General features: G+C 39.2%; 2 protein-coding genes and 1 long non-coding RNA gene across 3 annotated transcripts; all 3 read left to right on the top strand.

The window, feature by feature from the left end:
* The first annotated feature begins 8,896 nt into the window (after nt 1-8,896).
* Nucleotides 8,897-24,212, top strand: LOC116412449. Its single transcript, XR_004223703.1, has 4 exons — nt 8,897-8,936; nt 17,250-17,428; nt 21,807-21,895; nt 24,202-24,212. It is a non-coding gene; the product is annotated as an uncharacterized LOC116412449 (long non-coding RNA).
* A 2-nt stretch (nt 24,213-24,214) lies between these two features.
* Nucleotides 24,215-45,629, top strand: LOC100490720 (gamma-aminobutyric acid receptor subunit pi-like; the record flags this gene model as incomplete). The annotated part of the gene is given in 8 exon segments (XM_031906486.1): nt 24,215-24,314; nt 36,109-36,176; nt 36,271-36,488; nt 36,899-36,981; nt 38,079-38,216; nt 40,348-40,500; nt 41,188-41,384; nt 45,156-45,629. Coding segments are annotated over 8 exon segments (1,230 nt in total), but the record flags the coding sequence as incomplete, so codon positions are not given.
* Nucleotides 45,630-77,012: 31,383 nt separating this feature from the next.
* Nucleotides 77,013-503,625, top strand: adgra1 (adhesion G protein-coupled receptor A1). Its single transcript, XM_018095935.2, has 19 exons — nt 77,013-77,416; nt 107,580-107,651; nt 132,912-132,983; nt 143,722-143,793; nt 151,434-151,505; nt 155,237-155,400; nt 169,117-169,330; nt 182,284-182,448; nt 189,634-189,832; nt 192,205-192,354; nt 197,817-197,969; nt 209,625-209,840; nt 340,919-341,126; nt 341,855-342,063; nt 419,200-419,327; nt 452,527-452,650; nt 474,377-474,522; nt 500,672-500,767; nt 502,338-503,625. The coding sequence occupies exons 1-19, from the start codon at nt 77,181-77,183 to the stop codon at nt 503,557-503,559; spliced, it is 3,918 nt and encodes a 1,305-aa protein (XP_017951424.2). The 5' UTR covers nt 77,013-77,180; the 3' UTR covers nt 503,560-503,625.
* The last annotated feature ends 14,501 nt before the right edge of the window (nt 503,626-518,126 follow it).

The raw sequence follows: 518,126 nt of genomic DNA, 5'->3' as shown, positions 1-518,126 counted from the left end.
AGCATACTATCAGTTAAATTAAAATTGAACAACTCCTTTAAAAGGTTAATGCTTAGTAAGCCAAAAAAAAGCATCAGGCAGGTCTTTGTTTGGTCAGCTGCAGTACAAATTGTCATTTCTTTTAGAGGCTTAGGCTCAGGGGCGGGCCAAGCCGACCGGGCGCCCTAGGCAACTCAGTCGGCCAACTCCGCCCACCTCCCCGCCCCCCCCGAACGGCGCATGCGCGCCAAAGCACAGGAGGCGGTGCAGCGGGGGCGGGGCGATTAGATCGGTCATTGCCTCCGCCGCTAATGACAAGCGGCGGAGGCAATGACAAAGTAGCACTAGGGGTAGGCAGGAGAGGCTCCTGCCTGGCGCCCCTCAATCGTTGCGCCCTAGGCAGCTGCCTCTTCTGCCTACCCCTAGTTCCGGCCCTGCTTAGGCTAATGCAACACTTAGCATATGGTGCTATTTTCGGCAAGCGTTTTCAGCATGCCGAAAATAGCGCCATACGCTCCTACCTGTGCCTGCACCCGAATGAATAGAATATGCTTGGGTGCAGGCACATGTAGCCGATATCTGCAGCGCCGGATTTAAAATCCGAGCGCCCGGAGGCCACCCAACGCAGCCGCCCCCCGCGCATGCGCAACTCGCCCAGAGCACGCATGAACACATACGGAGCAGCGGGGAGAGGTCCCCGCTGCTCCGTATGGGAGCAGAACTTCGGTGCGGCGGGGCGGCATGCCGCCCCTAAATGTTTGCCGCCCTAGGCCCAGGCCTTTGTGGCCTCGCCACAAATCCGGGCCTGGATATCCGCCAAAAAACGCGAGACTTCATATCTTTGGTGGATATCGGCTACATGTGCCTGCACCCAAGCGTATACTCGGCAAGCGTTTTTCGGCTTGCCGAGAATACACCGTGTGGCATTAGCCTTAGGGTAAGCTGATTTTTCAATCAGGTTCTGCCAGATTTAGGTGTCTGGCAGCAGAGCTGAGGGTTACACTTCTCTATTTAGTGATATGTCCCTGCCATTCATACACAGGATGGGCAGGCAGAAAAACACTAAAAATCATTCCTGCCTCATCCCACATGTTAATTGCTAGGACCCTGCCTTTGTATCTGCAGGTCACTGCGGGTGCGCTGACAGTGTTTATGTAATTCCCATTAGGGGCACTTTTGAATGTTTTGCTGACCTGCAGAGATGCCGAATTTATGCTAGTGGCATTGCTCTCATTTATAATAACATATCTTATCCCCCTAAATATACCTTCTGTATGTCTGTCTGCATGGTTATTTGTCAAAGCACTGAGGATTTCTGTTCTCTTAACATCTGCTTTTCATATTGATCTTTTCCAGTAGATATCATAAGCTGTAATTGCTACTGAAAGGAGCATCTGTTTGTCCCTTTCTGCACTGACGGTTATGTCTCTTGAAATAAAGGCTGTTCAAAGCAAAGATCTGTCCACAGACTTTCTAAAGGATTAAGGTCTGGGCTCTGACTGGGTCATTCTAGAAGACTAATGTACTGTTTTTTAACTCTTTGGTTAAAAGATAAAAGGTTTGAAGGACAGGCAGAAAGGCTGGAACAAGCAGGGTTATTAAGCAGGCAAACTTGCTCACAGATAAGTCAGCAGCTTATCTGTCTTTGTATGGGTCACTCTGATGGGCCTACCTGTCTGATACCTGCCTGAAAATCGTCCAGATATGGATTGGACTGGTTTAAAAATCTCCTCAAAGTAATGGCCATATTGGCTCTTTTATGCAGTCCTAGCTCTGACGGCCCACCATTGTGATCCGATCGTATGGTCCTTGGGATCCATCAACTCAAGATGGACAAATTGGGGAAAGATCTGCTCATTTGGTGACCTCACTAAACAAGTGAATGTTTCATGTTTGACACTCAATGGCTAGGCAAGGCAGGGAAAAGTCCAAGCCTAGCATAAGAGGTTAACAAGGTAAAAAGTCAACAGTCAAGGCAATATAGGCAAAATAACAACAACAAAGCAATAACAAAGCAGGAGGGCCTGCAATCAGCAAAGTTGGCCATAACAAATTAGTACTGTTCATTGATATCAGCAGGCCTTACAAATTTTACTCCACTTGACAGTGCACTAATGAGCCGGCAGGTGTCATTTGGCATCTCAGGTAATTCAGACCTGCCCCCTGCTGGCTGTGTAGTAACAGTAAGGAGTTATGCCACAGTAGCCTTTCACTCCTTCCAGTTTTCACTGTAGCTAATTCACTGTAGCTGCTTCATTACAGATTCTGATAAAAAACTGTATATACTGATATCTCTTCTAACTAACTGTACTATACTATACTAACTGTGTATACTGATATCTCTTATAACTAACTGTGCTATACAATGCTATCACTATAGCCTTGGATATTATGTTAGTTTAAGAAGTCATCCAAGCCACTTTTAAAGGCATTAATAATATCTGCCATTACAACATTACCAATCAGGGCATTCCACACCCTCACTGCCCTCCCCATGAAGGGACATTTTTGCTGGAAGTTTTATACAGTATAAACTTTATCCATTCTTAGAGGTAGTGTAAGCATGGGCTTTTGCTGTATTTAAATTACAAAAAATAATTCATCATTTTAGTTTAAAAAATCCAAATGCTTTTAAACTGCCACATTAAGTTGAAATAAATGCTACAGTAACAATACCCATTCTTCCCAAAAGACTGGGCTGATTACAGATTTCACACAAGTATGCCATTTGAGAGCTTTTTGAAGCGTTGCATATTTCAATGTCGTGCTATAACCACACCACATAGCTAGGAAAAAAAAAAACCTTTTAACTTTGGTACTCTAAAATATTAATTAGTTTTCATTAAAAATTTGTGCAAATCTATTTGAGGAAAAGTCAGCCGGCTAAGACACAATCCAAGCTGCAGTTAATGAAATTGTGCAGGCAGCACATGAAATGGTATGTGAAATGGTTTTCTCCATCTAAAATCCTGTAACAAAAAGACCTTTGGGCATTGCTCAGCAGTGGTTTACTTGGCCACACAATGAAGTGAACTTTTAATATTAATCAGAAATGGAAGCACTGCTTAAAAAAAATCAGGTTAATTGAATAAAAAAGCATATAGGCTGCTCTGCTCAATTGATGTTTAATTGCCAAATATTCAGCGTGCCAGAAATACTGTTTGCGTTTTAGGATCTGGAGCTCACGAGGGCTCATATAGAGGTGAAAAGTATAAAGTGGATGTTATGACCATTAAAATGCTGCAGGAGGAGAGCTGTGCGGTAGTGGAAAAGCTGATATTTTATTTGCTGCCTTATTAAAGATTGTGTCATTAAATGTGGTTAAATAGGGTAAACGCGACAAATGCCTGTTTATGGGAATGCAGTATCTGCAGCATAATATTACTATAATAATTGACTAGTTGTGCTGTTTTTGCAGACGATCAGTTACGTATGTGATAATGTACCAGTGAATGTACCAAATTATGATAACATACAGTAAGTCACCAGGAAGGCAATATTAGGGCAGACAGGCACAGGCTGTATATATCTATGCATCACACATAAAGCTTTGTGAGAAATGGTGCCTAAAGCAATACTACCTGGCCTGGCACCCCACCTGCCTGCTCACACCACCACCTGTGTGCCACACCTCTCCAACTGGTCGCACTCCCCTTCTTTTCTGGCTATCACTTGCTTCTTCACTCCCCCTGCCAGTTGCTTATTCCTTTGCTTCCTCTCTGCCAGCTGGGCCCTCAGTCTACAATATCACATGGAACTGCACCCCCACCACAACTGCACTTTTGGAACATTTTTTCCCCAAATTCAGGCCCTGAGGGTAGGCAGCTGGTGCTTCCTTGGGTATGGTATGGCCTTTTGAGCCAGTCTTCCATACCCACATTGATTCTTCTAGACTGCAATGGGAAGTCAAGGCACTTTACTAGGACTCTTGAGTTGTTCCTTTTAGAATGACCCAATAGGAAATTTAGGAATGGGTGGGCATTTACAAAGTACGGGCCAGGGTACAAAGTGCAGAACTTTGGCAAAAGCCATATTTTTACACTTAGCATACTGCCCTACACTTAGAGCCCATAGACACAGGTCTCTGCTCTCCAAAATGGAGGAGAAAGACCAGCATTTTACCCATAAATACATTACTGTCTGTGTTTATGAGGGGCAAACAGGGGTGGTAAGTGGATGACCCTTGGATTCCTGCTAACTTGCACATACTTCAGCTGCACAGGCTTGGAAGTGCCACTGGGAGCAAGGTGCTATGGAACCCTGTACTTATATCCTTCCTATAACAGGTGTTAACTACATAAAAGACACCTTGCTACCTGTATTTAATACACAATAGATTTTCTAGTTGGCTCAAAGTTGTGGCTCAGCTAAAATAGCCAGGTATATAATGGGTTTATTTTACCTAACTTTCTCCTCTGTTGGTATTAAGATGGTTCACATTCTGTACATATCAAGCAATTGAACTTATTCCAAAAGCATCTATATTTACATTGCTTTCAGGTTCTGTTTGCATCCTCATTATTTATTGTATGCCATAGCCTGCAGGATCAGAGCAGAAAGAGTATCAGCCTGTGGGTTGTTTCTATATACTTACAATATTTACTTACAGTATTGTGATCCGCTATCCTCCTTAATATCCAGTCCAGCGTCTGTCATTTATTTTTAATATAAGATCTTTTATATGTTTTGCTTCAATGTCAGTTGAATTTAGTGTTTTTTAAGGTCAACTGAAGATTATGTATATCTCTAGAACCTGCTTATAACTTCTAACTTTGTATAAAAAACTAGCTAAACAAAATCCTAGCCGTGTATTCTTGAATGGAGCATAAGGCAAAATCCTACACCCTATGTATTCTTGGATAATGTGTTTCTCCTATCATGCATGGTATTCCTCCATCATAATATACAGTAGAAACACGATTTTATGTTTTCTAGGAGACTACATCAAAATGGCATACATTTCAGGAAAATGTAAATTCTCCACATGTAAAAATAGTTTCTTTTGTAGTTCTATTCCAATGAGAGGTGATTGTGGCTAGGTGGCTAATATATATATATAAGGAGTCATTTACTATGAGCCTGGACCCAAGTACTAAAGCTCTAAAAGGAGCAAAACCACACACCTTAATGCTTATTTAAAGAAACAGTAACACCAAATAATGAAATTATATCTAACTAATAAAATATAATGTACTATTGGCCTGCACTGATAAAAGGTGTGCTTTCTTTAAAAAACACTATAGTATATATCAGTGCTGTCCAACTGACGGGCCGCATGCGGCCCTCGACCCCCCTCTGTGTGGCCCCCCACCTGTCTGGCTGCTTTGATGGCTTAATTTTGTGTTAACTTTAAATAGTATCTGTACTGAGATTAACTGGCCCCCTGCATGGTTATCACCTCAGATTCAGCCTGTAATCCCTCTGTATTGTTTAAATATGTAATCCCCTGTGTTGTTCACACCTTTTAATCTCTGCATTGTTCACCCCCTGCAGTGTTCACACCTCAGGCTCAGGCTGTAATCACCCACATTGTTCACCTCTTCACACCTCAGACATTGTAGGTACTACCTGGACTATGCTGTCTGTGTATAGGCAGCATAGGGTAGGCAGAGTATGGCACATAGGCAGCATAGGGTAGGCAGAGTATGGCACATAGGCAGCATAGGGCAGGGAGGGTATGGCACAAACAGGCAGGGCAGGCAGAGGATGGCACCCACAGGCAGCATAGGGCAGGCAGAGTATGGCACACACAGGCAGCATAGGACAGGCAGAGTGCTGCCTGTGTGTGCCATACTCTGCCTACCCTATGCTGCCTGTGGCAGGTGAACCTGGCAGGGGTTTGTTTTGGGAGTTTGTTAGCAGTTGGAAATAGCCATTATATGGTCCCAAAGGTGTGTAAGTATATGCTGGGGGTTGCTGTGCTATCCACAGGGGAGGAGGAGGCATATGGATTTAAGGGTGTGTCTTAATATGACATAATATAATTCTTTAACATATGAATGATGGTTGATATCCCTGCAGCGACCATTGTGATAAAGTGGGTGTGGTTTAAAATGGGGGAGTGGCCAAAACTGGCTTCCATTAGCGGCCCTCCACCATGTATGCGAGAGAAATTCCGGCCCTCGGCACTGCAGAATTTGGACAGCACTGGTATATATGAACAAAGCTGAGGTGTAGCCATGGGGGTAACTATTTAAACTGAAAAAGGGGCACAGGTCACATAGCAGATAACAGTTAAGCTCTGTAAAACGCCATTGTTTTAACTGAGTTTATCTTCTGTGATACATGTGCCTTTTTTCCAGCTTGAATGACTGCCCCCATGGTTACACAGCATCTTCTTGATATAACCTATAGTACTCTGAAGCAAACACACAACTTTAACAGAACAATAGTGTGGTGTATTTTAATTACTTTAAAACACTTTATTTTTTTTCTTGTGATTTTTATAAGAAGCACTTGCATTTGGGGTCTGGCTGTGCTTTGCATGTAGTGCAGGAATGGAAATCCAGCTCCAGGTGGTTCAAGGCAGCATTGTCTTTACACCCTGACAAAGGGCAGGTAGTAACTACAGGGCCTATGGGGGGCTGCTCCTCCAACACTCTCTAAATTGCATGATGTGGCAGTTAGTTGGTGGGAGGGGGGAATGCCAACTGGCCTCACTCTGCTTCTTATGAATATGTCGCTTTTGAATGTAGGCAGCGCTGTATTCATGTCGCACACACACTGGTGACAATTTAGAAAAAGTGCAGGGCAGGGTACAAAGAGCGTAAAAAATGGCAGTTTAAACTCACCTTCTGTTGCAGATGAAAAAACATGATTTTTTTACATTTAAAGTTTGCATCTGTTGATCTAATCACTATCTTTATCATTCCGAATGTTAATTTCAAGCTAATCCTTTTATAAGATTTTCCCTGTTGATGAAAATGTTATGCAAGGGATAGAAACATTGACACTGTCCCTTTAATATAGTTTTGATTGAAATTGAATTTTTTGCTCTTAGAAACTAAGGGACTTATTTACTAACAGTCATAATTTTTCTGGTTTTTTTTTTTCAAATTGTGGTTTTTAGCTCTATAAATAATAGATTTTACTAATTACATGAAAATCCGAAAAATTTATAATTTATTAGGTAAAAAAAATGAACAAAAGACAAAAATATGCCATCTAAAAACTGCCAAAGTTAATGGGAATTGTCCTAGGCAAATTGTAACAATCTTTAATTTGGGATGGGGGGGTTCATTTCCTAGCACCTAAAAATTGTTATGAAAATGAAAAATTTGAGGTTTTCATGTTCTTTTTGTTTTCGCTCCTCATTTAATTAATTTCTGCTTAAAAAGCAAGTCTTTCTATTGTGATCTGTTAATAGATGAAATAAGCGAAACGTGACAGATTCGCTCATCACTAAGGGGAACCTGCTTAACTTTTATTCCAGTAAAACTACAATTTTCCTTTTGTATAACTTGTAAATAATAATAATAACAATAATACTATTTGTGCAATAAAATTATAGTCACTCTTTATATGTATGTAAGCTAATTGATAGCATAATATATATAGCATTTTTTAAGCTAATGCCACACATAGCATATTCTCTGCAAGCGGAAAAAACGCTTGCCGAGAATACACGCCTTTTTCGTATTGAACGCTCGTAAAGGGCAGGCAAACCTTTGCGACTTTGCATGATTTTGGAAGCCTCCCATAGGACTCAATGGCACTCTGCAGCTCCAACCTGGCCCAAGGAAAGTCTCCCATAGGGCTCAATGGCACTCTGCAGCTCCAACCCGGCCCAAGGAAAGTCTCCCATAGGGCTCAATGGCACTCTGCAGCTCCAACCTGGCCCAAGGAAAGTCTCCCATAGGGCTCAATGGCACTCTGCAGCTCCAACCCGGCCCAAGGAAAGTCTCCCATAGGGCTCAATGGCACTCTGCAGCTCCAACCTGGCCCAAGGAAAGTCATGATACTGAAGCTTGAATGAATCCGAAACTTTCGTACTCGGCGCGACGGCTACGAAAAAGTTGCGACAATTTACGAGCAAGTCGTAATGGCTACGAAAAAGTCGCGACAATTTACGAGCAAGTCGTAATGGCTACAAAAAAGTCGCTACAATTTACGAGCAAGTCGTAATGGCTACGAAAAATTCGCAACATTTTACGAAAAAATTGCAAAATACCGATCATTACAAAAAAACCGCATTCGGGCGCTTTTTGGACGTTCGTGGATTAGTAAATGTGCCCCTTAGAAATCCTCCTACCTGTGCCTGCGCCTGAAAGCATTGAATACGCTTGGTTGCAGGCACATGTAGCCGATATCCGCAAAAAACGTGAGACTTTGCATTTTTGGCTACATGTGCCCGCACCCGAGCATATTCAATGCTTTCTGGTGCAGGCACAGGCAGGAGGATTTTTAAGCATAGGGGCATATTCTCTGCAAACATTTTTCAGCTTGCCAATAATAAGCTACATGTGGCATTAACCTAAAAACGCTTGCTGAAAATATGCTCCATACGCTCCTACCTGTTCCTGCACCCGAATGAATTAAATACGCTTGGGTGCAGGCACATGTAGCTGAAATCTGCATAAAAATGCAAGACTTTGCATTCTCTCACGTTTTTAGGTGGGTATCGGCTACATGTGCCGGCACCTAAGAGTATTCAATTCATTTGGGTGCAGGCACAGGTAGGGGGAGGTTTAAGTGCATTTTTGGCAACTGTTTTTAGCTTGCCATACGCAACGTGTGGCATTAGCTTTACAAATACATAGACTGGCTATAGCAGAGTAAGTGCTACAGGCTGACCAGGTGAGACAAATTAGACTCAGCTGACTAATCAAGAAGCCTGAAAGCCTGGCTAATCGTTGTCAGTCTATAGGAGAGCTCTGACTGAGAGACAGAGAGGTGTCTGTGATTCCAACATACAGGAATCTATGTGCCTGTACACACACAGTTATCTGTGCAGAGAGGTCTGTAATATTGCTGCAATTGATATGTGACTGTCACTGGTATGGAGGAAGTCTCTTATATTCTCTTTTGTTACCCCTGTATCTGGGTATTAAAGTAAGATTTGTATTTAATCCTCGGTCTGGAGGGACTGATTCAGCAACTTTTATTGACCCTTGTATGGCCAACTTAAGCAATGTTAACTGTTCTTAACTGCACCCTTTAACACCCAGAACGCTTGGTACCTGGAGTTTACTGGATCAGGGGGGCTTACTGTAATTTAGATCCCCATACCTTAAATCTACTATGATTTAAACATTACATAAACCCAAATGGATTACTTTGACACCAATATGGTTTCATTCAGCTTAGTTACCATCAAGTACAAGGTACTGTTTTATTATTAAAAGGAAATAATATAAATAAATGATGATAATTTACTTAAAATGCCCTTTCTGTAATATGGAGCTATCTGGATATTGAATTTTTGCCTAAAAAAATGTCATACTTGTATAAGTAAAATTTTAATAGGAGGTCCCTTTCTAGACAGCCAAAGACAATGCATATTCCAGACCTATCTGTTTTTATATCCTCAGCTTCCAACGTCGAGTATGACAAATGTCATCCACCATATTACTGTGTGTATGTAAAATTAATTTGGTTCACTGTCACTAATAATTTATAAAGTCTTCCTGCACAGGGTGCATTGTTAAAATTGGAAAAGGGCATGATGTTTAACTGTGCACTTCTGCAGTAATAATTCTGAATTGAGCAGCACCTAGATAATAATTGCAGCAATTTCACATTTGTCAAAATAGTTCTTGAAAAAAAAAATTCCATCTTCTTATCCAGTTAAGCGTAGATCTATAATGTGATATAATGAGCCGTGTAATTAAAATTTGTAAAATACCTTTTAACATTTGATATTTTCATTTTTCTTTATTTAATTCATATGGGTGGGAACTTAAAAGGTGGAAATGATTTGACAAAATGGACAGGCAATGTTTGTTTCAATGGTTAAAAATGTAATATAAATATAGAGATTTGCATTTGTCCATTATCTCTGTTCAGTTTTCTCTTTTGAATGGTCCCTAGTAATATTTTAGAACTGCTAGGAGAAAGACTGAGATTCTAAATAAAGCATTGGTTTTCATGAGGAAAGGGTTGGTGGGCCTCAGAGATATATGGTATTTTTTATTAAATCAAATGCAGGCATAAGTCTATATAAACTCAAATAAGGCCACAATGTGCTTGTTTGATGTATTTTTATGCATTACATAATATTTCCTACCCCAATATTAATTCGAATATAGGTCAAACATTAGGACATTGTGCATGGTGCTTTTAGAAAAATGCAGTGGAGTGCAAATGCTTGAATAGTCACTTGAGTACTGCTCAATTGGCTTTGTATTGCACAATGTTTCTGTTTTCATAGTGAGTTTAAAAAAAAAACCAAGAAAAATTATTCTCAAACACATGAATCTGGTGCCCCTCTCTATCAGCAATTACATGCTATATACCGTGTTTCCCCGAAAATAAGACACTGTCTTTTATTTTTTTAAGCTCCAAAATATGCACTAGGTCTTATTTTCAGGGGATGTCTTATTTTTCCATGAAGAAGAATACAGTACACATTTATTCCATTGTTTGGGCGAGATTTATTGCCCAGCCCTATGTGGGTGTCTTATTTTCGGGGGGTGCCTTATTTTCCATAGGGGGTGAAAAATCGGGGGGGGGGGGGTGCCTTACTTTCGGAGGATGTCCTATTTTCGGCGAAACAGGGTAGGGCCAGGGGCATATTTATATAGGTACAAAAGTGATGTCACTCACTACTGGAAGTGACATCACTTCCTCAATCCTGGGTATTTAGGACCAGTGCTTAGGGTGAGTGCATCAAGGTAAGTGCTCACAATGGGCACCATGACCATTAAGGTAGAAGGTTGGCTCCCTCTAATGAATAGTGGTGGTGCAGAAACTGCATTTTTTCCAGCCTATGTAAGACTACTGCCTATGAGACATAAGCCTTAGCTTAAACTGCTCTGCTATGATGAGGGGTGAAAAAATGCTTCCACTTTTGTCTTACCATATGGAAGGCTACTGTCTTGGCATAGAATATAGAACATTAAGATAAGATGGTGTATATTGGCTGAACATATGTAGAAAACAAAAAAGTATATCAAATTAATAGTAGATACCAGGGTCAGAATGCATATGGTGCAAATGTGCAAGAATAAAAACACCAACACTTCACATCAACAGGATGAAGAGATGGCCAGATCAACCAAAGCAGAAAAATGAATCACTAGGGATATTAGAGGTAGTAAGGATGCTAAACACATAATTTATTATATACAGAACAGAGTGCCAGCGGCAAAACATGGGTGTCAATCTGCCATGTTTTTTTTGCGTTTTTTGCCTTGTCCTGCACTTTGAAAATGGAGCTCAGAGACCTGCCCCCTCCCACTGAATACAAGGCTGCCTGCATTCAGCAGCACTGTATTAACTAATTGCAGTGGAGACATCTAGGCTTTCTCCCTCTTGATATCTTACTTACATGTCCTTTATACGCTCGCTGTAGCTTGGTATGGATAGTGGGGCCTTGCACCATGTTTTTTTGATCCTTGTCTCCCTAATAAATGAAAGCAGGACTCCACATGAAGATTGTAGGGGTCATTAACAGAGACCATGAATGCAAGTGCAAGGGCAGTAAGGGGCAAAAAACAGACCTTTGGCAAGGTACAGGACAGGGTGCAAAATGCAAAGATTGCACCCATTTTTTTGATGGGGAGACTGTTTTATGCATCACTGGATTAGCCAACCTACAATCCAAGATCTGACAAATGAAGGCAACTTTGTGTTTTGCAGTATAGATTATGACCACACATAGCATCCAGATGTGGACATTTTTGCCATAAACCTTATGACATCTTTTATTAAAATGCCCAGCAGCAATCAAACCTGTATCTACAGAGTTCATCCTTGTCCTCATCAAGCCAGCAAGGGGTAGTGCAGGCAGTGAATGAGTACAGACTGAAATCCACAAGGCTTTTAATCCTGACCATAGCAACCACTCTGTGTGCCAGTTAAATCCTGCAGTCTATCAAGGACCGCATACACAAATGTTTTTTAATGGTGATGGTCAAAATGAACAAAATTGGTCTCACTGTGCCACTTATAGCGTTATTGCTCTGGTTGTGGTACCGGGCCTAGCCGGCAGCACGCTGACAGTGAGCGGAGTGGGACAAGCGCAACAACTGCTCCAGGATCAATAGCGAGCGGACTGTGGGGATTAAGGGGGGGGGGATGCGAGGGCACAGAATAGGGGAGTAGAAGAGGTATGGGCCTATTGCCCCCCCTAGGCATAAGCCCCTTCTGCCTACCCCTAGTTCTGGTCCTGCCTGGTTGACCATTGTGGACCATTTTGATGGACCCTCCTAGCCTTTGCCGTGCCTTATGTAAGGAGGTAAAGGCATTCCGAACCATCAATGCAACAAATACAGCTACTCCCAAGCTCTTATACTATTAAATCCATGGGCAAATCTTCACTGTTCTTGTGGGCAGTTGGAAGAGCACTGAACCTCTGTTTTTGGTTAAATAATTATACTTTTCTCATTTTTTAAAGCTAGCAACTCTACTACTGGGATGCTGGTGTCCTATAGGAATTCACATTATTATATGATCTTTAGAAAAATGATGGATGTTACACCATATATATTTTACATTTAAATATCAAAGTGAGAGCTACAAATTGTGCAACAAAAGTCTCTGAGATCAATAAAAATAAAAAATATCACTAGAGAAAAATACAAAAAAAAAGAAAAGAAAACAATTATGAAGATGTTTTTCTCTCTGCTGGAAAAATGTCAAATAATCACATTCAAAATAATTAAAGACATTTTTCAAAGCCTAGAACGTATCTTACCATGTAACCATGGATATTTAGTGAGCCTGATAAGCACACTCTAAAGAGATTTTCCCATCTTAAAATCTTATTAATCTCAAACAATAATGCAGCATTTAAAAGCATTTTTCATAGAGTTAGTACATTTCTTCTACATTTTATATGGAACAGTCGGAATCTGAAATGTGTTTCTTTCACAGTATGAAAAATAAATGGCATCATCCACTATTATTTAGTCCCAAAGTTAGTAATTTGTATGTTATTTCTTTTTCTAAAAAGAATATTGAACTTTGAACGCTTTGCAGAGTTTTTATTACGGAGAAATTATTCTTCAACAAAACTCTCCAGTTTGTACCCTGAAGGCACCCAGTTTTAATTTCCGAAACAAGAATATTCATCATCCACTTACCTAGAATTACATCAGTCATCCTGCTGGTATTTGACATAGGGAGCTTGCATTTATACTGGAGACTGAGATGGTTTTTGTTTAAGGCCTCCTGTGACAGCAGCATAAGAAAAGAACAGGGGGCTCAATGTACACAGCACAGAGCAGAGAATATTTTTATTGGAGGGTCTCTGTGTTATTTCCTGGGACCCCAGCTAGTTCCTGACTCTGAGTTTGTTTTACGATTCTATTATTCCTATCTGGTTCTACCCCAGCCTGTCTGACTACATTGAGCTCTGTCCTTTCTGGCTCCTTTCTGTTATATACTTTTGGCATGACTGTGCACCTCTGCACCTGTGGGAGTCATTGGATTTTTGTGTGGTAAGTCCTTGTGACACCTGAGTAGCTGAGGGCCAGGCACAAGGCCAGATGTGGCTGTTATAGGCAGAGGAGCACGCCTAGATAGGATACTTCCTTGGGGTTTGAGTTTGCCATAAGTTACATGATCACATCGGTCTTTTCCCTTAAGTGCCAACATTTTTTGTATGAACAATGTGAAAAATGTATGTAACAATTATGTTTGTAGACAACTGTCACATAATTGTAATTTGGTTAACAATGTTTTTAGTGGGTAGTGGATGAAGATTGCATGTTACGTATGATGAGCATTTTATGACTGAAGGGAAAAAAAATTAAAATAAGTGTTAAACGAGGTGGGTGGACACACGGGTAAATTAGACTTGGAGGTAAGAGTCTGTCCATCAAATTGCACCACCATGGGTCATAGGCAGATGGTGGACCTGGCTCTCCCTCTGACCCAACCCACTACAGTGGACCCTCATCCAACACAGAATCTTCTCACTACCTTTTTATCACACGTTGCTTAGATTTATAATGTTGCATGTTTACAAATCATGGCACATTGGGATCTGGGTTAGGTTCAGGTAAGGAGAGGGCGGTTAGAGTTGGGTGTAGGCCGGCAATTTGTTGACTTGCTGATCACTACTTAACAATTGCTGATTTAGAGGATATGGGTCACACCACTGATTGGTGCCTAAATGGGTGCACCTGTAGCTCCAGACACTAAGGCAGGCATCTACAAAGTTGGAAAGCAGGCTCATTAATGACTTAGGATCCTGGGATTGTTGCAGTTGGATGGTTGAATTTAAAAAAATCTTCTGTACCCACCTGCAAGCTCAACCTAACTGAATAAATGTACCACTTTAATGTCATTTGCTAGGGACTATCCCAGTTACTTCCTTGGTCGAACTCAGGGCTGACCCGTCTAGAAGTAACAATTTAGGGACTTCCCAGGACTCACCAAAGTCCATATACTACATACTACAGCCCTTCTTATGCTTTAACTTAGCTCTACGTCATGGATGGAACAGGTCTTCTACAAACAGAACAGTATCCCTGCCTCCTCCTGTTAAATGCTGGGAATGATAATCACCTCACTCAGCTTTTTATATAATGATTAAAAGAAGATTCTGCACTAATTATAAAAGTAAGCATTAGAGTTTAGTTCACCTTTAGATGTGAGAAATAGATTTGTGTCTTTAGACTTGTGTCTTTAGACTTGTGTCTGGCCTACAATAATAAATAATATAAGATTATATTTATATATATAAAATATAGATTGGTTATGAGATCCTTGCTTCAATGATACACTCACACCCATTAGTCTTTAAATTTAAAACGTAACAGTAATGCTGTTTTATAATCCTCGTACTTTATTAATTAGTACATTTTTTCAATTAATGAATAAAGACAGCTTTTGAAAAATCTAGAGAGGCCCATAAATATATATCTGTCGTACTGTTTGAAATCGCAATTCATATTTTTCCTTTGTAGCAGTTTAGACCTCAGTTGAACCTGCATGTATAAATGATTCTAATGTATGAGCACAGATTAGTGACAATAATACGGATTCATTAGTTAATCATAGCAAAGGACTGATCTTAGAAAGCTTTCCCTTTGTTTCACAAATATATATTGGGATTTGGAAACTATTTAGTGAAATTAAAGAATACTGTTTTTTTTAATGCAAAAAGGTAAATTCAGTAATTTTTTGTGCAGTATGGATCATGTTTCTGCCACTGGAGACCTGTTTATGTTATTATGTTTGGCCCATACAGTACATCTTAGTGCAGGGATCCCCAACCTTTCTTACTCATGAGCCACAGTCAAATGTAAAAAGACTTGGGGATGTCAAATAAGTGCTGTGATTGGCTATTTGGTAGCTTCTATGCATGATCTCATCTTACAGCTACATCCGAGGGGTTGGTGAGCAACATGTTGCTCATGAGCCACTGGTTGTGGATCACTGTCTTAGAGGTATCCTAGAAGTTTCTGTAGAAATAGTGTCTAACCACTTAATTTTATTTTTTTCATATATATTCAAATATTTGAGATCATTAGCCTCATTGAAAATTAATTGATGGACTTTGGTCTTTTTCAATCCAATTTAGCTAAATGAGAAACTTCCTGACCAAATCCCATAAAAAATATTATTTCTTGGCATACATTAATAAGTATAGATATGAGCAGCTGCCTTAAATGTTTCTGATGTTCCCGCCCCTGATCATGCCTTTGATTAAGGGTGTGGATGCCCCAACCCTGTCTGGTAGTAGCGGGTGCTGCTCATGTTTTAATTTATACCAAGATATAATACTTTTTATGGGATCTGATCTGAAAGTTGCTGCATTTCTCTTCAATATTGGCATTTAAGGAACCTTGTTGGCTTGCACCCGGAGGAGACCTGACCCCAATAGTGTGAACTGTTTGAGGAGCATGTTCTCATAAACTCTAGCAATGAGACTGAGCGGCATTTTCCTTTCATTTTTTACTACGTATGTAATTGTGTGCAGTAGGGGTTTGTTTGGAGGGGTTGAACTTGATGAACTTTGGTCTTTTTTCAACCCAATTTAACTACAAATAGAACGTTATGGGGGTTATGTAATATAAGGCACTATGTTTGCCCATTAGCAGTAAGTCATAGCAACCAATCACCAGGTAAAATTTACTGGTCACATGTTATTGGTTGCTATGGGTTACTGCACCTGGGCAAACTTAGTACCTTTTATTACTTAAGGGAGTATGATCTTCGCTTGTGTGTGTTTTTTTTTAAGCAGGTTTTTTATATTCGGATTTTTTAATAAATAAGCAGAAATTCAAGTGTTTTAAAAATGCGAGTTTATTTAAAGTAAGGACAGGAAGCCTTAAAATTAAAATGAAAGGCATTTTTATTTAAAATTATAGTGCTTTATTGAATTAGTGCTACTGGCATTTTGCAAACCATTTTATTCTCAGATAGCAAAACAAAGAGGTCGGAAACCCTCAGTGCAGGAATTCATAACATGGGTTTTAGAACTCATTGGATAGTCCTTTTCTTCTGTACCATTTGGCATAATAATCAAATGGGAAATGAGAGGAGAATGTGCTACAAAGTACAAAATAATTATAGTCAGAGTGTAAACCAAGGGAATTTCCTGTTACAGCCAAACACACCTCCTATTGCTTTTTCATATGTAGAGCCTTTATTGCAAAAAATGTAAATACATCTTGAGGCACAAGCACAAAGTCTCCATATACTAAAGCATTTCAGATCAACCAGGCCCTTAATCATACACAATAGGATAACCTCAGGGATAAAGGAATAATGGACACTAGGAGCAATATACAGTCATTGTGATATTTCAGCCGTTGAACGAGATGAGACATATCTGGTTTGGTTGAAATAAAATACCGGAATAATAGTTTATTTAACACTCTAGTTAGTTAGTGGGAATATCATTACACCACTGGCTCAGCGTGCCATATTTACATACATTAGGGGACAGATTTATCTATATGTGAGTTTAGAGCTTAATACTTAAAAACTCACCCATGTGTTGAGGTTATCGATGTATGGCAGTTGAAGGGCTGCAGTTTATTGACCCCAGTATACCCCATCATATTACTTCCCACCCCCTAACAATTTGCAGTTCCATCTCTTGCAATATCATATTTACTCTCGTGCCATCAGCCTCCCCCCTTTATCTCCTGCAGCTGCACAACTCCAGCCTCTGGCTGCAATACAGATCTAACAGCAGAAACATACCGAAAGCGACTGCAAACTCTCCAAATCATCACTCCTCTCACCGAGCACATTTTATGGTAAGGATTACACAATCATAGCCTCTTCTAAGCACAGGAGATACAGCATGTACAAGCTCCAGCCATTGTAGGTAAGTGACAATTTTCTGTTGTACTTTATAGAATAATCTTTTTAATATGTGAATTTCAAACACCGCAATCTATATATGTATATATTAAAAGGGAATTTTAAAAGGGTCATTTAAGGCTGCCAAAAGAAAATCATGATGCTGAGTATCAGCACTTCTCATACCAAGTAAAAACACTAATCTGTTTAACATGACAGCAGATGGTTGTTTGAAAGTGATAGAGTAGCACTAAAGCAATGGCCAAAGAAAAAAAGTTCACCACAGGTGCGCTTGTTCCAGACCTCCACGCCACAGCAGCACTATGTAACAATCTTCTCCCTGTTCCAAAACAAATGGCCAAGGATCGTGAAGCCTGTACTGGTGTTTAAATAACTTCCCTGCTACTGGATGCACTCACCGTGTCTCAAGTTTCAAAGTGCATAACACGCTGTTTCCTGCTCCGTACTCTCTCCCTTCGTGCTGATAGCAAAGGTTACTTTCCGTCCGTCCCGTACTCCACAAACGACCACGTGACTACTTTTAGCGCAGTGTTAATACTACGTATATTGTTTTCCACTTCCATTACTTTTAGCGCAGTGTTAATACTACGTATATTGTTTTCCACTTCCATTACTTTTAGCGCAGTGTTAATACTACGTATATTGTTTTCCAATGGCCAAAGAAAGTTGCATTTTTCTAATCTGTGCCGGGAAAGGAAATGTCATAATTTTTTTTAGCTACACATACATCAAAAAAATACATCCTTTTATTGATTTTAACGTTTTTAGGATTTTTCCCATTTTTGCAGACATTCCTTTTTTTTGGAAGTGTGCCTAATAACACTGATTTCTTGCAGAGAACACACAAGTGCTAGATTTGTGTTATTAATTAATAAATGAATAAACGTGTATACAAATATTATGTAGTGACATATCAGATATTAGATATTGGTACAGGTATGGGATACCTCATCCAGAAACCCGTTATCTGGAAAGCTTTTAATTATAGTAAGGCCATCTGCCTTAGAGTTCATTTTAAGCAAATCATTTTAATTTATAAAAGTGCCTTCTTTTTTCTCTGTAATAATGAAACAGTAGCTTTTACTTAATGGTAACTCAGCTTCATGAATCCATACTGATGGTAATAATATTGGGTTTTGTTTAGTGTTTCAGTAGACTTAAGTTATGGTGATCCCAACTTCAGACCCTTTATCTGTAAAACTTCAGGTCCCAACTATTCCAGATAATAGATCCTATACTTATTCTACTTTTTACAAATATTTTTCAGCTATTTCTCTTTGTATTCCCGGGTTTTATTTCACTCATACACTTTGTGTATTTGCCCCAGGTGATTTTTCATTAGTGGGTAACATCATGGAGTTCTTGTTTGTGATAGTAGTTAAGATAGAGGTGAACAGAATGAGTAAAATACAACTTGTGGGTTAGGAAAGAAGTGGGACAAAGCGTTGTCCTGGGCTGATGAGGAGCTAAAGAAGGGCCAGAACACAGGGTAGGCAAGCAGAAGGGGTATGTGCCTAGCGCCCCCCACCATTCTGCCCTTGGCAAGTTTCTCTTCTGCCTTCCCCTAGTTCTGGCCCTGCAGGTGCAACTATTTATTGAACCTACTGTGGAAATCCTAAGCTAGGGTGGTGCTAGCTCCAGGGTATTGTAAGTAGGAGTAGGTGTGAACTAGGCATGCACTGTTTAGCAGAAGAGGCAAGATGGAGTCATTAGCAACCATGTACAGGAGCATGTCTGTACCTAAATTGATTGTGGCACTATAATTTAATCTTTGACCAATATAGGAGGTTGCCAAATGAGCAGATCTTTGTGTCATTTGTCCGCCTATATACTGGTAACATATGCTAGTCTACAACCACACACCCAGGTTCCTTTAAATGTACAGTCCGGTGCTTAGTCTTAAGAGATCATCACCCCATCAACAGCCTGAACAGAACAAATTTGACCGGTGCAAAGGACTCTGCAATACAGTGATTTCCCCTGCATTTTTTCCACCATAAACAATGGTTGAAATTTTGTATATGATGGAATAAAGGCATGGAAGATCCTCACATTGTTGTGTGCCACCTATATGCTGGGCCATTAAGGGCTGATCTAATCATTTGGCTCTTGGACCAACGATAGGATGGTAAAAAAACCCAATGAGGTTGTCAGGAGAGCACCACATCAACAAGCCAATCTGGCCTTTGAACTATGGGATTTTTAAAGGTGCCAAGATTTGCCCAAATATCTATCAGGGAGGAAGTTTGGCTGGGCCAATATATGGGCAGATATGTATGGCCAGCCATCACATCAAAATGTAACTCGTGACAGGAATCACGTGAAATCAAGTGCAGGGCAAGGTGAAAAGTGCAACAAACCACAATCTGCCATTTTTTATGCACTTTGTACCCTGCACTGCATTGCCACAGGCCTTTAACGGAGCAAGTTAGGGAGCGCCAGTGAGGGCAGACCATAACAAAACCCTGTAGTTACCACCTTTGGGCCAGTCAGATCTTGGATGCAAGTTCTCTTTGAATAAGTACTAAGGGAAACAATTTCGCACTCTTGACCATCCTTCTGGGCTCAGCTGCTCCTGGGTAGTGCAAAACCATCTTCTATGCTAGCAAGGTGACCGTGGCTGTCTTTTACACTTTGTGGGCACACAATTGCTGAAAATTAAGAAACATCCTAATAACATACAATTGGTTTCCTCTATAAAGTAAAACAGCTAAATGCAGTGATTGTGGGTTTTTTATGCACATTAGGGCTTAGTAGCTTTAAGGTAGCTATACACAGCAAGATCTGCTTTGGCATGGTCGCCAAAATGAGCGGATCTGGGCCTGATTTGGCCACCACATGCTGTGTTTAATCATGATTGTATGAAAACAAGAATGGAATTTTAATTGTAAATAGAGCTGATAGGATTGTGTAGTGTTGCCCTTTGTTTACTGGACTACACCTCCCATCATGCATGGACTCTTGATAATATGTTGGAGAATGCTGTGAGGGATTATGTCCCCATTAACTAAGATGTGTTGTAAATTCAATAACCATTTATGTTTTAAAAATCTTATTCCTTACTTATTGAGATAATAAAGTTATTTTAAATCGGCTTCCAAATCCAGTCAAGTGTGAAATTAAGTACATTTGAACAGTTTTGCTTATTTAGATCCAAATGATACTGTATGTTGGCTAAATGCCAGCTCATCCAGCCATGGAGTACGGCCCAAGGCAGAATGCTCTTATTTGGAAATACCATTAAACAATAATTGTTGCCAAAGGAAGGCACATATGAGCAAGAACTACATTCAGTGTTTTGCTCCAAGAGCCCACCAAGAAAAAAGAGTCAACTGGAAATCTAGTGTGCAGCTGCCATAGGACAGGTAGTAAATACAGGGACACCTACATGCCTTACCCCACCTCTGATGAAAACATTGCTGCCAAACGCAGATAGCAATGTATTCATGGAGTAAATGCAGGTTCTGTTCTGAAGTCTCGTATGGCTGTTGCAAAGTGGAAAAAAAATGGCACATTGCACCCATTGCCAGGGCTGTATTTTGGTCTAATGCTGCCATAGGTACCAAACCTATACATATCCATGGCAAATCCTAAAGCTAGCATCCTAGACACACAGGCCCTCGAGTGTCTATATATATATATATATATATATATATACTAAGCGCCCCCTCCCCCTGCGCTTAGTATATGGCTCCCATGTTCTTCTACCTACTTCTTAAAGTAGCCCAGGACAAACTCAGCAATTAATAATGTCGATCAGTGTAAAGCAAGACTAAGGGTCTGAAAGTTTCGCCCGCCGCTTACGAGCGCTCAATACGAAAAAGTCGCGACAAGATACGAGCGCATCGTAATGGCTACAAAAAAGTCGCGTTTTTTCGCGCAAATCGTATTGGTAACGAAAAAGTCGCGACAATTTCCGAAAAGTCGTAAAGGCTCCGAAAAAATCGCAAAAAATACGAAAAAGTTGCAAAATGTTTGTTTTCCAATCGGAATTTTTCCAATTCGGATTCGGATTCGTGGGTTAGTAAATGTGCCCCTAAGGATAATTGGAAATATAAAAATGACCCATTCAAATAATTTCAAGAAATATTTAATAATACACAAGGGCCATGCAAAACACAAAATGTATCCTTAGTAATGTCACTTGTGTCTCCTGACCTATTTAAACTAGCATTTTATAAAAAATAATCTATTCCTGGGTGTAAAATACGTGGATATTACAAAGCTCTTTGAAATTCCATGACCTGTATAAAAAAACGGTCTGTGGCATTGTCCTTTTATATTTTATAATAGCAGGGAATATTATTCTCTATATAACATATATTTTATTGTCTAAACTAGATATTAGCACATGGACTAAACAGTCTCATTTGTCATTGCAGGAAATCTTGCCATTGCAGCTCCTACGCACAGATCCAGCCATGTATATTCCATACAGAGAGAACACTGCACAATTATTAATCATCTGCAGGTAATTCTTTCAGATTTGAAAACACCAAAACTCTTATTTACTACAAATGTATTATGAAATGGTAGTTCAAAGCCTTGAAAGTAGTAGTTCAAACAACATTGAAATAAAACCCTCATATATAATAAAAAGGCACTGAGTTTGCCCAGGTGCAGTAACCCACCACTGGTGAGGGCAGTGAGGTTGGGGACCTTCCTAGTGATGTTGTAATGGCAGATTCTGTTAATGCCTATAAGAGGGGCCTGGATGGGTTCTTGAACAAGTATAGTATCCATGGCTATTGTGATACTAATATCTACAGTTAGTATTGATGTTAGTATATATGGTTTATGTATGTGAGTGGATAGATAGGTCAGTATGGGTCTGTATGTGAGTTGATAGATAGGTCAGTGTGGGTCTGTATGTGAGTGGATAGATAGGTCAGTGTGGGTCTGTATGTGAGTGGATAGATAGGTCAGTATGGGTCTGTATGTGAGTGGATAGATAGGTCAGTATGGGTCTGTATGTGAGTGGATAGATAGGTCAGTATGGGTCTGTATGTGAGTGGATAGATAGGTCAGTATGGGTCTGTATGTGAGTGGATAGATAGGTCAGTATGGGTCTGTATGTGAGTGGATAGATAGGTCAGTATGGGTCTGTATGGGAGTGGATAGATAGGTCAGTATGGGTCTGTATGTGAGTGGATAGATAGGTCAGTATGGGTCTGTATGTGAGTGTATAGATAGGTCAGTATGGGTCTGTATGTGAGTGGATAGATAGGTCAGTATGGGTCTGTATGTGAGTGGATAGATAGGTCAGTATGGGTCTGTATGTGAGTGGATAGATAGGTCAGTATGGGTCTGTAAGGGAGTGGATAGATAGGTCAGTATGGGTCTGTATGTGAGTGGATAGATAGGTCAGTATGGGTTAATACATTTTTAATTAGTAGATGCATACAATGATTAGCGGCAAAGATGGTAGGTGTTTTAGCAGAAGGCTTTTGTTGCGCATTTTAAATGTCTCAGTGAACTCTTTCACTTGCAGGATACGTGATAGACACAATAAATTATTTTTCTATATGACGTCCCTATCAGATTCGCAAACGCTTTACAGTCAGAATGCCCCATTTTAGAAATATTCTCCGTACTAGAAGGTTGTGCCATATTAGGCATTATTTAGAGAAATGAGAGACTAAGAGGCTTCTTTTGTAGCAATCTGATACCATGTATTAGCGGGGAGGCTTATTCATCAATTTTAGAATTAGAGGGTTTTTTCAGTTCGGATAAACTGGACAGTTTGCTAATTTTTTTTACATTTTTCCCAATTACTTTTACATAAACTCACAATTAGTGATGAGCGAGTCTGGCCCATTTCGCTTCACTAAAAAATTTGCAAAACTTCTGAAAAATGCACAAAACAGCAAAAAATTTGTGAAGCACAACTTTTTTGACACGCAACAATTTTTGATGCAACGGCAACATCTTTTGATGCGGGTGCAAATTATTTTGACATGGGCACAACATTTGTGACGTGACATCGAATTTTCACTACTCACAAGCTTTGAGAGGTCAAAGTTTTACATTTGAGTTTTTCACATTTTTTGTGCTGCATAGATATCGAACATTCAAGTTTTGGAAACCATAGTCCAAAATTGGGAAACAATTCTATTTCAACTGTTGATATATCAGCCCCTTATAATGTGGTAAAATATGTAGTCCAGAAAAATTTAGGTTAAAGGAGAAGGAAAGGTAAAAAATAAGTAAGCTTTATCAGAAAGGTCTATATAAATACAGCCATAAGCACTTAGTAATGCTGCTGAGTCATCTATCAAAAGAAACAGGATTTCTTGTCTCCTTTTTTGCAAACATGTTCTTAGGGTATCTGACTTCCTCTCTCAGACAAATCCTTCAGTCCTGGGGCCAGAATCTGCACAGTTCTCTCCTCTCTCCCCTCCCCTGCTCCCCCCTCCCATGAGAATTCATAAAACTCACTCCCCCCTTCCTTAGGAATGTGTTATCTGAGCTATAACGGCTAGACTGCAAGCAGGAAGCTATGAACACCAAACAAAAATGGCAGCTGCAATCAGATAAAGCTTCTAGGGCTCTTTGCTCAGGTATGGTAAAGCTTTCTGCAGAATAAATATAGCATTCTAGGGGGCACTAATGTGGTGAATCTATTGGCAGGAAAATGCCAAAATTACATCCCCTTATCAAAGTGAGCCTATAACTGTGTTTCATCTTTCATGTGCAAAAATGAACTTGAAGATAAATATTTTTTAAAGCTGAGATTACAGAAAGTAAATATTCTTTTATTTTCCTAATTGCCACCAGTATAATGAACTGATCATCTGTTAATGCTGAAGGGAAGGAAGGTGAGATTCTGCCTCCAACTATTCAAAAGCTCATGAAAGGATACAACAAATACCTGCGCCCATTTTTTGACAGTAAGTAGTATCTGATATATTTTATATGGTGTTTTTATTGCTAAAAATGAATGTTGCTACCTGTGCGTAAAATCTGTAATTGCTAGGTATTGTAACCTTAAATCATATCCCAACTTGCTACATTTAGTTACATATATTATTTTTACATAAAATATGGAAGGGGCATGTTGTGCATTTTTCAGAGGTTGAAAAAAAAATATTCAATATATATGTTCCTTGAATATGAACAAGTTCAGTTAATAGAGCTTACGCTGAACATACTCTTTGCCTATTGATTTAATCTTGAAAAATCTCTGGTTGCAGTTATTCTGAAGCTAAACAAGGCAAGCTACTGCCCCTGATAACTAGATTCCCCTTTGTTGTACTACTGTCTCTTCAGCAGAAGTCCATTATAAAGGGAGATTATCTGTGCACTGGAAATATAATTATCTGCCTTGCAAGGACAAAACATGGAGTAGCTTCAGCTTCCCTCTTTGCCTTATTCAGCCCAAGAAATAAAATAACAGGCAATGAGTATGTTCAGTTTAAGGCTTATTTATTGAACTCATGTTGGAAGGAGTATACTAAGCAGGTGGGTTTCTCACATGGAAAACTCTAAATTCTTCAGTGTTGCTTTAACAATCCATCTCTGCGGATAGATTCTTCACTACAACTCCCATTGTGCAGGTCAGTGTACTGTAGAACAGATGCTGTAAAGTGCAAGCTTTGAGACAATGAATACAAGCTTTGAGACAGAATGTCTACTTTAATTTTGGGGTCTCTCTAAATGCCACATAGTTTGTAAACTATTCATATTGGAAATCAAACTGTTCAAATGACCCATGGCATTCATATTTATCATGTTTTATCTTTTTATACTTATTATCTTGGTAAATAAGATGCTATTTATGCCCCTAGTGGAGATGGAGCAGGGAGCTTGTTCTGGGTGGGATGTGATATAGTCTGGGCAGGACGGGGAGTGGTTGGATGGAACGGGGCATGGTATTGGCGGAACTAGGCATGGTTAAGGCAAAATGGGGCCTAAAAATCCACCCAGGTTCAAATGGGCTGAGAATTCTCTGGTTACATCCCTTTTAAAAGAGGAAACATAAGCACATCATTGTGTAGCGTAAGGTATCCAAAATATCCATTTCTGCAACTATGTTCTAAGCTGCTTCCCTATGTATGGTTAGAGTGAAGAATGCAAGATTACCTTTGTCTTGGAATCACTGCCACTGAATCAGTACACATGCTATTACAGCACACACAACTACCCCCTCTGAAGCATAAAAATCAGAATACATGTGGTGGGGCTTTCAAATAGGATCACCTTTAACCTAAAAACAAATGAGCAGTTTGAAATAATCAGCCCAAGGTATTATGCAGCTTCCCCAGATAATGATCCCCAGAGAGCTGTGCAGAGACTGCGCTAAACAACATCAGACAGTTTGATATTTATTTTATATATCTGCGTATTTACATTTCCCTCTGGTTATGTGCTCAGATTTCATCAGTCAAAGCAATATATAGCCTAATAAATTATTAATAAATATGTGCATTAAAAACAGCAAGGAAATGCGACACTTACAAGTCAGCAAAAATGAATTTTCAGCGGGTTGACATTTTTCCACACAAAATTCTGTTTTACTGCTCATATGAGTAAAGCTGCTAACTCAATAATATATTTCTAAAAACCAAGGCAGCTTCTTATAAATCCACGTGGGTCCTGTAAAGCTTTAGATAACAAGCTATTAATAATATATAGTTGTTATTTGCAAAAGGGTTTTACAACATTGCACAGTGAATACAAGCATGCATTTACATTTCTTTAATGAGCTTATACTTGATGGGTATTAGTTGTGTATAAGGAAAGTACATAATTGGGTAGAGCACTGCATAGACATACCAATGCCAGGCTTAATCATGTTGTTAGGGCGCAACACATGTTCTTCTCCATGGTATAGCGCAGTTCTATGCATAGGGTTGTCACTAGGGATGAGTACATTATTTTCAATATTTATGGTTTCACAAGTGGTAAAAATTTTAGTTACATAGTTACATAGTTACATAGTTACATAGGGTTGAAAAAAGACCTGTGTCCATCAAGTTCAACCCATCCAAGTAAACCCAGCACACCTAACCCACACCTACCAATCTATACACTCACATACATAAACTATAAATACAACCACTAGTACTAACTGTAGATATTAGTATCACAATAGCCTTGGATATTCTGATTGATCAAGAACTCATCCAGGCCCCTCTTAAAGGCATTAACAGAATCTGCCATTACCACATCACTAGGAAGGGCATTCCATAACCTCACTGCCCTCACCGTGAAAAACCACCTACGCTGCTTCAAATGGAAGCTCCGTTCCTCTAATCTAAAGGGGTGACCTCTGGTGCGTTGATTGTTTTTATGGGAAAAAAGAACATCCCCCAACTGCCTATAATCCCCTCTAATGTACTTGTACAGAGTAATCATGTCCCCTCGCAAGCGCCTCTTTTCCAGAGAAAACAACCCCAACCTCGACAGTCTAACCTCATAGTTTAAATCTTCCATCCCCTTAACCAGTTTAGTTGCACGTCTCTGCACTCTCTCCAGCTCATTAATATCCTTCTTAAGGACAGGAGCCCAAAACTGCACTGCATACTCAAGGTGAGGCCTTACCAGGGACCTATAAAGGGGCAAAATTATGTTCTCATCCCTTGAGTCAATGCCCTTTTTTATACAAGACAGCACTTTATTTGCTTTAGTAGCCACAGAATGACACTGCCTGGAATTAGACAACTTGTTATCAACAAAAACCCCTAGATCCTTCTCCATTAAGGATACCCCCAACACACTACCATTCAGTAGATAGTTTGCGTTTATATTATTTCTACCAAAGTGCATAACTTTGCACTTATCAACATTGAACCTCATTTTCCAGTTTGCTGCCCAGTTCACTTCACTTCACACTTCACTGGGAAGAAATTGTGGCTTCTCATCCATCAACTCCAATGTATTTGGAATAAGAAAGAATCCTAAAGCACTTGGTGCAAGAAAAAACGCCCACTGACATCAATGCATTTGGCACAAGAAAAAAACGCTCAATGGTACCAATGCATTTGGTGAAATTTCAGCAAAATGTCTCAATTTTGCAATTTTTTCAGCAGTTTTGCAATTTTTTTGGCGAACTGGTGCAGTTTTACACATCACTAGTTGCCACCTGTCTAGTTTTGAAACAGACAGTCCGGTTTTCTCACAGGCTGTCTGGCTCTCAACTGTCTGTGTGGTTTTCAGCATTCTGAAACCAGGACAAAACATAAATCCAGAAAGTCCCAAATGGAGTCAATCCCCACCTGCCACGTCCGTAACTCACTGATATCAATGACACCTCCAATGTTATTGCCTTTTCCCTAAATATGCCCTGCCTGCCCCATGACATCTATTGTTTCACCCCCATGACATCACTGCCTGGATAAGAGGACAAAAAAATGGTAGCAGCCCTATCTATGCAGTTGTGCCATTTTTGCTTTTAATAGCTCACCTGGGGCAAGGCACAGTGTGGATCACTCACGTGCAAGGGCAGGAATGGACTGTGGGTTCTGGCACATGCCAGAGGGGCTGCTGGTAGATACCATAGACAGTCACTATTTAGTGGGCTGCTAGGGGGCTGTGTAGTTGAAATGCCAGGGCCTCTTTTGAAGCCCAGTCCAGACCTGTGGCTCCTTCCTTTGAATGTAAAAAAACCCATGTCTGCCCCACGTGCTCCTTTTCCAGTATGCAGTCCTTGGAGGCACAAGCAACTGCATACAGTGGCAAGGGTGACTCCAAGAGCCCAAAGAGATGTGCCTGACTGCTGTAACTCCCCAGTAGATGGTGCATTTTGGGGAAATGGTGCTTTGTGCCTGTTTTTTTCCCCACCTTGAGCCTACCTCTGCTTAATAATTGAGCCCTACAGAGTGGTACTTATTAGAATTAAGGCACTTGACACATAAAGATGTTTGTCACTTTGTCCTGAAAACACCCACCCAAAGTGACATATTAGCCAGTGCTACATCTGTAGCTGTTAAAATTTAATAACAAAATAATAAAAAATTAAGACCAGTTGCAAACTGTTTTAGAATGCCTTAGTCTACATCATAGTAAGTAAATGTTCATTATAACTACCTCTTTAACCCCCAGAATGTGCTAGTTGTCAGTTATGGAAAGCGTGGTTTAATAACATGGAGGAGGTCATTGCTGTAAATCAGGGGTGCCCAGACTTTGTCACCCTGTGATCTACTCTTGCCACCTGACCTCCGTCATGAGATCTACCACAGGTAAAAAAGTGTGACATCTATCATTTGGCGCAATAAGCAAGAAAAAGTATCAATCAATGTTTAAGAAATACACATAGCATTATATAAATGCAGTGCCACAGTCACACTTAATGCCCACATACCATTATGCAAGTGCCAACTTGAAGTTTAATGTGAAAGGATTATAGTAGTTTTTACTTCCCTTCTTAATGGCACACTTTGTAGTCTGCACACAGATGGTCCATGTGTGGTTTATCATGATAGGCAGCCTTTCTTTAAAGGGGTAGTTCACCCTTAAATTAACTTAAATTAACTTTAAATATAATGTAGATATTGATATTCTGAAATAGTTTGCAAGTGCTCTTCATTTTTTGTGGTTTTTCCAGTTATGTAGCTTTTTGTTCATCAGATCCCCATTTGGTATTTTAGCAGCTATCTGGGTGCCAGGGTGTTATTTACCCTAGCAACCAGGCAGTGGTTTAAATTAGAGATGGGAATATGAATAGTAGAGGACCTGCATAGAAAGATAAGTAATAAAAAGTAAAAATAATAATAGAATTTTAGCCTCACAGAGCAATAGTTTTTGGTTGCCGGGGACAGTGACCCCTTTTGAAAGCTGGAAAGAGGAAGAGGAGAAAGGCAAATAATTTTAAAACTATAAAAATAAATAATGAAAACCAATTGCAAAGATGCTAGGAATATGGCATTCTGTAACATACTAAAAGTTAACTTAAAGGTGAAGCACCCCTTTACATTAGGTCACATTCTACTTGTAAAACTTTAATATATGCATGAGAGATGTCCAGTCTGCAACTACAACTCTCTAAAAGTCTGATGGCAGCACTGAATTTATAATAAGCACTGCCCTAGCCAGGACCCCTACCTCCTTTGCTTCACACTAGATTTAGCCACACATATATATCTAGGCATATATATTTTTGATAGACAGATGATAGACAGATGATAGATAGATAGATAGACAGACAGACAGATGATAGGTAGATAGATAAATAATAGATAATAGATATATAGATAGATGATAGATATAGATAGACAGATGAGAGATAGACAGATGAGAGAGATAGATAGATAGATAGATAGATAGATAGATGATAGATATAGATAGACAGATGAGAAATAGACAGATGAGAGATAGATAGATAGATAGATAGACAGACAGACAGACACATGATAGATAGATAAATCTATCAAGCTGCAGCCCTTGGTACATGCCCTCTGGTGCCTAAATTAAAAAAAAAAATACTGCCCTCACTGTAGTTTATACATCATTTGCAAGATAAACATCTTTGCTCTCAGGGCCCCAACTCAACCTTCATTGCCATTGGCCTCTTGTATTTAAACTCGGGCCCCAAATTCACATTCAAGGCAGCACTGATGGCACTGAATATGTGAGCTTGGGCACAGCCGCGTGTGCATAGTCAGATGGAATTGCTATTAGTAAGGAGGCAGCACTACTTTATAATCAGAGCTCTCCAGGGTTATTTGTGGGATAGGCTTTCATAAAATAGCATCACCGAGAAAATACAGAGTTTATAATGTTTTACAGCATGAAGTGGTTTATTGAGTGGCTCTTTCTCCATAAATAACCACATATTTGCACAATACGCACACATTATTTATTTCTCCCATATGAAAGTAAACACAGTTCTGCAGTTCTAATGGTTTTAAACCCTCATTACAGAAGCAATGAAAATAAATGATCTGCATTTGTAGGCACGCTGCGAAAAATCATTTAGAAAAGTTACAATTTCGGCGACGAGCAACACGCCAAATAACTTTCAGAAATTGACAGCTAATGGGAACATTCTATTTTGTCTTATAAATAGGCAGGGGTGATTTAATGAAGGGGGCGTAAAGCTTACAGAAGTCTGTCCCTACTGCACTCCCTAAATTAGATGGTTCATACTTGTTATCTATGCAGGAGGATTCTCCAGTTCTGACTACTGATAGAAAGAGTGTTAGCTTATGCAGGGATTCTGTTGCTATATATATATATATATATATATATATATATACTGTATATATTTAAAGGCCATGCAGCTCAGGCAAGGTCCTTGGATGTTCACCAATTAGAGAAAATGCAGTACCAGGGGCCCACCAGAAAACCTTAGATCTTGAACCTGGCCCACTAAACTTCTCTCCTTTCACCTTTTTCACCAAGTAGTCTCTTCCCTTTACATACTCTCAACTTTTTTCCTTCTATCTTCCCCCTTGTTCTCATATAGACATGGGGAATGGTCTGGGGATAGTCATACATGGCCAATTGGCAGGGTCAGCAAAAAACCTGTTGATGCTTGGGCTCATCCTGACTGCAGAGACTTATTCCCTCCCCTCTTACCTTTCCCCAATCGATACACTCGACTAACCAAGAAACACACGGACACCGTTAAGTGGGGTGGAGTTCGGCCACAGCTTTATCATATAATACATCATCGATAGTCCTTGCCATGTATTTCACCTTTAACATTTAACAAACTGCATAGCGGTTTTATAACCCGAATGCCAGCCACTGCGAATGCAGTGGGCATGTGGAAGACATCAAATAACACCACTGATTAAATGGCCAAGGACTATCACCTGCCATTGACTGTGACAAATATTTCCACTTTTTTCTTTTTCTTTTATACAATAAGAAAAAACAGTACTTTATTTAACTTACGTACCTAACCGAAGCTAAATGTCATAAGACTTGAGTGCCTGAAACAGGTAGGGAGGGAGATGCAGCTCCGGACACGCCAAGCAAATAGAGGGTGAGTGCAGCGCTGGGAATGCCGGGAAGAGGAGGGGAGAACTCTTGTTCTGTTTATGCGGGAATATGAGCTGGGTGAGTTAACCCTATTGTGGGCGAAGGGAATTAGGCAGTTAGTTGGCTCCACAGTCCCTCTGCACTTTCATTAAACATTTCAGGGCTTCTAGGTATCATGGCAAGCCAGTCCAACACTGGATCTAACAAGAGACTTTGCTAAAATGGGAAGAGTGGGTTTCCATGAACAAAATAGAATCAAGTTAAACAGAAACTGGGCCAAATCTATTCCCAATCATTTCTTGGCTTTCCTCTCATAGTGTTTATTCAGAAAAATAAATAAATACAAGTCCTAAATGAGAAGGCAGCTAACAAGCACAGCTGTGTAACTGCTGGCAATATCCGTACTGCAAGGAACAAACAATAAATACACTTGACACAGTTGGCAAGTACAGAGCTTAGGAACGGACACCAAAGACCAATAGAGTTTACTGCTGCTATAGCCTTTCCAAGAACATCTGCAGGTGCAGAAACTTGGGCAGTATGGGATTGTCGTATGCAATTTATTTATGGATTACTTAGAAGATTGGATATTTGTTTTGCCCTTTGTTTGGCTGTTTTGTTCCCCTGGAAAGCTTACTGGTAATTACTGCATCTTATTTACTTTTCTTCTGCAAAAGAAAGTCCAGGTGCTTATGTGTGCTATGAGAAGGCACACCGAAATGCTCGCTAAATGGGATAGTATTAGTACACAACTGATATCTTCTCATTATGGGATATTGTTAAAACTGTTTCCTGATACATACATTGTTGTTTTGTACAATGTATGTATTACATACAATATTGGACTGGGCCTCCTAGGGCCCACCTGAGAACCTGACATCAAGGGCCCACTCTTACAACAATTAGAGTTAGACAGTAATTGGTGTCATACAGACCTATGGTGGAAATAAGAAAGGGCTGGGGAGTATTGTTCTTGACTCACCAGGAGATCCTCTGGCACCAGGATGAGTTTGTTTACCCCGTAGTGTGACTTTCTGCCAGGTAAGGTATTACTCTTGCAGCAGTCTCCCAGTCGGTCGTGTGGGTCCTCCTCTAGTTAGAGCTAAGGAACAAGGACTACTGATGAGAGCAGACATTATATGGGTAATTTACTGTGACCCTGGGTGCTGGAGCACTAAGGAGTGAAGAAGTACAGGGCTCTGAAGATGTACAGTAGGTAGGGGCAGTAAGTCGGACACTTATGTGCCTCTCACCTATATGCCCCACATGAATACAGCACTGCCTAACACAGGCACTGTAATTGTGGAGAATACACAGGTGCTCCATTTTGGAGTGCAGAGACCTAAAGCAATTCAGAAGGGTGAAGGGTAATTTGCAAGTGTACAAATAACATGGTGGTTTGACTTCATTTTACAGTTTATGCACTTTTTAATTACCCATTACCCGTTAGAAGTCTTGGTTAGTCACTAAATCATTAGGCTAGAAATAACAATCATTCTTCATCAAGGAAGTTAGAAGAGTGATCCTCAGGGAATGATTATACAATAGACAATTCACGGCTACAAGTTGCAGTTTAGGGTTGATTTCCCCTGCTACCTTGCTAAAATAATCCTCTTTCTACCTGCAAATAGCTGTATTTTTGCTGATTATAGCCCATTGTCTCATCACCATGTTCATGGTACTTTAACTCTGGATATGTAGGGGTATTCTGGGAGCTGTAGTTTAATCATATGGGTAGAGCAACACCATTATGTAAGATTTTACTCTACCTATTTCCTTTTGTTGAATTAACACATATTGCAAATAGATTTTCATTTCGGTATCAATGGCTTCTTGGTGTCCAAGTTTGGGACATAGATTATCCACTTTAGGGGAATGACAAAGTACTAAATAGATTTGCTATAGGGCCCGGTAACTTTTAGTTCTATCGCTCAGTACTAAAATGAGTCATGGAATTAAATAAAACATAATTTAGTGGGGGTACAGCTCTCTTTATATTTCTGCTCTCTTTATATTTCTGCTCTCTTTATATTGCTTCTGTCTTTATATTACAGCTCTCTTTATATTGCTGCTCTCTTTATGTCAGCACTGAAAGCTAAGATCATGAAACACAGCAATGTAGAAATAACATTGATCACCATCTGAGTGGCATCCGCTTTACATCAAATACACCATGACTGAGGATAATATCAGCCACATACACTAGTGCCCTTGCTAGCGGTACATCTCTTTCGTACAAAGAGCATTGTAGAACTGATTTCTCGGGGGATACTTATGGCAAGTGAAGTAAATGAGCCAGGGAATAGCATGTCTCATTATCAGGGAGTACGGCACATTCTCATGTCATTCCTCCTTCGTAATGATGAACAATAATGAACAATGATGTGTATGGCTGACCATGTAATATTCCTTGTGGGGTGGAACAACCACTGTCTCAACAGATGTACAGCACACAGTACAGCGTTCAATAGGATTTTATTGCAATTGGTTTTTGAAAAGTAGCCATCATTTCAAGTACGGTTCTTTACCTGCCTTGTTTGTCGTCATAAAGCCAATGGGACTTACAGAACACACAAGACATACGGACTTACATCTTGTGCCTTAAATGGCCTGTACAATGTTCACCAGCTGCAGGTGTAATATTGCTCAGTTGTATTGCTTCAATGAAGAGATTGCTTAAATGTTAGTTATTTAGCATGTAAATTCAGCCCTATGCACTTGATTTTTGATAGCTACTTGCTGCAGCCTTCCATAGCCTTATGGTGGAGGGGGCAGGTAGAATAGCCCTGATATGTATGTCTTGAGTGAATTTACTTGCTGTATTGTAAAGGATCTAAAAGTCAGGAGCCTCGGGCACTGCCCCTGATTGGACTGCTTTTAAGACACTTTTGCTTTCTTGTAGTCTGATTATGTTTATACACGGCATCATGAATGGTGTCCTTTGTAGAATTTTCTCATAACAATGGGGGCTTGGCCAAATATAAATTGCAAGAAAGGGTTGCAATACAAAGGACAACAAATTATTTTAAGACCAAACAAACAACAAGTGTGATATTTAGACATCAAAGCAAATGGACACATTCCACTATGGCAAACATTTATGCTGACAACCCAAACAAGCTGATCTGGGGGGAACTGTCGATGTTCTAAGAAAGACTAACTGCAATCTGTCAGGACGGTCTGTCTAAACATCTGTCTAAGGTGCCATAGATCCTTCAACAATCCGGCAGTGAAATTAAGATAATCCAAACTTGGCTAATCTGGGAAAAAGCTAGGTATAGTATAGTTTGTTTATTATAGAGGTATCATAAAACTACTGTATGTAAAAACGGATGTTTATTCAAGTGGATGTTTATTTCAAGTGAAATTGTTCAGCAGTGTTTTACAATACAGTAGCCTTTTAAGCCTTGACCCATCTAAATAAGTCACACTATGGTGGCAATGTCAAAAAAGGTCTGGGTCTAGTAACCCATAGCAACCAGTCAGGGGAGAGAAAACAAGGATCTGATTTGTAGCTTTGGTTTACTAGACTGTGGCAAACTTTGGCTCTTATTGTGAAGCATGATGCAGGTTCACCAGGTTGTCACAACTACTCCCAACAATCAATGTAATTGCTTCTAACTTCCAAAACATAAAAAACAAATTAATGGGACACATAGGCCCAACCCACCCCCCCCCACCCCATGCTTCCCTCAATTACAATGGGTTTTGAAAATTTGATTGACATTGACATATTTTGAAACTGAATGAATCGGCCTCCCCAAGCTGGAATCTCTTTGGTGAAGCCTCTTGTATCACTAGCATTACTTTTACATTCCCTTTAAACATCATTAAGCAATGGGAGGTACAGGTATAGGACCCATTATCCAGAATGCTCGGGACCAAGGGTATTCTGGATAAGGGGTCTTTCTGTAATTTGGATCTCCATACCTTAAGTCTGCTAAAAAATCAATAAAACATTAATTAAACCCAACAGGATTGTTTTGCATCCAATAAGAATTACTTATGTCTTAGTTGGGATCAATTACAAGATACTGGTTTATTATTACAGAGAAAAAGGAAATGAGTTTTAAAATTCTGAATTATTTGACTAAAATGGAGTCTATGGGAGATGAGCATTCAGTAATTCGGAGCTTTCTGGATAACGGGTTTCCGGATAAGGGATTCCATACCTATACCACGGTTTGGCAGTCACCCACACACCAGCACTTAGCACCAAAAAAAAGGGCAAATTAGTTGGTACTCAAGAAACTCTCACCATGATATTTTTTGGGTATTTTACCTTATGCTACACTGAGATTTAAATACAATAGTGTCATAATGAATGGTACAAAGGCTGAACTTTAAGTGAAGTGAAGTTTATTCATCTCCTACAAGGGGCTCTCCCCTAAAAAACCTTACCACCCACAGACCCCAAAAGGGCCCAGCACCACTGTGCCTCAGGATAGTGCAGCCATGGGTACAAATACAAATAGGACAACTTCATTGTAGTGACAGCTGTCTTGATAGTCTATAGCAGAATTTTAGACTGTAGCTCTCCAGATTTTGCAATGGATAACTATGGGCATTTCAAATCTGTTTTGGACCCTCTGCCAAGAGTCACAGTTCCCAACTATTACAGACGGACAACCCTTAAGCTCCTGAGATATTCATTTGTTATCCAAGTCCACGACCTTTTGTTGGTGACATGCAGTATGTATGAGATGTGCATTTGATAATCTTACATATGAATATGAAGATTGCAATTTACCTTTTTAGATGGGCCTGTTACAGTTGGAATGAGCTTGGACATTGCCAGCATCGACACAATATCAGAAATTAACATGGTAAGAACCGACACATATTTTCATCATTTTTCCTCACAGAAATTCAGATTTAAATTGCTACAAGTGACTTTCTAAATTATACTATGATTTGTAGGATTACACAGCGACTATATTTCTAAGGCAGCGCTGGACAGATGAAAGACTTTGCTTTGAAAGCAATAAGAGCCTTAGTTTAGATGGCCGGCTGGTGGAATTACTTTGGGTACCAGACACATTTATAGTAGATTCGAAAAAGTCTTTTCTGCACGACATGACCGTTGAAAATCGGCTAATTAGAATTTATCCAAATGGAACAGTTCTTTATGCATTAAGGTACAGCATATATTCTCTGTTTAGTTTCTGGCCAAATAAGCTGCATATTGATACAGTGCTGCTGAGTATGTGCAGGGAACAACAACCAAAAATAGGAAGAGGAAATAAAGGCCAAATTATATGATTATTATTCCATTCGTTACTCAGGGGCCCAAAGCTGCCTTGCATTGGTTAAGAATGTAAATGTAGTCCCTGTATGAGTTATCTATAGTATTTATAAATGGAGCAAAAGGTATTTATGAATCCTGTACAAATAAGCATTAAAAATGGATGTTGTGCTGCATGTGTCATGCGCGCCAGATTCACAAATCATTCCTGATCCGTCTGATTGATTATGGCTCTGTAAATGCCATATGATTATTCTTTATATGTTAGAGTGTCGCTAATAACAGACCATGTATTTCTTGCAGGATAACCACAACAGTTGCGTGTAGCATGGACCTAACTAAGTATCCGATGGACAAACAAACATGTACTTTGTAACTGGAAAGCTGTAAGAAAAGGTTTAATCTTTTCACTGAATGCTTCACAGCTCCAAAACATACAGTAATATGTATGCATGTATTATCATATACAAATACAGACCTGTATTTACTGCTGCTTCAAGTGACTGGTAAATACAGGGTTCCTTGTGTCCTCTACGGCATATATGTCAAACACAAGGCCCGGGGGTCAAATTCGGCCCACCTGGCTGTTTTATGTGGCCCTTGGTGAGTTTGTCTGACCATCCAGCCTGATCAATTTCCATTTTCCTCACATAGTAACTAAGACTAAGGGGTATATTTATCATGCTGTTTAAAAAGTGGAGTGAAGCATTACCAGTAATGTTGCCCAAGGCATCCAATCAGTAATCAGATTTCAACAGTAGCAAAGCATCTGTTGGCTACTATGAGCAACATCACCGGTAATGTCTTACTCCACTTTTTACACATTGGGATAAATATACCTCTTAGTATCTTACTAAGTATATTAATAAAAAATTTGGCCCGAGACTTAGCCTGTGTTTTAGATTTCAGCCCCCTTATGTGATTGAGTTTGGCACCCCTGCTCTACGGGTTCCGGAACAACCTGATGTCTCAGGTTGTGTGTGTTTAAAGGAAAACTATACCCCTGAACAATGTATCTAGATTTTCATAAAATATATTTTTAGCAGTATGTGCTATTGGAAAATCCTAAATAGAAGACTGCTATTTTAAGTGCTAAGGGCCACTCCCTGTGATCAAACAATTTACGGTGCACACAAACAAACCAAGGGCACACATACATGTTCGGTCACATTAGTCAATTAATGGACAATGTCCTGTCTTTTACCCCAGCATTTTTTTCTGTTACAGTGAGAGCTGCATTTTGTGCATCACAAAATTGCGACTCAAAGGAAAATATTACTGATATATAAATTCCAGTTTGGTAATATTCTTTAATAGACCACTAAATATGACATAATCTACTCATTCTGGGGGTATAGTTTTCCTTTAAACACTGCTGCTTAGCTATGGCATAGGGGAAGCAGACTGAGTGATTGTAAGTTTATTATTATGTTGCATATTCAGACATTCCTAAATACTTTATCCATATTATACCTTTTCATAGGGAGTTACAACACTAATGACGTTATGTTTTACTGGACAAGGGGAAATGATTCTGTTCGAGGACTGGATGCTCTGCGTTTGGCCCAATATGCAGTGGAAGATCATTACACATCTGTGTCTGAAGCTGTGTATGAAACTGGTAGGCAAACACACAAAAAGTCACTCTATTACTGTCATTTATATCATTGAACATTTCTGGACCCTATTTTTTTACTTATGTTTCTACTGAATGAAGGGGTTGTTCTCCTCTGAGTTAACTTATAGTATGATTTAGACATTAATAGTCTAAGACAATTTGCAATTGGTCTTAATTTTACAGAGTGTCTTTTGGGTACTTTTGGCCATATAGTGTATGTATTTTAAAGTTTTTTGTGTAAAAAATTATACAAAATAGAATGCAACCTGTTGATAACCTGCTAGTAAGACACTTATAGCATGTTCTTTTTTTATTTGTCTGTAATCATTCTTGGTTTTGAAGCCTCAGAGACTCAAGGCTATCTTACAATGTCTTTGCGTATAACAGCAATGAGTTACCAAAAAAAAAAACAACTGGTGCTTTAAACCAGGCACTGTCAGTTGAAGAAAAATAAAATAAATGAGATGTAACATAAGAGAGCCTTATCGCTCCTAACAGTGAAGTGGAGTGCTCATTATATAACCAGCGCCTGGTTCCCCTGTATCGCCCTCAGCGAGCCAGACAGCATTGAGCTCTGTCAAAAGAAAAAAAACCTTTATTCTGACTCACAAGGATATTCGCCAGCCCAAAGTGAAAGGGAAAATCCAGGAAATGTTGTAACCAAGTAAAGAGAGAATACACAGAAAATCTCTGTTTACTGACCTTGAGCGCCTATTGATGCAGCTGAGGGGAATATGAGACCCATTATAATAAAAGTCAAAGGGCAGGACCTTGTATCACAGAGGAACAAATGCGCATGAATAAAATCCATTTAACTCCTGCACACTCAGCATACTCGCTTGTATTGTATGCAACGTAGCCTTATCATGTGCAGCTGATGCCTACTGTACTATCATACACAGTGCTATAGACCAGGAGTAAATAAAGCTTTCCTGGATATTGCTAGTCTACAACCCCCACATACTGCCCCAACAAAGTTTAAGAATGCTGGGAACTGTAGTCCAGCATGACTTCTCAAAGGGGTTGTTCACCTTTTAAATCAACTGTTAGTATCTTGTAGAGAGTGATATTCTGGGACAACTTGCAATTGGTCTTAATTGTTATTAAATTGTAGCAGCATCTGAGAGGGACTAATTAGAAAAATAGTCACTAAAACCAGGGTCAGTGACCCCCATTTGAAAGCTGTTTTTTTACGTTATTTAGCTTTTTGTTCAGCAGCTCCCCGGTTTGGAATTTCAGCAGCAATCTGGTTACTAGGGTATTGTATACCTTAGCAACCAGGCTGTGATATAAATGAGGGACTGGAATATGAATAGGAGAAGGACTGAATTAAAAGATAAGGAATAAAAAAGTAACAATTATAATAAAATTGGAAGCTCACAGAGCAATACTTTTTTGGATGCTGGGGTCAGTGACCCCATCTGAAAGCTGGAAAGATGTAGAAGAAGAAGGCAAATAATTCAAAAACTATAAAAAATAAATAATGAAGACTAATTGCAAGGTTCCTAAAAATAGGACATTCTATAACATACCAAAAGATAATTTAAAGGTGAACCATCCTTTACAAGATGACACCAAAATTAGAGATGCACCAAAGCCTGATTTTCGATATTTGGTTGAATCCCTGAATCCTTGGGTATGAATTTCGCCTGAATACCAAATCCAGAAGCAGAAGCTGCAAGTGGGGAAAAAATTGAGAAAATTCAGGTGCCCTTGCGAGGTGTCCACAAAATCTTCTGTGTGCTTCACTGCAAATTTGCCCAGGAGCAGTAACCCATAGCAACCAATATGCAAGTAGAATTTACTGATTGCTTGTTTAATAGCAAACATGTTATTGGTTGCTATGGGTTACTGCTCCTGGGTTAAACTTAGTGCCTTTTATTACATAAGTGAGTAAGATGTTTACAGAACACTAGGGTTAATTGATAAAAGGGACAAAGTTTGCTACAGCTCTAGTCTTCTACAGGTATAGAAACCAATCAGCAGGTAGAGTTGACTGGTCACCTGTTTAAAATCATACAACATAATGGTTGCCATGGGTTACTGAACCTGGGCAAACTTTGTGCCTTTTATTACATAAGGGGGCAGGTCTCTTCAGTTGAATTATATTTTCTATAATACATTTTATTTGCAGGTCGTTATCCAAAGCTTGTGTTTCATTTTGACCTGAAAAGAAACATTTTGTATTTCATCCTTGAGACATACGTACCATCCATCCTGCTGGTTGTCCTCTCATGGGTGTCCTTTTGGATAAGTCTGTCATCTGTGCCAGCTAGGATATGTATAGGTAAGAGCCATTTTTACTTCTGGGAATAGTTATTTAGGGTAGAGATTTCATGGGCCTGCCACTGCCCAATGCACAGCTCCAAGCATGCTTAAATATATATTTGAATATAATAGGAGTTGTACTCGAGCAACATCTGGGTGGGGAAAATGCAATGGTAAGTTTATATTTGGATATAAACCTTCATAGTAATGTTATTGGAACTAGAGTCTTGGAAGACCTGCACTGAAACAAAGATGTTTACTTACAACCTGCCCTGGACCCTAGGATTGCCAGTTTTCCTCCAAGGGCCGCTGCCTACCCAAGTCCATCAGCTGGGTTGGAAGATCAGGACTTTTCCGCCTGAATCCTGACCATTTTGCTGGTATTGCATGGGGACCTGAACTGATGCCGGACTCTTGCTGAAATACAACTTCTGGCTATATTCAAGGGCTAAAACATGATGTAAAACAATATTCTCCAGTTAAAGCATGCAAAGTAAAAGCCTAATGGATCCTACTGAAAGGGTGGAATAAATACCCTAGTATAGAAATGTATTGCATGTGTAACTGTTTCTTTTTTCATGGTGACTGCTCAATGTCAGATACTCTTACTATCAATGTATTTTGCATTGTTTATGCCTTTAGATGAAATACTGTGTTATACTGTATATTATACATATAATATCCTCTTCCCCACTGTTCCATACAGGTGTAACAACAGTCCTAACCATGACAACACTTATGATGGGAGCCAGAACATCTCTGCCAAATGCCAACTGCTTCATAAAGGCAATAGATGTCTACCTTGGAATCTGCTTCAGCTTTATATTCGGGGCTTTGTTAGAATACGCCATTGCTCATTTTTATACTTTGCATCAACCACACCAAAAGAATTCCACTATAAAGGTAGTTATATATTCTGGTGATTATACCACAGCCATGTTGCCTTATATATATCGTGTAAAGTAATGTTTAACTTAGAACAGTATTACATATATAGGAAAATATTGGTGAAAGCTAAAATGTTTTTCACTTAAGCTTACCTGCATTTTCTGGTCTATCTAAGCAAGCAAATAAGTATTAGTCACAAATCTCCCCCTGGCTGGCATTCAGGCTGAGCTCCTCCTTTGCTGTTCCCCAGAGGGGCCATCCTTACAGTTTTGGAGCTGCTGAACAAAAAGTGAAATAATTAAAAAAACACAAAAAAATAAAAAATGCAGACTATTTGCAAACTGTCTTAGAATATTAGTTTCTACATCAGGGATCCACAACCTTTTATACACAAGCATGGAAAAAGTTCCTGCAAATAAGAGCTATAATTGCTTATTTGGTAGCCCCTATATGGACTGGCAGCCTATAGAAGGCTCTGTTTGGCTTTACACTGGGTTTTATGCAAACAAAAGTTTCCTCCAATCCAGAAATTAAAAAATGAGAACCTGCTTTGAGGTGCAATGATCAGCATACTGTATACTGTAGCAGGTTCCTGCTTCTAAACCAAAGAGTTCCTGCCATCTACCCAGTCTTTCCATTACATTTAATAGAACTGCCCATTGTTTGAGTATCCATAATGGCACCCACTGAGGGAAAGGTTCATTAGGAGCTAGATAAATTACATCTTGATAACAAAGTCAACTGATGCTTGTTGCACCTTCCCTTTACATAAGAGCCAAGCAGCATATACAGAATATATATTATTATCACTCTCAAAAATAAGGCATAACTCAGAACCTCAGGGAGCTGACAGTTCCATAAAGGGATTATATTGCCCATGATTGAATGCATTTATTTATATAGCACCACAACGGTGTCTGACTCTTTAACAAAATACTGAGACGAGTATGGGATCCGTTCTCCAGAAACCCATTATCCAGAAAGTTCAGAATTACGGGAAGGCCATCTCCCATAGACTCCATTATAAGAAAATAATTCTAATTTTTAAAAATGGATTTCCTTTTTCTCTGTAATAATAAAACAGTAATTTGTAGTCGATCCCAACTTAGATATAATTAATCCTTATTGATAGATATAATTATCCTATTGGGTTTATTTAATGTTTGAATGATTTTTTATTAGACTTTAGGTATGGAGATCTAAATTACAGAAAGAACCCTTAACTGGAAAACCCCAGGTCCGGAGCATTCTGGATAACGGGTCCAATACCTGTACACAAATGTATACAGCATTAAATATATAAATGCTAAGAACTTGTGACTCAACCAAAAGGACATTGTGGCCCAAAAGACCTTACAACCTATGAAGAAGAAGAGCCATACAGAAATAAAAGACCAATGGCATAAGCAAAGGAGCATTATATACAGGGTGACCTATTGCAAAGATGCATTATAGGGAATAAAGAGTTGGAATCAAATGCTAAAACTTTAGAAGCACCTTGGAAAAAGGATTATCATATCTTTACATGGAAATGCAGCATCCTCCCATTGATTTCAGAGTTCAAACATTTGATATGCTGCACAACACCAATATGAAAGAGCACACACAAACAAAATGATACAAGTAATGAGATTTTAAATGTTTACAAACACTTTTATAATCGTCACAAAGTAAATACACTTCTGCGAAAATGTAATCAGGAAGTATTTTCAGTCATTTTTTAATTTTTCCAGTTTTTTTTTTCCAGTTCTGTTTCTTGAGCAATGCAATTGACAATGATCATTGCCATTTTCTATACAATCTAGGCATAAACTGTTTTACTGCAACATCTGTTAAAACAATGCTCAGGAGATGAAATTTACTTTTGTTATGTTAATGTTAATGATATCATTTCCCTAGTCGCACACATGCCTATAACAATATTTTTAGATGGAGCTCAGTGGGAGAAGAAATGGCAGTATAGAACAAAACACACCCTTTAGAACTGAATATTAATGTACTAATGTACTACAGTACTTGCTTTTTTACCTCCATACAGTGGTGCAATGGAATAGCCAAGCTCCTCAGCTCACAAAGTCACCACTTTCTAAGTCATTTCCTAATACTGATTCTTTTGTACCGCCTAGCTCTCCCAAGTAGGTGGTTCACCTTTAAGGTAACCTTTAGTACAGGGGTGGGCAAATTTTTTGGCTGAGGGGCCACATTCACTTACAGAAGGGCTGGGCCAGCGTTACGCCGTTTCCACTGGTCAGTCCCCAGATGCCAAGTCTTGCGTGATGAGACTTGCGGAGTCGGCAGGCCGGATTAAAAAGACCAACAGGCTGGACGTGGCCCGCGGGCCGTAGTTTGCCCACCCCTGCTTTAGTATGTTATAGAGTAGTCCATTCTAAGCAACTTTAAATGTTCTTCATTATGTATTTTTTATAGTTTTTGAATGATGTGTCTTTTTCTTCTGACTCTTTCCAACTTTTTAGATGGGGGTCACTGACCCCGGCTGCAATTTTATTGTTACTTTTTATTACTTATTATTCTATTCAGGTCCTCTTCTATAAATGTATCAATCTCTCATTTAAACCACTCCCTAACAACCAGATAAGTGCTGAAATTCCAAACTGGAGAGCTGCAGGGCAAAAAGTGAAATAATTTAGAAAACATAAATAATAAAAAAAATGAAGACCAGTTGCAAATTGTCTCAGGATATTACTCTCTCAAAGGCGAACAACCACAAGCAAAAGATTCCCCATTAAGAATCAGCCCTCTTGCTTTGTCATCTCATTAAGGCTCATTTATGAGCACAGCAAAAACAGATGCAGTCATTTTACAAATTAATGACCTTCATTAAGGGAGGTGACAGACGGGGAGATTAGTCACTGACGAATCTCCCTGCAATGCCATCCCACTGGCAAGAATGTAAATCGCCGGTGGGATGGCATACGTGTCGCTACGATTTCCGGAAGTCGCCCGAAGTTGCCTTGAGAGAAGAACATGCTCCTGCGCTTACCCTTGGTGCCCACCCTGTCTGTATGAAGAATCATCCCCTCAATTTCCCTATAATCAGTAGTGTGTAAAACCACTTTCATTAAAGGTACTTGCACTATTTGCACTTCAGAGCAGTTGCTCTCAGTTACACCATCAGTCCTTCCTGCCTTCCGCCAGGCAGACTTCCTTGTCAATGTGGTTTCGGTAGGCACATCACAGTTGTGCCAAGTGCATCACCCCCTTGGGCCTGAAATGATGTTGGAATTCTGGATAAAACATGAAAATTGAGCTTACAAATGCACTTTGCTCACTGCACTTGAGATGTAAATGCACACTATCATTTTAAGCACCAGAAAGGCAATGCCCATTCTGTTTGCTAAGGATTTATTTACATAGCAACCAGGGAAAGATTTTTGGTTGCTGGGGTCATTGCCCCCGAAAAAAATACTTCAGCTGCACAATGAAAAGAGCCAAAATGTAAGCAGTAGTGATGAGCAAATCTGTCCCGTTTTGATTTGCCAAAAATTTCCGCCAATGACAAACATGGAAATTCACCACTAATCCATGCCTGGCAAAAAAATTCGCTCATCGCTAGTAAGCAGGTTAATAATACAATAACTGTGCAAAATAAACATTGAAGACCAATTAAATTAAACGGATTATAATAGGTCCATCTATAAAATTGTAAATGTTAATGTAATTGTGATCTTTCCAAACTGAATAATAGAATAATGCATTCATGGGCAGACTGACCCGTGCCTTTCCCAGCTATGATAAAATCTTTATTATGCCTTTTTTTTCCCCCAGAAACTTGTTGCTGAAGATGAAGCCGACATGAATGGTACAATAAGTGCTGTGTCCGATGGACAAAGTCACCAAACGGAACCTCCAGATGAAATCGGGAACGGGAAAAAAAAAATAAAGAGTCCGGTGGATCCAGTTCTGAAACGATTGCTCTGTGTATTTTACTGTTTTCAAGTGCAAAACCCACACGACATAGACAATTATTCCAGGATATCTTTCCCGCTGTCCTTTATGATCATAAATGTTTTTTATTGGGCATATTATTTGTATTTTTGAATTGATACTGAAGACTGTAATGATGCACTGAGTACGTAATTTCTAACGTATTATATTGCCATGGCCAAGAATATTCTCAACAACCCATTTTATAGAGCCATGGAGAAAAAAAACATGGCCATTCCAAATAAATGTGACATTTTTTATAAAATATATGTTTTCTTACAGAGGCATAACCTTTTAAAAATACAGGTATGGGACCTGTTATCTGGAAATCTATTATCCAGAAAGGCCACACCCATAGACTCCATTTTAATAAAAAAAAAATGATTTCCTTTTTCCCAACTAAAATATAATTAATCCTTATTAAAGCCATAACAATCCTATTGGGTTTAATTACTGTTTGAATTTTTTTTTATGGAGATTTATGGAGAATTACGGAAAGACCCCTTATCCGTAATAATTTTTTATGTAGATTTATGGAGAACAGAAAGACCCCTTATCCGGAAGACCCCAGGTCCTGGGCATTCTAGATAATGGTCCCATACCTGTAGTTGAGGGTAACTAAGCTGCATAAATCGATATTGGTGGTAAAACAATCCTCTTGGTATTATGTAAATGTAAATGATTTTTAGCAGACTTAAGGTATGAAGATCCAAATTACAAAAAAAAATCCCTTATCCAATAAACCCCTGGTCCCTTGTGTTCTGGATAATAGATCCTTTACCTGTATATAATGTTAATAATCCCATGAATGATACTGTCATAGTAAGCTATTGTCCTTCTTTCCAATGTTCTTTTTCATATGGGTGAACTGTTTATGTTATTTTAACCAGAGCACCATGCAAATAAATAAGACGTTTGGCAAATAAATCTGGTAAGGCATGGTGTATCCTATGACCTTTTTGGCATGCAAAAAATAATTCTTCATTATTGGAATATTGTAGCGCTTTCTTTATTCCCCAGTGTTGCTTGCTTAACAACAGAGAATGTGTCACCATGAACCTTTGATTCATAGTGGAAAAAATAACCATATGGGACTCACTAGGATTAAAAAAAAATCTCAAAAACTCTTCCAGAATCAACAAACTTTCCAAAATGCTGCCCCAGGCCTTTATGTAGTTGTGTTATCTTAGTTGCTTATTAGTCAAGAAGTGTATCCTCACCATTGGTTTCTGTGTCCCATCAATGAAGAATAGGAAGACACAAAAGATAAAATAAGTAAGGGTCCCCATACACGGGCCGATTATACTGTAGCTGCCGATATCGGTCCCTTGAACCGATTCGGCAGCTTATCAGCCCGTGTAGGGGCAGAACTGAGGGGCCTGGCCGACCGATATCTGGCCTGAAATTGGCCAGATATCGATCGGCCAGGTTAGAAAATCCAGTCGGATTGGGGACCGCATCGGCTCGTTGATGTGGTCCCCGAACCGATTGCCCCAGGGCCAAACGATCGAATTCGCCTACATGCCTCCCCGATATCGCCCACCCATAGGTGGGGATATTGGGTGAAGATCTGCTCGCTTGGCGACTTGGGATCTGCCCGTGTATGCCCAGCTTTATACTAAAAAGGATGTTTTCCTCATGAAGTCATGTTTGTATCAATGGTGTGCAATATACACAAGTTTGTACTGTTGGTAAAGGGCAATAATGAAAGATGTATGTATTAAAGGGGTAATAAACCCTGCTGCGCCACACTGCTTAACCAAACTTTACTGGACTACAAATAGAGGTATAGGGAAGTGTAAATCACCCAACAATAATAAAACAAATATAAAAAAATGACTAAATGACTTTAGCCTACAATTTTAAATAAGATAACAAATGTTTCAAATCTGTTTAATCTTTTTAAAACTACCTTATAGAAACGTTTAGCAGAACACTGATTGCTTAATTATACCCGTTATCAGAAATGAAAATGTGTTTGCAATGAATACAGCATGTTTGGGCTAAAAATAATGTACGAGCCCACAAGAATATATCATTGTTGATTCAACATAACGTGGCACCTTTCATAATGAAGATGTTTGCGAGGCTCTGTACTGATGCCTGCCTGTGCTAAATCAACATGTCAAGTATACAGAAAAAAAACCTGTCAAATCCTGGACAAGTAAACGGCAGGGATATTCATTTTCATACCCAAAATAGTATGGGGAACGTATCCATATTACTGTATGTTATTTGCCGAACAGCCTCATTGTTTTCAGAAGCTGCGCTGCAAGTAATGAAGTGACCTACAGGTGGCACCTTCCACCAACTCTTCACATCCAACTCAGCCGCTAATTCTGTAGGCAGCAGTTACAGAAATTCACCCACAATTATTTTCATTTGAAATAAAAATAACATTTATGAAGAACATTTCTCTGCCCCCCCACCTTTTTCTTTTTTTTTTACAATAGTAGGAAATACATTTCCAGCTACTGTATGTTATGGTTGTCACTTTGCCTGACTGTCTGTATCCTTGTATGCAGTTGAAAGGGACCTTTCTCTCCATCATTCAGAAGAATGGCAGAAGAAGGCAGTCCATACACCACCACTACAATTTGATTGTGCCTCTTATTTGTTACACAACAACTAAATATCATCTTTAGTTTAACAGTCAAAGGTATAGGGTTGCTGCATCACTTTCCTTAGGGGGCACTGAACATGCAGAATGTGTGCCACTTTAGGGCAGGGCACCGGTGCACAAAAGCATACCTCCCAACATTTTGAAAATGGAAAGAGGGACAACAAAAATAAATGCCATGCCAATTGTATGACCACACCCCCTAAATACCACTCCCATTTGACTAAATTTGTCAGGTTATATAATGTTTGAACACATTTCTGTGGGTTTTGGGGTCCTGTTTTATGTGTTATTACAGTTTTGCTGAAAAAGGTGAAATTGCCCTTTACGCTGCGAGTCTCAGTTCCCCCAGGTGACCTGTTTAGCTTATTAGTTACAATTGTATCTCAGTGCAGGGGGGGCTTTTTACCTTTCTGGGCTCTTTGTCAAAAGCCACTTATTTAATTAAATGTGAGAAACAATGTATCTAAGTTCACCTGAAGCTTGTTAACTTTCTGGGCTCTGTCACAAGCTACTTTTTAATTAAATTTGTATCTTTATTAGCTTCAGTGCAGGAGATCAAAGTGAAATGAGGGACTTTTCAGTAAGAATCTGGGACTGCGGATTGAGCTGTCAAAAGAGGGACTGTCCCGCAAAAATCGGGACAGTTGGGAGCTATGCACAAAAGCAGTCAGTGCATTCAGTGCTAGGACAGGACTGGCAGGACATCAGGAAAAAAACCCGATGGGCCCTGGCCTTCATTGGCCCCGCCAACGAACTCCCCCACTGCCCTCCCTTCTCCAATCTTAGGTGGGGGGGCTGGCGGTGGGTGAAACTTGCAGCAGTGGCCCCAGAGGGGGGGTGTGTGGACCCTTGAGGTAAGAACGCCAGTGGGCCTCGCATATACCATTCCGACCCTGATTGCTTTTTGGACCTCCAGTTGAGACATCAGTGGCATAAGGCTGCTCACCCTTGAAAGTAGCTCAGAAGATACTAAAGTAGATCCTAAAGTTATTCCTCTGTTTCCTTAGTCCCTGCAGTAAAAGAAGTGAAAAGTGGTAATCTGAGCACCAATACTAACAAAAAGGTCAGCTGTATTAACTCACAACCTGCCCAAACTAGACCTATCCCCTGGCAAGGAGATATTGAAGTAGTGGTAAAGTGAAAGTTATAGCTCAGTAAAAAAAAAAATACAGATCCTTTTATATTTAGCAATGTCTTTTTAGCACTGAAACCATTCAAGCTCAGCTTTAAATCATTAATTAATCCCACCATTACCATAAATATATCCCCCATATGGCAGACTCGCGCCTCAATTCATGGTGCGAGGGTGCATTACTAAATAGCAAACAAATTCCTCCATAGGTTCCTCTAACTATGAGGTGTATATAAGTGAGTTCTGTCACATGGATCCTTGGATAACCTACTAAACTACCTTACAGAGTCGTCATTAGAAATCATGGGCCTCCAAACTACTTAGTTAGCAGGGGCCATGTTCCCAATCCCCACAGTACAAGCACTGCCAACCAAACATGCCCACAACCTGCCCAAACTAGACCAATCCCCTGGCAACCCACCCCCTTTTTTGGACTATGAATTGGGTTAACACATCTGTCTGGGTCCCCTACTGCCACAGAGCCCCCTGACTGTATTCCTACTATTCTCCTCTGATGGCAGCATAGGGTGGGTGCTCATATATTCCCACTTTCATACTCACAGGCTGACATATTGGCTGTTTCTTTATTGACAGCAGATTTTACTGGCTCAAGTAGTGAGGCTATAAAACCATAGTGATGTTATAAATGAGCTGCTGTCAGTACATTGTCACTCCCAAATTGTGTCAAAATGTTATTAAAACATTATTTTTTCTTCCAATTGGATTAAAACACATGGTAATGGCAAGAGCATTTAGATTCAGGTAGGGGGATCTGTTTGTGACCACAAGGAATAAAGAAATGAAGGCTGTAATTATGGCTGACCAGCAAAATCAATGTACCGCCTATATGATATACAGGCCAAAGCTGTCTTAATAAATAAGGATTTATTTTAACAGGGAATGAATTACTGCTTATTTATCAACAGAATATAACTGACCATAACGTGAGGGTGATGCTATTGGTGGGGTAGTATTCAGGGAGACCGTTATAGTATGTAAAATACATTTTATCCTACACGATCTTGTTCATCACAATGTAAACATATAGGGGTTCAGATGTCAACATTGTTCAATATACAGATAGAATTCTATTCTACACACAGTAGGGTTGCCGTGTTGGTTTAGCATAATCTTTTGGCATAGTTCAAACAATTCCAAAGTATTCCATGCCCATATAATTTGATAATCCCTCACTATTTCCCTCTATGTGCCTGGTATGTTGAGTGCATTGCCGGCCCGCAGTGCCATTCAGGAAGGCTTTCCTTCAATACAGTAATCATTCTCTGTGCACTATAGCCACCGTACAATGGATTTTGCTTTGAAAGGACAATTTGACTTCTAAAAATAACTCCGCCCTCTCCGTTATGCTATCATCACTCATCCACTGTGGTCTATTGCGTTCCCCATCCTTCTGGGCATCTGCGAAAGCTCTAATAAAATGCTGCTGTACATTGATTCTAGGTTGTTAAAAATGATTGGCCTGGAGAGCATCTTGCTGAGTGACATCCCCGTGACAGGTGTTTAGTATAGATGCTAAATAAAAATAAATGACTGTAAAAAAAAAATAAATCAGTGCTTTGGTTCCTGAGCTGGGGAAAATTGTCACTGATTCACTAGACTGTCGGTAAACATGCAAAGTATAAACCAAGCCTGTTGCCATGATATATCCAGCGGTAGCACCGCACTCTGTATTCGGCATGTGTGTTTCCCTAGGCAGCTCAGATACATTTATTTCAGGGCATTTTTAATAGAAGGACAATATTATATTCACATAATAAATCATGCAAGCTTGGCCATAGCAGTGAGATGGTCCATAACGCATCCGGACTCATGTCCTTCCCAACTTCTGGTCAGTAATTGGAAATCAGTGAGGGAAGTGTAGAGGCAAATGGGTGCTTTAATTTATATTTTTACAGGACAAATTGTGACATGAACCTCAGCGAAGGCTTCAGGGTTTCCACATGGATGGAAGCTCTGTTGTTCCTGTGCTCTCAGGAGTGAAAACCCCAAACGTCTTTCCATCATCAAGAAATGTCTGGCTGTGCCCAGGCCCGGGCTGGCAATCTGTGGCTGTAGTAAGATGCCATAGACAGTCACTATTTATTGGGCTGGTGGGGAGCTGTGGGGCCTCTGTGTTTCGGCCTCTGTTCTGAATCCCAGTCTGGGCCTGGCTGTCCCCATGCAAATAATTCAGCCTTGTGGAAACATGTTTGCAAAATATTAAAGTGCAATGTATCTATATTATAAGCAGAGAGTGTTAAATAATAGCACTTTCAACACTGTACTCGGTGCTTTGTACTTGCTAATATAGTCTTTGCACTCTCTCTGCAGGGTGCATTAATTGGGGACCATCTTAGATGGTTGGCACATGGGGTTGAGATATATACTGTACATATTTCTGATACACACAGGCATGGCGCCCGAGATTTGCATAGAATTTGAACTCTTTATTTAATTGCAAATAGTACAAAACAACATATCAAATGGTGATAATATTGTTGTTTCCTGAAAAATTTCTGCCGGCAACATGTTCCAAAAAAGTTGGGACAGGAGCATATTTCCCACTGTACTGCATCACCACTTCTTCTAAGGACTCTGTAACTGTTTGGGTACTGAGGGGAATAATTGCTGTCATTTTGAAACAGAAATGTTGGCTGATAAAGGTTTTTATGGGTCTCCTTTGTTTTATTTTTGGTTTTATAATGTGCCAAATGTTTTCAATGGGTGGACCTGGAAAGGAACATTACTAAGCAATGTCAAGTGGGTTATGTAGTTCCTTCATGCTGTCTGTAAGCTGTGGAGACATTGTTACAATAAGTAACATCAATTTTTTAGCCCCTCCTCCCCTGCCAGGATTTCAAATGATGCAGAAAAAGAACTGCCAGCTGGATTTTTACTTTTTGAAGGAATAGGTTACAGTGGGTTAGGGTTTCTGTGTTATGTGGGGCTCTTTAACAAATTTTGTTTCGGAAGCTGGAGTTCCTCTTTAATATAAATTTTTCAGAAAACAACTAATGTCCTAATCACAGTACATTGGTGCTCAAATATTTGGACTTATTCATAGGCAGACACCTCTGCCTCATGTTTTTCTATGAACATCAGACCCTTCTCACTTAATTATCCAAGCTCAAACCTGATCTTTTTCTGGGGGTAAGGCCAGGCACTTTAATCATATTCTGGCCTGTACTAGTAGACCATTATGAATTGTTTCCCCTCTATTAGAATTCATTTTAAATACTAAGGTTCTCAGACAGGATAAATCTGTTTTCTCAATGCCTCATAACATCAGCCACACAGTACAATGATTTCCTTTTTGACCTTTCTATGGGGTATACAGAATTGAAATGCTTTATTTGCAAATATTTTGCTAAAATGTCCACATCTGCTTTTAGCAAATGAAAACTAGGCTCTCTGCCCTAGGATGGTTCCTGGCTTAATGGCAGTGGCATATTCACAGCTCATATCTTTTCAGGGATCTATTAATCTCTTAATGACTGTAGAAAGTAATTAAATTGCCTAGAAGTGATATTATTTCATCTGTAATTTTTTTTGTGTGATATGATGCAGAAAATCTGCTTGGATGAGGTGACTTTCCAGCTGTAAAATGTTTATTTGCCATTGGTATGTTGTCTTGCATATTATACTCTGGAATCTTTTTTTAAGTACATTAGTATTATTGCCTTATTTAAAGTGATACTGACACAAAAAAACAACTATTTAAAAAATCAATCTGCATAAAAAGTTACCTATAGGTCGTGTTGCTCATTTTTGGCTGATAGGTTTGCTCTTGGAAGTAATTGTTACTTGAAAGCCCAAAACCTGACTGTTTTGCCAGCCTAACTGTCCCTTCTCAGCCTGTCAGTTATAGCTTCTAATGCTAACGGCCTCCTGCTGCACTAATATGGCCGCCCCCTCATAGAGGAACATGGGGGATCAGATAGGGAATGTAAAAGCTTGGACAAATCCTTTTATGGGCAAATTAGAAATAGCATGCAAACACAATGTTATGACAGATGTAAAAATGGTTTCATTTCTGGTGTCAGTGTCTCTTTAAGTTCACGGAGAATACAACACAGCAGTCATTTATTGTGACCTCCAGCACAAGTGCTAGAGGGTTACAGGGCACAAAAGTTCAATATTACATATTAAAAAAGTCCCCCATTTCCCTTTGATCTCCTGCACTGAATGCCAAAAAAGATACAATGTTTCTCAAACTTAATTAGATAAGTAGCTTTTGGCAGAGAGTCCAGAATGCTCAACCCCTGCACTTAGATACAATTGTAACTAATAATATAAACAGGTCTCTTGTGGGAACTGAGACTTAAATGGCAATTTCACCTTCATTGGCAAAACTGTAATAACACATAAAACAAGACCACAAACCCCCCCAGTAATGTGTTCAAACTTTACATAACCTGCCAAATTTTGTAAAATGGAAGTGGTATTTAGGGGGTGTGGTCATAAAAATTGGCATGGTCAAAACAAAAATTTCGCTACATGCACCATTTCTTTCCACTTTTCAAATGTTGGGAGGTATGTTTACTGGACCCCAATTTTCTCAGGGTCTGGTGAGCAGGGGGTAGTTGTAATGAGGGGAAAAGTGTTGTCTAGCAGGGCTGTCAGCTTGATGGTTGCCTGCTATCATGTGCCTGTTGCTGAGGGTGGCTAGCACTGCTGGTAAGAGTCCTGCACCAGGTTGGGTACCCGCCTGATACCTGCAAAGTGGTAAGGAATAAACTTGGTGGAATAAACTTGGTGTGCCCTATGTAACCTATGGGTACCCAACCCACTCCAGTGGCATGGCGTGTGCGGGTCACACTTAGGCTAAGTGGGGCTTAATGCTTGGGACTTGAGATTTTCTCAATAAGGTGTCTTTCTTAATTTTTTCTGCAAAAAAAATTAAAGCAAGCCAATAGGATTGTTTTGCCTCCAATATAGATTCCAGCAGTTCAGTTACCATCAGTTGCCATTAAATACAGTACAAACTTGATGAGTATTATTATAGATAAAAAGGAAATCATTTTTACAAATTAAAATGATGCTGTAATGCCTAAAATTGCTCAAAATGTGCCCTATGGGAGATGGCCTATCAGTAATTCGGAGCTTTTTGGATCCCAATACCTGTATATATACTCCAGACACCAAAATAGGAAAGAATAAAAATATACCAAATGTGCATCCACCACACAATTTGATGTGTAACCATAGCGGACCTTTCTGACATCTTTGGCTTATTCACTGTATTTTATATTCTCAGCATCCTGGGCACAGACATTTTATTTTTTGTTCAGGAATTACTTTTCACTTGATTAATTTAAGTCCCTGAGGTCTGTTCTGTACCAGTGCAATTTGATATTTTGACATTCATGCTGGCAGAAATTTGAGAGTGTCTTCATGACTCCAGCAAACATTTTGTGATAGGTGCAGAGCTGGATGTATTTTTAGAGCATGTCTATTAAGAGTGGTGACAGCTGAAATATAATAAATGGAAGTGGAAACTCATTGTTTGGCACAAGTTTACGGTAGCTGGAAAACCACACACACGTGTATTAGTAAATATATTTAGTTCATTTTGGTGATCCCTATTTCTGTTATATACTGTACATTCTGTGTGCTAAAGACCTTAATGCATTTGTAATATGTAATGTGTTCTATGTAGAGATGGAGCAAACTGTATATAAACATTTATCAAGGTTGGTTGTTAAGAGATATTGCCCATGGTCAAATTTGCCCAGTGTTGATAAATGAGCTCCATTCACTGTGTAAGCGCAGGGGTACATGGGGGGATTAGTTGTGCCATGACAGATTTCCGTTGTCGCGGACGGCTAATCTCCCCACAATGCCATCCCACTGGCTAGAATGTAAATCGTCGGTGGAATGGCATACGCAGCGCCGCAATTTGTCTAAGTCGCCCCAAGTTTCCTCTCAAGGCAACTTTGGGTGACTTAGGCAAATCGTGGTGTTCTGTATGCCATCCCACCGGCGATTTACATTCTAGCCAGTGGGATGGCATTGTGGGGAGATTAGTCACGCAACAACAAAGATTTGTTGCGCGTCGACTAATCTCCCCCCGTGTCACAGCCCTAAGGAATAGAAACAGTTTCTGTTATTTTGGTTCCAGTCAATATATAGGCTAGGTATGTGTTTGGTAGTGGAAACCCCCTAGGGAGGTCCTAGAGCAGGCTCCGCTCAGTGGCACTTGGAGAGGATGTCCCTAGAAAGAGGCGAGAGAACATTTGTAACTTCCTTTTTGGCTGATGGAGAAGAGTGAATGATGCAAGGGAGCCGGAGGGTTGGTACCATATGAATTTCATAGTTAGGGTAGATAATACTGATAGGGTGATAGGGGGTGGGGCAAGTGCACGCCTATAAATAAAGGTTGATGGATATCGAAAATTGGGCATAGTAAGGTCATGGGTGGGGAGGCGTAAGGAAGAGCTCAGCCCAAGCCCCCAGTGACCTACAAATCTTGTTTAGATGTTGGTCCCAGACCCACAGGTTTCAGCTGACCTGCACATCAATATCACCAAGACCATTGACCATTTCATTATAAAAACAAAAGAAAATATTTACCCAGTTGATATTTATTCCATGAGTACGGAAGTCTGAGCTACAATTTCCACATGCATTTTGTTTTACTGAAAAAAAGCTTTTCTAAGTAGGAAAAAAAAATGAAAGGAAAAATGTGTATTGTCTGCCAATGAATTTGGCACAAGAAAAAACATAAGAAGATATGCCTACTGACTGCAATGCCTTTGGTGTGAGAAAAACCTCCCACTGACTCAAGTGCAAATGCCACCCCTCCATTGACTCCATTGCAATTTGACGCATGAAAAAATGCAAGAAAAGATGACTGACTCCAGTGCATTTGGTGCATGAATAAAGTGCCGGTTGATTCCAATGCATTTGGTACAAGAAAAAACACCCATTGACTCCAGTGCATTTGGCACAAGAAAAAACACCCATTGTCTCCAATGCATTTGGCACAAGAAAAAAATACCCTATGCCTCCAATGCATTTGGCACAAGAAGAAACACCCTTTGCCTCCAATGCATTTGGCACAAGAAAAAACACCCTTTGCCTCCAATGCATTTGGCACAAGAAAAAACACCCTTTGACTCCAATGCATTTGGTACAAGAAAAAACACCCATTGCATTTGACATCAATGCATTTAATTAAATGTAACAATTTTGCAAATAACTCTGCAATTTCACACATTTTTGGCAAAATTGGAGGCAGTTTCACTCATGGCTAGTTCTGCCTGGTTGTTCCACCACAAACATAGTATCTCTATCTATAGGATGCAGCAAATACTTGTGGAATAACATTTCTGAGTAGCAAAATGGTTTAGGCTCTTTCCATAATGCGTACGGAATTCACTTTTTACAATACAAACCACTTTTTAAGTCTCAGCCTTCTTTTACCAAGCCAAAAACTTTCCATTATCAGTAGAAACCTAATCTAAAACACCCCAAGGAAAATCAGTGGACAATAAAATATTGGGCCGGTTTAATGTCCTTAAGTTCAGTAGTTACGGAAGGATGGTGACTGACAGATTCATATTGCTTTATCCTTTGTTTACATTGCAAAATTTAAAAGCTCTGCATTAACAATGAATAAAAGTGACAGGAGCAAATTAACAAACCCTGTGACTGATGCAGTCTGAAGTTTAAAAGCCCCCAAAGGATACGCAGAGAGGCTTTTAGTGGCTTGCAGAGTAAATACTTCCAGCGCAGCACAATAAATGCATTAAAGCATGGCATGCTTCCATTAGAGAAGGTTAGCTCAGAACTGCAGCCCTCCAGCTGTGGACGAGCCACAGTCACCTTGGCCAAAGGAAGCCGGGAGTTGTAGCTGAACAACAGCTGGAGGGACAGTTTGACTTAATTTCACTAAAGAAATGGCTGACATAGCAAGATATAGTGCAGCACATTTTATAGTTTAAAAAAACAAGCCTGGGAACTTAATGAAGACTAAACATATCTACTGTTTATTGACCATCCCTATGGCATTTGTACAGGTCAGTGCCGGTTCGTTATCGCCACAGAACCCCGGCCAGATATGTTATTAATGAAGGCCCCGAAAGCCTTCTCCTGGTGTTTATTATTATTATTGTGATTCATCTCTCATTAGGGCTCCCAGACTACTTTTCAGCATTGCATCATGGTAATAATAGACTCCATGTGCGGACACTGCTGATAAATAAACTCTGTAGGTTCATCTTACAGTCATGGCTGGGAAGAAAATACTGATAAAGTGTTCTTCACTAACTGCAGAGGGGTAGCAACATGTTATTTCCTCCAGCGCTCCGAAGAAAACATTAAACGAGCCAGTGAGAAGCTCCAGTTTATTTCCATGCATACAGATATGAGAAATCATTTATGTACGCTAACACAATTGCATGTTAAATCCCATTAATTAAAGGTACTTGCTTTAAAAATGAGCACTTTGCACTCCATATAGTTGCACTATGAGCCCCTTAGTCCTTCCTGCCTGTCATTCCATTGAGTGCAGTGACACCTATGGACGCAGAGACTGGAGCTTACTGCACTTGCAGTCATAAATAAACCCTGGGATCCTTTGCTGGGGGCACTGTTAACATGAGAATATCGCAATGAGGGCCTTTCACATGAATGACATTCAATGAAGCATTGAAGAGATGTTTAACTCTGGTTGTCATTAAGAACTAACTGTCAGTTGCTCAGAGGAAAATACAGTAATCGCTGTCTATGGGACTGAAGTTTGGATGACTGCCAAGAGTTGCAAGACTGTACCAACTTTGTCTGAGTGGGCATAGCTTTGTCTGACTTACCCAACTACTACCCCACTACTACCTAATATAAACTGTAGCCCCTATAATCAGCTATTTAATTGGATGTGTATAGGGGTGCTTTGGCCACTCTATGGAAAAGCTTTTAAAACATACAGTTGTCAAATAATTGACCCCCTTTTTTCAGTTATACTAGGTTTAAATAAATGTGGTTATTTTTTCATTAAGCTAATTTTTGGATGCTAATGTCCTTATTAATACCATTACCATATGAAATAAAAGGCACTAAGTTTATAGTAATAGTAATAGTAACCCATAGCAACCATTAAGCTGTTTGCTTTTAAAGAGGTGACTAGTAAATGCTACCTGCTGATAAGTTACTGCAGGTAATGAGACTAGCACCATTTATTATATTTGGCACACTATATGTGACTGCATTCACACTCTCAAACTAAGTGACTCAACTTGAGTGGCATTCATGAAAAGCAGGCACTTATTTGAGAAATGTGTGTGTTTTTTCTTGTGCCAAATGCAGTGGAGTCGATGGGTGTTTTTTCTTGTGCCAAATGCAATGGAGTCAGTGGGTGTTTTTTCTTGTGCCAAATGCATTGGAGTCGATGGGTGTTTTTTCTTGTGCCAAATGCAATGGAGTCAATGGGTGTTTTTTCTTGTGCCAAATGCATTGGAGTCGATGGGTGTTTTTTCTTGTGCCAAATGCATTGGAGTCGATGGGTGTTTTTTCTTGTGCCAAATGCATTGGAGTCAACTGGCACTTTATTCATGCGCCAAATGCACTGGAGTCAGTCATCTTTTCTTGCATTTTTTCATGCGGCAAATTGTAATGGAGTCAATGGAGGGAGGGGTGGCATTTGCACTTGAGTCAGTGGGAGTTTTTTTCTGTGTGTGAATCCTTTGCTCATGTCTATAAATTTCACATTAAAGTAGAAGGAAAGTCACAATCACTTAGGGGTGCCAAAAGTTAGTGATTGTATTCACATACCTGGTTTCCCCAGGGCAGTGATCCTGTTTGGTGATGAGCGAATCCGTCCCGTTTCGCTTCGCCATATAATTCGTAGAACAGCGAAAAATTCTCGAAACACATTTGTTGCACGATTTTTTTTGTTGCCTGCGTCTTTTTTTATTGCCCACACTTTTTTGACACAACCGCGCCCAAATTTTGACGCGACTATGCCTTTTTTTAGCAACTGTACCCTAATTTGACGCGCAACAAAAAAACAAAATTCCGCGCCATGAATTTTTCCATGGCAAATTTTCACAGAAGTTTCACAAAACAATTTGCCAATGGCGAAATTCACTGTGAATCCATCACTACTCCTGTTACCAGAAAACTGCCCTGGGCTGGGGTTCCTCGTAGTGAGCACCACAAATGATCCTGTTGAGTTGAGTGAAAAATACGGAATGAAAGAGACGGCTTTTTAGTTAATATTACTCTGCACTGGTGGGAAGAAAGAAGGAGCAGGAGTTCACTCCATGGTGCTTGCCGGAAGTACTCTGGGCTGGGGCAGTTTTCTGCTAGCTGGAGCACAGACCTGGGGTATCAGGTAAATGAATACAATCAGTGTCGGACTGGCCCACAGGGATTCCAGGAAAATTCCCGGTGGGCCCAGGTGTCAGTGGGCTCTCCTGCTTCTAGCCATTTGGCCTACTTCATGGACATTAATTATTTTTATATGGGAATAAAACAACTAAATATAGAGAAGAATAGATTAAAGTTTACAAAGATTAAAAAAAACTAGGAAAATATAGAGACTGAGTAAGAAGTGGATGAAAAATAGTTTGTAGTGTGGGCCCATGGTTTAAGGTTTTCTGGTGGGCCCCTGGGGTCCCAGTCCGACTCTGAATACAATCACTGGGGGTGCCTAACTTTTATCTGGGAAGGTGCTGGAAACACAAACCTATACAGTGCCATTATATGGAGATCCATCTATAGCTGCAGCAGTGATATTTCATAACCACCAGACTTCCAATGACTGCGTGTGATTTACAACCCAATGGATATGAAAAGATAAGAGCAATTCCAGATGATTTTTTTCCCCTCTCCATCTGCCATAAAAGTTGCAGCCAGTAAGTTTCTATTGCAGTTTCTATGGCTCATCTTGTAGCGGCCAAAGCTACAAACTCTTTGCTGAGAGACCCACATACCTCAAAGCAGATTTTCGCAGCACTAATAAAGATGCTGTCCTGGGGTGGCGCATTATTGCAAGCTCAGCAAAAACACAATATATTTTTCCTTTCAACAGATTTCTTCAGAAAGAGCCATGAAACTCTGAAAGGTAATTTATCTGCTGCATGAAAATGATCAAATCTCTCTCTGGGCAGAATTTGCATTGGAGTTTATGGCGTGCTGCTCTCAGATACTTAGGACAATAGGCACACGTAATAGGAAACAGCTCGGCTCCAAGGAGCGAAAGCAACCGAGCAAGTAATTCTCTCTATTGCTGACTGGGACTTTCAGTACAGACACCATCAGTACAGAACCTTTAGATTCTGCCATTGCTCCGGGGGCTGGATATTATGAAGAGAAAAGCTTTGCTGTTAACCGTTCTCTGGTGGAAAGGATTAATAATTATGTTTGGGATAAATCTGTTTTATCTCAGTCATTTACCTGTGAAATCTGTTGCTCTAAATAATACATTGTACAAAATACCTCTGTTGTAATTAATGATATAAATAATGATATATAATATATACATCTAAGGGATCCCTTATCTGTAAACCCAATATCCAGAAAGCTCCAAATTACGGAAAGCCTGTCTCCCATAGACTCCATTTTAATCAAATAATTCAGATTTTTAAAATTGATTTCCTTTTTCTCTGTAATAATAAAACAGTACCTGTACTTGATCGCAACTAAGATATAATTACCCCTTATTGGGGGCAGAACAGCCCTATTGGGTTTATTTAATGGTTAAATGATTTCCTTTTCTCTGTAATAATAAAACAGTACCTTGTACTTGATCCCAACTAAGATATAATTACCCCTTATTGGGGGCAGAACAGCCCTATTGGGTTTATTTCATGGTTAAATGATTCCCTTTTCTCTGTATTAATAAAACAGTACCTGTACTTGATCCCAACTAAGATATAATTACCCCTTATTGGGGCAGAACAGCCCTATTGGGTTTATTTAATGATTAAATGATTCCCTTTTCTCTGTAATAATAAAACAGTACCTGTACTTGATCACAATTAAGATATAATTAATCCTTATTGGATGTAAAATAATCCTATTGGGTTTAATTAATGTTTTATTGATTTTTTAGTAGACTTAAGGTATGAAGATCCAAATTACTGAAAGACTACTTATCTGGAATACTCTTGGTCCCAAGCATTCTGGATAATGGGTCCTATACCTGTACCACAATGTGTGGATTTGGCTGCCTATAGAATCTGTAAGCAACAAAAATATGGGCATTCAGGCACTCAAAGTATTCCATAAAAATAAAAAGTTAATTTTACAGTTAAAGGAAACCTAAACCCCCAAACAATGTAGGTCTCTATGAAAATATACGGCATAAAGCAGCTCATATGTAAAACCCTGTTTATATACAAAGTAATTAAACCACTTTCATTAAAACATACTTTTTTAGTAGTATGTGCTATTGGGTAATGCTAAATAGAAAATTGCCATTTTAAGTACTAAGGGCCAACTCCTGGGATCATAGGATTCACAGTGCACACAAACAAGCCAAGGCACACATACATGCTAGGCCCCATCAGCCAATTAATGGACAGAGTTCTGTGCTTTGCTCCCACACTACAGTTAGAGCTGCATTATTTCCTGTAAGTGCATAGAGAATATCCTACTAATCATTCTTCACAACTAGCGATGAGCAAAAGTGGTGCATTTTTCCTCACGGAGAAATTCATGAAACAGCAAAATTCATTGAAGTCAAAGGGAAGGAGAGATTACATTGCAGTTAATGTGTTTTGAGCTCTGCAATAGCAGATACACTGCCCTACCTTGTTATAGAAGCTCCTTGTCACCGTTCCTTAGTAATAAGTGAATCTGTCCTGTTTTGCTTCACCAAAAAATTCACAAAACGACAGGAAAATTCATGAACCGGTGAAAAATCGTCTTCGCCTATTCTGCTGAATCTATTTTGATGTGACCACGCCCAATTTGACTTGGTTGTGACTTTTTTTGACATGCATTTTTCAAGTTTTTTTTTCATGACACAACAGGCCATGGCCAAATTCTAGTATGGATTTGAGAAAAATGTTGCCACTGCCAAAACCACAAATTATGCAATGTAACTATACCAGCCTAAAATCTCCATTGCCTGTTATAAATCAAGCCCTTGTTAGGTGCTCCTTGCTTATAAACATGGATTTTCCAAAATGACCTGTGTGCCCTTGTCCTGATGGTTTTGGTTTAGTTTGCTGGTCACAAAGGGACAAAATGTAATCCTACAAAAATGCTTTAATTTACTCAAATACTAAACCTCATCCTAGATTCCATGCAGCCCCTCTTATTCTACATATCTTAATATTATGAACAGTCATTTAGTCCTCATCAAAGATTACATTTCTGCTCAGTCCAGGTCTTGCCATGGCCACTGGACCCACCAGAGTGTAATGGACCCTGTCCAACGGGTTGAATATAGTTTCTCTCCTACAGAGGACCAGATGACCTGAACGGCTACTCAGCTCCCATTCAATCTCCCATTACAAAGGTTCCTCCTAGCTGTTGTAGTTGCCAGTTTTTACCACTTTGCAACTTGCTAATGTACAACTTCCATGTAAAAAGGTAGAATCACTGTGGGTTGCCATAATGTTGGTTGTGGGCAATATGTAGTGAAACTGGCAGAAATGGTCCATGTTTGTCCAGCTTCTAACATCTACTGACCAAGTTATCTCATCTGGAGAAACACATGGGCAACTGGGGAGTATTTCACCTTGTGTCCCCGTGAAACATAACACAGTATTGTTGTAGTTCTGCGTTGCTCACCTTTAGCTGTTCCTGTACAATACTTGTGATCTTGGGACACATGCTGAAAAAAACTCAGATGCATCTGTAACCAATAAATGTGTTTTGTGTATTTCTGTTTCTCTTCAGGTTTTGCTGACACTCAGATTTTTCTTACATATAGAAGTCTTTATCCATTAGACATAAAGAGATGTGCGTGTAGTACATCATTAGAATTTGTTTCCATTCCAACATCTCTGGGTTTTTTTGCTGATATTCAGATTTATAGGCGCAGCAGTTCCCCAGCCAATGTAGCTCACACGGGCTGGGGTGTCACCTCTTTTTAATATACACGATGTTCTGCTTGGAATTCTGCTCTTTAGGAGGGAATACCTATCTGCAGAAGATAAACAACAGATTCTCATTGTGCATTTTTGCTAAGGTAGGAAGATTAGATAGGTTAGATTAGATTAGATAGATAGGGGGTACTTGGGGCCCAATATAGATATGCACCACAGAGACCCAAAAACCAGTGCCACCTCCCTGCTGCAACTACCTCCCACTTTGTACTGTGAATATGGATGAGCAGAGCTAAAAATATATATGTAGCCTAAGGCAAAGTTAAAGCTTGGGCCCCAAAAAAAGGCCCAGGCATAATGGAATAGGGAATGACAATGTAATAGGCCCAAATGGTTAGGAGCAGGAGGGCCCACTGGTAGTTTTCCAGGTATCCTAATGGGCCAATCCAACACTGGATAGATCATAAAGAGATAATAGCTAGCTAGCTAGCTAGTTAACTAAATAAATAGATAGATAGATAGATAGATAGATAGATAGATAGATAGATGATAGATAGATAGATAGATAGATAGATAGATAGATAGATAGATAGATAATAGGGCCAGAACTAGGGGTAGACAGCAGAGACACATGCCAGTGGCAGTTGGGGGGCACAAGGACCCTTGTAACATATCTCTGCTGTATTCTCTAACTCGGGCCCTGAACATCCAGATGATGAGTGAACAGGCATTTGGGGTTGGTGGTGGTGGGGAGAGGTTGGGAGTTGGGTGGTAAGTGGTGGCAGCCATGACTTTGCCTTGGCACCCTTAGCTTTTGGCCTGATGACAGGAGGATGAAGATATAAGTAGTTCAGCATATAATGTAAGACCAGCCAGGATTGGTGCATTTCTGCCAAATTCGCACTCTTTCTCATCCCCACACAAATGGGCTTAATTATCAGTTTTTGAGTTTGTGAATTTGAGAGAGCTTTTCTAAATCAAATAAACTTGCATTTAAAAAAAAAAATCAAATGCTTGCTTATTTATTAAAACTTGTTTGAATTAAAAAACTCAATATCTTGAATTTGTGATTTGCCAAACTGGAATAAAACTCAAAAAAACTTGAAAATCTCGAATTGAAAATATGGCTTGATTTTCCCTAGGACAACTCCCATTCACTTCTAGGTGTACATAACCTCGCAAGCTTTAAGATGCCTGAGTTTTACATTCGAGTTTTTTGCACTCAGTAAATATCAGGCATTCAAGTTTTAGAACCATAATAAGAATTTTGGAAAAACTTGAATCAGAAAAAAAAATCAATGTAGAATGTTGATAAATCACCCCCTAAGTCTGGATGATGAGAGACCCCAATCCAACCATGATAATTTACCTTTAATAACAGACACTTGCTTTTTCCTGTCAACCCTGCAAAGACTGCTGCTGTTTATACACCATGACAAGGCTTTCTGTTTTTATCCATGACAGATGCTGTCAACTATATAGAGACGTTATATTTAAATGGCAACATTTGCATTATTAGGAATCAAAGTAAAAATAGCTGGTAAGCCTGTAACCCAGTTACAATATTGCGCATAGTCTGTATTATATTCAGCTAATGTTTAGGGGATAATACAACAAAAAGGTCTTTGCTCTCAGACAACAAAGCATAAAATGCAACCTGACCTGCTCACATTTAATATTGTATATGATATTACTTGGAGTCTTTTCTTCTTCTTTTGTGTTGCTGTCAACATGTCAGTAATGCTTTAGCAAATAGGCTAATACATCTCCCCCTCTATCAGCCTGCACAGAGCACAGCTTTTGGAAGGGACCTCCTGGGGTGCAACTAAAGTTGTCCATTATCTATACTGCTGTATGTTCTATATCAATATGCTGTTTTGGCAAAGAAACAAGAATTCTGGTGCATGTGTTTTCATTTTTGACTGGTTCTCTTAAGGTAAAAGTATGTAGTAACTTATCATAAGCTCTTCAACCTATGTACAGTATATCACTCTTCATATCTGAACCTGCATATATGACTGATCAGCCAATGATAAGTGTATGGCCCTAAGTGCAGACTGTGAAACAATATGGATGCAGGAAACTGTGTTAGCTTCAAAACTCTCAATGAATCATCCTAACTAGTATGCGCTGGGCCCCCCACAGCAAAAAATCTTGGAAGGGACCTGATGCAGAGCAATCCATATCTGGCCCATCCCCAGCCGATGTCTTCTGCCTGTCCCCATTAGCGTCTTCTACCTGAGTCTTCCCTCCTCAGCTGCTTTACTACTTGTGAACGGGGTCCGGGCCTCCCTGTTGCCTCCCTCCTCTGCTTCCTCTATAGTTATGCCATTGTTAGCATGTGAGAAGGCTTAATTTGTTTTTGTATATTACTTGCTTATTGTTTCATAGTCCAGTAACTAGATGGCAGTGTGGGACAGGGAATACCTTTAGTAGAAGGTTCTGGTAGAAGTTGGACCCTCAGTGGAAGAAAGGGATTGCCCTGGTTTACAAATGGCAGTAGTCTGCACAGGTCCAGACTGGAATTTAAAATAGGCCCTGACATTTCAAGTACAAAGAGGAACAAATATTGTTCCACATGCCCAATAAATAGTGACTACATGATCTTACAGCAGCCCTTATGGGCATTTGCCAGAATCTACAGATTGCCAGTCCAGGCTTGAGTCTGCCCCAGTCTTTTTGGTTGATAAATGCTACTGAAGGCAAGGGGTTGAGTTTCACTCCCATATAGAAATGGCCAATATAAGCCAGTTTATTAGCATGATATAGGAAGACAAGGCAGTGGAAAGTCACCTTAGTTGGTGGGAGATCAATGTAAACCGGCTATGCCATGGAGGAAAAAAGGGTCAGTGTTATGGTGCTACCCTGTCAGTCAGGGGCAGGACTAGAAAAAAGTAGGCAAACTACTGGTAGGCCAGATTCCATGCAGTTGTAGGTTGGAGTAGGCTTGCTAGTTCTACAGGCGGTAGCTCACCTGTTAGGAACACAGTAAAAGGGGCAGGACTAGGTACATTAACAACATACCCCTTTTATGCTTTATCCTGGGTCAGACACATGTGCCAGTGGGTCCCCGAAGTCTCTGTATTATGGGCAGTGGAAGAAGCTAAAGATCTTGTGAACCCCTGTACTGTGGTGACTGTACAAATACCTGAAAAACTATAGTAAGCAGTGAAATGACCCTGTGTGGACCTCCAGTATATTCACTACTAAATGCTCTCTTACAAATCTACCTGTAATGGTGGTAGGAGCTAGACTGGGCCAGTGGGACACTGGCTGGGCCCAGACTATAAAGAGTTGGCTCCAGTTTATACAAATATCCAAGCACACCCCATTTACTAGGGTTGCCACCTTTTTAAAAAAATCTATACCAATAGGGTGGGGGCCAGTACTGTAAATGGGGGGGCAGGGTGTAGCTGTGACATCAAAGGGGGAGTAGCCAGGCTGGCAAGGACTTAAACAAAATGGGATATGGTGAGTGGCAGAGTAAAAAGGCCCAGATTGGAGGTGGGCTGGGGGTGGATCAAAAAGTTATTGGAAGTACATTGCTGGTAAATTTGTAAAACCGGCCCTGGCCTTGGCTGGTGTGACTGGCAAGGCTGGAAGATTACCAGCCAGGTGGCAACCCTACCCATTACAAGCATATTACTCTGCAAATGTTACTTTAAAAGGTTTTAATTTAGGAATAACAAATTGCATAGGAAAATGAATTGCTCCTCTATGTGCTCCTTGTTTAACTCTATTTTAATACCAATCACTTTAAAGTTTGTCTGTGCTGGGTAAGGATACGCTGGAAATTTCAGATGTATCAGATCTTTCCCCTGCCAGACTATCAAAGGTTTAGACATTTATTTTCAGGGCAATAATGATGCAAAATACATCAGAAGGACGGAGGGGGAAACAGAGATCTCAAGTACCCACTGGGAACTGGAAGCATTTCGAGCCGTGTGAGCCGGAGAACATTTATTTGAAATAGCAGTACGCAATGGCGTCATTACTTATTAAAAGTGCCGCAGCAGGATTCGCAATCTGTGTGTGTGTGTGCGCTTGTGCGACACAGAGTTCTATTTTACATTATCCCGCTCCCCATTTCCAGATTAGCACAATATCACAGCCAAAGCTGGAAAATGTGTCAGAGCCGCTCTGAGTGATACACAAAGGAAAAACAATTTGACCTTTTTTTTACTCGACAATTACTGCAGTGGAGGTTTTAATGGCATCAGATTTTGTCAAGTCCCCAGCAAGGATGCTTTCATTTGCTCTTCGTTCTTTCAGTTTTTTGCCTTGTTTAAAGCTGCAGTAAAAACGCATCAAACTCATAAAAAGGAATTACACGCCGGCCTGGTGTTTTGTCTTCGCAGAAGGAAATTAAAGGGCACATCAGACAGTTCCGTGGGTTGAGAGGGTTTGTTGGGCGTCATTAAAAAGTAGTCTATAGGTTAAAAACGACAGTGTGACATGCAGTAAAGCATTTGTGTGTTATGTTATAGTGTATAAAATAGAGGAGGCAGTTATTATGGAATCTTTATGCACATTCATTGGAAAGTAATCCTTAGATAATTTTAGTGCCCCTATAGATTACAGGGGTAGGGACCTACTTGCAGGATTATAATCATGTTCATCATAGTTTAGGGTAGTGATCCCCAACCAGTGAGCAACATGTTGCTCCCCAACCATTTTGCTCAAAATCAGGTCTTCATTTTTGAATTTCTAACTTGGAGGCAAGTTTTAGAGACATAAAGATAAAGATACATGTGTACTGACAAACAAAGCCTCTAGAAGGCTGCCAGTCCACATTGGGCTACCAAATAGCCAATCACAGCCTTCATTAGTAACCCCCTATATGTTGCTCATATGTCAAAAAGGTTGGGGACCCCTGGTTTAGGGTGTTTAATTATTTTAGCCTCCAGGTTACAGCGTTGATTTAATAATTTGATGTAATTGCTCCTCCTAGCCACTAGGTTTCACTAGCTGGTAGGAGTCTATAAAAGAGAAGGGGAGGGTAGGAGTAGCTGCCATTTTCTTTGGCACTATCAGAGAGGGAGGGACAGCTGTTGTTAAGGGCTGATGTTAAAAAAGTTCATCAAATTCAAGTATCTATGAAATACACTTTAGTCATTGAACTGAACCTGGCCCGAATTGTAACGTGAAAAAGTCCATTTTCCATTTTTAATGTTGGATGCATTTTTTAATTTTGCCCTTTGTCCCATTTAGTAGATTGAGTACCTAAAGTAGTTCAAGAACCACCGGTGTTAAAAATTTTTTTGTGTCTCTCTGTGTAATAGGTATATGCCTCCTCCAAAAGGTACTTTTTAGGATCAAGACTTCACCAGCCAGAGGTTTGAGGGGGATCATGGAATGATCTGCGCAGGATCATGAATCTAGCCCAGGTAGCTAATGCTATTGGTAAGGGTTAGAGGTCATTGATGATCCCCATCTTCTCACATCCCTGTTCTACCCATTAGAGTCCCCTGAACCAACTCCTTTGTGATCTACAGAGAGGGCAATTTTGTCCCTACTGCCTCCATCAGTTCCAGTTTTATATTCCCACACCACAACTCACACATATTTCTTTGTAACAGTTCCTGCCCCCAGGCAAATATATCTTTACTCCTTCCCTTAATAAGGGATAAAACCCCACATCACTAGCGCAGGTCTGAAGTCCCTGGGACCAAGGCAAGTGTTCATATTTGTTGGCATTTTTTTTTAAGGATGCAAAATGATGTGAATAAAATGCAAGCTTTTTTATATTAGTACAAGGGAAGTTATTAATCCTCATTCATGACAGAAATATCAATAGGCAGCAATTCTTACTTAAAAGGAAATATAACTTATTTATGACAGAGTTCAGTCACTTCAATTTTCCATAAATGATCCGTACAACATGTTTCCATCAATTAGAATTCTGCACAAGGAGCCTTATTTGTCTGTTCGTTCATGTGGCCAGTAGCTGCCATTCTGTTTCTCGTTATTACAGCCACTTAAAGGGCAAATATACCTTCCACAGCAGTGTTACTCCACCTACATTACTTGTACTTGTACAGTACTTGTTTCTGCACTACAGGTACATCTCCCACAATGTCCTGTCATATTATCAAGGGTTATAACATAATGGGAGCTGCTGTGCCACAGTCATAGAGAGATGGAAAGGTCAACCTAAACCAGTTACTTTTTAAAACAGCCATCAACTGAACTAGAAAAGTCTATGTTATTTTTAAAGAAATGTTTTGTGCTTGGTTCTTTAGTATAATGCCCCTTTAGCTTTAAAAAAAAAAAATCCCATACCATAGGAGCTCCACATAGGTATAGGATTTTAGCTGCCAATTCCACCCCTTCAGGCCAAATAGGCAGCTTATCTGTCTGTGTAAGGGGAAAAGTCTTGTGTAAATTCAATATTTTCACACAGACCCAACCTAGACCCGCAACCTGCAACCCAGAACTGCATTTTTACACTTGGACCAGTCACCTAAACCCCAACTGCCTTATCTACAACCTGGACCTTCTACAAGCACTTGCTGCAAACCAGAAATGACATTTAAACAAGTAAACTGGCTATAGATAAGACCTGCAACCCAATCCCACGACCCACAAACCTGAAGACCCGCTGACTCGCATCAGAAAGTCCTACCCCTAACCAGCAGATTGTTTGGGCCAAGTAAAGCTGGGAATGTCAAGAAAAGATCTGCTTGTTTGGTGCACTCACCAAAACGAGAATTTTTCAAAGTTTGGCCAAAGTATAGTCAAGTGGGTGAATGTTACTGTTATTTAATGTTCACTCTGGACCTGTACTGCCTGGGACCAATGCCCAAACTACACGGAGCAGAGGAATACCACCCCTTAGCACTCCAGTAAGCACGTCCCTCACCCACAGTGGCAACTAAATATGAAGCTCAACCAACCAAAGAATTTTGCTCTAATTTGCTTCCCCACCTACTATAGGCAGCCTTATAGGCAGGGATGTTGCTCAAAACTGCCACGACACAGTACAAGGGGGTAACAGAAAGTCATGCACAGCTTATAAACCTGCCCAACTCACCCATTCCCAGTATTGCTGTGTATATTTTCCCATAGTAGCCCTTCAAGGCAAAGTTCCCTTCAAGGCTACTACCTATAGATTGTAAGCTCTATGGGGCAGAGACCCCATCCTCTTGTGTTTTTGACTCTTATTGCAACTGTATCTTTTATTTAGTTGTCTTTATTGTAATACTTGTATTTATCTATTATCTTAATACAAACAATTTTGGGTTACTGTATTTATGGTGTAACATTTCTGCCTTGATTTATTTGTCTAATGGGAATGGTAAAAAAAGCCGATTTCAAACGTAGTGGACACCAAGCGCTCCGGACTCCGGGGTCTCTCATAAAATCAAATCTTTATTGTTGCATTAAAAGAAGGAAGGCCTTCTTTTAATGCAACAATAAAGATTTGATTTTATGAGAGACCCTGGAGTCCGGAGCGCTTGGTGTCCACTACGTTTGAAATCAGCTTTTTTTCCCCTTCAGCTACGGGTTCGGGGCCCTGAGCACCCGGACCAGCCAGGGATACCGGTGAGCTATTTTGACTTGTACTGACTATGCTTGACCATTGTGTTCCTTGAACAGCATTTGCGATACGTCCGGGGTTTTTACACCCGGACCTTACTGCTTAGATTGGTACGGATTGTATTTTGTGAATTGGAGCATTTATTATCATATGCAGAGAAATTTACTTTTGTTTTTCGTTTTTGTTTTACTTTATATGATATATTATCTTACCTCTTTTTCTTTAATGGGAATGGTAAAGTGTTTTTCAGTTCTTATTTGTCATTGGGCTGTACAACATTTACATATCTGTTTTAGGTAGCCTTGAATGTGAAATGTCCGACAGCGTCAGTGCTGGGCCAAAAAGTTGCACTGGAGCCTCTTTGGTCTCAAAAGTGAATAAGAGACAGCAGGGGCTATTTTGGCTGCTCCACGGCCGACCAAATCTTTCCACAACACGGTTCTGCAGAACAGAATTTTCTGATATTCTATGGAAATAAAAATGAACAAAGACATTTTCCGTTCCTCCCGCGTGTATTTCCCAAAAGCTCAGTGCCTCTTTCATATGCTCTTTTAACTGTTACAGTGAGAATAATGCCACAAGCAAGCTAGAAGGTCTATGTTCAGTGTTATCGAATGATAGAGATTCAGCAAACACTTTATTCTTTCTTTGTAAAAAGAGAAGCTTTGTCCCATTTTCCATTAAATTGTATTTTGTTCTCAGCACTTACTATTTTCAAAACATAAATCAGCCGATGTGGGAGGGGATCTGCATACAGTTTAAAGAGGATAACAGACAGTTCCAAAGTTTTTCTTTATTTTGAACTATCACTCAAACTATCCAGCAAACTTGTCACCATATGGGTTGCAACCAGAGCACCAACGTGCAATAACTCTTAGATATGGAAGAGATCACAGCGTAGGCATAATTAAAGTGATATTTCTGGTATCAGAATTAAAAAGCATGTTATTTGTAGACTAGGGAAAACACATTATTGCCACTTTTCATATTAAATGTATTAGGACAGAAAAGGCTTAAAGCAGCTTTACTTTAAAAAGAACATGTCTAAACTGCCAACAAGTTGAGAGGAAGAAAAGGATAGATGGACAGATACAAAAGCAGAACAGGATGACACCTAACAGTTTTATATGTAACAGCGCCATCTAGTGATCTAACATTTTATATTAGTTAATAGAGCTTCTTCAACACAATCCTGCACTGAAATTTATTTACACAGATTTTTTAAAAATATTTTTCAATATTTAATATTGAAATTTGATGTGGGGATAGACATATTCTAAGTTTCCCAGTTGCCCTTAGTCACACTTTACTGCTAGCTGAAAATAGTAGTTTTATCATGCCCCTCCTTTTCCCCTCCACCAGCAGAGCAGCAGAACAATGAGCAGATAGCAAGACAGCAGCTCCCTGACACCTGTGTTGCTAAAAATGCTCCCATGTCCCACCTAGTGGTAGATATTAGAATAGAGCTCAATAGTAAAAACCCAAGTCCGGCTCATGATTCCTACATGGGAGTAGGGGAAACAATAGCTTATCTAAAAGCAGTTTTATGGTGTAGCGCTGGCTCCAAACTCTGAATTAGGCAAAATGCACTAAGATGGCGCCTACACACAATATTACAAAAAAACTACATTTATTGGTTCAAAAATAAAATTTTAAAATGGTAGAAAGAATTATTTGCAATTTAAACAGTCTAATATAGCAATAAAAACTATACCATAAAAATCATGACAGAATCCCTTTAATATTTACTTTGTTGCTGCTTGAAGAGAGCTGTGACTGATTTAACCCACTGGGAGAGGCTTGTCTGAAGCAGAGTAAATAGGAATATTAAACTATATAAATTGAACACAAATACATGAAATCTGAACTCTTAGAAGACAAATAACAGAACATTTCTAAAGCTTGTGTAAAAACATAAATGGTACCATAATACAGAGGTTTATTATGCGATGACAGCATCCCCTGTCAAAACAGAACAAGCCCTAGCATAAACTGCTTCTAGAAGCAAAATCCTGCTGGATAGGATTTATATATTATAATTGACATTATTTCTCTTTTGACTAAATGACAAGGTTTCATTCATAGTTGTGCCACCCAAGTCTCCTGGGAGTTCCCAGTTCCTTACTTTGTCTGTGCTACTTGGAACAATGTCACCGACCAGGCCCTCATTTTTTATGGACTTTGCCCTCTCCCACACCAGTATATATATATATATATATATATATATATATATATATATATAGGCATTCAAGTATGTAATGCTGCACATCTACAGAATCAATACAATAAGGTGGGTGCTCACTACAGGGGTCCCCTGTAAGATCCCCAAAAAAATCCAAAACAAAAAGTTACAGCTTTATTTTACATATCAAAAAGCCTTTTGTATATATAGGCAACTGAGGGCCTGTGTCTAGGGCAGCAGCTTTAGGAGGGTTGCCCTTGGGTGCCTCTAAAATAAAAAAATATTACAACGTGATAAACCTCCCCAGCCGCTAGATCAAACCTATTGAAATCCGGAGGTGGAGCTGGGGGTGGTAAGGGAGCAGTGGGGGGGGGGGGGGGGGGGGGGTGGGCGGTGTGGAGAAAGTGAAGTCACACATGGCGTCCGCATGACGTCACCTAGGGTGGCACTGAACCTAAATACAGCACTGTTCCCCACGCAAAGAATGGAGATCAAAGACCTGCATGATTTTCATGAATGCACCACAGCCTGCATTCAGTAGCCATATCTACCATATAGGCACCTAGGATGGCAAATATAGAGGAGGTTACCCAAGGGTGAAGGATTAGGCTGAGGTTTTGTGCCTAGGGCAGCACCGGCCAGCCCTGTTTTTTAGTAGCCACCCTGATTTAGCTCCCTAACCCATTCTATTGCAGTAATAGCCCAGACACCCACTCCCTATAATTTGCACCTGAATCTCATTGAGAAGCATAAAGGTTGCACCCAAAATCTTAAGAAGTAGTCAGAGCAGAGGGTGTGACCTGGGGGAAATAGAGACGTGGCATTGGCCGATCAGGTGCAAAGTTAGGGGTGGAGAATGAGAGAGCCCTGTACATACTCCCTGCCTATAGGCATGGATTGATAGAATGGCTTTGGGGCATATAAGAAGAATTGTGGAAACAAAGAAAACCCCAAGTACTACCTGCAGTGTATATTATAACAACTCTATTGATCACATCTTATTCTTATTTAGGCACCTGATAATTAGTCCCATGCTAACATCAGAACAAACTCTAAACTCTTGTTTCTTTCCCCAGATGTTGCTCAGATTGCTTTAAACCTTGGGTGTACATTGAAGAATGTTATTATTTGTAGTCTTGCAACCTCTGGGGACCCAAGGTTAAGAAACATGGCTCTAAATAGATCTTTCCATCATACGACTAATTTAAAATATTTAAAAAGATCACTAGATATGTAATGGTTTATTAATGGTACAGTGCAATTTTCTTGATGGGCCTAGTTGCTCCTGCTTTGTTTTTGGGACACTACATACAGAGGAGATAGCACATAAAGAATGCCATACTGTTAAGTATATGTGACATTTATCAAAGATACTGTATATATATATATATATATATAATGATACAAGCTAAATAAGATTCCCTTAGTGGACTGCAATGAATAGAACCTACAGCAGCTGAGTGCCTTCTGGCTTCCAGATGAGGCTGCAGGAACCTCCAGTGGATGTCATTGATAAAATAGTGGAAATTCATTGTATGGAAAAGTAAATGGTGCAAATCAGAGGCCAGATGGACAGGATCATTAATGTTTAGGTAAATTCTTGAGAAAGTTTTAGATTTCTTGGTAAATTTACCAAAAATAAATAAATCTAAATTTGCTTTACTAAAAATTGTTGCTTATTTAATAAAAATTGGCACTTATTGTTACACCCTTGTGAAGTTGTGAGTGAAAGCAGTAATGCTAATTGTGTCTTGGCTGAACATGGGTCCCCTTTTCTAAATTAGCTGACCTCAAAACAGCAGAAGATTCTGGGACTTTCAGTGTTTAATGAGAAACTGGACATTTAGGGGCAGATTTATCAAAATGTGAGTTTAGATCTTAATACATGAATTCTCTCCCACGTTCTATTCATTCCTATGGGATTATTTGAAGCATATTTATCAAATTTCTGGCAAAGCCAATTGGGGCAGATTCACTCATCACTACTAATTGGTTGCTGTGGGTTACTGCCTGGGGCAAAGGGTCCCAATGTTGATAAACTAGCCCAAATCTGACACTGACTGGGGGAGTTCTTCTGCGCATCTCTAATCACTGGGAAGATGTGTTGGTAACTGTAGCGCGCAAGTTGTCCACTTGGTTCTGGACAGGGGCCCAGTTATTACTAAGTAGTTTGTTCTCCTTTAGGGCTCTGGCACACGGGGGAGATTAGTCGCCCGCGACAAAACTCCCTGTTCGCGGGCGACTAATCTCCCCGAGTTGCCTACCCCTGCCATCCCACCGGCGAACATGTAAGTCGCCGGCGGGATGGCAGACGCGGCGGCGCGATTTCGCGCAAATCGCCGAAAAAGACTCGCGAGTCTTTTTCGCGATTTCCTGAAATTGCCCTGCCACGTGTGCCATCCCGCCGGCGACTTACATGTTCGCCGGTGGGATGGCAGGGGTAGGCAACTCGGGGAGATTAGTCGCCCGCGAACAGGGAGTTTTGTCGCGGGCGACTAATCTCCCCCGTGTGCCAGAGCCCTGACTTTAGTGCTCATACATTTAGGCTGATGGTACAGGGGAGATTAGTTATCTGCAGTTAAATCTTCACTACCACCGGGAACTAATCTCCCCTCTTTCCCTGAGAGAGCATTAAACTGAGTTGCCAGTGGGAAAACATACACAGCGTTTCATTTCTCAAAGTCTCCCAATGTTACTTTGTGAGGAAACTTCGGGCGACTGGAAAATGAAGGGCCGGCTATTCACTTTATTACTGTGGGAAAGCATTTAGGGGAGAATTGTTACCTACAGCAGTCTGCAGGATTTTGCACCATGCCCCTCCAACCTCATCCGCCCACTTTTGGGGCACACACAGTACCTGCCATCTATGTGTATTCACACCTTCTCCCCCAGGAGTTACAACTATGATGGTCTTGCTGGGCTGTGCCCTCACACAAGGGGGCAGTAAGATCTGCTGTAAGCAGGGAGTATGTCCAAGGCTTGTGTCCCCTGGGGCTCATCATCCTGCACTCAGGGGCAGCACCACATACACAGAGAGGTGCAACTCTTTCCTCTCCATCCTGGGAACTGCCCCTATGGGTCTGGGTTCCCTTTGCACCTTGCTCTTCCATTCATAAATGACTTTGTGTCTCTGTAAATTACAAAAATGACCAACTGCAGAATGCTCCAGTGCTAATGTAATCCGGCATTCCCATTTGCCATAGTGCCCTATTTAATCAAACAAATATTTTTTTATTTTCCCATCTGTAACAGTTAGACAGTACAGGTATAGGACCCATTATCCAGAATGCTTGGGACCAAGGGTATTCCGGATAAGGGGTCTTTCCATAATTTGGATCTCCATACCTTAAGTCTACTAAAAAATTTATAAAACATTAATTAAACCCAATAGGATTGTTTTGCATCCAATAAGGATTATTTATATCTTAGTTGGGATCAATTACAAGGTTTTGTTTTATTTCTACATAAAAAAAGGAAATCAGTTTTAAAATTCTGAATTATTTGCTTATAATGGAGTCTATGGGAGACGGGCTTTCTGTAAATCTGAGCTTTCTGGATAACGGGTTTCCGGATAAGGGGTCCGATACCTGTACCAAGTACTAAGCCTACCTACAAAGATTTGTATACAGTGTCTCAGTGGGTAGCACTTCTGCCTTGCAGTACTGGGGTCCTGAGTTCAATTCTGGGCAGGGCACTATCTGCCATGAGTTTGTATGTTCTCCCTGTGTCTGTGTGGGTTTCCTCTGGGCACTCTGGTTTCCTTCTACACTGCAAAAGTTCACAGGTAGGTTAGTTGACTTCTCACGAAATTGACTGTGGTGTGTGTTAATGTGGTAGGGACCTTAGATTGTAAGCTCCTCTGGGGCAGGGACTGATGTGAATGATGAATAATCTCTGTAAAGGACTGCAGAAATGTGCCGGTACTATATAAATAACAGGAAATAGTTGAATTCATGCATTGTTGCAGTGTTCCCATGTTGGGGAGTGCATGGAGCACACAGGTGTGTGAGTGTGAGAGTGCTGTGTGAGAGTGTCCCCCCCACTCTGCTCCATGCAGCCCCCTAGCCGTGCCTATAGTGCAGCCAGCAGTGACCTAGACGTCAGTGGGAGGGACAGTGAGTGATGCGGGGGAATAGGAGGTGGAAGGGGGATAGTTTGCTGCTGACAGCACAAGTCTTACACACTTTTTGTTTTCACAACTTTCTCTCCCTGGCAGTCTGACTCTGACAGACTTCCCCAGCCCAGAGTGAGTGCAGGGAGCATGACAGAGTTATACTCAGCATCCCCAGTAGCCTGGAACTGCTCTCAGTGCCTAGGCATGACTCCTGCTGCTCACTGTGCCCCCTGACTGATACCATTTGGATACTTGATGTGAGAAGATGCCCTAACATGGATCCCACACAGCTGCTGCTGCTCCTCTGCTTCTCTGTGCTGCTAACCCTTGCAGCCAGCGGGACCGCCAGCAGGAACTGCCCGGATCTGACCATTGACAGCTGTCTGTGCTCCTCTGAACGCTCTAAGGGGCTTGGGAGGCAGAAATCCATCTATGTGAAAGTGGTGTGCAGTGGTGGGGAGCTCATGGAAACACTGCAGCCTTCCTTACTTCCAAACAAAACTGTGACCATGTGAGTAGATTAAACAATGGGAAAGTTAACCCTCTGCCACCAAGTGTCTTTCATCCTGCCAGACAACACCTTGTGCAGCATAGGTCAAAAAGGAAGCTCTTGTCATGTGGTTGCTAGGGTCACTATCCCTGGCAACTAGAAAACTAACATATTGCAAGGCTAGAATATTATGCTTATCATTTTTGGTATATGCTGGAATTGTGGGGAAAACACTTCATTTTAGGTAAAAAAAAATGGTGAATTACGTTCCAAATTACAGTTTGCACACTGCACTTACGAGTCCTCATTTTCTTCAGACGCTTTACTGTTATTCCTTCATTTTGACTTTCCAGCAAATTCCTGGTTGCTAACGTGAGCCTATCCTAGCAATTGGAAAGTAGTGTAAAGCTAAACTGTTTTTTTTTTTAACCTAATATCCAAGAAAGGGCATATAAAGAGTAGGGAGATTGGACTGCTAAACTGTAGAGTTGTCTATCAAAAAATGGTAAAAGTCGTAGAATTTTGTTCTTTCAATCATAGTAAAAGTAAATAAGTGTTCCATCCCAGTAATAATAATAGTTTGTTGTTTTAAACATTTGCAGGAGGTGTTGGTGGCTCTTTCCAAAAATCTCTGTGTACTGAATATCAAATATGAAGTTTCTTTGGTTTGCTTGGGCTGATGTAGACTGATAGATATATATAAGGTGGAAAGAAGTTACATGTGAAACAGACAGTTGATATTCCCTATGTTTTTATTTAACAATAATATAAATCACATGACAGGTATCTTCACACATCTTCGCCTTTTGATAAAACATAGCAACAGGCTGCTATAGGGGTAGTCAGTGAGATTTACAACTGGTTTTCTTTTTAAATTATTAAGGTTTCTGGATTATTTTGAATTTTGTTTTGGAGATCAACAGCTATTTGGTTGCTAATGTTCAATTTACCCTAGCAATTAGGCAATAATGTGGATGAAAACTGTATGATGAATAGGAGAGGGTCTGTATGGAAAGATACGTAAAGGTATGGGATTCATTATCCATTAACACGTTATTTAAAAAGTTCCAAATTACGGGAAGGTTATTTCATATAGAAAAACGGGAAAGTTGTGCTCACCGCTAAATTTTAAACCATTACGCGGGGGTGCAATGAGGTTGTGATTACAAAAAACATATAGACATAGTTGGCTAGCCTGAAGTATATTGCAATATATGGATAAACAATCCCTGTTGGGCATTGCTTGGTAGCTTAATGCACAGAATGTCTTAATGTCCTATATATATATATTGATAATGGGTGAGTGCAGAGGGGCTCTTGTTGGTGCCTATTTCACATACACCCTATTTTAAACAAATAATTAAATATTTTAAAAGTGAATTCTTTTTTCTCTGTAATAATAAAACAGTACCTGTACTTGATCCCAACTAAGATATAATTACCCCTTATTGGGGGCAGAACAGCCCTATTGGGTTTATTTAATGGTTAAATGATTCCCTTTTCTCTGTAATAATAAAACAGTACCTGTACCTGATCCCAACTAAGATATAATTACTTCTTATTGGGGGCAGAACAGCCCTATTGGGTTTATTTAATGGTTAAATGATTCCCTTTTCTCTGTAATAATAAAACAGTACCTGTACTTGATCCCAACTAAGATATAATTACCCCTTATTGGGGGCAGAACAGCCCTATTGGGTTTATTTAATGGTTAAATGATTCCCTTTTCTCTGTAATAATAAAACAGTACCTGTACTTGATCCCAACTAAGATATAATTAATCCTTAATGGAGGCAAAACAGTCCTATTGGGTTTATCTTATGTTTAAAATGTTTATCTAGAAAACCCCGGGATAACAGGTCCCATACCAGTAATACAAACTAACAATAACGGTACAATTGTAGCCTCACAAAGCAATAGTTTTTTGGCTGCCACTGGGTTCACTGACTCCCATTTAAAAACAGAAAAGAGGTAAAGTGAAGGGCCCAACAGGACTGGGGTCCAATAAGGCTTTTCCCAGTACCTCTGTGGGGCAGTCAGACCCTGCTTATACGCTTGAGTAGTGTCATCTCATAGAGAGAAAATACATTAAGTTTTTAAATAGTACAGGTATGGGACCTGTCATCCAGAATGCTCAGGACCTGGGGTTTTCCAGATAAGGGATCTTTCTGTAATTTGGATCTCAATAACTAAAGTCTGCTAAAAATCATTTCAATATTTAATAAATCCAATGGGCTTGTTTTGCGTTAAATAAGGATTAATTATATCTCAGTTGGCATCAAGTACAAGGTACTGTTTTAATTTTTACAGAGAAAAATTAGAATTTTTTGCTTATAAAGTCTATGGGAGATGTAATTCGGAACTTTCTGGATAACGGGTTTCCTGATAAGGGATCCCATAGTTGTAACGACATTGGAGAGGTACAGGTATAGGACCTGTTATGCAGAATGCTTGGGATCTGAGGTTTTCCAGATAAGAGATCTTTCTATAATTTGGATCACCATACTTTGTCTACCAAAAAAATCATTAAAACATTAAATAAACCCAATAGGACTGTTCTGCGCCCAATAAGGATTAATTATATCTTTATTGGGATCAAGTACAAGGTGTTTTATTATTACAGAGAAAAAGGGAAATAATTTGTAATTATTTGATTATAATGGAGTCTATGGCCTTCCTGTAATTTGGAGCTTTCTGGATAACAGATTCTATGCCAAGGTGCAAAATACAAAAAAATGGGCTCTTCCGAGTCCTGCATGATTTATAATCATAATAAATTATAGGCTTTGAACATTAAACCCTATGGAAAATACTTTGGGGCAAATTGGCTATTTCACCAAAATTCACCATCCTTCACCAGCAATTTGTTAAAGCACAAGCATTTAATTATTTTAAACTTAATGGTCATCTATTGGAACTTAAAAGAAAAGTAAAATGTATTTTCCTGCATAATTATGAATTGGGGGCAACAAGAAAAATGATACTGTATCTATGTCAGAAGTATTAAAAAAGTTGTTACACTTGGAAAAAAAATATGCTATTCATAATAAATCTGCCCCATTTAATGTGAAAGAAATATATTATACAGAATTAATGTTTCTGTTTATTACAAAATATAGTAAGGCTGATCCCCAGTATGACTGATGGATATATACTCAGGCTGCGTCTCTGGGCACTTTTGCTGTTTAGATTTATATTTTAACCTGTACCAGACAATCATGATGTGATATATATATTGTGCCATACACAATCCTGTGCAATTGTTTACAGTTCTTCTCTATGTATCATGTTTAAGAAATGATAAGTTCATCCAAAGGGGCCCATTCACAAAAACCACAATTGTTTTTTTTCAGAAAAAAATTGTATTTTTTCTAATTTATAGAACTTTCTGCTATGTCCACAATATTTTCATTAATTCCACGGTTCGTGGTTTTTGTTAACATTCCCAAAAAAGTTGTATTATTCGCAAAGACTACGACCATTTTGAAATTCATTCAATTCATTCCATTGAGTCCTATGGAAGGCTTACAAAATCATGCATTGAAGTTTCAAAGCCAGAAAGGTTTTTGCGCCGTTTACGATCATTTGGATCCGAAAATTTTGTGACTTTCGTATTGCAACCACAATATTTTCGTATGACCAAGAAAAGAATTTTCGTGACATTTTTGCACATCAGAAATTATCGTGGTTACTCCGAATTATTTCCAATCATGCTTTTAACCACACAAAATTTGTGGTTTCATGAATGGGCCCCAAAGAGATAAGTGGAACTCTGGAGTAGTCTGGGGACCAATGTTCTGTCTAAATCAGGGTTCCCCAACCTTTCTTACTCGTGAGCCACAGTCATATGTAAAAAGGCTTGGAAAGCAACACAAGCACCATAAAAGTTGATGGAGGAGCCAAATAAGGGCTAAGATTGGCTATTAGGGGCCTCTATGCACACTATCAGCTTACAGGGGGCTTTATTTGGTAGGAAATCTTGTTTTTATTCAACCAAAACTTGCCCCCAAGTCAGGAATTCAAAAATAACTCCCTGGTTTGTGGCAATGGGAGCAACATCCAAGGGCTTGGGGAGTAACGTGTTGCCCCAGAGCCACTGGTTGGGGATCACTGGTTTAAAGTGTGCGCTCGTGCTCGCACACAAATTCCAAAAAAGTCCAGCGCATACAACAAATTGTGGTGCACACAACTCTGTGTGAAAACTTTGGACCTGAGAACACAAGTTTAAAATGTGTGTGCAAAAAATGAGAAGGAATTGTAGGGAACATTGCTGGGGACCATTCATTGAGGACCTCTATGGGGACGGCACTGATCTTCAGTATGACACTAATGCTGTGTGCAGCCTCATTAGCCTGTGTTCATTTTCTTTAGAATTTAATAGGAATTAGGTCACTGAATCCATTAATCACAGACAGCCATCCCAATGCTTTACTAGGACTACATTTGTTCAAATACATGTTACCAAATTCCTGGGGATTAATAATTACATGCGATTATGAGAAAATTATGCACGTCTACCTCTTAAACCTACAGTGTGATGGAATGTGCCCAGTAAGTGTGTTAGAGTTATATTTCCTGCAATATCCTAGTAATGTATGAATTATTACATGCCTCATTTCTTTCTGCTCATTACAAACAGGAAATTAGTCAATGAAACAATCAACTGTCGCAGCACTGACCCTAAAGCTTGTTTTCCCCCTCTAAATATATCTAGCAAATCAGTTTAAACCAGTAGAGAATAAAGATAGAGAATTCATGTACAGAATGCTAGAGGCAAGGAACAGGGCTAATGGGAATATGAGACAATGTAGCTGAACTATGCACAAGATCTAATCAGCGGTCCTGTACCTTGAGACAACCAAAAAGTATGTTCTGTGAGTTTTGCTCTGTATCTTAATGATCATTAAAATGTAGTTTACAATTTAGTTTGTCATTAAACCAGTTGCTATGGTTCCTGTAACACGGCTTGCCAAAATATTCTTAATTTGTTTCTTTGGACGTATCCGTTGCAAATAGGAGCAGTCGCTACAAGCATTCTAAATGAAAAACATAATAAGTGAATATATTTACATTTACAACTACAGTTACTAGATGGTCAGTAGGTCAGTGTTGGCCCTTGATACTACTAGCGGGGAGTAACCTGGCGCTGTGTGTGCCACATGGAACACTAAAGGGGACCTGACTTTTTTGGGTCAGGCTTTTTTACACGAAAACCCGTTGTTGGGGAAAAAAAACATGTCTTTTTTGTGATTTATTATGCAACAAAACTGCAACAATTCCGAATCCCAAAATGTGTCGTCTAATACCTGAGATCATGTAGAAGTCAATGACAAATGTCCCTTCCACAGTTGCGACAATACAGAAAAGTCGCGGTTTCTTTCATGCTTTTTCAGTTAAGATCTTTTGATAAATGACAGTTATTCATGGAAATGAGTTTTTTTGTGTGGTTTCAAACACATATAAATCCAAAAAAAGCAAGTTTTAGTAAATCCCTCCTATAGGGGCAGATTTATCAAAATGTGATTTTAGAGCTTATTACCGTATTTTTCGCCCTATAAGACGCTCCGGAATATAAGACGCACCCAATTTTAAAGGAGGAAAATCTAGAAAAAAAAGATTCTGAAGCAAATACTGTAGTAAAATATCACAACTGTATAAAGTTAAATGTCTCTGGGCTCGCACATAATGAGGCTTCCCCCAGGGCCCCCCCCAAGCATCCTTCAGCTTCCCCCAGGGCCCCCCCAAGTATCCTTCAGCTTCCCCCAGGGCCCCCCCAAGTATCCTTCAGCTTCCCCCAGGGCCCCCCCAAGTATCCTTCAGTTCCCCCAGGGCCCCCCCAAGTATCCTTCAGCTTCCCCCAGGCCCCCCCCAAGTATCCTTCAGCTTCCCCCAGGCGCCCCCCAAGTATCCTTCAGCTTCCCCCAGGGCCGCCCCCCCAAGTATCCTTTAGCATCCCCCAGGGCTTCCAAGCATCCTCCAGCTCCCCCACGGCACCCACAGCATTCTTCAGCTTCCCCCAGGGCCCCCAAGCACCTTCCATTTCCCCTAGCGGCCTCCGGCTCCCGTGATGTCTTCCTCTCTGTGCCGTGGCTCCCAGCTTCTTCTGTACTTTTATAAGGTTGCGCCCTGTGCGTGTGACGTCAGTATGCACGGGCGCAACCTTATAAAAGCGAGTATGCGGCAGAGATCCGCGGCACATACAGGAAGACGCATTTGCCGTATAAGACGCACAAACTTTCCCCCCCCAGTTTTGGGGAAGAAAAAGTGCGTCTTATACGGCGAAAAATACGGTACATAAAAACTCACCCACGCTCCATTCATTCATATGGGAATTTTAGAAGTGTATTTATGAAGTGGCGAGTTCTTTCACCCATAAATGACAAATACGCCTCTAAAAATCCCATAGGAATGAATAGAATGTGGGTGCGTTATTTTTTCTATTCAAAGTTTTTCTATTCAAAGGTGGGTGAGTTTTATGTATTAACCTCTACACTCACATTTTGATAAATCTGTTCCTTAAGTCATCTGCTGGATTATTCTTATTATCCCATCTATAGCGCTAAACTTTGCCACAGTGCATCACAGAGATCATACATCATGCTTTCACCCCTGTGGTCAATTCAGGAGTTAATATATATTTTAGCATATGGGAAGAAAACTCCATGCAGACAGATGGAGGACATACAAAGCCATTGCAGAATTGGTAATAAAGGGCCAGTATGTGCTACCCACCTAGGATTAGGCTTTAAGGCAGGGCTCTTGTCCACCTGTGAAATCCTTTGCCTATTGTCCCGATATCTATTGATGTTCATTCATGTACAAAATTGTTCTCTGAAGCATCTATAAATATTTATACTTTACAGATATTCACTCCTCTACTCTGTCTGCTAAGGAAACATCTAAACCCTTCTACAAAATGGTCAAAATGGCCAACCTAAAACTCTCAGTAAAAATACACTTGGAAATGTTCATTGATCTGTCCTTTTTTTTTTTTTTTACCAGAAAATGGCAGTACGGGCAGATTTAAGCTGCTGATTCGGCCCCTTTAGACCAATTCGGTGGCTTATCCATGTAGGGATGTAGCGAACCTCAAAAACCCCATAGACTTCAATGGGAAGGCGAACTTTAAAACCTAGAAAAGCCATTTCTGGCCAGAAAACTGATTTTAAAGTTGTTTAAAGGGTGCCACGACCTGGACAGTGGCATGCAGGAGGGGGATCAAGGGCAAAAATTTCTCTGAAAAATACTTTGTTGACACAGCGTTGCGTAAAATCGCAAAGGCAGCTGGCAGACCTAGCGGAAATATGCGGCGTTTTTTGCTATTTCGCGCTATTACCACCATGGAAACTGGATTTGCTGAAAAACGCCATGTGTGGCTTGCGCGGTGGTTTTAGGCCAAGAAAAAACGCAGCAGAAAAACGCCACGCGAACCCAAATTGCGAACATACGCGAAAAGTTCACGAACTTGCGCGTTTGCGAACACCCGATGTTCGCGCGAATTAGTTCGCCGGCGAACAGTTCGCTACATCTCTACACCCATGTAGGGTGCACTCCGACGAGCCTACCTGACCAATATCTGGGCAAAAATCAGGCATATGTTGAGCGGACATGTTTGATTGTTTGGATTGAGGACTGCATTGGCTTGTAAATGTGGTCATGACCCATTTGGCCCTAGGGCCAAGTCATCGGATAAGTCCAATATGAGGCCAAAATGAGTGGCTCTTATAACGTATGTCCACCTTAACACAAATACTCTATGTATCACTCTCTTCTTTAGAAATATCTATACTTCTTCTACCCCTCCCAGCCCACCAGTACCTGCCCTATTGCTATCATTGGCTGGAGATAACGCTTTCATTGATGTGAAGGTACTAACACTGGGGTACTGTGGGCTGGGCGGTAGAGCAGGGGGAAAGTTGGTGGCTATTGAGGATTGTGCTAAGGAAAAGCTGCTCTTCTCTTCATAACTCAGCACCAATGGCAAATCAGCCAGTGAAAGGTCCTTTTGGATCATTAGATACATTATATTCAAAATTTTATTTTGCAGATCAGTTGATGAGTAGACTCGCTGAAAGACAAAGCTGATTCTTTCAAACCACAAAATGTTGTTAAACCACAAAGTGTCATTAACATAGTTGTAGAGTAATTAATTCAACTAGGCAGAACAAAAATCCATAGAAAACAAAAACCACAGAAACCTATTGGAAATGGATTTAGCTAACTGTCCCATTAAATGTGGTAAGAGGCTTGACGTGATACATCTCCTATTGTCAAACCGCTGTCGATTTTCGCTTGTCTGTGGCAAATACGGACTACGGAACATGCACAGACAGATTTTTCTGCTTTATATTTGTTTACTTAACAGCTTGGAAATAACATGAAGAAATAATTTCCTTTCAGACAATGAAACTGTTTCACTCTTTTTATTAGCCCACGGAGGAATGTTGTTACCATATGGAATATAACGGTTTAAGCTTTTTCTTTTTGTGTTATTGTGAGGAAACAGGCAACCGCGAAAAGAAAAGGGGTATTATGAGACATAAACATCAGCACATTAGTGGATTCTGACTAATTGCTCATTTCAGTGAACGAAATTTTAGCTTGTCTGGGAATATATCACTACAGCACTGGCTTAATTCAATCCTAGAACTATTAAAGAGTGAGTAAAGCCTTATGGTTTTGCAAGCTTGATTAACTGATGTTTAGGCATCGGGATACTTTGCCTTTTTATAACCAGCAGTCTCATGCCTCCTTAATATTCACTGGATCAAACTCCACTTATCCACTCTACTGATAAGCTGGCAGTGAGCCTTTCAAAGGGAACAAGAAGCTTACTATCTTAAACTAGAGTTCCAGTACAAGTTTATAGAATTTGATTGTAGGGATAATATAGTGCGAATGAGAATCTCACATTGCTGAGATCCAATCAACAGGAATATTATTCAATAAATATGGGGAAATTTTATCCAAAGACAGAAAAAAAACCAGTTCATAGAACTGAAGGATATTAGCCCCCCCCCCCCCCATACACACATATTCAATGTTCCATATATATATATATACTGGAACAAGGACAGCAGAAAGGTTTATTACTAAAAAAAACCTAATCTATTTTTGCATTTACATTTTGCTCACAATTCTTTAAATCCTAGGAGTGCTGTCCTTGTTCCAGTGCATTTTTTTGGTACTAGCACCCAGGTTTTGTTGCTGCAAATGGTGTGTACCCTATGGACTAATTTATATATTTTATATATATATATATATATATGGACAGAGAGCCGCACACACAAGGACTTAGCAAAAAAAGTGAAAAAGTTTATTCAAAAAAGATTCAATGTTTCGAGTACCAACTGTACTCTTCCTCAGGGACAATATATACATATATACATATATATATATATATATATATATATGTATAAAGACACAGGGACTTTGCAAAAAAATAATACGTTTATTTAGAAAAAAGGGACAAACCCTGAGGAAGAGCACAGTTGGTGCTTGAAACGTTGGACCTTTTTTCTAAATAAACTTATTATTTTTTTGCAAAGTCCCTGTGTGTGCGGCTCACTATCTTTATAATTATTTTTTGTGCTCTGTTTGTTCTTGTATATATATATATATATATATATATATATATATATATATATATATATATATACTGTATACTGTGTGTCTGTACTCTCAGCCACCATCTAGTAAAGTGGGTGCTGGGTCAATAATAAGTATCTACTCAAAAGGACCCACACTCCATTATATTGCTTTAATATTCATAAATGTGTATTTAATGTTTTGGCCAACATTAGGGCCTTTATCCTTGATATAATGGAGTGCGGATCCTTTTGAACTGATATATATATAAAAATATATATACTGTAGGCGACATTACAGTTGGATCTGTTTAAAACGTGCCCCATCCATAGCAATAGATACATACTATAGGGTGCTTAACATGCCTGTGTTGTACCAATGTGACTATATTACATGTATATATATATACACACACCCACACAATCATATACTGTGTATGGGTATTCTAGCTGATCTGTTGTTTCTGGGTTCACCCATTTTACGAGGCAGGGGTGAAGGGTGAATGTTTTGCTTGGGAAGGCTGCCAATATATGGCTATCCATAGGAGGGCTCGTGAATGTATACCGTTATATGATGCTTTGTCTTTTGGGGGAACTTAACCCTCCCTAAGCCTTTATTATTCTCCGCTTATGGTAGCGGCATTTACTTATTTATTATTAGTGATTTATTTGAAAGCCGGCAGAGATTGGTGCACTTTTGAAGAACAGTTGCATCCCCAAAACACCAACACTTGTGTGCATTCATATTAAGTAGATGGTAGCCACCTGCTCATTGGATGCCAGTGGTCTAGTTTTCCTTGTGCTTTGCTGCAGTAATTCAAATATATAGTGTATTTACTTCCCCATCTGCACTGATTATACTGTATCTCTTACAAAGATTTCCAATACTTTCAACATCGCTGGATCAAACATGCATGGAAGATGAAATCTCCATTGTCTCCATTTTAAATATGTACAATACTCCATCTACAGTATATAAAAGTAGGCTTTTACACTTACAGTAGATAAAACCTTTTCCCAACCACATTTGTACTGTACTTTAACATTTATAGATAAAACCTTTTCACAACCACACTTTAAAGTTTATAGAAACACAAGGTTGCAGAGTGATATTGTACAAGCTCGAGCAACTAAGGAACTGCCACACCTAATATGCTTTATGTATGCCACATTACCATTGGATGCACAACAGCATAGAGAAACAGAGCAGAAGACAAATGGTGAGGTCCATTAAAGGTTGCACTTATTTGTTAAATGTAGTTTTTATGACCAGGTGCCCTGTAAATGCATTTTTAGGGAAAAGAAGCTATCCAGTACACAAGACATCACAAAAATCTATTGCTAGAACAATCAACCTTAGTGTGTAACTGCAAGCAATTGAACTTTATGACCAATGATACGATGCACTTCATATTTGTCTGGAACAATAAACTCCATGTGGCAGAAGGGACGGCTACCCAATGGTTCCTTCTGTCTCCGAGTTATTATATTACTGAAAACACTGCCCATCAATCGGATCATTATAATATCTGGCACTCTAAAAGCCCAAATGGTTCTTCTTATTAAATCTTTCAGCCTAATTTGCTTCAAATTAAAAATGCATTTCTTTATAACCAGTAACCAGAATAAGAACATTTTATTGATAGTGACAAGATTGACACCAGGATCTCAATTCCAGATTATAGAATGTGATTATAATTAGTTGGTGTACAGCCAAGTAACTCTGCTGTAACACAATTTCAGATGAAGCATTTATTTAATTGCTTAGTGAGGTGAAACTAAGAAATGACAATACGCGCTTTATCCTCCTTTATGGAACTGTTTTGCACAATATGTCCTCCTTAGCCATATAAGTCAACATTCGGTTTTATAGAATGGCTCAGTCCTACATTAATTCTGCTTTAATCTGTTAAGACTCTCATTTCTAAAAAAATCACTCAGCTATACTGACCAATCAGATAAGTACATTTTTTCTCTCTCTAGGAAACCTGGTCTATTTGTACATAAGTGACATATACTGAATATATGACTTTTTGCACAATATAGATATTGGATGGATAAGCCATACATTACCACTTTCCCTTGCTGCTCTTATGATTTATGATTAAAGTTATAATAGAGGGATTAGAGCTGTGCTTTGCAAAGTTGAGGGACTGGCTTTCTAAAGGGGCCCAAAGCAGTGGTGAGGGAAAGGCTAGTGAAGATGAGATTTGCCAGTTTGCTGTACTAAATAGTTATGGATAGTCCTGAAGGCCCAGTTTAAATTTTATTTAGGGTGAGATTTTGGGTGGACACTTAGGGGTCATATATTACGAGCAGGACAGTGTGCAAAGTGCAAAAAATGGGCACAATCTGCCATGTTTTGTTTACTTTGTACCAAGACCTGGGCATAGACGAATTGTCACAGGTCTCTGTGCTCCAGAACAAATCCCAGAGGTCTGCATCCCCCAATGAATTCATGAGGGGGTGGTAGATGGGGTAGCATGTAGATGTACCCCTCCCGCCCCCTGCCTGTTATTTAGGGAGAAGCTTTCAATGGAGCCCTGTTCTTCTCACCTGCCCTATGGCAACTGGCAAGGACATGGCTGTCTGTGCTTTGTTTTTTATCAGACCCTGAATGGAGGTATTCCTTGATTAAGCACTAAGGGGAGTGTTTTTTGGCCCTTAGTGCTTTTGTACTTTTGTCCGAGATCTGTTTAACTGCCTTTATTGCCTGCCCTATATATTCATGGAACTGTTACTAAATGGCTCATATAAAAATATCTGTTTTTATACCTGTAACCAAGGTTATGGGGGGGGCTGGCCAAATTTTGGATGTTAATGTGAGAGGGAGGCTTGAACTTACACTGGGCCGATCAATTCAGTGAGAAAAAGGGTTTATTATGTGAAAACTGATGGAATAGATTCAATTTAAGATGCAATTCAATTCAGAAAAACTCTCACTGTTTAAATTCTATTGAAGTCTATGGGAAAAAACTGGAACTGAATTAGGGGATGAGTTTTTTCTTCTTGGATTTATTCTCGTCCATGAATTTTCACTAGTGATGAGCGAAATTTCAACATTTTGCCATTGGCGGAAAAATTAGTATGGAAAAATTTGGTGCCTGACAAAAAAAAAAGTTGCGCGCATCAAAAAATTGACACACGGGACATTTGTGAAATTGCGAAAAATTAGCGAAATGTGTAAAATGACGTGCATCAAAAGAAATTGTCCCGTGTGTCAATTTTTTGATGCACGCAACTTTTTTTTTGTCAGGCACCAAATTTTTCCGCACTAATTTTTCCACCAATAGTAAAAAGCGGAAATTTACACATTTCGCTAATTTTTCGCAGTTTCGCAAATTTCTGCCAAAGCAAAATGGGGCAGATTCACTCATCACTAGTCTCCACTTGATAAACCACGAGATAACTTTTTCTCACTCAATTGAATCTGGCCCATATTCTGAAAACCACTGGGCTGAGCTAGCATTACTAGTTATCAGTTTAATCCATCTCTCCTAGTAGTGTTCTGAGTAAATAAATCCCCAGCATTTTGCATTTTTGCATTGGCCTTACTGTGTTCGCTAGTATTAATGAGCAAAGGTGTCATACTGTGAAGTGACTGCTCAGCAGGAAAGTTTCCTCAGCTTTCCGGAATCCTTTTGTTAATTATGCCAATGAGAGTGCTGTAGGGGGTAGTGCAAAAATCCATAGTTCAAACATGGCTGCATTTATTACTGTCAATAATTCCAGGGCAATGACATGCTCCCTTACCCTGTCTAATCTGCCTCCCTTCCTCTCATGGGCTTTGGCACAATTATTGTTCTTCTTTGCTGTGTCCTTGTCATGTTATTGCTAAGGGAATCATTGGCTGAGCACATCTGCAGAAGCTCTGGAAGGTATATTCATTATACTTGGATTATGCACTTGCACATCAGCTAAATAAAGTTATAGAAACTACAAATAAAACAAAAAACATTCACATTTGCAGCTTAAGCTTTATTTTAACAACTGGATGCCCCCAATATGGCAAATAGATAATCCCAGTAAAAGGCCTTCCCATCCTTGGACTTTTGTCCTCATTTACACTATGGGGCCCATTCATTAAACCACGAATTTTGCTAATTAAAAGCATGATTGGAAAAAATTTGGAGTAACCACGATCATTTCTGATTTGTGAAAATTGCAAGAAAATTGTTTTCTTGGTCGTAGTTGTGATCCGTAAGTCAAGAATTTTTCAAATCTGAATGATCGTAAGCGGCTGGCTTTGACACTTTAATGCACGATTTTGGAAGCCTTCTATAGGACCCAATGGCACTCTGCAGCACCAACCCGGCCCAAGGAAAGCCTCCCATAGGGCTCAATGGCACTCTGCAGCTCCAACCCGGCCCAAGGAAAGTCTCCCATAGGGCTCAATGGCACTCTGCAGCTCCAACCCGGCCCAAGGAAAGTCTCCCATAGGGCTCAATGGCACTCTGCAGCTCCAACCCGGCCCAAGGAAAGTCTCCCATAGGGCTCAATGGCACTCTGCAGCTCCAACCCGGCCCAAGGAAAGTCTCCCATAGGGCTCAATGGCACTCTGCAGCTCCAACCTGGCCCAAGGAAAGTCTCCCATAGGGCTCAATGGCACTCTGCAGCTCCAACCTGGCCCAAGGAAAGTCTCCCATAGGGCTCAATGGCACTCTGCAGCTCCAACCTGGCCCAAGGAAAGTCTCCCATAGGGCTCAATGGCACTCTGCAGCTCCAACCCGGCCCAAGGAAAGTCTCCCATAGGGCTCAATGGCACTCTGCAGCTCCAACCCGGCCCAAGGAAAGTCTCCCATAGGGCTCAATGGCACTCTGCAGCTCCAACCCGGCACAAGGAAAGTCTCCCATAGGGCTCAATGGCACTCTGCAGCACCAACCTGGGCAAAAGATAATCACAATACCAAAGATTGAATGAATTCCGAAATGGTCGTAGTCTTTGCTAAAAATACGACTTTTACGTGGAAGTTAGCGAAAACCACAAAAAAGTCGTACTATTTTAACAATATTATCATGGTCATTACGAAAAGGTCTAAAAATGAGAAGAAATACGATTTTTTCTGAAAAAAAAAATTGTGGTTTCATGAATGGGCCCCTCTTTCCCTCTGTCCCTGCACCCTCTATATGTGAATCTGTTGGAGCTTCCAACCCAAACAGAAACTCTTCTAAATGAATGGCTGTAATGCCCACACTCAGGCCTGAATTTGTGGGAAGGCCACATAGGCCTGGGCCTAAGGCAGCATATGTTTCAGGGAGACATGTCGTCCAGCTGCATCTGAATTTTTTTGTTCCTATAGACAAGGGGTAGGGAACCTATGGCTCGGGAGCCAGATGTGGCTCTTTTGATGGCTGCATCTGGCTCACTGCCAAATCTTTAATAAAAAAAATAACGGGGGGCGTGGCCTGCGCTTGGCGGATAGAAGACGTGTTCTAAGCATTAGAACACGTCTTCTATCCGCCGAGCGCAGGCCATGCCCTCCTCCGCATCGCATCCGCATCCGGCATCCTTGGGACCCACCCTACCTTGCCCCGCACCATCCGCGGCCAAACATATTGTATGGCTCTCACGGAATTACATTTTAAAATATGTGGTGTTTAAGGCTCTCTCAGCCAAAAAAGTTCCCGACCCCTGCTATAGACACTCGGAGCATTGCATGTTACAGTGTGGGTGTCTGTAGGAACTTGTGAGGCAGGCGGAAAGAACCTATAATGTGTATGAGTGCACCCTGCATGGGGGGTACTTGAGTCAGTCTGCCTAGGGATGCTGTCCTAAAATCCGGCGCTGCCTGGAGTAGCACACTGCTATATATACCAGTTTCTGTTTAGTCCAAGATTATTACTTTATATCTCAGCAAGTTGTAGGGCAGACATTAAAGAAGAATTCCTCTTGTAAGCTCTACGGGACAGGGACCTCCATCCTCTTGTGCCTTTGACTCTTAACTTATTGCAACTGTATCTATCTGTATTTATTGTTATACTGTGCAATTATCTATTATTATTTTAATAACCCCCTGTTTGTATTATTCTATTCTATTGTACAGCGCTGCGTACATAAGTAGCGCTTTATAAATAAAGATATACATACATGCATACATTATTGTGCCTGCCAGATCTATCTCAATGTAAGTGGTCTAGCATTGTACATCCTTATGATATGTCCACGGGGGTTAAGTCAGTTGGGAACTAGAGTTTTTATGTATTTTTATTGAATACTATACAAGAAAAGATTAATATAATTCAGACCGACATGCCGCCTAATAATTTCAGCTTACACTATACAACCAAAATTTGAAAAGGACCCATATGCCAACACGATCCTATAAATAAACCAGTTTGCTGGTGTGTTATTGTAATTATAATGATCCAAATGGTGATGATTTGTTGGTTCCTGAAGTTATTGCAGTATCCAGACCAGTTAAGCTGCTCATTGTACCCATCTACCTCTTGTCATATACAGAAACCTTATAAATAAATGTAGGGCTACAAATATTAACTACATATTTCTTAAGCAAACAAATGTCCTTCATTTCCTGCTCTCCCAATCATATCTGGTATATCTATGGTGTCTGTCTTTTATTTTTAAAAGCATTTGAATAAAAGGGCATAGAATTATGGGAACTTGGTTTTATGTGGCATTACTATGTATATCATCTATTCTGCAGAGATACACACATGGGAATCCTGGGGTTAAAGACATAAACTTTATACCTAATATGGCAGCTACTTCCATTCAAGTTCAATGCAGTTGATATATGGCATCCGGGTATAATTAATTGTCTGTATTAATGAAAATTAGTCATTTTGAAGTAATCTGTATTGTTTCTAATGAGAGGCTTGGATTGATTTATTGCACATATCCTTATCTTAGTCGCCCTTGTAAAAAATGATAGTAAAATGGTTAGTTTATGACCCGAATACAATTTTTCTTTATCTTTACGTTGCTAATTAGACTTAACTGCTCCATAAATGTTGTCTTGTAGGCTGTAATCATTATATAACCAAAAAAAATGTAATGACCTGCCAATCAAGTTCCTACCCTGTTTCCAGCCTTCAGCAGTCTGAGGTGTTAACAAGCAATATTACTGATCTATCAGTGCAATAAACCAGGTCCTTCAAGTGTTTCATCTGGCACCTCAAAGTCAGAAAATACCCTGGTAAAAATAGGGTTACATGTTATGGATCTGCTTAATAAGGGAACTTTTTAAGGTATCAGTGGGTCCTAGGCAAAATATTACTAGTATTGTGCTGGCATTATAAGGGTTAACACTGCAAACATTAGGTTGCAGCCCCACAAAGAGGCATTTATTTAGATATTCAAGGAGGAGGCTATGGAAAGGTGTCACTTAGTGGCATATAGGACAATTCAGAGCCAGACCATTTGGGCAAGGAAGTTGGGACAATTGGTTTCTCTGATCTGTTGGGGAGCAGCTATGAGAAATATATGGATTATAGGAAATGATCCATTTCCTCTCTGCTATAGGGTCCACCCCATTATAAATCACATATTGGTTATGAGGAGGTCCCATGCTTCCCAATGATACCAAACGGGGCCAGTCTATGCCCACCAATTAGGAGGGATTGTTTCTGGGGGTCTGGAACTTGAGACACCCCTCATGTTTAGTATCATTCTGATCACCCATATGTGGATCACAGCAAGCCCATACTTTTATTACAATATTGGATACTAGCAAGCACCAGTATTGCAAACAAACTGGCCTAAAACAAATAATAAAAATATCCAGAAAAGGGCAAAAGATCCAGTAACTAAAGTTCATACCTGAGGACCCAATTCTGTTGGGGTATGTGCCTAGTTCTTCCCAGCGGGGACAAAGGAAATTGCTAACTTGGTAACATACATAGGGTTTCTCCGTGTTTTATTCCTTTTATTTTATTTACTGTTTGTAATTGTATGTCTCTTCTTTGTAACATCTTTTGTTATATACACTGTTTATTTTTGTAATATTAAATATAGAATTGAATACGTTTGGTCCTTTTGCTTTAAACTTTCACCTGTATGAAAACTTGGGCCTAAATGTATTAACTCTCTGCTTATGTGCTTCATAGCTAGTTCACATCAGTTACATATTTGCTATCTACATCAAGCACAGCAACCAGTGGCCTCACAGCTCTTTTTGTTCTACAAATTTGCTGGGAATTTTATATCTACAGACGTTGGAATGGCTATATTGCAATGTCTCTTGCTAGGGAAACTTGGAGAAGCTCCTGGGCATCATTGCCTAGTAAATACAAATACTCCATTTTATTATGGTAATATAAAAGAGGCCACTGTCTCCTTGAATAAAATGCAAATATATATGATAAGAAAATAATGGCAGCTTGCAGTTGTATAACAGGTATCGGACCCCTTATCAGGAAACCCATTATCCAGAAAGTTCCGATTACGGAAAGGCCATCTCCCATAGACTCCATTTTAATCAAACAATTTACATTTTTAAAAATGATTTCCTTTTACTCTCTAATAATAAAACAGTAGCTTGTAACTGATTCCAACTTAGATATCATTAATCCTTATTCGAGCCAAAACAATCCTATTGGAGACTTAAGGTAGGACATCTGAATTACGGAAAGACCCCTTATCCGGAAAACCCCAGGTCCCGAGCATTCTGGATAAGGGGTCCCATACCTGTACTAGACATGGCTACACTAAACATTCAGTACATACAAATGTAAAATTCCTCTTTGTAAATCAAGGAAAAATTAGGACATACCTCATTCTACCTTAGCTATCCCCAGTTATGCCCAAATATGCCTTAGATATTAACCAAAGTGAACCCACTTTGTGGTAAGATCTATGTCGTTTGAGGTCAGCTAATATAAAGAAAACAGTAAGGGGCAGATTTATCAAAATGTGAGTTTAGAGCATAACACATAAAATCTCACCCATGTTTTATTTATTCCTATGGGATTTTTAGCATATTTATTAAATGGTGAGTTATAACTTTCACCCATTGATAAATACAATTCAAAAATCCCATAGGAATGAATAGAACATGGGTGAGTTTTACGTGTTATGCTCTAAACTCACATTTTGATAAATCTGCCCCCAAATGTTAATCTTACAGTACAGGTATGGGATCCCTTATCTGGAAACCCATTATCCAGAAAGCTCCAAAATACGGAAAGCCTCTCTCCCATAGACTCCATTTTAATCAAATAATTCTGAATTTTAAAACTGATTTCCTTTTTCTCTGTAATAATAAAACAGTACTTTGTATTTGATCCCAACTAAGATATAATTACCCCTTATTGGGGGCAGAACAGCCCTATTGGGTTTATTTAATGGTTAAATGATTCCCTTTTCTCTGTAATAATAAAACAGTACCTGTACTTGATCCCAACTAAGATATAATTACCCCTTATTGGGGCAGAACAGCCCTATTGGGTTTATTTAATGGTTAAATGATTCCCTTTTCTCTGTAATAATAAAACAGTACCTGTACTTGATCCCAACTAAGATATAATTACCCCTTATTGGGGGCAGAACAGCCCTATTGGGTTTATTTAATGGTTAAATGATTCCCTTTTCTCTGTAATAATAAAACAGTACCTGTACTTGATCCCAACTAAGATATAATTACCCCTTATTGGGGGCAGAACAGCCCTATTGGGTTTATTTAATGGTTAAATGATTCCCTTTTCTCTGTAATAATAAAACAGTGCCTGTACTTGATCCCAACTAAGATATAATTAATCCTTATTGGGGGCAGAACAGCCCTATTGGGTTTATTTAATGGTTTATTGATTTTTTAGCAGACTTAAGGTACGGAGATCTAAATTACAGAAAGACCCCTTATCCGGAATACCCTTGGTCCCGAGCGTTACCTGTACTTATAGTATAAAGACATATTTCCTGCTTGAGTCTTTTTTGTAATTCATACTTTGTATAGGGTATGAATAGAATCAATAATTTTACTGCTTATTGCCTAGACTAGAATGTTGTATACATTATAGGCAATTAAATATCCATTTCAGTAGTGCTAGCCAACATGAAATAGTTTTAATACTATAAAAACATTCAATACAAGAAACAGGGTCTAAATGTTACACAAGAATATAACTATTCCCCCCCAGAGGTGTGCAGAATTCACTACGTTATTAAACCCATGCTACCTTTCACCTAGAAATATAAATCTCTCTTTCGCTTTAGAAGTATTGAAATTGTTTTTAGAGAAGTCATGTCAAGTCCCCTGAGAGAGGCTATTTATCATGAAAATTGAAAGCTATTAAACCCTTTATCATGTGAAAGGATGTCACTGCGGAGTTTGACGTGCAACAGAAAATATCCATTAGTCATTCTGAAGAATCCCTCTTTTTGCATGCAGTGGAGAGCCAATCATATCTGTGCCACCGTCTTAGGGAAAATTCCTGGCACCATTTGATGGACAAGTAACCAAGGAATAGAGGGGAGTATGGAAAGGCATTGGGGGATATTTACTGTTAAACCAATCTTTTGCTGATAACTAAGGAAATGTTTTTCTTCCCTCAAGCACTGCCCAACAATATCCATTCCTAAATAAACAACCATGCCCCTGCCCACAGCAGGATATGTACTGTGCTGCTATTCTAGTACATATTCAACACACAAAGTTGTACTATGAAATAATAAACAAGTGAAATAAGCTTCGTTAAGCGGTTGAAAAAAAAGCAGATCTTCCATCCTGTTTACAAGATTTATTAACTCTCTAAAGCCCTTCTGTTGTGTTATAATCCTTTAGAAGGAAGTGTGGACAAACATTCAATCCTTGTTAACAGGGCAATAAATGGACCTCTGTCATGGGCTTATATACTATCACTGCTTATCTTGTATGCCATATCAGTGGCTTATTAGTGCCATGCTTTATGGGATATAAAGGTTTATATAATCCTGTAATTTGGCTAGCAGTCTTGCAACAGACCATAGAGGTACTGGTGTTGTTCTCTTTGCTGAATTTACCAGCTTTCAGTATGTACAGTTGTATTTCCTGTCCAAAAGTTGAATGTAGAAGGACAGTGAATAAGAGAGGGAGTAATTTATGTTCTAGGGCATAGAGGACAGAGGACTTGGAAGCAACAGGGGACAACTGGCCCTGAAACCCATTACGGCATCTTCAAACCTACTGGAGGGAAAGGAACATCTTCCTCTCATGAAGAAAGGCCCAGAGACCAACATCCCACCTTTAAATGTCCTCCAGTCTGTGATGAAAATATGACTCCCCTTGATTTGTGTAACCTGGAGCAACATTAGACCAAGATCTACATTATACATGCCTATCTATGGCTCGGCTACATGTGGACCCCCTTGGGTCCTGCCAGTTGGTGGCTGGGCTGGAACTAGAGGTAGGCAGAAGAGGCAAGTGCCTAGAGTGCAATGTTGGAGGGGGGGCTAGGTACGTACCAGTCCTGGTCATGCTCCCAGTCCTGCCCACATCCCCACACTCCTCTGCTGCTTGTTCATCTATCCACCCTCACCCTGCCCTTACTGCTTAATACAATTTATGGTTACATGTTATGGTCTCTGGGTTGAGTTGGCCTCTTGCAACTTCTCCAACAATCCCCTTATTGGATCGTAGCCATAGGCACACCAAAAAGCTATGTCAGCATAAGTATGCCCTTGTGCCAAGAACAATTCTGAAGAAGGGTATAGTGTCCCTTTAAGTACATTTTCTTCTGCTTGTCTTATTACTCGTAATGTCTTTTTCTCTTGCACCAGCCAGTGCCCCTTTTCAGTTTGTCTCATTTAATTACTTTTTAAAGCAGATGATCACATAAGTCATCCTAAAGATATTTCCAATTAGTTTGCCAAGAATTGCTATTTCAGACGTTGCATTGTCATAATGTAAAGCAGGTATTAGTTAAGTAAAAAAATGTTATCAGATTTTATGCATGCACATTGTAATGGGAAATCCTGAAATCTGTAGTGAGTTTAATAATTTCTGTTCTATTCTGCAGAATATGCCCTTTCAATATCCTTCCTTCCAATCTATTCAGCCATGAAACCCAAGCTTCCTGCAGTGTGGTTTTATAGGCTTCTCCAGAGGAATGTCTATGTATTAAAGCCTAACATAACATATCTGCCTATACATCTCGCACAATAATTCCTTTGAGAATGTGAACTAGAAACAACTGGTACATACTGTAGAAATAGTTTTAGAAAGCATTCCTAAAATTAGGAGCATATCATGTTTGTTTTCCCTATACCAGTATTTCACAGAAAGAGACTGAATATAAATGGATACAAACTTTATTCTGTTAAATTAATACTGTAATTTGGGGGCCCTGTTTAAAGGAGAACTAAAGCTTAACTAAAGAAGTAGGGTAGAAATGTTGTACATTATGTTTTGTGCTTCTGTTCCAGCCCAAGGCCCCCACAGCCCTTTAGCAGGGAAGATCTGTTCCCCCCAAAGATGCCCCAGTAGCCCCCCATCTTCTTTTCTGCTGATTCACTGCCCATGCTCTGTCCTGCTGTCACTTACTGAGCTTAGGGGCAGACACACAATATACTGTATGTATAGAATATAAATGTCATGATTAGTGATGAGTGAATCAGTTCCGTTTCGCTTTGCCGAAAAATTTGTGAATCTTTCAAAAGATCCGCGAAACAGCGAAAAATTTGCGAAATTTGCTTTTGTCACCTGTGGCTATTATTTTGTCGCCCGCGGCTATTATTTTGTCACACAGCTATTATTTTGTCTCCCGTGGCTATTATTTTGTCGAAACATTTTGCCCATCACTAGTCATGATGCAAGGTTTATTAGAATTTAATAATCAGCTGAAAAATTTACAAAATCACAGAAAAATTAGCAAAATGGATTTGCAGATTTTTTGCTAAATTCATGGGAAAATTTCTGCCTAATATTTTCTCAAGCCAAATGCAGTGGAGACAATGGCCATTTTTCATATGTTTTTCTAGTGCCAAATGCATTAAAGGCAGAGGGGTTTTTCTCATGCCAAAATGCATTGAAGTTAATAGGCGTTTTTTCTTGTGCTAAAATACATTATGGATCATGGGTGCTTTTTGTGCCTTTTTTTTCTAGTGAAATAAATGCATGCTGAAATTCTAATGCAGATTTGCTAATGTTTTCTGTGTTCATCCCTAAATCAAGTGTTGATTTCAGCCTGCCCTGTTGGCCTGTAGTCAAGTAAGCTGACATCAACACTGAACACAGAAAAAGTGAAACAAATAATCTATTTTTTTAGCAGCTTCTAAAATGCATTTTAGGCTGTTAATACCAGGCTTTTAGCTCAACTGATAATCATCAGCCTGAGGTTTAGCTGAATCCAGGAAGTGCACAGGAAATGCACAGAAACTTTTGGCCTACAAAGAGAGCTACTGAGCCGAAGCCTGCCTGGCAGTATAAAAATCTAAAACTGCTAATATCCCAGAAACCCCATAAAATAGAAAGTAATTTAAACTTTGCTCACTGCATCAGGCTAAGTGAATGCTCCCTAATATATTTGGATTTCTCTCTTAATGTTCAAAAGAGAAGGAAAGTTACAATCACTGGGGGGGGTGCCAAATGCTAAGCATCCCCAGTGATTGCAATTGCTTACTTGATACTCACAGCCAGTGCTCCCGTTAAATGAAAACTGCACTGTCCTGGGGTTCATGCAACTGATTGATCCTTTTCTTTCTCTTATCTGTCTTTGAAATCCTGGGGCCAATGCATGTGCAGTAGAGTGAAAAAGCTGAGTTTTTTGTTTAAGTTTGACTTTTCACTCACTGCGCATGCGCAAAGGCAGAAGAAAGAAGAGGATTGTGTATTTTCTAAATCAAATACATTTGTAGGAGATGCTAGTGATAATTTATCAAGCTGCTCTGTAGTAGAAAGCACCAACATGGACATACATTTGCATCAGTAATTATGCCGTATAGAAAGTGTTTGCCATACCACCATACTGATTTGTGTCAGCATTGCAGTTACTGAGGCTGTGCCTTAGTACCATTATAAGGATTCAGGTCCAGGGAGTAATGGGGAGGGCTCACATGAACCCTATATGTAACCCCTGACTTTGATCACGTCTCGATTCCAGAGACGTGGGGTCTAAGCCAACTAAAGAGAGTAGTTATAGAGACCATGAAAAAAAGAGCCCACCCCCATGTAGACTTGCATGCAGTTTAACAGTATAGTCTGGTGAAGGAGGCAATGTTTTAACCATTACTGTCAGTGGCAGCAGGGTTGGACTGGGCACTACCAGGGCTGCAGCTTTAAGCGCCCTCCTCCTGACGTCTTCCCTCCTCCCTGTGCACTGTTTACCCCTTACAGGGTACCTTTTAACTCCCTCCTCCTTGCTGCATAATATGGGGAGAGGGGATGGTCCCGGTAGAGGAGCAGGCCTGGGTTGGCAGGTCCCACCATAGTAGGGGCACACCGGAATCTTCTCAGTGTCCCGCTGGCCCAGTCCGACCCTGAGTGGCAGTGAACAAACCATGCCTTATACCATATTCCTTAAAGGTTTTGTAGTAAATGAAATAGGTTTATCAAAAGGTTGTAATGATGTTGTGCCAAATGGGTCTCTGTGCTAAAAGCTAGACCTGCCAAAATACAAATACCTAGTGCACTCTTACCTTTTAATTTGTGCCTGTATGTTACCCAACCACTTAGACTGTAAGCTCTATGGGGCAGGGACCTCCTTCCTACTGTGTCTCATACCTCATGGCACTTGCTCCCTGTGCATTTATACTTATTTATTGTATTTGTTATAACACTTGTCCTCCCTGTGTGTAATTTTGCATATTGTAAGATTGTACAGCGCTGCGTACCCTTGTGGCACTTTATAAATAAAGTTATACATACATACATACATACATACAGCAGGGGAGAAAGGAAGTGTGCAAAGTGCAAAAGAAGGCAGCACACTGCTTCCTTGCTGTAAATGTTCCCTATCCTACTCCACAGCTAATTTAAACTGTTAGTTCCAATACTGTTTTTTAATAACATGGTTATTTATCACCACATAAATGAGATATATCTCCGTTCTCAATTATATGCCTTTACACAGCACATTGACATTACACGGTTTAATACTGACCTCTGTGACTCGGATACATAATCCAGTATTTGTCGATTATAAAAGCTACAAGTAGAAAACGCATTTATCTGATTAACATATTTAGCGAAACGGCATGTTGTCAATCATATGTTTCCGTTTTGCAAATTACTGTTGTTGCATTATATACTTTGCTTTGAAAATGCCACATAATAAATATTCAGCTCTCCAATTTAACACAACAGCCTCAGATGGTGTTCTCCTTCTATTAAAATGTATTCCCATTACGCTGGCAAATAAATGGATTTTTCTGATCTTATCAGGCTGGTCTGAAAGTAGAAAATGCAAAGTAATGTAAGTGTGAAAGGAAACATAAGCTGGGAGTCATTTAGGAACATTTCACTTTAACACCTAGAATTGGGAATGAAAAGAATCAGAACAACTAATGAGAAACCCAAATTGAAATTGTGTGATTTGCAGTATAACTGTAAAATACTCGTGGGCATTGTAAAAACAGGCATACCATGAACTCCAGGCTTAAGGTGCCCATACACCTTAAGATCCGCTCGCTTGGCGATGTCACCAAGCGAGCAGATCTTCTCCCGATATCCCCCACCTACGGGTGGGCGGTATCGGGAGAATTCAGGCTAATTCGATCGTTTGGCCCTGGGGCCAAACAATCAAATTATTACGGCGGGTATAGGCAAAGTTGGTCCGGGGACCACATCCCCGATCCGACTAGATTTTTTAACCTGCCCGATCGAGATCTGGCCAATTTCAAGCCAGATATCGGTCAGGCAGGCCGTCGGTAGTCTCCATACACAGGCCGATTAGCTGCCGAATTAGTCTAAGGGGCCGATATCGGCAGCTAGAATCGGCCCATGTATGGGGATCTTTAGTTACCCATAATTACTTGTTGAAAGAATGCTAGATACTGATGTTATTACAATGGAGATGATGTTTCTTTTATTATTACTTCCCCTACAATTTTGCATGCATGTTGCCAAATAAAGCAGTACAAAAGGTTAAAGCACTGGGTGTGCCAATATATTGGGCTCTCCAGTGAGATAAAGTGAAACCATATAGCAGGGCCAATGCACATCTTCCATAAAATCACACTGGAACCATCATGTTTGTTTCATTTACAGATATGGGGTCTGTCATCCAGAATGCTCTGAACCTGGGGTTTTCCGGATAAGTGGTCTTTCTGTAAATTTGATCTCCATTAGTGATGAGCGAAATTTTTGTCAGTGTTTCACCATTGGCGAATTGTTTTTCTAAATGGCCACAAAAATTAGCTGTGTAAAAATTAGCTGTGTAAAAATTAGCTGTGTAAAAATTAGCTGTTCAACAAATGAATTTTTCGGCAAAGCGAAATGGGGCAGATTAATCCATACTAATATCCATACTTTGTCTACTTTAAATCATTTAAACATTAAATAAAACTGCAAGGATTGTTCTGCATCCAATAAGGATCCATTATATCTTAGTTGGGATCAAGTACAGGTACTGTTTTATTATTACAGAGAAAAGGGAATCATTTAACCATTAAATAAACCCAATAGGGCTGTTCTGCCCCCAATAAGGGGTAATAATATCTTAGTTGGGATCAAGTACAGGTACTGTTTTATTATTACAGAGAAAAGGGAATCATTTAACCATTAAATAAACCCAATAGGGCTGTTCTGCCCCCAATAAGGGGTAATTATATCTTAGTTGGGACCAAGTACAAGGTACTGTTTTATTATTACAGAGAAAAGGGAATCATTTAACCATTAAATAAACCCAATAGGGCTGTTCTGCCCCCAATAAGGGGTAATTATATCTTAGTTGGGATCAAGTACAGGTACTGTTTTATTATTACAGAGAAAAGGGAATCATTTAACCATTAAATAAACCCAATAGGGCTGTTCTGCCCCCAATAAGGGGTAATTATATCTTAGTTGGGATCAAGTACAAGGTACTGTTTTATTATTACAGAGAAAAGGGAATCATTTAACCATGAAATAAACCCAATAGGGCTGTTCTGCCCCCAATAAGGGGTAATTATATCTTAGTTGGGATCAAGTACAGGTACTGTTTTATTATTACAGAGAAAAGGGAATGATTTTTAAAAAAATTGAATCATTTCAGTATATGTGAGATGGCCTTCCTGTTATTTGGAACTTTCTAAACTAGGGGTTACTGGATAATGGATTCCATATCTGTATATTCCTTATACAGCAGTGGTTCTCAACCTTCCTAATGCAGCAACCCTTTAATAAAGTTCCTCATGTTGTGGTGACCCCCAACCATAAAATTATTCCTAAGACCATTGGAAATATGTGTTTTCCGATGGTCTTAGGCGACCTCTGTGAAAGGGTTGTTCAACCCCCAAAGGGGTCCCGACCCACAGGTTGAGAACCGCTGTTATCTAGAGAGCTCCAAATTATGGAAAAACCATCTCCCATAGACTCTATTTTAATAAAATAATTGAGATTTTTAAATCTGATTTCCTTTTTTCTCTGACATCTGCAGGCCGCTTGTACAATAGGAAGATGCAAAATGGTATAGTTCTATTAAATGGAAATAAGAAAGGTTTGGTGGGATTTGTCCACGGCTGGACTCACTGGAAGATCCTAGTAGTCCAGTCTGAATGGGGTTTTGCACCTGCCATTTTTATACAAAGAGATGCTGTAATATAAATGTGGGTGCATTTGGGTGTTATGAAACATGCAGGACATAGATGCGTGGGGCACTGCGTTGGTGATATTTTCTGGCAAAGGTGGAGAGAAAGATATTGATTGGGCAGGTTTAAAAATCCTGTTGGGGCTCATTGATGGAGTCCTCGCCCAGACAGCCCATCATCCACCCGATACCAATCACCTCAAGGTGGGCGCATCAGGAAGGGATCCACTCACTTTGCGACCTTGCCAAACAATTAGATCTTTACATGTATTTCCAGCTGTACTGGCATATAAAAAGTAATTTAGCATATAGGACAGTATGGGAAATAGCATTGCCGTCTTTCAGAGCTTGCTTGTTAAAGGGTTCTGGATAAAAGATCCCATCACTGTATAATATTCATTATTTTACAGAGAAGTAAATCAGTACCAGCAAAGGCACAATATGATCTTGTTTTTGGAAGAATTTTTTTTGCTTCAACATCGTTTTTTAATGTTAGAATATCATCAGCCCCACGCTGTGTCGTATGTTGTGTTTTCGACATTCCGATTTGTATCTGGTACATGATGAATATAGACATGTTTATCTCAGATTTCCTACAGAGTTAAGACATTTAAAAACACTTATATATATTCTTTCTATTCAAAAAAGAATATATACAGTATATATATATATATATATATATATATATATATAAATCCATGATGTGCTGGCTAATTAGCACTCACATGACAAATATATTAGTAAGTTCTGTGAAAGCTTGGGGGCTTCATGAAAAGGCCACTATGGCTTCAGTTTAGATTTTGTTTCATGGTATTTAGCTAATGCCAAAGGTTAAGGTATAATTATGTCTTTGTTTTCCTAAACCTTTTATGAAGGTGCAACTGATTTATCTTGGAGTTCTCTCCTGGCACAACCTATCAAATCACATTGCCCTCCTGTAGAATCCGAGTTGCATCTGAAAGTGCACCATAGGCATACTTTGTATTTTAATTAGACAGTTCATTTTAGTGGTATCATTTAAATGCTGGAGGTAAGACCTGCGTTATATATTGACTTTTATCATCTAGAAATAGAAAATGTTTATTGTATTATTTTTATAGGGGGCAGAGAAACATCTATTTTAGTTAAATGGTCCCAGATGCAGTGCAGCTATTCTAAATTCTGTAACATATGTTCAGTTTATATATATATATATATGTTCAGTTTATATATATATATATATTATATATATAATAAGCACCAGCTGACCAGGACTGGACCCATTAACCCACTACCTTGCTGTATGGAGATAAGGAATAATGTTTATATTTATATCATGTTGTCGGCAGCAAATGTGTTTTCTCTTTCCTCTTCCATGGTAACCCAACTTTTACCCAGCCTTAAGGTGGCCATACACGCACCGATAATATATATATATATTCGGTGCGTGTATGGTATGTCGGCGAGTCGACCGATATCGCAGGAAGCTGCTGATATCGGCCGACTCGCCGATCAGACCAGTTGGAAAATTTTGATCGGGGCGCCATAGAAGGCACCTGATCAAAATCTCCCTTCAGCGCTGAATCGGCAGAAGGAGGTAGAAATCCTATTGTTTCTACCTCCTTACCTGCCGATTCAGCCCTGAATGGTGTGTGGCACATCTGACGATGTTTCGTCAGATCGCCACGTGTATGGCCAGCTTAAAACTGCCCGCAAATGGGCACAACTGAAATCTGAAGCTCATTGTTCAACAAGGCACTTGCAAGGGGACATGATTACTCTGTACATACTCAGTACATTAGAGAGTATTATAGGCAGATAGGGGATGTTCTTTTTTCCCATAAAAACAATCAGTGCACCAGAGGCCCCACCCTTTAGATTTAGGAACAGAGCTTCCAGTTGAAGCAGTGCAGGGGTTTTTCACAGTGAGGGCAGTGAGGTTATGGAATGCCCTTCCTAGTGATGCTGTGATGGCAGATTCTGTTAATGCCTATACGAGGGGCCTGGATGAGTTCTTGAACAAGCAGAGTATCCAAGGCTACTGTGATACTAATATCTACAGTTAGTATTGATGTTGGTATTGTGTATGTGAGTGTATAGATAGGTCAGTAAAGGTTTGTCTGTGCTGGGCTTACTTGGAAGGGTTGAACTTGATGGACTCTGGTCTTTTTTCAACCCTATGTAACTATGTAAGCAAGGCAAAGAAACATAGACTTTGTCCAGCTTGTAACATAAATAGTGAGCACTGGCCAATAAAGAATCAGATACGGCCTCTTTGGAGTTACCCAAACAAACAAATTATTATGTGTGTATTATTAGATATGCTGAATAGCCAAGGCAGATAAAGGGAATATTTAGGATCTAGATCTTGTTGGGCATGTTAAGACAAGTGGTGGGCACTGACCAGTTAAGAACCAGATACAGCCTTTTTGGGTTAACCTGACCAAACATATCACATGGAGGAGATATACTAATTAGCCAAGAAAGATAATGGGAACATCTATGATTCTTGGTTGATTGTATTCTGGTTATGTTTACAATTGTCCGAGTTGATTTGAACTGGAAACGTTTGATGGTATGTAACGTGGTGTAAACCCTCCACTAAAACAGTATAAAGATAGTTTCTTTTGAGTATATGGGTGGATTCCCTAATACTGCTTATTCAGAGCTTCACAAAACACTGTTCATATTTTAATGCATCTTTAGTCTTTAGTCTTTTTGTTTTTGAAACTGTATGAAACTCCCTTCATGAATGATTCTGACTAATGTACTTACATCTCTACTTGTGTCACACTTACAACGTTAATCTATTAATCTGTGAGCTCCACATTTATCATCCTGTGTCAAATATATTGAAAAAAGGCAATATACATGCAATAATAGTTTCAACAATCATGGGTTTTGACTATTTATTCCACAGTCTTTATTAGAGTTAAGACTTGTTTATTCTTTGTGTACAGGGTTCTCAGCCACAACAAGATTTCACTCCTAAAGAACAGATCCTTTATTGGATTGAATTCCCTGGAGAAACTGTGAGTATGAATTGCATTGCATGTCGCACAATGAATGTTTACAAGAAAGACAAATGTATAAAAATATAGATGGAGGGGTAATTTAGAACATAACCTTCGTGCATTGTATCTGTCAATTCACTCATCTCTCAGAGCCCTGTGTATAACTAGAAATAAATATCTATAGCATATTTAGGATTGACATTAAAAAGGCCACACCAAACCATCAAGACTGCATTGATGTATTTGTCTTCTGTGATATTGCAGAAAGCAAGCACATTCCCACTCACCTTTCTCTAAGTCACTCTTCATTTCAGTTTTATTTGCTGCAAATAAACTCCCCATTTTTAGTGTACAGATAAAATGTATATTTGGGATTTGGATTTCACTATGAAATAAAGCTTTCGATGTTGCCTTTGTGCCTATGTTTATTTCTGTAATGATATTTGTAAGAAACTGCACCTTTTTATTTTATCCCATCATGCCAATAGAACAGTGATCCCCAACCAGTGGCTCATAAGCAACATGTTGCTCCCCAACCCCTTGGATGTTGCTCCCAGTGTGTCTATGAAGATTCTCATTCATCCAGGTCATGATATACAGTATCTAGTAGAATTAAGTCTAAAAGTCTACCAGTGGCATCAAAGTACAGTAGGTCCTCATTTTTGAATTTCTGGTAAGGAGGCAAGTTTTGGTTGCATAAAAACCAAGTATAATGCCAAACAGAGCCTTCTGTAGGCTGCCAGTCCACATAGGGGCTATTAAGTAGAAAATTACTCCTATTGCTACTCCAAGGAACCTTTTTCATGCTTGTGTTGCTCCCCAACACTTTTTCCGTTTAAATGTGGCTAACGAGTATAAAAGGTTGGGGATCCCTGCAAAAGAACATGACTTGACTGTTGTTAGGGCTTCTGCTGCTGAGGTACAAGACTAGGAAGGCAATATCTAAAGGGCTTGAATACTAGAGCTGATGGGTTTTCCCATGGGTTTTTCATGGGTTTTCCCATTCTTGATTCATTCAAACATATCCCTAATGTTGGCAAAGCAACAATGCTTTCTATCACCAAGAGAAAAATCTAAATACCTTCCTCATGTCCTTGATGATGTCTAAGCCCAATGAGCTGTTGACCTATAACTGCAAGAAAATGGATGTCAGAATTTCTGCCATTTTAGCATTTGTTTGTCCATATATGGTTAACATACAAGAAATGGCCATAATTCCATTTAGCATGGAAATCTCACAATCCTTATACAAAATATAAATTCTCCTGCCGCTTCAGATGAATGAAAAATTCCCGAATTCAATAACAAATTCCATTTGTTGAAAATGATATACATACAGACCCCATGGTATTCTGCCTTGCACTTTTGTACTGGAGGGTATAAAAATGTAAGGCAGAATAGCTTGGTGTCTGCATGTATATAGTTTTTAATTAACATCTAGTGGAAGAAGATTTTTTTAACTTTGTATTGCCAGTTAGTTGTGGGGGTGATTACCTGCTCTCATTGGCTCTTTCACTTAACCTTTTCTACTCCACCATGGTAAAAAAAATGATTGGATTAATTTGCAATCCTATCTACCTGTGGTTAATAGAAACTTTCCTGTCATGGAGGTTAAATATTGATATTTCTTGGCTGTACCTTTAATAGCTGTAATTACTTTGCTGATGTTTACACATTTTCACAAGCCAGCTTGCTCTGTATCTGTAAATAACCTTCTCACTTAGGATCTTCAATTTTTCCCTTGTTTTGGACTTTGTCCAACAATGAAGGCCTGCAGTAGATCTTGGGGATGAAATCATTCTGAAACTTTGCAGTAGGAATTGTACTTTTGTTCTACTCGTACTAGAAAAACTAGACCAGTTTTTTAAAAGATGACCTTTAAAATCTAAATAGAGAAGAACTGGTCTTCTTCTCTAAAGGGTAGAAATTAGTGGTTATGGTTCTTGTTGTTGACTTAAGAATTCAAAAGAATGTTATTTTCACACCTTACATCACTGGGCCAGCCTTAAGGTGGCCATACACGGACCGATTTTTTACTTACAAACGACCGATTCCCGAACGATCCGATGCTATCGTTAAGTTATCGTATAGTTGGTGGTGTACGAACGATCGTCGGCCCACTAAACGAGCCGTTTATCGTCCCCAAAATCGATCGCCCAGGTTTAAAAATTTTGGTCGTTTAACGATAAAATCTGCCAGTTGGTGTGAGTGTCAGACATTTGTCTTTCAACGATTGTTCTCTGAGCATGTCACGATTGCCAGCAGCGGAAGTCAACGACATCGATCGTACGTAGATGTACGATCGTAGGTATTTTACGATAATGATGCGACAAAATCTTTCCCGAATTATCGTTGCCCGTGGATGGCATATCGTATGGGAACTCGATCGCCATACGATCGTTTGTCGATATAATCGTTCATCGCACAACGAGCGAAATCGCCTCGTGTATGGCCACCTTTAGGAGTGAAGTAAATTATGTGCATTTGCCTCTGTTCTAGTAACCCATATCATCCAATAAACAGGAACCATTTACTGTTTGAAGGCAAACAATTGTTAGTCTAGACACTGTCAAATGGTACATACAATGGGCAACTGTATAAAAATACAGCTACATAGCTGGGAAAGACTTCAGTGATGCATTTGTCTACTGTGCCAAATTAAAAGATAATTCTGGCGAGTCTAGTGCTTTGTGTTAGTCAGCTGGACCTTGTAATAATGGGTGCTCTTCCCCATAGTGTACAAGCGGCCCTACTAAGCAGGAAACAGTTACACTGTAATTCACTGAACTATTAAATGCTGTATCGACAAAACTGCCCTTCAGATCGGCAGCGCAATCCCTGGCAGTCCGTGTAATGAAATGGTTTTTATTGGGTATCTTGTAATTGAAACAATATAATGTCTTTGTAATTGTGCCGTTTAATTAGATTGCATAATTGAAGCCATATAATGCATGGTATAATTGAAAGCAGGACCAAAAAGTAACAGCTGGAAAGGAGGTGGTGAAAAGGAGAGACATGTTACAGAAGCTAAGGCAGTTTCCTCTTGGATGTGTTTAAAAGAGAATTTTGGGTTTAAGGATTATTGCTTTTAAAGGAAAAATACAACCAATATTTTCAAAATTGTTGGTTTAAAATAATAACTGAACTGGTTTATGGCCTTCAAAAAGCCAGGTCTCCTATATCAGCAATTTTATATGTTTTACATTGAAATGCTTATTAGCCAAGCAGCATGAAGGGTTTATATGTTTCCATATACGGCAAAAACATATACAGGTATGGGATGTGTTATCCGGAAACCCGTTATCCAGAAATCTCCAAATCATGGAAAGGCCATCTCCCACAGACTCCATTTTATTGAAATAATTAAAAATTGTAAACATATTTCCCTTTTTCTCTGTAATTATAAATCAGTACCTTGTTCTTGACCCCCACTAAGATATAATTAATCCTTACTGAAGGCAAAACATTCCTATTGGAATTATTTGGTTTTAATGATTTTTTTAGTAGACAAAGTAAGGAGATCCAAATTATAAATCAGTACCTTGTTGTTGACCACCACTAAAATACAATAATCCTTATTGAAGGCAAAACAATCCTATTGGAAGGAGATCCAAATTACAGAAAGGCCCCTTATCTGGAAAGTCAGGGGTATATTTTCATCAAAGCAAAAAGGGACAGATTTGCTTAACACTAATGGTGATCTAAATTGCGGAAAGATCCCTTATCCGGAAAACCCTGGTCCCTGGCAATCTGGATAACAGGTCCCATACCTGTAATAGGCATAAAAGTAATGCAAAGTTGTTCTAAACTTATAAGGCATGAAGCATATAAACAAAATAAAGCCTCTTTTTATATTATTACCAGCACTGGATCTCCCAAGAAGAAAATATACTGTAGGAATATGGTCAGACTGTAGCTGTAGATTCAGAGGGTTGTCAAATCTGCAAACAAACAAACTGTAATTGTCATTGTTTTAAAAATGCTGGTTGGAGTAGATCACATTTCTGCCCCTTATATTTATTATGTATAAGGGCATTTTTTCCAGCCAAGGAAGAGAAGCAAAGTGAATTGCTATAAGTGGCAGGCTGGCAGTAGCCATTCCCTTTCTGTATATACTGTACTCGAGAGAATCCAAGGGGAAAGCTGATTATAGGGATGTTATCTCAGCTGAGCTAATAAATAACTCCGTCTTCTTTGTGATCAAATTGCTTTGTAAAGTGCTGGATAATCCAAGAGATACTTTCTATGTCTTGTTCACTTAAGTACACGTTTGCTTTATAATTATTGAACAAGCTGATAGCAGGAAATAGTAAACAAATCAGTTTTTTTTGCAAAAAAGTAATTGGCCCTCTTGTTACCTAGTGTGTTTACCCTAGCTACAATACACATTTTCCTATATAAACTACATAAAAAGGTGGAAACAAATTGTTGCTTTTATATTAAAGGGTGCGAGAGCACACCCTTCCTTAGTGCTCATTTAACCGCTTTGCACATAGTGACGGATTGAAAATATAGTGCTCAACACATAGACCAGCTGCAGCTGAAGTAGCCAAGCTCTGTCCTTCCCACTTGCTCTTACCCCAGCCCTTTTGGGCCCCATCGCCCCAGGCCTGCTCCCTTCCAGGAACTAGGCTGGCATTGAAGGAGTTTGCATCTGGGATGGGGGTCCCCTGAGGTGGCAGCCCCTGTAGTTCCCACACACTCCACTGGGTGGGGGCACCTACATTTTGCCAAATGATTGTGTCAGCACAATATTAAAAGGGTCTCAAGATGGCCATAACTGGGAAAGATGTCCTTGTTTGGTGAGCTTAACAAATGAGCAGATCTTCAGGTTTATGGCCAGCTTAATATATGTTTTCTGTAATGGGTTGGACCTTAAAGCCCAATGCATGGTTCCTGTGCATAGTTACAGTTTCAGAAGATACAGCAGAAGTCTATTTACCCTATAAGACAAAACTCAGACATTTCTACTTTGTGAACTGGCAAAGTAAGCAAAATGTTTCTGTATTAGAAAATAGCTGTGGGGTCGGGAAGAAGTATAATATACCAGAAAGGGCAGTTCATAAATGAAGTATTGTTGTATAAAAACTAGATTTTTGACCACAAACCAAAAATAGCAAGAAACATCAAGTGCCTGCCGTGCATGACGTTTGCCAGAAGACGATTGTCTTTAAACACGTTACTCTTCTATGGCGCATTGTTTACAGAACTCTCGCAGCTTGAATCATCACAGCCCCGGTCCTTATGGTAATGTATTCTTTCAACGATTTAATATATTAAATATTTATCTATGCTAAAACCTGCCTTCTGTCACACGTCCCAAACATACAGTTTTTTTTTTTCTTGTTGCTTTGAGTCTTGGGTTTATTGATGTATCTTATGGCAGTCACAGAGCATAAACAGCAATGTAGAACAGTAAGGAGATATTACTGAAATGGCTTCATCTTTTCTCTTCTAATTGGCTGGAAATTGTTACTCCTGTTGCCAGTTACTCCAAGCCAAGATTGTGTGCATCCTCCAACTCATTTTTAAGTACTTTATGGGAACTGTTTCTTGTTAAAGGAACCTTAAATACTATTTTATCCAATATGAAACACATTTTTGGAAATTGACAAACATGTAGGTAAGTTGTGTAGTACTAAACTGACTGCATCTATCGTCATGCAATGGTGAAAATTTTCACTAATCCGTGCTATATATATATAATTTCATCCATACATTTGGTTTTGCTGGAAAAAAAATAATTTTTTTGCACGTTGGAAAAAAGCAAGAAAAATACACCCATTGACTCCAATGTATTTGTAGAATTTTGGGCAAAATGTTGCCATTTCCAGGAACTAGGCTGGCAGTGGGTAAAGGAGTTTGTACCTGATGTGGAGGTCCCCTGAGGTGGCAGCCCCAGTAGGCCCCAGACACCCCAGTCTGACGATGTAAGGTATAAAGAAAACTGGGTGGGGGCACCTACATTTTGCCAAACGCTTGTATCAGAATGATATTGCCAGGGTCTCAAAATCAAGTTTTTACCATGTGGGAAAAAAGCAAGAAAAAAACAACCACTGACATTGTGCATTTGGTGCAAGAAAATTTGGCTCCAATGTGTTTGTAGAATTTTTGGCAAAATGTTGCCATTTTGTGAATTTTTCCGCAGTTTTGCCTATTTTTTGATAACTTAGTTGTGATCAAGTACAAGGAACTGTTTTATTCATACACAGAAAAATGAAATCATTGTTAAAAATTAGAATATATATATATATATATAATGTATCAGCCAGCACGACTGATTCGGGGAGGGAATTCCAGAACTTCACAGCTCTCACTGTAAAAAATCATATCCGAATATATTAACGGAAACTTTCACTTTCCATTTGAGGGGTTGATGCAAACTCTGATCCCTGCAAACACAATGATAATGTTTTATTGGAACAGCCATTTTTAGCATCTTTAGCATTTTTCTCTTGAAGCGCCAGATGAATTAAGGACACATTTGCAGCATTTAAAGGAATGATAAGGTGCGACTAATTCCTCGGAGGCCTGATCATTTATGCAAACATATGGAGACGTTGTAAATTCTCCCAGCAGTCTTTTGTCTCCTTTGCATAAAACAATTAATTTTTTGTTTAAACATGCGGCGCCTTGCATTACAATGTGCCTCGCCGTCGATGACAGATGATCCCAGGTAGCAAAGGCAAACAGATATAGCGAGCTAGTTTTGGAGCTAAACGATGCAAAAAATATTCATTATCACAGAGCTGCAGGTGAAAAATGGATATCCGAGCAGTACTATGTTTACTCATATGATGTAACAAGGTTATAAAAATAAGCTATTAAGCAACGAAACGCAGCCGTGAAAATGCAAACTGCTGTTAAAAGTCCCAGAAATCACTTTAATCAAAGATATTAAAGGGAATGGATGGTGTAAAAATGCACATTAAATGTTGTTCTGATTAACAGCAGATCTGTGTCTGAGTGTTAGTATCAGTGTTTTATTCAGAAGGTAGGGAGTTTTAGCAAAGCTTAGGTCTTCTTTGTAGGGATGCCAGCTCTGGGCTGCCTAGGGGGCTGGGCCCATGTAGGGGGGATTGACTGGCTAAAGGGTTGTCTAGAGAGAGAGAGGGTGGTAGTTACTCTACCTGGAGGAGGGTTCTTAGTGGGCTGCTTAGCAGGGTTCTGTATTGGGTCCACATTCATTTGCTCATCAATGACTTGTATGCAATGTATTAATGTTTGCAGATGTCACTCAAACTCTGCGACCCGTTTAATTCCATCCAGTATGTGGCATCCTTGCAGCAGGATCTTGACAAACTGGCAGATGAGATTAGGGGCAGATTTATCAAAATGGGAGTTTAGAGCTCACCCACATTCTATTCATTCCTACGGTGTTTTGAGAAGCGTATTTATCAATAGGTGGACTCACCAGTTGATAAATATACTTTTAAAAATCCCATAGGAATGACTAGAACATTAGTGAGTTTTTATGTATTAAGCTCTAAACTCACATTTTAATAACATCTGCCCCTTAGTGTGGATAAATAGAAGGTTATGCAGCAGGGATTTCAAAATATACAGCCACTTTTCCCTTAATGGGACTAAACTAGGTAAATCCTTATGGAAAAGGAAGTAGGGGTACATGTGGATAATACATTTAGCTTTAATTGCGAGAACCAAACTCAAATATTTGGCATTTATTAACTTGAAAAAGTTTCACGTTTTGTTAAATAGGCCCATAAAGGGGACCTGTAACCGAGACTGGATTATAAAAGTCATTTCAAATTAAAAATTAACCCCAAATTCTTTTTTATTGAAGCATCCATACCATCCATAAGATATTTAAAAATCTTAGCTGTCAATCATATATTACTTGCCCCGCCTCTATGCCTCACTCATAAAGGCAGGGCAGGCAGTTACTTCCATTCTTTACTTCTTAGATATCACTGCCCTCCTCAAATCCCCTCTGATAGTCTATAATTGTGTATCCTGGGCATCAGGGCCCCATTCTGGCACATAAACTAGATTTTGGAATGATGCAAAGCTTGCCTTCATAACAGTGTCCACAAAATGGTGCCTGCCTGCTTGATGTGATTGTGAATCCCAAGACTGAAGGAAGCAAAATGTAAATAATTTATATAGTGTAAGTGAAGTTTATTTTGCCTGACTAGCACAATAGAAAAGAGTTTAGAACTATTTCTTAGTGTGACAGGTCCCCTTTAAATGATTAAATCTTGCTTCATTTTTGTGCACTAATCAAAAAATATAATAAAAGTCATTAATAAAAATAAATTAAAATTGTTTAGTCACATTTAGCACCGTCCTGCCTCTTTTGCTGAAGCATGCACTATACTTGCCTATGCATGCCTATGCCTATGGACACTGGGGAGCCAAGCACCAGTCGTATCAAAGCAGTTGCAGGGTTTCAGCCAGGGGCATTTTCGGGTTCCTTGACACCCTGAAGTGGCCTTTCAGGTGCTGCATCACTAGTGAGCCCTAATTTTGATTTAAAATTCAGAATTTCGGCTCCTTAAGTCACCATGAGTGGCTTTTTGGCGGCCCTGGTAACTTGTGGGCTGCTGCCACCTGTGGCGAGTTTCTCAACCTCATGGCAGTTCCCTTGGGTTCAGCTCCCCATTTGGCCTAAAATGAGGAATTACGGGAGAAAATGCTGCATTATTGGTATAAAAAATGACTGTGTGCAAATTGCACTTTTTATAATACTTAAGTAAATAAGCCATACAATGTCCAATACTTATTTACTTATGCAAGTGCAGTGTGCAAAGTGCAAATTTAGACAGAAATTAAGCATTTTTTTCCATGATTCCAGGAAAGCCCTGGAGATATAAGCGCAGGGGCTGCATGACAAGGGATCCAAATGACCAGCAGCCAGATTACACTGGTTTATGTTTAGAGATTGGCAGAACCAGGTGCAACTGTGATTGGGTGAGAAGGAAAGAGTTAAGGCAGGAGAAATCTGGGCCGGGGGGTGGAGAAAGAGAGGGATGTGATGTCAGAAAAAGAAGCACTCACTTCCTTATCTTCTGAGCAGGTACAAATATCCCACCCACCCTCCCCCTTTTTGCATATTTTGCAAAATGTCATGACATACGGAGATTGCAATAACGGTCCCCTTTTCTATAACCCACATCCCAGCTTACCCCCCTCTGCAACACGAAACACAGACCTGCATTTTCTGTATGGAAAGGCTGCGGCTTATTTTATTAATAACTTAACAAATTGTAATCAATGTTACATTCCAATACACTTTCCACCAATTACATAAACATACAGTAGTTACATAACATTTAGCCGCTGAAGGCTGCATACAATTGTTACCATTATAATATTTAACCTTAAACCTTTGAATAATCCTTTCAAGCCTGTAACTAGGCCTCCACAACCAAACTTTCCAACCTCCTGTGCTACTATGGCTACTAGGGCTACTATGATTGTTTTCCCCCAAAGCCTAGCCTCCAGACCTGCCCCTCCAGAAAAGCACCTGTACCTCATTTTATTTAGCCCCTTTTCGGCTCCCCCTAGGGCAGCCCCACCATACCTAAAGCTGTGATTAATCAACCAACATCTTCTTATTGCCTACCCCATATCCCTCACTCCAGGGCGGGTGGGTGGGGATGCTGTCCTCTCCCTTCAGCTGCCATGAGGTAGTGATCCCCCTTCTTCCTGCTTCTTTTATTTATGCTGCCTATTTTCTCCTCCCGCTTGCTCTTTTAGAACTACAGCTCCCATCATCCTACCCACTAACTTCCTTTGTGTTCCTATTCACCCCCTTGTCATGGCCTCACTCCACTCCACCTGTTCCAGGCTCGCTCTTCTGGGCTACTGGAGTTTCTCTTCTTTTTGTTCTGATATTATCTATTAATAACTAAATGGGGATGTTTTCCTGAATGCATTGTTATATTGTGCTTTCTGTATCTTTATATGGTATAAACTTGAGAGTCAGCATTGTATTTTATTCATGTTAGCTACGATTGCTTGATCCAGGGAATGTTTCCAATCGCCATTGGGGGTCAGGAATTTTTTTGCCTTCCTCTGGATCAAAACAGTGGATATATGATAATGTATTTTAAGATTTATTTGTCACAGCAGCGGTAGGACCTTGCCAGAGTACTGCACAGGAAATTTTAGAAGAGGGAGAAAGGAGGTTCTCTCCTGTGACTGCACGGTAGGTTCATTGATACAGACGCTACTACTGCTTGTGCTAGGTGACAGGGCTGCTTAACTTCTCTCATGGTGGGACATGCAGCTCCTGCTGGTAGCAGAGTTTGGGGCCATCCCCTCTGTAGGTAGAGGCAGCCTAATACTCATTCAAGTCTGCAGCATGGAACGGCAGAGCATAGTATCGACCTCTGGAATTATGGCTTTAGAATATTGCCTTGGGTTAGACTGGCAAGGTCCTATTTTATTTATTTGATCAAATGTGAATAAATGCTGTGGCCATTTTCTCTTGGTGTTTCATTAAGGTATGTAACAAAGGGGTTCAGTGGGGTGCCTTAAAGCAAAGGGTCAATTGAGGAGTCCCCTTGTCAAGCATAATGATGTTGGAGTGAGAAGTTAAGTCAAAATGAATGCTATTGTGGGTGGTAGCAAAGTTGTAAGTTGCACATAAAATTTTAGAGAAGCACAATGGCGCTTGATGTAACTATACAAAAGGGCAAGGAGCATATTTGGGCACAAATACCTATAATAAATGGCATCCGTTAGCACAACAAGTACATTTATTTTAGCACAGCCGCATGTGGCTGGGTTCATAAATGAGCTTTAATGAGCCTACTGCCAACGTTCGGAAACTGTCACATGTGAGTGCTACAAACTGCACTTCAACTAGTATTTTTGGTTTAAAGGCCCATTACATTACTATAAAGTATGATATGAAGAAAACATTGCAAATAAATAGATTATATTCCCGAATCAGCAATAGAAAAAACACAGCCCTGGGAGATTTATATCCTAATGCATTAAACTCAGTTATTATTCACTACAATATATTTCAAAAGCCGGAATGACAGAGTGAAGGTTCCGTATTTGTCAGGCGACATTGTTTCCCTACCTTTGCCGGAGCAACTAAACATTATTCCAACCCTGAAGAGGTCAGCAAAGCTATACAACAGAACACACTTCTGGATATTTCATCCCGCTGGGGATTAAGCCGAGCAGCACATTCATTTTTTATTCTTAGTTAACAGAATTCTGTATGTTCCGTCAGCACACAAGGAAGACATTCAACTCTTCAAAAGGAAAAAAGAGAATTTAATGAGAATGCATCATAGCACATGCAGGACTATAGGGAGGCAAACTTTTGCCCTTTGCCAAATGTAATGGATGGGAAGATGACATAAATATACAATGCATCCTCTTTTTTGTTACAATGGGCTTTGTCTGTTGGTAAGTGTCAGGTGCACTCAGTGCTCCCCAAACACCAGACTCTTGTACATAGTGCCCAGTGTGGAGGAAAGACCTTTACTTGGTATTAGTCAAATTCACTGACTAAGAGGCACTTGTGCTTTGAAATAGGCCCCATAATCATTCCAAATCTAGCATTAAAGGTTGCATTGTGCACCTATTTGTTACCTAAATTGCCTGTATTGTTATTCTAGTAGCTAGTCGTTTAGTGGTTTATTTGTTAGTAATATATATGGGGGCTCACAGTCCCTCCCGTTGCAGCCACAAAAGAGGAGCAAGTATATATCTTAATTAATTAATTAATTAATCAATTTACGCGTTCACCGGATTAGGTTGTAGGTTTGGGTGCTTATGCCCCGAACCCTTTGCTTATCAATTTCTCACTCCTTGTTTAAAATGATACAATACACAATGTTTCACTAAAAAAAATCACCAGGCATGGATTTTTTTTCATGAAACAGGTGACAAAATTTGCCGCAGAAAAATTTGCTGTGCATCCAAAAGTTGTCGCGAGCATCAAAAGAATTGTTGCGCGTCATAGGTATTGCTGCAAGCATCAAAAGAATAGTCTGTCTGATCAAAAAGAATTGTCTCAGCACACATCCAACATTTTCCCCGTTTCCCAAATTTTTTGCTGAATTTTTCCGCGAAGCGAAATGGGACAGTTTTGCTCATCACTACTGATGACCTAACATGTATGTGTGCCCTTTGTTTGTTTGTGCACATCATCAATCATGTGTTCCCAGAGGCAGCCTTAAAAAAAAGGCAATTTGCGTCCAAAATTCCAGTTTGCACACAACATTGTGTCCGTAAATGAGCCCTAATATCTTGCTGGCCTGCCCTGATGCTGACTTGAATTGCTTGATGCAGCTAGGTTTATTATGTATGTATGTATGTATGTATAACTTTATTTATAAAGCGCCACAAGGGTACGCAGCGCTGTACAGTCTTACAGAATACAAAATTACACACAGGGAGGACAAGTGATATAATAAATAAATACAATAAATACATATATGTAAACATATATATATATAAGTGCCATGTGGTATGAGACACAGTAGGAAGGAGGTCCCTGCCCCGTAGAGCTTACAGTCTAAGTGGTTGGGTAACATACAGGCACAAACTGGAAAGTAAGAGTGCACCAGGTATGGGCATTTGCCCTTAAGCGCAGGACTGGGCAAAATAATGTCTTAGTGCTCCAGAAGGTAACAGCTGAGTTTTTTCTTAAAGAGAGTGGGTGATCCAGCAGATTATGGGTGCAGAGGAAGTTAGTTACACGAGAAAAGACAAGACGTTTCAGGAGTTTAGAGGCTAGGGGCAGGAGAGAGACGGGACGGTAGTTAGATAGGCAGGACGGGTCCAGTGTAGCCTTTTTAAAGGAACAGTAACACTAAAAAATGAAAGTGTATAAAAATAATTAATATACTATGTACTATTGCCCTGCACTGGTAAAAGTTGTGTGTTTGCTTCATAAACACTACTACAGTTTATATAAATACCCTGCTGTGTAGCCACGGGGGCAGCCATTTAAATTGAAAGAAGGAGAAAAGGCACAGGTTACTAAGCAGATAACAGATAAGTAGCATAGATTCCCATTGTATTCTACACAGTTATCTGTTATCTACTTATGTAACCTGTGCCTTTTCTCCTTTTTTCAATTTAAATGGCTGCCCCCATGGCTACACAACAGCTATTTCTATTAACTACAGTAGTCTTTCTGAAGCAAACACACAACTTTTACCAGTGCAGGGCAACAGTACATTATATTTTAATTATTTTAAAACATTTTTATTTTTTAGTGTTACTGTTCCTTTAAGAATGGGTTTGACACAGGCTTGTTTGAAGAGAGAGGGAAAAGTACCAGAAGCCAGAGAGGAATTGAATATGTGGATAAGAGCTGGAGTAAGGGCAGGGGCACACTGTTTTAGTAGGGACGAGGGCATAGGATCCAGCGAGCAGGTAGTAGGCGGAAAGGATCGGAGAAGCTGAGAAACTTCAGACTCTGTTACGAGACTGAAGGAGCTGAATAGGGAGAGAGGAGATTTAGGAAGGTTGAGATTACCGGTATCTGAAGGTAGGAAAAATTGATTGCGGATAGAATCGACTTTGCTTTTAAAGAAGTCAGCAAAGTCCTGGGGGGTGTGTTCAGATATGATTGATTCATTAGGTGAGGGATGAAGTAGCGCGTTAAATATGGAGAATAAGCGCCGCGGGTTTGATTTATTATTATTTATAAGTGTGTTATAGTATGCTTGCTTGGCCTGGGATAGGGCAGTATTGAGGCACACCATAAGAAATTTATAGTGGAGGAAGTCAGCTTTAACGCGTGATTTCCTCCAAATGCGCTCAGCAGATCGTGCACAGGAGCGCAGAAATCACGTCTGAGGGTTAAGCCAGGGACGGGGATTGCGGGCACGACTGCGTTGGGGCTGCAGGGGGGCATGGGTGTTAATTGCAGATGATAAAATTGAGTTGTAGGTATTTACCAGTAACTCAGGATCAGAGGAAGCACAGGAGGAGCAGTTATATCAACCATTCGTGTGTTGCGAATCAGGGTTTTAGGCTGAGAGTTAGAGGGAGAATGAGACACGTGCGAGATAGAAAAGGAGATAAGATGATGATCTGAAAGAGGAAAAGGCTCACTGTTAAATGTAGATAGATCTAGATTTTTAGAAAAGACCAGATCTAGAAAATTACCATTCTTATGGGTAGCTGTATTAGTCCATTGCCGGAGATCAAAGGAGGAGGTTAGATGGAGAAATCGAGAGGGCCAGGGCTGAGAGGGGTCATCTATATGGCAATTGAAGTCGCCTAAAATGATTGCAGGGGTGTCAGAGCATAGAAAAAAAGAGAGCCAGGATTCAAAGTCAGAGAGAAAAGTAGCCAAGGATTTTGAAGAAGGAGGTCTGTAAACAACTGCCACCCGCACAGAGAGAGGGTGGAACAGCTGAACCGCATGCACCTCGAAAGAAGGAAACCTGAAAGTAGGGGGTATAGGGATTAGTTTAAACCGGCAATGAGGGGAGGGCAGAACCCCTACCCCTCCCCCACGGCCAGTAATGCGGGGAGTGTGAGAGAATGAAAGGCCGCCATAGGAGAGAGCTGCCTCAATAGCATTATCATTCTGAGAGAGCCAGGTCTCTGTTATGGCAAAAAGGTGAAAGGACTTGGAGCAAAACAGATCATGAATAAAAGCGGCTTTGTTAGTTACAGAGCAGGTATTGAGAAGGGTACAAGAGAAGGGGAGATAAGAAGAGGAGAGAGTGGGAATGTGAATAATGTTAGACGGGTTAGCGGTTTGTGAGGGTTTTACCAGAAGAGAAGCATTGCGTGGGCGATAGGAAATGGGTATACGGCAGGGACCAGGATTGGGAGAGATATCACCTGCGGCCAGTAGTAGCAGTAAGGAGAGGGAGAGGAGGTGCGAGAATGATTTAAAATCGTGATGCTTTTGTGAGGTATTGGTTGGAGGTGCTAGATTTTTCAAAAATGTATAAAGATTGTAAGAGCAGCAGTGTGTAGAATGGAGGAGAGAGGGAGATATTGTTATGGAGTAGGGACAGTCAGCTGGGGGGTGAAAGGAAGAAGTTACCTTTGGAAGCACAAACATGAAAGATAAAACTAATAAGAGCAATGACATTTTGCAAGTAAACTTGGTCTTGATTCAAGTGGACTGAGGCTGGCCGGTCTTCTGCTGTTGCTTCCCTAGTTATTCCTCTTGTTGAACTCCTTGTTAAACTCGTTCAGATCCTTTATCCATTTATTATCCAAAAGTACCCCCAGGTCTTTCTCCATTAAGGATACGCATTTTTTAAATATATATATATATATACAAACACACACAAATATTTTCCAGAATGAAGAATACAGTATATACAGAGCCATACTTTTCATGGGACGGCTGTGTAAAAAAAAACATAAAAAATGTTTTCATTTATCCATTATCTGTTTGTTTTTCCACCTAAAGAGGGATAATAAATCCCCACGGACAGAACTAATTTTGCCAGTACGCTTGGGACAGATGTTTCCCTGTTAAATGTGTTTGTAATGATTTTGGAAAACAAATGCCCCTTGGGTATTGCACATTTTCAGAGTTTTATTACAGCCCCTTCTGTGGGGTTTTACAGTGAACTTTCAAATAAGTACTGGCAGTTTCTGCCCATGCTGATACTCCTGAAATGGAGTAAGTCAATGATTAGAAACACTTGCAAAGGAATGCTTCTTATTAAATATATTTAGTATAGTTAATTAGTGCTCACCCAAAGAATCTTGCTAGAACATGAACCCCCAAATGTAATAAAAGGCACTAAGTTTCCCACAGCAACCTGCAGCAACTAAATTAGGATACCAGTAAATTCTAGCTGCTGATTGGTTGCTATGGGTTACTGCTCCTGGGCAAACTTAGTGGCTTTTATTACATAACCTTTGAAGATATTTCATGTCACCCTATGACAAGTAGAAACCACCTCAAGTATGTGCAATTAGGCTGTAAATAATGCAAATAATTGTCACTCATATGTCTAGAAATGTTGTATTTTATATACCAAATTTACTACACTAGCCTAAAGGTTCATTATCTCTACAACAGTATTGACCCAGTTGATCAAAGTTTTGCACAGGAACTCCCCATCTTGGATTTTGATAAAAAGTGTCAGTGACACACACATGCTCAGTGCGCCCTGGGCAGCTGTTGAGAAGCTTGAAACTCAGGGTTGTTGCAAATTATAAAGCAGAAAATTAGGTTTGTCTGTCATAGAAGCCAATGCTGCAGGTCTCATTGTTAAAGGGAAACTATACCCCCAGAATAAATACTTAACCAGCACATAGTTTATATTATGTTGATATTATGTCGCCTAACTTGAATATATATATCAGTAAATATTGCCCATTTACATATTTTCCCTTGAGCAACCATTTAGTGACGGGCTGTGTGCTCCCTCAGAGATCATCTGACAGGAAATAATGCAGCTCTAACTGTAACAGGAAGTAGTGTGGGAGCAAAAGGCAGAACGCTGCCCATTCATTGGCTGATGGGGCCTAGCATGTATGTGTGCCTTGGCTTGTTTGTGTGCACTGTGAATCCTATGATCCCAGGGGGCGGCCTTTAATTCTTAAAATGGCAATTTTCTATTTAGGATTACCCAATAGCACATACTACTAAAAAGTATAGTTGAAGATGAAGCAGGGTTTGACATGAGCAATGATGCAATATATTTTTTTATAGAGACCTACATTGTTTGGGGGAATAATTTTCCTTTAAATTCTGACCCTGCACTGTTTTGAGCTGCCATGTAATGAGAATCTGAATTAATTGCATGGGTCCCTAAGCTCAGGTAAGTGACAGCAGCACAGAGCATGGGCAGTGAATCAGCAGAAAAGATGATGGGGGGCTACTGGGGCATCTGTTGAGGCACAGATCTTCCCTGCTAAAGGCCTGTGGGGGCCTTGGGCTGGTACAGAACCCCAAAACATAATGTGCAGCATATGTATTCTTATTTAGTATTACTGAATATGGATACAAGGAGAGATACCAGATTCTTGCTCATTGTTCTTCTGAGCCTTTATATGCTATAGCCACACTATCAAAAGTGAAATAGCAAGCGGCTGAAAGATTAATATGTCTGCAGTACGGCCATCCAGGGCTTATAATGTTTTTTCATAGCCATACCTGCAGGGGAATATCTATCCCCTAAATTATTTTTATAGACTGTACAAAGCAATAACATAACATTCAACTGTATTGAACAAAATTTCAGGCAATACCAGGGTATAAGAACACTAGCTAAACAACAACTATAAAATTACCTATCTCGCCTGAGCTAGGCCAACACTTAACTATACATATTTTCCTAGATATTTTCAATACCTAGTTACAATGCAAACCCAGTTGGTAAGGACTTCAATTCCTAATGTCAGCTAAACCTAAAGCACTTGTTGTTGTACCCTTTTGTTGCACCAGCAACATGTAAAAAGCAACATAATGTAAATTGTTGGGACTATGACTTAACTGAATGTTTGTTACACAAAGGGGCAGATTTACTAATCCACGAATCCGAATCCCGAAAGGGAAAAAATCGTATTGGAAACGAAAATTTTGCGACTTTTTCTTCACCGTCGCGATTCTTCGTATTTGTTGCGACTTCTTCGTTGCCGTCATGACTTTATCGTATTTTGCGCTACAATTTAGTCGCCGTCGCAATTTTTTCGTATTGAGCGATAGTAAACGGCGGAAAAACCAATCCGATTTTTTCACGATGCCGACTAAAAAGTTGCGGAAAATATACGAAAAAATTTGCGCCGGCGCCGATAAAATTGCGGGACATATGAAAAAGATGTGTCGGCGACGAAAAAGTCGCAAAAATACAGATCATTATGAAAAAGCGCATTCGGACGCCTTCAGACCGTTCGTGGATTGGTAAATCTCCCCCAAAGAGTCATATTATTTTATGATAAATGTCCTTAATTAGCAATTAATGATTTTTGAAATCACTGTTCTTTGATATTCATCCGTTACTTAACTCCTCGGATCCAAAGAAGGCGCTGTGTATTGACTACAGAATGCAAATGATTCACTTGAACCACTTGTTTAATCAGCCCAAATACCAAGGTGTGAGCAGAAAAAGCATGCTTAATTTAGCTGTGTTTTTATTCTCCCAGTGTAATTACATCTTTGTCTATTCCAAAAGTAAACAAAATTAGGGAATTAAATAGAAAAAAAAATCCAATTACAATAGAGAGAAGTAAAATTAATTCTCTTTTTTTATGTATATCAAGTGGGAAAAAAAATGAGTCTCTCGGAACAGAAATTGCTGTAATCTTCACATTATTTCCCTTTTTTTAACTGGGTAGGAAAAATCTATCTTTGAAATGACAACAGTACTGGCCTGGGAAGGCTATGGCAGAGAAGGACCGCTATAAATGGGGGAGCTTACCCGATTTATTATGCCAGTATAACCCTGATGAAGGGAGCGAGTGCCCCACAGAAACATTGACTTGTGTGGTTATATTGGCGTAATAAATGGGGTAAGATCCCCGCAAAAGAAATCCACTTCCTTAACAAGGACATACCCATACATCTAGGAGACCAATACAGGGTATGTGCAACTGTAAACATTATTAGTGTTACTCTGGGAAGGATATGTGTCTTTGTAAGATACTACTGGCAAAAGAGCCATCATCCACAATCCTGTTATCCAGAAAGCTTTGAATTATGGAAAGGCCATCCCCCATAGATTCCATTTTAAGATAATAATTCTAATTTGAAAACAATTATTTCCTTTTCCTTTGTAATAATTAAACAAAACCTTGTATTTAATCCAAAGAGATAATTAATCCTTATTGGAGGCAAAACAGTCCTATTGGGTTTATTTAATATTTACATTATTTTTTAGTAGAAAGTGTGACGGGTTTATCTTAAACAATGGCGGAATTGATTTAATTTCTCTCTGATGAAATTAAGAACTGATACCCAAAGGCTCCAACACGTCTGCCCTGGCCTGATTGGAAACAATAGGCAGATAATCCAGTTACCCTGGTACCTATACGTCTCCCCACCCCTGCATAGAAACAATAGGGGCTTGCTGGGAGGATGGGCCCATAGGGACATAAAAAGAGCCCCAAAGAGAGCTTGGGAGTCAGTCTTCGGAGAGAGAGAGGAAAGGATTCCTGCACTTCGGATCAACCGCTTCAGTGATTCTTAGGCCATTATTTTCTTCAGACTGTGGATATACTTCTGTGGGACTTTGGAACTGCCTCTTTGCTATTTTACAATTTGTCGCTGTGTAATGTCATTGGACTTTACAAAAATAAAGTGCTGGGATGCTACACGGTTTCGCTCCAGTGTTTGAGCATACAGTTGTTAGGTCATTTTCATGACAGAAAGTATGGTGATCCAAATTGTGGAAAGGTCTCTTATCTGAAACCCCAGGTCCTGAGCATTCTGGATAACAGGTCCAGTACCTTTATAAGCATGAGTCAGTTCTCAGCTTAGTGAATTGTCAGTTAGCTTTGGCAAGGGATTTTAAATAGAAATTAATTGAGGACTGCCTTGCCTGTTCATATGGTGAACAGATGAACATCTACAGAATATCTGAGCACTCCTAGCAACCCTAAAGTACCTTCTAGGCTCTTTCAACACAGGCCTGCCCCTGTTATTCAGTGCAGTGTGAGGTACTCATTTACTATACACATAGGGGTGTATTTATTAACATCGCCTGTGATGTTGTCCATAGCAGCAATTAGATTTGAACGGTCACCTACAAGTTAGAAAACAAAATCAAATTGTTAATAAATACCCCCCAAGTACCCTGTACCCAAGTACTGAGGGGATAGACCCTACAAGGTATATAACAGTTTTACAGGATTCTCTAACAGATGTGGCAAAGGCCTGCTGGCTGTGGGATGCAGAACAGTATTGTCCTTTCTTCAACCCAAATTAACTAATGTAGTGTTATATTTCATTGTAAACAATGGTTCTGGGTTTTATTTGTCCATAAAAGTTTATAGTAGTGTACAAGTGTGCAAGTTCAATGCAGTTTGCTATGTTTATTATTTTTTTTTTACCCTGGACTGTCTTTTCCAGTTTAATTGAGGGTGTGATGGTTAGTTGTCTTTTGACACAATGATGAGATGCTAATACTTTCATTTTTTTAGATATTTTCACCACAGTGTCTAAATAACGCCTGTGTCTGATTCTTTTGGGTCAATTCTGTAGCACATATTAGAGTCCTGTACCCGTCGGTACCCGACCCATTGCAGTGGCCAATTTAGGGGATAAAAAATTAAAATCTTTTGTTTGCAATGTATAAACAATTGACATGTGATTTAACTGTGACGTCAACATGATGCTTACTGTGGGAATGGGTCAGTTGGGCTTACATGGTAATAAAAAAACAGGTAAGCCGGTGCAGGTTGGGCTTAGGGTAAGTGGGTATGCGTTGGGCTTAGGGTAAGCGGGTATGGGTTGGGCTTAGGGTAAGTGGGTATGGGTTGGGCTTAGCATAAGTGGGTATGGGTTGGGCTTAGGGTAAGCGGGTATGAGTTGGGCTTAGGGTAAGCGGGTATGGGTTGGGCTTAGGGTAAGCGGGTATGGGTTGGGCTTAGGGTAAGTGGGTATGGGTTGGGCTTAGGGTAAGTGGGTTTGGGTTGGGCTTAGGGTAAGTGGGTATGGGTTGGGCTTAGGGTAAGCGGGTATGGGTTGGGCTTAGGGTAAGCGGGTATGGGTTGGGCTTAGGGTAAGTGGGTATGGGTTGGGCTTAGGGTAAGCGGGTATGGGTTGGGCTTAGGGTAAGCGGGTATGAGTTGGGCTTAGGGTAAGTGGGTATGGGTTGGGCTTAGGGTAAGTGGGTATGGGTTGGGCGCAGGTCTGAAAAAACAGACCTGTGCATGTCTCTAACGTGCATTGATGCTGTCTGCCTGGAACTACTTGTTGATATGCATACATGCTTGCAGTTCAGAATGGTAGGTGGGATGGATGAAGCAGTCAGTGCCATTGCTAGAGACCTGTGTGGGTCTAATTTTTTAAACCCAGACACACAAGCCACATTTTTACCCCACTACCCAACCTGACTTCTACCTGCCTCTTTTCTTGCTGACAACTGGAAGTGCTGTTGCAGAGTTGAAGTGGGTAAAACAAACACAGAAAAAAGGTTTATATGAGTAAAACTTGCTTGTAATAAGACCTGTGACCCAACCCGCTACCTGCAGACCCACAGACCTGCATCCACAAGTTCCACCACAACCTGCAGGTTAACTTCTTTTCTACAGGTAACGTAAGGATACCCAACCCAATGCAAGACTCTATCAAGAAGTGCAAGTTGCCTCTACCGCTCATGAACGGCATCAGTTTGCACAAAGGCTGAGTCCTTTTCCATGTGAGCTCAAGTTTTAGGGATGGCAAAGGACATTTGTTTACTTGGTCATGATTATAACAAAATGACCGAGCCCAAGGTACCCTCACTGTTATGCAGATAAATCTTTTTTTGTGTAAATATACAAAATAAATCGTCACTTCTTACATGCAAAGTCAATTAAACCAAAACCCTATAACAAATGCCATTTTTGTTTTGTTTGCTCCTGGCACATCTATAATTTACAACAAGACATCTAACTTGCATTGCCAACAAGTACAGCCTTCTTAAAGATGCCTGCAAAACAGTCTGACCTTCAAGCTAATAGAATTTGTTATCTCAAATAATAAAGTGAGAGCGGTTCTATTTATTTATGTATTTGATTACTTATTTATTTCCAATCTCTGCTGCTAATCTAATTACCCGGAACCACCTAGAGCATGTTAAAGAGCGTATTATATGAGATTGCCACGTATGCAATTCAAAGCTTGTTTATCAGCCCCTACAACAGAACACAAAGTAGCGTTCCTAAATGATTAATTCTACAAAGTGGTTTTCTGTATATAATTAAGCATTTGCCTCTTGTGGATTTCCATATGATTGAAAGGCATAACTATAACTTACCTAGGATATACATCTATTATTTTTTTTAAATCAAGATGTAGAAAAAGAGGGCACGTGTAAACCGAGTTCAAAACAAATTTACAGCTTCAAAGCAAATTTCTACAGCGGATTCTTTTCAAACGAACCCTTCAAGCATTTCCTCAAGGGGCTTTTATACATTTCAATTAAAGGGAAAAACCTGTCCCATGGAGAAACTTATAAGCATGTAATCTTTGTGTGCAAATGTTATTGCTTATTTGATTGACTTTCAATTGTTGATTTAGGGATGGTAAGAGCTGAGCTGGGACATTATCTGCCAATATCCCTTTCTTTTACATTAAGCAAAGAGCATTTTGGATGGAGTCAGAGCTTTAATTGGATATGAATGGCTAAATTGTTACAGATGCCAAGAATTTGGCTCTGGCAATGCAGGCTTCTGCTAATAGCAGCTCTTTAAATAGTGTTCTTCCTAGTTATTTGCCACAACTTGCCCACATTTAGGGACATTGACTATGAGTTCTCATGGCTGGGCTCAATTTAATGAACTAAAATACTATAGAATGGGGTCTGTTACAAAGGGGTTATTGTGTATGGCCAGGCACTGTTGAAATGTATTTATGAATTGCCCTTTCCCATCACCTACAACTGAAATGGGAGAATAGGGGCAAGAGAGAGAACAATGCATGTATAACAAATGTACGCACAATATCTTATAAAATTATAATAATAATATAATAATAATAATAATGCAAACAAGTAATTTGATTATCCTTGTCCCTTTATTGGTTAGAGACAGCTCTTAAACAGTAGTTTAATTATTTAATGGCATTTGTCAGCAGAAGATGTGCTGTATAATATATCCATATCCATCCTGTAGAATATAGTACAAGATTGCTTTTGCATGTATTTATTTAACCAATAGGAGTAGTGGGTGCTCTGGGGCTCTAGAGAATATGGACTACATTCCTGCAGCAGAGATATTGGTTGTGGGAATATCTTATTCTAGGAGTATCTAGATCAGGGCTATCCAACATTTCCACATTATGGGCCAATTATGACTCTTGATAAGTAAAGTCTATGGGGCCATTGGTTAATCTTGGGGGTATGGGTCCCCATGATGGCTGAATGCGCCTTTAGTTCTTCACTTTTACAGCACTGGACTACATCTAAATTAATTATTCATTGCTAATTTCAAGAGTGTTTTTATTTTTAAATGAGGAATTTGTGCATCTATAAAAACCACACAATGCATATTTCAAGTTTAATTGCACCACATGACTGTATACCTATTAGTACAGGTCACTGACCAGATCACCTGGAACTTTATTCACTATCACATAAGTAAAATGTCATGACCATGACATGAAACTGAAGTTTTTTTCAGTTATTAAGTGACTCAAAGGCATATGCTATGTAAATTCTCAGGTGGAACAGGGCTTTGTATACACCTTGCCAACAATCCTGGCCCTCTGTTAAGCTTGGATTTAGGTATGTTGCCTCCCACATGCTGGTGCCCAGTATGATCCTCATGCAGATAAAAATTCTATAGGCATATGAAGAGAATAAAGGGGGCCAGTTTGGGTAGTGACAATAGCAGTCAACAACAATACTAACTTGAAATTCCTTTGCCTTGATTATACTTGTTGACTGGAGGTGTCCTGAGATCCTTACATCCATGTCCATGACTGAGACTGATGATAGGCCCTGGCATTGCAAGTACATAGAGATCCAAGCAGCCCCCCCATAAGCCTAATAAAATGTGACTTTCTATGTTTTCATACAGCTTGACCCCTCTGGCATTTGTTAGAGTCTACAAACTGCCGGTCTGAACCTGCAGAGCTATCAAATGGGCTCAGTTCACTTGTTGGCCACATACATACAGTACATACTATACATAATCATGGTTTTGGCCAAAAAAGCCTCAAAATAGAAACATGAAACTTTTTATATGTAATAAGAATTTTTCAAAATTCAGGACAAGTATATATTATGTGCAAATGCGTAGAGAGCATTTTTAGGTATTAAAGACCTTTTTACATATGTACTTCCAAACAATCCAGACCTAAATTTACTTATTGGCAAGATAGGGAAATACAAAATTAAAAGAGACGTCTGGCATTGATCTTGGCAGGTTTTAGCTGGAGTATTTTTGCATTTTTTCGTTCGCATAACAAAATCTAGTTTTTGGCAAAAGAAAACCCAAACCAAAAAACTCAAGCAACAGTACATGCCCCCCTATGTGTTTGTCTTTATTTAGCTCCAAAGCCTTTATATGGGCATCATATAAGCACAGAGATTCCCCAAAATTCTCTACAGCATTTCATCTTCTCATCTTTTTTTTAAGCTATTTTTAAATTTGTTTTGAAAGACCGTAAGACTGCAAATTATTTGTATTTGTACTTCTACTGTATAGGAAATATTATACAGGTATAGGACCCGTTGTCCAGAATGTTCGGGACCAAGGGTATTCCGGATAAGGGGTCTTTCCGTAATTTGGATCTCCATGCCTTAAGTTTTGCATCCAATAAGGATTAATTATATCTTAGTTGGGATCAATTACAAGGTACTGTTTTATTATTACAGAGAAAAGGGAATCATTTAACCATTAAATAAACCCAATAGGGCTGTTCTGCCCCCAATAAGGGGTAATTATATCTTAGTTGGGATCAAGTACAGGTACTGTTTTATTATTACAGAGAAAAGGGAATCATTTAACCATTAAATAAACCCAATAAGGCTGTTCTGCCCCCAATAAGGGGTAATTATATCTCAGTTGGGATCAAGTACAGGTACTGTTTTATTATTACAGAGAAAAGGGAATCATTTAACCATTAAATAAACCCAATAGGGCTGTTCTGCCCCAATAAGGGGTAATTATATCTTAGTTGGGATCAAGTACAGGTACTGTTTTATTATTACAGAGAAAAGGGAATCATTTAACCATGAAATAAACCCAATAGGGCTGTTCTGCCCCCAATAAGGGGTAATTATATCTTAGTTGGGATCAAGTACAGGTACTGTTTTATTACTACAGAGAAAAAGGAAATCAGTTTTAAAATTCTGAATTATTTGATTAAAATTGAGTCTATGGGAGACAGGCTTTCCGTAATTCGGAGCTTTCTGGATAACGGGTTTCCAGATAAGGGATCCTATACCTGTAGTCACTTTTTTGGAGAGAAAAGCAATATCTAGATAGCAAACAGAACAGCTGTCCTTCAGTTGTTTGAAGAAACTCTAAAATCAAAACAGAAAATCTATGTACACATTTATTATTAGCACTCAAGGTTTCTATAATAGGCAGCAACACTGGGGTCATTTAATTATCTTCCTTAGGTAAATAACATTATATTTGAAGCATGCATTAGATAATGATTTCATTCATAATCAATTATTGTTTCTCTAATTATGTCTTCAGAGATCTGAGGAATAACTTGATTAGCACCATTGAACCTGGGGCCTTTTATGGACTCACAGAACTAAGACGCCTGTAAGTATTATTTCTGTATCAGTCACATTGTAAACTGTATTTGTATTGACATTTGTAGAAATAATGAACTGCAATATATTACATTATTATAAATGAATACCATTTTATAAGCCATTGTCGCTGGCCAAATTAACCCTTTAGGCTAGGTACTATCATTACATACAGAGGGGACTTGTAGTTGCAAGCTACAAGTCTACAGTATGCTGGAGGTGCACACATTCTGGCATAGCTTCTCCAATAAGAATTTTCGTTCAAGTCCCACAGTTATCATCATTAAAACAGAACCAGGATTTCCAGTCCATTGGGCACTGCCTACCTTCCTATCTTTCTCTTCAGGCCAGGGGCTCTGTCTTATACACATTCCGGGCATAGAGATCAGCGTTGAATCAAGGTACAAAACCCTACTCAATCTAGTTCTCCACTTTCTCTGGGTCCCTGTCTGGCGAGGTACTGCCAGGACACTGGACCTTTACTTACTCTACCATGAGTTCCATGAATCTACTAATCAGTATCTATCCAAACTAGTGCCTCTCAATAGTATAGAGTTGGCAAACCTCAGGTTCCCTGGAGTCTTTCACTCTTCTTCTCACATTAGCAAAATCCTGTGCCACTGAGGAAGACCTGTTCTAGAACCTCCTTGGGGCATGCCTTAACTAACAGGGCCAGCTAATGGCTGTAACCAAAATAACACTACTTACACAAATAAACTATTTCTACTCCTTGCACTGTGCCATAATATGCCTTCATTCCTTATCTAAAAACTCTCTGTGGAGAGGCCCATGTCTATATACTACACTACTCAGCTATCGCTCCTCATGAGAGCTAATGACTGAACATGGGCATATACAGCCTCTTTAATTTGGTATTGCCCCAACATTTATTGTATGAAGCTTATGGATAGATGCTGTGCAAGCATTTGTGTATGTACTGAAACAGATTTAGTCAATCAAAGGCAAGCGATCACAACTTTTAGCCTGCATGCTTGATGATGATTGGTCATGCTGCTCCCTCCTTAAAGGAAAGGAAAGGTTAAAACTAAATATGCTTCATCAAAAAAGGTCTATGTTAATACACCAATAAATACTCACAGTAATGCTGCTTTTAGTCCTATATCAAAAGAAACAAGGCATTCCTTTGCTTCTATTATGTACACATGGGCTTCTGTATCAGATTTTCTTCTCTCAGCGCAAAACTCCAAGGCAAGAGCGTGAGCCTGCACAGCTTGCTCCTCTCTGCCAATTCCTTTCCTTCTCCCTCCTCCTCTCCCTGCTGTAATCTGAGCCTAGAGCTTCGACCCAGACAGAGACACAAGGGTGCAGGAGACATCACACTAAGCAATATGGTAGCTCTTATCTTAAACAAACACAGAGAGTTTATTCTACTGAATAAATATAGCATTTTAGCGTGCCCTATTGTGGCTAATCTATTGGGAAGAAATTGTAGATTTCCTTCTCCTTTAAACCATCACAACTTGACTTGACTGGCGAACTAGATAACTTGCCCACATGAGTGGCTAGGTCCTTAGGTCTATTAAAGGAAGAGGAAAGGAGAAATCATGGGGGAGGGGTGCCAAATGTTAAGCACCCCCAAGTGATTATAATTGCTTACTTAATACCCCAGGCCAGTGCCCCAAGTATAAGTAGGCATGCGGGGGGTGGGGCAGGTTGGCAGGGGCCCAGAGAGGGTGTGGGGGCCCCTGGGGTAGCAGACCCGGTGGGCCTCACACACACTAGTCCCACCCTGCAAGTTAAAGTGTGAAGTGATCGCTCCATGGTGCTTCTACAGAAATTCCCCCAGGCAGTTTTCAGCATCCAGTAACACTGGCCTGGGGTATGAAGTAAGCAATTATAGTCACTTGGGGTTGCTTAAAGGGGCGGTTCACCTTTAAGTTTACTTAAGTATGTTATAGATTGGCCAATTCTAAGCTACTTTTCAATTAGTTTTCATTATTTATTTTTCATAGTTTTGGAATAATTTGCCTTCTTCTTCAAATTCTTTACAACTTTCAAATGGGGGTCACTGACCCCAGTGGCCAAAAAACTATTTTATTGTTACTGTTGTATCTTCTTACTTATCTATTCAGATCCCCTCCTATAAATGCACCAGTGTCTCATTCAAACCACTGCCTGGTTGTTAAGGTAAATTGGACCCCAGCAACCAGATAACTTGTGAAATTTCAAACTATAGAGTTGCTGAACAAAAAGTGAAATAAAAAACACAAATAATAAAAAATGAAGACCAATTTGAAATTGTCTCAGAATATTACTTGCTACGTCATACTAAAAGTTAACTCAAAAGTGAGCAAACGCTTTAACGCTTAGCGCCCCTCAGTGAATTCAAATTTTCTTTCTCCTTTAAAGTTTTCCAAAAGTATAACAACCATCTATAGGCATACCAAGCTTGCAGAATCCCATGGAGAATATGAAGAATGGTCTTAAGAATAACATCTATGGAAAGGTTGAGTACAATCATGCTGTGGCATTCAATTGAATAATATTTAGGTTATGCCCTCCCAAACTTTTGTGCCCAGGTTAGCTGCATTCACTCTTGTCTCTTAACTCTTCATGTCTGCAACACTTGTGCATCACAACAGATTCTCTCCCTCTATGTCTCTGACAGGCAGAGCTTCAAAAGCAGTCCATAACTGATACTGTATATGCTCCCTCAACATATGTATCAGCAAGGACCAATTTCTCCTGCTGTTAAAGTGCCCATACACGTTAAGATCCGCGTGGCAAGGTTGCCAAACGAGCCGTTTGAGCGAGGACTAGGGTTGCCACCTGTCCGGTTTTGAGCCAGACAGCCCAGTTTTCGGAAGGGCTGTCCGGGTCAAATTAGGAAAACCGGGCAGGATAGTGCAATTGGCTGATCGCTGCGTCATAGCCCCACCCCGTGACACCACAACCCAACCTCTTTCCCCATTATGTTGTGGGCCTCCTGCCCCCTGATGTCACCCCACCCCCTGCGCGGCTAAGAAAGCTGGCAGAGGTGGCGACCCTAGCGAGGACTGCATCAATAAACCAATGCGGCCCCCAATCCAACAGGAAAATCAAACCTGCCCAATGGCATTTGCCCAATTTTTAACCAGATATTGGTAAGAGGGTCCCCATTCACGGGCAGATAAGCTGTCAAATCAGTTTAAATTACTCGAATCCGCAGCTTTAATCTGCTAGTGTATGGCCACCTCTGTAGCTCATGCAGCACAAGAGAAAGAAATAAGTTGTGGGAGCTCTATAAAATAGAAATATCTCAGAATCTTTAGAAAGAATAAATATAGACTATTTGTGGAGGCGATTTATGAACATCCAGTACCATTTGTTCATTTTTTTATTGCAGCAACAAGCAGGACTTTATTGGCTAAACATGAGCTGCTTTATTGTTTCACAAATATTCGGCTGGCAATTTACACCATTGTTTTACGCGCTCATAGCTTTCTCTGCTTCTATCAGTCTATCAAGAGGGCAATCTGAGAATCAGCAAGTGTGACTGCAAATTAGAGATTCCTTCTTGCAAATCCTTTCCCCTATTGTTCTGACTTATTTATTTTCAAGCCAATTAACAGCTGAATGAGCAGTCATTCATGTTTGATCACATGAACACATTGAACAAATGTAGTGATGTATTTACGGTTACGCTGACGATCAATCTTAACTACAGCTGCCATGCCAATCCCATTCAAATGATATAGTCATAGGAAAAAGACAGCTTATACAGTATACACTCATTCTCATTTACAATAGGCAGACGAGCAAATGCTCCATGTTTGCGCACAGGGGCAGTGTGTGTGCAGGAACAGGCAGATACCATCAATATTCATGACTACACACGTGTGGGGCATCAGGAAGAATTGGTGGTTTCTCTGTAGCCACCTAGTGTGACATTAGCCTAAGGGCAATGGCACGCAGGGAGATTTGTAGCCAGCTTTAGAAAATGCCTTGCCTTAGACCAGGGATCCCCAACCTTTCTTACTTTTGACCCACAGTCAAATGTAAAAAGACTTGGGGAGCAACACAAGCATCATAAAAGTTCATGGAGGAGCCAAATAAGAGCTAAGATTGGCTATTAGGGGCCTCTATGCACACTATCAGCTTACAGGGGCTTTATTTAGTAGTAAGTCTTGTTTTTATTCAACCAAAACTTGCCCCCAAATCCAAAAATAACTACCTGGTTTGGGGGCACTGGGAGCAACATCCAAGGGGTTGGGGAGCAACATGTTGCCCCTGAGCCACTGGTTGGGGATCACTGCCTTAGACTGTTGATTGTTGAGAGTAAAACATTTTACAGTAAGCTGGCTTAATCGTGGAAAATTGCAAAGGGAAGCAAGTCTCCACGTGTGTCATTGCCCCAAGGGGGGCATTTACCAGGGCTGCACCACCCAAGTTGCTGTCGCCCTAAACCCCCCCCTTATGTGAAACTCGTCAGGGGAGGACATCGGAGGCCATAGGAAGCAGCAATAGGGTCGGATTTGGCCCCACCGGGTATTTTCCCAGTGTCCCAGCGGCCCATTCCGACCCTGGCATTTACAAATGTTCATATTTTTTTCACGATTCGTTTTTTCTGTGCCCAAAAAAATATATATTTTTTCTTTTTTTCGTTTTTTGATTGTTTGGACGCTCTATTCATTGAAAGATCAAAAAATGTATCTGCACAGGCAGAACTTGCTGTTCTAGAGAAATCAAGGAATTAGGGAAATTGCTTTAAATATAAAATAATTCTGCCATCTGTGTACTACGACCAGCCCTTTCCAATATCACTTTAGAGATGATACTTAATCTACCTACTGTATACAGAATATGTTGTTATGAATTGCTGGGATATTAAAAAAACATGTTTTTGTAAACTGGGTTCCTATTAAGATTATTTATTTTTATACATGCCTTTGTAAATCTGCATTAATGTTCCCATTAGCAAGTGGCGGAATAACTAACGTGCATTATTAATTAGAATAATGCATGAGAATTAGCCTTAAGACGTGTGCCCTGAATGCACTGCTAAAAGTCATTTTATTCTACATGGCGTTTGTATGAGGCTGTGGGAATGCATAATTATGTTTTATAACAAACACAACAAAGCTTAAAATATGAAAAATAGATTTAATAAAGCACTGCCTAATAAGAGCATTATTGAGTAACCTTTAATTTGATTAAAAACTATGAGTAATGTTACTGCAACTTGTACTGGAACCTATAATACCACATTAGTCTTTAATGGACCTGGATCAGGGTTTGGGAGAACTAGCGGTTTATTGCAACCTGTGGCCATTTGTTTAAAAGCAAACATCTAAACAGTTGCTATTGGTGTAGTAAAGGAGCAATGTTTGCCCATGTCTACTAACCCATAGCAACCAATTAGGTGTTTGCTTTTCAAATATTTAACCACTGCTGATTGGTTGCTTTGGGTCATTTTTAAGGTGGCCACACACGTCGCACGAAAGATCGTACAATCAGCCACAAACCGTTCAGCGCTGAAGGCAGATTTTGGTCAGGCGCCTTCTATGGCGCCCGATCAAAATCTTTTAACTGGCCCGGTCGGCGAGTCGACCGATATCAGCAGCTTCCTGCGATATCGGTCGACTCGCCGACTTGCCATACACGCACCGAATATCGTACGAAACAAAGTTTCGTACGATATTATCGGTGTGTGTATGGCCATCTTTAGTCATTCTTAGCCACCCAAATGCCAGTAATAGCACAGAATCATTTTCTATCCTCTAGGCTGGCTACTTTTAGAATACTTTTCAGTTTAACCCTTTCCATTTTGGTGGTCAGCTTATGGATGCAAAAATCAGGTGCAGGCCATGTGCACAGCATTATGGGTAAATTGCAATTTGTACATTGACTTTGCAGCCCTACTGTACAGTACATATTTGGTATTCACACTAACACCCACCCAATTTCTAATGTAGACATTAATACATTTTGGTCAACCTGCTGGCTTGTCCATACAATGGCCCTGCCCTTGACCCACCCCAAGTCCATTATTACCTCTGTCCCTTTACGGAGTGACACATTAATTGGCACTCAATGGACCTGTGCTTCCACAATAAACTTGTACTGGAACCTAAAGGATTGTATTCATGAAGTGGAGAAGTACATAGGTGCCCTCTCTCTCCCATGCCCCAAACTTACATATCACTCAGATGCCCACATTAGAAAGTATAAGAAGCTGCAGACTGCAAAGGAGCTCTGTACCTCATGCTCTTTTATAATCTAAAATACCATGGTCTTTCTATTGTACAATATGGTTTAAAAGAGAATGAAAGGTAAAATTACTGGGGTTTGCACATTTGTTAGGCACTCTTCCATGATTATAATTGACCTGTTACCCAGAGGTGGATCACCTCCACTTTAAAAAACAATCTTCTTTTCTGCAAAATGCACCATCTTCTTCCCAACCTCCATGTATCCCCTGTACCACCATGGACAGTGTAGCACTGAGCATCAATGGAGATTACTGTACATAGTTACATAGTTACATAGTTACATAGGGTTGAAAAAAGACCAGTGTCCATCAAGTTCAACCCATCCAAGTAAACCCAGCACACTTAACCCACACCTACCAATCTATACACTCACATACATACACTATATATACAACCACTAGTACTAACTGTAGATATTAGTATCACAATAGCCTTGGATATTCTGATTGATCAAGAACTCATCCAGGCCCCTCTTAAAGGCATTAACAGAATCTGCCATTACCACATCACTAGGAAGGGCATTCCATAACCTCACTGCCCTCACCGTGAAAAACCACCTACGCTGCTTCAAATGGAAACTCCTTTCCTCTAATCTAAAGGGGTGACCTCTGGTGCGCTGATAGTGTAGTGTGCATATACCCAGCTTGAATCAGCACAGGGGGTAGCTGGGAGTAGGCAATAAGATTGTGTGAGTGCAGAAAAGACCATGAGCTGGACCATGACTTTGGGTTGGTTAAGGCAACCCAGTGATAGTCACCAGGGTGCTTACAATTTAGCATTTAATCCCTCTCCCAGTAATTTGACCTTTTGTTCCTATTTTAATAGAATCTGATTTGATACCAAATAGACCATACATATTGTATTAATTGTGTTGAAAATGTTTTCTCTTGGCTACAATCTACTTTCTAATGTTCCCTAATAAACTGCACAACAATGCGAGGAGTAATTTCATGTTGTGGGTTGTTCATTGTATATGTAGATGTGAAAAAATAGCCACAGTTATTTCCTTTCAGAGGCCTGGATAATCTGTGGACATCAGCCAATTCTGATGAAACTGGGTCGCTGGATTATGTCAACAAAACATAAATGTATTTTAATAGCACCCTCTGCGGTAATTGGGAAAACATTTGTCTAAAATAATTGCTTTACTTCTTACATTTGCACGTTTTATTTCCATTTCCAACGAACTTTGGGAAAGTGAAATTAATTACAGCTATTACAGGAGTTGACTCTTTCAGTGCTGGTTTGACTTTATTTTTTTATTTTACATTTGCAAAACTTCTCTGTTATTCCAAAGTTTGCTGACCATCTGTCTTGGCTGAATTCCCAGAACCATAAAGCAATGTAAAAATGGAAACCAGTATTTAAATCCTTGCATCCTCTGAGTTCCAATATCTGTACAGGTTCATGAAATGATCTCTGGGAAAGTGCAGATAAAATGTTCAGCCATTAAGGCTCAGTTACAAACACAGCCATAATTGCAGTTGTTCAAAAATGGACGCAGACTTTATGTATATTGATACCATTCATTAGGGGTAATCATGCTCCCTAGACTTCTATGTATTTGCACACTGTGTATGTGCAGGGGAACCCTGGAGCTCCTTGAAGGTAGCGGTAATTCCACGGTTCCCACTGAAGTCTTGTGTTAATAGGTGCAGCCCTTAAAGAATCACATGCAGATATAATTGTAACCTCAACCTCCACTTATGAAAATTCTGAACTCAGTTGCATCCACATTTGCTTCAATATACTGGACAAAATTGCAGCAAGTGCAAATCTGTGCATGGCATTATGGGTCAGTTGTTTTTGCAGCCCTAATGTACATTTTAGTATTCATGCTAACACCCACCTTGAGAGTTATAGAGTAATACTAAGGAAAATTGTGCCTGTATCTCACCAAATTTCATTCATACAGTTTGGCCAACCTGACAATGGCCATGCCCTTGACCCACCCCAAGTCTATTTTTACCTCTGTCCCTTTGGGAAGTAGCTGGACCAGGACCAACCCATCTAAGTAAGAAGTTGGGAGGTATATTATGTTTTTCTCTTGGTTTAGAGCAGAACGGAAGTAAAACTCACAAAACACACAACAACTGCATATATTTTTTTATTAAAATGTAAGCAAATAAGCCCTAATGTGTTTAGCATCACTTACCATGGACTACTGGATTATTTCTGTCTTTGTAGTTAAACTAAACCTATGTAAAGGGATCTAGAAGGAAACCTGGATGGGCTGCAGTGGTTTGGTATTTGCTTTTAGCATACATTCCAAAACTGTGATTCCAGCCAACAAAAGCCTATTGTTTGTTTGCATACTACATACCAATAATATTGGTTTGTAGTATGGTGCGATATGTAGTTTTCAGCCCTTGCAAGCAACTTTGCCAGTTAATGAGTAATAATTAATGCCATTTATCTTGTTGGTTCTCTTACCTGCTTCAAATATACTTTCTGACAATTTACCGTCCAAGCATTCATTTAGGTAATTGGTTATGCCTATGAAAACATGGTTATGCCTAACAAAGAATAAATATGGATATTCAAGCACTGCCTTAAATGTTTTTGCCAAAAAGCCAAGGATAATCACTGTAACCAAGGAACATCAGGCAGGGAGTTGAGCAGGCACCATAACTCAACATTATAAACCATCTACTATTTGGTATCTGTTCTTAAATCTCACATCCCCTGTTCCACCTACAGTACAGGGAGGAGACCACTAACTGAAAGATGAGCTAAATGCGATAAGCCCTTGCCTGACAGAACTTGCAGGCAAATTAGAGACTTATAAATAAAATTACAGCTAACCTTGTTAGAACCCCTGGATAAAAAAATATTTAAGCAATTATTTATCCGAAAGTAACGGCAGAATGATCTTCCTCTACCTCAGTTTATACAGGATTTCAGAACATTGTAGAGACAAAGCCTAACAAGAAAGCAGCCTTTCCATCATATCATTTAAGGCAAATGGAAAGATTTTAGGATGAACTTTTCATCTCTAAGATAGTACAGGGGGCAAGAGGACATCCACTGAGGCTGGAAGAAAAGATGTTTCATCATCATAAGAAGGGCAACTTTACTGCTTGGGACAGTTCAGTAATGGAATTCTCTGGTACACAGTGGGTACATGGTGATCACAATTTTTTAAAGCAAGAAAGGACAAGTTAACAAAGTTAAATTGACAGCAAGCCTTTCGATAAGGTCAACTTGTAGAGGGTTTTGTAAAGAGTGCAGTTAATTGACATATGCCTACGTTCACTTAATATGTCAAAAAAACTTGACTTGAATAAAGAACTGCTTGTAAGAAATGAATGGCATCATACATGGTTTAGTCGTTTTTGAAATAAGATATTAGTTTGAATTAATATTCTCCCTCAGGTGTTTAACATCATTTATCTCTCTCCTTTAACAAAGCATTTATGATAGAACTTGCCTGCATTTTATTATATTTTACTGTAATGGCCTGACATTGTTGATGTGTTATTTCAACCAAGGAAGATAATTTAAAACCAGTTCAAGTCTAGAAGCTTCAGGCACAGACTAAAAAGCTGACGTAGGAATGGATCTTCTTTTTAACAAAATAAAAGACATTTTTTTTTTTTTTTTAAATTCTGTATGTTTAAATCAGGTAAAGAATTAAACCCATTAAAACATTTTAGCAGTACACATAGGGGCTATTAAATAGTCAATTATAGTTTTTATTGGCACTATCAGGAACCATTTTCATGCTTTTGTTGCTCCCCAACAACTTTTTCCATTTGAATGTGACTCACGGGTATCCCTGTTCTACTGGGTAATAAATATCATGGCCAAAGCTGGAATATAGAGGATCTGTTGTGGGAACTCTAGGCGTAACAATTGCATACAATAGCCGCCTGTACTTTATTTATAAAGTATCGATTGTCCTGTCATTTGAGCAGGTACCTCTTACCCTACCATTTCCTTCTCTTACTATTGTTAAAATGATTATAACTTCTGTTTTTATAGTATTATTGCAACTTCCTAGCTCTATGTAAATGAAAATTGATGATGCACCTTACATACCATTTACAATGTGAGTGATTTGCACTAATATTTTACACTTTGCACATAGTCCTTCCTAGTAAAAAAACACAGATGGTTTGATTTAGTTCAGCGGTTTTCTCAGGGGTCGCCTAAGACCATCGGAAAACACATACCGTATTTCCAATGGTCTTAGGAATAATTTTATGGTTGGGGGTCACCACAACATGAGGAACTGTATTAAAGGGTTGCGGCATTAGGAAGGTTTGAACCACTGATTTAGTTGGATGAAATGTGAATGGTGCAGCCAATCATTTGCTGCTTATATGACTCAATTAGAAGAAGAAACTGGAAGTTGTAGTTTACAAACAGGTGAGAGCCGCATGTTGGATATCTCTGCTTTAGCTCAACATGATGCAAAATAACTGAATTCTTGGTTTGAAGAGGAAACAATTTTGGAAAGTATCATAAAAACATCCTTATGGCAATCAAAACACAAAGTAAATTAAACTATTGCAATTGTGTTCTTTTTTCCAGTGACCTGTCTAATAACAGGATTGGCTGTTTAGCCCCAGAAATGTTCCTAGGTCTCTTCAGTCTTCAAAAACTGTAAGTAGAATCTTCTTTTGGTAGCGATGTTTTCCATCATTCACCTGCATTTTCTAATTTTCATTAAAGGAAGCTACATTTAATATATTTACAGTTGCATGTGTGTATAATGTTGAGTTGAATGTTGTCCTTATTTCTCATTGTAGCAACTATTCCCAGCACCTTTGAAAACTGGTTTGTCATTATGTCCTGTGAAACTGGGAAGAAAAGGGAACTTACCCATAGTCAGTGAAGGATATAGAGAATTGACAATCTAATATATAGATATATATATATATATATTAGTAGCAAGGTCGGCTCAGGTCATTTTGCTGCCATGGTGCCCCACCTTTATGCCCTCTTTTATGGAACTCTGGGGGAGAGGTAGGTCTGGAGTACTAGTGTTGTTTATCTCCTAGAGCAACGGTCTACTGTCTTAAGCATGTCAAATGTAATTTAGCTTTATTCTTACTTGAATTGTTATTGGACTCATCAAATACTTAGGACCAAATGTATTCAAATGTTTACTTTTGTAGGGATTTAAGAAAATTATTGATTATTTTTAGCTTTTCAAATGAAATTTTGTAAGGTTTATTAATCAAAAAATGTTTAATAGGTGGAGTACAAAACTAAAACCTGATGAGTTTCTACAGAACTCAGTGGGGGGGGGGGGGTATTTTTTAGCTTGTAAGCTATTTTATAATTAGATTTTTTTCCCTAAAATGTAGAATAAAAAATGGAATTATTTGATCTTTCTTGCTAATGTTTTAGGGGAAATTGCACAATTGGGGTTTTCTTCTTTGAGTTTTTCTGTAAATATAATAGCGGTCAGGGAAAAGTTGGTTAAAAGAAAAATGTAATCAGTTTAATCATAATGTGCTTCCACATTTGAATTTTGAAAAAAAAATAGCCTCCCCAACACTGCCCCAACTAGAACAAATCTGATTGTTCCGTTAGGTGATCCCTGACAAGTATGGGAGTCTCTATCAGCACATATTTGGGGTTTTAAGACTGACCTGGCCATACTGTATGATTAAGATGGCCATAAATGGTACGATTCACTCATCCAGCCAAGAGATAAACATTGACCCTTGGATCATTATTAGATCACATGAATAAAGTGCAAAAGCATTATCTGTGGGCTGCACGCATTGCCCAGTTATGACGCTTGACTAGTGTTATATTCTAACTGATCAGAAGTTGATCTGGGAACTCATAGGCTGCCTATCTGATCAAGTGAGGCTGAGCTGGTAGCCCATGTCTGCCAAGGGTTTGCTGAACAGTAACCCACACAATAAATTGTTTGAAATAAATCACTCAAGATGAGATGTTGGGTGTTTTAGACATGTTCTTTAAAAATGCCCCAAACTTTCTTCTCTTGGCCCCTGTGAGAATGGGCTGGAATTAAAAGCTGCCAGTCAGACAGTTCTGTTATGAAAAGGACAAATACAAGTGCCATATTATTAATACAGAAGCCATACTATTCAAATTCTTTTGAATATGTACTTGCCATAAAGTGTATTTCAGTCAGCAAAATAACCCAAGTTTCTGTGTCCATGAGAAGAACATTATCTTCTGTTCTGCACAATTTTATCTTCTCATCGTTGTTCCCATTCCCAGAAATCCCATGACCCTTTTAATTGTGTACAGTGTCTAGACTTGTCACTTCTGATAAAAAAAAAATATTTAAGGAAGAACCTAGTGATGGATTTACTGCATTTGGACTTCACTTCATTCATTAGTGCTTTAAACAGCTGATTAATTAGTAATTCATCAAAGCATTCCAAAGAGAACAGAAGGGGACTGTATTTACATCTCAGTGTTTGCATAAATCCAGATTGTGGTATTTGGAAGCCAAAAGAAAGTCTGCGGTTGCAGGTTTATGGACAGTTCTTTCCACCCTCGATGTTAATGCCCTCAAGATGAACAATATTGTAACAGGATTTACGAAAAAAGAACTATTCCAAAATAACAAGTATTTAAGTCAGCCCTAGTATTCTGTTTCTGTCTCACTAATCTGGGAGTGCTGCTTGCTATTTTTGTAGGGAACAGTAGTTATAGTGACATAGAATGGAAAATCTATTTATAAGTAGCTTATATTCCATTCTTCCTGACAAAGACAATGGCAAATACAGTACAGAATAAGGTAAATGCTATTTTTTGTATGGAACATTATTTTTTGTATATATTTGTATATGGCACACTTCTGCAGAAATTGGATTGCACTCACTTTTCTGGGCTGTACTTATTTCAGAAGGGCTGAATTCTCTTTGCATATAAAGAAAGATACTGGGAACTAACATTTAAAGTGCAGTGCCCACCCAGTGTCTGTAACTGGGTGGGATGATGTCAGAGGAAAGAGTCCTCTGATCCCCTACACATACTTCTGTGTGGGACTTACATATAACCTGCACTGAGGCTTAGAATTATATACAGGTATCGGACCTGTTATCCAGAATGCTTGGGGCCAAGGGTATTCTGGATAAGGGGTCTTTCCGTAATTTGGATCTCCATACCTTAAGTCTACTAAAAAAAATTAATAATACAGTAATTAAACCCAATAGGATTGTTTTGCATCCAATAAGGATTAATTATATCTTAGTTGGGATCAATTACAAAGTACTGTTTTTATACTACAGAGAAAAAGGAAATCAGTTTTAAAATCCTGAATTATTTGATTAAAATGGGGTCCATGGGAGGGGCTTTCCATAATTCGAAGCTTTCTGGATAACGGGTTTCTGGATAAGGGATACCATACCTGTATTAAATAATTAACTACCTATTGTAAAATAAAAGGATATTATAAGTCACAGAGGATTTGCATGAACTCATAATGGTACAAGGCCAAAGGCCGAGTGCCTTTATACAGGTCATGGAACTCTGACGTGACTTTAAATATCCTTAGATTTTACAACAGGGGTCTTAACAACAGGATATTCATGGCTCTTCTGTATTATAATCCAATAGACAATCTCTTCAAAGGGTAGCAAAATGGTAGCTTTTACCATTATTGTATATGCAGTATAAATGCAGATATGCACAGAAGGAATGAGCTTCTACCATAGGCAAAGTGTCTCCTATTGTTTTCATTGGGAAGGTGATCAATGGTGTTGACTCCCTCAGATATCTCATGTAATGGCTGTTTTCGTTGATGGACAAATCATACTTTTAAATCGTTTCAGGATGAGCTTGGTCCCACGATAATGAAAATACAATTACAGTTTAACTATAAAGCAGTTTAATAAACCAATTGGAATGAATAAAACTCCCAAGGTTGCATCATACTCCGTATTAAAAAACTTACAGAGTACTGTATATGGATAAATGGGTAAACTAGTAGTAAGGCAGGTTTAATTCATTAGAACGACTTTACTGTTGCAAGACATAATTCCTTTAGCTACTTTCTTTGACTGCTCTTTAATCTTGTTATGCAGTGTGTTGCCCCACATGGCACACAACATAACAAGGATATGGTACAATATATGGCATCAGCACTATAGTATTTACAGTATGTGGGTGCTATAGGTTGGCAATAAAAAGGGATGATACCAATAATAAATACATGCCCTATAACTGCGGAGATCCCCTATCCTTTTTTCTCAGTTTGCCCAGTTTTTACAAGTATGAAAAATTAACTTCAGTAATAGCTTTAAATGCCAACAGCATCTTTATAGTGAGTGTAACACTTGTTTGGCTAGGATATGGCAAAACCCGGGCTAGTAATTGGTATGGAGCATGTGTTACATGCGATTCCTTTTCCCAGTGTGGGCCTCCGCTAAGTGGGAGATGAATAGGTGGAGCTGAGGGTGTTGAACTACAACTTGAATAGAGCTGTGTGGTGCAGTTGTAATAATAGACGCCAGAAAGGTTCTTGCTGATGAACTAGTAACTTGTTTATTGTCCAAGACACAGATGTTATCAGAGTATTATACTCACAAGCAGTAGATATAGATTGTCAGTGATAAACAGCAGTTGTGACCTTTAGGAAACAGCAAAGCCCAACATAGAGAAGTGCAGAGTATTAGCTGATAGCCCAAGATGGATGCCCTTTACTGGAACAGATCCCCTCCAGCCAACTGTGGTTCAGGGGTGAAGTACTGCCTGAATCCTGCGTCTTAACTGTGGTCCCTACAGCAAGGCATACAGAGCCTGGGGTAGGCTAAACCCTTAATAACTTCTTTGTTGGGGCTAATGGCTGCCATTTCTAGCTAGACTGACTATGATCACTTCTCCTAGAGAGTGCTATGAAATATTCTGCTGTGCTTACTTGTTCTCATTCACGGGGCCCTGTCCCCGACTTTAGTTGTTCCAGTAGTGTTACTGGGGCCTAACTGCACCCAGGCTCAGATGGAGCTCTGCCTAGGACACAGCCTGCAGCCAAAAGAGAAAGACACTCCCTCCTGCCAGACACTATATCAGTCTGCAGGGGGAGTGTACAACCTAACTAAACCTATAAGGGATAGTGTTTCAACTGTAACCTGAGTATAGAGGGCTCTGCCCAATAACAGCAAAGATGTGAAAGGTAGGGATATGAAGCTATAGGGCACTTAACCCTATGGGTCCCTACATGAGTATACAGTAATTCCTTGCAGAGGAACATAATTAGTTCATTATTCCTGTTTACTCGACTAGGTCATCTATGCCTGAATATTTCCAGATGGGAGTGAAGAGGGGCTGTGTCATCAGATCAGTTTATTGTCCGATCATTTTCCAAAGACTGAGATTGTAATTCATCAATTTAATCTTGGATTTGATGCAGACATACCTTCTGCCAATACAAACGTATGAAATGAATACTGTCTGTCGCTGGTACTGAGGAAAATACACTGGGAACTGCTGACAAATAACGAATTAATGAAGATGCCTGCAGTAGTGACAGGGATGAAATGCTGATCAGACTCCTGCCTCCATTTTTCCTCCATAGCTTTTTGGGAAAGGAAGAGCTCATTGAGCAGTACCGTTAGCAATCTTAGTCTGAAAAATCAGATCCCGTGTAATTTTGATGCCCCTACATTATGATTTTTGGTTTAATTCTATTTTTCTACATGGAAACACACTGCATAATAAATCTGCCCCCTTTTGTTTGGGTGCAGAAAGCCCATATAGACCCCAAGAGTGAGGGTCCGTCATCCACTTGGTAATTCAAAGACTGCCCACAAGATTTAATTCTAATTTTGCTTTTCTAGTTCTTTGCTTATTTTTACCTATTTTAAACAACCTTTAAATAACATTCAGACTATTTTACTCCATTCTGTGACTATTCTCAAGAGATTTTAGCGACAATTTATAGTTATTTTGTTTTACAGCTCTGCTATTGTCTTGTGTATAGATATAGATTTAATGATATGAACCATTTTACTCACAATGATACACAAGTAATGTATAAAGGTATGGAATCCCTTGAAGGCAGGCGTAATCCTTTGGAGTTTTATTACATACACTGCGCACTGTCGCAAACAATAACATTTGCGGAGCCCATATTAAATTCGCTCAAAGGCAAATTTGTTGGCACAGAGGCATACATTTTTGCTTTGCGAATAATTTTCCCATTACCGTTTATTTGTAATACATTTGTATTTTATTGTTTTTCATGATTTGTATTTTTTTTGCACAAATACTTTTTTTGCAGGAAAAAAACATTTTTTTCTCATTTATTATGGGGCCGATTCATTAAAACACAAGTTCGAATCCCAAATGGGAAAAATTCGGATTGGATCCAATAATTTCTGAAGATCGCAAATATCACGAAAATGCTTACGAAAAAATCGTATTAGTCATGATAATATCGTATTGGTGATCCGAAAGTCAGGAAATTTTTGTACCGAACAATTGTAAACAATGGCAGAACCTTTCCGAATCTTTCGCGCAAGCGTACGAAAAAGTCGCGCAAGCACGAAAAAATCAGCGAAAATACGCTCGGAGCGTTCGTGTCTTAATAAATCTCCCCCTATGTGTCAAAACTGTGGCAAATACACAAGTAAACCATCTAAAAGTTGTCACGGTCATGTAGAAGTAGAGATGTAGCGAACCTCACAAAAAAAGTTCGCGAACCCGTTCGCGAACTTCCGCCAAAAAGTGCGAACTTTTGCAAACTTTGCGAATCCCATAGACTTCAATGGGAAGGGGAACTTTAAAACCTAGAAAAGCCATTTCTGGCCAGAAAACTGATTTTAAAGTTTTTTAAAGGGTGCCACGACCTGGACAGTGGCATGCAGGAGGGGGATCAAGGGCAAAAACTTCTCTGAAAAATACGTTGTTGACACAGCGTTGCATTTTGTGCTGTAAAGGGCAGAAATCACACTACATTTCTAAACTTGTGTAATAAACTGATTTAAAACGTCCGGCGCCTACATGCCAATCAAGTCGTGTAAAGGTTACAGCCGGTTCACACGCAAAGACAAAACGCTGCAGTAGTGGATACGGAATATATTATTGCTGGTGGAAAAACATCGCTCAGGTGATTTTATTGCAATGCAATGTCACTACTATGTGTAACGTGTTTGGTGCACTACTATGAACAACAGCAAACAGCACTGGACACATTAAAGAACAGTAAGTTAAATTAAAAAAAAAAAAATAATAATAAAAAAAAAGTGATCTCTGGTTGGTGCTGGGGGTGAACTACTAGGAGCAGCACACCAGTCCCCCACAGCTAGACTAATAGCACTGGGCTCTATAAATTACAGTAGCAAAGTAAAAAAACACAAATAAAAAAAAAATGATGTGAATGTGTGGTTGCACACCTGTCTCCAACACACACAGACGGAGCTGCAGTACACAATGAAAAGAAGAGTAACAGTAATCAGAAAATAAAAGCAGTCCTTACAAGGACTATTGGGTTACAGCAGATGAGATCAGCAGGACAGCTGCCCACAGCAGTTACATACAGAGCAGTAGAAAGTAGATTACTAGTCAGCAAAGCTACCTAAACTGTCCCTCTAACCCCTGCACAGCTCTCTCCTTATGTGCTAATACAGAGCAGTAGAAAGTAGATTTCTAGTCAGCAAAGCTACCTAAACTGTCCCTCAAACCCCTGCACAGCTCTACCCCTATGCTAACTCATCAAGCACACACAGGCAGAATGTAAAATGGCTGCTGGGCTTCGGTTTATATATGGAAGGGAGTGGTCCGGGGGTGGTCCAGGAGGGAGAGCTGCCTGATTGGCTGCCATGTATCTGCTGGCTCTGGGGTGAGAGGTCAAAATTTGGCTCCAGCTAAGGCGAACCCAAAATTGTGAACATCACTAAAAGTTCGCGAACTTGCGAACACTCGATTTTCGTGCAAATTAGTTCTCCGGTTAACAGTTCGCTACATCTCTATGTAGAAGTCAATGGCAACTGGCTAATATTTATTTGCTTTGTTTTTAGATGTTTTCTGGGTTTTTTTAAGAAAAGGCTGTTTTACTAAATCACTTGCCATTCGTGGCTTTAGAAAATTATGAGTTTTCTTGTGGCTTCAAAAACAAATAAAACCATGAAAATGAGAATGTTGATAAATGAGCCTTCAAAAGTAATTCATATTTGTGCGGGGGGAGGGGTTGGTAAAAAGATGCTTCTTGTGCAAATTGTATAAATACGTTATAAAGATAACATTATTGCCTGTTTGATTAATTTTGAAATAACAGACTAAGCGTGTAACTGCGATTTCATTTTCTATTATAGGAATTTGTCGGGGAATATCTTTTCAACTCTTATCCCGGGGCTGTTCCAAGAGCTTCCATCTTTAAACACAGTGTAAGTACTGAGCTGTGTGTCTGCATTACATATTGATGTAGAAGGCTGACGTGCACGTTTATGTAACAAGCCGTAACCACAGTTAGAGTGACACCTGTAAGGCAAGTGTGAGTCAATAGAAGATCTATAATATCATCTTTTTGTATAAGATGTTCAGTACATTACGTGAATGGCATCTGCTGTTTGAAAACGATTACATTTACTAGGGCAGCCTTTGCTATTTCAAGCCTCGGCTTGGCAGGAAAAGCTCTACCACCAAAGAAAGGGTTTTCTTGCTAATAATACTGGAGCATCACATAATGGGGCTCATTTACTAAAATCCAATGTTTTTGGGGCTTAAAACACGATATGGTAAAAATCTGGAGTAACCACAATAATTTTTGAAGTTCTAAAATGTCACGAAAATGTTTTTAACGTTTGTCCGAAAATGTCACAATTGCCTTCTGAAAGTCATGATAACAAAAAGTTTGTGAAGCCACAAAAACCTTTCATGCTTTGAAGCCTTCCATGTTTTGCTTTGGAAGCCTTCCATAGGACTCAATGGTTCTCAACAGATCAAATATGGTGAAAAGTCTAGAGGAAAGTGTTACCAAAGCCTTAAAGAATTCTTAAATGTTTGTAGTCTTTAACAAAAATTTAACAAAAACCATGAAAAAGTCACGGAATTTTAACAAACTTTTCACATACATACTGAAATGTTAGAAAACAGTTAAAAAAATACGAAATTATCTCAAAATTGTTTAGTAAATGGGCCCCTAAATCATTTGTACATGGTGCTTGTATGGGTAGCACTATTTAGCATGTCCTTCCAACTCATTCTGGTTACACTGAGCTCCTTAGACTAGTTAAGGTTCTGTCTGCTTTTTAGAGGAGTTATTACTCTCACACAAAATTGGGGGAACTGGTTCTTAAACAGTTTGATAAAACATATTCACAAGGACAATGGTGATACTGGTGCCACGGTGGATTCTCCAGTATCAAATACAGATACACACTACTTCTTATTTACATTCATGAGCAGAGAAAACATCACTGTAAGGATGAGAAGGGCTAAAAGGAGCTGAAAAGCCCTTCACAATGCCTTAAAACCAAAAATACTTTAACCCTCACTTTGTTGATCACGGGCTCTCCCCTACAGTGGATCTACAGATGAAGCCACTTGGATTTAAATGAATCTTAACTGAGATAAACTGAAGAAACTGTGTTATCTTAAGTCATGTAAACTCATTTAGCACATTTAACCTTACAAAGAGCACCATTGTTTACATAAGTCAACTCTTAAATTAGATGCAAATTCCTGTGTTAAATGAGATAAGTGAGTTAAATGAGTTTAGTTATTCTGTGTTAAACAAACAAACAAAAGAGGCTTCATCTTACATAGTTACATAGGGTTGAAAAAAGACCAGTGTCCATCAAGTTCAACCCATCCAAGTAAACCCAGCACACCCAACCCACACCTACCAATCTATACACTCACATACATAAACTATAAATACAACCACTAGTACTAACTGTAGATATTAGTATCACAATAGCCTTGGATATTCTGATTGATCAAGAACTCATCCAGGCCCCTCTTAAAGGCATTAACAGAATCTGCCATTACCACATCACTAGGAAGGGCATTCCCCAACCTCACTGCCCTCACCGTGATAAACCACCTACGCTGCTTCAAATGGAAGCTCCTTTCCTCTAATCTAAAGGGGTGACCTCTGGTGCGTTGATTGTTTTTATGGGAAAAAAGAACATCCCCCAACTGCCTATAATCCCCTCTAATGTACTTGTACAGAGTAATCATGTCCCCTCGCAAGCACCTCTTTTCCAGAGAAAACAACCCCAACCTCGATAGTCTCACCTCATAGCTTAAATCTTCCATCCCCTTAACCAGTTTAGTTGCACGTCTCTGCACTTTCTCCAGCTCATTAATATCCTTCTTAAGGACTGGAGCCCAAAACTGCACTGCATACTCAAGGTGAGGCCTTACCAGGGACCTATAAAGGGGCAAAATTATGTTCTCATCCCTTGAGTCAATGCCCTTTTTTATACAAGACAGCACTTTATTTGCTTTAGTAGCCACAGAATGACACTGCCTGGCATTAGACAACTTGTTATCAACAAAAACCCCTAGATCCTTCTCCATTAAGGAAACCCCCAACACACTACCATTCAGTAGATAGTTTGCGTTTATATTATTTCTACCAAAGTGCATAACTTTGCACTTATCAACATTGAACCTCATTTTCCAGTCTGCTGCCCAGTTTTCTAATTTTGTCAAATCTCTCTGCAAAGCGGCAGCATCCTGCATGGAACTTATAGTTTTGCACAATTTAGTGTCATCAGCAAAAATAGAAACAGTACTGTCTATGCCCACCTCCAGGTCATTAATAAACAAGTTAAAAAGCAAAGGCCCAAGGACTGACCCCTGCGGTACTCCACTAACCACACTGGTCCAATTAGAAAATGTTCCATTTACAACCACTCTTTGTACTCTATCCTTCAGCCAGTTCTCTATCCAATTACAAATATTATGTTCTAGGCCAATATTCCTCAATTTGATTATTAACCTTCTGTGAGGTACTGTATCAAACGCTTTAGCAAAGTCCAAGTAGATGACTGTATATCCTTGCGTCCCTATGCTGGCGAGACACACCAAGGTTACTAATCAGCTTTACTTCCTGATGGAGCTTTACACTGCTCATGATGTAATCTTATCTAGGTCATTTATTCTACAATCCACTTTACTCCCTAGTGGAGCTTTACACTGCTCATGATGTAATCCTATCTAGGTCATTTATTCTACAATCCACTTTACTCCCTGGTGGAGCTTTACACTGCTCATGATGTAATCCTATCTAGGTCATTTATTCTACAATCCACTTTACTCCCTGGTGGAGCTTTACACTGCTCATGATGTAATCCTATCTAGGTCATTTATTCTACAATCCACTTTACTCCCTAGTGGAGCTTTACACTGCTCATGATGTAATCCTATCTAGGTCATTTATTCTACAATCCACTTTACTTCCTGGTGGAGCTTTACACTTCTCATGATGTAATCCTATCTAGGTCATTTATTCTACAATCCACTTTACTCCCTGGTGGAGCTTTACACTGCTCATGATGTAATCCTATCTAGGTCATTTATTCTACAATCCACTTTACTCCCTGGTGGAGCTTTACACTGCTCATGATGTAATCCTATCTAGGTCATTTATTCTACACTCCCATAGATCGTATGTGTAGAATTGGTACACCTAGGATCTAACCCTCCCCTTATAAATCATCATTCACATGTTTTTTTCTGACTTTTACTGAGACCTTTTTCTTATCCAAGGGCTCACTGTGCAAAAGGGCCTTCTATCTACCACCAGTTGTTTTTTCCTGTCCTCCCTTAGGGGTGCCCAAAAGAATGAGCATGACTAACCCTTCTTTCTATTAAAAGGGGGTCAGCTGAGACTTTTGTTGCAAGAGAAGTTTCTCGCCCACCTACAAAAGGTTTCTAACTCACCTTCAGGGCATGGTATTACGTGGTACAACTCTATCTCTCCCATCTGTGCCTATATAATACCAGGCTTCTGGTGTGTTGTAGACCCAAGGTTATTTTTATTTGCAAAAAATCTAAGAACATGGGACCCCATTGCTGTAAGGCAGCAGTGGATTATTGATACTCTCAATCCATCTTCTCATAATTTACATTTTTAATTGTTAATAGCGCCTATTTCTATTAATAGGTTTTTCAGAGCTGAATCCCTTATATGTGACTGTAATCTTAAGTGGATTTTGCAATGGTCAGCAACTGCTTCTGTCCGTATTGGTGAAGAAACCACTTGTGAGCACCCAAGTCGTGTGCGAGGACTCATATTTGATACCCTAAAAGAGGATCAGCTAACCTGTGGTGAGTTACTAAAAGGGACAGGTGTTCATAACAATTGGTATAAATATGGTTGACCTGTAGCCTACACTTGAAGGCAGATGATATTAAAAAATCAATAGGATGCTGAATATTTGGCTTAGTGAGAAAGAAATACATCCACAGAACAACATCAGAACTGAACATTGATTGGGTCTTTGCTCAATGGTAGAGGCAATATAGATAGAATAAAAAGGAAATAAAGGAGATAAAAGTCATAGAATGCTTATAGAGAAAAGGGGATAGTAGGAGACTAAGAGGCAAGGAGTAAAGTCCAAGAACTAAATATAAGAGTTCACATTAAAAAAAACATTAATTTGAAAGCAGGAAAAAGATAGAGTGTTATGGATAGGATGATGAGTAGAATTTCAATGTATAGGTAAGCCTTCATCTTACCTCTTGACCGGTTTCACCCTTCTTGGGGCTCATCAGTGTAGTGCAGGGTTTTCTGATCAGCTTAGGTAGAGCCAGGAGTGGGGATTCAAGAACAAGTCAAAAGGGAGGAAGAGACCGCCTCATACGTATGCAAATAGACCAAAGGGATTCTGGGAACAAATTCCTTAGGGCTCCTAAAATAATTAAATAATATATATACATTTTACCAACAATGATATTTTAAATTAGATCTATAACCTCTACTTAAACTTCTTAAGCTATGTGGGTATGGTCTTCTTGATAAAACATCTATGTGCTTATGTTCCTGATGGCATCTTTGGCTCTAGTTTGTGTGCCCAGAGAGAAACTCTGATGTATGTTTGCCTTTTTATTTCAAGTATTGTCACCAGGACTAGCCCACCAGGATACCAGTAGAACTTCCGGTGGGCCCAGGTGTCACTGGGCCCTCTTACTTCTAATTATTTAGCCTATTTCATTGTCATTCCCTATTTCTGTATTTCTATTAGGAATAGATCTAATAGGCGTGTACCCAATCTAAAATTCAGCTTGGGATTTGGCTGAATGGCAATACTTTAAAGCTCTGGACATTTTTTTGTCCTCACTTGACAGATTTTTATCTTTCTCATAACTGTAAATTGAAAATTAGCTTTCAAATTCTGAATTTTCCTGATGTTTTTGATGAAAAAGTATGGCTTCAGTGCAACCCAATAATAAGCATAATATTACAGGTATGGGACCCTTTATCCAGAATGCTTGGGACCTGGGGTTTTCTGGATAAGGGGTCTTTCTGTAATTCGGATCTACTACCTTCGGATCTGCAAAAAAAATATTTAAACTGTAATTAAACCCAATAGGATGGTTTTGGCTCCAATAATAATTAATTATATCAAAATTGGGATCAAGTACAGGTACTGTTTTATTATTACAGAGAAAAGGAAATAATTTCCAAAATTGGAATTATGTGCTTATAACGGAGTGTATGGGAGATGTCCTTTCTGTAATTTGGAGCTTTCTGGATAATGGGTTTCCAGATAAGGATAATGTGTTACAATGTTAAATATATGAACTGTAATCCTATTTTATTGTTCATGAAAAATGGTAAATGGCTGATGTTTATTATTATTATTATTATTATTATCAATATCAATAATCATAATAACAATAATAACAATAATAATAATAATAATAATAATAATAATAATAATAATAATAATAATAATAATAATAATAATAATAATAATAATAATAATAATAATAATACTAATAATAATAAAACATATTCACAAAATCCCTGTTGCATTGCAGCCACAATTGACCAAGACATTTCTGTGATAGTAATTCTGCAGTAATAACAAAAGGCATAATATTAGGTCTAAAAACATTGACTAAAAAAATAAATTTGCATCTTAACTTGTCCCAGCTTAATGTTACCTCATAATGATACTCCTTATAATCAAGCCAATAATATGCCAGAAAGGAAAAATCACTAGTGATGAGCAATTTTTTTTCGCCAGGCACGGATTCACAGCGAATTTGCAGGAAAATTTGTCACGCGTCAAATTGGGCGCAGCCGTGTCAAAAAGGATGCGGTCACATCAAAAAAATAGACGCGGATGACAAAAAAAATTGTGCAACAAATGCGTTTCGCAAATTTTCTTGCCGTTTCACAAATTTTATGGCGAAGAGAAACAGAACAGATTCGCTCATCACTAATAATCATTTAATACCAATACTGTGACCTTACTTACACAATGCAAGGATGTTACCAAGCCATGTAAGATCTACAGAAATAAATAAAAAAAAAGGTACAAAGCAATTTCTGACTTGAATTCCAACATTCCCTATTTAGACTAGGTCATTATAGATTATTAACGTTTAAACTCAGAATGCTGTATTTTTATATGGCAGTGATTCAAAGTATTTGGTTGTTTTCCTGAAATAAACAGGATTCTTGATCTTGGGCCATCACGTATTATGAAGGCCAAAGCTCATTACAACGTATAAGTATTGTATGCCAGCATTTGTGGCTTCCTCAGTTTGAAATCAGAATTCCAAAGTACTGGGAATTGTTGCTAAAGTTCAGGGCTCTTTTAGTGGAATAAAAATGACATTTTTCCATTAATCTTATTCCAAGCAGCTTATTTCTATATATTTATTAATGCTCGATTATTGCTCTACTGACAAATGCAATTTTAGTTTAATATTAAACGATTGATCAACAATTATAATACAAATAAAAATCTGATATCACAATCATTTCTTTATTTTTAATTAAGTCAAAAACTTGCAGAAGAGTATTTATCAATTGGTGAACTCTAAATTTTCTCCCATTGATAAATATGCTTCTAAACATCCCATAGGAATGAATAGAACATGGGTGAGTTTTTATGTATTAAGCTCTATACTTACAGTATTAAGTATTATTTTATATATTAAGCTCTTAAGTATTATTTTATGTAGAAAGCTCTATATTTAGTGATGAGTAAATCTGTCCCGTTTTATTTCACCGAAAAATTAGCGAAATGACAGAAAAATTATTTAAACGGCAAAAAATTAGCGAAACATGTCTGTCATATGACTTTTTTGTTGACTACAACTTTTTGTTGACACGGCAGCATGCATTTTGACTCAACCGCATGCATTTTAACGCGACCGCACCCATTTTGACCTGACCATGCCCATTTTTATGCATAGCACCCATTTTGACACGACTGCATCCATTTAGACGTGTCTGTGCCTATTTTGACATGACTGCACCCATTTTTACATGACCGTGCCCATCTTGACTCAACTGCTCCCATTTTGATGCGACCACGTCAATTAAGACGTGACTATTTTGATGCGACCGCGCCCAGTTTGATGCAACCATACCTATTTTGACATGCCTGCAACTTATTTTTTCGCTGCAAATTCTCATAGAATTTTGCAAAACAATTTGCAATGGCAAAATGCGGAAATTCGCTGCAAATCCATGCCTGGCGAAAAAATTCGCTCATCGCTACTTATATTTTGATAAATCATCTCCTTAGTGACGGCCTGACAACTATTGACCAAAAGACTCTTTGCAATACTCACAGTCAATTTTATGTGGCATGTTCAAAAGTTGGAACTGGAAATTATTTTTATATGTTTGCCTCTAATTCACAGACTAATTATCATATCTGTACTTTATTTGAAAAATGTAAATTACCCAGGCAACGCCTAAGCTAATTAACTCTAAAAATATAGTTCTAAGGGATTAAAAAAAATCATGAATTCTGTGATTTTTTAAAAATTTTGATTTCGAATTCGAATGTTTGCTTATTTACTAAAAAATTTTAATATAAAAAACTTGATTGATTTAAACTGTAAAAAAAAAAAAAAACCTCAAATGCATCAAATTCTAATGCTTCTCATAATTTTCAATAGGTCTACAAACTCTCAAAAAAATATTGAAAAACTCCAAAAACTTGAATTGAAAAACAAAATCGATTGCATTTTTGCCCAGCACACCTCCCATTGACTTTTACATTAATTTGTGATAATAAATATTGAACATATTCGAATTTGGGAGTTTTTGAACCAAAAATTTGAAAATTGCGAAAAAATCTGAATTTAAATCCATGTTATACTTCAGTTTAATTACATTTTTTGTAGATGGATATTATAATGGCATAAGTTAAAAACAAAAAAAACAAACAATCTTCTAATACAGCTCTGGAAGGTCCATAGTTTGAAGCCATGAACTAAGTTGCTTTTAACTTTTACATATAGATACTGTAGGTATTGGACTTATCCTGACATTCAAAATCTTCCGTTTTAGCAGAATTCTGCAGCTTTATTTCTTCATTAGAATGCAGCACTAATCTCCAACTGATCAGTAGTAGCATAGAAATGTTTTAGCTCAATTTTTACTTTTAAAGAAGAACGTGCTAGTACATGAAATTCAGAACTAGGAAGCTTCCAAAGCTGATTTGCAGTATTAAATGTCATCTCATGGAATGCAGATGTAGGAATACAAAATCATTTTTGTTAAAGAAGGAAAGTCATCTTGGCATTTTGCTGCCAATAGATTCGCCACATTAGTGCCGCCTAGAACAATATATTTATTCTGCAGAAAGCTTTATCATACCTGTTTAAAGAGCCCTAGAAGCTTTCTCTGTTTAAGATTGCAGCTGCCATTTTAGCTTGGTCTTTGTAGCTTCCTACTGTAGCTCTAGTCATTATATCTCACATCACACATGTCTAAGGGTGGGGGGAGTGAGTTTTAGGAATTCTTATGGGTGGAGGGAGCAGGAGAAGGGAGAGAGGAGAGACTCTGGACCCAGGAATGAAAGATTTTTCTGAGAGAGGAAGTCAGACACTGGAACATCATGTTTACAAAAAAGGAGACAAGAAATCCTGTGTTTCTTTTGATAGAGGACTCGGTGCAACTTTTCTCTAAGTATGTACGGCTGTATTTACATAGACCTTTCTGATAAAGCTTACTTAGTTTTTACCTTTCCTACTCATTTAATTGAATGCTATCATCCTGAGAGTGTTTTGTATTTTGCAGAGCGGCATGCTGCTAACTATGGTAGTCAAAAAAGAGATTTTCACAAAAAAGATAGTTTTGGATTCAAGTTAAAAATCATATACTGTTTGAAACAACCTCTAAAATGAGAAACAGATGTTGCACAGCCATATATATTAATGCATTTCTTATGCTCAGTTTATTACATCATTCTTTAGGGATTAAGGAACTCAAAAGAAGACTTTCTAACAATTATTTGGGTTCAGCCAAATAAAAGATTTGCAGCTCTGAAAGTTCTCAGTGTTAAGGATAACAAAATAAAGGGCAAATATTTCCCATACTAGAACTGGCCATTTGAGTGCAGACATGGGGATAAACGTCCAAGATTATGAAGGATAAAGCAGCATCTTGGTTATCAGGTTTCTGAAGGTATTATTACCAGTATTCTTACACATGAAGCCATTTACAATATATCAATAAAACATGAGTTAAACCCAATAGGATTGTTTTGCATCCAATAAGGATTAATTATATCTTAGTTGGGATCAAGTACAAGGTACTGTTTTATTATTACAGAGAAAAGGGAATCATTTAACCATGAAATAAACCCAATAGGGCTGTTCTGCCCCCAATAAGGGGTAATTATATCTTAGTTGGGATCAAGTACAGGTACTGTTTTATTATTACAGAGAAAAGGGAATCATTTAACCATTAAATAAACCCAATAGGGCTGTTCTGCCCCCAATAAGGGGTAATTATATCTTAGTTGGGATCAAGTACAAGTACTGTTTTATTATTACAGAGAAAAGGGAATCATTTAACCATTAAATAAACCCAATAGGGCTGTTCTGCCCCCAATAAGGGGTAATTATATCTTAGTTGGGATCAAGTACAGGTACTGTTTTATTATTACAGAGAAAAGGGGATCATTTAACCATTAAATAAACCCAATAGGTCTGTTCTGCCCCCAATAAGGGGTAATTATATCTTAGTTGGGATCAAGTACAGGTACTGTTTTATTATTACAGAGAAAAGGGAATCATTTAACCATTAAATAAACCCAATAGGGCTGTTCTGCCCCAATAAGGGGTAATTATATCTTAGTTGGGATCAAGTACAGGTATTGTTTTATTATTACAGAGAAAATGGGATAATTTAACCATGAAATAAACCCAATAGGGCTGTTCTGCCCCCAATAAGTATTAATTATATCTTAGTTGGGATCAAGTACAGGTACTGTTTTATTATTACAGAGAAAAGGGGATCATTTAACCATTAAATAAACCCAATAGGGCTGTTCTGCCCCCAATAAGGATTAATTATATCTTAGCTGGGATCATGTACAGGTACTGTTTTATTATTACAGAGAAAAGGGGATCATTTAACCATTAAATAAACCCAATAGGGCTGTTCTGCCCCAATAAGGGGTAATTATATCTTAGTTGGGATCAAGTACAGGTACTGTTTTATTATTACAGAGAAAAGGGGATCATTTAACCATGAAATAAACCCAATAGGGCTGTTCTGCCCCCAATAAGGATTAATTATATCTAAGCTGGGATCAATTACAAGGTACTGTTTTATTTCTACAGAGAAAAAAGAAATCAGTTTTAAAATTCTGAATTATTTGATTATAATGGAGTCTATGGGACATGGGCTTTCCGTAATTCGGAGCTTTCTGGATAATGGGTTTCCGGATAAGGGATCCCATACTTGTACTACTAGTGATGAGCGAATTTTTTTGCCAGGCATGGATTCGCAGTGAATTTCCGCATTTCGCCATTGGCCAATTGTTTTGCGAAACTTCAGTGAAAATTAGTCGTGGAAAAATGTGTCGCACTGAATTTTTTTTCGTTGCGTGTTGGGTGTGGTCGCGTCAAAAAAGGCACGGTCGCGTCAAAAAAACTGCGGGCGACAAAAAAAATTACCTGCGGGTGACAAAAAAAAAAGTTGCGCAACAAATGCGTTTCATGCGTTTTGCAAATTTTATGGCGAAGTGAAACGGGACAGATTCGCTCATCACTAGTTACAACTTTTATAGTGATATAGAAAAAGTCTTTATCAAAATTTTAAGCCACCATTAATATTCATTGCATCCATTTAAATGCTATGTATGATCCATCTGGGTGTTAGAGCTCAATACTGCCGCATAGCTTTAACATCTCACAGCACAGAAATCGGAATGAATCTGCTTTGATATTTGTATCAGTATTTTAAACACTTGCCAGACAGCCAAGAAAGTGTTAAAAATGCACCAAAAAAAATGTTTAACTTCTATGAATCCCTTTGGATTCTCAGTTTGTAAAATCAGCCCCTGGCCCTTTAGTTTGGGCTAAAGTTCTGTGCTCAGCAGCTCTCCGTGTTCCTCTGCAGTTCCTTGGAATATATCATCTTTGTTTATTCTGTGCATATTTATGGCTGTTATTTTAGTGTATTTCCATGTAAAACAATATCCAGGTTCCGATTACAAAGATATTTTTGCAAATCCCCATGCTTGTTTCAGTATTCTACGCGTTTCTTTTTGAAAAAGTTAAATAAATTCAAGGGCAACATAGTTGTTATACTTAACATCCCGTTTGTCTCTGAAGCCATTAAAATTGATTTGGCTTTGAGATCTACAGTTTTGCTTGTAATGGTAAAAACAATGGAATTCTGTGCTTGGTTGAAATAGCTTGTAATCCAACACATATAACAAGTAATGCACAGTAGGTGTCTGAAAAAGAGTACAAAGTATTAAAGAGAAGAATTTAGCAAAATATATTTGTTAATATAGGAAAATACAGGTATGGGATTCCTTATCTGGAAACCCGTTATCCAGAAAGTTCCAAATTATGGAATCGCCACCTCCCATAGACTCCATTGTAAGCAAATAATCTATTTTTTGAAAATTATTTCCTTTCTCTCTGTAATAATAAAACAGTACCTTGTACAGGTATGGGATCCCTTATCTGGAAACCTGTTATCCAGAAAGCTCCGAATTACAGAAAGCCGGTCTCCCATAGACTCCATTTTATTTAAATAATTCAGAATTTTAAAACTGATTTTCCTTTTCTCTGTAATAATAAAACAGTACCTGTACTTGATCCCAACTAAGATATAATTACCCCTTATTGGGGGCAGAACAGCCCTATTGGGTTTATTTCATGGTTAAATGATTCCCTTTTCTCTGTAATAATAAAACAGTACCTGTACTTGATCCCAACTAACATATAATTACCCCTTATTGGGGGCAGAACAGTCCTATTGGGTTTATTTAATGGTTAAATGATTCCCTTTTCTCTGTAATAATAAAACAGTACCTGTACTTGATCCCAACTAAGATATAATTAATCCTCATTCGATGAAAAACAATCCTATTGGGTTTAATTAATGTTTTATTGATTTTTTAGTAGACTTAAGGTATGAAGATCCAAATTACGGAAAGACCCCTTATCCGGAATACCGGAGCATTCTGGATAACGGGTCCTATACATGTACTTGATCCCAGCTAAGATATAATTAAGCCTGTGTATTCAATAGTTAAATGATTTTTAGCAGACTTAAGGCATGGAGATCCAAATTACAGAAAGATCCCTTATCCGGAAAACCCCAGGTCCCAAGCATACTGGATAACAGGTCCCATACCAGTATTGGAATAACACTCTTTTTTTTAATAGTCGTTCCAAATTCTTTTAATTATTCCTGTTGCACAGTATTATTTTTATTTGTGGGTCTCTAACGTAAGAGAGAAAGAGAAATAATATGAGGATGTGAGAGAAAAGAGGAAAGGAATGTGTCTGTGTATGTGAGAGACAGAAGAACACAGAGAGAGTGTATAATGTTACAGTTATAACATACTCATGTATTACTAATAATAATGTAACCCCAAGAAAAATGTATATAAATATACAATGGGCTTCTCAGGCTGCTTGTGGTAAAATACAGTTTCCAGCAGGGTCAGATAGCTGGAGGCTGACACTTAGAAAACTTTCTCTGCAGAGTCCCACGGTCTTTATGAGAACTGGGTCAGCTGGCTAATTTCTACATGTAAGCACAGGCAGAGTTGGCTAATAAATATACTGCTTAATATATTGGTACCTAACGCTCACCTGTAAAAGTTTTGTTTACAGTTCACTGGTCATGTATTGCCCACTGCTCCAAGTTTTTCATTTTTTTTTAAATGGTCGGGCTGGGCTGGCAGGACACTGGGAAAACCTGGTGGGCCCTAGACTTCATGAGACTGGCCGACCCAGACCCGCTCCCTGTGTACGCTGCAATGCTTCCCCACCTGTTCCAGCTGCAAGTTAAGTAGGAAGAGGGGGAGGCAGATGCCAGGAGGGGCCCTAGTTGCAGCCGGGTGGGCCTTGGACACCCCAGTCTGATGCTGTTCTTGAATACTGAAATGACTTCCTTTGGCAGTGTGTTATTCAATGGGATGCGCTGGAATGATGCATCATTGAAATCAGCTATCTGTTGTCCCTGCTTTTCCACCCCACACATGACTACACAATTGGGAAGGCTGTAGTTGTTTATTAACGTTAGTACTTAACATAAATAGTGATGGGCGAAAAGTTTCGCCAGGCATGGATTCACGGCGAATTTCCGCGTTTCGCCATTGGCGGATTGTTTCTCGAAACGGATGAAAAATTTCGCCGCGGAAAAATTCGCCGGCGTCAAAAAAGAATAGTCGCGGGCGACAAAATAATAGCCACGCGACAAAATAGTAGCCACAGGAGACGAAACAATAGCCGCAGGCGACAAAATAATAGCCGCGCGACAGAACAATAGCCGCGGGCGACAGAACAATAGCCGCGCGATAAAATAATAGCCGCGGGCGACGAAACAATAGCCGTGCGACAAAATAATAGCCGCGGGCGACAAAATAATAGCCGCGCGACAAAATAATAGCCGCGGGCGATGAAACAATAGCCGCGCGACAAAATAATAGCCGCGAGCGATGGAACAATAGCCGCGCGACAAAATAATAGCCGTGGGCGACAATTTTTTTTGTTGCACGACATTTTCGCCGTTTCGCAAATTTTTCACCGTTTCGCGGATCTTTTGAAAGATTCGCAAATTTTTCGGTGAAGCGAAACGGAACAGATTCGCTCATCACTAAACATAAATGAATACATAACCAACCATAAAAGAACCACTTTGTACCACAAGATAAAACAGTAGTAAAACAATGGGGCCGATTCACTAAAGGTCAATAAAACGAGCGCTATTTATAGCATGTCACTAAAAGGACAGGCGTCATAATTAAGGTGCGATGTTCTTTGTGTTATTTAACTCGCGATGAGCGTTTTTCTTGCATTAATTCCAGCCGCGTACGTTATTTCCCACTGCACACGATATGTTTTGCAGCTTGCTTTATTTGCGCACGATTTTACGCACGTAATTATTACTTTCGGAAAACTACTGTTCTGAAAATGCCCATTTCCCTGCAAACTGGAGGCTGCATCACTCTGGGGCCAACACAGACTTGAATAAATCCCACTGCAAAGTCCATATTGTATGTATGTATGTATGTATGTATAACTTTATTTATAAAGCGCCACAAGGGTACGCAGCGCTGTACAGTCTTACAGAATACAAAATTACACACAGGGAGGACAAGTGTTATAATAAATAAATACAATAAATACATATATGTATATATATAAGTACCATGTGGTATGTGACACAGAAGGAAGGAGGTCCCTGCCCCGTAGAGCTTACAATCTAAGTGGTTGGGTAACATACAGGCACAAACTGGAAGGTAAGAGTGCACCAGGTATGGGCATTTGCCCTTAAGCGCAGGACTGGGCCAAAAGCTCACGAACTGTTCTTTTCTATAATTACCGCCTGCCCCAAGTAGGTGTTAATATTCGCACAGACTAATGCGATATTTAGCGATATTTAATACTTCATATGTGTTTTTTGAATCATGCGTTAGTATTATATCTATGCGAGAAGTAACGCAATGCGAGGTAAATAACGCATGTGAAATGACTTTGATGAATCGGTACTTATTTATCGCGTACTCTTTAACGCAAAAAAGCATGCGATAATCGTTATCGCACTTAAGTGAATCGGCCCCAATGTGTCTTATCCGGGCTCCCCAAGGCTGCCCCCATTCGTGCCCCACCCTGTACATGCGCGGGCATTTAAACTCCCATACGGAGCAGTGAGAAGAGGTCCCCATTGTTCCGTATGGGAGCTAAATTTAAAAATGTCGGTGCGGCGGGGCTGCATGCCACCCCTAAATTTGTGCCATCCTAGGCCTGGGCCTTTGGGGTCTGCAAACGATTGAAACTCCCCCTACCTGTGCCTACTCCTGGTTAAATTGAATATGCTCGGGTGCAGGCACATGTAGCCAAAATCCGCTGAAAATGCAAAGTCTCACGTTTTTTGTGCGGATATCGGCTACATGTACCTGCACGCGAGTGTGTTCAATTCATTCGGGTGCAGGCACAGGTAGGAGGGTAAGCTGAAAAATGTTTGCCGAAAATATGCGCCATACGCATTAGCATTACCCTAAGCAAACAGTACAGATACAGATCTTGTATCTAACTAGAAATAAATATGGGGTTTGAAGCCAAGAAGGACCAAGTCACATCACTGAAGATCTAGCCCTAAAATTCAAGACTACAACATTTGAATTTGAGTAATGATTGTCTCTAATATCTCACTGCCATGAAATCCTGCCTAGCTAACATTTGGGTTATGTCTGCAGGACTTTCTATCTACTCTCACTGGCTTTCCTATAATGCCAGACCAATCTGACTCCTTACAGTCTAACAATATATAAGGTTCAGGTTTATTATTCTTAATCACTCAGTCTTTTATGAGATGTTAATTATATAGGGTTATTTCACTTAGCTGAAGGAGAACAGTTGCTAACATGATTGCACAGCCTATAAACCATTTATTTTAAACTTTCCACTACACAGAATATATCAAAAACGAAACGTCCATACAGATTTTTTTTTTTCTTATTCTATTCATATCTTCCAGTTGGTCCAACCTGGAATTTGTGGTTTGAGTGTAATATAAATAAAACTCTCACATTGAAATGTTTCCAGCGTTTCAAAGTTAAAGTCGAAGGAAAACAAAAAAAAAAAAGACTTCTTAGGTCCATACTTAATCCAAAAATATGGACGGAATTACTTTTGCTGTCAATTTTTGTTTTATGGAGTGTTATAAAATGGGAAGAATTGCTGAATATGAGATATAATATTATTAAATAAGCTAAAAGAACAGGTCAATGACAGGACAAAGAATTCTCATTTTAGGTCCATAAGCTTGATGATCTCTTTTATAAACTTTACATTGAGGTCAGAGGTATCCAATAAATCTCATTACTTAAAGGATAAAGAGCCTAGACATTTATTAGTTTCACAGCCAAACCTTTGTGAACTAGTAGATAGTAGGAATCCCTGTTATCTAATAAACAGTAGAATATAGAGTTGCCACCTCATCCCTTTAAAATCAGAAACATAAGATCAACTCCAATTCATTTAGATGCTCCATAGCTGCCCTATACCCAATGGAGTCAAAGGCATAATTCCAAAAGAATGACTAATTAACCATACAGTTTTTTTTATATAGTAACCACTATCTTGAATGTGGTGATAATTCCAGGGTTGCATCAGTAGTTGCAATAGCAGTGCTATATCTCTACCATGTGTGATTTCAATAACATGTCAATTACATGTCTACTTCTGGGTTTGAAAAGCAAGGAATATCCTTTATCTGACAGCGTTGCATCAGTACTCTCCATCCATATGTTGTAAAAGGTACTGTTTGGCAAGGTGAGTAAACCATAGCAGATAATCCGTAGGACCAAATGATCGGATTACAACAACGGGAAATGAGCCATCAGGACAAGGACTGAATTAATGAGCTGTGAGTGGTCCTTGAGTCTGCCTGATCCGGCAGATTTTCAGCCAAATATCATGTCACGTATGCCCATCAGAGGGCCCCATACATGGGCAGATAAGGTGCCTAATTGGTCTGAAAGGCCTGAGTCCAAACAGCTGACTGTTAAATGCGTACCTGCTGATTAGTTGCTATAGGATCAGACACCTGGGCAAACATAAGCTGGTCATCAGGGGCGGGCCAAGCCGACCGGGTGCCCTAGGCAACCCGGTCGGCCAATTCGGCCCACCTCCCCGACCCTTGAACGGCGCATGCGCACCAAAGCACAGGAGGAGGCGCAAGGGGGGCGGTGGGGTAGGCAGGAGAGGTACCTGCCTGGCACCCCCCAATCATTGCGCCCTAGGCAGCTGCCTCTTCTGCCTACCCCTAGTTCCAGCCCTGCTGGTCATACACTATAAGATCCACTCATTTGGTAAGGTCCCCAAACAAGTGAATCTTTCCATCGATCTGCTCCACATAAAACGAGTGATATCGAGCTAATCCGTAGGACCAAATGATTGGATTACAACAATGGAAATATGAGCCGTCAGGGTGAGGGTTGCATTAATGAGCTGATGTGATCCTTAATTCTGCCTGATCCTGCCGATTTTCTGACAGATATCCGTCAGGTATGTCCATCAGAGGGCCCCATCCATGGGCAGATAATTGGTCTGAAGGACCTGAGTGCCTTTTGATACATAGCCCTAACAGACTATATTTCCAAGCTTGCTTAAACCCATGATAATATTTTGAGTGTGGTGGAAGTTGTAGTCTAACAATTCTTGGTAACCCAAAGCTGAGAGTTCTTACATGTTAATTGTAAATTCATTGGAAAATATAATATCATTTAGTAACTAGGAAAAAAATCTGATCAATATAAATGAAAATTCATAAAGTCTATACATTAAATCATTCTGTATTCCTATACACAGATGGGCCACTTGAAATCCCACTATTTAAGCTAATACCATCGCAGAACCAGATTGTTTTTCATGGAGACCGACTTCCATTTCATTGTACGGCGACCTTCCTGGCAGATACGACTGATATCAACTGGTTTCACAATGGAGAGCTCATACAAACCAATGAGGAACGTGGAAATCTTGTAGAGGAGAGCATCATTCACGATTGCTGCTTAATCACACGGTAAAGTATCAGGATCACTTTAGGTAATGTCTTTAGTGCAAAACATTCACTTACATCGCACACAAGGATTTTCATTGTTCGTTAAAATGAATGAGGCTTATTCGCTAATGAAGAGGAGGGCTATACAAAGTGTATACAGAGAGATGATTGCCACAGTTGTTCCAGGAATTGTCACTGCGGTGTCCTGCAACTGCATTTTGTCTTCAATTCCTATTCAGCACAAAACCTGCTCCTTTGACCTGTTAACTGGATCTTCCTGTTTGCTCACAGCCCCACTAATGTTGTACAGGATGCATAAAGGTTCTTTTGGCCTGTACGACAAATACAACTTTTCTACCCCCTTTGGCTATCCAAGTTTAGGATGGCCCCTGGCTGGTATTTTAAAACAATGTAGTTGCCAGTAAATTTGCAATACCCTTAAGATTAACCCCTGACCTGCCCCCGATCCTCCCCCGAATCACCCCAATTTGCCTAAACCGTACCGTATTTCTTCCCAGATGTGCTCCATTACCCTCCCTCCAACAGTCCCAACATCAAAGCTCCGCACTTTATATCATCATTCCTCCCATTATATCTCATCGCCCCACCACCTATTGTGCTCGTCCCCCCAGAAAAGTGGCAACCCTACCCAAGTTGTATGACAATTTAGGCATATCTGGAAGTTTAGGCCAATGATCAAATACTGTAATGGAGTAATCTCGGGTAGATGGTTTCCACAGACCTTCTTTTTTCCATTTTGCCCAATCAATGAGCTACTAACCAAAAAGGAGATGTTTTATATAATATATTTGTTTTCAGTAATAAGGTTTGTCCTTCCTTGCAATATGTAATAAAGCAGGAAAACAAGTGTTTTGAAAGCATTTTACCTCCTACAAAATGTTTATTAAATTAGAGCTGCAGAGGTGTTATCTCTTCTCTGTCTAGGCTGAAATAAAGTATGGGAGTGTCTCTTTATTCTGCCACAGGAAGCGGTCACAACACTCCTATTGTTATCCAGTCCCTGCATCTGAACATACACTGTTTCTGCACATTGATATTTATCTTTATTCTATTAGAAAAAGATATAAAATATCAATGTGCAGAAACAGTGTATGATTAGATGCAGGGAGTAACAAAGAAAGCAAAGCCACAGCCATTGTACTGGAGCTGAATAACTAAAAAGGGACATGGAGAAAGAGTATACGATACAGGGAGGTACAGAGAAAAACCTCCAAAATATGTTGATTGCTATTTGTAAACAGTATAATAATATTGTGCAGATAATGACGATGAAGTCTTCAATTTACAGATTGTTTTTTATTAACAATGTTTTAAAAAAATGACAAGCGATATGCTTGCTATATTAGCTAGCAGGAGAGCAGGGAGGGCAGGAATATATGAGACAATCAGTGCAGGTGGGTTGGGAGCGGGGTTGCCCCCTGCAGGCAAAATACCAGCCAGGGCCGGAGTGGAGTTGGGGTACTTCCTAGGTGTCACTGCACTCCTCTCATTGCCCCCTCTCTCCTAATTGTCTATAATTGTATTTCCTGTGTATAGGCATCGGTTCCCGTGTTCTGGCACACACACACACTTAGGGGCACATATACTAATCCCCGAATCTGAATCCCGAATGGGAAAAAAACAGATTGGAAACGAAAATTGTGTGATTTTTTTCATCGCCGCTGCGATTGTTTCGTATTTGTCGTGACATTTTTGGCGCCGTCGCGACTGTATCGTATTTTGCGTGATTATTTCGTTGCCGTGACGATTTTTTCGTATTGCGTTATAATAAAATGGTGGAAAAACCAATTCGAATGTTTCGCGCCGGCGACGAAAAAGTCGCGAAACATATACGATAAAGTTGTAATGGCGACGAAATACAAAACAATCGCGACGGCGACGTAAAAATCACAAAAATACCGATCATTACGAAAAAAAACGCATTCGGATGCTTTCGGACGTTTGTGGATTAGTAAATGTGCCCCTTAGGGTTATATTTATCATGCTGTGTAAAAAGTGGAGTAAAACAACACCGGTGATGTTGCTCATAGCAGCCAGATGCTTTGCTTTGGTATTCCAACAGTTGAAATCTAATTGCTGATTGGTTGACCTGGGCAACATCACCAGTAATGTTCCACTCGGATTTATACACAGAATGATTAATATATACCCCTTGGGGATGATGCAAAGCTTGTCTCGTTAACAGTGTATACAAAATGGCAGCTGCCTGCTTGCTGTTTTATGAATTCCAAGACAAAAGGAAACAAGATTTATATAATTTATATAGTGTAAGTAAAGTCTCTTTTGCCTGACTAGCACAATAGGAAAGAATTTGGACAGGTCCCCTTTAACTGAATTTAGTTGTTGAATTTAGTCCTAGAGCAAAGGGACTTATCCTGCTAATTAGGAATTCAGTTGGCATGTGTTTGTCATGTGCCTACCCTTCTATAATTAGCTGATTATGATTTAGCCAGTCACAGGGGACAATGGACAAGCTCATTTGCAATTGGCTGAGACTCTTTTATATACTACATTTATTTTCTAACCACATTAGACTGAGTAATGCAAATTGCTGTTTTGTAGCTTGGGATTGGTGCAACACCAGGCTGCTGTATAATCCTGAGAAAGGATCCCTTTGCCACTATCCACAGAAATTAATTAAAAGTAAATATAAAAGGTGAAAATGAGGAATGCAGTTTCATGTTTGGGAGCATTTGTCCCAGTACATGCATATGGGCAGATGTGATAAGAGAGCTGGGGGGAAGGAACATAGGCTACGGAAGCAGAACTAATATTTATTGAATTCAAATTTTTCAAGTTGCAGAGTTTTATAAAAAATAAAGGATTTTTCAAAATAAATGGCAGTAGAATTATTATGGAACAGTAGCGAGCCCGTCAGAACGCTGAATGGCTGGCAAGAATTACTGCTGTAATATAAGTAAAAGGAAGCATTTTTTCAAAGTGTAATTCTGCTTGAGGACAGTAAATCCGTCAGCTCGGGGGATTGTTCGACGAGAATAAATATTAGGCAGGGAAGGGGAGGTTGCACCCAAAAATCCATTATCAAAGCACAGCAAATTTATTCTGGTTGTTTCCTAACTGACACTTGAATTGATATTACGAAGTTCTTAATTGGAAGCCAGCATTAAGGGAAGAAAATGTCTGGCATATCCTTAGCTTTTCTAGACTTTTTGTAAGGATTTGCAACAAGCTCCTGGTGAAATATATAGTCCCACAGGCACGCTACAACAGTAAAGTGTTGCCATTTCTGTGTTTTAAAGGTGCAAGGCAAATGCTGTGCCTGCATGACTGTACAAAGAGATTTTAAAGGAGAACTATACCCCTGAACAATGTAGGTCTCTATAAACAAATATATCACATTAAACAGCTCATTTGGGAAACCCTGCTTGATCTACATAAACCATTTTCAATAAAATATACTTTTTTAGTGGTATGTGCAACTGAGTGATCCGGAAAAATTGCCAATTTAAGTATTATTGCTGCCACCTGGGATCATACGATTTATAGTGCACACAAACATACCAAGGCACAAATACATGATAGGCCACATCAGCCAATGAATGGACAGAGTTCTGCCTTTTACTCCCACACTACTTCCTGTTACAGTTAGCGCTGCATTATTTCCTGTCAGGTGATCTCTGAGGAAGCACATGGCCCATCATAAAAGTTGCAGGCAATAGCCCAATCAAGGGGCTATTTACGCCTTCCTTTTCAGCAGCCTGTTGCTGGATCAATGGCCTTTCTGTTGTGTCTAAGCCTTGTGTTCCTTACATTCCTGCCCTATTCCTTCAGTTCCTGTCTTGATCCTGAATATCTGTCCTGTAAGTCCTGCCTTGCCCATTATCTAACACTTGTTCTGCCCATCCTGACTTTTGGCTTGTTTAATGGAATTTGCATGTTTTCTGCCTACCCTTGACTTTTGGCCTGTTATACAGACTGTTGATTGTAATAATATAGTAACCCTTTCTTGGCTGTAACAAGCCAACAGCGTGACTAGATAGGTCTAGAGCATGGGGTACACACGACTCAGTCCTTCAGGATGGGCCTTCGCTATGTGGAAGTAACCAAACGGAGCTATGGTGTAGTGCAACTACAACCCACTGTAGCTGTGTGCAGTGCAGAATAACAAATGGGCGCCAGAAGGTTCTTGCAGTTTAACAGTAGAACTGGTTTATTTTCAGCAACAAGCAACTTGCAGGGTTATGCAATATACTCACACCTCAGTTAGCATAGCAGTCTCTGAGAACAGCACAGAGAGGGTGCACACCCGCTCCTCCCAACTCCCCTTGAGCCTGGGCAGGATCAGTGCCACTGGTTCAGTTGCTCACTCTGTGGAACAGTCAGCTGGATACCACACTCCTCAGGCGCCACGGCAACTTTGGATCAGGGTTCAGACTACCTGCCTCCTAGGTCTAAACAGTGGCCCTACACTAAGGCAACAATGCCTGTCTGGAAGGGTACTCCCACAGCTACTTTCCTCTGAGCCAAACTGCTCGTGCTCTCTTCCCTCACTATCTCACTTTCCTAGAAAGTGCTCCACAAAACTTGCTGTCTAACTGGTCCTCATTCACGGGGTCCCTGTCCCCGACTTCACCAGAGTGTCTGACACACTCTGGGGCACATGGCTTTACTGGGGGCCTAGTCCTTCTGCCTCCAGCACAATGCTCCTTCCCTTGAGAACACAGGCAGCCAAAGAGACAGACCCACCCCCTGCTAAACACTATATCTGAGTGCCAGGGGAGTGGTCTCCCTATTAACCAATAATCACACATATAAACTCAAAACTGATACAGGGGTCTTTGCCCAGTAACAGCACAAAACTAGGAAGCTGCAGGGTTTAAAGCCATAGGGACTAGTTAACCCTATGGATCCCTACAATATGGTTTAGAAGAGTTACTTAAGCCTGGCCCCCTGTTCTGCTGATCTGGCTAACTACTTTGTGGGTGATGTAGTTTCTGCAAGCTGTCTGTAAGCTGTGGGAAAGTTGTTACAGTTTGTAACATCAATGTTTTAGTCCCTCCTCCTCTGCATTCATATGATGCAGAAAGAGAAAACCCATTTTTGCAGCTGGATTTCAGCATATAAAAATGGTATATATTCATATATTTTGAAGATTATAGTGATAGGTATATTAGGGGTTTCTGTGTTGTGTTGGGCTCCAAATTTTGGTTCTCAAGCCAGAGTTCCCCTAAATAAATATCCATAAAGATCCTCACTTATTTCTACAGGGTATCATCTATATGGGAAGCAGAGTAATCTAAACCAATTCTTTTTTTTGAAGAAGAAAAATCTGTTTGGATTATTCTTTTTTTTCTGTTGTATCTTTTATGCTTTTCTTTTATTGTTGTCTGGGCAATGAGGAGTTTAGTAATGGCACAACCATCCTGACAGCAGACTGCCACTCCCATTTTGAGTTATTTAAGGTGAGATCTGTTTTTCTGCAGGAACAGAACATCAATAAAAAAATTGTGCAAGCAAAGGATTCTGCAAATAAGCTTGACAGTATAACTAAAACAACTCAAGCAACCATGGAACTAGATGGACAAGTCTATTTTGGAAAAGGCCGGCTGGGACTTAAATTTATGTACAGGGCACAGACCTTAAAAAACAGAAAAAATCAGATTCCCAGAATGCAAATACAAATGTTGCACAACAGGAACAAAATGCCAGTTCACTTGAAAAAAAGTTCTTAAAAATTTCACAAAGATCTGTTAATGTAAAAAATAGCAGAAAGCACGCGTTTTGTGGAAAGGTGGATATTTCGATAAAAGTTTTTGATATTTGGTACCCACTGATGGCAAGATCAGTAGTGATGAGTGAATCTGTCCCATTTCGCGTGCGAAAAAATTGCGAAACACATTAAAGTCAATAGGTGAAATATTTTATATGCAACAAAGTTTTGACGCGGGTGCAACTTTTTTTCTCACTCCAAATGCATTCAAGTCAATGAGAATTTTTTCAGTGACGTTTTTGTCTTTGTGACTTTTTTTGTTTTGGCAACTATTTTTGTAGCTGTGAATTTTTTCCGCAGTTTTGCAAAAAAAATTTGCTGCAAATCCATACGTGATGAAAAAATTCACTCATCACTATAGATCAGCTGCTCTTCATTTTCTGGCTGATGCTTTTTGATACAGATGAAGGGGAAAGCTGCTGACAGGTTACGTGGTTTTGGCATAATTAAAATTTAAGGGCTAGTTCCCCTTGGATTGCCTTTGTGCGTCAGTAGTCTTTCTTCTGATTGGTACTTTGGAGGGAGTACCATCTCCCAGATTACTGAACATACCTAAACCTCTACGGACCAAATTTTGGGTTCCAACCCATAGGTTAAGAATCCCTGTTCTAACTACAGCCTGATTTAATGATGGCATGTAGTGATGAGCAAATCTGCCCCGTTTCGCTTTGCCGTAATGGTGAGAAATTTGCAAAACGGCGAAAATGTTGTGCGTCAAAAAAAACAATATTAACCCGCAATTATTTTTTCGTTGCGTGGCTGTTCTTTTGTTGCGCGGCTATTCTTTTGTTTCCCGTGGCTATTCTTCTGTTGCGGGGCTATTTTTTTGTCACCCATGGCTATTCTTCTGTTGCGTGGCTATTCTTTTGTCGCCCGCGGCTATTTTTCTGTTGTGGGGCTATTCTTTTGTTGTCCATGGCTATTCTTTTGTCGCCCATGGCTATTCTTTTGTCGCCCATGGTTATTCTTTTGTCGCCCGTGGCTATTCTTTTGTCGCACGGCTATTCTTTTGTGGCACGGCTATTCTTTTGTGGCACGGCTATTCTTTTGTCGCCCATGGCTATTCTTTTGTTGCACTCTTCTTTTCCGACAATTTTTGGACGCGCAGCAAATTTTTCCATGGCTAATTTTTTCATCCGTTTTGCGAAACAATCTGCCAATGGCGAAATGCGGAAATTCGCAGCGAATCCATGCCTGGTGAAACATTTCGCCCATCACTAATGGCATGAATTAGTCAAGCACTGCTGTTTTAATACAGGACAAAGGACTGTTTCCTCCAACTCATGTTGCTTTAACAAAGGGTGATTTTTTTCCTTTTTTAAATTTGACTTCTGATGATTGTTTTCCTGATGCTCATCTATTTTCTGCTTCATAGCATTTAATCACTGGCCCTCTATATTTAAATGTGTCCACCAGCTATTTTAGGGGAAAAACAAATTGAAGATCAAATTACCTGGAAGTTCTTTTCACTGTTAGAACAATTTGTATTTATAGCTGTCACTGCTCAGTGGTTGGATTCAGAATGATGGACCTGCCAATAAATCTTATTTTTCCTGTTCAATCAAGTCAAAGGCTCCAATAATTTTCACTTGAGTTACAAATGTGTATATCAATTTAACATTGTTCCAAAGCTTTTCACATTTGTTTATATATTTAATAAAATAAACAATAGGTAATTTCTGCACTGACCAAGTGAGATGAATGGAATTATTTTCCTAAATATAGTACAGGTATAGGATCCATTATCTGGAAACCCATTATCCAGCAATATCCAAATTAAGGCCATCTCCCTCATTTTAGGGAAATAATTTTACATTTTAAACATAATTTCCTTTTCCCCTGTGATAACTCATTGATGGTAACTAAGCTGCATGATTTCATACTGGTGGCAATATAATCCTACTGGGTACGAGTTTGAATCCCGAAATGGTGAAAATTCGGATTAGATACGATCATTTCTGATGATCGCAAATATCTTTCTCTATCTTTCATAGAGTCTCTAAACCCTTACTGCATGACCAGCTAGCCAATGGATATTTTTTGGACCCATGGCCAGTCAAGAAGAGGCTACTAAGACTCCATCTGAATTGTTACTCCAAATCTTTATTTGCATATTGAATACAAGTTCCTCTGTCTTAAATATTCAAGTTATCTGTGTATTTTATTTTCCAGTACAGGCAAGTGAATATTACAATGTACATTTAGTTGACTCAGGCTTACCTATTGTGGTCTGGGTAAATGAACCACAAACACCCTTAAAAGTGAACTTTAAATATGGTGCTGGTTGATAGTGTTTGAAGAACAATTCTTTTGGCTTTCAGTGCCACCTCTATACTGATGATATTCTGATCTATCTTTCCTCTCCTGATCTCAACCCAGAGCTTCTAACTCGCGTCTCTTCCTGCCTGTCCGCTATCTGTACTTGGATGTCCCAACGTTACCTTAAATTAAACCTCTCTAAGACAGAATTGGTTCTCTTTCCCCCATCCAATGCCCACATTGTTCCCGAGGTATCTATCATGATTAACAATCACCCCATCTTCCCAGGCCCGGTGCCTTGGGGTTATCCTCGATTCTGCCCTGTCCTTCACTCCTCATATCCAATCACTTATCATATCATGTCAGTTTCACCTAAGAAATATTTCCAAAATGCAATCATTTATCACCCAAGATGCTGCCAAAATTATTATTCACTCTCTTATCATATCTCGCCTGGACTACTGTAACTCCCTGCTAATTGGTTTGTCCTCTCTCCAGTCCATAATGAATACTGCTGCCAGGCTCATACACCTCTCCAACCGCTCCTCCTCTGTCATGCCCCTCTGCCAATCCCTGCATTGGCTTCTGCTACTATCCAGCCGAGGTACCTAATTTTACCTAAGAAAACAGGAAAAACTTATTGACTCGAGTATAAGCTTAGGGTGGGAAATGCAGCAGCTACTGTTAAATTTCAATATTCAAAATAAATAATTTGGGAGTGGGGCCAAGCAGTGGAGGGTCTAGTTGCGGGTGGCCTAATTTGCACACCCATGGCACCCAATTCGAGTATAAGCCGAGGGTGACTTTTTTAGAACATTTTGGGTGCTGAAAAACTAGGCTTCTACTCGAGTATCTACAGGTAATGACTCTCACATTCAAAGCAGCCCATAACCCTGCCCCACCCTACATCTCTGAACTTATCTCTAGGTACCATCCAACCCGCTTGTTACGCTCCTCTACTGACCTGCTCCTCAACTCCTCTCTCATTCCCTCCTCACACGCTCACATTCAAGACTTTGCAAGGGCTGCCCCCCTTCTCTGGAATTCGCTCCCACAATCTGTCAGATTTTCTCCCAATCTTTCTGCCTTCAAAAGATATCTAAAAACGCATTTATTTAGAGACGCTTACCCTCATTTAATTTAACATAACCTCAGTGTGCTGCTAAAAGCCCAGTATTATCTGCTATTCCTAATGGATGTGAATGTTGTAAAATGAAGAAACAGGAAAAGAAAAGTATTCATGTCTTTGAACTTTGGTGTTGGCAAAGACTTTTGGGAAAATTGTGGCTAAGGCCAAAGATGTCTTATTATAAGAAGATCCTTCCAAGACAGTGGAAGTAGAAGGAGACAACCAGGAATAAGATGGATAAATGTAATCACAACAATCATAATCATACCCTTAAGACGTCAGTCTAGAGGAACACTCTCTATATGATCACTAGACAACACTCATGGTTATTCTAAATGAATGATGTTGATAAAAATAGAATTTTTCACTCTATTTTTCAATATGTATTTAGTTTTGTACCTCCAAAATCTCACTGAACCAATATAACATTTATTCACTGACTATTAACTAATTGACTATTATGTTTCTTACTCAAGATTGTAAATTTGTTTTGTGATGCAAAAACCTTTTTTAAAGCTGCTTGCTGGGATAATACTAAACTAAATTGTTAGCCTATTCTTTTGTTATGTGATTTATTCCCAAAGTGCAATTGTGTTGCATTATGCATTTATGATAAGGCTAAAAAGACTTATGGTTGTCCTGACCTCATCAAATGTAAGGCTTTTAACAAATGTTGACATGAATCTCAAACACCGAACGGGGTGACATTCAGCAAATACCCTATAACTAAGCTATAAGTTATATGTTTAGCACATTAAAAATACCTTTGTATTTGTGCCTGAAAACAATGAATAATGTTGTGCAAAGGTAAGTAGAGTGATGCTTTGTGGATACAATTCTGCCCCAGTTCCTGCATGTGAGAGTTGACTTTTCACTCAAAACGTTTTTCAAATATGGTAATAAAAGAGCTACTTGTTTTACGTTGTGAGGTACGAGGCCATGCTGCGACCATAAGCTCTGTCCTGTGTTTTTATAAGTTTTATGTAAAGATATTTTCAAAATGGTCCAGAGGTACTAAGTCTACTTACAAAAAAACAAATCATTATGGGTCCCTGGTACATCATCCCCTTGAGCATGGAGTGCAGTTTTGGGACCCAGTCCTTAAGAAAAATATTAATGAACTTAAAAGAGTGCAGAGACGTGCTAAACTGGTGATAAGAATAGAAGAAATAAACTATGAGGGGAGACTATGAATCCAAGGGGACATGATTACTCCTAACAAGCGCGTTAAAGACATTATATGCTTTTTTAAAGATCAAAGAACAAGAGGCCACCTCTGGGTTGTTCACCTTCAATGTTCAAATCATTTTAAACCACCAAAAATGTTCTCAGTGTGTTAGAGAATACATTTTCCATGAAACAAAAGTAAAAAGGCCACTATAAAGCTACTTTTTATAACTGTTAAATCAGTCCTTTCCCTGTCTCTCTGATCAGTTTTCTAAAGTAATGGGAGCGGTCTATCTTGAACCTGACCTGCTGAGAACTCCCTATATGCTTACCTATTTCCTATTGGAGCAATTGACTATTGATTACTTGTACCATTGATTACTTGTGCACTCTAACCAGCTGCATAAATTGAAAGGTCAGTGGTTAATTTCTCTCTTGCAATAGCATAGGCAAACAGACCTGGGGGCTGATTTACTAATCCACGAATCCGAATCCGAATGGGAAAAATTCGGATTGGAAATGAACATTTTGTGACTTTTTCGTATTTTTTGCAAATTTTTTGCCTCCGTTATGACTTTTTCGTAAATTGTCGCGACTTTTTCGTAGCCGTTACGACTTGTGAGAATTGTCGCGACTTTTTCGTAGCCGTTTCGGCCCAAGGAAAGTCACCCATAGGGCTCAATGGCACTCTGCAGCTCCAACCCGGCCCAAGGAAAGTCTCCCATAGGACTCAATGGCACTCTGCAGCTCCAACCCGGCCCAAGGAAAGTCTCCCATAGGGCTCAATGGCACTCTGCAGCTCCAACCCGGCCCAAGGAAAGTCACCCATAGGACTCAATGGCACTCTGCAGCTCCAACCCGGCCCAAGGAAAGTCTCCCATAGGGCTCAATGGCACTCTGCAGCTCCAACCTGGCCCAAGGAAAGTCTCCCATAGGGCTCAATGGCACTCTGCAGCTCCAACCCGGCCCAAGGAAAGTCTCCCATAGGGCTCAATGGCACTCTGCAGCTCCAACCCGGCCCAAGGAAAGTCACCCATAGGACTCAATGGCACTCTGCAGCTCCAACCCGGCCCAAGGAAAGTCTCCCATAGGGCTCAATGGCACTCTGCAGCTCCAACCCGGCCCAAGGAAAGTCTCCCATAGGACTCAATGGCACTCTGCAGCTCCAACCCGGCCCAAGGAAAGTCTCCCATAGGGCTCAATGGCACTCTGCAGCTCCAACCCGGCCCAAGGAAAGTCACCCATAGGACTCAATGGCACTCTGCAGCTCCAACCCGGCCCAAGGAAAGTCTCCCATAGGGCTCAATGGCACTCTGCAGCTCCAACCCGGCCCAAGGAAAGTCTCCCATAGGACTCAATGGCACTCTGCACTCCAACCCGGCCCAAGGAAAGTCACCCATAGGACTCAATGGCACTCTGCAGCTCCAACCTGGCCCAAGGAAAGTCTCCCATAGGGCTCAATGGCACTCTGCAGCTCCAACCCGGCCCAAGGAAAGTCTCCCATAGGGCTCAATGGCACTCTGCAGCTCCAACCCGGCCCAAGGAAAGTCTCCCATAGGGCTCAATGGCACTCTGCAGCTCCAACCCGGCCCAAGGAAAGTCTCCCATAGGACTCAATGGCACTCTGCAGCTCCAACCTGGTCCAAGGAAAGTCTCCCATAGGACTCAATGGCACTCTGCAGCTCCAACCCAGCCCAAGGAAAGTCTCCCATAGGGCTCAATGGCACTCTGCAGCTCCAACCCGGCCCAAGGAAAGTCTCCCATAGGGCTCAATGGCACTCTGCAGCTCCAACCTGGTCCAAGGAAAGTCTCCCATAGGACTCAATGGCACTCTGAAGCTCCAACCCGGCCCAAGGAAAGTCTCCCATAGGAGTCAATGGCACTCTGCAGCTCCAACCTGGCCCAAGGAAAGTCACAATACTGAAGCTTGAATGAATCCGTAACTTTCGTACTCGGCGCGATAGTTACGAAAAAGTCATAGCGGCTATGAAAAAGTCGCGACAATTTACGAAAAAATTGCAAAATACCGATCATTACGAAAAAAAACGCATTCGGACGCTGTTCGGACGTTCGTGGATTAGTAAATGTGCCCTTAGTATATACAAATCTAACATACTGTTATGGTAGGTTTGTAGCACTCTGTCACAGGCATAGGGAGAACTGTCAGACTGACAGGAGACACAGCGAATAGGAGTTAAGTCTGCTGCCAGTACTATGCGTGACATCTTATAAGGAAGTAAAAAAGCGGCTAGTGTTTATAGGGGTCACTGCCACCCCCCAGCAAAGGGTCTGTGCATAAGTGAAGGATCAGCAGAGGTGAATATCAATTTAGCTGCACATTTTTGTTAACTACGTATATGGCAAAGATTGTTCAGTTAATGTGAACTGTTTGTAAATGTTGTACAATGCTGAACAACCCCTTTAAGAACCTGAACTTGTATTTCAAGCAGCCCAATTATTTCTTTACTCTGGAGGCAGTGGAGTTGTGATGGCAAAATCTGGCTTGAATGACTTCTTGAACAAGCATTAATATCCAAGTCTATAGGGATCTCAGGATCGACAGTTCAGTACAGTTATGTGTGTTATGCTGGACTATTATCTATTTTTTTCACCAAAACTAACTGTGTAACTATGTAACTAAGAAACCATGTTACTTCTGTTTTGCAGTGGCCTTATACTGTTTAGTGTCGACATAGAAGCCTCGGGGAGCTGGGAATGCCAAGTGAATACTTCCCATGGTAGTTTTACCAAAAGAGTAGAGATATTGGTCCTTGAAACAGGCGCACCCTACTGCCCAGCAGAAAGAGTAATTAACAACAAAGGGGATTATAGGTAAATATTATATTATATGACGCTGAAATATATTGTGTATACCAGGAGACAAATGTGGAAATCCCTTTCATATTTCATTAATTACAATGGATAGAAATAATCCAGCAAAAGCCACAGCAACGGTTATTAAAGAAGCCATATACCCACATATATGTCTGATTGTTATAATTATATTATTGATTCAGATGGTTTATTATGAATAAAAAGCACAGGCAGAACAAAGAGGAGTGGAATGACATTATACAGGGCTTACAGTTCCACTATATTCTGGAATTAAAATGTTGATATTACTTTCCAGGGTCATATGGGAGGGATTTATCCCCATTGCTAATCTCTTTATTTACTAGGTCTATGCTATACCTTGGTCAGTATTAGTGATGGTTGAAAGTATTTGGCAGGCATGGAATTACGGCGAATTTCTGTGTTTCGCCATTGGTGGATTGTTTTGTGAAACTGCCGACAAAATTTAACAAAAAATTGTCACCTGCATCAAAAAAATTCTTGCGTGCATTATTTTATTTTGATGTGCTCAATCTGTTTCGCGAATTTTTTGCCGTTCCGTGAATCTTTAGAAAGATTCGCAAAAGTTACGCGAAACGAAACTGGACAGATTCACTCATCACTAGTCAGTATAGCTCTTTGTATGGAAAATTGTCTTCCTAGCAAAAATCTCTTTGATACTAATAGCATAGCCATCACTTACATACCAATAACCATAGCAGTGCAGGTCATTACTAGAGATGAGTGAATCTGCCGTAAAAATTCACGAAACAACAAGAAAATTCTCGAAACCGCAAAAAAATTGTGAAATGCGTTAGTTGTGCAACTTTTTTTTTTTGTTGCCTGCATCTTTTTTTTTTATTACGCAAACCGCGCCTGTTTTGCCAAGAAATGCAGAAATTCACTGCGAATCATGCCTGCTGAAAAAATTCGCTCATCACTAGTCATTACTTTTATTATAGATATATTTATCTTGGATACTTCTTTTTAGGGTAAATGTTACATTTCCAAACATGTTTCCTTGTGGAGTTTACTGATCCCAGCTGGCAAATGCTAACCCAATTGGTGTTTAGTATGCTTGGAACTTGGGAGGGTAGAAGGCTTAAATATAGGTAGTCAGATTAAATGAGAAATACACATGCTTCATTTCTATCTTTGGTAGAAAACCATGTACTGGACCAAGCTACCAAAGTCATTTGATCCATCCAAAAATATAAAGCATTGACTTAAAAAAAAGCATATATACTTCCCCTTTAACAGAATTACCTGCCACATCCTTCTTTATGCTGAAATAAATAGTGAGCTGATATCACTGTCCTGTACCATTTGTCCTTTCCCTGTACATACTGGCTGATCTGGTATCAGACACTTTTAATAACAGAAATCTTTTAGCTACAGCACTGACCAGTAATACATTGTGAGTTTAATAAGAATGTTGAACTTGTTATGATTACGTTATTGCCTGTGCCAAGAAGAAACATGTTTTATAGATTACACTGGTTTCTTGGGAACTGAGACTGTGAGTTTTTGGAGATGAATAAAGAAAGGCTACAGTGTTATGGACATCATACTTTATCCCCCCTCACTATAAAATTCATCTAAATAAACAAAACACTAAGCGAATTTGCTTTGGCAAGTAATTGAGCAGCACAGTATTTTTGACCTCCAGTCCGATCTACAGTAAAACATATGGGATCTTCTGCTTTTTTGGGTCAATAACCATTTAATGAATCCCATGTACTGATACGCAATAGTGAAGGGTTATGTGTACACAGAGTATGTTCTGTCTACAGCAAATCTCAAGACTTATGTGAAAAACAATACTTTTTACTAATGTTTGTATTTTTGTTCACAATTCATATTTTTTTGTGCAAAAATAAGATTTTTCGCAATAGGATTTTCCTGTGACAAATGAAATAAATCAGTTAGTTACATACATGTAAGAACAAACTACACAGCATCTAGTCCCACATCTAAAGTGCCTGGATGACAAAGCCAGATGTCTTAAGTTTTTCAATTCTCACCAAACTTGGGGACAATGTGTTCTTTAAAAGATGGGCTTGCATGCATGAACAGGGGTGTGAATGGATATCTATATGAATGGCCCTTACTTGTACTTGTACTAAGATGCAAACAGAATTAACAGAGCAATTGGTTACTAGAAGCATCAGAAGCCCAGTGCCTACTGAATGCTCATATCAAAAGTTAAAGAGAAACTCCACCCAAACACAAGCGAGCACACAATGCGTGCACACAGGGTGGCGGGGTTGCTGGGGCCGCTGCAGTGGGGGAAAGAGTCCGAAACTAGAGGTAGGTAAAATAAAAGGTTCATGCCTGCCACACCCCCCCCGACTGTTGCACCCTATCTGCCTATCCCTAGTTCCGGCCCTGGCAACAGTAGTCAGCCTGTCCTCAGCCTTCCTTCTGCCTGCATCCTCCCAATCCCACAATTCCCTGCACAGGTGATGTCAATAAGGAAAGAAACATCACAGTGCAATGCATTGTGGGTTATGTAGCTCCCGCATGATGTCTTTAAGCTGTGGAGAAGTTTTTTACAAGTTGTACTATTAGTCTTTTAGTCCCTCCTCCCCTTCCAGGATTTCAAATGATGCATAAAGAGAAATGTTTTGCAGCTGGATTTCAGCATGTAAAAATGATATTAATTAATACTTTTTGAGAGAAAAGACTACAGTGATAGGGATATTAGGGGTTTCTGTGTTGTGTGGGGCTCTTTAACAAATTTTGGTTGGAGAGATGGAGGTCTCCTTTAAATACAGGCCTTCCTTAAGTGCTCTGACTAAAAAGCTAACTGTGCATGCGAATACCCCTTTGGACTTATATAAAAATGAATATATATTGTGAGTAATAATGAGACAAAAGAAGCTTTATTAAAGGAAAAACAAGACTTCAGATGCTAAGAGACAAGAATGAAAGGAAATCAGATATGCTAGAAAAACTCTACTTATAATTAGGGTACGTGTTTGCATTAAAACTATACCTTTGTGCAGTAAGGCCTTAGCCAAACAGGAGTTTATTATGTGAATGAAATGACCCTGAATAATGTGTTAGGAGACAAGTGTCAAGTGCTGCCACTCGGTTGTTTTATAGTTTTAGAAATCCCTGTATATTCTTTTTGTTAGAACAGATTTATAAAATTCTTCTATCATGCCCCAAATTAATGCCAAGGGCATTCTGTCATTGGGTATAAATCAAAAGAAGAGCAGAGCATGTTTGCAACCTTATCGATCATCGTTCAGCTTAGTTCAAGAAAATGTATTTGAAAATCATATATCAAAGGTGTCTGCTGAGTCCGAGGATTATTCTGCATTCAAAGTGAATGCATTGTAAATTTCTGGAAAGACCTTAAGCCCTTTAAATATGGCATTAGCGGGAGGCCTCATAACATAGGTCTCTTGATATTGATGCTTCTGCACACTAATAATTTTTTTGTGCAAACGTTCTCCTGGTGTTTTTTTCCTCTCATGTCAAACACAAAGACAGGGAGACAACATGTACTGATTGTAAAGCTGAAAAGAACTCCTTCTGCTACGTCCATACATCAAAAGTAAAGTCCTCGCTGTTTTGACAGCAGCCGTCTTTTGTTGTTGTTAGATGGCTGAAATTATACATGAAAAAAAGAAATTGCTTGTCTGTGCCAACAAGGAAAAAAGAAAAACATTTGAATCTTTTTATGAAAACAACCTGGAAAACATTAGGCATTCTAAAAAAAAAAAACTTCTCCGGCAATGTGCAAACATTAGGGTGTTGATAATGGACTACGTGTCATTAGATATTAGACTCATTGAAATAGAGAAACCCACAAAGCCTCCAAATAATTATATGTAGAGATGAGCTAAAATTTGCACCAGGTTTTGCCATGAAATAATGCCCATAGACCCCAATGGCTGCAACAAAAAGGTCACTTAGTAAAAAAAAAAGTTGCCAGCAGCCACGGAAAAAAACGCCCATTGACTTCATTGTGTTTTGGAAATATTTGCCGTTTCACAAAGCGAAGTGAAATGGGACAGATTCACTCATCACTATTTTTAGCAGTTATAATAAATAGTTTAATAGAGGGGCAAATGACCAACATGCTTAGCATTCTAGTGTTTAGACCTGGCAAATTTCCAGAGATAAATAAATCTAATGGCTGTAAGGAAACTGTCCCCTGAACTTTGACGTTCCTTCAAATAGTAAATTAATTCAGTTACTGCTAATGATGAGTGAATCTGTCCCATTTTGCTTCGCTATAAAATTAGCGTAATGGCAAAAAGATTCGCGAAACAGCAAAACAATTGGCAAAATGCTATTGTAGCATGATTCTTTTTGTCGCCCGGGTCTTTTTTGACACCCACGTCTTTTTTGGTCGCCTGCTCCATTTTGCCATGACTGCACCCTTTTTTTACGCGACCGCTGCAATTTGACGTGATTTTTCTGCACCAAATTTGCATGGAGGTTTTGTGAAACAGTTCTCCAATGGCGAAATGTGAAAATTCACTGTGAATCCATGCCTGGCAAAAAATGTGCTCATCACTAGTTACTGCAGTTTTTCAAAGCGGAGGGGGCATGCATAGGGCAGAGTGCAAAAACAAGCACAAGCCACCATGTTTTTCACACTTCGTAATTTAAACCTAAGCTGGCAGCAAAGAGTGGTCTAATCCTTCCGTGAGACTTGGGCAAAAGTTGGGTTAGGTAATAAAAATGCTCCTGGGCAAACTTTTTGCCTTTTACTACATATGGGGACAGTGAGGCACAGACAGAGATGAGACAAAATAGTAATCAATGTCACGCCAAGGATTGAGGAAAATAAGGCAAGAGTCAAAAACCAGGTCAGGAAAGGGTATAATAAACTGGGAAATCAGCAGAACAATTACAAAGAAATGAGCAGGATCTTCCAAAACAGAAGTTAGCTTCAGCAAGGACCATCTGACAGTGTGTAGAAATACACATGCACAAGAACCAACAGGAAACCGAGCTTCATAAAACACAAGCTACAAGATAGTAAAGTTTCCAGCTTTAAAAAGCCAACAGCTGCATTATTGAGTCAAGTCTCAGATATGAGACACTGGGATGAGGAATGAGCACATCGGACAGGCAGGAGGTTCAGCAGTGCCATTGGCTAATTTTTTAATCTGGTGTGAGGTGCAGACTGCAGAGTGCAGCAAATACCCATGGTGTTCTCAGACTTGTATCTAGATCATTGGTAAATGACCCCCAGGTACCCTAAGTTGCTTTTCTGAATAAGGTGAAAAGTACAGCCGGATTCTGATTGGTTAGCTTTATTTATCTGTATATTCATGTTTATTCATATGAATAATTCTGGGTTATGGTCATTTTGTCCAAAAAACTCAGTGAACTATCTTGGTCACATTTTTCTGAAATATGGTAAAAAAAAGTTTGCTGTCCTTTAGTTCCAGGTAACCTTTCCAACAACCACCACCGGAGAGAATCATTTGCTAATTTCTCAAATCTGAGGTTTTTGTTTTCTAAAATGCAATCACTGAATTGAGTTTTATACACTATTGCATTTTTCTGTTGTTGACCTCTATCTTATTTGAAAAACATTAATTTGCTGATAAAAATACCTAGATAGCAACAAACATCACAGTATTCCATTTATTTTTACAAATTCAAGTAATTTGAAAAATAAAATTAGCCTGAATGTTGAATTTAAACCTCTCATTGGCTTATTTTGACGCTCAATATTATTATTATTATTATAATTATGAAAAGACCCCCTAAATTGGAAAACGACTATTTCTCCAATCATCTGATCTCCTTCAGATTTTGCCTTTTAAAAAATGCAGTGGCTGAGGTTACCATTAGTGATGGGCAAAATATTTTGGCAGTCATGGATTTGCGGAAAAATTCGCCGCGCATCCAAAAATTGTCGCAAGAATAGTCGGGGGCGTCAAAAGAATAGTTGCGCGGCCAAAATTGTTGCAAGAATAGTCTCAGGCGTCAAAAGAATAGTCGCACATCCAAAATTGTTGCAAGAATAGTCTCAGGCATCAAAAGAATAGTCACTCGTCCAAAATTGTCGCAAGAATAGTCTCAGGCATCAAAAGAATAGTCACTCGTCCAAAATTGTCGCAAGAATAGTCTCAGGCATCAAAAGAATAGTCACTCGTCCAAAATTGTCGCAAGAATAGTCTCAGGCATCAAAAGAATAGTCGCTCGTCCAAAATTGTCGCAAGAATAGTCTCAGGCGTCAAAAGAATAGTCGCTCGTCCAAAATTGTCGCAAGAATAGTCTCAGGCGTCAAAAGAATAGTTGCACGTCCAAAATTGTCGCAAGAATAGTCTCAGGCGTCAAAAGAATAGTTGCACGTCCAAAATTGTCGCAAGAATAGTTTCAGGCGTCAAAAGAATAGTTGCACGTCCAAAGTTGTCGCAAGAATAGTCACAGGCATCAAACGAATAGTTGCGGGCGCCAATTTTTTTCTGCGCAACATTTTGCCCCTTTCCCAAATTTTTCGCTGTTTTCGCGAATTTATTGGCGAAGCGAAATGGGACAGATTCGCTTATCACTAGTTACCATATTACAATACTTTCAGCATCACCTTACTTTTTTTTTTTCAAATCTTTATTTATATCATTTTAATAAGGAGAGGGGGGGTACAGAAAGAAAGAGGGGGGGAGGGGTGCATAAAATTATGTAATATCCAATTTACATTTCACATTAGTTCACATTTTGATTAAAACACTTTTTGGGTTTGCTTTTAAAGAAAGAGCTATATGGTTTCCCTATCTAGGAATTCAATTTGTGCGGAATTCCGCTAAGATAGTTTTTTTTTTGTCTATTTTTGGAGTCTAAGGAAATTTATCCATGGGGACCATATCTCCCAATATTTTTTACTTTTTCCATGAATGATCGCTGTTATCTCTTCCATTTGTCTAGTTTCTTCTAGCAGAGAGATCCATTCCTGTTTGGTCGGTGGGGATTTATCCTTCCATTTTTTTGGTATGGTGGCTTTTGCGGCTTGCAACATAAATAGGAGCAGTCGATTTTTGATGGTCGATGAGGTTTGTGTATCATAGTGGAGAATAAGCTTGGGTAGCATCACCTTACTTTCTGTGGCTATATTACTTTTATTTATACTGTATCTACTGTGGCAGAGATCAGACGAATTATGCACCGCAATTGCCTATTAATACACCTCACCAAGGTTGCTCTGTTTTGCAGATGGCCAAAAACATTAGCTGGAGTCACAGCTTTCCTTCCTTGTAGACAGTCTCCATACATTTCCATTCTGCGCCAGGAAAGAAACGTGGAGCTGGAAGCGTGGCGCAAGTGTGAGCGAACTGGACATTGGGCAGAAGAAGACTACTCAGCCTGTGCTTATTCACATGAAGTTACCAGACTTCTTCATGCCTTTAGCTTGGTAAATACTCATGTAGTCATATAAAGTCATAGCTTTTAATTCCAATGATTACATTTAATTTCCCATTTAATATTACAGGGTTTGGACTTTGAAAAGAAACAGAAAACAGAAACTGTGCTTATACTTCTTTTATAACTAGGCAGAGTGTTAATAAAAATACTTTGTCAGCACCATTTCATTCCTTCCATCAAGTATCTAATGCCTTTTAACACCATAATAATTTTATCTTGTTCATCGTGTTAGGAAAGTAGATGCGAAGACACAAAAAAAAGGCTGAGGTTGGCATTCCATTTATTGCAGTATCATTTAGAGCGCAGAATTTAATAAGCACCATTTGCATCATCGCCTATCTGGCACTTGGAGCAGACACATTTAGGCAGGATTTAAAACATGTTTAAGCTGTGATTAACTTTTCGGTTACAGCAACTGCTGTAGCCATTTTATTTGCACGCTACTGCAAAAAAAACAACAAAAAAAACACATAATTTAGGGTTAGCAAAACATAGTTTCAAAATAGGGATTTCAAGAAACTCTTTCTTGCAAAATAGGCATGGTGTTAAATTATAGGATTATACAGTATCTCCGGTTCTACATATCCAGGGAGGGAAAATGATTATATCATGCAAAGAACTTAACTATCGTCAGGTATCATTACGGAGAGAGTGTTTTTATGTATTTCATAGTAAAGGTAGGATCCATAGGCAGATTCCTATATATATAGCTGGAGTATACTTTGTGACCCAATTGATTAAAATAGATGTGATATAGATGATGGATTGAATTATAGAATATATAGATAATGAGATATATAGATAATAAATGAAAGATAAATATATATATATATATATATATATATATTGCTAGATGAAATATATAGATGATAAATGAGATGTAGATGATAGATTAATAGATGAGATATATAGACAATGAGCTATATAGATTAATACATGAGATATATAGATGATAAATGAGATGTCAGCAACACCAATCACATCATATTTCCGCTCCAACGCCAGTACCTCCAGCTCTCCCATTTTACCAGTCAGACTCCTTGCATTGGTAAACATACATTTAATACTGGTACCAGCGTGAGAATGACGTGTAAACAACTTATGGGCCTCCCTGCCATTATCAGTATCCCGAAGCAAGTCTCCTCCCCCATTTTCCCTTACTATGCCCGCTACCTCATCTATCCTGTCTACCACAGAATTTCCCACTGCCCCCCCCCAGTTCCAGTTTAAAATCTCCTCCAACCCTCTAGCCATCTTTTCCCCCAAAGCAGCTGCCCCATCATCATTGAGGTGCAGCCCATCCCTGGCAAAGAGCTTGTAGCCGATTGAGAAATCAGCCCAGTTCTCCAGAAACCCAAACCCTCCTCCCTGCACCAATCTCTCAGCCACGCATTAATCTCCCTGAGCTCCCGCTGCCTTCTTACCTGTGCCACGTTGCTCGTGGCACAGGTAATATCTCTGAGAAAATTAGCTTGGAAGTCCTCGCCCTCAACTTCTCGCATAGTTTTTTAAAATTGTTTTTAAGGACTTCCCCCCCTCCTCTAACTTTGTCATTGGTATAGATGTCATACAGACATAGTAAGTTGACTGTGTAATAGATCCTCACCCCAACAGCCTACATCCCATCAATGTGTCAATGTCAATCCAATTATCACCCACCTCACTATGGGCATATCAGGAAAAGATCTGCTTGTTTGGTGACTTTGCCAAATCTTTCAATGTATGGCCAACTTTAGATATGGTGGCACCACTGATTTCAGCAAGAAAATCTCTGCAACAATTATCACATTACAATATGGTAAATATGTTGCAATTTCCTTAATCATGTGATCTAAAGTCACATGATTTTAAGGGTTTGGATTTAGTATGACCAGACATTTGGCCAAAACGAAATTTTGCTGAAAAAGGCTCAGATTCGGCTGATTTCCAAACCAAATACGAAATTTGGCGCTATAAAGCTAAATAGATGTTAGACAGACAGACATAAGTTGACTGTGTTATAGATAGATAATAGTCTTTTCATTGAGTGACAGATAAATGAGGTGAGGATCTGCGCCTGTACTAGTCAATGGGACATTCATAGTGGCAGAGGTGTACTCTCCAGATGACTTTAAGAATGATGTTAAGAGCTAAACAAGATGTAAATGTCAATTCTAACTCCAGCTAATGTATAGGACAGATGTGCTACAATCAGAACTAAGTTACTATATCTGTAGTACAGGAGAAAAAGAACAGGAGCTCCAAGTTTGTACTTTATAATACGATTTAGCTATTAAAATCCACTTATTTGTACCCCTAACTCCTTCTGTGTGTATTTATAAGAATATTCTGAGCAACCTAACACTTCATATGTCTTTCCAGATGGAGATTAATAGCAGCAATGTCAATGAATATGCTCAGCAACTTGTGCTTTATACTGGAGGAGCATCTGCCTTTGCAGATAAGATGGATGTACTGTATGTTGCAGAGATGATGGAAAAGCTGATATTGTTTACTGACCACACCAACCAAGTAGGTGATCACAGGTGAAAAAAGGATATTTTTAAATATATTATTATTTTATAGATTTTTGCTTATGTTGTTCTGTAATGTTAATGTCAATAAATTTGCCCAATGCTGTTAGGAATAATCAGTATTGCTGCTTGGGTTTTGCTTGATTTGTACTGGATTAATAAATACAAAAATTAAGTAAAATTTGCAGAAACAGCAAAACACCCAAAAGGACTCATTTACTTATGCGGAGCTGCGTGTAAAGACCAAAAATCTGTCATAATTTGCCATGTTTATGTACTGACATTATAGCGTTTCATGCACATACAATTGCAAGTCATACACCTTATTATTAAGGCAAAAATCTTGTGTCTCTTTGTCAGTAATGGAGTCAATAATAGAACAATGTTTCATCTAATGAAAGAAAAATCACCTATAGGTGCAACACGGAAAGGGAGTGCATTTACTATGTGCAAGGCAGGGTGCAAAGTATAAAGATGGGTGCTGCCTTGCACCCGCGGGCACTTGCACTACTTAGCAGTCTTGCATGTGTAAGGTATTGGGCTCACACCAGTGTACACCTTGCTCCCTATTCTGCAAACCACACACCAAAGCTGGGTGAAGCAGTATTGGTGCCAAAAGTAATACCCTTTGGCCCAGCCCCCCCCCAAACTGCCTTCAACACAAACTCACTCCTCCCAACTCAGACTCCCTTCTACAGGACTTTGAATCCTGAGTCCACCCAACCACCCTGCATGCAGGTAACAGGGCAAAAGAGGTATGTGCCTTGGGTCCTACCCCTAGTTCCGGCCCTGACAGATGCAATGGACCCATGGGTGCATGGCGTGGTATAAACAGGTGCAGGTATTTAAAAGTACAGGTATCGGACCCATTATCTGGAAACCTGTTATCCAGAAAACCCCGAATAACAGAAACGCCATCTCCCATAGACTGCACTTTAATCAAATAATTCAAATTTTAGAAAAATATTTTATATTATTATTTACAGGTATGGGATCCTTTATTTGGAAACCCATTATCCAGAAAGCTCCGAATTACGGAAAACCGTCTCCCATAGACTCCATTTTAATCAAATAATTCAGAATTTTAAAACTGATTTCCTTTATCTCTGTAATAATAAAACAGTACCTTGTACTTGATCCCAACTAAGATGTAATTAGTCCTTATTGGGGGCAGAACAGTCCTATTGGGTTTAATTAATGTTTTATTGATTTTTTAGTTGACGTAAGGCATAGAGATCCAAATTACGGAAAGACCCCTTATGGTCCCGAGCATTCTGGATAACGGGTCCTATACCTGTAATATATTTATAATATTAATTTTCTCTGTAATAATAAAACAGTACCTGTACTTGATCCCAACTAAGATATAATTACCCCTTATTGGGGGCAGAACAGCCCTATTGGGTTTATTTAATGGTTAAATGATTCCCTTTTCTCTGTAATAATAAAACAGTACCTGTACTTGATCCCAACTAAGATATAATTACCCCTTATCGGGGGCAGAACAATCCTATTGGGTTTATTTAAGGTTTAAATGATTTTTTATTGGATCTAAGTTATGGAGACCCAAATCACAGAAAGACCCCTTATCTGTAAAGCTCCAGGTCCTGAGCATTCTGGATAAGGGGACCCATACCTGTAATTAATTGATTGCCATATTGACTGGCAAAATTCTGCATATATTTTTGTGCCTAGCACTATGGTTTAGGTTGTAAATAAGCCCTAAAGTTCTGAATAAATGTATTCACACAGAAGACAACATTTTTTAGCTGTAAAATGTAATTTTAATCATAGCTGCATATTTAATGTAATGCTTTCACTTCTAGAAGCTGCAGTCTAGGAAAGGAAATGTCTGGAAGGAATTTCAAATTGTTTGGGATTTTATTACAAATCCTTTGAGGTCAAAGGAAGAAATAATTATACTGGAAACCTGCAATTGATTGAATTTCCTACTAAATTGCAACACGCCATAGAGGATTAAAGAAAATTTTTTTTGGTGTTACAATATGATAATGGTACAAACGGGGGAAAGATGCAATGAATACAAATAAATATACAGAGTAAGTGAAAAGACAGAAAAAAGGAGGCCCCAACCCCACAGAGCTTATAATCTATTCTAAACTGTCAAGAAAGCAGCTTTAATATATGCTGGCAAGAGGTTCCACAGGTCATAGACTCTAGGTTTTATTTATAAAGAAACTAAAGTGAGAAGGAATACAAGTTAGTTTCATATGGGTCAATAATGGTTGTTTACTGATCATGGAGCAGGGTGCAGAGTGCAAATAATGGGGAAAAAGTGCCACATTGTTTTGCCTTTTGCACCTAGAGTTGCAAAAAAAATACCTGCCTTTCTGTACTTTGATCTTTCTACCCTATTAAGAACATCAACACAATTTTTACCTGTGCTCCCAGGATAGAGCACAAGGAGCTGTGTGTTCATGTAACTATAGTGCAGTCTGTGTTTGACAACATTGTATTTACAGGAGGAAGTTGGTGGGGTGCACATGGGTGTCCCCTTCCACTACCCTAGCTTCCGCTGCTTTCATCACACAACCTAGGAACCACCATTGTATATAAGGCGCGGGAGCGCCCGCCATTATGTGCAAGTTCGATTTGGGCCTGACAGTTCCGAGTTCTGTACCTTGTGTATGGTTTTTAATCTGGAACAAGATACAAGAGCTCATTTACCAAGGGCAAAGATGGGTGCAAAGTGCAAAAAATGGGCACAATATGACAATATGGGGTTTTGCACTTTATATCTTGCCCTGCAATGTGCAAATTTGCAGCAGGTCTTTCCAATACAGAGACCTGTTTTTCCCCCATGAATACCATGCTGCCTTTGCTTGGCAGAGCTAGATTCATGATGGGTAAGAAGGGGGTGGCAAGTGGATGGGATGGCAACCGGATGGGTTGGGGATGGCAAGTGGGCAGGTGTGGGCTGGCAAGTAGTTGGGCATGGGGTGGCACATGGGCAGATGGGGGTTGGATGTGGGAGAGCAAGGGGTGCCAGATTTGCATCCATAACTTGGATGTAAATTTAGATGTATAAATTAGGGAGTGCCCGTGAATGCAGGCTGCAACAAAGTCTTGCATAGGTCTGGGAACTATTATCCAGAATGCTCAGAACCTGGGGCTTTCTGAATAAGGGGTCTTTCCATAATTTGGATCTCCATACCTTAAGTCTACTGAGTCTAAAAATCATTTAAACATTAAATAAACCCAATGGGATTATTTTGCCTCCAATAAGGATTAATTATATCTGAAAATCACTAAATAAAGTCAATAAGATTGCTTTGCCTTTAATAAGGATTAAATAGATCATAGGTGGCATCAAGTACAAGGTACCATTTTCTTATTACAGAGACAAAGGAAATTTTTAAAAATCCCATAACTGTATTTGTCAGGGCTGCCTTGTGCCCATTAGCACTGCACTTTGCATGTAGGGCTGGTTTTCCAATTCAAGACTAGGTACAGAGGGCAGCCTGACCCTGAATGTGAGTTTTTAAATGACTGGGGCTATTGGAAATGAACCCTTACATTTTCCATGTATTGAGCATAATGTATTCACTTTAAACCCCATGAATTCAGAAAGTCGTTTTCAGTAAAAAGTTCAGAAAGGACTTTTAAAGATTTCTAAAGAACACAGAAATATATTTTTCTTATCAAATAACTACCTCTTAGCTTGACATCTTAGTTTGCATTCCCAGGCATTAATTAGGCATGAATGGAAAGCTAATGTGTTTAATGGAATGTCTGTATTTCTAAAATAGTGCTGCTCTCTGAATGTAAATTATAGTCTCAGAAAAGCAGCACACTACTTGCTCGGGGCGACCGTTTTCTCTCCCAGTAGAGGAGACTCAGCAGAAAAAGTGCAATGCTTTTGGAGCAAATAAGTTGGCAATGTGTAGAACAGATGGAAAGGGTGCAGTAATAACGCGGCGAAAGGCTTCTCCCAAGGAATGTCACTGACACGTGCAGCATGGCAAGCGAATATTATTTGGGGTGAAGGGAAACAGATCTGTCCTTAGCCTGAAACTCCCTCTCCTCCGTGCTCTTTTTCCCTTATGTCATTGTTTTACTCAGCGTGAAAAGTCACTAACAGCATTTGTTCTTTTGTACATCCACAACTGGTCCCTTTTAGAATGTAAGCTCTTGCGAGCAGGGCCCTCCCCCTAGTGTCTCCGATTCTCATCCAATGTAACTGAGAACTATTTTTGTGAATTGTTTATATGTCAACTGTTCTGTCTTTTGTAACCCACTATTCTGTAAAGCTTTGCGTAAATTGATGGCGTTATATAAATAATAATAATATTAATATATTGTCCATTTAAAGGGGTTGTTCTTATTTGAGTTAACGTTTAGGGTAAAGACACTCTGAGCTACTTAGTAGCAGCTACTTGTCATGGCTACTAAATGCCAGAAAATCCCCTGCCATAGACAATACTGGGAATTGCCTCTGCTAAACCACATGTAGAGACAATTATCAGTAAATGATCAGTGTTGTCTATTTCTGTAGCTGTGACAAGTACCTGCTACCAGTAGCTCCATGTGTCTTCACCCATAATATGATGTGGAGAGTAATATTTTGAGACAATTTGCAACTGATCTTGAGTTCTCTATTATTTGTAGGTTTTTGATTATTTAGCTTTTTGTTCAGCAGCTCTCACGTTTGGAATTACAGCAGTTATCTGGTTGCTAGGGTTCAAATTACCTTAGTAACCAGGGTGTCCTTTGAATAAGAGACCGAACTGTGATTGATGCCCGGCGCTCAGGGAACACTGGAGCTGCTGCCTGGTCTGGAGGTGACTGTAGTTCCAGGGGCCCCCCTGTGTCAGTAGGCACAATGCCTGGTTTGGCACAGAAGGCAGGAAGGAGTGATGCTGGGTAGCGATGGGCAGATCTGTCCCATTTCTTTTCGGAAAAATCTGAGAAACTTCTGAAAAAATTTTTTTTGACAAGACAGCACCTTTTTTTGACATGACTGGAACTCTGCAATTGGTCTTTACTATTTATTTTTATATAGTTTTTGTATTATTTGCCTTCCTCTTCTACATCTTTCAAATGGGGGTCACCGACCTCAGCAGCCAAAACACAACTGCTCTGTGAGCATACAATTTTATTTTTATTGTTACTTTTTGTTCCTTACCTTCCTATTCAGTCTCCTTCCTATTCATATTCCAGTCTGTTATTTAAACCACTGCCTGGTTGCTAAGGTAAACAAGACCCTAGCAACCAAATAGCTGCTGAAAATCCAATCTCAAGAGCTGCTAAACAAAAAGCTAAATATCTGAAAAAGCACAAAATATAAAAAATGAAAATCAATTTCAAATTGACTCATCAACACCTATATAAAAACATCCTGGTAAAAGGACACCTTTTGCTTCTCCTTTTAAAAAACACCTAATGGCATGATTCAGTTCCCCTCCCGCAAATCTAACTTGTGTTTTCCTTTGTCTGCAGCTGAGCGATGCTGTTATTGAGATTGCGAGCAACATGATGTTAGTGGATGATCAGATACTTTCCATGGCACAGAATGAAGCTAAGGCATGCTCAAGGATTGTGCAGTGTGTGGAAATCATCTCCCTGAACAATAAAGCGCAAGCGGTGTCTAAGGTGATATAATAAACCTTCTAATGGCCACTATACAGACATGCCCACACTGTGCTATGGCATACATGGTATTTCTCCATAACTAACCCAGTTGCCCATGACTTTTTAGACCAACTCTTGCAGTTCATTAATTACAAATGAGCCTCCTTGTGCCTCTTTCTGTCTCTAACTAAATCTTGTAGGAACCAAATTAAAGAGCCTTTTGTAGGTATTAAAGATGTAACTTACCACCATAGATTTTTTTGAAGGTGACATTCAAGCCAGGGTCAAACGAGCAAGCAGGACACTGGGAAAATACACAGTGGGCCCCACAAACCCAAACCCACTCCCACGAAAACTCAGGGCCCTCGCCCACTGCCCTCCCATCATATATGACACTTCATTTGCAGTCAGTTGAGGACTGTTTAATGCTTACAGGAATATCCATAAATGTTTAGATACTATGGGGCTGATTCACTAAAGGCCAAACAAACGAGTGATATTTATAGCATGTGTTAAAAATATTATCACTTCTTGGGCCTGATTCACTAAAGGGCGATAAAACGTGCGCTATTTTTATTGTGCGCTAAAATTTTTACCGCGTCTTAATTTTGGCGATTTTTCGCACGATTCACTATAAGCATACTCGCGCTTTTTTACGCGCGATATTGCATGCGTTATTTAACTTGCGAAAAGACTATTTCAATGCGGTATTTGCCGGTACATGCGCTAAATTACGCGAATAATCGCCGCATATGAATGGTAGCATAGAAATACTGTATAAAAATTGTTGCCGCATATAAATGGTGTATATAAATATTAGCCACATATAAATGGTAGCATATAAATGGTATCATATAAATAGTAGATGTTTATAAATAGTAGCCACTAGTGATGAGCAAATGTGTTCTGGTTTCTTTAGTGAAAAATTAGCAAATCTTTCGAAAGATCCACGAAACGGCAAAAATATTGTGCGGGCAAAAAAATTGTTGCTGTGACTATTATTTTTTGACACTTGTATCAATTTTTGGATGTGCGGTGAATTTCTGCGTGGCGAATTTTTTCATGCGTTTTGCCATTGGCGAATTGTTTTGCGAAACGCATGAAAAAATCCGTCGCGAAAAAATTCAATACACGTCCAAAACTTCGCTGCGAATCCATGCCTGGCGAAACATTTCATCACTTGTAGCCAAATATAAATAGTCGCGCAAATGAACGCATGCCATGTTAGCCATACACGCTAATACTTGCAGAAAATTACTGTATTAAAAATGAACATTTCGCTGCAAACTGGCGGCTGCGTCACTCTAGGGGAAACACAGACTTGAATAAATAACACTGTAAGTCCATATTTTATTGGCAAAAAATCATTTACTGTACTTTTGTATAATTTTTCGCCTGCCTGTAGTAGGTATTAATTTTCGCATAGCCGAATGCGATATTTAGCACGCAAAAGTTATAGTGAATCATGCGATCGTATTCTTTTCAGCGCGGAAATTAACACAAAATGGTAAAACTAGTGCGAGAAATAACCCATGCGAAAATGGCGATTTTTCGCACGCGATAATACTATGGTGAATCGCGCGCAAATTATTTTGTGTTTTTTAACGCGAAAAAGCGTGCGATAATTTTTATCGCCGTTTAGTGAATCAGGCCCCTTATATTTTGAGAATTAATGATCAATTCACTAAAAGGACACTTGTCTGAATTAAGAAGCGATGTTCTTGTCGTTATTTATCTGGCGATGACATATTTTTAAGCGCTATTTTAAAGCATGTGATATATTTATGCGTTATTTATAACCATTTCCCTAAGCTACACCTATACTTTCCCACAAAGAATGGTGCCAGTGGTTTTTTAACTGATTTATATAACTGAATCCACATAGGAATATGAACCTAACAGAACTTCAGGCTTTACTCATAGCACAGATCAGGTATATACTCCTAATTCTATGCAATAGGATATTTCATCCCTCTGACAATCCTCGTTGAAACCAAAGCTACTCTCTAGCTAACTCTAATTATCTGTCACACCTAGGGGGAGATTTACTAATCCACGAACGGTCCGAAGGCGCTCAAATTCGTTTTTTTCGTAATGATCGGTATTTTTGCGACTTTTTCATTGCCGGCGCAACTTTTTCGTATGTTCCACGACTTTTTCGTCGCCATCGCGACTTTTTCGTATATTTTCCGCAACTTTTTAGTCGCCGTCGCGACAAAATCGGATTGGTTTTTCCGCCATTTACAATCGTTCAATACGAAAAAATCGCTACGGCGATGAAATAGTTGCGCAAAATACGATAAAGTCGCGGCGGCGACGAAAAAGTCACGACAAGTACGAACAAGAAAAGACGCCAAAATTTTTCCGTTTCGGGATTCGGATTAGTGGATTAGTAAATCTCCCCCCTAGTGTGACCAATTACAAAGTATATCCTGATATATCTAGACCTAAACCTGTAGTCCCACTTACCTGCTCAGGTGGGCATCTACACAAAATGGACCCAGAGTACATGTCTGCTCTGTCTTAGGTATTGTTACACATTACACAGTCATCTAGTGGCCAAACTAGTGAACTACATTGGTCATATTTTAACCCAGGAAAAAGGGACTTACCTAGGATAAGGACTCTTCTAGGCATCTAAGGTGCTAGAGAACTGCCAGGGAAAAGGGGCAACCATTTTACCAGTCCCCTACAGAAGCATTTAAAATTCTTTAAACATTATTGCATTATTTAGCTCAGCTAAACCCTCTAGAATAGGTTTGCCTTCCTTCCACTATCACAGAAGAAAGGTGACAGACAATACAATAGAGGCATTCATTTATTTGGCATCATTTTTAAGAGAAAGTGGTGCAAAAACTAGAAGACTTCTCCAAAAAAATATTCTGGTAGGGAAACAAAGACCTACTTATTTTGGTGTTCTAGATCACACATCAAGTAGGTCTAGTGTTCCCTTTCAACACGTATATATTTATTAATATACCTTTTGCAATACAGTTTAAGGCTGACTGAATCACAAAGGAATATATTTTTTTATAAATTAATCATAAGATATATATGTAGATCACTGAATTCTAGTGTGAATACCCTTATAATACTCATTGGCTGGGTATCCTATGTATTATAGTTGGTGTGCCACTGCTCTGTTGTACAGGTATGGAATCAAGTACAGGTACTGTTTTATTATTACAGAGAAAAGGGAATCATTTAACCATTAAATAAACCCAATAGGGCTGTTCTGCCCCCAATAAGGGGTAATTATATCTTAGTTGGGATCAAGTACAGGTACTGTTTTATTATTACAGAGAAAAGGGAATTATTTAAGCATTAAATAAACCCAATAGGGCTGTTCTGCCCCCAATAAGGGGTAATTATATCTTAGTTGGAATCAAGTACAGGTACTGTTTTATTATTACAGAGAAAAGGGAATCATTTAACCATTAAATAAACCCAATAGGGCTGTTCTGCCCCAATAAGGGGTAATTATATCTTAGTTGGGATCAAGTACAAGGTACTGTTTTATTATTACAGAGAAAAATGAAATAATTTTTCAAAACATTTGAATTATTTGATTATTATGGAGTCTATGGGAGATGGCCTTCTTGTAATTTCGGAGCTTTCTGGATAACGGATTTCCAGATAATGGATCCCATACAGTCTTTTTAAAACTAAACTTAAAGACTACCTTTTGGAGCACTCACCCAGCACCTGATCTGGGAACTAGCACTTATATTGTAATGTCACCCACTGTGACCTACAGCACTTATATTTGCCTATTTGTGTCTGTAAATTACCCTCCCATATAGATTGTAAGCTCTACGGGGCAGGGACCTCCTTCCTCTTGTGTCTAACTCTTAACTTATTGCAACTGTATCTTGTATTTATTTCTATTTATTGTTATACTTTGTATTTATCTATTATTATCTTAATAACCCCGTTTGTATAAATGTATTCTACTGTACAGCGCTGCGTACATAAGTAGCGCTTTATAAATAAAGATATACATACATATACATACATACATACTTGTATGTGTTTAGCTCTGGGCTCATTTGAGGTTCTCAACAAGAAATTGAGAAAAATATTTCCTGCATTGCATTTATTAACATTTAGTAATATTTGCTTTTTTGAGTTTATACAATTGTGTTATGTTAAAAATTGCTGCAATGTTATTTTAATGCAGTTGCACGGCACCAACCACAGTTGCCCGATATCCCAAAATTGATGCAACTGTGTTTGTGCTTCTTTGGAAATTGGGTGCAGTTGTGGCTGTTGACACCCCTTTCTTTCGACACAATTGCCAGAAATTGACACAGGAAGGGAACTCTTGAGTTACAGGCTGGTGCGGTGGTGTTGGTACTCCATGGTTCACCTGTATCAGTTGGTCCAGAACCGCTCAATTTGGAACTGAAGGCAGGAAGGATTGAGTGGTGCTATATGGAAGTGCAAGGAGCACATTTTGACCATTAATGGTTTTATGTGTAATGTGACTGCACTTGAGGACATACATGAGTCCTATAGTTCAGCATTTATATTATCACATTGAAAATGAAAGCAAGATTGCATAACTTTACAAGTCTTTTACATTATGGCAGTGCTGTATTATATGCAAAAAGAAACACAGAATCATGCAAATAATTTTCAGAATATGGAATTATATACTGTGTGTAGAATTTAGAGCCTTCAAGACAATATTTCCTATGAGTAACATGACATTTGCAGTTATATTAGCTTATGTAATAGTACGGGCTTCTTATCTGATGCAAAGAAAAACAGTTGTAAATATATATATGCATTGTATTCCAGTGCTGTAACAAAGTTCCTTATTTGCAAGTCAAAGTTATGGGAATTCTATGAATAAGAAGTCTTTAAGGTACTAGCCTTGGCAGCTTTATATAAATTTATGCCCAGCTGTCTCCTCTGGCATCTTATCTTTGGGGTAGTCCCGTATATTAGGTTCCATTGAGATAATAAGATTAAATCTAATTATTAGGACAGCTTCCATGGGTAGATTCATGCTAGTAATAAGGAAGGCCTCTGCTTTGAACCCCGGTGCTGGTACAAGACCGAATGCAAGTGGGCAAGCTTGCCCTAACCTTGACCCACCCTCTCCCAACTCAGACCTTGCCAGATCAGTATTCTGTGATCTCTTCTATATCAGTGCCCAACCTGCCCATGTATGCAGTTTATGGACCAGGGCGGGCACAGGTATATAAGAGATTGTGGCTGCCAGACTGAGGTTTTTTCCAGTATCTTGGTGGACTAGTCCGGCACTGACTGTAAACAAAAAGCTGCTTTTTGTGCCTATGTCCTATGGCACGACTATGTGCCCTATACCTGTTAATAAAAATGTATCAACTGCTTAGAAACCAATTTTATTAATTCAGTACTCCCCCTGAATAGAACACAGTAGGCTCATTTACCACCACAACCGCTGATGCTGTTGCCCAGAGGAACCATAGAAATCCTGCCACCATAGGGCTAAAAAAAGGGTCTAAAATTGCACTTTGCAACCTGCGCTGTAATCATAAATGACCCCCGTATCTTCTACTATATTGCAAAGGCTCATTGAGGTGTGTCTGTGTGTCCTAAATAAGCCATAAACAGATGTATTTGTGAAGAAAATTCCAACCTCTACCAGTTTAATCAATTGGGGGGGGGGGGGGGGGTGATTTATCAAGGTTTGAGTTTAATTTATTTTCAAGATTGGAGTTTTTTAGCACTAAAATTCCCAAAATGCGAAGCATCTAATAAACACTCTCATATTCACAAACTTTCTTTATTCATCATTTACTGTAAAGGGCCAGCGGGAGTCCCATGTAAAAAGCAGTCTACCCCACCTATAATGGGTTTGATTACTAGATTATTATACTAGATTATGTTATAATGAAAGTAGATCTTTTATTAAAAAAATTCTATGTACACATAAAAAAGAATAGTTAGCGAAGTAATTAACGCAAACAAAACAATGTGATGTGTTTTGATTTTAAAAAATGTACTCGTTTGACCTCATGTTTCAGCAAGGTTGTTTAATTGTTTCTTACGGTCAATTAAACTGGTAATTGAGCTTTTATAGTATGTATCTTTCCTCTAAAGCGTTTTCAAATAATAATACTACAGAGACACATTTACAAGCTTGTTTTTCATTATGATGAAAGGGAGAAGCAGAGGTACAGAACTAGACGGAGAAAACAGAGTATAAATCTTGTGCTTTAGAATAAAAACAAAAGAGTAAGCACAGGTTTGGGATCTATTGTTCAGAAACCCATTATCCAGAAACATGGCATTTTCCATTTTTTTTTTTTAAATTAACAGATTTGCTTTTTCGCTGTAATAATTAGATAGTACAATGTACTTGATATTAACTAACCTCGCATTGATCCACGTTTATGATAGAACAATGCTTCGCACTCTTCACTATGGAAAGACAATTAATTTAGAAAATCCCATGTCTTGAGCATTCCATACCCGAACTTACATACAGCTCATCTCAGCAATTCTCTTTTTATTACAGTGATTTCATTTGTATGAACAACTCTAATTTTCAGCTTTAGCACGTCAAACTATAGCATTTGATTGTGGATAAAGGATTGCATTCCTGTGTTACCTCAATCAACCGTCTAAGGTTGAGGGCAAGAAAGGACACTAATGTGGCTCGCCATCTCTTTAAAATGCTCACATAATGATCTGAAGATAGGAATATATAAACTATCTTCTGTGATGATCTCTAGTTAGTGAACTATGGAGTAAATGTTTTCTACTTCTTATTAGTGTTGAGTGACATTTTTTGGCAGGCATGGATTTGTGGCGAATATCTGTGCTGCGCCAAAATAGGCACGGTTGCATCAAATTGGGTGCGGTTGTGTCAAAATGGGCATGGTCACGTAAAAAAAAGTTGTGTTTCACAAATTTTTTGTGGGGCAACTTGAAAATTTAATGTTAGTTAACTCTAGGCTAGTATGTATACCCCTTGTTCAACATGAGTGTAATGGATAGGCCTTGTACTGAACATACTTTTTGCCTATTGTTTAAATCATAAAAACAATTAGTTCAGTTAATTGTGATTAGTTGTGATTAATGTATATTTCTACTATGCATACATACATTTATTTAATAAAAAAAACAGGAATTGAAAGAAAGATATAGCTGTGAACAAAGTACAGAGAAAATAGAAGCAGACCCCCCCCCCCCATCAAAAGGCTAGTCTAGCTCTTTCTATTGTCTACTCCCCTGGTGTTTACCATAAGACTGGACTGTGGCTATTTTCTGGTGTTCATCCTAAATCAATGGTTCTCAGACTTTTTGAGTTCAAGCCCCACTTGAAGATCCAACCTTTGTCCAGGGTCCCCCTTAACTCATGAAATTAGTACAGGTTTAGGAAAATACTGATGTAGTTGTATTTACAAGAATGTCTAAACTACATACATATTTACTCCTAATCTCTCACAAATTGACCTCCAAGCTGGGCTTTCAGGGGTATCTTGGAGAGTAAATGGACATTCTTCTCTTTTCTCCCCCTCACTGGTCTTCAAGATGAGCCCCATACCAAGCACCTGCCAGCCATACAGGACTGGTTCTTTTATGTGAAAAAATATTGTAGATTCAATTCTTTAAGATCAAAATGAAAAACATGTGTAAAAAGTGTTGGTGAGCCACACAAGCATGAAAAACTTTTCTTGAAGATGCAAAATAAGGACTGTGATTGGCTATTTGGTAGCCCCATGTGGACTGCTGGTCTTCAGGAGGCGCTGTTTGGATTAAATCTTTATCTTTATGTTTGCCTCCAAGCCAGAAATGTAAAAATGGTCACCTACTTTGAGGTCACTGGGAGCAACATGAAAGGGGGTGGCAAGCGAGCCACTGGTCTATACTATAACTTTGCCCAGTTATTTGGTTCTCAGTGTTTAAAAACATAACTGTCGCTTTAAACAATGTACCTTCTTTGTTAGACAGTAAATATTACATGGGAATGGTAATGCACCATTGTGGAAAAATTAATGGTTGAATTTGTGTTTCTGTACAGTTTGACTTGGGTAATAAATACTGTGTATGTTTTGTGCCACTTATGCTCCAGCATTGGCCTTGGATTACTATGAATGATCAGAATCTCCAAAAAACAAAATAAATTACCATGAACCAGTTTTATGTGTCTAGTGGTTTGGGCTTAAGAAGATATTTTATTAGCCGGCTATAGAAATATTCTGAATTACAAGCAGTGATGCTGTTAACAATATCGAGAGCGTGTTAATCATTCTGTAAAGAACAAAGCCAAACCACATAACTTTTCTATTTTGAGGGAAAAGGAATGTGTTAGTGTCCCAGTTCCCATGAAATGCAAGCTCGGAACAGTTCTACACAGGGAGAAATAAAGAGTAGTATTAAACATACGGCCAGATTGTCAGAATTAGTAGCAATTTATTATTGTAATAAAAACAGACACTGGCCAACATATTGTATTTTTATAAGAGCTATATGAAAAGAGTGTTATTATAACAATCCTCTATTGAACATACAGTTCATAAACAACAGCCTCTTCAAAAAATATAGCAGAACATATAAAAGTTTCAAATAAAGAATTCACATTAAGGGGGGCCTTAAGGGGAGCCATTTTATAACGTTCATTTTTTATTTATTTTTTTTACGATTGGTGTTTTTTTCCACTATTATTTATTATATTATACATCACAACCATGAAAATCACAACGAAACGGCAATAAACAAAATGCTGAAAAATCTGTGAAACGTGTTTGTTGCGTAACTTTTTTTGTCGACCGCATCTTTTTTTTTTTTGCGCGCCAAATTTTTCCGTGGAGAATTTTCGTGGAAATTTCTCGAAACAATTCGCCAATGGCAAAATGTGGAAATTCGCTGCAAATCCATGCCTAGCGAAAAAATATGCTCATCACTATTCACCATCTCATGTCATGTAGAAATCAATGGGGGCTGTCCTATGCATATTGTAACAATCTTCATTTCATTTGTGGTTTTAGAGGCTTTCAAAGTTTTTTCATTTGATAGTCCATGAAGATTTGTGTAAAAACATACCCCCCCCCCAAAAAAAACCCCCAAATGTGTGTTTTTTGTTTAACAATTACATTTGTTTGTGCTTTTCCCATTCTTCTAATAAATGTCTAGACAGTTCTGGTTTTAGTGAAAATTAATTTTGTTGTGAGTTTTAAAAACCTCACAAAATAAGAATGTTAATACATGGGCTTCCTCGAGGTCAAATGTATTCAAATTTCAGTTTTTTTTCTGAGATCTAACAATGTGCAATCTCAATTTTTTTTTACATTCGCATTTTTGTAGCTCAAATTTCAATTCAAATTTCAATCAAAAAATCTTGGCATTTTTAAATGAAAAAAATTCAGCAACTTTTGGCAAGTTTCTATAGAAGTCAGTAGGAGGTGTATTGTCAACATTACAAGCTATTTTATTTTGAAAGTTTTGAATTTCATGTATAGAAACATTTAAAAAAAGGTTTTGAACAATAAAAATTCCATAATGATAGACTAATCCCCCCCCAATGCAATCAACTTTTTTTTAGTAAATATACTGGGAAAAAATTGCAGTCATGGAAACAAAACTTGATCAAGTTTAATTTTTAAAGTTCTCCCTGAAGAACCTACAGCATCGTAAGTTATGTTGTGATATGGTGGCAGCTCTATGTGGTTCCTGGTAAACAAAAGGAAATAAAATTGGGACTGTGTGGGGTCCCAGGCGTGTAGGAGGCCTAGTGGAAGCCTGACTTATAAACAATATCAATGTTTGCAACACATACAATCCTCCCATTATTTTGGGCATCCCTAAAATGATTTTGCTGTTGCTGATGACAACAATTCATAGGGCTCATTCACTGCATTGCACAACTGCAGTTATCATAGCAACCAATCAGCAATCTGAACAGCCTAATTTAATTTGAATCATGCTAACATCCAACAGCACACTATGGGGCCGATTCACTAAAGGTCGTTAACGCTTATCGCATAGATTTTTGCGTTAAAAAGTGTGCGATAATTAAATACTGATCCATCAGTCATTTTTCATGCATTAACATTCATATTGCATACGCAAAATACCGCATTATCGTATAGCGTTATTTTTATCGCATTGAGGTAATTATCGCATACTAACGCATAATTCACAAACATATTTGAAGTGTTAAAAGCATAAAATGTGGCGATAATTACTGTGAAACTTACCGCCTCCCAGGAGTAGGCGTTACTAAACAACATTGCAGCTGGTGATTGTAAAGTATTGTAGAGTGATGCAGCCTCCAGTTTTCAGGGAAATGGTCATTTTCAGAACAGTAGTTTTCAGAAAGTAACTGATATGTGCGTAATAGCGTGCGCTTATATCGCATGCTACGAAATAACGCATAAATATATTGCATGCTTTAAAATAACGCTTAAAAATACGCCAGATAAATAATGACAATAACATCGCTTCTTAATTCAGACAAGTGTCCTTTTAGTGAATCGATCGTTAATTGTGATAATATTTTTAATGCATGCTATAAATATCACAAATTTTTTTTGGACTTTAGTGAATTGGCCCCATGACTTTAGTTAGCCTTAAATAATAGTCACTACTACACAAATGTACATTTGGCTTTATAACTGTGTTGTAGTCACTATTGTTTCGAAATAGGGCCCGGGGGGGGCCAAAACATCACCTGTCTTTTTGAGCTAAAGAGAATTTTTTCATAAGATCTGCGAAACGGAGAAAAATCCGCAAAACGGTGAAAAATTCGCGAAACGGCGAAAATGCCGTGTGACAAAAAAAATTGTCGCCCGCGACTATTGTTTTGTCGCCCGTGGCTATTATTTTGTCACGTGGCAATTGTTTCGTTGCCCGCGGCTATTATTTTGTCACGCGGCTATTGTTTCGTCACTCGCGGCTATTATTTTGTCGCGCGGCAATTATTTCGTCGCCCGCGGCTATTATTTCGTCGCACGGCTATTATTTCGTCGCATGGCTATTCTTTTGTCGCCCGCGGCTATTATTTTAATTATTAAATATAAATTTTTGGACGTGCAGCGAATTTTTCCGCGGCTAATTTTTTCATCCGTTTCGCGAAACAATCCGCCAATGGCGAAACACGGAAATTCGCCACGAATACATGCCTGGCAAAACATTTCGCCCATCACTACCTACCATCACAATAGGTGAACTTACTGATAAGGGTAAAAGCACTCCATTTACAGATATTGTATTTTGAAAATAAAAGCTTAGATGTGAGGAACAACTGCACCAGTGCATTATAGCATTTTTGTGCATATTTCATGCTTTCTCTTTTTTTTTTTAAAGAGGTTTCCAACTTTAGCTGTGGACTAAGTTGTAATGATAGGATATATTTGCTAATACATTTTCCTGACAGCTATGGTTTTTGGTAGAACACAGACTGTAGTGTCAGGGGTTTGATCCACTCCCACTTCTTGTTACAGGGGCTTATTTAACTGGGCAATTGTCCCCCAGGTCAGAAACTAATAGAAACCAATCATGTTTTAGGTTTGGCAATTCTACAGTAGGTCCAATGTTAAAAGCAAATCTGATCGTTTTCTTTGGTTAAGTGCTAATGGGTGTGTAGCAACAGATACAATGCTGATGTTTTTTCTGTAAATAATCCCATTGCATATGTTGACATTACCAGTTTACTATTTCTTCATTATATTTTTACAGGTTTCTCTAAATATTGCTCTGGAGGCTGTTATAATCAAGCCAGCTAATTTCTTAGGTATGACCTGCATTGCCTACCAGAAAACATCTTCAAATTCGGTGAGACCACCAATCCATGGAAATGGCATTTTGGATGCGGAAAATACCAGAAATCAAAATTTAATTGTGAAGTGCAACAACGGTAATATCAGTGGCTCCCTGCTACATTTTTCTGCAAAAGTAAGTGGTTTTCAAACATAAACAAATGTACAGAAGGAATGTGTGTAGCCATATAGAATAGAGAAGCACTGGTCTGTACATTATACTACAGACTATTATACTACAGACCATAATACAGTACTACACATTTTGTAACTCATAGCTTACAGCAAACGTTATATTTGTAAATATTATCCACTCAGTCGGTGGCTCCCAAGTGTTGGCTGGAACACAGGGAAGGATTCCATGAATTACATTACAGATTTTCCCTTAGACTTAAATGGAGGATTCAAGTAATAAACCAGTGATAAACCACAAGAGAAAAGTATTGCTCATGGAACTGAATCTGGTTCATATTTGGGTATTTATTCTTCCTGAAGGCCCATGTTTAAGGTCAATTAGATGTTAGGTGGGCTCTTACTTGATGTTCTATCTATATACTAAAGGAGCGTTGGTAAAATGGCTGATAAAGCAACCTATTCAGATTCTGGTAACCTTGTTATAGTCTAAGGGGAGCCCTGGTCATGTACAGATGAAGCGCTGGGCATCCCAAAATGTGTCTGGTTACAACCAGTTGTGATATCACAAGATAACTATCTTAGTTAACCCAAACTGCAATGAAAAGGTTACCACTAGAAGCTCCTAGTGAGCTTATTCACTCAGTAAACATTGTAAAACCCAAAACAGGCACATTTGTGAACGTGCTTGCTGGAATGCCTTTGATCTTCTTCAATGTCACATGTGTTTTTTATGCTAATGAAGTGTTAGCTCTGGAGACTAGTCACAGATTATTTAAATGTGCAGAAGTGTAATGATCTATTCATATGGATGATGCCTTTGAATTACCGGTGAAAGTTAAAAGCTATAGGAGAAACACCAGTATGTGTTCTCTGGTTCCTCATATTGTGCGTATATAAATAACAGTAATATATATTAAAATAAAACCCATACCGTACATGTGCTCTTGTAGCTCAGTGAGTAAGTGAAGAGGTACAATGGGGTGTATGAATGTATTTATTTGTTTATATAGTACCAAAATTGCATGTAGTGCTTTACAAGGTGTGAACACAAACAGGGTATAGTTATAATAAGTTACCAGTATATACTCGAGTATAAGCTGATCCGAATATAAGCCGAGGTACCTAATTTTACCTAAGAAAACTGGAAAAACTTATTGACTCGAGTATAAGCCTAGGGTGGGAAATGCAACCGCTACTGCTAAGTTTTAATAATCAAAATAAATACCAATAAAATTACAGTAATTGGGCCATCAGTGGCGTATATGTTTTAAAATATTTATTTAAAAGAAAAACAGTAAACTAGCTTTGTAAGTGGAGAAGAGGTTCAACAAAAACAATATGAGTACTACCCCATGCTATTGCACATTGGCAAACTGGCAGCAGTCCCGAAATAAGGGGAAATAAGTATTGCAACTGGGAGTGGGCCAGGGCACTGGAAGGTCTGGTTGCGGGTGGCCTAATTTGCACACAAAGGACAGAGAGTGCTAGTCTGGAGGGACACATGGCACCCGACTCGAGTGTAAGCTGAAGGTGAGTTTTTCAGCACATTTTGGGTGCTGAAAAACTAGGCTTATACTCGAGTATATACAGTATGTTATACTAAGTAGAGAGGTTGCAAATTCAAACCGTTATAATTGTTTTATTTCTTAGATCACAATATTGTTTATTACTCTACTGCTAGATCTGTATATACAGTATATTATTTCCTGTGCAGGAGTAAACTGAATATAAAAATTACAGGAGGTATATAGTTCTAAGCATTTCAAAGTAGAGAATTGCTTACCCACAGTAAATAGATGGTCCAGGTGCTCAGGAGTAAACTGACACTACAGCTCCTTGCACCTTAATAAATGCTATAGTCAGGCACAATATTTGTGGCTAAACCCTGTATATATATCAGTTTCTTAAACTTGTTTGACAGTCTTGCTCTGGACTACAACTCTCAGAATTTGATAATCAGTAATGCCCAGTGAGGATTTCTGAACATTATTTCTCATTTCACTTTCTTTGTGTATTCAGTATGTGTGTTATAACCCTTTGAAGGCCTGGACTGCCAATCTGTGGATTCTGTCAAATGACAAAGGGGCTGCTATAAGATGCCGTAGTAGACAGTTGGGATTTATTGGGCCTGTGGTTGGGTTATTTGGGCCATGCAGTTATATCTTGATATTAGGGTTACCACTTAGATAGTAAGCTCTGTGGGGCAGGGACCTCCTTCCTACTGTGTCTCATACCACATGGCACTTACTCCCTGTGTATTTATACTTTTTTTATTGTATTTATTATAACACTTGTCCTCCCTGTGTGTAATTTTGTATATTATAAGATTGTACAGCGCTGCGTACCCTTGTACCCATAATGCCATTCTGCTTACCCTGAGCATTATGTCCTAGTAAAATAGTTTTCCATGTTCCAAACAACTTTTTTTTAAAAAAATGTATTCTACTGTTTCCCTAATTTTGCAACTCTGTATATGGTTTAGGGGGTCAACATATTTTTTGGTGTTTTTACCCAACAAAAAATGCATTAAATGTGTTGAATTGTCACTAGCTAAAGTTATCTCTGGGGCAATTTGTATGCACTAACTTCCTTTTGGGGTCTCTAAATGCCAGATACTTTGGTGATCCTATACACAATGGGCTTTCATATTTAGGATATTTTTTTGATACCTAATGCTATGTGGGAGATAAGGTGCTTGAAAGTGGAAGATTTAATGTGATGTTCAGGAATTTCATCAAAACCGCCAATTGTGGGAAAGCATTGCAACTCTGTAGTTTGGGGAAAAAATATATGAGTGCCCATTTTGAATTCACCAGAAAGGTGTATGGTTTAGTGGGAGGGGGGGGGTCAATGTATTTTTTTGTGTTTTTACCCCACAAAAATGCAGTAAATGTGTTGCATTTTCACTAGCAAAAGTTATTTCTGGGGCAATTTGTATGCACTAACTTCCTCACTTCTTCATATTTTAAGAAGCCGGATGCCAACTCCTATATAAATTATGGGAGTTGCCATCATCGACCAGAGCAAACTATAGAGAAAGCAAAAGATAAAGCAATGATAAACTGTTGATAGCAAAAGGGGATCACCAAGAAAGTAAAAAGATGCAGATAGTTATACAATTACGAAGCGGATTAAGAAAAATTGGGAGATATTAAAGCAAAATAAAAATCTAGAGCCCTTTATAGGAGATAAACCTAGAACAGTATTTAGATGTGCTAGTAACTTTAAAGAGATATTAGCTCCATCAAGATTAAGAGAGAATAAATTAAAGATAACAGAGAGAGAAATATAGGTATATTGTCTCCCTTAGTAGCAATGTTTAAGTGCAACAAATATGTCAGATGTAAATTAGTTCAGAAAGGTTATGTACGGTGTTCTTTATTATATCGGTAAAACTAAATGTGGGGGAACATGGAGGGGCCATAAAAAGATCGAAAATCATGCTTCAAAACAATAAACCAATTCCTGTTTTATATAAACATTATGCAGAGGTACATGGGGGGAAATTTGAGGGTACAAAAATTACTGTGATAAAGGGAATTTCTAATAATTACATGAAAAAAGAAGGAGATTTTAATCATTTATTGTTTAGGTTGGAACAGCAAATTATATTTGAATAGCAAACTAATAATTAAGGTTGAGGAGACTGCCTCATACAGATAAAAGCAAACAAAAGGAATTCTGGGAATTCTGCGCAAAGCTCTACAGACCGGTTTCGCCTTTCTTGAGGCTCATCAGTGTAGTGCAGGGTTTTCTGATCAACTTAGGTAGAGTCACTGTGTGGTTTCACAAACAAATCATTAAAGTTGAGGAGACTGCCTCATACAGATAAAAGCATTTATATGGGTTTATCCTATAGGCTAAATGCTCACCCATTGGGTTTAAAACAAAAGCCAGGATAATAGCTGATCAGATTCCCAACTACAGACCGGTTTCGCCTTTCTTGAGGTTCATCACTGTAGTGCAGGGTTTTCTAATCTTCAGTATCCTCTGCCTTTACGGTTTTCTGGCTTCCTTTGCAATCAGCCTTTTCAACAAGGAGCTCATAGTGATGGGACCTGCTATCTTTAAGGCTTCTGCTTGTTCTCCCTGCGGAGCGGCGAACAGTGAGAGATGGACCTGGACACACGGTGAGTAGTTCTAATAGCAGGGGTATTGCCCACAACCGCTGTTACATTCTGCATGATCCACGGTTATCTGCCTAGGTATTGGAGTGAGAAGTGCTGCGGCTTTACTTGCAATGAGACGCATATATGAAAAATCTATCCTGTAAGTAGAATTTTACGTGCGGTTATACACTAGTTAAATCGTATTACACCATTGTGCGTGTTTTATTATAATTGCAGAGTACCAATGGAACGTGGAGTGAGTTTCTGTACATAGGGCACCTTTGGAGGACTTTTACTTTATTCAAGTGGACTTTTGGATCCACGGTTTTGTGGTGCTGCTTAGTTTAATTTACTTTCTTTTTATTCATATAGCGCAGTGTTATATCATATTGTGTGCCTCACTAAATGTGCAAGTGCTTTATTTCTGTCTTTTATTCAAAGGCAAAGAAAACTAAGTCATTGGCCCTCCCACCCTCCCCATGCCAATAGACTGTTAGTTTTCTGTTTTCTTATTTCTTGTCTTCAATGTTAGTTCTTTTTTTTAGTTCCGTTATATAAAGTTCTCTTTCAAACAGTCAAAGGAATGTTATTGGACCCTGGTTGTATCCATACTTTGAATAGCCCAAAAACAGGCTTGTGGTCCGATTGTCTCATAAGTGAGCAGGAGCCATATTTAAGAACATGGATATCATCCTGATGCCGGCTCTTGTACATCACTCGATCAGTGTAGGAAGGCGTCCTCTGTTTCTTACTGGTGTCATAGTCATCGGATCCGATATTAAATCTATATGTGGGACGGAAATGGATTTCCCCTTCCTTAAATCCTTTGAATATAGAACCTTTAGTCACCTCTTCTGACAGCTGATCATACTGCAGGAGGGACCTCATGTCATTTTCTGGAAGGTTCTCTAGGATGGAATCAACTTCACTCCGACTCTTGCTCAAGCGGAAATTGAAGTCCCCAAACCAGAAGACTTCATCAAACCGGCTTGTTGCATCGTCGGGATCAGAGTAAATGGGGTTTGTGTCGGAAACATTTTTTGGGAGCTGCAGGTTTTTGATTATTTTCTCATAATTCTGGATTCTTTGCTTTACTTTGGAATCTCCTGCCGCAAAGTGGGCATTGATAAAAAGGAATGAGGTTCCAAAGAATGTAAATGAAGCAGCCAGAGCCCCTTTGGTCTTAATCATTGGGAAGAATCTCGTAGTGACAGTTGAACATTCAACCTCAGAGCAGAACCATGCGAGATCTCGCCTGATAAACAGAGACAGGTACAGGACACCGTGAGCTGCTGAGTGGAGCAAGACATAACGATGCCCCAGTGTCAGCTTCAGACGGTATTCCCATTCTTGCCTGTTGGGGCAGCCTTCTTGCACTCCGATAACATACAAGTCTTGTGCAGACTCGGCACCCAATGGAAACAGGAAATCATCCAGTCTCTCTGGAAGATCCTTTTTTCCATTCATATTCCAGGTGGCAATAAAGATCCTCAGATTTTTTTGTGGAAGATGTCGTTCCAGTTCATCTTCTCCAAGTAAGCCTTGACCAACCAAGAGCCTCTCTTCTAGTTGCCTCTTATGGCTGGTCTGGCTAGGAGAAACGCTAATGCGCTTTTTAGTGGTGTTACTGAAACACCAATCAATGGCTAGTCCGAAGATTAATACCAGGAGAGCAAAGAGATAAACTAGCAAGTTCTCGTCATTCTCCTCATCTTCGTCATTCTCTATGTCTTCATATTCTGGGTTTCCTTTGTGGAACTCCAGTGATGTGTGACGCGTATAAAGAAGCGCTGTGAATATCATTACTGATATTAGATGGGCCCAACCCATCCCCCTTCTATAGGGATGTCTCCAAAAACGGCCAACAGTCCAGTTAATGGCAACTGCCAATGTAAATACCATTAGGATAACTGATCCCAATGGGTAGATCTCTTCAATATCTGTATCTTTAACATTTCTAAATAATTCAAATTCTTCTGGTGTCAGGATGAATTTCTGGGTCAGTGAAGAGCGATCAGAGGAATGAAAACATTGTTCCAATAGGATAAGAAAAGCAATGAAAGGTGTGAAATTCATTGTTAGGGAAAGGTTGCTGAGCTCTAGTCAGCAGATGTTGTTCGAAGCAAGTCACCACTTCGAACTGAGCTCTGTGCTCAGTGTCGGGCTTTTATAGCCTGTTGTTGCCATGGTAACCGCATACTAATGAGCTTGTGTTTACTTATCAGTGATGTCACAATGCGGTTGCTATGGTGATCACACAAGAGAAACTAATCTTATCAGTGTTGCCATGGTGACCGCATACTAATTAGCTTGTGTTTACTTGTTGTTACTTATCAGTGATGTCATAATGCGGTTGCTATGGTGACCACACAATAGTAGCTAAACTACAAAAAAATATGTTTACTAGTATAGAAATGTCTTTAACCCTTTCACTGCCAGACAATTTTTGAATATTTTGTGATCTTTTAATTTAGGGACATTTTATGGGGCAATTTTAGTTTACCAAAGAAAACTATATATCATTTTATAGGTTTCAAAACATGATGGATTTTTTGCAATTCCATAACAAGATATTTGTTTCTAAAACACCAAAAGAATGAAGATAGAAAATATTTTCTATAATATGGACACATATATCATAACAGATTTCAAAAGTCCCATGTATATGGTTAGTGATTATTATGGGATAGATATGGTTAGTGATTATTATGGGATATATATGGTTGGTGATTATTATGGGATATATATGGTTAGTGATTATTATGGGATATATAGGGTTGGTGATTATTATGGGATATATATGGTTAGTGATTATTATGGGATATATTGGTTTGAGATTATTATGGGATATATTGGTTTGAGATTATTATGGGATATATTGGTTTGAGATTATTATGGGCTAGATATGGTTGGTGATTATTATGGGATATATTGGTTTGAGATTATTATGGGATATATTGGTTTGAGATTATTATGGGATACCTATGGTTGGTGATTATTATGGGATATATTGGAAAACTGCCATTTTAAGTACTAAGGGCCAACAGTTTTTCAGATTTTCAAATAGGCCACTTTATATGATATAATCTATCGGTTGGTTAAATATTCATTCTGGGGGTATAGTTTTCCTTTAAAGAAGGAATAATGTCCTTCCAGTGAACATAGCTATATAATCCCATTTTTAAGGCTCTCCCTTGTAAAGCTGCCAGCAATTACATACATGCCAACCAATTCCTTTAAAAATGGCAAGCATATGCAATATATATAATGCACGGCATCCTGTTCCATTCTATTAAAACAAGCTGTTCAAGGGCATGGAAGTCATAGGAGGGATCAAGCCAATATATATACAGTAGAGAATGTAAATAAGTCTCACTAATATATTAGTATATGCTGACTTGTACCCCGTTTTATTCATGTACCCTCCAATGGTCGTATGTTTCCCATCAGAATGGGGCATATTACAGTTATAAAAAATACTAGCTACTTTAGTGTATATTATTATACAATAATGATTTTAAAGAGAAGCCTGGGTAATTTATTGCAAACTTTTGTGTTCTACTTTCCTGCACTATGCACTGTCACTTCTCAAACTGCTGAAATCTATAATTAGGATTTGTCAGCACCTAATGAAGACTTGCATGCTTTTTGACAATCTTGACAAACACGGGCTTAATGTCTGTTAAACCCTGAAAACTCAGAGATTTTCCATACGTTTATGAGTTATGATAAGTTAACGCTGTCGGGTTCATATGTTCTTCTTCTTATATGATCCTCCACTTGGTACATACAATGCTTGCCCACAGTTAGTAAGACACTCTTGAATTTGAAGAAATATCTTACCTGGCCCCAAAGTTCCCGTTGGACCTGACTAGAACCATTCAGATTCACTAAGGATATTAATCAGACAGCTTTATTTTGGGTATACATGAATACTGAGTATTACAACACTGAATATTAGATAATAGCTCATGTATTGTGAAAGCTCACAATTATGATGCTGAGGGACGTTTTCCAGTTTTACTATTTACCCATTTCTTCCTTTATGGGGCAGATCCAATGCCATCATCACCTTTGTTCTAGTATAATTGTGTTTCTCCATTATAAGGAAAAGACTGGGGGAAAAATAGAATAACCAGTGTAAATGCTTATAGCATACATATAAAACATCAGTATTTTTCATAATGATTCATTATTAGCTAACATGGATATGGGGGCTGTTATCCAGAATGCTCAGGACCTAAGGTTTTCAAGATAAGGATTTGTTCTGTAATTTGGATCACTATCCTTTGTCTTTTGACAGATCACAGTTTAGGGGAAAACATGCGCAAAACAACCATTTGCAGAAAAAACATGCACTGCGTAAAACGTTATAAATGACCCCCATAATGAGCTAATGTTTCTATGGTAAATGTTGCAGCCTCAAGAGCAGTGATCACCAATCTGTGGGCAGGGTCCCCTGCAGGTGCTTGGCACAGTGGTGGGGGAGGCTCAGTTTGATGGCCAATTAGGATGAGGTTTGGTGGCAATGTCTATTTTCTGTCCTAGATATACCTAAAAGACAAGCTTGAAGGAACATTAGAGGTAAAAAAAATTAGGGGTAAAAACTTATCTGTTGTCTTAAATATCCTTGGAAATATGGCTAAAAGACTGATATTTTCATATACAGGTATAGAATCAGTTATTCAGAAAACTTTGAATTACGGGAAGGCCATCTCTCATTGAGTCCATTTTAAACAAATAATTGAAATATTTAAAAATGTATTCTCTTTTCTCTGTAATAATAAAACAGTACCTTGTACTTGATCCCAACTAAGATATAATTAATCATTATTGGGGGCAGAACAGCCCTATTGGGTTTATTTCATGGTTAAATGATTCCCTTTTCTCTGTAATAATAAAACAGTACCTGTACTTGATCCCAACTAAGATATAATTACCCCTTATTGGGGCAGAACAGCCCTATTGGGTTTATTTAATGGTTAAATGATTCCCTTTTCTCTGTAATAATAAAACAGTACCTGTTCTTGATCCCAACTAAGATATAATTACCCCTTATTGGGGGCAGAACAGCCCTATTGGGTTTATTTAATGGTTAAATGATTCCCTTTTCTCTGTAATAATAAAACAGTACCTGTACTTGATCCCAACTAAGATATAATTACCCCTTATTGGGGGCAGAACAGTCCTATTGGGTTTATTTAATGGTTAAATGATTCCCTTTTCTCTGTAATAATAAAACAGTACCTGTACTTGATCCCAACTAAGATATAATTACCCCTTATTGGGGGCAGAACAGCCCTATTGGGTTTATTTAATGGTTAAATGATTCCCTTTTCTCTGTAATAATAAAACAGTACCTGTACTTGATCCCAACTAAGATATAATTACCCCTTATTGGGGGCAGAACAGCCCTATTGGGTTTATTTAATGGTTAAATGATTCCCTTTTCTCTGTAATAATAAAACAGTACCTGTGCTTGATCCCAACTATCATTAATCCTTATTGGATGCAAAACAATTCTATAGTATAATTAAAGTATGGAGATACAAATTATGGTACTATCCCTTATCTGGAAAAGCCTAGGTTCTGAAAATTCTGGATAACAGGTCCCATACCTGTACCTGTAACCTTGTTATAAGCTAATCTTGGACCCCCAAGGGGGCTTGAACAGAAACAGTATTACAACAGCTGCTCTAAAGATTATGGGTTCACATAAATGTCTTATTCTTATTGCTTTTAAAGTCAAATAGTCAGCTCAATACCTGCAGACTGACAGTAATAAGAATCCATCTATCTATGCACCATGAATCATGTGACTGTTCTGTTTCTCTAGATTGAAGTTCTTTGAGCTGTTCCTGATCAATCACCCACAGATGTAGTTCTACAGCCTATGCCACAGGCTGCTATTCCTAGTTCTCTGTAGTTACAGCTAAATCTGAAAGTAATGGGACAACATTCGCTCCGAACAGTAGTCAAAAAAAAAATATCAAATCCTCTTATACTTTGTTCTTCCCTCGTATAAAGCAGACATCTTTTTTTTTTTTAGGGTAAAACAGGGTTTTTTGTTCACTTTTTTATCTGTTTTTCAGATGTTTCTCAGCAACACAATCTGGCAAAAGATAGCAGATAAGAGTTCTATGTCCAAATCATAGATTTTTCAATTGTTCACCTCCTCTGAGCCTGGGCACTCCAAACTTTTAGTGCAGCTTCCAAAAAAACTCTCTTTGTGTTTAGAATTGGTAATTGCTTCCATGAGAAATAAAGGTTACTGTTATATACAGCACTCAAGTATATGCAACATTCCTGGCCTTTAGAATGTTCCTTCCGTGCCCCACCTATATTAAGGTTATCATAATTCTGCTGAAAGTGCAATGGCTGGCTATCTAAAGCAGATAGGATAAATATCCTCTTTTTTTTTACTGTTTTCCCTGAGTTTTGATTTTCAAATGTTTTCAATTAAAATAGTTCCAGAAACTGGAGTCTAGATAAAATACACTGTCTTAGGCACAGTCAGCACAGGCAATGCCAACATTTATGTGTACTGCAGGCCTTCTGGCTCCGATGACTAAACATTTTTAATCAGTGCTTTTATTTTTCAGAAAACTCTGATAAATGATCTCAGCACCTTTAAAATGATCATTATGTTGTGATCATCAGGCTGTTTCCTCTATAAGTGATATTCCCAAGTCAGATGACACATACTTTTCCTGCTCATAATTATTTAATGGAGGAGGGGGGGGGGTGCCTGAGACACGTGTAGGAGGCAGATATTTTGTGGCTAGTTGTATGAGAAGTAAATGTATGTATTCATGTAAAGCACTGGAACATTTATATATTTAAGCACAGTGTATTAGATGACCTTAAAGAGTCCTGTGTTTAGAAATTCAATATTATAAATTGTGCATGAGGAATGAATATATTGAATCTATAGAAAGCTAAAAACTTCCTGTTGGGTTTCCTGTCTTTATAAGTTTTTGAGGTTGTTTTTGTATCAAGGATCCCCAAACTGCAATCTAAAAAATGATTACTAGTTAGACTTAATTGTTTCTTTCTTTCCCTGTTTATTTTCCCCTATTTATTTTAGCTTTCAATGCCTGATTTTGGTAGTCTTTATAGCAGCTGCCTGGTACTAAGCGATGTTACTTTTATTTCTGATCTTCAGACCCAGTCCCTCATATTGTTCCAACACTTTCTGTAACTAGCTGTTAGGAGCACCCTTTCAGATCCAAGATGGCGCACACAGCCCACAATGTCACACTGGCGCATTGCGTAGTTATGTGGCACTGTGTGATGTCATTGCGTTGTGCTTCATCGCAAAAATTCTAAGTTGATGTCAGAAACTCAGGTTTCATGCCCAATATATATATATAGGTCATACTCTGTGAGTTCCTGGGTGCGCCTAGATTACTATTTTGACTTCTGGCTCCTGAGTTTCTACCTTGATTCCATATTGATTGCTGCCTGTCCTGATATTTTGCCTGAATAGAACTTTTAGCTTTCTTAATCCTTTAGATACAGCGAATTGGACTATCTGTACACAGCTTCCTTCAATGTCATGATTAACAAAAATTACTAAAAGCTGTCCCAATTCTCCATACTATTATACTTCATTTATAAGATAGTTTAAAGCAACCTTCTGCTCCCTATCACTCAGGCAAAACTTTTCCCTTGTCATTGTGCTCTTCTTCCTGAATATATAAGGATGTGGGGGCCAATTTATAATTGACTGTGTTTTTGTGCCACCTTAGGGCCTTAATCAAGCTTGAAATTACACTGGAGCTCTCCTTGCCGTTGATGTTCTGTGTGCCTACACTCCTCCCATACTACTCCTGTGAAGATGTCTCTTGCACTCCATCAATTATGTCTGGTACATCAGATGTAATCAAGGTAGCAAGGAGACACTGTCACGCATGTACACAGAGGTTTTTTATCAGATGTGAAATAGAGTGAAGGGTACAAAGACCTTCAAAGCCAAGGAGACTTTCAGTACTTACCTTAGTCAAGAACAGAGCTAGGAGGGAGGGGCTGCACAGTGAGAGAGGGAGACACTGAGCTGGCAATTGAAGCAGTTTTGATTGGATAACAGACAAGACTGACTTGGACACTAAATTTAATACAATTGTAATAGTAAGAAAAATGATGATATTCCCCTTTAATTCCTGTGTTTTGTGCTAGGATAAGGATAGGATACGCACTGATGCATGCATATTGGATATTGTACCTTAGGGGGCAATATATTATTATATGTTCAGTAAAAATTGCTTGCTTGTCACTGTCCAGACACTGAGAAAAACACAGTTGCTGCAGAAATAATTCACTAATAGACCCAACAGGCATTCACTTGCCTTCTCTAAAGTCTTTTCTGCCAAATTAGTTCACTATTCGGAACCCAATCTCAAGAGTCGATAAGGCTACAGGTTTTTGGCATCTCTTTTGCTGAGAAAAATGAAAAGACCAAAGCCTTTTTATTGTGACTCATAACATAATTAGTCATTTAACACAGGGCGCCATCTGATCTTTTAACCAGGTCACAGAACAGAATGTTTCTCTGGCTGCCTGTTGTCCTCATTATGATCTGGCCATATCATTCTTTTGAACAGGGATGGAACTCAAATAAGGTCTCTTGTTTACTCTGGTTTGAGTGCTAAAGTATTGGTGCCAACCTCCTTGGCTCTACTGACCTCTATTAGAATTGATTTTTCTGCAGTGGATCTAGTATCAGGGCAGGTCATGATGTTACACACTAAATAACAGCTTCAACGTGGAAATATTGTAGGGATGTTGCATCTGGCAGAGGAACCAGGAATTAACTATGAACCTACTGAGCTCTATGGTAATAGAATTTTGAATAATAATAGAAAAGATACATCATGTTCGGTTGTTAACCAGAGAGCTCTCTCAACAGGTCATCTAGAAAATGACTCCTAATGTGAGAGTCAAAAATGAGTCACTTACTTTGCACTGTGATGGGGTGGCGATGGATGCTTTCTGATGGTGGCGTTAGGTTCAAGAGTTCAGTGTCAATGTACTTATAATTCTAGTTATGCTATGCCGGACCAAGCTGTGCCCTGACACATTATCTTGCTCTGTAATTATATGCTACATGGCAGAGGAGTCCGAGCGCTAAATTTATTTTGCATTGTATAACAAGAATATCAGCGGTTAATGAGTCATAAACATCATAGGCTTGACAACTAAAGAGAAGGTGGCAGAAGAGAACATACCATAATTGTGAGCAGAGATCGAGCAGGATTCGGATACCGTTAGCGAATTGTGATAATGAATCAATTTGTCTCTTTTGTTAACTTTCTTGTTTGTTTGTTTTTTCTGCAGAAAGTCTTTGTTTGACCTTATCAGACACTATCAGAGTATAATTATAGTATTTTAGTCCAAACATTTTTCTTTCCTCATCATAGAAATTACACTGAGCACATTAACTAATTAAATGTTTCCGTCCCAGTCGAATGTGTGTTGTTTTATACAGTTAGTTTCAACGACGATACATGGGGGTGAGCAGCAAAGAGTAAATTATTCATTGCTGGAAGGGATGATAGTTCCATTGCCTGGAGCACCAACTATTAAAAGCTAACAACAAAAATCCTGCATGCATTCCATTTCGATGGCTGCATAATTTGCTTCTCAGCAGAATATTTACCCAATATCTGCCCGTACTATACTTCTTTTATTCTGCTACAGTAACCTGCTGACAACCCCTGCGAAAAGAATTGGAAACAAAGACAGATGGATAGATAGAGGGGCTTGGGTGGGGCGGAAAAATAGAGAGAATTGGAAAGGAAGCAAGCAGATATGAGACACTGGATAGTGAAAATATATGTGTTCCAAGTCTATTTGCAATTGGTGTCCACATTTTTCCTTTATTTTTTTCTCTTATGAAGCTCTACAGGGAAATTAAATAGATGAATAGCTGGCATGGATAATGATACTGGCAACCAGGCAGTAGAATGAGTCACTGAAAGATGTATAGGATATAACCTAAATAATGAGATAAGAAATGAATAATAATAATAAGTATCCACCTAATCCATCGGCTTTATGACTTATAAGGTTAGGGTTCCTAGAGTTACTCAGGCTCCTTTACCAACATGGGACATGGTGCTAAGTGCAATTTTTTATATGCAAAATAAGGAGAATTTTTTAACCATAATGTAGCGTTTTTGAATTCCAGAATTCCAGCATAAAGTTGTGTACATAGTAGCTGTGTCCAATACAGTGGCAAAAGTAGTGACCATTTGGTAAATCATGCACAAGATTCTGCATGATTTGAGTTATAATGGTGTCAATTCCAGCACACTGCCAACTAACATATGATTTGTTTGGTGCCAGTCAGTAATTAGTGTTGGACTGGAATGTCCTGGGCCCACTAGGGCTGCTAACTCAAGGGCCTGCTACCACCATCCCCATTGCAAACTCCTGTCTGTGTTAGCGGCACCCATCCCATCACTGTGTTCCTTTTATGGCCTCCCTCCTTGTAACATGTTGCCTCAATCTGAGGAGTACCTGCAGATCCTGATAAGGAATGGACTTGGGTTGCTTGGACCGGGTTTTCTCCCGGTGTCCAATAATGTCAGTAATGCCTACTACTACAATGAACTAGTGGAACCATGGAACTGCCACCATGTCCAGGCTGATGGTAATTCCAGGGTTCCCTTGTGTCAGTGAGTGCCCTTGCACACAATTCATCAGCAGGCTAGGCAGGTGCCACAGTGCTCCCTTCAAGTCCTACCAAGTGCAAGAAGCATGTACAGGTATGGGACCTGTTATCCAGAATGCTCGGGACCTGGGGTTTTCCGAATAAGGGGTCTTTCCGTAATTCAGATCTCCTACATTAAGCCTGCTAAAAAAAATTATTTAAACAGTAATTAAACCCAATAGGACTGTTTTGCCCCAATAAGGATTAATTGTATCTTACTTGGGATCAAGTACAGGTACTGGTTTATTATTACAGAGAAAAGGGAATCATGTAACCATTAAATAAACCCAATAGGGCTGTTCTGCCCCCAATAAGGGGTAATTATATCTTAGTTGGGATCAAGTACAGGTACTGTTTTATTATTACAGAGAAAAGGGAATCATTTAACCATTAAATAAACCCAATAGGGCTGTTCTGCCCCAATAAGGGGTAATTATATCTTAGTTGGGATCAAGTACAGGTACTGTTTTATTATTACAGAGAAAAGGGAATCATTTAACCATTAAATAAACCCAATAGGGCTGTTCTGCCCCCAATAAGGGGTAATTATATCTTAGTTGGGATCAAGTACAGGTACTGGTTTATTATTACAGGGAAAAAAGGAAATAATTTTTAGAAATTTAAATTATTTGATTAAAATGGAGTCTATGGGAGATTGCCTTTCCGTAATTCAGAACTTTCTGGATAATGGGTTTCCGGATAAGGGGTCCAATACCTGTATAGGCTCAAGTACCACTAAGATTGTCGTCAATGCACTCTTGCTTTTTGCACTTGTGCTTGCGATAGTGAATGAGCCTGTAGACCTGGAGTAAGTTCCATACAGATCTGTCTGTTAACAAAAATCCACTCACTGTAGTTTCCTACAGCTTTCTGGTTGATACCTGTAGAGACTTCAGATTGTCTTTGCAGGTGTATTGCCAATGGCATGCCACTGTTATGCCCCCTAGCTTCAAATATACCATTCTTCCACTTGGCAACAGGGGGCAGCAACTGCTAGGCATGATAAATACACAGTAGTTACTCCATTTACATCATTGGTGTAACATGGGGACGTCTTTATGAGCCTTTGGAGGACTGTGCCTACACTTAGCACTACCTGTCATAGCACTGTATGATATTTATCAGTCCGGACATGTACAAAAAATTCATCTTGCACTGGGAGACATGAAGAAAACTTTATCACAGAATCCCAATACACTCTGACAACAAGAAGAGATTTTAATTGATTTGCGTGATGGTGCCCTTGCAATTATTGATTCCCCCTTTCTTATAACTACAGAATGTTTGGGTAATATTTCATGAACATAATTTAGTGGATGTCAATTTACATGGCAAAATGGCCTTATGCTCATTAAGCATACTAGTTATTGTCTAGAAGTACAGGGTTTTATTTATTTACTTTAGTTAAAGAGGAAATTAAAGGGATAGTCCACTTCTTGAAATAAGCTCATTCAGTTGGACTATTGTAAATAAGGTTATTAAACTGAGCTTCCAAAATATATACATATTTTTTTAAACAGAAACACACCTAATTCCTCAGATTAAAAGAAAACCATAAGGCCACAAACTTCACAAGGGCAATTTCTCCACCCCAAAGTTTATCTCTCAACTTTTTGATAAATCAGACCTTTAATGATATCATTTGGCAATGTCAGACAGAGAGATTAACTGGACAATACAGAATGCCTATGGGGAGAAACTGAGGAATGACAGTTAGGATGTAGGGAACCAGAGAGACTAAAGGCAAACTATACCTCCGAACAATATAGGTATTGTATAAAACAGCTCCATGTAAATCCATGTAAATTCATCTAAATCAGGGGTCCCCAACCTTTCTTACTTGTGAGCCACAGTCAAATGTAAAAAGACTTGGAGAGCAACACAAGCACCATAAAAGTTCATGGAGGAGCCAAATAAGGGCTAAGATTGGCTATTAGGCATCCTCTATGCACACTATCAGCTTACAGGGGGCTTTATTTGGTAGTAAATCTTGTTTTTATTCAACCAAAACTTGCCTCCAAGTCAGGAATTCAAAAATAACTCCCTGGTTTGGGGGCACTGAGAGCAACATCCAAGGGGTTGGTGAGCAACATGTTGCCCCCGAGCCACTGGTTGGGGATCACTGATCTAAATGATCCATTTTCACAAAATATACGTTTTAGTAGTATGTGCCATTGGGTAATCCTAAATAGACAATTGCCATTTTAAGAATTAAGGGCCGCCCCCTGGGATCATAAGATTCACAGTGCACACAAACAAGCCAAGGCACACATACATGCTAGGCCCCATCAGCCAATTAATGGGCAGAGTTCTGTCTTTTACTCCCACACTTCTTCCTGTTACAGTTAGAGCTTCATTATTTCCTGTCAGGTGATCTCAGAGGGAGCACACAGCCCATCATAAAATGGTGGATCAAAAGAAAAGATGTAAAAGGGCAATATTTACTGATAAAGATACTCCAACTTGGTAATATTCTTTAAAAGGCCAGTTATATGATATTACTATCTGGTTAAGTATTCATTCTGGTGGTATATTTTTCCTTTAAGAAATAGGAATGATGGGTGTTGTGGTTTGCATAAGGTTTTTATGGATTAAAAGAGGAAGAAATGAAGTGGGGGCTCCTTTTTACCTTAAATAACTTCTGCCCGCCGTCCCCAGAGCAGGGTAGTGGGGGATGTTTAATGGCTTATGGGTTATAGGGGTCAGCCCTCGGGCCAAAGTGATGGTAGGGGCCTGGTGGAAATGGCATGAGTATGAAGGAAGGTAACGCCTATGACTGACAACAGGGTTAAATCTTGGACATAAGGTTCAAATTTAGCAACCCTAGTTCCAGTGTGTTATTTTAATGAAAGGAGGGAGGTTGATGTTGTTTCAAGGGGCCTGCCAAATTGATGCTGCCCCTGTCAAGAACTTATAATCAGTGGTGATCCAAAGGCAATCAATTATTATATATAATATTTTGAACAGCCATCATCCTCCAAAGCAAGTAAGACTCAACTAAATATATATGGTAATAATAGCAGCAAATATTTCATTTTGGGTTCAGAAGAATTAATATCATACTTCCCAAGGGTAGAAAAGTTCCTGTCATTGTCTGGTTGCAAATGGCTACTCTTCCTTGTGATTAATAAACAGCCTTCCCTGGCTCTGTAGAACAACAGTGACATCATGTGGCCTTTTAAACCTCCCGAGTCAATAATATTCTATGGTCATTTATAAATTAACTCTGCCGACTGTTACCTTTCTTGTCTTCAGCGCAAAAATGGTGTATTTTGCATGCTAATGTATTTAAAAAAACAGCAGTCTGATTTGTATTTAGCAATGTATAAGTGCAGTAATGAATAAATGCGGCTAGGTGCTTTGTGGTGTTATGTTTAACACAGGCTGAACAGTAACTTGGCTTTATTCCTGCATCTGCTGGAAAATTTGAATCATAGCAGTGAAATGCTTATCTTTATCTCTGCTTAGTTGCTGAAAAATTACAACAGCATTTACCAGAACTCTGAAGGTGCATTTATATTGGCGGCATAGGCTGTTTGTGTTACGCAAAGCCCTTTTCCAAAGCGATGTAGGTTTTAAGAGGAAAAACATTTACATTTGAAAAGAAGACTAAACAGTGTAAATAAACGGATAGGCAAAAAAAAAAAGATGTAAAAGATGGGAAGAGTTGTAGAATCCTAGCTGACTAAACAGCAACCAAGGTTTTCTTTTACACGGAGAATGTTATAATGTTAATAGTGTTTTAATAGCTTACTTAGGGACCCTTTGCTAAATTATCATTTGGGCTACTTTCCTGTACTAACAGATAGCAGAGTACCCTATAGCACACCCTCATAGCACAAATGCCTCTGGGCACAGTCAAATAATTTCCCGATGTTCCATTAACAGAAGCCCATGAGTAGGCCAGCATAAAAAAAGTTTAAACCTTTTGTAGGCCAAAAAGAACTTAGCCTATTAGCTAGGTTATGTGAGTTCCTACATATCTGTAGAGGTCATTTACAAACCCAGGGGGTGCAAGTGTGCAGCCTTAGGTGCCCTTTGACAGCAATTACACCCTTTGGGATTGTAGTTGTCAGCACAGAACACCATATTGGAAATCTGATGCTCCCTGCAGAGAACAGCATCAGGAGACTGGACCATCCTACCAGGGCCCAGATGTGGGCTGCACCTTCTTCCACTTGTAAGCACACCTTTTGCTTTGCTTGTTGTCCATTTCTTATGAATGTTAAGCTTAGCTACTTAACAGTAGCCTAGAGCACACTGAGCATGTGCAGTGCCACTGATCCTCAAAAGGTGGCCTAAAAAGGTCCGAGATGGGGAGATGCTGTGGCCACATTTGCAGACCTGGATCATTACATAGTAACATAGTAACATAGTAAGTTAGGTTAAAAAAAGACGTACGTCTATCATGTTCAACCATAATGCCTATATACAACCTGCCTAACTGCTAGTTGATCCAGAGGAAGGCGAAAAACCCCATCTGAAGCCTCTCTAATTTGCCGCAGAGGGGAAAAAATTCCTTTCCTTTCAATATGGCAATGTTACAAGGATTACTTTACTTACTTTAACTTGTTGAGTCATCATGACATAACATTTTTGTGCTTTTAACTACATTCTGGTTTATCCATAGTTAAAGTCTAATGGACAACTTAATCAAATATTTTATGGGGAATCTGCCAGCATTTCCCCTGTTTATGTAATCCATACTGATCCGTAGGGATCAATCTCAACTGGAACAATTCAGAATGATTGGTTCCAAATCAATACAATTCAGTCACTTATTATGTCAGATGATAAATCCCAAAGTAGATTGATTGGAATCAGTTATTACATAACAATCTGTAATGAATGTGGCTGTAAGTCTCTGTTCCTAAAGCTTAAAGATAACTGATTAGTCTCTGTTACTTCTTTGTTTCTGATCTTTGGACTGCACTAACATTTCTGATTGTCTCTCCAACAAATTACCCATAGCTATGCTTGAATGTTCTTCTGCTGTTTTGTCTAGTCCTTATATTTTCCAGATAAGCTGAATATTGTGGACATTCAGCTACTACATGTAATTTAGGTAGAAGCAGTATACTATGGAATACACTTGTAGTGTCTTTCCTTACTTTTTCTACATTCAGGCTATTTCTGTCATCAGAAATAGCGTGAATGTAAAACAATGCTAGTAACAATTATCCTGAAATGTATAATATGTATAACATTAGAGGAGAATAAAGGCCATAGATAAGAGGTAGAAGTCCTGGAGATGCCTGCTCTACCATTGTTTTTCTCAATTAGTAACAAAAACGGTACAGTATTGGAGGGGTGCAGTGGTATGGTTCAGGGTTACTAACATATATATATGCCTTTCTTTCTCCTTTAAAGGAGAAAGAAAGGCATTTTGGCATTAAACAGCCAATAGATTAGTCACATTAGTGCAAGCTAGAACGCTAAATTTATTTGGCAGAACCAAAGTATTGGTTCTTGAAGCAGGAAACTCTGATGGAGACCATAGATCTTTTGGCAGTGGGATTCTTTAAGTCTGTGTAAGTTGCCTAAACAGATTAAATGAGGGAAAAGACAAGCATGGCTTGCTCTGCTATTGGTTGTTTGGATATTACTGGATTTGAAATAAAAAAATAATCATAGTTTAAGTATCAGGTAGCATCTTACTAGAAGGCAAAATCTGTACTGTAAATTAACTAAGAACACTATAAACCAGTGGTTGTCAGAGTGTTTTTGGATCAAACCCTTTTTGGAGGATCAAATATTGTTTAGGTAAACATTGGTGTCTCAGTGATAGGCCAAAGAATTTCTGCTCTAGCAAATAAGCATTCAACCCAATTTTTTTTCAAACTGATCTTCTAGGTGGGCTTTCAGGCTAAGCCTGTCAATAGTGCATTCCCACCACCTTGGGGAATCAACCCCACATTATGGGAACCACTTCTATAGACATCATATCATAAATTGCATTTTCTAAATATTTGAAAGTAATTTATATTTTAGTAAACCATGCATGTTGTTTGTTCTGACAGTTTGGGGCAAATTCTACTAAATTGGGCATATTGTACTTCTGGGTTGTATATAAAGTATATTTGGATGCAGCATACTGTATTGATGCCCGAATGGATTGCTAAGTATCGATTTACAGATCTGACTTTCTTCTACCAGCCCTTAGCTTCTGCTTATATTGTTCGTGTTCAGAGATGTTTTCCTTTGTATCTTTCTGAACGTGTCCGCTCAGATGGAAAGACTGAAGATTGATTGAAGGCGGGAAATATTTTATGATTTAATAAGTTATTCCAGTTGGCTTTTTTAACATAAAGATCCCCTTGCAGACTTTCTATTGATCATCGCCTCAAAAATATAATTAACCATTAATCATTCTGTATGCAGTAGAGACACTGATAATGGATTGGAATGCACTGATCATTTCATTAAATGCTAATAAGGAATCAAATAAGGCTTGAAAGGTAATGTAGCATTGATTTAGCGGTGCTGTGAAATGGAATATTGCTTGAATAAAGCATGTAAGCTGGAAAAAGGGGCCATAATGAAGCCCATCGCATATCATGGTGTCGATTGCACTTCTACTGAAACATTCTAGAAATCTTTTAAAGTCCCACAGTTTGTAAAGCAAGAATAGATGAACTGTCATTGTGTTTATAATTAGGGTTAATCAATAATTTAATGATAGTATATAAATACTATTGTTTCTTTTGTGGCTGCCCAGTAAAGTTCCCAAGCAACACTTTTAAACCATCTGTAATCCTAATCCAGTACATAACTTACGTTCTAACTTAATGAGCAGGACCGCAAATATTTCTGTTATTGAAATGGCTCATTATATGAGAGATATGATTTAGCACTGGATATTGGTGTGTGTATTGGTGTATTGATTTCTTTTTAATTTCCTCTGTGTATTTAGTAAGCAAATCAATGTACCATTCCATTGAATCACTTTGCATTGCTGTACTGAAGAGGTCTTTTTTCCCCTAAACTTTGGTTTTAGCCGTTCATGTTCTTATTAACATATTTCAGAAAACAAACAATGTAGCAGTACCTAGAAATCAAATTGTCACTTTAAACAGAAACGAGCAGCTAGTTTGGGAGGAAGGGGGTGTTATAAAAAATTGGAGAGGTTGAGCAATAGAAACTGATCTTTATAGTAATCCACTCATTTGCTTTATAGTAGCCTCTAGTCATATGGTCTCCACCTGAGAGACAGTTTATAGGAGGGGATGCAGAATGCCTATATGGTTACAGTCTCTGAAAGGGAAGGCTTGGGTCACAGCACTCACCCCAAGAACCCTTGCCCTTTAAATTGGATCCCAGAACAGTTCACATTGTGCAGTTAAATTTCCACCTACATATTAGTGGCTTTGGTCCCAGAGGATTTTAGAAAATGTGCACTTACATATGTAGCAAATTTTTATGCCATTGACTTGACTTAGTGACATACTGATTATGACAGTCCAAAACATTGACCTTGGTGTGTAAGAGTATTTTGTGACTTTAGTAGGAAAATGAGCGTGCCACTGGACAGGGGTTCCAGGCTCCCAGCCTAACAGAAGGTGGATTAAGTAAAGGTGGTTTGTTTCTCTGAAACATTAACCTTCAGCCTTCAATAAATGGGGCAAAATCCCTCTTTAGAACCTGATATCTGTGTAATACTGTTTATGTTGCTCTATATCTTGCATGTTATTAATGGGTGGGCTTTTGTGGAATCCTACTACACCATCATTTTCTCATAGAGAGATATATATATAAACTATTAAGGCATAGGGATCCTGTGTTTTTATAATGTTCCAGATGTTTTTACAGTCAATCTATGCTGTTGAATATGTTTATTACATTTGTGGGTGTAGATTATTATGCACAGGGTATCCTTTTTATTGACATAGAATTTATTCTCATGAGTAGGGGTAGCTATGGAAAAATGATGCAGAGATACCCATGAAAAGGCTAAAAAAAAATCATTGCTCTCCAGCATCTAAATTATTGTGAATGGTTGGCTGGATTAGTGTTGCAAATGACCATTTTCCCCCAGCCGCTGCATTTTCTGTTGGGCAGTATATATTGATAATTTACACTGACACCCAATTTTCACTTAGTGGAGGCAATTACCCCCCCCCCCCTCCACACACACAGTTTCCTAACTGAGGGGAGCATTTAAATTGATTTCTAGAGTCTTTTGTGACCCCTACCCTGCCTTGGAGAAGACAGTAAGCAAGGGATCAATTCAATTCCTTATGCCAGCCAAAATCATACAGAAGTACATGGCCCTGAAATAACACAAATGACTATCCTTTATTATCTTTTGCAGTATAACACATTCCATATATAGTACACTGAGTATAGTGACTGAAAGGGAGGCTGCTATATAATCAGGTTGTGGCTTGAAACAACAGCTTCTTCTTGACTTCTCAGGGTGTCTCTTGTCCCTGTAAAAGAAATGCTGCTGCTGTGTTCCGTGTCTATGCTCCAACTGTTCTTGGCTAATCCATAGTTCCCATAAGGGATCTGTATTACTTAAATATGGGATTACAGTATTCCTTTAAAAGCCTTTAGATACATTTATCACTGTCAGATAATCTCAGAGGGTCCCATGTAATGATCCATGCAGAAGAACAATGACAGTAACTAACAACATCAGACTACAGATAGAAGTTAATGGAAAAACTTACATTTTTGTTATCCATCACATTTTCACAATACACAATGCAAGTTTAGGTGGTAGATAGTTGTGTGTTCCTGAGTGTATATACCAAGAGACTACGAACACTTTGAAACATATTAATATAAAATATGTTGTAAAATACAAATGGTACAGTATTGACTCACAGACAAATTTTACCACTGCTATAGGCACAGGTACAAGTGCAAAATACACCCATACACAGAGCACTTGTACATGTATCCATAGCCATCTATGATGTGCTCTTTGCCCCATGTTTTGCTTATTATCCTGAATTTGTTTCAGATCCCTTTAAGAGTTTTTTTTAAATGTAGTTTTTATTAGGTTTTTATTACACATTAATACAAACAATGTGCATAGTATAACAAAAGATATCAAAAAAAAGTTTACATGTCATACCTTACAGTGTGGAAGGCAACATTCACATTCTACCATAAAGCAGAACTATAGCCTAACTAAAGAAGTAGGCTAGAAATGTTGTACATGATGTTTTGGTCTTCTGTAACAGCCCAAGGCAACCACAGCCCTTTAGCAGGGAAGATCTGAGCCTCCAAAGATGCCCCAGTAGCCCCCCATCTTCTTTTCTGCTGATTCACTGCCCACGCTCTTTGCTGCTGTCACTTACTGAGCTTAGGGACTGACTCACAATATACTGTATATATAGAATATAAATATTACAAAAAGGTTGATTGATTAAGGTTTGTTAGTACAGTATGTAAAATATGGCATTTTTATCCATATTAATTTTCAGGGTTTAGTTCTCCTTTCAAGATTCATGGTCGCCATTACCTATGTGGTGAACAAAAAAGGGCATGGGAGGGGGGGGATTGTGTGACAACTGATAACGAGAAGATCGGTGAGTACACAGGGCAAAAGATAAGATAAAGGAAGGAATGGGTTAACATTACCCTGGGCCCTGGGCACCGGGCTGGTCAGCATGGTCACTTACACAAATATTTGGTGTAAGTAATTTCATGGCTGTATTGGCAAGTACTTGTATTGGTAGAAGAGCATGGTGAATGAGGCTCGGTTGATGCCGTTCCCCTGATTTCCCACTGGAATTGGGATTGGGTAGGTATGTTGAATAGGGTTTTCTATCTCCTCTGTAGGAGTCCACTATGATAAAGCTGTGTTGAGTAGATTATTCCTCAGGGAGGATTTAAAGATGTTTCTCGCTTCATCAGATGTAATAGTTTCTTAAAGAATAATAATATAATAATATTGTAGTAGTCTGTAACTTAAACCATGTCCAATAAACCCATTTCTAAATGTATTTTTTGTGCATAGTAAGTTAATTGTGATTTCAACTCTTCAATATCAAAATCACATCCATTTTGTGAAGTTTTGCATGCAGCCCCATAGCTGGGGAATCGTTTTTGTTCTCTAGTATCATGGGATGAGTGCCTTGGCTGTGCCAACACAATTATAAGCAACAGGCTAAACTTGTGGAGATAAAGTTAGATTGCAGCAAGAGTTAGTTGGGTTGTGGCTATGGTAAGATGGCAATATCCCTAAAGGTGGCCACACACGTGACGATTTTTGATCTTTCATGTGACCATCGGTCGCAAGGAAGATCGTTCCAATCCGCCACTAATGTTCAGGGCTGAAACGGCAGAAAAGGAGGTAGAAACATTAGGATTTCTACCTCCTTCTGCCGATTCAGCCCTGAAGGCAGATTTTGCTCAGGCGCCTTCTATGGTGCCCGATCAAAATCTTTTAACCCGCCCGATCGGCGAGTTGAAAGATATCAGCAGTCTCCTGCGATATCGGCCGCCTCGCCGACTTCGCCGAATATCGGTGCGTGTATGGCCAGCTTAACCACAGCTGTATTATGAGCTATATATTGGTGGGCTTATTTTTTCCTGTTTTAGTTCCAGCAATTGTTATCAGTAGATACAGTATGAAAATGCACTCAGTCTGAGCTTGCAGTGAGGGGCTTTGCCTATTAAGAATGTATTGCTTTTTACATTACCCTTCTCCATGTGTGTTTACCTTTTTAATTCTGCAAACAGCATATTAGACATCAACAGTATTACAGACCCAAAGTAGCCTGAATCATTTCTTCCGGAGGCTGGATGACCGATAACTGTATGAATTTAAAGGTTACAATACCGCAGAATCATCTCAAGTTAAATGTTATATCACGGATAAAAGGATGGTCTGATTAATACCCTGACATTTTACTTATATATATGTGTGGAAATACTCCTACACCTCTGCATCATACTCCCAGCAATAATTTTACAGAACCTTGTTTGATCTATTTATAGAAAACTGAAAATACATGTTTTTTCTATTGATGATGGCATGTTATTGTTCGTTTTGTGCCAGGCTCATTGCTTTGTGACATATGAGTCGTCGTGTAATGCTCTTAGGAAATATTTTGGAACAATATTTTTTTGTTTTATTAATATATGTTATGGGATTTAACCTATTAAAGGAAACTATACCACTGGAATGAATACTTAACCAACAGGTACTTTATATTATATTAAGTGACCTATTAAAAAATCTTACCAAACTGGAATATATATATCAGTAAATATTGCCCTTTTATAGTTTGTCCCTTGAGCCACCATTTTGTGATGGGCTGTGTGATCTCTCAGTGATCACCTGACAGGAAGTAAGGCTGCTCTAACTGTAACAGGAAGTAATGTGGGAGTAAAAGAAAGATCATTGTCCATTCATTGGCTGATGTGATTTAACATAAATATGTGCCCTTGGTTTTTTTGTGTGCACCATGAATCGTATGATCCAAGGGGGCGGCCCTTAGTACTTAAAGTGGCAATTTTCTATTTAGGATTACCCAATAGCACATACTACTAAAAAAATATATTATTATGAAAATGATTTATTTCGATGAAGCAGGGCTTTACATATGGGCTGCTTTATGCAATATATTTTTATAATGACCTACGTTGTTTGGGGGTATAGTTTTGCTTTAAAATGTAGGGAATACCACCCTTGTTCTGTTATCAGCACAAAAATTAAAGGACAAGTAAAGGTGGAATCATAGGGCGGCTGCAAAGTTGTTTGGCTTCACTTCCCCAGTGTTTCTAATCAATTACTAGGCTGGTGCTCCTCTTCTCCCAAAAATTCACCAGCCCAGGGTAAATTTATTTTCAGTATTGTGCCACCATATTCTTTTGGTGCCCCATCATCCTCTGCACTTGTGCATACACAGTAGAGATATTGGGAAATAATCTCTGTACCACGCATGTGATTTCCACAGGCCACATAGAGCATGCTTGGTGCATGAAGTGCGTGGCACTGACAGGAAATGTACCCCATGTATTTTTGGAATTAAAAGAGCTCCAGCCCGGGTTCTGTACAGGGTTCCTAAGTACTTGACCCCCCCCCCCCCCCCCCCCCCCTATTCCTTCTATCATTCCTTGTCCTTCAAATTAGGAAAAAGAGTACTGGTGTTGGATTTGTATTGTTAAATGCGCAAAAGTGCCACCAGTACAAGGGGCCCACAATTGGATACATTTTAAAAACACATACTCCAGTAATGGTAGGCTCCTCGTTTTAATCAAGAGCTCCACAACATCATTTATTTTTTTTCCAGATTATACTTTTATTGGAACAAGTAATCCTAAGGGATCTTTTGAGTACAAAATTTAGTAGACTTTTTTATGGCACGACTATCCCCCTTTTGTAATTACAGTTACAAACTCCCATGGACCCAGGGAAAGGAACATGAAAATAACATCTACTTCAGTAAAAACAGACTATTCTCAAGTTCACCTGCTTGAGGCTCGTTCTGTCACAAACGTCTTTATTCTGTAGGGGCCAACCTTTGCCCCGGGCCCACTGGTACCTTAAACCTGCCCTGGTTTGCAGTTTTGAAGCTGGCCATATCATTTAGATGCTATTGCATTTTTAACAGCAAAATAAGGACTCAAAATATGGAGGGGGGTGAAGTTCAATTGGACTTCAGAGATACATGTTAATTATACACTATATATGCCTTACACCCAAGTTGAGAATGTTTCAGAGTGTGAATAGTGATGAGCGAATCAGTTTCGTTTCGCTTCGCCGAAAAATTCGCGAATCTTTCAAAAGATCCGCAAAACGGATCCGCGAACTTACGCCAAAAAGTGCGAATATTCACAAACTTTGCGAACCCCATAGACTTCAATGGGAAGGCGAACTTTAAAACCTAGAAAAGCCATTTCTGGCCAGAAAACTGATTTTAAAGTTGTTTAAAGGGTGCCACGACCTGGACAGTGGCATGCAGGAGGGGGATCAAGGGCAAAAATTTCTCTGAAAAATACTTTGTTGACACAGCGTTGCGTAAATTCGCAAAGGCAGCTGGCAGACCTAGTGGAAATACGCGGCGTTTTTTGCTATTTCGCACTATTAGCACCATGGAAATGGGATTTGCTGAAAACCGCCATGTGTGGCTTGTGCGGCGTTTTTAGGCCGAGAAAAAATGCAGCGGAAAAACGCCACGAACCCGAATTGCGAACATATGTGAAAAGTTTGCGAACTTCCGAACTTGCGAACACCCGATGTTCGCGCGAATTAGTTCGCCGGCGAACAGTTCGCTACATCTCTATTCTTTTGTTGCCCGCGGCTATTATTTTGTCGCGTGGCTATTATTTTGTTGCCCGTGGCTATTATTTTGTCGCATGTCGATTCTTTTGTCGTCCGCGGCTATTCTTTTGACGCCCGTGACTCCAGTGGCAATTTTTGGACATGCGGCAAATTTTTCCATGGCAAATTTTTTCATCCATTTCGCGAAACAACCCGCCAATGGCGAAACACGGAAATTTGCCGCGAATCCATGCCTGGCGTAACATTTCGCCCATCACTACAGGTGAAATATGGGGAGACTTAAGGGCACTATTGAGACAACTGAAGGTATGCCTGCAGCTTGAGATTAACTCTTTACTAGCCTTTCCTTCTCTTTTAACAATGAATTAGTAAACTTGGCTATATGATATACAATATAACAATGCATTGCAATATGGTTATCATATCATCATTCTTAATGAAAGGATCAGCTGCATACCATATAAAACAGGCCCTTTTTGAAGATACTAATTTTCTCCCTTTTTTGAACCAAAGAGCATTTAATTATCAACACAACCAAAGACAAAATGAATACTCAGATATCCATTAAAATATCAAAGCACTGTCTTCCCAGCCAGTAGATAAAAATGACAATTAGGTCAGTGATTTTTGCAGTAATAAATAGATCACATTCCCAACATTAAGAATTTCTTTCCCTTTTCTGGTAACCCGTTACCCTCATAGCATTTTACTCTATGATTTATGAAACAGTAGGCTGCCATTGTGTGCTTCCATACTGTAAAACATGAATAAATATGCATGCTAATTATCTTTCTATTCAAGTCATTGATTTATTTCCAAATTATTCCCTTCTCTTTTAATGTATTTAATCCTTGTGAATTTTCTGCCGCTAAAAGGGGGCATGTCCTTGTCTACATGAAGCCAATTCATATTCATATAAATGGCATGTAGCAGCTGGTGGGATACGACTTATTCACTTCTTCAGTTCTTACTACTTGACTACAGCTCTGGGCTGGACCCCCCTTACCTAATAACAAGGTTATAGATATGGAAAAACATAGTTCTGCCAGTCATTTAGTAAGAATTCCAAATATATCTAGAACAGCAAATAAGTGTTAAACCAAAAATCAGAACTAACCTTCAGACAGTAGATATTTCCCCCAAATGTTACTCAAATTTGCAATCAATATGGGTCACCCCAACCAAGCCGCCACACCCCCTTTGGCAGCTGCTTCCACCAAGGTTATGAGGTATACAGGGAAACCTAACATGAGATAAGCATATACAGTAGAACCCACATTTCCTGTTTTCCAGGGGTCCACACAAAATAGTGTAAATTCTGAACAAAATGTTTAATCAAACATAGATGTCAAGAGTAAACTGATCTTTGAAATTCAATACTTAGCTACTTTTGCAATTAATTATTTTGGTAGTTTTCATTTATTCACATTTGTTGCTATCTAGCTCACAGGCTTGGAACTTTAACTATTTTCTAATTGCTAGGGTTTAACTTATCAACCTGGGAACGAGGGAGCAAAGGTGAATAGTAGAGGGCCTGAAAAGAAAAATAAGCAATAAGAATAACAATAAATTCCAATTTTTCACACTCTGTCTATTGTTTGGCTGCAGGGGTCAGTGACCCCCAACAAACAAACAGCAGTTATAGCTTTCTCTATGATAACATTCCTTACATAAAAATATTATGAAGCTGGACTAAATTCCAAATTGCATATACCCGACTGGGATGGTTGTCTCAAAGACTTATAAAGCCGTAAAGGACCAAGCCTAAACTAAAAGCTAATACCCATCCAGGACAATATGTAAAATATTTACAGCACATAACCATGTTAAATATTAACTAAACCCTCTAACATTCCAGGTTTCACATATAACAGCCCAAAGGTAAAGCATTGTGTTATATAAAAATAATTTTATAGTAGCGAGTACTGTTGGATGATCCTAAATCTTAGTTCTTAGTTGTATTTTCTTGAAAACATTGAGAAAACCATGAACATTCGAGGTTTATAAAACTTTATGTGACATGTGTCCTTGACACATTTTCAAGGGGAAGGTAATCCCATAATTGTTTTCTGTTTCACACATTTTTAAGGGGAAGTTAATCCCATCATTGTTTTCTATTTCACCCAGTTTCAAGTGAAACTTCCAAGAATGAGCGACAATTGTCCTAATATGGCTGCTAGAGCACTTCCTGTTTGGGAAAAATAAAGAGGATTCATGGAAATGAATGGCTATTTACATTTCCTAAATTTCTAGAATTTTTTTGGCTTGAAAAAATTGTGATTTTATTGTTACAATAAACTCAATATTTCCTTTTGACCCTACCAACATTATTGTGACATTTAATAAATCCAAGAATGATCGTATTTTATTAAAAAAAAAAATACCAAGTCGAGTTTACACAAGTTTCAAAACTTTTTTTTTTTTTGCTAGCAGAGCATATTGCCAACATAACTTAAAAACAGTCTACTATAACAGAAATGCTGAAATTCAAATTTAGAGCATAAAATAAACTTTGAGGATGATAGCTGAAGAATTCATTTGGTACTTGCAAGCCAGAGGCTTAATTAATTAGATATTTGGGGATTTGAATATGTCTGCATAATGCTTATGTTAGGGGGTGTAATCACTTGACATTGATATCTTTATTCAAAGTTGTTAATAATTTAATTCCTATCAAGCCACAGTTTATGCATAAGGTAACAAGATTATAATCAGTATGTAAAATTGTCACCGCAAGCAGATTATACCATTTGCCTTGATATAGGAATAAAAAAAAAAAAAAAATATATATATATAGCACTTTTTTATTGAAAGATAGCATCAGTAGATATATGGCAGATTAGGGAGTGGAAGGCCTGAGGATATAGTCAGCACACTATTAGCACACTATTAGGTTCAATAGGATAAGTCATTTACATGGAACAATTGCATTGGTCCACAGAAAATATTTCCCTCTGTATTCTGAGCATAGGAAATGTAGCAGTACACTGTAAAATATGCCCATTGCTTTTGTTTGGTTTGAAACCCACCCAGTACTGAGTACCCCGGGCTTGAGCTTTTCTTAATGGAAAACTACAGCCCCAGAATGAATACTTAACCAACAGATAGTTTATATTATGTTAAGTGAAATATTAAAGAATCTCACCAAACTGGAATATATATATTAGTAAATATTGCCCTTTTACATCCTTTCCCGTGAGCCCCCATTTTGTGATGGGCTGTGTGCTCCCTCAGAGATCATCTGACAGGAAGTGATGCAGCTCTAACTGTAACAGGAAGTAGTGTTGGAGCAAAAGACAAAACTATGTCCATTCATTGCCTGATGGGGCCTAGCATGTATGTGTGCCTTGGCTTGTTTGTGTGTACTGTGAATCCTATGATCTCAGGAGGCCGGCCCTTAATTCTTAAATTGGCAGTTTTCTCTTTAGAATTACCCAATAGCGCATACTACTAAAAAGTATATTCTTATAAAAATGGTTTATTTAGATGAAGCAGGAGTTTTTCTTTAAGGTGTGAGGCATTTCTAATTGTTTTCTCTGCTAATTATTTATATATATTTTACTTATTCTCAGCCACCTTGCTTTCAAAAAGCCTCTCTTTGCTTAGAATATGAATTGAATCAGGCATGATAGTACAGGTATGGGACCTGTTATCCAGAATGCTCAGGTTTTTTTGGATAAGTATAAACATCAAATAAACCGAATAGAATATTTTACTTCAGTAAGAATTAATTATATCTTAGTTGGAATCAAGTACAAGGAAAAAGGAAAGATTTGGAACTTTCAGGATAAAGGGTTTCCGGATGACAGATACTATTCTTATACAGGCAAATTTATAAAAACTTCAGATTTTTTTTTGTTCAGACCTCCATGAAGTTTACTCTCCTTTATCCACAGGACAATATGTATTATTTATGTGTATTATTTATATTATTATTTATTTATTATTATTTATGTATTATTTATATTATTATTATATTTATATATATGTATATAATGTATTGTATTTATTTATGTATTTATTTATGTATTATATATTATATTATTAAATTAAATAATTAAATTATTAATGTATTATTTATTTAAAAGGTATTATTAAAAAAATAATAATTATTATTAAATAATTAAATTAAATTATTATATTATTAATATTATATATTATATATTTATTATTTATTTATTCATGTATTTATATTTTATATAATAATAATAATAATAATAATAATAATAATAATAATAATAATAAAAATAATAATAATAATAATAATTATTATTATTATTATTATTATTATTATTATTATTATTATTATTATTATTATTATTATTATTAATACTACTACTACTACTACTACTACTACTACTATTAATAATAATAATAATAATAATAATAATAATTATTATTATTATTATAGAACATATAAATACATGAATAAATAATGAATAAATATAAAATAATATAATAGTATTAATAATATTTTAATTTAATTATTTAATAATAATAATAATTATTTTTTTATAATACATTTTAAATAAATAATAAATTAATAATTTAATAATTTAATTTAATAATATAATATATAATAAATAAATAAATAAATACAATAAATTATATAAATATATATAATAATATCTTATTATTATTATTATTTATTATTATTATTATTATTATTTATTATTATTTATGTATTATTTATTATTACAATATGATTAATATTTAGCAGCAGAAAATTTATAAATTGGTGTCCCCGTGTTTATATCATTAGAGATTGAGTGCAATTATATATTGTGTAAATACGAGTAAATATTAAACAATATGCTATAATTAATAGGGCAACACCTGGTGCATTTCTTGCATAGTACCTTTGACGTGTTAGACTTACTTTAAATGTGTAAATCATTTCATGGCAGAAATCAATAGTTTATTATCTTTTTCTCTGGTGCATTTTACCACATTTAACATAAAAGAAAGCATAGATAAGACATAACTAATATTCAGTAAATGTTCTTTGAAATTATGAACCAATAATACAAACTGAGAAAGGACTATCTATCTATCTATCTATCTGTCTATCTAAAAACATCCAGCCAGCAGCAGCTGCAGGAAAGCAGTAAAATGAAAATGAAACCTAAAGACCCATAAAATAATCCACAAGTGATCATACCTAGACATTAGTGATGAGTGAATCTGTCCCAATTTTTTTGTCGTCTGCGTCTTTTTTGTCACCCGCATCTATTTCTTGGCACCGCGAAAAAACAATTCGCCAATGGCAAAATGCGGAAATTCGCTGCAAATCCATGCCTGGCGAAAAAATTTGCTCATCACTACTAAACATGATAGGGGTATATAAGAGTGAAACTGTGACTGCAGGCTAAGGAGAAAGCCATACATAGATGCATCTAGTTTGCTTTATGTAAGCTCTGCAGGCTGCTGTGATGTAGGGGTACATTCTATGGCACACATGAAAATGCTCTTAATGAAAGAAGGCCAAGGCATGAATGCAAAAAAAACATCTAAAAATGACTACAGCCAGGTGTTTCCCTTCATGGCAGTTATTCATCTTCTGAGATTTTTTTTTACGTGGACCCAGTTATTAGGCCATAATCTAAATGAACAGTTAAGAATTCACACTATTTAGATTAACATTTTCTTGCTAATGATTTTATCTTTGACAAACATTTAGGTCGGCATGGGCCATCATTCTTGTAAAATGCTGTAAACACCACACTGAGGCCATGTAATCACCAACAGAAGCCAATCTAAGGGCAAATATTCTATATTTTGCCATGGCATTTCTTTAAAAAACATGCCCCCCTATTCTGACTGATATGAATATTCTTGGGCCCATAGTCTGATCCATCTAAAGAAAGAACAAAATTTGGAACAAACTTTGACCAGTGTAAAAAAGCCTATGTTCTGTAAGTGTAAAAAAAAAGGCATGTTTGGAATTCAAACATACTATATGCCAAATGCAGACTTTCCATAAAACAACAGACATTCTAGCTGGGGAAATTTTTTTCCTATGATTGCACTGATTTTTGTAGTCCAGGTCAATGGTTCAGAAAAATGAATAGATGTTTCACACATGAATGAATTTTAGAATATCTTTTATGAAAACGCAAGGTGCATTGTTTCTTAGTACTTTGGTTGAGTGGTTCTTTTTCACTAATTACAATATTCAATGCTCTTCTCATTCTGTATCACCCAGAGGTTTTTTAATGTTTGACAAAGTCTTAGTACAAGAAGAAAATACCTTACATTTCTAATTGGCATTTGGGAGCAAGACATGTATCTTGGGAAAAGAAGTAAGGAAGAACTGTAATACCCACTACCCTATTAGTGATACTGGGGCAAACAGGTTCTCTGGATTGTTCCCAGGATTATTTGTTTTTTGATTGTCAGGATAGGAGCGAGGCCTAGGGGTACATTTACTAATTCACGAACGCTCCGAAGGCGAATGCGTTTTTTTCATAATGATCGGTATTTTTGCGACTTTTTCGTCGCCGTCACGACTTTTTCGTATTTTCCCCGACTTACCGAAATTTTTGGATTGAACGAAAGAACGTTCGTTGCACAACGAACGATCTTTCGTGCACAAGTGCACTGATCGAGCCCATGCAGACATACACTGAAGGATCAAAGTCAGAAAGGTTTTCCCGGTGTTTACGATCGCTCAGTATGAAAAATTTGCGACGAAAAGTCGTGAAAAATACGAAAAAGTCGCAACGGCGACGAAAGTTCAGAAATTTTTGTTTCCAATATGAATTTTTTTCGGGATTCGGATTCGTGGATTAGTAAATGTGCCCCCTAGTGTCAGGAGCACTCTTGATAGGGTTAAGAGACTCTTTACCTATAACATTTGCATATGCAAATGAGGATAAGAAAGGGTTAAAGAGAACAGTGCAAGCATTTTCAACTTCGGTGGTTATATGACCAAAAGTCAGTTGGACCATGGGCATGTATTCAGCCGAATCCTGCTGAAAAGGGCCAAATCTTGGCCGAATCCCCAACCAAATCTTGGATTTGGTGTATCCCTACTATACATGTCCCTAAATGGCTGTACATCACATATCTTATTGTGAAAAAGACAAACAGTTGGCCATGTGTTTCCACAATATAGTGTTTCTCCCCCAGAATTCCAGTGTAGATGCAACTGCTGTAAACAACTGTAAACATTTTGTATGCAAGCTACTGTATGCACCTGGTGCAAGTTGTATCCAATACATTCTGAGCATCACATGGGCAGCCCTTGGTTGTATACTTAAATGCCTCTTAAAAGTTTTCCGTTTCGGAGGTGCAAAAACTGCATTCCTATGTGGGCACATTGGACAAAGGGATGCCTATGCTTTTCACCTGGTCAAAAACAAGTGTATAGTACAGATATCGCTTTCAGCCCTGGACATCTTACCTAAAGCATCATTGACATTTCAATGTGCATGTTTCATGGAAGGAAAGTGCATAGCACATATAATATCCCTATTAACCAATATAAATAGTTTATTAACGTTTTTTTATATCAAATATAGAATTGCATTAGAAGAAAATATACTATTCCTCATTCCCTTGCATGATTACTAACTCAACCTGTGTTGCGCCCCTGTTATATAAATGCAACAACCACCTTTTTAAAAATGTAAAAACATTTATCATTTTGTGCTATTTCGGATATGATAGATGCTCTTTATTATGTTGTAAATTATACATCTCGTCGTTGCATTTTCACATCATTTAACTTGAATACAAGACGTATGTTCCCCTTTTCCCTTTCTAAAGTACTCCCATGAGTGTAAAACCATCTGGTTTCTATATTCACTTTTTTAGCAGAACCAAACGTCCTATATTTAACTCATCTAGACTTGTACTAATGATTTCTCTGAGATCATTATTTCTTTAGCAGAGTTGGGAACTGTCTTTCATGTCCATTAAAACTCTAACATGGTAGTGCGGAATCTGAACAACAGTTTATTATGGAAAAGCTGCATAGGGAAAAGTGTAAAATGATATTTCTCATGTTTATGTACATAGTGATACGTTATTAGGGTATGAAATAAAATGGCCTTTATTAAGCAAAAAGCTTGGCAGGCAATTGCTAATCACATCATTGGTTTATTTTATATGGCACAAGTTCTGATTCCATGCAAAAAATTTTAGTATAATAATAGAAATGCCATGTTTTTGGATATATTTTCTAATTCTAATTTGAGGTCCATTGCTTTAATCGGACTTTATGGCGGATTTGGAGAAAGAGGTGATCAAAATATGGACTGCTTGGACTGAGGTCAAAGATTGAAACAGGGAATTTTATTCATTGTTTTGACAAGGAAAGGCAATATCACTGAGGTGTAGTGATGAGCAAATCTGTCCCGTTTTGCTTCACCATAAAATTTGTGAAACGGCAAGAAAATTTTGATTTGCTTGGTTTTGATCAAAAAATACTACAGGTACTACTGGGACTATTATCTAGAACAGTGCTGTCCAACTTCTGTGGTACCGAGGGCCGGAATTTTTCCGACCTACGTGGTGGAGGGCCGATAATGGAAGCCAGTTTTGACCACTCCCCTTTTTGAAACCGCACCCACTTGAAAGCACACCCATGTTATCACATGACCATACCCATATTAATGGTTGTAGTACAGCAAAAACCTGCCATACTCTGCCTGCCCTACCCTGCCTGTGTGCCATACTCTGCCTGCCCTACCCTGCCTTTGTGTGTGCCATACTCTGCCTTCCCTACCCTCCCTGTGTGTGCCATACTCTGCCTGCCCTACCCTGCCTGCATGCCATACTTTCACTGTGTGTGCCATTCTTGGCTGGTTTGTGCCATACTTGGCCTGTGTGTGCCATACTCTGCCTGCCCTACCCTGCCTGTGTGTGCCATACTCTGCCTTCCCTACCCTGTCTGTGTGTGCCATACTCTGCCTTCCCTACCCTGCCTGCGTGTGCCATACTTTCACTGTGTGTGCCATTCTTGGCTGGTTTGTGCCAAACTATGGCACCTCCTACCCATATGTATAAATACAAATATACAGAGAAGGAATGTTCTGGGCACACAATAAGCTTGCAAAGCTTGTAGTACAGCAAAAACCTGCCATACTCTGCCTGCCCTACCCTGCCTGTGTGCCATACTCTGCCTGCCCTACCCTGCCTTTGTGTGTGCCATACTCTGCCTTCCCTACCCTGCCTGTGTGTGCCATACTCTGCCTGCCCTACCCTGCCTGCATGCCATACTTTCACTGTGTGTGCCATTCTTGGCTGGTTTGTGCCAAACTTGGCCTGTGTGTGCCATACTCTGCCTGCCCTACCCTGCCTGTGTGTGCCATACTCTGCCTGTGTGTACCATATTCTGCCTTCCCTACCCTGCCTGTGTGTGCCATACTCTGCTTGCCCTATGCTGCCTGTGTGTATGGCACACACAGGCAGCCTACAGTGACACAATGCTGGCACTGCTCCTACAGTCTGCACAATAACTATATATTAAAAAACTTTTTAATATCAGTACCACCTCAGTATATGTTCTTTTTGTAGTATGCAGGGATTATTTGTGGGTTTCTACTGCTCCTGAGGTGTGAACAGGGGAACAATATGGGTGATTACAGCCTGAGCCTGAGGTGTGAACACTGCAGGGGGTGAACAATGCAGAGATTAAAAGGTGTGAACAGTACAGGGGATTACATATTTAAACAATACAGGGGGGTTACAGCCTGAATATGAGGTGAGAACCATGCACGGGGGGGGGCAGTTAATCACAGTACTGATAACATTTAAAGCTTTCACGAGAGTAAGCCATCAAAGCAGCCAGACAGGTGGGGGGCCACACAGAGGGGGGTCGCGGGCCGCCAGTTGGACAGCACTGATCTAGAATGGTTGGGACCTGGGGATTTCCAGATTAGCGATCTTTCCAAAATTTTCTATATTTTTTCATACTTTAACATCTGCTAAATAATAATTTAATATTTAATAAACCCAATAGGATTTTTTTGCCTTCAGTAAGGATTAATTATATCTTAGTTGGGATCAAGTACAGGTACTGTTTTATTATTACAGAGAAAAGGGAATCATTTAACCATGAAATAAACCCAATAGGGCTGTTCTGCCCCCAATAAGGGGTAATTATATCTTAGTTGGGATCAAGTACAGGTACTGTTTTATTATTACAGAGAAAAGGGAATCATTTAACCATGAAATAAACCCAATAGGGCTGTTCTGCCCCCAATAAGGGGTAATTATATCTTAGTTGGGATCAAGTACAGGTACTGTTTTATTATTACAGAGAAAAAAGGGAAACATCTTTAAAATTTTGAATTATTTTGTTAAAATTGACATGACCTTTCTGTAATTTGGAGCTTTTTGGATCACAGGTTTCTGGATAACACATCCCATACCTGGACAGATACTTCAAAATATTCAACTTAATGTATTTATACTTTGCTTAACTTTATCCAGGCATCAAAAGTCAATGTCCCAATACACATTTTGAAAAAAATACCACTACAGTCAACTCCCCTAGTTAGATTGACTTTGTTTTGTTTACCCCTTGTAGTTAACGTAAATGAAGCCCAACATGTTCTTGATGGGGAAAATTGAAATTTTTCATATTGTTGCACAAAGGAAAGCATCAACAGAACCCAAAAACCTTTCACCGAAGGAAAGAAAGATCTTCCAGTTGTATAAAGGTTACCTGCCATTGACCTATACACAACCACAACATATTTTAGATGGCGTATTTTTTTCTTTCAGATTTGTCGCAGTTTTGTTGCATAATAAATGGTGAAAAATATCTTGTTTTCTGTGACAAAGTGGTATTTTTGTGCATAAATATAAGAATTGTGAAAATAAATACAACTTTTAGTAAATACCCCCCTGAGAGTGACAGGAGAATGCAGTGAAGTGCAAACTGTGGCTCTGGTAGGGGAAACATCCCTTTATTGTATTGTGCTGCATACAATTATCATTTATGATGAATATGTTAAGTGACTGTATCATAGACACCTGTTCTTGTTTTGCTTGTCATACAAAATTGATGATACCCTTTTATTATCATGGGATGTGTGTTAACTTATTAATTTGTTAGTGATATAGAGGTCTTCCATTGCCAGTTACATGTTTCAGTACTTATGCTCCAAAGATACTGTATGTTGTCACATTGCTTCTTTGTAACTGAAGAACTTTATAATTAATTGCAGTGCATTATAGATGTAAACAAGAATTAAGGCTGAAGGATACACATGTAGATGATGTTACTTCTCATTCTCCAGTCTCTGTGCAAGAAGAAAATTGTCTAAAAAAGTCATTGGAACTGACAACCCTCCCCTGATCCCTACAGTATGTTCCCATTCATCTATGGCCATCAAGATAAATGTGCCTACTAGCACTTACCTTTTTTATTAGTACCTAATATCTCCTATCTCAAGGAGGAGTATCAGGATAATACACTGCCATTGGTCAGTTTAACTAACCAGATATCTAGCCTGAGACTTTTAGGGCCAGAGGAGGTCAAGCCGGCTGGGCACCCGAGGCAACCCTGTCGGCCACCATGCTCAGCACCACACACCCCCCTCACAATGCCGTTGCCACGGGTAAGTCATCGCTCCGCCACATAATGACAAGCACTGGGGGCAATGACAAGGAAGGGTGTACTGCCTACCCCTAGTGCACCCTTCCTTGTCATTGCCCCCAACACCCCTAGCCATGTTTAGGGCTACATTCCTCTCAGTTTTAAAACTGAATTTAACTAGATTATATCCAATATTTCCAGTCATTTGTACCCTCCATCCTAGCACCTTTGTCTGTTGCTCACATTAGTGCAAATTTGCACAAGTGCTGCTTCCACAGACATCCAATCGCGACAAAACTGAAGATTTGCTAACAGGACCACTGCCACCATGAGGCAAGTTTAAAATTGGAATCTCAGCTCTTCTAGTGCAGAGAGTGCTATTATATCCACTAGGCTGCCTCAGGGTGGTAATTTTTGCAAAATGCCCCTGTTTGCTCAGTCTTTAATAGTAAGAATAATGGTAGTAAATAACTTATTGGTTGCTATAGCCTACTGTGCTGGAGAGCATTTGTACTACTTTAAAACAAATCCCACATTCTATCATGTGCCCATGATAAATGATTTTTCAGCTGAGGAAATGGGTTGCTCCAGAAATGATAATGAATGCTGTAGGGTGATAGCCCATTAAGAAGTCTGTGTGGCTTCTTTTCTTTTTCTCCAATGCTCATCACTGATGCACAATGCAGGGCCTCAGCAGCAGTTACTGAAACCAGCATTCCCAGCAACCCTACACCAAAGATGGCCATACACAAGTTTATAAAAGCTGCCTGTGTATAAGGCCCTCAGAAGGACCTGCCCAACCGAAATCAGCCAGATGTCAATCAGGCAAGTTTAAAAGGATACTGTTGAGATTTTTATGGTATATTTTTTACTACACATTAGAACTGCTTTCAGATAACCTATTGTTTCTCCTACTCCCATGTAGCTGGAGGAGTCCCAATTCAGACTTGGATTTCTTACTATTGAGTGCTATTCTGATACGTTTTGAAAAAAACATGTTTTCCCATGACAGCATTCCTTTAAAAACCCAATCAGGGCAAGGAGTGCATCAGCTCACTGATCCAGTTCTTGTCCCAATTGCCTGCATCCCATCTATGGGATTCATGTATTCAGGTTAAGGGCCTAACAATGGGATCAATCCAATATCATCCACCTGAAGGTGGGCATATCAGGGAAAGATCTGCTCATTTGGCAACCAAAGCAAGCTACATGCTAGGCCACATCAGCCAATTAATGGGCAGAGTTCTGTATTTTGCTTCCACACTACTTCCTGTTACAGTTAGAGCTGCATTATTTCCTGTCAGCTGATCTCTGAGGGAGCACACAGCCCATCACTAAATGGTGGCTCAAGGGAAAGGATGTAAAAGGGCAATATTTACTGATATATATATTCCAGTTTGGTGAGATTCTTTAATAGGTCACTTAACATAATATAAACTATCTGTTGGTTAAGAATTCATTCTGGGGGTATAGTTCTCCTTTAAGCAAATATCCCTCTTTAGATTCATTCAACCTCTTCTACAGAAAAGGAATCTCAAGAACAACGAAAAGCAACTGTACAAATTCCCTCACTGTAGAAATGCTCTACACCAGGGGTGGCCAGAATTTTACCATCGGCGATCAACTAATGACTCCTCCCCCAAGACGCAGTGTACATACGCATTCGAGCCGTACTTCCGCATCCCCCGGGTTCGTCATGGTCCACCAGAAATTCACAGGGGATCGACTGGAGGACCACCATCAACGTCTTGGCCACCCCTGCCCTACACTATGAATAATACAGTACATATCGGCACATCCTGTAGATAAATGTGCCAACAGTCAACAGATGGATAAAAAGGTGTATAAACATTTTTGCCTTTGACTCATTGACTCTGATCAACGTGCTCAGATAGCAGGCAGTGTTGTCACAAGAAGCATAATGGGAAAAATGGAGACTTTTCCTAATAAATAAACAATCATTATAGCCTTCTCTGATTTCATATTACTCCAAATAATTGCACTTTGGGTGCTTGTTCATCCTTCAAAATGTTCTATGTTTCCGGCACAGTGTTTTTCGGTTCATAAACTGAAAGCAGCTTGCCTACATGCAGCTAAATACTCGCAGAGCGTGTGCATATTTATTTTGGCTAAATGGAAATACAGTAATGGAAACAGGGAAAAGAATAATGAAAAAAGATAATTTTGACAAATATAAAGCAAGAAGAAAATGCTCTTAGGATTTTGGCCAAAAACAAATGGTTTATTTCAGTTCTCCCGCGAATGAATGAAGCCTTTATAACAAACGTAAATAGAAATATGCTGTTAAAACAATGTGTTCCAATTCCCTAGATTGCTGGAGACAAGTGAAAGAGAAATATTTCAGTGGTCCAAGTACAGCCTCCTAAAAAAAGAAACGTAAGGTTTATTCCGCGAGTTACATTGGGATTGTTTTTGGCATATAGAAGGCATTTTCTTTTGTAAACTTGTGTAATAATTAACGCGGCATCAGAATTAAAGTCCTATGTGCATCGACAGCTGGAGGCTCTTTAAATAATATAGTCCGGGTAAATAGTTTTAGGGATATGAAACATATCATTACAAAAGTAAACTGACAGATTTAACACTGCCATTATAAGCCCTATTAAGCTTTGCATTTGAATCACACAGTCCTAATTGAATGGAATCACAGTTACGCCACATCCACTGGTAAATATAATGTGAACTGAAGGGATTCTAATAGGTTTCCATATGTCACTATCAGGTAACAGAAGCTAAAGTGTAATAATTAGATTTATACAGGTATAGGACCCGTTATTCAGAATGCTCGGGACCAGGTGTATTCCAGATAAGGGGCTTTTCCGTAATTTGGATCTCCATACCTTAAGTCTATTAAAAAATCAATAAAACATTCATTAAACCTGATAGGATTGTTTTGCATCCAATAATGATTATTTATATCTTAGTTGGGATCAATTACAAGGTACTGTTTTATTATTACAGAGAAAAAGGAAATCAGTTTTAAAATTCTAAATTATTTGATTAAAATGTAGTCTATGGGAGAGGGGCATTACGTAATTCGGAGCTTTCTGGATAACAGGTTTCGGGATAAGGGATCCCATACCTGTACTACTTTTTAGTGTGGGATTGCAGGGCAGATTGGACAAACGTTCCTTACTAGGGTTGCCATCTTTTGGTGCACGTAACTCAGGGCAGGGGGGCAGGACCTGATGTTACTGGGTGGGTCAGTGATGTTGCGTGGGTGGGGCTATGACATGGCGAAAACTGGGCTGTCAGGGTCAGAACCAGATAGGTGGCAACCCAACTCCTTATTCTTATCTGGCTAAATTGGTAACTTTATCTGCCAATGCTAAATAGATGTTTTAACTAGCTACTTTTTGAATTCCAGGTCTTTTTGCTGGGCATTTTGGGCATGAGTATTTTGTTGGTTTTTACACTACCATGAATCCCTCTGGAACTAAAAGACATTGTGGGGTCTTTTAAAAGGGGATGTTTACCTTTAAACTAACTTTTAGTATGATGTAGACATTGATATTCTGAGACAATTTGCAATTAGTCTTCCTTTTTTATTTTTTTGTCTTTTTCCAATTACTTAGTTTTCTGTTCAGCAGCTTTCCAGTAGGGTCTTATTTACCCTATCAACCAGACAGTGGTTTGAATAAGAGACTGGACTGTAAATGAGTATGGGACTAAATACCCCCTGAGATGCCCTGGGATTCAGGGCCAGGGGGAAATGATAGAAGTTGCTATTCTGCACTGTATACCAGCCACTGAATATGAGTCTTGTCTTCTTTCATTGGATCTTCATGTGATACCCCTTCCTCTACTGGAAGTGTTCTTCTGCATGTTACCCTGGTGATGGATGCATTAGCTGTTTGAGGATTATTCCAAAATTTAAAATCCTCCTTTTGAAAGGATATATTGTTTGTATCTTTCATTAGATCTTTTTTTTCCCATTCAGACAGCCGCACGCTTTGCAAGCAAACATGAGTTTTAGGAACACTGCTCAAGCATCATGCACTGTTTCAGCAATAATTCACAGAAGGATGGGATCCAAACCCACGAATGCACAGCACAATGGATTAGCAGCTCATTGCCTTAAACGCTCAGCCACCTTGCATTCATGAATTAGTGTATTGATCTTAGGCTACCTGTTTTTCCCCCTTGAGTTAAATATGTGGCCTGAGTTGGTTTACATTATGGCAGACTGGGTACGCTAAAGTGTGTTTAATAATCTTAACAAAGCCAAAGTAGCAGTGACCACATACAGTATACAGAAACCACCATATTAGGCCTTGTTATATGTAATTTTAGACTTAGCATCACCAATTAGGAGTATAGACTCCAAAAGGCAGAACCAGGTCAATTTCCAGTGCTCATGCTTTTGCTCAACAATGACTGACTTGTCGCCTAAAACAGAATAAGACATGGCCAAGGACAGCATCTGATTCACTCTATGACACAACCTGCTAAGGGAACACTGAATGTTGTATTGGCACGCAGTGCAAATTGCACACTAGTGCTTTTGTAAATAACATGACCCACGCATCAACCTACACTCACTCACCTCACTTACCAATAAAAACTGCGTGACAATATCATTGTTGGAATGATAATGGCCACAGCTTTATTGAAAAATACAACAGTGCAAAATGTATTAAATACAATACAAAATTGGTAACATGTATAAACATAAACAGTAAATTGATATAATAAGTGCAAAACATTACCATAACCAAAATTACTGACCCCGAGCCCCTTGCCAGCCTGCCCTTCCATAACCAGTCTGAGCCGTGTTATCCTCCAGCCGCCCAATCCCTAGCTCGGAGGATACCCGCCGCCAATCCGGGACCTATCCGGTCCACTTTTCTATTTAGCCATATCAGTACCCACCCAGCGCTTTATAGCGCACCTTTCGTATTCCTTCCACCAATGGTCACCCACCTTAGGGGTTAAACCATCCAATATACCTGATCTGGCATACCAGAACAAGCTTACCCCCCGGCAGACTGACAAGGACCCGCCAAAGCTGTGACAACTACCATGACGCTGTTCGTCTGCGCCACTTTACGTGTATTTTACCCCCATTTTTTTTTTTATTACTAAACCCGTGTACCCCTAAGCCCTCCATGGCCACATATGTGCCGACTAAGAAACAAACCAACCCCCAAGCTAACCCCCACTAAGGGAGGGTGGGGACCTTTCCTCTGCTGCTTCTTCCACAAAATGGTGGATAGCCAGCCCTCTCTGCACTCCTATATACCCTTCTCCACCCCGCCTTCTTTCTCTCCCCCTTTCAATCAGGCTGCTCTATCCCCCGCTCGTGATGCTGGGCTGGGTCATGCAGCCCCTCCTCCGACCCTGCTGCTCCAGGGCTAACAGTAATGCACACTCAATTTTGTGTATATTTTAGTGCTATGTACCTGCACTTGTATTTGTAAATGAACTTTTCTAAGTTGTCATTGGTCTGTACAGGATTGTGCCAGAATCACTTTAATTCCAAGGGAGTCCCACCTTCCTCCATCCACAGCAGCTTAGTCTTTCATGTGGTTTAGCAGCCTGGCTGGAATGGAAGTGATTTCTTAGACTGAAATATTCATTTCACAGTTATATTTTTTCAAGTAATTTTCTCCATTTTCTCCTTATTAACTTCCACATCGCCCTTGGCACCTTTGAGGTACTGAATATGTTTTCTTTGAAGATAGAAAGGTAGAAATGTTATATTAACAGAAAGTAGAGAAAAAGGCAAAGGTGATACATATTTCATCCTTCCTGCTTCTTACACACAGGGTTCTTGAATATTCATTGTTGTTCTTTCTCCCAAATCAACTATATATTCACTTTCTCCTCCTTAAAGAGTGAAATAACTTGTTAGAAAGGCTCTGTTGTTGTGATGTTAGTGTTTTATATTAGTATGTCTTGTATACCTGTATATTGCTATATTGTCTGCTATTGAACATAAATTCCATGGCATTAACTGCCAGGGGCTTGACCGGCAACTCCACAGAATTAGTTTCCTGACACTCAGATAAATAACATATAGATAAAATGCAATACTAGAGTGTTTGTTTACAGAAATAACACCTCAAAACAAAAAACAGATGGACCCCATGAGAAGACTGGTCAGCTTTATGTCTCTTTTTCACTAGTTTGGTAATGCTGTAGCCTTAGTGCAAATATGCCCACACTTAGTAAGCAGGCCCTGCAGGTCCCATGTTCTGAATGTGTCATGAGCAGTAGAAAGCTAAATGGGGTTGTTCAAATATGAGTTAACTTTTAGTATGTTGTAGAGAGTAATATTCTGAGACAATTTACATTTGGTCTTCATTTTCTATTATTTGTACTTTTTTAAAAAATTATTTTGCTTTTTGCTCAGCATCTCTCCAGCTGGTTGCCGGTTGCACCTATCATGTAGTCGCAGCGAAATGAAGCCGGAAGGAGGAAGCGTATTGCTACAGGTACCCCGGGCTGGTGCTTTTTTCTCCTAATAGGGGCACCAGCCCGGGGTACAAAGTAAGCGATTAAAGTAACTTGGGGGTGCCTAACATTTTGGCACCTCCAAGTGACTTAGCCTTTCCTTGTCCTTTAAGGTATGGAGATCCAAACTACAGAAAGACCCCTTATCCTGAATACCCTTGGTCCCGCGGATTCTGGATAACGGGTCCTATACCTGTATTAAAAAGTAACAATAACAATAAAATTGTAGTCTCACAGAGCAGACAGCAAATTCTTATTTCAATAAAGAGAATACAGGTACCAATTACAACAACAAGAAGATCATAGCCTTATGCTAAGTTGCATTAAAATGCACGCGTATATGGTCCATCAGAATAGATGGCATTTATCAAATGGATAAATGGACTATCCTTTTTCTAGTTTGAGACCAAAAGTTGGTACACACTTGAATATATGTGCAGGCACTCCTAAAATCTCTATTAATTCATACATTCATTGTAAGATTGGTAAACACAACTGTTTCAGAAAATAAACAAATCCATCATCAAGTGCATCTGAGAAATCAGACAAAGAGCCTCCAAGGTCCGAAACTCCTGCAACCCAAATTTATAAGCCCTTTATAACAAGTTTGTCTTAATATCCTGACATTTCATTTATTCACTAATAAAACTTTGGCATTGTTATTTTCAAGAGGTCTATGTGAAAAAATGTATTTGTTGTTATGACACTTATTGGTGGAGAAAGAACCAAGGATCTATTTTGTGCACCATTTATGGGTCATCTGATTACTGTGACTATAGATAGATAGTTGGTTTTATTTGCCTTGCAGCATGACTTTTATCTCATTCATTTAATATTCCAGACTCACAGAGAAAATATTCTGCTCTAACAATTGGATGGACGAACAGAAGTAAGCTCACTTACTCAGTTATTCATTAGATTTTAGCTTCAAAAGCCATTAGATACAGAGGACAATTGACTTACTGTTCTTCTTCAGTTAATGAACACTTAAATAAACCATGCAGCCCACTTAACTTAGTAAAGTGAAATTATTTGGGTGGGTGATGCATATAGAGGGTTGTTGTATAGTCATGCTAATTGCCTCATTGGCTGCACGCTGGCAGTCAGGCACACTGAGAACCAGCAGAAGGATGATAATAAACACCATGTAACTACTATAGGGGTCTATACAGATACAGGTATGGGACCTGTTCTCCAGAATGCTCACAACAGGGCGTTTACTGGATATTTCTGGAATCTTTCCATAATTTTGATCTCCATGCCTTCAAGGAAAACTATACCCCCAGAATGAATACTTAACCAAAAGATAGTTTATATTATGTTAAGTGACCTATTAGAGAACCTGGAATATATATATCAGTAAATATTGTCCTTTTACACCCTTTCCCTACCATTTAGTGATGGGCTGTGTGCTCCCTCACAGATCACCTGACAGGAAATAATGCAGCTCTAACTGTAACAGGAAGTAGTGTGGGAGTAAAAGACAGAACGCTGCCCATTAATTGGCTGATGGGGCCTAGCATGTATGTGTGCCTTGGCGTGTTTGTGTGCGCTGTGAATCCTATGATCCCAGGGGGCGGCCCTTAATTCTTAAAATGGCAATTGTCTATTTAGGATTACCCAATAGCACATACTACTAAAAAGTATATTTTTATGAAAATGGTTTATTTATATGAAGCAGGGTTTTACATATAAGCTTGTTTATCCAATATATGTTATAGAGACCTACATTGTTTGGGGGTAAAGTTTTCCTTCTATCTACTAAAAAATGATTTCAACATTAAATAAACCCAATAGGACTGTTCTGCCCCCAATAAGGGGTAATTATATCTTAGTTGGGATCAAGTACAGGTACTGTTTTATTATTACAGAGAAAAGGGAATCATTTAACCATTAAATAAACCCAATAGGGCTGTTCTGCCCCCAATAAGGATTAATTATATCTTAGTTGGGATCAAGTACAGGTACTGTTTTATTATTACAGAGAAAAGGGAATCATTTAACCATTAAATAAACCCAATAGGGCTGTTCTGCCCCAATAAGGGGTAATTATATCTTAGTTGGGATCAAGTACAGGTACTGTTTTATTATTACAGAGAAAAGGGAATCATTTAACCATTAAATAAACCCAATAGGGCTGTTCTGCCCCCAATAAGGGGTAATTATATCTTAGTTGGGATCAAGTACAGGTACTGTTTTATTATTACAGAGAAAAGGGAATCATTTAACCATTAAATAAACCCAATAGGGCTGTTCTGCCCCCAATAAGGGGTAATTATATCTTAGTTGGGATCAAGTACAGGTACTGTTTTATTATTACAGAGAAAAGGGAATCATTTAACCATTAAATAAACCCAATAGGGCTGTTCTGCCCCCAATAAGGGGTAATTATATCTTAGTTGGGATCAAGTACAGGTACTGTTTTATTATTACAGAGAAAAGGGAATCATTTAACCATTAAATAAACCCAATAGGGCTGTTCTGCCCCCAATAAGGGGTAATTATATCTTAGTTGGGATCAAGTACAAGCTAATGTTATATTATTAAAGAGAAAAGTGTAAGCATTTTTAAAAATGTGAATTATTTGATTAAAATGGAGTCTACAGGAGATAGCATTCTGTAATTCAGAGCTTTCTGGATAATGGGTTACCGGATAACGCATCCCATACCTGCCCAATTGGAGTCACCTTTGGTCTAAGTGATATCAAAACTGGAAGCAATGTCGGATTGGCCCACCAGAATATGTATGTATGTATGTATGTATATTTTTATTTATAAAGCGCTACTTATGTACGCAGCGCTGTACAGTAGAATACATTAATACAAACAGGGGGTTAATAAGATAATAGATAAATACAAAGTATAACAATAAATACAAATAAATACAAATAAATACAAGATACAGTTGCAATAAGTTAAGAGTCAAAGGCACAAGAGGATGGAGGTCCCTGCCCCGTAGAGCTTACAATCTATATGGGAGGGGTAACTTACAGACACAAATAGGCAAATATAAGTGCTGTAGGTCACAGTGGGTGACATTACAATATAAGTGCTGATTCACAGATCAGGTGCTGGGCGAGTGCTCCAAAAGGTAGTCTTTTAGTTTGGTTTTAAAAAGACTGGGGGAGGATTCTCTCCGGAGGAAATCAGGGAGGGCATTCCAGATGTAAGGGGCAGCAAGGCAGAAGGGTTTAAGGCGGGAAACAAGTTCCGCTTTGACCAAAATGGCTGGCAGTAAAAGGGTTAAACCACACCCATTTTATCACAATGGTGGTAGTGCAGCAAAAACCCAAATGCTTGGTCCTCACTGCAGGGATATCAACCATCATTCATATGTGAAAAAATTATATTATGTCATATCAAGACACACTCCTCCCCTGTGGATAGCACAGCAACCCCCAGCATATAATTACACACCTTAGGGACCATTTAATGGCTATTTCCAATTGCTAACAAACTCCCAGAACAAACCCCTGCCAGGTTCACCTCCCACAGGCACCATAGGGTAGAAAGAGTATATGGCACACACAGGCAGCACTCTGCCTGCCCTACGCTACCTGTGTGTGCCATACTCTGCCTGCCCTATGCTGCCTGTGTGTGCCATACTCTCCCAGAATACCAGGAAAACTCCCGATGGGCCCAGGGGTAAGTGGGCCCTCCTGCTCCTGACCGTTTAGCCTGTTTCATGGTCATTACCTATTTCGGGAAAAAAGAGTAGAAATAGATGGAAGAATAGATGCTAGCATATAAATAAAAGAGACTAGGAGAATAAAGAGGTTGGGTGAGAAAAGGAGGAAAAATGGTTTGGAAATCAGACCTAGGGTCTAAGGTTTTCTGGTGGGCCCCTGGGTTCCCAGTCCGACACTAACTGGAAGCCAAAAAGATACAGTTGCCAAGCTATATATTTTATCAAACCCCTAATGGCATACACTGGCCTATTGTATATTTACATAGAAAATAACAGCTGTTAATACTGTCGGTTATGAGAATTATTTTATTTACAACATTTGAAACCATTGGTATTTAATCAAACACAGATTTACTTAATGTTTTCTTTAATCATTTGGTCACAGAATTGACTCTGTACTTCATAATACAAACAGAAATATTTAGCTTTCCTTTTCCTGCTTCTGTTGGAAGCTTTCATATATCCTAAGGTTTGTACAGCAGATGACAGGTCCACAGATCTCAGAGGCTTATTTTAGTGTTATAGAGTTCATCTGTCTGTTTCAATTACCATGAGGTAGGTTGCATACATGCTGGAATAAAAATCCCTACCATTTCATGGGAAACAATTAATAAAAAAACAAAATACATATTGTGGTGTATCATTATCTGCACAGCTTGTATTAAAATCTGTCTCCTTTCCAAAAAACCCAATAATTTACTCTTAAATGGATATCAGCATCCCCAAATTGTAATTTTTTTTAATGAACTTTATTGGCTGAGCTTTAGCAATACATCAATTGCCATGACTGACACATGGACAATGAGCAACAGTGAATGATGATAAATACTGTTTTCTACTGTAGGGGAAAATTGTCTACAAACAGAAAAAATATCCTTATATTCACTGTAAATTATAATAGTTCCTTGGGAGAATACTTAATTTAATTAGTGTTGCATGGGTTAGCCTGGAACCTGCAGGTTTACCTTCAGGTTGGGTGAGTTTTGCCAATGAAAAACCACTTTAGCTGTTCATCATGGCAGGCCGAACCTCTCCAATGGCAACATCACCCCAGCCTCTCCGAAACCTGGCATTTATACACTTATGGCATTTATACACTTATGTTTGCCCCCCTCTGGTGACATCAAAGATGGTCAGGTCAGATAGGGCTGTATAAGTGATAATGCCATGATGGATCTTATTAGATCCAGGTTGGGAAAGTCTGAATTTGTCCAACCATGCATCACTAATGCTCATGTCTATCAAAGATAATGCCCCCAACAATGCACAATCAATCAGAATCTTACCGAGTAATATGTTTTTAAATCACAGGCCTTTAGTTAGCTAACAGCTGTGTCAGTACTTTCTGCCTTCTAGTATTTATTCTTTCATACATTGCGCAGCTTCTAACCCCTGAGCATGACCTCTAATTCTATTACATTATTTGTAGTTGAGAGGATAAAACGCTTTTGTGATAAGAGAAAAAAAAATGATATCAAGGTGATACATGCAGGATTTCAGCCCACCCAGCCTCTCCATATTGTAGATTTATTATTTTCCATTGGAAATCATCAAGTATTGGACTCTATGTTGTATATTTATCTTTTATTTATTAAACATGGAAAACCCAAGAAATCATGACTTCAGCTCCTTTTCCTTTTCTTTTTGAATATCCCAATTCATGTATAAGCCAAAATAACTTTTTTAGTGTATTCAATACAAACAGTAACTCTTCCACCCCTACCCCAATATTTTAAATTAGTTTATAATTCGTTGCACATGTTTAATACATTTTTGATGATACATCAACACCAACATCATTGATAAGTTATCATAAATTCTCAATAAAATAGGTGAGTTAATTTTGTTTGAATCATAACAAAAAGTTTAATTTTATCATATGTTTATGATTGGCCATTCATTAAGAGTACAGATAAGGGTCAGATTTATTACAATTCCTATTTGTGTAATTTTCATGGTTTTTTTTTTTACAATGACTAAACTCACTTTTACAAAGCATGAATGTCTCCATATTTAATAAAAAATATGATTAAAAAAAGCACAAAATGAAAAAGATTGTGGAACAATTACAAAAAAATACTTCTATCTTTGTTTACTTGAAGTTTTTTGTTGCATTACAAGTAAAAAAAGCCCCCCAAAAACTCTATACCTCAAATTAAATAAAAATTTTACAGTTTGCAAGGAACAGCTCCCATTGACTTCTACATGACGGGCGCAGGCACACGGAGTGGATATTAGTGAAATCTGATCTATGTGCCTGCTCCTTGGCTGACGCAATGGCTCTGGGCGCAGGCAGATTTTTAGAGCAAAGGGGCAGATTTTCAATAAACACAGGCCAAGAATACCCCCCTTGTAGCAGTGCCCTTAGAAACTTGAAGCCAAATAGTCTAAATACTTCTGTAGTTTATGAGCATTATTATTTTGAAGCCGGTGTGGAAATTAGCAAATCAAATTAGCAACTTGATCCTGAGCGTGATACAAATCAATAACAATTCTGCTGTATTTTTCCTGGTAGATACCTTGATCTCTAAATTCATTTGTGTAATTTCATTAGGAAATGAAAAAGAAGCCAAACCAGTTTTTCTTAATTATTAAGGGGATGGAATAATGATCCCAATAAGCAAATCCAATTGCCTTAATTTGATTCCAAATGATTTATTCTGAATCATTCTACAAGAAAAGCCTTAATATGATAAATATCAGCCAAAATGTATTTTTATTGAACAAACAAGAAAAAAACTATCAAATTGATCATTTCCTCAGCCTTCTATGAGTGTCAATATCACAGGCCAGTCGTTATTCTGGCTGAAGCCTGAGGCTTTGACAATGATAAATATTTATATTTGATAAATATTATATAATGTTGATAAATCAGCCTCAGAGTGTGACTTAGTAACCAAGCAACTTTTTCTCCTATGCATGTATATTGTTTCATTGCTCAGTACATAAATCATTGCACATCAAGCACTGTCTGAATTCTAGCAAAATGCCATACATTTGCCAATAAACTCATAGTGAGATTATAAAAGAATGAACAATTTTAATTATTTACACTACCATTGGATGCATTTTTATTTCATTTCATGATCAAAGCAAAAAAAAATGTAATAAAAAACTTTTGTGAATTATATACTGATGGCCATGCTCTGTCCTGATACAAATACATTCATACTTAATAAGCCACACACGTCCCCTATTTGCTTGATTTTTTAGTAAATGGAATGTAGGCATCTAGTTTAACATGATAGATGGCCTAACAAATCATAAGTTACCATAAATAAGAAGTAGCATGCTGAGAATTACATGGCTACAGAGAGGGCAAGTCTGTGCCCAGCTGTGTCATTAATTTTCCTTAAGGCTCTGTGCCTCTGTACATTCAGCATTTGCTTCAGCTTCCCATCGACCAAGGTCCCGGCATTTTGCTTAGTGAAATACAATAACTTCCCTTGTACATGCTTGACTCAAGGCACAACCCATTATTTTTAAAGAGTTTTTGACAACAAACCCCTGAGGTGCTATTTCTACCATTGTGCTTGTTAGGGTCTCACTGTTGTCACAAACTATTTCATTTTAGGACATTTTAGGTTCAGAAGTTAACGTTCGGAACACAAGGAACATTCTTAGTATATTAGAACATATGGGGAGATTTTCTGACCTAAAATATATTTTTCTCATAGGCCTGTACTGTTACAAGAGTGTAAACTCTGGAAGTATAGGGAGCGTTCTGTGTAGGGATTAACCTAACTGAATTTACTTGAAATAATCTGCTAGGCAATAATCACCAATGGAGCTCACCATTCAGGGCTCTACCTGTGGTTTGGGCAGGCCTCCATGGAGGTCAGAATTCAGGGCTCTACATGGTGGTGTGGGAGGGCCTCCACTTAGTAATGGGAGCTCTCCTGGGTTCCTTCAAAGTGATTACTATAGTTCTTAGCTTAATCTGGAGTATGAGAACTCTCAAGTAGCGATCAGTCATGCGAAGAAATCATCCAAGACATTTAAGTGTAAGAAACGGAGAAGAGGAAGGAGGAGGTGGAGGAGGAAGAGGTGGGGATATCAATGAGGAGGAGACTTAAAGAAGCAATTAGTTTGTCCTGCCTCCAGAGAGGAGCAACTTAACCCCAGTTGTCCTACACTGGCAGGTAGGACAATACGTAGAAATTAAACTATTCAGTGTGTGACCAAAAGTATACCAGTAATAACATGGGGTCTGGGTGCACATGGTCCAGACTTACAGCTTGAGGAGGGATTTTGGACTAAGAAAGATATTAAAAAAATGTAGGACACATCATAGCATTTCACGTTTTGTGCACAATGCACTTAATCATAAGCTGAACAATACAATATATATATATATATATTGTGATAAAGTCACTGTCAGGATACCTGGGAAAGTCCAGGACGGAGCTTATATATGTCCTAGGTTCCTAAAAGAATGGTTCCGGGACTGCTAGTCCGGCCCGGGTGTTGTGGGTTTACCTGAGGCATCTCAGCTGGCTAATTAAAAGGCAGCCTGGCAAAGTAGAATGCTGCAGTCTGGGGGAAAGACACAGGGAAGCTGCCTGTGTGAGCTGACTGAGAGATTTTGAAAGCACTACAAGGTTTGAACTTTGTTTTCCTTTTCTCTGTGTGGGAGACAGGCGGTAGGTCTGCTCCTGGTTAGTTAGGACAATTGACCTGTGTTAGGTAGAGCCCATTATGTGGCAAGGATTTTATTTTGAACAATTTTGTAATTTTTTATACAAGTGAAAATAAACTGCCTAAAAGAGAATACACTCTCACGTGTTGTAATTGTGCCAAGGGCTGCTTTACCCCCAGAAAGCTGGTCCCCGCTACCTAACCCCTGACAATATATATACATATAGTCTTGTAAAGAATCGGCACTCACCAATATCGGGGCAACGACTGGGTGCTGACAAAAATAATGCATCAAACTCAACAGTAGAAAGCACTCACAGCTATAGTGTATATCAAGTCAGTGATTTATTTCAGCATACCATCTACGTGTTTCGATCACCACAGGATCGTCATCCTGATGTGTATATATATATTTATATATATATATACCCACCCCCCCAATTGGTATAGTCCACCAATTTACCAATGGGACAAAAGGGGAGTATCCTTACAAGCAAGTCAAGTAAAAAAATAAATAAAAATGAAAAAGGAATCTTTATTAACATAATAGTTATAGCGGACAGACACATCAAGGGCTGAATTTAGACACAAGGGTTGTCAAGTCTTTAAAGTAAATATTTAACTTCTTTCCTGTTTAATATATTGGGCAGCCTGGCCCCTCTACAACTAAATATTTACCTGTAACTTTTCTGTTAGTGTCTTTAGTGTCTGGTGCCCTAATGGTAAAAGGTAAAGCTTTTTCTAATCTTAGGCTAATGCCAGACGAGGCGTAGGGTGGATATTTTCGGCAAGCGGAAAAGTGCTTCCTGAAAACACCGCCTTACGCCTCCTACATGTGCCTGCACCCGAATGAATGGAATACGCTCAGGTGCAGGCACATGTAGCCGAAATACGCATAAAAACGTGAGACTGCTGAAAATATCCGCCCTACGCCTCGTCTGGTATTAGCCTTAAATATGAATCCCTCCCCTGCTCTAGGTTGCCAATCCCAGCTAGCATCCTAACTTCCATGGATTCCTTTTCCCTCATGAAAATGGTTAATAAAGGTGCCCCTCCCCACAGTCCCCGAAACCTTTATTAACCACTTTGGTGCTGGGCAAGCCTATTGCACACATGCATGCATTGCTATACCCTTTAATCAACTTCATTTTAAACATGGTTGAATGTAAAAGACATACTGTAAGTGGCAAAAACATAGCTTTATTCTTTGAAACTTTTACTTATCTACTAATTACACCTTAAAAATACAAGTTGCTATTTAAGCATTCTACAAAAGTTGAATTTGTATTTAAAAGTGCTTACAGTCGCTAGATACACAGAACCTTTCATGAGTGAGCTATTTTAAGTGCATACTTTATTATGTTTATTCATCTCTTTCAGAATCAGGACTGTAATTATTATACAGTATGCTTCAGAGGGAGATGGTAGGTGAAGAGGGTAAAACATTTTATGGAGTAGGAGAGACCGGCTGGAGTGTTTAGAAAAGAAAAGGCTTGCACTGAAAAGCTTGAAGTCATAATAAAGTACAAGCAGGCATAAAGCAACAGATATAGAGGGGAGATCTGTTACAGCCTATAAAGTAAAAGCCCTGGGACAGCAACTGGCACCTCCCATTAATAAAGTATGAGACCCCCATCTAATGCTGGTCTTCATCATTGCCCTTTTGGGTCTCAGAAAGTTTTTGCTGTAATGATGACAAGGAACTAGTGATGGGCGAAATGTTTCGCCAGGCATGGATTCGCGGACAATTTCCGCATTTCGCCATTGGCAGATTGTTTCACGAAACAGATGAGAAAATTCGCCGCGCAACAAAATAATAGCCGTGGGCAACAAAAGAATAGTCGAGCGATGAAAGAATAGCCAAGGTCGACAAAAGAATAGCTGCGCGACAAAAGAATAGCCAAGGGGCGACAAAAAGAATAGCTGCACGACAAAAGAATAGCCGCGGGTGACAAAAGAATAGCCGGGCGACAAAAGAATAGCCGCGCAACAAAAGAATAGCTGCGGGCGACAAAAGAATAGTCGCAACAATTTTTTTTTCGCACAACATTTTCGCCGCTTCGTGAATTTTCCGCCGTTTCGCTCATCACTACAAGGAACCTGAACACAGAAGAGAGGCAACCAAGGCTAAATAGAGTTTTACACTTTCATGTGTTTTGTACAATACATAAAATTAGTGTTTTTTGTGCTTTTTCCACGTCTATTTTTGTTCATGCTATTTTTTACAAGGCTTTTTTAATAAATCATGTGGCTTTCTTGGTTTTATAGAAAATGAGTTTGTTTGTGGTTAAAAACCTCTAAAACCACAAAAATGAGAATGTTGATAAATGGGCCTCTCTGTGTATACATCCAACAGGGTTCTCTTTTATCCGAATGTCTGAGTTATGTCCATCACCAAAATGGCAGTGACACGATGCATGGGGGGGCCTTACATATCATTACAAAAGATTTACATAAATTCATATAAAGTTAAATTTCCATTTCTTATTGTGGAAGAGTAACTGTTTGATGCTGATGTTTTGGATATTTTAGGCAGCAAGTCAAATTTGGGTAGAAAAAATATCCCCATGTCCATTGCCCTATCTAGAGAAAATGTTATATATCATTGGCTCTTACTTTTAAACCAATTTGAAGGTTAATAACTAGAGAATTCACACTTCTTCCTCTGGACCTACTGTTGTTTTTTCCGTTCATGAAATAGGTCAGATATTGCGAGATGGCATCTGACAGACAGCATTGTGTGCCAAGAAATACTGTTTAGCTACAGACCTACTGTTCATGCTCTAGTTTGCAATCCAACATTTTTTTAGATAGAGTTCAAATTCATAGACTTTATACTGTAATAATTGTTATTTATTTAAGACAATATAAGCAACACAATTTGTATTATTTGTATTTGGGGTTTTTTCTTGCCTTTGTGAAAACTTACATCTTATAGATTTCCTAGTATTCCTTTACAGATAGCAGGTAGATTGTGTGGCCTTGCATGACCAGTTAGCAATAGACAGAATTATTTGTGTTTATAGATATTTCCCTGTACTAAGCAGGACAATTAACAGGGACTGTTTACCTTTAAATTCACATTAAGCAAAAAAAATAGAGAAAATTTGCAATTGTTTTTCATTTTGTATGGTTTTCTAGTTATTAAGCTTTTTGTTTAGTAGCTTTCCAATTTGGAATCTTAGCACCTATTTGGTTGTTTGGATTTTGTTAACCTTAGCAACCAGGCAGTGGTTTGCATGAGAGACTAGACCAGGGATCCCCAACCTTTTTGTACCACAAAAGAGCCACTTTGAAATGTAAAAAGAGTTGGGGAGCAACACAAGCATGAAAAATGTACCCTAGGGGTACAAATAGGTTCCGTGATTGGTTATTTGGTGTGGCCTGACAGCCTACAGGAGGCTCTGTTTGGCAGTACATCTGGTTTTAATGCACCCAAATCTGGCCTCTAAGCCAGAAATTCACAAATCAGCTCCTTTCTAGAGGCCACTGAGAGCAACATCCAAGGGGTTGGGGAGCAACATGTTGCTCACGAGCCACTGGTCGTGGATCACTGGACTAGACTATCAATAGGCAAGGGGCTGAATAGAAATAAAAAGAATAAAAGTAACAATTAAAATAAAATTGTAGCCTCGCAGAGCAATCGTTTTTTTTTGGCTGCCGAGGTCAGTGACCCCTTGAAAACTGGAAGGATGTAGAAGAGGAAGGCAAATATTATTATATTTTATATTTTTGGAAATTTAGCGGTAGTTTCGCAAATTTTTGCCGAAGCGAAACAGGACAGATTCGCTCATCACTACTTATTATTTGTGCTGTATTATGTTAAGTATTACAGCAGTATTTTTTTAAGTATTACATTTTTTCTCTAAATGTATTACTTAAACAACCCATAGATATTTTTTATTACAATATAGGATACGCGCGTCGTTTTCCAGGTTTTTACCCACAATGCAATATTTCTTCCCAGAATTTCACCAACCACAGTTAGTTACAGAAATGTGTGGCAGATACAGAAAGCACAAAGAATAGGTCTAGTTAGTAAATTCTGCATTATTAGTATCCTCCAAATAGACACCCAGTGGGAGCGAGACATTGGTGTACAAGTACACAACCTACAATTCAACACCCATTTTTGCACCAGCACTGTGCTCAGTTCAGCTTCTAAATAGTGATGAGCGAATATGCCCCGTTTCACGTTGCTGGAAAATTCACGAAACCACAGAAAAATTAGTGAAACGGCAAAACATTACCGAACTGCCTGCGTCTTTTTTTGTCACTCGCCTGTGCCTATTTTGTCACGCCCATTTTTACGTGACTGCGCCTATTTTGATGCTCATCGCTACTTATTAATGGGCCCTAGAAGAAACACTGAAGAAGATGTAATGTTATAAATCTCAACTATTTTCCTGACAAACAAAATACTGCTCAATATGAAGAGCTTGCTTTTTGTAAGACAAAAAAAAGATAATGAAGCATCGCTAAAAGTAATTCAAAAAGTATTGTGTGGCTTTAGCCCCTTTCATTAGCCTGTTTAACCCACAAGCTGTTACAAGACAACACAGTTCATGGAAGACAAAAGCCCCTGCAGAAAGAAAAACATAATAATATGTACAGCACGATTTGCTTTTTGCTAAATTATTGTGACTGTCAAAAATAAATTGCTTTACTTTATGCTGTGCAAATGCTTATTGTTTAACTTGGAACTATAATGTAAGCAGCTCTGGAAAAAAGAAGAAAAAATTAATTAAAAAAAATATATATATATTTTCCTATTCAGGATAGTATCACCAATCCTCTGATTTTTAGGTAAATAGTGATGAAGGAAAAAAATCGGAAAAAGGGCAAAAATTCACAAAACACATTGAAGCCAATAGGCCTTTTTTCCCACTGCAACTTTTTCCATACCACGCAACTTTTTCAGTACTGCGTGACTTTTTTTCACCAGCGAAACCTGGTGAAAAATTTCACTCATCACTATTGATAAAACATATGTAGTTCTAAGTAACATACTACTATATATTGATAGTGATGAGCGAATCTGTCCCATTTTGCTTTGCCGAAAAATTTGTGAATCTGTTAAAATATTTACAAAACAGAAAAAAATTAGTGAAATGGCTAAAATGTTGCGTGTTAAATAAAAAATGTCACACACGTAATTTTTATGACGCGCACAACAATTTTTTGACGCAGGTGACGCAGGTCGAACGGTGAATTTTAACATGCTGTAATGTTTCGCGAACTTCAGCGATAATCTGTCACAAAGATATTTGTCGCTTGTTAAAAAAAGTCACAGCCATGCTAAAATAGGCACGGCCGCATCAAAATAGCCGTGGTCACGTCAAAATAGGCACGGTAAATAAAACAAGCACGACAAAAAAAAACAAGCATGACAAAAAAAAATGCTATAAAGGCATTTTGTTGGCATTTGGCAAAATTTCCGGCACAGAAAAACAGGACAGATTTGCAAGGTATTGAGTGAGTTTTGGCTGTAAGGGAGCTGAATACTGCACCATTGGTTCTAAAGGGCCATTATTGATGGGAATAGCAAAGGACAGACATTTACTGCTTTCAGTAGCAAATACATTTACAAATAATTTTAGAATCAAAATTTGTATTTAATAAATTTAATTTAATTGTGCTTCCATTATGCACAATGTTATGTTTAGGTGTACACACTCTTGAAGTAACACTGATTATTATTTACTGACCTACATACAATTATTATGGCCCAAAGGCATGTCTATAAGTACATAGCCACAGAACTTTATCCGCTTGTTCTTATTACAAATACAATGTGTGTTCATTTTGTGCCAAAAAGCCATGACTAATTATTAAAGAGGATTTTACTGGACTGTTGTAGGACAACAACAGCAATAATGCTGCAGATTGGGTATCCCCAAAATGTTATTTTCGAAGTGGCGGGGGGCCTGCTTTAATTAAAAGAGTATTCCTGCTAATTAAAATTGTATGCAGTGGTTCATAAACATATTACAAATAACCACAATTAGCAATGAGCGATTCTGTCGTTTGATGTATGCAAGTTTTTTGTCTAGCAGCAAATTTTTAATTCCGTTTCACAAAACGAGGAAATTCGCCACAAATCCATGTTGCTCATCACTTATCATAATACACATTCCCACATCTTACACATACACAGTGCACACATATCCAGGCCATTTAGAATGTGGCACCTCTTCAGCTTTCATAATTGGAAAGATCATTTTGCCACTTACTCAATAAGCAGTAGCTGAACAGGACATCCACAATTACGATGCAACATTTCAAATACTTCATGTAGTTTAATTATTTAAAAAGGTTTTATATCAACTTACTACACAACAGATGCATTTGCACATTTCATCAATAAGAGTAAATGTGAAAAAAGAACATTAGTGCATTAGCATGAATGTCTGGTTAATCCTTTAGAGACAAGACAGAGAAGGTTTATTTATCAACTAGTCCATTTTAATGTGCAGAGACTTACTCGTGCGCAATTATATCGCATCCCAAATGTTCTCCCTCCTCCCCAAATATAAAATACTTAAACCATTAGAGAAGTACTTTAATAAAAAGAAAGTGGGACAAAGTGTAAAAACATATCTTTTAAGCAAATTTGCAAAGAATCCACTAGTCCTAGGATCCCCATTTAGGGATAGAATGACTATTGTTGTCAAGGTCTTTTCTAAATAAATAAACAAAAAAAGTGAGAGTTGTGGGAAAGAAAGCTGTGACTTTTCTGAGATTTATTATGCGACAAAACTGCAACAATTCTGAATTCGAAAATACTCCATCTAAAACCTGTCAAGATCATGCGGAAGTCAATGGCAGGTGTCCTTTTTACAGTTGGAAGATCTTTCTTTGCTTCGTTATTTTAGAGCTTTTTGGCTTTTTTGATGCTGGCTTTTGTGCAACAATACAAAAAAGTCATGGTTATTGTGTGAAAAAGTGGAAAAAGTCATGGGTTTTGCCACTGTTCCACGCTCTTTCAGTTCTTATCTTTTGATAAGTGACTGCCATTCGTGGAAATACATTTTTTCATGGTTTCCAATAAATCTAAATAATAAAAAAATTAGTTTTAGTAAATTCCCCCCCCCTTATTTTGCCAGATGGCAATGTAATACCTGATGTATCAGTGTTGACACAGGAAGTGTTGGTTGTGTTGATCTTGACGCAGGGACACCATCAATTTAGATGCAATAATGGCAATGATTAGTGATGAGCGAATCTGTTCCGTTTCGCTTCGCCGAAAAATTCGCGAATCTTTAAAAAGATCCGCGAAATGGCGAAAAATTCGCGAAACGGCGAAAATGTCGTGCGACAAAAAAAATTTGTCGCCCGCGGCTATTATTTTGTCGCGCGGCTATTGTTTCGTCGCCCGCAGCTATTATTTTATTGCGCGGCTATTGTTTCGTCGCACGCGGCTATTGTTTCGTCGCACGGCTATTGTTTCGTCGCCCGCGGCTATTATTTTGTCGCGCGGCTATTGTTTCGTCGCACGCGGCTATTGTTTCGTCGCGCGCGGCTATTATTTCGTTGCCCGCGGCTATTATTTTGTCGCACGGCTATTGTTTCGTCGCCCGCGGCTATTATTTTGTCGCGCGGCTATTGTTTGTCCCACACGGCTATTATTTCGTCGCCCGCGGCTATTCTTTTGACGTGCGGCTATTCTTTTGACGCATGGCTATTCTTTTGACGCCTGCGACAATTCTTTTTTGACGCCGGCAACAATTTTTAGACGTGCGGCGAATTTTTCCGCGGCGAATTTTTTCATCCGTTTCGTGAAACAATCCACCAATGGCGAAACGCGGAAATTCGCCGCGAATCCATGCCTGGCGAAACATTTCGCCCATCACTAGCAATGATAATTCAACTGTTATTAAATACTACAAGGACATAAACACACGGGTTTCCTATAATGGAATGCTCGCAGCCTGTATCTCCTCTCTTGGCTGATCTTACTGTATTTGACGTTTACTCTCTGTTCCATCTTGCACATTATCTTAAACAAATTCATCAGCACCTGTAGCTAGGATCCCCGTGACACCATTTGCATAGTTACATAATATCTGTTTTTGCTGGAGGTGAACTAACATACCGTGTTGAGACTACACAACTGCAACAGAAATTAATGAAATCTGAATTTCCTTTGTCTACAGCAGCGGATTCTGTGGGTTGTTCAAGGACAGCATGTTCTATTCATACTGATGGGTTGAATTTTAATGTCTATAGGGTAGCTTTCCCTATATTTTATAGACATTTATAAAGAACATTTTTTATCAACTGTAGAGAGTAGGGATTAGAGATGTAGCGAACTGTTCGCCGGCGAACTAATTCGCGCGAACATTGGGTGTTCGCGAGTTCGCGAACTTTTAGCGATGTTCGCAATTTTGGGTTCGCCTTAGGCTGATGCCACACGTGGCGTTTTTCCGCTGCGTTTTTTCTCGGGCTAAAAACGCTGCACAAGCCACACAGCCCCTGACTATGGCGTTTTTCAGCCTAGTACTGGTGACGTAGCAAATCCCGTTTCCATGGTGCTAATAGTGCGAAATAGCAAAAAACGCCGCGTATTTCCACTAGGTCTGGCAGCTGCCTTTGTGTATACATAGGAATAGCTTGCTGTGCAAATACTGGCGTATTTCAGCCAACGCTTGAAAAATCCGTGCTAAGGCGTTTTCTAGCGTATTTCCGCATTGTGTGGTTTGCTTCGAGTCTTTTCAAGCTATTTCTATGGATGATGATATCGGGCGTTTTTCAGCCGCCGAGAGAATTAGAAAAAATGCAGCGGAAAAACGCCATGTGTGGCATCAGCCTTACAGCACAAAACGCAACGCTGTGTCAACAACGTATTTTTCAGAGAAGTTTTTGCCCTTGATCCCCCTCCTGCATGCCACTGTCCAGGTCGTGGCACCCTTTAAACAACTTATATCAGTTTTCTGGCCAGAAATGGCTTTTCTAGGTTTTAAAGTTCGCCTTCCCATTGAAGTCTATGGGGTTCGCAAAGTTTGCGAAAGTTCGCACTTTTTGGCGGAAGTTCGCGAACGGGTTCGCAAACTTTTTTTGTGAGGTTCGCTACATCTCTAGTAGGGATGTAGCAAATCCAGGATTTGATTCAGTATCAGCCAAGATTCTGCCTTTTTCAGCAGGATTCAGATTAGGATTCAGATTTGGCCGAATCCACGCTCCTGGCCAAATTGAATCAGAATCCTAAAAAACATGTGACTTTTTGTCATGTCAATATGGAAGCTGAAAATTTTTCACCGATTTAACCCTGCGAGATTTAACCCTTCAGCAACCCAATTAGCATATGCTAAATAGGATTCCAGTCGGTATTTGGCCGGATCCTTAATAAAGGATTTGGGGGTTTGGCTGACTCTGATAAAGTGGATTTGATGCATCCCTAGTAGAGTTTTAAAAATGTAATATATTTATTGAAATTTAATTATATGTATTAAAGAATTTCAAAGATAAACAAAAACCAACATTCCAGAATCACAAGAAAATCACAAAACTGAAAGAAAAACTGGAAGAATTTGACCCACTTAAAAAAAATCTCAAAGAATCCCAACCGATTTTTTTTTTAATTGAAAAAATATACATTATATATATATATACAGGTATGGGACCTGTTATCCAGAATCCTGGGGTTTTCTGGATAAGGGATCTTCCCGTAATTTGGCTCTTCATAGCTTAAGTCTTCTAAAAATCATTTAAATATTGAATAAACCCAATAGGACTGTTCTGCCCCCAATAAGGATTAATTATATCTTAGTTGGGATCAAGTACAAGGTACTGTTTTATTATTACAGAGAAAAGGGAATCATTTAACCATTAAATAAACCCAATAGGGCTGTTCTGCCCCCAATAAGGGGTAATTATATCTTAGTTGGGATCAAGTACAGGTACTGTTTTATTATTACAGAGAAAAGAGAATCATTTAACCATTAAATAAACCCAATAGGGCTGTTCTGCCCCCAATAAGGGGTAATTATATCTTAGTTGGGATCAAGTACAAAAACATTTTATAAAATTAAAGTTATTTGCTTATAATGGAGTCTATGGGAGATGGCCTTTCCATAATTCTGAACTTTCTGGATAACAGGTTTCCGGAAAAGGGAACCCATACCTGTAATAAAAATATACAAAAAACACAAATTTTTATAGAAATTTCTTTTGTATTATACTTTTTTCAACATAATAAAGCAATGGAGGAGGAAGAGGGGAAGTGGATGGGGGTGGAAAAGAGTTTTGGATTTCACAGGCCAATACTTTAATTTTCCACTTAAACACACAGTGAGGGAGGGATGGGGAGAAGGCGAAGGGGTTATGTCTTCCAACTGATGTTTTAGGAAAAAAAATAATCTGTGACATTTGTTTTAACTTTGCCAGTGAATAAAGTGTATCAGCAGCCCTGGTGAAACTGCACTTTTACCCTGTGGAGATTGTTTTAGTGGATTCATAATGTATGAAGTTCACCTTTGCGCCTACATTTTTATTGTATTATAAATGTTTCATAATCAGTTATTGTATTCAGCCATAAATGAAATATTCTCATTATAGAGAAACCCTCAGGATGATGATAATTTGCGTTATTTATGTGTATCCGGTGGATTGCAGGAACCGTTTTATAGATATTTGTGGTGGTTTATGGTGTATGTCAGAGCTGCTTTATATATCCAATTACTTTAATTGATTTCAATCAACCTCACAACTTTACAGAGGATATAAAGATCCCATCAATAGATTAAAAAAGTCTTTTGGCCTTACAAGTTGTACAAATGTATTTGTTAAACATTCTTTCATGAAGATCTGATACTGGTTTATTGCTTTGTCATATTTCGACAATACAATTAAGGTAAATACACAGACAACCAATACATTAATATTTTATATCTCTAAGAAAAGTGCTAGGATTTTCCTAAAAACAAATTTGGCTGCGTATGAATATTAGACCAATTGTTTGGTCTGAGGCACAAAAGATTTTTTTGATAATAAAAGGCAAAAAAAACCCTTATATAAATGTACCATATGACTAATGTGCTTATAATAGTAGGGGGCATTATTGTCATGTTGGAATTCTTAAGATTCAAAATGGGTTTAAAATTCAAATGGGTTTTATCTCAGTCATAATAAATGGGTCACTTCGCTAGAATTCCTAGGGGGCAATATAATAAAAGTTGCAAATTTTGCTAAAGGTGTAGAAACTCATAGGAATCAGTGGATAGTAATAGTGATGAGCAAATTTTTTCAGGCATGGATTCGCAACGAATTTCTGCATTGCCAGTGGCTAATTTTTTCGCCAAACTTCCGTGAAAATTTGTTGCGGAAAAATTTGTCGCTTGGAATGTTTTTTTTCTTGCGCACGCCATATTGGGCATGGTCGCATATAAAAAGGGCGCGGTCACATCAAAAAAAGGCGCAGTCGCATCATAAAAAGCATGGGCGGCAAAAAAATAGACGCGGGCGACAAAAAAAATCCGACGACAAATGCATTTCGTGAATTTTTTCGCCGTTTTGCGCATTTTATGGCGACGCAAAGCGGGACAGATTTGCTCATCACTAGATAGTAATTACATGTCAGTAGTGGGGAGGCCAATTTCTCAAAAATGAAATGTCAAATTTTAAAGTTTTTTGTTTTCATCAAAAAACTTACCAAACTTGAATGTGCTTTAATTTATTAAAAACCAGGAAATTGTAATCATGTAAAACCATGAAAAAACAACATTCTGTCCATCATTTTTAATGAAAAAGTCTCAGAAAACGCAAATCGAAAAATTGATTTTTAAAAAGTATTGCTCCTAAAGGTAAGCATCTGTTCTATGGGCTATTAGATCTGGGCAAACATTTTACAAAACTAAGGGACAGATGTAACAACATTTTTGTGGTTTTAGAGTTTTTTCAAAACATGATTCATTTCCACAAAAACCACAAATGTCTAGTCATTTATTAAAAGATCTGAACTGAAAAATTAAAAAAAAATGCAGAAAATAATGGATAAACCACAGCTTTTTCATATTGTTGCACAAATGTAAGTGCAAAAAAACCTGAAAATCATAAAGCAAAGAAAGACTTCTATGTGATCTTGGCAGCTTTTGGATGGTGCATAATGCTGAGCGAATTGGTCCCATTTCTCTTTGCAGAAAAATTTACGAATCTTGAAGAAGATTCGCGAAACGGGGAAAATGTTTTGTGTTCAGGCCCGGATTTGTGGCGAGGCCACAAAGGCCTGGGCCTAGGGCGGCACAAACACAGGGGCCGCAGGCAAATATTCAAATTTTGCTCCCTTATGGAGCAATGGGGACATCTCCCCACTGCTCCTTATGGCAGTTTTAAGTTTGTCGCTTGCGCGGGGGTGGGTTGCTTGTTCGCGCATGCCCGTACACATTTGCGGGGCGGGTTGCGATAGGGGGGCACCCCCAGCAGAAATCCTGCGCTGTGCATGTCAAAAAAAAATTGTTAGTGGGAATCAATTTTTTGACATGCGTGTGTTTTTTTTGCTGCGCGCAACAATTTCTTTTACGTGCTTAATTTTTTTACACGCACAATAATTTTTTTTTTCAGAATTCAAGCTATTTTACAATTTGAGTTTTGTTAACAAGTCAATTTTGTAAAAATGAATGGATCTATGTGATCTGTAAGGCAATCAAGTTTCATTGTTTTCCAAAGGAACATTTATTGATATAGCATTTATTTGAGATCCTTAATTACAATACAATCATTGGACCTCGTTTATTATTAGTGAGTGCAGTGGTAAAATGTACACAAACTTACAAAAGCTTTATACTTGTGTTTTCTTCAAGCATTAAGGGGCATTTAGGGGCACATTCATCAAAGTACGAGTTTGAATCCCGTAATGGGAAACATTCGGATTAGATATGATAATTTCTGATGATCGCAAATATCATGAAAATGTTTATGAAAAAATCTGAATGTTCATGATAATATCGTAATGGCGATCCAAAAGTCACAAAATTTTCGTATCTAACTATTGTAAATGGCGGGAAAACCTTTCTGACTTTGATCCTTCTATGTATGATTTTGGAAGCCTCCCATAGGGCTCAATGGCACTCTGCAGCTCCAACCCGGCCCAAGGAAAGCCTCCCATAGGGCTCAATGGCACTCTGCAGCTCCAACCCGGCCCAAGGAAAGTCTCCCATAGGGCTCAATGGCACTCTGCAGCTCCAACCCGGCCCAAGGAAAGTCTCCCATAGGGCTCAATGGCACTCTGCAGCTCCAACCCGGCCCAAGGAAAGTCTCCCATAGGGCTCAATGGCACTCTGCAGCTCCAACCTGGCCCAAGGAAAGTCTCCCATAGGGCTCAATGGCACTCTGCAGCTCCAACCCGGCCCAAGGAAAGCCTCCCATAGGGCTCAATGGCACTCTGCAGCTCCAACCCGGCCCAAGGAAAGTCTCCCATAGGGCTCAATGGCACTCTGCAGCTCCAACCTGGCCCAAGGAAAGTCTCCCATAGGGCTCAATGGCACTCTGCAGCTCCAACTGGGCCCAATGAAAGTCTCCCATAGGGCTCAATGGCACTCTGCAGCTCCAACCTGGCCCAATGAAAGTCAGGGCTCAATGGCACTCTGCAGCTCCAACCTGGCCCAATGAAAGTCAGGGCTCAATGGCACTCTGCAGCTCCAACCCGGCCCAAGGAAAGTCTCCCATAGGACTCAATGGCACTCTGCAGCTCCAACCCGGCCCAAGGAAAGTCTCCCATAGGGCTCAATGGCACTCTGCAGCTCCAACCCGGCCCAAGGAAAGTCAGGGCTCAATGGCACTCTGCAGCTCCAACCTGGCCCAATGAAAGTCAGGGCTCAATGGCACTCTGCAGCTCCAACCCGGCCCAAGGAAAGTCTCCCATAGGACTCAATGGCACTCTGCAGCTCCAACCTGGCCCAAGGATAGTCTCCCATAGAGCTCAATGGCACTCTGCAGCTCCAACCTGGCCCGAGGAAAGTCTCCCATAGGGCTCAATGGCATCCTGCAGCTCCAACCTGGCCCAAGGAAAGTCTCCCATAGGGCTCAATGGCACTCTGCAGCTTCAACCTGGCCCAAGGAAAGTCTCCCATAGGGCTCAATGGCACTCTGCAGCTCCAACCTGGCCCAAGGAAAGTCATGATACCGAAGCTTGAATGAATCCGAAACTTTCGTACTTGGCGGGACAATACGATTTTGTCTAACAAATTTTGCCGCAAAGTAAGAAAAAGTCTTGCAAAGTATGAAAAAGTTGCGCAAATGTACTAAAAAGTTTCAGAAAATACGCACAGTACGACCAAATATGATTTTTTTTGTATTTTGTACCTGTCGTACTTTGATAAATGTGCCCCTATGTAATACTAAATTTTTTTTGGTTTGGGTTTTCTGACGCCCAAACCTGATTTTGGCTCAGAAAAAAACACGGTTTGGTCCCGATTTATCATACATCAAAATTTTTACAAATCTAAATTAAAAAATACCTAACCTAAAGCCTGTTGAGATCATGAAGAAGTCAATGGCAGACACAACAAATTAGAATAGACCTGGTTTTAATGCAGAAAATGAAAAAGTTGCAATTTTCACTCAACAAGTCATGGTTTTGACATTTCTTCCATGACTTTTTGCATTCTTGCTTTTTCAATTCAGATGTTTTCCTAAAAGTCTTACATTTGTGGAAATAAGTTTAGTCATTGTTAGTTATGAGCGAATTTTTGTCGCCAGGCATGGAGTTGCAGAGAATTTCTGCATTTGGCCATTGACGAATTGTTTCTTCCACAAAAATTTGTGTGAAAAATCGCATGTGCAGATGTGGTCGTGTCAAAATGGGAGCATTAGCGTCAAAATAGGTGCTGTTGCATAAAAAAAAAATCACACATGACAAAAAATGTTGCGTTACAAACTTGGTTCACACATTTTTTGCCATTCGCTAATCTTTCTGTCGGTCTGATAATTTTTCGGCAAAGTTGGACAGATTTGCTCATCACTAGTCATCAATCCAAAAAAATTACAAAACCACAAAAGTCCAAATGTTAATAAATGCACAGTAGGTGTAAGGGAACCCCAAACGTTCATCTACCATTAATCAGGAAATAATTTTAGGGTTCCATTGTGCATAACCTATTTTCTTCAAATCTGCATTTGGACCACCTAAATAGACACAGCTTGTTCCTAACTCTAAGCTAATGCAATGTTACAAGAACTATTGGAAAAACAACTGCATTATGGGAAACAAATAGCTGGTGAATTATTTGAGCTGCATACTTATCCTCATTGGTAAATGAGGCCCATTATTTATTCTATCCCATTTTCCTTACTGCTCTGCACTGAGCCAAAGTCTGGCAGAACTGTACAAGTCTTGTTTACTATGTAATGAATCTTTGTTTATTTAATGTAACGCATATTTGTTAAAAGTAATATAAATGGTAGTGATCAGGCAGACGTTTCATTAAGTAGGGTTTGTAGATGATTATTTTGTAATTCAGTTTTTTTCAGATGAGCAGGAACATGAGTGCTTCATTAGTGCTTTGTTTCTCCTTCACACTGTTGATATAATGTCAGTTAATTATCAGAGTCAGCAGAATTCCATTTGCATTGGCTCCTTCTCTTCTACAAAATAAATCATAATACATTCTATAGACAACTAGATCACCACACTGCCTGGACTTTTTTAAATGAAGTAGGTAATGCTAGCATTGGAATTATCTTTAACTATAAATACATGTATTTGTGCATTTGTAGTGCTTTTAGCTTCCATTGAGGCCACTGTTGCAACACTGTAGGTCTAAGGGGAATCCTGTTTCAACACCTACTATAGTGGACTTGTTAAATTCCTTGTACCTGTACACAAAAATAAAGTTGCAACTGAATCATATTCAAATCAATGGCATGTAAGAGAACACCTAGAACATGACCATATGATGCCTACAATGACACCCAAACACATTACATGTAACTTACAATGGTTTGCAAATTTGTTTGATGATAGTGATACAAATACATTGGAATCAGTTGGGTTTTTTTTTGCACCAAATGCATTGGAGTCGGAGGCAGCATTTTTTTTCATGCCAAATGCATTAAATTCAATAGGTGTTTTTCTTGCACCAAATGGATTGAAGTCAGTGGGTGTTTTTTTTAGATGCCAGGTGTATTTTGTCCCGGTGAAACAAATAGCAAGAACAAATTTGCACAAAATGCAAATCCATACTGGTGATGAGCAAATCTGTCCCGAGCAAAATTATTAGCGAAATGTGGAATATGACGCATGTCAAAAAAAATTGCTGTGCACGTCAAAAAAAAGCCACGTGCACCAAATTATTCCGTGGCAAATACTTTGCAAAAAAAATCTGCCAATGGCAAAACATACAAGTTCTCTTCAAATCCATGCCTGGTGAAAAATTTCGCTCATCCATGCCAAATGAAAAAATTTGCTCATCCCTTTAAAATATTAATCTTGTCCATCAAAATTAGGAAAATTAAAAAAATAAAATGAAAATTTTTGCTGTACAGATATGGGATCTGTTATCTGGAACGTTTGGGGCCTTTCCTAAAAGATGGCCATACATGCACCGATATTATTGTACAAAACCTTGTTTCGTACGATATTCGGTGCATGTATGGCGGCTTGACGAGACGACGGATATCACAAAGGCTGCAGATATCGGTCGTTGATAAGGCGGGTTAAAATATTTTGATGATGCCCGAGCAAAATCTACGTTCAGGGCTGAATCGGCAGGTGGAGGTAGAATTTATATTGTTTCTACAGCCATATCTGACGATTCAGCCCTGAATGTCAATGGAGGGTGAGAATGAACTTTCCTGTGATCAAAGGAAAGATTGTTATTGCTATGTGTATGGCCACCTTAAGTCTGCTTAAAATATATAAACATTAATCAAACCCAATAGGATTATTTGGCCACCAATATTTATCTTAATTACCATGAAGTACAAACTATTAATTTATTATTACAGAGAAAAATAATTATTTGATCAAATTAAAGTCTATGGAAGATGGCCGTCATAATTCAGGGCTTTCCAGTTTCCAGATAGGGGAAACCTTATCTCCTGTACTCTAGAAACATTTATAAGGTAACACTCATATTGCTTTCATTTAATGTAGTACGGTGTGAATGAAGATTTAACTGAGAATATTCATTGCCTTTGGGGCCTTTTTTTTTTTTTTTTTAACTTTTGAATGACAGTGTAGGTTCCATCTCTGGTTAGACCTGATATATTAGCTTGAATTGTTGGGTTTGCTTACATCAGTGATCCTCAACCAGTGGCTCAGGGGCTACATGTTGCTCCCCAACCCCTTGGATGTTGCTCTCAGTGCCCCCAAACCAGGTAGTTATTTTTGAATTCCTGACTTGGGGGCAAGTTTTGGTTGAATAAAAACAAGATTTCCTACCAAATAAAGCCCCTGTAAGCTGATAGTGTGCATAGAGGCTGCCTAATAGCCAATCACAGCCCTTATTTGGCTCCTCCATGAACATTTATGGTGCTTGTGTTGCTCTCCAAGTCTTTTTTCATTTGACTGTGGCTCACAAGCATGGGGACCCCTGGTGTATATCATCTCCTATATCTCAGAATTGGGATTCAGCCTATACACATAAGCTTCTTCAATTACTGCAGCAGGCTGTTCCCCTTTGCAGGTACACTTACCAAATAAGTGATTTGCCTGTTTGGCACATAAAAAATTGCTATAAAAAAGACAAGCAAAATAAGGGACTGCACTAAACTAAACCACAGCCTGGAGCCTGTAAAAGTCAAAAGTCTAATTTAGTTGTACATAATAAAACAGTAGGACTCAAAAATATACAGTTCAGTTGATGAGGATTAGGATGATTTCTGCATTTCTAATTAGAAATAATAAAGTTTGATTTACAAGAATATATACTTTAGCCAGGTCTAAAATTTCACGAACAATTACCATTAATCTTCTTTTTGTCTCAATCAGTTGACTATTTCGGATTCAGTAATAAAAGTCCACCTGCTTCCCGTAACTCTCTTTACTGGCAACAAGAGGGGCATTTTATGAGACAGTTGATTATTATTCTTTTTTTTTTAGTTTGAAATGAATTGCACCAGGGTAGAATTAGGTCATGCAGCTCAGTTCATTCATTCGAGTGCTCTGACTGCTGTTACCGGCCATTATTTTAAAGACATGATCAGGCATGCTGTGAAGCAAAAATTACAATATAAATGAGTGTAAATAATACTTCAGAGGTACTATTACATTGTAAAATTATGAGTTGGACAGAGCAAAACAGTTTTTCTTTGCAAGGCAATAGTATAGTTAATAAAGTACAGGTATGGGATCCCTTATCCAGAAACCCATTATCCAGAAAGCTCCGAATTAAAGAAAGCCTGTCTCCCATAGACTCCATTTTAATTAAATAATTCAGAATTTTAAAACTGATTTCCTTTTTCTCTGTAATAATAAAACAGTACCTTGTACTTGATCCCAACTAAGATATAATTACCCCTTATTGGGGGCAGAACAGCCCTATTGGGTTTATTTAATGGTTAAATAATTCCCTTTTCTCTGTAATAATAAAACAGTACCTGTACTTGATCCCAACTAAGATATAATTACCCCTTATTGGGGCAGAACAGCCCTATTGGGTTTATTTAATGGTTAAATGATTCCCTTTTCTCTGTAATAATAAAACAGTACCTGTACTTGATCCCAACTAAGATATAATTACCCCTTATTGGGGGCAGAACAGCCCTATTGGGTTTATTTAATGGTTAAATGATTCCCTTTTCTCTGTAATAATAAAACAGTACCTGTACTTGATCCCAACTAAGATATAATTACCCCTTATTGGGGGCAGAACAGCCCTATTGGGTTTATTTAATGGTTAAATGATTCCCTTTTCTCTGTAATAATAAAACAGTACCTGTACTTGATCCCAGCTAAGATATAATTACCCCTTATTGGGGGCAGAACAGCCCTATTGGGTTTATTTCATGGTTAAATGATTCCCTTTTCCCTGTAATAATAAAACAGTACCTGTACTTGATCCCAACTAAGATATAATTACCCCTTATTGGGGCAGAACAGCCCTATTGGGTTTATTTCATGGTTAAATGATTCCCTTTTCCCTGTAATAATAAAACAGTATCTGTACTTGATCCCAACTAAGATATAATTAATCATTATTGGAGGCAAACCAAACCCATTGGGTTTGTTCAATATTTAAATGATTTTTAGCAGACCTAAGGTATGGCGATCCAAATTACAGAAAGATCTCTTATCCGGAAAATCCCAGATCCCGACCATTCTGGATAATAGGTCCCATACCTGTCCTTTAGTAAGTCCTACATAAAGTACGATAAAAAAAGGTACCTGTCTATAAATGAATAGGGATGAGTGAATTTTCTGCCGTTTCACGATTTTTTGAATTGTCGCCCACAGCTATTCTTTTGTCGCCCACGGCTATTCTTTTGTCGCCCGCGGCTATTCTTTTGTCGCCCGCGGCTATTCTTTTGTCGCCCGCGGCTATTCTTTTGTCGCCCGCGGCTATTCTTTTGTCGCCCGCGGCTATTCTTTTGTCGCCCGCGGCTATTCTTTTGTCGCCCGCGGCTATTCTTTTGTCGCCCACGGCTATTCTTTTGTCGCCCACAGCTATTCTTTTGACACCCGCGACTATTTTTTTGACATGGGCAACAATTTTTGGACGCGCTGCAAATTTTTTCATCCGTTTCGCTAAACAATCCGCCAATGGTGAAACGCGGAAATTCGCCACGAATCCATGCCTGGCGAAACATTTCGCCCATCACTATAAATGAATAGCAATAAATGCCTTTGGAGTTTCGGCTTTGAAAATAATAGGGTTCGGGATTATGTTGTAGGCAAACGTCCAAATAAAGAATTTAGGTTCATTTAGGTACAAGAAATCCTGCCCATATTGATCCGATATTGTCCCATGAGATTACCCTGTGATTTATGAAGCTTAAGTTAACATGCTATTAACCACAGAATGTTAAACAATCAAGAGCAGAACCTGACGGCACCAAAGAACTGTACATTAAAGCATGCACACAGGCAGCGAGCAAGTTGACGCATAGTAATTGTTGCTCGTTGAACTGCGGAATAAATCACTTTGTCCAAACATTGCCTGCGTCCTTTGTATCAATCAATCATCTACACCGCAAGCCGTCTTGGTTGGGGCTTGTACTTTAACATTCACGTGCAGTCAGCATTCAGCTTGATGGGGATATGTAAAACAGAGACTGGATTGTGATTTTGTTTATTTCATACACACACAGGTATGGGACCCGTTATCCAGAATGCTCGGGACCTGGGGTTTTCCGGACAAGGGGATCTCCTACCTTACGTCTCCTAATAAAATTATTTAAACAGTAGTTAAACCCAATAGGATTGTTTTGGCTCCAATAAGGATTAATTATATCTTAGTTGGGATCAAGTACAGGTACTGTTTTATTATTACAGAGAAAAGGGAATCATTTAACCATTAAATAAACCCAATAGGACTGTTCTGCCCCCAATAAGGGGTAATTATATCTTAGTTGGGATCAAGTACAAGGTACTGTTTTATTATTACAGAGAAAAGGGAATCATTTAACCATTAAATAAACCCAATAGGGCTGTTCTGCCCCCAATAAGGGGTAATTATATCTTAGTTGGGATCAAGTACAGGTACTGTTTTATTATTACAGAGAAAAGGGAATCATTTAACCATTAAATAAACCCAATAGGGCTGTTCTGCCCCCAATAAGGGGTAATTATATCTTAGTTGGGATCAAGTACAGGTACTGTTTTATTATTACAGAGAAAAAGGAAATCATTTTTAAAAATGTGAATTATTTGATTAAAATGGAGTCTATGGGAGATGGTCTTTCCGTAATTTGGAACTTTCTAGAATAATGGGTTTCCAGATAAGGGATCCCACACCTAGGGGCAGAATTATCAGAATGTGATATTAGCGTTTGATACAGAAAAACTCACCCACTGTCTCTTCATTCCGTTGGGGATTTTTAAAGCATATTTATCAAATGGTGAACTCACCCATTAAAAAAAAAAAATACACTTCTTAAAATCCGATAGGAATAAATAGAAAGTGGGTTTTTCTGTGGTAAACTCTAATCTCAACATCAATCTGTTCTTGATTAAATAACATAAATCTCAAAATAAAATTGAAAAAAAAAATTTTATTTTTGTAAGTTTAACACATAGGACTTTATATACAGGTACAGGATCTGATATGGAAACCTGTGACCCTGAAAGCTTAGAATTACAGGTATGTCATTTCCCATAGACTCCATTTTATTCAAAGACTTAAATCAAATTCCTTTTTCTCTGTAATAATAAAACAGTACCTGTACTTGATCCCAACTAAGATATAATTACCCCTTATTGGGGGCAGAACAGCCCTATTGGGTTTATTTCATGGTTAAATGATTCCCTTTTCTCTGTAATAATAAAACAGTACCTTGTACTTGATCCCAACTAAGATATAATTACCCCTTATTGGGGGCAGAACAGCCCTATTGGGTTTATTTAATGGTTAAATGATTCCCTTTTCTCTGTAATAATAAAACAGTACCTGTACTTGATCCCAACTAAGATATAATTACCCCTTATTGGGGGCAGAACAGCCCTATTGGGTTTATTTAATGGTTAAATGATTCCCTTTTCTCTGTAATAATAAAACAGTACCTGTACTTGATCCCAACTAAGATATAATTACCCCTTATTGGGGGCAGAACAGCCCTATTGGGATTATTTAATGGTTAAATGATTTCCTTTTTCTCTGTAATAATAAAACAGTACCTGTACTTGATCCCAACTAAGATATAATTACCCCTTATTGGGGCAGAACAGCCCTATTGGGATTATTTAATGGTTAAATGATTCCCTTTTCTCTGTAATAATAAAACAGTACCTGTACTTGATCCCAACTAAGATATAAGATATAACTAAGATATAATTAATACAAGCAATTTTTGGACACAACTATTTTTTTTATGCGAGCAACAATTGTTTTGACGTGTGGCAAATATTTTCGCAAAAAATACTCCAATGGCGGAACGCGGAAATTCACCACAAATCCATGCCTGCCAAATAATTTGGCCCCTCCCTACACAGTTCCCTTTGTTAGATAAAAAAAATGCTGACAACACTTGCAGCCAGGATTCTTACTGGTGCATAATACTAGACCTGTAATTGGGCTTGGTTTTACTGGAAGAGATTATTGGAGTAAAGTCTCCTTTAAGACAGGATATGGGAAAATAATTGGGCCAGGAGAAAAATATCGCTACAAATACACATACAGCTCATAAAGTATGCATGTATATTTTATTTCTATAGCGCTGCTTAGTTACCCAGTGACACTTAGTAAATTAATAATATTAATAATTGATGAATAATTAATAATCTACTTTTCTCAAAGTTGGTCTCGCACTGCTTTAAATTCATGTATTTCTAGTTGCTGTGCGTATAGAAACATGATGATAATAGAAAGGGACCTTGACATTCATTCATAAATCTGCAACCGCAATGTTGCTGGAGTTTTGAGAAAAATGCTGCATTGTTGGAAATAAATGGCAATTTCACTCAAAATTGCACGTAGCTCACTGAATTTACAGACATAAAGGAGCCCTTGATTCTTACCAAACCACTTGTTTTGCTCCTCTACTGACCTGCCTCTTTACCTACTCTAAGGGGCACATTTATCAAAGTACGATTGGGTCCGAATGGGAAAAATTCGTATTTCTTCCATTTTATAGATCTTTGCGTATTTTCCACAATATTTTCGTTAATTTCCACGACTTTTTCATGCTTTGCGTCAATTTGTGCGACAAAATCGTATTTGTCGCAATGACTACGAAAGTTTCATTCAAGCTTCGTTGTCGTGACTTTCCTTGGGCCGGGTTGGAGCTGCAGAGTGCCATTGAGCCCTATGGGAGACTTTCCTTGGGCCAGGTTGGAGCTGCAGAGTGCCATTGAGCCCTATGGGAGACTTTCCTTGGGCCAGGTTGGAGCTGCACAGTGCCATTGAGCCCTATGGGAGACTTTCCTTGGGCCAGGTTGGAGCTGCAGAGTGCCATTGAGTCCTATGGGAGACTTTCCTTGGGCCAGGTTGGAGCTGCAGAGTGCCATTGAGTCCTATGGGAGACTTTCCTTGGGCCGGGTTGGAGCTGCAGAGTGCCATTGAGTCCTATGGGAGACTTTCCTTGGGCCAGGTTGGAGCTGCAGAGTGCCATTGAGCCCTATGGGAGACTTTCCTTGGGCCAGGTTGGAGCTGCAGAGTGCCATTGAGCCCCATGGGAGACTTTCCTTGGGCCGGGTTGGAGCTGCAGAGTGCCATTGAGCCCTATGGGAGGCTTTCCTTGGGCCGGGTTGGAGCTGCACAGTGCCATTGAGCCCTATGGGAGACTTTCCTTGGGCCAGGTTGGAGCTGCAGAGTGCCATTGAGCCCTATGGGAGACTTTCCTACTTTACTTGGGCCAGGTTAGAGCTGCAGAGTGCCATTGAGTCCTATGGGAGACTTTCCTTGGGCCGGGTTGGAGCTGCAGAGTGCCATTGAGTCCTATGGGAGACTTTCCTTGGGCCAGGTTGGAGCTGCAGAGTGCCATTGAGCCCTATGGGAGACTTTCCTTGGGCCAGGTTGGAGCTGCAGAGTGCCATTGAGCCCTATGGGAGACTTTCCTACTTTCCTTGGGCCAGGTTGGAGCTGCAGAGTGCCATTGAGTCCTATGGGAGACTTTCCTTGGGCCGGGTTGGAGCTGCAGAGTGCCATTGAGTCCTATGGGAGACTTTCCTTGGGCCAGGTTGGAGCTGCAGAGTGCCATTGAGCCCTATGGGAGACTTTCCTTGGGCCAGGTTGGAGCTGCAGAGTGCCATTGAGCCCCATGGGAGACTTTCCTTGGGCCGGGTTGGAGCTGCAGAGTGCCATTGAGCCCTATGGGAGGCTTTCCTTGGGCCGGGTTGGAGCTGCACAGTGCCATTGAGCCCTATGGGAGACTTTCCTTGGGCCAGGTTGGAGCTGCAGAGTGCCATTGAGCCCTATGGGAGACTTTCCTTGGGCCAGGTTGGAGCTGCACAGTGCCATTGAGCCCTATGGGAGACTTTCCTTGGGCCAGGTTGGAGCTGCAGAGTGCCATTGAGCCCTATGGGAGACTTTCCTTGGGCCAGGTTGGAGCTGCAGAGTGCCATTGAGCCCTATGGGAGACTTTCCTTGGGCCGGGTTGGAGCTGCAGCATGCCATTGAGCCCTATGGGAGACTTTCCTTGGGCCGGGTTGGAGCTGCAGAGTGCCATTGAGCCCTATGGGAGACTTTCCTTGGGCCGGGTTGGAGCTGCAGAGTGCCATTGAGCCCTATGGGAGACTTTCCTTGGGCCGGGTTGGAACTGCAGAGTGCCATTGAGCCCTATGGGAGACTTTCCTTGGGCCGGGTCGGAGCTGCAGAGTGCCATTGAGCCCTATGGGAGACTTTCCTTGGGCCGGGTCGGAGCTGCAGCGTGCCATTGAGCCCTATGGGAGACTTTCCTTGGGCCGGGTTGGAGCTGCAGAGTGCCATTGAGCCCTATGGGAGACTTTCCTTGGGCCGGGTTGGAGCTGCAGAGTGCCATTGAGCCCTATGGGAGACTTTCCTTGGGCCGGGTTGGAGCTGCAGCGTGCCATTGAGCCCTATGGGAGACTTTCCTTGGGCCGGGTTGGAGCTGCAGAGTGCCATTGAGCCCTATGGGAGGCTTTCCTTGGGCCAGGTTGGAGCTGCAGAGTGCCATTGAGCCCTATGGGAGACTTTCCTTGGGCCGGGTTGGAGCTGCAGAGTGCCATTGAGCCCTATGGGAGACTTTCCTTGGGCCGGGTTGGAGCTGCAGAGTGCCATTGAGCCCTATGGGAGACTTTCCTTGGGCCAGGTTGGAGCTGCAGAGTGCCATTGAGCCCTATGGGAGACTTTCCTTGGGCCAGGTTGGAGCTGCAGAGTGCCATTGTGCCCTATGGGAGACTTTCCTTGGGCCGGGTTGGAGCTGCAGAGTGCCATTGAGTCCTATGGAAAACTTTCCTTGGGCCGGGTTGGAGCTGCAGAGTGCCATTGAGCCCTATGGGAGACTTTCCTTGGGCCGGGTTGGAGCTGCAGAGTGCCATTGAGCCCTATGGGAGACTTTCCTTGGGCCAGGTTGGAGCTGCACAGTGCCATTGAGCCCTATGGGAGACTTTCCTTGGGCCAGGTTGGAGCTGCAGAGTGCCATTGAGCCCTATGGGAGGCTTCCAAAATCATGCACTGAAGGTTCAAAGTCATAATTTCATAACTTTCGGATCGTACCATGATATTTTCGTATGACCACGATACTAATTATATGAAATTATCATATTTACTCCAAATTTTTGCCAATCATACTTTTAATTATCCGAAATTCAGACTTTGATAAATCTGCCCCTTAGATTTGCCACTGTTTTTTGGGCTGAGCTGTGACGGATTGGGCTGTGATGTAATTTAGGGTGAGGCTATGACACAAGGGGCAGGGAAAATTGGCAGACAGGGCAGGGAGAGGGTGAATGTGACATCGGAGAGGGTGAGGATTTATAGGGTATTACTAATGTACCTGCAAGTAAATTTCCAGTAAATTTGTAATACCAGTGCCGGCCCTAGTTGGAGATTTACAGGCCAGGCTGGTTAGATACTGGCCAGGTGGCAACTCTTCCTTCTTGCATTCAGGACTTTGCTGCACCCCTTCTCTGGAATTCTCCCAACGGTCTGTCCAACTTTCTCCCAATCATTCTGCCTTCAAAAGATCACTTTTCCTCAGAGAAGCTTCCCCCCATGTAGCTTAGCATAGCTCCAATGTACACTATATGCTGCTAAATGCAATGCTCAGTGCCACATCTCACCTTGCCGAATCCTGATCCCCTTATAAAGCTCCAACACATTCCACACCACTGTGCAAAATATTATTATTACCGTAATATGTGCTAATAATAATATTTTCAATTATATTGTAATTTAGAAGCATGGATTGAAGCACAGTTTTGGGAAGGTTACATACTGTACTTGTCATCAATAATGCATTATTTATTATCATTTAATACAGTAATAAGGGCAGATATTTAATTTTCTGCATTGCCAATTAGAAAAGTTTTGATAAATGGGTAAAATATTGAATTGCTTGGAATCCTTCAGGAAATAGTTATTTAATTACCCCCTAAATTTTTACCAAGCTTTCTGGGTTGTCTCCCAGCAGTAATAAACCAGAGGTTTCCTAACACTTCTTTGTCCTCTTATGTAACCTTCTTAAAGGGGAACTATCATATAATATATATACAGTATAATAAATATAATATATGAAAACTTCTGTACTGTTTCTGAAATGACCAAGTTACTCTTCACCCCCCCCCCCCCAGCAATCTGTTTGTCTTCATTCTCTTCATGCAGAAGTTGAGGACAGATTATGATTGACAGGTAGGTCTAATACATATTTCAGGGGCTGCTCCCTTTCCTAGCAGATGTGTTACAGCTAACGTAAATAACTGACTCCAGCACAAACAAAATAACTGACGTTGACTCAAGTCCTGCAAGTAGAGAAACAAGAATTCTGCCAAAGCCTTACATTTTGATAGAGTGAGCTCTTTCCTCTTCTAGGCAAAGGGTTAACCCCCTCCAAAGGATGTTTTAGACCTAACTGTCAATCAAAACCTGACTCCACCTACTGCATGAAATGAAAAGGAAGAAAAACAGATCCTGAGAGGGGGAGAGTGAATAGTAATTTGGTTGTTTCATAAACAGTTCATCATTTGTAATTGGTTATACCTAGAAAGTTCCTTATTAGATGAAGCTTATATGAAATTTTCATCCTTGTGATAGTTCCGCTTTAACACACCTATCATTGTGGTTTCTAAACTACACCTCTCTTCATGCCTTAGCAACATTACCATTGAAGGTTTCTATCTCCTTTTAGATTTCAATAGTGAGGCGAAATGTTTCGCCAGGCATGGATTCGCGGCGAATTTCCGCGTTTCACCTTTGGCAGATTGTTTCGCGAAACAGATAAAAAAATTGGCCGCAGAAAAAATCGCTGCACGTCCAAAAATTGTCGCCGCCGTCAAAAAAGAATAGTCGCGGGCGTCAAAATAAAAGCCGCGGGCAACACAACAATAGCCGCGCGACAAAATAATAGCCGCGGGCGACAAAATAATAGCCGTGGCCGACAAAAGAATAGTCGCAGGCGACAATTTTTTTTGCCGCACAACATTTTCGGCGTTTCACAAATTTTTCGCCGTTTTGCGGATCTTTTGTAAGATTAGTGAATTTTTCGGCGAAGCGACAACAGATTCGCTCATCACTAGGACCAGTAAAGCTATCTGCCCCTTTTTGCTATAAAGTAAAGGTCTAGAACAAACTTAGACTCCAAAACAACAGGAAACTTTGAAAACTTCGAACAATGAAGCCGATTGTTTTAAGAGAAAGAAAAACTAAATATTACATTTTTAATAGATACCGCACCAGTGTTAATGCCATGGCCGTCTTGGGAGCTTATTGATTGGGCCATTTCTTTGGAAAATGAACACTTAATTGCCTTCCAGGGGATTAGTATCCTATGCTGTTTCCATTAGATTTTTCTAATAATGTCCACGCTTAACAAGAAAATAAAACAAAGGGACAGAATTATCAGTTAATGTGGAAAGAATATAGACAAAATGATTAAAAAGAAATACAATCTGTGCTATTGCTCTGAACACGGGAGAAGCAAATGTTTTTATGTTTTTAGAGGAAATAGAAAATGAATAAAGCTTATTGTTTTGCTGGGAAAAAAACTTGTTAAAATGCGCTGATTGAATTCCACTCCGGCTGCGCTGGCTCTATCAGCGTTACAGACTCGCAGTCTCATTCCTAAACTTGTTTCTAGTCTTTTGCATACTGTCCTATGCCAGAGAAAATCTCTTTGCCTCCGATGTTATTAGCAAAGATCAAAGAGTTTAAGTTGAAACTTACTGGTAAAAATCCCTTATTGGTAAAATCCCTGCTGGGTTGGTAATTTACACCTGTCTGTTTTTGACAACTATTAATGTTGTATTTGGTGTTTGTATTATGTGGTTCTATTGTTTTTTTTTTTTTTATAAAGGACTTTATAAATATATACTGTATGCTTACACAGATTAAGCCAAGTCATCTGTACATGTTTAATGGAGACATGAGAAGCAAATTATCAAGTACAGGGCTGGGTGCAAAGTGGCAAAAGTGGGCACAATCCACTATGCACCCTCCCCTGCACCCTAAAATATGGGGCACAGAGACATGTCCCCCCATGAATGCCTATGCCAGACAATAAGGACTGGGCTACCTTGTGCCCAATGTTGTTGCGCTCACCACCTAGTACAGGTATGGGATCCCTTATCCGGAAACCCGTTATCCAGAAAGCTCCGAATTACAGAAAGCCCGTCTCCCATAATGAAATAATTCGGAATTTTAAAACTGATTTCCTTTTTCTCTATAACAATAAAACAGTACCTTGTACTTGATCCCAACTAAGATATAATTAATCCTTACTGAAAGCAAAACAAACCTATTGGGTTTATTCAATATTTAAATGATTTTTAACAAACTTAGTTACGGAGAGCCAAATTACGGAAAGACCCCTTATCCAGAATACCCTTGGCCCCGAGCATTCTGGATAACAGGTCCTATACCTGTACTGGATTTCCAATGCTTATCCAAACCCCAGCGCAACTGCTTTAAAGGGGATCTCCAGTTTCCAAACCAAAATTTGTAAAAGAGCCCCACATAACACAGAAACCCCTAATATACCAATCATTGTAATCTGTTTCTTCAAAAAGTATGAATAAATACTATTTTTCTGTGCTGAAATCCAGCTGTAAAACAGTTCTACTGTTTCTGCATCATTTAAAATCCTAGCGGGGGAGGAGGGACTAAAACACTGATGTTACAAACCCACAATGCATTGCACTGTTATGTTCTTTTCCCTTTTGACATCAAATGAGCAGGGAATTGTGGGATTTGGAGGATGCAGGCTAAAGGCAGGCTGAGGACAGCCGACTACTGTTACATTTTATTTGAGTCTCAAAGTAGTCAGCCAGATCAGCAGGGGAACAGGGGGCCAGGCTTAGGGGACTGTTCCGAACCATGTTATTGCATTAAAGGCTGCATTTTTTTTTTTTTAATTGATGTATATTGCAAATATAAGTTGCAAATCTCTGTACCAAGCGATGGCAATAGGTGATGTAATAATTCTAGAGCAGGGATTCCCTGGTTACTGATACAGAATCTCCTTTCAGTGAGGTTATCACATTGGGGTCTCGCAGCTCGGGTGTTACACTGCTAGTAAAGCTGTAACTACGTTGCGTTACAGTGTAAGGAAACACATAACATCTGACTCAGTCCTGGCACTGATGAGCCCATGTTTCATCCACTGTAAATTGTAGCACGTATTCACCCTCCTACTGCGTGTGTATATCACCCCCCCTGTGTGTACAAGTAGCACGATAGAAATCCTTACATGTTGCTGTGTTTCAATGAAAAGCACCCTTTTTGCAAGACAATGCAACAGAAAAAAAAATGAAGTGATAAGATTAACCCTTGCTCAGGGCCTTTGCCAGCTTGCCCAACTGGTATCTGGATGAAGTTAAGCCTTATGTCTATTAAAAAAAAATCCAATTGGTCGATGATCTTATTGGTAAAATGATATGGTGCTCCTAGAGTTGCCACCTTATAAAGCTGGACAAGATTGGTGCATTTAATGTGCAAACGTAATTGCAAATTTTTAGTTGCAGCGCAAATGTTCTTATGAGCACATATGGAATAATTGCAATTGGCGAATTTTAATATGCACACTCTGCAAATAAATGACATAACTTTGGTGGCGTAAAAATATTCACTAAATAGTTCTAGCAAATTGTGAATTAATATTCACAAAGGGAGGTTAATGATGTCTCTGTAAAACTCTCGACAAGTGCAGCATCAATATCTGCCCCCCCCCATTCCCCTTTACCCCCAGTAAACTGAACTGGCACAGGGTTTGGATAGAGCAGGCAACAGTTTATTACCAAATTGCTTAGAATAGTTATCAATACAATCATCTGAAATTTATAGAAAACTGTTTGTACAACAAACCTTAACCTTAGCTTACAGTATCCTCCTAGAGACCTGCCCTCACCCAGAGCCTAAAGCCTGGTTCCTGTCTTCTTTCTCAAGTCCCCATTCAAGGCTGACCACCTTCCCTAGTAACCCAGACCTACCCAGTTACCCACTCCCCTTTTCAACTACCCATTTTAGTGCCCTTAGGGCTCAGAGTCAAACCCCTCCAAGCTGGGACTGACAACTCCGACCATAACAAGGGAGGGAGGGCGAGATGCTGGTCCCACTGCTGCTGCACCGGAACTGGTAAGCTACCCCTGGAGCCTCCCCCTTTTCCCAAACCCGGGAATCCCACTAACCAATAGAAACCTGCAGAAGTGGGAGGGGGGGCCTCCTAGCCTTGTCTTGCTTGCTTACTTTCCTACAGGCCATTGGATCCCAGCAGCATATTTCAGCACAGTATAAATGAGGAGAATAATATTCAGCACAACAGAAGTGCCCAGAAGGATTATTCTAACAGAGAAGGGAATAATCAGCTGTGACCTACTGGTCAGCTCAAGATCTATTGTAAAATCCTTCCCTATCCTTTTTCTTTGTTCCAGACTACTACATATTAAGAAAATGAGAAGAAAAAAATATTTCCTTTTTGCCCTTTTTTTATAATTGTATTCCTTTAATATAGTGTTCTTTTTAGCTACATTTAATCTTGAGTGGACTCTTATGCCTTATATCATATTCCATATCCATCAACAGAAACAAATGTGTCTGCTGCAGTCTATCAGGAGGCTTCTATTTGATTCCTTTTATCACATTAGGGTCTAAGATAATTTCTGTTTATTTTTTTGCACTTTGTCCTCTGGCGAAAGCCTCTAATAATTAAAATGGGTTTGAAACAGCGGGGTCGCCTGCAACAATACAAACGGTCAGGTTGTATCATTAGTATTGATTCCTTTTTGTGCTGAGAGCTGAAAAGCTGGTGCCTTTCCTTGCTATGTACATTGGATGTTGCGCTCATTGCTGCATTTACATTTGTTCTCATTGCAAGAATTATTCTCTGATATTAGATTTATATTGCTATAAGACCCCTTATAAAAAAAATAAGCAGCCTTTTTATAATTTGTATCTCCATAGCATAAGGATGGCCACCAATATGGATTTCTGCAGCTTAGTTACTGACAAGTACAAGGCACTGTTTTATATCAAATGCTGAATTATGTGTTTCTAGATAATAGATCCCATAACCTGTACTATAATATACTGGAATTGTCATTCGCTCCCAGGGTCAGACTGGGAGGTGCAGGGCCCACCAGGGCTACCGCCCCGGAGGCCCTGCACCCACCAGGGTGCCTCCTCCGGCCACGTCCCCCGCAGGGACCCCTAACTCCCCCCCGCACGACATCCTCCCCTGAACGTGCATATGTACAATGCGGCAGGAGAGTACATCGGTGGCCAGGGGAAGCGGCAATAGGGTCGGGTCTGGGCCGCTGGAGCCCACCAGGGCCGGGCCCACCAGGTATTTTCCTGGTGTCCTGGAAGCCCAGTCCGACACTGTTCACTCATCCATTGGATGGCTGCAGTACCTTCCTTTCCCAGAGGAACAGTGTGGGTCGGCATTGGGCTGTGTATGGTTCTACTCATGACCTTATGGGGACACATAAAGTGCAGTGCTTGTAAAAAAAAAAATTAAAACAATTTACGCCCATTGTTGCTGCGACAATTCAAAAAAGTCATAATTAACAGACAAAACCCTGTAAAATTTTTTAAGTTTTGAGAAAAAAAAAAGAACTTCAAGGACAGGGAAGGGATCTCTGCCATTGACGTCTACATGAACTTGGCAAATTTAATCTGGCGAATTGGCAAATTTGGATTTTTAGATGTTTAAACACATAGTAGCGTTTTTTTCTCTGCAACTTTTTCGAAAAAAATATGAATTGAGTTTAAAATAAAAAATCGATGGTTAGTAAATGAGCCCCTTAATAAACGCAAGAATGATTATGTTGTATTGGAAAAAATACCAAGTTGATTTTTTTATCTGCCTGTTAATAGACAATGATTATATTTATCCATCTACAAATACAGCACAATCCTCACTCCAATGACACTGAATTTATAATGGATTTCCTCACTGCGTAGCTGTATAGATGTTTAGATAGCCCCTTACTTTACTCCTTGAATGGGGCGGTATTATGGATTTGCTCGGGGGGGGGGGGGAATTACATTATAAAGAAGTAGTAGAAATCCATAACTCTCCCCTTATTCACCTAATAGAACACATAACTAAGTAATGGATAGCAACTGCAATCATTTAACCAAACCAAATCAATAGTGTAAAATTAATGAATGCGTGAAAAAAATATATAAATATATCCATATACACAAAAAGGGACATATTTACTAGTGAAAAAATGTTGGATTTTGGTGTATTTTCAATACGTTAAAACATCAGCAACTTATTAAGAGGAGCACCACAAGTTTGGGAGGCCCATTCATCAAAATGTGAATTTGTGTAATTTTACAAACAATGCCCCCCCAGTGGCAGAAAGCGGGCTCTCTTAGGGTGCGGAAGGAAAGGGGGTCCTGTACAGGGCTCTGAAGAACAAAGCGTGCTCTTCTCAGGGCACGGAAAGCCAAAGGGAGTTCTTAAGACTCTGAAGCACTTGCCACATAAGTGGGGATTCCCCTCAGCAGTTCAGAAAGTACCAGCTATGTTATGTGAGTGAAGTTGCCCCTGGCTGGCAGGCTGTATCTATCTCTGCTAATTTAAAGGTATAGCGTCCTGCCAATAAATCCATCAACCTTTCCTGTGTGTTGTGGATCAGAGAAGTTTCCCAGGGAGGGGTACCGCAGTCCAACCTGTCCTGACCCTGGGTGGAGGCACACCAGTTATCAGTGTACCTGCCCTTCCATATAGCGGAGGCACAGGACTCCTGTAGCGCCACACGCAAGTGAATGCGTGCTAGATCTCATGCAGTAGCAGAAGAGGGCTACACTTACAAATGGAAAAACAGTAAAATCCATTAAAACCAAGAGTTAACAACTTGCCTAGCAGAGCTCCCATTGTCTTCTACATGATCTCGCCAGCTTTTAGATGGCAGATTATTAGTGTTTTTCATGGTTTTTACACTTCATAAATTTGTGTTTTCAAGTAATTAGTACATTTTTTGTAACACTGAAAAGTACAATTCATGAAAATGAAAAAAAAAATACCTTGGTAAATCTGGCCCTTGGTAAATTACCCTTGCATTGGTGAAAATTGTCTTTGCTTTGGCAAAAACTTACATACAGTATTTTTGCCAGGTGAAATTTCTCCAGTGAATCTTTCTCCATTTAATTTAAGAGCATAAGAATTATTTTTTGCCAAGAAAAATGTCTCCCAGTGCAGGCCAGCGAAGTGTCGTTGTAAACATAGAGCAGCTACTTCCGCATCTCATTATATCTGTCACCTCCTCTATGCTAATAGCTCACATTCTGCTAGATGGCAAAATTCTATACAAAAATTTCCTTCTACAATTGTATAGGGAAAATACACTGATGGATTTTAATAGAGAATGTTTTGCCATTGGCAGATTTAAAAAATGTACTGTAGGGACCCATAGGGTTAAGCTCCCTATGGCTTTATCCCCTACCTCTTCACACCTTTATTGTTATTGGGTAATAGCCCCTGAACTTAAGTTACAGTTCTAACACTATGCCCTATAGGTTTAAACAGGTTGGCCACTCCCCCTGCAGGCTGATAAAGTGTCTAGCAGGAGGGAGTGGCTTCCTCTTTGGCTGCCACTGCTTTAAGGCATCAGTCCACTGAGCCTGGAGCACTAAGGCCCCAGTAGCATTCCATCTGATAAATCGGGGACAGGGCCCCGTGAATGAGGAAAAGACAGCAAAGCAGTATTTGTTATAGCACCCTCTAGGAGGTGTGAGATCAGTCAGACTTATTTAGTAAGGGCAGTCTTGGCCCCATCCAGAATAACAGGAAAGGAGTAGTCTTCCTACCAGGCCTTTATTGCCTTAATGTAGGGACACAGAAGTTCAGCTACACCATTTAGCCCTATACTCATCTCCCCTATAGCGGAGGCCCATCCTGGGAGAGGGGGTCGCATGTAACACATGCTCTAAGTCCAACTAGCCTGGTATATACCCCTAATTACAGCCAAACAAGTACAAATTTTAGTAAATATGAGTTGTGAAATTCACCTGATGAATAGTGATGAGCGAATCTGTCCCATTTCGCTTTGCACAAAAAATCTGCAAAGCAGCACAAATGTAAAAAAAAAGACACAACAAAGTTTGTTTCTCGTTTTACGAAATGATCTGCCAATTGGGAAATGCAGAAATTTGCCGCAAATCCATGCCTGCCAAATTATTTTGCCCATCACTACTTGTGCTCTGAGATGATCTTTGGACAGAATTTACACTTTAGTAAATATGCCCCAAAAAAACATCCTTTACCCATATCAATACATTTAAGACATTAACCTACGAATCATGCTCTCCCCATTAAACTAAATGAGACTGTTTATCCATATCTTGCAATGCATTCAAGCTGGCCAACTCACTCAAAGTGAATTCCTATAGTAACTATAAGGGGCACATTTACTAACCCACGAACGGGCCGAATGCGTCTGATTGCGTTTTTTTCGTAATGATCGGTAATTTTGCGATTTTTTTCGGCGTCCTTGCGATTTTTGCGTAAAAATGCAAGTTTTTCGGCGTCTTTACGATTTTTGCGTAAAAACGCGAGTTTTTCGTAGCCATTACGAAAGTTGCGCAAAGTCGCGATTTTTTAGTAGCGTTAAAACTTGCGCGAAACGTCGCGCCTTTTAAGTTTTAACGCTACGAAAAAGGCGCGACTTTGCGCGCAAGTGTTAACGCTACGAAAAAATCGCGATTTTGCGCAACTTTCGTAATGGCTACGAAAAACTCGCGTTTTTACGCAAAAATCGTAAAGACGCAGAAAAACTCGCGTTTTTACGCAAAAATCGTAAAGACGCCGAAAAAAATCGCAAAAAATACGAAAAAGTCGCAAAATGTTCGTTTCCAATCGGAATTTTTCCAATTCGGATTCGAAATCGTGTCTTAGTATATCAGCCCCTAAGTGTACTCACTTCTGTTTTCACTTCTGCAAACTATTTGCGAAATAGCGGAAACATTAAAGAGATGGTGAAATGTTGACAATATTTCATCAAATGCTTTAAACCCAATGGAACACATTCATCAAAGTACGAGTTCGAATCCCGAAATGGGAAAAATTCGGGCTAGATACGATAATTTCTGAAGATCTCAAATATCACGAAAATGCTTACGGAAAAATCGGAATAGTCACGATAATATCATTTTGGCGACCTGAAAGTCACAAAATTTTCTTATCGAACAAACGTAAACAGAGGGAAAACCTTTCTGACTTTGATCCTTCAGTGCATGATTCTCCTATGGGACTCAATGGCACTCTGCAGCTCCAACCCGGCCCAAGGAAAGTCTCCCATAGGGCTCAATGGCATTCTGCAGCTCCAACCCGGCCCAAGGAAAGTCTCCCATAGGAATCAATGGCACTCTGCAGCTCCAACCCGGCCCAAGGAAAGTCTCCCATAGGGCTCAATGGCACTCTGCAGCTCCAACCCGGCCCAAGGAAAGCCTCCCATAGGGCTCAATGGCACTCTGCAGCTCCAACCCGGCCCAAGGAAAGTCTCCCATAGGGCTCAATGGCACTCTGCAGCTCCAACCCGGCCCAAGGAAAGTCTCCCATAGGGCTCAATGGCACTCTGCAGCTCCAACCCGGCCCAAGGAAAGTCTCCCATAGGGCTCAATGGCACTCTGCAGCTCCAACCGGGACCAAGGAAAGTCTCCCATAGGGCTCAATGGCACTCTGCAGCTCCAACCTGGCCCAAGGAAAGTCTCCCATAGGGCTCAATAGCACTCTGCAGCTCCAACCTGGCCCAAGGAAAGTCTCCCATAGGGCTCAATGGCACTCTGCAGCTCCAACCCGGCCCAAGGAAAGTCTCCCATAGGGCTCAATGGCACTCTGCAGCTCCAACCCGGCCCAAGGAAAGTCTCCCATAGGAATCAATGGCACTCTGCAGCTCCAACCCGGCCCAAGGAAAGTCTCCCATAGGGCTCAATGGCACTCTGCAGCTCCAACCCTGCCCAAGGAAAGTCTCCCATAGGGCTCAATGGCACTGTGCAGCTCCAACCTGGCCCAAGGAAAGTCTCCCATAGGGCTCAATGGCACTCTGCAGCTCCAACCCGGCCCAAGGAAAGCCTCCCATAGGGCTCAATGGCACTCTGCAGCTCCAACCTGGCCCAAGGAAAGTCTCCCATAGGGCTCAATGGCACTCTGCAGCTCCAACCTGGCCCAAGGAAAGCCTCCCATAGGGCTCAATGGCACTCTGCAGCTTCAACCTGGCCCAAGGAAAGTCTCCCATAGGGCTCAATGGCACTCTGCAGCTCCAACCCGGCCCAAGGAAAGCCTCCCATAGGGCTCAATGGCACTCTGCAGCTCCAACCTGGCACAAGGAAAGCCTCCCATAGGGCTCAATGGCACTCTGCAGCTCCAACCCGGCCCAAGGAAAGCCTCCCATAGGGCTCAATGGCACTCTGCAGCTCCAACCTGGCCCAAGGAAAGCCTCCCATAGGGCTCAATGGCACTCTGCAGCTTCAACCTGGCCCAAGGAAAGTCTCCCATAGGGCTCAATGGCACTCTGCAGCTCCAACCCGGCCCAAGGAAAGCCTCCCATAGGGCTCAATGGCACTCTGCAGCTCCAACCCTGCCCAAGGAAAGTCTCCCATAGGGCTCAATGGCACTGTGCAGCTCCAACCTGGCCCAAGGAAAGTCTCCCATAGGGCTCAATGGCACTCTGCAGCTCCAACCCGGCCCAAGGAAAGCCTCCCATAGGGCTCAATGGCACTCTGCAGCTCCAACCTGGCCCAAGGAAAGTCTCCCATAGGGCTCAATGGCACTCTGCAGCTCCAACCTGGCCCAAGGAAAGCCTCCCATAGGGCTCAATGGCACTCTGCAGCTTCAACCTGGCCCAAGGAAAGTCTCCCATAGGGCTCAATGGCACTCTGCAGCTCCAACCTGGCCCAAGGAAAGTCTCCCATAGGGCTCAATGGCACTCTGCAGCTCCAACCTGGCCCAAGGAAAGTCTCCCATAGGGCTCAATGGCACTCTGCAGCTCCAACCCGGCCCAAGGAAAGTCTCCCATAGGGCTCAATGGCACTCTGCAGCTCCAACCTGGCCCAAGGAAAGTCTCCCATAGGGCTCAATGGCACTCTGCAGCTCCAACCCGGCCCAAGGAAAGCCTCCCATAGGGCTCAATGGCACTGTGCAGCTCCAACCTGGCCCAAGGAAAGTCTCCCATAGGGCTCAGTGGCACTCTGCAGCTCCAACCTGGCCCAAGGAAAGTCACATACCAAAGCTTGAATGAATCCGAAACTTTCGTACTCGGCGCGACAATATGATTTTGTCACACTAATTTTGTTGCAAAGTCACACAAATGTACGAAAAATCACGCAAAGTACGAAAAAGTCGCAGAAAATACACACAGTACGACCAAATACAAATTTTTTGTATTTCGTACCTGTTGTACTTTGATAAATGTGCCCCTAAGGGGTGTTTTTCTGTGCTACAAATGCATTAAACCCAGAGAGGACTTTTTTTCTTGCGCTAAATGCATTGAAGTCAATGGGCATTTTTTCTCAAGTTTTTTTCTTGTGCTAAATGCATCAATGGGCTTTTTTCTTTTTTCTACTGTGCAACAATTTTGTCTTATGCACGTGACTTTTTTTTTACGAGCGCAAATCTTTTGCTGCAACAAATTTTTTGCTGCAACTTTACGGAAAATATGACGATGGCAAAATGCAGAATTTCGCAGCAAATCTATGCCTGGCGAAAACATTTGCTCATCACAATGTATAACAAAAGACAGATGATAAAATATGTACACAGAGTTACAGGATAATAAGGATTATGATTCAATTTGCTGAAAAGTGACTGCAAATACACGAAAAGTCAATTCATGGTTATATATGTGTTGGAGTTTTGACAATCTTATAAAGTGTCAATTTTGGCAAGTGTTACTGGCAAATGTACCCGAGTCAGTGCAGCTTCCGGCTTCACCGTAACTCAGATAGAGTTGTGCTAGAAGGGTCATCAGCCTTTCTCTCTGTATGAATCGGAAATATATAATATAAAACATTATGAATTTTCATTTCTTTTACTAATATAGAGCCAACACTATACATCATTCACATCAGTCCTTGCACCGGGGAAGCTTACAGTCTACGGGGCCAATTTTATAATGAACCTATTAACCTGCCTATATGTTTTTGAAGTGTGGGAGGAATCCAGAGTACCTGGAGATCCTTGCAAGGTAGATTGCTATTATACAACCCCTTTCCTTCAACTCGTCACTTTTTTGACACACGTAATTTGTATTTGTTTATGCAGGCAACAATTTTTTTGCCGAGGGCAACAATTTTTTGATGTGCGGCGAATTTCCTGAAATAATCAGCGAATAATGAATACTCAAATTCTGGATTAAATCAAGTAGTCGAGTAGTTTGTCAAATCTTTTGTGTAGCATTCAGTATTTGTCCAAATCTTGTCAAAATGTGTATTTGGTGTAGCCTATCTAGCTGTCTGTCTCCTAGAATATAGTAATTATTTTGTACCTATCTGATGTCCAAGAACAGAACACCTACATTCACAAAAATACACACTTGTCCACGTACATTTGGTGCACAATATTTTACTACAATGTATATGTTCTGCCTTGATGGTGCACACAGGTTATTATAATTTACTTCTGGTGTATCTTTTTGTGTGAATCGAACATGTATGGCCAGAAATTGGGCACCATTTCACTAATTCACATTGTTAAACACTATGTGATGTGAACATCTGACATCTGCTTAGTAGAAGCAACATCTTGCTTGGTATGTGCTGCTCTATGAACTAAGCAACCGCAGGAGCAGTTCTTTACATAAAGATGGCTGTATAAATGGCATTAGGCTACCCTTTGAGATTCAAGAGAAGATTTCACGTTCAGTAGAGGAAATAATTATTTGCTCTAGGGCAGCAATGATGTGGAACCTACTGCCAGGGACGTAGTACTGGCAGATCTTCAAGAACTGGTTGGTTAGCTTTTTAGCAGAGACATATGTAACATAAGGTTATGTGATTACTGCTCACATCTTCTGGTTAGAGTCTAATTTGTAGATAAATAAGATTGAAGTTAGCACAAAAAATCCTTGGTAAAGATCTGGTTCAGCTGTTAATAAAATTAAGGGTCTAGATTTACAGCATGTGAATTAAATAGGAACTACAAAACATTAGAAAGTATTACATGATTTACTATAAGGGCATATGCCAAGACAAAATGTTCACAGTCTTTTGATGATTTGAAGATCCACTTGAACTAGATTTTGAATTTACATGGAGATGTATGGATGAATGTACTGTATAATGCCATAAATGTATACTGAAATAGAAACAGAAATCAAATAAATGTGAAAGAATGTAGCAAAAGATTGGAAGAATATAACAGCCCTCATTTATGTAGTGTAGCTGGTAATTTTTACTTTACCCTACAGTAAGTTGTTCATAAAGCCACTTTTATTAAAGTTACTTACAATAAAATGTGCCCTTCACACCTCACTATAATTGAGCTCAGTGCCATTGAGACCTTCCTGCCTTCCATCCCAAATCAGGTTCTGCTACACCTATTGACACAGGGGGAGCTCTGACCAGGCAGTAGCTTCAGGGTTCCCTCAGTGCCCTACACAGACACTTATTCCTCAAGAATTGGGTGCAGACATCATTCCCATGCCAAATAACGGAAACGACTCCAGCGAACAAAAGAAACGACTCCGGCGAACAAAAGAAATGACTCCGGCGAACACAAGAAATGACTCCAGCAAAAACTGAAAATGACACGAGACCGAAAGTACTGTATTGGTGCAACTGTGGCCAATTTGTGATGAAGTGCATACACAACTGCAAATTGTGTGAATTGGCAATTGTGTCAAGAGTATCATCTGTTTGCATCCGCAATGACACCAGAATTCTGAGACAAAAAACATTGTGGGAAAAATTACGCATTGGGGCTCATTTATCAAAATACGATCGCTTCCGAATACAAAAAAAACGTATTTTTATAAGTTTGCACACTGTGCGTATTTTCCGACTTTTTCGTTAATCTGCGCAACTTTTTTGTACTTTGCGACAAAAAGCAGCAAGTACAAAAGTTTTGGATTCATTCAAGCTTCGGTATTGTGACTTTCCTTTGGCCATGTTGGAGCTGCAGAGTGCCATTTAGTCCTTCCAAAATCATTCACAGAAGGATCAAAGTCAGAAAGGTTTTCCCGCCATTTACGATAATTCGGATACAAAAGTTTTGTGACTAGGCGGATCGCCAATACGATATTATTGTGACTAATACGATTTTTTCGGAAGCATATTTGCAATCATCAGAAATTATCGTATCCAATCAAAATTTTACCCATTTTGGGATTCGAACTCGTACTTTGATGAATCAGCCCCATTGTGTCTAGGTAAGAGGTGGAGGAGGAGGTGGGAAGAAAGCAAACATGGACTAAAGGTTGATTAACTAGAAGAAACAGCATCTACTTAGCAGTGAATTAATCACTTGCCGTTGTTTTACTGAAGCGTTCTGTTGTCCATTCAAATGAATAATTAAAGTTCAAGCAAAATTTCTTAAAACAATGCCTTCATCTTTGTTAGCAATAGTTTTGAATGTCTCTGTAATGGTCTAATCCATCTTTCTTGCTAAAAAAATCAACAGAAAGTTGGTAATACCAACTTAACACAAAAAATGATCTCCAATATTAAATAAAATTAATATATATTAATATAAATAAAGGGAGAAGCCACTTTTTTAATTGTGAAAAGGTTATTATTTCATACAATTAATAAATATTCAAATAAATACAATATTTAATTATCATAATTATCATTTTTATGGGAATTTCAATAATAATTTAATTTTTGTGTTGGGTGTTTTGGGTCTTCCACAAGAAATTGGGACCAGGTAGATCCAGACCTTTATGAGGAATCAAACTCTTCATATTGCAATGGTGCATACGTATGATTTATAATTTTTCTACTTTTACAAGATTCATAGGAAAAAACTCCCACTGATTCCCATGAAATACGTATTGGGAAAAAAGGAAAAGGAAAGTCATTTTGGAATTTTACTGCCAATAGATTCGCCACATTAGTGCCACATAGAACAATATATTTATTCTACAGAAAGCTTTACTATACCTGAGTAAAGAGCCCTAGAAGCTTTCTCTGTTTGTTTTAGATAGCAGTGGCCATTTTAGCTTGGGTTCAAAGCTTCCTGCTGTAGCTCTAGAGGCTGGTAGCTCAGATTACACATTCCTAAGGGTGGGGGGGAGTGAGTTTTATGAATTCTTATGGGAGGGGGTAGCAGGAGAGGGGAGAGAGAAGAGAACTGTGCAGACTCTGGCCCTGGGAATGAAGGATTTTTCTGAGAGAGGAAGTCTGATACCCAAAGAACATGTTTACACAAAAGGAGACAAGAAATCCTGTGTTTCTTTTCATAGAGGGCTCAGTGCAGCATTACTGTAAGTGCTTATGGCTGTATTTACATAGACCTTTCTGATAAAGCTTACTTAGTTACTTCTTCTTTAACTGCAATGCATTGCAGATCCAAAACATTTGGCATGAGAAAAAAACAAGAGGAAAAAAAATCCCCTGTTGACTCCAATGCAATTGGCGAAATTTTGGCAAACATTTTGCAAATATACTCCTGTAAAGTGGGGCCCCTGAGAAATATAAAGTAATAAAAAATAGTGGTGAAATAGTTGAAAGAAGAACATTCCATTTCTCTTCACCCCCACATGCACAATAATAAATAATAAATGCCACAATCTGTTGCAGTAATAATTTACTTAACTCTGAATAAGCAGCAAAAATAAAAAGTAAAACATTTAATATCAAATTTACACGTCTATCAGTTTTTACAGTGTAAAATATTATTTGATCACATTTACAGCTGTTTGAAATAAATCACATGGAAAAAACGCCGTCATTCTCCTCCGTTCATCAAACCTGCAATTATTTATGTAGCTCATATTTTCTTGTGGAAAGCCTGGTTTTTGAAAGTCGCAATTCTGTAAGAGCTTAAACGAGATAAACAAAATCTCTTGCGATACCCTTTCAATGAGCGCGCACCGTTTGCTTCAAATTTTCACTTTAATAATAGTATTTGTTGAAAAAAAACCTGGTTTAACCTGAGGCTAAAAATGAATTTGATGGCCTAAATCTTTGTTAGAAATGGTCTGCACAAATTTAAACTGATGCTGTATGTGGAAGACAGCTGGTTGTCATGGAAACTGTAGTACAGTTTTTAATTCCACTTGGTGAGTAATGTTAACACAACAATAATGCTTTCCTAGTATCGTGCGTTCTTCATGTCAGGCTGCAAAGCTAAAAGGATACCTTAGGCGCCCCATATTGAGTAACTGGGCAAATACTTTTGTATATTTACCATCTGGTAAATGACTGGGCTTTCCATATGATTCAGGGAACCCTAAGGGGCACATTTACTAATCCACGAACGTCCGAAAAGCGTCCGAATGCGTTTTTTTCGTAATGATCGGTATTTTGAGACTTTTTTGCGAATTGTCACAAATTTTTCGAGCGCTCAATACGAAAAAGTCGCGACAATTCGCGAAAGTCGTAATGGCTATGCAAAAGTCGCGACAATTCACGAAAGTCATAATGGCTATGAAAAAGTCGCGACAATTCACGAAAGTCATAATGGCTATGCAAAAGTCGCAACAATTCGCGCAAGTCGTGAAGGCTACGAAAAAGTCTCGACGGTGACGAAAAAATCTCAAAAAATTCGAAAAAGTTGCAAAATGTTCGTTTCCAATCTGATTTTTTCCCATTCCCAAAAAAGTCATCGTGTCAAATTGGGATCGGTCTCAGCAAAATGGTCACGGTCATGGCAAAAAAAATTGCGGGCAACAAAGAAAGATGTGGGTGACAAAAAAGTTGCGCAACAAACTCGTTTCGCGGATTTTTCACCGTATCACGATTTTTTTTTTTTTTTTGGTGAAACGAAACGGCCCAGATCACTAATCTACATGCATTTTTTGAAAACTACCCTTCTATGTTTAAATAAAGCTTAGACATGATTGGAGATTGCATTCTAGAAGTAAAACCACCCAAGCTATTCTACTGGTAGAATTAAAAAACTACAAAAACTCTTATTGTGGTTAATAGTTACATTGTTAATGTGGGTTAAAAAGACAAAATTTAACTCCAAATGACCCCCCCATCCATATTTATATAAATACATATACAGACCATACTCCAAGGGGCAAATTTATTAGCATTCAAATTTGTCATTTTTTTGCAGCAAAAATCGTGAAATGTGAATTTGAGTAGTGATGAGCAAATCTGTCCTGTTTCGCCAAATAATTCCCTACAGGAAAATTTGCAAAATGGTAAAAAATCTGTGAAATGCATTTGTTATTATATTTTTTTTACAGGACCGCACCCAGTTTGACGCAACCTTTTTTTGATGCTCTGCGAATTTTCAAGAAACAATTTGCCAATAGCAAAATGCAGAAATTCACTGCAAATCCATGCCTGGCGAAAAATTCGCTCATCACCAAATTCGAGTTTTTGGAACTTGAATTTTTTGAGATAAAGAGTCGAAAACTCAAAAACTCTTAAAAGTCAATGGGAGCTGTATTAGCAAAATGTAAGCTATTTTTCTTTTTAGTTTTTGAAATGAATTTGAAAATGATTGGTAGAAGTTCTTTTTTTTCTTCAAATTTTAACATGATCAAGTTTTGGAAATTTGAGTTTTTTTAATACATAAGCACTGTTATTTTGTTTAGTTTTTTTTATTTAGAAATTCAATTTTTGAAAATTTGGCATCCACAAGATAGAAAATTCTATTGCATATAAGAAGTGTAGTTTCTGGAATTTTGACCACACTGTTATGAAGGAATTGTGAAATAAAGGGTCATTTGAGAAAACCTTTCCAACAATCTCTGTAAGGTTAAGGAATACTGTCATCGGAAAACAATGTTTTTTTCAAAGCACTTCAGTTAATAGAGCTTCTCCAGCAGAATCCTTCATTGAAATCCATTTTTCCATTTTTCAAAACCACAAACACATTTTTTTCTTCATTTCCCAGGGTGCAACAGCCATGTGACCTGTGCTCTGATAAACTTCGGTCAAACTTTACTGCTGCGCTGCAAGTTGGAGTGATATCCCCCCCCCCTCCCAGCAGGCGATCAGCAGATCAATGGAAAGGGAGCAAGATAGCAGCTCCCAGTAGGTATCAGAATAACACTCAATAGTAAGAAATCCAAGTCCGGCTTGGGACTCCTCCAGTTACATGGGAGTAGGAGAAACAATAGGTTACCTGAAAGCAGTTCTAATGTGTAGCGCTGGCTCCTTCTGAAAGTTCAGACTCAGGCACAATGCACTAAGATGAGCCCTACATACCAATATTGCAGCTAAAAATACATTTGTTGGTTCAAGAATAACATTGGTGAAGTGAATTATTTGCTATGTAAACAGGGGCGCTTCTGCCATTAGGCGAGTTGAGAAGCGCCCCAGTTACCAGGGGCAGCAAAAAGCCGCTCCTGGTAACTTTAAGAGCCGAATTTCCGGTTTTTAAACCGGAAATTCGGCTCTTCTAGTGCAGAGTAGAGATGTAGCGAACTGTTCGCCGGCGAACTAATTCGCGCGAACATCGGGTGTTCGCGTTCGCGCAAATTCGCGGACTTTTGCCGATGTTCGCTACTTTGGGTTCACCGCGTTTTTTTTGGCGCCGCGTTTTTTCGCCTTGGTTTTTCCGCCGCGTTTTTCCGCCGCGTTTTTCCGCCGCGTTTTTCCGCCGCGTTTTATCACCTGTGCATATACATAGGAATAGCTTGCGGTTTTTTTTGGCGTTATTTTTTGGCGTTTTTTTTTTTTTGGCGGTTTTTTTTGGCGTTATTTTTTGGCGGCTTTTTTTTGCGGTTTTTTTGGTGTTTTTTTTACAAAGTATTTTTCAGAGAAATTTTTGCTTGATCCCACTCCTGCATGCCACTGTCCAGGTCGTGGCACCCTTTAAACAACTTTAAAATCAGTTTTCTGGCCAGAAATGGCTTTTCTAGATTTTAAAGTTCGCCTTCCCATTGAAGTCTATGGGGTTCGCAAAGTTTGCGAATATTCGCGAGTCATTTTCGGCGATGTTCGCTACATCTCTAATGCAGAGAGCACAATTGCGCTCTCTGCACTAGCGATCTCACCACCCCTGGACCCACTCCTGCGCTCAGAAGGTAAGCGCTGGGGAGCTGGGGGGGCGGCATCCAGGAGCCGCCTCAGGCGGCGATATGTCCAGAATCGCCCCTGTATGTAAACAGTGTAATTTAGAAATAAAAAGTACAGCAAGTTGCAGCAAATCTTTATCACTCAGTAAACAAAGTTTTGGGGAACATCCCTCTTTCTTTTTAGAACACAGAACAAAGAATTACATTATGGAGAGAATTGCATTTTACTGAGGATATTAGCAATATTTTAGGGTCTCCATAGAATATTATTTGGTAAGGCTATTAATATTACCATAGGCTACATTAATTTTTTGTATATTAATTGTTATCACAACCAGATATATGTTAGAAAAACTTTCTGGTGTCCAAGTGGTTAAAACAGAAAATCCCCAAGAGTTTTGGATATTTTAAGAAATGTTTTACTCCTATTGACAAACACTGCCCAGCATTATTAGTCACACGTGGCAATTCCATTAAATTATGTTGTTTTCTTAGAACTCTTTCTCCGAGGGAATGACCCCAGGCCCATTGTGACATTTCATTAATGGCAGTGTTCAGTCTGAGTGGGAAGCTCATTCCTCTTCACTTATAGGATGTGCAACATTTACTCGAGTTCTCAGGAGATCTCCCTGTGTCTTTAGATTTCACAAATTAAAGATCTGCCGATGTGAATTATTGTAACAACAATAGGATATCAATCTAAGCTCTTCGAAGATGTGCTGGACAGGGAATTCAGGCTAAGTTGCTGTAACAATTAAAGACATTTCTGTAATTTACAAAACTCTGCTGCCTATGGCTAGCGCTCTAGGTGGGCAGAGAACTGATTTTCATTAAGGGGCAGATTTATCAACATTCTGATTTTTGTGGTTTTGGAAACCATGACTAGTGATGACTAGTGATGAGTAGTGATGAGCGAATCTGTCCCGTTTCACCAATAAATTTGGCAAACGCCGAAAATGTTGCGTGGAAAAAAAATTGCGTGACGATTCTTTTGACGCCTGCGACTATTCTTGAGACAATTTTGACCGCGTAACTATTCTTTTGATGCCTGCGACTATTCTTGCAAATTTTTTGGCCGCGCGACTATTCTCTTGACGCCCGCGGCTATTCTTGTGACAATTTTTGGACGCGCGACTATTCTTGCGACATTCGCCGAATTTTTCCACAGCAAATTTTTTCATCTTTATCGTGAAACAATCTGCCAATGGCAAAATGGGGAAATTCGCCTCAAATCCATGCCTGGCGAAACATTTTGCCCGTCACTAGTGATGACTGAATCTGTCCCATTTTGCAAAACGTCAAGAAAAATCCGATAAACGCATTTGTCATGCGATTCATTTTTGCCGTCCACGTCTTTTTTTGACAAGTCTGTGCCTATTTTGACGCGACTTTTTTTTGACGAGCAACAATTTTTTCCATGCTGAATTTTTGTTTTGTGAAACATTTTGCCAATGGCAAAATGCGGACATTCACTGTGAATCCATGCCTGGCAAAAAAATTGCTCATCACTAACCATGACTGAACTCATTTTCTCATTAAAACAGCCTTTTAAAAAAAGCACAAAAAATGATGTGGGAAAAATGCAAAAATATGTGAATTTTTCATATTCTTATACAAATGAAAGTGTCAAAAAAACCTCTAAAACCATGAAGGAAAGTAAGATCTTCCAGCTGTAAAAAGGACACCTGTCACTGACTTCTACTTTATCTCGACAGCTTTTAGATGTTGTATTTTTACTTTCAGATTTCACACTTTTGTTGCATAATAAATTGCAAAAATAAACTTTTTTTCCCACAATAAAATCATATTTTTGTCATAAAAAAATTGGACCTTTAGTAAAGGCCCCCCAAAGTGTTAAAGTTTAGATTTGTAGTCTATTGTTGGTTTTAGTTTGACATCTGGAGTAGTAATAGGCAAAATAATTCGGCAGGCATGGATTCATGGCAAATTTCTTTTTTTTTGCTTGCCGCCCATTCCGCTAAACACGAAATTCAAAAACTTGACGTAGAGAAATTCGCCCCATGGAAATTCGCCCCATGGCATCAAAAAAAATGCAAAAAAATTTTTGACACAACATTTTCACCATTTCGCTAATTTTTCGTTATTTCTCAAACCTTTTTCACAAATTTTTCTACAAAGCGAAACGGGACAGATTTGCTCATCACTAAACAGGAGTCATGGCTTTTTTTGTGGTTTAGTAAAGCAATATGACATTGTATCCCCATACAGAAGAAAAAAATCAACCCAAAAGTCAACCCAAAAAACATTTTTTTGCCTATTAAAAGAAAACTCAACGCTACGCAGCTTTGCAATATACATTCATTACTAATTTGCAATGGTTTTTGAATTATATGTATATATAATTGCTATTAGTGTTTGTCTGTCCTGTTCTATTCTCTGCTCTGGGGGCTCTGGCACTTGAAACAATGTAACACAAGGCAGCAGACTGACAGACCTGTGTTGCTGGAGGAGACTCACCTTTGCAACATTGTTTAACAGTAACAACCAGGAGTCTAGCACATGCTGCTTTCTATAGCAATTACATTTGCAAGTAACTTTTAAAGCACTAATAATGTTCAATAAATTCACATTTTCACAATTATGTTTTCTTTTATTAGGCAAAAACATATTTTTGAGGTTGACATGTCCTTTAAGTAGAGGGTCGCTTGAGTATTCCAGCTAGGGACAGATGGATAGGGATGTAGCGAACATCGCCAAAAATGTTTGCGAACCCGTTCGCGGACTTTCGCCAAAACTCGCGAATATTCGCGAACTTTGCGAACCCCATAGACTTCAATGGGAAGGCGAACTTTAAAACCTAGAAAAGCCATTTCTGGCCAGAAAACTGATTTTAAAGTTGTTTAACGGGTGCCACGACCTGGGCAGTGGCATGCAGGAGGGGGATCAAGGGCAAAAATTTATCTGAAAAATACTTTGTAAAAAAAACGCAAAAAAAAAACGCAAAAAAATAACGCCAAAAAAAACCCCGCAAGCTATTCCTATGTATAAGCAAAGGCGAGAAACCTAAGTGAAAAGACGCAGTGGAAAAAAACCTAGGCAAAAAAACGCGGCGCAAAAAAAAACGCGGCGAACCAAAAATGGCAAACATCGCCAAAAGTTCCCGAATTTGCGGACTTGCGAACACCCGATGTTCGCGCGAATTAGTTCGCCGGCAAACAGTTCGCTACATCTCTACAGATGGACCTGATGCCATCAGTGTTATATACATTGCATTCTCATATCCTAAATATATACTTACTGTTCACCCATGCGGTTCCGTGATTCACCCACTGAATGCAGATTTTACTTTACATGGAAATTCTGGTTGAAAAATGACAAACAATTAGAGTAATATTATTTTCATTTACCAAATAGAACTGCTGAGCCTGGAATGCTAACTGTCCGCAGAGATAGAGATTCCCTGTGATGAAACACGCGTGAGTCAAAAGTTAATAGCTTAATTGCTCAATATAGTACTGGTTAGGCATTTAATTAAACTATCAAGTGCAGATAGTAAAATAAATTACATATCACTGCAGGTTTCTCCTGTGATCATATCGATGGCGTAGGAAAAGCGAAATACTGGTCTCCTGTGACTAGAGCTTTTTTTTGCTCATTTGTTTCTATTTCCTTATCTTGATACTCGGTGCACAGATGGAGCAAATTTTATCTGGATATTTTGCTCCCCATTAGTTATGTGCGGGTCAATAATTAGTTAACCCATGCCCGACCTTAACCCGTTCACTGCTGACCAAGCCTGCGGATCCATGTCTATTAATGTACCTGCATCGCCCAATCTCTGATGTCACAGAGGGGGAGGGGCAAGCACACATCTATAAATAGACGCCACCAGATGCGGATACAGGGCACATTTAGGTCGCGGGCAGGGAGGGCGTCAGGAATAGCTTGGCCCAAACCCCCAAGCAACCTGAATATGTTGTGCAAGTTTCAGCCCTTACCTGCTGGACCCATGGTTATTCCCCATGCCCCACTATGACACACCTTTTAAATAGTGATGAGCAAATTTTTTCACCAGGCATGGATTCGCAGAGAATTTCCGCAATTTTTCCAATGGCGAATTGTTTCACGAAACTTCAGTGAAAATTTACAGCAGAAAAATTTGTCATGTGTCGAAAAAGTAGCAGGCGTATCAAAATAAGAGCGGCCTCGTCAAAATGGCCACAGTTGCGTAAAAATGGGCACGGTTGCGCCAAAAAAGTTGTGCGCCAATCCCGTTTCACAAATTTTCCAGGGAAATGGGACAGATTCGCTCATCACTACTTTTAAACAGATTTCTAACTATTCTACATTAAAAATATTGCTGTAAATTTGTATAGCCATGTAGCATAGTGTGAGCCATTTATTACATACAGACCAGCAATCCGCCATGTTTTTTGCACTTTGCGCTCTGCACAGCACCTCGTGTGAGTTTTGCAAATATAAATAAGTGCAATTTTCCGTGTATGCTCCTCACTTCAGCTACCTCGTGTCCCAGGTCAGATACAGTTCAATAGAAAACTCCAAACTCCACATTGCCCTCTTCTGCTTTAGAATTAGCGATGAAGAGAAAAAAAATCTATAGTGTAATACTGTTTTTACTTTGCAATGTGCACTCCCTTATGCTTTTTAACCCCAGTAATAACTTTTTAATTGTATCCCCCTTTTGTGCCCAGTTGTGATATCCCTTTCCGATTGCCAATCTGCTTACAGACCCCCTTGGGTTTATATGGCATCCAATTGGTTCGCTTGTAGCTCACGACTCTCTGCTTTCCCACCTCTTAGTTTCAGGCAGTGTTAGGAACCACTTCACATAGGTACATTTCCAACTTTAGCAACTTTAGGTTAATTTCCCGACTTATCTGTTTCTCTTCCCCTTCTGTGCATTTACTGTGGGATAAATGCATGTGCCATATGTGTAAAAACGTAATTACTTTAATACAAATAAAACTTCTCAATACACTCACAAACAGAGTATAGGATGCGCGTGTCAAGAGTCACTGGTATGGATCAGCTGGCCGCTCCTTTCTCTTTCCCTGTTCATGACCTGCAGTGTCGCTCCTGGCTTCAGCAGTACTGCCCTGTTTTGCCACTTCCGGAAGTGGTGAAACGCGTCAGCGGTGAGAGAGGACATGGAGAGGAGCACTATACTATACTATTTGTATTAAAGTAATTAAATGTTTACACATATAGCATATGCAATTATCCCACAGTATATATGCCATATAAGCCCAAGGGGGTCTGTAAGTAGATTAGCAATCAGAAAGGGATATCATAACTGGGCATAAAAGGTTGATACAAGTAAAAGTTATAACAAGTGATGCAGGCATGGATTTGCAGCGAATTTCCGCATTTCGCCATTGGTGAATTGTTTTGCGAAACTTACGTGAAAATTTGCCACAGAAAAATTCATCCCGCGTCAAAAAAAAATCACATTGGGTGCGGTCACGTCAAAAAAGGGCGTGGTCGCGTCTAAGAAAGGGGCGGTCGTGTCAAGAACTGTGGGCAACAAAAAAGAAAGACACGGGCGACCAAAAAAGACGTGAGTGACAAAAATTTTTTGCAACAAACATGTTTTGCGAATTATTTGCCGTTTCGGGACTACTCTTGCCGTTTCGCAGATTTCGTGAAACGGGACAGATTCGCTCATCACTAGTTAGAACTGGTGTTAAAAAGCACATGGGAGTGCATATTGGAAAGTAATAACAGTATTACATTATATTTTTTTTTTTCTTATCACTATGTCTAAAGCAGAAGAGGACACATTGGGGTATTCTATTGAACCTCGTGTGAGTACCAAGGTCCATATCTATTTCGGGGATGTGATAAGTTCAAATGCTTAAATGCTTTCATTGCCCATTAGAAATCATGCCAAAGCAGAACTTCCGTTTGCTTTCCATTCATTGTGATTCTGGAGATTCCGGAGAAAAAAACAAAATATAACTAATAGAATAACAGTTTTTACATTATAGAGAGTTCAGCAATAAGATTCTCTGCTACCTACACACAATAAAAAGCTGTCAGAGTCTTCACTGTTACAAATGATGTTCCGAGCTGCATCTGCAGACTAGATGAATCTTACTTCGTGTGAGTCTGTCCATGCAGAAAATGTATTTTCATGAGCATTTCTGGCACAAATGAAAAGGTTGTTCCACATTTTAACATTTTATTGAACGCAATTTACCAAAAAAAAAAAACGTTTTTAAATAAATTCAGTTTATACAATATATTATGCTGTTTGTAGTGAACATTCTGTGCTGATAAAACTCAGGTTGGGCCTTTGCTTAATTGGAGGAGAGGCACATATCTCTAAAGGTGGCCATACCCTATAACAGCGTTTTTCAACCACTGTTCCGCGGCACACTAGTGTGCCGCGAGATGTTGCCTGGTGTGCCGTAGGCAGGGCACCAATGTACTAGGGGGGCACTGCTCTTGGCACCAATGTACTAGGGGGGCACTGCTGCTGGGCACCAATGTACTAGGGGGGCACTGCTGCTGGGCACAGAGTTAAATTTTTTAACATTTTCTAATGGTGGTGTGCCTCGTGATTTTTTTCATGAAACAAGTGTGCCTTTGCCCAAAAAAGGTTCAAAAACACTGCCCTATAAGATCCGCTCGTTTGATAAGGGTGCCAAACGAGCAGATCTTATTACAAAAATGTAATTTGGACCCGTCAGAGCGAGGACTGCATCAAAGAACCAATGCGGTCCCTGATCCAACGGGAAAATCAAATCTGCCCAATCTACATCTTGCCAATTTTAGGCCAGATATCAGTCAGGTAGGCATGTCAATGGTCCCCATACATGGGCAGATAAGCTGCTCATGGGAGATGGACATTTTGCACCCATGTTACAAGTTATTTTAACTCTAACTATATGTGGTGCATGGGAAGAGAGTAAAATAGGTTTTGTTTTGAGTTTAGTTATAATCTCTGGCTTTTGTATCTGCTTTCTGAGCTGATGTGGATTTTTTAAGCAGAGGGAAATGTAAAAACTAAGTAAGCTTTATCAGAAAGGTCTATGCAAATACAGCCATAAGCACTGACAGAAATGCTGTGAGAGTACTCTATCAAAAGAAACACAGGATTTTTTGTCTTCTTTTATGTAAACTTGTTCTTCTGTATCAGACTTCCTCTCCTTTAGGGCTCCTTCAAGTTTGGGGCATGGGCCTGCGCAGCTCTCTCCTCTCTCTCTCTCCACTGCAGCTAGAGCTGCAGGAGGAAGCTACTGAGACTAAGCTAAAATGGCAGCTGCTATCATAAACAAACAGAGAGAGCTTTTACAGCTGTTTACTCAAGTATGTTAAAGCTTTCTGAAGAATAAATATAGTGTTCTAGGTGGCACTTATGTGGTGAATCTATTGCCAGTAAAATGCAAAATTGGCTTTCCTTCTCCTTTAAGATCTTCCGCAAACCATATTATTATGTGGTTTCTCAGAAACTAATGCTAGTAAAGATATGCTGTAATAAAAGTAATGAAATGCCTATTGCTCTTGTATAAAGAAGTATACAGAAATGTACCTAATACTTTTATGGACATTCCAAAAATTGCTTCACATTACAGGTTTAATTAATTAGTCTTGTTATATAAATTTACTCTAGGGCTGCAGAGACTACACCTTAATTCTGCAAAAAGTGCTTTCCAAAAATGGCCCTATTAAAGGATATGTTATTTGACATAAACCCCACTGAGGGGGGCACCAGTTTGCTTAAGGCACTAGTAAGTTGTTTAATTAACCAGTTGTTCCAGTATTACAATATATTACTATTACAGCAGAGCAATGCTATTTTTACCCATACAGTTACATGGAAATGTGATTACTGCACAAATACAATGCCATTGAACTGGGGATCCCAGATAATGATCAGCTCTAAATATTATTTAATGGATGAAAAATGTCATGCTTTCCTAAAGGGCAGATCAACATAGCAAAACAAAAACTATTAAACATCTTATTGCAATTGCCATGGACTCGGTCAACCTTGAAGTAAAGATTTTACCGCACTCGTTCTGCTTTAATATTGGATATAGTATGGCACTGCAGGCGAGGTATGTCCTAGTAATTGTGACTTGTTTATTTAACAGGGGAAGAAAGACGAGTTACTGCTCTCTGTTCTGCGTTTTAGCTTATGTACTGTTAGAATATAGATGTCATATTCACGGCACATGGGGATTTATCAACGTTAGAATTGGATTTTTTTTCACAATTTGAGTTTTTTTTGCATTAAAACTCAAAAATTCCAAAACTTTAATGTCTGATATTTATTAAGTGCAAAAAATCTGAAAATTTGAATGTAAAACTTCGGCACCTAAAAGCTTGTGATATCTAGTATAAGTAAATCTAAAGCAACTGGACTTGGTAAAAAAATCACTACTCATCCGAGAGGCTTCTTCAGGGCAACTGACTGGTATGGGAAGTCCTCAGCATATGTACTCTTCCACTAATCCAATCACAATGGCACTTTGTAACTCTTCAGAGAGGTGACACCTGAAACTCACAGAGGTGTGAATGCTGTGGGGTTACTGTGATAGGATTGCCAAAGTATCATGCAACTCATATAGACAGGTGTTACTTGTGAGAGTTGCATGAATGGATGTGTGAAGAGCTCTGAAACTGCTGGGGTACAGATGTTAGAACAGCAGACAGAAGGTGTTGAAGGCCTCCGCCTCTGTTTAGGGATGGTTTCTCCACTTTAACATGGGCAGCCTCTTTTACATCTTTTTCAAACCAGTGGTCTCAATGTGCCATTGTGATTGGATTAGTGGAAGAGTACATATGCTGAGAACTTACCATAATAGTCAGTTAAACTGAAGAAGCTGATTATTTAGCAAGTCCAGTTGCTTTAGATTTACTTATACTAGATATGCCATGACATGGATGAATGAAAATCTTCATAGTCATAAAAGCTTGTGAGTTTATGTAGAAATCAATGGGCGTTGTCCTAGGCAAAGTCAAGCCATATTTTCAATTTGAGATTTTCAAGGTTTTTTTGAGTTTGTAAAGTCACACATTTGAGGTATTCAGGTTTTTCCATGTTAATAAATAAGCAAGCATTTAAATTTTTATTTTGTAAATGTGAGTTTATTTGAATTAGGAAAACACTCTCAAATTAATAAGCTCTAAACTTGATAAATAAGCCCATAAGTGTTAGAATTGGAAGCTTTCTCCAGGCTATCACGACCAATAAGATGACTACTTTTATTAAATAGGTATGGAACCTCTTATGCGCAAACCTGTTATTCAGAAAGCTCCAAATTATGGGAAGACCATCTCCTATAAGGGCTGATTTACTAATCCACGAATCCGAATCCGAATGAGATAAATTCGGATTGGAAAACGAACATTTTGCGACTTTTTCGTATTTTTTGCGATTTTTTTCGTCGCCGTTACGACTTTCCCGTAAATTGTTGCGACTTTTTCGTAACCGGTACGACTTGCGCGAATTGTCGCGACTTTTTCATAGTAAGTACAAATTCCGTGAATTGTCGCGACTTTTTCATTGCCATTATAACTTTCGAGAATTGTCGCGACTTTTTCATTGCCATTATAACTTTCGTGAATTGTCGCGACTTTTTCATAGCCATTACGACTTTCGCCAATTGTCGCAACTTTCATATTAAAATCTCGAAAAAGTCGCGACAATTTACGAAAAATCGCAAAATACCGATCATTACGAAAAAAACGCATTCGGGCGCTTTTCGGACGTTCGTGGATTAGTAAATGTGCCCCATAGAGTCCATTTTAACCAAATAATAATAATTTTGAAGAATTTATTTCATTTTTTTCTGTGATGGTAACTAAGCCGCATCAAGCCATTTTGGTGGCAATACAACCCTATTGGGTTTATTTGATGCCTAAATGAATTTTAAGATGTGGTGATTCATTATTTGGAATACCCCAGGTTCCAAGATTCACAAATACGAAATCCTATACCGCCACTAAGTCCATACCAGGACATGCTGTCCAAATGGCAGCTTCCACACTAGTCTGAGATCATCATTTACTGGCATTTATGCAAATTGCACCAGTTCAGTAACCAATAGCAATCAATAAAACATTTGTCTTATTCATTTTAATTGTTCTTATTCTTTCTAGCTTAATTGCTGGCACTTTATTATGTGAAATGGTGAAAAATGATTTGAGTCCCCTACCCTGATAGGCTTTCATTGTTTGTCTGGGGATACCATGTTCCTCCTTCCCATGGTGTTTTTTTTTAATGCTAAATAAACCATCATTTTATGGCTTTAAAGTCTGTACTAATCATCTTAATTGAAGATGACCCTGAAAAACTGCCATCTAAGGCAAGGTAGTCTTGCAAGTGTACCTTGCATCAGGTCCCAGTTTATGGCATCAACTTTATTTCCGATGCACGTGATGAGAAATATGGCAGTCACCTCCTACCATATCTATGGGATTGTTACACATATTGTTATACATACGGAGACTTCAGGGCAGAATTATTGCAGTTGCAGATTTATTAAAAGTTCGATCAGTTTTGCAGTCGGGAAAGTTTTTAACAAACTGACACATTTATCAAAGCTAAAACCTGTGGCAATTTGTTGTGATATGTGTGATTGTTGTGAGCATCAGCCAATGTGGGCTAAGAAAGTGAAAGAGGGATCTAAAATGACACCCAGGTGTATATTTATCATGGTGTGTAAAAAGGGGAGTGAAACATTACCGGTGATGTTGCTCATAGCAGCCAATTAGATGCTTTTCTATGGATTTCTAACTGTTGAAATCTTATTTCTGATTGGTTGATATCACTGGTATGACACAGCATGATAACTATACCCCCTACAAACCGTACGGTAATGTGGACTGTAGTGTCATTCCAGTTGTATGTCAATCGTAATGTTCCAATGATTTGTAAATCCTTTGTAACTGTAATTGCCATGAAACCATTCTGTCTGGCTGTTTATTCCCTCTGACAGACCTGAAGAAGACCAGACTCCTGTTGTTGTTTTAAGGGTCCAAACTAAACAAAAGAAAGGCCTAAGCAAACACTGCTTTCAACTAGTGAGTGAATCTGCTCCGTTTTGCAAATCTTTCAAAAGATCCGCGAAACGGCGAAAATGTTGTCGCACGCAACTATTCTTTTGCCGCCCGCAGCTATTATTTTGTCGCACGGCTATTCTTTTGTCACCCGCGGCTATTATTTTGTCGCACAGCTATTCTTTTGTCGCCCACGGCTATTATTTCCTCATGCGGCTATTTTGACGCCCGTAACTATTCTTTTTTGACGACGGCGACAATTTTTGGATGTGCAGCGAATTTTTCCCCGTCAAATTTTTTCATCCATTTCGTGAAACAATCCGCCAATGGCGAAATGCGGAAAATTCGCCGCGAATCCATGCCTGGCGAAACATTTTGCCCATCACTACTTTCAACTGCATTCACATTATGAACAACTATAGGGCGACTTCTTTCCAGCAGGATGGGAGATGTAATTCCTACACCTGCAATGAATGATATAGAAGCCATAAGCTCATTTTTGATTATTGTTTTTTTTAATTGGGATTGATGTTACCCGCTAGTAAGCTTTCATTTCTATGTAAATTGAACCAGGTTCAAGGTTATTGTCATTGATACCTCCGCTACTTGTCACATTAGCCGAGCTCCCCGGATGTAGCTTGGAGGATACCAATGTTTAGTTATTTAGCATTTTGCTCATTAAAAAGTAATAGCATTAAATCTGCATTGAAGCACAAAGCAAACTGTCAGCGGATTGCTCTTCAGTGTCTCATAAGGCTAATTATGGTGTGCCATGGAGGAAAAATAATGGCATTTTGAATGTCAATGGTTTTGTTTCACCACTGATTTATCTATCATCTCCATTCTTCCATATGGTGTTGATGACTGTAAAAATCAATTTGAAACATGTCTCCATCAAGCTAGGTGAGGTGATGATAATAAACTCCAATTTAGTATAAATGGTAGCATCCACAAAGGCAATGTATGCCAGCTTCTTAAGACATATTCCTATGCCGTCTTTCGTTTAATACCTATAATTACTGCATATCAGTTCAGTCAATTTTTGTGCCGTGGGAAAGCATTATGTATGAGTTTAAACACAACACAAAATCACAAAGAGCTATTAGATTTATGTGAACCCATTTAAAACATTGTTCTCCAGTGAACTGCATCGAATGTTTCATTTTATTTTTATTTTAATTAAATGCACAAAAAAAAGGCTGTTAATGTTAAATGCCCAAACTACTGTACATGGAAAAGGCATTAGCACTCAATTATCGCTCAAGATGAACTTGACTTTTAATGTTTTGGTCGTTCTGTCTGACGTAGAGGTTCTGAGATATATAAGAAATATTATTTTTTTTTATTTTATTTCATGCCTGATTGCTTCACTAGTTTTTCAGGTCAAGGTAGAATTATTTTTCATCATAAATGGCAGAAGATATAGCAAAGAAGTTCAGTGGTGCGTATCCCTTTTGGAGACTATACCCCGTGTACATACAATTAATTGCATTCCTTAAGATTTACAAAATCCATACCTAAGTGCTATTCATATGCAGTTTACTGTACAGGTATGGGACCTGTTATCCAGAATGCTCGGGACCTGGGGTTTTCCGGATAAGGGATATTTCTGTAATTTGGATCTCCATAACTTAAGTCTGCTAAAAATCATTCAAATATTGAATAAACCCAATAGGCTTGTTTTGCCTCCAACAAGGATTAATTATATCTTAGTTGGGATCAAGTACATGGTTCTATTTTATTTGTACAGACAAAAAGGAAATCTTTTATAAAAATTAGAATTATTTGTTTAATAATGGAGTCTATGGGAGATGGCCTTTACGTAATTTGGAACTTTCTGGATAATGGGTTTCCGGATAAGGGATCCCATACCTGTATTGTATATTCCAATGTTTTATGAGGAGATTGGCTTTGTCTCTTTCTGAGGAACTATTCCTACTTACCCTTATTCTAGAGACATTATTTGGCCTTGGAATTAGCTGTGGATGCTATTATTACTAATGGTAGAGCCCCAATGACTAATCCCTTGGGCTGCTGTATCGTGGTGGTTACCATTCACATCTAAATACTGCATATGACATCCCCAAGGGTCACTGTCTAATATGTGATGATCCTCCAGTAGTTATAATACCTATAAGGGATAGTATCTGCCACATGCATAAAAAATCAGCAAAGAGTATCCAAAGATATCTAAGATACTAAGATATCTAAGATACTTTTGATCATGGGTGATCATTCTAACCTGGGGCAGAAGTGCAAGGGTACAGAGAGAAGCAAGAAAATGCTCCTTGGTACTCATCCATTTTACTTCTGACCTAGGTCTGGCTGCACTCTGCACCTATCACCAAATGCAGGACATAGTGTCCACCACCTGTCCTTTACTTACATGTCTACATGACACACAATTTAGGGAACAGGTAGAGGGCATTTTTGTAGCCCCCTCATGAATGCAGCATAGGTAAATGCAGGCAGCACTGTATTCATGGAGGTGGCCAATGATATCTATGCTCTGAAATGGAGTTCAAAGACCTGTGGCTATTAATTTAGCATGAAAGGCAAGGTGTGAAGAAAACAGAAAACAGAAACTTTAGTAGGATATAATGTGCTGTGAGTGCACACAGGGAGGACAGATGTAATAAACAATAAACAAATAAGAATAAGCATATAGATTTTAAGTGCCATGTGGTAGGATAGACAGTTGGAGGAAGTCCCTGGCAGTGCAAATACTGTAAATAGTCGATTGCACCTTTTTGCCCATTACCTTCCTGTTCTTTACTGAAACCTAATTATTGAGTAAATAAACTATTCAGTACTATGAAAGGCTAATTCTGACAGACTCATGAAGATGAACCATGGCTAAAGAATATTAGAAACAACACTAGGGGGCACATTTACTAAGCCACGAACGGGCCGAATGCGTCCGATTGCGTTTTTTCCGTAATGATCAGTATTTTGCGATTTTTTCGGAAAAATGTCGCGACTTTTTCGTTACTAATACGATTTGTGCGAAAAAACACGAGTTTTTCGTAGCCATTCTGAAAGTTGCGCAAAATCTGGCGATTTTTCGTAGCGTTAAAACTTGAGCAAAAAGTTGCGCTTTTTTCGTAGCGTTAAAACTTGCACGAAACGTCGCACCTTTTAAGTTTTAACGCTACGAAAAAGGCGCAACTTTTCGCGCGAGTTTTAACGCTACGAAAAAATCGGCAGATTTTGAGCAACTTTCGGAATGGCTACGAAAAACTCACGTTTTTTCGCGCAAATCGTATTGGTAACGAAAAAGTCGTAAAGACGCTGAAAAAATCGCAAAAAATACGAAAAAGTTGCAAAATGTTCGTTTTCAAATCGGAATTTTTCCAATTCGGTTCAGATTCGTGTCTTAGTAAATGTGCCCCTATCTGTTGTGATTTTGCCCAAGTTTTCAGTTTGGGATTAGAGTTCATCAAAACTATAAAATATAAATGGAGTTATACAATAAAAGGAACTAATTTTGCCCAGGAGCAGTAGCCAATAGCAACCAATCAGCAGGTAGCATTTATTGGTTACCTGTTTGAAAGCAAAGATCTTATTGGTTGCTATAGGTTGTTGCTCCTGGGCAAACTTAGTGCCTTTGATTTCATATTGGGGAAGGTTACAAATAAAAAAAAAAAGTGCAGTAATATTCTCCATCTTTTCCTTATAATTATGTGCATCCTGGGGGAAGTCATTAACTTTAGTCCCCTTTTGTCACAATTTTTGATTTTGGAGCATATTTACTAATGGGAGAAAACAATAATTTTGTGTATTTTTACTAGAAATGGAACTTTGCCATTGACATTAGCAGTTTACAAAAATGTACCAAAAAATATAATTTTTTAAGTATTAAGGTGGCACTGCTAGACATTCGCATCTATTTGCCAGTGTAAAAGCGTGTAAGAGTGCATGAACAAAGTTGCCAAGAGGAATATCACCAGGTTCCAACTGGCAAACTATCATTATAAAGGCAGTGCAGCCATTGTTTCATGTCATTATGTATGGCACATCCTCCACAATTATATCTTGCATATGTCATTTCTGTATTGTCTAAATTCTGTACTGAATTTTCACCACATGTGTATGGGAAATATACTCTGGTGATAATTTACACCAGCCAAATTTTAGCATGTTATACTTGCAATGGGGTACTAATGCTCATTAAACAAAGACAGCATTAATATACTAACACTAACACAAAAAAAAACAAAAAAACATATCTTAACAAAATGTATGGTGAAATTTCGCCAATCTCAAAATGCAAATTTCAATGCAAATCCAGGCCAGGTGAAAAAAAATTGCTTGTCCCTATCAAAGTCCTACTCTTTCAGTGTATTGATAAAATGAATAGGGGTGAGCGAATTTGCCCCATTTGGCTTTGATGAAAAATTCACATGCGTATTAGTATGCACATAACTTTTTGACATGACCATGACTTTTGCCTCACTCAGTGGATTTTTGTTGCGAACATTTTTGTGGCAATTTCGCAGCGAGTCCACGCCTGGCAAAAAAAAATTGCTCTTCATTAGAAATGAATATATAGGGACTGTTTGCCAATGGTTTTGCCATTTTTAAATATAAAATAACAGTAGTTTTATATAAAACTGCCGTAGTATCATCTGGGAAGAAATCAAAGGAATAAAATCTACTTTTAACCAATATTTCCCTTCAGTAAATTCCCAATGTAAACATTTTGATTTCTCTATTTCTTCCTTTATTTGGTGGGGTGGCAGTCAGGTGACCCTTTCAGTAAGCTGCTCTGATGCAATGGCATATTGGAATGAAATAGTGGAATTCATTTGAGAAAGCTCTCCATAATGAAGGATTTAAACATTTGGGCATCCAGTTGAAGCAATGTACTAGGCTGAAGGAAATTAAAACCATTCGACTGCTGAAAAATACAGTAGATTTAGCAGATTTTCAAATGCAAGTTGTGTGGGCGTACTTGCTAATATTTATATATAAGCAAAAAAGTGTGTTTATGAAGGAAAAGCTAAGACATGCTGGTGATTAAATAGCATGTGGCAACTGTTTAACAATGCATAGAAATCAAAGCTGTTTTACAGCAAATACCTGGCTTGTCTACAAGTCTACTGACAGCTTGAAAGTACAGAATCCCGACTGTATTAGGGAACTGCAAGCTATGGATTTGGCCACCTTCTTATATTGGGTCTCAAGGAGCTTTTTATCATTGTTTGGCACTTTTGCATATGCCTTAGTATAGTTGCACATAACAATAGGTTTATACCTAATGTACAAACAAGTCAAACGGGTTGAGGAGACTGCCTCATACATATGCAAATAGGCCAAAGGGATTCTGGGAACAAATTCCATAAGGCTCCTAAAAAAAAATCCCATTTACATGGGTTTATCCTATAGGCTAAAGCTCACCCACTGGGTTTAAAGCTGAAGCCAGGACAATAGCTGATCAGATTCCCAACTACAGACCAGTTTCACCCTTCTTGGGTAGAGATGTAGCGAACTGTTCGCCGGCGAACTAATTCGCGCGAACATCGGGTGTTCGCAAGTCCGCAAATTTGCGAACTTTTGGCGATGTGCGCCATTTTGGGTTCGCCACGTTTTTTTCCGCCGCGTTTTTCCGCTTCGGTTTTTCGCCTTTGCGTATACATAGGAATAGCTTGCGGTTTTTTTTTTGGCGTTATTTTTTGGCGGTTTTTTTTTGCGTTTTTTTTTACAAAGTATTTTTCAGATAAATTTTTGCCCTTGATCCCCCTCCTGCATGCCACTGTCCAGGTCGTGGCACCCTTTAAACAACTTTAAAATCAGTTTTCTGGCCAGAAATGGCTTTTCTAGGTTTTAAAGTTCGCCTTCCCATTGAAGTCTATGGGGTTCGCAAAGTTCGCGAATATTCGCGAGTTTTGGCGAAAGTCCGCGAACGGGTTCGCGAACATTTTTGGCGATGTTCGCTACATCCCTATTCTTGGGGCTCATCAGTGTAGCACAGGGTTTTCTGATCAGCTTAGGTAGAGCCAGGAGTGGGGATTCACGAACAAGTCAAAAGGGTTGAGGAGACCACCTCATACATATGCAAATAGACCAAAGGGATTCTGGGAACAAATTCCATAAGGCTCCATTGATTTAAATAGCTCAGACAATGTTATAAAGACTATTAAAGGACATGGAAAAGAAAAAGATGGGTGGTGTGTGCATATATGGGTGCCACGCATCTGTTTTCTGACGGTTGTTTCCCTTCATGCACAGTGACTGCAGTAACATCTCAGATTGCTGTGCTGTAATGCAGTGATCTTTCAAAATGTTACCTTAATCCAATAACATTAGAAAACAGAGGAATAATGGGCCTTGCGTGAGGTCTCTTTAGCACTGTGTATTAATAGGCATGTATTTACTTTGTCCAGTGGTGTAACTTGGTCATGCAAAGAAATCCAGTCACCCAATTCCCCCGTGACCTTGCTGCTGTATAGGTAGTTATGCCACTGATTAAATCTCTCATTACAGTAAATATAAGCCTTTAAGCAGACCTTTAACATATTCTTAAGAGCAGATGTACTCTTTGGAAGAAACCTTGGAAAGAAATTGGAAATGAACAAGATCCCGCTGTGTTGCGTTTACATTCTCAATCACTCTCAGCATTGTTGGGCTGAGAGTTATTATGGGCATGAAAATGTATAGTGTCATCAGATTTTGATATATACACAACAGTAGAAGGCTGCCATGGTTAGGAGGAGAGTTTGTAGGAGGGTGTCTGAGCAACAAAATGCATTGTATGTAGTTGCATGGGTCACATTAATGTGCTGTTGCACGACAAGATCAGATAAAATCTGACCCACAAAACCCAATCAAATCCCCTGTGGAGTTTAGACCCGAAAGTACTTTAGGTTCTAGGAATATAGAAACCAGAGATCTCTGCAGCCATTCTCATGTCATTTATGAATTCCAGGAACAGACTTCTCTTTCCCTGTGAGTTTAATAACTGCACGCCGTAGCCTGGTTCCAGCATATTTATGGCTGAAGTGTAATTTGCAGTGATTAGTTAGGGAAAGTTCTGGAGTCTCTGTGGTCTCTGAAACCACCGAACGTGCAGTCAGTACATCCCCGGTGCATCATATTTCTCTAACAGTCGAAGTCGCTTTGATAAATATTGCTAATAGTTCAACACTGTTTTGAAGGCATATCAATCGCTGGAAAGATAAAGTATCCCTCTCGGTTTAGTCTCTATCTATTTGAACATGGCTGTCTCCAAGCAGGGAGCTCTGTCTCTATATAAAGATAGTGAATAGCTGTCGTGTACCTACTCCATGCAAATGCCCAGTGTGGATCTTATGGATGCAGCCGGCAGGAAAAGGCAGCTATTTTCAGTGGAAAAGATTCACACTTTTGCAATGCTTGTATGTGAGCCTTCTTGTTCATGAGTGTTTGCAGGAAGTCACTTCCCATCTGTTGGCAGAAGTTGATGTGAGTAGGTGGGGTTTGACAAGAACATATTTCAAGCACTGTATGAACGTGCAACATTTGGTCTTCAATGAAAAACCCCACGTCCCTGTCTGCACTGAAATCTAATCTAAAGAATACATTTTTAATATATTAATATTACATATTTGCCTCAAGTTAAAAGGGAACTCCAGCTTCCAAACCAAAATTTGTTAAAGAGCCCCACACAAACAGAAACCCCTAATATACCTATCACTGTAATCTGTTCCTTCAAAAAGTATGAATAAATACCATTTTTATATGCTGAAATCCAGCTGCAAAACAGTTCTTCTCTTTCTGTATCATTTGAGATCCTGGCAGGGGAGGAGGGACTAAAACATTGATGTTAGAAATTGTAACAACTTCTCCACAGCTTACAGACAGCATGCAGGAACTACATAACCCACAATGCATTGCACTGGGATGTTCCTTTCCTTATTGACAGGGAATTGTGGGATTGTGAGGATGCAGTCTGAAGTCAGGCTGAGGACAGTCGGCTACTGTTACATTTTATTTGAGTCTCAAAGTAGTCAGCCAGATCAGCAGGGGAACAGGGGGCGGGGCTTAGGGAACTGTTCCAAACCATATTATTACATTAAAAACAATGTAAAGGCTACATATGTTAATGATACATATTAAATGATGTATATTGCAAAGTTGCTTGAAGTTATGTTCAAGAAGTTGAAGTTGTGTTTGGGTGAATTCCCCCTTTAACTGAATTGGATGTTTCTTCAGGAGCACAGGGAAGTGCATCTTTTTCTTCCTGCCTAGGCATATTTAGCTTTATTAAATAATGCCCCTTCCCATCTACTAGTTGCTCATTAAAGGGCAACTTGGAGTGATGCATTGACTGTAGGTAAGCAGAAATGCAAAAAAAAAAGGTGACAGATTAATGCTGTGTCTTGCTACAAACTGACATTTATGTTCATTGGCAAACATGTATCTTTAAAGGAACAGTAACACCAAAAAATGAAAGTGTTTTAAAGTAATTCAAATATAATGTACAGTTGCCCTGCACTGGTAAAACTGGTAAGTTTGCAACAGAAAGTTTATATAAATGAGCTGCTGTGTCAACACGGGGGCAGCCATTGAAGCTGGGAAAAAGTAGAAAAGGCACAGGTTACATAGCAGATAACGGATAAGCTTTGTAGAATATAATGGGGTTTTATCTGTTATCTGCTAAGTAACCTGTGCCTTTTCTCCTGTAAATGGCTGCCCCCGTGGCTACACAGCAGCTTTATTATATAAACTATAGTAGTCTTTCTAAGGAAAACACACCAGTTGTACCAGTGCAGGGCAACAGTACATTATATAGTAATTACTTTTATACACTTTCATTTTTTTGTGTTACTGTCCCTTTAAAGGCTGTATTTCTGGTTTCAAAATGGAAGTTTAATTCTAAATGAGTTCCTAGCCTTATGAGCTCTATCACCATCACCAGGGCTGAAAGGAACAGAGGTACGAGGGGACAGTGAGGTACAGCCGAGCTCTACAGGCTTCAGTTACAGAACTGTATCTAGTGACAATTGTTCTAGCAACAAAAATTTCCATTATTGGAATGGCAAGCACAATAACTTGAACATACATAAAGGGGCCATATATTAACGGTCAGATTTTTTTTCTGATTCAGGTATTTTAGTGCTATAATTCACAGAAAAAAAAGTTTTTTTGAGATTTACTATGCAACAAAAGGGCCAAAAAACCAAGAGTTTGCCAGCTAAAACCTGCCGAGACCACGTAGAAGTCAGTGGCAGATGCCCCTCCCCTTCCCTGGAGGATCATTCTTTGCTTCAAAATTTGAGTTTTTTGGATTTTTGATGCTGGCTTTTAGTTTAGTTTAGTTATCTATAATAGTAAAACATGACTGCAAAACAATCCTACTGGGTTTACTTCACATTGTAAATTTTTTTTTTTATTATTATTAGTATTTAAGGTGATTTAAGTTACAAAATACCCAATTTAATTATCTACCTCACAAAGACTTAGTTTCCCTGTTTAGCTGAAGATATACTTTTATAAAACTGCCTCAACAGGGCTCCCCCTGTATATTGCCCCTACCGACTCTTACAACATACGGCAATGGGAAGAAGTATGTTCAGCCCATACAAGTTGTTGTGTTGTTGCCCAACTCTTTTTACATTTGAATGTGGCTTATGGTTAAAAAGGGTTGGGGACCCCTGGCCTAAAATAATGATACCCACCCTACAACATTCAAGCTGCTACAGAACTAATGTGCAGTCCAACCTCAATATACTAATTCTAGTTTCTATGGACATCAGTAATTAATATGATAAGAAAATAAAAAAAAACAATAGTTGTTTTTATATGGATATTCTTAGAGCCATGTGTTAGCATGGGCAGACACAAAGAGCATGGGTGGTCTTCTTACAGCTTTCATGTTTCCATATCATTAGCTTAACTAATGCTCCATACATACAATAAGATTTTCAGGGGAGTTTCTATTTACAGAAGACACAAAGCATGAAATAACTAAAAGATACTGGAGTTTTTTCCAGTAGCTTTGAGTGTGTAGTGACAGAGATTGGTTCTCCCAAACCTTGGCCTCTTGCTTGAAATGGCAATAGTGACCTTGTTTTCCCAAGCTGCCAAGCTATGGTTGCAGTATGTATGTATATCTTTATTTATAAAGCGCTACTTATGTACGCAGCGCTGTACAGTAGAATACATTTATACAAACAGGGGGTTAATAAGATAATAGATAAATACAAAGTATAACAATAAATACAAGATAAATACAGCTGCAATAAGTTAAGAGTCGAGGACACAAGAGGAAGGAGGTCCCTGCCCCGTAGAGCTTACAATCTATATGCAGTGAAAATAAACATATCCCATGTTAATGTCTTTAGTCAAGATACATTTGCTTTAAAGTGGACCTGTCACCCAGACATAAAAAGCTGTAATAAGAAGTTCTTTTCAAATTAAACATGAAACCCAAATTCATTTTTATATTAACACATCCAAACCCATTATAAAGGCATTTAAAAATCCCAGCTGTCAATCATATATTGCTTGCCCCGCCTCTATGCCTTAGGTATAGATCCAGGGCAGACAAGTACTTTAACTTTCAATTCAGCTCTCACTTTCCCCCTCCCTCCTAACCATCTAATTGTGTATCCTGTGTATGGGCCTGGGCATCTGGTCCCCCATTCTGGTACATAAGCAAGATTTTGGGGTGATACAAAGCCTGCCTTCATAACAGTGTCCACAAAATGGCACCTGCCTATTTGATGTGACTGTGTAATTCCCAGACTGAAGGAAATAAGATTTATATTACTTATATAGTGTAAGTGAAGTTTATTTTGCTTAACGAACACAATAGAAAAGAATTTCGAATGATTTCTTAGGGTGACAGGTCCCCTTTAACTGCTTTGGAGACTAACCAAAACCCACGTTTTCTTTGTATGCCCCTTTGGCCAACAAAGCATCTCCCCCACTAGCTTACTAGCACAAACATATCACACATACAAGTTATGATATTGTGTTACCCTTTTTTGTTAGATATGCCACACTGACATTGCTTATTCTCCCCATACAATTCCAAACCAAAAATCAATCCCTCATATAAAAACACATTTTCACCTGAAAATGCAGCAGATTTTGACATTGTAGCTGAGAAACATGCCCAACTTACTGTGCAAAGTGCTCAGCAAAAAGCATCTGTTTTGATCTACAGCGTATAATATTTCCCCCTTTATATGAGGATAATGGCTTCCCCTTACATGCCTTTGACAAGGCTAGAAGATAAAAACAGTCAGCGATGAGCTCTGAATCTCAATATATTAGCGCAGGGTCTGCAGTCCCCAGGCTCCCCCAACAGTACATGTTCTCAGGATATCCTCATAGAAGCACAGGTGGATCAATAAGTTGTTGGTAATTCTGACATATCCGTCTTTGCTGCTGATTGATCTATCTGAGCTTATCCTGAAAACATGAACTTCTGGGGTCCTGGGGAATGACTGATTTAGTAGATGTGCTCTTCCAAGTTATTTTTCCTCAGTGTTAAATTTAAAAAGCTTAGAATGTGATTTCATTTCTAAAAAAATATATACATTAACAATTAAAATATAGCTATCAAAAGTTCTATCTTCAGTTGTATGCATTTTCAGAGGGTATAAAATAGTATATGGATTCAGTTCCTTACAAGGGGGTTTCTCATTGCTGAAGGACCTTCCTGTACTGTAGATATTGAAATACAGTCATTGTACAGGAATAGTATCAGTAATCTGGAAACCCATTATGTAGAAAGCTCTAAATTACGGGAAGGCCATCTCCCATAGATTCCATTTTAATCAAATAATTCAAATTTTTAGAAATGATTTTATTTTTTTCCTATAATAATAAATCTGTACCTTGTACTTGATCCCAACTAAGATATAATTAAAGGAGAAGGAAGTAATTTTGGCATTTTATATAGAATAGATTCACCACATTAGTGCCACCTAGAATGCTATATTTATTCTGCAGAAAGCTTTACCATACCTGAGTAAACAGCCCTAGAAGCTCCCTCCATTTGTTTAAGATAGCAGCTGCCATTTTAGCTTAGTCTGTGTAGCTTCCTGCTGCGGCTCTAGCTGTTATAGCTCACATTACACAGTCCTAAGGGTGGGGGGAATTCTAATGGGAGAGGGGAGAGAGGAGAGAGCCGGGCAGACCATGGCCCCGGGAATGAAGGATTTTTCTGAGAGAGGAAATCAGATACACTAAGAACATGTTTACAAAAAAAGAGACAAGAAACCCTGTGTTTCTTTTGATAGAGGACTCAGCGCAGCGTTTCTGTGAGTGCTTATGGCTGTATTTACATAGACGTTTCTGATAAAGCTTACTTAGTAATTTTTACCTTTCCTTCTCCTTTAATCCTTAAGTCTCCCCATATTTCACCTGTTCAGATGATCAGAAGCCAAACAGGAAGAAAAAACACTGAGCAGTGTAAAGAAAGTTCCCATAATGCCTCATTCCTGCACCGAGACCGAGACCAAGTGAACATGCTCAGTTTGTAAGACAATGCGTCAGCTTCCTGCTGATTGGCTCAGATCCACATTCCTAAGGCGGGGGGAGTGAGTTCTTAGCATTCTTGAGGGAGGGGGGAGCAGGAGAGAGGAGAGAGCAGGAAGCTGGGTGTCTCTGGCAGATGAATTACAAACACAAGAAATCTTTTGACAGAGAAGTCGGTGCAGGGTTTCGGTGAGTGCTTATGGCTGTATTTACATAGACCTTTCTGATAAAGCTTACTTAGTTTTTACCTTTCTTTCTCCTTTAAGGTATGGAGATCCAAAGTATGGGAAAAACCCTTATCTGGAAAATCTCTGGTCCCAAGCATTCTGGATAACAGGTCCCATACCTGTACTATGAATGCCAGACATTTTGAATCAAAACAAATCTATGAAATATATGAAAAACTGTGGTGGTAGATAATGGTGGTTATTATTCACTTCTTATTATGTAAAGGTCTTTAAGAAAACCTTCATTATTGTCCATAGGAATAATACCCATAGAGGCAATGCAAGAGTATCTGCACCCATAACATGGGGAATGAACCTGCCGCAGTGCTGACACAAGTACAGATTAAGCAGACAGTTGCCAGACCCATTTATCATCTCTACTGTAGGTCTGTAAGTGCTCCTCTGCGGTTGTTGTATTTGTTTCAGTATTTCATTGACATATACAGTAGCTGCCTGGAAAATACACTTCTCTAAGAAAAATTAAATGAAGAGCAGTGCAATTATTCTCTGAAACTAATCAAGCCCTGATTAAAAAAAATAATCCACAAATTGTGTTTTAATAAGGAAGATAGGAAAAATGCAGGCAATTATTTCTACCCCCTCCCTCACTCTCACACTATGAACCCTTTCCTGTCCAGTAGTGTTAAAATGGCTTCATTCGGCGCTCTGTTGGTTGTCTACAAGGGATTCTGCAGGAGATGGATTGTAGGCTAAATACTGGCACAGTATTATCATTTGCCATTACTTTTTACATTTTACCAAAGCATGGTAATCCCATACATAGTAAGTTGGGTTGAAAAAAGACACTCGTCCATCAAGGTTCAACCTTAATTCCTATATATAACCTGCCTAATTGCTAGTTGATCCAAAGGAAGGCAAAAGCCCCATCTGATGCCTCTTATTTGCCACAGAGGTTGAAAAAATTCCTTCCTGACTCCAAGATGGCAATCGGACCAGTCCCTGGATCAACTAAGAGCTATCTCCCATAACCCTGTATTCTCTCACTTGCTAAAAAGCCATTCAACTCCTTCTTGAAGCTATATAATGTATCAGGGAAAGAATTCCACTTCACAGCTCTCACTATAAAAATCCTTTTTAAGGATATTTAAAAGTAACCTCCTTTCTTCTAATTGGAATGGGTGCCCTCATGTGTGCTGGAAGGCCCTACTGGTAAATAAAGCATTAGAGAGATTATTATATGCTCCCCTTATATATTTATACATAGTTATCATATCCCCCCTTAAGCGCCTCTTCTCCAGTATAAACAACCCCAACTTGGCCAGTCTTTCTTCATAACTGAGACTTTCCATACCCTTTACCAGCTTAGTTGCCCTTCTCTGTACCCTTTTTAATTCAATAATGTCTGTTTGAGCACTGGAGACCAAAACTGAACAGCATATTCTAGATGGGGCCTTACCAGCGCTCTGTAAAGGGGAAGAATAACCCCCTCCTCCCGTGAATCTATACCCCTTTTAATACAGCTCAAAACCTTGTTTGCCCTTGCAGCTGCTGCCTGGCATTGCTTGCTACAGCCAAGTTTATTATCTACAAGGACTCCAAGGTCCTTCTCCATTATGTATTTGCCTGGTGCAGTCCCATTAAGGGTATAAGTGGCTGCATATTTTTACATCCCAGGTGCATGAACCATATTTAAATAGTCTTTATTATTTACTAATGAAAGGGAGACCTGGCACCTAGTCATGACCCAGGCATCATCCACCACTCCAGTGGGTTTGCCACCTTTCTTTTACAATTATACTGGCCTTCGGGTCAGGGGAGCAGGCAGGGGTGGAATAATGGATGGAATGGGCAGGGAATGGGCGGAGTGGGTAGAAAAATGGGCAGAGTGAGCAGGAAAAAGGGGTGGGGGATAAGGGGGTCTGGCCTTATAAGGGGTGATTTACTGGCTGGGCTGGTTAAGTACTGGCCAGATGGTAACCCTACACTCTAGTCACCTAACTAAGAATTTGAAATGTATGATAACATCGAAAATGCACATTATAATAATGCTATAGATAAACCTAGCATTGTTAATACAGTAGCATGAAAACATTACAGTAAAACTTTATCATAAAGAAACACACAATATTAAACTGCTTTCCAAGCCCCTTTCAATCTGCCTTTCCCCCAACTGAGCTGCAGTATCCTCTAACCACAGATCCCCTAGTTCAGAATATATTCCCACTAAATCCAGAACCTTTAGAGCCCAACTGCTGCCAATCATTCCTCTTTAGGCACCTCCAGCAATTTATCTAGAATCCCTTTCCAGCCATCTGCACCACTGGTCACCCACCTTAGGAGTTAAACCATCACATGTTCCCTACTCTGGTATACCAGTACAAAATAAATATATTGTGGCCCTATAGGAGGAAAGAAGCACATATACAGGTCAGATCTTCAAACCACCAGTCCTCCAAGGTCCCTTTGGGGGGCAAAAAATTAATTTAAAACACAAGAAGGTGGAGTAACAAATGTAATAGTTCATAATATATATATAAAAATTATTTATTACTGCTCTCTATCACAATACTAAAAATTCATCATGTTAAAAAAGAAGGAACTGGCCACACAGAGCACTAATTACGAGTAAAAAAACAATTCATTATGGGCAGGAACGTCAAGTATTTCATAATTATAAAAGTGAAGCTTACATTCATTAAGATATACTCTAAAAAAAAACCATCCCACAGTCTGTCAGTTCTCATAAACAATCCAGAACAGGGGAAAGATTTATCACAACATATATATGCCTGAGCCTGAAGGGAGAAAAAGAAAAAAAGAGAGAGAAAAAAGGGTTTCTCCAATGCCTTTACAGTCCTCAGAGTGTTCTAATTTTCACTGTGTAAATTAAAATCCGGATGCCAAACAAGAGGTGTTAAGGGATAATTAACAAAACCAAACGTGCCGAAGTCTTTTGATCAGAATGAGTGACAAAGTTTCGCCTATTGCACAGGAATTATCCAGGCACTCAAGGACAGGTGTTATAATATGTCCCTCTCCATCCTCCTTATCTTGTGAGCCTTTCCCCCTAAGTGTTGGAATGCTCTCACCAATCATGGGGTTCCTGTGTCTGCACTATGCCAGCACTCCTCCTGTAGCACTGTGCATCTGGTACAATTGCCGCTCTATGCTATGATCCAAGATGGCGGCAGACAACCACAGTTGTTGCATTCCATGGTGAAGCACAACTTTTAGAAGTAAAGCTTTACTCGCACAATATGATTCCAAATAGGAATTAGTTCAGGAAAAACTGCTGCCAAGACCAGAAATGCAAAAGCCACAAGAGGCACAATGCAGTAAAAGTAAAATATTTTACATTTTTGGTGCCCTGGGGTTTTAAAGAAGAACTAAGAAGTAGAACTAAAGAAGAAGTAAGACAGAAATCATTATGTTTTGGGCTTCTGTACCAACCCAAGGACCCCACAGCCCTTTAGCAGATCTTCACCTCCAAAGATGCCCCAGTAGCCCCCCATATTCTTTTCTGCTGATTCACTGCCCATGCTCTGTGCTGCTGTCACTTACCTGAGCTTAGGAACCCACTCACAATATACTGTATATAAGCAATATAAATGTCACAATATACTGTAAGGCTGAATAGCTATTAATTACTACATGGCAGCCCAGAAACGAGTGCAATTGGCATCAGAATGTAATAATCAGCCCTTTAGCATCAGCTTATATGAGAGACAAACTTTATATTCTGCTTGATAATTTGCGACAACCCCCAAGCTCAGATTTCCAACAGCTGCTCAGAGCCCATTGAGTATGTGCAGTGCCACTGACACTTCTAACAAAATCCAAGATGGGAATCCCCTGTGACAACTTTAAAGGTGTGAATCATTAGTACTATACAGATGCTGAACATTTAGGCTGGCACAATAAGTTCAGTATATAAAATATGGCATTTCTAGCCAAATTCATTTTTAAGGTTTCTCTAAGCCAAACGATGAGTTTAGACTGTCAAGGCCGAGGTTGTTTTCTCTGGAAAACAGGTGCTTACGAGGGGACGTGATTACTCCACAAGTACATTAGAGGGGATTATAGACAGATAGGGGTGTTCTTTTTTTCCATTAAAAGGATCAGCACACCAGAGGCCACCCATACAGAGTAGAGGAATTGAATTGAATTGAAACCGAGTAGGGGGTTCTTCATGGTGAGGGCAGTGAGGTTGGGGAATGCCCTTCCTAGTGATGTTGTATTGGCAGATTCTGTTAATGCCTTTACGAGGGGTTTGGGACAAGTGCATCACCCCCTTGTGACTGGGAAAAAGCTGCATTGTGGGAAACAAACACAGTGATTGCACTCACAATTGCACTTTGTTCATTGCACGTATGGACGTGCACCCTGTGGTGGTTACAGCGCCATTGCTTCCTATTGGTGAATGTAATAATGAGTCTGCTACAGTATATCCAATGTCAGATCCCGTTCTGCTTCCTATTCCTCTATGTTCACTTATGCTATTAGAAGAGATTATAGCTGCCACTGATCTGGGAGCTTTTTTTTAATGAGCTTTGCAGGGTGAGAAAACTGTCCACACTTACACCTTTAATAAGCTGTGCAGAAGGCTCTTCCCTATCAAGGTTAATGAAATCGCATGCCTTTGGCAAGCCGTGTGATGCATGAGAACGCTAACAGATTTACTCTATTAGGGTGGGGGGGGGAGAAATAGCTGCAAGTTTTGTTCTTTCGCACAAACCGTTGCGCAAAGTAAGATCTTGTAATTATTATAAATGAGAGCTGAACACTAAAAATATCATTTGCAGTTAATTTTTGGACTGAGCCCAGAGCGTTGCAGCCAAGCTTGCCTTTTACCTTCACTTTTTTGTTTTTTTATTGTAAAAGAACAGAAATGATCAGATGTAGAGTTGCCACGAAGACTAAGGCTAGAGAATGGCAGTGATTTATACTGAAATGGATTTTGCGGCTACGTACCCATGGGGGCTTTAAATTAGTTTTGACATGCAGTGGGTTTTAAAGTGTTTATTGATCTTTATATATGGGCTATCTGTCTTCCTGTTACAGCACAGGCTCCACCTCCCTTATATGCAAACAAGCAACTTTGCCTGCAAAGAAGGTGGGGCTCTGGCAATTGTGCTATTATTAATATGGTGATGTGTGACATCACTCATTTGACCTCATGTATGCTTATTAGAAACCCTGTGCACTACTGAGCCCCAGCAAGTTCATAATATAGTCAATCAGGTTCAGGTTCAGGGCTACCAACAGTAATCATGGGGCCCCATACTATTAAGTTAGCATGGACCTTTCTCCCAGGGGGCCCCAAATAGCAACCCATTGGTCCCCAGGACCCAGGTTCAAGCAGGAACACTCCCCTGAGCCACCCCAGCTATTCTCCACTATGTCAAAATTTTGCCTATGATCCAACCAACCCAACTCTCTTCACAGCAAGTCCTGTCCCCTTTGCACCCTCAAGTCACACTTTTATGTCTGTTTTGTCCTCTTCTGCCACAGGACCCCTGACTACAGGACCCCCTGTACCTTGTGATCAGTTCAACACCAACCTTAATTACCCATTAGTTATCAGGTCCCCAGGCTTGAAAGCCCTGCCAACAAGCGGACTGAGGATTTTAAGTGAAAAATGGCCCTTGCACACATCAGCACACCTCTGACCTCCCCCCATTATGGCAAAACTCCACCTATAATCCAATCCTGACCTCTCTCCTGACTCCACCTATAATCCAATCCTGACCTCTCTCCTGACTCCACCTATAATCCAATCCTGACCTCTCTCCTGACTCCACCTACAATCCAATCCTGACCTCTCTCCTGACTCCACCTATAATCCAATCCTGACCTCTCTCCTGACTCCACCTATAATCCAATCCTGACCACTCCTCTGAATCTCCCCCCCCCCCCCCCCGAACCCTCAAATCTCACTTTTATGTCCTGCAGTAGTCTGACTGAACCAAGTTATATGGACCGAGGCAAATGTAATAAAACTTGCATAGTTGCACCAAGTCTAGTAACCCATAACAGCAAACCAGATGTTTGCTTTCAAACAAGTCACCAGTTGCTGATTGGTTGGTATGGGTTTCTAGACCTAATGCAAACTCTGAGACTTTTATTGCTTTATTACACTATTGCTTTACTGCTGCTGCAGAGACCTCTCCCTATACAAGTGAGCAACATTTCCCTGTATTTTGTGCAGAAACAATAAACTCCAGTCTCTTGTTCTTTCTTATTCCAAATAGAATATATTTGTATTGCCTTGCTTCCTGAATGCACTTCTTAGTACCAATGCAAGTGTCTGTATTCCGTGCTGGGGCATTGCGTTCGGCTCATTTGGGAGATTTCCTTCCGCAAACATATCAACAGGAGGCTCTGATGCAAATGGTCTGCAAAGAGGAGCAGACAGAGAAGCAGCAGACAGAAAAGAAAGCTTAGCCCATCAGCCGAAGCACAAAATGACAGAGGCATCTCAGGAATTGCAACCTGCAGCATTTCAATGTACATATACAGCAGTTAAACATGACTGGAACAAGCAGTTGGAATTATGTAGCTGCAATTACACAGATCCTATGGAGACAGGGAGATCTATAGGAAAAAAAAAGGACAGGGAGGGATGAGAAGGGAAGAGAAAACAATCATGTATGCATGTAAATGCCTTGCGCTGCACCCAAGGGAAATCTCCCTTAAACAGAAATCTGTAAACTTGGTAATGATACATAATAGCGGAACACATCAGATAATACAAATGAGTGGGGTGCTCAGATAGGGGTGTGCCTAACATTCTCTATTTGTTGCTCGGCTACTAATGTCAGTTTCCTTGGAATTAGCCACATTTATTTGCATGTATTTCAAACCAAGCACTGAAGTGTTTTTTGTGTTTTTTTTTATAAAGATCTACCTCTAGTGACGTTAATCACAGAAAGCCTTGCCCCCCCCCCCCATGATTAGCATGGAAAAAAAAAAGAATATACGAATAGACGTTGGGTTAACCCCTCGAGGGCCAAAGTGTCTGCACAGCAAGCTTTGCACTTCAGTTGTTCCTCTGTGCTTCTAATAGAAATGAGAAAAAATAAAATCACAGATCCAGAAAAGCTTCTTGTATTTTATCACCTTCCTGATGATTCTTAATATTAATTGTAAATTATACACATCTGCATATAGAGTGCATGTCTGATTTTTCTAAGGAGGTGATGTGCTCACCATATTATATTTGTGTTCATTTTAAAACCATATCTCTATTCCTCTTAAGCACCGCTTTTTTTTCCCCTTCAATATAAGTTGTCTGATTCTGTGTTAAGTGAAGGAGAAAACCTGGTAGAGGTTGTCTCTTTAAATCAGATCTGCAGTGTTGATGGACCCTCTAGCAGGCATGGTAGGAACCATTCTCACCTCTGCAGCAGGGAGCTTGACCATACAGACTTACACATGCAATGGAAATGCCTTGCTTTTTTAATATGTTCTCTACCAGTCCTATTCCCATGGTTACAGCTCCTGCTTCCATGGATGCTTCCATTCTGCTGGGAGGAATAGGCAGCGAGCGCACGTTCTTAGTGCTGTAGTTTGAAACAGAATGAAAGCAGCCCTGTTGTGACTTGCATTTTCAATTTTTTTTTTCCCTCTCCCCTTCCTTCCTCTCTCCCTGATGTACAGAACACCGTAGCTGTAGCTTCCATTGATTTGCCACCGTCTGTCTTTGCACAGTCTCCGTCCGTGCAATCTGTTGATAACTCCACATGCAAGCTACAGCTTATTGTCTTTAGGAATGGGAAACTGTTTCCTAGCACTGGCAACTCATCGCATCTTGCAGATCATGGGAAACGTAGGACGGTCGCCACGCCAGCTGTGCTTTCCAAAATAGGTAAGTTGCTCTCTTTTTATTCTGCATTTTATCTTTCTTTGCTACAAACGCATAGCTCAGGTCCTAGAGTAAATGCACAGCACAAGCAGGCTCCTATTCTGTTTTTTTTTCCTATTAAAGCTACTTGTTCGACGGAGGCGCAATGGCATTTCAACGTTTATACACTTCCACCAAATAAGAACTTGGAATGAACGATAGAGGTTCTGCTCATCAATCACACAGATGAGGTTTAGGAAAGAGATGTTCTAATGAAATTGCTCCACTTCTGATTTTGAATGCAGTTAAAAGACACGGTGATAGTGACAGCCGGCTCTCTAAATGTAGATCTTGTTAACTGTTTCTTCATACTCTTGCCTAGGTCTATAAGCAGCTATATTGCCTAGACTATCACCCTATAATGGTCATTTTTGTCTATTTGTGTTTTTAAAAGCCTGTTTGACCTTTTCTATGAGACCTCTGGAATATTTGTGCATGGAAGCAAGTTAAGGGCATAATGTAGAGGTTTTTTTTTAGAAACTTTAACTAGAGGGAATGCTCCATCGGGGTAAAAATAATTTTGGTTCTGGTAGAAAGTTCAGAGGAACCCTTCACAACTATATGAAACAATATAAAGTTTTCTCAATGGAAAATATAAGATGATTTCATTAGTGGTGAGCACCTTATGCAACTTCAATAGAGCTTTCTTTAGAGCAGTCCATTTCTCTAAAACCTGCATGTTGCCTTGGCAGATGGGTACCGTGTCGGAAACCTCACCAACCCAGTGACCATCGCCCTGAGACACACAGCCCAGGGATCAGACCCCGTCGCTGCCTTTTGGGATTTTGACCTTTTAAATGGACATGGGGGCTGGTGTGGAGAAAGTTGCCACATAACCACCTCTGCAGGCAATATCACCACCATTCAGTGCACACGTCTGGGGAACTTTGCAGTGCTAATGGTGAGTACCTAAATATAATGCAAAAGGCAAAAGTCAATCCAAATAACTGTGCATTGACGGAAAAGCTTACTTGGCACCGTGTGAACGTAACCGAGCTTCCAATTAACATTTGATTTTCTGGGAAAAGTTATCAGCTGATGAATGATCGAGCCTGCGGGCTGCCTTGCTTTAACCTCTTTGGGCACTGGAGGGGGTCTCCGACACACTGCAATAAATGTATATTGCTGCCTATGTTGTAAATGCTTAACCTTTGCTGCCCTGGTGGCATCAGAATTCTATTTCCCTTCCGAGCAATGGCAGCCTTAGAATGCTAATGCCGGGCCCGTTCACAAGGCAATTTGATTTAATACTGTAAACGAAGCCCAGAGTTGATTAATATCGCAGGGTTATAAATTGCGAGCACTATTTGAAATTGCACCCTCGCTTCTGCGTTTCCAGCGGTTGATCCTGAGAAGGTTGTCTGCTTTGTTCCTGCCTTGCTCTGTGTTGATCATACTAATTAGTTGCAGGGATACCGCAATGTTGAATCATTTAATAAATGATGGAAGGTGGGAATATAAACCCCCCCCCCAATGGAACACTGTCATTGCAAAGGGGGGATATTCAAGTCCTGTGATTGCTGCTTACTTACTGTATGACCTGTGCCGATTAAATCTGATGTTAGAACAGATACAGATGATTTGAGTGATCTGCTTTAGGATATAATCGGCCTGCCAGTCGTTGCCTTTGATGTCATGGGGTTTCAATCATGGGAAAGTTGTTTTTTGTGAATGGGGCGCTATATTTAAATGGTTGCAATGTGGTTTTAGGTGAAATAGCGACTCCTGATTGTTATCTATTAATCACACTTGTGCCATTTCCCCTGCAATTTGCAATGATACATCCATATTCCGGTGCCCTTTCCAGGCTCATTATTGCCTGTCCAGTGCATATATGCCTGTTCTATATTAGGCGGGCATTGCTTATATCAGGAGAAGGCTCCACGCTTTAGCTCTTATGCATTTGAAAAGGACAAGCACAGACGACAGTGAGATTGTGAGGACGTGTGCAGAGAATTCCAAGCTGCTGCAGTCAGATAGAGAACAGACGTCAACCAATCATGGGAGGGGGTTGTGCCGGTGCCCAGACTCCTTCTATGTGAATGTTGCTAACTTGTTCACTGAGCCACAATATATGTTGTTCTATTATAAGACACATGCACTCATTTATATATATCTATAATTACTGGTAATATCAGAAGGCTGCTACCCATCTTTGTACAGTTTCAGAAGAATTCCCCAAGACCTGATGGGAAAAGTGTCTAGCACAGAGTAACACTTCCATGGCTGGCTGTGAAAAGATTCATTTTCTAGGTATATACTTACCAACCAGTGACTTATTTCATGAGACCAGGTCTATACGGCAAATTGTTGTGATGACGTTCCACATTGAGAGTTTGTTGTATGTGAATAGAGAAGAGACCCAGGACCTGCTTCATGTGACTGCTTGGCTCCATTCAACCCTAGTTAGTAGAGATGTCGGTTTAATTTGTCTAATTAAAACTTTTTCTTCACATGGCTAATTTGCATGACTTGAATGGAAGATGAGTTAGTCATGTGATCACCACAGCAGTAATCAGTCCTTCATTATCCATCATTTAGACTGTTGTAGAATAGCATAGAATAACAAACCCCGAACTGATCAAACATCATAAAAAAGATCGGAATTGGAACAGCATGCAAAACTTTCATGGCAACCATATTTTTTTTCTTGGATGTAACCATGGCAACTCAGTCAAGGATACATGCACACTTATTATGTAACATTTTCAGTCAAGTCTCAATGCATGGTTGCATGTTGGGAAAATGACACGTTGAGGTAATAAGCATCCAAGGCTGATGATTATTTAGATGATTTGCAATGCTAATATTGAAAATATAGGGGCAACGTGTGGTAAACCAACAGCTGATCAGTACATGGTTACTTCTTTTTGGTTACTATTATTGACATGAGTAAATGAAGGTCTGTTTTGTTATATAAAAATGGGATGGGTAACTAAGATGATGGTTTCTATTAGAGCAGTAATCCCCAACCAGTGGTTCATGAGCAACATGTTGATCACCAACCCCTTGGATGTTGCTCCCAGTGGCCTCAAAGTAGGTGCTCATTTTTTAATTTCTGGCTTGAAGGCAAGTGTTGCTTGCATAAAACCCAATTTAAAGCCAAACAGAGTCTTCTATAGGCTGCCAGTCCACATAGGGGTTACCAAATAGCCAATTATAGCTCTTATTGGCAACCCCAGGAACATTTTCCATGCTTGTGTTGCTCCCCAAACCTATTTTCCATTTGAATGTGGCTCATGGGTATAAAAGGTTTGGGATCCCTGTATTAGAGGTTTCCAGATCATTTTGCAATGATTTTGTACCATTGTCTGTATCAGCAGTCTGGATAAGGATTACTTATAATAAAGATTAGACTTTTTATTAAACCAAATATATGACAATGAGCATACACTCCAAAGAATCCCAACATAGCAGGTATATTTAGTTTAAGTGTCCTTAGAAAGCCTTATGCATTTTGTGCTGGAAAGCACTTAATTATAGATATGAACCATATATCATTGTCATATATCTGGTTTAATCCGCTCCTGTTGTCTATAGGTTTAAGTCTGTGCACTCAAACCCAACATGTCTACTGGTGTCTACTATCCAGTATTCTTGGGGGATTATTTCTTATTCTCAATATGCTTAGCCTTTATATAATAAGAGCAATGACACATGTGGTGTTTTGTCCCTAGTGTCCCACCATTGTAGGTACTGGGATTCGCTGCAGGTATAACACTCACATATACAATTATGTACAAAATACATACATAGGAATGTTTGTGCAATCAAGCGATCTGAGTGTTTTACCTGCAGCGATTCTCATATCCCACAATGTCAAGGAGCTTTCTGGTGTTTTGTCACCACGACAAACCATGGAAGACAAAATGTCACCTTCATTGCCTGTATAGTTAGTGACAATTTGTTGCTATTCAGTTGTCATAAGTTTAGAGCTGGCCTACATCTACCAATGATATCATAACTGTTTCAGTAAGTAAATGCTGTACCATAACTTGTATCATGGATCTTTGATGTTGGTCAGTATTTTAATTGGGCAGGTATGACATTTTCAGCTGGAAGGTAATATTGGTACATTTTGACTCGTACTATAACAATAGAATGAACTTTTTGTTTCTACCCTGATACTGCTACTTTGTGCTGTTTATATTGATGTTATCCTTCCCGCCCATGAACAATCTCTCTAGCAATATTGTTCTAGGCACCCCTGTCCCTAATACACTGGGGAAGGCAGCGCTGTATACTCCTGGGTAACCCTGTTTCTGCATAACCTTTGTTCTTATACATATATAAACAAGGGCAAGCACAAAGAGTAGCTTTTAAATATTTTCATATGTTTTTTTTTAGTATTCTGGGTTTCTATTTATTTATTATAATTATGCTTTAATCAGCCTCTAAAACCTTTCCACTGCGCAGTGTTATTGTCTGTCCAACTAATTTTCCTGTTATGATTGCCCTCAACCCTTCTCTTTACAGGGAACAAAGCAAAGGATTTTTGTTAATCATTACAGTGCTAATTATACCAAGTGCCAGATAGCTTTGTCTCTTCCACTCTGCTTTGAAAAATGTATTCACTGCTTACACTCACATTAGAATCTAATCCTTCATCAGATTAATCAGGCCGTGGGCTCGAGCTTGCAGGAGAAAGACTATTACATTTTGGAGGCATTGTTTTTTTAAAGGGTTGAATTCAGTGATTTATTTATAGTTGTTTGAGGAATGTATAATTATTTACATTTTGCTTTTCCTACTTTTTAAGACGGTGTGACCTTGGGCCAGATTTATCAAAATTAAAAATTCTTATTAATTGTTTTAGCCAAATCTTGTATTATAATCTGAAGGACACCACTCTCTCTTTATTGGACTTAGGCTAGGGTTGCCACCTTTTCTCCTGCTGAAAGCCAGGTTGGGGGGTGGGCAGTGACTTCACAGGGATATGACATGGCGATCGGCTGTTGTCTGATCCCTGTGTCAATCTAAGAAAGTCGATTTTATTGTTTAGAGAATTTTGCAAGGTTCCCATGGACTCCAACTCAACAATTCTCAATTCCTCTTGGGAAATTTTGTGTATGTTGAGTGATAGAAAACGTTCTAGTCTAACAAAAGCTGATGTGCCCATTGCTTAAAATACCACTCGGCAGCTTTAAGCTCCCAGTGTTTTCAGTTGCTAAAGACATTAGCAAAAAAGCTTAAGAAAAATGTATAAACATCCAGAAACCTTAATGTGCAGCAGAAAACATTATTTTGTAATCAAATGTATTTTTTTTTTGTCTCAATTGTGTATGCTCCCATTTTCACACACTGCCTAGCCTAGGTCTTCCTTATAACTTCCCAGAGCTTCGTCTTGGATTTAGAATCTCCTATTAGAAATTCAATGATGGGCATGGTCTAGCTGTAGGGATGCCAAGATTCAGCCTTTTTCAGCAGGATTTGGATTCAGCCGAATAGATGCCTTTGGCTGAACCAAGTCTTTGAAATCATGTGACTTTTTGTCAAATAAACACAGAAGTTGAACATTTATCACTGCATGTGAAGCATGTGGTTCTTTTTAGCCTTTCCTTATTCAGATTCAGTTCAACATTCAGCCGAATCTTTTGTAAAGGATCTGGGGTTCGGCTGGATCCTAAAATCATGGATTCAGTGCACCCCTATCTAATTGAGAAGGCGCCATGGTTTTGCATAGTTAGTGGCATGGCCAGTTGGAACTAAACAGATATAGGTGGCTTCAGCAGAAACAACTGAGCAAGTCTATTAATGTATAGAACAAAGCAAAATAGAGACTGCACTCAAGCAAAATTTCAGCTGGGGAGCTTACCCCATTTATTATGCCAATGTACCACAAAAAAATGAATGTTTCGGGGGGCACTCCCTTCCTTCATCATGATCTGTTCCTGACAAAGAGAGGGAGTGCCTCCCCCCCCCGATACATTGATTTTTTTTGTGGTACATTGGCATAATAAATGTCTTTCATAGTAACCAATGCTACAGTGCTCATTGTCAATTAATTCTGATGGAGCATGCTCTGGTTACTATGCTTCTGCCAGAAATGTTGGTTAAACTGCTTTAAGGGGCCCTTATGATGTATAACTACTAGCAGACATACTGAGACTTGACCAACACTATGTTTTAAAAAAAAAACAAAAAAACTGAAAAAAACAAAGATCCCAGCAGATGTGTAAGAGCAGCAGGCAGGAAAAACAAGCAGACAATGGTCTGAGCAGGCAGCAGGCAAGCAAAGTCCATAAGAGAGTAAAAATCAGGGAAGGCCTGACTAGTATTATGAATTTAATATTTGATATATATGGTGCATATTGTGAATTGGTTGGGGGCATTTTTGAAATCACAAATCATCACTTACAGGGCTGTGGTGCATTTGGTCCAATACCGAAGCCTAAAACATATGGTTTAACATGTCTAGACTAATTCTTCGCTGGTTTCATTTATATTGACAACTTTACCAGTTTTATCTTTAGTGTTTCTCTTGCCAAATGTGATGGACTTTTGTAATCATTTATTCACTCCAGTCTCCGTCACATTAATGGCAACACTGCATTCACTAGAGAACTAATGTGTTGGTAACAAAGGATAGATCCAAGTTAAGAAAACAGCTTTGCTCATAATAGAGATTAATGAGACTGAGATGCAAATGATTAGCAGCTTTTATAGGCATACTGTATTTACAATGTGCCATTAAGATTAATGAAAGGTTAAGGAGAACGCCAGGAGATGTAAAGCTGAACAATGAGAGCTTCTGTAGTAAATCTACATCACGGATGGTGATAATGTTCTTAACATGGAGCTTAGAACTCTAGAGTACATTGCAAGGGCACAGCAATAGAAATAGTAATAAGTACAGGACACCGTTTTTGAGAAGGCAAAACTACAACTATTCTCCTTACAGAATGAAGGAACCACTTTGTCCCTCCAAAGCAGTGCATTTAGTTGGTTCTTCTCATTCCCTAGAAGATCATATTCAGTGTAGTGATTTCCTTATGAAGCAGTTAAATAATTACAACAGCACCCCATATGGTTCTCCCAACAAATGCCAGCAGGAAGCAAGATCTTATCTGGTGTAGCATGAAAATACTATTTTACGTTGATTCTTTATCTAAGGGAGGAGTTACATGGATAAGGTTTCCATTCTACATCATATGCCACAAAATATACATTACATCTTACTGACTCATGATCAAATGTGCATTTGAGCCTTATTATTTTGTTAATGTATTGTATCATTGCAGTGAATTCAGACACCAAAGGGTTGTTTGGACAATAACATGTCCTCAAAGGGGCAGAAATGGGCAGACAACAGGTATCAGTGTGGTTGGACATTAATCCTTGTACCATATGTTTGCTACTGTACTTTAAAACTGAAAGATCTTTTTAGCATTTTCTTTGGAACAACTACACTAGCTGTTAACTACGTGTTAGTATAAAATGTTTTTATATGGTTATTTTCACCAATAGTGATGGGCGAAATGTTTCACCAGGCATGGATTTGCGGCGAATTTCCGTGTTTCGCCATTGGCGGATTGTTTCGCGAAACGGATGAAAAAATTCGCAGCAGAAAAATTCACCGCACGTCCAAAAATTGACGCCGGCATCAAAAAAGAATAGTTGCGGGTGTCAAAAGAATAGCCGGGCGACTAAATAATAAATGTGTGACAAAATAATAGACGCGGGCGACAAAATAACAGCCGCGCATCAAAATAATAGCCAGGGGCGACAAAATAATAGCCACGGGCAACAAAATAATAGCCGCGGGCGACAAAATAATAGCCGAGCGACAAAATAATAGCCGCGGGCGACAAAAGAATAGCCGAGCGACAAAATAATAGCTGCAGGCAAGAAAAGAATAGTCGAATGACATTTTCGCCGTTTCGTGAATTTTTTGCCGTTTCGCAGATCTTTTGAAAGATTCGCGAATTTTTCGGCGAAAAGGAACAGATTCGCTCATCACTATTCACCAATTATAAATAATCTGATAACGTTATCTTCCAATATGAAAGAGTTTGGAATGATATGTCTAACTCTGAATTTAGTTAATGGTTTTGATGGTTGATGGTTATTCTTATTTTAAATGTGGTTTAATTATATAACTGTATTCTTTAACATCTTTGACATCTTTTTAAGGCTGTTTGTAAATATATGTAAGTGGTTCCTATATTGTTTTTATGAAGCCCTCAATTTGTGGGAGACCATGAACATAGGGCAGGACTCACACAGGTCATTTCTTTAGATAAAGAGACTCTTTATTCCAGAAAAATCTACAAGTGATCTTTAACAAGTGTATGTGACTTATTTTTACTAGATACTGTATGGTGGGCAGCCTGAACTTAGCTGCTAAGGTTGGATACTTCTGTTGCTTATCACTAGAGCATGAGGGTTAAGCAGCAATGTTTTCATCTGGATTATCTTCTTTGTGCAGGGCATAGTTTGGTACCCTATGATCTTCTAGTAACATATAAATCTTGGCAGCCACCTATGTAGGCTAGAAAGGGATCAAACACAGTTGTTAATTCATGGCAGCAATTAATTCTATAGATCAGCTTCCAGAGGGGACCAATCAGGTTGAAGTCCAGGCAGGGCTACTCTGTGTGAAGGCCAACAAGAGGTGGTACTGCTGGGCATATGGGAAACCATTTAGAAAGCATTCTGTTTGTCTATAGAAGTTAGACAGTGCATGGTTTTGGCTTTATTGGCCTTCATGGAGTGTACTATCTAGACAAGAATGTGAATGCCAGCTGGATATGTTAAATTATTTATATGAGAACCAAGAACAAGAACTTAAAACATAATCTCGGTTATCAAATAAAATTATCACCTATACCCCCACTTTTTGTGCTGTTTCCTTTTAGAAGACCTTACCCTATAACCCCAGAGGGCTAATTGACTAACTTACTTAGGTGCTCTATATTAGTCCATATTAGTTGCTTGAGTCCAAATATGCTCCTACCCTTCCACATGGTTGCCAATGCATCCACATTGCCTCTACAGATGAATGGCGTGCAACTGTTGCTATGCCTTAAGGCAGTGATCCCCAACCAGTGGCTCATAAGCAACATGTTGCTCACCAACCCCTTGGATGTTGCTCACTGTGGCCTCAAGCAGATCTTGATTCTTGAATTTCTAAGTTGGAGGCAAGTTTTGGAGGCATAAAGACCATGGGTACTACCAAAAAGAGCCAAAATAACCAATTACAGCCTTTTTTGGTCACCCCCAGGAACCTTTTTCATGCTTGTGTTGCTCCCCAACCTTTCTTATATTTAAATGTTGCTCACAGGTTAAAAAGGTTGGGGATCCCCACCTTAAAGGAGAAGGAAAGGTAAAAACTAAGTAAGCTTTATCAGAAAGGTCTATGTAAATACAGTAATGCTGCACTAACTTCTCTGTGAAAAAATTAGTTGCGCCTGTAATTCATGTGCCAGAGACATGCAGTTGTTTCCTCTCTCCTGCTCCCCCCTCCCTCAAGAATGCTACGGCTATCAAAAAGTTGCGAAAATTTGCGAAAGTCATAACGGCTACGAAAAAGTTGCGACGGCGACGAAAAAGTCGCAAAAAAATACGAAAAAGTCACAAAATATTCGTTTCCAATGCGATTTTTTTCCCATAGGATTCGGATTCGTGGAATAGTAAATCTGCCCCATAGTCTTACTAACTGAGCATGTTCACTTGGTCTGGGTCTCGGTGCAGGAGTGAGGCATTATGGGAACTTTCTTTACACAGCTCAGCGTTTTTTCTTCCTGTTTGGCTTCTTCTGAACAGGTGAAATATGGGGAGACTTAAGGGCACTATTGAGACAACTGAAGGTATGCCTGCAGCTTGAGATTAACTCTTTATTAGCCTTTCCTTCTTCTTTAAGGGAACCCAGCAGCCACAGTCTCCCTGAACATGGCACTAATTCCAGGGTTTTCACAGTGAAATGCAACCCCCACTCTAAAAAACATTAGACGTAACTTGCACCCCACTTTTTACCTATGAGCCACATTCAAATGTAAATAGAGTTGAGCAGCAACACAAACATGAAAAAGTTAACTGGGGGCCAGGTAAGGGCTGTGATTGGCTATTTGGTGGCCCCTACAGGCTACAGGAGAGTTTTTTATGCAACCAAACCTAGCCTTTAAGCCAGTAATTGAAAAATAAGCACCTGCTTTGGGGGCACTGGGAGTAACATTTAAGGGGTCCATAAATAATCTTTTGTTCACAAGCGATTGGGACGGGATCACTGCCTTAAATGCTCCTGTGGGATGTCTCTAATGCAGCAATGTAGTAGCCATGAAACGGCTGATCCTGAGTGTATGTAACAGTTGCAGAAGGGATATATCTCTGCTATGACAATCATTCCATATTCTTAGATCCCTAACCCCTCCTTGAATGGGAACACATTCCCTAACCAGACCATTCCTTGATATTGCATTTAGTTCATAAAAGCTGGGCCAATGTTTCCGTCCTTGAAGTACAGAGTACGTCTTCTAGTCCAGTTTCTTATTTAAAAGTGTCAACTTGTCTTCTTTGAACTATTTGAAACAAGGCCATAAAATACCTCTCTATATGTGCAAGTGTAGCAGTGTGGCTTCAAAAGCGCTCGTCTATAAAGAAGCAGTATGTTGTTCAGCTGAGGAGTCTTACACACTGCAGCCAACTCACTTTTTCCTGAACAAATATGACAATCGAACCTTTGTAGCACGAGCACATGAAAAAGTATTTTCTTTCCACACAGGGCTTTGAAATAATGATGTGCTTTTCAGTAAAGGATTTCTCTCACCTTCTCCTGCAAAAAAAAACCCCATAATAATGAACCAGTGGAGGCTCTTGTAGTGCACAATGAAAGCAGACACACTGTAGCAGGAGAAATCAAACATAATTTCATAGGTTGAACACATCATGAAAGAATTAAACTAGGCTTTTAGAGCCATCCCGATAAAATATATAATAGGCTTAAATGTACAATATAAAGTTCATTCATGGGAAAATAGACTCATTCATTAGTGTAGAATTCACGCTTTTTTACTTTTGTCCCAGGAAAATGGTGAAATAGCAGCTGTGTATTCTGTGCAGTTTCTCACCATTACAATTGGCAGCCTAAAATTTGCGACGTTTATAGAAAGGAAAAAACCTTAATTTTAAATAGTTAACCTTAAATTATAAGTTCCGCAGGCTTCAGTAATGTCTGTAGTACAATTCCATTAGGTTTTGGCGTTTGGAAAACAGGGTCGGACTGGGGGGTGAAGGGCCCACCGGGCTGCTGCTCCAGGGGCCCCACACCACCTCCCCAAGGTGCCCCCGCCAGCCGTGTCCCCCCCCTGTGCTCCCTAACCCCCCCCAATAGGGGCCCCTGCCCATTGTCATTCCCTGATCATGTGTAAGTAAAACGCATCAGGGGAAGGACACCTGCAGGCAGGGGAACGCCAACAGGGGTCGGGTCTGGGCAGCCAAGGCCCACCGGGTTTTTTCCTGGTGTCCCGGCGGCCCAGTCCGACCCTGCTGGAAAATTATTGTTTCCCCTGCTAAAATTAAATGCTGTCGGGGAGTTTACTATATTTATATCCCTAAGGTTTCTGAATGTTGAAGAGGCGGAACTGTGGAATTTGTTGTCAACCCCCCTGCTATATGAGATAATTAATTTGGGCTCAGACCTGTCTTTAGGGGGTACAGCTTGGGTCCTGCACATAATGGGGTTGTGTTGTGCAGCAATTGCAAGTGGAAATAACATATTAAATGTACCTCATATTTGCCTCTCAACTGTACAGGCAACACAACAGCAAAGAGCCTGTTTCTCCCTTAGAGTCCATTTTATACAAATAATTCAATTTTTTTTTATAATAATTTCCCTTTTCTCCCTTATCTGGAAAACCCCAGCATTAAAAATAATAGATCCTATGCCTGTAGTGATAGTTTTTAATTGAAGAATCCTCTTATATTTGTGATTACATTTGGAAAGTCCATTTTTTGAGACCTATTGGGGTGCAAAAGAGTCAGTTTTGGGAGAGGTTTATCTACCCTTTAGGGGTGATTATTATGATTTGATATCATCTTAGTTGATAGATAGAAAATGTCATCACATTGAAACAATTTTTCCAATTCATCTCCAGGATGTTGAGTCATGTCCTGTGCGAGTTCATTGACCAGTGAGCGGATTATATCTTGGGAAGAGTCCTGGATACTGTCAGGGCCAACACTGTGACACTTTATTTAGTAATTGCTCTACATCTGCCCTGCACTATAAACATTCCCTCTAAAAACACTGCACAATTTGTCTATTTGGGTGCCTTTTTTTCTATGAAAGTCAATAGTATTGCACTAATTCTAACATGAAAGGTCCAATTTATTAAAATTCGAGTTGACAGTTTTTCCATAATTCAAGAAAAATGTGGTGAAAATAAAAGTTAACCTGTAATTATTTTTCATTGCAAGTTATCCAAAAACAGTCAAATTTGTAAAAATAAACAGAACGATTTTTGTTGTGTCTGTGAACGAAGGGGACTTTTTCCAGTTATATATTTAGCACTAGCAAAATGTCAAGTTGAGCCTTCTTTTTTTTCCGTAATTGAATATCAAAAGAATGTAAAAAATCTGCCTACAAATATGATTTGTTGCCATTTTGATTACCCGGGGGAGGGGGTACATTTAAGGCCCTTGACATCTTGCATGTTGCCCATTACTCACTGTATCTATTGCTCTCCCTGTCTGGTGAATATTTATCGAAAGGTAAAAACATAGTTTATCATAGTTCTCTAAAAGTGAGAATTTTACCAGTTTTCATTCACTTGTACAGGATATTTCAGGGTATATTTGTCAATAGGTGAACTTGTCAGAATTGCTATATATGTGTCCCTAAACACCCTATACAAGTAATAAACACTCTATACAAGTAATAAACACCCTATACAAGTAATAAACATCCTATACAAGTAATAAACACCCTATACAAGTAATAAACACCCTATACAAGTAATAAACACCCTATACAAGTAATAAACACCCTATACAAGTAATAAACACCCTATACAAGTAATAAACACCCTATACAAGTATTAAACACCCCATACAAGTAATAAACACCCCATACAAGTACTAAACACCCTATACAAGTAATACACATCCTATACAAGTAATAAACACCCTATACAAGTAATAAACATCCTATACAAGTAATAAACACCCTATACAAGTAATAAACACCCTATACAAGTAATAAACACCCTATACAAGTATTAAACACCCCATACAAGTAATACACACCCTATACAAGTAATAAACACCCCATACAAATATTAAACACCCCATACAAGTAATAAACACCCTATACAAGTAATAAACAACCTATACAAGTAATAAACATCCTATACAAGTAATAAACACCCTATACAAGTAATAAACACCCTATACAAGTAATAAACACCCTATACAAGTAATAAACATCCTATACAAGTAATAAACACCATATACAAGTAATAAACACCCTATACAAGTAATAAACACCCTATACAAGTAATAAACATCCTATACAAGTAATAAACACCCCATACAAGTAATAAACATCCTATACAAGTAAGTAGAGAACTGGGACAAACATGTTTTCCTCTTTGATAAATATGACTTTCAGGCATCCAGCAATATCTTGTTGTTACGAGTTATTTCTCAGAAATACTGTATAGGCTGATGAGTGAGAAATAGGTTCACTTCACTACGGAATGTTTTGGATCAGACATTCTTGAAGGTCCACCTGACTAAAGCCCTCATTTTATTTGAAGTGCAGCTGCTATATATGATTATACAACATTTCCAATGAAGAGAAGGCTTTAAAAAAGATGACATTTTATCTCTTCCCATCATCCTCTATCTGTGCTTGCAAGTTTATATACAAGATTAGTTTTTTGTAACTAGTGATTGTCATTGCTCTGCAGAATCAGATATGTGTATGTAATAAGCAGTGATGACCAAATTTTTTCCAGGCGTGGATTTGCAGCAAAATTCCACATTTCACTAGTGATGGGTGAAAAAATTTGCCAGGCATGAATTCGCCTTGCATCAAAATAATTGTTGCTCACGTCAAAAGAATTGTATCGCACGTCAAAAATAATTGTTGTGCATCAAAAGAATTGTCTCACGCGTTAAAAGAATTGTCGCGCATCAAAAGAATTATCATGTGTGTATTTTTTTTTGCTGCGCGCAACAATTTTTTTTGATGTGCAACATTTTCACCGTTTCACAAATTTTTTGGCAAAGCGAAATGGAACAGATTTGCTCATCACTTCATTTCACCATGGGCAAATTATTTCTCAAAACATCTGCAAAATTTGTGATAGTGTCAAAAATGGTGTGGTGACATGAAAAAAAGGCACGCCGCGTAACAAAAAAAGGTGAAAAAGGCATGGTTGTGTAAAAAAAAAGGCACTGCCGCATCAAAAAAAGTAGTGCCTGACCCACATTACGCAAATTCTTTTGCTGTTTCATTTTTTTTTCACCATTTTTTGTGGAAAGTGAAACAAGACAGATTCGCTCATCCCTAGTAAAGAGAAAAAAAGTATATATATATATTCCTGCAGCACAGGCAGTTATGGTTTCCTTTTAACCTGTGGAGTTGGGTATGTCTGTATAACAATACATTTATATTTATTCTTTGCAGTTCAGATAGTGTTTATGCATGCGTTTGCCAAACTGAACGAGCTTATGTCAAAAGGGGGTGTATTTTCCCCTTAAAGTGATACTGATACTAAAAAATGTACTCAAAATAATGTACATAAAAAGTTGCCTATAGGTCATGTTGATCATTTCTCACTGATAGGGCTGCTTTTGTAAGTAATTGTTACTTGAAGTCCCTAAACCTGACTGTTTTGCCAACCTGACTGTCCCTTCCCAACCTGTCAGTTATAGCTTCTAATGCTAACAGCCAACTGCTGCACAAATATGGCCGCCCCCTCATAGAGGAACATGGGGGATCAGACAGGTAATGGAAACACATTGGGCAAATACTTTTATGTCAAAATTATAAATATCATGTAAAGACAATGTTATGTACAGTATGTAAGTGTTATGTATGTTAAGTATTTTATCCAAAGCCTTACGTAAAGAACAAGGATTCAGGCAAAAGCTTCCTAAAACCTGTAGTTCCCTGTCCTTTATTCAACGTATCACTGGCTGTATATAAAATGTGTTTCATTCAGCCAAGCAATCAGATTCCTCTGAATATGGAATCGATATTGAGACAAAACTTCATAAAGCATTCAGTCAGAAAATGTGCTACAAACCAGCTTCGTGAGGAAGGGAGAATTCATTCATTTTTTATTATGCGGTATAAAAACATGACTATTAAAAGGACAATGAATAAATGATGGAAAATACTGCTCATGGTGTCATCTCTAATTCATCAAACAATATATATACACTGCAACATAGAATGACAGATAACTGTGCACTTCAGCAAATATAGCATATTATGGGCTACATTGAAATGAGACGCTCATCCTTTCTATACGTTAAAGGACATGTAAACCCCCCACACAAATATTTGATCAGTGAACTGCCTCTTTGAAATCGTTAAATTCCTGCCACTGTTTAAGGCTGCAGTACTTAGGATTCCTTCTCCTTTTGAAAGCTACTTGGCCCCTCCCTAAGGAATTTTGCTTTGGCCCTTGGCTACAGAGCATGCTCAGTTCTTCTCAACTCAGTTTACCAAACACACCCTTCAGTAGCAGCCAATAAAGAGACGGTAATGCTTGTTTCCATAGAAACTCTGCTGTAGCTGTGCAATCTGCTAAGAAACATGTTTTTTTCTCCTAACCTCCCCAAACCTCCTCTCTGGAGCTCAGTTTAATCATTACAGTTCTCTATCCAAACAGGACTTTGTATCAAAGTTCTGCCTGTGTAAGCCTGCATTCTTCATTGCATAAACTTTACAGTGCACATGTGCTGCTTGCAGATAAAATGTCACTAATAGCGTCAGAGGGAAAATGGCCACTGCTATTTGTTTTAGGAAAATGTGATGGTGCTGACGAACAGAGGGGATATATGAAATACAAATGGTGTGGTTCAGGTGGGGGAGATGTGTCCAACTTACATACATGGTAGGAAAATGTAGGCTTCACATGTCCTTTAAAGGAACAGTAACATCAAAAAATTAAGTGTTTTAAAGTAATTAAAATATAATGTGCTGTTGCCCTGTTTTTGCTACAGAAAAGCTCCTATATAAATACATAAACATAGCAGATAACTAGTAGATAAGCCCCATATAATGGGGGTTTATCTGGTATCTGCTAAGTAACCTGTGCCTTTTCTCCTTTGAATGGCTGCCCCCATGGCTACACAGCAGCTTACTTATATAAACTATAGTAGTCTTTCTGAGGCAAACACACCAGTTGTACCAGTGCAGGGCAACAGTACATTATATTGTAATTACTTTTATACACTTTCATTTTTTGGTGTTACTGTTCCTTTAAAGGAGAAGGAGAGGCTAATAAAGAGTTAATCTCAAGCTGCAGGCATACCTTCAGTTATCTCAATAGCGCCCCTAAGTCTCCCCATATTTCTCCCGTTCAGATGATCAAAAAAGGAAAAAAAAATGCTGAGCTGTGTAAAGAAAGTTCCCATAATGCCTCGCTCCTGCACCAAGACCAAGACCCATGTACATGCTCAGTTTGTAAGACTATGAGGAAGCTTTCTGCTGACTGGCTCAGATCCAAACATTGGGAGTGAATTTTTAGTATTCTTGAGGGAGGGGGGAGCAGGAGAGGGGAGAGAGGAGAGAGCTGCATGTCTCTGGCACAGGAAAACAAAGAGACAACAAATCTTTTGACAGAGAAGTCAGTGCAGTGTTTCTGTGAGTGCTTATGGCTGTATTTACATAGACCTTTCTGATAAAGCTTACTTAGTTTTTCCTTTCCTTTTCTGCCTGGGGATGAATCTGCAGTCCCATTATCACAAAGTTATCCTTCCAGCTGTAGTTCCTTACACCTATTTCTTATACTCATGGGTAAACTGAGATTCAAAGCTGTGGCCATTGCTTAATGCTGTAGTCAGAATAAATCCTGATCATTTTACAATGCAGCTGTGATGCGCTATGCCCTGTATCCTTCATTGATCCTCAGACAAGCCCTGTTGTGAAGATACAAAAGATGTTCAGATACCTATATATTTGGGATGCTGTATTGTGGTGTATGTATCTGTTGTTCTCACTCACAATTAATATCTGGCGGATTTTACAATATTAAAAAACAGATTTTCTTCTAAAAATGTTCCATTTGCACCTTCTTGGAAAGGAAAGAAAGACTGGCGTATCAATTGGTATTCAGTCCAGGCTTGAGTTGAACTGTTCTGCAACATTCTCGGTTAATCCAGCTAATCCATAGGATCAGAAGAATTAGCTAGTAGTTGCTTTCTTCGCTCTAGGATGACTGTAGGAGTCGAGAAAGATCACACGTAGCTGCTCATTTACAAAAGTGGCACAGAGATAATATTAGTGGGGAAATGTCACTTGGTTAATAGCCACAGAGATGGTTTTTCCTTCCTAGAGTTCTGCTCTCATTCGGCAGATTCTTCACAGTCCTTGCAAGCCCTGTAGCCGCTGCTTTAAAAGGGCAGTGAAAAAATATACATGATGTTGGCGATGACATTCTGCAGTTGGTCTATTTTGTGCAGCTTGGGTTCTATAATTGCCCTTCCGTTCTGTGTCTCATCAGTCTGAAATGCAAAATGTAATTAATCCGTTTTACATATTGTACATATTTGACATTAAAGCCATTTTTCTTATTGTTCATGATATTAATGTGGAGAATAGTGATGAGCAAATTTTTCGCCAGGAATGGATTCACAGCAAATTCACACATTTTGCCATTGGCCGAAAGTTTAGCGAAGCTTGCACAAAAATTTGGTGCCGAAAAATTCATTGTACGACGAAAAAGTTTTGGGCATGTCAAATTGGGCATGGTCACGTCAAAATGGGCGCAGTCGCAGGAAAAAAAAGATGTGGATGGCAAAAAAAACCATGGGCGACAAAAAAATCAAATACAGTTCACAGATTTTTTGCCGTTTCTCGAATTTTCTTGTTGTTTGTGAAGTTTACGGCGAAGTGGGGAAATAAAAGAACATCTGCACTGCAGTTCCTAAAGTATTTTCATATTTATGACTTAATTATAACATTGTGTGGTGTGATTTATCAACGTTTTTGTCACAATTTGAGTTTTTTGCTCTAAAATTCGTTTTATGGTTCAAAATTCAAATGTCTGTTGTCTATTAAGTGCAAAAAACCCAAAAACTCGAATGTAAAAATTCGTCAGCTTAAAGCTTGCGAGTTCATATAGTCATTTAGAATTGTCCTAAGCAAAGTCAAGCTATATTTTCAATTTGAGATATTTGAGTTTTTTTGAGTTTGAGTTTGGTGAGTTTGTGAGTTTTTTCGAATTACAATAACTTCACAAACTCGATTGTTTATACAAATGTCTGTCAGATGTTTTGGCTAGTACAGCTGGACTGAGAAATTCCTGTTTTGGAAAGCAGCAAATCCACTCTAGAATTTCACCTTATCTTTTGTTTCACCAAAAAAAAGTGGGGCTTTTTGTGCTGGGAAAAGAATGCTCATTGACTCAAAAAATGCTAATTTTCAAAATTTTGTCAAAATTTGGTGAATTTTCTGTGTTTTTTTAATTCATAACAGACCAGTTTCGCTCATCACTAGCTAATACTTTCTGGAATCAGTTTGTCGTAATGGGGCCCCAGTTAAGGATCTTAAACGAACAGGTTATTTGTGAGTTTATTTAATTGTAAAACTGGGATATATTTGCATTTGCTGTAACTAAGGACCCTTTTTTCCAAATGAGAAGCATTGAACTGAATATTATTAATATTAATAGAATGTTCCTTTGTTTCTCTGGTTAAAAGAGGAAGGTAAAACACTAAGTAAGCTTTATCAGGAAGGTCTTTGTAAATACAGCCATAAGCACTCTATCAAAAGAATACATGTACTCTGGTATCTGACTTCCTTCATTCCCAGGGCCCAAGTCTGTGCAGCTCTCTCCTCTCTTCTGCTCCCTCCCCCCCACCATAAGAATGCATAAGAACTCCCTCCCCCTCCCATCAGAATGTGTGGTCTGAGCTACCAACGGCTAGAGCTGCAGAAGGAATCTACGGAGACCAAACTAAAATGGCAGCTGCTATCTTAAATGAGCGGAGGGAGATTGTAGAGTATGGTACTTTACTCAGGTATGGTAAAGCTTTCTGCAGAATAAATATAGTGTTCTAGGTGGTGCTAATGTGGTGAATCTATTGGCAGTAAAATGCCAAAATGACTTTCCTTCTCCTTTAAACTTCATTTTTCTAAGCATTGCCCATCCTAGTCTTGTTTTCCCTTTATTAAGGATGAGGCTTACATAAGATGTACAATATTTCAGTATGTGGCATTAGGCAATTATCTTAGCTTATTGCCTTAGTATTGCCTATATGTAAAACCAATTCTTGTACATGTAATTGGTGGTAATCCCATTAGAAATCTGCCTCACAGAATACTGATTCTTCCAAAATAGCAACAAATAATGTATAATAAAAATTAGTATAAGCACCAAATCTGAGCACTAGTGCAAGTAATTGTAGATGGAGGCATGGAATACGGTTGTCTTTTATAGGTTAAAATTGAAGGGGTTGTGATGGTTGTAGTTTAATTGGGTTTATACAGTATTGTTAATATTTTTGCAGTAGAGGAGTAACATTGTGCATAATGCTGCCGTGACCAAAAGACTCTATAATGTATTGTCGTTGGCATTCAAAGCATTTAATTAGTTTTAACATCATTAAGTTTTTATGGTGGATGAATTACAGGGGAACTGATATGCCATATATTGCTGATTGATGGTATTATCTATATGAGATGCATTGCCTGTTCATATCCCACAGATACAGTACATGCCGATAGTTTCATGGTATTATAGTTTCACTAAAAGTTTTTTGGGGAGTAATTGTGTTGACATTTACATAATTAGTTTTTGTGTTTGGAAACCATAACTCATTAGATACTGTAGGTCAATTAATAAATTACTATACTATAAATGGAACATATTTAATTAGGTCTTACATAACAACTAAATATTTAAGAGGGTATGTAAAGAACTCTCTGCTCCTATAACCACCCTCCGTGTCTCCGACCACTCACAGTGAGCAGGAGTGTTTTTAGCCAGTGAATCAAATAAGGTGTGAGATATATGCATCCTACTCCATTGGAAAGGGATGATAGGCAGGGTCGGACTGGGGGGTGCAGGGCCCACCGGGGCTCCCGCTCCAGGGGCCCTGCAGGTGCCCCAGCCAGCCGCGTCCCCTAACCCCCCGCTAGGGGCCCCCCTAACCCCCCCGCAGGGCCCCCGCCTGACGTCCTCCCCGAGCGCGTATTAATTGAACGCGTCAGGGGAGGAACAGTCAGTAGGGGGAGCGCCGGCAAAGGTCGGACTGGGCCGCTGGGGCCCACTAGGGCCGGGGCCCACCGGAATTTTTCCCGGTGTCCCGGTGGCCCAGTCCGACCCTGATGATAGGAGGCAGGGTTGGGGCAGGCAAGAAGCATGGTCCTATAATACAGAGAGGAATGAATGTATGTGTATATATATATACATTGATAAAGGTCTTAGATGCAGACCGAAACGTTGGCCTGATCTGTAATGTGTTAATTATTTAATAAAAGTTATATTTTAAATGATCCCCGGTGTACACCAATATACACACGATTTTCTATCTATTAATGCTCAATGGGTAGCTCCCGGGACCATTGGCTAGGCTTAGGAGTGCTGAATCTACACTTTTTAAATATATATTTAATGGGGGTGGGTGCACACGGCCTTTTGGTTTTGTCCCTGAAGAAGAGCACTGTTGGTACTCGAAACATTGGATCTTTTTCAATAAATGCTTTATCTTTTTGCAAAGTCCCTGTGCGGCTCTCTGCTTCTTTATATATATATATATATATACATAGGACCACTGAGATAAGGCAAAACCCTACTGTGAGGTTAACCATTTGGTCAGGGATGTCAAAACTCTGCTGTAATTCAGCCATATTCCAAAAATATCCAGGACATTTTAAATATCCTCTTCTCCTTAGCCTCATCCTGACCCTTAGGGGCTGATTTACTAATCCACGAATCCGAATCCCGAATGGGAAAAAATCAGATTGGAAACAAACATTTTGCAACTTTTTCGTATTTTTTGCGATTTTTTTCGTCGCGACTTTTTCGTGAATTGTCGTGACTTTTTCGTAGCCGTTACGACTTGCACGAATTGTCACGACTTTTTCGCAGCAAGTTACGACTTGTGCGAATTGATTTTTTCGCGACGGCTACGAAAAAGTAGCGGCAATTCACGCAAGTCGTAACGGCTACGAAAAAGTTGCGACAATTTATGAAAAAATTGCGACGGCTACGAAAAAAATCTCAAAATACCGATCATTGCGAAAAAACGCATTCGGACGCTTTCGATCCGTTCGTGGATAAATAAATCGGCCCCTTAGGCTGTGCTTTGAGGTGTATCTAGAAGGGCAAATAGGCCTTCTCCCCACCTCAACCAAACAGACCTTCAGGTTGGGTCCCCCAGTCATTACGTAGGGCCTCCTAACTGGGTCAACCCTACAGTCTTCAATCACTGCTCTACAGTCATTTTATATATATATACCTGTATATGTATATAAAATGATATATAACATTAATATACAGATAAAATTGTAGTTTACAAAGTGATAGCTAAACAGAGGTGCCATGAGCATGGATGAAATGATGAAGCATTTGCAAATGAAGTTTTAAATTACCAGAGACATTATATATATCCCACTGTGACAGCAGAGAAATTGATCCAGTTAAGCAACGCTCTATTTATCAAGGAAATGTCAAGCTATGTCATTTCAAAGACTGTTCCTCCAGTGTACAAAATAAATCATAATAAATACACTGATGACAGTAAACCATACTATTTAATTGAATGTTTTCAGTTCATTTTAATTGTATTTCTATTTTGTATATACATTTAAATAGTGTATATATATTATAGTACTGTGCAATAGTACAGGCAAGTTCTGCATGTTATCCAACAATAAAAAGCTTTACTGCAAATTAGCAATTTTTTTTCTCTGATACGATCATTTTATTTCTTTATCACAATATTATGGTTGAATGGTATATTATGGTTGAATGTGATGGACGTGAATGTCTTTTTTCAACCCAACTTACTATGTTACTATATGTTTAGGAAAAAAATATAATTTTATAAGCCCTTGTTTGAATAGAACTTGACCTGTCAATATCTTTCAGATGTGATCATAGAAACAACAATACATCAAACAGAATCATCTTTGGCATTGAGGTTTATTTCAATTCTCAATTCTTAAACAAAGATATTTTATTTAGATAATACCTTGGTGAAGAGCTTAGATCGTCTAATAAGCAGTAAAATATATGGGTTCCCACATGGGGGGGGGGGGGGGGGGGCTTAATTATCATTATTCTCATTTTTGTGATATTAAAGTTTTTTGAAATCATGAAAAAAAACGTATTTTCTCTAAAACCATAAATGCCAAGTGATTTATTGAAAAAAAAGACTGCCCAATGAAAAAGGACACCTGCCATTGACTTCTACATGACCTTGACAGCTATTTTTACTTTTGGATTTGTTGCAGTTTTGAAGCATAATTAATGTCTAAAAATTCATGTTTTTTTCCACAGAAAAAAATTTTTTGTGCAAAAAAAATGAAAAAATTGTGAAAAAACACAACCATTAGTAAATGGGCCCCTAAGATATGAATCTATGTTCTACTATATCATATAAAACAAAATGAGAGAAGGATTGCATTGTCTTGGAATTTAAAGAGTGACTGTAAAGCAAAGTATCTAAAATACAGATGGTAGGAAGTATAGAATAATTGGAAAATATTAGTAATGGCTAATTGCTATAATCCTCTTTAAGATTGTTTTGGCTTAAACACAATAGGGGGCAAATTTATTACATTTTAAAGTTTTTTTTATTCCAATTTTTTTAAATTTATTAACTGAAAAAAAATCTCAAAAATTCTAAAACAAAATTGCCAACTAACCCGTGAGGCTTCTGTGAAAGCCAATGGCATGTGTATTGTCAACATTCAAGCCATTTTATGTTTCACATTTTTTTTTAAACAGTCAGATTTTTACAGACGCATTGAAAATGAATAGAACAATATGAGTTTTGTTGCAAAAATGTTTGCCCCGCAACACAACTCTATTCAGTAGTGGAAAGGCCACAAAGTCACACAAAGTTTCCTCCTGTAGGCAACTTCGCTCAACTACAGATAGCCAAAGGGGTGCATAGGCCCTTCAACCAGCGATTTCTATTGTTGCCAGTGGAAAGGCACTTAGAAACGGCTAGTCGGCTGCGGTAGCAGAGTTCTAACGCGGCCAACTAACTCACTCTGTGGGACCTTAGCCTAAACATCTGAATAAACAAAGGCTCAGTGATATTATTCTCAGAACTTCTCTCTCTGGTTTACATGTGTTTATTTTCTCTTGCCCAAGTTGTCAATGGTAAATTGTTTTTGTTCTCTGATTTTATTGTTCAGACTTTACACGTACAAGCTTGGCAGTTTGAGTTGGAACAAGCGCATAGGCAGCTTTACGGTTGTAAAATGAAATTACACGCGGTAGAACATTTCCAAATGTTCCTGGGTTCTGTTGACAGATACCGTACAGTACATGAAATGGCTTTTCCCATGCCAAAGTTTTTCCTAGGCCCTAGGAAGTTGGTTGAAGATAAAGATGATTAATAGTTCAGACTAGCCTCCCACTGTTTTATATGACTATAAAGGTTTCTAGTCTAGAAATTGTGTATGGAATTTATGTCTATATGCTTTACATTTAGTATTTGGGCCAATGATACACTAAAAACATCTCTTTTTGATTTTACAGGTTTTACCAGATAGAACTATATTAATGTATGTACAAACTATATAATAATATGTGCACATTCTAGACAGCCTTATGTAGAGTTGCAAATAATTTCTATATTGTCAAGGCCTAAAGACAATTATCTTTTCTCATCCTTCTGGATGTATCATCTGTGCTTGGAAAGCACCATTGATCAGACTTGAGGTGTGAAGATTCAAATTATGGAAAGATCCCTTATCCAGAAAACTGCAGATCCCAAGCATTCTGGAACAACAGGTCTGATACCTGTATTCTCACCCTCATTTGATGCCTCAGTTTTGGCAATGATATAAAGTGGCATAGCAATGTTGCACCCACACATAAAAAAGTTGCTTAGAAAATGGAAGTCATTGAACAGTTTTTCTGCGAAACGGACGCAAAATTTTGCTGCAGAAAATTTGTGTTTTTTTGTGGAAGTCGCGGTTGCATCAAAAAAAGTTGCTGTTGCTTCAAAAGAAAGTTGCGGTCATATTGAATTGCACGCGTTAACAAAAAGTTGCATTTCACAAATTTTTTGCCATTTCTGACATTTTTCTGAAGTTTGGTAAATTTTTGGCCGAAGCCAAATGGACATATTGACTCATAGCTAAAATATAATAAAATAGAAATACATTTAGTTTGCACATCTTTGTCCACTTTTTTTGCTAGTGGTTTAAATTGTGCATATGTCCAGGGTTGTGTAAAAATTTCCGGCATAATTCTTGCACACTCACTTTTATAAATGGGTGTGAGGGGGTATATACATACTGAATTTATGCATAAATGGAGATTTGGAGAGGTTTTAGTTGTAAAATAAACACCCCCTATGTCATAGCTTGAACATAGAGTAGTATGTATAGTGAATAATATACCACTAGCGATGGGTGAAATTATTCGCCAGGCATGGATTCACGGCAAATTTCCCCGGATTGTTTTGGGAAACGGGCGTCAAAATTCGCCTTGTAAACATTCGCCTTGTAAACATTCGCCACGCATCACAAAAAATAGTTGCGCGCATAATTTTTTTTTACACGATTCGCAAAATTTTTGGTGAAACGAAATGGGACAGATTCACTCATTGCTATATGCAACCATTGTAAAAGGATAAAGATATTAGAAGTTACTGAGTAGTTCCATGACCTACAGGCCATCTCCTCATATTTTACAACAGGGGGTACATTTTTTTATTATAAAAAAGTTTTAGTGAGTCCCATGACAGGAATTACATCACCAAGAACTGATTACAATTGATGACATCACTAAGCACCATTTATAAAAATATGATTTCCAGGATATTTTTGGCTCTTGTGTATTAGAATATAATATACTAAAGTATTTTTAAGGAATTGGAGTTCAGCTGTAGTCAGACCTTCTGAACATCACTAATATTTGAAGTCATGTGGCCTCTAGGAAGCTAGTAGAATACCTATTTTCAGAATGAGTAATATATTACTAGTGATGAGTGAATCTGGCAAAAATGTGCATATTGCATTAAAGTCAACAGGCATTTTTTTCACTGTTGAGTGTCTTTTTCATTGTGACTTTTTCTGAGCAAAATACATTGAAGTCTCTGGAGTTTCTTGCTGCAAAAAAATTGCGTTGGGTTTGTAAATCCAAAACTGCTAAAAAAATTGGGCTTATCATTATATATGTCTGGTAAATATCCCTTAACGATTTCATAGAGCCCATTCATTTATTATAAAGTACTACATGTGCATAGGCTCACCACTGCATGCTATGAATTACAAATGTAAAGCACCCTCTAAATTATAGGATAGAATTATGGAAATGGTGGCTGCATGAAAATCATTATTTTGCGCCTGTTTGATATATTACACCCCCACCTATATTAGCCATAAATAAGTGACCCTGTATAAATCTGAAATGCTGTGCAATAAACTGTACATAACTGTCAATGATGACGTTCACATTAAGACCCTGGGGAAATTAGACCGTGCTCAGTCATTGGTTTATATGAACAATATAATCACATTCAGTTTTCCGTTCACATGCAGTTGGCTCTCCATTTGGTTAATTAGATATGTATGTATGATCATGTACATATATGTATGTGGATGAGATGTACCATACATACCAGGCACAGTTCAGAAACAACCATTTGATATTAGAAAAGATAGGGAAGGGGAATTATTTATACAGATATTGTTTACCCCCATTACCCAAAGCACTAGGGTGTTTTTTCAGAAATTACCACAGCCATTTGCCCTGAGCACTTGTTAGTTGATTGATCAGTATTTCCCTGGAGAAGATCCTGTACACGTGGGTGCTGGCAACATTGCTTGTCAGACAATTTCATTGTAAGTCTTTCAGGGAACACAAAGTTCCCACAATTATTTAGATATCAATTATAATAATGATTTTAAATATTAAAGCAAACAAAACAACAGCACAGTTTTGCCATCAGTAAGGATTTCTGCTACATTAGTCACCATCAAATAGAAGGGACTATCTAATTATTACAGAGAAAAGCAAATCCATATACAGTGAAGAATTGCTTGTACAAGTATGGGGCCTGTTATTAAGAAGGGCCTGGGGCTTTCTAGATAAGGGGTCTTTCTGGAATTTGGATCTCAATAATTGGTCTAGTAAACATGTAAACATTCTATAAACCCAACAGGATTGTTTTGACTCCAATAAGGATTAATTATATCTTAGTTGGGATCAAGTACAGGTACTGTTTTATTATTACAGAGAAAAGGGAATCATTTAACCATGAAATAAACCCAATAGGGCTGTTCTGCCCCCAATAAGGGGTAATTATATCTTAGTTGGGATCAAGTACAGGTACTGTTTTATTATTACAGAGAAAAGGGAATCATTTAACCATTAAATAAACCCAATAGGGCTGTTCTGCCCCCAATAAGGGGTAATTATATCTTAGTTGGGATCAAGTACAGGTACTGTTTTATTATTACAGAGAAAAGGGAATCATTTAACCATTAAATAAACCCAATAGGGCTGTTCTGCCCCCAATAAGGGGTAATTATATCTTAGTTGGGATCAAGTACAGGTACTGTTTTATTATTACAGAGAAAAGGGAATCATTTAACCATTAAATAAACCCAATAGGGCTGTTCTGCCCCCAATAAGGGGTAATTATATCTTAGTTGGGATCAAGTACAGGCACTGTTTTATTATTACAGAGAAAAGGGAATCATTTAACCATTAAATAAACCCAATAGGGCTGTTCTGCCCCCAATAAGGGGTAATTATATCTTAGTTGGGATCAAGTACAGGTACTGTTTTATTATTACAGAGTAAAAAGGAAATCACTTTTAAAAATGAGACTTATTTGATTAAAGAGTATTCTATGGGAGATGGCCTTCCTGTAATTCAGAGCTTTCTGAATAATGGGTTTCTGGATAAGGAATCTTAAAAGGAATAAGGAAACTTGTATAAGCAGGGCTCTTTGGAAAAAAGCCGATGTTCCAGATACTAGATCTCATACTTTTACATACAGTAGTTGTAAACAGTCTTTTAGGATTTTCATCTTTAAATACAAAAGGTCTAGCACAATTTGGTAACAGACACTTTTACGGGGGAATGTAATAAAAGCTGATTACAAAAACATATTCCTAGTGTGAAAATGTATGGTTTTCTGGAAATGGGACCTTTCTGTAGTTTAGTTCACCATGCCTTAAGTCTACTAAAAAATAAATCTAATAGGATTGTTTTGTCTCCAATAAGGATTAATTATATCTTAGTTGGGATCAAGTACTGTTTTATTGTTATAGAAAAAGAGAAGATTTTTGAAGAAGTTTTGAATTATTTGATTAAAATGGAGTCCATGGGTGATGGCCTTCTAATCATTTTTAACTTTCTGGATAACGGATCCTACACCTGTATACTGGAATCATTTCTCAGGCAAAAGTCCCCAGGAGAGAAAGTAATGACACATGCCTGGAAGTTTCAGCCATAGTCTCCCTTGTACCCTATAACCACACCGGCTGCCATGTACGTTCATACCTTTTTCTCCTAGAAAGTTATTTTCCCTGGAAAAAGTCTCAGAGACAGGGAAAAGTCTAGACAAACTACCCACTGGGGCATTTTAGGGCAAACACCAGGCTTATGAATGCTGGGGGCACTGGAGCCAATATATCTCCCATAGCAGCTAACAGATTTCACCTAGTCAAGGGCAAATTAACTTGAATAATTTTCAGGCTTGGCTGAGCAAGCCACAATACTTGTATAAAACTGATTACTGTATTATCAAATGCTCACTTTGTAAACAGGTAAAAACAATCACATGGGAATTTGTGAAGCATTTTTCTGTGCAAATTCATTTATAAACAGTCCAGATAAATCAGAAATATTATGACATAAATGGATACTTGATGTGCACATTCATAGCACATACATGCAGCTGTTTGGCAGTCACTTTTAATTATTCAAACATTTTCTTTATAATAAATAGTAATTATTTAGCGCTGTATGACCTTAGTTGTGCGCAGCTCTAGTCCTCAAGGACTCCTTCGAAACACATGATGCAAGTGGGACATCAATCATTCTGATTGATATACATTTGGCTCTAGCTGGCAGAGATTTCAGTAAATCCTGGCCTGTTAGCAGACCTTGAAGGTTGGCCTTATAATATTGCAACCACTTTTACTTTTTTTTCCCCTCTACCGGGAATTACTTTTCTTACCCCGAAGCCAATAATTGGAGTTCTACTTTAATGAGTGGAAACAGAAGGGTATATATATATACCCTTATCTCTCTGTCTGTCCTTCTGTCTTTTAATAACTACAACTATGATGGGAAATAAACCTTACCTATAGGTAACTTGTATCCCCCATTTCACAATATGAGGGTTAGGCTTGTTGTGTACCTGCCTTTTCTGGATTTTGGAGATAAAAATGACATAAATAAATAATAATATGGTAAGAAAGGTTCTTTTAGGAATAACTTGCATTTTTTCAAGCACACAATTGGAGTTACAGATTAAATTCCAAACATAAGAACTTCAGTTAAATACTTTTCATTTAAAAACATAAAAATATGGCAATTTACTTTAGCATTTTACTGTTTATAAACTTTAGTTGCCATACAAAATAGGGGACTATAGGTTTCATTTACAGGTATGGGACCTGTTATCCAGAATGCTTGGGACCCGGGGTATTCCGGATAAGGGATCTTTCTGTAATTTGTATCTTCATAACTTAAGTCTGCTTAAAATCATTTAAATATTGAATAAACAGGATTGTTTTTTCTCCAATAAGGATTAATTATATCTTAGTTGGGATCAAGTACAGGTACTGTTTTATTATTACAGAGAAAAGGGAATCATTTAACCATTAAATAAACCCAATAGGGCTGTTCTGCCCCCAATAAGCGGTAATTATATCTTAATTGGGATCAAGTACAGGTACTGTTTTATTATTACAGAGAAAAGGGAATCATTTAACCATTAAATAAACCCAATAGGGCTGTTCTGCCCCAATAAGGGGTAATTATATCTTAGTTGGGATCAAGTACAGGTAGTGTTTTATTATTACAGAGAAAAGGGAATCATTTAACCATTAAATAAACCCAATAGGGCTGTTCTGCCCCCAATAAGGGGTAATTATATCTTAGTTGGGATCAAGTACAGGTACTGTTTTATTATTACAGAGAAAAGGGAATCATTTAACCATTAAATAAACCCAATAGGGCTGTTCTGCCCCCAATAAGGGGTAATTATATCTTAGTTGGGATCAAGTACAGGTACTGTTTTATTATTACAGAGAAAAGGGAATCATTTAACCATTAAATAAACCCAATAGGGCTGTTCTGCCCCCAATAAGGGGTAATTATATCTTAGTTGGGATCAAGTACAGGTACTGTTTTATTATTACAGAGAAAAGGGAATCATATTGAAAAAATAGAATTATTTGTTTATAATGGAATCTATGGGAGATGGCCTTTCCATAATTTGGAACTTTCTGGATAATGGGTTTCAGGATAAGGAATCCCATAACTGTAATATGATCCTGGGCAGAATTGTAAGATGTAAAATAAATAAAGCAGGGCAAGGTGCCCCCGGGAAGGCAGTAGGAACAGGGCCCCATTGTCACCTGTGCCCTTTACTTTTAAAAAGTACATACAAATAGAAACATTTAGATGTGAGATTTGGGGTTAATAATAATATTACCTTAAAGAAGAACTATACAGCTGAACAAATGTAATATGTAAAACCCTGCTTCATCTAAATAACCCATTTTCATAAAAATTTACTTTGTAATAGTATTGAATGGAAATCTCATTGCTAAAAGAGATGTAGGAACATTAATACTAATCACCACATGCCTAAAGTTATAGTTTCTACCGTGTCCTATATACAGGGGAAAGGCTGCCATACAGAACTGACATTTGTCAAGTATTTTATATCTATGTGAAATACAAGTGTCTGTGTATGTCACATGAACTGTTCCACAAACAAAAGCACCAAGGTGAAATGGAATCCTTTTTACAAGTAGGATATTATGTATATGTGTTTATTTATTCATTTACATTGAAGTGTTGGGTAGACAAGCATTAGACAGAAACAAAATATATTTGTGTGTTTGTGTTTTCCAGGCTTAGATTTAAGAAGCATAACTATTGTTTGTACTCTGGCCGAGGGCCAACGGGAATTATGCAGATAGAGATGAGAAAGGCAGGGGAATATTTGATGATGACAAGCAGATAAGACGGCCAAAGACTGCAGGCTGAGTGATCATCCATCCCTACATGTACATGGGATTCCTAGATGTTTCGCGTGTTAACACTGATGGTAACACGATCTGACAAATAAAGTCACCCATAGAAAAAAAAGAGGAAAATCAGCCAATTAAAGTTTAGGTTTCTTTTATGTTTAGAAGTTGCCCCAGTATTTGCGCATTGGTGTGCTCTCTGCCGGGGGAATTAGAGCAGCATGGTAGATGCAGAAATGATAGAAACTTCAAATGCTTATTCATAGGGATCATCATCATTTATGTATAAAGCGCCAGCATGTTAAACAGCGCTTTACATTCATTTATAACAAACAGGGGTTTTACAAGAATTTAACAAACAAGGGTAATGGAATGAAAATGGGGTCAGAGGGTCCTGCTGAGAAGAGCTTACAATCTAAAGGATGGAGAGATTGAAGACATAAATAGAGGGAGGGATATAGATAGACAGATAGATAGATAATTGAAAGACAGATAGATAGATAGATAGATAGATAGATAGATAGATAGATAGATAGTCAGACAGTGGTATATATAGAATCAATTTCACTGTAATGATGTACAACAAGGATTTCCCCAATGTGAGGTGTAGCTCGGAGCCAGACTGGGGGAGGAGGTGCTGGCTGAATGAGCACCAGGAGGCACCTTTTTGCACCACTTAGTGCTCTTTTTAGTGCACTTTTTCCCCACTCGTAGTAAATGACCCCTAGAATCCTGTGCACACTGGGCAGCATAATCCACACTATGCACAGTTATCTGCAGGAAAGCAGCCTCTCTACACAGCAGAAAGGGGCACACTGGGGGCATTAGTGGTGCAGGTAGACAGGTGGGTGTATGGGTGCATGAACCACACACGCCGAGCAGCATTGGCAGCGCCAATCTGGGCTCCACACTGTCTGTCAAGAGGGAAATTGCACAGGGTCTTTAAAAAGGCAATGGCAAATTTAATTTACTTTTTTTTGCTATTCTTCTAAGAGTTTTTACAGTCTGTTCTGGGTACCGTTATTTTAGTATCCTGTCTGAAGCATAAAGTCATGATCAGGGCCATATTTATATGTATATGCAACCATGGGCCTGCGCCTAGTGCGACAGCTTTATGGCCTAGCCCTCGGGTACCTATGTATTGAAAAAAAAGCTGATCCTTGTGGGGAGTGGGGGCCTGTGAGAGGCACAGGACAGAAATACAGCTCTGGTTATAATATTATAAAATTATAAAATAATATTAACAGTGCAGAGTGCATACCCAGTATACATACAGATCCACAAATGCATTTTGTGTGCTTTAATTTCTTTGCTTTACTGGCTCTTTAATTAGTGAGTAATGTATAAAGACATAGGGCTACAGTAAACATCTTCCCCAGGTAGAAAGTTCCCCTTAAAGTGGCAGGGTTCTCTTTATGGTTACACCATGTTATAGGTGTTGGAAGCGTGGGAAATAAAATGTGTGTAGCGATATTGGAAACAATATAAGTGTACTTACAAAATGCACTTAAGCAGATGAAGCCGCTGTGAGGGAAGGTGACTGGATTGATTTTCTGAGAGCAATAGCTAGTTCAGCGGGATAAAGCTTTCCTTTTTATGAGAAGTTTGATGAATTGGAATGTACAGCCAGAATGAAATATATTTAACTATTAACAATGGTCAGCTTTAAGGTGCAAAGGGAGGCTCCTTGTCCAACGACTGAATAAATCAGTTAATATTGTGTGCATTCTACAGGTATGGCATCTGTTATCCAGAATAGTTGGCCCTAGTGTTTCTGTAACTTAGATCAGTGTTATGTGAAAGCTTTCCGGATAAAGGGTTTTTGGATAGTAGATATATTAGTGGTCTGTGTGAAATGTACCTTCCTTAATCTGCCTGGCACAGAAAGGATAGCGCTGGGGAGTAGGGTTTTGGGTTCCGCCTCCCGTGGATCTTCTGGGTCTCCCCCATTTATATCAGTCAAATACACTGGGATTGTAACATGATCCAGAGGTAGAACCCTGACTGATCTGACGGTGGGGTCTTCCCGCATTGTGGGACCTGCAGGGGCCTTATTAACACCACTGCTTACAAAAATGAATACATGTTTGCATAATTAAAATAATAACTAGGGGTGCAACCTGCCCGGTAAAAATGCCAATATTATTAATAGGTAAAAAAGGCAAAAATATAGGAAGGCCGGTATTTTTTTCCAGAAAAAGGTGGCAACCCTAATAATAACCAATGTACAGCACATTCACACAGGCATTTTCAGCGATTTAAGGTTATTTGTAAATGCTGTTGATATGTTTCTCTCTGCCTTGCCTACCTCTGCACTGCTGGTTCTGACTACATGTACCACTGAGATAAACACGATTCTCCAGCGAAGCCTCTAAAGGGCAGATTTATAATGCTGCCACACATCTCCAGGCTTCACTGGGTAAAAAACAACATAAGATTGTAAGCTCTATGGGGCAGGGACCTCCATCCTCTTGTGTCTCTGACTCTTAACTTATTGCAACTGTATCTTGTATTTATTTGTGCTTATTGTAATACTTTGTATTTATCTATTTTAATACCCCCGTTTATATTAATGTATTCTACTGTACAGCGCTGCGTACATAAGTAGCGCTTTATAAATAAAGTTATACATACATACATACAAAATCGGCTTAATTTTTTTCTTCCACTTAAACTTACATAAAATAATGGCGTAAAATCTGGCATTCGGACGGCAAACGTTTCCATTTGTTTTACACAGCTTTTTTTTCCCATCATATTTCATTTTACACAGCATGATAAATAGGGCCCTAAGGGTTATATACGAACGCAGCTGGAAGTGCAGGCATGCTAAAATGGATACAAATGTGGCACTTATTGACCCCATTCATCAGGGCCCGGAACTAGGGGTAGGTGTGTGCCTAGGGTGCAGCTGTGTGGGTGGGGTTCTAGGTATGTACCTCTTTTGTTTGCCTACCCTAGTCCAGGCCCTCATTCCCCCATTACCATACCCTTTTGCCAAGGTGGCTGACACCATCAGATGTAGTTTGGGGGGACACATCCCCAAATGGCCACAATTATACCAGAATTCCAGGGAAAAAAAGATTCACCATGATTAAAAATATGGCGATTGCCTCCGAAACTTGCACTTTGCACACTGCATTGTGTTCATGACCCTTTCCATCTCCAGCGATGCCTGGCACACTGCAGGGATTTTCCTTCTGTTAATCACAAACCATGCAAGGTATTGTGGGAACTTGTGTGTATCTTGGGTGAAGGGCACCTGACTGCTGCAACATTGTTTTAATGGAATGGGGAGTCAGAACCAGCAGTACAGAAAATGGCACAGCACAAACAGAAACTGCTTTAAAAAAGCAATTACATTTATGAATAATGGTGGAACCTTTTTAATGAATGCCTGTTGGAAAGTTTTCTTTCATTATGCAAAAATGCTCTCACCGAGCAGCAGCTCTGACATGATTTATGGCTGAGATTCTCGCCGGCTTTATGAAACACCATTCAGACCACAGTCTTCAGAGTCCCTACCTGAAGCCCATTGTCTGCACCATTTAATAAGCAGAATGATTGATAGAAAACAAGGCAGCAGGAAGCAATACGTCTGTTTTAAAAATATGTAAATCTATGGTAACTGCTTATATTTAGTAAAATAAAGTACCAAGAATAAAATACAAGGGCAAGGAATATTTAGGGATGACAGTGTGTCATTATTATGGCTATTGATGCTTATGGGCCAATGTTAATTGTTTGTCACCTTCCCAGTCCCCATACAGCCTGGTGCATTTCCCTGACTGATGCCTTTCCCTGTGCAGTTTCTTGATCTTGCAATGTGCTAAATAGTTTCCCGAAATTGAAATATTTCCCGACGCATACTTTATTGATGAACAGAATACACCACTGGCTGTGCAGTAAGCGCCACCGGGGAAATTTAAAAAAGGGAATTCAAAACCAAGCAAAGGCACATTGCACAAGAAAAATGGCACCAATTTTTGCATGAATGGCTAATAAAAACCCATCCGGGAGACAGATGGGGCCTGTTTGTCTGTAAGCAGCGCTGCTGTATCTTTCAGTATTCTTGCTGGACTGTTGCTAAAACTGGAGAGGGAGTACAAACACAACCCAATTGATTGGGAGCATGGGATAATGTCTCATATAGACTTTGTTCAGTGGATATGCAGTAATGAATAGGATGAATATTACTATTAAGGGTACCAACTGGCATAATCACAGTGGGTTTTCCATGCACACAGGTACTTCATCGTGCTAATCTATAGGTCTGTGTGTGTGTGTGTGTATATATATATATTTATTCAAGGACAGGGAGGAGTATTACTATTAACTGTAAGTCCAATTGTCCTGGGTGCAGTTAAATAGGACTATAAAGAGAAAAAGTACCTCACTCATGGGAACTTCTCAAACAAAAACATGTCCCATTTTGCATTGCTGAAAAATTCACTAAATGCTAGAAACGTGAAATGCGGCTACTGCATGATTTTTTGGATGTGAGCTACTTTTTTGAAGCGACTGTGCTAATCTGAAAGAACCGCAACTTTGATGCGACTGAGTCTTTTTTGCCGCAACAGAGACTTTTCTGCCAGGACAGCATTTTTTTTTTTTTAAGTTTTTATTTATGCATTTTTCAATTTAACATAAAAGTAAAACAGCAAAAAGGAGAGAGAGAGAAATAGAGTAGAGGAGTAGGAGGGTAAAGAGCGGGGGGGAGGAAGGGGGAAAGAGGCAGGCTGTAGAGCTGGGGAGATTGGGACCAGTTTATTTCCGTTGTTATGGTGTATTGTCCGTGATGTTTCCTGGGGTTTCATGGAAGGCCATCCAGGGGCCCCATATTGCATCAAATTTTTTAGGACAACCCCGTGCAAGGTAGGTCAGTTTCTGGTTGGTGAGAGTGTTGTTGACTAGAGTTCTCCAGAATGGGAGGGTTGGGGGGGCTAAGGATTTCCATTGCAGTAGAATGGCCTTTTTGGCATAGTAGAGGAGCTGGAGGTAGCAGAGTCTATGACAGAATTTTTTGATGCAAACGTGACTTGCCCTCAACGGGGACCCCCTCCTGGTGCCGGTAGCCCAGCGCTGGCAGTGGCTCGATTAGCCCGCACCTCTGATGGGGGAAACAATATAGCATCTATTATCATATTCCCCGTGTGTGTTCTAAAGAGTGATTATGATAACAATGCTGCCATCTTTCTGTTGCTACAGCCTTTCAGCGAAGATAATGATACACTTAATGAATTATTAATTACTATTAATTACTGCAGTGGAAATGCAGTGATGAATAGGATGTATGTGATTTTCAAAGTGCCATTATTATAGTGGGTTCTACCACTAGTGCTAATTATTAGGTATATATTTATAGTCATAGTTCTGCATCTTCTTCCTGTTGTTTTTATTTGTGGCATGGTCAAGTGTGATTTGCTAATTAGTAATTTTTTTACCACTAAGCAAATGATAAACAAAGTCAATACACAAAGATCCTTGTAGCCCACATTAACCAATCAGCTTTACCATAGCTCTAGCTTGGACCTTTTATCTAGAACACTCGGGACCTGGTGGGTTTCCAGATAAGGGGTCTTTCTGTAATTTAGATCTCCATACCTTAAGGCTATTAAAAAATAATTTAAACATTAATCAAACCCAACAGGATTGTTCTTCTTCAATAAGGATTTATCAGTTCTTCAATGGCATCAAGTACAAGGTACTGTTTTATTACAGAGAAAAAAATCATGTTTTCAAATTTGAAATATTGAATTAAAATGGAGTCTATGGGAGATGGCCTTCCTATAATTAGGAGTTTTCTGGATAATAGTTTTCCGAATAATGGATTTCATACCTGTGTGTGTATATATATAGAGAGAGAGGTATATATAGAAAGGGCTTCTTGTTTCTCTATCTATCTATCTATCTATCTGTCTGTCTGTCTATCTATCTATCTATCTATCTATCTATCTATCTATCTATATCTATGATAGATAGATGATAGATAGATAGATAGATAGATAGATATAGAGCAGGCTAACAGGCATTGATTCTTACTGATGGTGCAATAAGAATGCAACCTGTCCAACTAAACAGGATTTACCAAAGGCACCTTAATATATAAATACATAAACACAGAGAAATGGTATTAGGTTGGGTAGTGCCTTGGTGAAGATATTGCCAATGAAAGACCCCGTCAGGACCTTTGCACATTCAAATTAAAACCCCATTAGATGGGCACCAGAGAGGGCATTTATTCATATCATGTAGGGATGTAGGGATATATTGTCTTATTATCTAATACATTTTCTTTTTGGTCATTTTTTCATTATGAAGTTAATACATAGAGGGCTTTCTCTAAAATTCACCCATTATGTATTTGCAACTAGTATGTTCCTCTACATTGTTACCCTACAGAACATTCTATATGCTATACAAATTGGTCATGTTCCCCACCAAAGACAATCTTATCTTGAACAGGCTAGATGTCTAAATGCACTCACTCCAATGCCCTTTTAATAGGGATCCAAATATAACAGAGGGAAACTCTTCCATGATACGTAAGTAAGTTGTTCTCTGGTTTTGATGCAACAGTAAACCAAATAAAGGCATTCGGTGCTTGTGGAAGCTTTATTTGAACTAAAAGGTCTTAAAAATAGAATTTTTTAAACATTAATCTATTGTACCCACTATGGTATAAAAGAACCTACAGCACAATGTATTTATTCATTTTTAATGGTATTGTCCCTTTAACTTTTGCCTTTCTTGGCTTTAACAGCCGCGGAGAAAAGAACACTGGTTTATAAGCTTCAATCGCCTTGAACTCTCCCAGCGAGAGGTAAAATAGGAGCAGTAAATTATGCAGTGCTTTCTTTTAAATAAATATGTCAAACCTGCTCGTATATTTAGAACTGGTGGCACTTAGATCTTGTGTGTTCTTTTGTCGTCAACTTTTATGCCATATTTTAAACAAAAACATTATTTATATCTGGTTTCCATAAAGTGTTTCTTAGTGCAGCAACTCAACGTCCTAGGCGTTCGAAATGTCAATGCCGATGCTTTCAAATTTGTTCTCAAACTACCGTTTCCCTGCTCAGTTACTGTGTGTTTAGTAATAATGGAGAGCGAGCATGGAACATCAGGGAAGGGGACTGTATTGAGAGATAGCGGAGTTCCCAGATTGTCATATGACTCTGTAAAGGGCCCAATGGAAATGCTGATTACAGCAAGCCGCCCCAATATATACTATCCTATTAAACAAAGAATATCTTACAAACTCCTTCTCTTAACCTTCAAAGCCCTCCATTCGTCTGCTCCTCACTACATCTCTTCCCTTGTGTCTCCGTACGTTCCTGGCCGACTCCTTCGTTCCTCGCAGAGCGATCGTTTGGTTGTGCCCCCCACTATTACTGCTGTTTCCCGCCTTAACCCTTTCTGCCTTGCTGCCCCTTACATTGGGAATGCCCTCCCTGATTTCCTCCGGAGAGAATCCTCCCCCAGTCTTTTTAAAACTAAACTTAAAGACTCCCTTTTGGAGCACTCACCCAGCACCTGATCTGGGAACTGGCACTTATATTGTAATGTCACCCACTGTGACCTACAGCACTTATATTTGCCTATTTGTGTCTGTAAGTTACCCCCATATAATCCCATATAGATTGTAAGCTCTACGGGACAGGGACCTCCATCCTCTTGTGTCTTTGACTCTTAACTTATTGCAACTATATCTTTTATATATTTGTATTTATTGTTATACTTTGTATTTATCTGCTGTGTACATAAGTAGTGCTTTATAAATAAAGATATACATACATACATACATACATACTATCCCAGAGCCACAGCTTTCTACCTTTCAACCTCACCCCCCACTCTTCTATAGGCACAAATGGGCTGACTGCACAGTCAAAAAGTGTATTGAAAATGGGTAATGGAACAGCGATACAGAGAAACTCACCAGGGCACAGAGCTAAATGGTATAGGGTAGGATAATGCCATGTGTTTATAGGCAAAAAAGGAGCACATGCAGGAACCTCCTTTCCTTTGAAAAATTCTACACATTCAAAAGAAATGTAATGGTAAAGTCTTTAGGGTTTAAATGTAATCTGTAGTAAGGAGCGGAATTTTTCACCAGGTATGGATTCACAGTGAAATTTTGCATTTTGCCATTGAAATTTTTTATGAAATTTCTGCAAAATTCCCATAGATGTATTTTGCATGAAATAAAACAATGCCCATAGACTCAAATGTATTCTGCATGGAAAAAGTCACCACAAAAAAAACACCCGTTGATTTCAATGCATTTTGTGGATTTTTGCTGGTTTGTGAATTTTCCCATGGTTTCACTAATTTTTTTTGTAAAGCCAAGTAGACAGATTTGCTCATCACTCATCAGTCTGCAGTAGTTCGGTAGTTGGGCACCAGAGTTGGAGCTGTTGTGTTATTACCTGGTACATAGGCACACCCTTTTCCTTCTCCAAGCAGTACAGCCACACAATCCATGGATACCCAGGGGATGCACATGGACAGCAAATAAATCTACAAGACAAAAGCCCCATACAAAAGTTTCCTCCTTTACCCTTTCCCTGCAATGTTGTGTCTGTTACACTATGGAGTAAATGCATAGAAGGTTTACCCTGGAACTCACCTATTATTAACTTTAAGTGATTCTGTGATGATTTTTATCATAGGCGGAGGGTGACTTTTTGTTTGGGGGGCTAAAGATGGGCCGTACACAGACTGACCTAAAGCTAATGTGAGACTTTCGCTGCTGGTGTAAAAAATTAACCTCCCAACTACCTCTTGCCGTTCCCACTGACTTCCAAGGATTCTGTACAAAAGTGCGGGTGGGGATGCTTTTTTATTACCCTAAAATGCTTAGGATGTGAAAGTATTCTTACAGGCACTTCTGTGAGAGGATCTGCAAACATTTGCGCATGCAAAGTGCCAAAAAATGCCTGATTGCTGCCTTTTTTTGAACTTTGCATTTGCAAATGAGGCCTTAAAGGGATACTGTCATGATTTTTTTGGTATTTACATAGTAAATCATTCACTGTATCATTTACAAATGTATTCTTGAACCAGCAAATGAATTTTTTTTTAGTTGTAATATTGGTGTGTAGGTGCCATCTCAAAAGTTTATCAGAGCACAAGTCACATGGCTGTGGCTTCCTGGGAAATGAAGAATATGGCTAGCCCCATGTGACATTTCAAAATTACATATAAAAAAAAAATCTGTTTGTGTTTTTGAAAAATGGATTTCAATGCAGGATTGTGCTGGAGAAGCTCTATTAACTGATGTGTTTTGAAAAAAAATATGTTTTCCCATGACAGTATTCCTTTAATGCCTTAAGTTACTAGAGCAATAATGCTCCTGTCCAGGAAAGCTTTTTGATATAAGCGCAGGGGCTGCATGACAAGGGATCCTAATGACCAGCAGCCAGATTACACTGGTTTATGTTTAGAGATTGTCAGAATCAGATGCAGTAGTGATTGGGTGAGAAGGTAAGAGTTAAGGCAGGAGAAAGCTGGACCGGGGGGTGGAGATCACTTCCTTAACTTCTGAGCAGGTAGCTGAATGCACTGTTATATTGTGCTTTCTGTATCTTTATACAATAATATTAATTTGCGAGTCAGCATTGTATTAATTCATGTTAATTCCAAATCCTTGATCCAGTGAATGTTTCTGATCGCCATTGGGGGTCAGGAAAGAATTTTTTCCCTCTTGAGGCATAATTGGCACTGGCTTCAAGCTGGGTTTTTTGCCTTCCTCTGGATCAAAACAGTTAATATATATTAATGTAATTTAAGTTTAATTTTTCACAGCAGTGGTAGGACCTTGCCAGAGTACTGCACAGGTAAATTTAGAAGAGTGAGAAAGGAGATTCTCTCCTGTGACTGCATGGTGGATCAATAGATACAGGTGCTACTACTGCTTGTGCTAGGTGACAGCCTGCTTGGACTTCCTAGAGACACTGCAGACTCAGGACCAGCAGCAAGGCTGCTGAACTTCTCTCATGTTGGGACATGCAGCTCCTGCTGATAGCCATCCTTTCTGTAGGTAGAGTCAGTCTTATACTCAGTGCAGGGCCGGAACTAGGCGTAGGCAGAAGAGGCAGCTGCCTAGGGTGCAACGATTGGGGGGCACCAGGCAGCCTCTCCTGCCTACCCCTAGTCCGCACTCTTTAGTCATTGCCCCCGCCGCTTGTCCTTACGTGGTGGGGCAATGATGAATAGCAACGCGAACCCCGCCCCCCCCCGCGTACAACTGCGCATGCGTGCCAAAGGGGGGTGGGGGCGAATGAGGAAGGTGCAAGGGCGAGGTGGCCGACCAGGTTGCCTAGGGCGCCCGGTCGGTTTGGCCCGCTCCTGACTCAGTGGTGGATATAATTACATGATCTCAAATGGCAGAGCATAGTAGCAATCTCTGGCTTTGAATATTGCCTTGGGGCGAGGCTGGCAAGGTCCTATTTATTTGATAAAATGTGAATAAATGCTGTGGCCATTTAATTCAATGTCTGTGGTGTTTCATTAAGGTATGTAACAATGGGGGTTCAGTGGGATTGTCCAAGTCAATGGAGGAGTCCTGTTGTCATGATATTTTATGATTCGATTCCACTTCACAGACCATTGATATAGAAAAGAAAATGACTTGGCAAAAGTAGTGTTGTGTAATGATTTAGGGATAGATGACAACTCTGATATCATTACTCTGTTCTTCTCAAAGAATCTACGTTTGTAGAACTGAGTGAATTGGCTGCATTTCAATCTGCCGCTCGATTCGTCTAAACTGAAGCTATTAACATTGGTCCATTAATAGAGATTTATATTCAAGATGCCAGCAATGTCCTGGAATAAATAAGCAACTTACAGTAATTCATATTACAGGTATATCTTTTTCATGGAAAAATGTTTGCTTTGCATAATAATATTGTGTAAAATAGTGACGTTTGGGGGAATAACACGTTATCTTTACGGTGGCATTTATCAGCCAGAGAAAACCATCTTAATCCAGCTTTGCCACCTGTCACTGGCTATAATGGAAGTGCCTATCGCCACAAGGCATTGCCTCAAAATGCTCATACATGTAATGTCACCAAAGATAATGACAGACATTAAAGGCATGGATTTGAGCACTGGCTGAAAAAGGCCGTTAGAGAATACGCCCCATATGCCATCAGCATTATGCTTGCATGGGTGAATCAGTTTCCTTGTACTTATGTGGCAAAAGATGCCCCTGCCTTGCTTTCTGACAGTAAGTTTACATATACACTCAGGATCAGAGCCCACGTCCCACAAGACAAAGAAGAATTAATTACCCTTTAGCTGAATGGCTCATTAACATTTACTACACTGCTGCTGGGAGATACTGCAGCTGATTTCATGAGAAGAGAGGTTCCATGAAAGTAAAAGGAGACACTGAATTTTATTCTTTTTTTAATTTGCATTCTATTCATTTTCTTTTTAAACATAAGTAATTTGATAATTGTCTATAAGTCCAGAAGTGGTTGAGAAGAGAGGAAGAGAAAAGAAGATGTGCCTGCTTTGAAAAAGAGGACAGCGGTATAGTTACCCTGATGTAGAAGTGGCACTGAATTCTGAAACAAATAAATAAAGTATATTCCTGTAATGCTTGGGACCTTGGGTTTTATGATTGAGAGGGCTCTGCTAAGGCCTACCTCCACCTCAGGCTCTTCCGGAACCAATCCCCTTTCCAACAGTGGTAAATTACTCCTGGAATCCTCTTTTCCTGAGTCTAACTTCTTGAGTCACTATACAGGTATAGGACCCGTTATCCAGAATGCTCGGGACCAAGGGTATTCCGGATAAGGGGTCTTTTTGTAATTTGGATCTCCATACCTTAAGTCTACTAAAAAATCAATAAAAAATGAATTAAACCCAATAGGATTGTTTGGCATTCAATAAGGATTAATTATATCTTAGTTGGGATCAAGTACAAGGTACTGTTTTATTATTACAGAGAAAAGGGAATCATTTAACCATTAAATAAACCCAATAGGACTGTTCTGCCCCCAATAAGGGGTAATTATATCTTAGTTGGGATCAAGTACAGGTACTGTTTTATTATTACAGAGAAAAGGGAATCATTTAACCATTAAATAAACCCAATAGGGCTGTTCTGCCCCCAATAAGGGGTAATTATATCTTAGTTGGGATCAAGTACAAGGTACTGTTTTATTATTACAGAGAAAAAGGAAATCAGTTTTAAAATTCTGAATTATTTGATTAAAATGGAGTCTATGGGAGACAAGCTTTTTGGATAACGGGTTTCCGGATAAGGGATCCCATACCTGTACTGGCATGTAACACCACAGGGCACTAATTACAGATATTTCTTAACACTGACTTCTACTAAAGGTGGGAACACACATAGCAATTTCGATCTTTTTTCTGACCATTGGTTGCACAAAAGATGGTTCCCACCCTCCACTGATGTTCAGGGCTAAATTGTCAGGTATGGAGGTAGAAACAATAGAAATTCTACCTCCTTCTGCCGATTCAGCCCTGAACGGCGATTTTGCTCAGGTTCCTTCAATGGTGCCAAATCAAAATCTTTTAACCTGGCCGATCGACGAGTGGACCAATATCCGCAGCTTTTTGCGATATCGGTCGCCTTGTCAAGGCGCCATCCACGCGCCGAAAATCGTATGAAACAAGGTTCTCATGTTCTTCTGGCATCATTCCCCTCCCATCTCCTAAAAGTGGGGTCTTAAGATGCCAAGAACGTGATGACTTCCCATTTTAAAGACATGTAAACCTGACACCGCTAGTCAACTACAGAACCAGAGGAGCAACTAACTATTGAGCAGACCCCACAAGCGGACTGGGGTCTGCTGTATGTAATTTGCCATTCGCAGCTTCTTCTGAAGTTTACATTTTGCCGGCTCACTCATATGCGGCAGGTCTGAGTGAAGGGGGAGGAGGAGCATTAAAGCCAGGACCTCTCCGAAGATTATTTTTTTTTGCAAAGTGGTCCAGACCGCTGAAGGTATGCTACTGCACAGAACTACAAGGGACAAGTTCCCCCTCCCAACTACAAAACAGGACCAGACTTTATCTGGTTACACCCTTATGGGGAATACAAGGGATCCTGCTTTATTAAGTCATGGCTTATATTCTACGCACCTGGGAGTGTGCACTGCTTGTTTGGGAACTAGTTTCTGCTGTGAAGTAATTGACTAAATAATAATAAAGATGGATAGAACTGGCTAAGCTGGGAGCTGAAACAACATTATCCAAGTTAATTAAAATTATCTTTGTAGGCTAGACTCACTATATAAACTATCATAAAAAGAAGGCAATATTCTGTATTACTTTATTGTTGCCTTTCAGTTCTTCCCATTTAGAATCAACAGTAATATAATCCAAATTTTAAGCTCTTGGGTGCCACAGAGACCTCCAGTTTATTGCCAAGATTGCAGAAATTGACAGAAAAGCACAACTCCCATAAATATCTCTGCGCTGCCTTCTGCGCTGCTTCTGTCCGAAAGGAGAGAACAAAATTGCAGTGTAAAATACAAGGAAACGGCAAGATCAACAAAATTTGTGCTTTTAAAATTCAAAAGATATCTGATTAATATTTAATAGGTCCTCTTTGGGGCAGGAGGGGAGAGAACAACCTACTTTGTAAAGTGAATGAACCAGACGCTAACAACACAATATTCGCCCATGCTTCTAAAAAGAATACAACCATAAATCGACCCCCTGTGACTCCAAAGCTTGAGCCAAATTTTCCTTTGAACGTGGAATCTGAAATAGCTGAAGGAATTCCATTAAATGTAATTTAGTAAATATAAATAACTGGGCGCCTACATTCCGCCACTACAAATTCATTTCCATGTTCTTATACATTCTATAATAATAGGAAACATTATTGCTGACGCTCGGGCTTTGAACAGGAGAGTCGAGAGCAATTGCAGTTTCATTACAGAAATCTGACAAGAGGAACTTGAAAATGCATTATACAAAATACCTCGTACGGAAAACCTATGTAATTTGCCTGCACAATGTTCCAGTGCTATATTTAGTGGGTTATGTGAAATCTATTTTTATTACAGGAGGGTGGAATAATTTCTTTGTTGTCACTGCCAACCTTTGCTTCGCCGGCGAATATGTACAATGTTGGCTCAGAGATACCGGAGGGCAAAAGTCAGTAAATGTAAGATGACAGTTGTGGACAGGTACCTAATTTGTGGAGTGTAGTAGGTGCCAAGCATATGAGCTCTTTGCACCTGCTGAGGACTAAGTACAATACAAATACTGTAACTTTGACCAAAGGGCAGGGGCATGTACAGTACATAAGGTATAATGATTATATTCTTAGACCACATTGGCATAAAACTGAGCAAATAAGTGGCCAAATAACTGACCTGATCAAATACAGTATCTAAATGGATATTGTAATGGAATGACAATTGTTAAAGTCCTTTATACAGAATGTGGCTTCTAACTCAGGAACTTGTAATGTAATTACAGTAAAATATGTGAACTCAGTAGTAAAAAACTATAGCAACATGTCTATTTCTGGAACAAAATCTACATGGTGCATTGCAGGGATCCCCACACACAAAAAGGTCATGGGGGTGCAAATAACAGCTATAATTGGCTATTTGGTAGCCCCTATGTGGACTGGCAGCCTATAGAAGGCTCTGTTTGGCATTACACTGGGATTTATGCAACCAAAACTTGCCTCCTAACCAGAAATTCAAAAATAAGCACCTGCTTTGAGGCCACTGGGAGCAACATCCAAGGGGTTGGGGAGCAACATGTTCATGAACCACTGGTTGGGGATCACTGGTGTATTGGGAGCAGCAGCTCAGATAGCTCTTGTTCATGGGGAAGAGGAAAGAGAAGGGCTTCACTTTGTAAAGTAAACATCTTACCAGTTAATGCAATGAATTAGGGCAGATTTTATTAAGAAGCTCCACACAGGGGATGGCCAAGCCCAAATGACTCAACCTTGGTGTCTTTTCAGCTAAACATAAAAAACAAGCACTGGCACTGGCAGGGTGTTGTTAGCTGCTGAGGGGCCATCCCTTTTTATAACACTAGTTCCCCCTCTTCTCTGTCAGGTCCACATATAGTGCCCAAGCTTCTCCCGGCTGTCTCACTGCAGCCCATTCTTTCCCTTCTAACCTACACCTGAACGCTCAAATCCATAACAGGTTTGCCCCAGAACCCCAATCACTACTTCCTTGTCGAGGCCAATGACTGCCCTTGCTACCTTAACAGCTACCTGACCACCAAGGTGTTTCTGGCGCACCATGCTCCTACATCCCCTGGTACTAGTTTAGTGCAGACCTCCTTGTGGTCTGGCTTGGCTGCCATCAGGTATTCCCAGCTCACTTCCTTTTAGGGTGAAGACACATGGAGCTACTAGTAGCAGCTACGGCTACAGAAATAGACAATGCTGATCATTTACTGATAACTGTCTCTACTTGTGTTTTACCAGAGGCAGTTCTCAATATTGTCTATGGCAGGGTATTTTCTGGAACTTAGTAACCGTGACAGGTAGCTAATACTAAGTACCTCCATGTGTCTTCACCCTTATAAGCTCCTGTAGGGGGATTCCCTACAGATCAGCCTTAAGGGTTGAAGCCACCTTCTGGCTGAAGTCAAACATTCCCCAACTATTTACATTATCCAAATAATCTTTTTACCTTCTTTCACCCTAACCAACAGATATCCATGTTACATGGATATCTCATGATCTTGTCTTTGGTCACCTTAAATCAAGGGGACTGGCATTGTTGGCATACTACAGGTGCAGACATACTGGGAAGCAATATATGTGGCACACGGAACCTTGCAATTAAAACCTACCACAGTGCTGAATGTAGCAATAAATGGGGCGGCAGCCAATAGCAATTGAGAAGGAATTTGTAACACAAACACCTGTGAATTTCTGTTTGGTTTCTGCTTTATTGGCTTTGCTGCTTTGACCCATGGCAGAGAATGAGAAAAATAATGTATGCACATTGTTCTCTTGCAGCAACAAGTTCACTATGTGTCTGGCTTTATATCCTCTTTAATTAAACCCACAGACATAACAGAGCTGTGGGGAAGCTAAAGCTGTAAAATACAGTGGTATCACTAAGCTACGGGCACCCCTAGGTGCCATTCCAATTGCCTGGTATCTCAGTGGGCCCTGACCAGATGACCTGAGAGGTTGGTGGCTAATAAAGGCCTGCAGGACATAATCAAATGGTTATAAAAATAATCATTATGCCGCTGGAAGGGGCATGCAGTTTTCAGAAGCAGGTTTTAATTGGCCCCTAGGACATTTTTACTTTTACTATGGTCAGTGTGAAAGCATGTCCAGTTTCTTTCCAAAGTATATTGATAATACGGATGAAATACAGGGTTTGCTAGTTGCTAGCATGGTGCTAGTTGCTAGCTATGACCTTGGTTTTGGTTAGTACAAAGTTAGTAATTGTGAGTAATGGCAGATCTCATTTATCATAGTTGCACTTGGGCACTAGAGGCACAGTCAGCATTGTGACGTCACTCTGCACCACAGGAACACATGCCCTTTCCCAAATATGCAGGGAAAATGTGTCGTGTGAAGCCTTTCCATTAGGTCTTCCATTCCTAAGCTAATGTTTGCTTTATTTTATTGCACCCCATATATTACCCACTGCCGACTTTTTATTCCGACATTTCGCTATACCATTTCTCTCCAGAGAATGCATCTAAATGTATTTTAGTCTGCCAGTTACAATATTGAAAAATAATTTCCCCATCTCCTTTGACTCGTAAAGCCTAACGCTGAAGCCTAACCAGGAAAATCAGCATGTACTTAGAACAATTGATGAGACCTTGTTATTTAGAATACTCTAGTGCATCATTTTGTGTACCACTTTACAATGAGGTGTAGGCTCAGACAGTATTGAGCATAATATCACTGTGCAGTGCCGGCAGAAAATAGCCACTTGATAAATTTGACTTTCCTCGAAGAGAATAAAATCAGCATATAGATTAGTGCTTTGGGAAGGCAACGCAAACCATAAATAAATCAATCAGCTACGTGGACGTGTATGGCACAGAACAGAACTATTTAGATTGACTGCCGATATTGATGTGCTTAGGCAGTATCTATCACATTTCTCTGTAAATGTATAGCTATGGTGCCAATTTCTACACATAATGGAAGGAGCACCTATAGGAACACACAGGGGGCCATTTACTAACCATCTGATTTTTTTTCCCAATTCGGATTTTTAGTGCTAAAAGTTACCGAAAAAAGTCGCAATTTTTCAAGATTTGCTAAGCTAAAAACGCCTATAAATCCAAATCTGACAATTCGCCATCTAAAACCTGCCGAGATCATGTAGAAGTCAGTGGCAGATGTCTCTTCCCTTCTCTAGAGGATCTTTCTTTGCTTTGGAACTTTAGCAGTTTTTGGATTTAGACTTTCTTTGTAAATGTCAGAGATTTGTGGAAATGAGTTTATTCAAATTTTTAAAAAGAAAAAATTGAGAAAATGTTAGAGTTTTAGCAAATCTGCCCCATAGAATGACAGCCATTAGTGGCAACCAAAATCTCCACCACTGCGTAGCACAGTTTTCCAAGCATGTATATCCTGAAGGTTTTGGGCAAGTTCTAGGGCATTTTATGCTTCAGCAGCCTAAGACCTTGTTTAAAGAGGCACTAAAGGCAACAACAACAACATTTTTGGAGAATTCTTTTATTTGTGCTTTAATGATTCAATATTCCTACATACATACAATCTAGTCACTGCCGATTCACTATTAAGCATGCACACAAGATAACCAATCACAATCTTTTCTGTCTGCTTTCTATGAAACCATAATCCTGCTATGATTTGGTCCTCTGCTCATGACTCGCTGTAGTGAGGGCCACAAGCAAACAGTGTTACTTTGCTTATTACCTTAAAGGAAAACTAAAGCCCAACTAGTAGTAGTAGTAGTAGGGCAGAAATACTACACATTATGTTTTTTCTGTACCAGCCCAAGGCCCCCACAGCCCTTTAGCAGAGAAGATCTGTGCCCCCAAAGATGCCCCCCAGTAACCCCCCATCTTCTTTTCTGCTGATTCCCTACACATGCTCTGTGTTGCTGTCACTTACTGATGTTATGGACCAAAAATATACTGTATATGTAAAATATAAATGTCACAATATTAGGCTGATTAGTACATAATTCAGATTATTGATGCATGGCAGCTCTGAAAAAAATGTCACCTTATGTTTTCTTACTATACCAAAAAAGGTAAATGGATAGCATTTTGGTGAAATGCCAATTGGCATAGTTGTGAGACAACGTTCCCTTCCTATAACGAAACAACTGTTCCAGTGTTTAAAATCCATTTTAAAATCTAAATCCCCTATATACAATAGAAGCTACCTCAGTCTTGGGAACATCTTCTTTCCCGTGCTGGGAACGGCTGATCTTTGCTATACGTACACATATTCCCTGTGCCCATGTTCTTATTGCGCTGCAGCACGTAAAGGTAAAACGCTACGCACAGTTATTAATCACCCTGACAAGCATTGTGTATTCAAGCTTTCTACTCCTTTGTTGGATGTTCTGAAGCCCTCATGTGACAGTCTGGACTCGACTAAAATAGCAGCTACCCAAGTGACATCCTAATGTCTGTTCTTCCTATGCCTAGCTCCAGAGAAACAGAGACAGCAAGGAACAAGACAGACAATGAGCAGCATGGAGTGTGACAGCTTGTAACTGCCTGTGTTTATTTAGGCTGGAGCCATCTGGAGTCCTCATATAGAAACATGATCTGCAAAAAAATAGATGTTTTTGGTGTCACTTGGAGAAAACTGAAAAGGGCAAGAGACTTTTTATCTTACAGCAGTTTTTTCCGTAGCTGAAAAATATATTCTGACCAGCTACTAATGGGCATTTTGAATGTTCGAAATTGCGTAAATTAGCTTGTCGTTTTTAAAGTGGACCCGACGGAGGGTGGTTTTATGGTACTTTTGTCTGTGATTTATAATTTGCTGAATTGCTTCATACCGGTAAAAGAATGGCAAAGAGCTCAGTCCCTGGATCAACACCTAGCATTAATAACACCAGTATCCTTGTATTGCATCCAAGCGTTTCTGTGAGATATTCACTGTATGTGCCAGTGTTCCTTCTCCAGTTAGTGCATTTGACAGGTTTATTATTCTGCCTGTACAGAATCCTTTCTGAAGCTGAAGATTAAACCTCCTTTCTTCCAATCACAAAGAATGCCATTGTATACTCTCTCAGCACCTATTAGTTAATGCTTCTAGAGGGCTGCATTTACTTTTCTTAGGTGTCTTTCCTTGCAGAAATATAAACTCTCAAAACAAGTTAATATAAAATTGCTCAGAGCGTTCCTTTACTGTAAGCAATTTTGCATCAGCCATTTTTTTTTTAGCCATAAAGAAATTTACAGTTTTTATACTTGAACTTATAAATTTGAAACTACTGCTCCACCTTCTAGTCATTTAGCCAACTGGTTACTGTGGGCTGAAAATACATTTTCTGAGACAAGAAACGTCTTGTGATGTTGCTCTGCTTAGAGCTGCCTACAGCTTTACCTTCTGGTCATTTCAACCAATTGGTTTCTGTGTGCTGAAAATACATTTTTTGAGACAAGAAACGTTTTGTGATGTTGCTCTGCTTAGAGCTGCCTACAGCTTTACCTTCTGTTCATTCAGCCAACTGATTACTGTGGGCTGAAAATACATTTTCTGAGACAAGAAACATCTAGTGATGTTGCTCTGCTTAGAGCTACCTACAGCTTTATCTTCTGGTCATTTCAGTCAGTTGGTTACTGTGGGCTGAAACTGAATTTCCTCAGACAGGGAACATCCTGTGATGCTACTCTGCTTAGAACTGACCAGAATAATATCAGATGCCACTTCTCTTCTTCCTAACTTTATTTTCAAAGCAGAGCAACATCACATTTTCAGCCAACTGTATTCAGCTAAAATTATCAACAGGTTGTGATATTGTTTCAGATTTATTAGACTAGCAGTTTAATAACTGCTAATGTTTTGAAAACTAGAAAAAAAAGCAACGTCAATGGCAAAACTGCTTAGAAGAGTGCTCTGAGAAATTTAATATTTTTTTGTGAGTTGGTAGCCTAGTGGCTTCAGCTAAATCTGTACTATCAATAACTGTAGCGCAATCAGTGGAGTATTACCCTACATTTTCCCATGTTTTCAAGCAGGACTGGCATCAAGGGAGGATGGACAGCAGGAACTACTACAGGAGGCTTGGTGGATTTCAATGGGAAAGAGCATGGGGTAGGCAGTAGCCCCTAGAGGTCTGGTTCCTTGGTGGTCCCCAAGTGCCCCTGTGAAATATTGTTATTGTTAAGTCTTTGGCTGCAAACAGCAACCAAAATTAGAAGGTTACTTCTACTAATACTATGCCTAGAGTACATGTCTGCCAATGACAAAAAATCACAACACTCCTCCTTTAAAGGGAATAACATGGCAATAATAGAGCTATAGGAGGTCATAACTCTGTGATCCTCCTTCCCAAGCTGCCCTAAGCCTAGAATGAAGCTAAGGAATATAATCCATAAATCTCTTTAATATTCAAACATCTAGATTAAAAATGAAGGGTATTGGCCATTCATGGGTATCACTTCTAAAACCCCAAAGCCACAAACATGTTTATTTACAGATTAATATAATCTACTACTTGTGTCCCAGATGGCTCCAAAGAGCGGAAATCCTGTACAGATTCTATTAGTCAGTGACAACTAGACATTCATGAAATGACTGTAATCACCCCCAATACAGCGAGACCAGATATTATGGTGTTATATTAGACATATTAGACCTATGTGTGTATAGACTTGTGAATCCCTGAGCTTGTTGTTTGCTAGTCATTAGGGAATTACAGGATAACTGTGGTCTCCCCTTTAGAGTTCAAACAGAAAATATCACCTTGGGTGTCTGTAAGGAACATTTTGACCCAAGATTCTGCTTTCCCTTAGCATTAGCTGTAATATATGGTTTCATATGAATACAGTATGCATGCAGATGTTTGCAGTTGACGCTAGATATACTAGGGCTCGCTGAGATTTACAATATGTAAAAGGGAAGATATCATTATTTCGAGTGAAACCATTTATTGGTCCTTATAAATTTTGTGCAACAATGTTTTTTATGCAGCAGGACGTCATTTCTCTGGCTTTATTGGAATGTCATGTTTTAAGGCAATTCTGTTCACTGAATCTCGTTTATTTTCCTGTAAAGACTTTTCATGTTTTGCAGTGAAAATTTAAGCACGTTTCCCCGTCTTCTAACATTATAATAGGGCAGAAACCCCATGTGTTTTGTAATGTATATTTGAGACTTAAGCTGCAGAGTGTGGTTGCAGGGCAGCCCTGTCCTTACTGCCGATGCCTATGGGCTACTCGCCCCTGAAAAATATATAAATGACCTTTATGGACCTCTTGTGATGATCCTCCATACCAGTGGTTTTCAGATGTTAAAGTGATACTGACACTAAAAAACAACTAATCAAAATATTAATGTACATTAAAAGTTCCCTATAGGTCATGTTGATGCTTTTTGCAGATAGGGCTGCTTTTGTAAGCAATTGTTACTTGTAATTCCTAAACCTGACTGTTTTGCCAACCTGACTGTCCCTTCTCAGCCTGTCAGTTATAGCTTCTAATGCTAACGGCCTCCTGCTGCACAAATATGGCCGCCCCCTCATAGAGGGACATAAGGGATCAAATAGGGAATGTAAAAGCATTGGGCAAATACTTTTATGGCAAAATTATAAATATCATGCAAAGACAATGTTATGTTAAATGTATCAAAGGTTTCATTCCTGATGTCAGTATCTCTTTAAGATCAAGCACCTACTTGAGGTCCAGCATTTGATCAGGTCTACCATTGACTCATAACAAGGTTATAGATATATGTAAACACCATGACTATCCAGTATATCAATTAAGGGTTTACTGACCCTGATTAACTTTCCAGCTAAGATTGCATCAATATCTAGGGGATTTTTCCCAAAATTTCAACCAAACTCATTTCCCAAGATTTGAGGAGTAACTAGAACAGAAAATACACAGTCCCCCCGTTGGTGCCCCCTAGTTCAAAAGAAAACAACTGCCCAGGTACTGTCCATAAGGTAGTAAAAGCCACTTGAGACCTTTCTCAAGACACGTGCATCTTTATGTGGCTTTTCTAGGATATCAAATAGATATTCTCCAATAAACTTGCCCTAACTGACCAATAGACTGAGCTCCCAAGCCAATGCTCTGGTTACCCTTATGTAACCAGCCCCACATTTTGGGGAGTAATCTAAATTCAGTCTATGGGTATATTTATCATGCTGTGTAAAAAGTGGAGTGAAGCATTACCGGTGATGTTGCCCAGGGCAACCAATCAGCAACTAGATTTAAAAAGTTAGAAAAGCAAAGCATCTGATTGGCTGCTATGAGCAACATCCCCGGTGATGTTTTACTCCACTTTTTACACAGCATGATAAATATAAACCATATGTACTGCACTCCGCACCTCTAGTCATGCCGATATTTACCTTGTAATGCTTTATCTGTTTAGGTGCAAATTATGCAATAAATTTAATTGAGAATTTTTAATGAGCCTAAGACTGTATCAGTATTATACCCCTGCCCCGTGTGTGCTTCCAGTTTATTGATTCTCTCTTTTTGATGCAGAGCCCTAATAAGCAAGCTGACAGCAAAGAAACAAACAAGAACATGGTTTAACTGTATGACAGTTTAATGTGCAGTAAAATGATTCATAATCATAAAAAACAGTAAATTGCAGTGCAATCTTTTTGTAGTTAATGAAGCTAGTGATATGTAACATTTACAGATTAAACAGCGCCTGACATGTGTAGGGCCCGCGGCGATATTTAAATGTAGTGCTCCTCGGAAAAAGGTCATTGGCGACCCTTGGGATTGTGTCTTTTACTGAATTCTCTGCTTTGTTTCTGCGTTTACCAATCTGCTACATTGGAAACCACCGGAACGCCATGTTAATATCATCTATCATTGTCGCTGATTCCTTTTGTCCTTGAATGTGTTAAATGGGGAATGCGTGCCTGTGGTAGGGATATTGCTGGGATTTTGTCATTTCTTTTTACCTACCGGTCTCCCACAGTATATACAGAAATGGCATCTGTTATCCGGAAACCCATTATCCAGAAAGTTCTGAATTACGGCAAGCCCATCCTCGCATAGACTGCATTTTAATCTAATAATTCAAAATTTTCAAAATATATTTTCTTTTTCTGTGTAATAATAAAACAGTACCTGTACTTGATCCCAACTAAGATATAATTGCCCCTTATTGGGGGCAGAACAGCCCTATTGGGTTTATTTAATGGTTAAATGATTCCCTTTTCTCTGTAATAATAAAACAGTACCTGTACTTGATCCCAACTAAGATATAATTGCCCCTTATTGGGGGCAGAACAGCCCTATTGGGTTTATTTAATGGTTAAATGATTCCTTTTTCTGTGTAATAATAAAACAGTACCTGTACTTGATCCCAACTAAGATATAATTACCCCTTATTGGGGCAGAACAGCCCTATTGGGTTTATTTAATGGTTAAATGATTCCTTTTTCTGTGTAATAATAAAACAGTACCTGTACTTGATCCCAACTAAGATATAATTACCCCTTATTGGGGGCAGAACAGCCCTATTGGGTTTATTTAATGGTTAAATGATTCCCTTTTCTCTGTAATAATAAAACAGTACCTGTACCTGATCCCAACTAAGATATAATTACCCCTTATTGGGGGCAGAACAGTCCTATTGGGTTTATTTAATGGTTAAATGATTCCCTTTTCTCTGTAATAATAAAACAGTACCTGTACTTGATCCCAACTAAGATATAATTTCCCCTTATTGGGGGCAGAACAGCCCTATTGGGTTTATTTAATGGTTAAATGATTCCCTTTTCTCTGTAATAATAAAACAGTACCTGTACTTGATCCCAACTAAGATATAATTACCCCTTTTTGGGGGCAGAACAGCCCTATTGGGTTTATTTAATGGTTAAATGATTCCCTTTTCTCTGTAATAATAAAACAGTATCTGTATTTGATCCCAACTAAGATATAATTACCCCTTATTGGGGGCAGAACAGCCCTATTGGGTTTATTTAATGGTTAAATGATTCCCTTTTCTCTGTAATAATAAAACAGTACCTGTAGTTGATCCCAACTAAGATATAATTACCCCTTATTGGGGGCAGAACAGCCCTATTGGGTTTATTTAATGGTTAAATGATTCCCTTTTCTCTGTAATAATAAAACAGTACCTGTACTTGATCCCAACTAAGATATAATTACCCCTTATTGGGGGCAGAACAGCCCTATTGGGTTTATTTAATGTTTTATTGATTTTTTAGCAGATTTAAGGTATGGAGATCCAAATTATGGAGAGACCCCTTAACCGGAATACCCTTGGTCCCAAGCATTCTGGATAACGGGTCCCATACCTGTATTACTTTTCATTTATTTCTAAAATGTTGAAAAATCCCAGGCCACTATCAGCAAATTGGCGTTTTAGATACAGTATGTAGGTTACATGTAGATTCCTGGCATGAGGTGTATTTGTGTTTTTCCATGGGGGGTTCATTTGCAACTAAATTTAGGTGTAAGACATCAACATCCGGTATTTAGGGAGCCTCCAACTGATATCTGTAGCACTATGATTGGGACAAATACCAACAGTCAGGGATTATTCTGAAGCTGAAATGCACTTTTGCGGCACCTCTGTACACAAGGGATATAATTATGTCTCTAGCTTTCATTTTCCTCTAAACTTTTTCCTACAAATAAAATAAAAAAATGATTAATTGGAAATATGGACATGTAAATATGCAGACAGAGATTTTAACCCTTGCAGTTTATAGATATGAACTAACATTAAAATTCAAGTTGGATTTTTTTGTTTATTTTATTCTTTAGCTTTCAATTTTTAAGATTTTTGTGAATTGTGATAGAGAAAAAAAAAAGAATAATTTAAAAACAAAAATTTTACCACCTTTACCTACACTAAGGGATAACTCCCAGCAACCCCTAGCATGGCAGGCTCACATGCAACTCTTGCACTCAGAATGGGCACTCACTGTATTAGTGGAGGAAGGGGGTAGCTGATCTATAAGTCTCCTGTTGATAGAGTATCCCTCACAGGTTAAACCTTGCTAGATGAAAAGACACCCACAGTGAATATCCAGGAGTAGGGAGGATATGCTGGGTCCCTGTACATTGTGGTCCCTGCACTGGGCAAGTATTGCTTGGGAAGCACTATCCCACTACTTCTCCTAAACTGGGGCACTGAGTTGCCATTGCTATACCTTAATCCAGAAAGTGAGGCCTAGTTTAACCTTTTGATATGGGGAGGTTGTAATAACAGTCCCCTTTTCCACAACCCTCACCCCAGTTCTCCCCCACAACACCAAGCACAGACCTGCATTTTCTGGGTGGAAAGACACCTGAACCTTAATTTATTTAACCCCTTTTCTGCTACCCCTAGGGCTGCCCCACCACGCCTTAAGCTGTGACTGACAAATCAATACCCCTTTTATGCCTACTGCCCAAATCCCTTACTCCATGGTGAGCGGGAACACTGTCCTCTCCCTTCAGCTGTCACAAGGTAGTAATTTCCTTTATTTATACTGCCTCCTTCTCCTTCCACTCAGCACTACAACTCCCATCATCATACTTTGCAGCTTCCTTGGGTCCCTATTCACCCCCTTGTCATGGCCTCATGCCGCTCCACCTGTTCCAGGCTCACTCTTCCGGGCTACTAGACCCTCTCAGGTGGAGAACCAAGAGCCTAGCACATGGTGAGTTCACCCACTTTATAAGCTATAGAGAAGAATATCTCATCATATCACAGCACTAGAGGTAAAAACCACCTTTCCTCCTATAGGACGAGGGTCACCCCTATGTCACATCCTGTCAAACAGAAAACGATTAACTATTTCACATTCCTTCATCATTATTTAAAATGATGCTAAAACCTCTATTCTATTACCTTTGTGAGAATCATACAATAACATTCCAAGAGGATTCTGGGAAGAACACGATCAGGAACTAGTTAGATGACTTTAGTATGGACTAAATTACCATCATGGATGTTAGACTACATACACAATGTTAATTTTTTTCTTCAGCCATTTTCTAGCCATAGATAGCCCAAAATAAACTTGTGACTAGTATTGACCTTAATCTAAGTAAACATCTAGAAAATAAACCACTATCATCATTCTCATACTTGACCAGTGTTATCTGCAAGGCCGGATTACTGACCAATTAGAGAAGAAATAAAATATTTTCACATAAATGATTATGGCTTTGCTGGAAAAATGACACAAAAATAAAAAATCACGAGTTGATTAAACTGTGTAAACAGATATAAACCATAGTATTGTACTTAATGATGTATTTTATTGAGGCGCATAATTAGGAGTCATTCTCAGTAAAAAACAGCATGCCAAAAGCCTTTAATGATGCGTTAAAATGTACAATAATGGGGGTTAAACTCATCCATATGCTGCCATATTAAAAGCCTTTATTGGAGAATTAACATTAAAAAACATGGTTTGGAAACAACCAAAATTATACACTACAATTGTTTATTATTCAACATATTAAACATTATTTGCTTAAATCTATAATGTTGAATAAAAATGTCTCCTATAATGTTGTATAAAGCACAGTTACATGATCTACAAGGCACCGAAACTCTGAAATTCTGCTCCCAAACCAAACAAATACTGAAATCTTGGAAAACAAAAGGTGAAAACCTGTCACAGTATTTCATGTGCCACTTTATATTTATGTGATGTTGTAAAATTCTGTTGTGTATTTTGTTTTATATCTCCAGAGAATGAGTTTTTCTGTGTATAGGTTCTTTAAATCAACATATTTGTTTACATCACCCACTAAAAATGACATTTAGATTGAACGGGTAGATATGGCAACCAACATAATAATGTAATAATACATTTAGCTGTAGTAAGCAATGCCAGTCAGCAGCTGGAAGGGTCGTGTATTAAAAGGGTATAGATTTTACAGGAAGGCAGGGTCATTATTCCTCCCTACAGAGCATTGGTAAAGCATCGCTTCTCTATAGTGACATTACTGAAATAGAGAAAGTCTAAGAGGACTAAGAGTGACTAAGCTGATAAAATGCAATGACAGATCTCAGTTATGAAGAAAAGCTGGGCAAGATAGAACTGCTTACATGGGAAAAGGCGCTTAAAAGGATTCAGTAATGGGAAAATATTTTTGTTTTTACAAAATACATCAGTTAATAGAGCTCCTCCTGCAGAATCCTGCATTGAAATCCATTTTTCAAAAGAGCAAACAGATTCTATGTTTAATTTTGATTTTTGTTTCCCTGATGCCCTCAGTCATGTGACTTCAGTCACACTTTACTGCTGCACTGCAAGTTGGAGTGATATCACCCCCTCCCTTCCCCCCCCCCCCAGCAACAATGGGCAGGTAACAAGATAACAGATCCCTGACACCTGCATTGCTAAAAACTCTCCAATGCCCCACCTAGTGGTAGATATGATAATAGCACTCAATAGTAAAACACCCAAGTCCAGCAATGACTCCACCACTTACACTGAGTAGGAAAAACAATAGCTTATCTGAAAGCAGTTGCTTTGTAAAGAGCTGGTTCTTAGACTAACACCACACAGGGCTGACTCTCACATTTTTTTGCCAATATCCACCGCGTGTGCCAACACAATGGTGCTGAGTGCAGACAAAGATGAAGGCTGATACCAAGGGGCTGATTCTCAGCATCAGTTTTTTCACTGGCCAAGAATCAGCCCCATGTAGCATCAGCCTTATTGAAAGCTCAGACTCAGGCACAATGCATTGAGATGGTGCCTACACAGCAATATTACAATGAAATAAAATGCATTTTATCATTCAAGAATAAAGTTTTAAATAGTAGAATGAATGGCTTGCAATGTGCACAGTTTAATTTAGTAATAAAAACTACAGCATAAAAATCATAACCAAATCCCATAAGGGTGGATTTGATCAATATATATATAATCACATAAGCAGCCAATACAATTAAATCTTTGATGCCATCTAAACCAGTATATCTTTTCAAAGCACTAGGGCATCCCTTGAGACTAAGGTTGAATTTAGGGAGAAAGTTTTCACCACCTTATGGTTTGATTACTTTTTTAGCAAGTGGTATTATCTTCTTATGCAAACTTAAGATGAGAAGTTAGATAGGATTTAGTTGAGAAGAAGGTTTAACTTCATGGACACATGTGTAACTTCTATGAATGCTAAAAAAATCAAAATATTTTTTTAAGTAGAGATTATACTGTAGTTATATAGTTACATGGGATTGATCTATCCTGGATTAGGATCTATCCTGATCTATCTAAACACTCACATACTGTGTATAAACTATATATACAACCACTAATTCTAACTGTAGATATTAGTATCACAATAGCCTTGGACATTCTGCTTGTTCAAGAACTCATCCAGGCCCCTCTTATAGGCATTAACAGAATCTGCCATTACATCATCACTAGGAAGGGCATTCCCCAACCTCACTGCCCTCACCGTGAAAAACCACCTACGCTGCTTCAAATGGAAGCTCTGTTCCTCTAATCTAAAGGGGGGGCCTCTGGTGCGTTGATTGGTTTTATGGGAAAAAAGAACACCCCCCATCTGCCTATAATCCCCTCTAATGTACTTGTACAGAGTAATCATGTCCCCTCGCAAGCACCTCTTTTCCAGAGAAAACAACCCCAACCTCGACAGTCTAACCTCATAGTTTAAATCTTCCATCCCCTTAACCAGTTTAGTTGCAGTCTCTGCACTCTCTCCAGCTCATTAATATCCTTCTTAAGGACTGGAGCCCAAAACTGCACTGCATACTCAAGGTGAGGCCTTACCAGGGACCTATAAAGGGGCAAAATTATGTTCTAATCCCTTGAATCAATGCCTCTTTAATGTATAAACTGTAAATGTTACTAGAAAAAACATTTGCTTATTTATTTAAAAATCATAACAAAAAACTCGATTGCGTTAAGCCAAAAAAAAAAAAACTTGAATGCACTGACTTTGTATTCTGTTCATCATTTCTAATGGGTCTACAAATTCTCAAAAACTTGAAAAACTCAAATTGAAAAAAATGCACAACTCCTATTGACTTTTAGATGAAGTTGAAGTTTTACATGAGGTATTTTATGCATATATTGTTCATCAATCACTTTAATTCCTGCACCGGTGGATCTTACAATCTCAGTTCTGTACCAAATACATGCAACAAACACTAGAATCATTGTTATTAGTAGCCAAATATAATGAAATTAAATTCTCTCTGGTGCACTTTTCCTTCAAAACAGACCTTCATGTCATGAAGCTTGAGCAATACTTACAGCATTGCTCTAAAACTGTTGTTTTATCACCATTTCCGTTTGCTTTCAGGTACAAGAAGTCTGGCCTTGTGGGAGCCTGAAATTAAATGTTGTGCCTGAGGCTAAGAACTAGAGAGGTCATTTTATTCTAAGTGTTACACCGAGGAGAGATTTGATGAGAACTTCTATAAAAACGGATAACAGCTTTAAAGCTGAATAAACTTTGCTGCACAGCAAAGGGAAAACACACTTGACTCAGTAAGGTTAATCTCCAGTCTGTTTCCTAAAGGAACAACAAATCTAAACTCCAAACTTTGTTATTTAAAAGAACACAAAAACAGGTTGCAACTGTATATTAGATATCATTTTATAAAGCTTTGGTCGTGGATAAGGTCATTTTTCCTATTCTTATCAACTTTGTGAAATGGTGTTGATGGATAGGCTAGGGGGTATGGTCACCCCGCTGTCTAAATGTTGTATCTAGTATGGCAGGTCCTCTCTTTAATAGAACTTATTGTCAGACAAAAAGGAACAGAATAGCTTGAGATTCTTAATGTAATGAAATCAGTACAGATATCATTAGATTCATATAAGATTAATATAAGTGAAATGTATAAGGGAATGATACATAGGAATCATAATGCCAGTAGATGTATGGAACATAACGGTATTGCACATAAATGCCATTTATTTAATTTTGACAAAATGGATCATGAAAAGAGTTGATTTACAGAATTTTATAACTATATATCCCCAACCCTACTTACCTTTGAAAGTGCAAGTCCTACAAGACTAGACCTTCAAGTCAAAACCCGTCTACACCTCACAACATCTAGTAAATGGGTGGTAAGATTCACCCTCATAAGCGGGATATCAATAGCGCTAAATTATTCATTCAAAAACAAATGAAAATTGAATGAAATTAAAACATAGCAGGAAATATCGTAAGGACATTGATGTCGGCAAGCTCAAACCACTCTGCCAATGACATTCACTTCCCATTGTTATGTTAGGCCCTCTTGACATGTAGCTATGCACCCCAGCAGGCAGAGGGCTTTGAGCTCTGATGATGATGTTCACCCTTGGAGTAAAGAAGCAATGTGAGAGGATCATGAGGGACTAGTGCTTGACAATGAATCCAAGAAAAGACGCAAGTTCAGATATTGACCAGAGAAACCTATATATTCAATCTGATAATCTACTAATCCATTAAACTCCCTGCACCCTAAGTACATTTCAATTATTTTGCAAATGTCAATCAATTCTTCAGATCCTTAACAACATTTATATGAGACAAACCACTTCATCTTTGGACTCAGTTACTCCACACAAACAGTGAGTAATAATAATGGTAATATGGTTGATGTAGGAAATCATTATGTGGAAAGAAATTTACTTATAAGGAAATATCTAAATGTCATTAAATTTCACCATGAAATTAGATAATTAATTGTCATTGTGGCGTTAGAGCAGATTACATTAAGACATGACTAGGACACATACAGACAACTGAGGTGTGCCTTTGCTAAGAAAAGTATTTTTTAAACTAAAACACAAAGTGACAATGGGGTTGTTGCATAAAAAGTAGAATATTTTCTTTTTAATAAGCTAGAATGGCTGCTCTACCTCCCAGACATAAGCCTATTGAGGGGCCCCTCGGTTAGACCAGTCATTTTGGGTATAAATGATGTAAACTTTATTCAAACCTTAGGGGCAGATTTACTAATCCACAAACGCTCCGAGCGTATTTTCGGCAACTTTTTCATACTTTGCGACAAAATTTGTGCGACAAAGTTGTATTGTCGCACCGAGTATGAAAGTTTCGGATTCATTCAAGCTTTGTTATCGTGACTTTCCTTGGGCCAGGTTGGAGCTGCAGAGTGCCATTGAGCCCTATGGGAGACTTTCCTTGGGCCGGGTTGGAGCTGCAGAGTGCCATTGAGCACTATGGGAGACTTTCCTTGGGCCGGGTTGGAGCTGCAGAGTGCCATTGAACCCTATGGGAGACTTTCCTTGGGCCGGGTTGGAGCTGCAGAGTGCCATTGAGTCCTATGGGAGACTTTCCTTGGGCCGGGTTGGAGCTACAGAGTGCCATTGAGCCCTATGGGAGACTTTCCTTGGGCCGGGTTGGAGCTGCAGAGTGCCATTGAGCCCTATGGGAGACTTTCCTTGGGCCGGGTTGGAGCTGCAGAGTGCCATTGAGCCCTATGGGAGACTTTCCTTAGGCCGGGTTGGAGCTGCAGAGTGCCATTGAGCCCTATGGGAGACTTTCCTTAGGCCGGGTTGGAGCTGCAGAGTGCCATTGAGCCCTATGGGAGACTTCCTTGGGCCGGGTTGGAGCTGCAGAGTGCCATTGAGCTCTATGGGAGACTTCCCTTAGGCCGAGTTGGAGCTGCAGAGTGCCATTGAGCTCTATGGGAGACTTCCCTTAGGCCGAGTTGGAGCTGCAGAGTGCCATTGAGCTCTATGGGAGACTTCCTAAGGCCAGGTTGGGGCTGCAGAGTGCCATTGAGCCCTATGGGAGACTTTCCTTGGGCCAGGTTGGAGCTGCAGAGTGCCATTGAGCCCTATGGGAGACTTTCCTTGGGCCGTGTTGGGGCTGCAGAGTGCCATTGAGCCCTATGGGAGACTTTCCTTGGGCCAGGTTGGAGCTGCAGAGTGCCATTGAGCCCTATGGGAGACTTTCCTTGGGCCAGGTTGGAGCTGCAGAGTGCCATTGAGCCCTATGGGAGACTTTCCTTGGGCCGGGTTGGAGCTGCAGAGTGCCATTGAGTCCTATGGGAGAATTTCCTTGGGCTGGGTTGGAGCTGCAGAGTGCCATTGAGCCCTATGGGAGACTTTCCTTGGGCCGGGTTGGAGCTGCAGAGTGCCATTGAGCCCTATGGGAGGCTTTCCTTGGGCCGGGTTGGAGCTGCAGAGTGCCATTGAGCCCTATGGGAGACTTACCTTGGGCCGGGTTGGAGCTGCAGAGTGCCATTGAGCCCTATGGGAGACTTTCCTTGGGCCGGGTTGGAGCTGCAGAGTGCCATTGAGCCCTATGGGAGACTTTCCTTGGGCCGGGTTGGAGCTGCACAGTGCCATTGATGGCTTTCAAAATCATGCACAGAAGGATCAAAGTCGGAAAGGTTTTCCTGCATTTTACGATTTTTTTGGATCGCCAATACGATATTATCGTGACTAATACAATTCTTTTTGTAAGCATATTCGTGAAGTTGCGATCTTAAGAAATTATCGTATCCAATCCGAATTTATCCCATTCGTGATTCAAACTCGTGATTTCATGAATCTGGCCCTTAGTCTTTGTACAATAATTGTTTCTTAAAATAAACCTATACCCCTGAACAATGTTGGTCTCTATAAAATATATTGCATAAAATAGCTCAGATGTAATACCTTGATTCACCTAAATATAGCTGCTATTTTAAATACTAAGGGCCGCTATCTAGGTTGATATGATTCATGGTGCACACAAACAAACCAAGGGCACACATACATCAAGGGAACATATCAGCCAATAAATGGACCGATTTCTGTCTTTTACTCCTGCACTACTTCCTGTTACAGTTGGAGCTGCATTATTTCCTGTCAGCTGATCTCTGAGGGAGCACACAGCCCATCACTAAATGGCGGTTCAAGGGAAAGGAAGTAAAAGGGCAATATTTACTGATATATATTCCAGTTTGGCGAGATTCTTTAATAGGTCATTTAATATGATATAAACTATCTGACATGCTTGGAAATGTTCAGAAAATCTATGCAAAAAATGAAGCGTTCCTGGGTAGTGATGAGCGAATTTTTTCACCAGGCATGGATTTGCAGTGAATTTCTGCATTTTGCCATTGTTTTACGAAACTTTGGTTGCAAAAATTTGGTGCAGAAAAATTAGTTGCACGGAAATTTTTTGTCGCGTGTCAAATTGGGCACAGTCGCGCAATTTGTTGCATCAAATTGGGTGCAGTCGTGGGAAAAAACAGGCATGGTCACCTCAAAAAAGGTGCGGTCGCAGCAAAAAATGCAGGTGACAAAAAATATACACGGCCGACAAAAAATAGACGCGGGTGACAAAAAACCTGCGGATGACAAATGTGTTTTGTGAATTTTCTTGCCATTTCGCAAATTTTATGGCGAAACAGGACAGATTCACTCATCACTATTCCTGGGGTCTTTAGCCGTCAGATAAGGGAGATATAGGTGCACCCCATAAACTATCAAACACCATGGGGGATGGGATGCATGAAAGTTAGCGTTGAATAATTCTAATACAAATCATTGCTCCATATTTTAAAAGTAAACAATAACATTGATTATTATGCAATAACCACTTTGCGTTTTTACTTTTATGTTCATTTAATAATGGGAATTGTAATGGCACGTCCATTTCCCTTTACGTACAAAAGACCAGTTTTGCATGTATATATAAGAATAATGTTACACTGATGCTGAGACAATATCTCCATTAAAGTGAAACAGCAGTTCATAAATTGCTGCTTTCCATAATTAGGCGTTTCAGCTGCAATTTCCTTTAATTACCATTGAGCCAATGTAATAAATATTTTAGCAAACTGAGTTCTTAAACCTTTTGTTCAGAAAATGTTAAAACTGAGATGTAACTCTGTTTTATTTTCTTTATGGAACACATTGAACCATTTATTTATTATTTCAACAAAAAGAGAGAGTAATTAAGGTTACGTTATGTGCCTAGAATTTTACATTTGGTTGTTTAGTTTTATATATATGATACAGGTATAGGACCCATTATCCAGAATGCTCGGGACCAAGGGTATTCCGGATAAGGGGTCTTTCCGTAATTTGGATCTCCATACAATAAGTCTACTAAAAAATCAATAAAACATTAATTAAACCCAATAGGATTGTTTTGTATCCAATAAGGATTAATTATATCTTAGTTGGGATCAAGTACAAAGTACTGTTTTATTACTACAGAGAAAAAGGAAATCAGTTTTAAAATTCTGAATTATTTGATTAAAATGGAGTCTATGGGAGACAGGCTTTCCGTAATTCGGAGCTTTCTGGATAACAGGTTTCCGGATAAGGGGTCCTATACCTGTATCAATCTCCATGCCTTAAACAAGCAATTTACATGGGACCTTTTATCCGGAATGATTGGTACCTGGATAAGGGGACTTTCCATAACTTGGATCTTTGAACTGACATTGATCTGCATTGATAAACATGCCAATTCATGAAACACTTTCCCCACTATCAGGAAAATGTGCCTGTCAGTCATAAAATTGTCAATAATTAGTGATGAGCGAATCTGTCCCATTTTGCTTCACCGAAAATTTTGCGAATCTTTCAAAAGATTAGCGACACGGCAAAAACTGTTGCACGTCAAAAAAATTGTTGCGTGCGACAATTCTTTCAGCGCTAGAGACAATTCTTTTGATGATAGAGACAATTGTTTTTGGCCCAAGACAATTCTTTTGACGCCGTAACAATTCTTTGGACGAGCGCTTGTTTCGCGAAAAAATCAGCCAATGGTGAAACGTAGAAATTTGGCGCAAATCCATGCCTGGCGAATTTTTTCACCCATCACTATCAATAATTGTGAAATTTCACTCTAAAGGCATAATTCAGAACTAATATCCGTGTCACATTAGTAAGTCCATTCCCATTCTGTAGGGTCTCAGCCAAAGAATAAAGTGACTGGTTGTATGTGTTGTTATTAAAGACTATTTACTGATTTAGCCCCCAATGCCATTTAATGAGGCTTAGAACAACAGGGGGTCCAGGAAACATCATCCTCCACAGGGTTGCTTGGTTCAGAAGAAGCATCACAGACAGATCTCTTGGGCAGCTGACAGTTTCATGTAGGAGAGAAAAGAGAAGAAAGCGAATGAGTTGTGACAATAAGCCACTAAATCATGATAATAATGCATTCCACCTTTCTCTTTATTTCAAATCACATTTTTTGTTAAATGCTTCCCTGTACTAAACCAAACATCTTCTATTCAATAAAGGATTCATCTTTTACAGGCTTAACATGCAACACATGATTTATCAAAATTAGAGCCCATTAACGAAAAACTCAGCCACTCTCCATGCATTCCTATGGGATCTTTACAAGCATTTTATCAAATGGTGAACTCTAACTTTCATTGAGAAATACACTTCTAAAATCCCCTAGGAATGAATAGAATGTGAGTTTTATGTAATAAGCTCTAAACTCACATTTTAGATGAAGTGATGGCATCCTTTGCTTGGCAGAAAATATATATTTCCATACTAAAACGATGCTCTAGGCGAATCAGTACTCTCCTGACCCATTCGGTTAACCATTTGTAATCCACACACATCAACAATAAAGCTTTGCAGCAAAGATAGGAATCTCCTTTTGCATTGCAAAGTAAATAGCCATTGCTAAGAGAGGCAACCAGAATATCTCATCTGATGACATATTGTGGTATAATAATAATATCTTCAGATTATTCTTAATTTTGCCCAAGCATTTGTCTAATGAAAATATGAGGTGAAGAAACTATCATTCCCCTCTTGCTTTATCTTGAGCTTGCAGTTTTAGCCTTCTATTGAGATGGAAGACTATCTCCCCATAACCCTCTTCTTCTTCCACAGTCCAGTTCTTATAATTTCCTTTTAAAGGGAGGGGGCATGGCAAATTCAGCACCAGTTTTTTAAAAAAAAAAAATGGCTGCTTTTACAATATTTCATTTGTTTTGATACCAAGCACATTCTCCCAGTGATATCATAATGTTATGGTATAGTTTCAAATGAATGACTTAGCGGCAGATTTAGGAACAGAGGCCCATTTATAAAAATTCAAATTTGTGTAATTTTAGAGGGTTTTTGTAGGTTTGGAGAGAGGAAAAAGGAAGAGGAAGTTAGGAGGTGGGGACCGTGCCGGACTGGGGATACCAGGAAAACTCCCGGTAGGCCCAGGTGTCAGTGGGACCTCTTCTAACAATTCGTGGTCATTTTCTATTTCTCTATGGGAACAAATCGACTAAATATAAAGAAGGATAGATTATAGTACCTAAAGATTAAAAACTAGGAAAATATACAGGTTGAGTGAGAAGTGGATGAAAAATAGTTTGAAGAGTGGGCCAGTTTTTCTGGTGGGCCCCTGGCATCCCAGTGGGCGGGGAAGTTATATGAGAGGTAAGGAAAGAAGCAGAAGGTGGGATTGCAGAAGAGAAAATTGCTGTGAAGTTGAAATTGTGTAAATAAAAAGAAAATATTGGTGCGTTGGAGCCTTCTATATAGATTCTATTCAACTTTACACCACCTTGTTTTTTTGCTCTGTCGCACAGATCCACTTTCTGAACTCTCAACTTTTTTACTTTTTAGGCTGATTGTGTACATCCTCTGGGTTTTTACAGGTTGTGCCAAGCTACTATTAATGATCAATATAGAAGGACACAAAAGATCTGTACTTATAGGCAGCTTTTCTTTACATGAGAGAACCACCACTATAACTGAATACAGAATATTATCATTAGGAGTGGAATAGAACTGTTGCATAGAATAGCAGCAGAAATGCGAAATAATTGTTATTGTTTATATTTATATATGCAATGTGGGCTCCTTGTCAGCTTTTGTCAGCATCCCCTATTAATATTTGTTCACAACAAACATTCTGGCCATATTGACAAAAGCTGCAAACATCAATGGACTTTGCCAGTCTTGGAAGAAACCACATGTTACTCCATAAAAGTTGTCATTTGCTGCGTTCCTGTAGCCATTATCACAAAGCCACAAAGCTACTCTCCTTAAAACCCAATGTAATCATTTGTATATGCATGTATATTTACAGAAGCTTTTGAATTACACAGAGCAAATTATTTTTTGTTTGGAAATGTCATATATTTGTTTTTCAGAAATGTACTTTTGAGTATATTTCAAAACCTCAGGCCTTGTATAAATGGATAAATTCTGGATTTTGTGCAGCAAAAATAGCTGTACAGATTTCTATTGTAGATCCTTTTTAGTTTGTTTTTAAACAACCTTAGATAGTCTAGAGTGGGGTCCCCAAACTTTTTTTACTTTTTTAACTTTTTTTTTTCTTTTTTTAAAAAGAGTTGGGAAGCAAAACAAGCATGAAAAATGTACCTGGGGGTTCCAAATATGGGTTGTGATTGGCTATTTGGAAGCTGCATTGTTGGCTGGCAGCCTACAGGAGCCTCTGTTTGGCAGTACACCTGGTTTTTATGCAACCAAAACTTGCCTTGAAAGACTAAGTGGTACCAAGCCCAACTATATGGAACACGCAACTAAATGCAGGAAATTTGTGCAAATGCAACTGTGGTGTCAGGTGTAATTAACCCCTTTAATTTTGGAATTAAAAGTTGTACTTGTTTATCCCTTTCTGTTCTCTGGGTCTGACTCTTAAAACAATGTAACAGGAGTCAGGTCTCCTTCAGGTCTGTCCATCAGCTGGCGTCTGCTACATTGTTTTGGAGCAGAGAATGCAATGAGCTAGACAGATACTAGCTTCAATAACAATTTACAAATACTTCTAAAATCAAGTAGGTTTAATCCATTTATCAGAGATATGACCTTGTGGTAGGTGCTTAAGTATATCGAAAAGTGGCTTGTTCTTTGTGGGGGATTCCTTTTATTTGAACACTTTAGACAGACACATTTGCTGATGTTTATCCAGGTTAATCTGCAACTGTGGCAGAAATGATAGAAGAATGATTTTAGTATCAGATAACCTTGCTCCTAATACTGTGTTGGTCTTTGATGAGCTTGGTAATTTTTTGTTGTTGTTATTGTGTGCTCCTAAGGGCTCATAGCCATAGACCCCTACCTATTACTGGGCTATTATGTACATATGGATTTTTTTTAATAAAGGAACATCAGTTTGGTTGAATTGCCCCAACAGTGACCACATTGGGACAAGGAGGACTTATAGGGAAGATGTAAGGATGTTACCAACCCCAATACAGGGGAAACAATTGGGTGGACAAAGATAACAAAATAACTTGGGAGCACCATATTTGTACCTGCTATCCTTCCATACAAGCCACATGTGAGACACACGCACACACTAACTCATCTTTCTTATAACAGATGCTATAGGAAAGAAACACACTCAGGGTCATTTATAAACACTGGGCAAATTTGCTCCTGGCAGTACCTCATGACAACCAATCAGAAGACTGCTTTCAGTTTTAAACCTGATTGGTTGCTATGGTTTTTCTGTTTATAAATGAGCCCCACTGTTGGGTTAATCAAATTAATATTTGTCAGTCTGTATGTGAGTCATTTCTTCTAAATATTTATTTTATGGTGTTATCTGTAAAGCAGAATTACGGCACTGGGCCAGATACTGTGCAACCCCCAAATTTACACATTTCCCTCCAATTAACACTTTGCAATGTCACCTTAGATTCCTCTGCATTTAACAATAAACTTTTCCTTCCAATTATAATATAATTTAGCTCAGGGAACACCACAATTTTTACTTATCTTGAAACAAAAGGTCTTTCAGAAGGGCAGACACAACATAAATGCATCCGGAAATTATCAGCAGATAATTTATTATACAGTGCTGCAAAATATTTAACTTGTGAAATGTACCTGTGTACAGAGCAGATGATACTGAAGCATTTGGGTGAACCAATCCACTGCCAGCAAATAGTAGGCTGCACTGGGACAGCAAATTCAGGGATTGGGCCATACGGGACATACCCTTTTAAAATGGAGACGTAGGACAAATTAAACTGTGAATGCATAAGCCTGGGACAAGGACTAAGAAAGAGAGCACAACAGCACACAGCAACCTGATTCTGACTATAATTGCCATCTGCTAGGGTTAATATTGTTGCTTGGTTCTTGCTTCATATATAGTGGCTAGCACTAAATCCTGAAATAATCCATATTTCTGCTTCAATAATTGGGGTAATGCCCTTTGGCTGTTCTATTTTAGGTGACTGCTGTTTACTTGTGAGATTCAAGTGCTTACATTTCTGAGCTCACCAAAAGGGACTCATGACCCACCAGGGAGATTTCTGGCTTATTTACACAGATACAAAGGCCTGAGCTCCTTTTAGCATCTCTTTAGTCACATCACAGACCACCACCAGCCTCTTTATTACAGTTTGTTTTCATACATATATTTGATACCTATATACCTCATTATTACAATTATTGTGGTGTCCTTTTTTCAGAAAATAACCATATCTTTGGTGCTTTTTGAAACATCTAAAATAAACTTCAGGGCATACATGTTTACTTAAGTAGTAATCTAGCTTCTCTAGGGACCTGGCCTTCTGGAAGCCTGGTTATTTCTCTATCAAACATTTATAACCTGAAGAGGTGAACTGATATTATCTTCCTTACCAAGAATCACCAGTCAATGTGTTTGTTCACTCTTTGTATCATAAGGGAACCAGTGGAGTGGAACCTAGGAGGTTCATTTAAAAATGCAGGTACATTTTTTTATGGGATGGGATATATTTGCATACATAAAATCATATATTTTATTTCTCTTACAACAAACAATTGCATCTAATAATTACAGTATATGGGCAGGCAAAATAAGTGGCATGACAGTACATGTTCTTGCTCCAGAATAAGAACATTTCAAGAAGCCTAAACTGCACTGAGGGCTCCAGAAGAAGGCTTTGGCTGAACGGATGAGATTGAGTACATTGTGAAATCCTTAGCAGCCTTCTTCAAACAAAGCAGAGGAAAAAAAACCTGTTTAAAGCATATTGTTAGAGATGAATGTCATAAAAAAAGAAAATAATGACAGGAGAAGGTGCGATTTCCTATTCATACCGTGCACTTGGGAATGCACTTGATGTACATCGACACCTTCTTCATAAATCGTGCTCTGTCCGCTCATTCAAGGGCAGACATTCTTTTATGTGTTTAAGAGCCAGTAAAATATAATGCAGAATAAAAAAGAGTTTATGGAATGCACCGCATGTAACAGATTTCATATGAATATTTCCTTAGTGCTTCTTAAACAAAATCAAGAACACAAACTTGGGGCATCCACGTTGCCCCCAGCCCCCCATGTCCATTTGGATAGACATAAATAAGACCAATTAGGCAGTAGATTAGAACCCAGCATTGATGCATGTTTTTTTGTATAATCATTTAGCAGCAAGTAGATCAGCAAGCTGAAGTTAATTATTTATAAGAACTCTGTTTAACTGATTAATATAAAGTTTGTCCATATATGCCCAGATTTTGTCAGGAAGATTGGATTATTTTGCCCATCCTGCCCAATCATCTGTATGACATGTCAGGGGGCTGAGGTTATTGGCCCTAGTGGAGAATTTCCATCAGTCAATCAAAAGAAATTAAAGAGTATTGTAGGGTTTTTATTTCTAAATTACACTGTTTACAAATAATTCACTTTAACACTGAAAATGTTATTCTTGAACCAACAAATGTATTTTTTTAGCTGTAATATTGGTGTGTAGGCGCCATCTCAGTGCATTGTGCCTGAGTCTGAGCTTTCAGAAGGAGCCAGCGCTACACATTAGAACTGCTTTCAGATAACCTAGTTACAGATACCATAGTAACCTTTTTCTCCTACTCCCATGTAACTGGAGGAGTCCCAAGCCGGACTTGGATTTCTTACTATTGAGTGCTATTCTGATATCTACTGGGAGCTGCTATCTTGCTCCCTTCCCATTGTTCTGCTGATCGGCTGCTGGGAGGGGGATATCACTCCAACTTACTGTAACTTTGTGTTGGTTATAGAAACCTCCTAAATTAATCAGCAGGTTAACCTTGCCAACAATCCAAATGTTTCCAGGTTTTGCTAAATCTGGCCATTTGTTATTCTGACTGCAGAATGCAGCAGCTCAGCAAATGCACTGGCGCTATTCAAGGCTACATACACACTAGCAGCTCTAAGAGAAATATCTACTGTATATCTGATAGACTTCACAGCATATTCAAAGGGTACGTGCCTAGAATGAAGTTCACGAGCAATTACACCACTGCCATAATCAGGAGTAAAGGAATGTTAGGCATGCTGCTATTAGACAGATGAACCTGCACTTTAAATGTACCCTAGGCTGTGGTTAAAGACATTTCAGATCACAAGTAGTGCCAAGTGCAATATTTAATTAACCTTGTCTAAAAATACTTAGAACTAACCAATGTTACTGTCAGTTAATATCAATCTTTTGGCCTTGTAGAGTTTTTTTTTTTAATTAAGCTCTTGCCAACTGTGATGTCTCTTTTTGGAGCCGTGGCTTTTAGCATTGATCCAGATTGCTCATTTTGCTTTTAATCTGATAATGTAGGTTGTTCCACTTCATACTACTTCTGATTGACTGAATATCTCAGTAGCACAATAATGTTGCACTATCCCTTCCAGGGCTATACAGTTCTGCATCAATTACAGCACAGAGCAAGCACATATTATACACTTCCAGGCCATTTTTCCTGGTGTAATGAATGATGTGCTGTGTGAGAAACCCAATGGTGCTCCATCAGTATTTGTCCTCTAGTTAGCATACCAAGGTAGGGTTGCCACCTTTTGCCTTGGCTAACTCCAGGCAGGGGGGTGGGGTGTGATATTACTGGGCGGGGTGGTGACATCACATGGGTGGGGCTATGATGTGGCAATGTCTCAGGGGTGGGGCTATAATGTCGATTGCCATGTCAATCTTAAAGAGTCCTGCCTGGTTTTCCGAATTGGGGAAATCAGGCAGGCAGTTTTAACCTGGACAGCCCTTCCAAAAACCGGGCGATCCAAAACCCTATACCAATGCCTTCAGGATACACTGTTCCTATACTTTACATCCCTATATACAGTATATGGGCAGCATCTTGAATATATGATATCATCTGACTCTATTCCATATCACTGGCCAAAAAGAGGACATTGAATTGCCCTGAAAGTGCCATTTCATCTGTTTCAGTTAGTTCTATGGATGTCATCTGGTTCAGTTGGCTTTATAGATTTCATCTGGTGCTGTTATCCCTATTGACCAGAATAAAGGATCAAACTTGTACAAAGGGAGAAACATATTACACAGAAGGGGCTCTAAAGTTAACTTGTATATATATATATATATATATGTCTCTTTGCTAAATAAAAGTATAGGATCTGTTATCTTGGGGGCAAGTTTTGGTTGAATAAAAAGATTTACTACCAAGTAAAGCCCCCTGTAAGCTGATAGTGTGCATAGAGGCTCCCTAATAGCCAATCTTAGCCCTTATTTGGCTCCTCCATGAACTTTTATGGTGCTTGTGTTGCTCTCCAAGGCTTTATACATTTGACTGTGGCTCCCAAGTAAGAAAGGTTGGGGACCCCTGCTTTAGAAGTAGCATATGCCCTAGACTTTCAGCTCAAGGAGAAATCACCAGGACCTTGTAGAGAAAAATAGGCTGGCAAAACTGGACCTCAACTGAAAAAACACTGCTTAAAAATAACTATTAAATCATTTTTACATCGTTTTCATGGTACAAAAAGGAAACATAATGCTTTTTTTTTGTACCCTGAATATATATTTAAAGCAGCATTTGTTCCAACTGAGGTCCAGTCTTGCCAGCCTATTTTTCTCTACAAGGTCCATACTGATTGGTATGTTGAGAATGACTGTAGCTTGTTATCTGCTACCTTGCCATCTGATTTGATTGGGTTTGGTTTAGATTAAAGAAGATTAAGGTGCGCTTTTTATAGTGCATCAGATTTTTAATGTTGCACACGGATTTGGTGGGTGATATTGGGATGATATTATCTCTAAATAATTGTAAGAAGAGTTTGCCCTTTGGAGAAGGTAGGGGGTTTAAATATAAATATGTCAAGCCAACAAATAATATTATTTTGATATTTTTCAACCAATGTGTTTAATAAATGTTATAGTGTTTACTACTGTTTATTTATTTTTAATGTTTATTACTAGATATTCATTTTCACTCATTAGTTTTCATTTAGGGTCAAGTGCTGAAGAAATGCAGCTTGGCCGCATAATAGCCTCACAATAGCTATTGTGCTCAATAATGATATTGTAACACATATATTATGTGTAAGGGTGCGATTTCACAAAGCTGTTATTCGTAATTATTTGACATGTTACGCTATACGAAATGACTCTGCACACTTGTGGATTTGTAAATAACAGAAGTGTTTTTGCTGTAATATGTACATTAGGCATTGCTCTCCTGCAGATCCTTATTCATTAGCGCCGGCACAGTATTCTGCTAAGTGGATAAATCTGGAACCTAATTTTTATTATCCTCATTATGTTGCGCTTCAATAAACTTCATATGGACATAGATGATTAAAATCACTGTTGCATTAGAGAGCAGGCATGCCTCTTCTTGTTGCATAGAAACTGGAGAATATTAAAAATGGGTTGATCCATCAATAAAATACATACTCCTGTGGATTAGAATAGTTCCATGTGCGTTACAGTATTTATTAATGGAATATATGGGGCACATTGGGCTCTTTGACCTGTTGTTGGGACTCTGGAGGTTCAGGACCTTAGCTGGTTAAATAACCCTATCAGTAATAAATAGAGGCTTATTTATACATTTTTTGAATTTGTGAAATTTAGATATATTTTTCATTCCAATAAACCCAAAATTTTACCAAACTTGAATGTTTGTTTATTTATTAATATAAAAACTCAATTGAATGAAAACTCAAATGCATTAAATTCACATTTTACTCATTATTTTCACTGGATCTACAAACGCTCAAAAAAATTGCAAAACTATGAATTAAAAAAAACATCATCAGTTTTGCCAGGACAACTCCCCTTCACTTCCACAAACATTTGCAAGCTTTTAGATGCTGAAGTCTTACATTTGAGTTTTTTTTTTTTTGCCCTTAATAACTATTAAACATTTGAGTTTTCAAAACCATAATTTGAATCTGTGAGTTTTGCCCAAAAAAATTCAAACTGCTGAAAAATGTTTACATTTCATTAAATCACCCCTTAAACATATCAGTCAGTTAGTGGCAGATTTACTAAAACTAACTAAAACTAAAATCTAAACTAAAACTAAAAAATCTATTCTCATTTTTTTGGGTTTTTAAAATTCGAATAAACTAATTTCCACAAAAGTCTGAACTAAAAAAGTACGTGTGGAAAAACTCGCAAAACTGTGACTCTTTCAAACTGTCGTACAAAAAAAGTCAAATATACAAAAACCTCTAACAATTCAAAGCAAAGAAAGAGAAAGGGAACGTCTATCATTGACTTCTGCATGATCTCAACAAGTTTTAGCTGGAGTATTTTCAGATTCAGAATTATAGCAGTTTTTCTCACACAGTAAATCTCATAAAATATTTTTGGGGGAGACCTTTAGTGCTAAAAAATCCTTATTGGAAAAAAAAATCAGATTATTAGTAAATGGCCCCCATTTACTAAGACTGTGCTAAGTCAATTTTTAGCCAGTGAGCCACATTTGAGACCCATGGTGGCCTCTTCCTTAATGTTGGGTTGGACAAGTCAGTTGTGTATTTAGCATTAATTAACTTATTACATGTACAGGTATAGGACCCATTATCCAGAATGCTCGGGACCAAGAGTATTCCGGATAAGGGGTCTTTCCGTAATTTGGATCTTAATACCTTAAGTCCACTAAAAAATCAATAAACCATTAATTAAACCCAATAGGATTGTTCTGCCCCCAATAAGGATTATTTATATCTTAGTTGGGTTCAAGTACAAGGTACTGTTTTATTTCTACATAGAAAAAGGAAATCAGTATTAAAATTCTGAATTATTTGATTAAAATGGAGTCTATGGGAGATGGCCTTTCCGTAATTCGGAGCTTTCTGGATAACGGGTTTCCGGATAAGGGGTCCAATACCTGTTTTAAATTATAATAAAAGTTTCTAGGAAAAAAATATCCTTACTTGGCTGTTAATGCAAGTTTAATAGTTTTTTTGTGCTGCTGAGGTCTTGGAGGTGTGTGTAATGTTGAAATAAATGTCAGCATAAGGTTCAACAAATGCAAAATGTATTATTTTTGTCTCATACTGTTACCAGTGCTTTACAGTGCCACTAGCTTCTTCATCTCTCAATAAAGACAGAGCAAAGGAGAAGAATACAAATTTATACAATACAAATGCAATTCAACACAAATGGCACCCTAAAAAGTCATTTGAGACTGTGGGCAACACATGGGTTGGGGAAAGCCTAAATAGCCTTAATTGTAACTCCACTGCCAGACCCTGACTCTCATTCACAGTCCAGTTCTCAATGGCTTCTCTCATTGGCTAAAGTTTTTTGAATATGTCTTCTTACAGCTCATTGCATTTACACTCTGTGGCACTGCTATTGGCTTGGACTGTGCCCTGCGCCTTTTTCTTCAAATTAGCAACACTCCCCTTTCAGAGCGTGATTTTGGGAAGAGTTTTCAGAATTTATTAGACATATAGTTGTAATATACCTAAAATCCAGGTCTCTGAGTCTTCCTTGTTGCTTACTCAACCAGATATTATTCAGAAAACAATAAAGAAAGGTTTTTATACAGCTGTTCATGTTTTTATCCTGGGGCACATAAATCAAAATGTTGCTGTACACAAAATTTCAGCTTTTATGCAGTCCAATGTGTTTTTTTTCTTCTTTCCAATTTTTTTCCTGGAGAATTTTATGAATGTCAGTTGCTGAAAATTAAGTGATTGAATGAAATCTCTATGAATCATTTGCAAGGTACATAGGTGTAGCTCTGCCTGTGGTTGGGTGTTATTTGGGTTCATTACAATAATCTGTAGGGTACATATTAAGTACTGGTCCTTATTAAGCACTATATTCTTGCAGGCCCTTGTGTGTGTGTGTGTGTGTGTGTGTGTAAACACTGAAAAACCCAGTGCCCACTGCCTTGTAATTGTCATGCATTGTCTACTTTGTAAACTGCACAATAACTGGAAAGTGCTTACCACCTGTCCTAGAAGGAGTACAAGGGTCCTGGTCCATTTGCCCCAACAGAATCCATGTCGCACACAATTCACCTATCCTAGGTTATTGTTCGCCTTTACTGTTTGCAGTCTCTACTGACAGCATAGATATTCTGCTATATACTGTACCTTAGCCAGATTCACATTTGTTGACCAGTTTAATGCATTTCCCCACCCAGCATGACTGTTTTAGCCAACCAAAGAAAATATTAGTCATTATATATGAAAATACATTGTTAAATATTGGTTTTGCAAGCAGTGCTCTTCTATTGCAGTTGGGGCAGAAATGATCCAATCACAGTATTGACACATCTTAGTTAGTTGGTGTATCTTACTTGGAGAGGTGGCAAGTACAAAGCTAATGAGGCCACTGTCAGATGTTTAATGGGAGACACTGCGTGGGCACACCTCTGTGGCACAGGCCAATTTACTGAACTGATGTTATATATATTGAGCCAATAGTTGTCACTGATGACAAAAAGATTAGTCAACTGTCTTGACAGATCCAACACAACACTTCTGGCAGCAGAAGATTATAAAGAGATGATTACAGAGAAACATGTTGGGTTGTGAAAATACTAAAGAGATCAGTAGCATTTGTGCATTATTGGCATTTAATTTAACAAGACTAAGGGGCTCATTCATGAAAGCACAGTTTTCATAATGACCACGATAATATCATTAAAATTCCACTACTTTTTTGTGGTTTTCGTTAACTTCCACGCCATTGAGTCCTATGGAAGGCTTCCCAAAATCATACACTGAAGTTTCAAAGCCAGAAAGGTTTTCGTGCCGTTTACGACCGTTCGGATCCAAAAATTTTGTGACTTTTGGATCGCAACCACGATATTTTCGCACGACCAAGAAAAGAATTTTCATAACATTTTCGCACATCTGAAATGATCGTGGTTACTCCAAATTTTTTCCAACAACCAAAAATTTGTGCTTTCATGAATGGGCCCCTAAGTGTACACATTGGGTTGTCAAGGAAGAAATTATACAGTAACAATTAAAAGTGAAATATCTGCATTTGACCCCCATTGGCTCATTAAAACGATATGCCTCAACGTTAATGTTCTGATATATATTTTGTATCTGAAAAACTAACTCCAACATTATCTTGCTTTAATATAAATCTGGAAATAATATACCTTACTGAAATGATTGTGGAATGGTTTTATTATTCATATTATTTCAATCTCTTGCTAGGATTTGAAGACTGTGCTGTCCCTCCCACAATACCCAGGGGAGTTTCTGCACCCCGTGGTGTATGCATGTACTGCAGTAATGCTGTTGTGCCTCTTTGCTTCCATTATCACCTATATTGTGCATCACAGGTAGGAAGCCTATTTTAACCTTACTTTCAAATATGTAATTATGCTATTTTCTTAAATTATTTGTTAAATTGCAGTGTTTCTAATATACAGGTGACAAAAGCACAATACTAGGCTGCCAAACAGGATATTTTCAAGTCAAGATGTGCTGCTGTGTATACAGTGATTGTAATGATGTAAATGTAAAGGTATTCTAAATATTTTTTAAAAGATTTTATATATATATATATATATATTAAAATTAGATTAGCTTTTATATTTGTTTAGAATTAGTCAGGCTAACAAACTGGAATATAAAACATTTTTATTGTCCATATATAAAATGTGCTTATTGATAGATAGATAGATAGATAGATAGATAGATAGATAGATAGATAAATAGATAGATAGATAGATGATAAATGTATAGATAGATAGATAGATAGATAGATAGATAGATAGATAGATAGATGATAAATGGATAGATGATAGATAGATAAATAGATAGATAGATGATAAATGGATAGATAGATAGATAGATAGATAGATAGATAGATAGATAGATAGATAGATGATAGATAGAATGGCCATAGTAAAGCTAGCTAGGAGATAAAGAGCAAGAGAAACATAATGTAATATTTGCCTTGCTCTTAATATTTCTACTAGCCGAGTACAATGGAAAATTAAGAATTATGAAGTTACATTGGCATTGTGGCCTTCTGTTGGGAAGTTCACCATAAAATGAACCTTTCACATGATGCAGACAGTAGTATTCTATAGTCTTGGAATCATAATGATATGTGTAGCGGCAGCTTCATTTCCCTAGCAACCAGGCAGCAGACATGCCAGAGGCACTGCTGGGACTTGCACCGCCCCTTCTAACCGACCCCTTCCCTCCCTTACTAACAGGCTGGTGGCTGGTTGAATCAACTTGCTTTCATTTCAACTAAAAAGGGATAAGTATTCTTTACTAACTTTATCAAAACCATTGTGTTTTTTTACTGTTGGGTTTTATTTATTTTTTTTCATAAGTAATTGTTGTTTTTGGAGCTAATTTACAAAGTTTGTGGGATCCATAGGCTTACAGCAGGTTACATTCCCTTGTAATTACCCTCAGCTTGAGGAGGGTGGGGTTTGATTAGTTCACCTTTACAGACTGCATAAATAGAACCACAGGCAGTCCAGTGAGCTGCTTACTAACAGGCTGGTGGCTGGTTGAATCAACTTGCTTTCATTTCAACTAAAAAGGGATAAGTATTCTTTACTAACTTTATCAAAACCATTGTGTTTTTTTACTGTTGGGTTTTATTTATTTTTTTTCATAAGTAATTGTTGTTTTTGGAGCTAATTTACAAAGTTTGTGGGATCCATAGGCTTACAGCAGGTTACATTCCCTTGTAATTACCCTCAGCTTGAGGAGGGTGGGGTTTGATTAGTTCACCTTTACAGACTGCATAAATAGAACCACAGGCAGTCCAGTGAGCTGCTTACTAACAGGCTGGTGGCTGGTTGAATCAACTTGCTTTCATTTCAACTAAAAAGGGATAAGTATTCTTTACTAACTTTATCAAAACCATTGTGTTTTTTTACTGTTGGGTTTTATTTATTTTTTTTCATAAGTAATTGTTGTTTTTGGAGCTAATTTACAAAGTTTGTGGGATCCATAGGCTTACAGCAGGTTACATTCCCTTGTAATTACCCTCAGCTTGAGGAGGGTGGGGTTTGATTAGTTCACCTTTACAGACTGCATAAATAGAACCACAGGCACTCCAGTGGAGCTTGCTCTGGTGGTAGGTGCTCTGTAAGTGATTGCTCTTTAAGTGGGACTCTGTAAGTGGAGTTATAAACTCAGGGAGTTAAACACTAAGGGAGTTAAAAACAAGGTAAAACAAGGTATTTACTACAAGTCCTTACACCTATTTTAGTTTAACTGTTCTTGTAACTGGGAGAATGAGTGGTAGCAACATTGAAGGTCTGACACAGTGCACAGCCTGCCACATGTATGCAGTTGTGGAACAACAGTTCCAAAGTGCATACCTCTGTTGTGGATGTGAGCGAATTGCCACTTTAGAGGCTCGCGTTAGAGTCCTAGAGGAACACGTCGCAACACTGCGTTCAATCAACAATCTTGAGAGGGGTCTCTTGTTAACTGAACAAGAACTAGTGGGGTCAGATAGTAGGGGGGGAGGGGAGCAGCAAAAGGATGATAGGGCAGTAAGCTGGGTGACAGTTAGAAAATCTAGTGTGGGGAAAAGGAAAAGGGAGGCTGCTCCAGGGTTTGCGCATCCCAACAGATTTGCCAGATTGTGTGAAGAAGATGGGAGTGTGAACTCTGGATTGGCGGTTCTAGGTGAGGCTGATCTCTCTAACAGCCGGGAGACCAGTTTCACTAGTAGTGGTGGGGAGGAGAGCAGAGCTAGGCCTAAACAGATGGTGGTTATAGGGGATTCGATCATTAGGAAAGTGGACAGGGTAATCTGTCAAGCGGATCGCTTCAACCGGACAGTTTGCTGTCTTCCTGGTGCCAGGGTTCGGCATGTGGTTGATCGGGTTGACACATTATTGGGAGGGGCTGGGCATGACCCGGCTGTCTTGGTACATATCGGTACTAACGACAAAATGAACGGTAGGTGGGGGACTTTAAAGAGTGAGTTCAGGGATCTAGGCTCTAAGATTAGGCAAAGGTCCTCCAATGTCATTTTTTCGGAAATTTTGCCGGTGCCGCGTGCAAGTTTAGGGAGACAGCGGGAGCTTAGGGAGCTAAATGCGTGGCTAAAGTCTTGGTGTAGGAAGGAAGGGTTTGGGTTCCTAGAGCACTGGGCTGACTTTTCCTTGGGGTACAATCTATACAGCCCTGACGGATTGCACCTCAATGGAAGGGGGTCTGCTGTGCTAGGGGAGAGAATGGTTAAGAGGTTGGAGGAGTGTTTAAACTAGACAAGGGGGGGGTGGGTGAGCTAGAATTCCATGGGAAAATTAGTGTAGACGGGGTAGGGGGACTAGCAAAGGGTTGTGGGGGAGGAGTGAGGGGGGCATAAAGTTTATCAGATAAGGAGCTTCCGTTACAAGGAAAGCAGTCTCATAATTGCCTTAGCTCTAATTCTCCCTTAGCTAATGTAAACATCAGAGGGAGAAGTAATAATCTCCGCTGCATGCTGGCTAATGCGCGTAGCTTGTCGGGTAAATTAGGGGAGCTGCAAGCTATTGCATGTATTGAAAATTATGATTTAATAGGTATCACTGAGACCTGGTGGGATGATAAATGCGACTGGGCTGTGAATTTAAATGGGTATACACTTTTTAGGAGGGACAGAGAGATTAAAAAGGGTGGAGGGGTTTGTCTTTACGTAAAGTCAGACTTAAAGCCATGTAATAAAGACATTACCAATGAAAACGTCGAATCTCTTTGGGTAGAAATTTCAGTAGGGCTGAAGGTCACAAAGAAAATGATCATTGGTGTATGTTATAAACCACCCCGTATAGATGAGGGGGATGAGGCCCAGCTATTGTTGCAAATGGAGGAGGCTTCAAAACTGGGTCAAGTTGTTGTTATGGGGGACTTTAATTATCCGGACATTGACTGGAGTAATGGGGTGGCTAAGTCAGAAAAAGCTAGTAGGTTTGTAAATATGCTAAATGACAACTTTTTATTTCAGGCAGTTCAAGAACCCACTAGGAATGACGCTATTTTGGACCTGGTGATTTCTAATAATAATGAACTTATCTCTAACATTTGTGTGGGTGAGCATTTGGGGAACAGTGATCACAACATGGTCTCCTTTGAGATAATGCTGCAGAGACAGCACTATAAGGGAGTAACTAAAACACTCAATTTTAGACGTGCAGACTTTGCCAGTATAAGGGCATCTCTGCAATGTGTCAACTGGGAAAGGCTTTTCATGGGGTTAGACACAGAAGGAAAATGGAACATCTTTAAAACATTGCTTTGTAGGTATACGCAACAGTATATCCCCCTAGTAAGCAAGGAGAGGCATCGCAAAGCAAAACCTTTATGGCTGAATAAAAGTGTTATTGTCGAGGTTGGTAAGAAAAAACGTGCTTTTAGGGCATTCAAGTTAGCTGGGACAGCAGAAACTTTCATCAGGTACAAGGAAGCAAATAAAGCATGCAAAAAAACTATCAGGCAAGCTAAAATAGAGATGGAAAGGGATATTGCTGCTAGGAGTAAAAAGAATCCAAAATTATTTTTTAATTATGTGAATAGTAAAAAAATGAAGCAAGAAGGGGTGGGAACTTTATTATCACGGGGGGGTACGTTGGTTGATGAAAACGGGGAAAAAGCTGAAATTTTGAACTCTTATTTTTCATCTGTCTATACATCTGAGGAGCCAGATAATGAAGGCTTCCCTTGTAATATGCCCAGTGCTAGTAATTTAGCTACTGACGCATGGGTCACTCGGGAGGAAATTCAAAAGAGACTTGAACATGTAAAGGTAAACAAAGGTCCAGGGCCGGATGGGATTCATCCCAGGGTATTAAATGAGCTGAGCGCTGTGATTGCCAAACCTCTTCACTTAATTTTTCAGGATTCATTGAGGTCTGGCATGGTGCCAAGAGACTGGCGGATTGCTAATGTGGTGCCGTTATTTAAAAAGGGATCCCGTTCTCAGCCTGAAAACTATAGGCCTGTTAGTCTGACATCAGTAGTAGGAAAACTTTTGGAAGGGGTAATAAGGGATAGGGTACTTGAATACATTGCAGTTCACAATACTATTAGTTTGTGCCAGCATGGTTTTATGCGTAACAGATCTTGCCAGACTAATTTAGTTGCCTTTTATGAGGAGGTGAGTAGGAACCTTGATGCTGGAATGGCAGTTGATGTCATCTACTTGGACTTTGCTAAAGCGTTTGATACAGTACCTCACAGAAGGTTAATGATCAAATTAAGGAATATTGGCCTAGAACATAATATTTGTAATTGGATAGAGAACTGGCTGAAGGATAGAGTACAAAGAGTGGTTGTAAATGGAACATTTTCTAATTGGACCAGTGTGGTTAGTGGAGTACCGCAGGGGTCAGTCCTTGGGCCTTTGCTGTTTAACTTGTTTATTAATGACCTGGAGGTGGGCATAGACAGTATTGTTTCTATTTTTGCTGATGACACTAAATTGTGCAAAACTATAAGTTCCATGCAGGATGCTGCCGCTTTGCAGAGCGATTTGACAAAATTAGATAACTGGGCAGCAAACTGGAAAATGAGGTTCAATGTTGATAAGTGCAAAGTTATGCACTTTGGTAGAAATAATATAAACGCAAACTATCTACTGAATGGTAGTGTGTTGGGGGTATCCTTAATGGAGAAGGATCTAGGGGTTTTTGTTGATAACAAGTTGTCTAATTCCAGGCAGTGTCATTCTGTGGCTACTAAAGCAAATAAAGTGCTGTCTTGTATAAAAAAGGGCATTGACTCAAGGGATGAGAACATAATTTTGCCCCTTTATAGGTCCCTGGTAAGGCCTCACCTTGAGTATGCAGTGCAGTTTTGGGCTCCTGTCCTTAAGAAGGATATCAATGAGCTGGAGAGAGTGCAGAGACGTGCAACTAAACTGGTTAAGGGGATGGAAGATTTAAACTATGAGGTTAGACTGTCGAGGTTGGGGTTGTTTTCTCTGGAAAAGAGGCGCTTGCGAGGGGACATGATTACTCTGTACAAGTACATTAGAGGGGATTATAGGCAGTTGGGGGATGTTCTTTTTTCCCATAAAAACAATCAACGCACCAGAGGTCACCCCTTTAGATTAGAGGAACGGAGCTTCCATTTGAAGCAGCGTAGGTGGTTTTTCACGGTGAGGGCAGTGAGGTTATGGAATGCCCTTCCTAGTGATGTGGTAATGGCAGATTCTGTTAATGCCTTTAAGAGGGGCCTGGATGAGTTCTTGATCAATCAGAATATCCAAGGCTATTGTGATACTAATATCTACAGTTAGTACTAGTGGTTGTATTTATAGTTTATGTATGTGAGTGTATAGATTGGTAGGTGTGGGTTAGGTGTGCTGGGTTTACTTGGATGGGTTGAACTTGATGGACACAGGTCTTTTTTCAACCCTATGTAACTATGTAACTATGTAACTACTATGTAACTATTCTCCCGGCACCCAATAACACACAGACACCAGTTTGTGGGATGAAAAGGCCGCAGAACATTTATTACATCCGGTGGAGTTTTAATTTAAAATGTAACATCAAGAACAAATTAGCATTTCATAACCATATCATAAACATAGCCCAACATAACATGGATGTTTGTATTACAAACAATTAATGGTACAACCATTGTACCGTAACAACCCTATAACTGCACAACGCAACTAGCGCTGCCAGCTGTCACTTTACTCCCCCTACTCCCCAAGCAAAGTCACTTCCTGGTACACTTCCTTAGCCCTGAGGTGCCAGGCGTGCCAACCACCAATTAACCGTACAACTCCCTTCCTAACATAACCATTTATTCCCGGACTTAACCACCCCGCCACCAATACTACTGCCCCAACACATTTGTGTAGGAAGGGAGGGTGGGCATTTTCCTGTGCTGCCTAAGCTGGAATGGGAAGCGGGAAACTATTCCTTATTTAATGATGATGTCCCTGGCCCTGCAACTTCCAAAGTCACCAATTACCATGCCCCTGCTTCCCTACAATCCATTACGGGTCATCAGGTTACTGGAAGTCAGAATGGAAGATGAGTAGTAAGTAATAAAAAAGATATATGTATATAAGTAATAAAAAAAGAGAATAACTCGCAAGGGCAAGGTCGCACGTAGCATAGATCCGCTTCTTGCAGCCCTATGTTTTTCTGTCAGGCTGAGAGAAGCGGATCCCTTTCCCTATAGCAGTACAGGTACGGGACCTGTTATCCAGAATGCTCAGGATCTGGGGTTTTCCGGATAAGGGATCTTTCCGTAATTTGGATCTCCATAACTTAATTCTGCTAAAAATTATTTAAATATTGAATAAACCCAATAGGATTGTTTTGCCTCCAATAAGGATTAATTATATCTTAGTTGGAATCAAGTACAAGGTACTGTTTTATTATTACAAGGAAATCATTTTTAAAAATTAGAATTATTTGCCTTAGATGGCCTTTCCGCAATTCTGAGCTTTCTGGATAAAGGGTTTCAGTAAAAGGGATCCCATACCTGTATCTGCTTCAGTGCAGGCACACATAGTGGAGCGGAGCATAGGTCTGCCCCAAAAATGGCTGTTTTTGTGTTTTACAGGTGGAGCTACGCTACGCTGTGTGTGTCTGCACTAAGGGGGATACTGCCATTTTCAGTGCAAGCATAGGGGCAACATAGGGAAGGGTGCTTTTCTCAGCCTGAAACAAAACCACAGGGCTGAGAGAGGCGGATCTATGCTACGTGTGACCTTGCCCTAAAGGGGCATAGAATATTTAGGAAACTCACCCATTGAACTCCTCAGCTCCATTCTCCAATGGTGAAATCTTGCACAATTCCTATCAACAAAGGCCAGTTCAATCCTCCTCCTCTTGTTGCATTGCCCATATTACCCTGTGACCCCATAACAGAAGAGCAGGCATGGTGCTATTTAGGAGATCAGTGCCAGAAAATGTATATTTACACTCCACTGACAATAACATGACCAAAGTAAAGGGAGTGGGGATTCTTACCGCAGAATATTCTTGATATAAGTGCTGGAATTGCCTCAAGGGACCCAGGGGGAGTTCAGTTCAAATGTGTTTAAAATCAATCCCTGATATTGCTGGGCGACCACTTAATGCAGCCATTAACCCCCTGATGCTGGGTACCCTGGGAGTTGCAGTCTAACCAACACCGAGGGGGAGGAGAAGCACTTTTCATTATACAAGGAATGTGTAAAGGTTTTCTGCCTCCTGTTTGTACAGCCATGCTTGTTTATAATAGGCAGGATTTATATGGATGACGGCAATTTGTTATTCAGGAACCCAGTCTTTTGGCTGCAATTCACAGCAATTTTACATTTATGTTAGGCGGTTCAGTGATTCCTGTCACATCCAACACAGATATGAGGCTAAATACGTGTTTATCTACAGCAACAGCATGAACTGTGCAATCTGAAAGGAAATGACTCACGGTTTTTGCATCAATGCTCGTTAGCACCTTAATTACAACTTCGCCACTTTCTAATTCACTCCATCAGGTGTGTGATCCTCCACTGTCCCAATCTGCCATCTGCACAGGCATTTCCTTTCCTTCTCCATAGCACTGGCTTACTTACAGGCTTACTTACAGGCTTACTTACAGGGGCTACAGACACTGAATTAATGTCCCAGTCTTGGCTGTCGCTAACTCATCAGTATCTATCTATCTATCTATCTATCTGTAGCCCACTTTAGAGAATGTGCTGCTACCTGCTGAGATCTTGTGGCGCTTACAGGGATCCTGAGCCCCGCTTACTATGGGGAACAGATGTTGCTGTACTATTTGGCGTGCCTCCACCCAGGATAGGGATAGCTTGAACTATAACTCCCCTCCTGAGAACTTGATATTATACTTCTGCTTTGGGGACTCCCAGCACTCCTGGCACCTTGCCCCCTCCCTGGGGTAGTTGCTTACCCGGCAGTGTGGATCCTCCAGATAGTAAGACAATGCACTCTGGTATTATGCCGAACCAAGTGATTTCTTTATTTGCAGAATGAATGACAGATAGGCTTTGCAGGAGTTACAGAACACGTCAGGGAACACTCTTTTCCTTAGGGGACCCTCTCTCCTGGGATACCGTCAATACTCCAGCCAGATGACCCTCTTTTGGGATTCCCTCCGGTACTTCACGCCAGAAGCCCCTCTCTAGGGCACTTCCCGGTACTCCCGCCAAGCGGACACCCCCTTGAGACCTCACCCCGGAAATATCACCCGGCTATCCCCCGGATTAGGCAAATCACCTATTACTACCACTTGGTTCCCTGACTCCAGCAATCAGTGCTGGGAGATCTTAATCTCATTAAATCTCCTGTAGGGGCCAAGCTGCCCAGCTAAATAGCCTATCTACCACTCCTAGAGCGGTCTATAACCTTAAGCTCGCTAACTACTCCTGGCCTGTAGCTGGCCTCTTGCCAGAGGGTCCCAGGCAGGAAGACCTGGCTGCACAAGGCTGCACAGCCTTATATACTGTGTGCACCACCCTGTGGCCATAACCCTGAACTGCAGGGATACTCCCTTTCTTAACACAAAAACAACTAGGACCACCCTTAGGTGTCCAATTCCCTAAGGCCACCCTCTAGTGCCTGTCAAAGGAGAACCCATCCTAGGGGTGCAATTTTGGAGATCCCTACATATCTATATCTATCTATCTATCATCTATCTATCTGTCTGTCTGTCTATCTATCTATCTATCTATCTATCTATCTATCTATCTATCTATCTACCTGTCTGTCTGTCTGTCTATCTATCTATCTATCTGTCTGTCTGTCTGTCTGTCTGTCTGTCTGTCTGTCTATCTATCTATCTACCTGTCTGTCTATCTATCTATCTATCTATCTATCTATCTATCTATCTAACTATCTATCTATTTAATCATCTAATATCTACCTGATATTGCTGGACTACAGCTCCCAGCATGCCTTAACCTTGATAATATATTAAAGTATGCTGCCATTTGTAGTTCAGTCACATTTGAATATTGTGAAGCTGTACAATATTGAGTAAAGGTGTTTTGATTTGGAGGGGTATTAGATATTAGTTCTGTCACTAAGCTCCAATACACAGAGCATTGTACTTATCACTATCTATCTATCTATCTGTCTGTCTGTCTGTCTGTCTGTCTGTCTGTCTGTTTATCTATCTATCTATCTATCTATCTATCTATCTATCTATATTCAATACCAATCCATACATACATCCTTCTGGTTATGTGTCCACAGTTTTGCATCTACAAAGCTTATTCAAGTTAATGTAGTTCTTAACTCTTTCTAAAACTCCTACTGCGTCCTACTGCGCCCCCCTAGTTTTCTACAGAACTTGACCAGTTACATAAATAAAGATGCAAAGCAATTCACCAATGACAATTCTACTGACCAAACATATAAGCCATTTCACCAATGACAATGCTGATCACCAGGCAGGTTATTTTATATACAAAGATCACTGTGTCATTTTGGATTTATTATATTGCTAACAAACATGGTGATAAGATTTTTTTGAACATGGAGCCAGATTTACACACATCAGCTGGGATTGGAGGATAATTTTTTATTGTAATGCAGCTGCTGACTATGGAGAACAAGGGAAACGTTTTATTGAGCAATATTGCTTTAAGAGAACATCCCACATGTTGTTAGACTACAGCTCCCAGCATGCCTTAACCTTGATAATATATTAAAGTATGCTGGGATTTGTAGTCCAGTAGCATTTGAGTATAGTGTAGTCGTACAATATTGAGTAACAATGTTTTGATTTAGAGCTGTGTTAGAGTTCAGTTCTGTCACTGAGCTCCAACACTATAGAGCAAAAATATTCTTATGAAATTTCACAGGTATCTGCATTGGTACGGCTGTCCCTGCCCAGTAGAACTAGCAACTCCCTGTGCCTTGAATAAACATAGTGCAACATGAGAAGCAGAATGCAGTTGCACCCAATTCTATGTGGGGCTTATGTAAGCAAATGGGTTGTGGCATTGGGTCGACCTCCCCAATGGGTGGCCCCTGGGGTGGCAGCCCCGGTGGGCCCCGGACCCCCAAGTCCGATGCTGGCTTTGTACCTGGCAGCAGCAGCAGGAAGCAAAGTAAACTGAGGGGAAACATGACACTTTGTACCTATATTTGCACCTTGTACCCTTAAGTTAATGAGCCCTAAAACCTAATCGCAGAGCATATGCTGCAAGATTCAGACACATTCTGTTTGCAATCTATTACTTGGCGTTCTCCCTCGACCCACATAGGGCACATAATATCATTGTTCAGAGCTTTATCTAAAGCTACACAGCCAGGCTAAGAGGCAGAGCAGCAGTGTTGCTAAGCAATTTTATCTCCTTTCTAACTTCCTGCCTGCCACAGGGACACGTCTGGGTTCAGTGACGATACTGCGCCTGATATCGTTGAGAGGATTATTTTAAAACATTGCACTAATTAAACTGGCGCGGAGAATAAAATGCGGTATTAATTATTTAATTTGCCATTAACACGCGTGATAATTGCTTCATTCTATGACATCCCTCATATACTTTCATATTTAAAAATATAAGTAAATAGAATGCAAAATTGTAGAGAAATGTAATGCTGACCCTACATGACCTGCCTTATTTTGGCTAAATGTTATGAGCTATTGTTTTATTAATCATAGGTAATGTTTATTTTAATGAAACTATCTGCTCAGATGTGTAAAGTCTCAAGTAACTTACTACCATTTAGTATGTGGCCCTTTTGAAAAAACTGTTTCCAGCTGACAGGTTATATAGTCATATAGTTCATTTGGGTTACAAAAAAACCCCCAAAAATTCATCAGGTTTAACTACAGGTATGGAACCCGTTATCCAGAATGCTTGGAAACTGGGGTTTTCCAGATAAGGGGTCTATCCATAATTCAGATCATCTCCTACATTGTCTGCTAATAAAATTATTTAAATAGTAATTAAACCCAATAGGACTGTTCTGGCTCCAATAAGGATTAATTATATCTTAGTTGGGATCAAGTACAGGTACTGTTTTATTATTACAGAGAAAAAGGAATCATTTAACCATTAAATAAACCCAATACGGCTGTTCTGCCCCCAATGAGGAGTAATTATATCTTAGTTGGGATCAAGTACAGGTACTGTTTTATTACTACAGAGAAAAGGGAATCATTTAACCATTAAATAAACCCAATAGGGCTGTTCTGCCCCCAATAAGGGGTAATTATATCTTAGTTGGGATCAAGTACAAGGTACTGTTTTATTATTACAGAGAAAAGGGAATCATTTAACCATTAAATAAACCCAATAGGGCTGTTCTGCCCCCAATAAGGGGTAATTATATCTTAGTTGGGATCAAGTACAGGTACTGTTTTATTATTACAGAGAAAAGGGAATCATTTAACCATTAAATAAACCCAATACGGCTGTTCTGCCCCCAATAAGGGGTAATTATATCTTAGTTGGGATCAAGTACAGGTACTGTTTTATTATTACAGAGAAAAGGGAATCATTTAACCATTAAATAAACCCAATACGGCTGTTCTGCCCCCAATGAGGAGTAATTATATCTTAGTTGGGATCAAGTACAGGTACTGTTTTATTATTACAGAGAAAAGGGGATCATTTAACCATTAAATAAACCCAATAGGGCTGTTCTGCCCCCAATAAGGGGTAATTATATCTTAGTTGGGATCAAGTACAGGTACTGTTTTATTATTACAGAGAAAAGGGAATCATTTAACCATTAAATAAACCCAATAGGGCTGTTCTGCCCCAATAAGGGGTAATTATATCTTAGTTGGGATCAAGTACAGGTACTGTTTTATTATTACAGAGAACAAGGAAATCAATTTTAAAAATGCAAATTATTTGATTAAAATGGGGTCTATGGGAGATGGCCTTTCTGTAATTTGGAACTTTCTGAATAATGGGTTTCCGGATAAGGGGTCCGATACCTGTACTCCAAATGAGCCCTAGAAACCAGATAGAGAAATTGTCATACTAAAAGTTAATTTAAAGGTGGACTACTCTGTTAAGGTGCCAAAAAGTTTTTTAAGAGTAAGGCCAGGCCCAGACTGGCAATCTGTGGGTACTGGCAAATGCCAGAGGGGCTGCTATAAGATGCCATAGACAGTCACTATTTAGTGGCCTGGTGGGGGCCCACTGTGTACTTGAAATGTTAGGGCCTATTTTCAGTCCCAGTCCAGGTCATAGTTAGAGCATATATCTATATGTTTTTTTGCAGATTTCTGGTTATTGTGGGTAATTATGCTAGCACAGCATCCATGTATATGCACAAAAAAACCTAAAGGTGGCCTACACCTACATAGTTTCGTATGATAATCAGTGAATACATACCTCCCAACATTTTGAAAAGGGAAAGAGGGACAAAAGGAAATGCAACGCAGCGCAAATGTGTTTGACCCCGCCCATTTTTGTGACCACACCGCCTTAATACCACTCCCATTTGACTAAATTTGGCAGGTTATTTAAAGTTTTAACACATTTCTGGGGTTTTGGGGGTTTTATGTGTTATTACAGATTTGCTAAAAAAGCTGAAATTGCCCTTTAAGCTGTGAGTCTCAGTTCCCCCAAGAGACCTGTTTAGCTTATTAGTTACAATTGTGTCTCAGTGTCCCCCCCCCTCCGGCTTGTTAACTTACTGGGCTCTCTGCCAAAAGGCTACTTATTTAATTAAATGTGAGAAAATGTTTCTAAGTGCAGGTGAAGCTTGTTAAGATTTCTGGGCTACTTTTTAATTAAATTTGTATCTTTTTTTAGCTTCAGTGCAGGAGATCAAAGGGAAATGAGGGACTTTTCAGTGAGAATCCGGGACTGCGGGTTGAGCTATCAAAAGAGGGACTGTCCCGTGAAAATCGGGACAGTTGGGAGCTATGGGTGAATGTATGGTGGGAGATGAGGCGACCGATATCGGTAAAAGCCTTAGATACCGGTTGTCTTGCCAACTGGATTTAAAGCCTTAATAATCTGAAAATGCAAACTATGTGCCCATTCTGATAAAAAATATGTACACAGTGAATGTATTAGTCAGGCCACCTACTATAGCTCACATGGAACATACTTAGGGGCTTATTTATTATAGCGTGTAAACCAACATCACTAGTGATATTTCCTATAGCAACCAATCAGCAATTAGATTTGAACAGTCACCTACAAGTTAGAAAACAAAAGCAAAGATCTGACTGGTTGCTATGGGCAGCATCACCGATGATGGCTTACACTCTATATTTATTATATGCCCCTTTGGGTAAGGGCTAATCATAACATGTGAAAGGCACAAAGAAGGAGCTTTCAGAGACAAAAATATATTTAGTGGTGGTATACTCCTGTTACTCCTAGTACAAGCAATCAACACTATTTACTCATAAAGTTCTTTAAAAGTTAAAAATATTAATACAAAAACGTGTTCAAAACAAAACAAACAGGACTGCAGCACTTCAGTCGATACTTGCTGGATGCGCCTTTGGAAGCGATTATAGCTGTGATTGTGGGAATAATGCTCTCCTAGCAGCGCACATAGATTTTTAAATAATGGCCCGTTTTTCTTTATAAAACTGTTCAAGCTCTATCATATTCCTTGGGGAGCATTGATGAATAACACAATCTTCAAGTCAAGCCACACATTTTCTTTGGATTTAGGTCAATTCACATTGTACTCCTGCCCAATATGTGCTCATAAAAACAATTCATAAGGCCTGACTAATCCCAGTGGCAATGAAGGTCAAGATAACCCTAAAAATGCTCTCTTTCAGCGCTAGAAGGAGTTTATGTTTGTATGTTAAGCATATAAATAAATATGCTACAAAATATATATAAATATAATCCTTATAAAGAAGTTTAATGATTTCATCAGTTATTGCTTAGTGATGTCACTTGTTTTACTCATAGAAACTGGTATATTACTAGAAATCATTGTAAGGCTACTTAAATAACATGTATACATGTACTCTGTCACTGACTCCAGATTGCCAGGCCACACCTATGTCCATGCCTCCATCATCAGCAGTTCTTAACCTCCATAGGTAATAAAAGTAACTAAGTGTGCCAAGGAGCAGTAACCAATAGCAACCTAAGATGATTGCTTTTAAACAGGTAACAAGTAAATGCTTCCTACTCATTGGTTACTATGCGTAACTGCTCCTGGGCAAACTTAGTGTCTTTTATTACATAACCCATCTTATATCCTCTATAAGCTCATGTAATGTTCCACCTTTGCACACAGAATTGCACAATGACCATGCAAATGACAAATTCATTGTCCCATCAAGTCACTGGGTCCCAATAAGATCCTAAAATACCTAAACTATTTATGCTCATTCCTCTGCAACTTCTATTACTGTTGGGTACTTAACTTTATTCTATGTTGCATATATTTATGCATGTGCATATACAGGTATGGGATCTGTTATCTGGAAACCCATTATCCAGAAAGCTCTGAATTATAGAAAGGCCATCTTCCATAGAACTCCATTATAAGCAACTAATTCATATTTTAAAAAATGATTTCCTTTTAATCTGTAATAATAAAACAGTACCTTGTACTTAATCCCAACTAAGGTGTAATTAATATTTACTGGAGGCAAAACTATCCTACCAGGATTATTTCATGTTTAAATGATTTTTTAGTAGACATAAAGTATGGTGATCCAAAGATCCCTTATCTGAAATATATATATATAATAAATATATACAGTATATATATATATATATATCTTTGGAAACAGGCACTCACGTTTACCAGTAATTAAGTACTTAATTATGGGACCCCCTTATACAGAATGCTCAGGACCTGAGGTTTTCAGGATAATTGGTCTTTCCATAATTTGGATCTGCTACCTTAAGTCTGCTAAAAAAAATATTTAAACAGTAATTAAACCCAATAGGATTGTTTTGGCTCTAATAAGGATTAATTATACAGTATCTTAGTTGGGATCAAGTACAGGTACTGTTTTATTATTACAGAGAAAAGGGAATCATTTAACCATTAAATAAACCCAATAGGGCTGTTCTGCCCCCAATAAGGGGTAATTATATCTTAGTTGGGATCAAGTACAGGTACTGTTTTATTATTACAGAGAAAAGGGAATCATTTAACCATTAAATAAACCCAATAGGGCTGTTCTGCCCCCAATAAGGGGTAATTATATCTTAGTTGGGATCAAGTACAGGTACTGTTTTATTATTACAGAGAAAAGGGAATCATTTAACCATTAAATAAACCCAATAGGGCTGTTCTGCCCCCAATAAGGGGTAATTATATCTTAGTTGGGATCAAGTACAGGTACTGTTTTATTATTACAGAGAAAAGGGAATCATTTAACTATTAAATAAACCCAATAGGGCTGTTCTGCCCCCAATAAGGATTATTTATATCTCAGTTGGGATCAAGTACAGGTACTGTTTTATTATTACAGAGAAAAGGGAATCATTTAACCATTAAATAAACCCAATAGGGCTGTTCTGCCCCCAATAAGGGGTAATTATATCTTAGTTGGGATCAAGTACAGGTACTGTTTTATTATTACAGAGAAAAGGGAATCATTTAACTATTAAATAAACCCAATAGGGCTGTTCTGCCCCCAATAAGGGGTAATTATATCTTAGTTGGGATCAAGTACAAGGTACCGTTTTATTATTACAGAGAAAAAGGAAATCATTTTTAAAAATGTGAATTATTTGACTAAAATGGAGTCTATGGGAGATGGCCTTTCCGTAATTCGGAAATTTCTGGATAATGGGTTTAAAGTGCAAAAATATATTGTATGAAAAAGTCACATCATATGCTTACTGTACACATAAAAGCGACGTTTCGAGCCTGGCTGGGCTCTTCCTCAAGGCATGTAAGCTGCAATTACATATACATGTTCCAAGAGGTAGCTATTTATAATCAAAAGAGAGGAAGTGACAACAACATTTATTATTTAAGCCTATTCCAGGGTTCCAACACTGTAGATCACATTAAGGTAAAAGTAATACATTGCAAAAATGTATAGTGTATATACATTGTGCATATAAAGTGACTAAGTCACTAGTTCAATAAAAGATTTTTTTTTTGCGCCATAAATCCTGTGAGTGCGGAATATTCTCTCCTTTACCTTTTATAGGACCATGAGATTAAAAATCAGCTGTTAGTGAGGGATGGTTTCACTGGGGCTGATTGTGAAGGCGAACCAGTAAAAATTATCAATGAACTTTATACAGTTTCTGCTAACACATTTGTGCCTCCACTTCTGATGGGGGCAAGTGTTGGGAAGTGCAATACTTACAGATCATATTGGGGATAATATGTAGCATTGTGCAGCTTTAAAAACACACACAATCCTGATAAATGACTTCCAGTATTTCATTTAGTGCACTAATAAGAAACACATTGTTGGCACATTATTGGGAGGGGCTGGGCAAGACCCGGCTGTCTTGGTACATATCGGTACTAACGACAAAATGAACGGTAGGTGGGGGACTTTAAAGAGTGAGTTCAGGGATCTAGGCTCTAAGATTAGGCAAAGGTCCTCCAATGTCATTTTTTCGGAAATTTTGCCGGTGCCGCGTGCAAGTTTAGGGAGACAGCGGGAGCTTAGGGAGCTAAATGCGTGGCTAAAGTCTTGGTGTAGGAAGGAAGGGTTTGGGTTCCTAGAGCACTGGGCTGACTTTTCCTTGGGGTACAATCTATACAGCCCTGACGGATTGCACCTCAATGGAAGGGGGTCTGCTGTGCTAGGGGAGAGAATGGTTAAGAGGTTGGAGGAGTGTTTAAACTAGACAAGGGGGGGGTGGGTGAGCTAGAATTCCATGGGAAAATTAGTGTAGACGGGGTAGGGGGACTAGCAAAGGGTTGTGGGGGAGGAGTGAGGGGGGCATATAGTTTATCAGATAAGGAGCTTCCGTTACAAGGAAAGCAGTCTCATAATTGCCTTAGCTCTAATTCTCCCTTAGCTAATGTAAACATCAGAGGGAGAAGTAATAATCTCCGCTGCATGCTGGCTAATGCGCGTAGCTTGTCGGGTAAATTAGGGGAGCTGCAAGCTATTGCATGTATTGAAAATTATGATTTAATAGGTATCACTGAGACCTGGTGGGATGATAAATGCGACTGGGCTGTGAATTTAAATGGGTATACACTTTTTAGGAGGGACAGAGAGATTAAAAAGGGTGGAGGGGTTTGTCTTTACGTAAAGTCAGACTTAAAGCCATGTAATAAAGACATTACCAATGAAAACGTCGAATCTCTTTGGGTAGAAATTTCAGTAGGGCTGAAGGTCACAAAGAAAATGATCATTGGTGTATGTTATAAACCACCCCGTATAGATGAGGGGGATGAGGCCCAGCTATTGTTGCAAATGGAGGAGGCTTCAAAACTGGGTCAAGTTGTTGTTATGGGGGACTTTAATTATCCGGACATTGACTGGAGTAATGGGGTGGCTAAGTCAGAAAAAGCTAGTAGGTTTGTAAATATGCTAAATGACAACTTTTTATTTCAGGCAGTTCAAGAACCCACTAGGAATGACGCTATTTTGGACCTGGTGATTTCTAATAATAATGAACTTATCTCTAACATTTGTGTGGGTGAGCATTTGGGGAACAGTGATCACAACATGGTCTCCTTTGAGATAATGCTGCAGAGACAGCGCTATAAGGGAGTAACTAAAACACTCAATTTTAGACGTGCAGACTTTGCCAGTATAAGGGCATCTCTGCAATGTGTCAACTGGGAAAGGCTTTTCATGGGGTTAGACACAGAAGGAAAATGGAACATCTTTAAAACATTGCTTTGTAGGTATACGCAACAGTATATCCCCCTAGTAAGCAAGGAGAGGCATCGCAAAGCAAAACCTTTATGGCTGAATAAAAGTGTTATTGTCGAGGTTGGTAAGAAAAAACGTGCTTTTAGGGCATTCAAGTTAGCTGGGACAGCAGAAACTTTCATCAGGTACAAGGAAGCAAATAAAGCATGCAAAAAAGCTATCAGGCAAGCTAAAATAGAGATGGAAAGGGATATTGCTGCTAGGAGTAAAAAGAATCCAAAATTATTTTTTAATTATGTGAATAGTAAAAAAATGAAGCAAGAAGGGGTGGGAACTTTATTATCACGGGGGGGTACGTTGGTTGATGAAAACGGGGAAAAAGCTGAAATTTTGAACTCTTATTTTTCATCTGTCTATACATCTGAGGAGCCAGATAATGAAGGCTTCCCTTGTAATATGCCCAGTTCTAGTAATTTAGCTACTGACGCATGGGTCACTCGGGAGGAAATTCAAAAGAGACTTGAACATGTAAAGGTAAACAAAGGTCCAGGGCCGGATGGGATTCATCCCAGGGTATTAAATGAGCTGAGCGCTGTGATTGCCAAACCTCTTCACTTAATTTTTCAGGATTCATTGAGGTCTGGCATGGTGCCAAGAGACTGGCGGATTGCTAATGTGGTGCCGTTATTTAAAAAGGGATCCCGTTCTCAGCCTGAAAACTATAGGCCTGTTAGTCTGACATCAGTAGTAGGAAAACTTTTGGAAGGGGTAATAAGGGATAGGGTACTTGAATACATTGCAGTTCACAATACTATTAGTTTGTGCCAGCATGGTTTTATGCGTAACAGATCTTGCCAGACTAATTTAGTTGCCTTTTATGAGGAGGTGAGTAGGAACCTTGATGCTGGAATGGCAGTTGATGTCATCTACTTGGACTTTGCTAAAGCGTTTGATACAGTACCTCACAGAAGGTTAATGATCAAATTAAGGAATATTGGCCTAGAACATAATATTTGTAATTGGATAGAGAACTGGCTGAAGGATAGAGTACAAAGAGTGGTTGTAAATGGAACATTTTCTAATTGGACCAGTGTGGTTAGTGGAGTACCGCAGGGGTCAGTCCTTGGGCCTTTGCTGTTTAACTTGTTTATTAATGACCTGGAGGTGGGCATAGACAGTATTGTTTCTATTTTTGCTGATGACACTAAATTGTGCAAAACTATAAGTTCCATGCAGGATGCTGCCGCTTTGCAGAGCGATTTGACAAAATTAGATAACTGGGCAGCAAACTGGAAAATGAGGTTCAATGTTGATAAGTGCAAAGTTATGCACTTTGGTAGAAATAATATAAACGCAAACTATCTACTGAATGGTAGTGTGTTGGGGGTTTCCTTAATGGAGAAGGATCTAGGGGTTTTTGTTGATAACAAGTTGTCTAATTCCAGGCAGTGTCATTCTGTGGCTACTAAAGCAAATAAAGTGCTGTCTTGTATAAAAAAGGGCATTGACTCAAGGGATGAGAACATAATTTTGCCCCTTTATAGGTCCCTGGTAAGGCCTCACCTTGAGTATGCAGTGCAGTTTTGGGCTCCAGTCCTTAAGAAGGATATTAATGAGCTGGAGAGAGTGCAGAGACGTGCAACTAAACTGGTTAAGGGGATGGAAGATTTAAACTATGAGGTTAGACTGTCGAGGTTGGGGTTGTTTTCTCTGGAAAAGAGGCGCTTGCGAGGGGACATGATTACTCTGTACAAGTACATTAGAGGGGATTATAGGCAGTTGGGGGATGTTCTTTTTTCCCATAAAAACAATCAACGCACCAGAGGTCACCCCTTTAGATTAGAGGAACGGAGCTTCCATTTGAAGCAGCGTAGGTGGTTTTTCACGGTGAGGGCAGTGAGGTTATGGAATGCCCTTCCTAGTGATGTGGTAATGGCAGATTCTGTTAATGCCTTTAAGAGGGGCCTGGATGAGTTCTTGATCAATCAGAATATCCAAGGCTATTGTGATACTAATATCTACAGTTAGTACTAGTGGTTGTATTTATAGTTTATGTATGTGAGTGTATAGATTGGTAGGTGTGGGTTAGGTGTGCTGGGTTTACTTGGATGGGTTGAACTTGATGGACACAGGTCTTTTTTCAACCCTATGTAACTATGTAACTATGTAACTATTGTGAAGATAATAAGACAGAAATAGCGACTCCCTCGGAGATTAAGGGCATTGTGCCCTGATATATTTTTATGTGGATGATTTGTCACATTCAGGCACGGGTACAGTTGGCCAAGTTGTGGATAAGCTGCATGTATAACAAGATTTGATATAAACATACCTATGTCAGACTGTTTGAGAGTATACATCAGTATGATCAAGGAACAAAAACATGTGGAAAAAGGCCTTTTATGCCCTTTAAGTCTAGCCTTAGGCATTCTATGAAAGAATGTCAAGACGGAAGCTAAGATGAAATCAAACATTCTCATACAAAGTGTGACAGATGCTTTCTCCTAGCAGGGATGCACAAACAAGTATAGAATAATGGAAGAATCAGCAAAATTGTGGTGCTGATAGTATTGTTGTTGAATTTGTTTTTTTATGATTTTTTTCACTTGGAGATTTGATTTATATCCATGTGAATATCAATATGGTGCTTAGATGTTATGTCAGAAATAGCAGTGGGAATGGGAAAGCTTCTTAAGGCCACAGCCAGTGTTTTGAGGGTTTATCGAATACATGAATGTGAATGTCACTTAAAAACTTTTCTTAAACCTTTTTTAAGCTGCATATCATTCAGTTGGCATCAGGTGATGGCGTAATAGTGTTTGGAGAACAGTACATATATATCTATATACCTGTATATCTCAATGGTACTGTTTTAAAAGAATTCTGGAATTTACATTGTCAGCTAAACTATACAAACATGTATATTTCCCAGGGAAGTGCAGATCTCCCTAAATGTTCTACCTAGTCTTTCATTTAATTAAATGGAAATTAACAGGGAAAACACTTTTTGAACCATGTTTCTCTAGAGCAGTGATCCCCAACCAGTGGCTCATAAGCAACATGTTGCTCCCCAACCCCTTGGATGTTGCTCCCAGTGGCCTCAAAGCAGGGGATTATTTTTTAATTCCTGGCTTGGAGGCAAGTTTTGGTTGTATAAAAACCCAGTGTAAAGCCAAACAGAGCCTCCTGTAGGCTGCCAGTATGCATAGGGGCTACCAAATAGCTCTTATTTTGCGCCCCTGGAATTTTTTTATGCCTGTGTTGCTCCCCAAAACATTTTCCACTTGAATGTGGCTCACAGATATAGTATAAAATGTTGGGTATCTCTGCTCTAGAGGTTTTCCAAGCCAAGTCCAACATACAAGCCTTAAATTATGCTGGACAAAAATGTGCTCCATATTCTAGTCTTAAATTTCTTTCTTATTGTGAAACATCAGAAAATGGGTTTGGGGGTGATTGAGAAAAACTTACCCAAGACAAAAAACAAAAAAACATTAAAAAATCTCATCCACGCTTTGCAAAGCAAATTCTAACAGCAGCTCAAGCTCTCGTCTTACTGAACCCTATCTATTGGTTTAATTAAAGAAATGTATCTCTTCAACTCTGTCCATGAGTGCCTTTAACGTATCCATATGTGTATATATTTACAAAAATATACTTACTAGAACCACTGATATTGCAGGCATTAAAGGTAAATATCCCTATAAATGACATAAGGTTTTAGGGTGCATCTGTTATGCAAAAGAAAAGACAATTTAGAAGATGAGTGGAGTTCATCACTAAAAGTATATCTTTAGAGTATTCATTTTGTCTACTAAATATGATTTGCTGTATGATTAACGACTTGTTTTTATGTTGATTTAAATCAAAACGCCTGACATATCATCTAACTACATTAGAATATGCATGCAGCCTGATTGCCCCAAAACCAAAATGATCTTGATTTTTACATGATTTCTCCTTTGAAGTATAGTTCCAAATAAAAAAGAAAAACATACAGACTGAGTTAGTATCAATTAGTCATTTTACTATGAACAAGGTGGCAGTATGTGAGGTCACTAAATTATATAGATACCAGCATAAGGCATTATCTGTGGGTAGTTGAGCATAAATTAGGATATACAGATAATAGGAGAAAGTATCAGAGCTACAACGTATGTATGTATGTATGTATGTATAACTTTATTTATAAAGTGCCACAAGGGTACGCAGCACTGTACAATATTACACAATACAAAATTACACACAGGGAGGACAAGTGATATAATAAATAAATACAATAAATATATATATATATATATATATATGTAATAAGTGCCATGTGGTATGAGACACAGTAGGAAGGAGGTCCCTGCCCCGTAGAGCTTACAATCTAAGTGGTTGGGTAACATACTTGTGGAAGAAGTTTGGAAGGGCTAGTATCTGTTTTTGGTTATCACAGTTTAAGGAGAGTATCAGGACACACCCTCAATCCCCATCTTATACAGGGGGTGGGGGTCCTGGTGTAGCCAATTTGTCCTGGTAAAGCCCATGTACCTACAGTAATACGCTGAACTATAGTCTATTTAGCAGCTTTTGAACTTGGTGCCACCATGTTTGTCAGGGTGCTTCACTGTGCACAGTCCTTCTGGCTGTGATATATGCTTAGCACATGTTAAGCTCTAGTGCAGTGATCCCCAACCAGTGCCTCGTTAGCAACATGTTGCTCCCCAACCCCTATGATGTTGCTCCCAGCGGCCTCAAATTTGGTTCCCTATTTTTGAATTTCTGGAGACTTTGGAGGCATAAACACCATGTGTACTGCTAAACAGAGCCTCTAGTAGTCTGCCAGTCCACACTGGGCTACTAATTAACCAATCTGAGTCCTTATTGGTCACCTACTAGGAATGTTTTTGTGGTTATGTTGCTTTTTTTTAATTGAAATGTTGCTCACGGGTAAAAAAAAATGGTTTGGGATCCCTGTTCTAGCACCAAGCTGTGACATATTAACGATAAAACCTTCATTTAATTAGTCTCCGATTCCTCTGTCTTACCTTAATGGACCTTTTTATTAATATTTGAGTTTTATTTACATTTTGAGAAAGTTAACACTGTTTCAGTTTTTCCTGATTTGATTTTTCCAAGCACAAAGTAGCAAGATTCGTCAATTTAAAAACTGATAAATCCTGGAGTATCTCTGTAGATGTCAATGGGAGGTGTATTTTCATGCTATTTCATTTTTTTGAATGTTCTTAGACATTAGTATTTATAAAAATGAATGAAAAAATGCAATCAGTTGCATCATAGTTTTTTTGTAAATATACTAGTGATCCAGACCAACTTTAATTGTGATTTCTTATTTGAATTCAAAAAAACCTGAATTAATACGTCTTCCTCCCTCATTTTTATGCTTCCAGACATTTATTTATTTTATTTATTTACATTTAGAGATGTTTAATTTATTTCACAATTTGCATTTTTTTTTTTGCTGCAAAATACGATTTTGTTTAGGGAAAATGCAATAAAACTGTTACAAATCCAAAAGTAACAATACACCATCTAAAAGCTGTTGAGATCATGTAGAAGTCAATAGAGATGTAGCGAACTGTTCGCCGGCGAACAAATTCGCGCGAACATCGGGTGTTCGCGAACGCGTATGTTCGGTAACTTTCAGCGTATGTTCGCAGTTTGGGTTCGCGCCGCGTTTTCCGTCGCATTTTTTATCGTCGCAAAAGTATTGTACAATACACCGCACAAGTCACACATGGCGTTTTTCCGCAAATCCCGTTTTCATGGTGTTTAGTGCGACATAGCAAAAAAGCCGTGTATTTTCGCTAGAATAGCTTGCGTTTGTTACGCAACTCTGTGCCAACAAAGTATTTTTCAGAGAAGTTTTTGCCCTTGATCCCCCTCCTGCATGCCACTGCCCAGGTCGTGGCACCCTTTAAACAACTTTAAAATCAGTTTTCTGGCCAGAAATGGCTTTTCTAGTTTTTAAAGTTCGCCTTCCCATTGAAGTCTATGGGGTTCGCAAAGTTCGCGAATATTCGCGGGTTTTGGCGTAAGTTCCGCGAACTTTTTTTTTTTAGGTTCGCTACATCCCTAGAAGTCAATGGCAGGTGTCCTTTTTAAAATTGGAAGATCTTTTTTTTGCTTCAGTGTTTTAGAGATTTTTGTTGTTTTTTTTTAAATATTTCATTTGTGAAACAACATGAAAAAGTTTTGTTTTTTCCATTTTTTCCATGTCAGGCTTTTTCAATTCGAAACTTGAATAAATGGCTAGGCATTTGTCGTTTTAGTGGAAATGAGTTCAGTCATGGCTTCAAAAACCCCTAAATCCCTGAAGATAAGAACGTTAATAAATGGGCCTCCTGGAAAATACAATAACATTTCCACTGTATGTTTTTCCCAGTGATGTTCTTGAATATTTCGAAAAACAAAACCTCATATTTTAATAAATAGTATCGTAAGTATAAATTGTGCAGCTAGAAAGAATCTTCTTGTTTTTTTTCATTGTTCCCTCTTTATCTGAAAAAAAATATCTTACAAATGTGTTCTGAACAATACCTTAAAGATGAATGCATTCAGTCTGTGACTCAGTAAGGTGGAATAGCAATTTTGTTTGTCACAATGTCAGATGCAGTGTAAAGCAGAATTCATTTAATATACATTAAAAGGCAGAAAGGTTTAGAATCCACTGGCATTTTGTGAATACTGTAGGATGGGTTCTGCAAAGAGAATTAATTTTTATTTTAAAGCCTTGATATTTATTTTGTGTAGCCACATTCTTTCTAGAATTTCAGCACATCATAGTTACATAGTTACATAGTTACATAGTTACATAGGGTTGAAAAAAGACCAGAGTCCATCAAGTTCAACCCATCCAAGTAAACCCAGCACACCTAACCCACACCTACCAATCTATACACTCACATACATAAACTATAAATACAACCACTAGTACTAACTGAAGATATTAGTATCACAATAGCCTTGGATATTCTGATTGTTCAAGAACTCATCCAGGCCCCTCTTAAAGGCATTAACAGAATCTGCCATTACCACATCACTAGGAAGGGCATTCCACAACCTCCCTGCCCTCACCGTGAAAAACCCCCTACGCTGCTTCAAATGAAAGCTCCATTCCTCTAATCTAAAGGTGGGGCCTCTGGTGCGTTGATTGTTTTTATGGGAAAAAAGAACATCCCCCAATCTGCCTATAATCCCCTCTAATGTACTTGTACAGAGTAATCATGTCCCCTCGCAAGCGCCTCTTTTCCAGAGAAAACAACCCCAACCTCGACAGTCTCACCTCATAGCTTAAATCTTCCATCCCCTTAACCAGTTTAGTTGCAGTCTCTGCACTCTCTCCAGCTCATTAATATCCTTCTTAAGGACTGGAGCCCAAAACTGCACTGCATACTCAAGGTGAGGCCTTACCAGGGACCTATAAAGGGGCAAAAATATGTTCTCATCCCTTGAGTCAATGCCCTTTTTTATACAAGACAGCACTTTATTTGCTTTAGTAGCCACAGAATGACACTGCCTGGAATTAGACAACTTGTTATCAACAAAAACCCCTAGATCCTTCTCCATTAAGGATACCCCCAACACACTACCATTCAGTAGAAAGTTCGCGTTTATATTATTTCTACCAAAGTGCATAACTTTGCACTTATCAACATTGAACCTCATTTTCCAGTTTGCTGCCCAGTTTTCCAATTTTGTCAAATCGCTCTGCAAAGCGGCAGCATCCTGCATGGAACTTATAGTTTTGTACAATTTAGTGTCATCAGCAAAAATAGAAACATTACTGTCTATGCCCACCTCCAGGTCATTAATAAACAAGTTAAAAAGCAAAGGCCCAAGGACTGACCCCTGCGGTACTCCACTAACCACACTGGTCCAATTAGAAAATGTTCCATTAACCACCACCACTTTTTGTACTTTATCCTTCAGCCAGTTCTCTATCCAATTACAGATATTGTGTTCTAGGCCAATATTCCTCAATTTGATTATTAACCTAACATCACTTCCCACCGTGTGTTTCATTTCTTACAGTTTATAATTAGGGATGCACTGAACCCACTTTTTTGAGTTCGGCCGAACCTCCGAACCCACTCTGAAGGATTCGGCCGAATCCCGAACCGAATCCTAATTAACAAGTGTTAATTAAGATCGGAAGGGGTTAAAAATTGGCGTGTGCATTTTCACCTGACAATTTAACCCTTTCCAAATGCTAATTAGCATAACCAAATCCTTAAAAAAAACCTGGATTTGGCTGAATCCCGAACCGAATCAAGGATTCGGCGCATCCCTATTTATAATACTTACCTTAGAAAAGGTTGTTTTTTTTGTTATGAAAAATTCCAAAAATAGGCAAACATGATAGAAATCAGGAGCAGTATTGCTATATGGACTAATAACTTCATTCAAATGATTAATTTTGCTTTTAGAAATAATCACATTCATAAACACTTCTATTCTGATGACTGTTGCCCTTTAATAGACATCAGCCAAACCTGCTAATTAGGATTTCCTGGTGCACTATAAAATGGATGTTTTTCATAGGTTAACAAGGTATTAATGAGGTAATAGTATTGTTACTATGTAAAAGTAAGTAATAGAAATGTATCCCTTCTCACCCTTTTGCATCACTGCTTCCTACCCCCTCAGATGCCTTGGTACGATATGTTGCACTGATGAGATCTAAGGAGATCAACATAAGTCTTTTTGGATAAATGGCTCTGAATTATTAAGCTGTATTTAGTGGCTCTAGACCATAGTTGGCAACAGGGACATTAAGGAGTCATATGATCAATATACATGTATAGGTATATCAGTGATCCCCAACCAGTGTCTCAGGGGCAACATGTTGCTCTCCAACCCCTTGGATGTTGCTCTCAGTGCCCCCAAACCAGGGAGTTATTTTTCAATTCCTGACTTGGGGGCAAGTTGTGGTTGAATAAAAACAAGATTTCCTACCAAATAAAGCCCCTGTAAGCTGATAGTGTGCATAGAGGCCCCTAATAGCCAATCTGAGCCCTTATTTGGCTCCTCCATGAACTTTTATGATGCTTGTGTTGCTCTCCAAGTCTTTTTACATTTGACTGTGGCTCACGAGTAAGAAAGGTTGGGGACCCCTGATGTATATACATGTGATTCTGTAAGTGAAGTTTAAAAACTCTCATTTTTGGTTTTAAGGGAGAGCTATGTGTGTAAAATGGGCCATACAGTATAAATACATTCTGTGCTTGTCTTGTATTGGGAAGGGCTCTATGGCTCCTTTAAAGGAGAAGGAAAGGCTAAGTCACTTGGGGGTGCCAAAATGTTAGGCACCCCCAAGTGACATAGATCGCTTACCTTGTACCCCGGGCTGGTGCCCCTATACGAAGAGAACAGCACCAGCCCTGGGTACCTGTAGGCAGCGCTTCCTCTTCCTTTCTCTTCTTCCGGCGAAATCCGTTGGCCGGCGCATGCGCAGTAGAGTGAAAAGCCAACTTTAATGTTTAAGTTCGGCTTTTCACTCTACTGCGCATGCGCGCACAAGCGAAAAGGAAGGAGGAAGCGCTCGTTGCTACCCCGGGCTGGTGCTGTTCTCTTCGTACAGGGGCACCAGCCCGGGGTAAAAGGTAAGCGATCTAAGTCACTTGGGGGTGCCTTACATTTTGGCACCCCCAAGTGACTTAGCCTTTCCTTCTCCTTTAAGCCTTTCTCACCCTAACCAATACAGTGTCATTGTGCTCTCAGCAGAGCTGAATTTTCTTTTTAAAAAACAAAACTTCAGTTCTTTAAGTTACCAAAGCAGGTTTTTTTCTGCTGCCTGGCAGGATCGGCCCAGCTCTTATAACCAAGACCTTGAGCAAAAACACCATTATACAGCTTTTACTATAAATCTTTTGAGTGCAATTTCTCTGCAGTCTTCATTCACATACATAAATAAATCATGAAGTGCACTCATGGCTCTTCATATAAAACAATACATTTTTGTTGTTTGTTTGAAATTTTGCCAGAAAGACCAATAATTGTGCATTGTTTACCCATGCTTTTTAGCAATTTAAGTGGCTGGTGGTAAGGTGACTATAAGATTAGCCAGTCAGTAAAAAAGCAGCTGTAATGGTATATTATTCTCTGGGTCTACAGTGTAAGATATATGGATTAGTGATGAGCAAACCTGGCCGGTCTTGGTTTGTCAAAAAATTTCCAAAGGAGGATAAATTCCTTCCTTCAAAATCTTGCTGAATACACGAGTCAATGGGCATTTTTCTTTTGTAACTTACAATTTTTATTGTTTTTAGAAAATAACAAGGCATATTAGAGCGTTTTGTGCAATGAGTCATACATATATCATTGCTAGTAAATAAACAACAGAAAACATAAGAATAATGGGAAAATCAATAATTATACGGAAAGGTACTTGGCTGCAGCTACTGTATATGGGGTGCATAAATCTGTAATTATGTCTGGTACGAGAATAATTCCCAGGAAGACCATAGTTTGAGGAATTGGAGATTTTTTTTCTTCTGAAAAAGGGATGGTAGGCAGTTTCTATTTAGTGGCAACTGAGATCCGGGCAGCTGGATTTTGGGTTCGCCGCGTTTTTTTTTTGCGCCGCGTTTTTTCGCCTCGGTTTTTTCGCTTCGGTTTTTCGCCTTTGCGTATACATAGGAATAGCTTGCGGTTTTTTTTTTTTTGCGTTTTTTTTTGGAGTTATTTTTTTGCGTTTTTTTTACAAAGTATTTTTCAGAGAAATTTTTGCTTGATCCCCCTCCTGCATGCCACTGTCCAGGTCGTGGCACTCTTTAAACAACTTTAAAATCAGTTTTCTGGCCAGAAATGGCTTTTCTAGATTTTAAAGTTCGCCTTCCCATTGAAGTCTATGGGGTTCGCAAAGTTCGCGAATATTCGCGAGTTTTGCCGAAAGTCCGCGAACGGGTCCGCGAACATTTTTGGCGATGTTCGCTACATCCCTAGTCGTGAAGCAATTCATGTTACCCTTCATTCCGGTACCAATGGAGTTAAAGCTCTAAAGTGGGTCTTATCACCTATGTACTGTGTTATTGTTTAGTGCCAGGCTGCACGCACTGCCCCCTGACTTGGAGGGATGCTGTTCTTAAGCTAGCCTTGGTTCGGCCTTAAGGGTTGTGCTACCTGTTGGGGCGTAAGAACTATTCTTTGTTCGACCCATACTTATACATAATTATGTCATATGCTACCATGTCAAAAAGTCTATAAAAACCCAGTGCTGCCTTTGTTCTGTTGCTCTATCTTTTTGATCAGAACCCACATACATGTCTAATAAAACTTAATTTTTTTACCTCCAATGACCTTTGGTATCAGACTTTTCCACAACACCCATTATTCCTGAATTAGGGGAAGGCCATCTCCCACACGCTCCATTTTAATCAAATAATTCAAAATTTCCTTTTTCTCTGTAATTATAAAAAAATGCATTGTATTTGATCCCAACTAAGATCTAATTAACATGTATTGGTGGCAACCCAATCCTATTGGCTAAAATGGAAATTGTAGTCAATTTTCTCATGTCTACTCCATAGCTCTATGTCTGTGCCATTTCCCATACATGAGTTCCTAATGGGGATGATGTTCCCAGTAATGGATCTATGAATTCCATTATTTCCTAATCTGCTACAAAAATGTAGACAAACTCGCTCTTTTGCAAAGAAAATTCTTACTAACCCTTGTGTCTAAATGTTTTGTTTTCTCAACATGAGTTTAATTGGGGAAGAAAATATTGAGCTGACAGCCGGGCATATGCACATGTTCTGAATTGCTGAAGTGTAACATCTTGAGGAACAGAGGGGCTAGAAACACATTGTTTTCTATTAAGATAATTAAAATAAAATGATAAACTAATCAAAATCCCAAAGTTCTGCCTCGGAGAAAAGAATGCGGCAGTCAAAAAATGAAATTCTTTCCCAACTGAACTCTGAGGCGATTCTGAACAGTTTAATCATTGCTGTATTCAGCTTGCTATAGTACAATCGTAGAACATTTATTATTCAGCACTTTCTCCTCTAGAATTTGCATCAGAACCAATGCTGCAGCACATTGTTATTTATGAGTTTCTTCTTTGAGGTTAACTTCCATTCACTCAAGCATATAGCAGCTGTGACTAACCCTTGGTATTCCTGCTGTTACTGAAAACTCTTTCCCAGCATTCTCAATCAGTCAGCAGTTGTTGAACAATAATTATACATTCAGTTTCCCCCGACTCTATTTTATAAAATGGATGATATGCTTAAACGTATGAAGGGTGTTTCTTGGGTGACGACCAGTTTATGGGAAGCTCAGCAAATAAGGTCACTTTTCCAAAGTATTACCTGCACATTATTCTTCTCAACAACTTGACAGGGTGTCACCACTATCTCAATAGCATTTGCCATCTAAAAACTCTAAAGACTCTAGGACTCTTCAAATGTAGGGATGACATGTTTAAACTTATGGAGGGCATTCCTTGGGTGAAGTCCAGTTTTTTTCAAGTACACAAAAAGAGGTTGTGGGAGCACTCCAAGGCTAAATAAAGTATACAAATACAATGGAAGTGCAACTGATCTGGCCAGATTAACTACAAACATACAAAAAGAAAAAGGGATTGATCAATGCACATTTCCTGGTCCCCTGTTTCATAAGTAAATTGTCTGTTAGTTTCATGCTAGTGCATACAGTATATTGACAAAAAACAGGGGTTTTTAGTTACAAAATTATGATCATAAGATTGGTAAGCCACCATACCACGTCAAGGTAAACCCCGTATGGTGGTCCTATCTATTTACCTCTGGTCATATTTTTCAAAGGCTGGCACTCCCGTGCACTATTGCCATTCTTGACCTGGGGGCTGGTTTGAATCAGAGGGCTTAGTCACTCCCATGCCTTTTGCTTATATAGAGAGAGATTGCCTGGTTCCCCAGGCCCAATCCTCCCCCTCCTGCGGCTTGTAGAGGAGAAGACTGTCCATTAACCAACACCCATTCTTTTTAAAGGCATAAGACCACCATTAAAGGGACAGGTGTGGGGGTGCTGAACCCACATGGAAGTTTGGCCATTCTTCCTGCAGAATTAAATCTGCTAAACTACACAAATACACAAAAAGAGGTTGTGGGAGCACTCCAAGGCTAAATAAAGTATACAAATACAATGGAAGTGCAACTGATCTGGCCAAATTAACTACAAACATACAAAAAGAAAAAGGGATTGATCAATGCACATTCCCTGGTCCCCTGTTTCATAAGTGAATTATCTGTTAGTTTCATGCTAGTGCATACAGTATATTGACACAAACCAAACCAAACCAGTTTTTTTCAAGTGCAGCAAATATGGATATCACTTTTCCAAAGTATTCCCTGTACATTTTTTCTTCTCAACAACTTGGTGCCTACTTTACAGAGTGTCACCACAATCTCAATAGCAGTTGCAATCTCATGATTTGAAAGACCCGAGACTTCAAAAGAATCTCACCTTTATAGAGCAATATTTCAGAACAACGTGCATCCCTTCTTCCAAACATTCCAAAATGCTGTTCAATTCAGATAACGTTCTCTTGGAAGAAGGGACATGTTCTGAAACGTTGCTCAATAAAGATGAAGTTATGTTGAAAGAAGGAACACAAGTTGTTCTGAAACTTGCTGAAAAAGATGAAGTTCTGTTAGATGAAGGGGTCCATGATGTTCCAAAACTTTGCTCAATACAGATGAAAAATTTTAAACCTCAAGTGCTGTTGAATCTCTGGAGTCTGAAGTATGGATGTAATATTTTGGAAACACCCTTATTTTTATCCAGGCACTTAAGACTTTTACCTTTATAGAGGAACATTTAGGAAATACATAAATCCCTTCCTCCAAGCAAAAGGTGAAATATTTCTGGATTAAGGGACAAACGTTGTTCTGAAACATTGCTAGAGTGCCATGAAGTCTCTTGATCCACGCATCTCTCGCTCACACCTCACTCACCAATAAAAACTGCATGACGATATCATTGTTGGAAATGATAATGGCCACAGCTTTATTTAATAATAACAGTGCAAAATAATTGAATACAATACAAAATGGTAAACATGTATAATCATAACAATACATCAATATATAACCATAAGTGCAAAACATTAACATGCCCAAAACACTGACCCCGAGCCTCTTGCCAGTCTGCCCTTCCACAACCAACCTGAGCCATGCATCCTCCATCTGCCCAATCCCTAGCTAGGAGTATACCCGCCGCCAATCCGGGACCTATCTACTTAGCCATGTTAGTACCCACCCAGCACTTTATAGCGCACCATTTGTATTCCGTCCACCAATGGTCACCCACCTTAGGGGTTAAACCATCCATTATACCTGATCTGGCATACCAGAACAAGCTTCTCCCCCCCGGCAGACTGACAAGGACCCACCAAAGCTGTGACAACTACCAGGACACTGATCATCCGCGCCACTTTACCTAATCTCACCCAAATTTCCCCCCATTAGCTAACTAATCCCATGTACCCCTCAACCCTCCAAGGCCACATATGTGACAACTAGAAAAACAATAATTTAAAACAAGAAAGAACCAACCCCCAGCTAAGGGAGGGTGGGTGGGGACCTTTTCTCTGCTGTTTCCACACAAAATGGTGGATAGCCACCCCTCACTACCACTCCTATATACCCTTCTCCACCTTTTTACACTCCCCCTTTTGTAATGTTGTGCTGGGTCAAGCAGCCCCTCCTCTGACCCTGCTGCTCCAGGGCTAACAGGAGTTTTGAATTCTGAAAAATAAGGGTGTGTAAAGTTTTCTGATTAACCCTCATATATATTTATACATGTAATATGCCGGTGCTTATTATGTGTCTCTTTTCTCTGCAGCACAATTCGAATCAGTAGAAAAGGATGGCATATGCTACTTAACTTCTGTTTCAATACTGCCCTTACTTTTGCGGTGTTTGCTGGAGGAATCAACCGAACAAATTATCCGATAGTATGTCAATCTGTAAGTATTGCTTTCATGTTCTGTAATAGGATTGCATGTATGGACTATTATATTAGCAGGTGCTGTAATTGGAATTCTCGGTGTTCAATGTATTGCTGTATTATGCACGCTGCATAGCAATGTGTTTGTAGATCACGAGAATTCCCATGTTTAATAGCAGAGCATTTTGTGTTGCAGAAGGTTAATGTTACTCATCGCTGTCCCAGTGCATCTTCCCTAATACTGGGAGATGAGCCCCTGAGTATGCTTCTCTAATATATTCTCTACGTTGCTTTGGTCTATTCCTACTGGATTTTTGTTACTTTGAATTTCTAGATATACTTGTATTAGCTTGCCTGTGCCTAGACATGTTGTATGTGTGTGTGTATATGGCTTGATAATTTAAAAATGTGCTTATTTGAAATGAAACAAAAATGGATGTGATAGCATCACCATGTGAATACAAATGTAAGGTTACGGTTCTATCTGCAATGGGCCCAAATGCCCAAGACAAGCAAAGAGTTCCAGGGCAATGGATTATAATGTGTTCATTTTAGCGCTTTGGTAAATCTTTATATAAATCAGCATAATAAAGGTTTTGCCCTTTATAGGAAATGGGAGCAAATGGTATGAAACACAGGTTCAAACCACCTTTCTCTGTTGATTTTTAGGAATTCTGTTTTTATTATTATTATTCTTTTAAACAACCTCTGAGCCCAAATTGAAGATATCAGTATGGTGGTGAGATACATTGGTATATATAGGAAGGCAGTAGTGACATTGTGATCTACATAACTTGTACGGCGTCATTTCAGTAAATAAATATATATAGTATCTAAAGGCATGTATTGCTCATAAAGTTATGCTACAGTTATATTAGAACTTTTCTCCACCCCACACTAGTCCTTATCCTAATTTGTGATTACTCTGATTAGTTTATTTAGTGAATAGTACAGGTATGAGACCCATTATACGGAAACCTGTTAACCAGAAAGCTCTGCATTATGGGAAGTTCACTTATTATGGGCAGTTCACCTTACTATATTTCATTATTTCTTAGGATCAAGTACAGGTACTGTTTAATTATTACAGAGAAAAAGGGAATCCTTTAACCATTAAATAAACCCAATAGGGCTGTTCTGCCCCCAATAAGGGGTAATTATATCTTAGTTGGGATCAAGTACAAGGTACTGTTTTATTATTACAGAGAAAAGAGAATCATTTAACCATTAAATAAACCCAATAGGGCTGTTCTGCCCCCAATAAGGGGTAATTATATCTTAGTTGGGATCAAGTACAAGGTACTGTTTTATTATTACAGAGAAAAAGGAATCATTTAACCATTAAATAAACCCAATAGGACTGTTCTGCCCCCAATAAGGGGTAATTATATCTTAGTTAGGATCAAGTACAGGTACTGTTTTATTATTACAGAGAAAAAGGGAATCATTTAAACATTAAATAAACCCAATAGGGCTGTTCTGCCCCCAATAAGGGGTAATTATATCTTAGTTAGGATCAAGTACAGGTACTGTTTTATTATTACAGAGAAAAAGGGAATCATTTAACCATGAAATAAACCCAATAGGGCTGTTCTGCCCCCAATAAGGGGTAATTATATCTTAGTTGGGATCAAGTACAAGGTACTGTTTTATTATTACAGAGAAGAAGTAAATCATTTTTACAAATTGTAATTACTTGATTAAAATGGAGTCTATGGGAGACAGCCTTCCCATAATTGGGATCTTTCTGGATAACGGGTTTACGGATAATGGATCCCTTACCTGTACCTTGTACTTGATCCTAACTAAGATATAATTAATCTTTACTGGAGGTAGAAGATTCGCGAATCGTGAATCTTTCAAAAGATTCACGAAACAGCGAAAATGCAGCACGTCAAAAAAAAATTGTCACCCGCGACTATTCTTTTGTCGCGCAGCTATTCTTTTGTTGCTCGCGGCTATTCTTTCAACGCGCGGCTATTATTTTGTCCGCCGAGGCTATTATTTTCCCGCTGCAAATTTTTTAATCCATTTCGCGAAACAATCCGCCAATGGCGAAACACGGGAATTCGCCGCAAATCCATGCCTGGCGAAACATTTCGCCCATCACTACCAATGGTGTTTAAATAACAGAAAGAACTTTATCCAGAAAACCCCAGGTCCCAAGCATTCTGGATAATGCTGAAACAGAAGCAGACAAAAAGCAATACATACATGTACATAAAAACATAAAATCTGGATCATCTATGTATTTTCTATGTATTTCTTTTTCCAAAGAGGATGAAAATTTTTCATGAATATGTATTTTTATTTGAAAGGTCACTTTTATAAAATCATCTGAATAATGAACTAAATGAAAAACATGCTTTGCATCTCCTACTGCATAACTAGCAACGGCTGAGTGTGTGCCCATTAAAGACCACTGCACGTTATTATTTTATTTTCCCTATGGAAAGAAGAAATATTAAGAGGTGAAAGTATATTTATTTAGTTATCTTTTAACATTCATTCCCCAAGCTGAGAACTTTAGAATTAACTCATAGCCCTTGCTTAGTAGACTGGCAATACGCCTTGGGCATGTGCGTGTCTTTCTATTAACTTTTGTTTTGACATGTAAATTAAAGGGACACTCACAGTAGCTCTGTATTGCACTGTACAGGTAGTGGACCCCTTATCCGGAACCCATTATCCAGAAAGTTCTGAATTACGGAAAGCCCATCTCCCATAGACTCCATTGCACACAAATAATTCTAATTTTTAAAAATGATTTCCTTTTTGTCTGTAATAATAAAACAGTACCTGTACTTGATCCCAACTAAGATATAATTACCCCTTATTGGGGGCAGAACAGCCCTATTGGGTTTATTTTATGGTTAAATGATTCCCTTTTCTCTGTAATAATAAAACAGTACCTGTACTTGATTACAACTAAGATATAATTACCCCTTATTGGGGGCAGAACAGCCCTATTGGGTTTATTTAATGGTTAAATGATTCCCTTTTCTCTGTAATAATAAAACAGTACCTGTACTTGATCCCAACTAAGATATAATTACCCCTTATTGGGGGCAGAACAGCCCTATTGGGTTTATTTAATGGTTAAATGATTCCCTTTTCTCTGTAATAATAAAACAGTACCTGTACTTGATCCCAACTAAGACATAATTACCCCTTATTGGGGGCAGAACAGCCCTATTGGGTTTATTTAATGGTTAAATGATTCCCTTTTCTCTGTAATAATAAAACAGTACCTGTACTTGATCCCAACTAAGAAATAATTACCCCTTATTGGGGGCAGAACAGCCCTATTGGGTTTATTTAATGGTTAAATGATTCCCTTTTCTCTGTAATAATAAAACAGTACCTGTACTTGATCCCAACTAAGATATAATTAATCCTTATTGGAGGCAAAACAAGCCTATTGGGTTTATTCAACATTTAAATGATTTATAGCTTAATCATGGAGATCCAAATTACGGAAAGACCCCTTATCCAGAAACCCCCAGGTCCCGAGCATTATGGATAACAGGTCCCATACCTGTACTTGTTTGTAGTCATGGGGGCAGTGTGGGCTGTCACCAGCACGGGGTTGGCAGCCCCCCTGCTCAGGGGAAATTGAAGTACAAGACCACCTTCATAGGTAGATATTTTGAAAATATATACCTTATTAAATGAAAATGTTTGTAATGGCAGTGGCATTTTTTTACCTCACAAAACTGCAGTTTGTTATTCATTTCAAGTAGACGTTATTGCAGAATATAAACAAATATGCACAGTATTTATCAGACTGTATTTGTAGAATGCTATAAATGTATCTCACTTGGTACAGTAGGATTGATGGCAACCACCTACATATTCTCATAAAAGCCACAGCGTAGGCTTTAGTCATTTAATAGAAGCAATAATACCTCATCATTCATCATTAAAAAGCATGTCCATCCACCCAAAACCTCTTTTTACTTTTGTTACACTAATATAACAATGTGATTTTCATTTGGGATAAATGCAGTACAGTTTTTTGCTAGTGATCAAGAGAAAAAAATGACAATTACAATATTTTTCTGAAGTCCCATTTCGAAAACTGAATAATCACGTTCTTAGATTCCAGCATAAGAGCCTATTGGGCAGGGTCAGACTGGGGTGTGTGAGGTCGACCAGGGCTGCCACTTCCCAGCTTCCCCTGCTTCCTCGCTGCTACCGTTCGCCCCGCTTGTGCAACTTATATGCAGGTTTTCTGTGATCAGCGAGGGTTCGGGTCTGGTTGTTGGGCCCACCAGATTTTTTCCCAGTTTCTCACCAGCCCAGATTATTGACTGGTTGCTTTAAATACTTTTAATACTTAAATATCAATTTATTAGTAATAAGTAATTTTTTTTGGCAAGCATGGATTCGCAGCGAATTTCCGCATTTTGTCATTTGTGAATTTGCGAAACTTTTGCGAAAAATTTGTCACACATCAAAAAGTTGTGTCAAAATGGGCACGGCTGGGTCAAATTGGGCCCGGTTACGTATAAAAAGCCTTGGACAAAAAAAAAAGCCGCGGACAACAAAAAATATGCGCTGCAAATGCATTTCGCCGATTTTTCGCCGTTTCGCGAATTTTACACTGAAGCAAAACGGAACAGATTCGCTCATCGCTTCATATAATGGGCCTGATTCACTAAAGGGCGATAAAACGTGCGCTATTTTTATTGTGCGCTAAAATTTTTACCGTGTCTTAATTTTGGCGATTTTTCGCACGATTCACTATAAGCATACTCGCGCTTTTTTACGCGCGATATTGCATGCGTTATTTAACTCGCGAAGATTATTTCAATGCGGTATTTGCTGGTACATGTGCTAAATTACGCCCGCGAATAGTCGCCGCATATGAATGGTAGCTTAGAAATAGTGTATAACAATTGTCGCCGCATATAAATGGTGTATATAAATATTAGCCACATATAAATGGTAGCATATAAATAGTAGATGCTTATAAATAGTAGCCACTAGTGATGAGCAAATGTGTTCTGGCTTCTTTAGTGAAAAATTAGCAAATCTTTCGAAAGATCCACGAAACGGCAAAAATATTGTGCGGGCAAAAAAATTGTTGCTGTGACTATTATTTTTTGACGCTTGTATCAATTTTTGGATGTGCGGTGAATTTTTGCGTGGCGAATTTTTTCATGCGTTTTGCCATTGGCGGATTGTTTTGCGAAACGCATGAAAAAATCCGCCGCGAAAAAATTCAACGCACGTCCAAAAATTTGCTGCGAATCCATGTCTGGCGAAGCATTTCATCACTTGTAGCCAAATATAAATAGTCGCGCAAATGAACGCACGCCATGTTAGCCATACACGCCAATACTTGCAGAAAATTACTGTATTAAAAATGAACATTTCGCTGCAAACTGGCGGCTGCGTCACTCTAGGGGAAACACAGTCTTGAATAAATAACACTGTAAGTCCATATTTTATTGCAAAAAACTCATTTACTGTACTTTTGTATAATTTTTCGCCTGCCTGTAGTAGGTATTAATTTTCACATAGCCGAATGCAATATTTAGCGCGCTAAAGTTATTGTGAATCATGCGATCGTATTCTTTTCAGGGCGGAAATTAACGCATGCGGTAAAACTAGTAACCCATGCGAAAATGGCGATCGCACGCGATAATACTATGGTGAAACGTGCGCAAATTATTTTGCGTTTTTTAACGCAAAAAAGCGTGCGATAATTTTTATCGCCCTTTAGTGAATCAGGCCCAATGTTTCATACCTAATGCCCAGACCTAAAACTAGAATGGGGGAATGTAATGTAAGTCACTAATGGGCAAATGTTTTTTTTTAATAAATATTAACATTGCAAATAAGTTTGCCTTTTGCAGACCCTTTGCCCCCATGCCACAGTAGGATAGAGATTAAGAATATTTTAGCTTGGGCCAGTGCACAGTATGTGTAATAAAACTAATGAAAAAAATAATTATTTTCAGGCTAACAATAAAAGCCATCTTCTCGCCCGTCTTAAACATGCACAATGGCAAAAACTTCTAGTTTGATGAAAAAACTTCTTGTCTAATGAAAAATATTACAGTGCAAAATGCAAATTTTTATTCTTATTTATGGATTATTGATTTTTTTTAACCAAAAGTAGCTGCAAAAAAATGCTCATAGACTCCAATGTATTTTGCACAGAAAAGGTTACCACAAAAAATAAAAAGGCACTGTGAAAAAATGCCCATTGACTTCAATGTGTTTTGCCAATTTTAACTCTAAGGGGCACATTTAATAATCCACGAACGTCCGAAAAGCGCCCGAATGCGTTTTTTCCGTAATGATCGGTATTTTGCGATTTTTTCGTAAATTGTCGCAACTTTTTCGTAGCCATTATGACTTGCGCGAATTGTCGCGACTTTTTCGTAGCCGTCGCGCCGAGTACAAAAGTTTCAGATTCATTCAAGCTTCAGTATCGTGACTTTTCTTGGGCCAGGTTGGAGCTGCAGAGTGCTATTGAGCCCTATGGGAGACTTTCCTTGGGCCGGGTTGGAGCTACAGAGTGCCATTGAGCCCTATGGGAGACTTTCCTTGGGCCGGGTTGGAGCTGCAGAGTGCCATTGAGCCCTATGGGAGGCTTTCCTTGGGCTGGGTTGGAGTTGCAGAGTGCCATTGAGCCCTATGGGAGACTTTCCTTGGGCCGGGTTGGAGCTGTAGAGTGCCATTGAGTCCTATGGGAGACTTTCCTTGGGCCGGGTTGGAGCTGTAGAGTGCCATTGAGTCCTATGGGAGACTTTCCTTGGGCCGGGTTGGAGCTGCAGAGTGCCATTGAGCCCTATGGGAGACTTTCCTTGGGCCGGGTTGGAGCTGCAGGGTGCCATTGAGCCCTATGGGAGACTTTCCTTGGGCCGGGTTGGAGCTGCAGGGTGCCATTGAGCCCTATGGGAGACTTTCCTTGGGCCGGGTTGGAGCTGCAGAGTGCCATTGAGCCCTATGGGAGACTTTCCTTGGGCCGGGTTGGAGCTGCAGGGTGCCATTGAGCCCTATGGGAGACTTTCCTTGGGCCGGGTTGGAGCTGCAGAGTGCCATTGAGCCCTATGGGAGACTTTCCTTGGGCCGGGTTGGAGCTGCAGAGTGCCATTGAGCCCTATGGGAGACTTTCCTTGGGCCGGGTTGGAGCTGCAGAGTGCCATTGAGCCCTATGGGAGACTTTCCTTGGGCCGGGTTGGAGCTGCAGAGTACCATTGAGCCCAATGGGAGACTTTCCTTGGGCCAGGTTGGAGCTGCAGAGTGCCATTGAGCCCTATGGGAGACTATCCTTGGGCCAGGTTGGAGCTGCAGAGTGCCATTGAGCCCTATGGGAGACTTTCCTTGGGCCGGGTTGGAGCTGCAGAGTGCCATTGAGCCCTATGGGAGACTTTCCTTGGGCCGGGTTGGAGCTGCAGAGTGCCATTGAGCCCTATGGGAGACTTTCCTTGGGCCAGGTTGGAGCTGCAGAGTACCATTGAGCCCTATGGGAGACTTTCCTTGGGCCGGGTTGGAGCTGCAGAGTGCCATTGAGCCCTATGGGAGACTTTCCTTGGGCCAGGTTGGAGCTGCAGAGTGCCATTGAGCCCTATGGGAGACTTTCCTTGGGCCAGGTTGGAGCTGCAGAGTGCCATTGAGTTCTATGGGAGGCTTCCAAAATCATGCAAAGTCTGAAAGGTTTGCCACCGTTTACGAGCGATCGATACGAAAAAGTCGCGACAATTTACGAAAAAGTCGTGACAGCGACGGAAAAAATCGCAAAAAATACAAAAAAGTCGCAAAATGTTCGTTTCCAATCCGATTTTTTCCCATTCGTGATTCGGATTCGTGGATTAGTAAATGTGCCCCTAAGTTTTGCAAATTTGCCAAACCCTCTGAAGGGCAGATTCTCTCGTTACTACCGTTAAACTAGTTGGGAAGAATAAAAGGGCTGCAATTGGGGCAGTTGTATTGTTTGCCCTTCAGCTGTAAGAAACAGAAATGTAATGAGTTGAGAGAAAGATTCTTACCCTTCACATCTCTTTTCGCTTCACTTACAACAGTTTAATATGTAAATAAACAACATAGTCCTGCTGTATGAGGTCAGCCATTAATTAATTGCTTGCGTTCTATTAGAAAAAAAAATTCTTAATCAGATTTAATAAATTAACACAGCAACCCCCATCCTGATTAGCAGTTAAAGTAGCTTTACACCTGTAGCCTCAACCTTAACAGCCTAGATGATATTAATTCTCTATAGAGCTAGTTGCAAACACCCCAGTGGCATAACTAGGGAACCATGGGCCCGGGTGCAAAAGCTGCACCCCCAGACTTTTTTTTTTTTAGTCACACTCCCTGTGTCTCACAGTTATGCCATTGAAGTACCCTGAACCTTTGTTATACAGTATATTAAACAGCTGACCACTGAATGCTACCTGCTGATTGGTTGCTATAGGTTACTAGACAAGTATCAAACTTAGGACAACTTATTATAAGGAAGGAAGGCCACCTTAATATATGAATATTATTATTTATTATTAAAGGAGAAGAAAGGAAATGTTAGCATTTTACTGCCAATAGATTAGCCACATTAGTGCCACCTAGAGCAATATATTTATTCTGCAGAAAGCTTCACCATACCTGAGTAAAGAGTCCTAGAAGCTCCCTCTGTTTGTTTACAATAGCAGCAGCCAGTTTAGCTCAGTCTCAGAATCTTCCATGCTTCAACTCTAGGGACTGGTTACATAGATCACACATTCTGATGGGAGGGGGGGTGAATCCTTATAAATTCTTATGGGAGGGGGAGCAGGAGAAGGGAGTGAGGAGAGAGCTGTGCAGACTCTGGCACTGGAATGAAGGATTTTTCTGAGAGAGGAAGTCTGATACCAAAGAACAAGAAATTCTGTGTTTCTTTTGTATTTACATAGACCATTCTATAAAGCTTACTTGGTGTTTACCTTTCCTTCTCCTTTAAATTGTTATATTTTCTGAATTATTTCCCTTTTTCTTCCAACTCTTCCCAGCTTTCAAATTGGGGTCACTGACCCCAGCAGCCAAAAAAAAAACATTGTTCCGTGAGGCTACAATTTTATTGTTATTGTTACTTTTTATTACTTAACTTCTATTCAGGCCTTCTTCTTTTCATATTTCAATGTCTCACTCACACCCCTGCTTAGTTGCTAGGGTAATTTGGACCCTAGCAACCAGATAGCTGCTAAAATTCCAAACTGGAAAGCTGCTGAACAAAAAGTGAAATAATTAAAAAAACAATCTCTTCATCTTAATAAAAGTTAATTGAAAGGTGAACACCCCCTTCAATTATTATTTTTTCTGTTTCCTGTGCATCCATACATGGAACATACTTCCAACATACTGGTTTCCATGGTGCTTGAACTTCTATATTTTTTTTTCTTATGTTCATTTTTTATAAAACATTGTAGAACTGGTGCCATATTTTAACACATGTCCATAAAAACTCCATATAGAGTAAGATTGTTATTTTCTATTATGCTTCCTACATGGCAGTTCCATAACAAGTAAAATTTATTGCAATATTAATTTCAGCTTTTAGCACAGAAAAAGGCCCTTTCTATTTGTTGTTGTTTTGCACACACCAGTTTTGAAAAGAAGATTATCTCTTTGTATGAAAGATTATATTATCCTAGAGAAGAGTTGTTTGAAAAGAACAGCTGGGTAGTGCGCAAAGTGGGAATTAGATTCTCTTCTGCGTTACTGCCTTTGCTTTTTTGTATGTTTAGGTTTTTGCTATGGATATTTGGCTTTTCAAAGAAAATGATGAACTCTTTTATGAGTTACAGACTATATTGCAAGTACAGAATGATTTAAAACTCTTTATCATGTGAGAAAATGTAATGTTGGGAGCGGAACTAGGTTTTCTTTCCAGGAGTCCCTAAACTTTACATAGAAATAAGGGTTCCTTAGTAGTGATGATTGAATCTGTCCTGTTTCGCTTCACTGAAAAATTTGTGAAATGGGGAAAATGTTGCTCGTCAAAAAAATCGTCACTCAACAGTTCTTTTGACACGTAACAATACATTTGGCGTGTAACAATTCTTTTGATGAGAAACAATTCTTTTTGGCGCGAGAGACAATTCTTTTTGGCAAAAGACTATTCTTTTGATGAGAGACAATTTTTTTTGGCGCGAGAGACGATTCTTTTTGACGCGAGAGACAATTCTTTTTGGCGCAAGACTATTCTTTTGATGAGAGACAATTCTTTTTGGCAAAAGACTATTCTTTTGATGAGAGACAATTCTTTTTGATGCCAGAGACAATTCTTTTTGACGCAAGAGAAAATCCTTTTTGACGCAAGAGACAATTCTTTTTGGCACAAGACTATTCCTTTGATGAGAGACAATTCTTTTTGATGCGAGAGACAATTCTTTTTGACACAAGAGAAAATCCTTTTTGACGCAAGAGACAATTCTTTTTGGCACAAGACTATTCCTTTGATGAGAGACAATTCTTTTTGATGCGAGAGACAATTCTTTTTGACACAAGAGAAAATCCTTTTTGACGCAAGAGACAATTCTTTTTGGCACAAGACTATTCCTTTGATGAGAGACAATTCTTTTTGATGCGAGAGACAATTCTTTTTGACGCAAGAGAAAATCCTTTTTGACGCAAGAGACAATTCTTTTTGACGCAAGAGAAAATCCTTTTTGACGCAAGAGATAATTCTTTTTGACGCAAGAGACAATTCTTTTGATCAGAGACAATTATTTTGGTGTAACATATGCTGACCATAAAACCCTGCACTACACTGATAAGCCCCCAAAAAATTACACTAATCTGTGGTTTGGATCTGACTGTGTGTATGAAATATGAAATGGAATTGAATGTTGGAATGAGCTAAATTGTGTTTCCTCTTCCCTCTACTTTGCATACAATTCAATGGAAATGTGGATCCACTCGCGTGGTTTAACCTGTGCTGATCAGAACCCTGCACTACATGGATAAGCCCCAATAAGGGCGATGCTGGTCTGTTGTTAGAATCTGATCAATAATTGCCCTATGCTTTAAAACCCAGTGGGCAGATTCAGCCTATAGAGTATTCCATGAAATTGAAAATTTTAGGAGCAATAATTTGTTTCCTTACCAGGATATCTTCCTTTGCCTACAAATGAGGTGGAGATTTTCTCACCCAAAATGCTTTTCTTAAAGGGTTTCTTCCCTGGCCCTACTGTGCCGCCCCGATAAGCATGAGGGAACGAGTGGATTTTTAAATATTTTCACTATTTCCACTATATGCACCATTTATAACTGGTCGAGAGAGAATGGTAGCAGAAATATAGGAAGGAAAGTCTTATTCATGGTTCCGGTCCCAACCTTCCACAGATAGAAATCTCATATTATTTCTGCTTTTTCTAGAAGAAGCTATCTGGAATAATTGTGATAGCACAACTTGACTGATTGTTGAATAATTCTGGATCCCTCTGTTTTGCTGAAGTTGAAAAGTTACTAGCCATGTAATTCTTCTTCTCTCTCTATCACCCATTTGACAAATTCACTTTTTAATCAATATTTTCACTTACCACCATTTAAAATAAAAAAGAAGTATTTTCTGTGCAGGGATAGTTTATCTAATACAGGTATAGGATCCCTTATCCGGAAACCCGTTATCCAGAAAGCTCCGAATTACGGAAAGCCTGTCTCCCATAGACTCCATTTTAATCAAATAATTCAGAATTTTAAAACTAATTTCCTTTTTCTCTGTAATAATAAAACAGTACCTGTACTTGATCCCAACTAAGATATAATTACCCCTTATTGGGGTAGAACAGCCCTATTGGGTTTATTTAATGGTTAAATGATTCCCTTTTCTCTGTAATAATAAAACAGTACCTGTACTTGATCCCAACTAAGATATAATTACCCCTTATTGGGGGCAGAACAGCCCTATTGGGTTTATTTAATGGTTAAATGATTCCCTTTTCTCTGTAATAATAAAACAGTACCTGTACTTGATCCCAACTAAGATATAATTACCCCTTATTGGGGGCAGAACAGCCCTATTGGGTTTATTTAATGGTTAAATGATTCCCTTTTCTCTGTAATAATAAAACAGTACCTGTACTTGATCCCAACTAAGATATAATTACCCCTTATTGGGGGCAGAACAGCCCTATTGGGTTTATTTAATGGTTAAATGATTCCCTTTTCTCTGTAATAATAAAACAGTACCTGTACTTGATCCCAACTAAGATATAATTAATCCTTATTGGAGGCAGAACAGCCCTATTGGGTTTATTTAATGGTTAAATGATTCCCCTTTCTCTGTAATAATAAAACAGTACCTGTACTTGATCCCAACTAAGATATAATTACCCCTTATTGGGGGCAGAACAGCCCTATTGGGTTTATTTAATGGTTAAATGATTCCCCTTTCTCTGTAATAATAAAACAGTACCTGTACTTGATCCCAACTAAGATATAATTACCCCTTATTGGGGGCAGAACAGCCCTATTGGGTTTATTTCATGGTTAAATGATTCCTTTTTCTCTGTAATAATAAAACAGTACCTGTACTTGATCCCAACTAAGATATAATTAATCCTTATTGGAGGCAAAACAATCCTGTTGGATTTAATTAATGTTTTATTGATTTTTTAGTAGACTTAAGGTATGGAGATCCAAATTATGGAAAGACACCATATCCGGAATACCCTTGGTCCCGAGCATTCTGGATAACAGGTCCTGTAGGGTACTGCTACAACTGTTTTTTTTATTTTTTTCCAGGTTCTGAAAAATTTATAGCAAAAGTAAGTTGACAGAATATATTTATTTTGAGCCATTTGCCAGCTTTAGGTAAAATGTAGGCTCATCCTCATCCTTGCAATTCTTCCATGTCCTCACACACAAAAACTAAAAATACTCAGTTTGTTGTTTAGTGCATTAACAAGGTAGGTGAAGGTTGCAGAACAGTTTCTCATTTTCAAATGACATTAGCAAATTGTGCTCTAACAACTTAGTTATAATGATATGTTTTCTGTATAATCTCTTTCATAAATCATTGTGTTTATAAACCAAACGTGTTTGTCATTTGGGGAGCGGAGGGGTTTTTGTTTCATTCTTATGTAACTGCAAATGCAATGATATTTATTTAAACGTTACTAGAAAATGGAATATGTGGAGATAAGTGGCAAAGGGTTAGAAGACAGTACTAAGGGGTGTAAGATTGTGCCCTTAGTGCTTATTCAAGAAGCACTTGCCCCCGGGGGCATGCTGAGCTCTGTGTAGCCACCAGTACTGTCAAACTTGCGCTGAAAATGGGCTGGGGGGGGCCATGAATACATCACTTACTAATGCAGGCAGCCCTGTATTCATGCAGAAAGAACAGGTCCAAGGGCTCCAGACCTGCTTCTGTGGCACTTACCCAGAGGGGGTTGGGGCATTTGTATGTATGTATATCTTTATCTATAAAGCGCTACTTATGTACGCAGCGCTGTACAGTAGAATACATTAATACAAACAGGTAGAGGGGGTTATTAAGATAATAGATAAATACACAGTATTACAATAAACACAAATAAATAAAAGAGACAGTTGCAATAAGAGTTATTTCATTAAATGTATACAGAATTAACTTCAGTGTAGCATGCAGAGTATTCAGAAATACCCAGCAACACTTGTAACAAATAGTCCATGGACCATATCATGGCTAATTCAGCGATGATTGATGCACCACCAGGATTAATACAACTTGTCCCTATAAAAATGAACTATGAAATTAATGGACTCTCCTGGGCACCACTGTTTGTAATAATTAGTGGTATTTATGTGTGCAGTGTTTAAAAAATAAAGTACATGCTCTTACAAATTTAAAAGACTAAATCTCTCTCTCTATCTATCTATCTATCATCCCTCTATCTATCTATCTATCTATCTATCATCTATCTATCTATCTATCTATCTATCTATCTATTATCTATCTATCTATCTATCTATCTATCTATCTATCTATCTATCTATCTATCATCTCTCTATCTATCTATCTATCTATCTATCTATCTATCTATCTATCTATCTATCTATTATCTATCTATCTATCTATCTATCATCTATCTATCTATCATCTATCTATCTATCTATCTATCTATCTATTTATCTATCATATATCTATCTATCATCTATCTATCATCTATCTATCATCTATCTATCTATCTATCTATCTATCTATCTATCTATCTATCTATCTATCATCTATCTATATATCTATATCTATCTATCTATCTATCTATCTATCTATCTATCTATCTATCTATCTATATATCTATATATATCTATCTATATATCTATATCTATCTATCTATCTATCTATCTATCATCTATGTCTGTCTATCTGGCTATCTATGGTTATTCCTCAACACCCCAATCTTTCTCAGCTGTAGCAAATTGTGATTGCTCTTTCCATTTATTCTTTTCATAGCTGTTACCATCCTGTCAGTAGTCCTATTTTGACATTTCTATTAAGACTGTAGAGAGAAGATACAGAGATATCCCTCCCCTTAATTAAGTACTGCTACTGTGATAACCTGCCAATGCAAAGACACAAAGGCCATAATTAGTGAATGAGAGTCAGCCACAGCTTTATGAAACCAAAAAGTCATTATTAATTATGAGCTGTGCCACTTAATGATGACCCAAATGATGACCTAAAAAAACACAAATGCCAACCGACAGCACAAGCAATAGGCATGTGGCAGTAAGGACAAACCCCAAACAGGTAAGGAGTAAAACCTTCCCATAGCTATGACAATTGATGCATAAACAAATGGAACAAATTCACACAAACCAAAGTTACACATAGAAAAAAAATCATTTTTTTATTTGTATTTCAAGTATATATTGAAAAATGGAAACAATGCATATTCTAGTTATTATAGTAAGTGGCTTTGTAAAATGTCTGATTTAATTTGAAAAACTTGTTGCCATAGGGATTGTACTATCATTATTCTTGGCCACATCCTTGCCCGCATTGTGTTGGTTAATTTGCTGTGATTTTAGCTATTCTTTGTGACAATAATCCCCAACCAGTGGCTCGGGGGGAACATGTTGCTCCCCAACCCCTTGGATGTTGCTCTAATTGCCCCCAAACCAGGGAGTTATTTTTGAATTCCTGACTTGGGGGCAAGTTTTGGTTGAATAAAAACAAGATTTCCTACCAAATAAAGCCCCTGTAAGCTGATTGGGTGCATAGAGGCTGCCTAATAGCCAATCTTAGCCCTTATTTGGCACCTCCATGAACTTTTATGGTGCTTGTGTTGCTCTCCAAGTCTTTTTACATTTGACTGTGGCTCACGAGTAAGAAAGGTTGGGGATCCCTGCTTTGTGATATAAGATATTATCTATGTGTTATCTTGCTATGGCTTTTTATATGGTATGTTGGAGTTCTCCCTCTTTTAATATGTTTGGAAGTTTTTGGTTTTCATTGCTGAGCAGTTGCAGTTTAAATCAGTTGTAGACAATACCCCAACCACTCCAACCCCTTTTACAATATATTCCATAATGGTTATGTGTCTAAGTTTTTTCTAGCCTTGGCTGTGTGAACCTAGCAAATTACTTATATGTGTATTTTTAAGATTTCTCTAAATTATATTTTAACTCAACTCTTCAAAATTCCTTGGGGTATTTGCAAAATGGAGATCTTCAATTGTAATGATTCCTTTCTCCACCCACTGAAAGATGGATTTATTTGTAACAAATGGTTCAATGTTGAGAGCTGTGTTAAAGGAGAAGGAAAGTCATTCTGGCATGTTATTGCCAATAGATTCACCACATTAGTGCCACCTAGAACACTATATTTATTCTGCAGAAAGCATTACCAGCCCTGAGTAAAAAGCCCTAGACGCTTTCTCCGATTGCTTAAGATAGCAGCTGACATTTTCAATTGCTTCCTGTTTGCAGTCTCTAGCTGTTATAGCTGAGATCACAAATTCCTAAGAGGGGGGAGTTCTTAGCATTCTTATGGGAGGAGGGAGCAGGAGAGGGGAGAGAGGAGAGAACTGTGCAGACTCAGAGGAAGTCAGACACTGGAAAATCATGTTTACAAAAAAGGGGACCAGAAATCCTGTGTTTCTTTTGATAAATGACTCAGTGCAGCATTACTGTAAGTGCTTATGGCTGTATTTACATAGACCTTTCTGATAAAGCTTACTTAGTTTTTACCTTTCCTTCCCCTTTAAAGGAGACCTAAAACCTAAAAATGAATATGTCCTGAAATGCCACATTTATATACTGAACTCATTGCCCCAGCCTAAAAACTTAGCACTTCCATAACAGTAATGATTAAGGTCTTCAAAATTGTCACAGGAGCCCCTCATCTTGGACTTGTTTTAGGAGTGTCAGTGGCACTGCACATGCTCAGTGTGCTCTGAGCAGCTGTTGAGAAGCCTTGGGCTAACTGGGCTGGTACAGAAGCCCAAAATATAATGTCCAGCATTACTAGCCTATTACTTTGTTAAGCTTTAGTTGTCCTTTATTGGGGGGCGGGAAGTTCCATCATTTGCTTGCCCAATGCTTTCAGTATCAGTTTCTGGTTGAGGGTCTGTATTGCTTCAGGAGCTAGAAGAATTTCACCAAGTCTTTATTTGTCATTTGACTGTCGTCATATTAAGAAAAGATTTTGAAATTATTTTTTATAATGAGGAACTATTGTAAAATTAGCTTTAATAACAAAAATGACAGTGAGTGTACGCGTTTCATATTTTGCTTTATCCGCCCACACTAGTTACACACTAGCCTTCTTACACTCAGGGAAATAACACATGAATTTTTATTATAAATATAACATATGCTAATAAAATAAAGATAAAATCTGTCCGCTAGAGCCAGCTAAAGGGCACTAGAATATACCAAGCGTAAACTCACAGGCGCATGGATAAAATGGAAAGGTCTTTAGAATGAAATGTTTAATCAGGGATATGTTGCTGAGGCGGATGAATGAGAATCTGACCACTGATGCACCTGATGCTGAAATGTTAACATGCAGTCGTATAAAGCACCAGGATTTCCAATTAACATTCATAAGCTGCTTTAAATGCAGTTCAAACCACTGTAACACTGTACAGGGAACCATCATAAAAAAAACAACTTCTGTTAAAACAACATAGAAGCAAAGAATAAATTCTACATTCATTTGGATATATTGGGCCCTCCTATCCAATTTTTGTTTTGTAACCCTTATATATTGCAATTATATATTACTATATATATATATATATATATATCTCAAGACAGTAAGCCTCACACACAGGGACTTTGCAGAAAAACAAAAAAATTTATTTAGTGAAGAAATCTTCACTAAATAAATATTTTAGTTTTTCTGCAAAGTCCCTGTGTGTGCGGCTTACTGTCTTGATATATACTTGTTTTTTGCAAGCACCCTGGGCATTTGATCATTATTAGGGTGTGCTCTATTTTTTCCTATATATATATATATATATATATATATATATATATATATATATATATATACAGTATATATATAGAAAACTGTACTCACAGGTCTTGCAAAAAAAGTAGTAATCTATTGAACCACAGAGACCTTTCTCAGCAGAGACTTTTCTTAAGGTTGAACCTTGAAAAGTTCTCTTCTAAAACCAAAATGTTAAATCGATAAGTGACCCCTTTTTTCACTTTGCAAGACCTAGAAGTGCAGTTTTCTGATGTTATATGGTTTGATGCTGGCACCCAGGCAATTAGCTCATACAGTGCACACTACATCCTGATATATACATTTACTGTATACATATATACAGAAGGTCTATGAAAGAGCATTACAGCTTTTAGCTCTTTAAGTGACATAGATAATAGAACCAACATTGTTAGTAATGACATACCATAATGGTGGCATCATAAATTTCACATTTCCAGCTTCCTTGGCAAAATATGGGACCAAAATGCCCAGGACCAGAGGTTTTCTGTAATTTGTATCTCTTTGTCTGCTAAAAATTAATTTAAACATTAAATAACCCCAATAGGATTGGTTTGCCTCCAATAAGGATTAAGTCTATGAGCAGGGTGGGGCTGGGGGGTGCAGGGCCTACCGGAGCTGCCACCCCAGGGTCCCTGCACCCTCAAAAATGTCCCTGCCAGCCACATCCCCCGCACCCCCCTAGGTTTTCATCACTGCTTACTCTAGCAGAGCAACTGTAATACCACTCTCTACTTACTGAAGTAGTGGGACTATCCAAATTACTCAAAAATACTGATTTTATACTGAATTACACTGCGGTGTGTCATAAGGTGGAGTATTTCTCACGCAAAGGAATGTGTTCGATGTGTTATTAACAGCGATATTGGGATAAAATACAACAGCAGCAGAAACCAAATCAATATGGAATTGTACAGTATAAACCTTATGTAGGGACCTATAGGATTAACAGCCCCTACTAGTTTTATTTCCTTTAATTGCTAGGCAGAAGCCACACCCACTGTATCCAAGTTACACATCTTTGTTATTGGCTACCTCCGTTTACACTTTAAAGGGGTGGTTCACCTTTTTTTTTTTTTAACTCTGTTTTTTTTAATTCTGTTTATTGAGAAAAGTGCATATAGTGTACATACATAAATTGGTTGGTCATCATGGTTGAACAAGTTTCTCAAGGTTAATTTTAATACAAAACTGAATAAACAATAAACATGACATTCTGCATTGAAATATGTCTACCTCGTATTTATTTCAGATGATGTTGTGTTATAGATCGTTGAGTTGTGCATATCAATTCCCCAGTGGGGTATAGAGAGGGTGGTATGTGCAATGCTTAAGGGTTTTGGTATAAAGCCATGGGGGGGAGTGCCTTATATAGAGATAGAGAGAAAGATGGTAGGATATCAGGTTCCTGTAGGACCTCTACCTTCATTCTTCTATGTCTAGCCAGTCACCCCATACTTTCTGGAATTTTTCAAGGCAATTCCTTCTCATGTATATTTGTCCAGAATGTTATTGTGGGACCTGAGTCTGATTTCCAGTGGAGGGCTATAGCTTTCTTGGCGTGCATTAGCAGAATTGAAAGGAGGGTGCGGGGTGGTTTAACTTTTAGTATGTTACAGAGGTTAGCAAACCCTTTAATATATTTATTGGAAAGGGGTGACATTGTCTCTTTGGCCTTCCATCCTCTCTCCAGATAGATGTGTCTGGGGAGCCTGGGGCCAAGAAGGCCCAGTAAAGAGTTCGGTCGTACAGGGACAACCCTCCTAGCAGGGATTCAGTAAACATGGCTTAGTTAGATTACAGGATTAGCATTTGTCATAGGATGTTCTACGAATGTGAAAAGAGCAACCAGCGTAGTTGTAGTTGATCAAAGAAACAATGAATGTATAAATGTCCAGACCAATCCCTACTGAAGTTGTAGGACTCCCAGATAATCCTTCAAAGCAGTGAAACCATAAAAAACTTCAGCGCCAAAGGCTATGGGATAAGCAGCAGAACAGAAACCTCCCATAGTGTAGCAATTCTAAACACATTGGTATATACAGTAAGTGCTTTAAGTTTCACTCATTAACCAGTGCTCAGTGCACCCAACTAAAGGAGAAGAAAAGAGAAGGAACATTTTCAATATATGAAATAAATAACAATCTTTTATTAAGTGCATGGTTAACCTCAGGATTACAAAGTATACATGTTGAATAGTGAATACTTCCCTTAATCCTGTGGCGAATTAGGAGAAAGGGGGAAATAAAAGAAAAGCAGATGTTCTTGTTAAACTATAACTCCCACACTTAGTTATAGTGCTTTAGTGTGACTGGGTACTCACAAACCCTCTATGGGGTATAGGCTCATCAGAAGTATATAGCAGATCTATGTTGTACTGCTCAGGGTTATTTCATAACATACAGTGTTATATACATACAGTGTTATATACATACAGTGTTATATACACACGCTGTTATATACATACGGTGATATATACATACAGCATTATATACATGCAGTGTTATATACATACACTGTTATATACATACAGTTATATACATACAGTGTTATATACATACACTGTTATATACATACGGTGAAATATACATACAGCATTATATACATACAGTGTTATATACATACACTGTTATATACATACAGTTATATACATACAGTGTTATATACATACACTGTTATATACATACGGTGATATATACATTCGGTGTTATATACATACAGTTATATACATACAGTTATATACATACAGTTATATACATACAGTGTTATATACATACAGTGTTATATACATACAGTTATATACATACAGTGTTATATACATACAGTGTTATATACATACAGTGTTATATACATACAGTTATATACATACGGTGTTATATACATACGGTGTTCTATACATACAGTGTTATATACATACAGTTATATACATACGGTGTTATATACATACGGTGTTATATACATCCAGTTATATACATACGGTGTTCTATACATACAGTGTTATATACATACAGTTATATACATACGGTGTTATATACATACGGTGTTATATACATACAGTTATAAACATACGCTGTTAAATACATACTGACACTGCTTAGTAAATACAGTCTGCATCCCTTTGCTTATTTCAAATTTGCATGTAAATGGTAATCTGTAATTCCCAGAGATACGGCGGTTAGCGCCAGCGTGTTACCTTTACTGCCTATTGACCATATTCCTGCTTATTTGCAATTATTGATGTGAGGCTTTCACTCAGCATGTAGGCTCTAGGGATTCCAGTCAGCACATTTAAACTGGAACTATATCCCATACACGCAGCTAACAAATATAGTTAGTGTCTGGTATATGCTTGAACTGCCATTTTTGGCTGCAGAAGAGATTTTGCTTTTTCAGATGTTATTTTTTATAACATGAGAGATTAGTATAAAAGTTATATTTAGTAGGAATGGACCTGTCAGTGCAGTATAGGGTATAGCAGTACCTGACTCCATTAGATTCCCCTGAGAGATACAGTATGCCAGAAGCACCTTAGCGTAAAATCCAATACATTTGTCCATTTTCTTCACCATGAACTGGCAAAAGTTTAATTGTTACTTACTAACCCCATGGTAATATCAAATCCATATTTTACCTTTATCAAACAGGTTCATTAGTCATTACAGGGCCAGTCTACTCCCTGTTTAACATCAGTGCAATGAAAAGAACAAACTTTTTGCCTAATGTTTAAATCATAAAAAAATGTTTTTGGTTATTTCTTTGGATAAACAAGGCAAACATGGAAACTGATTCTACTCTGTTTGGTCCTATCAGAGCAGATAATTAGATTGCCGATAAACAACCCCCTCCCATTTACCTTTCTTGTGTCTGTTTTGTTAGCAGGAATCCATTATGCAGGAGAATTACGTGTGCACTGGTAATCTTATTATCGGCCTCACAAGGACCAAACATGGAGTAGCTTCATGTTCCCTGCTTGCCCTATTTAGCTAAACCCCGCCATATATCATTTGTTATATGACGGAGCAAACCTAGCAATGCCGTACTTGTAATAATAGTACTTGACATCAAAGCAAGAAATTGTGAGTTAGTAATACATGTATGGCATCAAGTATGAAGTGTATTGATGTATGAAGTGTTTCTTAGAAAAAAATACTTTGCATCTTTTTGCCATTTCTGCATTATTTTTCTTTGTACTTAAGGGAAGATCTATCAAACATCAACCCCTGCATTTTTTTTTAAATTCCCTTTTATGGGAAGCTTAGCCTTGGAGAAAGTGCTTTGGGCTGATTTGTCTCTGATTCCTTTGTTTTGCTGCAGGTTGGAATCGTTTTGCACTATTCTACCTTGTGTACAGTACTGTGGATTGGCGTCACCGCGAGAAATATTTATAAACAAGTGACAAAAAAACCTCACCCACCTCCAAATGCTGATCAGCCTCCATTTCCAAAGCAGCCAATGCTCAGGTAAGGGCTAACATCAGGGATTTATATTGTCATTATGGCTACGTGAATGGCTCCAACTTAATCAGTCAGGGTCATTTCGGCAAATTTGCACCTGGCAGAAACCCATAGCAACCAATTATAGAAAAGGATACATTTTGATTGGTTGCCATGGGCCAGTGTCCAGGCCAATTTTTGCAGTGTTGATAAATGAGCGCCAGTGACTCTTGCTAGGCAGAAAAGTTATAAAGGTTATATAAGAAGGTTATAAAAGTTATATAAATATTCATCAATTAATATTGTTGATTATTGATTGATTTTGAACCATCTAATTTAATTTTTATTGTATATAATTTATAACCATCAATTTAATTGTCCCGCTAACCATGTGGTTTATTATACATTTGCCTTTGTTCTTAGATTTTGGAATTGTGTGTACAGTATATATATATATATATATATATATAAGAGCAATACAGGCCAGCACTCACGGGTCTTTGAGAAATAATATATCAAAATAAAAATTAAACAACAAAAAAAATTATGGCTACATGGTTTTTTATTGATCCGACATTTCAGTTCCTAACAGGAACTTTCATCAGGGAAAGTTCCTGTTAGGAACTGAAACGTCGGATCAATAAAAAACCATGTAGCCATAATTTTTTTTGTTGTTTAATTTTTATTTTGATATATTATTTCTCAAAGACCCGTGAGTGCTGGCCTGTATTGCTCTTATATTTGTATTTTTCTGCATAAGCACCCGGGCAATTACCACTCTGTATGTGGTGTGCTTCCAGTACTGGAACTATATATATATATATATACATATATATACACACTGATTCAGGATATCATAGCAAATGTTATGGGATCCCTAAAAAGTTGAGTTTTTAACTCATTACAAGCTTCCCGTCCCTACATACACAGTTCATTACTGACAAATCTTTTGTTGAGGATTGGATCAGTCTAATTTAATTATGATGTAGAAACCCATGGTTCTTGTTCCCCACCAAACACGTGGCATAAATAATAGCTCTGTAGAAAGTGTGGCTCTACCTGCTTACATATCTGTATCTTGTTTCCTGTTTTCCAGATGGTTGTTTTGAGTGTATTACTTACATATATACATACTGGACCCCTTATCCGGAAACCTATTATCCAGAAAGTTCCGAATTATGGAAAGGCAATCTCCCATAGACTCCATTTTAATCAAATAATTTAAAAATGGTTTCCTTATTCTTTATATTAATAAACCAGTACCTTATACTCCTACCCAACTAAGATATAATTATTCCTTATTGAAGTCAAAACCATCCTATTGGGTTTAATTAATGTTTAAATAATTTTTAAGGACCCCTTATCCGTAAAACTCCAGGTCCCGAGCATTCTGCATAATGGGTCCCATACCTGTATATATAGAAGAACATCATTGGGTCATCACTGGGTTCTTTGACAAGGCCTTGACAAAGATCCTATAGAGGGTTAAAACATTGATCTAATAAAGTTTGTCTGTTATTTGCAAGCCCCTTGTGTGCAACAGATTTTTTATATATATATAGGCAAGTATTCTTAGCTTGCACCATGGCTTTTTTCTTCTAGGTGTAGTAAGAGCAGAAGTCTCTTTTTGTGTTTTATTCATAGAGAGAGAGAGATAGAGAGAGAGGATAATGTACCTTCTACTATGATTTATAAGGCTGTTAGCAGTCACCAAGGAGTTCCATGACCATATAAAAGCACAAGGTCATAAGCTGAGTACTTTTATAAAGGTCTCTGAGGTGACATCTCATACTCTTTAACTTTATCTCGAGAGTGCATTCTTATCTGAAAATATTTGCGTGTTATATGGGTGTTAAATATTTCACATAAACTTGGAGCTTGTATTTATGTATTTTCTTTACTCGCCACTTTTGTCTCCTCTGGCTGCTACCTGTCAGGTGCTGTGTATTTGTTGTTGGTTTGACAAGGTTCTTCCTTTACACTTTGGGATTTATTGGCTTCCAAACTGAGTTTTATCATCATGTGGGGTTTGTTTGCCCTCACATAGCTTCACTTAAACTAGTGTCCTACAGTGACCTTGGTTGTTATTTTTCTTGGCTGATCTTGGTTATTGACTGTTATTGACTTTTTATTTACTGTATGTAAATGTGGTGATTTTTTTTTAATTTGTGGTTTGATTTTTTTGTGTTTCTTTAAGTTATAAATGGTATGCTATGACATCAGAACATTCTATTAATATCATTTACCGTTTGCTTTAAGTGCTTACTATGTATATACTGTACATCAGTTTAGTGACAGAACCAGCACAGTCCATAACAAAGTGCCGTCACAAGCAAATAACAATCCAATGAAGCAAATCTTACCTTTCTGCAAGGACTATATGATATGTGGAGACCAAAACATCAATAACAAGAGAAAGCTTAGTTTAATTTTTTTACACAAACTTAAATGATTGTGTTCTCTAAGTAAATAGTTTTTTTTGTTTGTTTTTGAGATTTCCCCATTCCCCTGCAGTAAGAGTTTCTAGTGGAATACAGGTTTATTCTTCAAGAATAAAAGCTTCCAGTTCTTTAGGGTAATGGCACACAGGGCCACTTTTCTAAGTAGCCCTAAATTCAAGCAATTATGCCCAATAGATTACATTGCAGTTGTCACTGATAATCGTAAATAGTGGGGAAAGAATTTTTTTTCGTTTATTTATTTATTTTTTTTAATGCCAAGGTTTTTACCTTGGCATTAAAAAAAATAAATAAATAAACATCTGGCCTTGATATATTATGGTGTAATGGATTCTGTCTTGCATTACATATTACACATTATTTGTAGTAAAATACAGCAGCTAGTGCAGCACAGAATGGTCACATTACAATGGGTGTTTATTGTAGGGATGCACTGGATCCACTATTTTTGGATTCAGCCTTCGTAAAGGATTCGGATGAACACTGGATACAGAAGGGTTGACCGTGTTTATGTGATTTTAGGGATTCAGATTCAGTTCGGCCAGGAGCATGGATTTGCCCGAATCTGATTCCTGCTGAAAAGGGCAGAATCTTGGCCAAATCCCGAACTGAATCCTGGATTCCGTGCATCCCTAGTTTATTGTTTATATAGAAAGCATGAATAACTAGTGCTTTACAGGGCATGGTGGTTTTACAGAGACCTAGGGGTATATTTATCATGCGGTGTAAAAAGTGGAGTAAAACATTACTGGTGATGTTGCTCATAGCAGCCAATCAGATGCTTTGCTTTGGTTTTCTAACTGTTTAAATCTTATTGCTGATTGGTTGCCCTGGGCAACATCACCAGTAATGCTTTACTCCACTTTTTACACAGCATGATAAATATACCCCTATGTGGATTTCAGTTCTGTTGAGAAAAGGGATGGTTTCATGTATGCCAAAAAAATCTTGAGAACATAAGATAAATGCCCATTGACTCGAATTTAGAGCAAGAACAAATGCAGCAAAAAATGTCCATGGCCTTCGATGTGTTTGGTGAATTTTTTGAGAAATGTCCCCATTTTATACTTACCATATCTCTCTATAATGGAGCCTCTTATAGAAGAATCAGGATACTAAAGAGGTTATCTTTCTTTAGATATATTCAACAAACAGATATATATTACAAATTTGATTTAAAGCCAGGAATAATTAGAATAGAGTCATCAAGAACGGCGTTAAGCCACTGGTTAAAGATCAGCAGTTTAGAGACACGATGGGTAGAGAAAATGTGAATAGAACTGTGGAAACTAGTGAACTGTTTCCTGAGGTTTTTTGGACCGTTCAGTTCTTTAGCAAACGAAGGGCATGAAATTGCTCTCCTTGTGCTGCTTTCCCGAGATATAGCGGGAGGTTTGACTACATCATGGTGTTCATTAAACTATTCAGTTTCAGGAGTTGAAAAAAAAGGCAGACAAAGGTCATTAATAAATCTTGTACTAAATAGAGAAATTTTTATTTCTAAGCTTCATTTCAGAGCTGAAAGGCAGCCATCTGCAACCAGCTTTATTCAGAGGGAGACAAAGAAGAAAGAGCATAATGATAAAAGACTCATTTTTCAGAGTAGCTGAATAAAAATGTAAAAATCAAATTCAAGTTGAAATTAATTTCAGCAATGTTAACAATAAGTATCTGCTATAAAATAGACTGGAATATCCACAATATAAGGCAACCGAAGCCATGAGTGAAAATTAAGTCTTCAGTGTATCAGTAATTTAGGTCTATTCATATGTGTTAGGTCAAAATTGGGCAGTTTTCCCATGGCAAAAAAAAATTGTAAAACAGCTAGATTTCTCCAACATTCTGTCAAATGTATTGGGCAAAAATACATTGTAGTTAAGATGTTTTGAACAATGCAATAGCAGATACACTGCCCTACATTGTAAGAGAAGCTCCTTTCCACTGTGCTACAACTGTTCTTCATTCCCATGTCGCTAATTTCACTGGCGTAACAATAGAAGAGGCAGGCAAGCAGTTGTGGGGAACAGCAGGGTCTGCTTCCTCTGGATTTTAAAGAAATCCCCCCTCCCCAACCTCTTTCCTTCCTGCAGGCTGAGAGACATAGGTAGGAGCCGGGTAGGAATTGCCATGCACAAAGCCCCAAGGTTTTTTGGCGAGGGGGCCTGGCACTCACTAGTTACGCCACTGGCTAATTTCTTCCAAACATGGCGAGTAGGAAGATTGGGCAAGGCTTGGGGAGGGCTCCTGCCCAATTGGTTTATTTGGAAGTCACTTATAATAATGACATTGGTGTCTTTTCTGTGTTTTTTTTGTAGCGTAAAAAGTGTTTTTTTTTCTGATGAAGCAAAATACATGGATTCATTTGCTCATTCCTGGTTGTAAGCCTCCTCTTTGGGTCAGTTCTTAAGGTGGCCAAACACGTGGCGATTTGCAATCTTTCGTGCGACCATCGGTCGCACAAAAGATCGTACAATCGGCCACACACCGTTCAGGGCTGAAACGGCAGATAAGTAAGGAGGTAGAAACAATAGGATTTCTACCTCCTTCTGCCAATCCAGCGCTGAAGCCAGATTTTGGTCAGGCGCCTTCTATGGCGCCCGATCAAAATCTTTTAACCTGGCCGATCGGCGAGTCGACCGATATCAGCAGCCTCCTGCGATATTGGTCGACTCGCCGACTTGCCATACACTCACCGAATATCGTACGAAACGAGGTTTCCTACTATATTATCGGTGCGTGTATGGCCAGCTTTAGCCTGTGCTCTGTCCAATTTGGGCAACCAGAAAAGCAGAGGGGGGGAGTTTGAAAGGCTTCTAATACACTGTGATCATACAGAAACCCTTGAGTATAACTACATTATCATGCTCTATGTTCATACATGGTTTAATTGCCCAATATATTTAATGTTTCTAAAGAAGAAGAACAGAATGAGGTCAAATGACTGACGGCTAGGTTTATCCATAATAAAAATGTAACCAAATATTGCACAAGGAACAGTGCTAGCAGTGACGGCAGCATACACAAATCAGAGGAAAAGAGCAAAGAGGAAGAGTGAGTCAGGCAGGCACTTAACAAGATAGTTAAAGAAACAGTGGCCTTCACAAAGATGTTATTTATGTTGGGATTTCTATTGTTCCACTGCTTGTAAACAAGGTCAGATTGCAAAAACATAATCTGGCATAATGAGCACAAAACCTAGGCAGGAGAAGAGTTTGATCAACAGAGCCACTATTTATTCTTTTATCTACATATGAATGAGTTTGTTTGTATACACCCAAGGGAAGTGTTTGCAGAACAATGAGTCTTCCAAGCTTATATCTACGTGTCTGACTTGCTTTGGAAGGGACAGTTGATGTAAAGAGAAAGACAAGATACAAGCACCTGTGATTAGGGCTGTATTTATATATAGGCAACTGATCGCCCAGCCTATGATTAAAGGTGGCCATACACGAGCAGATCCGCTCGCTTGGCGATGTCGCCAAGCGAGCGGATCTTCCCCCGATATCCCCACCTACGGGTGGGCGATATCGGGACCATTTAGGTAAAAAAAATAATAATCCGATCGTTTGGCCCTGGGGCCAAACGATCGGATTATGTGGGCGGCAATGGGGCAGTCGGATCGGGGACCGCATCAATGAGCCGATGCGGTCCCCGATCTGACCAGATTTTCTAACCTGGCCGATCGAGATCTGGCCAATTTCAGGCCAGATATCGGTCGGCCAGGCCGCTCTGCTCTCCCCATACACGGGCCGATTAGCTGCCGAATCGGTCCAAGGGACCGATATCGGCAGCTATAGTCGGCCCGTGTATGGCCACCTTAAGTGCTTGATGCACAAAATGCGTAAGGCTATTTATGTTGTTGGCTTATAGCAAAATTTGCATTTCTTTTACACAAGCCTGTTTGTTGGATCCATGAGTGCCTGCTGGGTTTTGGTTGTGGAACCGATCGCTTGTGCCTAGGGCGGCAGCTTTATTGAGGCTGGCCCTTGGGTGCCTATATGATGAATTACATTTTTTTTTTCAAGAAAATAAAAAACCATCCTAGCCACCACCAGAGACTTGATGTGTAAATGCAGCAGCGGAGATGGGGGTGAGGGGCACCTGGCCCATAGTAACAAAGCACCACCCATGATAACATTGCTTTTACATAAAATTCAATGTTCACTGCGAAACAAAGTACTCCCATGCTATAGACTCCTTCTGGTCACATTATCACCTTAAAAGACATGTAAACCCTCAAATAAATGAAAGTAAAATTGTTCAGTGCACTTCTCAAAGCACTTTTACATAGTCTTCTAGCTTTCAATATATTAGCAGTTTTCAGGCAGCTAATATAATGAATATGAAACAGAGGCCTCACTGATCATTTCGGCCAACAGGCTACAGTCATTTAAAGCTGGCCATACACGCACCGATAATATCGTATGAAACCTGGTTTCGTATGATATTCGATGCGTGTATGGCAAGTCGGCGAGTCGACCGATATCGCAAGAGTCGACTCGCCGATCGGCCAGGTTAAAAGATTTTGATCGGGCGCCATAGAAGGCGCCTGAGCAAAATCTGCTTTCAGGGCTGAATCGGCAGAAGGAGGTAGAAATCCTATTGTTTCTACCTCCTTACCTGCCATTTCAGCCCTGAATGGTTAGTGCCGGATTGTACGATCTTTCGTGCGACCATCCACGTGTGTGGCCACCTTAAAGATTCATTTCTTCAGGAAAGAAATGTCTTGTGATGTTACTTTGCTTAGAAAATGTAGCTAAAAGACTCACCTGACCTTTCTGCGGTCAGTACTAAGCAGAACAACTTGATGTTTCCTTTCTTAGAAAATGAATTTTCAGGTGACTGCAGGCAGTCGGACACAATGGACAGCAGGTGGCGCTGTAGTGTTAAATCTATTCTACTAGCAGTTTAAAAACTGCAAATAATTCTTAACTGGATAGTATTATTCATGTAAACAGAGCAGTTTTGCATGCATGTGTTTTGAGAGTGTGTGGCAAAAATTGGCTTTTGTAGATTGATAAGAATTCCAAAAGCACTGCATAATAATGTCTAAAGTCTTTGCAACAATGACATCTGCCAACTGGCCTACATGTGAAATCTATTGATTATAAGATTTTGAATTTATTAATTGGGTTAATATAATGTTACTGGTTAAAATAATCCCTCCCAGGTTCCCTTTGTGCCTAATGTAAATAGGGGCAGTACCGTTGCGCCTAAAAAGTCAGGTGTCAGTTGCATGCACAGTTGCTCTAATTTTGCCAAACTGAATGCAATTGTAAATGGAGCAGGGAAATTGCGTCAGGCGCAACAATCTAATCCAAATGCAATGACCCTGGAATTCTGGGAAAAAACAGCACTGTAGGAGAAAAAAAACAGGCTGATTGCGCTCAGAATTGAATTTTGCTTACTACACTTGCGGACATAAATGAGCCCTATTATAGGGCAAGCTTGTAGGCAGGGTGACCCCTGTTGTTATAAGTTAAAGTAAAGCACTCCATAACTACCTAGCACCATATGGTGATGCTGATAAAGACATCTAGTGATATTGTTGTAGCAGGACTTTGCTATACATTCAGAAGTGTTGCCTTGGTATTAGCAATAACTAGTTTAAAGGAGAACTAAACCCCCCATAGGAAAAAAAACCCAGAGACTGTCCTCCCTGCTCACTCCATACAGAGTCTAGTAGATGCAAAAGTGCCCCTGTCTGGAAAGGTGACCTACAGATGCAGAGTAGCTCAGCGTAGTTCCTAGGTGCCACCTCCTAGGTTTTCAGATTTTGTTCAGCAAGTTTGCCGACAATGAGCTTCCCCCTGGTGCATGTGTAGTTGCAGTTAGTCGGGGATTAGGTCCAACTGCGCAAGCGCCATAAAGCTCATTTCATTGGCAAATGAAAGAAGAAAATGTAAGATCTAGAAGATGGTGCCTATGAACACCGCTGCACCTCTCTGCTTCTATGGGTCAGCTTTCCAAACAGGGTCACTTTCCTATCTAATAGACTCTGCAGGGAGGTAACAATGAGGGGGCCAATTGAGAGCAGGCTATGGGGGCATTTTCCTGCGGGGGGGGGTTTAGTTCTCCTTTAACACCCACCATATAAGTTATGTATATCACCAAGAGCTTCCCAGTCTAAGCTGACACTATCAGTTCCCAACGTATATCTGACGTGGAAGCATTCAGTTTGACATGCAGGCTGGATTTTATCTCCCCTTACTTTATTCAATTGCTTTTTATTCTCCGTGCCATTAGTGCATATTCCTTCCTGCTGTTTTGACTTCAGCACGACCAAGAGAATGTTATTGTACCAGAGTACAAGCGTATGCTCCAGTCACTCTAAAGTGCTATTGCCTATGAAAGATACTAAAAAAAGGCTCTGCTGCTGGATGTTATTCCAAACACAGGCACAAACACAAGCAAAGGGTATATAGTTATACTGCACAAGGGACATCAGTGTTGAAAAGAAAGCTGAATACAGTGGGGCAGTTTACCCAATGTTCCGCATGAGTGCAAGGAATAGGGCTTGTGCTAATACATACTTTTTGCCTAATGTATTAATCACAAACAAATCTGTGTTTTGTTTTTTTCTTCAGCTAAACAGGTAACACAGGGAAACTGAAGTTACTCCATGTTTGGTCCTTGCAAGGTGGATAATTAGATTGCCAGTATACTATTCCCTCCCTTCTGGTCAACACTACTACCCACATGTAAACCACCCACAAAAAAATGTAATCAGTGAATAGTCTCTTTAAAATCTTCAAATACCTGCCACTCCTGTTGTTAAAAGGTTAATAGTAAGGCTGCAGAATCCCTTTAATTACTTAGGATTCCTTCTCCTCCTCTAACCCACTTGGCCCCTCCCTCAGTAATTTGCTTTGACTGTGGCTACTGAGCATGCTCAGTTCTTCTCAACTTCTAAACACGCCCTCCACCCTAGCAGCCAATGAAGAGAACTTTGCTCTAGCTGTGCTCTCAATTCAACTGTGCTCAGTCCAAGCAGAACTTTTTATCAGAGTAGGTTCTGCCTGTGTAAGGCTGCATTCTTCATTGCATGAACTTTACAGTGCACATATGCTGTTTGCAGATGCAAATGTCATTGAAGATGAGAAGTGTGAGAGGGAAAATGGCCGTCGGGTGAAAGCTGCTATTTGTTTTAGGAAAATGTGATAGTGCTGGCAAACGAAGGGGGTATATGCAGTCAGGGGAAGGAAAATGTAGGCTTTACATGTTATTTAGGAAAGGAAAAAGGCACAGTATATTTCTTTCCTCTACTCATTTTCCCATTCTTCTGTAAGCCAGGTTACCAGTTAAGGAGTACATTGCTTAGGAGAAACCTCCAGAAACCTCTGCTCAACGCAGTTTGCCATCTTCTTTGTTTCAGCCAATAAGAGCCACTCTTGTAGCCCTATGTTCCACATGTCATGGCACCTGGAGAGCAAAGGTGTTTCAGGGCTATAACCAGTGGCTAAGGGTTTCTGCAGGGCTATCTTGGTTTATCCCTGTATACTCACTTTCCAACAGGCATTACATGTTTTACAAAGTCATTTTGGAACACAGTGCATTGTGCAAAGTGCAATTTTCTTATACATGTTGCCATTTTTTGTTGCCATGATGCAGTGCTCTTCCATCCTGCCTCTTCTGCTGAAGTGCTTCTATTAACGCAGGGGAACTGTGGAACTACTACCATCCCACAAGGTGCAGTAATTCCATGGTTGCCACATCAGGTTACATCTGTAGGTGTAGCAGGCTTGTGTAAAAACTATGCTCGGTACAACTTGGTGGACTGGTGGACTGCCCTATTCCCTTCCCTTTCTGTCTGTTTTAGTAAAACACTACTTTACACATATAGGTCACAAAAATCAGCAGCGCATTTGCAGTATCACGTCTACAGGTGCTCGGGGGAAAACAAGGCACTGCTTTACTTTATTATCATGCCCCAGTATTTAAAATCCCTAATCAGATTTGATTCAAGTGTCTGTTGGAACAAAAATGTGTTGAGAAAGATGAAAATCTTGGGCTGCTGGAGAGTATCCGAATTAAAATCTGGATAAAGTCTGCTGTGTTTGGGGAAGCTGTAATGAAGTGGCTGCAGAACGACCAGAGCACAATGCAGATATGTACAACTGGAAATAGAATTCTGTTTAAGGCCAACTAACAGGCCAGCCTTGAAGAATATTAATAGAAGAGCACAGATGTGTCAGTCAGTTTAACTCTTTGTACCACTCGCTGCCATACAAGCAGCTGTTCAAGAAATCGTAAAATGTATTTACTTTAACTGTTAGTCTCCCAATGCAAAAGAGCACTGATGGGTGCAAAATTGTATAGAGTTGGGTCTGACTGTGAATGCAACCCTTGGCCATGAAAGAGGGAACACAAGAGCACTTGGCAATACAAGATTTATATCCATAGACTATAGAATGGAATTCAAAATAGGCCCTGGGATTTCCAGTACACAGAGGCCCAAACAGCCCCCCAGCAGCCCAATAAATAGTGACTGTCTATGGCATCTTACAGCAGCCCCTCTGGCATTTGCCAGAACCCACAGATTGCCAGTCCGGGCCTGATAGCCCTGCAACTAACACCTAAAGCTTCTTTTCTGAAAGTGCAATTTACATGTTTTCAACCCACAATTACACATATTTTTAACTGCAGGCATGCGACGTTGCAGACGCAAAAATAGTGTCCATTAAGCAAATGGCTCACATATTGCAATGAATGCAAAGAATTCAGTAGTGCTAGAATGGCATCACTTCCAGTGCCCAGTGTTAGTGACAGCATCGGTGTGCAATTTGCATGACAATTTGCAAGTCAGTGGTGCCTATTAATGAAATTTGCTAGTGGAATGCTACAAATACTATCATGCCCTGTGCCAATGCATGTACCTGCAGAGCAGGCTGGATGGGTGTACTGGCGCTCACCTCAATTACTTGCAAGTGCTAGGGACATGTAATGGTGCAAGTACCTTTTTTAATTGTGTGGTTAATTTTTCTTTAATTTTAGCACTTTGCACTTGAAATCATAAATGAGGCTGTAGCAAAGGAGCTATCAATGCTATATGTATTGTGCCCTAATAGTCACAAATTTGAGTCCATCAGTGCATTTGCACCCCATCGTAGCAAAGAAGCACTGTTGTGTTTATTACACGGGGGCTGCAGAACCAATCGTAATTTCTCTGGTTCACTGGTTACCATGAGAGGGCACCTACTGACAGCAGAATAGGCTTACTTTGTGGTGAATGCTTATTTACAGCGCTGGATACCAATTAGAATGAAATGTATTGGAAAGACTTTTTGTGCCTTTGTAGATATTCCTAGCTTGGTGGCCAATGGGCAATGTTTTCATGCATCTGTACTCTGTTATTATATAATTGGTCCCAGACAAAACATTGAATCAAAAAGAGGGTCAAAATCCAAGAAGCCCCAACAGTGAAATTACCCCCTGTGTCTTTACATGAAGCAGACCCTTATATACAGGGCTGTCTGTGCCCCAGAATCAGAGTACAAAACTGTATGTACAGGTCTGTCTGTGCCCCACAGAGTGCCATGCAGAGTACATAACTGTATGTACAGGTCTGTCTGTGCCCCAGAATGTGCCACGCAGAGTACATAACTGTATGTCCAGGTCTGTCTGTGCCCCACAGAGTGCCATGCAGAGTACAAAACTGTATGTACAGGTCTGTCTGTGCCCCACAGAGTGCCATGCAGAGTACAAAACTGTATGTCCAGGTCTGTCTGTGCCCCAAAATGTGCCACGCAGAGTACATAACTGTATGCACAGGTCTGTCTGTGCCCCACAGAGTGCCATGCAGAGTACAAAACTGTATGTACAGGTCTGTCTGTGCCCCAGAATGTGCCACGCAGAGTACATAACTGTATGCACAGGTCTGTCTGTGCCCCACAGAGTGCCATGCAGAGTACATAACTAACAACCATGTAGTATAAATACGTGTGGCCGGCAAAGAACTAATAATTATCATCAAACTGTATTCATGGCTCAAAGGAATGAATTGCTGTCAACTGTTTTCACAGAGAGAACTACTTGAAAAATATTTTGGAAGCGGAAATCTATTTTGCAGTACAATGACTATAAAGATGAGTCAGTTGCTACAGATATGATTCTGTTAGATACAGACCCTCGGAACACTCCACGGGGTTCAGGAGACCCTCTCTAAGGAGCCTGCGTAGATAAATCAGCATGGCGGTGTATGTGTCAGCCTGACTCATTCCCTTCTATCGATTCACCGGTGCCACGGGGAGGATATCTTGAGAAAGATGCACTATTGGGGGATGAAGGAGATTAGGATAAGGTTAAGAGCCTTCATTCAATTACCTTTAAAGTAAAGGGAAGAGCAAGTCGCAGGAGCCATTGTCTATAAATTACACCTTCAAAGTTATTTAACTGGAGTAAACAAACACAACAACCTTGAGACAAAACTGCTTTTATAGTTTGGTCTTTGTGCCGCAGAGATATAGAACTGAGGCGTCTTAAATAGTTGAAGGTTTTTTAAGGGTTTTTACAACCTTATCTAGTTTTTACTTTCGTCTCGTGTTTAATGCGGAAGCTTTATTCAGGGCCATCCTGCATCTCTAACCTCAGTGCATTCTTTCAAGTATTGTGGTGTCTAATCCAATCCACAGACTGTATTGTAAATAAATAAGAGGGAATCGTAAACGCCAGGAATCACAAGATGAAGCAACTGCCTCTGGGAAATTATAGCTGAATTTGCTCATAGGAGATACACAATTGCAGCTTTAGTTAAGCTCCCCCCAAACTTCTGCTATAATAGAGGTGTTGGGTGGCCCTAAGGGCTTATGTTATTTTAAAGATCAAGTTTCAAATACACCCCTCTATACCAGAAATATTGATCTTCTGATGCACCATGTTGGCCGCTCCATGGTTCATCGGCAGCTCCTCTTTACTTCCAATTGTTTAGACTAATACCTGGGAGCAATACAAAGGGGGCAAACAGTGCATGGCCCCCTCATATGTTATCTTTCCATTTGGCCCCCTGTTCATGTTGTATAGCAGTGCTGTCCAACTAAGTGGGCCAAGGGCCAGATTAAATTAGAATGATGATGCCATATAGTACAGTCTATAGAGCCTTTATCAGACTAGGGGCCATAAAAAAACCTTTGAAAGTCTACATCTGGCCCATGGGCCTCCAGTTGGACAGCCAGTAAATAGCCATCTTAAGGAGGCAAAACGATTAAGGTGGACTTCATTAATTATGTAAAGTAGAAAAAAACTATTTCTTGTTTAATTACAAGTTCTTATATGTATGAAACACCAAAACTTTACCAAAATTATGAGTCATTAAAATTAAAATAAAAAGTTGTTCTTTTAATAAGTGTTTATACATTTATGTTCCAAGTTAAAATGGCTGTCACTCTATACCATATAACACTGGGCAAATTTGGCAGTTGGTAGTAACCAATAGCAACCAATCAGCGATTAGCTTTTATCAGCCAGCTGCAGGTAGAACAATGAATACAACAGTTTGATTGGTTGCCATGGCTTACTGCCCATGGGCAAATTTGCCCAGTGTTGATAAATGACCCCCACTGTCTCCACTGCATGGCATGCTGAGAAAAAGGTTCACTTCTTACCTAATATACAGAGGGCATAGATAGTTCGCTGCCCATGTATGATTTCTTGCTTCTCTGAAAAAAGCTCCCCTTAAATGCAGGCACTTGTATGTCCCCTTAAATGTAGGCTGTATAATGTGCTTTATAGAACAAAATAATAGAATATTGACAAGGTGAGACATAATCTTAGTTTCCCAGGTGCCCTTAGCCATGTGACTTTGATAAAATTCAGTTACACTTTACTGCTACGCTGCAAGTTGGAGTGATATCACCCCTCCTTTCCCCCCACCCAGCAGTTGATCAGCAGAAATGGGGAGGTAGCAAGATAGCAGCTTCCCTGCACCTGCTTTGCTGAAAGTACTCCCTAGTGGTAGATATGAGAATAGCACTCAATAGTAAGAAATCCAAGTCCGGCTTGGGACTCCTCCAGTTACATGGGAGAAGGAGAAACAATAGGTTACCTGAAAGCAGTTCTAATGTGTAGCGCTGGCTCCTTCTGAAAACTCAGACTCGGGCACAATGCACTGAGATGGCGCCTACACACCAATATTACAGCTAAAAATACATTTATTGGTTCAAGAATAGAATTTTTTTTTACAGTTTATTTGTTACTAGCTCTGGCTTGTTCAGAAATCTTTTATCTGCTGCCTAAACAAAGCCTCTGACGCTCGACTGTATTCATATCTGTATTCAATAAACCATTTCCCCTTAGCCATTCATATCTTGAAGATTGTCTCTCTAGCAGCCAAGGAGTTAATGAGGGTCACCATCAAGAGTGACAAGAAGCTCCCTGCTCCAACTGTTTGGCATTCAGGCTATCAGTCACTGTCAGCTCCGTGTAACCAAATGATTATCTCTTATGGAAATAAGGCCTTTTCAGAAATCAATTTTCTTTAAATGTCTTAAGGCTGCTATCATATTCCCGTGCACTTGTTTTGCCAGCCAAGATAGTGGGAGAAATACGGAGAAATACACTAAACATACAAATCAAAGCACAGGCTAGCAATGATAAATATTCATTGTTAAGAGGATGGTTGTGATCCTACACAAAGTCTGTTTAACATTACACATCGACTGTCTCTCCAAAGATGCTGAATCAGTCACTGAGCCACTCATCTGAGCTGAGTAATTCTGGGCTTTAGGGCAAAGACATGCGGAGCTACTTAGTAGCAGGTACTTTTCATGGCTACTAAATGCCAGAAAATACCCTGGCATAGAGAATACTGAGAAATGCTAAAACACGAAGAGACAATTATCAGTAAATTATCAGCATTAGCTATTTTTGTAGCAGTGACAAGTAGCTGCTACTAGTAGCTCTGTGTGCCTTCACCCTTAGAAGTCGGTAGAACTTTCAACACCCCATTTAATATTTTTGTTCTAATGGCAGTGGACACTGAGATAGTCAGGACTGGGGCACACAGAGCAGGTTCTTGCAGTTTAGAGAACCAGCAGGAGCTCCTTCTTGTTAAGAAAACACTAAATCTACAACCCCCAAGCAAGGACACATTGGATTTATAGAATGCTGGTTGGGGGAGATGATGGTTGGACAGAAGGCCCAGTGTAACGTTAGTATATGTGTGTGTATAACACTGTTTCCCATGGGTAATAGGATGGTCACTGGTCACACAAGCTACACATCTAGGTTCAAGCACCATATAAACTTGCTTTATAGATCCACATCTTTTGGCCTATATTGTTTTAATGGTACCAAATAAATGTTTGCTTTAAACTTTACCCTGTTTGGCTTCAGGAGTGTTTGCTGGTCCTCCTTTCTCATTTGGGTCTTCACCCCTAGATCTGCGTTTGGGGTAATGCACCCGGACACTAGCTTGAGTGTCTTACCTCTCCACCATATTCCATTTTATTGATGGAGTTCACTTATTGAGCAGGGTTCAGAGTTTATAAATACAGCTAGGTCACTGGCAGAACCAGGTGAGTTACTTAGTTGGGACTAGTAAAATATTTGGATCTTCGGTACTTGTGCGAAATAGCTTGGGGTTTGTCAGGCCTAACTGATTTGTATGATAAGCTTAATTCAATGATTATTTTTATATTTGTAAAGTGTTGCCTTGTTTCTCTTGCTTTGTTACAGATTCTCATCTCCCTTACTTGGAAATCAGCTTTAAGTAGGAAGACAATATATAAAAGGGTTAAATTCAGGTTGCCCCTTCTCCAGTTTTAAACTGGGGAGCCCCCTCAAAAACTGGGCTTTTCAGTTCAAACCAGATGACAACCTCCTGCCTATGAGAAACTGGACAAATGTCCCTGATCTGCATGACACGTGACATTGTAGCCCCACCCCAATTCCTCAGCCCACCCATAGATATCATTGTCCATCTCCTGATGTCACCACCCCATCCAGAGCTGCCCCCTTTCTCGGATTTTGATTTGGGGAACGGTGGCAACCATAGCGTTAATAAATTTACCAATCACAATATTTAAGTAATTTCCCCTATGGAACTGTCTAATAGAAATGTTAAACTCTAAAACACTTTCTATGATGGTTTTACTGTGTCAGCTTGTATTTTCCGTCTTGCCTGGATACAAGTGCTGGAGCAGGAAAGGTTGTAAAGTCATGCCCCTTAGCACTCAATAAGAACTTGACTGGGGTTGCCACCTTTCAGGTCAGGCCAGGGGTTGGGTCAGTGGGAAGCAGGTCCATAACATCAGGAGTGGAGCAGTGACATTAATGGGCTGGGGCATGAAGTCAGTGGGACACATTTGAGGGGAAAAAAGGTTTAGGGCAGGCTAGAAAAACAGCTGGAAGAGGGGATAGGAGGCAGGCTGAGGGTGGATCAGAGTCGGGCTGGGGGTGGATCAGAGGTGGACTGGGGGTGGATCAGAGGTGGGCTGGGGGTGGATCAGAGGTGGGCCAGTGAAATACTGTCCGGAGGCAACCCTACCCCTGACTTGAACATACAAGTTAGGGAGGCAGAAGGGGATGCATCTTTTTGCCTCCCCCATCCTGTCCTGCCTTAGGAAGGGCTGCCAAACCCAGGCATCACTGTATTAATGTGGAAAGTCCAGGTTCTTACACGCCAGTCAAAAGGAATTGCACCTATAACCTCTTAATGATGGGACAGGGTGCAAAATGTGCAAAGCTTTGTCTCTTAGGATGGCTGCAACCTTCCTTATCACTGCATATATTAACCTCCTATTATGTTATAATCTTATTAAAGTAAGCAAGAATGGGGACAAAAACATGACATTTTGTCACTCTTTAATCCTTTACTGTAGCACACAGTGAGATATGGAGTAGGGGGAACCAGGGTTGACAAGCAGGGAAGGGTGATGCAGTGGGGCAAGTGCAGAGTGGATTGTCTCTCTCTTAGACACCTGGAAATAGGAGGTAGGTAGGTAGCTGAGGTTTGTACCTAGTGCCCCCTCTGTTGCACCCTTTGTTGCTTACCCCTAGTTCTGGCCCTGCTAGTCCTGTTCCTGTTTACAGAAAAATGCTTCCAATTACTGCTCTACATTTTTATACCGAAGGTAATTATCTGGCTGCTCCCCTTTACTGTAAAGGATTAAAGAGGATTTAATGTATTCAGTTGCGAAATGGCAGCTGGCATGACCTGCACGATTCCACCTTATTATAGGAGTCAAGTTTAAACTAAGGCCCAAATGAAGAGCTCATCACTCCGGGTGCATCTGTCCTAGTGGCACATCACAAAGCTGCTCGTGTCAAACAAACCTGGGGTAATGGAGTAACGTGTTCTTTTAACTGACCGGCAATCAGTTTAATTGTATGAGCTTCCCCCAGAGGAAAGGGATAAAGCCGTCATCCTGAAGTGCAATTATAAAGACATTTCTTAATAAGAAAGCTTCATGCAATGTTCAGTTAAGTGGTTTATTTTGTAGCCATATAGTGTGTTATGTTATACCTGTAGCCATGCACACTAATGGGTACCAACTTGTTCAGCTTTAGATTGGGGTATGTGGAACCCACAGGGGTCTGTCCCCCCAAGGGCCCACCACCCTAGTAGTGGAGGGTACGGGGCTTTACCCCCTTGCAAAGCCCTCATCTACCCTGCTATGTACCTCCTCTTGCTACCTGGGTGCTGCAAACATTTGGCTTCTGGCAAACTGTTCCTCTGCCCCACAGATTGCAGGCCTGGAGCAATGGGACCCACAGGGGCAAACTGACCCTGGTAACATTTTTCTGATGAACACAGTTCCGCTGTACAGCCTTGTGGTGAAGTTACAGTGATATCACATTCAGGGCAACGTGTCTGGAGGTGCATGTTTTTTTCCCCACAGTGAAGCATTTTTCCCATAATTCTAGCATTATCACTGCCAAGTAGCATTTGTTGCAATTTAGCCCCATGTGTCATGTGTGTTTGAGTCTTTGATTCTATAGGCGCAAATCTCTTGTAGCTATTGCTGAAAGCTGCTGTGGGAATTTTGTTCCGTGTACTTGCAGGTTTCGTCAGAGTCCTCCCTTCTGCCCTCCCTGCCCGTGACCTTACTCTGCTTGGCTTCCGCCTCTGGCAGCCAGTGTTTATAGGTGCAAGCCTGCCTGCCCCACCCCCTTTGTGATGTCACGGATGAAGGGTAGGGTCTATAAATACAGGTGCCTTGTCAGGCCAGACTGGGCATGGGTTGGGAGCGGGCGGGTTATGGTCATCAAAATCCTGACCCGCACATCACTAGTGCAATAGTGTACAGTTCCGCAGAAAAAGTAGGATAGAAGTATTGTTGGTCAGTACAATGCAAGGAGCATGCAAGGAATGTGTTTGGCCCTATGTACCTTTAATAATTAGTAGTGTACATCCTTGTGCTACTGACCTTGTAGTCGTAAATGAGTCTTCTATTATTTCTAGAGGCCAGTAGTTGGGGTAACCTCTACTCACTGCTAAATATTGTGCTGCTGCAGCATCTCCTGGGAGTGCTGTCCAATGCGCATCAGGGGTCCCAGCTGCCTGAGGTGGTCAAGTTGATGGGTGGGCCGCATTATTAGTACAGAGAGCGCAGTAGCAGTAGAAGAGCCGTATTTCAGGTCAGGGTTCTGTGTAGTTTTATTCCCATCACAGCAAACCCATTCTGTACCTTACTTTGCCCGTAGGACATTAATGTGCTGAAAGGGCCTTCTCAACACTGTTGCCATAAAGTAGGAAGCATGGAATTTTCTATAATATCATATATGGTGAAGTGACACCTGTGCTAGCCATGATGCTTGTGACTTAAATAGCCAGTTCCATCAATTGGAAGGGAGGGCCACAACCATTGGCCATATAGTGTAGATGTGGGTCTGAAACTAAATATTTGTGCTTTGATAAATATAAAATGTACTGCATTATCTACCGCTGAGTTATCATGGAAGTCATCTGCTTTCCTTCAAGCAAAACCAAAGTGGAAGAGTCATTCTTTAGTAATTTACACTGCAATAAGAGCATCAAATGTGCTATCATTTGTACATATTTTTTTTTCTTTATCTGTAATGGAATTGTCATGGATACACATCTATCTTGATATATTGACTTGCTAAAAGGGATGATTGTGCAGTCTCTGTTAGAGGCAGTTAGATAGGCAACCACTGCAGGATGCAGACAGGAGTCATGGGAGGATGAGCCATCAGTAAAAGGCAGGATAATCCTACTATCCAGCACCCTAACAGATGGGAGAAACATATTAGAAAAGAAGAATGTGACTAAAGGGGATTACACTGCTATTTTCTTTGACTGATACTAATGTTAAGAGCTTTTTTTTTATAAATGGTTAAACCACAGACAGCAAAGTCATGGTAACATCGCCGTTCTACAGAGATTAAGCTACAAAAGAGATAGGCAATGTTTAATAGCTTCCACAGACCTCCCCAGTAAGTGTCACACTGTACTCACTCTATTCACTCTATTTACACTTGCACGTAAAAATACATTTCAAGTATAGAGTTTAGAATAGGTGATATACTCTGGTAATGTATTGTGTATTATTAATACAGATTTATAAAGAGTCGTAACTTGAGACTTGGGGAATCTGTAGTTTCTGTTGTTGTGCCCTGTTTACAAGGAGACAATGAGTCAAATTTAATTTCATGATAAAATGTTATTTTATGGTTTGTCATGAAAAAACATATGGACGAAAAAACTTTTCTCCTTATTTAGCTCCAATTTTTCCCTATAGACCTTAATAGTTTTTATTTGATAAACAGTGAGATAAGATTTAATCACTGAATAGCATCTGGCTCTACAGGAAAATCTGGAATTAAATTAGGAGATAAGCTTTTCTCATCAAACTGAATCTGGCCCAATGTAAGTTGGTAGCACAGAAAAGACAACAACCTTCTTCTCAACCCATAACCTCTAAGCTAGTAATAGGCCCAGTGGTCCCACCTTTACCTTTTTAAAATTTATTATGGGTGACTCTGTTTTGCTCCTGGGACTTCTGCTATGCCACATGGGTTCATTGTGAGATCTGCTGGGGGTTCTGTGTCCCGACTGATGTCCATAGTTGTGTTTCATCATTTGTTGGCTCAACTGCTTTGTCTCACGGAGGAAGGTCATGTGAGTGCAATTCTACATCCTTTTTAACAAACTGTGGATGACTTTGTTTTCCTAAGTGACCCCCAAGTCATCCTGAGAAAGTCCATTGAAGGACAAAACAGAGTTGAGAGCATGGGCTACAAGACATCACCAGGTCCTAGACAGAGAAGCTGCAGTGTCATTGAGCTCTAATATACTTTAACCAAACAGACACTGCAGACATTTGGCATGCCATACAGGACAGACTAGCGCCCCATGTGGAAGGGAGGGGGAGTGCATAGGAGCTGATGATGTTCTTTCTCTCTGATGTTATTGCTTGTAAAATGATATCATAGTTGTAGTTACCCTTTATTTTTATAGCACTGACATATTTCACAGAGCTTATATATCATCCACATCAGCCTCTGTCCCAGTGAAGCCTGCAATCTAATGTCTTCATTACATTTCATTACATTTAGTCTGTAGAAGTCATTTTCGTAAACAGCCCTAAGTGCGGTTGGGCTAAAATGGGCACAAATGTTGCACCTGGATGCAATTCATTAAAGGTTCTTGCATCCAAACACTCTCTTTGCTCAAGCAAGTGTGCAAGTGCACCTTTTGATGCTGGGGAACCCTCAGGAACACAGGAAGGTTGGGGTGGCAAAGCACATCTTTAGTGGGTTGTGGGTGAATGATGGGCCAAACTCTTCCCACAGCTAACCCTGCCCAATGTTAGCGTGCCCCCAACTCCTCTGATGGCTGCCTCCCCTCCACTTATCTATATACTTGAGTCTGCCTGCCCTGTCCCTTTTGGTGACATCAGAGATGGGCGGATCAGGTTCAGGTATGTAAACAACGATGGAACGCTGAATTAGGTCTGCTGACCCGCACAATACTAGACCCCAAGGCAGCAACGTAAACCAATGCACCACCTTGCAATAGCACCCCTTTATAAGAACCTCCAATACTTTGCACTTTTGACATTTATACATATATTTGGCACCCAGATCTGCCCTAAACCCCAAACACCTCTAAGTAATCCAAGTCCCTTTCTCTGATCCCCAAATTAGTGACCCTACTGCCACTCGGCCAGCGTAGCTTATGTTACAGATTGCTATGATCTGGTTAGTGTGGGGATAAGAACCAAAAACTTTTGCCGTGAGAAGTGAGATCTTGACACAAGATTAAAAATCGTAATGTAAAACTAAAGCAGATGTGATGCATATTTTGAATTTGCTGTGATTATTAATGACGGGGAAGGCAAATCTAGTGTTGGGAAAGGCAAAGGGTAAAAAGCCAATTAGCATTTAGATAGTTGAGTAACTCGCTCATGAGATCAAATGATTCCAGGTAGCGCAGCTGCACTGACATTAATGGCAAATAACGTCACGGTAATTAATGAATTATGTTAGAAGTGAATTAATATGACTGATTTATTTGAATATGTGATTAGAAGGTTTTATTTTGTTCTATGGCTCCCATAGTTTTAGGAAGTATAAGGGGGCCGGGAGTCTATTTGTTGGTATTTCTAGGGAAGGCCGTATATTTTTCTAATAACAGGTTGGAAGGCCAAATCCCATTGTAAGAATTATCTAATGTAATAAAAGCTGTGAAGTTCACAAGCTGAACACTGGTCATTTGGAATCCCTGGTGGGTCCTTTCCACCTCGCAGGCTGCAAATAGCTTTTGCTCTATTAGATGGGCTGCTTGTTGTTTTGTCGCTTGTGATAGAAAAAAGGGGGGGGGGGTGGGAAGCAGAAAATCCTGTATTTGTACATTGTCAGAAGCGCCAGAACTGCTGCAATCAGACGGACAAAAGCTTTTATTTCTGGCTGCTTGTGGTCAATGGGGAAGTTGTGCTTACTGCTACAAACATATAAACAATGGGGTTGGATATTACCAACAACAAACATTTATAGTTAAAGAACTATAAGAAATGTTGTCATTTACAACCACAAGTGCAGTGTCTATTTGCACACACAGACACATTGAGGTTGGGGAATGCCCTTCCTAGTGATGTTGTAATGGCAGATTCTGTTAATGCCTTTAAGAGGGCTGAGTTCTTGAATAAGCATAATATCCAAGGCTACTGTGATAAAAATCTAAAAATCTACAGTTAGTATTGATGTTGGTATATATAGTTTATGTATGTATTTATGTGTATAGGTAGGTCAGTATGGGTCTGTATGTGAGTGGATAGATAGGTCAGTATTGGTCTGTATGTGAGTGGATAGATAGGTCAGTGTGGGTCTGTATGTGAGTGTATAGATGGGTCAGTATGGGTCTGTATGTGAGTGTATAGATAGGTCAGTATTGGTCTGTATGTGAGTGGATAGATAGGTAAGTGTGGGTCTGTATGTGAGTGTATAGATAGGTCAGTATGGGTCTGTATGTGAGTGTATAGATGGGTCAGTACGGGTCTGTATGTGAGTGGATAGATAGGTCAGTATGGGTCTGTATGTGAGTGGATAGATAGGTCAGTATGGGTCTGTATGTGAGTGGATAGATAGGTAAGTGTGGGTCTGTATGTGAGTGTATAGATGGGTCAGTACGGGTCTGTATGTGAGTGGATAGATAGGTCAGTATGGGTCTGTATGTGAGTGGATAGATAGGTCAGTATGGGTCTGTATGTGAGTGGATAGATAGGTCAGTATGGGTCTGTATGTGAGTGGATAGATAGGTCAGTATGGGTCTGTATGTGAGTGGATAGATAGGTCAGTATGGGTCTGTATGTGAGTGTATAGATAGGTCAGTATGGGTCTGTATGTGAGTGGATAGATAGGTCAGTATGGGTCTGTATGTGAGTGTATGGATAGGTCAGTATGGGTCTGTATGTGAGTGTATAGATAGGTCAGTATGGGTCTGTATGTGAGTGTATAGATGGGTCAGTACGGGTCTGTATGTGAGTGGATAGATAGGTCAGTATGGGTCTGTATGTGAGTGGATAGATAGGTCAGTATGGGTCTGTATGTGAGTGGATAGATAGGTAAGTGTGGGTCTGTATGTGAGTGTATAGATGGGTCAGTACGGGTCTGTATGTGAGTGGATAGATAGGTCAGTATGGGTCTGTATGTGAGTGGATAGATAGGTCAGTATGGGTCTGTATGTGAGTGGATAGATAGGTCAGTATGGGTCTGTATGTGAGTGGATAGATAGGTCAGTATGGGTCTGTATGTGAGTGGATAGATAGGTCAGTATGGGTCTGTATGTGAGTGTATAGATAGGTCAGTATGGGTCTGTATGTGAGTGGATAGATAGGTCAGTATGGGTCTGTATGTGAGTGTATGGATAGGTCAGTATGGGTCTGTATGTGAGTGGATAGATAGGTCAGTATGGGTCTGTATGTGAGTGTATAGATAGGTCAGTATGGGTCTGTATGTGAGTGTATGGATAGGTCAGTATGGGTCTGTATGTGAGTGGATAGATAGGTCAGTGTGGGTCTGTATGTGAGTGGATAGATAGGTCAGTATGGGTCTGTATGTGAGTGGATAGATAGGTCAGTATGGGTCTGGCTCTGCACCTTGCATCAGTTAAAATATCCTCACCTGTTCCCACCGCCTACTATAGGAAGAAATAGGATGCAATACCCCTTATTTTTTTAGGGATGCAAAGAATGCAGGATTCGGTTCAGTATTCGGACAAGATTTGGCCTTTTTCTTCAGGATTCAGTCACATGTGTCGCGTGTGTCAAAAATAGTTGCATAGTAACTGCGTTTTCTGATTTTTTTCACCGTTTTGCAATTTTTTCTAACAAGCATACATATGGTATATGGCATATCTATAGAGAAAGCCATAACATGAGCCATTAAGTGTACATTTTATGAGAATGCTCATGGATACATAATTGGAGTCCTTTATACCACAAAGAAATATGTCCCTGGCGCTGCATTACCCATCAGACACAGAGTACAGAATATGCTTTCTGCTCAAAGTAAAAGGTGGCTGTTTCAAAATCCTCTGCTTCAGAAAAACAGAGCTACTTTTTATATGCCAGTATTTCTTTCTGTCAGAGAGGTCCATGTATATTTAATTATGTTGGTATGGCTTGTATATTATCTTGTCCTAGAATACCTAGAAAAGCCATTTTGGTCAGAAGTATATCAGGCTTCCAGTGTAAATGGCTTTTGTCCTTCACCCGGGACGGCATTGCTGTTATCAGTCCTGCACTTGGCATCTGTACAGCATTCATGGAGTCTGAATGGATGCCTCTAGAGGTTCCCCCAACCACTGAAATAAAGACTAGTGCTTTTCTATGGAAGGAGAGTGAAGGTGAAATAAAAAGACAATTAGACTGGATTTTCAGTGTGTTGCCCCCAAATTCTATAGATGTTTCATTCACTTTTAAACAAAGGGTATTGTAATAAACCAAGGCATTGCCTACTCACATTATCCTACTCACATACATAATGTGCAGCCTATACTGGTATTATTATAAGGCATACCTTAAGCTGGCCATACACGCACCGATACTATCGTATGAAACCTCGTTTCGTACGATATTCGGTGCGTGTATGGCATGTCGGCGAGTCGACCGATATCGCAGGAAGCTGCTGATATCGGACGACTCGCCAATCGGACCGGTTAAAAGATTTTGATCGGGCGCCATAGAAGGCGCCTGACCAAGATCTGCCGTCAGGGCTGAATAGGCAGAAGGAGGTAGAAATCCTATTGTTTCTACCTCCGTATCTGCTGTTTCAGCCCTGACGGTGTTTGGCGGATCTGACGATGTTTCGTGCGACCGATGGCCAGATCGCCACGTGTGTGGCCACCTTTAGGAAGCATTGGTATGACTTTCTGCATTATGTTGTTTTCTTTCAGCAAGTCTCAATTGTATGTATGTATGTATATCTTTATTTATAAAGTGCTACTTATGTACGCAGCGCTGTACAGTAGAATACATTAATACAAACAGGGTGTTCATAAGATAATAATAGATAAATACAAAGTATAACAATAAATACAAGATAAATACAGCTGCAATAAGTTAAGAGTCGAGGACACAAGAGGAAGGAGGTCCCTGCCCCGTAGAGCTTACAATCTATATGGGAGGGTAACTTACAGACACAAATAGGCAAATATAAGTGCTGTAGGTCAATTGGAAACTATTCATTAGCATAGGTCCCTGGTAAGGCCTCACCTTGAGTATGCAGTGCAGTTTTGGGCTCCAGTCCTTAAGAAGGATATTAATGAGCTGGAGAGAGTGCAGAGACTGCAACTAAACTGGTTAAGGGGATGGAAGATTTAAGCTATGAGGTGAGACTGTCGAGGTTGGGGTTGTTTTCTCTGGAAAAGAGGCGCTTGCGAGGGGACATGATTACTCTGTACAAGTACATTAGAGGGGATTATAGGCAGAAACGGGGTGTTCTTTTTTCCCATAAAACCAATCAACGCCCCCCGTTTAGATTAGAGGAAAGGAGCTTCCATTTGAAGCAGCGTAGGGGGGTTTTCATGGTGAGGGCAGTGAGGTTATGGAATGCCCTTCCTAGTGATGTGGTAATGGCAGATTCTTTTAATGCCTATGAGAGGGGCCTAGATGAGTTCTTGAACAAGCAAGTATAGGTTGTGTATGCTGGGTTTACTTGGAAGGGTTGAACTTTATGGTCTTTTTTCAACCCTATGTAACTATCATTGGCCCAGTATCGAGTTCATTGCATGATTTGCATCTATTCTTCCTCCCCAGGTTCTATCTCATTAGCGGAGGGGTCCCTTTCATTATTTGTGGAATAACTGCAGCAACCAACATGAAAAATTATGGAAATGAAGACAACACACCCTAGTAAGTTATAGAAGTGGAAGGTATTATTTGCTAACCTTACTTGCATTGGTTTATAGCTTTACTCGTTACATTTGCCTCTATGCATAAAGCAAGAAATGTAATTGTGCAGGAAACATTGCTTATAAATATTAGCGCTGACTTTGTTGTGATGAAAAAAATGCATAAAATATCAATTAGCCCATAGTGATGGGTAAATATTTACTCTTTCCAGAAAATGGTTGGGCTGCATGAATGCAAAGTACTTGTATAGTGTCAGCACCATCTGTGCACATAGAATTTTCATGGATATTCTTTTTTTCTACATCAAGGTTTACTTTAACCAACAATGGGGTTAAATACAAACAATGGCCAGCTTTATAAATCTATTTGGTACTGGCCATAACTTAGCAGCAAAGATGCAATTGGGGCAAATATTTTGGCACTGAAGGGGCTACACCAACCATATTTCCATCTTCTCCTCTGTCAATGCCCGTGATTTCCTACAGATAAAGAGGCTGTCAGTATACTGAGGAACTTCAGCTATATGATTAGCTCAATATTATAAGCACAACAGATGTTTTGCACTATTTCTAAGTTAGCTGCTGGACTAAAGACTGTTCATTTAAAAGAGAAGCTTCATTGGAAGAAGAATCTTTAATGTAGAGGTTATGAGCCAGTTGAGCTTCAGTGATAATAAATCTGTTAAAGTGTCAGACTGGGTTTCTTAGGGTCAACCAGAGAACCTGACATACTCTCACAACAACTCTATGGGGGTTCGGAAGGTAGTCGCCTTGCTGAGGGCTTAGGTTATAGGCTTGAATGAAAATGTGGGTTTAGAAGTGATTATTGGAGCAGGACATACAGTTCCAGATGATGGGTGCAACATGTAAAAAGTCCTGAAGGAGGGAGTGAGAAGAAGTAATCAGTGAGGAAGAGAGGAGGAGGTAATTTGCAGACCAAAGGTTACACCTGGGGGTAATAGAAATACGATCGGGCTGAGAGGAATTGTCCTGGGTTGGGGAACCCTAGGAGATCTTCTAGTAATGCACCAGGCCACTCTAATCCTGCACACACACACATACATACTGATTAGGACAAAATCTCATGGCAGCTGACCTTACGCCTTGGTTATTAGCGCAGGTACCTGTTGGTTCTGCTGGGTCATCCTAAATTGTCTGCTTGACATTCAGGGTGAAGCCACCAAAAAGAGGAGGAGATCAGGAAGAAATAATGTGAAGCTGCCAAAAGTAGTTTGGCGGGTTTATTTTACCTTTAGTTAAACTTCCACTATTTTATGAAGCTTTTTCTATTAATAAAATATTCTATGAGCACTCCATACAATACGAATCAGCTGCCACTTTTGAAACAATTTTAAAAAACTGCAAGGCTTAATTTTTCCTGATAATCAGGTCACCGGAGGGGACACTGCTACCGCAATCACTGATGCTCCCACTTGTATAAATAAACACAGGTTTGCAGATAAATAAGACTGTGCCTGTGCTGAATAAATGTGTTTTATCATTGCTCTCAATGACAGTTCATCATTTCACAAAAACGGTTTTAACACTATTATTTGTTTATTTCTTTCCAGCTGCTGGATGGCGTGGGAGCCAAGCCTTGGTGCGTTTTATGGCCCTGTCGCATTCATCGTCCTAGTCACCTGTATTTACTTTCTCTGCACATACATACAGCTGAGGCGTCATCCTGAACGCAAGTACGAATTAAAGGAAAGGACAGAAGAACAACAGCGGCTGGCAGGTGCAGAAACGGGTCACAGCCATCTAGCCGAGCCGGGGTCAGTCTCCCAGGCAACCTGCTCTATGATTTCATCATCGTTATTGGCAAACGAGCATTCATTTAAAGCTCAGCTCAGAGCAGCTGCATTCACCCTTTTCTTGTTTACTGCAACGTGGACATTTGGGGCTCTCGCTGTGTCTCAGGAACCTTTCTTGGATATGATATTTAGCTGCCTCTATGGAGCGTTTTGTGTCACCCTAGGGCTTTTTACTTTGATCCATCACTGTGCAAAGCGAGATGACGTTTGGCATTGTTGGTGGTCCTGCTGTCCATCCAAGAAAAATGCATACCCCGTGCCGGCAAATGCCCGACAGAAAACGAATATCAATGGGGACGCCCAGGTCCATACAACTTGTCTTCAGGATTCGCCATGTCCTAATAAATCTCCAATGTATAATCGCCCCCCTGCAGGACATTGCAAATTGACCAATATACAGTCTGCTCAAAACCACGTCAATTGCCTTTCGCCGGTCACCCCATGCTGTGCCAAGATCCACTGTGAACAACTTATGGATGATGAATCTCATATTCATGTACATAATGAAAGTGCTTTTAGGCCCAACATGCATGTTCATAGGTGTTTGAAAAGCAGAACTAAACCACGTTACTTTAGTCGACATAGGTCAGCTGCGGAGAGAGAATATGCTTACCACATTCCTTCTAGCATTGATGGAAGCATACACAGTTCCCACACAGACAGCCCACACAGTACACATGAGGGCCACACGGGCCACAGGAGGGGGTGCTGTGGAGCAAGCGATCCCTACCCTACAATCAGTCAACCTGAAAGCAGCGATGCAAGTACTGCGATATTTAGTTGTGGCAAAATGCCTGACACTGACACGGTGCATCATGGAGCACATTTTGAGTTGCATCCCCGGAGACAATCATTCCCATTCAATACAACAAACCCTAATGGAATACTCAAGGGAAACATGCATGAAGCCATGATCTATAGTTCAGATAGTACAGGAAATATCAAAACTGGCCCTTGGAAAAATGAAACTACTGTGTAGTTCATGGGTTAGTAGTACATCCGTCCTTTGATGCTGGTAAATCTATAAAAAAACATTTCAAGTTTACTTGTTAAGTGTTTGTACAGCACACATCACATTGTATGTACATACAACACTTAGTTCTTTTTTGTTTATACAAACATTAATAAAGCAAGTGATGTAGCATCTGTTTGAGAAGACACACAAGGAAAGAAAAAAAGGGACAATGCAAAATATGGAAGCTGACATAGAAGTTGCTTCTAGAAATACATATTTATTTTATATATGTAAAGAATTCCATAAAGCACCTCCCTAATTGTGAAGAGAGTTATTCTGTTATAATCCCTTCTTATTGCACTTTAAATATGGCCGCTCTACCTATTCACTCTTTCTCTACTTCAGGGCAGGCCCCCTTGGTTGCTAGTCCTTATGATGGCTTCTCATAAAAGGATTTACAAGAAGTAGGGCTTTGAGAGAAGGATTATTATGGAAGGAAGAGAGAACAAAGAAGCTCCCCTGCAAGATATAGGCAATTTTTAGAAAGAGTAGGGAAGCTCCTGCATCAATATTCCTACAAAAAGGTTAACTAATAACAGTGTGTTTCTTTCATCCCTGTCAATTCTGCAACTTCCTTTTCCATAATAGAGATACTTCTATGTCAGCAGCAGTGTCCCTTTCATTATGATATTTGTGAAAGTTGAATGAGGAGGCAATATCTCTTTTGTATTTGGAATACTTTATGTAACTGTGGGCTGCATTTATTAGGTAGCAGGGCACGATCCTCATGCAGAATGAATGGTGTAGAACAGGGATCCCCAACCTTTTTTACCCGCAAGCAGCATTCATATGTAAAAAGACTTGGGGAGCAACACAACCATAAAACATGTTCATGGGGGGTACCAAATAATAATTGTTATTGGCTATTTGGCAGCCCCTATATGGACTGGAAGCCTACATGAGGCTCTGTTTGGCAATACACCTGGTTTTTATGCAACCAAGACTTGCCCAAAAGCCAGGAATTAACAAAATAACTACCTGCTTTGAGGCCACTGGGAGCAACGTCCAAGGGGTTGGAGAGCAACATGTTGCTCACGAGCCACTGGTTGGGGATCACTGGTGTAGAAGGTAACCATCTTCTATCAGAAGATCCTTTTAAATTCTTATTTTTACATCATGTTTACCTTATTGCATCTTTCAAGGAAATCACTGCATTATAATCACTCTTTTTTAAAAAAAAAAATGGGCTAAAAAAGCAGGTATTACTATGGAGAGGCTCCTGTCCCCTTGATAAAATGTATTTATTTCTTCTTATGTCTTATGACATGGATAAAAAAATGTTCTTTATGGCACTGGCACTGCTTTCAGTAAGGCTGAAGCTATATCTGTTGACTTTAGCCGTCAAATGTCACACTAAGGCCATGACTTCCCGGGCAACTTAGTCATTCTATGTAACATAGTCTGTACAGGCAACAGCATTTGAGACGCGTAACAATTGAAATGGCTCAACAAGTGAGCCATTTCAGTATACAAGACAGGTGTATTCAATGTGATGTGAACATACTCTATAGGCTGTGCAGCCTATCACTTGCTAGTTTACTATATGTGCAGTTCTAGCAGTGGAGAATAGTATTTAATTCTCCTCTGCAGCATATACCCTGTTTTCCCGAAAATAGGACATCCTCCGAAAGTAAGGCACCCCCCCGATTTTTCACCCCCTCGGAAAATAAGGCACCCCCCGAAAATAAGACACCCACCCAAACGATGGAATAAATGTGTACTGTATTCTTCTTCATGGAAAAATAAGACATCCCCTGAAAATAAGTCCTAGTGCATATTTTGGAGCTTAAAAAAATATAAGACAGTGTCTTATTTTCGGGGAAACACGGTACAATGAGTTGTCTCAAGTAACATGAATGAATGAATGAATGAATGAATAAGCAAGATGCACTCTATAGCAAGTACCACTGTTGACAATGTAATCATAGTTTGGTTGCCCCCATGAAGGTAGGCCTGGAATGGGATAAAAAAGAGGTCCTTGCATTTCAAAGTTCAAGTTCAAGAACACAATGGCCCAAAAAAGCCCCCCACCAGCCCAATAAATAATGACTGTTTATGGCATTTTATAGCAGCTTATTGGTATTTGCCAGAATCCACCCACAGATTGCCAGTCTGGGCCTGCATGAAGGGAACATAAAACCTCCATCCAATACTTGGTGGATAGATGTGTTAATACAATCAAATTGATCAAATAGATGTGTTAATACAATCAAATGTTTTTTAACACTCATTGATAGACCCTGGATACAAATTCTTAACAACAAAAAACATTTCAATTGTGCTGTGTTTTCCTTGTTTATTAGATTCTGGCACAGTTTGGCATTTACTGGTATCAGTGATTCCAATATTTAGTATAATATGTATAAATTATCTCCAGAGAACATTCAAAAAATGTCCCGATTGATAAATCATTTGTGCTGCCCCAGCCGACAGTTACTGTATATTGTGACTAAACTGCGGCAAGATCGCTTGAAAGTCACAGTTCCACACAGTCTCTTGGACATACACAGAGCAACTTTGGTGCTTCCCATTAGATCAGCCCACTGGTCAATCATCAGAGAGCACGGATCTATTTGTTAGGTAAGGGCCAAGTCAAGCAGATCTGAATGGAAGAAAGAGGCAGCTTTCCCCTCTCTCACTTTCTGATCTTCCAGTGCTGCAAAAGCGTAGAAATATTATCCAAACAGACCATGTATAATTTAAAACTGCCCTCTTGGGTGCTGATACACAAGCCAATTGCCTGCCTAACCAAATCAGTCCATGCATAGGCCCATTGGATTCACCTTTAGATTCATTTTTATATTGGTATAGATTGACTTATTTCAAACAACTTTTCATTCAGTCTTCACTTTATAATCTGCATGATTTTCAAAGTATAAGCATTTTTAAACTGCCTCTGGTTGTCTTTATATTGAGGCTCTCTAATATCCTTCTTCTGTTCTTACTCATGATTTGCTGCCTGATTCTTCGGCTAATCAATCCCCAGTAAACAGTTTAAATTCTAAGTCTAAGAGCTGCAAATGAAAAAACAAGTCCTCAAAAAATACAAAATGAAGACTGAATGCAAGCTGTCCTACTATACTAGTCTACAAGTTGAATACATATTAAACTATCCCTGTATGCAGGTGTTCTTTCAATGAGGGCATTCAAATAAATGTTGGCATCCATTGGTTCCACTTACCCAGAAGTGATATTGCCTCCGAAACATTTCTCCAGGCTATGAAAGAATCATGACTCTCACGAGTAGAAGGCTTCCATGTTGAGCTCATTCCATGGTTAAGGTCTATAATTTCCCATCTGCAGTGTTGTATTGAGCGTATTTTGCATGACATAATTCAGGGTATACCATTTGTTGTTTTTTAATGTTACATGTTTAAAAAGCAGTATTGTTAAAGACTGTGAATACCATGTCTGTATTACTCTCGAACTTTCTAACAGACAACTCACCTCTGCACTAGTTTAAGTGGCACAATCCTTCATATGAAGTATTATGATCAATTTGATTACAGTTCATGCCGATGTCTTTGCAACGCATGCAGTACTCATTGTATGTGACACTGTGCAATGTTCTAGCAATTGTCTAAACACATTTTCCACTTTTCTTGTAACTTCTGCCTATGAGTTTGGAAGCTCCTTTCCAATAAGCTTTCAGCGGATGTATAGATAGTGCTGGTTGTTTGTTAACTCTTTGAGGACTGCAGTATAAATATTTTTTTTATTATAATCTAACACCAGATAATGGAATATTATATTAACCCAAATGGTCGTTATGAGGCTAAAATGGTTGTGTTATAACCTACACAATAATATATTCCATTGGTTCGTTTGCTCTTGAACTTTCGCAGTCAGGTTTTAGAATGTGTTGAATTCCAATGGGTGTATCTACAAAAGAGTCGTTAGATGATATACCTTACAGACATTTAAAGTCTTCAGAAGGCATCTGTCCATTAGTATTCAACTATCCTTCTATTAAAGTGAAAATTAAGAGGTCTGTCAGCCCCAGAGGTTCTTTTTGCATTTAAGAACACCACAGTGTCACTTTTAAGAGATGAAAAGAGGCTGGACAAGAAGTCTAAGCTGAGTTAAAAGGGTGACCAATAATTATTTCAACGAATTTCCATTCAACAGGATCAAAATGTCATGTGTGACACTAGTCTCAAATCTAGAACGCCACTGGTAATGTTAGAGCACAATGCCAGAATGTTGTATTGGCTAGGGTCAAAATACAAATCCTGCAATAAAGATAATGGGGTTGCCTAGGGGCAATAAAATGCATCTAATTAGCCACTAAGTTTGTTCCTTTAGTTGCAGAGCCAGCACAATGTGTATTAACTGTCTGATATGTGAATGAAGCATTCTATTGAAGAAGGATTGAAGGTTTCCTTTGAAATTACTGTTGGCGGTGGAGCGGTCAATAAACAACCTTCATGAATTAAACCAGCATTTAATGCTTTCTCTAAAACAGCTTTTTTGTATTCTAGTTATTTTCTAGTCAATGACATTGAAATAAAAGGCTCAGCAACTAAAAAAACACTTAAAATTTGCAAGAAGGGATTGTGATAAAATTACTTTCATCAGCCACATAAAGTCTGGTGAAAGCAATTTCATATCATACATTATACGTTGCTCTGCAACAACATATCTACCTTAGAGATGGTTCCTTCCTGGCTCCAAAAGGGCAATATGGGGAGCATTCCACAGCTTCTGTTTTCACTATAAAAATCATAATGCTTTCATGTCTTCTAGATCTACTGGTAAAAAAAGCATTAAGCAATGTATGGTCCCCTGATATATTTTTATATAGCTCTCATATTTCTGGTCCTAACAATCCTAAATTGGCCACCCTTTCTTCATAACAGAGATCTGCCATACTGTGCATATATCCAGTCATACTGATTTGTCTCTGTTAGTGATGAGCGAATCTGTCCTGTTTCGCTTCGCCGAAAAATTTTGCGAATCTTTCAAAAGATTTGCGAAACGTGAAAAATTCATGAAACGGTAAAAATTTCTCGTGGCAAAAAAAAAATTGTCCCGCGACAATTCTTTTGACGCACGACTATTCTTTTGACAATTTTTGGACTTGCGACTATTCTTTTGACACCCGTGACTATTCTTGTGACATGCAACTATACATTTGACACGCGACTATTCTAGCGACAATTTTTTTGCGACAATTTTTGGACGTGTGGCAAGTTTTTCCGCTGCAAATTTTTTCATCCGTTTGTGAAACAATCCGCCAATGGCAGAATTCGCTGCAAATTTCCGCATTTTGCCATTGGCGGATTGTTTCGCATTTCACCCATCACTAGTCTCTACACCATAATTCCCCATTTCTATCATTGTGGCCAGAGTATCTGCAGATCTCCTTGAATGTATCATGTTATAGTAAAATCATTCAGTCAACAAAGTTGTAAAGGAGGGTGGCCTTTAAAATTGCCACAGTTTTTATTCAGACTCGTTATCATTATTTGTTATGTGATCCCCAACTCTTCGTCCCTTGTCCATATACTGAATATTACCATAACATACCTATTGCGGGATAGCCATTACCATTGTGTCCTGAGATGCCGGAGAAGCTGCTACACAATGAACTAAGTAATTAGCATTTTCATCATAATGATATACACACAATTAAAAAAACAGATATTTGATCAAGTATCTGTAATGGAAATCATTGTTTTATAATATTCATCTAAAGAAAGCACAAAGATTGTACACTTGTATTGTGGCTTATAGGTGTGTGACATTTTTTGTATTATTTTTTTATAAATGGAACTAAAAGATTCTAAACTAAAATATTCAATCTTAAAAAAAAAAACATAGTTTTCTAAAATGGGTGGCCCAAACTTATTTACAGATTTAAGAGGAGTTGCCATGGCGATTACTGCGCAAAGTTGGATTCATGGTATTACTTTTCAATTATACATCAGAAAGAAGGGCATATATATTGATATTTAGTTGCCCTGTGATAAGCTTGCAGCTCCAATTGCAAGAACACGGAGCCAGAGTAATACAGAGTAGACAGGATTCTAATTGGAAGAGCATGTATTTATTGGGCCGATGGTCCTGTGGAATTTGGAAAACCAGGATTTTGCTGAAGTTCAGATGCCAGAAACAAATAGGATTTGATGTCCAGCAAAGAATGAATAATGTATGGTTGAGCAAACATGTTCAAGCCTTTGGGTTCACTTGGTCTTAGGGTGAATTTGACCTTGATTATTCATGGATTTCGGGGTTCCTGTCTCTGTTCTCAGTCCCATTAAGGAAATTATGGTAGGCTATGTAGCCTTTAGTAAAGGTATTGCTGATAATATTGTACCTTTATTGACTAACTTTAATAATTAAGCAGTTCAGACCAATATCTAACCAAGTGCCAAATTCAATTCAATAGGAATCACATTTTCTTATGAACTTTCCACACGATAAATCATGAGATATGGTTTTCTCATTGAACTGAATTTGTCCCTAAGTATACCAATCAAAATATTGTGTAAGTATCAGTGTATATTCTATGGGTAATGGCAAATGGGGTGCATTTGAGTGCCCTGAGACCTACATTTCTAAATAGGCTGAAAATTTGAGGCCAAGGTGGACCCCATAGACATGGCTTGAAGTCGCCTACAAACCAGTCTATGTTTCAAGCCATCTATTACCTGGTGTGCAATGCGAGTCTGTAAGGAGTGCTTTGGGGGCTTTGGTGATGTGTTTTTGGTGATGGGACCCTCAAAGTGTCCAAAGTCCAAGGTTTGCACAGCTACATCGAAGCTATCAAAGCAATTCTTGGAAAAAAATACAGAAAATGCATATTTTTTTTATAAAAACAGAGAAATTCCTATTAACAGTATTGCAACAGTATTGTTTTTAATTCTTTATATTTCAAAGAACGTGTTGCAGTAGGTCTCACATTCTCCTAAAATAAAATAACAAAGACAACAAAAAAACCACAAGTATCTGAAAAGCAGTAAAATAATTTTACATATTTTAGTATCTCATGGAAATTGAAGGTTTTAATATGCAGTTATTTTCAAGCTATAATGGGGAAATGTAATAAAAACCCATAAATGAAACAAAAAAGCATAAATATGAATAAAAATTAGCATTTTGTAATGTAATCTGCTTCATTAGACAGTTATTAGGCTGCAAATAGCACAATTCTGAAGACATGCTTAAAGGTAGAGTATTTTCTAAGTAAGTAATTTTTCAGTAAGATATTTTATTACACACATTGCATATTGGTGCAAACTATAAAAATCACAATATTTTTTCCCACTGGTGGATGGGATGCTAAACACTTTAATGAGGTTCATAAAAGTTATATTGAATATTCACCAAAGACAAATTGTTTGCACAAAGGAATCATTTCTCACATTGCATATATCTTAATGTTAATGAGTTTTATTACAGTCCCCGTGGCTGTTCCCTTAATTGTAATTCCCTGACTATTTCTTTTTTCCTATTTGATCAGACAGTGCACAGTAAGGAAGATAAGGGGTGCAGAGAAGGGGAAAAGTAGATCATGTTGGCCTTGATGGATTAGATGGAAAATTCAGGATATACAACAAAGTATTTTCTGGACCACCAATCCCTATAGTAGATTATGGACCCTTTAGGTGGCCAGTCGCCAAGCGAGTGTATCGTCTCTGATATCCCCACCTATGGGTGGGTGATATCGGGCTAATTCGGTCATTTGGCCCTGGGCCCAAACGATCTAATTAGGATGGTGGTTATAGGCACTCGTCAGTTCGGGGACCGCATCAATGAGCCAATGCGATCCCTGATCAGACGAAAAATCAAATCTGCCTGATCGAGATCTCCCTGATTTCAGACCAGATGTCGATTGGTCGGCCAGGCCTGTCATTAGTGCCCATACATGGGCCAATAAGCTGCTGAATCGGTCTAAGGGACTGATATTGGCAGCTAGAATCAGCCCATGTATGGCCACCTTTAGTTCTTCTGAGACCTTAGTAGACAACAGGGGTTCAAGTTTAATTACATTCCCCATGGCATTTCCCCAACTTTAACCTACTGACTTTTTTTATTCCATATGGGTAAGGACACTGTAACGGAATTAAGGGGTGCAGAGAAGAAGAAAAGTAGATCATGTTGGCCTTGATGGATTAGATGGATAATTCAGGACATACAACAAAATATTATCTGGACCAACAATCCTTCTTAAAGATTATGGGCCCTCAGTTCTCCTGAGACCCTACTAGACAGGAGTGGTCCAAGATCCTTAAACCATTTGTTCACTGTACATAGCTGTTGAGCTCGGTATACAGAAACATGTTGATTGAGTAGTTGATTGAGAAGTATAAATTATCATTCTTAATGCTGTTCTCCAGTATATTCAAACTATTGAATTATTATATTTTCTTTTCTGCTGTCATTTGGCTGAAAACAAATGCTCAAAACGTTAATACTCAGTATCTGAGTGCAAGAACTTGTTTCTCTCTATCAGTATTTTTGTAAATCCTAAATATATATTGTAAATGAGGGCAATGTATTATATCCATTACATATTATGTGTATTTTAAAGGGCAGAAGAAAAACTGCCCAGGCTAATATTTAATTTATTTTTGCTTTATGTAAAATTCCAAACTTTATTATGTGCACTAAGTCATCGAATTATTATTTTATCCTGAATGTTCAGGGTCAATGGAAGGGAGGAGGCAAATGGGGAAGAGAAGGCTATTAGATATATCAAATAGATATTTTATATTTTCTGTGGGTCCCCTCTAGTGCCCTAGTCCCGGGACAAATTGTCCCTGTTTCTTACACTGAAACTAAATGTCCCAACATTCTTTGTTCTTCAGAAACTGGCTGACAATGGTGGATGTTGCACTATAGTTAGAATTTGTATACTTTGTCATTGTCTTTCAGATATAGAATTTATTTTCATGCATTGATCGCCCCCTTAATGTTCTCCTTGTTTAATTTGTTACTTCTCATAGCAAACAATTAATCCATTGCATAAAATAAGGTATTTAGCATAATTTCTATACAGTGAACTAGCAAATAAGCAGCTACTCGCAGTGTAAGAAGTACCTAGGGTCAGACAGAAGACACGTTGTTGTTGCCCCTTAATAATGAAAGTGTGAATTTCACCACAATCATTTGCAATAACACAGGGACTACATTTTACCTGCAATTTCCTTGACTTATTTAAAGAGTACATTTATATAAAAAGTACTGATGGATGTTTATTGTTTATTTTGTGCCCCCCCCCCCCATCTGACTGCATCTTCATCTACAATCTGTGTGTATGAGCTGTTACGAACAGATCTATAAGTCACATGATGTAACTAATGGATGGAACGACTCTCTGTGTAAGTCTTGTACCATAGTTACATAGTTACATAGTTACAAAGGGTTGAAAAAAGACCAGTGTCCATCAAGTTCAACCCATCCAAGTAAACCCAGCACACCTAACCCACACCTACCAATCTATACACACCAGTGCCATTCCTAGTTCTTTGATACATTACCTTTTTCTGGTACAAAGGTGGTTTGGCCAATTTCAGTCTTCTCTTGAGCTGTATAGCTGTGTTGACATTTAGTCATGTATCAGTTGGGTGGCTGGCACTGGGTGTAATGTTCTTACTGCGGGAGGGAGAAGGGGGTTGGTAGCTTCACCAGATGTTTTGCAATAATGACAGTAATGGTGGCAATAGACAGGGGGTTTAAAAATCTGCCAACCTGGACTGGCCAGATTGATTTGGCAGCTTATCAGCCCTTGTATGATGCCTGCTGCCTGAAAATCAGTCAGATATCATCCAGACAGCTTTAAAAATCCAGTCAAGTGAGGCCCACATCTCAGTATTGGGATTGTCCTCTCCCAAGCAAAGTATGATCCATTTGTTGGTTCAGGGGTCATGTGAGCTTTGACGCAGTCCTCTCCCAAATGTTTGCCATAGGTACCCCTTATGATCTGATCTTAGGCCCAGGGGTCAAACAGTTGGCCAAAATGGATAAAGATCCACTCATTGGGTGACTGCCAAATGAGAAGATCCATCAGTTTGGCCAGCTTATTTTACAAAGTGCCCATGAAACCTTTATAAAACCATGCTGTAATTTAACCCTACAAATAGAGAAATACTCTTACCTGCTGCTTAGCAACGCTATTAGTAAGGATTAGACTCAAGGAATGGAACCAAAATCAACAATTTTAGTTTACACTTTGAAATCGTAAAAAATACATTTAAATACAACATTCTGGGTGCTGTTTTGCATTATCATTTAGAAAAGCGGAAAATCGTCAAGTACCTATTACTGTATTGAACAATCGAGCAACATCTCAGTCCTCAAGGAATAAACCTTCTGAAATACAGACATTTCCATAAATATGTCATTATTCTATCATAAAACACTATTCTAAGAATTTTCCCATTTTTTTTTGTGTTTTGTGGAAGGGAGCATCTGTACAGACGACTTGCAGGTATTATTGCTCCTCGCTTTTATTACATATTCACAGCTTCTGTGGTACGATGTGTTTATATGAAAGGAAAGAGAGACAATGCTGGGGTTACAATAAAATATACAATAATTACAATAAAATGACGGTGCATTAATTCATAAATAAAATACACATATTCTTTTTTTCCTATCAAACAGTGTGATATTTCTCAAATTACAATATTTTTTCTTAGAAACTAATGTTTTTATTTATTGAAATAATAATGATTATATATTAAATATTCACCTGTTGTGTTTGGCACAATGGAGTCTGTGTTGGAAATATGCTCTGCCTAGCCCAATATTTTCCCCAACGCCCTATACAGGTATGGGACCTGTTATCCAGAATGCTCGGGACCTGGGTTTTTCTGGATAGTTTTCCGTATTTGGATCTCCATGACTTAAGTCTGCTATATTTATATCATTTAAATATTGAATAAACCCAACAGGCTTGTTTTGCATCCAATAAGGATTAATTATATCTTAGTTGGGATCAAGTACAGGTACTGTTTTATTATTACAGAGAAAAGGGAATCATTTAACCATTAAATAAACCCAATAGGGCTGTTCTGCCCCAATAAGGGGTAATTATATCTTAGTTGGGATCAAGTACAGGTACTGTTTTATTATTACAGAGAAAAGGGAATCATTTAACCATTAAATAAACCCAATAGGGCTGTTCTGCCCCAATAAGGGGTAATTATATCTTAGTTGGGATCAAGTACAGGTACTGTTTTATTATTACAGAGAAAAGGGAATCATTTAACCATTAAATAAACCCAATAGGGCTGTTCTGCCCCAATAAGGGGTTATTATATCTTAGTTGGGATCAAGTACAGGTACTGTTTTATTATTACAGAGAAAAGGGAATCATTTAACCATTAAATAAACCCAATAGGGCTGTTCTGCCCCCAATAAGGGGTAATTATATCTTAGTTGGGATCAAGTACAGGTACTGTTTTATTATTACAGAGAAAAGGGAATCATTTTTAAAAATTAGAATTACTTACTTATAATGGAGTCTATGGGAGATGACCTTTCCGTAATTCGGAACTTTCTGGAAAAATATAGAAACAATTAATAACCAAATTAAGACAAGCATTTTCATAGGCTCAGAGGCTATGAGTAAATGTTATGACAACACGAATGCATAAGGCCGCCTGACCTGACCATTGTACGTCAATAGATTTTACTTTTACATGCCTGCCTTGAGGACTGCTCATTGCATTCCTGCTCTTACACACACTGTTGTATCCACTCCCCTAGCTGAAGGCTCTGGGTGGCGCACATGGGCCTCCTCCTGTCTGTGGTGAGTTTTGAATAATACACATGTGAGGTTGGTACCTCATAGACTTGATTAAGGAACTGGGTGCTCACTGTAAGGGGACCACCTGTAAGTCCCCATAGTATTATTAACAAGACAAGAGGAACAGGGCTCTCCAGAATATAGAAAAAATATCACTTTTTTTAATTAATTAAAAAATACCCAACGCGTTTCAACCCCATCATCAGGGGAAAATAAATGAAAATTGGCCTGTGTGCTGTATTTTTATACATGTGTCCCTGACCTCCATTAGATAGGGTTGAAACCATGTTCAACTGGAACTGGAGTGCCCTGTCCCTCTTTTTCTCATTACTAATTCTGACCATTTAAGAAATATAGTGCGTTTCCTAAGATTTCAGTAGCCTGGTGTTATTACAAAATGGAAAGTGGGAGGGTTTTTAATAAGAGCACTATGCCAAGAGTTAATTTCCAACATGGTGGTGTTTAGCAGGGCAACAGGGAGGCCAAAACACAGATGTTGATAGGCCAACTTGGAAAATCCTGTTCTTTAGACATGGGCATTATTTCTTCACCACCCACATTAACTTTTTTTTTAGCGAAAGACTCCAGCAAAAGATCCTTGATCAGGGCTTAAGATGGCAACATATTCCACTGACTCTATGGCACAAGGGAGACCAGAACACCCACATTTTTATACTTCAGAGCTTATGACGACAATTTATATCTCTACTTTCATAGCATATCGGCCATTTGCAAGATGACTGCCATTGTAGTCCACTCCACAGCAGTTATTTCTCGATGTCATTGGCGTCCATAGTAAGTATAATGGCAATGTTCCTGGCAACTTTCAGCATGTCAACAATTTCCATGACAGCTGTCTTAATTTATCAGACTTCTGTGGCATCAGGCTTATTGAAACCCACCTTTCCCCTGCAGCTGCCAGGCTAAAGAGACAAGAAAATTCTTAGCACTGGGACCTGAGGTGGTCATACAACTAACTGCCCCCTTACCCCATTTCAGTAGAGTGGGGATAACAAGCATTACACAAAATGACCCACAATGCATGCCAGTACCAGACAAATGAACCTGCTTATACTGAACTGTATTGGTGAATGTCAGGTTTTCTGGGTAAATAATGTGGTATTTGATAAATCTGCAGTTTCTTACAAAATATCAGGCATTCTCATGCAAAGGATTAAATGTCAAGAGAGTTACAAAATACCAACACACTTTGGCCCGGCATAAATGTAAGTGCCAAGCAAGAATTGCCCATTATTCCCTCATGATAAAAGAAGCAGTGGCTGTCAGGTAATATATCAAGGTTAATACTGAATTATGTTCATGATTATATGATTGAATGGCACAAAATCAAGCCATAATGTTATCATTCCTGGAAATAAATAGACATTTTAGAATAAAATCAATATTCTGGTAGAGATTTATTGTATCGTGGGAGAGCGCACTAGTCATAAATAACAAGAATTTCCCATTCTTAGTTTTTATTGCACCTACTTCATCTACACTGAATAAAGCAGGATGGAAATGTTCTTCTTTTGTTCTTGCTTTTTGTTTTGTTTTTTCCAGATTATTGTCGCTGCTACCCACATGTACAAATGCATATCACAAACCCGAACAAAAAAGTGCTGCAAATTATTTAGAATTTAAATGTTAATCAAAAGTCAACATTATTTTTCTTCCTGCTCCCTTCCCTTCTCAGCAGATTGACAGTTTCATAAGTGCTAACACTACAAATCATTCCAAAGCTGGCTTGATAATTGATTTGTTTGTGGGGTGAAGGTCAAGGGATCCAGTTTATAGCCTTGTTGACTTACAAAATAGTATAAAGTGCTCTGGCGCTTAGGAAATTAGTTCAGAAAAGGCCATCCCGCAGCCTGACAATTGAATATAATGCAAAGCCTGAAAAATATACTATAATGCAATGCTGGATTCTAAATGATTGTACAGTTTATATCCTCCTTGCGGTTGCCTTTTGCCTCATTAAAGTCATATTTGGACATTCTTTATTGAATATAATTCCAGTGCCTGGATGAAATTTCTAAACTGATATAAGTATGAAGATTTTTTTCTTTTTCCCACAGTTACATGGTTTAAATGCCTAGGTCTGAGCCGCACAATTTAGTTGTATTTTATTGCACCAGGCCTGTTATATATGTTCGCTACAATCCTATTACATAGTTACATAGTCACCTGGAGCTCAAATAAACCTGATCTTGATAGATCTGGAAAGCTAAGCAGGGCTGGCTCTGGTTACTCTGGCATGGTGCCGTTATTTAAAAAGGGATCCCGTTCTCAGCCTGAAAACTATAGGCCTGTTAGTCTAACATCAGTAGTAGGAAAGATTTTGGAAGGGGTAATAAGGGATAGGGTACTTGAATACATTGCAGTTCACAATACTATAAGTTTGTGCCAGCATGGTTTTATGCGTAACAAATCTTGCCAGACTAATTTTGTCGCCTTTTCAATGTGGGCAAGTGCAGTTATGCACTTTAGTAGAAATAATATAAACGCAAACTATCTACTAAATGGTAGTTTGTTGGGGGTATCCTTAATGGAGAAGGATCTAGGGGTTTTTGTTGATAACAAGTTGTCTAATTCCAGGCAGTGTCATTCTGTGGCTACTAAAGCAAATAAAGTGCTGTCTTGTATAAAAAAGGGCATTGACTCAAGGGATGAGAACATCATTTTGCCCCTTTATAGGTCCCTGGTAAGGCCTCACCTTGAGTATGCAGTGCAGTTTTGGGCTCCAGTCCTTAAGAAGGATATTAATGAGCTG

Source organism: Xenopus tropicalis, chromosome 7 (assembly GCF_000004195.4).
Source record: "Xenopus tropicalis strain Nigerian chromosome 7, UCB_Xtro_10.0, whole genome shotgun sequence".
NCBI lineage: Eukaryota > Metazoa > Chordata > Amphibia > Anura > Pipidae > Xenopus > Xenopus tropicalis.
The sequence above is the reverse complement of the archived record's forward strand: the minus strand, read 5'-3'. Positions and strand labels throughout refer to the sequence as shown.

Coding starts and splice junctions, on each gene's coding strand:
- adgra1 (XM_018095935.2), top strand. CDS start 77,181: ATGGATCCCACACAGCTGCTGCTGCTCCTCTGCTTCTCTGTGCTGCTA. Junction 132,984..143,721: donor CTCACAGAACTAAGACGCCT/GTAAGTATTATT, acceptor TCTTTTTTCCAG/TGACCTGTCTAATAACAGGA. Junction 197,970..209,624: donor AAGCGCAAGCGGTGTCTAAG/GTGATATAATAA, acceptor ATATTTTTACAG/GTTTCTCTAAATATTGCTCT.